This window comes from Rhinolophus sinicus, chromosome 4, assembly GCF_057876585.1.
Source record: "Rhinolophus sinicus isolate RSI-liver-muscle chromosome 4, RSI-T2T, whole genome shotgun sequence".
Classification (NCBI taxonomy): Eukaryota; Metazoa; Chordata; class Mammalia; order Chiroptera; family Rhinolophidae; genus Rhinolophus; species Rhinolophus sinicus.
The window spans coordinates 40082415-40659130 of NC_142504.1; the positions used below are offsets into that span (position 1 = coordinate 40082415).

The window sequence follows — 576716 nt, forward strand, 5'->3', positions numbered from 1 at the left end:
GGTAGTAATATGAGTAGTGGAACAAAAAAACACCATGTTATGTTAGAAAATCTTTGGCTAAAGACACTCCATTCGGTACTACGTTAATCTAGGAGAAAGGGAGCAGCACTGGAGAAGCTGTAGGTAGAGAAAGATAAAGTATGAAAGGAGCAAGCTCTGAATTGTGCTATGTATTCAAGCCACACTCATTATCAAGCAATAAGGAAAGCAGTTACAGCTGACCGTAAGGTAGATGACATATTCCTGTTTCATTTACAAATATATATATATATATATATATATATATATATATATATATATGCATGTAGATATGAGTGCATGCCTTCCTCAGCATTTATATAATAGTAAGAGAAGAAAGCATCTGATCACAAAGCCTCTAGGGCAGGATGACTTAACTGCTGGGTGTGAAATTCAAATTCTTGCTAGCGATTATTCTGTAAACTTCTATGCCCTCAAGAAAGGCTCGAACTCTAGACCATTAGCAGCTGTCTAGAGTTTCAACATCAACATTGGTCAATCAGAGGATTTTTGTGAATTATGTACAATTCTGATTGATGTTCATCACAAAGGAGAATTTAGCCAAACAAAATTTCATAAAGAAGGATTTACACAATATTGACAACATTGCTAGACATCCACACAGTGCTGTAACATGGTAACAGCATTCACGTGGGTTTCTTCCTTCCAAAACCACTGTTTCAAACTATGGACCGGTGGGTATTGCATCCTTTATAGCCTATTATATGCTTTTGCCTAAGCAACATGCAGTCTATGGCATGAAGGACAACACAGAAGCTTCACTGAAAAACCTTTGTAAACTCTTACATTAAATATATATATTTACATTAAATATATATACATATATGTATATATATATATACATATATGTGTGTGTGTGTGTATATATATATATATATATATATATATATATATATATATATATAATTGATTGGCGAGTCATGGCAGTTTTTCTACAAATGATGAACAGTATATGGAAGAAATTAATTCTGCAATTTGTTGCTGATTTCAAAATCTTTGAAAACACAGTTGATGCCAAGGGGGAAATTATTGCATTCGTGATAGTAACTAGCTTTGAAGAAGTCAAAGAAAAAAAGATATCAAGAACTTTTAAATTTCTCTCACAGAAAAAGCAATGGTAGTCTGAAGAAGACCACAATAATAAAAACCTAAAAAAAAAACCTGACTAAGCAGTCAGTGAATGAATACACTGGCCATCAACTTAAAGAAGTATGGGTTATGCAATAATAAGTATCATCTCTGAATGTATGATGAATACCCTTTCTTTGAAAATGGTTTCATGTCTCTTGTAACTGCCTTCACAGATCTCCAAACACTAACAAAACAAACAAACAACAAAAACAGAAGTGTAAGCAAAGGTCCATTATGCACTGATTTTAAAATTCAAAAAACACTTTGAAATCCCCTAAAATGTTTCAATCTTTTTGTTCAGTACTGTCACCTGAAAATAACATTGTAGGACTTTTAAGGCTAAATTATAAGAAACTTTGCAGCCCTGCCTGGACCTCTTGCATTGCTTGCTCTTACAATGTTTTCTATCTGAAGCTAGCCATTATGCTGTGAGAAGTCCATAGAGAGATCATGTATAGGTGCCCCAGCAGACAGCTCCATCCATCTCCTGGCCAACAGCCAGCATCAGATGAACAATCTCAGAAATCGTGTCCAGTTGCACCTTTCGTTAACTGTAATGACAGCTGCTATCTAACTCTAATCGCATGAAAAACTCTAAGCTGTAACTACCCAGCTGAGCTCAGTCAAGTAACAGGATTGTAAATGACAATTATACTGTTGTTTTAAGCCACTTTTTAGACTATAAGAGATAATCAGAATCATCACATAATTTCTTTTTAATTTATATTATTCTACATTTTAAATACATGTTTATTACATTGCATTTGACTTGCTTCATAAATGAATGTGTATTGTAAGGGATGCAAGCATTACAGTGTACTGTATTTACTACTTATTTTTAAACAACCCATATTATTCTTTTGTTATTCAGAAACTAATGTCTTAAAACATATCACATCTCAACATGGTAGTTTGTTATATTTGTATATAGTCATTTTTTGCAAAATTGGTTGAAGATTTGAGATTGATGTGCAGTACAACGTAATTCCTCCCCTTGAAATAGTAGGAAATGGGCTACTGATAATCATTTCCACATAGAACTTCTGATTTTCAGAAATGAATTGTTGACATTAGAAGGGAGTGCCTAGAAAACCTATTTTAGGCTATAACTGATAGTCAGACAAAGAATATTGAATTTGCCATTATTCAATCTACAGATGTGGATTGTTTAAAACACATACTTTTTGAGCTATGTGGATAGTTGTGTGAAATACTTTTGATAAACTTATAGTGAAATGATACCATATTTTGTTTTAAAATTTTTGTTACTATTAGATTTGAGCTGAGAAACTCTGTGTTATAAATATAAGAAAAATCTTTGTATCTACTTTCTTTAGGCTTTTAATAAGAAATGACAACTCTGGAAAATATAATTTGAAATGATTACTTTCCTGTTTCTACCCAGAGATAAAATAAGAACATTATGGGGAAAATTCCACAAAGCCATTTATATTTGTTTGCCCCTCACTTCGTCACTTTTTTTTTAATCACATGGTAGTGAAAAGAGAAAAAAAAAAAAAAAAAAGCTTGAACATTGTTTGCCTTTTAATGAGGGCTACATTGACCTGGGCAGTTTATCTGTTCACAGTCATTTAAGATACAAAGACAAATATCTAATTTACTTGTTGTAACGATTAATGCTCTTATCTAGAAAAAAACTCAAAATTAGAACTTGACCTTAGAGCGTCAGGTGTAATACAGATTTAGTGAACACACCTTGCTTTTCCCCTGAGCATTGCTTTGACCCAAATATGAACAACTTTCCTTACTCCATTCTAGAGTTCTGAGAAACACATGTCAGGCTTGGCTTGTAAAATCAGCGGACACCTCTCTACGCTCAGGCCAAAATCTCCTGAAACAGATCCAGAGAAAGCAACAGTTCAGATGGGAGATTACAATATGTTTGGACATTTCATATTTCACTGTGTGTAAAGAAGCACTCAACTTACAAAAAAAAAAAAAAATGTGTGCATGTGTTTGAAAAAGTTCAAACACCTAAATGAAAGAAAAGATGTCATGTGTATTTGTATTTGGATGCACTGCATGCAAAAGTACCCAACATAGTATAGTATAGTAAAGGCATAATTTAATACTAATGTTAAAAAGTAAATAGGTATTTACTTATCACATCAGAGTTCAGGCTTAAATATAAAATAATGTCACAAATATATAATATATATTTAAATTGCCATATATGTAAAATATGAAGAAAAATTAAGCCACATGTAGGTTTAAAACCTTGGAAGTGTTCTGTCCTCAGACTCTATTATCACTGAACTTCGAGAGTGTATTTTGGCAGCATTATTGGATTGATGTCCCAAGGGTTGAATTAAAATGAGACTTGCACCATATGTAGACATACAAAGTTTTGCTGTTGGATACTGCCATAAACAATATGCTACAGGCCATCTCAACCTCTTGCTTCTTTTTCTGCGGCTCCCAAGGGTAGAAGAAATATTTTTCATACAATAGGTTTTCTTTCTAAGTGGCAAGATACAGAGTAGAAATAAACATTACTGTGACAGAAGCAGATACCAGATCCCGGATATCAGAAGCTATAAAAGCGCTGGTGTGCCCACAGTGCTGAGGCAATTTTTAAATGGGGGAAACCTTATAGGCAAGAGGGAAAGGGTCTTTAAGGCTACAGCTATGTCTCAAAAATGTTCTTTTAACAATATGTTTCTAGGTAAATTTCTACTTCCTACTACATTTGTTCTATGTTTTCATATGGAAAGTAGATAAACTCCAGAATTCTGAAATGACCACCTCATAAACTTTGAAATAAACTTGAAAGTATGTTCACAGGAAATACAAATTTATTTTAAAATACAATTAGCTATCTGGATGTATTATCATATAATGCGAAAACGTCTGGATTACTTTAATGACAAAATTGATAATTCAGCTGCCAGAACTGATTAGCTTGTGTGCTAGAGATTCATTGTGCTGTAAGGAGAGGTGTGCTGGAGAGGGATTTACATTATCTGGGTCATATTTACAATTTCTAATACATGCTTGATCAGGAAACAGAATGAGAGAAGAAATTATAAGCAATTCTTCAGCACTGCATATTATCCCCCTGAAACTTGTGTCTGACTACTAGCACGTTCTAAGTGACAGAAAGGACATGATAAAATTGCACTGGTTCATTGCTCACGAGACTGAATCTATCATACAGGCTAATTTCTTAATTTCAGTTCAGCTGGTAGTTGTGGTATTTTCGAGATTGTGAATAAGAAGTCATTAATGTTACTAGAAAGTGTTTCTTTCCCCCATTATTTTTGATTATTTTTATCCTTATAGGTACATGTAACAAATGTGGAAACCCATGAATATTCTAGACCAGAGTCTATCATTTTTTTGAGTTTCCAGATTCTAAGAGTATATTTCCTGGAATTCTTTGTGTGTGTGTGTGTGTGTGTGTGTGTGTGTGTGTGTGTGTGTGTTTTCTTTTTTAAAGTTTATTGGGGTGACAGTTATTAGTAAAGTTACATAGATTTCAGGTGTACAATCCTGTAATACATCATCTATATATCACATTGTGTGTTCACCACCCAGAGTCAGTTCTCTTTTCATCACTGTATATTTGACCCCCTTTACCCTCATGTACCACCCACCTCCCCGCTTACCCTCTGGTAACCACTAAACTATTGTCTGTGTCTACGAGTTTTTGTTTCTTCATTTGTTTGTCTTGTTCTTTTGTTGTTTTCGGTTTTATATACCACATATCAGTGAAATTATATGGTTCTCAACTTTTTGACTTATTTCGCTCAGCATAATTATCTCAAGAGCACATTTGTTTCCTATTTTTCCCTTTAAAAACTGCTTAATAGGTTTTCTTTGCTTATATTAAACAGGTGAACATACTATTGAAAGTTTTATATTTAAAATTAACATTAAAAAACTGAGATTATTTTAGCCCAGTTTGCAATAATTTTTCATAATAGAAAAATAAAATCTAGGTTAGGATTTTGAGGATCATTGGGAAAATACTTTTTTTTTTTTTTTTTTTTTGCTTTTAATACAACAGATGTACTAATGATGTATTGTTAGTCGAAGTTCAATTTTGAAGACTTTCAACCAGCTTGTATACACTTACATGCGGAAAGCTATAGCAACAGGGCAGTAAAATGTTACTGCAGATCACTTGAGATTTAGCAAGAGCCTTTTATAATATTAGGTAACCTCCTGGAAATGTGATTCCATTTATTCTATCTTCACTGAGTCTAAGATATACTGCAAAGATTCAAGTCCCTGGAAATCTGCTTGCTGCCATAAACAAAAAACACATTTTTTTTTATTTTTTTATTTCTTGGTCCATCATTCTTGAAGGAAGAGGAAGATTCTTTCCCCTCTATTCCATAGATAGATAGATAGATAGATAGATAGATAGATAGATAGATAGATAGATAGATAGATAGATAACATTTATTTTTTCCGTGTAATGGAGTAACACTGAATAATATTAATAAATACAGTGTAGAAGCATTACATGTAATATCAACCTTTCCCATTAAAATGGAAAATCAAACAGAGTTGCTTAAATTTGAATATGTTCTGTGACAATTTAAAACCCAAATATTGTTTCATATTATTATAGAAAATTATATACAATATTAATACTGCCTTGATTAAAAGCATTTAGCTTTGGAATCAGAAAAAAATAAAAAAAACTCAATTCAAGTCCTACTATCCCATTTTACTTGGGCAAGTTATTTAACTTCCCAGAGACTTCACTGACTCATTTCTAAGGTGGAGATATAATGCATGGTAGGGTAGTTTAACCTTTTAAAAAAAGTTATTAACTACCTACTATGCATCCAGGAACTCAATGAGGCTTAAAACTAGTTGAGAAAAGAAAAAAAAAAAAAAAAAGTCAATGATGTTACCCATCAACAAAACAAAAGAGACACTCTCCTGGCCCTTAGGGAGCATATATTACAAAGAACAAAAAGGATAATGTTAAATAAATTAATATAAAATTGAATATATAATGATGAACTTTAATGAGTATTTTTGAAAGAGATAGAGGAGGATGCCCTGAAAGATAAATAGGGCAGAAGAGTGGATGGGGGTAAGGGGTCCCCTTTAGACACCCTCTTGCCCCTCTGCAGTATAGTCCTAACCCTGTTGCCATGGCATTACAGCCTACAAGGTGAGGTAGAGCATCAGGGTAAGAGTCTATGGTCGTCCACAAGTTGTTGCCCAGTTGCCCGCCTGACCTCACCTGCACTTGCTCTTGCACAGTTGGCTCAGCTTGGATCACCCCACTGTTTCCTCTTCAGGGCTTTTGGAATTAACACTCTCTCAGCCTACTATATCCCAGATTTCCATGTGTCTTATTCCTTGACATTGTTTAGGTCTTTACTCAAATACTATTTTCCTAGGAGGGCCTTCCCTAAACAACATTTTTTTAAATTTACAACCCCAACAAGCCCAAGCCCACCTGTATCATCCTATCCTCCTTCCATTCCTCATTCTTTTTTTTAAATTAAATTTATTGGGATGACAATGGTTAGTAAAATTACATAGGTTTTAAGGGCACAATTCCATAGTACATCATCTTTATATCACATTGTATGATCATCACCCAGAATCAGTTCTTTTTCCATCACCAGGTGGTTGAGCCCCTTTACCCTCTTCTACCATCCTCCTCTCCCCATTACCCTCTGGTAACCACTTAAGAGTTGTCTGTGTCAATGAATTTTTGTTATTTGCTTGTCTTGTTCCTTTGTATCGGTTTTATATCGCACATATGAGTGAAGTCATATGGTTCTCGACTTTTTCTTTCTGACTTATTTCACTTAGTATGACAATCTCAAGATCCACCTCATTTTCCTGCTTGGCTCTGATCATCTAATACAACATGAATTTACTTCTTTCTTTATTGTCTATCTTCCCACATGGTTGTAAACTCCCTACGGCCAAAATTTTTGTCTATTTCATTCACTGCTATAGTCCCATTGGCTAAGACAAGACCTACTGCCTAGTAAATCATCAATAAAGACCTGTCTAAGGAAGTGACATTTAAGGTGGAAAATGAATAATGCTTAGGAATAACAAAGACTAGGTGAAAGCATTCAAAGAGAAGGACATGGTGAATGGACAACCATTGAAACTAGAAAAATCTGGCTCTGGGGAAGATCTGAAAGAAGGCTGGGAGGCTGCAGATTAGAAGAGAGTTATCCTTGATGTAACAGGAGACGTGTCAGCAACCAGATCACACATAGATGAAGACTTTCACTTAGTAAAGAATAACATTTTTATAAAGAAAGGAAACAACTCACCATTTGGAAGAAAAACAAAACAAAAAAAAGAAACATGAAAACAATATATTACTTTAGCCAACTGAAACAAAGAAAGAGGAAGGAAAAAAAAAGCAAGGGGAAAAGAAAGGAGGATGGGATTTGTATTTATAAGCTCAAATTCTGAAGTATAGGTTCCTGGAATATTGGAGGTAGTGACGGAAAAGTAGAGGCAGCACGAAGTGGAAAGAATGAAAGAAATAGAAAAAATGTTATGAATGAAAGCAATACTTTATGCCTCCTTCCTCTCATGGTTCCATCATAAACACAAGGCTCCTGCTCCATCAGTCCCAATACCTTGCTCTAGCAGCTCTAATAACTTCTAGCCCTCCCTAACTTTTTAGCTCCAAAAATCTTTCTTTGTCCCCTTTGTCAGCCACTTGGCTCCTGCTTAGAGCACACTGGTCTGGAATATTCCCCAATACCTTGGACTTTGCCTAACTCTGATTCCAGAGTTAAGTGGCAGCTGCTCCACCACTAAATCCATATTGTGTATTTTTACTTACAGAATATCTTTGGGTAGCGTGAGCATATAATTTATTGTACCAATCAGGGGCTCCCAACAGAAGGGGACGCTGGCTAGAATGGCAGGCATAAGCAGAGACTGTCCTGAATCACACCTACCTTTAGGGAACAAATCCTGGTTAATCTGCTTAGTGTTGCTGCCTCTGTCGTTTGGGAGTGTCACCTCAGCGTGGAAATAGGGCATTTCTACTCCATGTACTTGGAGGAATAGCAGCAACAGCAGCAGCAGAGGCTAACACTTACTGAAACAAGGGTTATCTGTCATGCATTGTGCTAAGCACTTGGCTTTAGTCTCACACATGCATGTAATTCTATTTGTTGACTTCTAGGCCAGGGTAGAAAAAGCCAACTAAAACTTCACTTTACATTTTATCTAATGACAAATAAAATAAACCAACTGTTATATATATAATAAAAAGGCTAAAGTTTCTCAATTACTGGTTGAACTTGTTATATACTGGGGGTGCCAAAAAAAAATGTATCCACATGACTTGTATTCATCTTTTGTTATCGGTATATATTGAGTATTACTATTTTAATACAGTTTTTTTTTTCTCCTTTCTTAAAATGTGTATACATTTTTTTTGGCACCCTCTGTATATGCCATTTGAAAAAGAAATTACTTTCCCCGCCAAGGAAGTCCTCCCAATGTTTTCTACAACTACAGGAAAAGCTTCCTTATGATGGACTCAGCTGTCCCATAGTATAATTCAATGCAGCCTTTTTGAGACATACAGTCAATTCTTGTTATTCATGATAGTTAATATTCTATAAAGTCACTGCTAATACTGAATTAATGAATACTGAACCATTGTTCCTATGGGAAATACAGGGTTAGCTTTCTATAATTTTTTGGTCACAGATTTGTCATCGGCTGTTCAATACATAACCTCGTTTTAGATGTGTTTCTGTTAAAGACACATTATATAATAATATATATTGTTCATTCATTAACATGGAACTCACAGCCAACAACACTGTAACTCATGCATGAACAGAGCTTATTTAACAGTTATTTTCTCCATAAGGCACAGCCTTTCTGAGCTTAGGAATACTAACTAGACGGCATTTCAGCACCTTTGCTTAGGGGCTGTTTTAAACTGCAAAATCAGCAACAAAAAGCGCAACATTGTGTAAAAGGTGGTACAAAATAGACCATAAAAGGACACTTATTTACATTATGAGAGCTAACACAAGTAGGCAAAGCACCACTTTGTTGAACCTTAGCTGGAGACCTATACATCTGGAGGCTAAATTTTTCACGGCTCTGTGCATGTATGCAAATGACCATAAAAAGCACCATGATATTGAGCTGGGTATCACAGATAGATCTTCTGAGTAGACAAATTTGCAAATACAGAATGCATAAATAATGAGGAATCCACAAACAGCAAGGCTCAACTATAAATTTAGTCATGGCACTCCTCTGCTTAAAAATGTGGTTTCTTAATTACATTTGGTTAATTCCACCTGCCAAACATTTTTGCCAGGCCCTGCATCATGTCCCCTTGCCAACCTTTTTAATTTCTTCTCAAAAGTCCTCCTGGTTCATTATACTCAAGCACATTGACTTTCTATGTATTAACGGCTCCTGCCTAAATCTATTCTTCCAGCTCTAGCCTTTTCCTTAGCTCAGAGCCATGGAGTCATGTCTGCAATTCCATATCAGAATTCCTTGGTTCAGATGCCTAAGGAGCAGCTCAAACTTAACACAAACAAAACAGAAATCTTGGCATTTCCTCTCAGTTCTGCTCCTCCCTCAGTCTTCTCCATCACAGTAAATGTCACCACCAACTATCCATGAGATGCTCTGGCTACTTCAGTCATCTTTCTGGGCCTACTCACGCCAACCTTATCCCTATCTCTGAGGCTTGGCGTTTCCTCTTTCAGCAGATGGGAGCTCTTTTTATTCCAGCATTTTCAAGGGTATTTGCTTTACCTTCAGATCAAACGCCACATACTTACTGATTCCTTTCGTCCAATTCATACTATCATATCAACTTGTTTTATTTTCTTCATAATAGCATATCTTACTACCTGAAATTCTTGGTTCATATATATATACTTTTTTTTTTTTTTTTAATTGCCTTATTCCATTTGGATGTATTACCTTGGAAGGCAGCAACTTTTACTCCTTTACGATCTCACTTCCCTCACTTAGAACAGGCCCAGGACACAATAGACCCTCTGGCATCTGGTGCTACCTGATCTTTTTCTAGGGCATCACCTGCACAAACACTTTTTGCCCCAAAGCCATTACACTCACCCTTTCCTAGGCATGGACTGGGCAACCATGAATCATTCTTCAGATATCATCTGAAATGTCACTTCTTCAGTGAAAGCTTCCCAAATATCCATTCTAAACCTGTCTCCTTGCTTACCTGTCAGTGTCTTTCATGTGACACCCTGCCCATTTGTATTTATAAGATGTTTTTACTTGAGTAACAACTATCTTATCCACTGATTTAGGGGATGGAAAACTATGGCCCATGGACTAAATTTGGTCCACTGCCTATTTTGATAAATAAACCTTTATGAGAACGCAGTCACGCCTGTTTGTTTACGTATTGTCTATGGCTGTTTTTGTTCTACAACAGCAGAGTGGAGTTGTAACAGAGACCATATGGTTATCAAAGCCTAAAATATTTAGCATCTGGACTTTATAGACCCCTTTCCTAGCCTATAGGCTCCTCGAGGTCAGTGATTCTCTTTTAGTCGCCATTGATACTGAATACCTAATATAGTCCCATGCATAGTTGGTACTGAGCTATTATTTTTTGAATGAATGGTGAATGACTTAATGTTGGAAATAATGTGATTAAGAATATTTTTATATTCAAAAATAAAGTATTTTTGTGAGTGAAGTTGTTTTTTAAATTCCTCTCTAAATTACTTGATCCTAATTCTTTGAAATAGATTAATTTCCCATTATTTTTATTTGTTACATAGCACTAAATAAACACAGATTACTTCACCTAGTAGATATCTAACTATTGCTGAAATGCTAAATAGAAGTCTTGTGTGAGTATTTTGGGGCCCTTATTAAATTCACAGGAAGTACTAAAATGTGGTGAGTTTAGTTCTCCTGTATCATTGTTGGCATGTAGGCATCACTCCCTACTTTTTTCGGTATGGCACTGCTATAGAGTATTTCCAATACTATTCCAAATCACATTTCCCCCCATTTTTGTATAGAGTTATTGTGTATTATTTGAGGTTGGGTTTTTTCTGCCACACTCACTACCTTGAATTTGACCCATTTAAACTTTGTTCAGTTCATTTCTCTCTGCTTTTCTAATTTGCCATATTCATTTTAAATACTGAATCTGTCTTCCATGAGTAGCGCTGTCTTTATTCTCTTCAGAAGATTGAACTCATCTACAAATTTGATGAGCCTATTCTATATTCCATTTTCCAGGCCATTGAAGAAACACTTAAGCAGCCCTGGAACCAAAGGTGACCCCTTCAAAATATCACTTGTTATATCTTCCTGGGCTGACCCTTATTCATAAGTAACCTTTCTCTGGGTATGGACAGCTGTTCAGTCCACTGACTTTGTTGGGAAAAAGTAGCAGAGCAGCAAAAAGTACTCAGGAAAAATATTTTGCCTTCTGATTCACTAAAATAATGCAGAAAAAAATGTGGATGATGCTGTTTAGCAATTGAATCTCTTTTATACATGGAGAATTATACTTTTTGTTTATGTAGTCAACTCTGCAGTGTGGCATTTCCTAAATACTGTGATTAGACAGAGAGTTGGTCACCTTTGTTGGTCAAAATAATTGGTCTGTTTTGTCACAGAACAGTATCTATTTTCAAGTCTTCTTTGTATCTGTATTGTCTGTCCCCTGTGTTTGAGTAATTACCAAGTCCTATTCGTCATACTATTCCTTGGCATTTTCCTTTGCTCTGTTGTTACACTTAGAGACTCAGCTGAAGCCATCACTACCCCTGGCCAAAGTACTGGCACAAATTCTTCACTGAGGATAATCTTACCTCTAAACTCTTGTGATTCTCTCAGAGGGAAATGTCTTGTCAAATACTGTTTCATGTTTCCCAGTCTAAGGAACTGTAAGTGACTTCCGTTTGTCCCTCGAAATAAAACAAACCTCCTAATATGGCATTTGGGACCTTCTACTTGTTAATTTTTACTCCCCAGACTTTAAAGCTCAATTTATGTAAAGTGTCCTGATAGCAAGTACAGCTAACAATTCAGTGTCTCCATAATCACCAACATTATTTTACAATAACATTTGCTGGTAACTTAGAATATGCTTTTATTAGCAATATTATTTTTCCAATCTGCTCACCTTTACCAATGTAATATTAACTACTTTTTGAAGTATTCCCAATCTTTCTGTCATTTACAACTGGTTATATACACTCTCTATAATATTATAATCATCCATTGATCTATATTACTGATGAATTATGCATTTATCTTATTAGCCTCTTTGGATCCTTTAGAATATCAGAGTAAACCAAAAGAAGAGCCAAGATACATTGTATATTTTAAGTGGGCTTTACTGACTAAAAATAAATAATAATGATAATATTACTATATTACTATCGCTGATAATCATCACCACTAAAAGGGGAAAAAGAGACACTTAAATATGTGTTACCTAATACGCTTATAAATTCAGAAAACCAATTATCTTAGGACAGTTTAAAAATTACTAATAATTTAAGTGCAATATAATTGTCTTTTATGGACTGTGTTAATAAAATTTCAACTTATATTCAACCCACTGTATATAGTAGACTTGCATATAGTAGATGCTCAATAAAACTCTGTTGAATGGAGAATTATTTGATTGTGAATGTAAGGTTATAAAGGTATATGTTTCTAACTCCATTTTCCTATATTACAAATGTGTACAGGGAACTGACAGAGAAGAGAGAACAAAGAAAAGTTGTAGAAATGCTATGTTTACATAGCACCAATTAAATATTTCACTCTGGTAGCATGATGGTAGTTTTTGAGAGTTATTGAAGATTAGTTAATAAGGGAAAGTAGGATTCATAAAAGTATGCATAGTGATTTCTAAATTTAAAGAACATGGTTAGAAAAAATTACTTTCATTCCTTAAGCAACAACAGAGTACAAAATAAACTTTACATGGACATTGATGCAAAAATATTTAACATATACTAAATATTCAATTAATATTTAAAAGTGCTGATGATGGTAAAGACTGGAATTGTTTGAACAAGAATAGACTTTCTGTAAAAAAAATTTTAAACGACAAAAAAACAAAAGAAAACATTTATATATTTATGGATAATACAAAGTATTGACAAACAATTCATTTTTTTATAAACATGCTATTGCTAAAATAAAGATATAAGGACACTTTGATGAGTTTCCTAGAAATCTTATTAGAAAGAGTTTACTAATTGATGATTGGTTCAAAACACATATTATAATAAAGATTTTGTTCATTATCGCTCTATGAAAATCTGGATTTACTAAATAGGTTGTACTGCCTTGTATTTTTCTATCACATAAATAAAATGACACCTGCAATATGCCACTGTGAAATGTTAATAGTATTGCAGAGTGATTATTTGAACAATGAAAACCAGCTTTCACTCCCCCGATACTTCCTGCCTAAAGAATTTTTAACATTTGCTTTAGTTTTTTTCATATTCCTTCAGTCCTCTCTATAAAGCAATGTCTAAATATGTATAATCATAATGTGCTGTAGTAAACTTCACTAAATCATGTGGCAAGTTTTAAATCTTGGTGATAGAAAAAAAGTTTCTTTTACATAAGGTTATAGAAATGTTCTTAAAGTATGTAAATACAGTTAGTAATCTTTTTTCTAATCTGTACAAGGTTGAAAGTAAAGATTAATCAATCATTCTTGATAGGCAGTGTTAGCAAGTAAAGCTAGATATATGCATACAATGGAATATAATTATAAAAATTAGCCCAGATTAGTGGGCAATGTAACATGTTTCTAATGACTTGGAGTGTTACCATCTGTCTCTATCACTTTTCAGCTGAGTGACTTCTGGTAAATTATTTAATGTCTTGTAGCCTCAGTTTCCTCACTTATAAGATTGGGTAAGAGTGGTAGCTAATTCATAAAGAGTAGATATGAGGAATACATGAGTTAATACTTGTATTCATTTCCCAGGGCTGCTCTCACAAATTGTTGTAAACATGGTGTCTAAAAACAACTGACATGTATTTTGTCACGATTATGGAGGCCAGAAGTCCAAAACTGAGGTGACTGTAGGATTGGTTCCTTCTGGAGGCTCTGAATGAGAATCTCTTCTGAATCTTTATCCTAGGTTCTGGTGGTTCCCAGGAATCCTTGACATCATTTGGGAGGTAGACACATCCTCAATCGTTGCCTCTGTTTTCATACAGCATCCTCCTCTGTGTATCTCTGTCTCTTCTCTTCTTCTTATACGGATACCAGTCATTGGATTTAAGGCCCCAAATCCAGAATAATCTAATTTCAAAATCCTTAGTATGATTACATCTGAAAATAACCCATTTCAAAAAAAGTTTACATTCTGAGGTTCCTGGTGAACATGAATTTTGGGGGACCCTAGTCAACCCATTACAAGTACTAAGAACAGGGCTGTCACAGAGTAAGTATTCAGTCAGTTTATAAGAGTGAAACAATTGGAACAATTTAAATAACTAATAGTAAGAAAATGAATATATAAATTATATGGCACATGCTAAACTGTATTACAGTGATTAAATAATGAGCATAATATATTTGGATCAGCATGAATAAATCTAGAAAGCGTAATATTGGGTTTTAACAAGTAAATGTCAAAACCCAAGGTATATTATTAATGCAAATTAATAAAATTGCATTTTAAGCCTACAAATACCAATTCATAAGTATTGAGTCTGGTGTGAGAGGAGGAGCATAGGACTGGGAAGAAGAAAGAATAACTTCAATAATGTTTGAAATAATTACTCTTAGAATATGATTTGCAATTTAATTTACAACAGCATCAAATAAAATAAAATACTTAGGAATAAACTTAAGCAAGAAGGCAAAGATTTATATGCTGAGAACTACAAACATTGCTGAAAGAAATTAAAGAAGACACTTATAAATGGAAAGACATCCTATGTTCATGGATTGGAAGACAATATTGTTATATGTCAAAAATACCCAAAGCAATATACAGATCTAATATAATTTCTACTCAAATTGCAATGACTTTTTGTTTTCAGAAGTAGAAAAATCAGTTCCCAAATTCACATGGAATTTCAGGGGCTCCAAATAACCAAAACAATGTTGCATAAGAACAAAGTTTTTGGTCTCACACTTCCTGCTTTCAAAACTTATTACAAAGCTTTAATAATCAGAACAGTGTATGCTGGCATAAAACAGACATAAAGACCAATTAGAGAACTCAGAAATAAAGACTCACATGTATCATCAAATAATATTCAACAAGGGTGCTAAGATTATTCGATGGGAAAAGTACACTTTTTTTTAACAAATGGTGTTGGGAAAACTGAATATCCACATGTAAAGGAGTTAAGTTGGCCCCTTACCCAATACCATATACAAATACTAATGCAAAATGGATTAAAGACCTAAGTGTAAAAGCTAAATCTATAAATCTCCTAGAAGAAACCATAGGGAAAATCTTAATGACATTGGATGTGGCAATGATTTCTTGGATATGACAATAAAAACACAGGCAACAAGATAAAAAATTAGATAAATTGGATTGCACAAAAATTTAAAACTTTTGTGCATCAAAGGACACAATTATCGGAGTGATAAGATGACCCACAAAGTAGGAGAAAACATTTTCATTTCTTCTAATATAAACATTCAGTTCTTTCTTATGTTGACAATACTTGAGTGAAGCATCTTAATGAAATATCTTGGTAAATATAATATTCCTAAAAAAAAAAAAAATCACATCAGGTTGTGTAATACAAGTTTGTGAAATTAACCTTTTAATATAATCAATGCAGTCAAATAAATGCCATTTAGATAATTTTTGACAGGTTCCTAACATTTTTAAAATTTAATCTAATTGATATTTGAGTTAGTTACTGGTTGATACACATAAGTATCTAATACAGATATGCCTTAGATACATTTGTCTATATATACGTCTATGTATTAAAAACATCTAATTATTAAAAATGTCTAGTTATATAATTTCAATATAGTATTAAAATCATGCAGATTTAAATTGGGTTGGAAGTTCATTGACTTGACTGACCAAGTTTCATTAATTAAATGCTCCTAATTTGCTTTATTACATAGATCAGCATCACTTCTTTTTCTGTCACCTCATAGACATACTGTCCCAAATCTAGTTCATCATTCATTCATTCATTCATTCATTCATCTTAAAGTCAATACTTCACAAAATCCATCTTAAAATTGTTTCTTCCCCAACTATTCTATTTCTCCAAAATGCATTCTTCAAATCAGTTAATAAGAAAAAGACTTTTAGTTTCCTATCCAATGTATTTACCCATATTGCTCAGTAACAGACTCCTGATTTATATTCCAGGTAGTTAAAATTACCACATCAAACTTCCTTACAGCTGTGAAACCAATATTAAATAACCAAACTTGCTGGGTGGACCACTATGAATTTGCCCTTAAAGGAGGCTGAACAACTGGTATGAGTCCCTTTTTACCCTTCCCACCTTCCTTTTGGTCATCACAAAAACAATGACCAGAATTTCAGCAGCTACTTTGTGACCTTGAAAATTACATTTATTAGCCCAGAATGGCAGAGCAGAAAGAAAGAAGCTAGATCTCTAATGGCTTGAAAAACAGTACCTTGCAAAACTTGTAATGTTACTTCTGGATTTCTCTTATTTGAGTAAAAAAGAAACATTCAATAAATATTGATCTTGTTAAATCCACTATTATTTTCTGTTACTTCTAGGGTTAATTTTCACTCAACCTCTTTATTCATGTCGAATTAGATACAAAGTTTCATTGCTTCTTGCTTTGAAATTCCTTTTGAAGCCAAGTATTTTTTGTTTGCTATTTTTCCCCCCAGTGTTATTATCATTAACCAAGTCCATTTGGTCACCCTAAAATAATCAAATTCAGTAAGCTTTCTGATAAATATTATGAGAATTATTAAGATATATAGACATTTGAAAAATATTTATGACACCTGTACTAGGGAATCCGGGACACAGAAATTATGATTACCTCACCCCAAGCTTATATTCATTTCATTGTATAAAGTTCCAGTTTAGTGATCTGATCACACTTAAACTTCACAAATAGGGTTGTAATCCCAATTTTTAAATTAGGTTTGGAGAAATTAAATTACTATTAAGTGATGGAATCGGGATTTAAATCAAAGACTTTTTAAACCCCACCTCTTCTATTGAACCACAGGCACATGGCATGAACACAGGGGAAGACATGGTGATGGATTTTAATGAGCGCTAGAGTATATTAGTCTGTAGGATTAGTCCTATGCAGACAACAGCGATGATGAAAAATGTAGGTCAGTGCCTGAGTTATTGCAGCACACTCAAAGGCTGGCTTGCCTTTTCTAATCCCTTCCATTTAATAATTCCAAAACATATTTATCATGCCAGGCCCTTACCAGAAAACTTCCAATAATGTTTCTTTGTTCTCAGTCTTGGCTGTCCCCAACTTTTCTTCATGATTTCCCAATGCAAACTATTTGACAGAGATTGTTTTTGTCATCATTTCTGAACTGTGGAATATCCTTGTCTACTTCTGAATTCATGCACTCCTCAGTGATCTCTCATTTTTCTAACCTCTTACTAAGTTTATCTTCTGTATCATTCTTTCTGACCATAAAATCTTACTTAATTTGTTGTATGTGTATATTTTCATCTCAAGTTGTTTGTGAAATGTTTTAGGGTCAAACGTTAGGTCTTGCTTTGCTTCTCTATGAAGTCTACCTCCGTGATAGCTTATAGAAGCATCTATAGTTGTGGAGCCAAGTTAAAAATTTCCTGACAAATCTTGAAGGGTGGTAAAAATCATTATTTTATTTTTTCATTCTAGACTTTTAGCATTTGGATTAATTGATTCACAAACATTTTCTAATTTACATGTATAGTTCACAGTACTGGCCTAAACACAATTATAGAGTTGATATAACTACATTTTAAACCTCTCTCCTTTTATTTACATTTTCTTCTGTTCCTCTGTCCCTCACCTCCAACCTTTGCCTAATGTTGTGTTTACCCAGGTATGCCTTTATCTAACCCTCTTTGGCTTACCCTTCTCATAGGGATGTGTGGCATTAAGGACCTCAGCCAGAATGGAGCTTTTATTATGGCTCCTGTTCCGTTTTTGACACCCAAACTACTTTTATTCCCTAAGAAAACTCTTCTGTAATACACTTGTCCTTTGAAATGTGTTTTATACTAGACTTCCAGTGACCACTAGCTAAGGTCCTAAATTAATCCAGAGGATAAAGATGAAATTGAGAAAATATTCAAAGTAGTAACTTTTGTCTTCCTCCTAGATTACTAACATTTTTAACACAGTAAAATATTTGGAGAAACTGTTCTTCACATTGACTAGAAAGATATTTTATGGAAAATATTCAATACTGACCAGTATTGGCAATGTTTTGTGCTTTAGAATTCTACAAATCATGCCTAGTCTCACAAAAGGACATGCCCTTAAGTATTTGTTGAATTCTTAATTATTCATACCCAACTGACTAATCTCTATATAGTTTTTTTAAAGATCTTCTCATTGAGATATAACCTCTGCTCTAATTCTATGTGTTCTATCTTATTGATAATTTACCCTATGTTATTAAAATAATATAATAAAATTAGTAGAATACAAATACGTTGGGCCATACACATTTTCATTTTCTGCCTAAATGCATAATGATGTATTTTAGAACTGATAATCAACAACAACCAAAAATCACTTTTCCCATCTCCTAGAGCTGGTGAATCAACAAAACATGAAACTTTCTGCCCCATCTTCTCTTTAGATATAATTGCACCCACCTAAACAACACTGGGAATAAAAAAAAATAAAAAAAAATAAATAAAAACTTCTGTGCAAAAGAGACAGTAGATCCCATGCTTTAAAGAGTTTTGCAAGTTGTATATACTTAGATTAACAATGAGGTAGAAAATATAAGGATACAGAGTATTTTTGAAGATAATCATATAAAGTGTATTTACATTTAAGTGTTGAAGCAGTTGTTTTTGTTTTGTTTTGTTTAAGTAATGCCAACTTTGTACTAGGTTATCAGCACTGTTTTTTTTATTATTATTATTACCTTAATCTCAGAAATCAGCAGTATGGAATTAAAGTTATTAACCATTTCAGCTTTAAAATCTTGATCCAAGTGAGATATATGTTTTAAAAAATTATCAACTCTTGACCCAGATAGTTAAACATACCATGGATTTGGATTCAGTGGCATCATATCTTAAATATTTAAGCAAATGTATCAAACAGAAATATTTGTACATCATTTTTAACAAAATATTTTTATATTGAATTGGAAATGACAGATCACATTTGGAATTTATTAAAACAATCTTATTAATAAAAACTTCACAGCCACTGCAAGCATAGTCACACTAGTAAAACTAAAGGGGAGACTATGTGTAATGGGGATGATGAGAAACCCAATAGAAGCAGGGGAGGAAATCAGAGACAAATTGGTAGGCAAATCATGATTTTTTTTTCTTTTCTAAACAAAGAAAATAGCAAGGACTAGATAATTAGTTCATAAATTAAATACCATTTTGTATACAGGGCTATCTTGAGAATAAGTTTATATGACAGGATGTGAATAAACATAGAAATAAATCAAAATAAAATCTGTATGCTTCTCCAAATTTTCTCCAAACTTTGGTATATAAGTTAGACGGAAAACTCCCCAGGACTTTTCTTGGGATGTTTCCAATATGTCCCATTTTCAGCCAAGATAGGGAAAAAAAAATCACAATAAAAGTAGTCATGGAATTTTATGTGACACCATGGAAATGTAGTTTTGTTTGTTTTTCCAATGAAAATTTTTGAAACCTGAAAACAATAAATTTTAGCTGAAGTACATAAAACAGATTTCAGATAGTCACAGGTAAGCTTTAATGTAATTTTCTTAAATCTAATTAAAGAAAAATAACATTAATTGCTCTCCTATAAAATATTTCTAAAGGCAATTCGGTATTCTTCCATTAGTATATGTTCTAATACTTGAATATCAATCTATGCCTATAATGTCTTGGACATATATAAACCCTCATACATGAATATATGCACTCACACACAAATACACACTCTAAAATAATCATGCATTGTTCAAAATGCCCTGTCCTCATGTAGCAGCTCTATACAAACCATAATTGTGAACCATTTAGTACTCTTCCAGTTGCATTGACACCTTGGGTTATATTTAAATCACAACCTATTTTTTTTCCAGTATTATTGTTACTCTTTGTTTCTCTCTATCTTTTTCTTGGTACTCTATCCCCATTTTTACCTCATCTTATACTTTTTCGTCATCACTTTTTAATATTTTCTTTGTATTTATTCTTGAATTTTGAAACAGAGTCATTCTTATTCTTTGGTTTTGAATGGAATGATGAGGAGGACACATTTGCTAACTGTTTAGCCTGATTATTATAAATATTCAAAGTGTTGAGAACTGTGAGTAAACGTGGATGTCAATAATCTGTCATATAACATACAATTATGCTATTATTCCCAAACAGAGTTTTGTTTATCTTTTGCAAAATTTTAATTAAATATACATCTTATTACGTAAATAAAATTTTCATGGAAGCATAACTTTATTTTCAAATGAATTTCCCCTATCTCCTTTGTTTCCAGAAATGAAGTGAGAAGGTTTAGGTGTTTTTTTTTCCCCCCATATACTAAGTGACATGATTTTGTCACTGAGGAAATTAGCTTCTATTAGAAGTAAAGCATTTATTATAAAGAAATGGTAAAATATAAAAGGGAGAATACGAAAGTAACACTCAAACAATACATTTTAGCTAATTTAGAGAAACATGGAAATGGGTTGAAAATTAATAGTTTATTCATTGATTGATTGAAATTCTTAAATTTCAGTCTCATTCTTCCTTCTACTAATTTGCTGCAGACCAATTAGGAATATTAAGAAACATTTTCTCAAATGAGTTTTAACTATAAGAAAATATGCCAATAAGTTATTTTTTTAAATACATGTTCTTAAGTAAGGCTTACCCTCATTGATCCTTAGCGCCCTTACTGGAACTTTTATTGGTGGGCTGGATGATATTTCTATTACCTGTTTGGATACACAAAGCTAGAGAATTTAAATCTAAGTTATAACTACCCAGAGAAACAAAAGGAGGGTTTTTTGTTTTCGTTATTTTTCCAATTTTTCTGTAAAAGAATTCAATGATCATCATATTATTTTGTGCAGGATACAAATTATTCTGCATAGAGACTATGGTGAAAAGTGAGGATTCTAGAGTCAGATCCAATGGAATCATGCTGCCAAGTCATAACAAGTGTGTGATCTTGGGTAGGGTAACTTTGCCAACTCTTCCCCCCATTTCTAAAAAAGAAAAAAGTTATAATAACAGTAGTATAGACCCCAAAGTGTCTTTGTAAGACTCAAAAGAGATGATGCATGTAGAGTTCTTCGCATAGTTTCTGGCATGATGTAGCAACCGTTCAATCATCATCATAATTGTTAATCATAGTAGCTGCGCACTATTTAACATCGGAAAGTAGTTCTCAACAACATGGAGAATAGCTCAAAGAGTGCTGCTTTGTGAAAGTTAATTATAATCATTCTGATTACTTGCACATTTCTGATTATCCAAGAGTGTGACACAGAAAGCCCTAAAATTTCTATGAGTTAAGGTGCCTGAGATAATATGTGGTATGCAGAAATATCTACCAGAGGACATTTTTTTCCCTAACAATTGGCTTCAACCACCTTTTTAAAAAATGTCCAATTGCAGAATGTCAGTCTGCTTGACAGCATAAATCTCCTTAAAGCAATTTAATTCAGATTAAAAAGATAACCTTGGCTTATATAGCAGAAAGAGGGATCTATTTCAAATCCATTTCGTGAACACTATCAATAACCCACTATGACCCATGATTGAGTAGTTTTAATTAAATTCAGTTAGGGTATTGGGGGCAGGGTGCTTCATTTACTCCTTCATTAATAGTTAAAGTGAATATTATAAATGCCTCTATAACTTTTGTAGCTTGAACATCTTTCTTTTTTATTGAATTTATTGTTTTCCTTGCTATCAAGCAATACCATTTGGGGAACTCTGGTTCCCAGGAGCTTTAATGCTATCCCACTTCCAGCACTATAAAACAGAGGCCTGCTGTTTTAATCACGCCTCTCTCTCTCTCAATGTTGTTTGCGCCCTGGTACAACCCATCTGCCTTGAATCTAGTGCTCCGCTGGGGCTGCACACATCTGCCAGCCAGACTACCTTCGTACACAATTACTCAATCCACCGTAAGGCTCTTTAATAGGAAACAAGTGTGACAACGGCAAGCCTCTTTTTTTTTTTTTTTTTTTCCTCCTCCCTCTTAAACCACAGAGTCAAATAGTTCTAATAGAGATGAAGCTTGATAGATCCGCCCAGGTGTAGGTGAAATGGTAGAGCCTCGGGGGTAATAGATGCTGTGCTCTCATGCTGAAGTTTAGCACTTTGTCCTGACCGGCTCGCCAGCAGCAGTGCAATGCTCTGCTCCTCGTCCAGTTACAGAGTCAACACGCTTCTTGCCGCTCACATTTATGCCTAATCCGGAGGGCAACCTGGAGCTAGGTAAGAACAGCACAGCAACCCTTTTCCTTCAACGCATGGACAAAGGACAGCAAATGCGGTGAGTGGAGTATTTATCTTTCCTTCTTTTACTTGGCAATTAATTAAGAATGTTTACTCTCAGGGAATCCTCTCAAGACTGTGCAAAAGTGAACTAGCAAAACGCCTGTGTTCACAACCCTGTGGATTTCCTCTTGTTTCGTTTTGCATGGTGCCTTGGTACTGTCACTGAAGCTGCAATACTCTGTGAGTGACTTCCCCATGCAGAAAGTCTCGGAACTAAAATGTGGGGCCAATAATATTGCTAATTCATTCCTGTAGCCTGGCATATGATCTGCTATTTCTGGGTGAGTGTCCTTTATTACTGTCAAAAACAATGGTGGCAAGTGTTTTGTCACACTTCTGAGAATAGAAAATAGTCTTTAAGAAGCACATACTCTTCCTGAAAGTGGATTTCAACTTTTACACATAACTGTATTGTTGTATCACTATTCATACATTAATGTGAGGAATTTGCTTGTAATTTTTTTCTTAACAAATCCATTCTACAGATCAATCCATTACTAAAGAAGATCCTAAAAACTCTAAAGCCATTATTAGGTTGTAGCAGCAATGCCAATGATAATGAATTTTTAAAATAAACAAAACAAAACAAAATGTCATTTATCTAATAGCATAGAAAAAGATATTAAAACCAGATGTAGGAAATCTCAACTTTGACTTTTTGGTCTTTCATGCTTGGTTTAAAGCAGCCTTCACATTGCGTTTACTTTGCATTTACAACTTTAGCTTCACCATTAAACTATGTTTGAACTTGAAGTTCAGATTTGATCTAAGTACAGCCCTGTTCCTTGAGCCCCCTACTCTTATTTTTTACTTGGCTATGGGGAATCTTTTTACTACTATACCATATATCCTGAACTGTGTTAACAAGCTAACTTGGTGGTGGACTTTTTCAGGTGGAATGTCAGCCAATGTGAAAGAATGTATTTGCTGCTCAAATGTATGATGTTTTATGTAAGAAATAAACACATGGGATGTATGCCCTGACAAAGACTCAGTGATGATTCCTAAATTCAGCCCACCAAATATTGCACAAAGATGATCATATTTTTAAAAGGATGCAATAAAAACTGTCAGCATGTCATATCATCATGCTGTAGTCATTTGAGGTGTGTTTTTTTTCATATTTAGGGTTTGTTTAGTTTTTTGTTTTTTGTTTTTGGAAAAATTACTCTGGAAAGCATTGTCATCTCAAAAAACAATGCACCTATACAGAGTACATAAACAGGTGAAATTAGATAAAACACTGTTGCATTGTTTAATTCCCCACTGGCCAATGTTTTTGTTTTCTAACTATTACAGATGGACATTATTGATACTTACGGTTTAAAAGCCATGACAGTAGAATCCTGATGACTCCTTTGTGTATATTCAGAAATGATTTAGCTTGGATAAAGTTGCTGCTATGAGAGGTTTAATTAATTACTGCTAGTTAAATATATCTCTTTAAGAATTACATCTGACATTACTGATGGTGGAGTAAAAGCAGTTTAAAAGTCATTCTTCATGAAATACTTAACCGACAATTGTTGGATTGAATAGCGGTCAATGTCTACCCCCTACAGGGAGAGAATCTAATTTCACTGTGCCTTCCCCGGTACATGAATGCTATGGAGTACAGTTCACACATATGAATGCTGTAACCCTCTCAGTGACTCCAACAAGTGCCCCTTAATGAAAAGGTCAGCCCTGTGATTAATAGGAAGCCAGTTTGAAAGGCCGGACCTCACTTCAGCACTGCATTTAGATTTGCTTCTTCTTGATTTATTTCATTTGCCGTTCAAAGTACAATAAAAATCAACTTATGCTATATTGCGATTTTAAAACATATCGTGGTTGGTTTTATTTGATACTAACACGTTGGTTCATATATTGGGTTCAGTAAAAGAAAATAATAAGTGAAAAAAAGGACAATTATAGAGGGCATAGGATGATGAATGGGAATTTTACTCTTTATCCAAATAGTTTGACTACATAGCCTTTGTGTTAAGTTTCAGCTAATTTAATAAACTTTAAGAGACACAATGGGGGTGAATATGGAGTGACAGAGGAAAGGTTTGATGTTTTACATAAGATTTATTGTGCTTAAATGCTAGCTATAAAGTATACATAGGTAACTCATGCAGGTAATTATTTTCTGCTAATGGTGAAATTCATTGAAGAAAATAACTACATTGAGATGAAGACAGCATAAACCTAGGTGACAACCTCAAGCAATTTAGTCACTTAAAGTTATAATGGTGGTTTTAATAAAACCATACCAATTAATACTTAGGCTGGAAAACATTAGGTTAAGTCCATTAAAAAAAAAAAAAGAAAAAGAAAGGAAACCTTTGTGACTGGAATTATGTTTTGCTAATAAATATCATGATAAAATTTAGGCCATTCACAAATCACATGGTTATTAAATAAGTTTCTTCATGTTTTTATCTATATAAGTGTTTTGTGTCTCTGTGGCTTTATCTGTATATATTTTCCAATATGATTGCAATACAAGTAATAAAGTAATGCAAACAATGTAAGTATATATATAGTATATTTATTATGCATGAATGTTTCCATTAACTTGCAGAAAAAATTTAAAAATCACAGGATATATCAACTTACTCTGAGTTATTCTCTTTTAAATAACTCATTTTTAACCCTAACTCGATACTAATAGGTTTAATAAATCCACATTTATTTATAATAAAGGGACCATATTACATATCAAGATAGAAAGCATAGGAAAAAATACAGTCCAATTTCAAGGCCACTCAAGGAGGAGCTAACATAGTTAACTCTGTAATGGGCACACTGCTTCCTAGATGTCCTCACACCTTATCACTGCCCACAGCTGTATCTCCCAGGTACTCTTCTACTCAGGATTTCATTTTTGCTCTATAGTGGAAGCCAGCGACTTCCAGATAAGGTGCTAATGAATAGAATTAGTTGGGTACCCACAAGGAACCAGCATTTCATATCCATGATTTATTTAGCCCTGATAGTCCAATCAAGTAGTTACTGTTTCGATTTCTATTTCTAAATGTAAAAACAGAGTGGTTGAAGTACTTGCCAGTATTGTACAGTGAGTAAGTAGTGGAACTTGGGTTTAAATTAATTGTGCCTGAGAACAGATGTCTCCGCCAACCACTAGAATACACTGCTTCCCTAACAGGGGACTTCATTATCAATACAAAGTTGTCTTCGGACTACTTGAATTCTGAAAGGGATTCATAAATGGAAATGGGTAGAACACCCAATCCAACAAAGCATAGATAGTTAAATGCTGATGAGTATGACCTCACTTCAAGTTACATCAACATCCAGCATTGATAGAGCCTACTACTTTTCAGAGGTTTTACTATAGATAAAGGAGTCGCAGTTACATTCCAGACATTTCGAGACGAACTGGTCCTTCCACACTGACTCAGTTGCTAAATTTCCATTTCTGTTAACATGAAGTTTCTGAGAAGAGTATGTCTCCTGGGGGTATTTCCAGCCAAGCCACTGATGACATTTATAGGGGTGATGCTAATCACAGTGTCCTCTCAATGAGAGTTACCTCAACACATTGCCACCTCTCAGGCACTGGAAAAAAAATGAGTTGTCAGTTATTCACCCTCAAAGATTTTCAGGCCTCATTTATTTAATAGGACCATCTGGATATGTATTTTAAAGTAAAATAGAATACTAATTGAATTTTCCCTTTATCTGTCGATATTTTTTGTCATGCACACATAGCCTGGAAAATACCTATTTGAAAGATTTCATTTCATATACAGATTATCCTAAGTCCTGCATCTGTGTTATGTCTATCTGCTCAAACGCTTTCTTTCCAAGACAGATACTTATCAATATGATTAAGAACATTCTTTGTAGAGAGATCAAAAACAAAATATTTATGATTAAAAAAAAACACCTTTCATTTCATAATATAACTTTTGTCATTATGGGCTCATGTATCCTTTCCCAGATAAAGATAGAATATTCAGTTTAAAGAGAGGGTTATTTTTAAGTCCATATTGTCATAATTTTTAAGCCAAGACACTGGTTACTTTTATAAACACAAGCAGATTTATATACGTGAAGAAATGACTTCAGAATTTTAGCAACTCCCACCCATTTTTTGGGGTAGTTATAAATGTTACCTTAATTCTTTGGTTTTGATGAAAGAGATCTGATAAATATATTTAAGTGTAGTTGGCATTTATAAAACCATAGATTGTTCTTATACAAAAGAAGAAGGAGAAGAAAACAAGTAATTTTTTCAAACTAATCTCAAGATCCTGCAAGAATTAATCTATGGTGACAGGATCTGAAAGCTCTAAATACCTTGAGGATTGATGATTACTTAAAAACCAGTGGTAAGAAACTTCCTCTCTCACTATCATTACTCAAAGAGATCAACAGGCTAGCTTCTTGAAGTTAATGTTATCTTCATAAATCCTTCTTGAATTATCCAGAAAGGACTTCATTTTCATCTGTAGGCTCATCTTAAGTGAGTCTCCATTTCCCCTTCCCTGACCCCTGCCCTTATCTGACCCATTCCAAGCCTTCCATCAGGACCCTGTGCTACAATTAATTCCTTTACTGGTTACTTCTGTCTCATGTTCCAGGAAAATACTGGAAACATTTAGGCTTAGACATTGTGCTGGTGGACCATTCCACCCATATATGGTGATTGGCTGTCTCTGCTCATTTCTACAGTTTCATACATTCTGAAGCCCAAGCCAGCAGTCAGTCACAACTCAACTCGTGTTCCTTCGCAAGGAGGGCTCTTGGTCCCAATCTCCCTATAGGAGTCAGACCCCTGGCCACCTTGGATCTATTTTTTGTAACCAGTATGCAAAAGTTCTTCGTTCCTACTCTGCTTGATATCAAATATTATTTTCATTTTAGGCCCATTGAAAACAATAACCTATTTTGAGCAGGATATGAACTTTTAATTTTGTTACAGAGTACACTTTCACATTGACGTATGTTCAAAGTAAAAAATGCAGGTATATCTAACTCAGGAATTCAAAGCAGTATTTAATTAACAGTCAACATCTTTTTGTCTTACTCCTTAATATTACACATTCCAATTTGGATGGAAAGCTGAAAGAGATGATTATTGTTCTGTTTGTACTTTCCTTAAAAGTTTGAGTTTTGACCTTGTTTTTGGCCAGATGTGCTGAAATGCTATAATGTCAATGCTAGACAATAATTTTGCTGATTAATAGTATTTTCAGTCACTCTAGAATTTATTTTCTCTAGATAAATCATATGCTCTAATTATTGGTATACTTTTTAGCATTTATAATTATACTTGATTGAATTACAAATCTAATATTCTCCATGAATGTAGCACTAAACATGAATGCTGGGGTTCAGGTCCTTTTCTCATAACTACTGGTTTCCTTTCAAAACGTGGAAGATATCCTCTATGCAACAGTTTGTGATTCTTTACATCTAAAAGAACCTTGGAAAGCTCTTTGTAAAGTTACCAAGAAGAACTTTGAGAGATTTTCATAAGCTAGAAAAGAACGTGAAAATAGATAAGCATAAACTGAGTATATGATGTTTCGCACAAGACTCTTGCCAGAATTTTAAAGAATTTTGTATATGGTGTAGCACTGCATTTTTAATATAATTTGTTATCTAAAGCATACTTTCTCCTTTAGACTAAATTGTAGTTCACTATTTAATCATAAAACTTTGATCCGAGACTAAGTTCTGTTTAACAAAGTATGAATTTAAGTAAATAATTATTTCTTGGGGGGAAAAAGAACTTCTCAAACCATTTCCCATTTTATAAACTTAATGAAGTATTCATATTTAATTATTGCCATTTCTTTATGGGTCTCCTCCCTATTTTGTTTTGAACAATTTAAGAAATGAAACCAAGTTAACAATGGAAGCCAAAACACTTTACCATTTGAAAATAAGTCTACAATACTGAACTCTTGAATTAAGTTTGCTTTACCCACCCAATAACAGTCAACACTGGTTTCAAAAATAGTGATGAAAAGGAATATTGTTAGTACTAACAAGAATGTCTTCAGATTCACATAAAACGTTGACATATATTTTCATCTTTGCTCTCAGTTACCCCATAAGATAGTATAGCAACACTTTGATTTTTTTCTACTTCTCAAATAATGTTAGAGTATATTTTATCACATTCAATATCGTGATCAAATGTTTCATTTTTACAAAATAAAAATTTAAGTAAGATTAGTTTATGTGCAAACATTTCCATTTCTTTTAAGATATAAAAGCAAGTAAGTATATGTGGGTGAATATAGAGAAGGAACATTAATTCAATAACTACTATATGTCCTGTGGTTTACATTATCTTATTTAATCTTTATATTGATAGGGGAAATGAATGTGTAATTTCAATTTTACAGATGAGCAATGTGTTTTATTTTCTCAATTTTATGAATAACATTAAATCAATAAAATATTTTCAAGTGACTAATATAATGTTGAAAGAAGTGAAGGTGTACAAACTTACCAAAATGCCCATATGCAGTGTAGATTGGGTCAGAAACTGTTTGTATTATAGCTCCAGTCCCTTGAATGGAATTTAGAGACTCAAACTATTTCAATACATCATGAACCTTAGCATGAGCACATACAGGTATACAGTGGAGATATTGTGGCATTGGTTCCAGATCATGACAATAAGGTGAAAATCGCAACTGAGTCACACAGAATTTTGGTCTCCTGGCATATAAAAGTTATGTTTGCACTATACTGCAGTCTAGTAATTGTTCAATCTCATTATGTCTAAAAAAACAAGCAAACAAAAAACAGTGTACATAACTTAATAAAAAATATTTTATTGCTTAAAAATGCTAACCATCTTCTGAATCTTCAATGAGTTGTAGTCTTTTTGCTAGTGAAGGGTCTGGCCTCGATGTTGATGGCTGCTGACTGATCAGGGTGAGGGGAGGTGGTGATGGCAACTTCTTAAAATAAGATAACGGTGAAGTTGGCTGCATTAATTTACTCTTTCTTTCAGGAACAATTTTTTCTCTAGCATATAATGCTGTGTGATAGCATTTTACCCACAGTAAACCTTCCTTCAAAATTGAAGTCAATTCTCTCAAAATCTTCCATTGTTTTATCAACTAAGTTTATGTAATATTCTAAATCCTTTGTTGTCATTTCAACAATCTTCACAGCATATCCACCAGCAGTAGATTCTACCTCAGGAAATCACTTTCTTTGCTCATCCGTAAGAAGCAACTCCTCATTCATTCAAGTTTTTCCGTCAGATTACAGCCGTCGAGTCACAACTTCAGGCTCTAATTCCAAGTCTAGATCTCTTGCTATTTCCACTACATCTGCAGTAACTTTCCCCACTGAAGTCTTGAACTTCTCAAAGTCATCCATGAGGATTGTAATCAACTTGTAAATTGTTAATGTTGAAGTTTTGACCTCTTCCCATGAATTCCTAATATTCTTAATGGCATCTAGAACAGTGAATCCTTTCCAGAAGGTTTTCAATTTACTTTGACACGATCCAGCAGAGGAATCACTATTTATGGCAGCTGTAGCCTAACAAAATGCATTTCTTGAATAATAAGACTTGAAAGTTGAAATTACTCCTTGGTCCATGGGCCACAGCATGGATGTTGTGTTAGTGAGCATGAAAACAACATTAATCTCGTACATCTCTATCAGAGCTCTTGGGTGACCAGAGGAATTATCAATGAGCAGAAATATTTTTGAAAGAAAGAAAACAAAAATGAGCAGTAGATCTCAACAGTACGCTTAGAATATTCAGTAAACCATGTAGTAAACAGACATGCTGTAATCCAGGCTTTGTTGTTTTGTTTATAGAGCATAGGCAGGGGAGACTTAACATAATTCTGAAAGGCCATAAGATTTTTCAGAATGGTGAGTGAGCATTGGCTTCAACTTGAACTTACCGGCTGCACTACCCTGTTTCCCGAAAATTAAGTATATTAATTTTTGCTCCAAAAGACGCATTAGAGCTGATTGTCCAGCTAGGTCTTATTTTGGGGGAAACACGGTAGTGCTGAATAAGAGAATCAGCCTGTCCTTTGAAGCTTTGAAGCCAGCTGTTGACTTCTGTTTAGCTGTGACAGTCCTAGATGGCATCTTCTTCCAATCCAACACTGTTTCATCTACATTGAAAATCTGTTGTTTAGTGACTGCTCTTTCATTAATGATCTCAGCTAGACCTTCTGAATAACCTGCGGCAGCTTCTGCATCACCACTTGCTGCTTCACCTTACAGTTTTATATTATGCAGATGGCTTCTTTCCTTACAATTCATGAAACAAGCTCTGCTAGCTGCAAATCTTTCTTCTGCAGCCTCCTCACCCCTCAGCCTCATAGTGTTCAAAAGAGTTAGGGCCTTGCTCTGGGTTAGGCTTTGGCTTCAGGGAATGTGTCGCTGGTTTGATTCTTTATCTAGACCACTAGTACTTTCTCCATATCAGCCCTGAGGCTGCTTCTCTTTCTTATCATTAGTGTATTTACTGGAGTAGCACTTCTAATTTCCTTTTCCTTTGTATTCACAACTTGGCTAATTCTTTGGTGTGAGAGACTTAGCTTTCAGCCTATCTTGGCTTTCTACGTGCCTTCGTCACTAACCTTAATCATTTCTAAGTTTTGACTTGAAGTGAGAGACATTGGTCTCTTTCTTTCACTTGAAGGCTTAGAGGCCATCGTAGGGTTATTAATTGGCATAATTTCAATATTGTTGTGTCTCAGGGAATAGGAAGATCTGTGGAGAGGGAAAGAGAAGGGGGAACAGCTGGTCAGTAGAATAGTCAGAACACACAGCATTTACTGATTTGATTTGCTATTATGTATGGGCACAATTTGTGGCACCCCAACACAATTACAATAGTAACATCAAAGATCACTGGTCACGGATCCCCATAACAAATATAATAATAATGAAAAAGTTGGAAATATTGCAAGTATTATCAAAACGTGACACAGAAACATGAAGTGAATTATCACATTTTTCACTCTGATGTATGAAAAATGGCATGGATAGATTTGTTCAATGCAGGGTTGCCACAAACATTCAATATAAAAAACAACAACATAGTATCTGTGGAGTGCTATAAAACAAAGCATAATAAAAGTATGTATGCCTGTACACTGTATTTATGGTAAGAGTCATAGCTAACAAGAGTATTAATATTGCCATGATATTTTTATTCAAGAAAAAAATAAGAAATGAGTGTGATATCAAGTAATACTATTTCTTTTGGGAAGACATTTTACTTTGACACTTCAGTGAGAATGCAAATACTGTAGATGGTTTTATCATGTGACATGTAGAAAATGATATATATTTTATAACAAACATTTTCTTTACATTATATTTAGGTATGTTGTTTAATCTGTGTCATAACAATGTGATAAATAACTTGCTTTGTGGATGTGTGTAGTTTGTGTGTGAAAGTGAATATGCATATGTGTGACTAAATCCTGTATTAGCATGATTTCTATTATATATTCCGCAATAATAGTTTTTATTAAATTACAAAAAGGATTTTCATTTTATTTAAAGAAATATTGTCTATGTTATTTAAAAAAATAAATTTCACTACACTTTTCTTTGCACCAATAAGAAAAAGATCAATGAATTTAAAACATTTGTTTCCTAGACTATCTTGGCTATTTTAGAGATTTGAATATTTGTAGTAATACTTGGGTATTTTCTGCTGCTATAGGAACTCTGTGTTTTATATTATTTTATGTATAAATTTAAATAATGACTATGGCTACCAATAGCATTACACAGAGGTCTTGTAGGTAGAATACAATTTATCTTGATAATATTATTAACATTTTTTATTTGTCGAGTTTGGAAATAGTGAACTTTGCTGCCTTTTTTCTTTTTTTTTTTTGACCAAACCCAGATATTTTTTACATTAACATGACTTGGGTATATTGCCCACCTGGATTCTTTTGAACAATTAGACTAAGAAGACTATTATTGGCCACAGGTGATGCCAGCCTACTCATAAGGAGCTAGAGCAACAGGGAAGAATGGACTGCCATCAGGCAGTCAGGGGCACTGTATCCCACTGAGGCAGTCCTTACAGCAGCCAAGTGGCTCAGATGCAAGCAGACAAGGTCAAAATGAGGCAATGGGGGAAGCACCCCAGCTCAAAGCATCCTTCCCTAAAGGAACAGATATCTTTTGTAAAAACAGAGACACAGTTTCTAGAGTTCCTGTGAAGGATCTACCCAATGAAAACGATACTACTCGTAGGTTGATAGGAAAGCCAACATTGGGCTTCCTATCAGGTATTTACAATTCTCCCAGTCCCAATTCAGTGTAGCAGTCAAGCATCATTTTAAACATAGGTAACTTTTCCTAGTTAATATAGTTGACCTTCTAATTTTTATCGGGTTTCCAAGGGAATAGAGCTAGACAGTTCATCAAAGATCAAATTGCCACGAAGAAAGAGAAATAATATTGTTAGTCTTTTATCCACAGATGGTTAACATGAAGTATGGGAAGATTAATTTTAAGGCATAACATGGCGTATTTCCATTCTGTGTATAAAAGCAGACTGCATTTTAGTTTGCAGTTATAGTTATCGCACAAAAGTGCACTGCCGTGCGGGAGACCCTGCTCGCTGCGCCATTTGTCGTGCAGGGAGGCCTGCGGAGTCTCTGGTCCCGCTCCCCATACAAGAACGCAGGATATGGTGAGGCCAAAAAGGAACGCCCACGGAGCCATAGGTAGGGGAGTCATACCACTATATTCTCTCTGGCGGCACTATACTCTCACTGGAGGCTGGATCCACACTGTCCGCAAACCGCCATCCACGCTTGCCAGCCCAGCCGCCATCTCCTTGCTAGCCCCCTTCTTCTCTCTTCTCCCTCTTTCTGCTAGCATAGCCACAGCAGTTATATTACTGGCTAATGGCTCACTGGTTACAGCTGACGGCCAACTAGCCACAGCTGATGGCCATGCAATCACAGTTGGCCATTTACTACCTGAGCCAACACCTTTCTATGTGAGGCCGAGAGCCTAGAAACTACTTTCTGGGGCTCTGCCCCCACATGCACCATCATTTGTCTTTTTGCTTTCGCTTTCGAAGCATGTTAAGCATTTCTGCCATCTCTGCAAACTTTAAGAACTATTCACACATACATACCAACACTTTGAAGGGCTGAAAGACATCTAAACTTGTTAATTAACATTTCCAATGGAATTTTATTTCCTTTAGAGGAGATTAGACTAAGAAAGGTTAAGGCCACATTTTAAAAGACTAAAATTCAGAGTCACCTATGTAAGTGCTTAAATTAAATAAGATTTCACATAAGACAAGCATAAAGTTGCTTCCAAAGCTCAGGATACTATTTCTGGAGGACCACCTTTGAATGACAAGAAGTTGAGAGGACCCATCAATGGTAATGGTACATCAGTTGCAGCCACAGCAATGGTGTTATATGTGGCCACATATGAGATAATCAAGTTTCTAGGAACTCCAGCTTTTCTAGAGAGAAGCAGTGTAATGGCCAGATGATACCATGTATGTGCCTACAACTACGTATGACCATTAGTGCTTAAGGGCTGAGTACTGCTATTTTTTCAGAAAGAACTATGGGGTGGGTAGATTCAGAGCATTTAGAATGCATTTACCTTTGTGGTTGCCAATGCTAATTGTTAGATTTTAAAAGCACCACTAAGAGTTTGTAATAATGGTATTTAAATAAATGAACACGAAGGAACTACATGCAATTCAGATTGAGCCTCCTAGTTTACTGTTTAGGAATAGATATTAGCTATGCAATAATTGTAAAATGTGTGTGTTTATATATGTATATTGTCTCATAAAGAGTAGATTTACCAAAAGTTCAGAGATTCTACTTGATGTAAAGCCCAGCATTAGCAGTGTGACAATGAACAGGTTATTTAATAATACTACCTCAAAATTCTCACCTGTAGAATGAAGTTTGAAATAAAGGATGTATATAGTTTCTTTTTTGTCTAACTTAAAAAAGATGTACCTATATTATTTCATTAATGATAACTTACATTAATCAAGAGTTATACAAAAGACATAATTTAAAAATAAATTCTAAGTAGAAGATATGTTACTTTCATAAAGATGTGTGTTAATTTTTTTAAAAAAATCTTATGATACATTTTAAATTACAGTCAATCTTGACTGAATTAATAAACTCTTGAGTAATTAAATATCCTCAAGTTACTTGATTATTTAAAAATGAGGACATTGATTCTTTCAGTTGATTTTGCTGGCTTTTGTTAAGTGCTTATCATGAATTAAGGAATTAAAATTCATTTTTTGCACTTTAAATAGGTAATAATTTGCCTTTTTTTCTATTAAGGATAATTTTTGTTCTGTCGAACTCTAGATACTGTAATAAAATGGAGATATTGCAATGTAATTAACTGAAAGTAGTGAACTTAAATTATCTTGAATTATGTATATGAGAAAAAAACAGATAAAACCATATTAAGAATTATATTACTTAAAGAAATAAAAATATATGTTGTAATTATTTCATATTTTTTTTGAAATCAGAGCGATACAACTTTGGAAATTTTGTCAGAGATATATGAAGTTCTATTAGATCATTTTTATACTATATATTGCATTTCTTAATTAATACATATTATTAACATCTAATACATAGTCTTAACATCAGTTGTGGCTGGCTGTCTTAATTTGGATGAATAATATACTTGAAGCATTTTTTTATTTCTTTCTTTCAATAGGGCATTTCAAAGTTACCTTAAAAGATGTGTGAAATACTGTTTATTTTTAATTAGATTTGATCCCAACTCTATAGTGTAAGCCATTAATTGAGACACATACGAGAGAAGATAGAGGTAATGAGTATGTGAGAGACAAGTGGATTACTACAGTTTAGATTTGCCTGGTATCTTTTCATTGGTCAACCCCAGAGATAAGGTAGACTTTTCTCTCATTAGAAGCATAGGGATCTAGGAAATGTAAAGAACAATATCAACCCTCAGCAATTTTTAGTGTTATAAACTTTATCTTGGACACTTTCTCATTCTCTTCACAGCTTTCCCAACTCAAGGGTGATGTTTCTTCCCTTCTTTTCTCAACAATTAAGTTACCCTCATGCTCAGTCTCTAAACTGACTTCCAATTACCCCTAAATTTGAACTTCTGCCAAAAGCAGTGTTTTCAGTTCAAAAACTCTATGCTCCTAAACAGTCTATTATTGGGCATTGTCACCCTCCTTCGCAGTATTTCCTAAATCAAAACACTTATTCTATTGGTGTACTAAATATTTCTAGGCCCTAGGAGGGACGTGGATTAAACACATGTTGAAACACATTAAAACACAGCATGTTGAAAAATAACATTTGATGAGTATCTTTTAATTTAAAAAGTTTTAACCGTTTTGGGGATATTGGCATTTTAGTAGCAGCATTCTTCTGATTCAAAAGAGTTCTCTAAAGTTTTGCTTGAGAAAAATTCAAAGAGATGTGTTTCAGGTCAAGGGCAGAGAGCCTGATCACGCCCCTCCCACCCCCCTCTGAGCTGTGATCTTCTGCCTCAGGTCAGTGCTGACCCAGAAAGTTGCTCCAGGGCCATCACTCTCACTGTCAGGAGATCAGGATCTATTACAATCCAGTGTCAGTTTTCGGTGCCCATTCATTTTTGCTGGTTTTATGCTTATGTCATAAACATTTTGAAACTAGCCAATGGAAGAGACTTACTGAATGAAAATATTCTTTAAGAGAAGTTTTAATAATGACATGTTACGAATCCAGTTTTCACCTTTTCTACCATTCCAGGTATTCCTTCTTAGCCCCTAACCCCCACATTCTCCCTCCCTAGTATACCTTCCTTTTGAAATCATTTTGAAATTCAGGGAGAGTGAAAAAGGAAAAGAGAAATACAAGCAGCTCTGGCTGAATGCTGCTAATTGAGTGAAAGTGAGGCGGCTGAATGTATGAAGCATTGTTCCCGATGGCGGCTGCAGAGATGAACATTAATCTTGTTTTAGTAAACTTCATTTATATAATTAATCATGTTGTCATCTGGGGGTTAGTGATGCAGTTTGCCTCGAATAACTGTCGGATACCTCAGACCCTTACACTAGCCCAGACTTTTCTGATTTGCCGAGTCTAAGAAAGTTTGCGTGGAATTCATGGTTAGTGTGCTACAATGTAGTATTGCTCTAGGTATTTTTGTTATCGTTGTCCTTACTTAAAATTCATCTTGAGATTTTGCGTGTGGAAAGAACGGCAATAAATTGTCCTGTTTTGAACTTACTTATTACTGTTATCTATACATTGCTGATGTACGTAGCTTCCAATGGTTAAACTATGGCAGAGCAATATGTGCCACACGGTGTCATTGACAAATGTTCACATGTGTGAGATTATATGCTTTTTTTTTTTTTTTTAAAGAATAGAGTACAGCTCTTTGAAAAAAAAAAAAAAAAAAAAACATTGATTTTAAGGCTTAATTTAAACATTCTTCCCCATTCTATGAAATCTTGAGCTAGGTAGTATCATTCCCTGCTCTGACTTCTATGACTTGTATCGCCTCTGTCACTTATTTCATATCTGCTTTTACTGAGGTATTCATTCATTCATTGTTCCATCCCCCACGAGATGCTAAGCTTCTTGAATGTGGGAGCCATGGCTTCTACTCCTTTGTGTGCAATACAACCATGACAAAGTAGGTATTCAATAAATACTTCTTGATTGAGAATTGACAGTTCCTCTCTGTAAATGCAGATTGAAGGGTCCTTACTTTCAGTCTCTATACCCCATTTGCTGTTTAATTAGCTATTAGCTGGAACTGATTGATAGACATGAAGACTTTTTTTTTTCAGAGACTGGCAGCTATGTAAATACGGCACTTAACCTTAAGCACTCAGCCATTAACCTTAATCACTGTCCATTAACCTTAAAGCACCCCAGGTTTCTCCCCTTATAGTCCCCCAAAGCAGGCCCCACTGAATGCACTTTTTTCAGAATGAAAAAGAATCTTAGCAAAATGTTTTTATTGTTCTGTGAGTGGCTATTAAAAAAATGTATTCTGAAAGAGAACATTTGACTCCATTTCTTTGTGTAGATATTAATTAATTTTCCAGGTGTTCAAAGAAAGACACAAAATTGGAAAATTATTTTGATGAGTGTGTTAGGATATATTTGATAAGAGAAAGATAACAGTGTTTTTTAAAGTACCATCTATAAGGTTGATAATCACGAGAGTATCACATATTATTTCCAATTAAACCAGCAAATTTATAAAAACATAAATAACCTGTCCCATAACTGTTGCTCAAATCGGACACGTAGAAACAACCAATTACTTCAAGGATAATGATTGTCTGAAATATTTTCTAATGTCGGATAATGACAGAAAGGGAATACATAAAATTTCCTTCTTTATACATACAGTTTAGATTTGTTCTTGTAAATATTCTTGTCCATAGATATAATCATTTTTTATTGAAATAATATCACTAATTTCATAATCTTTTGCAGTCAACAAAATCTATATCTTCTCTTGGGTGTTTCACAAAAACTATATAAAATAGCTATATGTAATTGGAAAGAAACAAATGTCAAGTGTTAATGTTTTTCTATTTATTATTTGCTTTATATCATGTTTTTGTTTTCACCAAGATCTACATGCATAACCTATAAATGCAGTAAAATAATATTACACAGTTGCAAAAAGTGTGTGTAATTTTATATGTATTTGGGTTTTACAACCTCAGTCTTTGGGGAAAAAACAGCATGTCAGTAAAGTTCCCACCCTGAACATAATACAACTTATGGTGAGGTGGAGTCGAGTGTTGGAGGGTGGCTGCGGATATAGGATGCAGAAAGAATACCTTTCTATGTTCAGAAAAGCAACTTGATACTAATGGACTGATTATTTTTAGATTTGCCAAAGTGCTCAGTTTTGTTCCAGGAACCAGAGGCAGCTGACACCGGGACCTGGTGTCACTGGGACACTGGGATCAGTTGAAGGTGTGAGCAACTGAGGGCAGGGGTGGGTCTCCTTTACAACTGCATTTCCAGGTGATTTTAATGAATGTGAAATCTCACTGGAAGAACAAATTAGTGTAACACAATGTCTTCAATGCTAGAAATATGTTACCTCAGCATAGGGTGGTGAGTTGTTCACTTGGAATTTACAGTTGCCTAACTGAGGAAGAAGGTGATAATGAGAGGTGGACTTGGCAGAAGACAGTCCAAGCAGCAGGAGATCCACTATGACAAACCAAATTCAATATTGACCGTGTGTTTTGAGAATTAATCAATAGCTTTCACATAAATGACTCTCCATATGCTTATTGCTTATTTCACTAGCTAAACATTTTTGTCATTTGTTTGTTTATGGCCCCTGAGGATGCTCTTGGAGGTGCAAAGGTGCTAAAGACCATACTAATTAACTCTTTCACTTTTTATTTAGTAGATTCCGTAATCCCATGTCACTACACACACACACACACACACACACACACACACACACACGGAATAATAGCTTAGACATATACATACAGGGGTGCCAAAAAATGTATACAAGTGGACACTTTAGTCAACGTTGATCAAGCAGTAGTTTGCCATAATCAGAAGTGTCTGGGGGGTGGCTGGTTGGTTCAGTTGGTTAGGGCACAACGCTTGTAACACCAGGATTGCCGATGTGATCACCGCATGGGCCAGTGTGAGCTGCCCCTTCCACAACTAGATTGAAACAACTGCTTGACTTGGAGCTGATGGGTCCTGGAAAAACATTTAAATGGATAAAAAGTTTTAAAAAAAACTTTTTTTAGGTATCTGGATGCTGATGGTAACCACTTTCAGCACCTCTTGTAATTGCAGAAGTCAAACATGAATTGTGTTGATCTTTTGTTATCAGTATATATTGAGTATTACAATTTTAATACAGTTTTCCTTTCTTAAAATGTGTATACATTTTTTGGCACCTTCTGTATACATAGACATTTTTTTTTCACACAAGATAATGAAAAATATCTGCAAATTTAGCTCTGACTTTAAGCAAATAAATGGAAGTAGATTTTAGTTCTTCATCTTTGTAGACTATCTTCTCCAATATATACATTTACTCATTTGAGTAACGTTGCTTGAGAAACCATGTTTCTTCAAGAATATTTTAGGTCACTACTGTTGTTGACACAGTGATATAAATATACTAAGGGTGCATTTTTAAATTATTTTCTTTTTAAAAATATGTGGCAAACAGTCTTCCACAATATTTTTACTTGAAGAACAGTTAGGAGTAAGGCAAGCTTTCCTTTAATGGGAGTGTTAAGTGCTATAAGAGGCTGAATACTAGAAAACTGATTAAAATGTTATCTTAATTTTTTTTCTAAGACCCTCACTAGGAATAATTAGTAATTGTAGCCATGTGTCAAAGTTATAAGAAATGGTTAGTTTAATAATAACACAATTAAGAGATAATGAAAGCATATTGATATTGTGCAAGTTAGTGTCTTAGATTAGGTCTTCCGGGACAATTTAAAGAGCCTGGATTATATGAAACGTATATTCTTTTATACCTATTTTTTTTTTTTTGCTTTTTTTGTGTCACTTTTTGGTTATTTATCAGTTTGAATGGTTATGAATGAGAAACACAAGGTTCTAATATCTTCTTTTTTATTATTTAAATAGTTAGCAAAACAACATACCTAGTTCTAGTAAAAGACAGAATTTTATATTTGTTTATTATTTTTATCTTTTCACTCGGGTACCTGAATGCCAAACATATATAAGATATTTATGTTATTTGTTGAATAAAGTTATTTAATTCTTCCAACTAAGCACTGTCAGTCTAACTTGTTAAAACTAACTTCAAATTTTACCACTCCACTGCACTGTTTTGCAGACCTTAACCTGGTTGTTGTCTCTACATTTGGATAACTGGGACATATTTAAAAAATTGTTAAACTGATTTTCTTCACCTTAGCTCCAGGTTCTAAGAAAATATAAAACTTTTATGGAAATCAAACTTTGTTCTCATGGATATTGTATCTTTTATGTAAATCTAGCTTAATTTGCATGTTTTCCCAAAATTGATTTTAACCTGGATTTGTGTGAAAACTAGAGCTAAAGCCTACCAGAGGCGAACAAAGCAGCGTGTAAGATGAATGCTGAAACATTTTAGAGAAAACTGCAAGGCAGAGACTATTCCCTAGGGAGAAACGCGACAGGGACTGTCTTGCTTTGACTCCAGTGTCTCAGGTGAGAGCAGGAATTGGTGGCCACAGATAATCAGATCTGCAAGTAAATCCATATTCCTGTGAACATCACCCATCAGTTAACAAAATATTTGCTCAGCATTAATTCTTATAAAAGATTGAGGGGCGGGATAGGAAATAGGGATGCCTCCCACTTATCAATTTATGTGAATTGTGTTCCTTAAAAACTGTTCTTAGAATTCATTTTCATCTTATATTATCTGTAAAAGAATTAGGTCAGAGTGTCCCACCCAACCCAATAAAGTCTGCTCCAACATCCATATGACTGCATTTTCTCACTTGAGATTTTTTTCAATATGTTAAGGAGAAAGGAATTTAAGAAAATGATATCTGTTTCATATGGGTTTTTTAACCTTAAAACAGCAAGTCAACACACCACCACCACCCCAAAGCCAATGACAAGAAACAGCATAACCACTCGTCACATTCACACACACCCTCACACCAAATGAACAAACAAACACATAAGCAGGCATGAAAAAAAAAAAAAAAAAAAAAAAAAAAAAAAGCAGGCTTAAAAAAAACAACCAACTACAAAAACAGGTCCTGGCTTTCTAACAACTCATCATTGCTAGGAAATTTAAGATCGAGTGTGTATAGTAAAAATACACTCTCACCAGGGAGTGTGAGAGGGGCTGTACCCACCCTTCCTCCCACCCCCCACCCCCCCAGCACTCCTGGGAACCAACACTCTTGAGGGTGGGGTGAGAACTCTGGCGCCTCTAGTCCATCTGAGGCTTTCTGGAAGAAAATGATGTCACAGATGTTTCACTGTTTTTCCTTCATCCTATTTCCTTCTCTTTTCTTATACTTTAAAATTGTTCCTCTGTTTCCATTTCCCCTTCACTTTTCAAAATGTCTAACATTTCTCCAAACCTCTCTGATCCCCTTAAATAGAGGGGCAAATCTTCTGATTCAATGCATATAAACATTCATTCCCGCTGCTCCTTTGTATTTTCTCTCAACTTTTACTGTGGAGGGGCCTTCTTTTCTCCCACGGTGCAAGTAAGGGTGTGAGGATCATCACCTTCATTTGCCATCTCCAGGAACTACTGAAGAATACTGGCTATTAATCAACATTCTGTGATGTGCTTCACACTCTTCAGAGGAAATGCACTATATAAATGCCGAATAGTACTACATCAGTAACCCTCTATTCTTTGGGTTCTGGAAGCACCAGCTCTCACTCTCCTGAGGGGGAAAATGTCATATCTACCTTATTATATCTACCTAGAGGAAAATTTGTTGAGTGTAAACGCTGCTACAAGGAGGAATAGTTGCACTCATTTCAAAATGATTTCAAATGCTTCTCTGAAAAAGAAAAGCCATCCTCGCAGAACTAGCAGACAAAGGAACCTACCACCACCATCACCACCCCCTTCCAGAATTCTATACCATCCAAGTAAGGAGCAGAATTTCTCACTTGTGCTTCTTATAGTCCTTTCGCTCTCTGGGAAACATGCCCTTTTGAGAAGAACAAGCTTTGGGTTCACTTGTCTCCAAGACGCCCCCCTTCACCACACAGGAAAGTCCTGTTCTGGGTGAACTTTCTATGTGATGCTATTTTTCGTACACACACAATTTGTATTTTTCATCCTCATTATTATTATTTCTTTCATTTAAAATATGTGAAGACTGTTGGCTCCAGCAAGGAAAGTTCAAGTTTACCTCATTTATATTCTCTAATCATATATTTTTAAATATTATATTAGAGTCAGAGAACTCAAGAAGAAACTGTCTTCCAAGGCCACGTGATAAGAAAAGAGTTAGTATTCTCCCACTTCCTAAAAGATGAAACTGAGAGTCATTGTTTTGATGGAATATCCACAGCCAAGTAGGGTTTTGAATTGGTCCAGATCTCCCACAGGATCTGAATCTGTGTGTGTGTCTCAGGCTTCCGGACTCTCTTTCCATAAAGGAATGGAAAATAGAACTCTAACTCATTCCTACCTCAGTATACTGTTGTTAATTATATTTGTCCTTTACATTTTTTTCAGTTTAAAACTTTCCTCTTAGAATCAGTATTTAAGATAATTCCCACTGTTTTGGAGTTCTTTTTTATTATTTGAAATACTCTTCTTAGTTGTGCCACTGTTTGCAAGAGCAGGTATTTTTATATGTATAGTATATTTGACTTGAATATGGAATACTAAGATTTATCCATGGATGGCATTTTAATCTTTCCCGTTTCTTTTATTCTTATCATCTTATTCATTTTTAAGTTAAAATTATGGGAAAAACACAGGGATTAAACACAAAGATTAGTCTATATTAACACAAAGATTAATCTATATTGACCTTCAAATGGAAAAAGGACGAAACTATTTAATAAGTACCTAGGTATTGAGTAGTCTATGTAACTACATACATATCTTTCTGTTGTGTAGTTTCTTTTTTTTATTAAACCCAAATAATGTATCTATGAAGAAAACATATATGGTGACTCAAAGGGATTAAGTAAATTATAAAATTTAATTTACTTAAGTAAACTCTAAACTGTAGCAATATTAAAAGTGTTGTTAATAAATTACATCATTTGTCACTTTGGGGACGAATATCACTTTATTTGTTGAATGTCAATATTTCATTATGTTTCACATTTTCTTTTTATCTACTATTAAAACCTACTGTATGACTTTATCTTTAGCCTTGATTTAGTGGGCTTATGTTCCTCTGAAATAATTTGGTGAAGTGTATCATGGTGAAAGTTCAACAGCAGAATACTGATTTCTGATTGAATTTACCTCTTATTGTGTTATCTGATCCTTTTTGGCATATGAGTTTTTTGTTGTTGTTTTTTTTTTAAGATTTTTTTTTGGCTCTAAAATATTTAAAGGTATTTTGTAATTTAACAAACACTGCATGTTTTATCTGACATAAATGGGGAGGCATGTTATATCTGAAAAAGGCTGGAACATATGATGGGAAAACATATATGTGAACTATAGATTAAAAAATGGAACAACATGAGCAGCTGCTTCAAGACCAGTAAAAATGGAAAGTACTAAGGAGTGTAAACCTATTTCTCATATAATTAAGATGTTAGCTAAGGTCTTTTTCCCTTTTAATATCTAGATGTTTACTTTAACTCCTTCTTCAAGTGTGTATCCCATCGAAGTCCAAAGCCTTCCTCAAAATGTCTGCATATCCCTAAAACCTGTGCTGGAGTGGGGGGATGGGATAATGTAACTCAGGTTTTTCTTTGTAGCCCTTGACTCTAAGCTGGCTTTTCCTCAATTCATGAAAAATTTTACCATTTACCTTGATGGTACTTACATAGATATATAAGCACACATATATATTTATGTAAACCTTATTTTCTATTACAGCCACATATATATTAATATACTGTTACAGACTGGGCACTCAATTTGAGGTTAAGTAATCCCCAGAGTTATCTACTACTGTTCATTGAGTTAGTCTCTTAAAACTCTATTAAATTTAGTTAGCAATCAGTGTCAAGTCAGTGCAATTAATAAGAATCCTGGGCATTAACTTAGGCTACTATGGGGAAAAAAATCTGAGAGTCAGATCATTTGGAGGGCCACTATTCCTAGTGTGTTGTTCACAATTAGAAGCAGCAAATTTTTATTGGAACAAGAGATCTAAAAAAAGATTTCCCTAGTCAGCCTGGGTATGAAAGCATGTTTCCCTAGAAACCAGGGCGGGAAAAAAACATGCATTGAAATATGGATGGTTTAGACTGTGTCTTTTTGGCTGGGGGAATTGGGGATTTTGCTGCACTCTAGCAATTCCAGGTCTAGGTTTCATAACGCTTTCGTTCCCTCTTTCTCCTATGAGGATATAAAACCACTGGGATAGGTTGCTAACACAGTATATTTTTATCCCTCAGAAGACTGGAATTATTGTCCTACAAATCTAAGCTTTGCTTTCTTAGCATCACTATAGATTTCAAGGTCTTTTGATTCTTTCTGAGTATATGTCTTCCTTCGTGCCATGGAAAAATGAGATATATTGACATTAAGTAACACTTCCAACATCTTATTAAAAATTTTATACTGAAAAGAACACCAGAAGATCTTTCTGTAGGGATTTCCTTGTACCCTTTTAAAGCTTTATGTGTCTGTTTAATAAGGGAGATATAAATATGAAGCGTCAGGAAAATGTTAGTCTTTTTAAAATGATATTGTGTCAAGCAGTCACTCTGATTGCTAAAGAGAAATACTATTGGGGGAAAAAATCCCCAAAGTTTAATATCAGTTCTGCTCCAAGGCCACGCATAAGCTTTAATACTTTATGGCTCAGGACAGAAAAGAAACATCACAAAAGATAGGGGAAATTATTTCATCCCAGTGTCTATCTGGTTTACGAAAACTGTTTCTTTTTTATGTATTGCTGGCTATGAACTGAGGAGTTTTTGCTGGAATACATGATTAAAATACCATCATTCCCCACTTCAGCCTTCCTACTTGCTGTTGGCAAGCCTGTTAATCTTAGCGCTCTCTCTCTCTCTCTCTCTCTCTCTCTCTCTCTCTCTCTCTCTCTCTCTTTCTCTCTCTCTCACTTTCCTTTCTCTGTCTACTCTCAATGTTGCTATCTTTACAGTATGCTAGCCAGTAGAGAATCATAATCTATTTTTCCCTCTGACCCAAATAATTTTATATGTGAAATCCAATTATGAAAAAAGATGTCAAGTACAGTCTTGAAGGAGAAAAAACTCAAATCTCACTGATGCAGCCAAATGGGTGAATGGGGACAAGGTTGGGACAGGCCTACTTTTATCCCTATAGCACTTTTTCTAGAGATCACGCTAAGGAATACTGCTAAATAAGAAGTGTTAAAAAATTAAAAGATAATTGGAGAAGGAGTTCTGGGATTTGTATGTACAATCTTTGCTACATACCATACATAAGTAACTAACTATTAGCTATTGTCTATGTAGAAGGTTCAGGATTTAGCATCAACTGACAGTCTTATACTTAAATTCATCATGCTTTGTCCTAAGTTAATTCACGGGTCACAGCAAGGTAAGACCCTGACACGAAAGTTCAGTCTGTGTTCTTCAATCTTTTCACCTTCTAGATTGTTCTTTTTCAAAAAACAATATTTCACAACTTACTGTCTTCTACTATCCACAGAATCATTTGTGTCTCCTCAAATGCTTTATTGCGCAGCCTGGTTCTAATTTAGAATAAAATGTATTTTTGATTAGGAACACAAATTTAGCCTAAAGAAAAATTTGAAAAATGAGGTTTGTTAAGGACATTGTTTACAGGGAAAGCACTTCTCCTTATTTATTTTGACCTTGAAACTTCTGATAATGGAAACAATGGAGGACTTTTGAACTCTTTATGAATTAAAATGATAGGGGAATCCCAAACACTTAAGTAATATCGTAAGATTTTTTTCTCTTTCCCATTTTTCATTAGATTATCTAGGAGTAAATTTATTAGTTGATGGATATTTATTCACTGTGCTAATCTAAGAAGTAAAGAAAGCTTTCTGCTTTAATTTTTGTTTAAATATTTAATGTTTTTGTATCATTTTGCCTGTTTAATTTAATTAACGATTTTTAAAACCTTATAGCACAGATAATCATTATTTCAGATTATTTTTTAAGTTTCTATTTTCTAAAGCCTATATTCTTCATGAATAGAGCAGATATCAGCATGATTGGGAAAAAAGTTAATTACTATGATTATATAAAAGAAATCCTACCTCTTGGTAATGACAACAGATTTATCACCAAGATTTCTTATGTTACATGAGTAAACAATTTTATAGATGGAATCAACTGTACATTTGTACATTAATACAAATTGACACAAGTTAGAGTCATATTTATTAGAAGAATACTTTTACTTTCTGCAAAAGCACTTTTCTCATATACCCTGTTTCCCCGAAAATAAGACCTAGCTGGACCTTCAGTTATAATGCAAAAAATAATATAAATTAATATTATATTAATTTTTGGAGCAAAAATTAATATAAGACCCAGTATTATATTATATTATATTATATTATATTATATTATATTATATTATATTATACTATACTATACTATATTATATTATATTATATTATATTATATTATATTATATTATATTATATTATATTATATTATAGACCTGGTCTTATAGTATAATAAGACCAGGTCTTATATTAATTTTTGCTCCAAAAGATGCATTAGAGCTGGTGGTCTGGCTAGGTCTTATTTTTGAGGAAACACAGTACGCCATTTAGCACATGTGGACAGTTATTTAGGTTAACAAAAAATAATAATAATAATAATAATGATCATCAGTTACGTGTAAAAGCACAAAGACTTTCCTTATGCGTTGGGACACAAAAGAAGGAAGTAACACAACCTGTACTTTATTATTTTGTATCAAATGCAAAGCATTTTCTAAACATTAAATCCAACTGAAAGCAGCTGCTGGAAAAATATCATTACACTGTACTTTAAGCTACAAAAACCAATTTAATGGTGACATTTTATTTTGTTCAGATGGTCTGCTCTTTTCTTCTGTTGAAAACAGTAAAGACTATGGAAACTGTATCTGGATGAAATCACTGGTAGGTGAAGACCCATGACCAAAAACATTCTTTAAAGATTACAGGTTTATAGTTGAATGGGATAGCAGCACTAACAAGAGCGAAGGTCTCCCAAAGACAGGAAGTAATATTACATCATTCATATACATAACCACACTTTCCCTTTCCAAGCGATGGATAGAAAGTGTATTATTCAAAAATATAAATGCATAAAACATGGGCATTACTTTAAAAACACATGTGGTATGATTTTCATGTCAGCCTATTTCTATTTTTTACAAAAGAAATAATCATTTCTGTAAACTCCCAGTTCAAAAGTTTTGATAAAAATTCCTAAATTTCAACGATTTTACTTTTCCAGAAATGAAATGAAAGAAGAGAATATAGCCTATGCTTTTATTACATATTTATGTTATCACAAATAAACCTTGAAAAGTGAACACAATTTGACACTAAGGATGACCTAGCTTTTTCAAAACTAAGAGTATTTTACTGCAGAGAGACAGTCTTTAAAAATGAAAACAAAAAGTCTTCTTGATATGACTCCAATACTCATAAATCTTTATTAGCAAAGCCTTGGAACCAGATTGTTTAATCTAGCTCCAGCCTTTACTGAACATGAAGGTAAGAACTCTCTCTACCTCTCTCACTAATTACTTTTAAACTATTATTCTTAACCGATGACGTGCTTTTGGTCATTCATTCACTCATTCATAATTCATTCCTTATTTCTGAAAAGGGTTTACAATAAAAGTTATAAATAACAGAAAACCATTGACTTAAATAGTTGATAAAAAGAAAGGGAGCAATGCAAGTTAACATTGTTTCTGTGACATGAGCTTCACTGCATCTAAGAACCTAGCAAATTCCCTTTGTTATGACCTTCAGTGCAGTAAACTAAGCACCTGCTGTGGATTGTAGTCATAACCTTTACATAAGTGGGACAAGTCTTGTCACTTAGGAATAACTCCCAGGTGGTCCTGGCACAGCCTGGTCACATCTGCTACGTCTTAGAAAGATGGGGATGAGGGCTTTGTGTGCTGGCATTGTGCCACATGACCTTGCTGAAAGCTTTGCACAAATAAGGAATGCAAGAATTCCCAAGATATGCAGGGAGACTTCCAAATTAAAAATACAATGTCGTGTGCTTCCAGCAAATAAATTTTCCTCTGTGGCCCTAACTTTCCATGACTCTTAAATGAGTATGTTGGACTAGATTATTTCCAACGATTAACCCTTCCATCCAGAATTCACAGCAAGCATTTCATTTCACCATTGTCAGCCTGCATAGAAGCTATCATTTACTCATTCAATAAACATTTCCTGTAGGACTTGATGGATGGAATATAGTCTCTATCTGCCTTGGGCTCACAGTTTTAGCAGGAGAGACAGAAATGTAAACAGATTATTAGGATTAGAAAAAAACACACCATAATACTGTTATTTGCAAGCATGTTAAAGGAAGTACTTACACCTTCTGGTGAGGTCAAGAAAGCCCTGTCTTGAATAAGAGGTTACTAAATAATCACTCTCACAGGAAGAAGGTGGGGATGTGTGGCTATTTTTGGTAGAGAAAATGGTGTGTGGGAAGGTCTGAGGTGAGGAGATATTGGTAAATGAAAAGAGTTCTTAGATCAATGATGTTGGAAAGCAATGATAATGGGAAAGTGGCTTAAAAACTAGACAGAGACATGGTCATAAAAATTTCATGAGAGGTTGTGTAGTTCAGGGCTTGTGGTTATGGACCCAGAGTCTAGTGCCTGGAAGGGAATTCTGACTTAGTCATTTTTGTAGACTGTAACTTTGAAAATTTTATTTAACTCCTGTTAAACTCAGTTTCCACCAGTGCACAAAGGTGATTTGTTTTCTCTCTTACAGGATTATGCTAAGGATAAATTAAACAATACATACTTTAATTGAAACTTCATTTAGACCCCAAAAACTGAAAATTTCAGAATTGCAAATTGAGGGACCAACTCACCACATGCAGATGTTTGAAAGAAATTTCTGAACACTGGTAATCTTTTGAAACTGTTTACACTGAAACTGTTTATATGTTGAGAGTTAAGAAAGAGGAGGAGGGTTTATGAAGAAATTTTATTAATAAGAGTAGTTGCTAATCTGTAGGAATCTGTTCTCCTGGGAGTAAGGGGTGAAGCAACCCATCACTTGAAACCTGGAGAGGGGAACTGCACATGAGGTGGTCCCGGCTATGGACTTCTGTAGCACTCACAAAGGCATTCCAGTAAAAACAGTCAGATTCTAGCCTCTTGCAAGTCAAAGGTACCATCTGAATGTCCAAGCCAACCTGACTTGAACAAGCAGGTAGAAGTCTATTACTAAATCAGGTTCATCTTGGATATATATATATATATATATATATATATATATATATATATATGTATGTATGTATGTATGTATTTACAATTAAGTTTGCGAACTCATCCTGGAAAAAGTGCTACATACCTCATTGCTGAATATAACTATGGTTACCTTCGAAGTACTCCTTTTGGGAAGCTATGCACCCATGTGTCTAGTCCACCCTTCAAAGCAATTTTGGAACTCTTTTCTGGAATGGCCATCAGAGCTGTCGTCATACTACCCTTGGAGACCTGAATGTCATCAAAATGTCTTTCTTTCAATATTTCCCTTATCTTCAGGTAAAGAAAGAAGTCATTGGGGGCCAGATCAGGCAAGTAGGGCGGGTGTTCCAATACAGTTATTTGTTTAGTGGCTAAAAGCTCCCTCACAGATGGTGCTATATGAGCTGGTGCATTGTTGTGGTGCAAGAGCCATGAATTGTTAGTGAAAAGTTCCGGTCATATAACTTTTTCACGCAGCCTTTTCAGCACTTCCAAATAGTAGATTTGGTTAAATGTTTGTCCAGTTGGTACAAATTCATAATGAATAATCCCCCCCTTTCTCCTCGAGAGATGTGAATCTCATAAAATCTCTATGGGAAGTTGAGGGACAGGAGGCTTTTCCTTCCGTATCTGTTTCCTGCTGGGCAGAGGCATAGAGCTGTCCCTACCTTTTGGGGATTAATGGAACTGTCGCCATATCTGATCTTAGATGAGAGGAAGGGGTCTTGAGATCTGCCTGGAAGACCATGTTGGCTTCTTTGGTGGGGACCGGTGGTCTTGCTGGGGCATCATCTGTATCCCCGAGGCCCCTGAATGAGGACAAATATATTTTAATTAATAAATGTAAAAGTGCTGGCCCAGAAAGCAGGGTTCAAAGCTATTGATGTGAGGTGGCACGTGATGGAAAGTCCATGAGCTCTATGAAGCCTGTGGCCATTCAACCGGTTATACAGGTGATGCTAATTGTCTAGGAGCTGGGCCCAGAACAGAATGGGTTGGAAAGAACATTACGCTTCAATGATTATAATCAACAAATATAAATCACAAGTTTCAAGGTAATTATTTAAAGCAGGGGTAAAGACACTTCTTATGATTCAGGCTAAAAACAATCTGCTGCCTAAGATTAAGAAACTGATTTACAAGATAATTAAGAAGCAGGGGAGGGTGTAGGAGGAACTAGGGGAAAGGAAATTTAAGGAAAAGGAAACTTCAGATCCATAAAGGAAAGGAAACAAAGTTTTTCAGTGGGTGGGAGGGCTACTTGCTTGGCCCCTATCAATATCACTAATACATTTACAATCTTGTTATGGATTTCTGTAACAATTAGGCGGGAAATGCAAAGTTTTACCATGGATTTTAAGATCCTAAATGATGTATGCCTTGCTTACTTCTCTTATTATTACATTCTATGAACCCTTCATTCACTACTTTTGTTCTTAAACCTATCAAGCATTTTAATGACTTAGGCCATTGTACTCATTATGTTTTCTCTCTAGAACATCCTCTCCCCAGTTTTCCCATTGCAGGCTTTTCATCCATCAGAAATCAGCTTAAATGTCAACTCCTCAAACAACCTTCTTTTCTATCTTCTCCCCATTATAACTTTAGTATGCAACTTTGGAGAGAAAGATTTGAGTTCCACTCTGCGCTCTGCTACTCACTGACTATGTAACCTCAGGCTCATGACTTTTTGGGGCCTTTTTAAGTTGGAAAAATAGGGATAGCATTGCTTTATTGTCCTGGTTGTTGTAAGAGTTCAGTAAGTGGGGCCTGCCCTCTAAAGTTTTAAGGAATAAGGGTCAGTGGGATCTAACGCTTCTGCAGTTAAATACTTTTAAAAGTTTAAAGTGGTTATAAGATTTGAATATGAGGAGGTCACTGTAAGTTTTTCAAGAAGTACTACCTTAAAGTGGTGCAGGCAGAGTGTAGATTCAGTGTGCTGAGGAATGAAAGGAGTTAAAAATGGGAAAAAGGGCATTAAATTACTATTTCAAAAAGGTTGATCTCTATTTAAAGGAAAGATATTGAATGAAACTTGTAGAGACTACAATACTAAGGAAAAATGAATTTAGGTCAAGGAAACTTCACATTATTTATAAGAGACGATAATATAGAGAGATCATTTGAAAATGCAGGCATGTCAATAGTCTAGGTAGAGGGGCTCCGAGACACATCTTATCTCTCTGGAAAGAGATGAAGATGTCAATTATAATTTGGGAGGTTGCTGTGGGTTGTACATGCTTTACATACGAATAAGGTGCCATTTTTCTCATTAGAGCCCTCGCATTCTTTTCACATTGGGTCGACCCTGACTGTGTGCTACAAACACGAAGTACTCTAGGAGAGTGTACTTGGCATCCATACATGATAACTTTCTTCTGCATGAGAAAAGGCCTTTATTATTACAGACTGACTCAATATAAAGGTCTGAGAAACATGACTAATTAAGAATGCTAGACTGTGAGGAAGAATAAATGTGACTTAAAGGAAACCATGCAAACTAAAGAACAGACCATAGTTATTCTAATTTCAAAAATAAGAGTCTTTAATTGTCCTGCCGAGCTAGTGTCAGTATCAGTGATCTTGGAAACTTAGTTCCTTACATTCTTTCAGGGATACTTTGGCTTCTCTACATAAAATTCCTTGGGAAGACTCCAGAAGTCACAGTTGCTATATGTAAAATTTTGTCATGTCTTCTTGCTTGATTAATATGAACTCTTGAATTATTTACTGCACTATAAAATATTGCAGCAGTGGTATCCTGAAAATGTAATATAAGCTGAAAATCAGTCCATCCATCTTTTGTTAATTCCTCAGAATGCTTTGGTAATAAGGTATATTTTTGTGAGGAAAAAAACCTCATTCAATATGTAACATGTTAAGGCATAATACCACATGGGAAAATGTTTTTTAAATTGTAAGGTGCTAGTTATATATGAAGCATTATAGATATTCATGGAAATAGAGGAATAATTAAGATATAGTAGCTATCACCAAAAATAAAATGTAACTTAGAAAACTCAACATCAAAAGAATTGTCCAAAAGAATGAATATCACAAAATTGTAACAGTATTGCTAAGGCAGTAGAATCTTCGAACCTCCAAACCTTGCTATTAAAACATTGGTCTTTGTGGCTAAGATGGTAAACATAAATTGCAAAATAATTGAATAACACAGAATTAAACAAGAAATTAGAATCAAAGAGCAAAACAAATCATACTTTTTTTTTTATAAACATGAAACAAATTCATTTCCTCTGTGTGATTTAGTTTTCTTCCATTTGAATCAACTCCACCCTAATGGTATTCAAATTAGCTAAATATTGATAGTTATGTATTCTCTAGTGGATTTAACTATTCTCAGAATGCCTTTGTTTATTTTGGTCCCCAAAGTTCTATACATAATTTAAAGGAAGGTGGAGAAGGCACAAATCTCCATTATTTGCTCATGGCCTATGCTTGATTGTAAGCACAGAATATCTCTTTATGCATAAGTATCCTAAATTATGCATCTAAAGTTTGTCTTATTTAAAAGGAGTGAAGACAGCTGTAAAAAAGCTTTCCAAGTACTTGTGCATCAAAAATACATATTCATGATAGAAAATTACCAACCAAAAATGTGTTCCTTGCAAGGGGCAACATGATAATTTTGCAAAAGTTAAATCCTGTCTTCTCCTTACTCTGTTATTGTGTCACTCCTGAAGGGACACAGCAGGATATTCAGTGGAGATCCTTGAAATTTTGGTGTTTGAATGTTTAAATATATTGCACATAAGAATCAAATTTTAAGGATGTAAATGACTGAAACATAAGGCAGCTGCAGACTACTCACTGAGAACGTTTATCAACATATTTAATCTGCAATTCATTTCACATCCCATGTATAGAACATTGTGTCTATTACATGGCATTTAGAATGAAGTATACTTGAAGTACATTATACTTACTTAAATAAGGAAAATGACATATACACTATGGATTTTAAGGTTTTATTTAGGATGCTAAAATAGTTTTACAAAAAGAAAAGTGTTTTAAAAGTATAGGAATAAATAAGCCTGCTTTTTAAGCACATCTCTAGAGGATTCTCCTGGTTTCAAATGTAAGGCAAATTGAGTGTGTGAGTGTAGGCATTTTAATGAAGCTCATTTGACTCAATTTTGTGTTTTGGTAGATTTGGGTGTCAGTTGCAAGGAGTCATAATTAACCACTGAAACCCGGAGGCTCAAGCTCTGGCTTCTACATGTACTTCCTTTTTGAGTCTCAGCTTCCTTATTCTTCAATGGGGGGGAAGGTGATCCCTGTCTATCCACAGAGCTCTGTATATCTTAAATTAGATAGCATGTAATAAGGATTTGATAAACCATAAATCACTGATCAAATGGGATGGCATATTATAATTCAAATTGCTGGTATCTGAGTCAACAAGTGGACTGGGAACATTGCAAGGGCTGTGAGACCTCTACTCTAAGCTGCGAATAATTATTTACCTCAATTTTGTCGAATGTCAAGATTTGAGAGGGTGAATGAGTTTACAGTCTTTGCTTAATACTTAGGTGGTAGAAAAATAGATGCAGAATAGCCTGCCAGTTGCATAAAATTCTTCCAAGATAATTATCACTATTACTATTGTTCCTTTTCATTTTTTTAAAAATTGATTAGCAAATTGTAGTTGCCCATGCTTCATCGTATTTTTGGAAAAATGCCCACAAACTTAAGTTTGACACAAACCTAGCACTGTATTATTTGTTCTTTAATCTGTTAAGGAAACAAAGCCAAACTTATTTCCCATTACTTTATTGTCTTTCAATCTGCAGGATTAGAGAGTCCAGTGGAAGGGTACATCTGCGAATATAACAGATTTCTTTAAATTAAATTTTAAAATTCTAAGTCAAGAATACTTAACATTTTGAAAATTAGAATTTATAGCATTACGGAATTGAGTTGATGAAAACCCCTTCTAATGCCTCTAAAAGTTATATATAATAAATATATAAATTGTATTAAGTAAATTATATTTAATTTAGAGAAAATTTTATTTTCTTAAGGTTATTAGATTTATGTGAGGAAATTATAAAACCTATATTGAATGCAAAGATTGTTTTCCAGAGTGTCAAGGAAATCTTCAAAAAATGAACAATTCAGACCCTGTATTTGTTTCTATTTCTCTGCAGGTATCAATTTTCACACACCATTGACTTGATCATATCTACTTTCTTTTATGTCTACTAGGGTTGATAATATTTGTTATCTGCTTGCTACAAAGGTTACTGAAGCTAGGTTTTGTTTATTTGTTTGAAAGACAAATTGAGTTTTTTGGGAGAGTTTTAAAACATTGCAACTCATAATTACTGTTTATTATAAAGAAATAAAGTACAAATAAAGTGTAATGATCAGTATTTTGTGGGAAATATCCGTTGTATCCATAGATCCAATATGGATCTTTCTTGCTGTTAATGGTTCAGTAGCTACACACTCTCTCAATACTTGAAATGTGAGTATGCATTTTTAACTGAACTCAATTTACATCTTACAGGAACTTTTTCTTCCCTAATACAACAACTTTCTGCAACTTGACAATGAGTCACTTGTTGGAAATGTAATGAGTCCTTAGAGGATTTGAGGATTTTTCATAGAAGCAAGGATAATTATATATATATATATATATATATGTATATATAATTATATATATAGTTATATATATAATTATATATAATATATAACTATATATATAAATATATATATAAATATAAATATATATATATTAAAAAGAAGGTGCTGGAAGGGTGATGGTATTAATGCTATATACTCAAAATAATTTTAGTAAGAGCTGGGAGATGTAAAGTCAAAATATGAAATCCAAGGAATGACCAGGAGAGAAGTGACAGGAATCCTGCAACCACAAAGCTGACAAGTGAGAGGCTCTTTCCTCAAGGAAAGGCAAAAAGCAAGAATTCTAATCTCCCAGATGGGCAATTGCAATAAGTAAATTGAAAAGTTAATAATTCTGTTAGGTATTTAGAAAATGCAATCAAATTTAAAAAGGAAAATGTTTATCCCATTTATTTATTTCTATGATTTACAAGCAAGAAAGAGCTACCTTGACTTTGTTTTCCGAATTAATGGCATTAATATGTTAAATAAACAAAGTTAAATAAAAATGTTTTAAATTATGCATTTCCTATCTTTAAAAGAAGGGCACAAATAAAAGCTGCTCATTTAACAAAGACACATTATTTTTACCAAAAGGCTACAGAAGGAAAATCACTCTCTTGGTATAAACATGAGGCACTGGCTTTCTCATTTCACAAATTCAGAATCTTCCTATGCATGTAATGCCACTGTGTTTAGAAGATAAATAGTTACATGTATTTTTAATTGTCATCTTCCAATATGTCATTAACATATGCAATTGAAAAAGTAGGTTGTGAACATAAAGTCTTACCTAAGGCTGCATTATCAGTCAGTGGAAGTACTAGGACTAAAAGTCAAGTACTCTTAGGCCCAGGTCACTAGCCAAGATGAACCCCTCATTCAATTTACATATGTGCGTATGTACTGATGTATTGATCTAGTTCCTATAACTATATAACACTGGGTTTTGTTGCTCAATAATTTTATTTTTCCCAATGATGGATTGGTTGACACATCTGAAAAGAAATTGAGAATTAGTTAGAAATAGATTACCCTTATTTATAATCACATATATTTGTATTCTCAATTCAGAATGCCTCAATGGATACTCAGTGGTTTATTATAGTAACTTACATTTAGAATATACCAATCAGTAGATGAAATAGGAACACTTGAAATTGTTTATGTACCTAACACAAATGCCTCATTTAAACATTTTCTAGCTTCTTTTTCTAAAAAAAAAAAAAAAAATTAGCTTCATTTTAAAGGATTATTGTAAAAAAAAAAATGTTTCCTGTGTATTCAAATTACTTGAAAGTTTATAAAATAAATATTATTTTTCTTTTTTTCAGTTACTAAAAACAAAAGACAAACCTTCCTCCTCTCAATATTAAATCTTTCACTACTTTCTGAAATTAAGTAGTATCAGCAACATCCCTGAGTTTGTTCTGCTCTCAATTCTTGCTCATCCATGATAGAGCAAAGGAGCTGCAGAACTGAAATTTGACAAACTGTCATACATACCTACACAGACAGGAAATGTACTTGCAGGTAACTGAGAAGGTATATTCTGTACTCGAGGAATAACTGACTCAGGAGATGCTGAAAAATGGCCACTTTTCTATTCTCCACCCATCCTAACATTCCATTCCACACTTGACATAGCATTATCATAAGATTTGTTCAGTGGTGCTGAGTTTTAGACCCACTTATCTTTGATACCAAAATCCATGCATATTTATTTAAGACACACAAATGAGTGTGCTTGTTATCTGAAGACCTGAGTTTGAGTGTCCTGGCTTTATCACTTAATAGCTGACATTAACCAGGTCATTTAGGGTTCATTAGCTTCAGGTTTTATTATCAGAATGAATATAATATTTATTTTTATTTTTGTGTTAGTTTCAGGTGTACAAAACAATGTAATATTTAGATATTTATCATTTATATCCGTCACGAAGTGATAACCCCCCTACCCCAATCTACTACCCCTCTGACATGGCATACAGACGTTATATTTCCACTGTCTCTATTTCTAATGCTGTACTCCACTTCTTGTAAATATATATATATATATATATATATATATATATATATATATATATACACACAAAATTATAGTTGACACTCATTATTGTTCAGCTTCAGCTTCAGGTGTACAGTGCAGAGATCAGGTATCTACACCATCCCTGAGGTGGTCTCCCTAATAAGACAAGTGTCCATCGGATACCCTACAAAATCTTTACAACAGTATTAATTATATTCCCCAAACTGACTTTCGTATTCCCGTGGCAATCTTGTGGTTACCGATTGTGCTTTCTAATCCCCTCACCTTCTCCCTCATCGCCATCCCCCCTTTCATCTCGCAACCCTCAGTTTTTCTTCTATATCTCTGAGACTGTTTCTGATTAGTTCGGTCATTTATTCTTTTCTTTAGATTCCACATATAAGTGAGTATAAGATTTAAATTACAAAATTGCTCGAAGATTAAATGAGTCTTTCTAACATCTTGTACAAATGAGGATCTGTTTGCTTTTTTGTTTGGGCACTCCTACAAAGTGCTGAAGTGACATTACAGATATAAAATGTAAATGAAGTCAAACACACCATGGTTATTTGTTTAAGTTTTATGAAAACGAAATTCATATTTCTGTTTCGTAATTGAAAAAAATTATTCAATGAAGTGATTTTTTTTTAAAGGTTTTACTATAGGACACATAACTATGTGGCTCCACAAACAAATATATTAATATTTATTAGACGCCAAATATTTGTGAAATTTAAGTTTCTCTACTTGGTTGATATTAGATTTTAGTTTTACATGGTAGAATATTTATCATTTGATATTGCCCATTCTAAGTTAAATGGTTAAGAGAAAATGGTGCCTCTTTAGTCATTTACTTAATTACAGTGTGTGATAGATAAATGCTCAAAAATTGATGAATGACTTCTGTGTTAATTGAGGGCTCTGAGAGTTCTATAACCTAGAGTTTTCTATGGCTTTTCAAAATGTAATAATAGAGTTTACGATACTAAGATTTTATCCATCTTCCAGGCCCCAAATTGACTTGCCTGAAAAATATCCCAGATATATCAGTATCTAAATAAGCATAAGGAATTAAGAATAAAGAAGGGAGGTATTTTCTGCTTTTTGATTTTTTTTCTCATAGGAGAACTTATCAAGTTGTGAATCACATGAAGTAATTCTACAATATCATCCCAAACATTCTTACATTTAGGTGTCTCATTCACAAGTGTTAAATCTACTTTAAAGCTTGAATTGTCAAGTATCACATAAATTGGGTAGCTGCCAAATTTCCATTTCGTTTATGCTTTGTAGACAGAACATGGATCCGTATATATGACTGTATGAATCAGCCATTCAGCTGTCTCACAAGCTATTTCAGTTATTGCCTATTACCACGAGGTAAGAAAGAATATTCATTAGGGTAAAAGATGAAGTATATTTTGGTTATTACATTTTGGTTACTTCACTTGGTTATTAAACCTTTTCCTAATTCTTCCCTTTCCCATATGTAAAACAGATGTTTTATTCTTGAAATTCAGAAAAGTACAACTTACAACTGTTTAAAGTTGTTTAAAGTTATAAATTTAAAATAATTTTTATAACTTAGTTTTAAACTTTAAGTAATAAGTTGACTTTTACTTTTAATTGTATACAAATGTTGATAAGAAGCTTCAGACCACATTGTAAGGAGATATATCTCACACTGAAATTTCAGAGATTATATCTCTTAAGAAATTCCTTGGGGTGGATGGTTAGCTCAGTCGGTTAGAGCGTAGTGCTGATAATAGCAAGATTACCGGTTCGATCCCCTTATGGGGCACTATGAGCTGCACTGTCCTCAAAAACAAAACAAAACAAAACAAAACAAAACAAAACAAAACAAATGAAACATAATGTCTAAAACAAATCTTAAAAAAAAAAAAAAAAATTCCTCCAAAGAAGAACTGTTTGCTAACCATTGCTGTTACAAACTCAGATCACTAGATTAAAAATAATAAATTAATGTGTAATATATGTCACTATCTCTTATACATTTTAAGTTATTGTAAATAGGTTCTAAAATATTTTATTAATGAAGCATCTACTGAACATTTAGAAGTATTAAATTATCATATATTTTCAAATATTTTTGTTCAAAAAGGTGTAAAACATTGAAGTAGTTCTATTGAAGGGAAACAATTCTGTAAGATAAATTTTGTACTTTCATTTGAAAGGAATGTATTCAAAATATTTTACTTATATAACGTTTATATAAAAATATTTATTTTATCTTAAACTTCCTGTTTGTATTTTTAAACATCTTTAGAAAGAAATATTCATGTCCATTCATCAAATTCATTTAAAAAAAAAAAAGAATGGAAGTTCTCGTATTTCTAGCATACTCTTGCTTAAAAACTATCTTCTGTATTTCAAATTAAACTTTATTAAAAGGAATTAAATGGTACACTATTGTCCACTAAATTTATAACAAGTATCCAATATGATATAGTGAGAAGTACTATTGACCTACAAATGTGATAACCAGCTAAATTGTTCATTTTTGTTTGAAAAATTATTTTTAGTGTACTACAGAATTGATGTCATAGTTTTAAATATTATGTTAATCTTGAGGTGCTATTTGTGAATATAATCAAAGTAACTATTTTGACTTGGTTTACACATGTAATTACTGCATTTATTAAAACCTTTACTGGAATCAGATAAAATTAATTTGAGTGTACTTGTTTGACAGTGGCAAAAAGATTTAACAGTAGAGTGCATTGTTTATATGGTTGAATATATATTGTCTGAGTTTTATCTTGCCACCAGATGGCAGGAAAAATCAGAGTCAAATAGTTCTGTTAACCAGCATGAGTAAGATTTTTTTTTTTTTTTTCAGTTTGGGTGATTTGCTATTGTTGATGTTTTACACAAAGCCCAAAACACCACAAATATAATGTAAATAGACAATAATACCTGGTAATTACTGGTAAAAGTTTTCTATTTTTCAGTGTAATCGTATTACAAATATTAATATAGTCATGCTATCACTGATATCATGAGTTTGGAAATTGTAATTAAAGTTATTGTTTTAGGAACATTCAATTTGCTGTAATAACTGGAGCTGTCAATCCCTAGACTTCTCTAGGTAAAAACAATTGATCACTTAGCTCCTTTATGCACAGATCTTTACTTAAAAGAATGGCATGACAATAAAGTGAATAATGGATGAATACTCAACAAGGTGATGATGGAAAGGAAAACTAAACTTTCACCTTAGAGTTAGTTCCTTTCTGTTTAAGGCCAACTAGGGACTTATCTGTGGTTGATATATATCTGACTGTTTCTCAGAGTAAACACTTTCAAGTCTCAGTGTAAAGCCACTTGACATCTTCTGTAAATAAAACCCAGATTAATTATAACACAGAATAATGGCAGAAAGAGAAAATATTCCCTAAACTACAGTAAAGTTCTATTGTTCTTTCATATTGTTTACCTATGTGCTTTGTAATTTCCTTTTTTTTTTTGGAAAAGTTCGGGGCTATTAACACTTAAAATTATTCAAAAGAAAGAATTGAAGCAAACTTAAAAAAATCAATTCAAATAATTGATGCACATATATTGTGGATGTGTTTTTCATTGTTTTAATAATCAATAATACATTTACTTCATTTTTAGAGCAGCAGTTTTGTTTTTTTGTGTGTTTTCTTTTTGTTTCTTTATCTTGCTTGAAAGTACACTGTAATAGTGAGGAGAAGTTTTGTTTCTTCCCTCTCCTGAAAGAAAAAGTGTAACTAGAATTAAATCATCTAGTCAGGTCAGGTTTGATTCATTGATGTAATCCTTGCACAACAGCTCTCTTTGGCATATTAGCAAATGGACTTTTGTACAATTTTTTCCCCTTTTTTTTAAAAAGCAAGGCCAATAGCTAATCTTGATAAATTCCAGGTTACTCCTTGCTGAGATAATGTAAGCAATGGAAGACTATTTAATACAGAGAGTGTAGCCTTTAGGGGAAGACAGGGGGCGTTTCTTTCAAGTGGCTCCATTATATGCTATTTCCTGACATTGCACAGAATATAGCATTGTACTGTGTGGATTAGGATGAGGTCTACTTGTCACTCAAAATGAAACAAAGTCTCATCAACCATGATTTCCTCTGAAACTAGATTCAGAGGTTCTCATTTTCCATGTTTCTCCCTGTTTAATTTGCATAACAGCAGGTATGTGATGTGTTTAGGTGTAAAACTTTTGTTTTCGCTCCAGTTCCTTTGTCTTTGATAAAGATGAGGCAAAACATTGGGGACCATTAGACTAGGTTAACATAAAAATTTAAACTATCACTGGTGTTAGGTTGGTGCAAAAGTAATTGTGGTTTAAAAGGTTAAAAATAATTGCAAAAACTACAATTACTTTTGCACCAACCTAATAAAAACCTACAAGCTATACATTTATAAGGATGTTAGCATGCAAACTTCCAATGTTAACAAGCAGAAGACTGACAGTTTACAAATATTTACTTCTGAAAAAAAGACCCTTGTTTACTTGCGCAAATGGTCACAGAGAGTGACAAGTGACCCAGTGCACCAAGTTCAGGTAGATGGTGAATGAGAAAGAAAAATTACACCACTTGTTAGTGACGAGGAAAACAGGCAGGTGAATTGTCATTGCTGTCTGCAGGTCTTTCGCCAGCAGGTCCTGTCAAAATACAGAGTTACCCTACTACATATTTTAGCTTTTAAAGACGTTTAAACAGTTGTTGTTGTTTTTTAGCATTTTTATTAGTTTCATGTTTACAAAACACTGTAATAGTTAGACATTTATCATTTATACCCCTCACAAAGTGATAACCTCCCCCCAAACCACTACCCCACTGACATCGCGTACAGCCGTTACATTTCTACTGTCTCTATTCCTTATGCTGTAGATAGATGCCTGATCACTATGCTGTACACCTGCAGCTGAAGCTGAATAATAATGAATGTCAAATATTTTATTTATATATATATATATATATATATATATATATATATATATATATATACATACACACATATATATATATATATGGTCACAAGAAGTGGAGTATATCATAAACTAGTTCTTAATAAATAATAGCATAACCTTATCAGTCAAGCTGAGGCTCAATTAAAAAAGCATCACTAGGTTTAGAAAAGAAGCAAATAATGGGCTAGAAATCATTGTGAAACTTAGCTAGGCCATGAGAACACCAGATTTATATCATCAATTGTGCCAGCACATACTATCTTGATGAATATTTATGTGAAAAATGTACAAATGCTTTCAAATGGCCACATCATACTCACAGTGGGTGATGCCTATAGGTATTGCTGGTATTATCAACTCTCCCACAATAAGATTCAATTCTCCATTATGGGCCCGTGACCTTATTGTTGTCTATGAAAGAAGTCCTATGGCATGTCAGTAACACAGAGTAACATCCAAATGGGTTTGTGTTAGAAATTCAATTACTTTAGCTAGTATATTTTTAAAATCTTTACTCAAATAACAATCTTCAGTGTACTTAGTAAGAGCTTGTTCTGTTATGCCAAACATTGAACTTGAAAGATTTACAAAGTGAAAGAACAAATGTACAATCCTTACATGAATCTTTTTATTCAGACTCAAGTCTGATGAGTAATAAAAACCCCAAATGTTAAAATATGTATTTAAATATGTAAAGATAACGGTAGTTTTTAAATAGATTTGAAAAATGACAAGTTATGCAAATACTACCAAGTTTATTTAAAAATTACCAGTATGGAAGGTAACAGAGACTGCAAATTTTACCCATGTAACTGTCCCTTTTTTTGAAGAAAATACAGTGATACTGAATAAGGTTATGTAGACTGTAGAGGAATAAAACAAGACTTACAAATTCTCATCAACCTAACTTGAAAAGGAAAAGGTAGAGGGACAACCTACATTAAAAAAATAATAAAATGAAACTATGTTCCTATTTGCAATAACGTATTCAATGAAACATGAACTCACTACAAGTGGGTCATCATGATTTTCAAACAAGAGTTTTGCCAAGGCGATTTTTTCAATTAAATTTGTTGGTGTGATATTGATGCCAAAGCAAATTTGCTGTGATATATTTGCTTTCAATTTTCAAATAGTGCCACTTCATTAAGTACTGCTGTATTTCAGAGACTGTAGAGACTTCCCAAACAGAAGACCTTAGCTTCTTCTGCATCAAATATTTATCCATATGTAAAGCAAATTTCTGTCTCCTGTCATGCTTTATAAAAGTCACTCATATCACTGGTAAGAGTAACCTGAATCTCAGGTTAATGATTTAGCTTCGCTTATTCAACAATAGTTCAGGGCTACAAACATCTGTAATCAATTTAAGAGTTATTTGTGATCGCCTGGCAAATTTGTTCCAGAATGATTCAAAATTGACAACAGGGACTTTTCCCTATGACTTTGATTACTCATAGAGCTGACTTTACATATCACCCAAAGGGCATATTTTGCTTTCCAAAGGGAAGCAAAGACGTTTCTGTATTGGGCTTAGAGAAATGTTATGTGTATTGTACATATTCTTTAAATCAGAAATTTTGCTTTCAAGGATTTATCATAAGTATATTCTCTAACTAATTAGCAAAAGTATATGCATCAGAATATTCATGAAAATATTTTTTTGGAATATTGAAAAGCTACAGACAATGCAACTGCTTACCAAGACAGAACTGTTAGACAAATTAAATCGTTTTCATGAAATATAGTTCTTTCAACCTGTTAAAGAGGAATGCGATAACATTTAGAAAATAAAACTCTCTAAGACAGGTTGTTATAAAAGTCAAAATATAACCCATTTTGAAGAAGGCATGCAAATGCAACCACTTATGCATAAAAACTAAAGACAAATGTTATACAGAATCCCTTCGAAGTGGTCACCTAAGGAATCTGAGGGAATATTTTCAGGTAAAGAAATTTTCTTTATTTACACTCAGTTTTTGTTTTTTTTTTGTTTTGTTTTTTTTTTTGTGTGTGTGTGTGTGTGTGTGAATGTGCGTGTGCACACACACATGCATTTTTTTCACTGTAAAAGCAAACAAGTGTTAATTGCATTTTCATAAGAGAACAATTACTTATATAACTAACATAAAACTTACTATGGAAAAGTTCATGTTTATAAGCTTACTTATAAATAATCATGTATAAATTATTATATAATTATAACTGTTAATTACAGATTGGCAACAATAGGCTAAATACCATTTAAGCTTTTCATGTCACATCATATTTAAACTACACAAAACTCTGGGATAAATTTTGCCATATCCATTAGACAAAAGAGGAAATTATAGCTTAGTTGAATAACTTGTCTAAGGTCTACTGCAAAACAAGTGGCTGAAGAGAGACTTGAAACCCAATCTGACTCCAAAGACTGAGATGTGATTTTTTATTCCTAAAAACTCTTCAATGTGGTCATTAGGAATTAATATTAAGATATTCTTTAAAACTGTTACATTAGAAATGAAATAATTAGCTGAAAGTTATTCCTTTCTCTCCTCCATTATAATGAAATAATTGTAATATTAGAGACTTTAAACTACATGATGATGAGCAAGGCATTTAAACCATTTTAAGTAGGTAGGTGGATAGATACTCAGATTTTTCTCTTGTAAAGTGGAAACAATAATAGCTGTTCCATCTGCTTCACAGTTTGTTGAGAAAAGATGATATATTTATGAAACTGTGTTGGACAATATCAAGTGATATATAAATATTACCTGATTCAGGAAATACGATATTAAGATCTATTTTTTCTAATGACTCATAATGTACAGTTCACTGATTCAAAGTATATCTTTGTTATATATTTTTTAGAACTACTGATTGACAAGAAATAATTAGATAGCAACCTAATTACAGTCTTTTAAATAAAACTGAAGCCAGAAAGGTTGAAAAATTAATCACTGCTTTTTTCTCATGATATGTAAAATAAATTTCACAGTGCATTAAAGATAATGCTCCAGATTGAATTTCATGGTCAATCATTATAATACCAGTCTTCTCCAAACTCCAGACTCTCTTGCCCATATTTCACTTTTATTTTCTTGGCAACTCTGGTAAAAACCAGTTCTCCACCTACTCCACCCCTGAACCCATACAGCTGAACAAAAGTAGAGAGAATGACACCCATGCTGACTGGTCTCTCTTTAAGTTGATGGTCAGTAATTTCAAGTAAGTCCTTCACGCTGCCTAGAAGTCACTTTACATTGCATGTCGTTCACTCTCCTCCTCTCCTAGACCACTGGTTTATCCCAATTCTTCTCTAAATTATACCTCTGTCCTTCCTCCCTCATTTTCATTGAGAGAATAGAAGCAAAGGAAAGATGGCTTCCCAAAGCTTTTACACCATTTTTATTCACTCACCTGCATTGTGCTCCACTCCTCCAATTTCTTGGCTATAACTTCAGGTGAAATTCAGTGCTATCAGCAAAGCCCAAACCTTCCAATTGAGCTCTGGATACTTTCTTTTCTCATCTACTCAAAGAAATCATTCTCTCCTCATTCTACTCTATCACTGAGTTTTTCTCATCATTGGATTTTCTCAATCAGAATGCGATACACATTATATTGTGTTTCTCTGTCCTTAAAAATAAAGAAAGAAGAAACTCTCATGGCATTATTTCTTCTTGTATCTAGTCATCATTTTCTATCCCTACATGGCCAAATCCTTTAAATTTAAGGAATACTTGCTTTTTCCATCCCCATACCTTGTTCTCTGTGCTTATTTTAATTCTGTTACAATTTTGTACAATAAAATGTGCAGATTTGCCTCAGGCATGCCCTGCACCTCCATCCTGACCCTCACCTGCTCTTCTCCTGGGTACATAATGTGTGTAAGGGCCTGACAACCCCTGCCACAGCTGCACAATAAGCAGAAGTGGTCTTCTCCAACCTGAGTCTTACTTGGTGTGCTGGATAATTCTGTTGTCAACTTGGGGACTACCTTACTCACATTTCACTTCTTTGTATTGTTTTGGTTAGTGTACAGTTCTACAAATTTTGACAAAAGTATACAGTTGTGGAACCATCACGACAATCCATTTAAAATGTTCCATTTCGACCACAAATTATCTTGTACCTCTTTGTACTCAAACCCTCCATCTACACCCAGTCGCTGTCAACCACTGATCTGTTTTCTGTCCTTATGATTCTGCCTTTTCCAGAATGTTCTATAAATGAAATCATAAGCATGTATCTTATTGATTCTGGTAATGCATTTCAGATTCATCCATTGTTATTGCACGTATCAATAGTATGTTTCTGTTGTGTTAAGTATTATTCTATTATATTGGTATGATTGTGTTAGTTTTTGGTTAATATATTTTTAAGGTTTTTTGTTTGTTTCTTTCTTTCTTTTTATTAGGTCCATATACACTTAGGATTATTGTGGATCTTGATTAATTAATTTTTGCAGTTATAAAATATTCCTCTTTGTCTTTGGTAATACTACTTTTCTTGAAATCTTTGTCTGATATTGAGGTATTCATTCCATTCCTCTTATGCTTAAAAGTTGCCTAGTCTATCTTTTCAATTTCTTGCTTTTAACCTGTCTTTATGTTTAAAACAAATATTTTTTAAAAAAACCAAACCAGCACAAATATTAAGTGTTCAGTGAATTTTGAAAATATGTATGCATGTGTGACAACTATCCTCCTACCCCAAAAAATATTGCACATTTCCATCATTCTATGAAATCCAGAGGCCCCCTTAATCCTCTGTCCTATTAATTTTCCCCACTTTATCACTCTATCAGAGGCATCCACTTTCTCATTTTTAATTACCATAGGTTAGTTTTACCAGGTCTTACACATTACATAACTGGAATCATACAATATATCTTATACTATATATCAGGTCTTTTTCTCCCATTATGTTTTTGAGATTTTTTTTTCCTTTTTATTTTTTTTTTATTAGTTTTGGTGTACAAAACAGTGCAATAGTTAGACATTTCACCCCTCACAAAGTGATAACCCCCCTCCCCCAATCTATTGCCCCTCTGAAATCGTATGTATCTATTACAATTCCATTGACTGTATTCCCTATTCTATACTCCATATCCCCTGACTATATATATTAAATTATAGTTGACATTCAATATTATTCAGTTCAGCTTCTGGTGTACAGTGCAGTGGTCAAGTATCTACACTGTCCATGAAGTGGCCTCCCTAATAAGACAGGTGCCCATCTGACACCCTACAAAATCTTTACAACATTGATTATGTTCCCAAAACTGTCTTTCATATCCCCGTGGCAATATTGTAGTTACCAATTTATGCTGTCTAATCTCTTCCCCTTCTTTCTTATCCCCACCCCCTCCCTTCTAGCAACCATCAGTTTTTCCTCTATATCTCTGAGACTATCTCTGTTTACTTTACTCATTTACTTAGATCTTTAGACTCCACATATAAGTGAGATCATATGGTATTTGTCTTTCTCCAACTGAATTATTTCACTTAGCCTAATGTACTCTAGGTCTATCCATATCTTTGCAAATGGTTTCATTCTTCTTTATAACTGAATAATACTCCATTGTATAAATGTACCGCAGTTTCTTAATCCAGTCGTGTCTACCGATGGAAATTTCAGTAGTTTCCAAGTTTTGGCTATTGTAAATAGCGCTGCACTAAACATAGGGATATATATATATATATATATATATATATATATATATATATATATATATATATATATATATATATTTGAATTAACATCTTGGATTTCTCTGGATACATACCTAAGAGTGGTATTGCTGGACCATAAGGTAGTTCCATTTCCAGTTTTTTGAGATACTGCCATACTGATTTCCATAGGTGGCTGCTCCAATCTGCAATCCCACCAACAGTGCATCAAGGTTCCCTTTTCTCCACAACCTCTCCAGCACTTGTTTTTTGCTGATTTATTGATGATAGCCTTTCTGACTGGAGTGAGGTGGTATCTCATTGTGGTTTTTATTTTCACTTCTCTAATTATTAGTGAGGTTGTGCATTTTTTCGTATGTCTGTTGGCCCTTTGTATGGCCTCTTTAGAGAAATGTCTCTTCATGTCCTCTGCCCATTTTTTTATTGGGTTGCTTGGTTTTTTGGTGTTGAGCTGAATGGGTGTTTTATAAATTTTGGATATTAGCCCCTTATCAGATGTATTATTGATAATTATCTTCTCCCATTCAGTAGGCTGCCTTTTGTTTTATTGATGGTTTCCTTTGCTGTGAAAAAAATTTTAGGTTTGATGTAATCCCATATGTTTACTTTTTCTTTTACTTCCCTTGCCTCAGGGGATATATCAGTAAAAATATTACCCAGAGTAATGTCTGCAAATTTACTTCCTATATTTTATTGTAGGAGTGTTATGGTTTCAGGTCTTACATTTAAATCTTTAATTTATTTTGAATTTGTTCTCGTACATGACGTAAGGAGGTGGTCCAGTTTCATTTTTTTTGCATGTGTCAGTCCAGTTTTCCTAGCACCATTTATTAAATAGACTGTCTTTATCCTGATGTAAATTCTTGCTTCCATCATCATAGATTAAATGCTCATATACAAGTGGATTCATTTCTGGGCTCTCTATTCTGTTCCATTGATCTATGTATCTGTTTTAATGCCAGTACCATACTTTTTTTATTACTATAGCCTTAGTATGATTTGATATTGGTAGAGTGATACTTCCCACTTTGTTTTTATTTCTCAAGATTGTCGTGGCTATTTGGGGTCTTTTATGGTTCCATATAAATTTTAGGATTATATGTTCTATTTCTGAGAAAAATGTCATTGGTAGTTTGATAGGAATTGTGTTGAATCTATATATTGCCTTAGGTAGTATTGACATTTTAGCTATATTAATTCTTCCTATCCATGAATAATTTATCTGTATCTTCTTTGATTTCTTTCTTCAGTGTCTTATAGTTTTCTGAGTGCAGGTCTTTCATTTCTTTGGTTAATTTATTCCTAGCTATTTTATTATTTTTGAGGCAATTGTAAATGGGAAGGATTTCTTGATTTCTCCTTTTGATGGTTTATTATTGGTGTATACAAATGCAACACATTTCAGAATATTAATTTTGTATCCTGCTACTTTACTAAATTCAGTTATCAGTTCTCATTTATCAGTTTTTTGGTGGAGTCTTTGGGGTTCTGTATATATAGTATCATGTCACCTGCATAAAAAACAATTTTGCTTCCTCCTTGCTAATTTGGACGCCTTTTATTTATTTTTCTTGTCTGATTGCTGTGGCTGGAACTTCCAGAACTATACTGAATAAAAGTGGTGAAAGTGGGCAGCCTTGTCTTGTTCCTGATCTTAAGGGGAAAAGTTTTAGCCTTCCCTCATTGAGTAAGATTTTAGCTGTGGGTTTCATAGATGGCCTTCATTATGTTAAGATATGATCCTTCTATTCCCACTTTGCTAGGAATATTTATCATAAATGGCTGCTGGATTGTTTTTGAGATTTTTACAGGATGTATTTATTCATGCAATTTTTTCTTTATGTTTTTGGTGGTAATGTATATATTTTTAAATGAATATATCATGCTACTCTCATTCATTCTTTTGTTGATAATTATGAAATGTTTCTAGTAAGGGTGCTCTGAACATTTTTATGTAAACCTTTTATTATCCTTTCCTTTCTTTTGCATGAACACCCAGAAATTAAATTGCTGGGTCATAAGGTAAATGTATGTTTATTTTTGTAAGAAATGTGGAAACACTTTTCTAAAGTGTATGAATAATTTTGCATCCTCATTAGTATTATGGTACTTTTATTTGTTCCACATCTTTATCAGCTTTTGATATTGTCAGTCTTTTCAATTTTAGCTCTTTTAGTGGATGTATAGCAGTATTTCACTGTGGTTTTAATTTGTATTTCTCTGATGACTAACAATGTTAAAACTACTTCAAATGTGCATTGGTTAATCTCTAATTTTCTTTTATGAAGTGGTTAAGTCATTTGCTCATTTTTATTGAGTTATTTGTATTTAGTTTATTCCTTGGAGATATATATTGTATATATATTGCATATATTATATTGCATTTTGTGTGTGTGTGTGTGTGTGTGTGTGTGTGTGTGTGTGTGTGTATATATATATATATATATATATATATATATATATGCAGAATATTTTGTCAGATATTTTTATTTTAAATGTTTCCTCCAAGTTTTTGGCTTGGCCTATTCCTTATTTTTATATTATGTTTTTTGATGAACATAAATTTCTAATTTTGATCAAGTTCAGGTTACAATTTTTTGTTTTTAATCTGGTTCATGTATTTTGTGTCTACCTAAAAATATTTGCTTTCCTCAAATTTGAAAATATATTTCCCTATGTTTTCACATTTAATTTTATGTTTCTAGCTTTTATATTTAGGTTTATCTTAGATCTTGAATTGATAATTTTGTGTACTTAGTTAAAGGCCATACTTCTTCTTTTTTTTTTTCCCATGTAAATATCTATTTTCTAGTACAATTTATTAAATAGACTTTCCTTGTTCTAGTGAACTCTTCTGATGCCGTGGTTGAGGAGCAACTGAACATAAACATACAAGCCTTATGCTGGGACTCTCTTTTCTATTCCATTGATACGCACGTAAATCCATGCATCATTACCGTACTGTCTTGATGAGCACAAAATTAAGTAAGCCTTTCAATCAAATACTTTAAGTATTTCAAAAGTGCCCCTCTTTTTTAGATTCTATTTGTGGTTCTTTGTATTTTTGAATAAATTTTATAATTAGCTTCCCGATTTCTTAAAAAAATACTTGCTGAGATATAGATTGAGTTTTCATTGAATTTATAGCTCAATTTGATGAGAGTGGTTATTTTAACAATACTGAAATTCTCAGTTCTTTTAGGTCTTCTATAATCTTTTCTGCAGTATTTTGTATTTTTAGTGAAGAGGCCTTGACAACTTTAGCTAATTGCTAAATATTTTTAGGCCATTGATATTGTGACAGTTTAATTTTTTTTTCTTTTTAAATTAGCTCCTGTTAAAATATACAATTCCAGTTGATATTTGTATATCAAACTTAAACCCTGTTACTATGCTAAGTTTATGTAATAGTGTGGTTATCTTTTTTATATCTTTTTTTAGAGTTTTCTGCTTACACAATCATATTTTCTGCAAATAAATTTGTATTAATTTTTCTTTTCTATTTTATGCTTTTACTATTTTTTCTTAGGCTAAAACTTCCAGTATAATGTTGATGGTGAATGGTTAATGATGATAAGAGTTGATGATAATGATAATGATTATGAATAGATGTAGAAAGAATGAACATCTTTTCCTTGCTCATGGTCATAGAGAATAATTGTTCAATCACTATTTTGATGTTAGTTATAGGCTTTTCATAGACATTCTTTATAAGATTAAGAAATATCATTTCTCACCATAACTTTTTGAGAGTTTTGATCAACAGTGCTAATTATATTTTATTAAGTGCTTTTTAGCCTTTATTGATATAATTATACATTTTCTTCTTTTACTCAATATAATTGCACCAGTTGATTTTTGCATTTTGAAAATCTTCACATAATAGTCAGTCAGCTTGCACATACCTTTCTATATTGCTATATATAATACACACACACACATACACACACATTCTGTTTACTAATGCCTTTCTTAGCATATTTTCTATGTTTATGAGACCTGTCTATAGGCAATATTCTTTTATTCTGTCTTTGCCAGGTTTTAATATCAAGAATGCTAACCTCATAAAATGAATTTGATTGTGGTCTGTTTTCTATTTTGTGAAAGAGGTTGTATAATATTGATATCATTTCTTCCTTTGATATTTGAAAAGAAAAAAATCACTCGTGTGTGCATCTGGGCCTGGAGCTTACTTGGTGGGAAGGATTTTATAATGAATTTGATTACTTTATTTGGTTAGGCTTTTCCATTTCTTCTTTTGTCAGTTTTGGTAAGTTATGCTTTATAAGGACTTCACCTATTTCATCTACATTGTCAAATGCACTAGCACAACAATGTTCACTAAATCACCTTATAATCCTTTTTATGTCTGTATGATCTATAGTGACATCCCTTTCTTCAGTCCTGATATTTATAATTTGTTATTTTGCTCCCTTTTTCTTAAACAGCATAGCTAGAGGTTTAATATTTTATTAACTATTAATTATTTTATCAATTTTACAAACTTTAGACTTTGTTGATTTGTTAATTTTCACTGGATTGAAAATTTTTCCCTCTTGTTTTTATTTCTTTTTTCTTGTACTTAATTTGCATATAATTTACTCTTCTTTTTCTATCTTCCCAAAATAATAGCTTAGGAAAAGTGATTTCATTTAAGAAAGTGATTTCACACATTTCTTCTTATCTTCAAATTTCATTCAAAGCCCTTTTTCAGCTATGTTTTACATATCTTGATATATTGATATTTTGATCCTGTGGATCAAGGATTTAGGAATTGGTTATGTAGACATTTCTGGGTCAGGCCTTTCATGCAGTTAGATGGCAGCTAAAGGTAGCACAGTGGAGTCTGAAGCTGTTGGGAGTTGGCCGGGCCCTCTCCCTTCCTCTTTCTTTTTTCTGTAGTCTCAGAGCCTCACTATGTGGTTCCTTCCCATGTGTTAGTTTAGAATTGCTCATAGCATGATGACTTCAAGATATTCATTCTGTTTACATGAAATCTCAGGACTCCAAAGACAAGTGTCCCAAGAACACCAGGTAGAAGCCATACCACGAGCCTTAATGATCTAGCCTTAGATGTCATATAGTGTTACTTCAGCTGTAGACACAGACTGCAAAGATTCAAGGAATGGGAGAATAAACCTATTGATGACAGGAATAGCACAGTCATATTTTAAGAAGAAAATGCCAGATGTGAGATACTGTATCTATGTTTGTAAAATAAAACCTCTCCATCATCTTTGACCCATGGATATGTATTGATTTTTAAGAAAGTATAATACAGTTTCTCTCCTCTGCTCCAAATGTAGTGTCATACATATTTTTTTACTTCTCTAACCCCTTCCCTAGCACATGGTAGATACTGATAAATATTTGAATATATAAATAAATTATTTAATTTTGTCTCATATATCATTGATTTACTAATTTGAATGTTTCTAGTCTAAAAATACTTATTTTTTAAATTCCAACATTTAAAAATAAATACATTTTTGATTCACTAATCTAATATGAATTCCAGGTACTTTGTATTTTATGATCCTTGGAACATTGGTAACATTTTCTTTTTTTTTTTTGCATTTACAGATTTAATGTCTTTTCCATTTTCTAACAGTCAGTAATTCCTCAAGCAAACTTTTTATAGCCTTATCTAAATCTTCTTTGTGGGTGGCTAAACTTTGACAGTCACTGTTTGAAAAGTCTCATCAGAAATATCCATTTTCATGGCTCTGTTTTAATATCAGACATAATCCAGAAATTTCATAGCACACATATTTGTTCTGTCAAAATAATCAAGACTGCTGCCTTGCTTATGCTCAGTAGAAACAGTGTAAATAAAACCAGCACTGCAACCAGTAATCTAAAATAACAAAATAGTTTTACTTGAAATATAAGCAAGTGTTAAGGCAGGCATGAAAGTAAAATTCATAAAGGTAAAATTCATCCAAGTAGGCACACGAACTTTCAGTTGTGCTCAAGTTTTCATGCTTCCTTGTACTTACTTTATCCTTTCAACTGAGATCTGTTCCTGAGTTTAGAATGAAAGTGGACAGGGGAGAGGGAAAAGTTATATGTATTTCTGACCTGTTTGTAAATAGGAAGAAGAAAAGCCATTATCTTACTTTTAAGTCTTTAAATCACAACATCCTAAAACAAGTACAGGTAGCTAATGCTCATTGTTCTAAAACCATGCTACATCCAGCTGAAAAGCCACTGGACGTTGCAGTTATTTAAGTCTCTGGCTCTAAGGAGTTAGTTTCTCACCCTTATTAAAAGTAAGCATTTTTCTTACCCTTTTCTTTCTAAAGCTTTTGACTAGGAACCAATGAAGAGAGGGAGCTGAATAAGTGGGTTCCTATCCTGTCTTCCTAGTGTTCACCTTCACATTGAAACTGTCAATTTTGTTAGGATTGTGCCATCTTGTTCCTGCCTCCCTGGCACCACAGCCTCTGGAGAAAACCCCTTTTCCTTTAGTTTATTTTACACAGTGGAGGCATATTGAAACTTTCAGAATGTTGCTTTATTACTTATTTAGAAAGAATAAACTGTAATAAGGAGGAAACTTTAATGAAATCTTTTACAAGCTGAAATATAAACAGAAATTTAACAAACCTTTTATTACAATATACAAGTTATGGGCCTTCCAGGATCGTGAAACCCCACAGTATTGGTCATTACCTTGCTGAAAATCTTCGATCTCTCAAATGCTTGACTGGTTCTGCCTGGTGAGTACTATCTTATTACCTACCGTACAAAATAAGTATTCAGGGAATATGTTCCCTGTCCTTACTCAGACAAGGAGGGAAATATTCTTGCGACTCAGTTTTTGGTTTCAAAGGATGACGTTCCAATGATTTGCTGGTGTCTGTGACGATATACATAAAGAATTAGCTCACACTTCAAGTTAGCGCCCAACATCCTACCTAGGGAAAAGTTATGTCACTCATCACTGCTTCATGGACCAATGAAATTTTAACTACACGACAGTGATAATTACCATGGACTACCCAGTGTAATAATAGGCTTGGTCTTCTATGGATTCCATTGTAACTCATTAGTCTGATACCTTGAAGTTGTGGGAAAAAACTAATTGGATTGGTTGAGCATAGCATACAATGTTGTAGGGCCATCTTGTTCTGACTATTTTTATCTTGTTTTATACTCATACACACACACTTACACATATACAACAGCATATAAAGTCATTTCTAACAGACTGTAAAATTCTTTAGTAGGGTGTTTGTATGTACTTCATTTTGGTCTTCCTATTTTATGTCCACAATAGACAGATAGCTATTACATAGTTGTTGACTGCAGAAAGAACAGTACTTAACCCTTTTTTTTAATTAACAAAGCATACTGCATAGTCTGTGGTCTTTGGAAGTTCCTGAAAACATATTTTTCTCCAACCCTTTTCAGGACACATTGCTTGATTCACAAAGACTTTCTCCCATTGTTCATTTGTCTAGCCATCAACTTTTATTTTCTGTATTTTTTTTAATTAGCTTTTTAAAAATCAGCTGAGGTTACTTGGGGAGCAGTTAACGTCACATTGGCTTAAGGAAACCCCAGTGCTGGCCTGGAATATAATTAGTTTAGAAAAATTAATTTTGAAAAGTAGCATATGAGCACTACTTATAGTATTATGGCAAATATTTTGGTAAATTTACACATTATAAGTCTTTGATGTTCTATTTACTTTCATTCTATCAATCTGATTACTGCATATTTCAAGGTACTTATTGGCACTCTCTGTTTGAAAATTTTGTCTGCACTCTGTTCTCAGGTATGATAATGTAATGTCCAGTTTACAAAAATATTTCCTTTAATGTTTTTCTTTAAAGCAGCTTTTCTAGCTTTTATTAAAACACTCAGCTAGAAATAGAAAACCAATACTATGAAAATATCAGATTAATTTCTAAATTGAGTTTATAATGTTTTTAAATGAAATAGTCTCTACTAAAACAAGGGGAATTATATCCAATGTTATGAGCATATTACATAAGAGTATCTTAATAACCATATCAGTTTAAGTAATTAATGTTCAAGCTAGACTGTTAACTGGAAAGACACAAGCGAAAGAGAATAGCCAACGCAAGGACTTACTTTGAATACTAGCGATGAAAACTAATTACTAGCTCAAATGACACAAAATCCCACCTACCATTTCTACTTCAGTTCATACTATTATTCCTTTTTATTACAGCTGATCTTCTAAAAAAGATTAGCCACTAAAGCTTACTTTCCTTTGATTTATCATATCTCATTCTTCATTTGACCCCTTTAGGAATTACCTCAACCATCCAGAGAGCCTATTTTAACAATGGGGCTTTTATTGGAGTCTTTTATTCTGAAGGATAATGTATAAAAGCACATAGAGCTGAGAAGCTGTTTTAGACGACAGTCACTGAGATTCTGTGTTTTGTGTTTTTGTCTGTGTTTCTCTCATGGAATTGAATTACTAGTACTTAACTCAAAATCAGTGGCAGTATAAAACTCTTTGGGGAAGCTGAATGAAGGAAACTTTTGGATAAATAAACAATTTCTTTCAGAATAAGTAAGTTTTTCATTATTTTCACATACAATTGTGTGTGTTGTGTTTGTGTGTGTGTCTACTTGCTTTTTGTATCTTTTTTTTTTTAATTAAAGCTTATTGGGGTGACAATTGTTAGCAAAGTTACATATTTCATGTATACAATTCTGTGTTACATCATCTATATGTCACATTGTGTGTTCATCACCCAGAGTCAGTTCTCTTTCCATCACCATGTATTTGATCCCCTTTACTCTCATCTACCACTCCCCTCCTCCCTTACCCCCCTAGTAACCACTAATCTATTGTCTGTGTCTATGAGTTTTGTTTCTTCATTTGTTTTCCTTGTGCTTTTGTTGTTTTCAGTTTTATATACCACATATAAGTGAAATCATATGGTTCTCTACTTTTGCTGTCTGACTTATTTCGCTTAGCATTATAATGTCAATATCCATCCATGTTGTCACAAATGGCACTATTTCATCTTTTCTTATGGCAAGATAGTATTCTACTGTGTATATATACCACAACATTGCAGCTTTATGCACAATGGCCAAGACATGGAAACTACCAAAGTGTCCTTTGATGGATGGTTAGACATACAAACAAGTTAATATTTAGCCCCTCAAAGAACATAGGATAAGTTGTTGAAGAAAACTATAGCTTAAGTGCAGTCTCAGTAAATTATGACTGTATTAGTTTTTGCCCCATTTGTATATGAGAATCATTCTAAACAATTTACTTTCTGACTGACTACAAAAATATATATGTTGTTATATCATTTCTACATTAAAACATTGGATGGCTCCCATTTTTATTAAGCTTTGTCCAAAATTATTTAAATGGCCATTAGGGATCTGGGTCCTTCATCTAGTTGGAAAACTCAATACACATTTACAACTATACTTCATCTGACATAAACTCCTCCAGAGAGAGGCAGTCACTTTCTCCTCTGTGTTACTCTGCATGTAGTTCTATCAGTTCACTTATTATAATGTAGTACCAGTATTTACTTATGTATATGCCTCTACCACTCAACTGTAAGCATTTTGAAGGCAGGATGCTCAAGTCTTTGAATCTTTGTAATGTAAATGTAATGAAGGCTTGTTCCAATGATTAAATTTTATCACATTCCCCTCTTTTATTAATCACTGAAGCTGGCTTCATTCATTATGTTTAAATCAAAATATTAGAAGAATAATTAATAAACCCAATCCTATTATTAAATTTAGGTAACCTTGCTATACAGGCTTTGATTTTTAACTTTCTGTAACTTCTTGGGAACCTGTTCTATTTTCTTCTATGTATTAACTAAAGTAAATTATATTCATTGAATTTAATTCAAATTTAGTGAATTCTGACTCTAAAATAAGCATCGTCTTTTTGAAAACTTGTTATATTCTAAGCTTGGCAAAATATGATTTTATTGGTTCAAAGAACAAAAGCTTTAAAAGGCTAATAGACTCATAAGACTCTGTGAACATCAAGTAGAACATAAAACATTTGATGAATTAGGTGTCAGTGTATCATAATTATGGAAACTAAATTTCCCCTCAAGTGTTTATGGGCAGAAAAAGCAAATTTTAATGCACTTAGTTTTCCTCCACACATAAATCTGAAATAAAATTAAAAACAAACATTATTTTCCCAATATGCCCTCTACTTAAGGCTGTTCTTTGTGTAAAATATTTAGGACAGCCAGATTATTAGAAGAAATCAGTTCTCTAAATAGTTGCACATAGTAGCTGTTAATGTTAAATTCCATTATATCATTTGACTCCTTAGGAAAAGAACAATATTCTGAATGTATAAGGATATTCAGAGGTTTACACTCCATAAAGTTCTTGAAAATATTATATAGCTTAGTTGTTTATTACTTTGCCAAAGCTAAATATTGACTTAAACACACACACACACACACACGCACTTTTATGTGTCTATGTGGAAAAAAATATGGAAGGCTTTGAGACACAAAACGAGTACCATGAACCAGCATATCCAGCAACACCTGGCCTTTCCAGCCAATCTGTTTCCCGGTTTACATCCCATAAAGCTTATTTCTTTAATAAATCATCAAATATGGGGTCAGGTTAATATGTTACGTATGAAAAGGTAGAATTACAGCTGATCTTGAACAACACGGGTTTGAACTGCCCAGGTCCACTTGTACGCAGATAGTTTTCAATCAATACATATAGTAGCATAAATATGTTTTCTCTTCCTTACAGTATTCTTAATATAACTTTCTTTTGTCAAGCTTCCTTTATTGTAAGGATACAGTATATAATATATATATATATATATATATATATATATATATATATATATATATATATAACATATATATTAATTGACTGTTTCTGTTACAGGCAAAGCTTCTGCTAGGCTATTCGTAGTTAGGCTTTGGGGGACTCAACAGTTATATGCAGGTTGTTGGCTGCACAGGAAGTCAGCACCACTAATCCCCATATTGTTCAAAGGTCACCTGTGCTTATTTTTCAAATCAATTTGATTGAATAATAATAATTTGCCTAATTTAAAAATCATATGCCCAACTTTATAACGTTTATATCCTTATGATAATGGCATTTGGAATTTGCGATCATTTTACATTTTTTCCATTCTATGTAAAATTTTGCTATCTTTATTTTTTAGCGATCATTTTTGTTCAGAAAAATATACTGTCTGTTCTTTTAGCATGACAGGAATTTCATAGTTCTTATGTAAGATGTCTGTCTGCTTGGAAAGTATGTGATTTAGTTAACTATATTGTTTGGATAATATATATGTTAGCATTTCCTTTTAATTACGTTTGCTTTCCTAAAATCAAATACATTTCATTTTAATTATTCTCCTAATAACTAAAAGCTGTTGAAATATGCATAGTTTCTTTTGAACATGTTGTATCATAATTACATCTCTGAAGTAATAAAATTATTTTTAAAATGAAAGAAATTATTGCTATACTAAAAAAAAAAAAAAAAAAAAAAAAAAGCAATAGCCTCCCCAATTGGGTTTACACTGTATTCCATTTATGTTGACAGAGAAACAAATCCACACTCTTCAACATTTTGAGAGAGGTATTTATTTAGTATGAAATTTAACTTTTGTCTCCACAACTTGCAAGTAACATTTACAATAGCATAAAGCTACTGGTAGCATATTATGGTAGTATAGAAATATATTCATGTGTGTGTGTGTATCCATATGTGTGTGTGTGTGTGTGTGTGTGTGTGTGTGTATTATTGCGTTAAAAAAGATTTCAAAATGGAGATCAAGCCTGTATAAACAATGAAGTCATCACCTTCCAGGGGAAATTAAGAAAGCATTTAAGGTTAGAATATGAAACCTAGATACAAGAGCTAAAATATTTACCTGAAAAGGTAAAGATTCATTTTAGGAAGTGCTAAGTTTAAATATCAAAAGCTATTATAATGAGTAATGATAAGTTTCTCACTGCTAATAGTCAAGAAGGAGAATAATGTTAAAGTTCGTTAAGATATATTTAAGTTAGATTTGTTAAGAAACCAATGATTTCACAAATTAACATTGGAAATGGACAAGAGTGGTGTTGTGAACATTTTCTTTTAAATAGTAAAGAAAAAGAAAAAAAACTTTACCTAAAGGCAAAATAGCAAATTGAGTGGATATTTAAGTCCTTATTAATCTTATAATTACATAATTGGTGCCCTGTTAGGTTTGATAATATCTTAGATGTAATAAAAATTATATAATATTGGTTGTGGTTAATTTACCAGATCAAGCCGCAATTATTTAGAGAAGATCAACCATGAATCTGACAGTTTTTTCTATGACATAGATATACAGTCATTAACAAAACAGATAGAATGTTTGCTCTCATGCAGCTCATATTCATTTGGAGAAACAAAGACAATGAACAAATAAAGATTAGATAGATAGATAGTTGGATAGATAGATAGATAGATAGATAGATAGATAGATAGATAGATAGATAGATAGATAGACAGATAGATAGACAGATAGACAGACAGATGGGTATTTAAACTGCTGTAACAAAAAATAACTAAAGATATAGGGAATATATTGAAGTAGGAAATATCTGGGAAAAAATGTGGCTAGAGAAGACCTTTTTGGTAAAGTGAAATACATGAGATAGGGAGACTCAGGGTTATATACAGAGATTTTGTTTATGCTGAAGGAATAGCCGATACAAAGTCCTCAGGACAGGAATGTGCTTGGTGTCTGCAGGAAACAGCATGGAAGCCAGTGTAGCTGTAGAGGAAGAGGGATAGGAAGTGTCGTCAAAGAAGTATCAAGACCACTTGAAACGTACAAACAAGTGACAAGTTCATATTCACTTCTAATATCTGCAAGTCTTTCTGAAGTAGTCTCACAGCCCCAAGACTACAAATGTGTCTCCTTTTATGCTGTACTTATTGGATAAAAAAATTGTTTTTTTATACATTTGTATAATATGTTACAATAAATTAAAATGTTACAATGATTACTACACTCTACTGTAAGACAGGTATAATACTTCATCCAGCATTGTACTGCCAGAATCTATTACAATAGTTTTCATTATATGGTCAAAATGCATATTTCTTCAATCAATGAGTGAACCTCTTTTTACGGTGAGAGGTAGCATAACATGGTTAAGAGCTGTTAACTTAAAAATAAAAAGGTCTTTCAAAGTGAGAGACAAAGGAGTGTTTTTGTGTTTGTTTGTTTTTTTAGATCAATAAGAATAGTTAGTGGGTATGCCCTGATTCAAGCCGAAGCTCAAATTGGGCTTTGGAGACAGTGGCAATGTATGTTTATGAGACAGTGAAGGGGAACAATTATATCAATAAAAGGTAAGCATTTCTGTTGGTGCAGATCACATAACATAGTGACACTAATACTAAACAATGCTTTTAATTTTCTGTCCAGTAGTCATAATCACTGCTTTCTTGTTATCTTTGCAAACAGTTTTTTGGGAAACACAGTTCCTTAGGCCCAGCCCAAAGGTTATTTTGCCCTGTTTTAACATTCCAAAGATTTGAGACATAAGACATACAAGGCAGTACCTCTGGCGTGGCAGCTCTGGCTCCATTTTAAAGTGGCTCCATTATATTATTTTGACAGAGCAGAGACTGGGGCTTAAACTGCCTGAGTTTGAATGCAGACTCTTTAGAACTGTATTTCGTTAGTTACCATGGGGATTGCAATTAACATCCTAAATCTATAGCAATCTAGTTTTATTGATACCAAATTAGATTAAATAGCACATAAAACTCTACTCCTATGTAGTTCTGCTCCTTCCCTTTACATTGGTGGCACAAATTATTATATATATATATTTTTTCCCCATATACATTTATAATTATTTTTATGCATTTGTCTTTGAAATCAAGTATGAAATAAAAAATGGAATTCATACCAGGAATTTAGTAACTAGTGCCGTGTTCTTACCTATAGTCTAGTTTAGATTTGGTTATTATATTCCTCACATCTAAATTGATGCCTGAGAATAGCAGATTATTAAGAGCAATATCCAATAAAACATTGAAAGGAAAATGCCATTTGTAAAGTTGATGTTTAAATGCAAGCAATAATTTTTTTTTAAGGAATTAAGTAAAATCACTATAAAATTAAAAGTTTTTGAACAGAAATTTTTATGAGAGTAAGTTTATAGTTGAAATAAAACAAAATTTTGTGATGGAAACATAAACTACTCCTAAAATTTTTGGTGTGAGGAAATAAATTTACAACCCAGCTGTAACAATTTATTTTTCAGAAACTTTAAAGTGAATTACCTGTCTTCTGTCATATAAGTAAACATTTCACATAATCATTAATCAAAAATCTAAATGAAGGTTTGCATCACCTTACCAGTTGTAGACCAAAAACATTGCAGCTATCCATATTTATTATAAATTTATATTTGTAGGGACTCATAATGAGTATAGAGTATCTGGAAGAGGTTTGAACTGTCTATTTGTGATAAGGTAGAGCACTATTAAATCACAGTATAGGTAAAATACTCTTTAGTCACGGTTCGAGTAGAGTTTCCCTGAACTGGAATTAAATTTATTTTTATAATGCAGCCAAATGAAAAAGAAGTTTAACAGGGAGCCTTAATTATAAAATATTATAGCCAGTTAATGGTAATCAAGCAAATTAGGTTTTTTTTCAAAGGATTGTACCTTAAAATTTTGCAATTACCTGGAGATCCTCAAGGAACAATCTGGGAACTGAATTTTATTCCTCGTTGAAACAATATTTCTTCTAATTAGTCTGCTATATTACCACTGTGGCTCCATATGGATTAAAAATAGGTGACTAACCTCTGCATCATTTTCCCCTCTGAAAGTGTATCTTACTCTAAACCCTTTTCTCCAAATATTATTTTAAGTTATACCAGTCCAATTTCAATGAAAAAGAAAAAAAAAAGAGCATTTTCATTTTTTCTGACTCTCAAATTCAATCTGCTGTCTAAGAAAGGTTGAAAGTCTAATTTAATATTATTCTTGTCTATCTTGTTTTAGACCCAAATCTCCATGTTTGATTTTTTTTTTTTAATTCAAACCTTTGCATTTATGAAGTGCATATAATTATAACTTCTTTTCAGAGATGCTGATCAGCAAGGGGTACCAAACAATAAAATACGCTCACAGATGTCTTGCCAATAAAAAAAGATACTGAAGGTTTTTGTAAATCAGTATAAGCAAGTCTAGATTATGTGGATCTACTTTTTGAGGTTTGTGGTATTAGGTCCATAGTATTCTTTAAAGAAAACCTAGGAGTTCAGTTAACCAGATGGAAACTACTGGTATAATCGCTAAAGAGATAAAGTGTAACACTATTAAATTAGATAGCATTTATTGAGTATTATTTTATATTTGTGAGTATGAAATATGTGCTAGGTAATTTTGATTCTATATCCCTATCATACAGCTAAGAAAAGGAAGCACAGAGTATATTTAAATTGTCCAATGATACACAGATTGAAAATACCAATTTTGATGTTTGAAACCTGCTTTAAATAAACCTCTCACTTGAGAGCCTGTGCTCCAAGCTACTCTGCTTCCAACGACTGAAAAAGCAGGGCACATATACAAGTAAACTCTTATGAACCTAAAATTTAAAAAAGAAAATACATCAAAACTCGCAAAATAGTTTACTCTTTATGTCCACAAATGTTTATTTTTAAAAATTCCAACCTACAAGGAGGTTGGAAGGTTCACAAAATTGCTACCTATATAACATATTAACTATATTAATCAGGTATGAACACTGCCACATTTGCATTCTGCCATCCCCAAGCAGTATTTTTCTCTGAATCATGTTAAAGTAATTTCAGACATTATGAAACACAAACCCCAAATATTTCAGCATGTATATTCTAAAAGGTAGGGCATTCTATATATATGGCAGTTTGATTATTACCCTCAAGAACTCTAATTTTAGTATAATAGTATAAACAAATTCCGAAACTTGTTAATAGGCAAAGACGATGACTGAGTTTCCCTACTCAGCAGTATTTAATAAATTTGGTAAATTTTCTATCAACTTGTCTATATTATAACATCTAATGTTTATAAAATAACAGAGATTAACTCATAGATTTTTGTCTGCACAGATGCAAATGATTTCGACCTATTTCAAAAGATAACTCTGATGGCTATAATTTATCACCATAGGTGTGTATCTAATCCAACAATATTATTTCAATATCCCTTTATTAATTTGCTTATAGAAACATATCTCCTCATATAACCTTTGTTTTAACTTTAACATCTTACTGGTTCCTCACTGATGAGCTAGATAAAATCTTTGACATATATTTATTTTATATTTGTGAGTCATGTTTTCACATTTTTGAAAATCATATTTTAACGATAATGTTATCTAATATATATATAGCCCTTATTCAAATGTACCCAAAGTGTTTCAATGATATTCTTTATGGTTCTTTGTTTCCTTATTCATCTGATCGTTTGACCCAAGAATGAATGAAGCATCCTGCACTGTAATTGTTTCACGTGTCTCTTTAGTTTCCTTTAATGTGGAAGAACAGTGTCTCCATTTTACCCTATGTCATCCTGTCTTTTTTGTTTTTCATGATACTAACTTTTTTCTTTTTCTTTTAAGAATGCAGTCTATTAGTATTTTTTAGAATGTTCCACCATCTGGACTTGTCTGAGTGCCTAGTCAGGATTGAATTAAGGTTAAACAATTTTGGCAAGAATACTACAGGTGATTGTGTACAATTCCTATTATGTCTGACTTATGTAACAGCAGTTTGCCTCATTTTTGAAGATGCTAAGTTTAATCACTGGGTTATGATGATTTCTGTGGGATTTCCCCATTGTAAAGTTACATTTTATTGTATATATTTATCAAACTATCTGCAGGTTGTTACTTTGAGACTAAGTAAAGATTCTATTCCCTAACAAGATTGTAGCCAATGATTTAGCATGTGACGGATCTTACTTGGGCCAGTTATTACACTGGTATTTACAAACCCAATTCTTTCATGTTAACATGTCAGTGTTTACGAACAATAGAAATAGAGGAGCTCAGGTTTTTAGTTGAGAGATTAATGCATAATGTGCATTGCTTCCAGATTTCAAAGAATGGTGATCGTATGATTATACAATTATTTTTAAAAATATAAAGCAAGTCAACAAATATTACAGTTTACTTTCTTTTTAGCTGGTGTCAAAAAAAGTATTCACGTTAACAATGAAGGGGTTAAGTCATAAATACCATTATAATGCTCAATAAAGTATCAATTGGTAGGACAATCAGGAATTTATAATGAAGCAGTATGTGTGACTTTGAGCCTGATTTTCTCCATCTGCTAAATTTGAAATAATAATATCTACCTCATAGGACTGTTTTGAGGATTAGTTGAGATAGTACATGTAAAGCATGGATCCTATTTCCTAACGTGTAACAATGATTTTTAAACGTTAGTTATTTTTACTGTATTACCTTGTCCTATATCATGTGATATAGTTGTTGTTGTTTTTTTTTATTAATTACTGTAATCTGAAACAAAGGACTAGGTGGAACAAAATGTAGGCTGCTTTAAAATCTTTTCTCTCTACATATGCAATTTCACTTGATGGATTTGCTTTCTACTGTATGTTCTGTTCCTTACATTAAATCCTTTGTTCATTGTTTTGAATGGCCCACATAAAATCCCTAGAGAATGTGACTTCCATTTTTAAAATCCTTCATTTAGAGAGGATGTGGCAATAACAACATTACGCTGCACATATGGCAATATATTCTGTGATGTCATAAATGCAGCACTTGTAAACAGTAAGTTCTTAAATGAATCAGTAGTAGAAGGAAAGAAATATACAAAAGAGTATAATTCCAGGAGCGTGTATGGAAAATTAATTAAATAAAAGCTATTAAAATATTTCATCTGTTTGTAAAAGGTATGTTCTTCCAAGGGCAGAAAAGTAATTTTTCTTGAATTCTGTGTATTTGTCTTGGGAAAAAAAAAATCTTGCTTGATAATCAGAAATGGAAGTGTGCTTTGTGCACTGGAAATGTAAGTGCGCTTGTATATTATTTTGTGTGGGGGGTGGGGAGGCAGAAAGCTGTGAAACTTCCTTATGCAGGACACTGTTTTTAAATTTAGACAAGCTTTCTAAACTTTGAATCATTCCTACCTGGAGTAGTATAGCCTGGGGAAGTGGCATTGCATGAAGTGTCTTAAGCATAGTGTTTGCTTCTGCTTATATTTTGAGTTAAAATGAAAGTAGTCACGGAAATAGTTTAGGAACTCTAGAAATCCCTCATAGACAAATAAAAGGGCTTGCTTTTAAAATAACCCATCCAGTCTAATCTTTACACCACTTAGAGCACAACTACAAAGATTGCTCATCAGGAAAGGATAAAGGGGATGTGGTGATATTTCTCTGTAAATGAGCTAGCTCTTGTTTTATTTGCCTCTTACTTTGAACCATTTCTATATCAAAGTAACGTCTAGGAATGAAGGAGCTTTGGGGAGATTTCTGACTGACAGGTACCATTACTAATAAATTGCCTCAGAATGTAAAAATGTGACCCCTCAGGTGGTTCAACCACATTGTTTGCAAACTGTGACTAAGTATCAAATTCCAGCTTTTTTGCTAAGCACTCACCATGGAACAATACAGTTCTACTCTTTAGTGCTTTGGCAGTGATTGTGGAGGCCATAATTAGAGATTCAGCCGAGGATGAATGGAGAAGAATGTGGTTGTGCAATTGGCTGTAACCAATCTGACCCTGCTTGATTCCCACTTCTTAAAAACCTGTGACCTCTTGTAGCCTCTTGCATGATCCATGTATGTGGTTAACACTGACTCCTCACCAACCTTTTCATCAGTAGGCTTTTCAAGCCATTACTTTGCTTTGTAGCCTTATCAAGGCATTCCTATTGAGCTATCATAAATACCATCTAGGAGTTCAAAGTTTGCCCAGCACAGTTAGAAAAATCACAATGGGTTTCTTAGGAAAGAAGGCGAGAAATGTAGAACGTTATAGAAATCATGTATTTTAAAATAAGTGCACATTTGAATTAGGGAAGAGCCATAAGAGAATGGGATGATTGCAGGAGATACAAGGTGTCTATTTTATAGACTCTATTGTATCACTAGGATTCAATTTCACAAGTCATATTTAATCCATCAAGATGCAGTTTACAGGTGGTCTGTGACCTCTTGTTGAAAAAAGAAAGAAAATAAACCTGAATTTAAAATACTGTCTTTCTTACTTTCTTAATCATGCTGTTTCATGTTGACATGAGAAAAAAAAAAAAAAAGAAAAAAAAAAAATGACACCAGAAAATGTTTCTGTGTATGTAGGAAAAAAGTTAATGGTTTTCTAATGGAAGTTTCACGTGTATTTTAAAATGTTTAAAGTTTAATAAATTTGAGTCCATCCTACTTTGTCCTAGTTGTTTTGTTATAACACTAGAATCCAAGAATATATCATCATACTCAAATCGTTTTAAGAAATGGGTGAAGTAGTCTATTTTTTCAAATGGGCTTAATGTAAAAGACTGATTTGGCTGATACTTTGGAAACATCTAATAAAACTAACAGGACGTAGAGTCAATGATTCATAGTAATTAGGAAGCAGAGAACTAGAATTCTAGTATCCCTCCAAGATCAATTATTTCTGACATTAAATTGTCCTATTCCATTCCATTCAGCTTTATGTTTTAGTGACTCTGCTTTCTTCTCTGTCCCTTAAATACATTTAGTTGTTAAACTGGAAATTTATAATCAGCATCACCTTACGAAATTATAAGAACAATCCCAGGTAGGCTGCTACCATTTTTTCTCTTATTCTAGGAATCCAGGATCCCTTAGGCAAGAAGGCTATCTCTCCACCTCTGTTGAGGTTTCTGAGAAATGGTTAATTTCTCCTAAACATATCGACACACAGACACACAAATGCACATCCCTGCAAAGATTTTTTAATACACTGACTTACTGCAAATCCATAGATTTCTATCTTAAACCTCAAAATTTTATGGCAAAGAAAAGTGACACTACTTCTGGAAGAGCTGAGTAAAAGAAGTTCAATCTAACAGTTGCCATCGTGTCTTTTAGGTGCAGATATCTTGGGAAAATAATCAAATGGGTTTTAAGAGTACAAGAATGGAGGAACACACATACTTTTGAAAGCTTTAAAGACATGGGGTTAAATGCTCCCTGCACAAGTCACTACTTCCATGTTAATTCACTTCATAGAAACATATAATCAGAATCTCTAATACCTGCATTTTTCTTTTCTTTATGAGAAAAATGTGAGGCAGTGCACAGGGTAATGAATACACTGGGAAAGAAGCCCATCACGCAGTGACTTTATATCTCCTGCTGAAAGGCCACAACTACCACATTTCCAACAGAAAACAAAGTACAATAACACTTTAATACCTTTATTGGAAACTAGCACCTTTCCTTAAAACTACAATAGGTGCTTTCATGTAGCATTAGTAATTTTCTGCTGTATAGATGTTGAACAACGTAGCCAGGAGAGTGTGCAATCTGGGATGGGAATTAAATCCAGGTTGCTTGCTTAGCAAGATAATATATAACCATGTAGGCCCAGGTTGACATTAAAGAATGCCTTTTATCTTGAAAATTATAGAAGAAAATGCCCTCTAATGAATAACCACAATCGCTGCTTGTAAAAGATAAAATATGTTGTGTATGGTTTTGTGTGTGTGTGTATATATATATATATATATATATATATATATATATATATATATATTATATGCAGATATATTAGTGTATAAAAATATGAGTCATGTGAATTTATTTTCCTTTGAATAACAAACAATTGATCGAATAAGAAGATAACATTCATTTACTTTTGTCGATTCTTGTACAGGACAAAAAAAATATTTAACAGTCTTGTAGTATTAGTTTAGTTTGGCTTCCCCATTGGGAAATTTGTCTTTAAAATCAATTATCGCATAACTAGTGCTACTCCGTAATGTGATTAGTATTAATCCTTCTTTCCAAACAGAAAAAAATGAAAACTTTAAATGAAGAGTAAGTAAGCAAATATTTGCATTTCTTTAGCAATATTAATACTTCTTATTTTATACCTCACTATAGAAGAACCTTGGATGCCAGTGCATGAGTCTTACATAATGAAATTCTCACATAATTATTATACATCCTATCTAAATTAATTTGTTCCAAAAACAGCCATGTCCACAAATCACATGTCATAGCATAATTTTTCTCACTTAACTTATTTCGTACAAGAATGTCGGTGATTCAGAAAACACATTTGTGTTCTCCTTCTCATTTGGGAACAATTAAATCAAACCAAAAAATGAATTAGATTGTTTCTTTTAATTGAACAAGAATTTAAACAATAGGTGTTTTCTATCCATGGATAAGGAAATGAGTTTCAGGGAAGAGAACAATCTTCCACTGTGAATCCCTAGTAAATGCTAAATTAAATGTTAGTAATGTCAAAGTTACTATTCTCTAAGGTTTTGATTTAAAAACATTTGGACAGTTATTAAATGCCAAGGAAGTAACACAAAAGGTTCTGATGTAAAAGGTGCATCCCTCTAAATTCTGTCATACTAAGTGTCGCAGACGTAGTACGACAGATTTTAGAGAAATTCTGAAGCAAATTAGAACATAATGTACACCTGTGATTGTAAAGGACACAGTGAGGAATTGAGAAGGAAGTGAAAGGCTTGAAATGTGTGACATCTCTGAAATAGAGAGAAACTACAGTTGTAAGACGTAAGTGGTCAGAAATGTCACATGCTACAGTGATATTAATCAGGACAAAAAGTGAGAAAAAGGCACTGGACTCGTTTATGTGAAATGAAACAGCATAAAGCTCCTGTTATTGGTTCTGGGAAATTTCAGGCACACAATAAATGGTAGCTATTATTACCTTCAATAAAGGTGGGGTGGGATGAAAGTCAATTTTAGAATGTTAAAAGACCAGTCGGATAACAAAGTAAGGAAGTAGCTGGATTATATAGGTTTAAAAGTTGAGAGACAGGAATGGAAAATGGATTACCAGTTAACATGTCTTTTGGTTGTTTAGTTAGTTTGCTTATTTTTACTTTTCAAAATAACTGTCCTAGTCATTTGAAAAAGTAAATTGAACAAAACATGAGTCACCTAAGCACAGTGACTGGCTTATAGATGCAAAAGGAAACAATCTCTTTTGTTTTCCATGTACCATACCTGGTTTTATAAAATTTCCATGATTTATCTCATTTAATTATCCCCAAACCTTATGATCTAGGTTCCACTCTACCAGAAATGGCATTTCCTTCAAACACCTTGATTTCAATATTAGGAAATGAAGGTCCATAGGGATTAACTAGGTTTTCAAAATTAACTAACCCACAGGGTTTTGTCTGCCTCTTCTCCACAATGCCACATTACATGTAGACTCCCCATTCCCATGGATATATGAAATAAAAAGGAAAGAAATTCATGAAGAATGCTATGGCAAAGGTTACAGAGTATTATCAGGGAAGTGTTAGATGTTTCAATGTAAACCAAACTCTCAATACATATTTACGGAACAGTTGACTGATACATTTTGCACACTTACCTTTCTACATATCACTCTTTTAATTAGAACTAGACAACTGCTATAACAAATAAGGTAAAGTAGATTATTTTTATTTGATATTATAAGCATATAGAAATGCTATAGGTTTGTAAAATTTTGAATTTCTCATCTGGTATTTTAGTATACCTTCAATAACCTCTATTATAAACTTGGAAATGTAAATCATCAAGATTTTGAAAATTTCAAACCATAACCACCACATTTTTTGTGTGTTTTTTCTTTTTGCAAACGAATATATATATATATATATATATATATATATATATATATATATATATATATATATATGTTGCTAACTATGCAACTGTTTGGACACAGAACAAAAGCATCATACACTTTTGTTAAATTATTTGGACAGTGGTACAAACACATCATCAAAATCATCAACAAACACATCATCAAAATCATCAACAAAGGCATTATCAATAAATTAACATGTGGTAACTGCCTATTAACTACTAGTTGTCTTGCTAAGAATGTATTCTTCATTTACACCTGATGAGGTAAATATGGCTTTGATAAGGAAAGGGACAATTAAAGTGCAGGTCCTAGAAAATTTCTCTATGGCAAGAAAATAAAATAAAGAATATATAACTACAAAATAAAGAATTTTTTTTTTGTTTTTTTCTCATAATTTCTTCATATATGTCAAACTTTCAACCAGGAATGCTTCCCAGGTACATACATTGCAGCCTTTGGAAGTTTGTTTAATGAGTCAGTGACAGGTGATTCTTTCACTTTTTGTTTTCCTGAAAACAAATATTTTATTACACCTTGGTTTTTGAAAGATAACAATTCCAGGTATGGACTTATAAGGCATAATTGTTATATTCTTTTGAAATATTGATGATATTATTATAGTGCTTCTAAATTCCATTGTTACTGTTGAGAAGCCAGTCTATTGTCATTCCTCTGCAAGGGGTATAAATATATATTTCTTTCTTTCCATTTTTAAAATTTTCTCTTCCTGAGATTTAATGACTATTGTTACTATTATAATACTATTAAATAATGCATTATATTGTAAAAATATATATTTCTCAGTTTTTTGTCATACCAGTGACATAAGGCAGTTTATTTACTGTCGCTTCTGCTGTGGATTTCTTGCAGGTGGAATCCTTTCAGATGCATCCTTATAGAGCAATCTCCTATTATGTTCTCTATTTTAAGCATACCCAAGGCTGTTTGTTTGTTTGTTTTGTTTTTTGTTTTTTGTTTTTGTTTTTTTTTTCATTTATCCTGTTGATAATTTTTTGTTCTTCCAGGATAAAAATTTGGATTTCTTGCCTTTATTCTGTAAATTTATATTCATAATTTTATAATTATATCTCAAAATTTACAATTATATTCACTTTTCTTTTCAAATATTACCTTTTACCTATTCTTCTATTCTTTTCATTCTTGAATTTCAATTAATCTTATATCAGCCTTCAATTCACTTTCTGTTTCATAACCAGTATTTGGTATTTTAACCATGCTCTCTAAATGCTTCATGCGTATTTTCTTTAGTTTTATCTCCCAGTTTGTACTTCTATCTTGATGCACTGAATATTTTACTTTGCTTTTTCCACTTCTAAAACTTTGAATTGATTCCTTGTCAAATCTTTATGGACGTTTTAAACTCTCTTAATCCTCACTCAAATTTTCAAACTTTTATTTCCTGAAATGTATAAAACATGCATATTTAAATTATCTTATACATCTAAAGTAAGATCTCTCTGCAAGTATACTTCTGCTAGTTTTCACTCATAGCACTTTTTGTTTGCCTATGAGTTTCTTGTTTTTTATCTGTATGTAAGAGTTCTGAATTGAAATTAAAAATTTGTAGTATAGGTTTAGACCAAATTATGGCTATGGATTCTCAAAATATAACTTTTACCCCTCCCACCATACCAGTGACATAAGGCAGCTTATTTACTGTCGCTTCTGCTGTGGATTTCTTGCAGGTGGAATCCTTTCAGATGCATCCTTATAGAGCAATCTCCTATTATGTGCTCTATTTTAAGCATACCCAAGGCTGTATCTTGTGTCTTGTGTACCCTAAACAGTTATCAAAATAAAAACTTAAAATCCCCTGTGTTTGGTACATCAATGGAAGACCGGCCTTCAGCAAACCTAGTTCCTAGGGTTTCACTTACACTGTCTTTTTAGATGGATTTTAAAATTTATTTTCAAAACAGAAAGCCATTTCAAAAGATACTTGCTACATTTATGTGTCTCTTATTTGTTTTTGTGTAGAGGTTCATTTGCAGTTTTGTCTACTAATTGCTGACAATGAAATTCCATTTTCAAAACTCCAATTACATATGCCTTCATTTGTTATTATAGGTGAACATTACTTTCCTTATATTTAAGGTGTAGGTTTTGGTATTTAAAAAGTGCATTTGTTTTTTTCAGTCAGCCATCAACTTTCATACTGACACTGGGACCTTTGTTAGAACTGATGCAAAAGACAAATTAATGGTACATAACGTATCTGTGGAATCAGCCTCTAGTATTTTATAGATAATGGGGCTCCTGTAAATTATACCTCAGAAATAGCACCCCAGTTTTACGTTAAATATTGAACTATTTAAAGATTAGTAAATAATGCACAGGATGTTGACTCTATATGAATTTTTTTCTTAACATGAAAGTCTATAAATTCCTGATTTTCCAAATCACGTGGTGCACATTTGGGGTAAGACTGAGTGAATGTTCTATCAGCAGTTATCAGTTAAAAAAATTTAAACCTTAAGTAATAAAATACCTGACCAAAAGTAGCTATACATTATAATGTCACTGTTTATTTAAAAAGATGTTTAGAGGTATATTGTTTCAGATGATCCGGCAATGACAGGAGACTATAAACATTCCTATTTTCTTTCTAATTCTTAGTATGCTGATTATTTGTCCTAATCATTCTTGAATCTTGGCTACAGATGTTTCCCTAGCTCTAGGAATCACATTTGCAAGGCAGAAACAAAGGGGCAGGAGTGATACTAGACAGCTCTTTTCTTCTGCCTATTTCTTCTCAGCAGATTATCTTTTGAACACGACCCCAGTAAAGCTCTTCTTAGATTACTTTGATCAGAACTGGGCCACATGACAATTTTGGCTTCGAGAGAAACTAGACCAATGAGAATCTTCTGGGAATTGACAGGGGAGGGAAGTTGGGAATGGAATGTGGTCTGCAGTAGACCCACCACTGGCTGTTCCACACCCGAACTCAATTTACATGGATGATATTCACCTTTCCCACAAGGGAAGATACCCCAGAGACTCATCCGTTGATTGCCTATGGCTCCTCTTCTAACTTCCTGGGTGGTGTGCTGTTCTCTCTGACAGGTTAGCTGTGACCACTCACGATCTGAAGATTCCAAGTTAAAACAGAAGGCATTTGCCTTTAGCACACACAACATACATTGCGGAGAAGAAATGCTATAACTAAGTTTTTGTTTTGAATGTGAAATGTGGAAACACACAACAGTTGCTAGTGTGACAATATATCTTACCCTGGTAGATAGTAATGGCAAAAAACCCTGTTCTGTGAGTTATCTGGTTAGCCAATCGCTATGTTCCATGCTGCTGTTCCAAAATCTTTAATACTATTACTGAGAGAGGAACTTTCCTTTTTGTTTTTCTCCCAATCCACATCTGAACTGGATGTTGGAGAAGATGTTTCTCCTGGAGGATCCACTGTTTAAGCATCCCTCTTCCTAGTGATGCTAGGAGGCCCAGGGATTTCCACAGATGTTTCCTAGCCAGATTTAGTGTCTTATTGCTAGTGTATTTCCCCCCAATTTCAATTGGTTCTCATCTATTTTCTTTTAATCAATCCCATGCTCCCATACCTGTGGCCAAAATAAATTGCTTAAACAGAACATCTAAGCTAGGATAGGTAGGTATAACGTGCAATTAGATCTTTGCTAGAGGGTTTGCCCCCTTGCAGAACAGTGAGCATCTGGGGCACCTCCTTATTGTATCATCTAATAAGGCTGATGTTTGCTTGCTGTTACTAACACCAGCTTCAAGTTGGCAAACGGAAGTTGGCTTTTTAACCCTGCCAAGCTCCAAATTATGAGGGTGGACTCTCAGTCAGCCCAGATTGCAAGCCACAGGCAGAGAGTGCCTGGCCTCAAAAAGTAACTAAATAACTATGCACAGAACAACATTCTGAGTTTTAAGTACTCATTCTGTACTCAATGTTTGGCCTCTGCCAGCACATTGTCTACACCCCAAAGTAGTTCAGACAACCAAGAGTCTGATGCAAAGTTTCATCAATTCTTAACAAGAGTGTCTGAAAGTCAGGGATCAATGACTTCTGGCTTTTCCTCATCCTATTATCAAGCATTACTGCATTTCGTGGTACTGGCACAACCCACTTCTGGTGCTCTGTTCAGGAGATGCACTGGCCATCACTGATGGCTTGGGAATCTTCTTGATGACTCGATACCTCTGTGATAGAATGCCTAGTGAAGTACGGCTTTCATTGCTAAGCATGCTGAGACAAGTAACATTTCAGGGAGAAAAGACAAAACAACAGGAAAACTGGATAGTGTTCTCACAAAGTATATTTGTGACCAGAAGGACCGTTTCTTATTTCTAGTAGTAAAGGAGTTAATACTCTAAACATTATTGAAATTGTCCCAGCAATTGGTTCCCAGCTGTTACAATAATACTAATTCTTGAATACCACCAGCTTTTTTCAGTTAGCTCAATATATTAAACGTGTCAATAAAAAAAAAAAAAAAAATTGTGCTGCCAGATGTTCAGGAGTGTTCCTACCACAATGGCGTTGGGATTGGAAGGAGGTTTATAAGTCTCAGTAGGAACTTTAAGATAACCAGTGGCTGCACTTGCTTTATAAATATAAAGTGTCTCAGAAACACAATCAAATATTTTACTTATTTTATTTTATTTTATTTTATTTATTTTAGTTTGTTCTATTTTATTTTCTGCAGAAAAGAACTGTGGCTGTTACTTTGGTACAAAATCACTATTATATCCTGAGTTTAGGAAATTACCTATATCCTTTTAATCTCATCTTGCATAGGCACTATCCAATTACTTAGATTTTTGAGTGCCCTTGAATGTATTTTACATATTTTGCAGGCTAGGATTTATTTCTCTCTTTTTTTCTTTCTATTGATATTTTAGAAAATCGCTCTTCATGTGTGGCAGCAGAAAGATAGGTGGAATACATTGTCATTCAAGTATACAATTTATTTCTTTACTATGATGACGACTTTAAAGTTTCTAAGAAGATTTACTTAGCTAAACAATGGATCTTATGTTGTATATAGGAAGGGTATCTCCAATCAGTATTCAGCAGGTATGTTTAGGATCTCTGTGCAGTTTTATTCAATGTGACATATTAATGTTGCCAGGACTTCGGAAAGTTTGAATTGTTTTCTTACCAGCCTGAGCGAGACTACTCAGAGGCCAGGTGTGTATCGTTGAGTTACACAGTTACACACTTGAAAATCAAAAGGGGGAAATGAAACCATAAAAGCTGCATAGATAGGAAAGCCAAATACACTCTTAGGATATATCATTACATACTTCAGACTTGCAAAATAGGCCTCCCTCTTGTAAACAGTGGATAGGACAATCAGAGAGTGCATCACATAGACACGGTGGGGAGAGAAACAGAAGAGATTGGATTCACTCTAGCAATTTTCTACGAGAGTGGAGCAACTCCAACATACCTAAAAAGTCAAAGCCAAAATACACTTTGATTCTATTTTATCTAATCAGGAAAACTGCTATATTTTTTCTGCACTTGATTTGTTGTCTGACAAATAGAAGCCTTTTTGCAGAGAACTTCACCAATAATATTTCTAATGTTCACAAAGTGAGGCATAGAAACAGGCCCTTATTCTGATTTCTTTTTCCTTGAATATCTCCTATTTTGTGCATTGTTCCTTAATATCTTCTCCTTTGTCGTTATAAAGAGCAATTTTGACTTTGATACTGTAGATTGCTACCTATGATCATCACAATTAACTTTCTCTTTTATTTTCTTAACATATTAATGAGGCTTTGATTCTACACAACACCAGGGAAAAGCTAAGGAATCAGGAAGTTGTCCTACGATCATTAAACAGAACTGCAGAGTCTGTTACCAGAAACTAAAAGCTGCTCAGATAGTGCCACCTTAAAAACCTAGTAGCTACTAGAAAATTATTTATTTTTCTATTATTTATGCTTCTATTCCTAGGGCTAAGTATAGTTTCAGGCCCATAGAAAGCATTTAATAAATGAAAGTATATTCATTTTTTCTTTGCATTCCACATTGTTATATAAGGTTATATAAGGAATTACTAAGAATTTTGATGATAATTACAGTCTGGTTGTCTGGAAATACAGAGAGGTATATGAAAATAAAGTTAAACATTAATTTTTTTAAAAATCTGGAATCCATTCAATAAATGGCTTTAAGTGCAATGAACAGTATACTCAATCGCTGGCCTAAAACAATGAAAGAATATGTTCTTAAGAACAGTATAGATTCAGGAGGAATTATCCTGTAATTCTCTTAGTCTTCAAAAAGCATGCAACGATTTCCACCCCTTTTTGAAGAGAAATATAGAAACAATAGGTTATGATTACTTAACTACCAACTTTCCTGAAAACATCTAAATCCAAGATACTTTAAGAACCAGGTAAACGTTTTAGGAAAGCTTTTTAAGCTCAGATTTCTTACATGAGTTAAGTACCTACCTGTCAACTGAGAAACTTTTCCAGAGACATTAAAGTTCAAATGTTTTGAGATCAGGAAAAGTCTGTTTATTGTATGTTTTCTGGCTTACAGTGAAGGCACACTCTACCACACACACACACACACACACACACACACACACACACACACACAGAGAGAGAGAAATAAAGAACAAAAGAAAAAATTATTTGTTTTTATTTTAACATAGGAAATGAATTGAGTTCTAACTTCTTTCTGTATTTACCACAATTATTCATTTAAATAGGCTGTTTCCATTGTGCACAGGTGGTAAACTTATCTCACATGGTTTTTATATAACATCTTAGAATAGCAAATCCTGAAGAGTTACATCTAATGGTATCATTAAAATGATTGTAAACATGCCTGTTGTGGCAGATGTGAGCTTTATTTTTGTTGATATACATTCAAATTGTTTGGTGAGATCAAACAAATGTAGAGTTTTAATATGTCAAACATGTCTACATTCTAACAGTTTCTGTTTTTAAGGAGATCTGTTTCTTTAGAAGTCAGGACAGCTATAAAAGAGCCAGACTACAGATCAGATTCAAAGTCAAAACTCATTTTCTCTGATTAGAGCAGAATTCTCTGTATCTGTATCATTTAGCCAACAGTTTCCAATGAAAGATCAAACAGAATAATACTGCAGGTATTAAAATAAGATGGTGGAGGCATGTGTGTGTATTAACTAACCACATTACTCTTAGGTTTTGTTTAAGACAAAATTAAATATTTTTTGTTATTAAATTTAATCTGTCCTTCTCCTAACCTTTTTGCCGCTTCATCACCATCCCTTTTCCTTTAATTTATTAGTTTACTTACAATAATGTCACACCATGTTTTTTTAATTCTCAGAATGTTTTTGCTTTAGAACTCCAAATTTAACTGGCTTCCCTAGGATTACTTTGATGTTCTCAAGCAAAAACTTGGCTTTATTTTTTTCCCAGTGGCAAAACAATTAGTTGGATTTTTGTTTGTTTGTTTTCTGTCAAGTTCCATAATATGATTTATTAATATTAGAAGAAATTTATGGATTAAATATCTATATTATTTGTATGGAAGTAGATAAAATGCAAATAGAATGTGCTTCCCAAATAAAGCTAATAACCATTAAATACTTCATAGATGTCTGGTGTTTTATAAAAGTTATCTTATTTAACCTTTCTGGGCCCAAAATCACAGAGCTGACAAACCAGGATAGTCCATAAAAATAACCTACACCCTTATACTGTCTTTTATTTATTTATTTTTAAATTTGAGATAGTGTTAGTTACAGAAACTTCTATTTTAAAATAGGTAAATATATCAGAGTCTTATCTTTACAAAGATTTAGGGAGCATGAGGGTTTTCCTCTCTTGTGGCAGAAATTAATACTCACCAAATATTCCATATTGTCCCCCACATTCCCACATACGCTTACAATTATTTTAAACCATAAGATAATTCGGGAGGATAAATTATGAGAAGTGTCATGTGTCTCATTTCTGGGCTAAAATAGTGAAAATCTTAGGCACCCTTCTCTAGTCTCTTCCTTCTTCTACCATGTGCCTAGAAGGCCGTGTGTTGTGGACCCAAAACATCAAAACAGCCAAAATCACTATGTTGCTGAAGGAGAGCAGTTCCCAGAGCATTGCTGAAATATGCACTGGATTTGGGATGAGCCAGAAATAAGCCTTTGTTGTATCAAGCATTGAGATGTGGGCATTGTTTGTTTCTGTCTAACCTATCCTATCTGTTTGTCTGCCTCATCTTGCCCATTTTGGTTAGTGTAGAAATTGGTACCAGAAGTGAGATGATGTCTTGGGGGGAGGAAAAAAAGAAAAAAGAAAAATATATATATATATATATATGTATATATATATGGCATCGACCTAGTGATCCAGAAGTGCATGAGCAGAAAGAGAACTGATATTAGAGGCTTGTGAAAGATGCTGTTTCATTTCATAAAGTAGCAAAAGCAGCAAATCATGTACCTAACAAATCTGTGACTCTATTGAAAATAGGATGTTATTAAAGAAAAGAAAAAGAAAATAGGATAATAATAATGTACATGATTTGCTACTAATTCTATTTGACAGGATATGTGAAGTCATAAACAAGCTCAGAATAGAATTGGCTCATTGGCAAGCAGACATGAAAGGGGTAGAGAGAGTCTAATACAGAGCCTTTTAGTGTTCGTAATAAATGCTTTGTGACCGTAATAAATGATAAGAGTGCAAAAGTTTCCACAGATAAATATCTGGTAATACATTTCTGATCAAATTACCTCAAAGCAAAGAACCAGTTAAGAATGTGACACTTAGTAACTTGGTAAAATGACTCAGGGTAAAGACCAGATTAAGAGTGTGGTTTTGATAAAAAATTCAAACAACTTCTGTGTAACTCTGTTATATAAAGAGAAGGAATAATAGCATACAAGAGTAGAGATGTACAACATAGAAAGGATCTGGGTATGCGCTGAGTACATGGAAAAGATTAGAATTAAAGCATACTGGGTGTTTGTAATTTCCACTGGTAAAGAAACTATGCACTTGAACCAAAAACAAAACAAAACAACAATAGCAAAAAAAAATAAAAAAAAATAAAAAATTTTTACAGATTTAAAATGATTCTAAGTTCACAAACTTCCTGTGAGTAGGAAGCTGGCTGGGAAAGCTCCTCAGACTCCAAGTAAAGGATATTCCCTCAAACCCACCTCCGATGGAAGCGAGTATAACGGGAAAAGTAAAGCATCCTTAAAGATGAAGGCAGGAGACACAGAGAACAATGGACTCTCTGGAGATTCCCAAAAGAGTTTAGACCCAATGGGGAAACATTCTCCAACCCCAGTTTTGGACCTCCCACAATTCCTGCTCACAGGACCAAAATATGTGTGGACTAGTGACTACTGTGTGTCTCTCCGTTTTCTCCTCTCTTAATGGTATCTGTTCTATTTCTGCTCTAGTAGTAGTAGTAGTAGTAGTAGTAGTAGTACTACTACTACTAGTAGTAATAGTAGTAACAGTAGTAATAGTAATAGTTGTAGTAGTTATCATCATGATTTATTATTGAGGGTCATGTGTTTGTATGTGCATGGAAAGCCTCCCTTAACTTGCTTTATAGTTTATATGTTTCAGTTGAAAATAGTGGCACCTGAGTTTGATATGGAGACTCTTACATTATCATCCAGAAGACTGGGTGAACTGGAAGCAGAGACTGGCTTGGACTTTGAGTTGTTTCACTGGGAGAGGAGTTGAGTGTGTTTCTTTGTGGAACAAAGGGTATTGGGTGCCAGAAACAATCCTGAAATAATACTTCCTACATATTCCATGAGTCCTCTACATTTCCTAACTCCAGAGGTTAGGTAGAGCCAAGAACTAGTCTTGGCCAATGAAAGGTAAATAGAAGTGACATATGTAACTTTCAGGCCAAGAAAGGTTGGCTCGTATTTGATTTCTAATCTCTCTTTTTCCCTAATTTAGTAACAACAAATACTTTTGTTAAGATAATAATAGTCACATGATGGAAGCAGCCTGGATCACTGATTTGCTGCACAGACGACAATGGCCTTTGGGTGTTATGGGATACACAGAGCATTTGTGGGAATGAGAAATGGACTTTTGTTGTGTTAGGCCTCTGGAATTTCTTTTTCCTTTTCTTTCTTCTTTTTTAATTTTTTTTTTTTTCTGCTTTATAACCTCACCTCTCTTTAATATACACCACTATTACTACATTTAATGTGAATTTTGAAGAGACATACTACCTTCTGGTTTCAGAGTGAAGTTAAATGTGTAATATTTTTAACAGATTTGTTTTTCATTCTTACATATCATAATCATTGTGAAATTGATCTCTCTTTTCCTCTTCTGAAGTCACAATACCAGAATTGTTTTCTGTGATTAGGGTGCTGTAGCACATAGACCTAAAATAAAATGTAACACATAATAAATCAAAAATAGCATCAAACCTGAAAATGAAAATTATTTTTATATTCCCAGTGTCATAGGAAAGTCATCCTTGGCCTAACATCTTAGCAAAAATAAATGGAACAAGGAACTAATGAGTTATTTAAAGGACACATTAACTTTGCTATAACCCTATTTGTAATTGAGATAGTTGTGTCCTAGAAGTACCCTCCAAGAAATGATTAATGAGGTTTCTAAACATTCTAAATTGACTGACATGGAAGGGAGTGATCCTGTTCTTTAGCCAAACCTCTGTTATTTCAGGAAAAGGGGAGACTTATCTTTAAAATATTTCATGATAGTGTCAAATACTAAGCATGAAAAAATGTGAATATTTTTCCTAAAGTTTAAAGAACTCAATGTACTAGGTCAGTAAGGAGGTAAATTTATCAAAGTTTTCTCTCTACATGGATCAAAGTTAAAGCTAGTTTTGGTATAGAAATCATTTAACCGGACTCATGATAGCAACAAACTTTCAACAAATGCACTGAATGGCACAAAATAATTAATTCATTAAGTTTTCCCACTGTTTTGTCTATGAAGTAGTTAATACCCAATCTATATCATAGAAGGTTGAAAGGCAATCTGACCTGTTTCATCACAGTTTATGGCTCATTTCAATAAACTATAACTAGATCTCTCTTCTTATGTTAGATAATAGAACCAAAGGACTGGAATTGGAATTTTCTGTATCAATGATTAAATTCTCCCTTTCACTAGTGTAAGTTTGCTATTGCTGTAATTTTGAAGTAAAATATTAAAAGTAAATTTAAGAAAATGTTAATATAGAAGTGTATTGTTGCAAATGAACTAATATTTTTTCCCCCAAATTTACTGCATTTTGGAAGTTTCTTTGTAGTTAAAGATAACTTAACAGTTCTTACATTTTATCCTCTTAACCAATCCTACCTTTTTAAAATTTCCATCTAGCAAAGTATCAAAATTAGTTATGTAATGGAAATATTCAATTATATTTTATCCCATTTATTTAATGTTCTTCAGCAGATGAATATATTAGCCTAATATGCTTCTATTATTTATGTATATTTTTAGTTTCTTAAATATGTATTATAAATATAACTTGGAATTTTTAAATTAATTATAGAAATTAATAGTTTTCCATGTAGCCCCATCGGTTTTGGGTATTTGCTTTTTTTCTTTTTTTTTTTTTTACTACTGTTGTTCATGTCTTCTTAGACTAAAACTGGGAAGGATTGTTTTTAAAAGTATATAATGACAAAAGTGTTTAAGAGATGTTCTAGAAAATTATTACAGTTAATTTTACATGCATCTCCTCAATTATAGAAAAATGATTTTAGTTTTCACTTATATTTCTAAAAAAATATAGTTAACTCTTATGACATGGAATATTTATGCACAATTAAACGAACTGTGAATATAATCCCAAACAATACCTAAAATGGTAAAATTATCATTTATTGATCCCTCTGAGATTTTTTTTGTACTGTTTCCATTATACAGTATGTACACACATGCATTCATTCACACACAAAAGCACATACAACAAAAAAACAGAATTTAAACTCTATAGTTCAATAATAAATAGCATATGAGTTTTGAAAGGAGAAATACTACTTTAAAATTTTTTGTAACTTTATGAGTGAAGGCAGTGTTTTTTTGTTTGTTTGTTTTTTAATTGACGTAATTTTGATTTCCTCAACTACTACACAAACTTCATATCTGCATCGCCTCAATTTTTGTTTTTTTAGAAGATACACCTAAATAATCTGTCTAAAATATCAATTAAGTCCTGAAACTTCCTTATTCATATGGATTACCACAAGGTAAAATTCTCTGCCCAACATTTAAGACCCTGCATGGAAATAACCTCAAAATATTTAATTAACTGTATTTGCTGTAATTTACTGAGATTCAAGCTATAATTTTTACTTGATAGGTATATCTTCTTACTCTCTTCTGTCAGAATTTGGGCTCGGACAAGAGAAGACAGGCAGGTTTTGCAGATCACAGAATGTAGGACAACAAACCCAAATAGAGGTTAGTAAATAGAAGATCAAAGAGTGAAATTTTATGCTGGAAGTGTCACTAGGAGAATAGGAGAATGTGGTAGGCAGAAATTAAGTACGTTTCACAATTTTTTGGATATTTGTGATTTTGTGTATTTTGAGGTTTAAATGAGTGCCAGAGAGAGCTGTCTAAATTAGACAATTTTGCGAAAGATATCCGTGCCCAATCTTAAGGGAATCTTGATGACTGAAGACAACCTGTTTTCCCACCTGTAAACAACTAGCACCAAGGTCATTGTGTATTATATTTGATGAATAAAGGATTTCAAGATAGAATATTCTTATGAAAATGGGCTTAAGTTCTCCAGGCTAATGGCATGACTGACTTGAAGCAAATTTGAAAATGATTAGAATCGAGGCCCTTTCTTTCCTTTCCACCATGACGATGCTCCAGACTCCACACTCAAATTAGAATCAGCCTCTGCTTATTGAGTAGAGCTTAGCCTAATGTAAAGTCTAAGGAGCAACATTTTACAAGTTATAAAACTTTTAGAAAGAAAACAAGGGAAGTTATCCCATCCCATGCCCATGATGTGGTAGGAAAATCATGGCTCGCAAAGATGTCTCCATTCTAATCCTCAGAACCTGTGAATGCTACTTAGCAAAGAAACTACTGATTTGACTAAGGTTAAGGGCCTTTGAGATTATCCTGGGTCAAATCCAGTCTAATCACATGAGTTGTTAGAAGCAGAGGACCTTTTCCAGCTTTGGTCAGAAAGAGATGGCCACATGGGAATGATTCAGTTCCTCTTGCTCATTTTAAATGTTGGACTCTTTATGCAAGAATTAGAGAGATGTTTAGAAGCTGGAAGTCAAAAGAATGGATTCTCCTTTAGGGCATCAAGTAAGGAACTCAGACTTGCTGACACCTTGATTTTAGCTCAAATTGTCAGATGTCTGACCTATAGAATTGCAAGATAATACATTTGTGTTGTTTTCAATACTGATTTTTTGTTAATTTTTCATGACAGCAATAGAAAACTAATACCCATGACAATTCCATTCCATTTTCTTCAATCTATTCATGATCTCCATCAAAATGGCCTACGCTTCCACTGCCTATCTGAAGTGCAATCACAAATTCAGAGCTTGGAAAAAGTTTTGATTTCTCTAAAGAGTACTTTTCTGTTACTCTGTTCAGTTTAAGTTCTACTCTTGAACTACAGTACGTCTAGCTTATATCATACAGGAGTACCCCGGATTGTCGTCTGAAGATTTTGTCCATTTTACTTTTGCTGCCAAAGTAGATTGTAAACATATCATAAGTATGATTTAAGTTTATCCTTTTTTGTGTCTTTCAGTGCCCCTAGAACAATGTACATTTTTTATTACTCAAAATCATTTGAAGTAATAAAATTAATCATTTGAATCTTTTTTCCCCCCAATCCAGGGAAATAACCATTCATCTCCATTGAGTGTGCCATTTTTATGATACTTTGTGATAAAATAAACAATTGAAATACATTTAAGAAGATCAGTCTCTTTTCTTTGGGAACATATACTGGACTCACTACTCTGAATTCACACAAAACCTGCCATGGAATTTCTCATATTGCTTTACAATTCATTTAGACAAATTTTGCAAAGTATGCTAAACTCAGTCTCATTCTGTAACCATAACTTTCATTTACATTTTCAACATTTGAATCAAAATAGCCACAAATTAGTTGCCAAACAAATCTAATTTATGTTTTTAGCAATTGTATATGAGTCCTGCTGCCAGTATTTTTTGCCTTACTTGTTACAAATTGTCCCTAATTGGAAAACACTGTAAGCAGTAAAATATGAAGAGAAAAGTCACCAGTACTTTGAAGTTTATTAGTTACAAAAATTGATTGGGTTTTCCCATATTAATTTTGATGAGCATGGAACCTAGTTGCTTGTTTTTGTTTGTTTGTTTGTTTGTTTGTCTGTTTTGTTTTGTTCCCCCCCACCCCCACCCCAATCCCCCCACCCTCGCTCCTTCAGTTTTGTCACCTCATTCTAGTTATGGAATAAGCTGGTGACTTGGTGGATATTTTTGCAGACCAGACCACTTCCTCAAATAGAAGCTTTGTTCTTATAAATAGATACAATTATGTTCATATGTTTGCTAGATGAATCCAGTGGTGTGTGTGGTGAACAGAATCTCTCATAAGTAGTTTCCTCAGTTCTTTGGAATTTCACTCTTGAATTTGATCAATGGAGACAATTCAATCTGAAAAAATTATGGTTTCTCATAAACACACTTCATCTTGCATGCATATACTTAATTGTGTTAGACAAGCTTTGGGGATATTAACCATAGAGTTATAAATTAACTCCATGAGTTATAAACTAACTCTTAACTATTACAAAACTTAAGGTTTCCTCCAACTTATTAAAACTTAATATAAATGCATGGAAATATTGCCATGAATTTTAATTTTTAATTCAAAATGACAAAGTTAAATAAGTCTATGTCTATATATAATCTTTCCAATTTACAGATTGAGTTGTTAAATGAGTATACAGTAAATTATATAAAAATACATTTTATGTCTAAATTAACTACATATGCATTCTTTAGTTTCTTTGTAAAATTAATGAAATTAAGATTGGTATTGAATATTGATAAAATTATATTGCATTTAGCTTGATATTACGACCAAATCCATTTACCCAGAAATATTGGTAAATGAGATTTTATGTCGCATTGTCTATGAGGAAGTGTTGTATCATCTCCTCTAGTGGGCAAAACTGAAATCAGCATCAATGGGACGTTCTTAAGGAAAGGAACCCTCTTCTGTCCTGTGGGAGAGGGCTACGGGGTGGGTGGTCAGATGAGCCTGAGGGAACTTGTGTAAATTATATTCCATAAAGAATCACCACCTGTTACTGGAAACATGGCTATGTTCACCTAAATGCCTTCCGATCAGTGGTAGCTGAAAGAGGTTCACCACTAAGATGAGGTTCCTCTAGACTAGATCTTTCGGTGAGTCACATACAGCTGAAGTTCAATTAGTTCCCCATGGATGGAAACCTCTTCCTATATCCTGAGATATCTTTGCATGTCAGTGCGTTCTATCTCTGAGGATGGATAGTAGACCAGAGGCAAGAATATCTAGCACACTGGGTTGAGAGGTGTACTAAACAAAGTAATGCACCAAAGCTCACTGTACAACACTGATAATGAGGAAGTTTTCAGTGAATGGAAGCTGTCTCCCATGCGGTTATTAGAAGAATGAGAAAGTTATCATAAATGAACACTAGAGGTTGGTACTCGTCACTTAATATCCTCAATACAGTCATGCATTGCTCAATGCCAATGATACGTTCTGAGAAATGCATCTTTATGTGATTTTCATGTGAACATCATGGAGCACACTTACAAGCCTAGTGGCATAGCCTTCTACATACCTATAGTATATGCTATAGGCTATATGGTACAGCTTACTGCTCCTAAGTATTTAAGCATATTTAAACATAGAAAAGATACAGTAAAAATACAGTATAAAGGATTTTAAAAAACGGTACACCTAGTGTAGGGCACTTACCATGAATGGAGCTTGCAGGACTGCAAGTTGCTCTGGGCAAGTCAGTGAGTGAGTGGTGAGTGAATGTGAAGGCCTCAGACATTACTACACACTACCGTAGACTTTATAAATATTTATCCTTAGACTACACTATACTTATTTAATTTTTTCTTTCTTACTGTAAGTTTTTTGTTTTGTTTTTACTTTACGGTGTAAATTTTTTTAAAAATTAAACTTTTTGACTCTTTTAATAGTATCAGAGCTTAATACACAAACACATTGCATAGCTGTGAAAAAATAGTTTCTTTCTTTATTGTATAAGCTTTTTTTTTTTTACTTTTAAACCCTTTTTATTAAAAACTAAGACTCACATTAGCCTAGGCCTACCCAGGGTCAGGATCATCAGTTTCACTGTCTCCACATCTTGTCCCATTGGTAGGTCTTCAGGGACAGTGACACACATAGAGCTGTCATCTCCTACGATAACAAGGCCTTCTTCCTGAATACCTTCTGGAGGGCATGCCCAGGGCTCTTCCTGAGGAGGGATTACGCTGTTCAGAAACATGTTCATGGTGGCTTGCTTTTTTTCTTTCTTTCTTTTTTTTTCTTTTTTTTTTTTTTTTATCATAGATTTCCTTATAATAGAGCAGATAATGCATTATGAACATTCTGTTCTATTAATGAAAACTTTTAGGTGTTGGGGTCCATGTTTTCAGACTTTTTAAGGAGCTTGCTGAGGTGTGCAAATGTTCTGGTAAACCCTTTACTGTGAATTCTCTTAGGGGTTCTTCTTTTTCTTCTCCTGCAATTTCCATTTCTCATCCTTTTCTTTAGCTATGTGTTCCTGTCCCAGTTCCAACAACTCCTCATTTAGTTCCTCAGGAACCCCCTCTAGGGGGTTCCGCAATGTCGTCCTCCTCTACACCCAGCGTAAACTTGCCAGCCATCTCGGCCCTGTTGATTTTCCTAACTCTTGTGCTATGATGTGAGGTAGGCATGTAGTGTTCATATTCTATAAGTTAAATATCCCTTTCATGATCAACGTGCACTTTCCATTTCCATTATTATTAGCAGTACTGCAGGGCACAGCCTTGTGTAAATGACTGTACACATATTCATGGCTATTCTTCGGATGAATTCCTGGAAATGGAATTTTCGGGTAAAGGACACAAACATTAAAATTTTTGGTATGTGTTGCCTTTCACAAACCTGTTACTGATTTTTTTACCACTGAAAATGTAGAGTCTTAAAGTTTGTATGGATTATGTTTCTCTATTTCTATTGTTTTTCTCCTCTGGGCTCCTGCCCATGAGATGCTGTGTGAGATCCATTACCCTCTTCCAGACCTCGTGCCAGGCCTTCATGATCACGTTTTTTCAGTAACTCTTAGCTGGAGCCTTTCTTCAACTTTGAGGATTCTTTTGCTGATTGTTTGACCACTTAAGTCAAGCTCATCTCATACCATATTTTCAACAACTACTTTTTTAAAGATACTAAACAACAACAAACACAACATTACTGAAAGTAATTTAAACTTTCTTTGAAAATAATAATGCTCTTTTTAGGTGTCGGATAATAGGCTAAGTGCTATATATGCATTATATATACAATGGAATATTATTATCAATATTTTTTTTTGCAACAAAAATCTGCAGCACAGAAAATCTTAATTACTTTCCAAGGACAAATAGCCAATGTGTGGCACATTTGGACTTATCGTGTGAATGAAATTCTCTCTCTCTCTCTCTCTCTCTCTCTCTCTCTCTCTCTCTGTGTGTGTGTGGTAAGAACACTGAACATAAAACCTGTGATCTTAGCTAATTTTAAATGTACAATACGTTATTGTTGACTACAGATACAGTGTTGTGAAGAAGCAGATCTGTAGAGCTTACTCATTTTATTTAACGGAAACTTTATGCCTGTTGATTAGTAACTCCCCGTTTCCTCCTCCCCCCAACCCTGGTAACCATCACTCCAGTATTTGATTGTATGACTAATTGTAGTCTTGCTCATAACTACCATATAACTACCATGATATTCTATCTGCATTTGAAGATTTAGAATCAAATTCAGGGCTTTGCCAACACTTCAAAAGCATTATTCTGAAATTAATTTTAGTGATATGTTACTGTGTAATGAAAAATGTAAATTTAGATTTGGGTAAGTCAAGGCTGATCTTGTATTTTCTAGCAGTTATCTGTTATTGGATTCCATAGTAAAAGGTTACTATTTATATTTTTCTTATAATAATTGCTGGCATTCTCTAAGAGTTTTACAGTTAAAAATACATTCATATAATTATGATGAAGTAGGAATTTAGACAAGCTTGCAAGGAGTTATTTTCTGTGTTTATTTGACAGGCTATTCTATTTGAAGTATATTGAATAGCTGTTATGGCATCACAAAATATAAATTCATGACTGAAAATAACCATCAGCTCAGTCAGCTGGGGTTTATTTGATATAAGCTCACTCCAGGTTGGCTGGGGTCACTGAACTAATCTGGGTTCAGTTGGAGCAGATTTTCCAGGCAGCTCCATTGAACACGTTTCTTATTATCTTTCTGGGACCAGTGGGTTAGCCCAGGCATGTCTTTCCTGTGGCAGTGGCAGAAACACAAGAGAGAAAATGGAACCACGTAACATTTCCTAGGCTTGGAACTGGCCTAGTGTTACTTTTGCCTCATTCTATTGGCTAATGCAAGTCTCATGATCAAACTCATAGGCAAGGGATGGAAATCTAATCAGCCCCCTTTGTGGGGGAGAATTGCAAAGTCACGTGGAAAAAGAGTACAAAGATAAAAAGGGAGGGGTAACTGGGGCCACTAATGGAATCTACCAGGATAACAATTACATTTTCTTTGAACATGTATTCTAGTTCCAAACTAAAATATTAACCTATATTCTTAACCATTTGATCATAGGATACAATGAACCTTTCTAATTGCCTGAAGAAAGGAGATGCTGCAGACGTCTTGGTTTTTAGTCAGATGTTTTCTTCTAGTGAAATGATATTGCTCATGTTCCTTGAGAACTCTTGTGTGTCTCTCTGGGTTCAGTTTTCAGCACTAAAATCTCTCAGGGAGTGACTCATTAAACTGGTAACCACTATATCCGCCCACTCAACCTCATGCCACAACCTCCAAATCTGTGGCTGCTGTGTCACATAAGCATAAAAACTGTAGAGTCCAGAATTCCTATTTAATTCTGATGAAAAACAAACAAACAAACAAAAAAAAAAAAAACCAAAAAACAACAACACTCAAGCCTTAAAGTTTATGATGAACATTTGAGAGTAATTGTCCGTAAGAAAAATAATTTGATTGCTAGGGAACCCGATACTAAGGTGCCTATTTCTCACTCTCCGAGAGTGCATCGGAAATTGGAGGAGGGAATCATAGCCCAGAAGTATGACTGAAGATAGAAAGCCGGAAATGTTGACAGCAGCTGAGTGGGTGAACATATTTTGTCTAAAAAGATAAGGCAGCTGACCAGAGAGTGAGAAGACAGGAGCCAAATTTACACACAAATAGTGGAAATAATCTGAGTATCCAATTTGGGAAGAGGTGAGGGCGATAATTGTGCTTTGAGTGGCTAGTGATGAGAGAACAAAGAGGTTAAAGATGCCTAGGAGGTAGATCTGTAATGCCTCCAAGGGGTCATAGAGGAGTTCACTGGCAGTAAAAGAGGGGCGTCCTTTTTGTTTGTTTGTTTTTAGACTAGTTTACCAAGGAAGTTTAGGTATTGGTAAAAGTTCAAATATGAAAGATTTTTGTTCCTTTGCTTGCTTTGCTTTTTAGAATATTTTAAAACACAATCAGTGTGACAATCTTTGAAGTAACAATGACAAAAGGAAGTTCTCATCAAGAAGAGGCCTTTTAGCAGGTAATAAAGAGAACATGCTACTTCTCATTATTCTTATAGCCAAAGTTTTCAATGATCTAAAAGCAAAGCAAAAAATCTAATCAGGTGTCTACTAATTTTTCCAAATTCAAATATACAGAATATTAATTGTTTTTCAATTTCTGTGGGAGGTAGAACTTGTCCTTACATAAGTATAATTAATAAATAATTAACAGTTATTAACATAATCTATAATTAACAGTTGTATGTTTTAATATTTTATTTTCTTATATAGTTTAACATTATAATTGAAACAATTAAGGCCTAAATAACTCATCTAATTTCACTTAAAAATGTAAACTTTTGTGTTACAGAATTACTTTAAAAAATTATTTTCCATTAGGGTAGAAACTAAAAAGTGTGGATATTTTTAATATAACTTTAATTTTCATTTGTTCTAAATGTCTCATCTTATGTACTATAGATAAAAGTCTCTGAGACACATTACATGTTGTCCAGTAGTAACCACTGGCAAGCTGCATAGATAGGTATATCTAATTCTGTAATAAGTTTCTAAAGGAAGAAGACAATAAAGAAAGAAATATTATTGGAAATATGTTCTGCCAATAATTAGTTGAGTAATCTGGTGTATGGTTTTCCTGTGAGAATGGCAAAAGTGGAATCCCATAAAGATAGATGTGTGTGTGTGTGAATGTGTGTGTTTGTGTGAATATCTGTGTACATGTGTGTGCGTGTGTGCCCATGTGTATATAACAGGACATATGCACATGTAAATGTAACCTATATATGCATCTCTCTCTCTCTCAATATATATTACATATATATACATATACACATATATATTACATAAATTACATATATATGTTATCTGTCCATTATCTATGTGTGTGTTATCTAGCCATCATCCATGTGTTCTACCTATCTACCTATCTATCTATCTATCTATCTATCTATCTATCTATCTATCTATCTATCTATCTATCTATCTATTTATCAATCATCTATATTCATCTTCTATCTGTTTAGGTCATACTGTTTATAGCTTTTGTTATCATAGAAAACCCTGCTGCCCTGGGAAGCTCTACCTCTGGCTAGGAGCATTCTATATTAGCTTTTGGTTTATGTAGTCAAGTTTGCATGTCCCCTCATATTTTGTTACTAAAGAAATTTCATATCCTACAACTCCCTCTCTATGCACCTCAGTTTTCTCCCTTATAAAATGAAAATAGAAATATATATTGTAAAAGCATTTTTAAGATGCAACTAAAGTAATATGTATTAAAAACCTTGACAAAGAAAGTATTTACAGTTACAAAAGGGAATGGAGAATTGAGAAAAGAAAAGGGAGAGGGGGGTTGACCCATGACTAAAGAAATAATTCATTAGAGCAACCAAGTTTGTAAGTTTTTGATTTTTTAAAATTGTATTTAAACCCTAGCTACTGTATGTTTTGCTAGAAATTATCTATGAATTCCTTAGATATTCCATATTTTATTTAAGGATGTATCTGTTGAAGTGTATAATTATGGAGGAAACCTATTAGCATATGTATATGCATACTCCTGATGCTCTGAAAGGCTCTGTAACTGTGGAGTATGCATACCACAGTATGAAGATGAACTACATGAATTGCAGCTCATATATGTTACCACATTTAATCCTCACACATTCTTAAATACAACTTTCATCATTTCATGCTCCTACACAAAACCTGCAATGTCTTGTTTTGCCTGCATAGTCAGTTACAAACCAGTTCCTCAGATTGCCATCCTAGGTTCTCAAGAATCTGGCCACAACCTCTTTTTCTGAGATTGTCTTCTACTTCTGTCCAATAAGATTCTGTGCTTCAATCAGACTAGCCTATTCATATCACCCACAATTCCACAGACAGTATCCTCACCTTTTATTTGGCAGCTTTCTTTCCCACCTGGGATGGCTTTCCACCTTGACCAAAGATTGTGCATCCTACATCCTTTAAAAACAGGTCTAGCCTTTATGGGGTGGTATTTCTGGATCATCCTAACTTACGATTATCCCACTGTCATCTGAAAAATATATTTTCATTGCTAATTTTCATTAATTGAAAAGTATTAATCTACTAATTAGTAAATAAAACTTGATGTTGTTTCTTGTTAGAAAGATACAATTAATTGACTAATATAATGAGTGTTTAAAAGAAACTATTAAATTGGTAAATTGCAAATTTTTATAAAGTAATAAAGTATTCTCTGAGTTATCTTACATTGTTATTCTTTTCATATATATACATATACATATATATATATATATATATATATATATGTATATATATATATATACATATATATACACACACACACACACACACACACATATTCCCAACTTATGGAAAATGGAAAACAATGACAAATGGCTAGTAAAATACTATAATATTAGTATGTTATTATTATATTATTATGTGAGGGAAGGAAGTATAATTTCTTGTAATACAAGTGCCTCATCATAGCCTCTGAATAGCTTTGAAATACTTTGCTTTGAAATACTAACAATTGGTACCAACATGTAACTGTGTAGAGTTTTTATACAAGTTTAATATACCATTTCTCAATACCTCTACCCCTCATTATTCCACTTTTGCTATCTACACTTTAATTTCCCCACAACATCCAAAATGATCATTTTATATGTCAATATGAGCACTTAAGTTTGTTGTCCAAAAACTCCAATGGCAGCCTTTCATAGTTTAAAACAAAACACAAACTTGTTACTTATGACCTGCGTGTGTTGACTCAGACTACCTCTGACCCATTCCTTCTGCTGTTTATTTCACCTGAACCAGACCAGCCTCCTCGTTGCTCCTTGAACATGACAAGGCATGTTCCATCACAGATACCAGCTTTGCTCACCCCTCACCTCTCATCACACGTTGCTCACATGCTCAGAAAAGCCTTTTCTGAGCAGACTAAAGGAAATATATCCCCATCATTCAATATCTACTTACACTGTTTTATTTGTCATTAGGACACTTATTATTACCTAATACTGTATTTTACATTTATTTATATTTATATAAATATATTTATATTTAATATATAATACCACTTAAAAGAATGACACACCTATGAGTGTTGAGTCTGTTTTGTTCACCATTTTATTCATAGGACCTAGATTACCATCTAGCATATACTATATGTTCAATTAATCTATTTGCAATCAATGAATTAATATTTTCGAATACCTAGATTAGAAACACCCACATGCCCTTTCTAGTTTTCAGAATTAGTGTGTTAAGTATGATATTTTAAAAAGACTGCCTGGTCCAAGCATCCAACAATGAGGTTTTTCTTTTGTCCCAGATCTGCAGTTTCTGGGTAAGACTCATAAACACTCTACATCTGTATCTCTTTATGAAACAGTGATATAAATTACTTGCCTTTGTTCTTGTCACTTGGTGTCATGAAGCTGATAGGCAAAATATTGTAAATACTTGAAGTCATTTTCAGCAGCACACTATTATTAATTCCTAGGCATGACTAAAAAATGATTCTTCTGTTTGATACCAAAGAAATATGATAATGTACATTTGGTAAAAATCCCCTAGAAATAAGTTTATACAGAACACAGGATATTAAAATACATTTTTTTAAATGTTCCCAGACATACTAAACTTGTAAAATGTCTGGTTCTGAGCTGGTTTGAGGTTTTACTTAGAATTACAAATATAGGTTTGTATGTTTTTTTTGGCTATCTCCCTTATTGATTTCGACTGGTGTGCTATTTTGGCAAAGGGAGTTTATTGTTTTCAGTGAGAACAACACTAATATAATTCTAAATGAGATGAGTTAACATTGTATTCTAGTGATAGCTCTGGTTTCCAGGCTGGATACATATTTGAAAGAAAATCTGAACTACAGATTCACCATTGAGATAAAATCCAGTCACTGTGTACACACAAAATACACACACGTACAAACACAGAGAGAGAGAGGTATAATAACCAAGGTATGATCAACACAAAGCAAAAAAAATAAATAAATAAACAAGTGAGCTTGAGCAAAAATAAGCACCTTACCTAAATGTTTCACAGTTTCTAAAGAATATTATAATTAAATAATTATTCACTAGTGGTTTTTTCCTACTATTATCAGTTGACCACATGTCTGAGATAAGATTGGATTCGATGTTTTAAGGAGTAAAACAATCTCCAAATATATAATTACTGGATTTTTATTTTGTTGCAAGATTGTAAAAAAGTATGATGTGACTTTGAGACGCTGCCCAGAAGGAATAAAAAAACATAAAGCTAATAAATCCAAATAAAAATTCTGACCCAAAGACATGATATTTAAGTGATCCATAAAATAACTGCTTTGGAATTTTATCCTCACAACGTCATTACAAAGACAAATAACATGCTTTTAATTACAATTCATCTACAGAAGACAATGATTGAATTTCATAAGTGAGTATGACATACAGGTCACCTTCTATTGGGTTAAAAAACAAAAGTATTGCATATAATGTAAAACTACTGGGTCCTACTCAGAAACTCACGTTTTGGTGAGTGAGATTCACTAAAACTAGAGTGAATGAATTTTCATTCTATTTTTGAAGTTGTAAAGAAAATAGACATTTTGAAGTTTTTACCCTATTTTTTGAAAGTTATAAATTATAATCTATAAATAAGCTTAAATATTTTGCATTTTAATTTTTCATAGCACCTATAGCACTGCATCATGCTTGCTTATTTACTTGACTTCCCATAAAGTCTTTGGGAGCATTTGCTCTACCTTAGTTATGTTCTTATTTTCAGTACTTTCCATAGAGTATGTACAAAATTACTACATATTTGTTGAGTATGTTTCTAAGGAGGTCCAGTATTTTATAAACCTAAGATTTCTTGCAGACCTTTTTAAATAAACAAGATTACAGGTTTGGCTAAGGGAAATTGTACGGCTCCCAAAGAATTAAGTTCAATCTCTTTAGCCTAATGTCCATTATTTATACTTGGATTTCAGCCCATATTTCTAATCTGATCTCTACCTATATGTATGTAGGTCTTTCATTATTCCAAATGCATTTCTTGCATTCCCATCTATATTTTCTTCTTCTTCTTCCTCCTCTTCCTCGTCCTCCTCTTCCTCTTCCTCTTCCCCCTTCCCCTTCCCCTTCCCCTTCCGCTTCCCCTTCCCCTTCTCCTTCTCCTCCTTCTCCTTCTCCTTTTCTTTCTACTTCTTCCTGTCTGGAATGTTGTTTCTCCTTCATAGGTATTATCAAAAGCTTAAAGTTATGTTATACTTTAATTCAATTCGTCTTCTGAAATAATTAGAATAGCTGCATATAGCTAGAGTAGATCACCATCTTTTTTGGGACATCTATAGCAAATCTGTCCTTTGTATGTCCAGAGAAATTTTTAGCAAAACTATTATTTGGCAGTTATAAGAAGCTGTGTTTCATTTATGCAGATACATTAGCTCTTTAACTATATTTTGGGATTCCTAAAGACATAAATACACAGTATGTAGATTATTTCTGACAGTTTTACTGGCTTAGTTTAAGAACACTTCTTTTTAAGAAATTGTATATAACCAGAAATAAACTAAGTAGCATTTATTGGCCTGTTTTTTTAGATGGAAAATTAAATAATTAGACTAAATTAAGGAGCCATCCCCATAACTGGTAATTCCACAAATAATCTATATATTTTTTGTTGTTGTTGGAAAATGTGTTTTACTCACACTCTACCCACATTTCCTAGAAGCATTTTGCTGTCAACTATGATACCTTCTATATCCTGCATAGATATGGTCTGAATGGGGAGAAATAGAAGAGAGCAGTGCTAGTAGATTCATAGATGTAGTTCATAGAGTTATTGTCAAGACCTTGGACAAGTGGCTTAAATTCTCAATACCTTGACTTGCTTAAAAACTAAATTTGGAATGAGATGAACCTATCTTCTAAGTTTTGTTTTTTATTTTGGAGGTTAAATGAGTTAAATGTAGACTGTTTAGAATACTGTCCTGCTTAAGAACAAACCCTCAATAATTTTCTGCCTTTATTAAGGGGGCACATATATACGATGATGGAAGGAGAACTGACTCTGGGTGGTGAACACACAATGCAATATATAGATGATGTATTATAGAAATGTACACTTAAAAACTATCTAATGTTACTAAATAATGAAACCTATGTAACTTTACTAGCAATTGTCACCCCAATAAACTTCAATTAAACAAAATGCTACCCCAATACATTTAATTAAACTAATGAGATGCATGATGAAAAATTCTACATAACCAAGTAAATAAATTTGAATCATAATTTTTATATGGTTAGTTTTAGAATAAGAATGTACTTGCTAGTATGCCTGTCATCTTAAAATGCTTAGGAAATGACATGTGGATGATCATTAAAAATAAAGGCCTTGTCAGTTGTTGTTTATGGATGAACCAAGTGAATCTCTTGAGAGAACCTGAAATAATTCTGCCTTGCAGTGCTCATTTAACTGAGGCAGAAAGAATATGTGTTCCATGTTCTTGCTTGATTGAGCGTGAAGCATGGTTGTAATCTCCAGAGTCATACAAAATGAAGTAAGAATGGAGCAGCAAGGATACATTCTCTAGTATAGTGGTTTGCTTAGAAACTTAATTGATTATACCAGATTAATAAAGAAGACTAATTTACTTTATTAGTAAATGAACACTGATTTTATCATTATAATTCACTATTTCAACATCATACTTTCGTACCACTTATTAAACTTATTTGTTTAATGCCCAAGTAATTGTTTGTTTAATGCCTAAGTTTCTCCACCACACTGTCAGATTTATAAGATGATGATGTAGTTTTACTATATTCAAAATGATATCCCATGGGTCTAATTCAGGTCTGTGGCATTTATTAGGTCCTTAGTGACTATACAATGAAGCACATTTTCATTGTTGAAGTACTATAATGTATTACTCTGGCTAATTGATAAAATTAGATCATAGTGTGCAATGGAATCAATAGTAAGAGGAGAAGAAGGTCTTTGACACATTATGAGGGCAAGAATCTTTGCTTTTTTCAAAATAAAGATTTATCTGTGATAGCTTCAATGCAAGCTTTCAGAAGTCAGGGGAAGGTCTTTATTTCCCTGGTAAATTTAATATTCAAATAATTTAGTTAAACAGTAGTGTCCTTAATTCTGTAAGTTTAAGTTTTCATAACCATGTTATAGTTACTCAAATGTAAATTACAATATAATTTACATGCTACAATTTCCTCTTATTCAAGATAAAGTGTTTAAAATAGGAACTAAAATTCAGGATACTGATCATAGGTGTGTTACTTATTCACAATCTCTTAGAATTCCTTATTAAACTCAGAAAACTATCATAATGTTTATGGGTCTTGATATCATGGAGTAATGTCTGGTTCTGGTTATAAAAAGAAATATGATAAGTATATCTTCATTTAGGAATAACTTCAGAGTGATTCTGAAGTTGTTTTCAAAAGTAAGAACATAAAATTGTGAGTGATAAAGGGTAACTAGAAGTCATCACAATAAAAGTGTGGTGACCAACATGAATAAGCATGTCAATAGAACAAATAGCAATAATTGAGTAGGAGGAATAGTTAAATTTATTTGGGAAGAAGAGTCTTTCCAAAAGTGAGGGACTGGTTTAGAGCATAATTTTTGGAGACTAAGAGAAAAGGGTTTGAAACTCATATTCACCATTTTAGAGCTCTGTAATTTGAACAAAGTTACTCACACACTGTCCGCCTTTTTTTCAAGTGTAAAATGGACATAATTGTAATAAGTGCAGAGAGCACAAACCCAGTGCTCTCAAACTTAGACTATTCTGAACTGTGAGGTCACCCAAACATTTCTCTGGAAATCTTTATGTTCTGGTTAGAACAATCTTACTATTCTGGTTCCAAACTCTAAACACAGTCATGTGCTGCATAGGGAAGTTTGGGTCAGTGAAGGACCGCATATACAATGGTGGTCCCATAAGGTTATAATGGAGCTGAAAAACTTGTATCACCTCATGGCATAGCCATAACATTGGTTACCAACATTTTTGTGGTGATTCTGGTGTAAACAAATCTATTGTGCTGCCAGTTGTATAAAAGTACAGCACATTCAGTTATGTAGAATCCATAATAATTGATTACAATATTAAATGACTGTATTACCAGTTTATGTAGTTACTATACTATATTTTTATTATTATTTTAGAGTGTATTCTTTCTGGTTATTAAAAGAAAAAAATTGCTGAAAACCAGTATGCCGTGTTATGCAATCAGCAGCCTCAAACATCTCCTGTTTATTGCATCTCTTGATTACATCCTTTTCTCTTGTGCTTTAATCTTGTATTGTTTTGTGCAGTTACATGCTGTATAGGCTTCTACCCTTAAAGCAATAGGCCATATAATATAGCCTAGGTGTGTAGTGGGCTATACCACTAGGTTTGTGTAAGTGCACTTTATGATGTTCCCACAAGGACAAAATCATCTAATGACATATTTCTCAGAAGGTGTCACTATTGTTAAGAGGCACATGATTATGTGTGGGGTTACCTTCCAAGCATGGAAGAGTGTTTTGGTAAACTGGGTAAGACAATGTTCTCTCAAGCATGCAGGCTAAAGGGAACTCTTTGGTACATATCCTTCTATGTCATGTCATTTATTTTCCTGTGAAACAAACCCCACCAAAGCCCCTCAGTTCCTCCTGCAGGATTGAACTGACTCTTTCACCTCTATGTCTACTCCTAATTATTATTATATAATCGTGTTTTCTTGTGTTTTTTTTATTTTATTTATTTATTTTTTTATTATTATTATTCTTTTTGTAGAGCCATAGCCAGAGGTAACGATAAGGCAAGATCCTAGCGCTGGCAAGTAGGAGTGGTTAGTGCACAGTACAGCTTTGCTTAAGAGTTACAACTATACTTGGTGGAAGGCATTCTGTGTTTTTAAGTTCCCTCATTCTTGTGCAACAAGAATGCAAACAGTTCTACCATTCCACCTCTTTTTGTTTTTTTCCTTTTGTTCTTTTTTGGTTTGTTTTTTTCTTCAGTCTCCCTCTTCAAGGTCTCTGGGTCCTTGTGGCCTGCCCGACCTGAACCGTTTATTCAGAATTTACTAACTTCTTTTGGTTCCAAAAGTTACTCTTGTTTCTGTTTATATATATATATATATATATATATATATATATATATATATATATCAGAATATATATAATGGATTTTGCTTCTGATCCATAATTATTACTCAAAAGCAAAAGACATACACACACACACAAAAACAAACAAAAAAAAAAACAATAGCATAGTAATGTTAATAGAAAATTGCTTTTTGCTATTTGAAAAGATAATAAACAATTAGGTTTTGTGTCACGCAACAAAGTTAATCTGGGGTGATAACATATTTTGTTTCTTATACCATACCAAAGTATACTTTTTCTGTGACTAAAATAATTAAATAAAAATTTGAATGACTATCATCTTAGATAGGATGAATAAATAAATATAGCTTGAATTTTAAAAAGTGGTTGATTTTTAAGCTTAAATGATAAAAATGGCAAGTAAATAAATACTTGATAACACAAAATTATTTTTTTTATTTGAAAAAATATTTTCCATACTTAATCTCTATATTTTCTGTCTTTATTTAAACAATGTTGATGTGCAAACTACAAATTAAGCAAAGTATTTTTAGGGAATAGGATATTTACTATATAAAATGTATTGGTTTCAGGACTTCATTATATTTATTTAAATTATTGAGGATCCTAAAGAGTTTCATTTATGTCTATATGGATGGTAATATAAATCATAACACAGAGATTTAAAGATATGTATATATTACTTCATTTTAAATTGTAATTAATCACATGTTAACACAAATACATACTTCAATGAAAATATATTTCCAAAGAAAATTAGTAAGAAAATAGCATTGTTTTATATTTTTGTACATTTCCTAAATACCTGGCTTAGTAGATGGGTTCTCATATCTGCATTTATATTTAATTTCTGGTGACAGCATCCATCTGTAGCCTCCAGAAAACTGCACTGTACACTCACCAGAAAATGATAGTGAAAGAGGGAAATTATATCTTTATATTATTTTGAAAGTCGTTTTAACCTTGCAGAGCACCTTGAAATTTCTTAAGGAAACTTACGGTTCTCTATATCAAGCTCTGAGAACCATTGTCCTAGCCCAATCAGTGACGTACCAGGAGGAGGTGGGATTAATAACAATGTCAGATAAGCAACATGATTACTATATAATTAAGCCGGACTAGAATAGGTTTGAAAGTGACAGTTGCAAAGTTCTTTAAACCATAAAGTTTATTGTTATGTAGCCATTCAAATTAGGTTAATCACATTAACTAAATAGAAACATGTTTACATTATAAAATTGAATATAAAAAAGATACAAAAATTATGTGTTTAATGTGAAAATATCTATAGAGATCCACATTTTTTTAAGTAACTAGAAGTTAGATCTAAGTAAAGCTGTTGAAACTTTATTTTTAAAAAAGACTGGAAAATAAATCTGAAGAAAATGTGCCCTAAATTATCAGTAATTGTGTTTGGGACATGGATGTGTATCTCCAAATATACAATAATGAAAAGAGTGAGAATCCAGTCTCCATCTCCTGGGTTATCATGTAATTTTAGGCCGGTGAACTCTTTTCTCCCAGGGTTCTTATTTCTCTCACTTAATGAATCAATTCTTTGTTGGTTAGAATTAGGTCCAGAGTAGTCATTTCCCAAATAATTCATTTCCTTTATCTTTGATGAATGGAATTTTCAATAAGGTGTGTCAGGAACTTGTCAGATGATGTGACTTTGCTGAAAGAGAATTTCAGCAGATGTCTATAGACTAACTCTCCCATTGCTACTTTGTTTGGCTTCTGAGGCAGCTTGATGATCTGTGGCAGGACATGTCATCCATTTCCTTCCTCTGGCTGTTGCTCAGTGGTACACTCCCACACTACTGTTTAGCTTGTAACTTTCCCATTTTTTCCTAGACCATTTGTTCTACAGCATGTTTCCTACCTAGATTAATGAGTGAGCATCTCTTCTGTGCAGGCACAGAGTGGGGCTCTGTGTGTTCAGTCCCTCAAGTAATCCACAGTTCGGTACTGGGTTTTCAAAGAGTGTTCCTCCTACACGTGGCAGGTTTCCATAACAGGGTCTGCAGACAGACAGATTGCTTCTTCAGAAGGAACACATATGAAGCAAATTTGTGCACGTATAATGTATAAGGTTTGACTATAAGGATTTATTGGATTTTTCACAGAAGTCTGTTGATATTCTAATTGTTACGTTCTTAAAATATGTTCAAGTACTGTGCAGTTGGTTAGCTTGCCTCAGCTGACATTCACACGTATTACAGTTTGTTTCAATTAATCTGTTTTCGTGTATTTGGACAATTAGTTTGTTATTTGAAGTGTATTTTCATCTTTATTGTGTCACATTGTTATCTGCATTCCTAATGTCACACACACAAAAAATGGATAACTATCTCACAGGTAGTTGATAGAAATGAAAAATTGCTAAATTAAATTATTACAGTTCCATGTAAGTATGCAAATAGGAAGAGTTAACAGAAATCTATTATACATATGGAAAGGGATTCCATGTGTTCTGGGCCATGTGAAACTTCAAGTGTGTGGATTTTTATAAGGAGCCATAACTGAAAGCTGAAATTAGAGGGTACAATAAGGATGATCTCCCAGCAATATATTAATAGTTGCCCTTGATCACCATCATATTCATTGTTACACAACTTTGTCAAATAGTGTCCTGGATCTTTCTGATATTTTCAGAACAATTGCTCAAATACGACTTCCAGTACTGTTGATAGACCTATGAAAGCCTGGAATAATTATAGTAAAATTAGGATTTGTTAGGAACTTCTTATGTGGCTGGGACTGAGAATTCTCTGCTTTATTCTCTCAATCCCATTCTGAGGTAAGTATCATTATTATTACAATTTTATGAATATGATAACTGAGTCTTGGAGAGATTAAATAGGTTATTCAAGCACACACAGTTAGTGCTGAAGGAACAACATTTATATTAGAGATTATCTTCGGTTCTGAAGATGCAAACCAAAACTATATCGGCAATATTAAAACAACATACAAACAACAAAAAAAGTTAAACTATTTTCAAGAACTTATAAAACTATCATACAAATGAAAGAAAAAGAGGCTACAGCCAATTCACCTTCCAATTTTCTCTTGTAGATTCTCTGCCTAGGAAGCAATGAAGAAAACAGCTTCCTCTCCCAAGTCCTTCAGTTAACCTCCCAGGCCTAAACTTAGAGATCCTTCTTTGACTATTTTGATAATGTTATTTGTATCCACGTGATTTAGCAATAGAAAGTTCTCTTGGGATTCTTCTTGTTCAATACACTTTTCCAGAAGGCTTAGCTTCCTATTCTGTCATGAGATTCATCATTAGCTAGGCATTATTAGTAGTGAGGAGTCCTTCCCAGACTCTCCTATTTTATATTAATCCTTCACCCTAATGATGCCTATTTATTATATTTCTTTGAATATAAACTATTGCTTCATATTAAACAACAACAACAATAACAAAAAAACTACTCCCATGCTTAGTAAATACAGATATGTATATTTATTTGTATATTTGTATATATGCATAGCTCCATTGCTTTGGTGGTAGAATGTCCTCTACTGTGTCATAGCTTTCCATTTTTATTTTTCTGTTTTGCTATTTTTATTTGGTTCTCTCTACCATTTAGGAATAATATGATCACTTTTTTTTTTCTTCGTATCATTTCTCCAATTCAATATATTCTTTCTTCCAAGTTGTAAAAGTTTCTTACGTCCATTTAGCTAAACTCCTTTGAAACAAACTCGGCACTTCCTGAGAACATGCTTCTAGTTTAGTCATCTCTCCTTTGGTCATCATCTCTGGTGGAACTTGGAGCCACTATGGGTCTCCTTGGTGACTACTTCAGAAATTGTGAAAAACAGTTTATTTCTTCCCAAGATCTAGTCATTCCAAGTACCCAGAGCTCCTGCTATTTTCAGGTTTTTTTTCTATTTTCTCATACCCACCAGAAACCAATTAACAGTTATTAACACCAGCCTTTGAAAGTCAATTAGTTGTAAACTACCCAAAAATCAGAACACAAGATATCTAAAAATTACACACAATTAATTAAGCCTACCTTCTATTAAAAAAAAGAAAAGAAAGTAAAAGAAATATTGGTTTCTACAAAATCTAGTCAATTCTCTGCAGAAGATTTAATATTTTACATTTTTTCCTGTCTCTGTGGCTTGGTCACCATGCCAAAAAAATGAAATTACATTGGTTTTCTCTTTGTAAAGCTACCTCATGCTCTCTGTGATGATTAAATACATTTCTTTCTAATTAACCTCCTACTTAATTTCTTGTATTGGTTGTGGAAGTTTTCTGTTTTCCATAGTTTCACGCCTTCTCTATTATCATTGTATCTGCCTAATGGTATATTCACTGAAATAGTATTATCACAGAAATTTCTTTGCCCTTCCTGTCATTGTTATGTACAATGATATCTCTTTTGTGTCATTTCCCCTCCTTTTCATCCTTCTTTCCGTCCTCCTTTTGACAGATTGTGCACTTGTTTACCTCGTGTACTCAGGTCTCAAAATTTATGATGAATTACATTTTATGTGAAAAAGAATGAAGACAACCCAGTTCTAATTTTGTTTTTAATTATTTAATTCATTCCATTACTGCTGAGTAGATACTACCCAATCTAGAATACCCTGTTTTGGCTCATTCCTATGTTCTTATCATAGTTTTATAGCAAAAGTTAAGTACACTTATACAGATTAATGTGGCCTGTTGAAACATCTTTCGTGATAAAGTTTTTAATAAGAATATGAAGTTGTAAAATATTTTTAAATATTCAAGTGCAAAGACATAAATAAAGAAAAACAAATATTAAACTTTCAATTCCAGATAACAAAATTTTTGAATAGATATTTATAACTGTACGTTTTATAAATTCAAGTTTACTTTTAGTCCATGTGACAAAATCTTTAGAGTTATTTAAATATGTAGAGTTTTAAAAATCAGCCATTTATTAATCTCATTAACTTTACAGATAAATTATAAAACCAGTTGAAATGTTTACACTGTTCTTTTTTAAAGAATTTTATAAAAAATATAGTTAGCATATAATATTTTATTTGTTTCAGGTGTACACAATAGTTATTCAACACTTACATACCAAAAGACATGATCACCATGATAACTTCAGCAACCATCTGACATCATACCACATTATCACAATATTACTGACTCTGTTCCTTATGCTGTACTTTACATTCCCATGACTTATTTGTTTTATACCTGGAAATTTGGACACTTCTTGCCCTTCAATTTTTCCCACCCTTTTTAACTTTCCAGTTACAGTTGACATTTAATATTATTTTATATTAATTTCAAGTGTACAGCATAGTGATTAGACATCTGTATAATTTAAGAAGTGATTCCCCCATGAGTAGTCTAGTACCTGCCTGGAACTATATAATTATTATGATTTTATTGACTATATTCCCTATGCTTTACATCCCCATGATTTTGTAACTACCAATTTGTACTTCTTAATGCCTTCACCTTTTCACCCTGCCCCCAACCTCCCTCCTATCTATCACCCTGATGAATCTAGTACCCAAATGATACCACACATAGTTATTACAATATTATTGACTGCAATCCTTATGTGATACCCAACAACCTCATGACTATTTTGTGACAACCAATTTGTACTTCTTAATCCCTTCCCCTTTTACACACACCTCTCAACCCCGCTCCCATATGGCAACCATCAATATGTTCTCTGTATCTATGAGTCTGTTTCTGTTTTGTTTGTTTATTTTATTCTTTAGATTCCACAGATATGACAAATCAGATTGCATCTGTCTTTCTTTGTCTTACACTCCACTTTGCACAGTACCCTCCAGGTCCATTCATGCTGCTGCAGATGGCAAGAACCCATTCCTTTTCCTGGTCAAGCAATATTCCACTATATATACCGGGGGTGCCAATGAAAAACATATGTACATGGCTTATATTCATCTTTTGTTATCAGTATATATTGAGTACTATAATTTTAATGCAGCTTTTTTCCCCTTTCTTAAAATATGTATACATTTTTGTCACCCTCTGTGTGTGTATTGGTGTGTATGTGTGTGTGTGTGTGTGTGTGTATACACACATATGTCACCTCCTCTTCATCCATTTATCCACCAATGGACACCGAGGCTGCCTCCACATTTAGGCCATTATAAACAATGCTGCAATGAACATATGGATGTACATGTCCTCTCGAAGTAGTGTTTTGGGTTTCTTTGGACAATTACCAGGAAGTCAGATTACTGGGTACTTCTTTGTTTCTTGTTATAGCCTTTGTTTTCAAAGTCTGTTATTTCTGATATAAGTATTGCTACCCAGGTTGTTTTGTTTTGTTTTTAATCCATTTTCATGAAATACCTTTTTCCATCCCTCTACTTTCAGTCTGTGTGTGGCTTTTAATCTTTAGTTAGTCTCTTGTGGGCAGCATATATAAAGGTTTTGTTTTTTTATTCATTCAGCCATCTATATTTTTGATTGGAGCATTTAATCCATTTACATTGAAAGCAATTGTTGATAGATGTGTAGTTATTGCCATTTTATTATTTATATTATTTATCTTTTTTTTTTTCCGTCTTGAAGAAGTCCCTCTAAGATTCCTTGTAATACTGGTTTGGTGGTGATGAACTCTTTTAATTTTTTCTTGTTGGGGAAGCTCTTTATCTGTCCTTCGATTTTAAATGATAGACTTCCTGTGTAGAGTACCCTTGATTGTAGGTTCCTGTTTCTCATCACTTTGAATATTTTTTTGCCAATCTCTTCTTGCCTGCAAAGTTTCTGTTAAGAAATCAGCTGATAGTTTTATGGGAGCTCCCCTTTAGGTAACTAACTGCTTTTCTCTTGCTGCTTTTAAGATTCTTTCTTTGTCTTTATCTTTTGGCATTTTACTTATGATGTTTCTTGGTGTGGGCCTGTTTGGGTTCCTCCTGTTTGGGAGTCTCTGCGCTTCCTGGGTTTGTATGTCTATTTCCTTTGCCAGGTTAGGAAAGTTTTCAGCCATTAGTTTTTCAAATAGAATCCCAATCCCTTGCTTTCTCTATTCTCCTTCTGGTACCTCTATGATATGAATGTTGTTACACTTGATGTAGTTCCAGAGTTCTATTCGGTTGGTGCTAAAGTAATTGCAGTTTTTGCAATTATTTTTAACCTTTTAAACTGCAATTACTTTTGCACCAACCTAATATTAAACTATCGTAATTTTTGTTTTTAGGTTCTTTTTTTCTTTTTGCTATTTTGATAAGGTGTTTTCTTCTTTTTTGTCTTCCAAATCGATGATTTGATCCTCTGCTTCATTTAGCCTGCTGGTGATCTGTCATGCAGGGTGTCTCTAGTCTTGCTCCCCACATAAGAATGCAGGATATAGTGAGGTCAAAAAGGAATACTCATGGAGCCATAGATAGGGGAGTCATACTATTGTAGTCTCTCTGGCAGCTGGGTTGGAGACACAGGAAGCAGGAGCCACACTATCCGCAACCTGCCATCCACTTCTCTCTGCCAACCAACCACACTTGCTAGCTGCAATCTGCCGTGTTAACTGCAATCTGGTCTTGCTAGCTCAGCCACCATCTTCTTGCTAGCCCCCATTTGCTGCTAGCATAGCCACAGCAGTTATATTAGTGGCCGATGGCTCACTGGTTACAGCTGATATCCAACTAGCCACAGCTGATGGCCATCCAATCACAGTTGATGGCCATTTACTATCTGAGCCAGCACCTTTCCACGTGAGGCTGAGAGGCTGGAAACTGCACTCCTGGCTCTGTCCCCACATGATCCCTTCTGGTGCATACTTGATTTCAATTGTTATATTTTTCACTTCTGACTGGTTCTTTTTATTGTTCTGTGTCCTTTTATATGCTTACTATCTCTTTGTTGAAATTCACAGTAAGTTCCTGTACATCCTTATAACCAATGTTTTGAACTCTGTATCTGGTAGGTTGCTTGCTTCCATTTTATTTAGTGATCTTGCTGGAGTTTTCTCCTGTTCTTTCATTTGGGATATATTTCTTTGTTTCCTCATTTTGACTGCCTCTCTGTGTTTGTTTCTATGTATTAGATAAGGCTGCTATGTCTCCCAATCTTTCTGGGTGGCGTTATGTAGTAGGGGTCCTGTGGTGACCCAGTGGCACAGTCTCCCTGGTCACCTGAGCTGGGTGCTCCAGGAGTGTCCCTTGTGTGAGTTGTGTGTGCCCTCCTGTTATAATTTAGCCTTGATTGCTGTTGGCATGTCAGTGGATGGTATTGACCCTCATGCTGACTGGCTACGAGGTTTCACCCGGCCCACAGCTTATGGGCTGCTGTGGGACAGGAGGCTTATTCCACAGAGTGGAATTTGCCCCAGCAGGCTCTGGTGCCTATTGAGAATGCCCTTTGTGTGAGCTGCTATGGGACTAATTGGGTGGTGCTGTGCTGTGGTTGGAAACCAACTTCCATGTAGGTTGCTTGTGGGGTCTTTTGGGAGGGACTCTTGTTCAGGTCCAGGTCACACACTGCCTGTGACTGACTCGTTAGGAATTACCTGGAAGGAGCTACAAAACTACCCATGGTTGATCACTGCTTGTGCTGGACCTGGAGGCGTGTGAGAGAAGTTTGCTAAGAACCAAGGATCACTGCCACTAGTATTGGGTCTGGGGTAATTCCCCAAAAAGCTAGGATACTCTGAGGCCTACTGCCACCTGATGCTGGTTGCTGGCTCCTATAACGTTCAGCTGCTGATAAAGCCTCCTGCAGTCCACAAATTGGGTGCAGCAGGGTCTCAGTGAGTCAGCAGGGTGGAGCAGTGGAGCTCACCAGGCCAATCAGATTCAGATTTGGCCTGTGGGGGAGGGCTCAACACAGGAAAGATGGCATCCATCTGCCGGCTGCTGGGGAGAAGGGCTCTGCACAGGGCAAATGGGGACTCTCCCTCCAATCCTTTCTCCAAAGTTATACAACTCAGTCTTATACCCCCAGAGTCATCATCGATTCCCTGGAGTCCAGGGTGAGTGCCTGCATGGGCCCTTTATGAGGGAATCTGGGTTTCTCACTGCCTTCTCTCCTACCTGGATGGTCAGAATCCCCACTGTTTTTTATAGCCAGAAGTCGTGGTGGCTCCTCTTCCCAGCACCAGTCCTCTGAGCTGGGGAGCCTGGTGTGGGGTGCTGGGGTTCCTCGCTCCTTTACAGGGAACCTCTGTGGCTGAGATATCTCTCTCAAATTTCAATTGCCACATGTGGAGGTCGGACCAGCTCATTTTGTGTCTCCACCCCTCCTACAAGTCTCTATGTAGCATCTTCTTTGTATCCTTAGTTATAAAACTTTTGTTCAGCTAGACATCAGATGGTTCTCCAGGTTGATTTTTCTGTAATTTAGATGTGTTCATGTGATGAAGCAAGCACAGTATTTATCTACTCTTCCATCTTGGATCTCTACGTAAAGATATAGATTTTTAAAAAGTTTTGTAGATAAGGCTAGCTGGCCAAAAAGTGTGGTTTACTCAATTCCCCTTTGAAGTTGATGATTTCAGAATTCTATGCACATTAGCAATAAGCTGCATAATAAACTATATATTTTGGATTATCCTGAAATGCTCCAAGTAAATTTGGGCAAATATGTGAAAAATATGTACTTTTGCAATGATAATTTCTTTCAGTGTAATACCTTTCAAATCTAGCATAAAAAGAGTTCTGAAGTTGTTCATCTGTTTGGGAATTAATCTGTCAACATGATGTAAGGAAGGGATGTCATATAATCACCTGTGTGGATCTCAAATAGCCTTAATCGAAATAAAACCTATTTTTGTGATTATTAATCTGAGAAATCCAGATTCCCTTGTAAAGGGCCCAATAGACTTTTTATTAACTTGTAACACAACATCAATACCTATAATTTCATAACCTATCATTTATACAATATCATAAAAAAACATAAATATCATTGTGCAGGCTGATTAGAACTAACTTTTTATCGTTTTAAAACTGTTTCATAATAAAATAATTACATTATTTGTATTTACTTATATTGAATACATTTTTAAAATCAAAATAAATAAAACAGTTAGAATAAATGATCAAATGAAATCTTTTTATAGTTAGACTTTCTAGCAGGTGCAAAATTTATATGAGAAGAAAAGAAATTGCAGACTTTTCAAACTGCATATTTTTCTCATTAAAATACATGTTGTAAAAGTCTTGATTTCATAATGATTTAGTTTTACTTTATGGAATTCAATTTATATTAATTCGACAGGCTTCTACTAAATCACTGGTTGTAATTAAAAAACACGTTTCAGAATCTTTCACGTTGAAAGATTTTTTAAAGATTAACCTGCAAGATCCAGGGCATTTTCTAATAATATGAACTAGGTTAAAAAGTAGAGTGCTGTTTATGCTCTCAAAATTAAGGTAAATGCAAGTGAATAAGGTCTGCTCTTTAATTTGATTGTAAGATATATATTAGAAGAAGTAAAATTAATTAGCATTGAGGTAAATTAAATAAATGGCTATCTTACCTCTAAATTATCTTTATGAAAGGGCAAGTTAAACTCATTATATCATACGCACTTTAACATCAAATTGACCTACATCCTTACCCATATTAAAAATACTAAAATATTTTCAAAACAACATAATAGTTTTATATTCAAAATCTTTATTTTTTACTGTGCACAATTGGTAAATAAGGGCTGTAAAACAATGCATGAATCGTAAAGGTAGCAACCATTTATATAGCATTGCCATTTGTTGTTAAGACCATCACTGGAGACTTTTTCTAACCTATTTCCTTTCATTTCCTAGTATATTTCCATTTATAACATTATGAACACCATGCGCACTTCGGACTGACCAGGTTTTTCATTCACATGTCATTCACCAGGGAATATAAATTGAGAGATTACATTCTTAAGCACTTACAAATTGGTCTTTTATTCCTGGTCTTTTTTATTAAAATACGTTAACTTGGGCCCATATATTTTCAACTTTCTTCAATTTCCTCCTTAGTCTTGATGTTCTAGATTCAGCAGACAGATTTTTTTTTCCAAGTGGAAACAATATGTTATGAACCCATGATCAGACTTTTTAAAAAGTAAAAAAAAAAAAAAAAAAAAAAAAAAAAAGGAAATTAAGATTCTATTGAAATATTACTGGTTATAGTAATTTAAAAGTTAGTTGTTGACTTGATAAATTCAAGTTTTTAAGAAAACGTTTATATAGGTTCTGATTATTCAATTATTACAGAGTCAATCTACACATGTATGCCAAATATCTATACATGAATATGTGTTAAATTTCTATTTTATTGAATGAATTCAATCATTTTATCCTACAAAGCAGCTAATAAATTGAGCAAAGCTGAGAACTTCAAAAGCAACTTTGTTTTTGTTATACTAAACTTGTGAAACACTGATGACTTGGTTTCTTGTCAAAACAGTTGTTTCTGTTCTCATCTTATGGACATTCTAATTTAGGGCATTCCATTCTGTACACTTAATTTCCCTGAGTGTCTTAACTGGAAACGATCTGTGTTGTCCTCAGCCAGTCATGAAGGTCTGGTATGCAGATGCTGTATTTCATTCTAGTGAAGTTACAGTGGTAGATGAATTGATTCTGTGACTTGGTTGGGAGAGTAAAATTTATTATGATAAAAAGAATAAAAGGCTATATTTTCATGTCATTTTTGGAAGAACATCCTGAATTTAGTGATTCGAAGGTGTTTTTCATTTGTTTGTTTTAATTTGATTTTACTTTTTTTTATCGCTTCTCATTCCCTGCCAAATACCAACTATACATTTATTTGTTTCTCATGGTGGTGCATACATAGTACATGGGATCACAAAAGATGACATTTGTAAAGAATCGCATCTAAACAGGCCAACATCAAATTCTTCTTCCGTAGGCAAAGATAAAGAAGAAGAAAAAAAAGAAAAAAGCTAATTGGAAGAGTAATTTCAACCCTCCTGCCCCAAAGGCAGAATATTTCAGCAGTACTGAATTTTGTCTCTATCAGTGTTTACTGGGATAAAAACTATTGTGCATGTGACTTAGCATTCATATACTATTGTTTGGTATACAGTTTTTGTTTGTTTTAGAAAAATCCCTTAGAAGAAACTTTGTCCAAAATGCTGACAACTTAATGGGGGCAGAAAAAAGAAGAGACAGGAGAGGAAAGTGGAAATTGAATAGTTAGGATAATGGTACGGATACATACCTTCTTATAGTTAATAGTAAAATCTATTTTAAAATACTACATCTCTCTTGTATACAAAATAAAATAAGATGTGGTTTGTTTATTGAAAGTGTAACTTCTAAGTCATCTTACCACTTAAGGAACTAGCATCAGTTGAGTTGAACACAAATCTTTGGTCTAAGTTTTCTTAGTTGTGTAGATCAAATAAAGAATAAGCAATGACGTCATACAGAGGGTAATACATTGTCAATGCTCTGTAATATATCCTTGTATGTCCAAGAACTCTGTGAATTTGTTATATCATTATAAGTTGTTTTTGTTTAAGTTTTAAATGTTTATAATATTTTGATGACATTTTATTTTCAGCTAGAATATGGTGACATTTTTATTTTTCTCTTGGTTATTTTAATTTTATTTATTTATTTATTTATTTATTTATTTATTTATTTATTTTTAGAGCCGTAAGCTTATAGTATGTGACTTGAGAGTAAACATCAGTGTGTTGAGATAGCACATGTTCTCAATAGGTAACTGACACATAAAAGAAGAAAAATGTGATTTAATGAAGCAATGTCAGTATTTGCAACTTACCATATGGTTTGAGAAGAGGATAAACAATGTGGACCTGAAAGCTCACAGTCAAAAGTACTTCTTAAGTTAGATTCCATGTTTTATGACATTTTAATGTTGTGATCATCAAGGCTTTCTTATTCTCTTCCAAAAATATACTATGGAAGAAAAGCAACATTTCAAAATTTGGTTTCAATTCTATAAATATCATAGCATGTCAGTTTCTATTCTAAAATGACAACGAAAGAAAAATGTTTTCTCCATATTTCATAATAATTCACTCATCTATGTTGAACTATGCTTTACTCATCTGAATCTTTTTGTCCACTATCTATGTTATGTATGATCATAGAAATATATTAGGCATCTGGAAGTACAGGGTCAGACAATTAAGTTTGCAAACTCATCCTAGAAAAAGTGCTACATACATTATTGCTGAATATCACTATGGTCACCTTCAAGGTACTCCCCTTGGGAAGCTATGCACCAATGTCAGTGCCTAGTCCACCTTTCAAAGCAGTTTTGGAACTCGTTTTCTGGAATGGCCATCAGAGCCATTGATGTCCTGAATGTCATCTAAATGTCTTCCTTTCAATATTTCCTTTAGCTTCGGGTAAAGAAAGAAGTCATTGGGGGCCAGATCAGTTGAGTAGGGAGGGTGTTTCAATACAATTATTTGTTTGCTGGCTAAAAAATCCCTCACAGACAGTACTGTGTGAGCTGGTGCATTGTTGTGATGCAAGAGCCATGAATTGTTGGTGAAAATTTCAGGTTGTCTAGCTTTTTCAGGTAGCCTTTTCTGCATTTCCCAATAGTAAACTTGGTTAACTGTTTGTCCAATTGGTACAATTCATGATGAATAATCCGTCTGATATATATATTTGATATTATATATATATATATATAAGTATTAATTTGATACTTTATATATATGTGTGTGTATATATATAAAGGTTAGCAACATCATTGCAAAAGTTTGGGAACTTAAGTGTCAGACCTCCTATACAAAGAGATAATTTATCTCACAGAGAAGAATAATGGTAACACTTGTTATTCTTAGATCACTTTTCTTTTTTATTTCAGGATAAATCTGAGAATTGATATAATTGATGACCAAACTTCCAAAACACCTGTATTGTATTAAAAAAGAAAGGAGGATATATGTGCATGTGTCTATATTTGTATGTATGCACATATATATTAAATATATATTATGCATAGTATATAATTGTTACAGATTAATTTGATACTTGTCCAATCCAAACTTTCTTACCCATTAGCTTCCCATGTGACATAACAATCTCCCCTTATTTGATCTCAATAAATATTTGTAGATATATAATGAATGTAAATGAATGATGTGCCAGTCTGACTCCAAACTGCTTACTTTCTGATAATCGCAGATGTTTTTCAGGATGGAATAGCATATTGTAACAGAAATGTCTCCTTCTTTTAACCTATAATGTAACTATTTTACATAACTATGTCCTTGAGACATTCCGCATGTCATTCTCAGTCTTGGCCCTTAGTATACTTATCAACATGAACAAGCAGTTTTTTGTTTTATTACAGGAAGGGATCTACTTTAAGAATCCAGTTGAATTTTTGAAGTTCTATTATATCTTCTGGAGTAGGGAAGCAAAAAGTATCACTCTAGGGGTATATGAAAGATCAGAAAGAAAACCCTCAATTTGTAATGTAGTACTTAGAAAAATGAAATAGAATGAATTTGGAGAGCCATCTTACAGAGACCTATCCAAGATGTGATATTGGTAGAGTAGACCAAATAAGGCTCTAATTCTATGTGTAAATGGGGAAATGGGTTTATGTATGGGAAGGATGGGAATGAGTTTTGAAGGCCATCTAAATCATTAGGAATGCTGACATTGACTTTATATGAGTCCTATGAATAAATGCTCACCCTATACAAGCTTCTAATAGCTGCCCACCTAAAAAATACTTTCAAATGTGTTACTTTAGGGTGTGTGTTTGTGTGTATATGCATGTACATATGCTTGCACACATGCTTTTCAAAGTTATACAAACTTTGTATTTATGCTATGAATAGTCTGTCTGGAAAATAATCTGGTTTCCAAGGGGGATTATAAAATATACACAACCCATCTTTCCTTCACTCTCCTTCAGTCACTAAGAGCTATTCAAGGGCACCGAGTGTCATGACAGGTTTAGTTGGCTCCATTTCAAAGGTCACTTAAATGTTTTTGAAAATGGTAGATGAGAGATAAAGACAATCGGATATAGAAGTTTGAAAATAAAATAACAACCACTATAAGTAAGGATTTAGGTGATCACTGGCACTATTGTGCTCTGAACCAGTCTTTGGTTACTAAGCAGCATTGGTAATGATGCTTCTAAAAACTCTGAATTTGGACTTTAAATATGGTATAGCAGACACTATATTTTAAAACAAGGTAAATTAAAAAATAAAGATGAATATATTCACTGTTACTAGTAAATGCATCTTAAATATGGGGGGAAATGCAGAATGCAGTGATCCCCCAGTATCAATTTGGGCCATTGGTTTATGATTTTCATGGTGCACTGCCAATCACAAAGAAAATATTTTTCTAGTTTAAAAAATGATGTTACTAAACACAAGGCTTTTGTTAGATTAAAAATATAAATGTATTGTTTTCAGGGAAAATTTGCTGCTTTATGCATGATTACAGGAAACTATTACCTCACTCCCCACCCCTGCAAACACTTGATCAGGCCCTGTAATTTATCAGGCACTATGAAAAGTTACTGGCAAATATGTTTGAGCACAATGTATTGGATTATATAGTATGAACAAGGGTTTGGAGAATGAAAAGAGGAAATATGTATTGATATGAGGGACATTTTAGTGAACAACCCAATAGAGATTGACATAGATTATGTGAAGTGTCATGGAAATATATTAATGTAGAACAAAAAGAAAAAACATGTCAAGGTTAAATTCTAGGTGTCTGACTTGTGTAGTAGAACAGATGTAACACTGAAAGAAGGAATGCTAGCAGGTCAAATTGGGGGACTCAAGGCAGCAAGAATATTATTTTCAGGTAGGATATATTGATATCCCTGGAGATGTCAAGAAGTCAGGAAGAAGCATAAATGTTGAGCTCACAGGAGCAGTTTGGCCTAGAGATAGTGTTGTTAAAAAATTATTGGAATAGTTTTTCACTGAAGTCATAGATATATATGAGACAATCTAGAGATTATAGTGAAAAAAGTAAAGAAGACCTGGAACAAATTCTAGGAGAAAATGTCAATAAAGTCTAGTGCTATTAAGGTATCAGGTAAAATCAGGTTTGAAAATATACTATTGGGATTATTAATACTATGGAAGACATGGTTAAACAAAGGTAACTACTGCCCTGGTGGAGTTACACTGAAGTAGAGGAAAGAATATTCCTTCATATTTACAGTTTTCCTCTAGCCATAGTGTCTGTCCAGATTCTGTACATTCTGCAATCAATGACTTGCTCCCTTCTTCATCTTCTTGTGCGCACTTATTCAGGAAAACCATTTCTGACCTTACTGCCTATTATTTGCATTTATAGAGCTATTTATAGAGCTATTTGAGTGTGTGTGTTTTTTAAATAATATTGTCTCCTTTCCTAGAATTTAATCTTCATGAGAGCAGGGCCATAACTATTTTTTTTTACCATTCATTTGTATCCCCAGCACCTAGCACGCTTTTGGATAGTGTTACAGTTTAAAAATACTTATTGAGAAAAGGAGAGTAGGTAGGAAAATGGAAAGTGGAGTAGGAACAAAAAAGAGAGACAGAGTTGAGCTATGACATTTTATTCAGTAAGGGAACAAATGAAGAACAAGATACCAGGGGAAATATATTAAGTAGAAAAGTATTAAATAGATCATATAACTCCAATACAGGAAAAACAAAAAAACAAAAACAACAACAAAGAAAAACCTACCTTAAAATTTAAGTACAAAATATATGAACTAAGTAAACAACTCTTAATTATAAAACTTGATAAATTTACAACTTGTACACACACACACACACACACACACACACACACACACACACACCTACTACTGAGATAAATATATAGGGTTCCTTAAACGCCAGTTCCCAGATAGTAGTTCCTCAAGTAAAACCACAAATCTAACTTTTGTCACTATAGTTTAGTTTCTGTTAATGAAATTCATACAAATTGAAACACACAGTATGTACATTTAGAGTCTGGCTTCTACTGAACATACTATAACTATGAAATTTATTTTGATGTTTTAAAGATTATTTCTATTCTGAAGAAAGTAATCAACCGTAAATCTCAAAACATGCCTTCAGGATTTTTTTTTTTCCAATTACAGTAGACATTCAGTATTATGTCAATTTCATGTGTACAGCATAGTGGTTAGACATTTATATAATTCATGAAGTGATCCCCCTGATAAGTCTAGTACCCACCTGGCATCATACATAGCTACTACAATAGTATTGACTATATTCCCTATGCTTTACTTTGCATCTCTGTGACTATTTTTTAACTACCAATTTGTACTTCTTAATCCCTTCACCTTAATCCCTTATCTTTTTAAATTTAAATATTCATTTTGTAAAGAAATAATTTTCATAGCTAAAGAGGAAAACAGAATGGGATTTCTGTTTTCCTCTTTGGCTATGAAAATTATTTCTTTACAAAATGAATATTTAAACTGGGATGTTAATGCTGAGTGAATTTACATTTTGTAATCTATGTGTAAAAACTAATCTTAACTCTTGCTGTGACATTCAGGTATGTTTTCTTGCAGCTTGCACCAGAAACAACAAAGATGTTTTGTATGCCATATTGTGTAACATTTTATAATTAATTTCTCATGTCTTCAATGCCATTAGATTCTAATGTATCTATTCTTATATCTCATTGATGCCACTTAGAATGTGTTTTGAGTATTTTTTGCTAAAATTCAATATAATGGTAAATTTATTACCATATAACAAAGGTTTAAAATTTAAAAAAATGTCATTTATGTATAAAGCAGCTCAAAATGTTATTAAATGCATAAAATAGTCAAAATATCAACTTTTTATGTTTTCGTGGATTTTTGACACATTTTGGGGGGAAAAAACACATGAAATCAATTAACACAGTGAAAGAGTTAACTTTGAATACATGTTAACAAGTATTTAGTATATCCTCTCATTTATAATAGTCTCACAGAACAATTCTCTTAATAAAAAATCCTGCACATTTTATTTGTCTACTTATAATGCTAAAGTGTTAAGACTTCAGCAATGCCACATTAATTTTTATGGTGAAATTTGTTTTTAGCAATATTTTTTTGTTGACATTTTAAATAGTAGTTTTTATTTGTAGAGCAATGTTAGGTTCACAGCAAAATTAAGTTGGAGGTGTGTAGTTCTGATATTTACCATGCCCCATACACATCCTATCAACAGACAAATGTTGCTTTAGAGAATCAGTATAAATAACCAGCATAAAGATTAAGCTAACAAACTGACTATCAGAAGATTTCTAATTTTCTTTTTGTATTGCAATTTTTTATGGAAATTATCTTAAAAACAATGTTACTATTTTATTTTTATGCATCATTCAACTGTCATTTAAAAATTTAAATATTTTCTTCAAAAATAAGAAAAAAATACACATGATTCTGATATATTTTCATCAGAAATGCTGAGGCAGTTATAATTTATCAGTATTATAATTGACCTGACACAAATATTTTATATACTATATATCTATATATAAATATGTCTGGATAAATTAATCTTAGATTTATTATAATTATATGGCTTATAATCTGAATGTCCTAGCTAGGATATAAAATTGCTAGAGTTAAAAAATATTTTTCAAATGTTATTCTCAATCAAGGAATAGATGCATCATTCTAATATTGATATATTTTAATTCATTGTTTAAAATTTACCCAGGAAAATGTCACTTTCTCAAATTTCCTCTTAAGAGCATTGACAATTCATAGCTTATAATTATACTCATATAAATATTTGATTAAATTGACATTTAAATGATTCACTTTAATAATATCCTGTCCAGTTATTTAAAAAAATATATGTGAAGTAAATAGTTTTTATACTACTTAAACTACCAGCAAATAAATATTATGTCACATCATGGTGATTTAAAAAATATGTTTCCTGGGTAATGACAAAATTCATTGACTTTTCTTTCTAAAGTAGTTTTTTTTTAATCCTCCCTGCTTTGTTTTCATCTCTACAAAGACTTCAAATACTCTAAGTGATAAGTTGAGTATTATAATTATTTTTCCCCATAATTAATGCATGTGGGTGAAATGGTTCTTCTATGAATGTTGAAACTTTTTCAGGAATACTGCCAATTAATATGTTCTTTAAAGATGTTGTCAGTGTAAATGGTCATGCTAAGGCTTTGAAAACTGCTGTTGAAATTGAGAAAATAGAACACTCTTCAGACCTACTTCACAACATTCTTCTCTTTGCTGTACTTATCAAAGAAAAGTCAAAATTTAAGCACAATCTCCAAATATTTTGTACTCGTGTTAGTTGTATGAATGAGACCCAAATGCCACCAATCAAAATAACCACCCTTATATTGTTTCACCCCCATACCTCAAAAGCTCAGAACCCCAACTATGGGGAAAAGTTTTATAAACATTCTTTAAGTCACCATACCCTTTCCATAGTTCTTGCCAAACTTCTACACAGTAGGAACTATGAAAACCAGTGCCAAACCCTCACGTTCCTCATATAGCTTCTAACAGCTGCAAACTCTTAAGCTTCAAGTGCAGCTGCCTTGAGCAGAACTAGTGAAAGGACCCACAAAGGCAGATACACAAATTACATATGTTAAATAAATTTAAAGCAATAATAAGAATATGTGGTTGTATGAAGGCTATTAGGCAGGAGGAAAATTGCAGAAGCAGTCTCTAACTGACCTTGTAGGGAGAGTCTGCTCTCCCTTACTGTGCCTCCATTAGTCCTCAAACCATCTACTTCTGTTAGGATTATATGTTCTTTCAACACACAAACCCACACCAAAAAGAGTGCAATTACATTGACAGAGTTAATGCCCACTCTGATTTGTAATTTTCCAAGGGAGTACCATTTGAACAGTTAATTCCTGAAAAGTCCAAAGCAGTCCCTGGTACCAAATTATTACTCAGGACCCAATATATGTGATATTTATATATCAATGTAGATCACAGAACCTACCACAGACATCTGAGATATACCATATAAAAACAAAGAGCAAATTTAAGTAAAACCCCACATCTGATAGAAATAACGTAAAACATGTTTTTCTTCCAATTTTTAAAAACTAGATTAGATCTTTGTTCCCAAAGATCAAGATAAGTCCAGTTAATACTTCAACTCCTGTCTTTTCCCCTTTTTGTTTTAAGAATGTTAGAAAACTGGAGATTTTTGAAATGTTCTTTTATTCTTTCAGTTTCTAACTAATTGTATTTAGTTGAATAAGCACTATTAAGCAGGTCCATGAGAAGACAGAAACAGAAATCTAAATTTTTTTCCATGTGGGTATGGACAGGCCGAATCCCCTTTTTTACCATTTGAGTGACAGTATATTCATTTATGCCCAATCTCTGTGCATAAACTTCCTAGTTCTTCAAACATTCATCATTAGAGTCAGAGAAATAATCCTAGAGCTGGAAATAAATAAAGTCTAAGGGTAACTTAAATGTGAGATGAGACTAAAGTGTTCTTAAACTCTTGGGCATCATGAATTACAATTTATAAAATATAAAGAATATGAACATTTTGATGATCGACTCTTATTGCCTATTCTAATGCAAAAGAGACACAATGTTAAATTTGGGAGGGGGCAAAATTGTAAACAATCACTTAATTTATGGTTTTGCTTTCTCAATCTAAACTTTCGCTATGGTCTAAATGAACAAACTTGTGTTACTCTAGCTCTCTTACTGGATGTTTTTAACTCTGTTGTGCTCTATGAGAGCACCGAATTCTCATTTACAGCATATTTATTTAATCACTATGCATCATTGGACTAGGTGAAAATGTGCATATATATGTGTATATATGTATGTGTGTGTGTGTGTGTGTGTGTGTGTGTGTGTGTGTGTATATATATATATATATATATATATGACACATTGTGATGAACATCTGTGTGAATAAAGCTTCTGTTAAACTTTTGAAAAGATTCAGTATCCCTGAACAGTAGGGTTTGTCATTTAACTTCTGCTTGAAATACTCTCTTCCCAGAGATGGCACTGCTTCCTGAAATTCATTATTGGGAAGCATCACTTGCTATTAGCTCTGTGTGCTGTTTTTCCTTTGACATATACATCAGAATGAATGTGTGTCAACCCTCCTTTCCCACACTAAATGCAGTGAGAAGTACTGTATGACCTGACAGCCCAGTTGCAAGGTATGTAGGGAGAGTCTGTATCGAGGAGACTCCAATGATTAAGAACACAAACTTGCTTCATTCAGCTCTTAACACACTTCCCCTTCCTCTAATACCTTTTTTATATTAAATTGAATTTGAATCCATTCCTCAGTGAACTTTCATCTGAGTTAATTGTGACTCAATACTCCTCAGCCTCAGTCATCTTCTGTGGCTTAGAATATGGTTTTAAAACAGTACCAGTTGAATGTAGCAGAGTATGATATACAATGGAGTATTGGTCAAATAGTATTTTGGGAGATGAGATGAGAGCTACCAGTCTTCTTTGAGGATAATGTCTTTATTTTCTCTTAAAATGCATGTTTTAAGGGATGGAAATAATATAAATGTGAGCATGAGTCTGTCTATTTTTTGTTTGTGCACACATGTGTCAACAAAAATGTGCTAGGCACAATAAAGCACAATTTCAGTATTTTTCTTTATATCTATATTATAATTTAATCACATATGGCATAAACATAATACATTAAATTTCATAACAATAATACTAACATTTATTAATGATAACTATGTACCAATCACCTCCAACTTCATTGTGTTAACCCATATATCAATGCTAGGAAGTGGCAAGATTTTATCCCATTTTGCAGGTGAGTTAATTGAGGCTCAAAAAGTGTAAGATACTTGTCCTAAGTCAACTAGAGAGCCAAAATTCAAACTCAAGCAGTCTGAATAACACTCCTTATTGCTATCCAAAATACTGACCCACTTCTATAGCAAAGATAAATTTAAGTCTAGAGAGGTGTTGGCACACTATAGATAACAAATGTACTAATCTTAGAAAACTGCCATTTAGGTTAAGCTTCCGGAAGGAAATTGAGAGGGTAAATAATTTTTTCATACTTTAACTTGGGCAGACTGTGTTACAAGACTGCAAGATACTGTGTGTGTGAGTGAGTGTGTGTGTGTGTGTGTGTGTGTGTGTGTGTGTGTGTCTACACATGTATAAGGGTGACATTTTTCATCCTTTCGTAGGTCTACTTGGGGATCTTTCTCTTTAATGCATTCTCCTCCTGGATCCCCAGGTTTATGTGCCTGTGCAGATGATAAGGAATCCTTGGCATTCTGCTTGCTCCTCCTTAGGCACATTTCTCCCACAGATTCACAGAACACTGTCCTACTGTATGTTGATAAAATGGAGGTTGTGAAATGCAGTTCATGTTTCCATTCTTGCTTTGACTGAACATCTGCTCACCCAAGACCAGCTTTTTTCAGTTCCATCTACTCATTACTATGGTTACCATAGTATATACTCTACTTTAGGCCTGTATCTATTGGCGTGTGGCCATTCTCTCTAGGAGGAAAAAAGAGTAAGTTTTCCAGAGCCAAACTGGCCTTCTATTCAATAAATATGGTAATTTTTGCCTATGCTAAGTTTCCTGCCCTCCCCTTTCCTTTTATGTTTGGTGTTCTTCTGTTTAGAAAGTATCTTTCCATCCAACTTTTTTTGTGTGGATTTAACTACACATTTTCTACTTAATTACTCCCTCTGTTTTTAAAAGTTTCCCCTTAATTGCTCTCACATAGGGTTTGTTTCTATAGTCATTGTAGTATTTCAATGTGACAGTTGCCTGCTTATATATTTTTTTAAATATGGTATCCAAGAGAAAAAGTTCTGATGTTTCTTGAGGTGATGCTCTTAGTACATTTTAGCCACCCTGTGGACCTGTGCTGTCTAATGGAATAAATAGCCAGTGGCCTTGTGTGACAATTGAGCTCTTCAATTGTGCTAGTGCAAGTAGAATTTTGCAGATTATAAAGACTTAGTAAGAGAAAGAAAAGAATGTATCATACCTCTATAATTTTATATTGATTACCTGTTGATTACATGAAATAATTTTCGTGTTATAATAGGGAAAATAAAATACATTTAAGTTAATTTCACCTTTTATTTTATATTCTTTTTGAAATGTGACTGCTAGGAAATTTAAATATGTGGCTTGCATTATATTTCCACTAGACTTTGTTGCTTTAGAACAGTTCTGAAAGTTGAGATAATGTCAGTAAAAAAAACAATGTTTGCATTTTTGTCAACTGTGATAATTTCTTTGATTAAATGTATGTTTCCATAGTTCATAAATATCTGGACTTTAAAAGTAATGTGTTTGAATTTCCTAAGAAAAATGTGAATCGCATATCTTTACTTTCTAGCAAGGACTATACAACTAAACAATGTGTGTGTGTGTGTGTGTGTGTGTGTGTGTGTGTGTGCGCGCGCGCGCGCATGCGCATTAGATATTATATATATATATGTATACATATACACACACACACATATATAGTTTGTCAATAGAGCTAATAAGTTATTATTCTTTGTATTATAACCTGTATTTGTGAATTTAAAAATATGTTTTTTTTATCAAAAGCAAACCTTCATAGTCAGAATATATATGCAGAAGAGCTGAGAAATAAAGACTTAAAACTCATGCATTTTATAATGAAAGGGGAGTGGTCCATCATATTAAAAATGTTTAAATTATGTATTAAGGTATATTTTATAGAACCTTAGGTACTACATGCAACCAGCATTAATAATAAGTATATAGTTGTGTGTTGGGGGGAAATTAAGAGGTGATCCTAGGAAGTTAGATAAGTCTTCCTTCCCATCTCACATATTTATTGAATAGACTGAGATTATTGCAAATAATTGAAGTTTGTAAGGATGATTTGAGTCAGTAAGAACATATAAAATTATTTATAAAAGGTATTATATATCCAGTATTAGAAATTGGTAACCCATTTTTAGAAAGACTTTTATCTAAAAATGTCAAAATAATTTTATGTTATTATAATCATTCATTTTAATTTAATTTTTTATCTAATTTAATTTTATTTGTGCTATTTTATTATAAATTATAAATAAACTTTAGTTTTCTGGAAATTTTCTCACCCATAAAATATTGTCCCACATGAAAAATAGATTGTTTTTTCTAGAATTAATTATAAAATTATTTTGATATTACCCTGAAATTTATATCAGATACAGTAGTTTAATGAACTAATAAAAATATAATTTATAAAACAGTAAATGCAAGAATGGCAAACAGATTTGTATGCCCAAAATATTTACTCTTAAAAAAGTTCAGTCCAGACTACTGGAATCAACTAGATGAAGCTTAAAGTGATTTGGGTTTAGTCTTGATTCTTGCTGCCTTTTAATTAATTAACATTTAAGAAGTAGCTGTTGCTTTTGGCATTTAGTCAATTATATGAAAAAGGCAGGAATATATGCTTAACTATTTTTTGTCAGTACAGTTGGTGGACTTTAGGTATCTACCAAAATCTGTTGAATACAGGAGATAACACCATCCAGAATCTGAAACTTATCTCTTCAGTACATTAAGTTTAAACTTTTGACATTGGAATACAATGTAAGATGGGAAATTCAAAAGTTAGTTATCTCATGCCAAGGTTTAGAATTCATTAACAGTATAACAATAATTAGTCTTTGTATGTTTTGTATACACACACACACACACACACTGGGGGTGCCAAAAAAATGTACACAAGTGAACACGTTGGTCAACGTTGCTCAAGCAGTAGTTCGCTGTAATCAGAAGTGTCTGGACGCTGATGGTAACCACTTTGAGCACCTCTTGTAATTGCAGAAGTCAAATGTGACTTGTATTCATCTTTTGTTTTGGTATATACTATTACAATTTTAATAGTTTTCCTTTCTTAAAATGTGTATATAGTTTTTTTTTAATCATATATATACATATAATGAAAGTTGCAAACTGAAGACAAAAAAAGTGTCTTTGAAATTTTCCTTTATAAAAAACATTTCAAATTAGCCTTTGGAACTATATTTTCTTCATCAGAATTTTTCTTTGGAGGGTGAGTATATCATGGGAAGCAGGAAGAGTTTGAAAATTTGAAAGAGAAATGAGCATTCTCTTGTAACTTTCTGTTAATTAGAGGCAACTGCCTCTCCTCATTGTTTGTTTGTTTTAATTTCTTCTATGCACGCTGAAGATTTTGATAGAGACAAATGAGGAGTATAAGAAGTATGGGGCCAGTGTTGTGGAAAATGTTAGACTTCATCATTTTAAAGTTTGAGTGTCATCAGTGTTAGCCAATAGACTGTCCCTTCCTTGTGTTGCATTTCTAAAATCTGGAAGTGTAAACACCAGGTTAGGGACAATCAAGGGAGGTCATATATGTGTAATGAGGACCTTGATAGTAGTTTCTACTGAAAATTTTGGAGGATTATGTTTTTATAAGGTATTTCTAAATTGACATTCACGCAGTATGTAGGTACTATTGTTGTTTTCTCCATTTTATTTAAGAAATGTTGCATCACAGCTGGGCTTTTTTGTCTCAAAAATAGAATGAGTGGAAAAAACTAAAGGCCTAAATCAAAGTCTGAAATAGTGTTTACAGCAACAGTCTTAGATTGAATCATAACTAAAAAAAAAAAAGTGAGATTGTGTTATTTCTCTTTCTTACCTTAAATAATACAATGATTCATTACCTTAATGTGTTAAGTCATCCCATTAATAACATGTTTGCAGTGAGTAGAGACATTTAAAAATAACCTATTTGGGTGTAGCAAACTTAATAAAGTTACTCAATCTTTAAATATACTCAGTAACTATAAATATTCATTTCACAGTAAAGCTAATATATAGTGATCGCTTTAAGTATTTTTTCTCCTACAATTTTTCCCCAAAGCATAGATTTATCTATCTATCTATCTATCTATCTATCTATCTATCTATCTATCTATCTATCCATCCATCCATCCATCCATCCATCCATCCATCCATCCATCCATCCATCCATCCATCCATCCATCCATCCATCCATCCATCCATGAAAGCATAAGTGCACCTATTTCAAAAGCAAAGCTTATGAAAATACATATTTTAACTTACCTGTGCCTTAGATTGATTATGTCACAGCCATGTGTTAAGGTTATATTCTTTGAACTATATTGAACTGCCACTGAAAAACCAAAAGATTAGTTTCTTCATATGAAGACAGTTTTAACTAATTGCTTCTTAATTTTAGCCTTTACTTGGAATGCTGACTCCCAGTTTGGCACTCGATGTAGGAATTAATAGACTAACTTTCCTAGACGTTTACCTTCCTACAGACTACTGTCCAGGACAAACTAGGCTAGAATAAAGAACATCTCTTTCCCTTGGCATTGCATCTAATATGTGAACAACTAAAAAAAGGGAAAAAAAGAGGTAGATTGCATTGCTGTGAATAAGAAGTCATAATTATTTTACAATCACATTGATCACATTTTAATGTTCAGTGGATAAAATGTCATATACCTTTATTTCTGAAATGCGTCGTCGGAACTTAGAATTTTGGATTTATTTGTAATATCCTGACAGGAACATCTGATACAAGCCATTTGTAAAAGTCATAATGCCACACCAATTCTCGTATTAGCACATTGCATAATTCAATGGCCTATGTAGTCTGTGGATCCTTGCCAGAAATCTTTCTGAAAGGTTGCTGGGAAAGGAGTAATGATTAATGGTAAAAAAAACAAGTTACTCGATGAAAAAGACAACTGAATGCTGCTTATGATAGTTTTGTGAATAAGTTTGAAAGATGCTACTAGGAGTCAGAGTTTTTAGTCCTTTCTTTTTTTTTTTTTTTTTTTTTTTGGTTTTATGCTTTCATTCACGCAAATTACATTCTTCTCAATGTGCCAGAACATTTCATTAATAACAAGGAAATACCTCATTGCCAATGGAGTTGAACAGGCTCCCATCCACATTCCTATTTTATTTAGGCAGATCAGACTTCTCTTCCTTCCATTTCTCCTTTTTCTGCCACTAAAGGAGCATGCATGCACGCACACAGACCTCATTCTCTCTTATTACTTGCCAGCTGTAAGCCTGAGATGCCAAGCTCTAAAACGTGTTCTTTTTTTCAAACATCAGCAGCAACAACATCTGGATCTGTGCAACTTTAATATTGGCTGGTTTCCTTCTTTCCTTTTTGGCCTTCCAGGCACCTGTGAATGTCCTGTACATACAGAATGACACCAAACTATAGTTGGAAATCTGATTCTGTTGGCATAATGAACAAGAATTAGTTAGAGGCATATAAAACTACAAACTGCAAGTAATAAAGAACAAGTTCAATGCATTGTAGGTAAGGGGTAATGAAAACTTAAAGTGAAAATTAAGTAAATTTAAAACAGTTAATGAAAACTAGAGTCATCTGAATCTTTCAATTTTGAACTTTATTGCAAAATTGCGGGCTAGGAAGAAAAGCAGAAACACACCTTTTGTCTAAGGGGGAAGGCTCTTGTCATAAAATATCAATACCTGATTTTAAGCTAAAAGAACTTTGGAAGGAAGCCAAAAAAGTTTCTTCCAAATACCCCTGGCAAATATCTTAATCATCTTAAACACTTCTGGGTTTTATATATATATATATGTATGTATGTATGTATGTATGTATGTGTGTGTGTATGTATATATATATATATACATACACACACACACACACACACACACACATACATACATACATATATATAACTCAAAGTTTCTGATGTCATTTTGAACTCCAAATTGAATTACTGCAAAGTGTGATTTGGACATTACTCAGAAAAGCAATAAATAGTTCCAAAAAGAAAAACATGTCTGTCACAGGCATTGATGGCTTGAAACTCCATTGTACATAATTCCTGGCATTCAAATATAAAACCTGAGACATAGACTTTGAGCTATAAATCCTAACAATGTATGATTCCGGTCTTTCTTTCAATGGCATGGACTCATCAGTTTATGTTTTGAATGCCTTGGCTAATTACCCTCAGATGTAAATATAAAAGAGGTAGATATAGGGCAAAATCCATTGCAATACTTTTAATTATCTTTGATTTAATAAAATCCAAATCATTCTTATTTCAGAATATAAAGGAAGGACCATTGTAATTGTCAGCATGAGAGCTCATCGGAGATTTGGATGAAATATGCTTGTAAAATTCTAAAATACCCTGTCATTTAAGTGTGCAAAAATTAAATCAAATATCTCCTACCATGCCCCATACACTATAGGAAAATAATATTAGGATGTAGGAAATAAATAGTATAATCAATGGCAGATGACTATTGTGAGTGATGAAGGAAAAATCAATTAGGTAATATCATTTCAGTCTTAAAACATAAGAAAGGATACATATCTCTTCCCATTTTACTTCTTCATAAACTGTCATCTTCAAAATGTTGATTTGTAGCGTTTGCCGAAACAGATGATCTTCACTGGGAACATGTTAAAATCAGTAGATCATATTTCTTAATGTATATAATGTTTTGTCATATACTGTCTTCATTAGTTTTTTAAATTGTTTCAAAGTTTTAATATTAGGTTCCCTCATTGTTCAGTAGATACATTTAAAAGGTCATTTATCTCACACCTATTTTTTATCTTTGAGACACTTAAGAGATTGCCATTCTCACTTTGTAAATTATGCCCTAAAATACTGAAGAATATGACCTATGTCATATTAATATCATAAAATAATGTTTTCAGACTCATTTTGAATTTCCAATTAAGTGTTTTTGAATAGACTAACCACAAAAATGAGCAATGGAACATACATCCAGGGTACAAAATATTTATTCCTGCTGAATTTAGCCAGTGGTTTTATAAAATAAATTGAATATTACTAACCTTGTGTTTCTCTTACTTGAGTTACTTCTCCTGAGAATCTGTGTTTTCTATATATACCTTTATCCCTGGCCATTAGGTAAGAATGTGGGGAATCTGACATTAATCATTATAATTAACTCCAAATCCCTATAAGTGAATAAATCACATATTGGAGCCCATCGATTAAACCGCAAGTATAGGCCCTAAATTTGCCAGAGAAATAAGACCATAAAATTATTGTAGGGTGGAGCAGTAATTCATTTAAAGGCCACAGAGACCCCAAGTGAAATCACAAAGAGAAGTGAAAACATGTATAAAATAATGCAACTTTCGGAATTATAGACTGTATTATTTTATTTTTCACTACAACATAAAATATACTGTTGATTTTAATTATTGTCACTTAGAGAGCTGTAGGATAATATTATGTTTTATAGGGATTTGGTAGACAATACCATGACCCCCATCTTATTTCAGATTCCCATTGTTGTTCACTTTGGACTATTACAGTCATCATCTAATCTGATTTTAGTTCATCTTCCAGGTTTCTGGGAGAGAGTTTGTCCTAAAATTCTGCTATGTTTCTGTTTCTCTACCAATTAATATCTTCCTTGAATCTTTTGCCATGACAGCCTCTCAAACCTCATCTTTTGTGTACTTGGCTCATTAAAATGTGTGTTCCAAAACACAAAACTCTATGTAATGCTTTGAAAATTGAATGTTGTACCACTTCTATGCGTTTATGCACACTATTACCTCCGCCTGGAATGTCCTTATCGATTTATCCAACCCTGCTTCAGTATATCCCCACAAGCCTGGCACAATCTGATCCAAATTCCCACGTTAAAAGGACTTCTTCCATGAAATTTTCTGTGAAACTGGGTTGGAATTATTCATCCCATGCTACTTCTGTATCTTTGGTTTAGGTACATTTTTGCAGTCCTTTCTCTAATGAATGTACATTTTTCCCCTCATGAGGGATTTTGAATACCTTTAGGGCTGGAAATACATTTTATTTACACCAGTGTTTCCTGTGCCTAGTAAAGGGTCTACATGCTTAGTAAATATTTGTTGAATGAACAGAGGAAAGAAGCGAATGGGTCACAATGAGTAAGAGTCAGTAAAATGAAGAATATTTTTATTCTCTATAAAGGTGGCAGAGGTTATTGAAATAGAACAGCTATTATCAATTGAGACAGTGTGGATGAGAGCTTATGTCATCAGAAAATAAACCTTGAAATATATTTGAATAACGAATCATGTTTCATTTTCATGAACTTTCATATTATCTTGAAAATTAAAATCTATTTCATCACTCTCTCTCTTTTCCTTCCCTTAATTTTTCCTTTTTCTTCCAGAACTAAATATTTATCATATGCCAGTAACTTCTCTAGGACATGGTGTTAAAGAGGTCATTAATGTTTATTTATGGATACCGGGCTCTCTTGTGACAGCACAAATGAGTTTTGGAAGTGTAAAGATGGGGACACTAACATATTTTTTTCCATATAAACTGCCATAAAAAATAACTGGCCTCTATTATTTCTAAACCTTATTCACTTGACTCACTTCTAGTTCTCTGAGTAATGTCCCTAAAGATTATACTGGGTTTTTTTTTTATGTCTTTGTAATTTACAAAACACTTATTTGTACAAAGGGAATTATATGCAATCTAATAAACACAGGCTATTTAAAAATAAATGGATCCACCCATAAATTAAAGACTTAATTCATAAAACTCAAAGTGTAATCTGCCAACCATCATCTCAACAAATTAGAAACATGCTATAAATTATCTTCGTGGCCTATTTATTCTGTGGTAAATGCTTGCAAATATCATGTTGTTGCCATTAATCTAGTTTTGAATTTTATCACAGGCTAAAAGACCTTGCAGAAAGGAAAACAGCCTTGAGGGTTGTCAATTCATCAAAAAGACCATGTACCATAGCTGCTGTTCTGTATTGAAGTTTATTCCACTTGCATGATTTCAGGCTTGAAATCTGTGATTAAATGCTACATTCTTTACATTAGCTAGCAGTGGTGGAAGTTAATGAAACCGATCTAGTTCTAAACAATGCTACTTAGAAAAAATAAACTGGTATCTTTAAAATGACAGTTATAATATACAGATAGTGATTTTACAAAATTTAAAAAGATCTCTCATATAGAATTATTCTGTCTTATAAGAATCAAGAATATTTTTACATACTCTCATGCTTTCTCTGTTAGGAATTATGCATGCTCTTTGGTACCACTTTGACTATATGTAAATAGTATAATTCTTGGCATACATCAAGGGCTCAGTATTTCCCAACTTCTTTGCATGACTGCTTTTCTTCCCCCCTTCTTTCCTTTTCTGTCTTCTTTCCTCCCTCTACCCATCTCAGTTACTACATGTAAATGAAGCCTTGCCTGATTTTTTCACTTGCTTCCTAACTGCCATTGAACACGCCTAGAATTAGGTTATGTTATCATTTTATTTTGAAAGACTTTTTGGAATTCTCTCATATATAAGAGTTCACCTCCCTGGAAATAATGCAAATCTACTGAGGGAAGAGATCGACTGATGAGCAGATTTTGCACCTCCAGAATACCTACATTTTATTTATTTGTTTGTTTATTCATTTATTTATGTAAATTTCATATGAAATGAAGATTTATTCATTATAGACACAAAAGAGGATATAGCTCCTTCCACTTTGACAAAGGAAATCAGAAACATAACCGACTACCTACATTTTAAAATGACTCTATAATATTGTGCCTATAACAAACTCTAAACATATTTTAACACAAAGATAAAATATTTATGTCATACACATTTTTACAAAATGGAAGAAAAAAGAATGAAATAAATATACCTAAACCATTTAAGAGACACATTCATAAATCCCATTTTTTTCATGAGAAAGTTTTACAAAATAAAAACAATTACTCAATTTTTTTCCACTAGCAATGGAGTGGCTATGGTTTGCCCATGGATTTTACTTATATATGCCAAGCTAAAATAAATCACAAGCAGATAGTTCAAGGACATATTTGTTGTTTATGCTTCTTAATACACTTCAGTTTAGTTTGTATTTTTTCCTTGAATTATATAATTGCCCTATTTAGAATTAGGCCACAAATCTTTATTAAACTATTACTGCTATAAATGCCCTTGCATTGGCAACCAACATCTTTTCTCTGACCTATTGAGAAAGTTGTCTAAATGATCTCCATAATTGTACAGGTGGCTCTAACAGTCCCTGCTTTGCCAAATTGCTAGAGTTGTGGTTTAAAATACAGCAGATCATATTGCTCCTCTACTGAAAACCTTCCAATTACTTACAAGGCTCCCCACAACCTGTCGAGTCCTTCAAAGTTCACAAGACTCTCTCTCCATTGTCACTTTCCCTCCTACCTCTCTGATTTCATGTCCCTCTCTGTCCCTCACTCAGTCCACTGGAGCCATAATATCTCAGGAAGTATTCCTGAAATACTTCCAACCAATAGACTGAATCTCTGCTGCCTCACATTCTTCTCACACATATCCTTAGGCTGCCTCTCTCCCTTAAATCAGATCTTTGTACAAATGTGGCCTTATTAGAGAAGCTCTTCCTGACCTTCTAATCTGGAATAGCACTCTCACCACTCTTTCTCTCCTTTGCCTCATTTTGGTAATTTGTGTTGTTTTATATCATACTTTAGTTGTATTTCTTCATTTATCTGTTGCCTGTCTTTTCTCCTTAGGATACAAGTTTCATAAGGGCAAGGATTTGCCTGCCAATTGACAGAATTCCCAAGTCTAGAACTGTGCCTTCTCCATCATTCACACACACACACACACACACACACACACACACTCTCCTCTGTTATTGGTCTGTAGACCTATTGTAAAAAAAATTAAAGATGAATATAAATTATTGCATATAAAGCATTTTTTATATTCGCTACACCTCTCCTTTTCCTACTCCAATAAGCAATGAATGTCTTTTTTCCACTCAAATATAAGCTCTTTGAAGGAAGTGGTTGGTCACATCTACTTAATTTTAGTGTTGCCTATAATATGAGTACATGTATTATATGTTTTATCAAATAATAATCATATATCGAATGTTGAAAGAACATTATTTTTGTGATTGATAATTATTATGCAGTCAGGAATACTGTGAATATTTTTAATCATTTTCACTAATATCATAATCTGTCTAGTTAGACATGTTTTCATATGCACTTTATTTTTCATAAGAGTAGAGAATGATCTTAAGACCACAATTTATGATAAATTAAAGTCTCTGAGAAAATGAATTCAGGGATAATTTTTGAAATTTTTTGCTAAAGGTAAAAAAATATATACATTTTGGGACAGCTGGATGGCTCAGATGGTTAGAGCGCCAACTCTCAACAACAAGGTTGCTGGTTCAATTCCCACATGGGATGGTGGGCTGTGTCCCCCTGCAACTGAAGATTGAAAACATCGACTGGACTTGGAAATGAGCTGCGCCCTCCATGACTAGATTGAAGGACAACGACTTGGAGCTGATAGGCCCTGGAGAAACACACTGTTCCCCAATCTTCCCCCAATAAAATTCATTAAAAAAATAAAGAGTATCTCAGAAATGCCTTTAAAAATTTTTTTAAATTTTATATATATATATATATATATATATATATATATATATATATATAAAATTGAATTATATATATATATAGAGAGAGAGAGAGAGAGAAAGAGAGAGAGAGAGAGAGAGAGAGAGAGAGAATTGTAGATAACAAAATGTGTGTATATATATACACACATTTTGTTATCTACAATTCTAATTTGGTAAAATATAATTTCCAATGTATAAATAATCATCATTTTGCTATTTATCTTTCAGCCAAAAACAGCATTTGCTTTGTTTCAACCATATGTTCTTCTCTTTTTGCTCTATAACAATCTTGTTTTTGTTCATTCATTAGAGCTGGCAGATAACTATAAGGATTTGGATTCCAAAGCCAATTCAGCATTAACTTTATATCCATGACCAAGGTCAAATATGAGTTCTATCTAATAGAAATATTGAGTAATCTCTCTGTGTACTATTAATCTACTCTGTGTACTAGCTCTGACCAGCACTAATGAACAAGGTTTGATTGGAAACCCCAGTAGATTACTATTGTCCTACAGCATTTACTTTGGTAAGAAATCACCCTACAGATTTATCCCACCCACCTAAGTCAGATTGCTATGGCTCAACAATATTTGAAAAGTCTTCGTACACCCTGTGATTAAAGAAATCCTTGATCCATGGTGTTAGGAATGTAAGTGGGTTCAACTATCACCATACTGATAAATACTAGTTCTCCAGATAATTTTTTTTTTATTTATACATTTAACATTGTGTTGACTTACTATTTTTTCAAATTAGTTAGAAAAGGTAATACATAATTAAAAAATTTGAAACAATTTCCTTTAAAGCACATTGAAAAGCTAAAATGTACTATTCTCTTAAAGAGAATAAACAGACTTCAGCATGATTTTAAAGTCACATTTAAAATAAAAAAAATATTTGACATGAATATTTTTATTGTGCACATGGTGTACTATAACAGAAAAATCCCTAGGATATTACTTTTTGTCTTTTATAATACCAAATAAATTAAATATTGAATTATAAAATAAAATTCTTAGCCTGTGTTGCATAAACCTTGAATGATGGTAATCAACCATGATGCGTGACTAAGGCACACATCTGTCCATATGATTTATGACAGAATATAATCAGAGAATAAGCTCTCCATTTTTTATAGAACTGAGGTTCATTGTAAGAAAGGATCATGTTTAGCATAAGCATGGGCATATTTTTCATTTGTACTATTTCTAAAGGCTTCTTTCCACTTCTTCCCCCCACCCCAAAATTTATTCTTTTTACTCATTGAATACTGCAAGTACCCCTTGTGAACTTCCACTCAGGAAAGGACGGGATTTCTTTTCATCAGAGAAACGTTTTCTCTTTAAGAAGCAAACAGTACGCATGTTCTGCTTTAGCCGAAAAAGTGGTCTGTTTGTCGTACTTGGCATGCTTGATTACTGGTGATTAATGGCAAAAGAACATGTAGATAAGAGTCTTGTTAAAATGAATACTAGCAAACTTTAACGACAATACCACAGTGAATTACACCTTTGGAAGAAGGACTTAATCTCTCTTGAGTATTGATGTTTCCGATTAACATAAATATTACAGTACAAAGAACATGTACGATTAATTTAACGTCAATATATTGGTAGCTAAACTTCAGAGAGCCTTCAAAAAAAGTCTTAGCCTTGTTGTTAATACTTATTAAGCATGTGTTATGCATTTAATTACATTCAGCATTTCATCACATCCATTTAAAGATTTGTTTAATATTTATTACAACCTGACTAGGAATGTACTATTATTCCCTTCACTTTACAGGTTCAGAAACTGAGGCTCAAGTTCTAGTCATTTGCCAAAGTTTGCCCCATGAGTAAGATGGTATATTCAAGTTTCTAATCTAGGTAGTGTAACTCTGCCATGTTCATAATGCTACGTTACTCTGCCTGATTGTTAGGAAAGGAGCCCCTCTTCTCCAATACATTCTTTCAGAAAGCCCCTTCTGAGTTTAAATGTGACTGATGTGACGTCTCATTTTTTAAATTCTCAAAAACTTTTTTTGTATCTTCGTTAATATGTGTATTTCCTTGAATATAATTAAAATACAAGTGATAAGGATGATGATGGTGAGATAACATTTTATGAAGTGTCTATTTTTGACAGGAATTTGTTTTACAAGTGTTAACTCATTTATTGTCATAACACTAGGAGTTAGTATTACCATCCACATTTTATACATAATTAAACTAAGGTGGCACAACTAGGTAGTTACAGAGCAATGATTTAAACCCAAGCACTTTGATCCCAGATCATGAGTCTGAAAAGTTATTGTCCTATCATTATTGGTCCATTGTACTGTGGAGAAAGATGTTACTTTACTTAGGCTCTGGAGCATTTCTACTAATTAGTATCCCAACATTTTAATTTTAGTGATAATTAGCCCCATCTTGTTTCAGAAATCATGTAAATATAACTTAGGAGGAAAAAAAGTAGGAAAAACACTCTTTAATTAATAAATTGCTTTTATTAATTAATATTTTTTTATTTAAACGTGTAATAACATGGCTAGAATAGCCGTAGTATAAAGATAAAGATTAGGAGGTGAGATTAGAATTATCAATCAGAATTGGCCTTGTAAACTATGTGCTCTCCTCCATAGATTACATCCAAACTCTTGGTTATATCTAGATAAACTGAAATTTAGAAAAATGTGATTGAAATCACAAGTGTTATTATCAAAGAGTTATTATTATTATCAAGTATCCTAATTCCTAAAATCCAGAATGAAGAATAAAATTCATCCAAATACATATTTGACTAATGCTAGAAAATTCACAAGAATTAATAGCTACTATGCATATAGCAGACCAGGGGTGCACACTTTTCATATGCCTTATCATTTAATCTTCACAATAATCCTTCATGGCAATCCTATTCATACTCATTTTGCAGAGGAAAGAAACGGAGGCATAGAGCGATTAAGTAAACTGCACTAGGGGAACACAGCAAGTAAATTCAAAGAGCCCAAATGATTTCTAAGCTCCTGCTTTCTGACTACATTACAACACTCCATCCTGTACAACACAGTTAAATAACTATACATAGTTTATCTTTTTACTATGAAATATAACCACTCTGTGTCCAGGTCTTAATTTAGAAAAGTGACTGAGTGCCAACAAGGATAGGTCAATGTCACTGAAAGAAAAGTTTAATGTCCAGTTTCCCTAGTACGAAAGGCATGGCCTACTTCACGGGGCCCCAAAAGAAACATCAAGTTTTGGTTGGGAGAGCCTTCCGCCAGAGACTCTCAGGGGGTTTCCTCAGCGCAGCCATGGGGGCAGAGCCAGCAGTTTAGGATCAGCTAGTCAGAAGCATTCCGGCAGGCTGTGGGCTACAGAAATCGTCTCCAGTTGTTCGATGTCTGGACCTGGGTTCATGTAGAGCACAGCAAATGTTGGCTTTACACGTGAGAGATAAGGATGTAGGTTGGGGCGTGGCCTGGAAGCTGCATGTCTGCCCATAAAAGGCGTGTCCCGCCTCCACAAACCTGCCAGCCCTGGGAGGATCAGTCTCTCCCCAGGTCTCTAGTCCCCAAAGAGATGTGAAAACTTTGTAAGATACAGAAAACAAACAAGCAAACAAAAACCAGTTCATAAAATAATCCAAATACAGAAAAGTCATAATAAATAATGTACTTTTACACTTGATCTTAGCCAAAAGGCAGAGAAGCGATAAATAATGTACTTTTAAAGGGTGTAATAGACTCCCCTTTTATGGAAAATGACCAGATACCTAAACTGCTTAGTTTTGCAAGTAGAACTGTATTTCCTTTTGACTATTTATAAAGAATTCTATATATTCACAGTGTAAGTATCTTATGTGAGCAACATGAAATTTGCAATTTTACTAGCAATAAAAAACAAGTTTGATTTATTTAATACAATTTTAAAGTTCTGGTTAAAGGAATTGTAAGGAATTCCTGCTAAAATGTATCAACCTTTTTAGTGTACTGAAAGGAGCATGTGATTTTCATTGTATACAGAGAGATTAAGCACAAAATCTATAGGCGACAAAAAATATATCGTAATACCTAGAGATAACAAGTCATTTTCTTATGTGAGCAAGAAGATTTAAATGTATATCTCCTATTAAGTATTGTAGGACTAAAGGCATGATACCCATTACCAAGTGGTCTTGGCTATATTGTTGAGGCATCATTGATTCTATAATGATAATAATAGCACAGGCTTAGGAAACAAGAAAGAGAATAAAGGTGGAGATGATGTCAGATATGGTGACAGAAGTGGTTTGATTGAAGTCTTTGCTGCCAACTGGGTTCTTGATTTGGGTTCATCTACTAGGGAAATTTACTGCTTTCATGTATTTGGCAGTCTGGTGGAATCTACGAACTACTTCTTAGAATGATATATTTAAATGCAGAAAATTAAATACAGTTAACCATGGAGCAATACACATTCGAACTGCATGGGTTTATGAATATACAGATATTTTTGCAATATGTACTGTAAATGTAGTTACTCTTATAATTTTCTGAAGAAAACTTTATTTTCTCTTTTACTTTATTTTAAGAATACAGTATATAATACATACACTATTCAAAATATGTGTTAATTGACTTTTTATGTTATCAGTAACGCTCTGGTCAACAGTAGGCTATTAATAGTTAAGGTTTTGGAGAATCAAAGGTTATATATGGATTTTTGAGTGTGTGGGGTTCAGCACCCCTCACCTCTGAGTTGCTCAAGGGTCAACTGTATATAGCATTACAAGGAAAACTAATTATAATGAAAAAAATTATAAGAACATTGAATATAACATATTTTTGATTTAGTAATACTTGCCTTTTCTAATTAAAGCATTCTTCAGAGGATCTAGTGGATTTTTCACAATTTAAAAGTAATGATGAGTAAAAATATCATTCTAAGATTTCTGAAAAAAATATAATGTGATATGAAAATGTCTGATTTCTTTTGGTGATACAGTCACAGGTGTTTTATTACCTACCTTCATAAATGAAAGGAATGCTTAATTTTAGTTAAAAGTTAGTACACATTTTTTTTTTTTTTTCCCCCAATCCAGGCTCATTGATCACATGAGTTTCATATGAGATTCTTGGTGTTCTGCAAACCACTGGTAAAGAAGTTTTGGGATTCTCAGGAATCTCTTTGGTTATATTAGTGGAGAATGTCTTCAACATCGTCTTCTTTACTTGCTGCCCTATTCTAGCTTGTTGCCCATGCAGCTTACTTACTTCAGAAAAACCAATTAGATTTTTTTTCTTTTTTTTTTTACAAAAACTACCAAACATTTCATGAGGGCCTAACCTCAAGCTGAGCGCGCTGAGGTCTACCTGCCCATCCAGCTTCTCTTTTCCCATGAAATACTGATACTCATGAAAATAGTAATGTTAAAAGGCCACAGAGCCTAAGAAATCAATCTTAGCAATTAGGTCAAATAATCTGTCGCTGATTTTTCATGTTTATCATTGAGTTTCTTTCCCTCAATTTTATTACCTGTAAAGTGAATTAAAAACTTAACTATTATCAGAATTAAAATAGCTAATCGGTATAAAGTGCTTTGAACAAACTTTGGATTGTAATAAATGTCCAGTAACAGCAGCTACTGTTATATTGAACTCTGGGATTTTGTGACTGATACATGATAAATCACCATACTAATCAGCATCTATGTGGTACTCAGAGACTTGAAGTCCCTTTAAATTAAGGTTAGAATTTAATTTAGCCATATTTATTGTATTAACTGGTGAGTGTGTAACATTTGTAATAATCATTTGCATAAATATATTTAAGCAATACATTTTCAAGACCATACCTAAACATATAGTGACAATGCACATACAGAAGTGATAAAGGTTGCTATATGAACAATGGTACTGAGCAATACAATGGCACATGGAAGTCATTTTATGCCAACAGATCTATTCTACATATCTTATTGGATAAAAAAAGAAAGAGATCATTTAATTTACACAATAAGTGGTAAAGACAGAGATTTTAATGATTTTCTTATTTAAACTATGTTTCAAAATATTGATCAATCAATTTTTATTAACAATTAGTTGATGATTATCAATTCGGTATTAACATTTAATACCTAACATAACCATGGGACTAAATATGGAAATTTCATATTTTTATTTTTTAAATGCTACCAGTGTTTAAAAGCATAACAACTTCATTATAAATACCTAAGAATTAGTTGTCACTTATTGATGTTAATGGATGAAGAAAGGGAGGTTCAGCTATGACCTAAAAGTCATTTGATTAAACAAGTTGTTTTGCTTAATTTATTGTTTATGTGTGTTTCTTTTACTGTATAAAAATGTAGCAAATATTTCTAAATTATTTGATTTTTAAGAGGCAAATATATATTTTCAAATACTATTTATTTCAATCCTTATTTAGAAACCAGGAATTTTTAATACAATTTTGCAGTTTCAGGACTTCCTGATGCAGTTGCATTTCCATTGCGTTTGTCCTAAGAAATGCTGTCCACCAGAGAACACTTATTTCAGTTAAATAATTTATTGGTAACTCAGCAACCATAATAACTGATGAAATATGTTGAGACAAGGAGTAGTCAAGTATAGTGAATGTGAAATGTACTGCGGGTTTTAGAATAGGAAGAGCATATGCCAGGAACAATGAAGAATAAGACTTTTCAAATAATAAGATTATATTTGTTTTTAACATTTTTAAACTGAAAAAAAAAAATAGTGATACTTAGGTAAAGAGCAATTTTGTTAAGATATAAGTTAGAACTAAAAAAGCAAAACCATGCTATGACAAAACTTTGTGCAAAATATATATATATACATATATATGTATATATATACATATATACATATATGTGTATATATGTGTATGTATATATGTGTGTATATATACATATATATGTATATATACATATATACATATATGTGTATATGTGTGTGTATATATATATATATATATATATATATATATGCCTATTACCTTTGACACATAGACAAGATGAGGGGCAAAAATAAATGAATTGTGATAGAGTCTGCTTTCGCTGAATACATAATATTATAGATAACTATCATATAGCCCATATTTAATTTTCTGTACACTGCACTCTTATTTCTAGAAAATCAAGGTTAAAACTGAGGAAATGAAATGAAGAGGAGGAAGTCAAAGTGCTTTCTTAGGTTTACCGTTTTTAATAATCACTATCAGTGACCCAATTTTGTTTTGCCTTTTTCACTTCCAAGGACAGAATGTATACATTACTTCCACAAGTTTTGTATAAAATTCCCTCTAGGCTTCATGTGACTAATGCTTCTTTGGGACACATGTAGCCTGAGGGATGGAAAGAGATTTTAGGGTCCAAAAGCTGAATCTCATATTAATATGGAGAAATGTCCTATTAGCATGATGGGTACTAGCTAATAGTAGAACTTGCTAATGTGTGAAAAAAAAAAATTGCTGGTATCACGAACTTTGTGCTGGGTGTACTGGTTTATTTGGAGGCTGCTACTTGTGAAAGCTTCACCTTTTCCATTTTTAGAAAATGTGAAGCAGCAAAAAGGTTTTTGACAAACTGCAGATCCTGCAGTTTAATCAGCTTGATGGTGGGTGGCACCCCGCCACTTCTTGTCCTTTATTTTACTGACCACTAGCAGTTTTGGAAAAAAAATTCTGCTACTGGATTACAGCTTCAAAATAAAGTAAAAGAATGTGATTCCGGAAGATTAAAAATCTGTTTTAGAAAAAATCAGCAGCAAGTAATCGGAAAGAAGATTCACAGGAGTTCCGAAATGGTAACATTCTCTCTGTCTCTCAATGTTTGCAAATATTCTTTTAATGTGTAGACTTAGAACGCCTCTTTTATCTTGTTCAAGACTGATATTATATAGTAGTAATGTACTTTGTATGATGCAAAACCAAATACGTTTTTTGTATGTTAATAAGTTAGTGGATTTTTAGTTTGTACCCATATTCTCTATGTTGTGAAATAAGTACTTTTCTCAGTTTAAGGATTTTAAATTATTATTATTATTTAAAAACATTAACTGATTTGCTTCCAAATAGTTCATATCTGTGCTATTTTGGTTTTAATTTGGTTACGATGATACTGAAAATTAAGGAAGACACATAAAACTTAAGGCAGTGGTCTTTCTAATTCAAACAATTTTATCTCAGTTAATTTCTTTAAAATGAAAATGAAGAAAATATAAGAAGATGGTAAAAAAAAATATTTTTGGTTTGAAAACAGGAAGTACCTTTTAAAATAAATAACAAAAGAAAACAAGAAAATGAAATTAAAGGAAAAAGACCTGAAATTATAAAAACAAAAAGAAAAAAATAGTAATACAAAATAAGTAAAAAGGAGTAATCTCTATAAATTTAACCAATGCATATATTTAAATTGAATAATCAGATTATTGGGTAAATTTTTAATTAAAAATTAATAGCATCAAAATGTCTTAATATTATGATTCAGGTATCAGAGTAAGCTATTTGAATGTAGTTAAAATAAGTTTTTACATAAAAATGTTTGAAGTAATTCTTAACCATAAACTTGAAACATTTTCTAAATTTACTTAGTTATGACAAGAATATTAGTTGATTGCTTTTATCAATATTATCCTCTGTTTTTTGTATTATTGTATCACATTAAGGATAAAACGTGAGAAAACCTTTAGACCAAAGATTGCTACATAATTGTTTAAAAAGGAGATAAATTACTGTAGGACTGGTTTTAACAGAGACAATATACTTTCTCATTACTTCTTTCTGTCCTATGATTTTATGACAACTACTATAGATGGTATTTTAAAAATAATTCAAAATTATATCCATTATTATTGTGTCAGTCATCCAAGAAGAATGGGAAGTATGTAGACTTTGATATTTTGCCTCCATGGGCTTTGTACCTTCAGCAGTACAAATATAACCAAAATCTTCAAAATTTAAAAATATCTAGAGGAGAATAGTTCATGTCTGCTCCAGCCTAACAGTCTACACTTGCATATTTTCCTTGTGCAATGAGTTGACAAATTTACCTATTACATTTATGTATCTTTAAATTTCACTGGTATGATGCTTTGGAGTCTTTTGCTATATACTTTTGATAATGTTGATTAGCCATTTGGAAATGAATGACTTACTGACCCAATCCCAGGAGCTGGAAGAGTTAGAAAATTATTCACAGCAAACAAAAACTTATCCAAATAATATTATTTTCAGTTAGTTTGTTATTTCTTTATTCTTCCTAATTCTATAGAACAAAAATGATTTATTATGAAATTTTTAAAAAGTATAACTGCTTTTTCTGTTAGTGTTGCATTGTTCTTTTCTTCTTTTTATATACAGAGAAAAACAACTTTTATTCAGAAAAATGGCTTTCTGTCTCATGTCCCAGTTCCTTGGAAATCCTTCTGTAGTATGACAGGACAGAAAATAAATCCTTTCTGAAGCAGGCATTGCTTGGCTGAACAAAAGTGACTATTTTCTCTGACAGGCTGCTTTCTCTCCACCTTTTGCTTCTGTGTACTTTCTATTGTGTTGTTCAATCATTGAGGCTACCCTAAGTTGTACTATGGTAACAAATAATCTCAATATCTAGGTGACTCTATAATAATAAAATTTATATATTATACATGCTGGATGTCCACCATGGAACAGTTTGGGCTCTGCTCCACATTCTAAAACGAAGAAGCAAACCCTATCTGAGACATACTAATCTCACAGCTGAAAAAAAGAGCAAAGGCAGAACCAGAAGCTGGCTTTTAAACTTCTGCTCAGATGTGGCCCATGTTAGTTGTAGTAGTTACAAGTCGTTTCTCAAAGCAAGACATATGATTATGTATGAAGTCAGTGGTCCTGGAGGGCTAATTCTCCTGCAGGAACTGGCTCAGCAGTATGCAACTGCACCTATCTCAACAATAATACAACCTAACAAAGTCTGGTCACAAATATTCACTTCCCTTTCTGACACACACAAAAGTCCCGTCTAATCCCTGTGTCAGACTCAAAGTCTAGAACCTCATGATAGCCCAGATGAGGTTCTTAATCTGGAGCACTAGGATCTAAAGGAACCATTTATAGACTCTCTTCTCCCTAACCGCCCCCTAAGCATACATAATACACTGGAGTGGAACAGCAAGATACTTTTAATCAGAAAGAGGAAGAAGTGAAGCACATAGCAGTCGCCGTGTAGATCATAGCAATCTGAAATTAAAATGGGCATGACTCCTTTCTAGTTATGGGGAAAGTTTCCTGATTGGTCCCCAGGTCTGATGCCTGCCAGCCGTTGTTTAGCCTGTTACTCTCCGAGGTTCTTAGCTCTGCCCTCTGGCAGATCTTTCTCAGTATTCTCCTTCTTTGGCATTAGCTGAAGAGAGCATTAGCTGTAGAATATTCTCCCCTACAGGATAAGCAGCTTTCTTAGCCTAATTTTACTGACAATAGACATTTAGGAACCTAAAATTTATTTTAAATCTTGAACACTCACATCCTCTTTCATTCCAGAGTGATGGCTTATTAGGCTGTGCAACATTCTCAAAACATAGTAGGTTTTTTACTTATAGTATTTTATTTTATTCACAGCCCTGCAGGAATAACCACTCCCATGATTTTCTTTCTAAAGTCAGGTCCCTGGAGCTTATTGAGCTTCTAGAAGACTTGTACCGTTTTTGTTTTTTTTAAATTCTACTTTCTCTTAGCCATTCTGTCCAATGGAAAATATTTATTGGCTCCTAACTTATTCAGTGCAGAAATTTTGACAGAGTGAAAGTCACACCCTTGGTTTGCACTTTGCTAAGAGTCTGAGTCGTAATTAGCTTTTGTGACTCAAAACTTTCCCCATTTTTTCCTTTTACTATTTGGAGATAAGAAACAGCTACATCTCTCAATGTTTCAAGGCCCTTAATTTCAAGTCTCTCTGTTCCTGTTAACTGTACTTAAGACTAGCCATTACCAATGGAGGCATGATCATGCCTTGAAGCCACAGCTAATTTAGGACATTTTCTGCTTTCCGAATTATTACAGTTTACAGTTTTACCAAATGTATTTCTGTTGCATTACATGAGTCACCTTCTTTCCACCCTCAATAAAAATTTTCTCACTACCTACTGCTTGACCTTAGAGCTGATATCGTATAATTTAGATTTTTTTTTACTGTAATCCTTTACTTCTAAACACCACATTTTATATCAATCCGCAGAAGCTAAGTTATGCTAAGGTAATTAATAGTGCTAGAATAAGGACTTTTTAAAATATCACTCACTATACAGAGGGTGCCAAAATATGTATACACATTTTAAGAAAGGAAAAAACTATTAAAATTGGTAATACTCAATATATACCAGTAACAAAAGATGAATACAAGTCACGTTTTACTTCTGCAATTACAAGAGGTGCTCAAAGTGGTTACCAGCAGTGTCCAGAAACTTTTGATTATGGCGAACTACTGCTTAAGCAATGTTGACCAAAGTGCCCACTTACATACATTTTTTGGCATCCCTGGTATATGTATACAAAATAATGGGACAGAGCTAAAACTACCACACAGAATTACATATATACATATATATATATATATATATATATATATATATATATATATATATACACACACACACACACATATACATATATATGTATAGATATATACACACAAATATATATCTATACATATATATGTATATATGTGTGTGTACATATATACATATGTATATATATATATATGTGTATGTGTGTATGTATATATATATATATATGGTAATTTTAGCTCTGTCCCATTATTTTGTACCCAGACTTAAAAATTAGCTCATATCCCAGGAAAAAGAGTGATTGGCAGAACCAAACTGTAGTGGCCCCCACAGCTTCTGCTCAGAAATATCCCATGTCACTTCCACTCACATTTTGTTTGCCCAAGCAAGTTATATTGCCAGCCTGGAAGTAAAAGGAGTGGGAAGTATAATCTTCCTAATAAGGAGGAAAATTGTAGGGAAGAGATGTAAATATTTTGATAATAATACAATCTTATACATTTGTTTTACAAGAGACAATGCTTGCAAGTACGTAGAATGTAGTTAAGTGATTAAGACCTGCTGATTATTGACTATAATACATATTAGTTGCTTGAAATTTTTAGATAATCTTTTTTTTTCTAACAGGGCTAATGCTGATGCTGCTTATGAATATTTGACTTGTTGATATTACTAAAACAACAATAACAGCTATCTGCTTTGGTAAAATAGATAAATCATTGGGAAAAAATATACTATCTTGTAATATGCAATGTACAAGTTACATTATATGTCTTTAATTTTTATGTCCCTAATGTTTCCAAGAAATTAAATCACAGATATAAAACAATTTTTTCTTAATTAAAATTTTACCTCTTTATCTAATTACAAAACTACGTAGATTCACTGAGTGAATTCTGAGGGTTTTTTAAAGACATCAGACTATCAAAATGTCTTAAGACAAAGGCCAGGTCTCAAGTGAAATTCAGAAGCTATGGGACACACTTGAAGGGTAGAAAAGTTAAGTGTTGTATTTGTAAGAAAGGTTATCTCTATTGACTCATTATGAACACACTCACTCAACAAACACGTTTTACTTATTAGTTAAGTGTAAATCTGAATATGGTTCCATTTAACTTAAGAAGAAAGACAAAAAAACTGTTTTTTAACAGGTAATTTACAAAATAAAAGTTTATTTTTAAAATGTTTAAAGCACAGAAGAGGACAATCAGTAAGTAATTTGATTTATTTCCAAATGACTATGAATCAATGTTTTGTTTTTGAAGAATTACAAAACAAATAGCTTAAGTGAAAGGACTTGTAGACCTATAATTTCATTCTCACTATAATTTCTACTATTTTAGTCTCAAAATTAGATTCTTTTGAGTTGACCATCATTAGAATTCGAGAGAAAATAAGTATTTTAAAAGTATAGCACAGCTGATATTCTCAAAAATTAAAATAAATAATAATGCACAATTTAATTAGAGTCAAGTGGCCAGTGTGGTCAAAGAGATTGGGTATTTCCTCATCTTCAAAGGAAAAATAAACCCACATTGCAAATAACTTTAGGAGATGTCACAAACATCAGGAGTTTCAAAAATGTTTGTACCAATAATGTTTATAACTATGACTAAGACATAATAAAAAGAGTCAAAACCTTCTAAGGAATCATATCTATTCAGAATAAGGGATTATATGTATTTAAAATAGGTAATCATGTATATTCAGAAGGAAATAACGATTCCAGAAATGTTCTTTTTATTAAGCTGTTGGGTGATTTAAGTTTAACGTTTATCTCATTAAACATAAAAAAGTATGTACAAGTCAGCTAAGGATTCTCCAAGAAGTGTTTATGTGGGTGTGTGTGCCTGTGGGATGTGTAAGCACACATACATGTTCATATGTGTTGTATATAATAATATATATTTTATAAATTGCATATGAATGTAAATGATGTACATATGTTATGAGATATATGTGAATGAAAGTTTACAAGATAGCATTATTAACATATGAGTGAATTCAGGCATTTAAGTTGTATGTGATTATTTCTATACTCGCTTGTAGAATTTGTTTATTTTCTAAGGCAAAAATTGTTTTCAGTATAATGTTTTTTAAAAACCTTTAGGAATGATCTGTTACCATTGGGATAATTTTGTCATTTTATTGAAGTATAAAAAAGATGAAGTTTTAAGTTGCAGGTCTTTATTTTACTCTGCAGATGATTAATGGCAGTTTTAGAAATTACTTACTGAAAGAATAGATTCCATGCAAATATTTTGATCAAATTATATTTATTTTTAGCCTATGTCAAACCAGTATAAGACTGGATGATATGGCCTGTTTTAGGCTTTTGAAGCCTCGTGTGTAAATTCTTTGTTTTTATAGTATTTGAAATATATTAAATCTACCTTTGTCCCACATTAAGCATTTCTTTTTTTTGTTTTAAAAATTTGAAAGTACTTAATAAATTTGTCCTTTCATTTCATCATCACTTTCTAATAATTTTTTTTCTAATAATGCATAGTTGGGGATACTTGCCAAATAATAGATTCTTAACTATAAAAATCTTTCAATTTAATAATAAGGTTGAGAGGTTAAATTTAATAGGCATTCATGTAAATATTTCTTAATTTCTGATTTGCAGAAATATCATGCTCTACAAGACATTTAATTTTTCACAACTAAATATTTTTCTGGACCTGGAAAAGTGTATGTGTATTACCTGGGTAGTTCGTTACAGTGCCTAAAGATAGATCAGCCCCAGATGTGTGTACTCTGAATCTTGAATATGCACCTTTAATCTTCTGTTCATGATTTGGAACCTTGAACATCCATGAAGTCTGATTTCGATTCTTACCTCTATCCTTACCTTGAACATCCATGAAGTCTGATTTCGATTCTTACCTCTATCCTCTATATATATACCGTTATATATAACGGTATATATAACCGTTATCGTATTTATCATATTGTACTGCAATCACTAAAATAGTTGTCTGGCTCTCTCTGTAAAATAAAGGAAAGGAGATGGGAGCATATTTATTCATTTACTCAAATACATATTCATTCATGTACATACATTTACTTAAAATATATACTTATTATATATACTTAAAGGCTACTCTCTGACAGGCATTGTTCTATTCACAGGGGATATAGTGGAGAATAAAAAGCAAGTCCCTGTTTCCCAGAGGTTGTCTTTTAGCTGCATGCCCATTTTAATTTTGTACCTAAAATATTATCTGACATATTGGATATGTTTGATACATATTTCTAAATTTTTTAATAAATAATATGTGGAAATTTATAATTAAACATGAGACTGTTTGAAGCTACCTAAATTTTCACACTTTAGTAAAATTTAAATAATCAGCACAGCACATATCTTCAAGTCATTTGAAATATAATACATCTACTAATTCCAATCAAAATCACTTGAAATTTTGCATCATAAATTAAACTTCAATTGATTAGTGTTTAATTTATTCATACCCATTTCCCAAATTACCTCATCTTCCCATTCTCTCATGAGAAACAGAGAAAAGGACAGATGGGGAGGAATGGGGGAAAACAGGGCAGAGAGAAGAGAGAGAGAGATTGATTTTAAATTTGTAATGAAATTTTCTAGAAGTATTAATGACAGTTTTAAGTCTTTCTAATGAATTTGCTATGTTATTTTTTAAAGAAAATGACCAGTGTAAGTTTTAATTCATCTAACTCCTAATAAATCATTGCTTAATGAAAACAGGTACAGCAGAGAGTAGAATTTTATATTTCTTCTTAGTACATCCCAGTAAGAACTAGCAGATTTGTCAAAGTCACAACTCCTTTAGAGTTTCCAAGAGAATAGTAGGATCAAAGAAAAGAAATAGATAAAGAACTACAATTCATCTGCAATAGGACTTTCTCATTTAAGTTTCATTGCTTACTATCATTTTAGAACAGTTAAAAGTATGCTGGTGAGGAATCATTATCTGACACTAATGGAACCTCTTTCGACAGATTTTTTTGTTGTTGAAAAATTGTATGGTGTGAATTGAAAAAAAGAGCTGTCAGGTTGGATCAGATATTTCGTATCTGCAGGTGCCTACTTGGCACATATAATCTTCCCAAAGATGGGAGTAAAAAATCGTGTGCCAGAATATTTTCTACATTATCAGAGAAGATGCATATTTTCATTTGCTCAAACAAGTAGATTTTAATTGTAGTTGTAACCATTGAATTAAAAAAATATATTCCATGTGTTAGAATAAATTGTTTTGACCAACATGATGGTGCCATGTAGTCAGATAAGTAAAGTTGTGAAATTTCCATTGTGTAAGTAAGCTCTTTTAATCATATTATCCATAGCCATTTGCTGTTTGTTTGTTTTTCACAATATTTTCATTTGACCAATGTACTCTTGTCAACTAGGAAGTTATGCTCATGGCATAGATTTTACCAATGTTTGTAGTACATTTGTTCATCAGTTCTAATTTGTATATAGTAACAATCATATTTTGCCTTTCCATCTTCCTCCCATCACTCCTCTCTCACTCATTACTCACTGACTATATTGCTATTTCTGGAACAATCTATGCATGATCTTGCCTTGGAGCTTGTATTTATTGCTCCTTTGGTCTTGAATATTCTTTCCCATGATATCCAAATGGTTTCTTTCTTCAGAGATCAGGTAAAATGTCCCCAACTCAGAAAGAACTTCCCTGACCATTACAAGCAAATTATTACCCAGCCACCTTCTATCCTTTTATTTTATAGCATTTACCATTGCTTGACCTTATCTTACAAATTTGTATATGATTTGTTTTATTGTTTGTATAAAGTTCAAGTACCCTAAAGCCAGGCACTTCAATTACTTGTCACTGCTGCCTAAAATAGTTCCTGGTACATAGTAACTTATAAACATTTACTGAATTAATAATAAGTATCTACATCAGGTATGAACAATCAGACCAGTGAAAGTTTATGAAGCTCTTTATGACATAATTAGAACACTCATAATATCAGAATGAGAAAAAATTCAAATATATAAAAAATGGAGGCCCTTAGGTTTGGAACAACGCTTCCCTTTCTTGAGGTTTCCTGTAGTGGAAGTCAAGAGGAAATCAGAATGCTGAAGTATTCTGATAACTCCTCTGAAGGCCCTTAGGTCTACATATGCAGAAGATTTAGAAACATTCCAGGAGTGAGGCCACCATCAGCAGGGCTCATGAGATTGGAAATGCGCTTAGTGTGAATTGACCTATAGACTGGCTATAGGATGCCTCTGGTAAGACAAAAGGAAGCTCACACACGGAGTACGTTCCTCATCTACAGGCCACCGCTGATGGAGGGAAAACAAACAAACAAACAAACAGCCCACATGTTAGCCTACAGGTATCCATCAGAAGTCAAGAGGAATTCACACATCCTTTGCTGGGTCAGAGAGCAGTATCATCAAGAGTCTAGTGGATATCCTGAACCCCTAAACACTCCAGACGGGACCTTACATTATGTCTCTGGAAAAATCAGAATTGGACTCATCATGCTCACTTCCTCATTTTATGTCAAGGACCAAAAAAAGTACCCAGAACTTCGAGGTCATTCCTGATTCTTACATTTCCAAATGTCATCCTCTAATTCTCTCTGTCTCCTGACACCCTTTCACAATGTTGTGGAACTCACCAGCAAAGCCCCTTCATTTTCAACCACTTCATGTATTTTCCGATTGTCTTCTCTCTGAATGAAGCCTGGTTGTTCTCTGTTGGTCCTACTTCTTGTGCTAGCTTTCAAGAGATGGCTATTCCCTACCGCACCACTTGAATCACTAAGATTGGAGATGGGCAGGGCAATGTTCTCTTTGCTCTTCAATGCCACTTACAAAGCAGTTTCCTTCCTTCTTCCTAAAATCCTCCTAGCTATGATTTCATGGCATTAGTAAATAACACCTGTTATTCCTCTTTATAGAAGTATTCCACCAATTTCTAGTCACTTCCCCTCTTCCATTAAGATTTTAGTTTTAGCTTATTATTGCTCTTTCCAACTCCATTCTTGTATTGTAATATAGTAATGTCAATATCCCATGTAGATGAGTCTTCAAAAACATTAGTCTCTAAGTTACTTGACTCCTATCCCACAGAAGATCTTGTTTTCCACCTTGTAACTGCCGTAAAATGATTTCACCATCTTGTGATGTATGCATCCAAGGAATATTGAATGTGTCATTGACTGGAGTTCAATGTTTGCATATATGCTTGGGGTAATAGATTATCTGTTTATTTACCTATGCACCTAGCATAAATGTTTTGCTTAAATCAATTATTTAAGTTATCTCTAATCCTTTACATAGTAAGGGATCCAACAAAGGCATATTGTATAAATGCATATAGGATAATATAGTCTACATTTCTCAAAGATATTGTAATATGTAATAGCCTATATTTCTCAAAAATGTCAGTAAAAATAGGGTTAGAAATATGAGAGAAATGCTAGTTCAGAATCTGTATTACTCTATTTTTATTGACTTGAATAAGATTCATATTATTTAATAAGGTTAATGCTTAGCTAATGAATCTCCAAGGCATACTTTATTTTTGTTTTCACCTAAATTTTTTTCCCATATGAGATAATATTAAATCTTTGGCCTAGATCTGAGTTGTCTTTATTTTGTTTTCTGAATTATTTTAACTATGTATTCAAATATGAAATAGTGTATAATTAATGTTACAAAGCATCTATTTTAGTAAAACAAAAATATTCAAAGCATGATTTTGATTTTGTATTTGAAAAGATTCAGGTATTCAAAATTTCTATTTACTTTTCACTTATGGTATATTTTATTTACTCAGGAGAAGTAAAAAAAAAAAGCTTTTGTGAAAGTGAAATCCAGTTACTTGCTAGCAGTGCCATGAAATTACTGCTTAGCTGGGTTGTCAGTGTGAGCCTTTCATCATCAGTAGTGAAAAATGTTAATGACATCATAGCATTATGGACAAATCAATAGAGCGTGTTAGAGTTTCAACTAATTCTTAAATAAATCAGTTATTCTTTAGCAGAGTCAGAGCCTAAATAATGAATTATTTCAAAGTTCCTCAAATCCAATTAGTGATTACCAACTGTAATTTGTTTGAAGGAGCCAGAGTGAAATGCTTGTCAATTCAGTGTCTGCCTCCCTTAATACCTTTTTCCTTCCTGCACTACAGTTTTCTTAAGCAAGGTATTGAGGTTGTTGGAAGTAGTTAATTTAGTGGAGTACCTATTAATCGATTGCTAACTCTTTGATTTATATTGAATTCTAAAAAGGAACTTGTTTATATTTATAGGGTACTTAAAGTGTCCAGGTACTTAAAATAACCAGCTGGATTGAACAAATGTACCTCAGAAATTAAGAAATTTTCCTGGAAGAAGGTAAGAGATTTTAATATATGCATGTGTTTGCATGTTAATAAGTTTTGTTGGAAATGTTGATATACTAGTTCCTTTCTTTGGCATATAATTTAGAAGATGATTTTAAAAATTAAGCGTACTTTAGGTTTTCACTTATATAGTCTTCTATTCTGTGGAATGATTCAGAAAATGGGAGGGCTACAACATTAAAAAAAAAAAAAAAGTTTGTAGGAGAACCACATTGCCACTTCAAAATATCAAGCTGTGGATTGATACCATTTTGATTTTTTTTTCAATCTTTATACTTAGTAATTAAACTGTTTTTGCCATGTTCCCCAGGAACCACAGAGCAGAGGTAGTTAGTGTGTGGGCAGATTGCCATCCATAAAGATTCTTTGGCTAGCCTGCCCCTTCTACATTTCCTGGACCACATATGGTTACTATCAACTAGAATCTATTCAAAGGCTTGAGTGCCAAGCACAGAGGGAGGAGTCAGTTTTTAATGTGTTATGCTATCTTAATTTTGACCTGAGATGTAAGACTGAAATATTACCCTTAAAGTAGAATACAGTTAGGTAATTTAAATCCATACATATTATTTTTAAATCCTCTTTAACTATAACCGTTCCTTGAGATTTATTTCATTGAAAAATGTAGGAAGAAAATTTAGCAACATTGAGCCTGCCGTTCCACTGTGCAATATATGTATGTGTATATATATATATATATATATATATATATATATATATATATATGACAAAATTCTTATTAGAGGGAATGAAGAAAGGAATCAACACATATACTTAAAGATCTATGAGTAGCATATGGTACTGGTAAGAAATAAAACTGAATTACTGTTGTTTTTTTTCCCTTTCATGAGTCTTTGAGTAGAATAACATTTATTTATCAATTTGATTTTGATTTTGATTTTAGTAAAACAAAAGAATTCCCAATTTTATTGAGTCCTTTAGATTTAATTAGATAGTTATTTCTATTTAACTGAATAAATACATTTTTGTGTAGGTTTTTCATATTTAGTATCAAGGAAAAAAAATTTTTAATGAAAACTGTATTATAATTGATACATGGAAACATCATTTACAGATGCAAGACATTTGCCACATAAAGTGAAAATCCACTAATTTGAGATGTACATTGAAACTGTTAAAGTTAATATCGAGTATGGATTTTTAATTTTTTACAGTGCTATATTTTGTATTTTTAGTATTGTTAAGACAACAAAGACTTCAAAATGACTTTTGTATTGCTAGTTCTCTAATACATACATAAACATATATACATACATACAAACGTGTATGTATATATATATATATATATAATGAATACATGTATGTATATATGGTGAATATATGTGTGTGTATATGTATACATATACATATATATATATATATATATATATATATATATATATATATATGGTGAATATATATCTATATTCATTATTAGGCTAGATTAATTTCTAACTTCCAAAGTACTATTTCCTGGATACCATTTTTCATTAGTACATCATACACACAAATACTAAACCTTTGCTTTCTTTTTCAGCAATAAGAACTTTCTGATTTTCCAATGATAATTGCCTCATTGGGCATTGATAAAGGAAGAAAGTTTCACAGAGTAAATTTCATAGGTACTAATTAAAGAGTGTTCCAAATTTATGAAGGCCACAGTCATACCAAAACTTGGTTCCAATGTCATTACCATCTTTGTCTTTTAATATATACTTGAAGACCAAGCCAGTTTTTCAAAATTAATTTTAAAAAACTTAAACAGTCCATTTGGATGTCTTAAATTACTGAATACAATCAACAATGTATACATTGAATTGAAATGGGATAGTGAATACTGTTAAACTACTGAATATTTATAAAAGTCAGAGTACCAAATTTGATTAAAATCTGATGAAATTTTTTCCAGATATTGTATCTAATAGAACTATTTGCAGAATTGAACTCAAGATTCTAGGCTTGGAATGACACAAATACAATCTGGGATAGATAAATACCAGTTTGTTGGAAAATTGGGAGCCTTGAGACCTTATTTTTATCAATGTTTATTTCTGTGACAAGGTTACTCTATATCTTAATTTCTCCCCTTTTTTAACAGAAGTAAACTGAAGATTAATTATTGGCGTGTCAAATGTATTATGACATATTTAATATAAGTAATTATTTATATGAGTAAACAAACAATATATTTTGCTTCTCCTGATAATTTTATTGTTTATTGGCTTATTTGCTTAGGGGAAGCTAATAGAAAAAGAACTGACATTTTTTCTTGCTTAATCTGAGAATAGTTCTGCAATTATTGGCTATTCTCTAGATGCTACTCAATATATATTTGATTCTAAACAAATTTTAGATTAAATATATACTAATACCTTACTAGAAAGCTCATGACAAAGATTTCAAGGATTCATTCTTTTAAAAAAAGGCACTAAAAGGAAACTATAGTTACGAAAATGATATACTGATTTTGGAAGAGAGGAGGATAGGATAAAATTCCATATTAACTAGAAAGGAAAATTGAGAATGTGTGGATGAGAAGGAAGAAGATACAAATAAGAATGCTAAGGAGGACAAGAGTAGTACCTATAATTTGTTATTCCACTTGAGGTTCATTCTTCTATGAGTATTGAATTTTGGTCTGTTCTGTAGGGAAATACTTCATATACTAGAATTAAATTATACTCTTGACTCACATAGTTTTTGATTTTCAAACTGAATCACTGTGTAACCTTAAGAAAATTATTTTGCTTTCTTTAATTTTCTCATTTATACATTGGTACTAGTGATACCTAATTTTAGTTGTTTACAATTTTTATGTATTTTGAAATGTTTTATGATTTTTAATTGAATTTTGAAATACACAATATAACAGGTTTCTCTTCCTTTGAATAATTTTAAACTACTATTTATTTATTTTATTTTTCAAAGTGTTCTACTTTTTTCATTGTTGTTTGTCTTATTTTTTTGTTTTAGACTGTATGCTTTTTAACATGAAAAATGTTTTTTTTTCTTCTTTATATCTGCCCCCACCTGCCAGTTTAAGGGACAGACAATATTTATTTAATGAGTGACTGAAAGAAAGAATAAGAACTTTTTATATTTATATCTATATCTATATCTACATCTGTATCTGTATCTGTTTCTATATCTATCATCTATCTACCTAGATATGTTGCTTGTGAATTGAGTTAAAATAGTTAAAACATTTAAAATTTTCTAAGGATGTCAATATTTAAGAAACAAAGATTTTTTTAAAAAAATAAAAAGTCCTTTTGATAAAATATGTTCGCCTATTTCTTGGCTGTTATTTAATTTTGATTTTAAATAGGCTATTTGAGCTTGTACCATATTGATATTCCAATCTGTTTTGTAACCACTTCTAAGATTTCAAGGACTTTAAATATATTTTCCTTATCAGAGAATTCTGTAGATATTTTTAAAAGAAAGCGAGAAAAGGTAGAGAGTTCAAGTATGCTAAGAAAATTATGTGGGAACTGAGCGCACAGTCAGCTTTAGTAACAAGAAACACTTCGTGACCTGGGCAACTAGCACGCTCCCACATCATGGGCTTGATCAGACATCCCTGCTCACCGGGTCAGCAAGGGTGCTTAGAGGTGTGGTTTGGCCCCAGAGAGAAACTAACACATTCTGAACCTCCTCTACACCCAATGAGGGGGGGATCGGAAGGGCCCAATGTAAGAGAAGAATGTTACCTACCTCTGTAAAGCTTCACTGTTTGCATGTTTACACGCATCCTACCAGAGATTCAGACTGAATCATTTATTTTTCGGACTAGTAAGTCCTTGTTTTCTCACAGTTTTTTTTTTTTTTTTTCCTATCTTTTATAATCTGGGCTAAATGTGTTTAGGTTCACAAAATTCTGAGCCTGCAGGGAGGGATTTAAGAGATCATTCCATTGTTTACATAAGGAAACAAAGGAGAAGATAAGTAAGTTGCAGAGACCCAACCCCAAACTCTAATTCTAGAATTATTTCCTTTATATTATCTATCTTACTCCGAAGATGCTCCTTTTTCTGGACGTTCTTTCCTATTTATTTTAGAATTATCTGTTGAGAATTTCCATTATTTGTCATCATTGTCTTCGAGTGCAATTTATATGTGTATAGACAAAATAAAGAGGTGACATACTCTTCTTTCACAAAAGAAAGACTGTCAGTGGATAAAAATAAACAAGTAAGAAATGTTGCATAGTAAGAGAAACACACACAAAGTACACAACTTCAGGGAACAACCTTGTTCAAGGAATAACATTTTATGGCTGGCTAAATATTTGTTGATATATATGCAAAAGGCAAAACATTACACATAGCTTTTATCTTTGTTCATTCCTTGAGATGTATACGGTTTCTTTGGACGAAGCCTCTCTATGTATTTATTTTTCCTTACTAACTTTAAGGATGATTTAAGTAATATAAACTGCATCTATTTTAAAGGACTTAATTCTAATTCTGAGTTTTGACAGTGGTGTATACCCATGAAATTACCACCACAGGCAAGACACAAATTCTGGCATGTAAAATATATGTGTATATATATATATATATATATATATATATATATATATATATATATATACACACACACACACACACACATGTATATACATATACACACATAATATATACATACAATATATACATACAATATATACATACATATATACATACATATACATATATATGGTGCCAAAAAATGTATACACATTTTAAGAAAGGAAAAAATTGAATTCATTGTAACACTTAATATATACCAATAACAAAAGATGAATAAAAGTCATGTTTGACTTCTGCAGTTACAACAGGTGCTCACAGTGGCTACCATCAGTGTCCAGACGCTTCTGATTACAGCAAACTACTGCTTGAGCTACATTGAGCAAAGTGTCCACTTATATACATTTTTTTAGCACCCCCAGTATATATATTCTAAAACTTTGGCTTAAGTATCTATCAGAGGGTACAATTACAAATGTGTTTACTTACTAGTTGAATTGTTTTACCAAAGAAAGCAAAGTTAGAGCAGGAAGAATTTTTTAGAAATCATTCTGTGCAATTAACTTAAGTGTAAGAATGAAAGAAATGAAGAGAGAGGAGCAACATGATTTGTCCCAAAATAAACACAGTAACTAGAAAGCCTAAGTATAGAAATGAAAAATTTTGAAAGCTGTAAAGACTTTCTACTGCAAACATGTGGACTTCATTTTAGTTATTTTCCGCCTTAAAAAGTGAATTCATTTGAAGGGTTTTGCCTCCAGCAAAAGATAAATTATAGTAGTCACATTTTGTGAATGAAGGAAATCTTCACTTACACAGCCTGATGACTTAGTTTAAGAATATCCAACAAAAATTAAAAAAAAATAACTAATGTCACTCATTTAACAATAAAATTATATTATAAGCATTTTGATTACTATGTATTTAATGATCAAGAGATCATTAAGTAAGAAAAATAAAAAAAATAACATTCATAAATATATATTATACAAAGGTTCTACAGAAAGCAGTGAGAAGGGCTCCTAGCATTATACACTCACAGATTTAAACTTGAAGCTGAACTATTCTTAGCTCCAAGGAGGAATTGTGAAGGTAGGGAAAAGGGTTTCAAGATTAAGCAACAAAAAATTGTAATTTCAGACAGAGAAAGACAAATGCTGTATGATCTTATGTATGGAATCTAAAAAAGCTACACGCACAGAAGCAGAGTGGAATGGTGGTTACCTAGGAAGAAAGGTGGGGGAAGTAGATTTTGCTTACAGGGTTCAAACTTCCTGTTATGAGTAACTTCTGGGGATCTAATGTACAGCATGGTAACTATAGTTAACAATACTGTATTTAAAAGTTGCTAAGAGAATAGATCTTAAATGTTCTCATTACACACACACACAAGTGGTAATGATGTGAGGTAATGGATGTGTCAACTAACCTTATTGTGGTAATCATTTCACAATACTAAATACACATATCAAGCCTTTAGGTTGTACACCTTAAACTTACACAATGTTTTACATCAATTATAGATCAATAAAGCTGTAAAAAAATATTGAGCAGCCAATTAATTCAGAGATATTTTCTGAGCAACTTTCTGTTGGGGATGCATGAATATTAGATATGATTCCGTCCCTCAAGTATCAGGCAATTTAATTGAAATGTATTTTTCTTATCATTTTAAGAGTTCAACATTCATTTCTGGTATATTTAGAGTATACCAGGTATTATGATAAATTATTCGTAAAATAGAATAAAAATATATGTCCTACAACCAAAAGAATGTCATCATGGAAGCAATATAGTAAAATTTTCAATAAAATATGTTAAGTGCTAAGATGGCAGAGTGCCTACTTCTCAGTTTTTACTTAGCCTTCATATATAACTCCCATAAGAAAAACACAGGAATTTAATTTATTTAATTATGGTGATAAACATAGACAAAAAAAAAAAAAAGAAAGGAAAAAAAAAAGAAAAAACTAACATAAAGCTGGCCAAAGCATATAAATAGGGAATTACAGCAAACCAAGTTATAATGTGCAGCAAACATATGAAAGGATGCTAAAGCTTACTAATGGGGAACTGCCACTTTCAGCAGTAACAAGATACCACTTTTCTTCCATCAGGTTTGTGAAAATTAAAAACAGGAAAGCTAGTCAATGTTTTCTAGGGTGCCAGGAAGTAGTCACACCTCTTGCTGGAGGGAATACAAATGGCCATGAATTCATGAAAACTAATGAAGAAATATGTAGTACTAAAATAAAAATGTATACATTTAAATAAAATAACAACTAACAAATAACTAAGACAAACAAACAATGACAAAAGTAAATAACCTCCCCCAGGAGTATCCAAAATGTTCACCACCATGGAAGAGTTAAGTAATGTGATTTTAATTCATACTATTGAATATTACATGTTGCTTAACAGTACAGGTCAGCTCTATACATTTGACTAGAGGCCTATTCATGATATATGTTTCATGAAATACCCATTTTGCTAAATAACATTTATATTGTAATACTGTTTTTTAACAGATAACATAAAACTCAATCTATATGAATTATATACCTTTATTATAAACATAATATAGGTATAAACATAATATAGGTATATATGTTTTCCTCGTGTGAAGAAAAATGTGGAAGAGGCTGTTGAAACCTGAGGCATGAAAGAAAGGATTTAACGTAAGGAATTTAATTTTAATTTTTCTTAAGTAGTTTCTTATATTTTCACTAGTTGAGGCAAACACATATTTATTATGTTTCACAATATTAATTATAACAAAACATATAAATATTCTGGGAAATAATGAGATCAATGCACTTGACATATTTTTTTAGATTACTAATTGTTTGTCATTTATAGACCAGTGGATTTTTCCCCATCCATTCATATAGGTAATCAAGAAGTTGAAGATATTACTCTTAAAATTAAGATATTTTAAACCAAAGTAGATTTTTGTTTGTTTCTTTGGAGTTCTCTCTCTTTTTTTTTTTTTCAATCTGTGAATTTGGTGTCTTTCATCCCAACTATGGGTAGATAGGTTGGAATAGGTACTATTATCTCACTTTACTTGTCCTGGTCCATACACCAAATATAAGAAACCCTACTGATTAATGTTTAACGGAAGATATAACACATCTACATCAATCAAAAGACAACTGTGAGAAAGCAACTCCAACTCCTATGAGAAGATACTCTTTCAAGAAACTGAAGTGCTGCTAACCTGGCTCTGAGTAGGTAATTATGTCAGTCCATCCCAGGGCGCTACTAATAAACTCGCTAGGATGAGGCTTCACCGCAATAACTGGACCAGATGTTTGAATTTTGAATACATTCACGATGGAAACATTCAAAAATATGTGCTTTAATTATAGACATGGACATAATTATTTCACTGCCTCATCCATCATGCTGCCAAGGCTGAGATTTTTGTAACTACTGCTTTGTCCAATGCATTAGTAAACAGACATTCCACAGTTGTACTACAACTGTTTTCAAATTGCTACTTGTATATAATTTGCTTCAAGAAATATGTAAATGAATATTCACACACATACATTAATATAATTACCAATTAGCTTTCTACTAGCTGGTCTATGTGAAAAACTTTCAGAGAACCAAGCAAGATATTTTTCACAATATAAATAACCTAATATATATATATATATATATATATATATATATATATATATATATATATGCATGCTACACATTGACTGTTAAAATATATCAAACATCTTTTGAAAGTTAGAGCTAATTGTAATCTTCTAATAGGAAGTGATGCAAGTCAGTATCATTTTTATACATACTTTATTTACACATTCTTGCAACTACTGAATATTGTAGATCATAAAGTCACTACTGTTATACCTTCTGTGGTAAAGTTTGTTGAAGAGAAATTAGGAATAATTTTTAGTTGATTCTAATTTGTGTTTTCTGCCTCGTACATATTTCTTTTTACATGATACAGCCTTCAATTAAATAAACTATTGAGCATTGCCTTCGTATACTCTCCCCCATCTCCCCAATAAAAGGTCTTCTCTTATTTTTTTTTTTTTTAAGTTTTATCTACTCAGGTGATTAAACTGGATTCAGGGTTTTTCACCAAGGAAGAGCAGCATTTTGTAGTGATTTTTTTTTTTTTTTTTTAAATCAGGCATTCAATATACTCCAATCTGAATAAATTACGTAAAATAAATTAATTAAATTAGTACCATAATTTATAGCAGTAATTTTAAAATCAAATCTTAGTTAAAGCATGTGTCATACTGAGCACATATTCTACGTTCTCGTTTTACCTTCAAACTAAGCACGACAATTAGGCAGCATTTAACATTTATCATGCTTATCTCCACAGCTGCAGTGACACTAAAGGTGACTAAAAATGGCAAGACGAGTCTTTTGTAAAGAGTTTAAAATAAAGGGAAATAACGATTGATTCTCCTTTGCTTGTTGAGTGGTTGGAGGTAGATAAGCGGATTTGTAGTGAGGTCATCAGTCACAATCGGATGGTAATTTGAAAATGGATTAGCTTAGAAGTAGCAATTTCTGCTCCATGGGTTTCAGTGAAAAAGTCTGCCTAATTCTGTAAGAGACCTCATAACCTGGCAGAGATCAATGCCTACCTAATGTGCCATTATGCGCTGGGCACACTTCAGTGATTACGGCACAGCTGCGGCTGGGTTTTCTGGTGGTTCCTTTAGCACTTGCACCACAGGTGCCTCACGTGATTATTTGGCCCAAAGGAATAACCTCTTTAGGGAATTAAAATGGATGAGAGGCTTTTCTTCCTAAGGAGCTTTTCACTTTTAAACTGAAGAATGAAGTGTCAGATGTCAGTAATGTCAGCTCCATAACAGAGAAGGATTAAACAACTTATGAGAAGGAAATTGTCCTCTATTAATGCGTGGATGGCAGTTCCATTTTTAAAATTTGATAAAATAAGACTATCTGCCTTTGTAACTTGAAAGAATGCAGCAATATACATTTCAAGTTGTAAATGTTCAGTGTGGTTTTGTGTGTGTATGTGTGTTTTGTAACATTTTTTATTAGTTTCAGGTGTACAAAACAATGTAATCGCTAAACATTTATCATTTATATCCCTCACACAGTGATAACCCCTCCCCCCATTCACTATCCCTCTGACATCGCACACGGCTATTACATTTCCATTGCTTCTATTCCTAATGCTGTACTCCACTTCTTGAAAAAAAAAAAAAATAAAAAAAATAAAATATATATATATATATATATATATATATATATATATATATATATAGTAGTTGACATTCATTATAGTTCAACTTCAGCTTCAGGTGTACAGTGCAGTGATCAGGCATCTACATCATTCCTGAGGTGGTCTCCCTAATTAAATGGTCAGTGTTTTAAAGATTCAAGTTTCATATTAAAATTTAAGAGATAACATTAACTATTTATGGGTGTTTTTTTTTAGCTTTTCTTATAGACCATGCACATTAGTTGGCAATAAAGAATGAAAAATTTGGTCAAATGAATTTACAACAAAATTTAAATTGAGATACTCCACTAATAATTCTTAGATTCTTATGCTCCCTAGATATCTTTACTTATTGCTTGCAAATATTACATATAGGAACAATGAGTAAAATGTTAAGGGCAGGTAAAATAATTTAAAATGCAAACGGATATAGCATAAATTAATACAATCCGCTTTATACTTTTCAACAATGAAATATTAGTAATAGTATTTATCTGAAAATTTTCATTTTATAGCACTTTAAATTTGACATGATATGTAATGAGATGATATGAACAGCATTCTAGGGTAATGCAACACACAGAAGGAATTTATTGAAAATAATTTGCGATTAATCCATTGGCTCTAGTCTGAACAATATCTGGAATATGCTCTAAACCCTTTGAAGTCTATTTTTTTCCTTTATGTACAGTAGATGGTGCATTTATAGGTAATTACTCAATTTATCAGCAACATCAAATTTAATTCTGCTGTTGGACCTGTTCTAGGTAAAAGGAAGACAATACAATAATTAGCAAACAGTATTCTTTAAGATATTGGGACAAATAGAAGTGTTTCTTGTCCCAAATTATTCCTCTGTCTGCTCATGTAAAATCCTTTCAAGAAGGGACATTTATCTAAACCATAAATAAATGTTGATCTCTAAATGAAATACTCCTAGTAAGGTAACATACTAACTTGAAAAAATTTATTTCATGTAGCAAGAATTGTGACAGTCCCATTTAATACTCCCAAGGAATTATGTTCAAACTTCAAACAGATAATTAATTTTTTAATAAGACAATTCAGAAAACAAGTCTTGCCATGGTGAGGGGACCCACACATGCCATTCAGGAAAAAACAAAACAAAACAAAAAAAACCCTCGCTGGGACAATTGGGGAAAAGAGGCAATTCTAAGGCTATCACATGAAAGGAAGATGAGGCTTCTGCTGTGTGAATCCACTGGGGAGTACTCAGATAGGAAAAATAACTTTTTCGTTTGTACAACAATCTAAAAATGAAATGAGTTATCTCAAAATTATTATAAAAAATGACTCTTTTCCAGGGGTATTAATTTCAGGGAAGAGATTCTTGAATTCTGGATTAGCCATGGACACAGACATATTCTTTAATATTCTGTGACCTCGTTGTTTTAATTCATAAAATGAACACATTAGATTATATCTCCTATGTCCTATTTTGAAATGATAGAAATTAGTTCATAGGCACTATTTATTGGGTATATTGGATGACCTCATTTTTGATTCATTCAAAGATTCAATAATTTTAAGTAAAATGTATCTTAAAATTATTTTAAAATTATATGAACATATAAATACTTTGTAATATTACATTATTAAAATGATCAAGATAGAAAAGATGGAAACATCCATAGCCTGAAGTATAGGAAACTCAGACTCCACGTTGTGTTTGTGTATGGAGGGAGTGATGATTCTCAAAGATACTGGAATGTATATGGTAACTTTCCATTTTGGGAAATAGAAGAAATCCTTTCCATTTTTCTAAACCCAGCATTGATCCTTGTTATTATCATTTTCATATATTGTCATAAGTTTAATAAAATCAATCAAGTGAAAAATTCACTCACTATCTTAACAATAACTCTCTGTATTCAGCCAAACCACAGAGGCACAATCTGAGCCTGTAGATATAAAACTGTTTTTAGCCTACTTTTCAAGGCAAAGAAATACATAGACAAAGATTAAAATAAACAAATGAAGAAAATGTTATAAAATTTTAGTAAATCAGATGGGTATTTGCATTATTTGAGAAGTAGGAGCTTCTGTTAAAATGGTGACTGGCATTGGCAGTTAGTTCCTTCCAAACCATTCATAAAAAGACTTCTCAAAGACACACTCTTTCGAAATTATTAAAAAATGGAAAACAAATACTTCGCATTTGAATCAATATCATCTCAAGAGGAAGAAGCAAAATAATAATAATAATCACAACAATGTAGCAGGTCATGAGTTTTCAGAAACCAATTTGGCAGGGAACTTGCAGTGAACAACATAAAGGAATCAGGCTTGGTGTAAGAAGGATACTTTTAGAGTGATATATTTGGCAGAATGAATTTAAAAATACATCTTGTGGGTAGAGTTTGGATTAAGAGAATGATAAAATAAAAGAAAGATGATGTTACATTGGGGAACCAAAACAGATGGTTCTTTTCATCTTTAAAAATGTTATGATTCTAGTCTTTAGATGATTTGGAACAAAAAAGTAAGAGAACATGACAAGTTTAGTTATTCATCGTGAAGTAAAATAATACAAACTTTATTGAATTTTTATTTTCATTGAGAGATGAATACTTGACTGGTGATAATTTAGATGAGCAGTAGCTAGAATGATACCTATGTAGTGGGGTATCAATCTTTTTTTTTTAATTGAACTATCCCATTATTTTCAATATGTACTGAGTTAAACACTTAAGGAACATCTTTGCTCTGGTATGTGTATGTTGTAGAACATAAACAGATTTCCTAAAAATTGCATAAAAATGAATACTACATATAAATTATTTAAATGTTAAATATAGATGGTTGGTGATATGAATGACATTGAACATAAAGATCCTTGGAAATACATTATTATAGAATCCTAAAGTGATGCAGATGTTGTCCTTTGCATTTAAAAAGTTGAATACAAAACATAGTCAGGACCCTAAAACAGTAGAGAAGAGCATTAAGAAATGAGAGTTCTGAGGTAGGGGGAGTGTGGGGATGGGGTTCAAAAGTTGCCTGGCTTTGAATTTTAGATATTCGAATTCTGTCTGCTATTTTGATAAACTTTGCTCAAATTTTCCAAGCCCTGTTTCTATAAAATGAGAAGAAAAAATAGTTTCTGTATCATAGAGCTATTCTGAGGATAAATGAGGTAAACTATTAACATTGTTTTTTCAAGAAATGTTGAAAAAACATCTAATAAGTGTTTTTATCTCATTTAATAAAATAAGAATCTGATCAAACTAAAGGTAATGAATTGGAGAGCTTAGAGTACAATTTTTCTTTCCTAGAGATGCATATTTGTTATTTATTCTTTAATCAGTATATTGTTTTAGATAAAACTCTTTCAGCAATTCCTGAATGATTTGTTTAATGAGAGGTATTGTGTATCAAAATGAAATTCTAAACCCAATCCTCCGTTTATCTGCATTACTCTCTATCTGTCCTTCATTCCTTCACTGTCTGGCAATGAATTCAATGAGACGTCAAGATGTGAATAAAAGAGTTTGATTTGGATGAATGTCAAACCAAAACCACCACTGCTATTATACATCGAGATAGCTCATATTTATTTCCTCCTTCCTTCCATAAAGTGAGAAAATCCACAACTCTACATTTTTTTCAGCTGAAGTGGGGGAAGAAGGTGAATTAAAATGTTTGTAAAAAAAATTTAACATGCCGACTTCAGTGGAATTAGAATTATTGTAACTTGTGCATATTTATTAAGAGCTATGATTTTGCTAACGTAAAAAGCTATTCTTTTTCTTTCCCAACCAGTTGTCTGTTACCCAAGAAAATATTCCTTTATATGAGACTTATTTTGTGAGTACCATCTTGACAGTTAAATGGAAAACAAAACATTCAATTAAATTTTCAGATAATAAAAAAGTAAAGATTTTTATGCTAGCTAATATTAGTCACTTAAAATTATTGGCAGCCTTTGTATCTTAATATTTAGTTGAAAATAAATATAACTTTTCCATTAAATGAATTGGGTTTATTGCTTCCTATTGCCATAGCACATGTTTTAGGAATTCAACTATGAGTGTGAATCATGCATGTATATGCACACACATATCTGTTTCTTAGATATATTTGTTATACCTGTATTGCTTTAATTTCCTAGAACAGCCTTCAGTAGAGGATAAAGTCGAAATTCTTCAGATTCGCCTTTTGTTTAATGTCTTCCTGCAGGTTTTCAGGTGCCTGCTATATTGTTTTGTGTAGTTAAACAGTAAAGGAAATAGACTCATTACAGAGGGAAGTTTGACTTTCTACTCTGAAACTACCTGGAAATTGTAGATAAACAGTATATAAAGTGAGAGAAAAAAACCGAGGACCCCCACACGACTACCACACAAATCATAAAATAAAGTTTGGGTTGTGTTGTCCAAACATAAAAGAGTGCAAGAGATTAGCACCATGTGCCCACCAAACACACATTGAGACCTGCTGTTTTCCCTCTCAGTGTCCACAGAACTTTGATTCTCATCTAATTGCAAGAAAACACAAACATTGGCAAAAGCTTGGCTGGATGTTTGGTGATCCCACTGTGTTAAACAGGACTTGAATTTGAGTGCCTAAAGAAAACCTCTGTATGATAGATATATATACATGCTTTTATGCCCCCAAAATGAATAGGCCCATTAATCAAAAAAGAAACATCATCTAGAAAATTGGAAGAGAAAATTGACAGTGAGATTAAACTATAAATATATTCTCATTCCTCATGACTTTTGTTATTAATAACTGAAAAAGTAATTCTGTTCATAGGACACAATGATTAAAGGGTATCCAGTATTCTGTTTGAATAGCTCTATATTCTTTACAGAATAGGACACTCAAGTTGAGGGTCAAGAGTTGTTTTAGTTTTTAATGAGAGTGAACATATGAAGCATTTTACCATCATAAGGTTAACCATCTACCTAGCCTTGCCTTCTCTCACCCCAAAATTTTATAGGTAAAGTTTAATGATCTTAGGTGGTGATATTGTCAACCAGGATACATTTAGGGCTGTTTCTCCTATTTTGTCTGTGTTATAGTATCTCAAAGACTACTTTTCAGATTGTTCCTGAAACATAATACGTGAAAGAAAGGAGAATATAATACTTAGAGAATGGTAAGAGAAAGTAGTCTTTGACAATCAGGAGACTAGTAGATGGTCCTTTTGCTGTTCCTACTAACCAGTGTCAGCCAGCACTTTACAGCAAACACCTGCTCAAACACAGATACACAGAGCATTTACATTAGAAGAGAATGTAGGTGCTCAAATTTCACTTACACGTAGTCTTTACTATAAATATGCTGTCTGATTTCCTTGTATAATGCAACTGTCTGGATTTTAAAAAAGAAAAACAATGCTTATTTTCAGAGGTAATATTAATCATGATAGTCTTATTTAAATATTTTCTTTGCACTTTAGTATTAATTTCCTCTCCCAGTCTAGAATAGTTAGGGGTAATTGTCTGCCATATCCCATCAGTGGCCAGAATTTCTATATTCTTCTCTAAAATATTAAATTTTTCCTATAATTATATTTTATGGATATCACCTTTCTTTGGTTCCTCTTTACCTTTCACTTAATATATTAGAGCACTAGGATGGAATTATTTAAAGCATTTTCTGGGATTTAAAGCCTAGGGAGATGGTGAATAACATTAAAAGTAATAGTTAAAACAGAAAAATTGAGAAGAAAGATGAGCTCAGTTTTAACCAGATTTGGCTTGATACACTCATTTAAAAATGCTACACGCAATTTAATACATGCATGTGTTTGTGTTTGCATGTAGCGTGGAAATGGTCACATTTGTTTATTGGTATACTGACACTAGAAAGGTATAATCTTGGGTGTTCTGAGAACAAAGATTTAAGTGGTCAAGTAGGTGTGGAAGCCAACCTAACCGTTACAATCCATGACCCTTACACTCACACGCACACACACGTTCATACACACACATACAATTTTTGAAGATTAACAATTCTAACCTATTAAATGATCACATAATTTTATTCACTATTTCCAAAATTTATTTCATCATGGTAGTTTATTTTATTTTATTTTTTTGAAAGATAGGGAGATCAACTGTTACTATATAGAAATACAGACATTTTTACATTAGAAATACTGGCTTACAGTTATCTAATGACTAGAGAAGGCTGCAAAAAAAAAAAATGAGAGAAAAGTGTTCACACTTTAAAGATAGGAAGATGACAGAAAATGTTTTAGTATAGGAAACAATTACGTTTGCTAATAGATCAGGAAAGTCAATATAGAACATGACATTTCAAGAAATTATGAGAGTGAGAAAAAGCATGAAGATGATTAAAATAGATAATATCAATTTAATCACTAACATAAAAATGAATTTATTTATAAACCTTTCATAGGGGAGCTCTTTTAATTCAAGGAGAATTATTTTATAACAGCCACAAAAGGAAGTGCAGCAAGGAGTCCACTAAGAAATTAAGGATACATAAAAAAAATTGTTAATCAGCTCAGAGGGTTCAGCAGTGGTTTAACAACGTGAATTTACTGTGGAGTTAGTTGAAAGTGGTGTATTTATTCCAGGACAAGATGATGAGCTGATGTGGGCATGACTGGGGGTCTCTCTAAGTGTCACTTTGACAATGAAAGTTTGGAGCAGTCAAGGGCCAAGATGATTTTGAATGTTATGAAAAACATCATTTAAAATGGATAATCAAGAAATTCTTTTTACTACAGCTTTTGAGTAGCAGCCAAATTACAACCTCTGTTTTCTTTTAAATATCCTTGGAGATATGAAAGAAAAAGAAAATGTCTCAACACTATCAGAAAGCATTGTAATGACAATGAACATGTGTTGAGTTCTTATTATGTCAGCCTAGCATCGAGCTATGTATTGACTCAGTTTATCTTTGTAAATATTTTGTCGTTATCCATAAATTATCCCCATTTTCAACTGAAGAAATGGCAGAAGATAAATCAAGTAAAATAACCTAGGTTGTGTAGCTAGTCAAAAAGATTTGGGATTTGAATCTACTAGTAAATGTGTCTACAAAGGCTGTTCCTTCAAATACCACATTCTATTATTAAATATCAAAACCTTTGTGAAATTGGTAATGAATTCAAGTTTAAATGAACAGATAAAAACACAGTTTGAGTGAGAGAAAGCCAGGCTCCTGTTGATGAACGAAACTGCTTTTCCTTCTTTTGCAGTTTTTTGGCAGTAGGTCATTCCCATCCAGTCCTATCCAAGTATCACTGCGATGCCACTGAATTGTTATCTAACACCAGTTCTTGACTAACTTCCATGCAGCTGCCATGTTACTCACAGAACTAGCAGAGGACCGTGTACAGCAGTCTCCCCCCACCAGGCTACCTCCTCTTTTCTTCATGTAGTCACCCTGGAGATGGCCTTTCTTTTTAGCACTACCAGACTTCTATGGAAAACAATACCAATCTCACCCTCTTCCATCCAACTCATACAGTAATGGACATGTAAGGAGTAAAGAGAATACAATCTTGTATCATAATTGAGTTATCCAAGTTATCCAAGAAATAAAACTTACTCTCGACAATTAAAGAAAATGTTAGTAGTTTAAAAATGTGTTTCAAAAACTTAAGAAAAATCACTGGTGAATTTTATATATGGCATACATTTTCTTATATATCAGTGAATTTAAAATAAAACAAAATAAAATTGAACATAACCCATAAAACAAAAACAAAGGGAATGTCAAAGATACATGGGATTAAAGAGAAGGACAAGGAAGACATATACCAGTTATAGTAAAGTGAGAAAATTCCATCTTAAAAGGTGCAGCCTCTCATTAAAGTGAAAAACTAATTCAGCAATATGCTGTTTGAAAAATCAACTGCCTAAAATTTCATGTCCTGCAAAACTTAAATTTTAGCAGAAAAAGTAAAACCCAACTAATAGGTGACTCTATTAGGTCATTAAAATTAGAAAAAAAAAAAAAATAACAGTGCAATTTCATTATTTCTATGCAGACATTTCAACAGCAACAACAACAATAACAAAAAATGAGACAAAGAGTTACTTATACATTGATAAAATGCATACTTCACATTATGGACATAACATAACTTTAACGCTGACATGCATTGCAATGTTATAGTGGTATTTTACAACACACCAGGGGTGCCAAAAAATGTATACACATTTTGAGAGATGTCTATGGTCAAGCAGTAGTTCATCGTAATCAGTAGTGTCTGGATGCTGATGGTAACCACTTTGAGCACCTCTTGTAATTACAGAAGTCAAATGTGACTTGTATTCATCTTTTGTTATTGGTATATATTGAGTATTACAATTAATACATTTTATTTTCCTTTCTTAAAATGTGTATACATTTTTTGTCACCCTCTGCATAAGCTTCCTACTATCAACAATCTCGTATCGGAGCTCAAGAGACAGAGAGGTTTGCTGATAGAGGCATACACAGAATGTTTTGGAAATATATAATATATTACATTTAAATAGACTGAGAGGTCAGACAATATTGAGGTTATTTTTTTTATCAGGAATAAGCTACATAAATATGTGACTACTTGTCAAGATACAAAAGAGAAAGCTATAACTATAAAGAACATTTAGCAGACTGATATCTTACTTTCCCTAGGAGCACACTGGCTTCAAATTGGATATATTTGACCAACTGCAAAGAGTTTTTTGTTTTTTTTCTATTGTTTCATATTTTTTAAAAAACCCTTTGTGTATTGTTTGTTTTATCTTTTTATTTAAAGTAATTTTACTTTTAGACTTACCAGAAAATTGAAAGAATAGTACAAAGAACTCTCACATAGCCTTCACTTACCATTCAATTTTGCTAATTGCCCAGGCAATTACCACAACTGAACCCAACCTGGGATAGTCCCTTGCACTCAGTGGTCATGTCACTCTCATCTTCAGCAAGCGCAGTTCCTTGGTTTTTCCTTGACTTTCACAACCTTGACATTTTTGAAGATTATATATAGGGCATTCCATTTTTCAAATGTGTCTCAATGAGAGATTGTCCAGTGTTCCTTGAAGGTTATACTTAATTTATGCATTTTTGGCAGGAATATACAGTAGTGACATTGATATGTCCCACTGTGGGCGGTGTGAACTTTGATAACTTGATTAAGGTGGCCGGTGCCAGTTTTCTCCAGTAGAAAGTTCTTTTTTTTTTTTTTTTTTTTTTTTTTAATAATCAGTTACAATTTTGCAAGGAGATATTTTGAGACTAAATAAATATCCTGTTCCTCCTCCCACTTCATTTTAGAAACTGCTGTATTTCTTCCTGTATTATTACTTTGATGATTATAGATCATTATTTTCTAATTTAATCTATCCTAATGCATATATTACTTGGCATTCTACTGTAAGGAAAAAAAATTGTCTTTTCACAATTCATTCATTTGTTTATATCAATGTGAACTAATGGATTCCAGTTTCATTCAGAGTGTTATAATCATTACTGTAATTGTCCAAATTTGGTCAGTGGGTCTTTTAAGATAATATCCTTTGTTATTTTGATATGTCCAAATCATTCTTTGAATAATTCATCACTATCTGTCACAACATAGTGTTCTAGAATCATCTTGGACTTTTTCCACTGCATGCCAGATAGCCATTTGTTCAAGGAGCCCTGGTTTCTTTCAGTGGAAAATTGTACATAAAAACCAAGATCTGAGTGCTAGATGTGCTTCTTATTATTGAGGTTTTGCTACTCACAGCCTCTCTCAGTGGACAGAGCTAGGAAATATATGTATATACACACACACACACACAAATGTATACTTGCACATACATAACTTTACATCTCTCTCTATATATATATCTGTAAGTATAACTCTATATTAAACCATGACTTTACACTAATAGATCCAAATTTTTAACTTTACTTTTTAGAGAAGGTTTAGATTCGCAGCAAATTGAGGACAAAGTACAGAGATTTCCCATGTACCCCCTACCTGTACATACATTGCCTTCTCATTATTAACCTCCTCCACCAAAGTGGAACATTTGTGAAAATTGATGAATCTATATTGATACATCGTAATCACTCAAAGTTCACAGATTACTCACATGGATTGTGTCTTTGGTCTTTTATCTAAAAAGTTATTGCCATACCCAAAGTCATTTAGGTTTTCTCCTATTTTATTTTTTAATAGATCCAAATTTTTCTAGACTTTGCATTTTACATTTAAGTCTGTGATCCATTTTGAGTTAATTTTTGTGATGAGTGTAAGATCTGTGTCTAGATTCTTCTTTTTTTTTTGCATGTAGGTGTCCAATTGTTCCAGCACTGTTTGTTGATTGAAAAGATGTTGTTTTTTCCATTGTATTGTCTTCACACCTTGTCAAAGATCAATTGACTTGCATCTATGGGGAGTTTATTTCTGGCCTCTCTATTCTGTCCCATTGATCCATTTGCCTATTCTTTCATGAATACTCTATCTTCTGGATTACTGTTGTTTTATAGGAAGTTTTGAAGTCAAGTTGTGTCAGACCTCCAACTTTGCTATTCTCCTTCAATATTGTATTGGCTATTCTGTGTATTTTGCCTCTCAATATAAACTTTAAACCCAGTGTGTCAATGTCCATAAAATAACTTGCTGAGATTTAGATGGGGATTTCACTGAATCTATAGATCAATGGACATCTTGACAATATTGAGTCTGCCTACCCTTGAACATTGGATGTTTCTCTGTTTATTCTTTGATTTTGTTCATCAGGTTTTTCTAGTTTTTCTTAAATAAATCTTGTATATATTTTGTTAGACCTATATCTAAGTGTTTAATTTACATTATTATGTTTAATTTCAAATTCCACCTGTTCATTGGTATAAAGGAAAGCAATTGACTTTGATATATTAACATTTATAGTTTACAACTTTGCTATAATAACTTATTAGTTCTAGAAATTTTTTGTTGTTATTGTTGATTTTTTTGGATTTTCTGCATACACCAAGCTTTGAGTTTCTTACTGTTAATTGTGATGTTTGCTGAGGTTTTATGTAGTTACCCTTTTGCAAGGTGAAAAAGATCTCCTCTATTTCTAATTTGCTGAGAGCTTTTTTTTTTTTTTTTTTTTTTTGGTCATAAATGGATCTTGGATTTTGTCAAATGCTTTTTCTGCACCTATTGATATGATCATGTTATTTTTCTTCTTTAGCCTGTTAATGTGATGAATTACATCAATTAATTTTCAAATGTTGAACCAGCCTCACATACCTGGGATAAATCTCACTTGGATTTGGTGTGTAATTAATTTTATACATTGTTGGATTTGATTTGCTAATATTTTGTTGAGGATATTCAGCTATGTTCATGAGAGATATTGGTTTGTCATTTTTTTGTAATATCTTTATCTGGTTTTGGTATTAGGGAGATACTGGCCTCACAGAATGAGTTAGGATATTCTCTCTGAGTAGTGAGGGAAAACTTCCAAAATTATCAAAATATCTACTTGAAATAGAGATTAACACACCTAGAGTTAATAGTGAATTTAGCTCACAATATATGTTGCTCTGTTTATCTCATGCACCTATAATTTGTTTTGGGATATTTTGTAATGTATGTAATGCATAAGTAAAATAAGTAGTATATATACTTAATTTCAAATTGAACGATCATGTGTTCTGGTAGGGATTTATTTATTTATTTACGATTATGTTGGAAATCACACAGTGAAGACCTGGCTTGTGGGAAACTGGAATGTTTCCCAGGTTAGCTCTTAGTCCCATGCTTAATTGTTCTCGGCAGCTCCTTTCAGGCCAGGAATACGTGTTCCCTCTCATACTGATGCAAAGTGACAGTCTAAGCAGAACTGTGTATTTTTCTCTACTCTCTCTCTTCTCACTACTGCCTAATTGTGGGAAGAGGGGGAAATAATTGTCAGGAATTTCAGAGGCCTTTCCTGCATGGTGGATTGTTTACTGACCAAAGGAAAGGCAAAATCAACAGGAGGCAGCAACTTAACCAAATCAGGTGAATGTAAAGCCTCGAAGGCAAATTTGCAAACTACAAAGTGGATCATCCAGTTTACGGTTCACCTGGGATAAGTTAAAGTTACCCTGGAAATGGAAAATTTTCTGTTTAAGCAGAAAAAGTAAAAGATAAAATTTAAATGGTTAAAAATGACCTCTCATCTAAATAAACAAATGCTTATAATCTTGGAAAATCTTTTGGCGATCTAAGAGTGTATATTAAGAAAATAAAGTTTACATAGATGAGCTTTTCCATTCAAAGTACATATATTATTATTATTATTATTATTATTATTATTATTATTATTTTAACTTAAACTGAGGAGAATAGGACTAAAAAACTTTGTATAATGAGCGATGAAATTGAGTGACCCAAAAATGAAAGCAGAAAGGCACTTGGGAAAGGGGCAACTGAACCAACAAGTAAATGCCCCTGAAACGTGGCAATCAAAGAAAGATAAGGTTATCTATTATTAAACATGACTCTCCATAGTGGAGGAAAAAAGTGAAGCAGGACACAAAGCCTATCAATGCTCTGCAGACATTAGCTAGGGAATGCCATCAAAAATTTAAATTGCAGGTGTGTATAGTCTACTTAGAGACTGTCCAATCATATGCAATTGCTCCCTCAGCATCCTCAGAACTGCCTACAACAGATTTTATTACTTTTCACATAATGATGGTTATATGGGGGCAACTTTTTTCACAGTGTGTTAGGTGGAACACTACATTTTTCCATATGGCTTGGGAAAATAAATGTACCACATTCAAGTAAATGTAGAAAACCTTTTGCACTCTATTACTGTCTTAAAATTCACAGTGTGCGTCCACATAATCAGTGGTCTTAGAGTTCCCTTCAGTAGCTAAATTAGTTGTTTAACTTGGTTTATTCTAGCATTATGTAAGTGTCTTAAATTTCAGAAACTTTACTGTGAATGACATCTGTTAATATTTCAAGATACTAGTGTCCTACAGAAAACATTCTGGGAATATTCCTAACATACTGTTGGCCTTGCTATAAATACCTAAGTTTAAAGAAAATCAAACATAGTTGGGGAAAACCATTTTAAAAGACTTTAGTTGAATTTGGATTTTCACTGCTCAATTATTTCAACGTTCTTCTGTATATGAAAGCAATGTTATTTTCACTCCTATAATAATGTATCATCAAAAGACCAGGTTAACAAGGAAGCTGACAAATAATATTGAAATAGTCTCAAATAAGAAACCTGTGATTCTATAAAGGCTAGGACTTATATGTATATGAATATATAATATGTATTCATTGTAACCAAACTATGTATTTCTGAAATGAGATAGACATACCCTCAAAAGTATGGTGTACAAAATCATCATTGTTGCTGTTTGGATGATATAACATACTAGTAGAAAATAATTGCATTATATTTCAGCTCATGATAATTATTTCTTAAGGTGAAAAAACAACAAAACATAAAAACAAAAACAGCTAAACTGGAAAAACAGAAAATTCCCTAAAGAATTTCTTGTTCGTGCTTAGGGACCAGATAGTATAAGTTTTCCAGATGCTCAGAGATAATGGTGTAACCTGACCTGCCTGTACTATGGTTTACTTGGTGAAGTGTGGGAAAATATCTTTCAGCACTAGACTTTGTAATTTAGTCTCATTTACAATTAATATGAGGGATACGGCTTGACGAACAAAGTAATGCCAATTGTACTGATGAAGAAAATGATATTTTAAAATATCCCAAGATGTTACCAAAATGATCTTATTTTGTTGCCTGGTTCCTCAACACAATGTTCTTTTAACCAAAATCATTTAACATATCTGAACTGAATTACAGATATACTCATATTTATTTATCACTTTATTTTTCAGCTGAATCTAGTAATAATTACTTATAATAATGGATATAAATGGCCATTATATAATAATAAACCATTCAAAATAATTGGGTTAACAAACCAGTGGAGAAGCAACCATCTAGAAATGTCATGTCCTAATTGTCACACACATGAAAAATAGATTCTGAATTACATAAAATCTGCAACAGGTGCATGTGAAATTACCTCAGAATGTATCTTGCTTTCTTTTCACAAGTTCTAAATTTTCTTTTTTTCAGTTTTTTTCTGTGATTAATTGTAATGCCCCTATTAATATAAACTATGATATTACTTTGCCAAGCTAATGGAATCTTTTGCTTCAGTTATTTCATTCATTAATTACATCAAATATCCAAGCTATTCCAGCCAAGGTGTTAGGCATTCTGGGTATATCTGTCAACAGGACAGACATGGTACCTGCTGTACAGAAGCTTATAAACTGCTGAGAAAGGCAATGACAAGTAAACGGATTAAGTATTTTTATTTAATAATTGAGAGGAGTGCTCTGATGTACAACATATTATTATCTTACATTAAGGACAACGGTTGAATTATTAGATGCATGTTGTTATAACCATACATTTGCATTTTTGATAGTGGGTGTTCCTAAATGCCTAAGACTGATTTTTCTGACTGGATTTCAGTGGGACATGACCTTAGAAAAGTGTTGACAGATTTGTGTTCACTCTATCATGCCCTCCTGTATCTTTCTAGTTAGGTTAAAGGTAGTGGTTTTAAAATAAAAGACAGTCAATGCCTTGTGTAAGTTTGTTTATGGTTGTGTTTGTTAGTATCTGCTCAAGGATCAGAATTACCTGGACGTTTATAATAATATTCAGAAAACAGAAAAGTCTGATGTCCTATCTAATTTTTCCTTCATTCATATTTATGTTTCTATTCAAGATTTAGTAAGCATGATTGTCCACAAGTTGTAATTATGACTTGAGAGAGGTGATTTTGAATAGTGAAAACTGCAGAACCACTTTTGATTTGTGGGTCCATTTTCTTAGTAGCTTCAAATGCCTATGTAATGTAATTGCATCTTTCAAATCAGACACATTAGAGGAGGTAACTGAAAAATAATCAGAGGAAGAAAGAGAAAGATGAGAGAGGAAATCAGAACAAGATTAGGAAGAAAGATGATAATGTCTAAGGTACATAGTCCCTATGTATTTCTTACAAAAGTTAACAATCCTTAAATTTTTCCAATAGCAAATTGCTTCAGATATGTGAATGAAAAGCAGAGAAATTGGATCCTATTAGTCTGAAAAAGTCCCCAGGTGAGAAAGGCAGCTGAGGGATTAAGAGAACTAATCTACCTGAAAGTTCCATTTTATTGAAATTGCCCTATTGATTGAACTCATGAAACACAATTTCTATCAACTGTGATTCTTTAAATTCACTTTAAAATTTATTTCTGTTAATATACTTTTAAAATTTAATATTTGTAACTGTTTTTATTCCCCTAAATAATAACACAATCATAATGCATCCCTGAGATTTAACAAACATGAGAGCAAACCAAATCAATAAACAATGCATGTATGTAAGAATAGAAAAAAGAAAAATTATCGCCCACGCCAATAAACAGCAAACTGGATCCTAAAGAATGGTCAGAGCTATTCAAACATGCTGGAAGTAACTAGAGGAATGAGATTTATGTCTCCATTTTGTCATCTTCCCTTAGTTCACCCCCTTCACTTGTATCCTCTTGCAAAGCAGGTCAAATAAAGGTCTGATTGTGGTATAGGCTGCAGAGATTCTGCAACACACACAGATGTTTGTATTTGGCTCATGGGTGTTTCAATCTTTATTTCCCATCATGCCAAGAGCAAATTTTTAATGGAAAATACTTTACAAAAATTCTTCTACCTAGTTTACAGAATTAAGCCCACCCAGGCTGAACAGTAAAATAAGACTTACTGCCACCTCCACTCGCATGCCCAGTCAGACAAGCAGGTAAACCATTTGAGATTTCCAATCTTAATCCTTTGAAAATTGATCTTACCTCAGGGGGATACCAAATCGTGTTCTCCATCTAAATATTCCTGCTCTAAACCACACTTGCTCAACAAGTTTTGTAGGGGAGAAAAATGTTCTTGTTTTGAAACCATATGAATTCATTATACAGAGAATGTTTTATCTTTATTTTCAGAAGTTAAATTATGCTTCTTTGAAAGCTTTAATTTTTATTTTGAAATGATTACTGCAACGTGTTTATATTCTATGAAAGTTTATAAATAAAACAAACATATTTCCAAAGACACTAAAGTGAATATTTTAGCCAACTGACTTTTTTTTTTTTTTTTTTTAAGAAAGTAATATCCTGCATGGATAGTTCCTTGTGAAAACTTTAATGACAACAATAATAATAATGTAATATCTCCTTAACATTATTTTAGACTACCATAGAACGTGTTATAAGAAATAAGATGTTTCACTTGTGAGCTAGGTGACCCCGATTTTAATCTTTGCTCTGCCATCAATTAGATGTTTCATTTTATGTAAATCCCTTAACCTCTCTTGATTTAAATTCAATTATCCTTAATATTAGAGAGTGTGATTATACTATTTCCTAGGTCTCTAGAAGCTCAAAAACCTCTATGATGCTAAAAGTCCAAACTCACATAATTCCCATCTCCATAGTTATATGCCTCTATCTGGCCCAGTTTTGATCAGGGTTCATATGAACTAATGACATGGGTGTTATGTCCGAAGATAAACTACTTCAAAACTGCATTTCACTTCTTAGGTTGTCTTAAAATTTATTTTAAATTTTATGTATCATATAATTAGCATTTTAACTCCAACAGTTAAACAAAATTAAATATATTAGGAATAGAGTATCCTAATATGTACGATTATAAGGATTACTAAATAATTCAGTATGTAGGTATGTATGTATGTATGTATGTATGTATGTATATATGTATGCATGTATGTATGTATTGCCAGTTGACAATTTCAGGCTATTTATCTAGGATGCCAGAAGAAAAGAGAAGGAATTTCCAAAGAGATGAGAGAGACAGAGAGAGAGAGAGAGACAGAGAGACAGAGAGACAGAAGAGAGGAACAGTGAGAGTAAGAAAAGCCTTTTACTTACTATTAATAGTTGTACAGTAAAGGACCATTTTGTTAGCAAGAGGAGTCACTGTGAGGTTGCTCATTGATTAGCCATATGCGTGAGTAGCAAATTAAAACCATTCATTTTCCTTGAGTTGGAGCTGCAATTCTCAAGAGTGGTATGGGTCACTCTTGAGAGTGTTGGGTCATGATTAGTTGTAGGTAAATTTCAGCAATTTGATATTTGTTAAAGCAACAAACTTTGCAAATGATTTTCTTTAAAGTAAATGAGAACACAGGTTAAGCTTATAATAATAACCCCTTTGCTTCCATTCTGACATTCTATCTAGAGAGGAAAGAAAGGGTAGAATACAGAGGGCTATATGCATGGCTCATAACTCTGATAGTGAATGCCTTTCTAGCTGAGAAAGTCAAGGACACTCCTTGGATGAAAGTTACACAAACTGAAGTCAACTTTGACTAAAGAAAGGGGCAAAACACTAGTAAAGACAGGAACAGAGGTTTGCCTCAGACTTTATGGAAGCAGGCACTCAAATATCCTATCGTGCCGTTCTCTTTCATTTTCCTCTAGGCCCATCTGGGCTTCTCTTCTCTACAGCAGACCATGTATTCCACCAAGCTGAAGGTGGGAGGTCAAACAGCCTGATCCAAGCTTGGGACTCCAAAGGGCAAAGCAGAGTTCGCTGTCTCAGCATATATATATATATATATATATATATATATATATATATATATATATATATAATTTATAAATACTGAATATTTAATTAATATAAATGTATTAAATATTATAATATATCTAATATTTATAATTTATTGGGTTATGTAAGGGATTTAGTTTATTACTATTTACTGACAACTTTATTTAGTGTTAGGCAAAAGGACTATGTTCTGGGAATTTAAAAAAATTAGTTATGCCTACGGTAACATTAAGAAGTTGATAATAACACAATTATGTGAACATGTGCACATAAGAGAGGTGTTGGATAGAGATAAGAGAGTCTTGAAAACATATTTTTAAAAATATACTCAATAATGTATAATTATTTTTAAAAGGTGCCATCATACCTTTGCTAAAATTTGTGAAATTCAATCAACGGGCATTTTTACCCACTATATTGAAAATTAAATTAAGAAATATGAAATACTTTCATAAATTTAACTGTATTTCACTTAGAATATCCATTATATCTATGTGCATGAGAAACAATTTATAACTGATTTGATAGTCATTGATAATTAGGTAACGCTTATATTTAAGGTTGTATGTATTCTCAATAAGCTCTTACATATAATATTCACAGCATTCCTGAAATGTTCTTACAAGTCTTGTGGTGACCAAACCTCAGCTAATTCATCATTCCTATTTTCTCACTCACCAGCTAAAGCAATTTCCTTCTATTTGCGCGCCAATTGGCACTTCAAGTTTCTTTTCAATTATGTTTTTTAATTTTTTTCAGTTGTATTTGGCCTCACATTTCACTGCAATTTTAGGTAGTACCTCTTCCTTAGATGATTCATAAGTCATTCCTTTTTTTTTTTCATTATTCTGAGCTCAAGAATGTAAATTTGTCAAAAAGTAATGATTTCATATCCTATAGTTACAGACTCACACCAAAGCTGTGTAATTTTCAGTCACTTTCTCATATCCACGCTCATCTACACTCTATAATACTAAAATGCCCTATTGTTTTTCCTGCTACTGCGATATTACTAGAAAAAGTTTTCTAAAACACTACTTTGACCAATCCAAAAGTGGTATGTGGACCCACATTTCTAACTAAATTATGTTCAAATTCGTAGTCTAGCATTCAAGAAAAGCATTCATGCTGTGATCCCAATACTTTTATAGTACTGTTTTTACTACTTAGTATATATAACCTATACATTAATTATATCTCCTATGCATTAAATATATTGTGGGCTTCATCTAAGCAAGATTGCTCATGGGAGGCAAAGTGGTCAGAGTCTAGGGCAGGAAGGTGGCAGGGATAAGATCTATTACTAGTTTAATCTACTATGCTGAAACTAGTAGTGAGGACACAGCTAGGTGAAGGGAGATTTTCAAATATGCAGGCATAGTTATCTGTTAACAGACTAGTGTAGTCCTCTGAATACCCAAAGAGAAGAGCAGCACATAGTGGCAGTAGATTAAGTAAGATCAGGCATTAGACAGTGTCTAAGGGACCGTTCTGTGGTTGCAAAGCTCCATTCTGGGATTAGGTTTAGAGGCCTGTCTCCTTGTATTTACAGAAAAAGAGATACAGCTAAAGTAAAACCTATAGCTCAGAGAATATGTGCATGGGTTTTAGAATCAGAATATGATTAGATATCATTATAAACTCAGCTTTGCTATGTATTGACCCTCATTCCTGGAGTAGTTCCTTAACTTTTTAAACCATAGTCAAAGTTTTGAAAACTAAAACAAAGCTGAAGAAGAAATTTTGATCTGTGAAATAGGAGCCTGTGGGCTTAGAAGTGGTGTTACTGGGTTCGGACATGAGCAGAACCTTAGGTTGCTGGAGAAATGGGCAAGTAGGCTGATGACTGGTATGGAAGCACAAAATAGAGGCCACAAAGAAACCTGGTTCAGAAATTTGGAAGAAGAGTTTGGACAACTTCAACTCTTATGAGCACCTGGGAACAAGCTAGTCAACATTGAGATACTATGACCTGGGAGAACTTACAAGGGACAGTGACTTGGTATTCCAATTTCCACAGCAGAGTGAAGCAAGGATTGAGAAGATTGAGTGTATCCTAGCTCAGTCCTCCTCTAGCAGTCTGAAGAAGAGCTCCTGAACCCTCCCCACTTCAAATTAAAAACTGGATTTTAGTTTTTTAGGCATAAATGTGACTCATTCTCATGATGAATAATGCTCCAGGGCACTAGTGTTCAGTTTGGTTATGATGAGGATCTCAGATCTGTGTACATGAATGCATTTTATCTGAACCACATGGATCCACAATTGGGTTAGAAATTTAATGAAAATACGTTATCTTGATATATCTGGTATCCCTGAATTTATTGCTGTTACAGGAGCCAGAAAAAAAAAAAAAAAAAGAGAAAGAAAAAAAAACCACAGGAGTAATTTTTCTTATGGAATTTCGGCTCTTCTACTGTCATCCTTAGCCAGAAGCAAAATGCACAAATATTTGGGAAAATTAAAAAGAAGAGCAGAAAGAGTTGTGCACATTGTTCTAGGCCCCCCAAGTAGTTTGCTTCAGGTTACTATTTATTTTCCTCAAATATTTACATTCTCTCCTAACACATTCTGGAATCATCACGTTGAATTGTCTAAAGTATTCCATCTATGTGAAGAGCTGAGAAGATATGTGTAAGTTTATATTGGCAGGAAGACAGACTAATGAACATGTAAAATATTTGTTATCTGATTAAAACAAAAATAAAGGCTGAATTAATACAAGGAAAAGAAAAAAAATCACGTAATGTCATCAATGGTAGTGGAGGATCAATCATCCATGTCTTTCTTTGGTGGAAGCAGTGATAATGGTAACTCAGTTATAATTTGTTTGCAACTTTCATTTAAAAAGAAATTAGCTGATGCTATATTTTACCCTTAGCAGTTCCTGATATGCCAGAGTTTTGTTTCCATTAAGCTGTCGGTTCTAACACTAGAAAGAATAAGTTTACTAATTGTTAGTACAATTTATATTGGGATGCATTATTTCCTTTTAGGACCAAGAGTCATGATGATGATTATTTCAGATATGCAATATGTATTCTTTTTTAAATAAACACTGGAGTAATGTAAAATAGATCTCCTGTTTTCAAATACCGTAAAAGCTAATGCAGGAAATCATAAGTATGGGACATCATTTCTAGACATAACTAAACAGACTGTGTGTGTGTGTGTGTGTGTGTGTGTGTGTGTGTGTGTGAGAGAGAGAGAGAGAGAGAGAGAGAGAGAGAGAGAACAATAACAGTAAACACAATAGCATTGACTGTGTGCCAGACGTATACAAATACTGTATGTATATAAACTAATTTAATCCTCACAATGAATTATGTGTTAGATACTTTAATTAGACCCATTGCACAGACACAGAAGGACATACACTATAAGATATCCCAGTGAGGGAAGCAAAAAGTGATGCCAAGAAAAACTAAGAAAAAGATACCACATGTCATGTTGCCAACATTAAAATTACAGGATCTAGAAGACTGGGATTTTCTAATTCTGAGGCAAGAGGTCTTGACTTTGTTTTCTGCACCACCTACAATATTTTCCAAGTGGGCGTGACTGGGACTTCCAGACCTCTAGTGCTTCTGCAAGCACGTACCTAGTTGTGGTCCACAAGATTAGATAAAGAGTACAAATTCCATTACACGTTTTATAATGTAATACATTTTAGAATTTGGGGATATCTCTTAAAAATTATTAGTGGGAAATATATTACCCAAGGGCTAATAAAAAGGGAAGATATTGTAAGTAAACAAAAAAGTTTCATTTGTTGAAGTATGTAATCACCATAACTTATTTTTTAATTATGACAAATTTTCAAATACCTATAAATTTATAATTTATGTATAACATTATAGCGTCTTAAAACAATCCCTTCTACCTCCTCCACAAATAAGCCTCATTTTCCTCTTTCCATGGTGAATTAAAAATTGGTTTAAGTTTAAATGTTTCTATTGGTTAAATCTTTAAAAAAGTTGTTTCATCACCCATATATCTGTAGGTGAATTTAAAGATATAGCTATAGTTATGGATATGGATATACATTTCCTTTGCTTTTACTCTCCTGCAAAGTAGTTTAATGCAAGAGTTACCATCTTTGAATATGTCACATTGAATACATACAATAGTATGATTATATATTGAAAATATAGCAATCCTGAAAAGTGTGATGATCAGTATTTAAAAGGCATGCATACTACTGTTTCTCAATTAATATAGAGCAGTAATGTGATCAAAATAGCATTAATCTTAGAGATGATCTCCAGTGTGGTTGTACGAAGTCCTCAGAGGCAGGCCCACAAACACGAAACCTTGCTGACATAGGTGCTCTTGGTTCAAAGGATCCTATGTATCTGTTAAAAGAAGAAGACAATATTCACTGTAATGAATGACTGTGAGGATTATAAATAATATTAGTAGGATATTGCTGTACCCATTATAGTTTCTGATATGGATTATTTATTAAACATATGTGACTATAATAATTGGAGAGTGTTATATTTTATTTGTCTTGTACTTCCACGATGCTCTTGAAGACATGCTAGGATTAAAAGTTTCAGTCATTCTCATATCACTGTATTCATCAATTCATTTATTCACTCATTCACTTAACATGTATTTATTGACCACCAACTAAATGCTAGGTTCCATTCTATTTGTTGTAGATCCAATGAAATATAGAAAATGTCTTTGGGAAAAATTTAGGTAGATGATGACATAGATTATCAAGAACCCTTGCTGTGTATTGGTGTCCTCAATGAACTTTTATCTAGATCACTTCACTTCCTTTCACCAGAAACAGCAGGGGCTCTTGCCCACATTTTATGGCATATTATACTTCCAAGTGCTCCACTTCTTTTTTAACTGGCCTAATCTCTCAGTTCGTTACTTATAGCTTCCTTTAATGTCTTCTCCTAAGTAATGTTCTCATTTATATCTCCTCCTGGACAACATTTGATCTTGGCCAGGAAAGATCCCACTTCCTTCCCAGCCCCATAAATATTCCTGTTTTCTTTTCTAAAATGACTTTCTAGGCTTTGTTGTATGAAAATTAAATAGTAATTGTTTATTTTCATGCCCCCCTCTTTTTTTTGTCAGTACCATATGCAGGTCACACTTTCCCTTACCCCTCCCTAGAACCTTTTTCACCCCTCCCCAGACCCACAGATAACAAACATATATATCTCATATAATTTTCACCTGAGAAGTCAATCTTGTGTAGCTTTGGGGAACCAATTTCTGCTCTCAAAATGAATACAGTGGAGTAGAAAATTTACTCATTTCCTTGGTGGCACTTTATCCTGGAGGTGGTTTTCCTTCCAGATCCAAGACATAAGAAACAATCTCTCTTTAAAAATTACACAAGTTACACAGAATTAGTAGAAAAATACTATTCCACATAAACTATCCTCTGTAGTATAAACTGAGTGAAAAATGTTGCTGGTAATCATCATTGATGAGTTAAAAATACAATGTGGTTTTTAAATGTTCAAATGCTTTATTTTAATCCACTTGGAAAAACTAATTCATCTGAAAATAAGTAAAATGTGGATCTCTCAATATTGAGGTTATTCAAACATAATGGTCTCTATAATATAAGATCATCTTAAGATATCCTATTTCTTTGCCAGAACTTTAGTTTCTTGGTCATAGAAACCAGTTTTGTGCAACAAGGGAAATATAACAGATGGCAAAGCCACAGCTCAGAAAGGGAAAAAAAAAAAAATAATAATCATCCCTTCTGGTTTAGATAATCCCTAGAGTTTTGCCTTTGAAATAAGACTAGTTTCCTACAGCAATACCTTAAAAAGAAGAATGAGGTTTTGTGGTTGGAATTTATGACTAAAAGTGAGGAATCCTAGCTTATAATTTTGGTTGCACCATTTATTCATTGTCTCTTGGAGCAGTAAAGTAGCACTGATTAATAAATAAATATTGACAGACTGTTTCTAGGGCTTTGTGAAAAGCAGACTAGGCAAATGTTCATTGTCACCAGACATATTTAAAATATTGTTATTCAAATATCAGATGGCAAAAAAATGAAACATAGGAAAGATTATTTTCATCAGTCTGAAAATATGTACAATCCCATAGAAATCAAGAGTGATTGTCTCATGTTTTTCCTCATAATGTTGAGAGAATTATATTGAAAAGGGTAGAATTATCTTCTCAAAATACAGCATATAAATCTTTATTTGGATTACTATGTCACATTTTCTCTTTGCCTTGAACTTTTAAATGGTTGAAAATAATTCCTCACGAATTCCGTAGAAACATCATGTGACTAAAAACCCATCTATGAATATCCATTGTACACAGGAAGTGAGGTGACTTTCATAAAATGGTCACAACTAAGCAAGGGCAGCAACCGATCTTGGAAATAGGAACTTATAATCAAGACAAGTTTGGGAACCGGAAGCTGTCTTTCGCCCACTGACCCCCAGAAGAACCAGCCTAAGTAAATGAAGTGCTGGATGTGAACCTAGATGATGAAGGAGGTGACACCAGTCATGTTCTGACCCTGTGAAAGATAGTGTTGTCAGAAGAAAGGTAGAGAATGAGTCTTTGAACACAAAGACTTGATCTCCGAGCTTTAATGTGAGGGGTTGTTCTCTATCATGTCAGACACACCATGAGCATTTGCAATCGCTTGTGAGTCATCACAAAACAGGTACAAACACAAGAGGTGAAATTCCATTCCGTTCAATATGTCTAAAATAGGACAGGACATTTTTATCATATTTTATGTGATGTTTATCTACATGTTTTTCTTTCACTACTTTGCTAGGTGATTTGAGTCATGACATTTATTCCATCTAAACCATGTTCTTTAAACGCAGGAATATAAACACACCAATTTTTGCCACAATGAAGCACTGACAAAATTATTGTCTTTATAAAATTTTGTTCTGGGTCTTTATTGCTCTTCAGTTTCATATATGGAGAGCCCATGCACACACTGTTGATGAATCAGATTAGGGAAAGTCACAGCAGGCACGTTTTAATTTGTACTGGGAAGCCCGGTCTATCCCCTGTGAAGATGAGTGTTTCAGAGCAGGTATACATTCTTGTCCTAAAACAAATGACGAGAGTGATGCCAGTGCCCGTATGTTTATGCATCTTAATACTTGAAATGCTACTTGATTATATACTATGAAATTCTGAATATGTATCAAGAAAAATTAAAGGAAATAGAGGTCTATATTTCAGAATGCATTATGCCCCCAGTTTCCTAATGCCTTGGGAAAAAGATGTAAGTTTTTAAACAGGTAGCATGGTAAACCAGCTTTACAGTAGATTTGAACTGCAGATGGGTTACTTGTTACAAGTTCAAAGAACTCCAGTAGAGGCTAAAAAAAAAAAAAAAATTAAAGTGCCCAGCCTGTTTTTGATGAGTGTTTGACATTTATTACTTCCTTTGGCTTTTTTTTTCTTCTCCCTTAAAAAAATCTTATGTGATTTAGGAGGACCAAACCTTTAGCTGCTATAAAGTCAGAAATTAATTTAGTCAGAAAATGATATTCCCTTGTTGCCAAATTTGATTCATGGAAAATTGTGGAGACACTCGCTTTCGCCAAATGAGTTTTGACAGTTTTCTAAATCCCCTTTCAACTGTCTTAGCTCTCTTGGTCTGGAATACCTATGCCATGGGAAAACTCACAGGGCAAAAAAGAAGAGCAAAAATATATTACCCTTTTAGATTGTGACTTCTCCAGCATCCATTCCCATTTCACCAGTAAAGGGAAAAGTTTTCAGATAGTCAAACTGGGAGAAGTACTGCCTGGCCCATCACAATCAAGTTTCCATTCAGGGAGAAACGTCATTATAGGGTTTAGAATACTTTTTATTTATGTCTCATAAACAAGTTTAAAAATAACACCAAAAAAGGATGTTAACCATATGCCGCCTCAGAGTTTATGACTAAAGGGGATAAAGTTACCAGCGTTCCCTCAAGCCCTTTGAACTTGAGAGCCAGTGTGCATTTCCCATTCCATTGTACAATATGATAAATAGTAACCCCTTCATTGCTTCCCTAGAGTGTGTGGTGGACTCCTTTTGTTTAGCACACATAGTACATCACAGCATTTTTATTACTTTAATTAACTAGAATACCTTCAAGCACATGCATGCATTCAATAGGCTTTTGTTTTCTTTATTTGCCTTTATAAAAAACCTTTTAGATAAAAGCATGACTGAAAATCACAGGTTAAAAAATGTCCAAAGGATCTCTAGGTCTCTGAGCAGTGGTCAGTATGATGAAGTTTAACAGAGTTTTAAGAATAGATTGCATCATTCAAAAATAAACAATTTCAAGGTAAATCATTCCTTTTAGATGACAACATAACTTTTAGTATTATAAGACATACAATGTTGCCACATATACTACCTTCATTTCACAAAGTCACATACCATTCATCAAGTCCTAAATATGGTAAAACAACATTCTTCAAGCTACTTTAACATGTCATTTCTTGTAAAAGAAAAAGAGTAACATTCATAATTTTTCTCTACAGTGTGTATATACGTAAGCCAGTAAAGGGACTACAAATGTGCAAAACCAACCATACAGAGACTTAAGTCTGGATGTGATATTGCCATCACACCATTGTCAGCCCCATCACCCACATGGTGCTCTCAAAACTCCAAATGCTAAGTTTATGTTGCATTTTATTCCTCTGCTTTGGGAAAAGATTATAAATCTCTAGGTACTCAATAAAGCTGAATAAAAAGTGATAGAAGCAGGATTGTTTCATCTGCCATCACAATGAAAAAGACATTACATTTTTAAAAGTCTTGCCTATTTTATCAGTTGGCAACTGTTTAAAGGATCAGAAAACAGCAGTGCAGCATTACAGAATGTTTCTGTTTTTATTTTTGCAAGTGATTTTGGTATGGCTGTTCATCTCTATGCCCTCTTTCTCTTATTTATTAGCAGTAGAGGTCTTGTAATGAGACTGATGATGGATGTGAGCTCAGAACAAAACCATAGGAGTTGTACAATCAATGGAAGTAATACAACAAGAACACAGGGGAGATCAACCTGTGAAATATTCTAAGTGAGACCAAAGGGAAAGGACGAGGTAGACCCCAGAGACAATTCACCAAGGACTATAAATTTGAATAATTCTTCGGGTTTCAAATTTCAACAGAATTGCTGTGGTGTAGCAGATGTACCCCTCTGCATTTCTAGTTGGAATTCTACAAACTTTGTGAGAAGGTCAAGGTTCAGCGTGGAAGGAGACTGGCCATGAGAGAGTGTTACTTTTGAATGCAGATGGTTTCGATGGAAATCCGAGGGGAAGACAGGAGTAAGCTTTCCAGTCTCACTTCTTTGTACATCAGTTTAGTCAACTATAACATGGGAGCAAAACTATTGTAACCTTACAAAATGGTTGTGAAGATAATGGAGGTAATTTATATGCAGAATGTTTGTATTATGATCAATGTTCAAAAATATTGCTATTTCTATTTTCTATATTATTATTCACCTTTCATCCACGGCCTGCCCATGTCAGGTCTTCAATGTTCCCAGGTACTTCACTTCATGATGGTGACCTACGTTCAAGTTAAAGCTGTAGGGCCTTGTCTTACATCTATCTACCCTTTACTTGGACTTTGTCTCCAACAGGCAAAAATAGAACTTGACAAGGCACACATGCTTCGTAGATGAAGTACTTGCAAAATTTCACTTCATTAAAATTTGAAGAAAGCTATTAGAAACAATGCTGTCATGAACCTTACATAAATGTCTTTTTGTACATATATATAGGCCAACGGCCATGGTCAAACTATTCATAGTAGCACTTGAAAATAGACAGAACTAATCCATGATAATCAAAACCAGATTAGTAGGAGTGGGTAGTGACTGGGAGGGAGCCCAGGCAAGCTTCTGGGTACTGATGATCTTTTACAGCTTGACTGGGTGGTGGTTATATGGTATGTCAATTTTGGGAAGATTGGACAATGGATACTTAAAATGTGTGCACTTCACAATGACCAAACTAAAATATATTTTTTAAATGTTTGAAGAAGAAATATATAGAAGTAAGGATTTTCATAAAATACATCTTATTTAAAATTCACATTGAGTCATTCTATGGGTCATCCATTCTCTTCTGATTTCAATTCTCAGGGAAGTCCATAAGCCATTGTACATCAACTCTTAGGTACAAGCCCTTTTAATTTTAGCTCATGCATTCAGCTCTATCTCCCTTCATTCTTCTTTCTAGTTAGTTTCACTGACCTTCAAAGTATTTCTCGTTATTTACTGAAAACTTTAGCACCTAACTCATCTTTTTTTATTTATTATTCCCATCCAAATCCAATTGCGATCTTATGCAAATTCAATGTCTTTGTGTTTGCTCAGCTGACAACCTGTCCTGTTCTTTTCTTTGTCCCATCTCCACTTGACTGGACTTCAGTGACTAAATCTCATAGTCATATTTGGGACTTGTCATCACCAGGACAGGTTTGAAATAAAAGACTGAGACAAATAAATCTATCACAGCCTCCTTCCTCCAGCACTCTCATTCAGCTATTCCCAGCACACCAGTTCAGTTTTTGTCACATCCAAACATCCAATAGTCTGACGTTTCTACTTTCTTTTTTTCATTTCTTTTTTTTTTTCTTTTCTATTTTTCTTTTAATTAAAATTTACTGGGGTGACAATGGATAGTAAAATTACATAGGTTTCAAGCGTATAATTCTGTAGTACATTATCTATATATCACATTGTGTGTTCAGCACCCAGAGTCAGTTCTTCCATCATCATATATTTGATCCCTTTAGCCTCATCTACTACCCCCCACCCCTTAGCTGCTGGCAACCACTGAACTATTGTCTGTGTCTATGAGTTTTTGCTTCTTCATTTGTTTGTCTTGTTCCTTTGTTGCTTTCAGTTTTATACCCCACATGTCAGTGAAGTCATATGGTTCTTGACTTTTTCTGCTTTTACAGTCTTCCTTGTTTAGCTTATAATTCACTATCAGAATAATACCTCACTTCTCCAGACCAATTGAATTCCTTTGCATCTTTCTGCCAAACCCCAGTCCTGGATCATTTTAAGGGCCTGTCGTCTCCATTCTTCCACCAGAACTACTAGAGAAAATGACAAAACAATAAAAGTTAGTAACAGTACACGTTCATAGTGACCATCATTAACCAGGCCCTGATGCTACCCGGTGATTCTTGGTTTTCCTCTTAAATTCTCTGCAGCTGTCCACAGCAGTCATTTCAAAATGTATTTCTCTTTCTCACTTACAGCCTTTCCCTTCCTTGATCCCTCCCTCCAAGAGATAATTTAGCCACCTACTGCAATGGAGAAAATAAAAACCATCAAATGAGAACCATCCCAACCTATCGCCACATGATAGGTAAATGTAACTGTCTCATCACTTATAATGTTCTTCTTTTTTCTCCATACAAAAGATATTTTCTTCTCCCTATTCAACTTGTGTCCTGGGACTCATTCTCTATTTCCTTCTTGGAGGCTCTTACTGCATTTTATATATCTTTGTTCCTATAGCTTTAAATCTTACTTCTGTACTAGGTAACTGTCATTGTCATTTTACAACTGCCTTCCGTCTAAAACTTTCCCTATCCCATACCCCCTTCTACCTACTACTCTCCTTTTCCCCTTCTTCCTATCACAGTTAAGTGTCTACATATATATGTAGATATACACAGATATGTATTTCTATATAAAAAACATGTATAATACATACAGGCATGTGTGATATACTCTTACGTTGTATATCTACATCTAACTGTATAATGTAATATACCTTCATGCATATATAATAATGAAATTGTATATCTAATATCTATCTTACACACTTTTTGTCTTTACAAAACTAATCTTATTAAAGTTGCAAATACGTGAAACTAGGTCACTTAATCTCATAGACACTTTGCAACCCTTATGCTTTTTTTTGGTTTTTGGGGGACTTTCTCACTACCAGACTACGAAATCTATAAAGACTGGGGCTAGATCTTTCCACTTTGCCTCTCCAAACCTCTCATAGTAGGTATTCAGTAAATATTTACTACATGACTTTATTGATGTTATAAAAACATCATGTAATATTCTTTACCAGAACTTGAATCTAGAAAAATATTGACCTTTGTCAAAAGCATAATTCTAAGTTACTCAAGCATGAAGGAAATATTTACTAAAGCTTTCAAAGCCAAGCTCTCTTATTCAACTTTATAGTTTTAGCATTTTAAAATAAAGCGATGAGTTTATATAATGCAATTTCTGTAAATGGGTAGGAGAGTAAAATAACGTATTTTATATTGTATCATCCAACATATCTTGATTCTTTATAATAGAGGCTGTCAGTATTTGTATGTCATCCTAAATTTCCCTGTAATTGAGAACTTATTTTTCTAATTTACATGTATGGGGAAATTTGCATAAATGGTAAATATTCTTCAAGAATTGAGGAAACATCTTAGGTAAGCAATAATTTTTCTGATAGGTGCATAACTTATAAAAGAGACTTTGCATTCAGCGGCATATCTTATACGTGTAGCCTATTTTGTCGTATATGCTACAGCAGACTCAGTACCACATCTGGAAAAAAAATCTCATTCCTCTTGTTTTACTCTGGGGTTTGCCTTTATATGGAGGTCAGTACTCTTTTATTTGAGTATGAATACTATTCCATCTTTCATTTTTCATAAATAATTATCACTCCAGTCTCCCCATGGCTGACTATTAAATTATATGATACTAGATTTTGCAGTTCCACAGAATCAGTGCCTACCAGGTAACAGTCAGGTGGTCTGATGCTGATCTTACTCTTGCTTCATACTTACCAAAATCTCCACGAGCAGTGACATTCAGGAAAGAGGACTACTTGGAATATTTACTTTCCATTTAATCTTGCATCTTATTTTAGGTTAATCTGAATATTGAAAGAGTTGTATTTCATTTTGACCCCTAACAGGGTACTTTTCTTGAATTATATAACATTATTTTTAAAGCCATATAGTCTTCTTATGGTTTTATTATTTGTAAGATTATGTAATATGAAATTTCTCAAGACATAAAAACTAAATGTCTCCAGTCTCAGCACCAGGAATAAGTATTTGATCTGGTCTCTGCAATTGGTTTATTTTATTTTGCGGAACTTGAATCCTGTATTTTTATTGTATTTACCCTCATTGTCTAAGTAGCAGCTCACAAGCGTAGGAAAAGTCTGGATTCTCTTGTTCTAGATCAGAAGAGAGCTCCTTATTCTTGCAAGAATCCTATAGATGCAGAATCCTATAGATGCAGCGACCCAGTTGCTCTAAATGAAACAAACTTATTTTGCTGCTCAGGGGAAACCCAGCATGTGGTGAGGCTGGATGAGTAACATAATAATAAGTTTTGTTTAAAGAGTACTGGGGAGGTTACTAGATGTGCAGCACGGTTTCTGCAAGATGTCTGCTCTGTGGATATAGCCTTTCAAGCTATAAAGAAATATAGTTTTCTTGAGTCAGCCTTCTGGCTCAAAACAGTCTCCCTGTCTTCACTTAAGCATAGATGTCCTCACTTAACGATAAACGAGAACACACTGCTTATCCTGGAGTTAGTTCTTCTGACCATTTGTACTGGCTTCAAGTCCTCCTGTCCACTTGGAAGCGGACTCTTGGCTCCCAGTCATGCAAATCAGCCCTCCTGGCTTCTCACCTGCTGTTTCTCAGACAGCAGGGCCAATCCAACTGCTCTCCTAATTAATAAGCAAAGCATAGCACCTTGTATTGGTACTATGATGACATTTTGCACTTGAACCGATGCTCCTGAAAACTCAAAGAACCATAACATTGATAAAATTAAAGATAGCCAGTTGTGTAGAATAAATATAAATAAATCAATAGTGTTATTAAAGCCACAGAGGCATGGGTTATATATGAACCTATTAATATTGTAAAATTTTTTATTAGAAAAATTCTATGAGAATAAGCTCTATGAATTTATTACTATTATCTCATCTCCGTTTAACAAGTACTTAACTCCTTAGGAGATTATCGCACATCCTGAATATGGGCATTTTTTGCCACATTAAATAGAAAACAAAAGAAACAATCAAACATTCCATAATTGACAAGTAAGAGTTGATTCCCAATAGATTTTGTAGCAAGTGATGAAACCAAAATCAAATACTATAACTCTTGAATTTTTCCTTCATCACGTATTTTTAAAATAGCCCACTGGTAAACGTGGCCATTTGAAGAAAGGTCCCATTACTTAGAAATAGTGAACTGTCAACTTACATTGAATTGTGAAAACAGATTAAAATTAAAATGTAAAATGCCAAGCTTGTTTTAGAGTTAAAGAAATCATATTGGCCTGTGGCCAAAATATTTGCCTCTAAATGTCCTCTTTAGAACAATTTTTAAACCCACTGTGATTGCCTCTCCCTCCTCTCAACTCCCAGCAGGCTAAAGCAGACCTCACATAGTCCCACACAGATGTAGACAGAGAAACTGCTCATTATCAATCAACGAACACAAACAAGCTGAAGACTGCTCAGTTCCCCCTGTTAAAGGTAAAGAGGCTTAAAGCCCCCAAAGAGTTTATTATTCTGGGACTGAGATCGTCAAAGTCATTTGATTTTTGACTTGCACAGTAGCCACAGAGGTTAAATTGAGGTTAAGTTTCCCAAACAAAATGGAAGCAATTAAACGGTTAAATAATGTTGCTTTATTTTTCTTGTTTGTTTTTGACGCATATACCAAAAAAAAAAATAGTAATGTAATGAAAATGTAATTTTTTTATATCTCTAACAAAGGTGATGCAAAAGAAATCAACTTTAATGTTTAATTATATGTTTTAACATACTATTTTTTTCACTAAGCAGGAGGCCAGAATAGTAGGTATATAACCAGCCAATAACTGATTATGTTATGTGTTCTCTCTTTATAAAACGATGTCTTAGGACTTCTAAAGCCTATAATTTTTGAGTAGGCTGGAAAAAACCAGGTTTGTTGCATGGGATAATAATATTACTTGTGTTTATTTAAGTATGGTCAATTAGGAAGAAAACCAGTTACAGAGTCAGGAACCTTGGATGTAGCTGTTTTCCCGTCCTAAGAGCATACTGCAAGCATAACACATTTTATATTATAGTAATCATTTTGGAATTCATTATCTCACTGGATTTCTAAGTAGAGGTAAAGTATATAATGTAGTAGCATATTTGATAAGTGACAATTTTTTTAAAATGACACAGATTATGTGATTTTCCCAATACCACATATTTAGTAAGAGTTAGAGCTAGGTTCAAATTCACTGATGTTTCCATATATTAAATTATATCAGGCCTGGAATTATGTCTCCTTCAGTATGATGGAGTATTTGATTTTCTCACTAATTAAAAATGCTTTTGATAGTATTCTTAAAGAGTAACTTTTTAGCACTATAAACAAGTTGACATACTATTTATTGTGTCTGAAAAAAACATATCTTAACCCACCATAATAGGGAAAGGGAGACCTGGATGTGTTGATTGTATCTGCATATGTTGGCCCCAAAAAAGTTAAAAACAAAATCAACTGTGACCAACACAAGTCCCCTTCTAACTAAATTCTTGGTTGGTCTTAGTTGATATTCTATGAGCAAATACTCCCTGCCTTGAGTTAATTTAAAAGAGTTTCAGTGTAGAGGTATTAATAAAATAGGAAAGGTGTATTTAAAGGATGACCTCTTCCAAGATTCTTTAGATAATTGGCAACCTTCATGTACAGAAGCTGAAGAGGAGAGGGGAGATGGCTCCTTTGAGGAATGAGAGGGCTGGCATCCAACAAAGTGTAGAGAAGCAGCTTAGTCCTCTGAAACAGGGAAGGGAAAGAAAACAAAACAAAGCTGAGCTGTATAAAATAATGCATATGATTTGCCAAATATAGACACACCCAGGTTTCCTGTTCCACATGAGGTTAGAACTTAGATCACAGATGTCCAGTCAAATGTGGCCTTGCTCTGACCCAGATCATGCCTCAAAAGAAGGAACAGTCACTCTGAGGAGTTCTATTTTTTGTTCCTTAAAGCCCTACACTTCCTTATAGTGGGAACACTGGGCTATTACAAGTTTTATTTAAAAGAGTTTTATTTTTTTAAAACAGATCTAATATACAACATTATATCAGTTTCAGGTATTCACCATAGCTGTTCAATATTTATATACCTAAAGAAGTGATCACAATGTTAAGTCCAGCAACAATCTGACACTGTACCACGCTATCACAATATTATTGACTATATTCCCTATGCTGTGTATTACATCCCCAAGACTTATTTGTTTATACCTGGAAATTTGGATCTCTTATTCCCCTTCACCTTTCCCCCACTTTTTAAAATTTTTCAATTACAGTTAACATTAAATATTGTTTTATGTTAATTTCAGGTGTACAACATAGTGATTAGACATTTGTATAATTTAAGAAGTGATCCCCCTGGCACTATACAGAGTTATTACTATATTATTGACTATATTCCTTATGCTTCACATTACATCCCCATGACTATTTTGTAGTTACCAAATTGTTCTTCTCCGTGCCTTCACCTTTTTCAGCCTGTCTCCCAACTCCTCTCCGACCTATCACCCCGATAAATCTAGTACCCATACGACGCCATACACAGTTATTACAATATTATTGACTATATTTGTTATGCTAAACACTACATCCCCATGACTGTTTTGTAACAACCGATTTGTTTTTCTTAATCCCTTCCTGTTTTATCATCCACCCCCTCAACCCTCCTCTCATCTGGCAACCAAACTATTTTGTAAGGAACCTTTCTGTACTTTCTCCTAGGTGAAGATCCTTCACAGCAACGACAGGGAGCTATGAGAAGTACCTGTATTTATTTTATCAGAACGGTGTGGTCAATAATTTGAAGTTCTTTTTAATTGCATTTCCCAGTACAGTGTGTAGCAAAAAATAAGTAAATAAATAAAAAATAAACGAACAAACAAAAAGACATCAAAGAATGGGATTGTTTAGGTGGTATGCTTAAAGAAAAACTTTTACCACTATTAATAATTATTGACATGTTGTTTATTGAAACATGTGTTTTAAAAAATATATTAACCTGTTAAATGGGGCTAAAGAATGCAGTTTTTATTTTAGGCAGAATAAGTAGAGACAAATTCTAGAGGAACCTAAATTTATATATGCTGACTCTCAATAAAAAACAAGTGAGTATTCAGTTTATGGTAAAATACTTGGACCACATGCCACAACCTCCCCGCAAAAGTTTACACTTCTCACAGCTCCCTGTTGTTGCTGTGAAGCATTTGCTTGCTGGGGCACGCTGCACACACACGAGTGATGCAGAAAGCACCCGTACTTAGTTTATCAGAACGGTGTGGTCAAGAATTTGAATTGCATTTCAATAATTCTTTTTAATTGCATTTCAATAATTCTCTCTCAGATAAAATGTGAACAGCCTTTGTAAAGGATAAGCTGTAAATTATTTGAAGAGAAAGTAGAGGGTTGGAGGGGGGAAAAATGGACATGAGAAACCTAGGATTAATTGTATTTATTAAGTGCTAGTTATGTCTGTCATGTACCGGAAAGAGACCACAAATTCTAGTTTCTATCTTGAAATGATAAAGTTAGGTAATATTTATTTATTTGTTTGTTTGTTTGTTTGTTTGTTTAATGATGATAAAGAAATGACTATACGGCACAACACAAAGCAGAATGTAGTTCAATGCATCACATTTACCCCCCACCTATAAAGGAGTTAGTCTCTTTGTGCAGATATAATCCAGAAGAAAAATCATGCCTAAAAGATCATGAAAAATAGTCTATTTTAAACTCAACGTGTGTTTTACCTTCTAAACCCTGAGTCAATAAGCATCTGTAGTTTTTAACTTGTTCTAAAACTCAGACTTTCTGGACAGCAAGACTCTCCTCTAGGCAGCTACCTGATGGTGGTAGTGGTGGTGATGGATGCTGTGGTCCTGAGTTTGGTCGCGCACTGGTTTTTTTCAAAGACTTTAGGACGCAGAACAGCTATTTATTTAATATCTTGCAGATACTTCGCTTCTGTCCTTCCTCTGTTAACTGGCCAGTCAAAATGTTTTGCTGTGTATTGTAAAATTGTATCACTCTTTATAGAGTTACGTGTTCTTAACTAAAGGGTTTTATTGTTGAAGTTGACTGTTTAGAAATCAGATAACGTTTTTCCAGTTTCAAATGTTATCCATAACAACTTTGGAATATCTGTTAAATCTAGATACAGGAGAGAGAGAGAAGATTGCTGCTTTTTTTCCCATTTTGTTACTGGTACTTTTTCCATTTTTCTAAAATCTAAAATATGAAGGAAGGGATCAGGAACAAATATGACAAGAAGTTAATGTCAATTTAATGTTGATGGTGGATTTTGGAGTGCATGTTGTATAATATTTTTCTATAAAGTTAAAATACACTTAAAAAACTTTAAATCCCCAAAACCTCATTGTGGAAACCACTAGAGGTTAAAAATATGAACACTAATTCACCTCTATAGCTATCACTCACAATTACTTTAAAAAATTGACAATGTCTTTCTATGTTTTCTTTTTAAATATATATTATCATAATTTTTTTGTTGGTTTGTTTTACTTTCCACAAATTTTTTCATACACTATACAGTTTGATATCTTAGTTTTTTCTTAAGCTTTCATATTTCACTCAATTTTGCCACCCAAAGCATTTCTGATGTCATTAATTATACTTAAAAACCATGATTTATAATCATATCATTATATTGCATTGTATCATTTTACAATAATTGTATATCTGTTCTCCTATTATTAGACATTTGTATTATTATCAGTCTTTTTCTGCTGAAAACAGCATTCATAAATAACCTTGTTTAAATAATTTTGATAACTTCCTTGAGACTAATTTTCAGAAGTTAAATTACAGGGTCAAATACAATAAACACTTATAGTTCTTATACATAGAAAGTTGTTTTCTAGGACGGTATAATTTATCCTATGAGAAAAGTCTGTTAGTTCTTAATTTATCAAATTCTCCCCTAAACAGATAAAAATAAATAAGGTGTGTTGTGGGATTTTTATCAAAGGGCAAAAAATAATAGCTCACTGTTATTTGTATTTATTTGATTCTTTTTCAAGGTGAACGTTAAATATACATATGTGTTTTATGGTCCCTTGAATTTCTTACTTTAGAGAGAGCCTTGCTACAATCAGGGTGCTGATAATTTTTTTAAATTAAATTTATCGAGGTGACAATGATTAGTAAAATTACATAGGTGTCAAGGGTACATTTTCTATAATACATCATCCATATATCACATTGTGTGCTCACCATCCAGAATCAGGGGGTGGGGGTAATAGAAGAGGGTAAAGGAGGTCAAATTTGTTTTTGTTTTTTAAATATTGATTGGAATCATTAATTTGCCAAATTGTTGCAAGGATATTGATGTAGGATGTTGCTTAGTGAATGCCTGGGGTTGGTAGTCTTCTGGAGCTGAAGAATGGATACACGGACGGGGAGAGGCAAAGATAGTTCATTATAGCAAGCAAAGAGTTACAGCTCCCTAGCGGGAGGGAAGCTGGGATTCCCACTAGCTAAGGCAAAAGCTGGTGTTTATATCCCTTTAGTTCTACCTGGGAGGGGGATGTGCAGACTCACTCTACTGCTCAGCTTGGGGGAGGCCTTTGAAACAAACATATTTGTCCCAGAGTATGATTGATGACATTTTTGTCCTGGTATAGTTGCCCTGTGTTCTGTTTTTTTTTTCTGTTTTTGCTCAGTGTACCAAGGAGTCTCTAACTGCCTGATGTCATACTAACTAAACCTTCCTCAAAGTTGCTAACCTTTTTTGATATCAGAGGGATTATTCATTATGAATTTGTACCACCTGGAAAAACAGTGAACCAAGTTTACTATTTGGAACTGCTGAAAAGGCTGCTTGAAAAAGTTAGATGGCCTGAACTTTTCGCCAACAATTCATGGCTCTTTCATCACGACAATGCACCAGCTCGCATGGCACTGTCTGTGAGGGAGTTTTTAGCCAGTAAATAAATAACGGTATTGGTATACCCTCCCTACTCACCTGATCTGGCCCCCAACGACTTCTTTCTTTACCTTAACATAAAGGAATTATTGAAAGGAAGACATTTTGATGACATTGAGGACATCACGGACAATATGAGAACAGCTCTGATGGCCATTCCAGAAAAAGAGTTCCAAAATTGCTTTGAAGGGTGGACTAGGCGCTGGCATTGATGTATAGCTCCCCAAGGGGAATACTTCGAAGGTGATTGTAGTGATATTAAGCAATGAGTTATGTAGCACATTTTTTTTTAGTGGGATGAGTTCACAAACTTAATTGTCCAATCTCAAAACTGTAAGATTTTCTGTGTCAAGTGTTTTTCAACATTTTCCATTGCCTTAGTGCTGGAAAGTCCTCTTATTAGTTTTCTACGATTGCAGTAATAAATTGCCTCAAACACGGTGTCTTAAAATAACAAAATGTATTATCTCGCAATTCTGGAGGCCAGAAGTCCAACATCTGTATCCCTGGGCTGAAATCAAGGTCAGCAGGGCCACATTCCTCCTAGTTTCTAGTTGAGAATCCATTCCTTGCCTCTTCACAATTTCTGGAGCTACCTTCCTTGGCTCACGGCCTTTACCTTCAGTTTCAAAATCAGTAATATAACATCCTCAAATCTCTCTTTCTGCTTCCATCTTCACAGGCCTCCTAACTTATGAGTATGTATCTAATGTCCCTCTGCCTCTCTCTTAGAATGACACCTGTGATGGCATTTAGGGCCTACCTGGGATAACTCAGGAACTCTCCTCATCTCTAGGTTGTTAACTTAATCATATCTGCAATAATTTTACCACTTGAGGGAACATTAACAGGTTCCAGAGATTAGGACCTATTATCTTTGGGTTGCCATTATTCAGCATATTACTGTCCCCTTAGGTAAAACAAAACAAAACAAAACAACACAAAACAAATCAAAACAAAACAAACAAACAAAACCTATTTTTCATGAGCTAACTGCTCTCATCTATATTTTTTCATGCCTCTCATCTCTCTCTCTCTCTCTCTCTCTCTCTCTCTCTCTCTCTCGCTCTCTCTCTCTCTTTCTTTTTCTCTTTCCATTTGAATCTGACACATTTAGACTAGCTTTGGTATTTGTCTTATAATAGTTACAAAAAATATCACTATTCATTTTTGGATCATGAATATTTAACTACCATTTAGATATGAAATGGTTACTTAAAGCACTTGAGGATCTATATGATATTTTTGTGTCATAGTTACATACTGCTTTTAATTAAAGCACTTATTACTAAGAAAATGTTGGTTCTGCTCATAAAATTATAGGAAAAAAATTGTATCATATTATATCAAACCTTAATATTTACTTGGAGGTAGTAATTTTTTTTTTATAACTACTGTTTTTTTTTTAAAATCAGAATAGTCTTTACCTAGACTCTTAATAGAGGAAGTGGTGATAAGTATGAATCTCTATCAGGTGTGGAAGTGAATTCATCTAAAGATGGCTTCCAAAGATGACCGAAGTCAATAATGTTTTGTGTTTAATTCGAACTCCTCGGATTTAGGGCCTCAGATCTCATTATATTCCTAAAAGTACGTAAAAAATACTCTAGCCATAGTTATTTTCTTTTCTGATCCAATTTTTAAGCTATAAAAATAAATTGCTACCTATAAAGTATAATTGGTATTGCATTTTAGTCAGAAAGACAACCAAGTGCTTTAAAAAAAGAATCAATTATACAAGATTCTTAAAGCTTATTTTGTGAGTGATTATTTAATCAAATAACAATTCTAATATTTTAAAATGTCATTAATTACCCATGTATTTCCTTTTTTTAATTTTTTTGATATTTGAGTGTAAAGTGAGTATGCTGCATGACTGCATAAAATGGATAACTTACGAACTATTCAGTGGGTGCCTATAGAGAAAGGATTATAATTTATTTACAAAAATTTTTTGCTGAAATTTTTATAATGTTTCCTAAATTGAAAAATAATTTTCTGATGAGAATTAAACTTTACATTAATTAGATACCTAATAAACTATTAATATATATTTTTGCTTTGCCCAAAATGAATATGCATAGTTGCACAACCATAGAATCTTGCTGATTACTCTGAAATATGTTAATCTATCACGTAAATTGAAAAAAAATTAATATTACCATTATAATATACTTTTTGTGGTCTACATGCTTAACGTGCTTGAATTCACAACATGGCTTTAAAACATCATAGTTTTCACAGATACAATTAAAGGAGAGAGATGCCTATGTATGTACTTTCGCAAACAGGTTTATGTACTGGGTGAACTATTTAATATTGTTTTGGAAAAAATAATTACCACATAAAAGCTTTGCATAGCTATTTTACTTATGAAAAATAAGTTATTTAAATATATATGCAGGATTACCAGTAACCTATTCATAAGCTACCATTCCCCATTTTCCCCAGACCAAGGGTTTTGTGGCAGCTGATTGAAATACATAAATACAAATTAAATGGAGGAGAGGGATAAAACTTTTAATTTTAAAGTGGTTAGTACTATGTCTGACTCTACAGTTTATTTCGAATACTATGCTGAACATGACAATTTAATAGAGGTGTAATATGGACATATTACTACATAGCCAACCAGTCTAAAAATCACAAGATGTTAAGATTAAGTGATATATTAATAATAACTACTGATATACATACATAGACTGACAAAAAGATAAATGATACAAATATATATGTGTATATACATATATATTATATATCAATAACATGTATATCAATAACAATCAATGTATAAGCCAAAGTGAAAAGTACGTTTACGGCTCTTGTCCAGTCCAATAGCATATTTTTAACCAAGCACAATTTGTATTTACTTGTTCATTTTCCCTAATGTAAATGAATAGTTGATTTTTAAACGTGTTTTTCATGTAAAAGTAGCCATTGCATTTCATATGTTCTTTTAAACTATGCTTTATATCATTTATAGTGTTCAGATTCAATACAATAATTTCAAATATGTCATAACCTGATTCATAGGAAGTATTTTTCCTTTATTAGGATACTACAAAATGAAGATATTAGTTTTATTTTAAGCTCAGTCATTGTTCCACTAAACAATTCACTTGATTACACATTACTCTGACTTTTAACAAGATCTTACTATTGAAGTAGTGCATAGTCCAGTGTTTTACATTTTCCAGTATGAATCACATCATTATAGATTTCCCATTTTTATATCAAAGAGGAAAATGAACCTTGCTTATTCTTCCCCATAGCTGAGTTAAGCAGGTTATACCTGTTAAACTGATGAGAAAAGCAAGATGTAATGGTAATAATCGACTTGCTTTTGTCATAGAGCCAATTAGGGGTGATAAAAAGCTGAAACCCTGATTTCTTGCCTTATCATTCACAAAATTAGTAAGTAGTGGGCCAGTTTTTTAAACCCACATCACTTGGCCTAAAATCTAGACCGTTTAGTCTCTGACACGAACTTTTATTATCAGAACTTGTTGAAACTCTGGTAGCCAGAAAGCATGGGGCTTTCTGAGCATGGGGATTTTGAGGTAGTCTGATTCTAGCGGAATAGTTTTAAAATTAGTTGAAGCGTAATTGAATATGCAAGTTGAAGACATAAGACTCCAATTTGGCCTGTATTTGTTTTTTAGTTCGTATTTAATTTTGTTGAGTCATACTATGAACATGTGCTAACATATAAATTAATATTTTAATAATTATGTGTAAAAAGTATGTGTATACTTTTAATTTAGGTAATGTATTTGTCTGTAAAATGGTTGTTCCTTTTCTCAATAATCAGCTTTTAGAGAAATAGTGATCATTGATGTGTGGAAAATAATTTCCTTCTCATTCCTCTAGAAGCCTAGTTCATGCTGTTATCTGTCATCAATGGTGTAGACTTTACTGTGGCTACTGTAGGTTACCCACTGTCCTGTACTCAAGTTCTATTGAAAATGCAATCAACATGCCTGTGAGGCACTCCCATCTACTATTCCCAAACAACTGCCTATCCTCCCCCAAATCTGGCTTCCTCAGTACTTTACATGCAGCCTTGCTATTTGTCCATCTAGTGACCTGTGATACTACTGTCCTTTTTTTTATGGATGGGTTTTCTGATAGGACTTCAGGCAACAATGATTTCCACTCTCATCTCCTTTGTCATAAAACTTTTGGTAAAAACATCCCTTAAACATGTTTCTCTTAATTGATTGTATGTAGGTCTCAGTGCAGTGTTTTAGCTGTGGTATACCGTAGTAACTAGAGATATTGGATCATGACAATCGAGAGAATAGTGCAAAATTAATAATTACCTGTATTCCAACTGAATGCCAAACTCTTTATCATGATCAAATTAAGGTCATAGTTGGAAAAATCTGGGGGAAAAAAATTTAGGAGAATGTGTCTCCTTATTTGTGACCAATAGTATATCAGGAATATGAGTATAACTTTGAATGAGAAATGAAGTTTCAAAGGAAGGTTGAAATGACATACTGGAGGAAGTGCCTGGTATGCCAAAATAATGTATTAGTGATATTATTTCTCTCTTGCAAAAGGGAGCCACCATAATCAGAATTTTTGCCACTTAATGCTGATGCTGTGTGACTAAAGGAAAAGAGAGTTAGAAATCTCTATTAGGAGGCTATTTGGGATATCTAGGAGAGAAGTGATTAATGTCTAAAATAGGCTAGTATAATTGGGAGTGTAGAGGAAATATCACCTCATCCAAAACCTTACTTCTTTTGCCCACTGACAAATATGTGATAGGCACATAATCAATACCAATATGGTGACTAACGATGAGGCACAAGGGAAAGGAAGTTAAAGAAGTCTGGAGTTTTAAGTCCAAACAAAGGACAGGATAGTGATGCATTTCAAACTCACGGCACAGGAGAATGAAAATCTGGAAGAGAAACGAATGAATTCTAATCTCCGATGGAGTTTGAGGTAACTTCAGGTTTGTTTTGTGCAGTAAACAGCAGGCTGTTATGCATATAGCTTCCATGTTTAGATAATAATTTGGGAATTATTCAGTAGGGTGATATTTGAAATAGTGGGAGGGAAGTAGATCAGTGAATATGTAGTGTGAGAAGGAGTGCACTGTGAACACAGAACCTAGAAAATGTCTGTACTTAGGGGAAAAGTACAATACGATAGTGAAAGAGCTTTAGACGCAATGTTATAAAAAGTGGTTTAAAGTAGCCATGCTGTTCATAAGGAAAGCATATTCAACCACATCAGGTTCCTCAGGTTGCTGTCCAAAAATAAGGCGTCAGTGGGTTTGATGATAAGTTCATTGATAATTCATCTTTACAAGAACCATTTTAGTAAAATAGTTGGAGTCAGAAGCTAGATTTAATTTTGTTTATAAACAAAAAGAAGATGAGCAAATAAAACAATCATATATAAAGTACTATTTTCCTAAAACAATAATATAAATTGTATTATTTTTCTCATTACAATACTATATGTTTATGCAAAATTTCAAGTAATGCTGAAAAGCATGAAAAAGGAAATAAAAAATAAGGACCAAAAGATATCACAATCATGCAAATTTTTAAAAAAATCAATTGTTAAAAACTTAGTAAATATTTTCCCAAACTTGTATGTAGTGACTCACATACAACATATGACACACGTACATGATTGCATATAATAATTATATATAATATGCCAGTTTATAATATTTCACTCACTAATATAGTAAAGATATTGCCATAATAATTAATATAAAATGCATTTCACGGCTGCATGCTAGTTCACTATACTTATATAAAATAATTTGTTTAGCAAATTAATTATGGACAAATAAAAACACACATATTGTGCACTTGTCTGATAATCATTCTCCTTTGGATGCTAATAATGAAATTCTTCTCTTAAAAAATATACACTGTTTAATCATTTTCTTACCTATTACCAAATGCCCCTGCAGATTGTTCCCATCAAGTTGCATTCCAGGCAAGTTGAGATGAAAGTTTTCCCATGTACCAAATGTAGACTAGCAGGACAGAGAACAACATTGGGATATTAACTGATATTAATTAGCATAAATAAATACAGTTACCCTTGCTACGTGACCCCTTCAGCAATGCTCAATGCTCAGGAATAAAAATGCAAAAGATTACCCCAAATTTGAAAATTGAAATGACACACATGACAGGCAGAAGGTCAGAATAAAGAGAAAATCTACAGATATGTGAAATTAATGATGAAACTGCCAGCTATTACATCTGAGGGTGCTAAGGATGCAGTGAGGGCTGGGGGTGAGCTGGAGGGGATAAGGTTCATACAAGCTTGTGATGTTTGGATAAAGAAACGCATGCATATAGTAAAAATGGACATCTTTGGAGTTGAATCAGTCTAGGCCCTAGAAAGGGATGGTTAAAAGTCTCATTGACTTGAGTGTTAAGAACCAGACCTGAGAAGGGTAATCAAAGAATGTTGTGATCAAGGTAGGCTTAAGTCAATGGGAAAAAGAGAAGAGCCCTATGAAGTTGGAGAGATAAATACAAAAAAAAAAATGGGAAGAAGACATCACAACTGAATGGCATGGGCATCAAAAGCAGAACAGTTTTTGATCAATAATAACAGGGCAATGGTCTTGTTACAGCAATGAAGAATAAAGAAAACTTTGGCTGCATTTTTGCATTAGTGGGTCTGAGCATGAGGGAGGGTTTCAAGGTAGGTAGCATTATCAGGGTGAGGTTGGGTTTTAGTTCAGGTCAGAAATGGAAACACTATTCTAGAAAAAATTTGGATAATAAGGTGTTTGTTTGTTTGTTTGTTTGTTTGTTTGTTTAAATTTTCTAAAAGATGTAGAATTTAGCCAGAAGAGAATCCAGTTCAGAAAGACCCAGAAAATGAAAACAATATGGTTGGACTGTATACAACCACACCACTGACCCCCGCCCCTGGCTTTTCATTCATTATTTATGCTGCTTATGGCTATGAGATCAGCATTAAAACAAATAAATGGACAAATAAAACCAGTAACTGTGGTTCTGCAATACTTAATAAAAATTGGACAGTTCTTGTTTTCTTTTTTCTATAGAATCTAACAGATTCACATAATACCCACAGTATGTTAAATTTATTATGAATTAAATATGTCTTATGATTTGAATAGATACTTAATGTTCAGTTCCTACCAAGGTACGGAGCTTCACTAATTGCACTGTTGGATCTTTTTGCCAAACTATTAGGTCACTTAGAAAATACAACAAGAAGTATTATTTTTTAAAAATATTGTGCTTCTCGATTTAGTATAAGTAAATCTGAAAGAAAATAGAAAATAATCTACTTTAATTACTACAGTGTTCAGGGAATGGGACAGCATTACGGTGTTCTTGAATATATCATTCTATAATTGAACCATTTCTCAAGGCTTTCAGATATTTAGGGCTTACTCTTTTATTCATTTAGATGAACATTCCCCCATTAACTTAAATCATATTCACTGACAAAAAGACATTCTTTGCTGCGTGCAAAAATTGCACACTCATGTATTTGTCTATGAAATTTCACCACACAGAATGTCCTGTAGTAGTTAGTCTATATACATTTAATCTTCGCAATAACCCTATGAAGTAAATATTTTTTTTCTTTTTTTCTTTTTTTCTTTTTTTTATGAGAAAAATAAATACAGAGAGGTTAAATAAGTAGTGAAAATCACACACCAGTGAGGATGTGGGTTTGGGGTTTAAAACATGTTTAAAAGCATTTCTGCTTTGCTAGAGTATTCACCAGAAACATAATTTTTACCCAAGAGAATAAATGTATGCAAGAAAAGTTTTGTTCTTGACCAATGGATGTTTTAGCAATAAAAAAGAGAATAGATTAAATTGAAGAAATTATTGTATGATTGAGAAATTTCATGTTGCTCTGACTTTTATCTTGGGTCAGACCAAGTCTTTAGGTGAACAAATAGGACATGGAAAGTCTGCAAAGTTATCAAATAACTTAAAAAAGAATCGAGCTCCAAGAGCATTCCACCTTAATCACTTGTCATGTTCTTGTCTAAAACAATACTCTTTATTAAATTAATTCTTTATTACATAGTACGTACTAAGAAGCATCTTGAACATACCAACAGCCACAGAAGCTGTTCAGAGGAAGGAGCTGAACCTTGGCTCAAACTCCTGGAAAGAATCTGAGGTGGTGCTGAGAAGGGAAAGCACCTAGAATGGCAAGGATAACTAAACGTTTGTGAAATTTGAAGCTGTGTTTGTGTAAAGCATTATTTTACTTTCAAACAGAACTTGGAGGGATTTCAAGAAAATGAACAAAAATAAAAACATCAAGTGAGTTTGTAAGAAACGGAAAGAAAAAAACTCAAAGGAAAACATGTCTCTCAGACAAGTTCTGTAAGGTTGAATATGGTAATTCCCTAGATACCGGGCTTAAAATGAAGAAAAGAACATGCAAAAAGAAGGGGTAGCATTGCTCTTACAAAGAAACAACCAAAGTGTCCTTTCATAGATGACTGGCTAAAGAAGATGTGATATATATATATATATATATATATATATATATATATATATATATATACAATGGAATACTATTCTGCTGTAAGAATAGATAAAATAGTGACATATGCGACAACATGGATGGATCTTGAGATTATTTTGCTAAGCGAAGCAAATCAGACAGAAAAAGTCAAGAACTACGTGATTTCCCTGGTATGTGGTAAAAAACCTGAAAACAACAACAACAAAAAACAAGATGAAACAAATGAAGAAACAAAAACTCATAGACACAGACAGTAGTTTAGTGGTTACCAGAGGGTAAGGAGGGACGAGGGTGGTAGATGAAGGTAAAGGGGATCAAATATGTGGTGATGGAAAGAGAACTAACTCTGGGTGGTGAACACACAAGTGATCTATAGATGATGTAATACAGAATTGTACATCTGGAACCTATGTAACTTTACTAACAATTGTCACCCTGATAAACATTAATTAAAAAAAAAAAAGAAAAGAACAGTTGTTGGGTACAAGCCTGTTACTCCTGTTGTTCCAAGTCTTCTACATCTTTACTGGTGTGTGTGTGTGTGTGTGTGTGTGTGTGTGTGTGTGTGTGTGTGTCTGAATGAACACTATATCATAGAGATGTGCTCAAATCTGTTATTCTGGCCATGAATTTTTCCATTTCTGTTTGGAAAACTGGATATTTTTGCTTTCTTTCTTTTGAAACTATGATTTCATTTGCAAGCAAATTTAAAATACCGTATTTATTTAACTGAATATTTGTTCATATTTGATGAACTTCTTTAAGTGATGTTTTTTAATTTTTAATTTTGTCAGATATTAATAAAGCTATACCGGCTTTCTTTTAATAAGTATTTTATTTAATGATTATTTATATATATATATTTATATACATATATATATTTACATATATATGCGCACATGCACGTGCATGCGCACATACACATATGCACACCCTTTTGTTTTCAACACTTTCTAGCTATCATTCTCTTTCTGTATCTCTTCCTTTTCTACTAAGAACCAAGGATAACAACTCCATTATATCCCCGGGGGTGAGGGTATTTTTCTCTTTTTCACTGAGAGGATCACTTTTCAGAATCTGAGCTGATTTCCTACCTAACTTGTCCTTGGCTTTGTCTCCTGTCCTCTACACTCAGCCCTTAAAACACATACTCTGACTTAGCAAGCATAGGCCAATGTCCCCAAGGTGCTAATTTATCTCACAGGATCCAGACTTTCCAGTCCTTTCTGGCCTCAGAAGTTTTCTCATTCTTCACACAATGTATGTATTTATTTATTTATTTATTTATTTATTTATTTATTTATTTATTTAGTAGTTGTGTCGCATTGGACGTTTTCCTATGGATATCTGGTATGTCATGTTAATTGGCATTTAAATAGTGTAATCATGCTCTCCTTAAAAGTTAAATAGGGAAAATGCAATCTCATCCTACTTTAAAGTTTTAGGATTCTATTACCACCTTGTTTATTATTTTCACTCCCTGAAAAATTACCATCTAAGAGCTTTACTTCCTTCCGATCTTCTTCCATTCGATGGTGACTCAGTCTCTCTCTGTCTAACCTCACGGATGCTTATTCCTGGCCTGAATTTTATACTCATATTGTGTTATATACAAGATTATGAGCTATCTCTTTCTCTATATAGACTCCTATCCTGTGGAGAGACACGTACTTGTTGGCTACTTCTATGAACCAGGCACTGTGCTTGAAACCGAGGTAATAAGGCAACTAAAACACATTTTCTGTGGTCAAAGTCAAAGGATATTTTGAAAATAATATGGTGAATAAACCATTTCATTACTGTGAGATATGTGCAAATGAATATATGAAGATGCACTGAGGTTGGTGTGATTCACTCTGTGAGATTCAGGAATGGCCTCAGGGAAGAAGTATCTGGTGAAGACATTTTTAAAGTATAATTAGGGCTTTTCAGTCAGAACCAGAGCAGCATGGCAATTTGGCCAAATAATTAGATTGTGCGTACGTACTTCACTGTGATACTCTAAGATTTGCGGTAAATTGCAAATATATTGGAATAACTGGAACAGACTGCTAACAAAGAGATGGTAGAAGATAAAATTAGATATACTGACAAGATCCAGATTATAAAAAGCATTTTTAAGAATGCTAATGAAAGAGAAGGCATTGAAAGACTTTGTGTAAGAGAGCGATATTAACAGGGTTTTTGTTTGTTTGTTTGTTTGTTTGTTGGAATAAGCTAGCTTTGTAATCAAGGCTACAAGCTTTGAGGCTGTTATAAAAGTGTAATCGAGAGACACTGAGACACCTAACCAAGCTAAACCAATGGTAGCAAGTATGGAGCAGAACCAGACAAGGTATGGTTAGACAGTGAAATCAGATGGATATGGAGATTGATTAGATAAAATATCGTGGGAGATACATGAGCAAAAATAACTGAAAGAGCATGATTGACTTTGAGGTTTCAGGATTATTATGTGCATTGGAGAAAGGTACAAGTGAAAGAGAAGTACTTTCCTTAGGATAATAATCAATTTAACTTTGCCCCTATTGAAGTTGAGTTCCATAGAGGATATCTATGTGTATATGTCTCTAAAGCACATAGAAATATGAGTTTTGGAGTTTGAAAGATTGTTATAGGCCAGAGATATTGGAAAATACCAGAACATACTTAATAGTTGAAGCTACGATAATGAGGTAAAATATTGTTTTGTTTTTTTAAAGTGGTTAGGTTACAAAGAGAAAAGGGCCAGGGATAAAACTTTTATAAAGAATGAGGATATGAAGAGGTGACTCAGTCAACAAAATTGATGGGTGGAGTGGGTGGGGAGCAGATAATAGACCTGTGAATTAGGAAAATTCACTGAGAGCTCTATGATGGAAAACGCAGAAGGGGAAGTTTCAAGTACTTGATCAAGAGTGTCAAATGGAAGAGATTTGAAATAAGATGATAATTGGATAATAAGAACATCATTAGTGACTCACTTAGGACACTGTTCTTTGCTCACAACTGAGTAGTGAGTGAAGGTAAGATTGCAGATAATCCTAGTTGACTCCTCTTCTAAGAAGGTTAGCTGTAAAGGAAAATAGAGATTGGTTCATGGCAGGAGGGAGACACAGGAGAGTTACTGCCTTTGTTTTTCTTTCCATAAGGCTGGGAAATGGAGCAGGTTTGTTGACTTGAGAAAAAACACAGCAAAGAAAAATGAAAGGGGAGGTATAGCAGAGAAAACAGTGAAAAAAGTGATGTAAATTCATTCATTCCTGGGTGTACATTAGGGGTCAGAGACCAATAGTTTTATATTGTAAAATGCAAGGTACAATTTTATTATTTTTTCTTCACGCTATAGGAAACCTTCAATTAAGGACTAACATTGATATAATCCTAGAAATGTAGGACTTGAAAAATTATAAAAGCCACAAGATTCCATTATGGTAGTCACTACAAAGTTAAAAAACAAAAAACAATTTAAAGAGAATTCTGCTGAATCAAATTCTGTTGAATGACATACTATATTTAGTCAGCAACCCAAGATTAAATTGCATTGATAATAAAACTGAGGGAAAAAGAGTACATTTATCTATGAGGTTCTAGTAATTGCTGTTTCACTAACTCAATGTATAACATAAAAATTAGTCACAGGCAGTACATTTTGTGAATTTCACTTGTATTTTAGTAATATTAAACTTCTAAAAAATACTTTATAATTATCCATCACAAATAAATATCTGAATTATAATACTTCTTCCTTATTCTATAGGAATATGTTCCGATAACCCCAATGGATGCCTAAAACCTCAGATAGTACCAAACTCTACGAGGTGTGATTAAAAGACATGGTGAATGTATATAAAAAAACAAACAATTATTATAGTAAAAGACACATTGCTATTAATCCCCCTTGCTTCAAACACACTTATCCCATCATTCTTGCCACTTTTTGAAGCAGTTCTAGAAGTCTTCTTTCATAAGTGTCTTTACTTCATCCTCCATCATGACAATGCTCCATGTTACACATCACTTCTGATATACGGAAATTTCTGTTAAATAAGAATATTATGGGGCATCCTCATCCACAAGATCTGGCACCATGTGACTTCACTTGAAGTTAAAATGACCATGAAAGGTAAACGTTTTGAATCCATTCAGGACATCGAGGAGCCAGGACAGTGCAAGTAGAGACACTCATGAAAGAGGACTTCCAGAACTGCTTAAAAAAATGCCAAGAACAATGGAATAAGTGTGTTTGGTGAGCAGGAGTATTTTGAGAGGGGTTAATGACACTGTGTCTTTTACTGTAATATAATTTTTGTATTTAAACATTTTCTGTATTTTTTATCACACCTCATTGTGTATATACTATGTGTTTTTTTCTATACATGCATACCTTTGATAAAGTTTAATTTGTAAATTGGGCACAGTAAGAGATTAACAGTAACTAATAGTAATATAGAACAATTATAAAAATATACTCTAATAAAACTTAAGTGAATGTAGTTTTTCTCTCTCTCTCTCTCTCTCTCTCTCTCTCTCTCTCTGTCTCTCTGTCTCTCACTCTCTCTCACTCTCTCGCTCTCTCTCGCTCTCTCGCTCTCTCCCTCTTTCTCTCTTCCTGATAACAAAGAGAGGTTCTGGGTGGGATAGAGTAGGATGGTGTGAGATTTCATCAAGCTATTCAAAATGGCACAAAATTTAAAAGTTACAAATTGTTATTCACTTTTAATATTATATATTCTGGAATTTCCCATTTAATATACTGGTTGACCGTGTGTAACTAAAACCATGGAAAGCAAAACCATAGGAAACAAACAAACAAACAAACAAAAAACTACAGATAAGAAGGGACTATACTATTTGGCTTTACTATCAAGAGAAAATTCTAATGCTCAACAGTAAACTTAAAAAAAATGTAAAACTTTTTTCTTTTTTTTACCAAATTTAATACAGAACTTTAAAGCAACTATGCAACTATCTCCATGTTTGACCAGCCATTTTCAGTGAGTCCCTATGCCTCTAAAATGACTCTAAAATAATGAAAAAAAGAAAAAAAAGTAATATGAAAGGCAATCCCAAATATGTACAAAAGTAAATTATGTACAAAACATGTACTATGTTGTAAGAGTCAAAGTCATGGAAGAAACAGTTGGCGCACTCAAAAATGGGTATTTTGACAAAAATTTAATAAAGAGTAATTTACAAATGTATGGGCTGAATGTATGGAAATCACAAAAGAGAGTGCTGTGTCCCAGGCCTTTAACAGAAGATGTTATTGCCAACCAAAGACTAAGGGGAGGGGGCAAGGTGGAATTGTTTACAGAACTTGGAAAAAGAGACAGGAAGCACGCAACCAGCTCATAAAATCCTTCAGGAAAAAAGACAGGGAAATAAATATGGGACTTTCCTCTCCTTCATCCTTTTTCTCACCCATTCTGTTCTCAAGTTGGTAAGCCCCATTGGCAAAACCCAGACAGAAGCCAGAGGACACAAGAGACAATTAACTGAATTTATACCTATACCGTTAAGCTCTTTGGACACCAAGAAGAGAAGATAATATAGAGAGAGGATTCGGAAGGGCAAATAGAAAATATCTAGCACATATATAGTTTATTTTTAACATTAACAATGATACAGCATTTAATAAAAAGTCAGTTTTGTATAAATCCTAGTCAATAGTATTAAATAAGTAATTAAAGAATATCAGGTCTGTGGGGGTATCCTTGTAAGCTCCCTAAGTCCCTAAAACTTGGCCCAGGATTGATTTAAAATTATCCTATTTTTTTCTCTGGTTCAACATTCACTCTATTTCACAGTTCCCAATCCTTCCATGACTCAGACCTCTATTTACTTCTGGCTTAACCAGCTCATGCAAGCCCACTGTACTCTGGATTCTTTATCGACCCATTTTAGAGCACATCTATGCTGCTGTATCTCTGCATTCCACCAACCTCAGCCATATCTTCCCTTCCATACAGGTAGAACAGGAGTTCTTATCAAAGCATTCAAGGGCATTTTAGGTTTAATTGAGTTTTTCTTCATGTTTCATTACGTGTTCCTTTTAGTTACCAATTCTATGCAAGAATTCAACAACTCCCCTTTCCCCCCAGCCCTCCCACACACATCATTCACTAGCCCCAGTAGCTAAGAAGGAAGAAAATACTCAGTGATAAGGATTTTGTCAGGTCAGAAGGGAAAGTTTCTATAGCAGTCTGATGGTGGAATTACTTTGCATAGACAGAGCCTTTCTATTTCATGCAAATCAAATCACTCAAGTGGGGTCCTATTTGGTAAAGAAATAATCCACTCCCCTAGGCATCAGTACTAATACCTTTAAATAGAATGCATGTGGGGATGCTTACTTAGTTACTGGAAAAACACTCATGAATATAGGAGTTCTGTTTTCAAGAGTAAAATTAATTTAATAATAAAGTGGCTTTGATTTACTAGAGTTCAATCGAATTAATTAAGGAGATGGACAGAACGAATTTTTCAGTCACTTACTTCATTAAAATGCCTTTTGTTTTTTCCAACTGTCACACAAGCACACTTATTTAAAAATATGTTTTTGTTTGTTTGTTTGTTTTGTTTTAGTTTTGCAGTTGTTTTAAGAAAGGAGATAGCAAATGAATGCTTGTATCTAAGTCAGGCTCACAAATCTTGCTGCTTTGACTTTGAGAATATCTTGATGAACTCTTCAATCTCTCTTGACAAAGATTTTATAAGGCAATCACTTATATTTTCTTCTGTGCTAGTGAATCCTTTTTTTTTTTTTTTTAATAAAAACCCCAACTGAACAGAGAAAACTGGTTTTCTGCCAAAACCTGTCTAAATTGTAACCTACGTAGTTAATTTTAAAGCACTCATTTATCATTCACAAATTAACCTTGTACGGGGTAGCTGCTCTCATTTCCATTGCCTTTCTGTCCTGTAAAGAATAAACTTCAAGTATTAAACAAATAATGAGTGTTGAATCTGTGAGGCATATTTAATGCAAAGAGGATTTTTAATGGCATCTCTATAATTAAATGCATTAATAACTGACTATAAATCTTCATTTCCCAAATGCCACAACCATTAAGAATAGAGTGATGTGTAATTTGCACTAGATGTTTTTAAGAACCTTATGCCAAAATCATCTTGCATTCTTTTAGCTTTATATTGGTTATTGGGGAATGGGTATCAGATATTAATTATAGAACATAGCTATAAATAGACTATGCAGAGTGATTTTATGTTTGAGTCTTTGCTTTTTATTTGGAATATGATATCACCACCATGACACTGGCTATAAATCTTTGCCCAACTACTGGATGGCACTTTAAAAATGACACATATTTAAATTAATAATAATATATCAAAATCTTGATTACTCTAGGGAGCAAGAAGATACCCTAAGAAGTTATAGATGTTAAGATGTGATTTTCACTGCATGAATATGTATTCTTATAATCTATCCCTTGTAACTTTATTGTAGACAGATTTTTAAAGTGCTTCAAAAATTCTATGGAACATTTGTAAGCCTGGTTTCTCCCAGCCCCTGTTTTTTGTAAAGCTTTATTGGCTCAGTTTGTACATTTAAAGACATTTTCTTTAAAGACTTTCTTATAAGGCAGTCAGTCCATAGCAAAATGTGTGATTTCTGACACCTTTTCTGCTCCCAACAGCACCATTCTGAATTTATGTTCTCTGTTCTGAATCCTGTTCTCTAGGGATAGAGACAACAGAATGTCTCATTTAATAGTTAATTTTTGATTCACCACCCCTTGAATACTGAATACTCTTAAATATTTGAAGAGATATCATTTCACACTTAGGCTTTCTTCGTGGTGATTTACTATCTTTCCGAATGCTCTCGCACAATTAAAATCTACCATATATAGAATATGTATATTGAAATTAAATAAGAAGATACATTTTTATATGGCTTTCAGTCATGCTCTCAAGGGAAATTTACCACATAGCCAACTAATAAATAATAATGTTTAAACTTGGCATCCACGACTGTTTAAGTGCTTCTCAGAAATTAGCCCATTAATCTTCACTTGACTGCTTGTAAAGGAGACAGCAAGTTATCTTTTTTTTTTCCACTTTCTTCTATTATTCCATTCCAGCTGCCTAGAATTCTATACCGTTGTATTCACATCCTTACAGTCAGGTTTCTTGTCTATATCTCCAAGAAGAGAGCATACAGGGCATGTGTGCCTTTGGGCTCCCGTCTGTGAGATGACCCAGGAGCTCATGTCAGGCCCTCAGAGTTCTGTTTAAATGATGAGGCACATGATTGGTGCAGGCAAAAGCACTGGCTATATTGTATGAGCTCTGAGTCAGTGCAAGTCCTCTCTCTAGTTTATAAACAGAGCCTTGCTTCTCTTAAAGGAAGCCCTGACCCCTCTTCTGCGTTCACTCTTTGCTGGTTGGGAAAGGGATATTCCACTAATGGTAGAACAACAAATCTTAAATCTTAAAAACCTGCTTCATTACTGTTTTATGGGTCACTCAAAAGGAATAAACTTGCTTTTCCAAATAGATAACTTTCTTCAGGGATTTTTTTACTTTCTTACCACAGTAAAAAAGCAAGGATATATCTGGATATATTATTCCTGATTTCCAGAAGAAAAACCTGTGGCATATCGAGATCAAGCACAATGCCTGAGACGTGATAAAATGTTTATTTAATTACATGTTAATCATATTATACAGAGCTATGACCACACACTCAGATCTTCTGGTCATGCTTCATTTTTCTTTACAGTATATATGATGCTTTTCTAGAATTTTATTAACTCTGAAACTGAGAGTGACAGGATATACAATCAGAAGTCACTGATTGACTATAAATTAGACAAAAATAATTTGACCTTTTTTTTTTTTTTTCTGTGAAGCACGATAAATACTTTAAGAATTCTTCCTATTAGGGCTACAAGAAATCTCTTCTCATTTCACACTTCTTGATTTTTCCTTCCCCAACTTTCTTCTTTCCAAAGACTTAGAGTTCCAGTACATATACCTGAGTAGAATATAAAGCAGGCTTACCTTATTTTCATAGTAGAAATTGGACTATTACCTTATTCCATGCAGTACTGATGGCTCCACAATCCCCAAACATGCACAGATTCAAGGGGAGTTCAATGACTCAATTAACTTCTACTTGAGTAGTTATCAGCTATTGGAAAAAAGGTCTGTGTACTAAGGAAGGCATTATTCAATAGAAGAGTGTCAAATGAATAAGCATGAAGCTACACCCACCTCCCAGTGAGTGATGTGACAGCAAATATTATTTATTTTATTAGTGGTTCTTGAAAGGGTAATCAAGGTGTCCTAAATCTCTCTCTCTCTCTCCCCCCCCATACTCCCACTGCCTAAGAAGGAACTAAAATAGCATAAACTTTGTCTTGTTTAATGGATTGTGTATATTTCTTACTGTATATTTTCATTGGAATGTTTTAGCTCTGTGTCAATGCCCATTCATCATGATGTTGTTTGTTTTTTTAAAAAACCTAAATAGAACAAACGACTAAGTGATCTTAGACTTTTTGGTATATTTATAAGATAATTTCTTATAAATAATTAAATCTGGTCAATTTGAGGGATTGTAAAAAACACCTTAAATTCCTTTGTGTCATATAGAGACTAAAATTGGTACTATAATGCTTATTTTTTTTTTCTTAATTTTTCTATAACTCATAAAGTAGCAACCTTTAATTGTATGCAGAGCCCATGTCCTTTGAGTTAAACCATCTAATCAAGAAAACATGAATAATTGATTTAGGGGCATCACCTCTTATATAGGTCAATTTTATACTCTCTTCTATACTTTGGTATAAATTAGTCACCTTTAAATGAATGTGAATAGAACGTGAAGAACAGAAAGTAAATGTTGCCTTCAAATGAATGAATGAGTTAAAAATGGAGAAAAGTGCATGGAGAAATAACAACTCATTTTGTTTATGCTTAACATCTGAAAAAAATATACAGTTGTGGTAAATTATTATATATATTTCTATAGAAGCTTTTTAAGATATTTCTTGGCCATGCAATTTTATTCACATATTAGTCCTTGTTTTTGGCAAGGTTTCATTTTTGTAATTAGCCTTATGTATACCTGGATATATATTTCAATAAAAGTAGTAATACAAGTCTCAAGGTTTTGTACTGGTGAACCCTGCAACTGGGTTCAGTTAAGATAATATTTCTATTTTATTTCTAAAATATGATATCATCTTATCTTTCCTAAAGTTCATGATAACTGAAATTCTCTAGATGTCATGTTAATTTTATTATCTTTTTTCTCCATATTGGTTTCATATGTTGAAGCCTTAGCTTTTCACATAAAGTATTCTTCTGTAGAGCCTATGTCATTTTCTTTTTTTTTCCTTTTTATTTTCTTTCTTTCCTTTTCTTTTTTTTTCTTTCATTAGCGTTTATTTGATGCCAAATTTACCCCCCGGGCCATAAGTTTTTGTTTCTTTAGGTACTTCTGGGAGATCTTTTTCTTCTGTGCAACCTCCTCTTCTGGTTTAGGAACAATCTGCTCTTTTTCAGTGAGGACCATCTCACTGTGGCAGGGGGAGCTCACGTGTGTGTTAATCTGCCCGTGACCTTTGTAAGTTCTGCAAAGCATCTTGGGAGCTTTGTTCACCTGGATGTGCTCCATGACCAGAGAGTCTACCTCTAAACCTTTAAGTTCAGAATTACTCTCTGCATTTTTAAGCACGTAACAATTCTGCGCTCTTTTTGGGCCACTGATCTTGCGTCTAACCCCACTGTTTGTCCTGGGTACATCTCCCAACTCCACCAATGTAATGCTGGAATGGCACACATTGCTTCTGTAACATGACATCTTTTAGATACTTGGCTTTTCGGATATGCATACCCTTGATGGCCTGGGCAGTTTCGCGAGGGTTCTTAAAGTGAACATGAAGATTTGCACCTCTCAATTTACCTGATTTTGTAGGGTTCTCTGGGTCATGTGACTAGAGAACTATTTTCAGAGGTCACCTCAGGCCGCTTACGAGAAGAACTCATGTTTTTCTAAATCCCCATTCTAACTGACTAACTTACATACAGGAACATATGTAACTTTACTAACAATTATCACCCCAATAAACCTTAGTTAAAAAAAAAAAAAGAAAATAAATACACTATATGTTTAGTTGAATTTTTAAATAGAATTTAACTTTTTTTTATTTGTTTCAGGTGTACACAATAATGCAATGGTTAGATATTTCACCTCTCACAAAGTGATAACCCCCACCCTTCAATCTATTGCCCCTCTGACATTGTATATATCTTTAAATAGAATTTATTTTTTTTGTGATATAATTATATGTAATCCCATCAAATGACTTTCTTTTCCTCTAAAATATGAAAGAATCATGATATTTGGAAACAAATTGTTAGTAATATTTGAGCTCCATCAGAATGTTAATCTCTGCATTAATCACCAAGGGGACAATTTACAGACCAAGAAATCATGTTGCACAAGGATACACACCCACACACACACACGCACGCACGCACACACACACATTTCTTTATATAGAAATGTAACAAGCCAGTTTTAATACTCTAATGTTTTTTCTAAAAACATTAAATAAAGCTTGTTATGACTATGACAGTTTTTTTACTGTCAGCATTCCTTCTTCGGTTCCTTCTTTAGTTCTCAACTTTTTAATGAAGGTGCAAATTTCTTAGTCTACATCTACTTCATAGGTTGCCACACTAAAGGATTCTGCTATAAAATATTTGTTTTATAATGCGTGAAGATTCTGTTGAATATTGAATACCCCAAATCTGCTAGCTATTTTGTAACCTTTAATGAAGTCATTCAATTTGACTTTACATTATTCAGTTGATCTTCACTAAATAATATAAAACAAAATTATTTCTTGATTTAGCATAATTTCTTTAAAGAAATAGTCTAAAAGCAAAAGAAGGCATTGATGATATTTAGGGATTTAAATAGTATATTATAATAAAACTGTGACATTTAGTATGATCTTGCTTTCCTATGACTTGTCCCTTAATTTTGCATAACTTAGGATCACTGACCCTACTCTAAGTGGTAAAGTAATATTATATTTTATATTTAACCTCTCTATTATATTACTCTGTTCTCACCTATCTTCACTTATGTTCATGTCATGCCTTCCTATCTTAGGATTCCAACAGCAAATTGATGACATATACAAAATAGGATGTTTTGAATAAGGTTTACTCACAAAGGAACTATTTACAAAAATGTTGGTATAGAGGACCCACAAAGCTCTCAGTTCTCCACTCAGAGGCCGAATGCACATGATTCTTTCACTTCAAGTTCTAGTAATGGCTTCACATCACTAATAGAAGACTGATGATACCAGTGAGAGTGATATTTGACTAAGATTATTTTCAATGGAAAATGAAAGGAACTTTGTGAAAGATATTTAAGTAATTATTTCTTTTTTCTCTAGAATTTTGTATTTTCACCTCAGTTCTTAATAAAATGAATTACTATAGAAGACCTGTCAAGGAACAGGTAAAGATATCTGGCAAGGGATCCCTAAAACTAGTCCTCATTATAAAGAGTGTGAACTTTTCTGAATGAATGTTGAAAATGTGTACAGATACTATGAAAGTTCTAAGCATGACAGGCATAGTTCCCACAAAAGCACTTGCGGAACTAGACACAGAACTTCCCAATGAAGCTTATTTTCATCATGTACTATGAGGTATGATAAAAAATTATGGTGAATGCTTAAATAAAAAAAATAATAGTACAGTAAAAGAGATGTTGCCATTAATTGCCCTCAAAATACTCTCCCTTTCTTCAAACACACTTATTCCATCAATCTTGCCACTTTCTGAAGCAGTTCTGGAAGTCCTCTTTCATGAGTGTCTTTAGTTGTGCTGTCATGTCTGCCTCTATGTCCTGGATCATTTTGGCTTTGGGGAAGAGAGAGAAGTGGCATAGTGCCAGACCTGGTGAATAAGGTAGATGAGAATGCACTGTGAAATTTTTGTTTGACAGACATTTCCGTACCAGAAGTGATGTGTGATACGGAGCCTTTCCGTTGTGATTGAAAACTATGATGAATGCTTCTGCTGAGTGCCATCCAATGAAAAGGCACTTCAAACTTTAGTAACAGTGTGTGACAAGTTTCAACTTGTTCAGTACAGACAGTTGGGTGTGAGTTATGGTTGAGAGAAGGTGTGTTTTAAAGTGCGCTATAAATCATCCTCCATCATGACAATATTCTTGGTCACACATCGTTTCTGGTATAAGGCAATTTCTGGCCTAAAAAACATTATGGTGTGTCCTCATCCACCTTATTCACAGGATCCGGGTTACTTCTGGCTCTTCCTCAAAGTCAAAATGATTCAGGACATTGAGGTAGTGATGGCAGTGCAACTAAAGACACTCACGATACAGGATTTCTAGAACTGCTTAACCTGTCCTTAAAGTTAAGCACTTTTTACTAGACTATTTTATTTCTACTATACATCATTTTATATTGGGCATCAAGAAAACTAGTGATTACTTACTAATGGTCCTTAACTTATCTTAATGCAGAAGACATGATCATATAATTCCATATAAATTTTACCAGGTCCAAGAATTCCACTTGTCTTCATTTAGTTTTCTATATTGAAGTAATAGGTACAGATGTTGGGATACAACTCATTTTTTAAGATCTAGCATCTTAAATTTTCTACTCATTATTTCTTCAAATGTAAATCTAAAAATCACTCCATAAATGTTTCAAATTATGGGTAATTTGAATGGACAGAATTTAAAAATAGGCCTTACTTAAGAACTATAAAATGATTCTCATGTAGGCTAAAATGGGCCAGTAACGGTATACCAATCATTTTAGGCTTAAAAACGTTGCTGTAATAAAAAACTCAAAAGCACAAATGATTTATTTCTTATACATTTAATGACTTTTTGTGAGCTGCCTCTGCCTCTCTTCCAACTCTTCTTCACGTAGGTTACAAATTGAAGAAGCAATCTCATCTGATACTTTGTAGAGGGAAAGAGAGATGATGGAACCATAGGATTGTTCTAAAAGGTATTATTCAGAGGTTGCAGCAGTATTGCTCATTTTTCATTCACCAGAAAAAAATCATATGACTAAACCTAATATCAAGGGGTAGGGAATAATAATCCTCCCATAGGAAGAGCCAGTAAATAATTAAAAAATATATATTTAGCTTGCTTTTTGAAAATAGTTCTTCCTAATGGTATTCTGAAACACACAGTTCATAAAAATGCAACATATAAGAAAAGTTTTCCCAAGTGAAAATTATATTAAATTATGCATAAAATGTCACCTGGACATTTTGATATAAAGATAAAAATCATTTAATTAATATTGTGTGAGAAAAATGTTTTTTATATTCTGATATAGGGAAAAAACTGTTATATTTCACAACTTCAAAAATATATCCTATCTGAATTTATTTTAATGATGAAAACTACCTTTATCTCAATTTATTAACACTCTAGGATAAAAGCAGAAATCTGACATATCGCTCTTCTAAAACGTGCAACTGTTTTTATAACATCACACAAATATCCTTAATAATAATAATGAGAATGACAGCATGCATAAATGGAGGCAGAGGCATTCATAAAAATATGTAAGTAACAAAGACTTAGGATTAGGTTAAATTTGCCTATAAATACCATTTTCCTGTTTTACAGGAAAAACTAAATTCTTATATTAATTTATAGAAAATCATCACATTTTTCATCAATGATATTTCTCTAATATTAAATTTCTTTTTGAGAGCTATCAAGAAATAGACTGTATAAAATCCTATTTTCTCCATTTTCCATCATCATTAAATAAATATTCATTATCATTCAAATGTATCTTTATTATTAACCATTATGGGGTTTTCTATAAAATCTTCAGCAAATTTTAAATGTCCTTTATAAAAATAAATCTTAAAATATGTTTAGTACTTTTAATTTTAGTCTATTTGCATAGCACTAATGAATGGGAAATATTTTGAAGTTATTTCTATTAATAGTAAGGGAATATTGTTAGGTATGGGAGTTAGAAGCTCTATTCAAAATCATAAAATTAAGTGTGAATTTATTCATTACTCTTACTTGCAAGAAGAATGGGTGCTTGAAAAGGATAAAGGGCAGATCTAAGCTCCCAAGAAAGACATTAAAAAAAAAATTACAAACCTTGAGTTGTTTAACTTTATCCTTATTCTCTCCATCCTTCCCTTCTCTGCTTCCCTCCTTTCCTCTCCCTCCCACTTCCCTCTTCTTTTTATTTAATATATATCCCATTTAAATACTGTAGCACATGGTACAGCTAGCAAGCAACACTATAACATAAAATTTAGAATGGAAGCTGAATTTTTTACACACTTGAATTTGTACGACTATGTTCATTACCATAAAAATAGGCAGGCCTGCAATTTAGAAATAATGACTTTGTTCCTTTTTAATGATAGGAGACAAAGCACATCTCTCTACTCATAATCAACATATGTTCGAGGGTTCATTTTTTATTACTAATTTCTCCTAATCTGAAAATATTTTGGTATTTTTAAGTTATTAGAGTGGAGGAAATTATAGTACAAATGAATGAATTAATTTCTCCTTTCAATACTTATGAATGAAATCTAAATTCTCTTTTGAGTCTATCAGAGAGGGGCATTCATTTCACTACATTGAATATTGGTTTCAGGAGGATATGGAATACACACCGAAAACACATTACAGCTGTGCCAATCTTTTTGCAATTATTTTGAATAGTTGGCTATTTGCCCCATTTGACAGTTTGTGAACATGGTGAATAATTTAGCATTCATGCTGCTGCTGTTTTGGCACAATTAACATGAATCACATATCCACTGCTATTCAAACTGATTGCAATATGGGGTAAAAAGAATCACTGCTTTAATGTTTGTTTCTTTGTACTGTATTTTTCAAAAATGGCTTGCAAGGCAATGCTAAATAAATCACAATGGAGACCACTTTGTGTGATGACCTAAAAGACTCCGAGGACATCCCTTTTTATTAAATTCCTGATGCCAATTTAGATCTGGTATCTAATTTTAGAATTTTCTTGGAGAGCCTGTCAACTGGACGCCCATGTATTCCAAGCATGTGCAAAATATTTATGGACCTCTGTGCAAAGCCAAAGACTGCCATGTCATTATGAATATCATCGTCCATTTGTCATTCTGCCTTACATGACTCAGAGGCAATGATTATACACAATTTCTATCTTACTCTCAGTGGCATAACTTGAGTTTAGTCTTCTATTATGCTGTTTTATTCTGACCAAATGAACTCAGTATAATTTAAACTTGAGAAAAGTTCAGGTTTTGAAAAATTACTTTAAAAGTGTATTTGCCATAGATTTTTAATACCTTAATACAAAGAGCTACATTTTCAACTACTCTTATATCTTATAAGAAAATCTGAAGGACAGATTATTTTTCACTATCAGAGGAGTTGCTTTTATATAAAGGACAAAAAGGATCATCATCAGTAAGTATTTGTTCAATGAATATTGGTGTTTAATAGTTCATCTGTAGGTTCAAGATAATAATAATAATACATTTGTAAAGCTAATACCACAGTTTTGTCTTAGCACTATTGTTAATGATTGCTTGTTTTTTGTATGGCATAGAAAAAATAATTTGTTTCAGACCGAATGAAAAATGAACTTATCAGTTTTGCACAGCTGTACTTCTGGATGTGTTAAACATTCATTAAGTCAATAAATATTTAGTAACACCTACCATGTACCAGGTACTACTCCAGGTGCTGGGGATATAGAATAAAACAGATTAGCCATGAAGAATACTTTCTAAAGCAGAGAGACAAACAGAATCCACATACATAAAATGTATGTCAGATGGTGAAAGGGGTTGTGAAGAAAAATAGATCAGAGTTAGAAAACAGGAATAAGGGTTACAGTTTTAAATTGGGTGGTCAGGGCAAATGCATTGAGAATGTAACCTCAGATAGGATCCATGAAGGAACTGATGGAAGGAGCAGTGCAGCTCTTTGGGGGAAGTGCATGGCAGGCAGAGGGCACAGCAACTCTTAGCCTTTGATTATCAGTGTCCAAAAATGCAGAGCTTAGAGGAACTTTTCTAAGGTGAGAAGTTGAATTTCATATAATTCAGCGATTCCCTTATGTGCATAAAGTTGAAATAAAATGTTTTCTCATTATCATTCCAGTTTTGTGAGTATATTATATCATTTTAGTAAATGCATTTGAAATATAGTCAATGCTTGTGGGGACAGAGTCCCAGAGAGCAGTTTCCAGGCTCTCTGCCTCCTGTAGGGAGGTGCTGTGCTGTTTCAGGTAGTGAATGACCATCAACTGTGATTGGTTGGCCATCAGCTGTAACCGGTTAGCCAATTGGCTACTGATGTAACTGCGGGCTGCATTGATTGGTTGGTTGGTTGGCAGGGAAAGAAGTGAATTGCGGGCTGCGGATTGTGTGGCTACTACTGCATCTGTCTCGCCAGGCCACCAGAGAGAATATAGTGGTATGACTCCCCTATCTATGGCTCCATGGGTGTTCCTTTTTGGCCTAGCCATATCCTGCGTTCTTATGTGGGGAACAGGACCAGAGGCCCCGCAGGCTGCCCCGCACGACAATGTTGGTAGAATGTTTGTCTAGTTTCATAATGCAATTAAATTAAAAAACAACACATAAATCCGGTATATACCTAATATTGTCATCATGTTATCTGACTAGATATAAGTCCAATTGAGTTGTGACTATATAGAGGAAACGTTAAAAAATGCAATGTGAGCTATGTTATGTTGTCAGACATCAAATTACTCAGTTTGCCTAGGATTCAGTTTTGTCATCAGCAAAATGGAAGAGCATTCTTATCTTCCAGGGTACTGTTGTCAGGATTAAAGTTAACACATGCAAGAGTATCTAATTCAGCATCCTGCTTACTGTGGGCAATCGGAAACTAATGTGTGTGATCACTGTTGTAATCAAGCAGAATGTTTTTAATTAAATTACAATAAGAAACTCAAAAGTCACAAAACCAATGATGCTCATATTTTCATGACAATCACATTCTCCCCTTATAAGCACACTGCTTGGAGCCAGAAAAGGGGAAGGTAGAACCTACGTAGTTAGACATCGAAGGGCAACTTGCTGAGGGCATAGCCTGATGCACCCAAAAAGGGACCACCACCCACCCATCTTCAGAAGCTGGAAGTCCAAGGGAGATTTAAGTGCTGTGCCCTGCCACAGGTTGGCTTCTGGTATTTCTTCTTGGTGCCTCCATGACTGTTTTACGTCCTTGATCTTTGTACAGTTTTATGCTCACTTTGCTAATATTTTGACGCAGAATTAACTCAAGCTTTTTGGTCCTGGGAGTTATGTGGCATTTTAGAGTTGATTTTGCATCACAACTCCAGAGCACTATGTTGATGTAATGCTGGCTTATTAGGATTCAGATATTTTCCCCAACTTTTTAAATTCTTCCTAGAACTCTTATTCTTGTCACCTCATGCCATCAGTAGAGCTGTTATAATCATCTTGAATATCCTGAAAGTGAAAGAGTTAAAATCCAGAGTGCTACCTCAATGATCCCAATTAGTCAGCAGGTTTCACCCAAATGTGTGCCTTGTTCCTTCATTTATTCAGACATTTCAGCTTTCACAAACTTTTGTTGAGTACTTAGTGGATGCTTACTGCTTTGGTTATAAGGCAAAGAAGGTGTGATTTCTCCCTGTGAAGAGAAGAAGAAAGCTGACCTTTAAAAAAGTTATTATAATATATTTTGAGGTTCTATTATAATCACTAAGAACAGAGAGTGTCAGAAAACAAAAAATGGATACAGATGTCTGACTAGAGTTTTAGGGAAGTGTTCAAGAAGAAGATAATATTTAAGATGGATCATGAAGAATGGGAAGGGATTTAATTAATTAGACTATCTTGGGATTTCCTATTTTAAAAAAGCAGGTTTTGTTAGTTATGAGTATTTCAAGTCCCCTTGTGCAATTCTCATGCCTATACTCAAACTGTAAGCTTTCCGTAACTTTATATGTAATTTGTACTCTTTTATTTGCACCAGTGACTCTTCACACTGTTCTTAGAAAATTCTGTTTAGGGAAAAGGAGGTATAAGGGTAGCATACACAAAAAGGAAGCTATTAGAAGAGAATGTCATAAATCAGTTTGGATTATGTTATAATCTCAAAAATTCTAAGTGTAGCTAAATATCCTGTTAAAAACAAACAAACAAAAAAACACAAGAACAAACAAAAAAACAAACAAACACCACTAATATTTGTATTAATTGGTACCAGGCTGAGGATTGTATAATAAAATAACAAACATAAGAATAATAAATTAGTAGTTAATACTTTTCAAGCCAGAATTAGAATCTCTTTCTTTATAGTTAAGTATATGGAAAAAGAAGGAAATAATTAATGACATAAAAACTCATAGGAAATGTTCTTTAATTAAAAAAATACCAAAATAGATTATGTTTTTCTTCAAACAATGCATGCATGGGTTTGTGTGGGAGGAAAAAGGGATCTTCAAAAGTAATGAAGAAAAATCAACTAAAATGCCGACCAAATAGTTTATTACTGTCATATTATTATTGTTGTTAATTGCACTTATTTAATAGCGTTTGAAGAGGATGTCAGTAAACAGATATACACATACACATATGATTAAAATAGTACAGAATGAGAAAACTCATAAAATAAAGGAAAAGGTACTTTCCAGAAACCAGCTAGGAGACTACAAAATGTTGGTTTCTTTGTGTGAGCATTAAATTTCATTTTAAACTTCTCATCAGCTAAAGTTAAAAGGAAATACATTTCCGTTGACTGATAAAAAGTAGTATATCAGTTCTGGAGAAAAGCCATTCCGGGCACTAAATTCTCAGAGGAATTTATCATGTGTATCATTATTTGAGATGTTGACTAGTATAATGAATACTGGTTCTGCAGACATTGGAAGAGTATTCTTCGTAAGATCATTTGTTATATAAACCTACAATAAAAGCTAAGGGCATAATATTACATTGTGATCTGTGAATCAGTTTCTATGAGGAGCCTGCAAAAACACTTGTGGGAAAATGGAGAAATAAATCAAATCATTTTCAAAAAGAGAATTATTTTCCCCAACGTGGTGATGATAAATGAAAACCATTATGTTTTCTAAATAGTTTTCGGTTTTAGAGTGGATGTTCCAATTTTCATTGTGAATTCAAAATTCTAGGATGCTAAACACTTTTTAAATGTCATTTCATATTTGAGACAGGGAGAGGGTTGATTAGCCAAAATCAGCTAATGATTAGTTAGTTATTTCTTTCGTTGTTAGTCTTCACAAAGGCCATCGAAATTTGGCTTCTGTTCTCACCACCCACTCTATTGTTGCATGAGGTATGGATGATTTTCATCCTACCACTTCAAATAGAACTTGTGTTGCCCATTTTCCACACCCCTCTCTCACATTCGACTGACCTCCTTACAAGTCTCTACCTGGATGTCCATCACATTGCTTTCTTGTCCTTCCCTGGTTGTCATTCTCCTCCTTGGGGTTTGCCTCTTGTTCCTGCTCCTTACTATCATCCAGAGTTCTGTCCTGAGCCTACTTTTTCTCTGTATTGACCTTAACTCCTACATGTGTCCCAATTTTTGTCTCTGGCATCTGAGCTTTAAACTAATTTACCAAACTTCTTATGTGTACCTAAACTGTATATTGAGTAATCTTCTCAAAACCAACACGTTCACAACCGGACTCCCTTCTCTTTCTTCAGTTATATCTGCTCCTCTTCTTCTCTTGTTAGTATCATTTAATGGCTCCAATCATCTTTGCTGTAAGTATGGGAATTAGTGTAAATCATGTATTCACAACATTGTCATTACAGAGTGGGAAAGGTTGTAAAATTTCACTTCTCCAGCCTTCTACCAAACTTTTCATCCGGGCTAGCATGCCTCCTTTGTACTTCCCTCATGTGATTTCTCTCTCCTTTTCATAATCTACTGCCGTGTTTCAATGCCTTGTCACCTCTGGTGTAGACTGTTAGAATAGAAACCTACCTGGGCTTTCTACCTTCATGCTTGTTGTTAATAATTATATCTCCAACAGTGCAACCAGACTCATTTATCTAAACAACAACAACAACAAAACTATTTATGGCTTTCTCCTCCTTAAAGTTCTTCTGTGTCTTTTCACCACCTATAATAGAATTACAAGCAAGACTATATAGATACTTTTTGATTTGGCCCCTGCTGATTTCTCTTTCCTCTCCGCTTTGCAATTTACACCCTGTTAATGGCAAAATTGCTCCCATTTCCTGCACTCACACATGCTCTCCTATTTTGTGGCTTTGTACTTTGGAGCCCTAGCATGACCTCCTCATCTTTCTTCACCTGCTCTTACTCATCATTTAAGACCCAGCTCAGGCATCATCTCCCACAGGAAGCCTCTCTAAAATCCCAGTTGCACGAAATGCCTGTCATCTGTGCTGTCTGAGCAATTAGCTGTCTGAGCAATACTGTGTTTGTATTTTCTTTTCCTGTAACTTTCCCTTACTAGATTGGGACCTCCTCAAGGGCAAGATCACATCTGATTTAATTATTTTTTCCCCCATAACAACTAGTTAAGTATTTGGAAATGACTGATAAATATCCATTGAAATAAGTTGATAGGAAATGATCAGTAGCTTCTATCTTCTATTAAATCTGTATCTCAATGTAACTGAATGAGAGGACTGTAAATTGAACTGGACTGTGAATTGTGTTATGGTCTCTATTAACCCTCTCTGAGGAAGAAATTTAACTTTTCTTCCTAAAGTGATAGGAATAGTCAACACTCTCCAGAAATCTTACTTACAGCCAAATTCTTCTGCATCGTGCTAAGTACATTTAAAATGAGAACCACATAATTGAATTTCGTCCCAAATTCCTACCTCAGAGATTAGTATAAAGGTATATTTAAATATGTTTTATTTAATAAAAAGTGTTTTGATATTGCTACAATCATAGCTGTTTCAAATATTTTAATGACAGAGTATTATATAATAATGTTTACATTTTATTCCCAAGCTGAAATTAGAATTTTACATAGAGTGATATAAATCATTAAATTCTTATTCCTAACCAAAATAATTACATACTGTTCATATTTTAAATGATAAATTTCACAGTATGGTTTGGAAATACACTTTTGAATATAGTATTCATGGTGATAGAAGGAACCAAAGGTGGGATAATTTAGTCCAGCTTACTCCATTGTAGAGAAAGATATTGAGATTCCCCCAAAATTAATTATCTAATAACAGATAAGTTGTTAATTCCCAACCTGGAAATAGGACTCAGGTTAGGTTTCTCTTAGCACACGGTACTGCCAGTTACTTGTTATTTAAAAATGTAATCCATGCATTTCGGTGAAATATGAGCCAAAAATGAACACACACACACACACACACACACACCCCACTACACAGAGTGATTAAATAATGGATATTTCCGTTGTCATTTCTACTTGTGCCACTGAGGGATGTGAAAGGCTCATCTCTATCATTAATAGAATCTATGAGAAGTTGTAACAAAATGTTCATCTATGCTTTGCAATTTTATTACAGATTCCTTTCAGGTATATGTAACAAAATGGAGGTCTAAAAAGTGGCATTTCTATTCCAGTAAATATAAAATAAACCACTCGGAAAAAAAAAAACAAAAAAAACCCAGCAAATATTAGTCACAAAAAAATAATTGTCTTGATATTTAAAATTGAATCAAGGTGTGCAGGCCACTAGCCCATTAAAGCAACATATTATTTAGATGTTGAACATTATTTTAGAGCATTAAATATACATAGTATCAATTTCTTGTAATGAGACTCAGGTGATGGTATTTACCTTTAAATCTATTTACAATACAGTAATCAGAAACCTGCAGTTTTTTATATCCTGAGTCTGATTTCTGAAAATAGACTTTATCACTTTTTCCAAGACTGAAATCTGAGAACAATTCTTCAGAACAAGGAAATGGGTCAAAGCCAACTGTTCTAATTGTACTTAAGATGCCAGAAATCACACGAGTTTGTATCATTCAAGAAAAAAGAAACCTATTTTATTACACATTATTTGAAACTACCTCAGCCTAGCAAAGTTTTTAAAAAGACAGAATAATTATATTTTGTCTATGTTTTAAAGTTTATAATTAAACGGCATCTAGGAGATGGTTGGTATATACTTCTTTTTTTATAAGGATTTATTCATGTTTACAACCAGTTTTCCTTCAAGCATTTCATGTTTTGTTTTGTTTTGTTTTGTTTTTATTGGGGAAGGGGAACAGGACTTTATTGGGGAACACTGTGTACTTCCAGGCCTTTTTTTTTTTTTTTTTTCCAAGTCAAGTTGTTTTCCTTTCAATCTCAGTTGTGGAGGGTGCTGTTCAGCTTCAAGTTGTTGTTGCTAGCTCCAGGTCCAGTTGCCGTTGCTAGTTGCAGGGGGCGCTGCCCACCATCCCTTGCGGGAGTCGAGGAATTGAACTGGCAACCTTGTGGTTGAGAGCCCGCACTCCAACCAGCTGAGCCATCTGGGAGGCAGCTCAGCTCAAGGTGCCGTGTTCAACCTTAGTTGCAGGGGGCAGAGCCCACCATCCCTTGCGGAACTCGAGGAGTTGAACTGGCAACCTTGTGGTTGAGAGCCCACTGGCCCATGTGGGAATCGAACCGGCAGCCTTCGGAGTTAGGAGCATGGAGCTCTAACCGCCTGAGCCACCGGGCCGGCCAGTATATACTTCTAAAAGGCCAATCTTACATTGCCTCTCTGATTCAATTGCAAATCCTTGATGGTAAGGTAATGTGTGCATTTGCCTTTGAATTCTTACAATTTTAGAACAATGTCTTACACAGAAGTTCAATAAATGTTTGTTGAATTGCATTTTAATGTGTATGTATGTGTTTATATATATACACATTTGTGTGTATTTATATATAAACATATATGTATATGTATATATGTACGTGTGTATACATATATATACATATACACACATGTACATATATATGCATGCATTTATAAAATACATAAGACTAAAATGCTTTATTATCTTGGGAGAAAAGGTATTGACTTAACTTCAAACTCTTCACTATTTTAAGGTCCTCATTACATACACAGCCTTGTTCTCTCAAAGCAGCATTCCTTCAGTGTAGACCATCTGAAGGGAAACCCACCTCCCCTACAAACAGCCCCACCAACCTCCTGGGAAAAGGGTGACACATTTTTCCCACACCTACTTACACAGGAAGAAGACTTAGCTCTTAAATGTTATAACACCTGATATTTAGCTTATGGGTCAGAGAACTGGTCAAAACGAAAGTCATTTATGTCAAAACTATACCTAATGAAATTCTATTATTTAAGGATATTTCATCACCCCACTACAAAATACTTTTCTACATATTCCAAACTAGAATATATATTTTTTCAGTTAAATATAACTTTAAAACAGATTTAACTGTTTTTGTTTGTTTGTTTGTTTGTTTGTTTGTTTGTTGTTTTTGTTTTTTAATAAGCAAATGGTCATTGACCAGATTTTTGAATTCTGGGATTTGTTTTTCAAACCAATCTTCATGGGTTCAGGAATATATGAAATGCTTTGAATCAGTTTTTGACAGAATGGACAGAGTTCTTCTGAAAACCTTCAAATTCCTTTCAACTCTAGTTTTTGCCGTCCATCTGAATATAACAGTTTTGACAGCCAGCTTTGTCTCTTGCTGCCAACCCCATCCTGCATCTCCCAGGAACCATGACAGTTGTCAGGAAGTCATTCACTCACATTTATTGAGGACCCATTGTGTGAAAGGAATTGCACTAGGAACTTCACAGGAAACAGTCTATAGGAGCCTCACCATTGAAGATATCCTATAATTAAAGCAGTACTAAAGACAAATATATTCGTATGTGCACTTTACTGACAGAATGAATTCATATAACATGCCCAGAACACAATACATATATGTAGAGATTTAGCTCATAATGCATAATGGGTGTTGGGTGACTGCAGCTAGGATAAATTATTTTTCAAAACTGTGTAAAGAATTAAATACAAAGAGGGGAATGAATTAGAGATAGAATGAACTAGGGAAGAAATACCTACTATAATACTATGTTCACTATAATTTTATACATAGAAAAATATATATTACCTATTTTTTAAAGTCTCCAATCACTCTTTTTTGCAGTTGAGAGAAAGAAGTGTCAAAAGTATCATAAAGCCCATTTAATAAAAACACAAAAAATAGAAAAGTGACAGCAATCAGAGAAAACCTTTAGAGTACACAGAAGGTCATCCTACTCAATATAATAAACTAAACATTTTAAAATTCACCATTTTAAAATTTCTGGTTTATTTCTCTTTTCTAATACTTTTAAATCGTGAATGTATTGTGACGATATTAACATTTAAATAAATCAGAATGGGAAGAAAGCTTTAGTGTCAATCATGTAATTTTTATGAAATTATTCTGAAATTGAATGAGGCAGAAGAAACATGATCCAGCTGCTGGGGTGGCAAACAGCCCACCATGGTTAGATAGCTGAAGTGCCACATCCTGCATCTTGTTAAATGTAACTCAATCGTCTCTATTTCAGCAGAAGGGTCTTTATTTTCATCCTGGCACTAGAGTCTTAAAGTACACTAAAGCTTAAGTTTGTTTAAAGTTACAACATGATTATTCCTATAAAATAATTAGTGACATTTGAACCACTTTCTGATAGACTCAATTTAGTAGGAGACTAAGTGGCTTTCTGCGTTTATTGAATTCACATTTGCAAATGCTGCAAAATGCATTTAAAACACAGCATTTTTGAGGGTGTACAACAGGATGAACTTTTAAAATTCCACATCATAGGTTTATAAAACATGCTTCTTTCTTTAAAACCTGCATTGCATACCCGGCTACTTATTGCCAATAAATCTAGATAGTTTTGCCATGGACTGACTGATACTTATGCGGAAAAAGAAATTATAATTCTATTCAGATTGTGGTAATTCTATTTTCATACTTTGTAGTGTTTTAATTATGATGAAAAAATAAATAGGAAAATGACTTATTTTGTGAATTAAGATATTCACAATTCATGTTGTGAAATTAAGTGATATTTTGTGAGTATTCTTTTGCGGATTTAAGAAACTGTTCAAAGATAGTTCTATAATATTAATCACTACCATGTTTCCCTGAAAATAAGACCTATCCCAGAAATAAGCCCCAGTTAAGATCATCAGCCAGATAGACGCCTTTAGTACATTATGACGATGTTCCAGAAGAAGATGACATGACTATATTTGAATGAATGTAGATTGTTGTATATTAAAAAATAAAACATCCCCTGAAAAATATACCCTAGCGTCTTTTGGAGCAAAAATTAATATAAGACTCGGTCTTATTTTGGGGGAAACACGGTATTATATTTTTCCAAGTGTATTTTAACAGTGGTGATAAAGGTAAAGGGGGAACGTTCCTGTTGAAACTATTATAGTAAAACATTCCACAAGGATGGAAAATTAACTTACTTACCAGCCAATTAGATTCCCTAGTGTTCTGAAAGTTGCATGAAACAAAACTTGTGGAACAGTTAAAATACTAAAGAATGTTGTTGACCTATGAGATGTAATGACTTAAAATATAAATAGTAGCAGGAGATATTCCCATAGTAGTTGTACAGGTGTTTCACCTGTTGACCTAAACTTCTCTGCTTCCTAAAGTTAAGTCTCACACTTATCTGGGAAAATAATTTGCTCTGAATCATAAATACTAACTCATGAAGCTTGCAACTTAGGTTATTAAAAACCACTTGCGTGTTGAGAATTTAGTGCTAGTAAATGGGTCCTTTACTAATTTAGGGCTTGATTTACCATAAAAGACACAATTCTTTTTATACTGTGCAAGCTGTGAAAGATGGAGGTTCTCAAGTCTACATCTGGCCAAGTGAGTCACCAGCAATTTGTTAAGAGGTGACATTCTGCTCTCCTTTAATTTGGTGCTGCCTGCAGTCGCAGGGCTATTAGCAAAGTCACCTCAGGCTTGTTAGTCTAAGCCATCATTTCTCTGCTTACCACTGCCTTCTCTACTCTTCATATTTTAATTTAAATATTTTTCATGGTCAAACCTGCTGCACTTCATATGTAACTTTGATGCATTTAAAATTTAACGTGTGATACTTAAAGTTCAACTTTTTAACCCATAAAAGTAATAGCAGCCTCGATCTTCCTTTGTTCTTGTTCATCTAACACTTTTATGCTTACTGCAAGGTCTTCTCAAGGGGTGGTCATTTCTCTCTTCAAGAAAGCATTTTAGAATCACTGTTGTTTTCTTACCCACAATATCTACAAGATACCTTGGCCCCGCATATTCAATTCTGATGGCCCGAGTTTGGTCAAATTCTTTGACTGGAGAGTGGCACTCCATGGTGTGTGGCGGTAGAAACTGTGACCAGGAACACTGGCTCACTGGATGTCCTTGTACTGGGCAATGCCAAATATATCTAATTTGATCCCAGCAGCCATTGGGTGGTGTGTGTCGGGGGGTGGGGGTAATGAATTTTATTTCTAGACAAATAAAGTAAAACTTCAATTATATTGCTACAAATTGCCATCTTTGATTTAAACACAGGTGTCCTGCCTCATATAATAATACATGCATTTTCAAAATTGTAGGGGATTTCTTTCTGGATATTTAATAAACATCTTTCTTAATTTTTAAAATAAAAAAATACAACTTGTTACTCTTTGGAAACACTGTAGAATGCTCATTTTGATTAACATCTACATTAGCACCATACTGTAATAGTTTGCAGACTGTAGGAAATATGAAAACAAGTTTTTAATCTAAAAAGAAATATATAATTGGATACTAATAATAACAAAACAATGAATTTTTGCATTTTTGATGGAGAGACCAAACATTTCATTTTATGGACTTTAACATGGTTACTTTAGCAGCATTTTGAGGGAACAAAGTAGAACTCTCTCCAGTGTTACTGTGTACACTCCAATACATGCTAAATATGAGAACATGGAAAACCGGTACAATTATATCTGCAAATAAATTATTGCTACCAGGCTATTTATAAAAATTGTGAGATTTCTGGGCCACAATATTTTAACTGTCTAGCATATATTTCCCCTGACTTTCTAATTAATAATTAATTAATTAATCCATTCATTAATAGGTTAAATTTTACTCTGTGCCAAATGTCATGCTGAGAACTAAAAATAAAATTATGAGGAAAAAGGTTTCTGTTCTCTCTGAATCAAGTCTATTGAGAAAACACACGATACATAATAAGAGCTATAATAGATATATGCACATAGCACCATAGAATCATAAGGGAGAGAGCTCCCAGAATACTCACAAAACATTCTGAAAAATTGTGCAAGGCTTTTTTTTCTTTTTAAGCAATCTTATATCCTGGGTCCCTAATTCAAAAATCCTGATATAGACAGATTAGCTTCAGTGGAACACAATAGTCTATAATCATGAGTAACCCAACAAAATGTGTAGACAATCTGTCATCACCTAGTGTCTTCCACAATAATAGAGAAGATATTGCTAGAAAGAGTGAAAGCAGATATAGTTTTACTATAAAGAAAATAGTAGGAGAGATGTATTTAAAAACAAACAAATAAAGCACTCTCAGTCAAAATAGGTACAGAAAGCTTTGTAGACAGTTTCCATGGTTTGTGTTTGAAAGTCAAAAAAAAAAAAAAAAAAGTAAATTGGCACTGATTACCAGCAATATATATAACTAGTCTCAAAAAACTTGTAATTTGTTTTACAAACCATAGCGATTGACACCTAGGCAGTTCTCAAAATTTTGTTGAATTAATGGGTAAATATAAAAGAAACAATATATACGTAAAATGTTTTGCATATATACTTTAAAATATATAAGTAAAATGTTTTCAAAGCTGACCAGCTTTGAGAGTAAAGAAAAAAATATATTTAAAATTGAATCTGTGGAACCGAATTAGGTGTTCTGTGTTACACAGAGTGACAAGCACCTACAGACATATGTTGACAGCCCGAGAATTACCACATTGAGCTTAATTCATTCAAATTTAGTGTTCTTATTCTAAGTGTCTTTATTTTGGCTTAATAGAATTAAAATAGGTTTCACGACATCATGCAATCTGCAGTACTTATTTAATAATATCCAAATGTCACCATCAAACTATCTGATTCTATTAAAAAAAATCAAATGTTTCTATTAAAAAAAATCAAAATTACACAATGAGAAATATACTCATTGTTTAAAATTGTAAGTTCAAAAAATTAACCAGTGTTTTCCTTAGGAATAACCAGTACATTATTATAGTTAATTGCTAAAGCTTTAATTGAGATAATATAGTTAAAAACCATGTGAGAACACAATTTGAGGACATTATTCTTAATGTCTCTAAAGTTGTTCTATAAAATTCTGTCTAGTAGATATTTGGGGATCTTTAAAGTGCTTTCTGTTTCCCGAGTCATGTAACAAATTTTAAAAACAACACGGGAATAATCACATTGTCATTCAAGTTCTCAAGTCAAGCCATTTTTAACGTAGATCTGTAATTTCAGAAGATTCAAAGCTGGAAATATTGGACGCCATTTTTTTCTCATGAATACAGCAGGCAGGAGAAAATTAGTTTATGTTGATTGATTTTCAAAGAGATTAATTCTATGGATATACCCTGAGGAATAATGGGGAAGACTTGAATTTTCTTCATAAATCATTTGTTAACAATAATAAAAAAATAATAATTGTTAACTAATAAACAAGGCATTGCCTAATTGTTCCCATAAGGTGACAGCTGCTACTGTAGCCAAGGCACTGAAATGAAACCTGGCATATAATTCTAACCCCCAAGATACAAAAAAAGGCGGCGGGGAGGGGCGGTTCACAGATGATATTTAAACATTGAGACAATACAGGATAGCAAAGAAAATAATTGAAGTTGTTTTCTTTTTTTTTTTTTTTTCTATAACTCTTGCAATTTGGAGAAATGTGTGCCCTTGAAAAGTGAAATGCACTATAGTTTTTGACTCAACATGCGCCAAACAGTTGGTTTTGCCATTAAAATAAACTCTTTTAAAGAGCTTTAATTGTAGGTTTCAACATTTCTGTTCTCTACCGTTATCAGTTTCAAGTTCTTTTAAAAAAAATTAAAAAGGAAAAAGGCAGCTTCCTAGAATAGGGAGATTTTAGTAAATTTACATCTGAGGTGTTACATTCTTTTCACTGGGTAATGAATGAAGGGAACTGCTTTGCCAGAGTCAAATGTAAAGTAATTGTTTAAACAATACTGCCTAGTTTCTTCACTTTGTTTATTTAGTATAGATCTGCTTATTTATTTATTCACTGAGAAGGTGTGTGATATGCCTTTGCTAAAAGCAAATAATGAATAACTTCATATCCTGAAAACCTTCACAGCCAACCTGTTCATTTCATTGGTATTCCAGGGATGTCTCATTTTTTCCTCCTCACTGCCTAGCCTGTAACTGATCAGTATTAACAATGGGATTTTTGTCTCACTTGAAAACTTTTTTGTTCCATTTAAGTTGAGGTGGAGACATTCTCACTTAAAACAAAACAAAACAAAAACAGGTATTTTCAGTGTTTTATTATTTCAATATGCTGATATTCAGGAACAGTACATTCACTTACTAAATAATCTAATAAAGAAGCTGTAAGTGATGGCAAGCTCCTTAAATAGATGGAAAAGAAAAAGGAAAAATCCCATTGAAAAATATGATGAATTTAAGAAGTCAAAAAAAATTTATCAATAGAAATGATAAACCATGCCACTATAACTGGATTTTCGCCACTTTTGGCAAATTGGATACTAACCATGAACAACATTTTATACATCCCCCTTTTTGTCACTCACTCAAACTTAGTAACCTAATAAAACTCACCTACTAGGCTCACTGATCAAATTCTCAAGGAAAGTGGAGCTACCACAACTTACCACTAAAGAACTTCTCTTATAATATCTAATACCCTTAAGTGTTTATGCTTTTCTTAAAATCTACAGCTACAAATAATATGGCTGGCCAGTTTCTGGTCTCCTTCTGGATTGATTTAACATTTATTTCTTCAATTCATTTGAAAGACAAGGAGTCTTTTATCTTGAATACCTATTTGACTTAAAGAATCATGAAAATTCATGTCATAAGAGAAAACACAAAACTGTTTTTTCTTCAAACTCTTACAAATTCAGTCCAGAGACACAGCTTATTTTATTGAAATCTATTTAAGTGGGGCAGGGGCGGGGAGGGAGTTGGGAGGGTCTGAGGGAAAGAGGAGTGAATGCTTCCCTAGAGACTGAATTCCCGTTGCCTTTTACCAATTCCTCCTCTCGGCTCATACTTTCACATGTCATTTATACTTAAAGCATTCACAAGGGTCAGATTATGAAAAGTTTAACTTAATTTCTTAGATATTACTTTTAACCTGCCACCCCCAGTTCCCAGCGACTACTGCAGTAGTCTTAAATAACTTTCATTATTGCCTAGAACGAATAATGCATCAACTATGTAGTTTTCTCAATTAATAGGGTGTCTTCTGATCATCTAAAGAATGTTTTCACCCACACAATTCTTTTTTAGAAAAACAAAAAGAAGGTACAAATTCCCTGTACCAGAAAAATCCTCATTAAAAATGAATTTCCAACATGAGATGTCAGAGCAAGGGCAAATGTTCAACTATGACATTTGCTTTAATTCTGTTGACCATAGGTCTTTCTCATAAACTGATGAAGCATTCCCTCAAAGAAGAAGAAGAAAAAAAGAATGTAGCAGATGTTGGATGGAAACTAATATAGGCTTTTTTTGTTTGTTTTTTACATGGTTAAGTTGAATAGCACCTTGAGAAGAGTACTCATGTTTGCCTCTTTTTAGTATTCGTTTTCTTCTTAATGTTTCTTAGAAAAACTGGTAAACTAACTCATTCTGAAATTCTTAGCTCATTATTTTACCTTAAAGAGGTCATTACTTCTTTCCGCAAGTGGAACTACTTTCTGGGTTTTTCTCCATCTAACCACAATAAAATGGGATGGAGTAAGATACTAGGTAGAGGCAAAGGTGTTTAATAAAGTGCACCATAACATTAAGTACATTTAACCCACTAAATCTTTAAATACATCTAAATTATACTTTTCCTTATATTCTTTTATACACATATATAGCAAGTATTTTCACTTACTACTCACAGAAAGATTCAGGGTACCTATAACCTGGGGAAGTACTTGGAAGATGATCTCACAAATTAGAACAACAATTCCCACTCTTAAACTGCAATATTTATTGCCACTCCAATTTGTTTCATAATAAATAATAAAATTAGAGAGTGGACATTAAAAAATATACACATTTGTTTTGTCCAATTCATGAAAAAATTAGAAATACATTTCCAATGGAGAAATGCTTTAATATGTTATCTTCTTTGACTATATATATATAATATATATTATATATATATTTCAATTGAAAAAATATATATATTTTTTAATTGAAAAACAAGAGTTAACCAACCTATTGTGAAGCTAGAAGTGTTGTTTCTCTAGAAAATCAAGTACACCACCCAGAAAACTGCCATCTTTGTAATCCATCTCAATATGGAGTGGGGTGAGGTTGAAAACAACTGACTAATTTGACAGAAATACATACAACAGCATGATCATCATATTGAGCACCTGCTCAAATTTGACTCTGCCGTAACCATTAATTACATCTGAAAAGTTGAAATTTAAGAAGATATTAGGAACTCAGTTGCAAGTAGACTTAATTATAGCACATGATGTAGATTGTGGGTTAAAAAAAATAATTGAAAACGGAGAGACTGCTTTGAGAAAGAAGCAAAATAAGATATTTCACATATACCTTAAATAAAATTCAACATTAAATAATCACTATAATATTTCTGATTTTTAAGAAGTAATAAATGATGCAGTAAAATCAATGGCTAAGGTGACAGATACAGCATGCCTGATCATGTCAGGACTTAGGCCACAGATTCTCAGAGTATGGAGTGATGATTCTTGGTAGAGTAGTGGGGGAAGGAGTGAATCAAAATCTCTATGTCACACATACATGTTATAAGTTTCTGTGAACCTACACAGGTCCACCCCTACCTAGGTTCTACCTCAGTTGAGAAATAGATTTAACCTTGGCTATACCTCACCTATTTGGTACTATAAGAAAAAAGATGAAAATGACCTTATTTAATCCTGACCAAGAAAGAGACATATAAAATTCCAAATACTTTTAGAAGTACTTTTCAGACATGTATTTTCTTTTTTCCTTCCTTTAAAAAAAAAAAAAAAAAAAAAAAAAAAAAAAAAAAATAGTTAAAACACCTACGTGTGGCTGTTCTTTTCTACGATTTTATAATTTAATCATACTAAGACAGTTATGCTTACCTAAAGAATTTACTGGTTTTACATTTTTTAGAATTAAAAACTATACAGATAAGCAAATATAAATGTGAATTTATTAAACTTTCAAATGTCTGAAAGCACGCAAGGACCATAAAACAATTGGAGGGTAAGAAAAATATCAAATATAAGTAATCTGAGTTTTGCTTTGTTTTGTTTTTTAATTATGAGTGTATTTATCTAAACATGGGGGTGTCTGTGTTACCAAATTCCAGGCTTCAACATTAATTTAAATTATTTGTTTTACAAAATGAAATAACTCTCCTGATTTTGTGGTTCGAAATCCAGATTGAATGTCTTTCTTCCCCATGAAGTCAATTTTGACCCTTTTTTAACTGAATTTAATGTACAAACTTATTTTTCCTGGAACACATCAAAATCTTTCAGGATTAGACATTACGCAAGTGAAATGGATACATTTCTAAATTTGCTTATCCTGTTTAGTTCTGACAGATATAAACTTGCTCTCCTACTCTAGGTAACAAGAGCTACAGAAAAAAATAAATATTTTAAGACATTTAAAATATATATTAATGAAAATGCTACTGCTATTTAAAGTTAGACTAATTATATGTGATATTTCAATAGGATCATTCATTAGTCCAGCCCTCTAAATAATCCCAAAATGACATGAATTCCTCTGCAGAATGAATGTCTATAGAGAGTAATCCATGGAAGACAGACAAGCCTCTTGTCATTTGTAGTCTTAATCCATGGCCTGGAGCGTGAAAAGTACTCAGGATAACAAGTGTGGGAATCAGTAAAATCAACATTATTTTTGGATTTTATTTTCTTAACAATACTGACTGATCAATAGGCTTGCGGAAACTGACAAATACAATACGGGTTCTGTTTGATGAATTAATCAAGTGAAGTAGAGAGAGAATCCCTCCACCCCTTTCCCCACTCTCCCCCCTTTAAAGCCTCTTCATCCTCTTCTTCCTCCTCCACCTACACACACACACACACACACACACACACACACACGCACACAAAGTGAGAGAGCAAGATGGGGGTGGGGGATGCTCATTCTCTATTGGTCAGTAGACAGTAAGTAATGGAAGCTGTAGTGACAATGCTCAGATCATTTTTTATAAGATTACAAAGCCATTTTCAGTGAGTGTTTATGCTTTCAATTGTGAGACTCCCCCTCTCCTTTTAGCTGAGAATTTTCTGTATTCTTGAAGTGGAGTTCTCTCTACTTCAAGTGTGTATGTTGAGGGGTGAGGGAGGGGAGTGTAGAGCAGGAAAAGTTGAGCAGTAAAGAAGGGAAAGTTCTGTCCTATTAACTTTTATATGTCCACCCCCCAAAAAAATAATTGTAGGAGAATATTGGCTTTGGGAAAATTGAAAGAAAAATAGAAGAGGAAATTTAAACACCTCAGACAACATGCCTCCTTAGGAAAGAACTGATGGTGTTGTGTGACTGCATGTGTCCACAGGAAATTTAGTAACCCCTTCACCAGCTCATGGAGACATAGACAGATTCTTTTTATGTTGGTCCTGGATACTCAGCAGGGACTTTTGTGAACTTCGTCATCTTCCTCTGCCCTTTAAACCAAAACTAGGGAAGTGGATTTAATTAATGAGATGTGATGCATTAAAAATGTTAGCCACAGCATTCCAGAAGCTGGAAAACCATAGCTGTTTTTAAATTCTGAGTATCCTTTTGAGAATCCCCTGTTGTAATTTATAATTCTCAGTGGACCTATATTTGTCTTGAACTGATTGTTGAAATGGGCTTTACTAGGAATTTCTTCGCTGAAATTGTAGTGGGGCTGGGGAAGAGGGTGGTTGAGCCAAGGCGGCTTGTAGGGAGCAGGGACTGATCTCTAACAAGGCTTTAAAACCTTCAGTGGTTAAAGTTATATTGACAAAAAGGATATGTAGCTATACACATATACATATGCATATGTATGCTATATATGTATATGTATGTATTAGGCACAAGTTCGGCAGAATTATATAATGAGCACGAGTTGTAAATTACGTAGGTAGCAGAATTCAGATTTTTCAAATCAAAATTGCACCTTAAAAAGGCTATAAAACAACGCTAGCCTTGGGAAGTAAATTTATAGCTACATGCCTTTCACAGGCACGCTGGAGGGTTCTGCTCCCAGCTCTAATCTCTATGAGATGTTTTTTGCATGTGTTGTGTGACAGGAGGGAAGGGAGTGGGTTGAGCTCGCTTGTTCTCCCATTGTCAGCCAGTCTAGTGAGTGTTGGGAAAACCTGTCTGTGGGATCTTGTGTCATCTCTCCCTACATGTGTACAGGAAAAGTCCGCGCTGCTCACGGTTCCTCTCTCTCTTTCTCTCTCTCTCTCTCTCTCACTCACTCACTCTCTCTCTTTCTCTCTCTCTCTCTCTGTTTCCCTTTCATTCTGCTTCCCCGGAGCCGGAGCCGAAAGAAGCAGGGAGCAGGATTAGAGTCTGCCACCGGCTATCAGAAGAGCCTAGATAAAAGGAACTGCTTCTTAAGCACCACTGCGGTAGCCCTTGTTAATTTTTTTTTTTTTTTTTTTCCTTCCACACAACAGTTGTGCCTCATTATCCGGTGGCTGCTTCGATTTTTTTTTTTTTAGGGTTTTGAAGTTTCTGTGCTTCAGTGACTGTTACAGAAGAAGAGGTATTAGTGTTGCGGTGAAGTCTTGATTGTCTGCTTTTATGAATGAAACTGACCTAAATCACCTGTTACCTCCAGTTTTCAGATTGTTTGAACTTCTCTGGCCGCACAATACAGGAGGGAAGACTGAAGCAGCATAAGGACCTACAGCGTCTGCAGCATGGGCTGGTTCACTAGGATTGTCTGTCTTTTCTGGGGACTATTACTTACAGCAAGAGCAAGCCATCAAAATGGGAAGAACAATGTGCCAAGGCTGAAATTATCCTACAAAGGTAAATCTTTATTTCTTTATTTTTGTCTGATTTGGCTACCTTTGTAATCCTCCCCCACCCCCTTTTCATTCCTTGAACTCCCTCCCAATCCAAACCATAAAACCTTTTAGTTTAACCTGGGAAACCTATATGATTGTGTGTGTCTTTCTGAGACCATTTAAACACTTTTTAATAAAAGCATGTCTTCTGTTTGCTATGACAGTTTAAATGCAAACAAAGAACATTTAATCACATTTGCAGAGGAGCTGAGTGCCTGATAAATGCTGATCTGTATATGTGATCATATGTTCAGTTATTTTTTTCTGAGTCCACTTCTATTAAAATATTTTTAAAGCTACTATTGCAAAAATGGTCTTTGTAGATGTGCATGTCTCACCTATAATAATCGTTATGATAAACTGTATTTTCTTAGTTTTAGACACTAAATGGTTAATCATCATCATGAATATTCAGTTTGTTCAAATCTGACAATCAGATGCTTAACATAAGCAGTAGATCATGGTTTGCCAAGAGAGTATAAACTGGAGAGAACAGACTAGTTTTTCCACAGTGTGTTATGATTGTACAAAAGACTGTGTATTTGGCTAATTGGTGTAAAGCTAAAGCCTTTGAAATATAATGTTATTTAATTCCATATGTACTTCAGTGAGAAATGAAGACATATCACTTCCTAGTTGTAGAACTAGTTGTGTGAACTTCTTTTTTTTTTTTTTGAAAAGTATAAATTTGACAAAGAAAAAGAGCTTTATTACATGGTCGTTAGTACTTTATTGGGTTACAGTTTAACGTGTATACTTGTTTTTTAATGAGGATTTCAAAGAAAAGAGTTGTTCTATATTTGTGTAGGTAGATTTTATAGATAGATGTATAAAGAATGCTAGCTACTAACAGAAATTCTAAAATTATATATATATATACATATATATAACTTTTATTAGAAGAGATTATTTATATAACTGAGGGAGTATTAAAGTGGAGTTGGAGATTAAAATGTTTTAACTCAAAGTAGTTTTAGTCCCTGAGGTGTTGCTTTCTTATGATTCTCAGATTTCTAGAATTGGGGGTAGGGCATAGAGATCCTTCCTTTATATTCTGTTTTTAGCCCATAATGTGAAAGAAATGTACTGAATCTATCTATGGAGACTTCTGTCTTGTGTACATTGCTCTTATGCCAGAAAACATATTCTTTAATTTTCACATGATGGGGAATATCGCTTTTTGAATGCTCTAGTATGAATGAGAACCACAAATAGGAAAGAGAGATGTAATTTTCGCACTTTGGATTAGAAAATTAAACACCTATTAAATGTGTTTATTTGGATTTAATACCTGTTAGATAAAATTCACTGAATTGGAAAATATATTTATTTTTAGTTTAATATTTTCTTGATTATTAATTGGGAATGAATTTTAAACATGAACAGTTACAAATGCACTCATCCAAGATATTAAAGAAAAACATATAGAATCCATTATATATTTAATTAAATCTCTATTATATCTCTAGTAACTATCTTTAAATTATTTTCATAGTATATGATATTATGGCATCTGTGTTTTCATCAGTTTTTGCTTTCTATTTTCATTCTTTGAGTGGATGTCATCAAATAATTGTTAGGATGATTGTCCTCTTTATGCATTTATATTTGTTATAAGTAAGTTTTACATGCAACTTTTCTTCTTAAAAATGTGAAAGGCTATAGGCTATACTTTTATAGTACCAAGTTTGAAACATGTAATGCAGTTTAAAAATCTGTAAGATTTGCATATATTTATCTAAGTGCTAAATAAATTGTAAAATAAATAAGAATAAAGAATTATGCTTATTTATTTTGCAAGAATTGTATTTCTTGATAATAGATTTCTTTCCATTATAGAGGAGGCAACGCTACTTTCTACAAATTAAAAAGATAGTATTTAATTAGACTTGCCCTTTGTTATGTACACATGCTTTAAACTTGTCTGATGAAGTAAGCTGTACATATTAACAAGGTGTATATATTTGATACTATCTTTATAAGCTCTTTTTAGCAATGGCATCCATTAGAATAATTTTGTTTTATTTAAATCAAAAACTGCTCTACAGCTACATAACAATTCTATTGATATACCTAGAGCTTGGCAATTTGGTAAAATAAACTGTGAAAGGAACAACAGCAAGAAAACAAAAAGAGGAATGGCCTAAGCAATTTTTCTTCTGTCATTTTATTGGTCTGTCATTACCTTTTTGTCTCTCCATGAACACTTGTTTTGCCAAAGCAAATGCCTGGTAGCCAATTGTCAATACTTTGTTTCTAAACTAAAATAGACATTCTTTTTTAGTTGCTTCTTTTTCCTCCTTAATTAGATGTCAAACACAGTTAAAACATCTACTGCATTGACCTTAAAAATATTCCAGCATGATTCATGAAGAGTTAAATCCCTGCCAACCCTAATTTCCCATGGTCACTTGTTTTCAAAGATCCACCATTAACTCTCTCATTGCTCAGGTTGCCAAGACAAAGTTTCAGGCAATCACTGTGCTTACTTTACTTGTCATCTTGCCTGGTAGGAGATGAAAAAAATAAATAAATAAATAAATGATATGTTAAATGAGAATGAAAAAGAAGTAAGAACAAGAAGGCAACCTTTATAGTGGATATACAAGTATATCTAATAAGGTACCTCTTTACTTTCTAGGAAAAAGGAATTGAATAGATGGTTTAGGGCCATCTGGAGAAGTGATAATATTAGAAAAAAATGGGGTATGCTGGCTTTTTCTCTGAACCATCTGATTTAGAATCCTTGTGGGGGAAGCAAATGTGAGAACTCTGTAAATCTCAGCAGTCACATACAAATTATCCTCAAGAAACATTCACTCAGAGATACTTTTGCCTTCCTTAAATATATGTAATATAGCTAAAGGTTGAAATGCTTCTTTTTAAAAAGTATGCATAACAGTTTATTTCCCCTTCAAAACTAGTCAAATTTCACTTTTCTCATGAAATACCAGAATATCATGTAATCTTCCCTTTGGAATGTGTGGTACAATGAAGACTTCAGAAAAAGCTATGGAAATCACAAGGAAATAAATTAGGTTTGGGGTTTTAAACAAATGACAAATGTTCCATCACTCAGTGTAATGATCTTTTCCAGGACATTGTGTGCTTCAGTTTTAGGAGAAATTAAAGACACATGCAAGTCTGAATGTGATGGTGATCATGTGAATCCAAAGGTTAAATGAATGCCTTTAACTTTACCTTCAGAGGGAGGACTTACTAAATAGCATTTAAATAAATGGTAGACATTTTAAAGGCTTTCTTTTCATACTTTGTAAAGTTTGTTTGGTTTTTTTCCCCCAGAATCAAATAGTTTATTTATTTTAAGAATACAATTATCAGTTAAATTGAGATTGTCATACACATCTTTCTGATACTATTGAATTAAAAATTACGCAGTAAAACTTGCAGAAGCTTTTTTATTTGCCATTGTTCAATACATTATGGTCACTTTAAAATTCAATTAATGTAAATGGTGATTTACTTTATTATTTATTAAACTTGTGGAATTTTCAGAGATTTCCTTTACTTATACGAAAGCACAAACACACATTCACATGTCCATACACATATATATGAATAGATAAATGACAGAACCTTTATATTAATATTTTATAGTTGAGAAAAATAATCCTGGAAATCAACAGGTTATGAAGAATAATAAATGCTTTACAATAAAACTGTTATTGATTTAAAATGACATTCATATTTTAAATTACATATATATGTATATGTATGTATATATATATATACATACATATATATATGTATATATATACATACATATACATATATATGATCTTTTGGTTTCCATGGAAAGTTTTCATGGATCTTAAGTATTTACATAATGGTGTAGAATGAAATTTGTCTTTCACTAAAAATCCCCTCACTGTTAAACAGTTAAAATGAAACATGTAGGGGAAAGCAAAGAGGTTATAAATTCTTTGCAATGTCTTTTGTTCAATTGTCACTGTATATTTGGCATCAGGTCTCTGACTTGCTGATTCCTACATGGCCTTTTCTTCTCATAATATGACCTTTTCTTCTCAAATTCTATTAACTTTAAAAATCATATTTTGATTCTAAACTCTTCAACATAAGCACACTGACAACTATACATTTTTCTTCATCTACTCAACAAGTGTATCCTGGCAAAATAATAAAAAATAAAATAAAACAAATTCTCAGCACACATCGTGTGATCCAATGCTGGTCAGATCAAATGAGGGCTAGTGAAAGTCTCCAATTTGTGGCTTCTCTGTTTAAAGCTGCCAACCAGATTGGCCTTTCAAATAATAATTTATACAGTATAGACTTTAGCAAGCAAGAAAATAATTTAGACCACAAGGCATCCCGTGTAAGCCTTTAACCTACAAACTTTTGATAATGATGTTCAGTCAAACTAACTTAAGTAAACCTGAACATGGAAGAGACAGTTTTTCCAACTCTAACTTTTTATATTATTTCTCTACATATAAATTATTCCCAAGACTCCACTACTGGCAGTGATATAAAATACCTGACTATTTAGGCAGCTAAATAGATGTATAGACCTGTTATAAATATAATAATTTCTCCTTGTTTTCTTATTTTTGATTTTCACAGAAATTATACAACGTAAGTAACTAATATCTTGTGATTGTTTTTGGTCAATTATATTTAAATTCCACATTCAAGAATTAATGCAATTGAAGGATCTTTCAGTGACAAATTTAATTAGAATTAATTAATATAATTGTACATGTTCCTAGTAACAATATTAAAGTTAAATTGTCCATTGCAGATTATAATCTATTTATGCTTAGTATGAATATATAATTGGATTTGAGATGTGTGTTTTAAGTAATATAAAGTTATTCTAAACTTTAAGTAAGCTATAAGAAATTGTGAGGTTTTCCTTCTCATCCCATTTTTTTCTCATTTAAACTTCCATGCACAATTCAACAGGTCAGAACATCACACCTTTACATCTTGTGGATAATTTTAAACTGTTTTAAATAGTATTTATATTTGAATTTTTCTAAATATCTTCCAGAGAGACCAGTACTGAAATAAACTTTGAGTTGATTATCGTCTAACAATGTTCATTTATTATAAAGTCATGATATTATATCATGGATACTTACATATTAATTGATTAAAACATTGCACTTATCAAAACTTTCTGGAAAAAAAATACGATAAATGATCCATTCATGCAAAAAGTCATAGGTAAAATCTCAAAAACTCATGACAGTATCTAAGTTTAGTGCATGTAGTGAAAGCTTATTTTTAAAAGACCAACATCTGTAAACATAAATTAGGACAAGTATGAATCTTGGGATGGATTTTACCCCTCATGACTTCTAAGGTGCTTTTTAAAGACATGATTGTGATTTGCAGTTCTGTGCTTCCACTAATAGGTGGCACTAGCAATTTGTGACATCTTTTTCATTAGTTTGGAAATGGGCAGACTGCTAGGATAAATACACAGAGTAATGTGTGAAAGCCAAGCTTTAAAAAAACTGGCATAAGAGTCAAGAGATGTGACATGCACAAAACAGAAGTATTTGTTAAAATGAAATTTGTTAAACATTTTGATGTGTCCTTTGTATACCTTTATGCTACATTTTGACCCTGAAAAAGTAAATGGTTCTGTTAAAAAGAAGAATAAAAAATAAAAATAAATTAAAATATTTTTACTTAAATGAGGCTTTACATGTGAAATTGATCTGTAAAATAGAAAACAAAATAATGAGTAAAATAGCAGTACTAAAAGATCAGAATGCTGGAAGGACAGAGGGTGCCAAAAAAATGTACACACATTTTAAGAAAGGAAAAAAAATTGCATTAAAATTGTAATACTTAATATATACTGATAGCAAAAGATGAATACAAGTCACGTTTGACTTCTGCAATTACAAGAGGTGCTCAAAGTGATTACCATCAGTGTAATTTTAATACAGTTTTTTTGTTTCTTAAAATGTGTATACATTTTTTGGCACCCTCTGTATATATGAATTATTTCATATACATTTATATATATATATATATATATATATATATATATATGGAGAGAGGTAGATAGATAGATAGATAGATAGATAGAGATTATTATTTTGTCCTTAAACTTTAATCATGAGGTGTACTTAACAGGAATGAGGAGTCAGTGTGCCTGTGGCATGTGATTGCCATCATTTATAATTGGAGAGTAGCTAGTTGAGAAGGTAAAATAATGTTTAGAAAAGTACATTTTGTGTATTTTTTTAAAAAATGACTGCTTTTGGTTTGTAGGTTTCATACAATGCAATAAACAGATGATGAAAATTATAGAATTGTACACTTGAAACCTATATAATTTTATTAACTAATATCCCCCAATTATTTTAATAAAATTTTTAAAAATATGTTTTTATAATTAAAAATATGGAAGAATCAATAAATTCTATCTGACGCAAATAAATAAGAATGACTCCAGTTACAATCTCCTTTGATTGCCAAGACATAAATATCAGTAAAAATAGGGAATTCATATACTACTTCCAAACAGTAAGAAAGCTGGACTCTGTCAAACTCAGCATAAATATATATATATATATATATATATATATATATATATATATATATATACATACACACAATTTATAATTGAATTAGGGAATGAAGATAAGCAAAAATAAAATTCTGTTGATAAATATGAAGAATTAATTGTTCTTAGTATTTTCTACAAGCTTAGCATGACCACAAATTTAGGGAGTCTTGTCATCTTCTGAATGAATCATTAAAACTACATTTCCAGGTTTCCTTTTCTTGGAGAGATGTGTGTTGGGAAACAGTGTTGACCAAACCTTATAGTAACTTAATTTGTTGCTGCAGTCTAAACATGCCTTTGGGTAGAATATAACATCACCCGTTTGAGTCTTCACTACAACCTAAATGAAGCTTAGTTCTATTGAATACATCAAATGTCTTCTTTAGTCTGTAAGACTGCGTATGTGAATCACCTTTGTTGTGCTAGATTGTGAGCTTCTCAAGGCCAGATCGGTATTATTTTTCATCATTATGTTCTTCATGGCTAGCAGAAGCGCCTCATTGTTGAATGAATTTGTGTTACATTTGCTTTGTTTTTTACATGCATCATATACCTGCTTATAAGTGAGTATGAACATTATGCAAATTTATAATAAACAATTCATTATAAGTGAATTGTACGTTATAACATTGTTGAGAAAGTAAACTCAGTGCTAGATCCTAGGACAGGTGGATATCAGAGGACACGAAGCGTATGAGAGCAGTGCTATCCCCACAAATGATGTCTCCTCTGAACCAAACCTATTCCAGGACTGAATCAGAAAGTATCTGGATCATCTGTGTTTGCCTGCAAGTAAAGAATGGAGAATTTATAATAATACAGACCTCTTAGAAAACTCTAAGGTTGGAGAATTGTTTCATTCGTTTGAGCAGATACCTTGATTTTCCTTATTATGGTGTCTCAGTACACCCAGCCAGAAAAGGAAGTGCTACCAAATAGTAAGCAGCTAAAGATAAAATGTCTCATCATCAGTCTCATTATATCTGAATCTTTGTGTAAAACAAATCAGTCCTACCAAACAAAGTTGAAAGTACAAGCATTTAAAAATATAAATTGGCTGTATTTCATTGTCCATACTTTAGGGAGACTCCTGGCTTTGCTCTCTGACAACTTGCCAAGATTTAGTATTCCAGAGCCTTCCTTGCTTCCTCTTACCCTTGATTCCACTTAAGGATAGCAGTAGTTAGTTGCTCATTGTCCCTGCTTTTCATCTCCAACTCAGTCCCTTCTTCCCCTTTGTGTTCTATGGCCCTGGAGCACCACCTACTCCTACCCTCAGCCCTTGCTTTTGAGCCCCCATTTGCCCAGGGGAGTAGATGTGGTAGGAAATAGCCACAGGAATCTTGATTGAAGTGTGAATATGCAAAATACATGTTGAGTTCTTTGTTTAAGATCCTGATCTCATATAATTAAGGAGGTTGAGGTTCATAACAGGATGATTTCCTTAGTCCTTTTATAGCTCTATAATTGATGTTTAGAATATGAATTAATTTGCAATGCTTGATGTTGAATTCTTATGAAATATGTTAGTCTGTGTCAAAGCACAAGTATCAACAGAAAGGGACAGTAGGACTACCACCAAGAGAGCCTTTATGTACAAATCATAGCTATTAAGAGGTATTAAAAAATTAATTAAGGCCTAGTCCCAACTCTTAAGGAATATGTTTGGGGAAAGCCAAAACAAAATTGTTTATACCTGAGGTCAACTTCAAACTATCCAAGTACTTTTGAATCTTTGTGTGTTAGAAATTTTAATTTTTATCTTCGAATTTAAATTTTCAAGAGAATAAACTCCTCTCTGTTGTGATCATACTTTTAAAATTAGTTTAAATAAACCTAGGTTTTCACCAGTTATATAAATTTTAATCATTGCAAATTCAGGTATTATAATTAATATAAATTTCTTACTTGTATTCTATGTGTAACAGACACACACATTAATCTATAAAAGGCACGTGAGGGATTTCTTCATAAATAAGTAGATCCTTGGATAAACAAAATGAATATAGTAGGATTTCTGAGGAAGGCGTTATCATATCTACCTAAAGACGTCTGGGGGATTTTTAAAATAGGGTACAGGGAAGCTGTGCCTTGAGAGACAAGAATGTGAGAAGGTAGAATTAGAGAAGGGTGGTAATTAAATTATCAAAAACTATTTCTTTGTAATATGTTTTTCTTTTTAGGAAAACAATATATTTTATATAGTTTATATAATACCGTGTTTCCCTGAAAATAAGACCTAGCTGGACAATCAGCTATACGCATTACAGCTGATTGTCTGGCTAGGTCTTATTTTTAGGGAAACAGGGTACTATAGATATACTTTTTTCTGCATTCAAATGCAACATGGAAACAAATGTATCCTTTAACAAGGGAAACTTAAAATTGCAGCATATCAGGCTAGGAACATGATAGAGTTAATACGCAGTTGTCTTGATTTGACTAAAAATGAGATCAAGAGGGACAAGTGATATATACTTGTTATGTCTTTTCCACAGTGGTCACAGTAGTCATTTGGGCTTATCCATCTCTCCTTTGAGTTTTGTCTATAAAACACATTGGCCAGGCTTCTTTCCAACCAATGGAAAAAAGAAACAGAAGTTGAATTTGGTTACCAGTGTGGAAAACACTGTGACTATATTTCCTTGAGATTATAAAATATACTGGCTTTTCTTTTCATTTCCCTAGCTAATTTCTATTTTTTCAGCTTTACTTTGTTATTTCTTTAACCAGCTCACCATCAAGGTGTGGAAAGAGCAATTGTTATTTGATAAATCATGTTTGTTTTTAATATGAAGACCTATGCCAACTACATGATGAGTAACAGGTATTAAAATGTCCCCTTAACTGTGCATTACTGTCATATACCACATATCTTTAAATGCACAGTCATATATGCCATGTATTTTAATTCCCTTAGAACTTTGATATCATTTAAGATGTTTCTGTGGCTTACTAAAGAAAAAGATAGTTTCAGGACAAAACAGGCTATTAAAATCTTGGAACGTTTCATAATATATTAGAGAAAATTATAGGTTTGTGGTACTTTTCAACTCAAATTGCAAAAAGTCACTTGTAGAATTTGTATGTACCTTACTTGCAGAATTACATATACCAAATGAAGAACTACGTAAATCACTGTGTTTATATGTAGTACATATCTGTGTACATAACAAATACAAGAAGAGTTATATTCAAGTCATTATTTTTCTACATCACATTATGTTTGATTGGGAATTACGGAATGTGAAACACCAATCACCAGAGCACAGAACTGAGGTGACAGGTCATGGGGAGAGGGTTTTCCTTTCCTTGATGGCATATCTTGAGCAGTTAAGGATTGTCTGTTATCTTCTGTCTTTAATGGTTGACCTTCCCTGAGCATCTTCTACTGTATGATGCTGCTATCCAGCAGAATTCTCTATTCTCTCTTAGGCACTGTTACTCTGGGAATTTGCCAAAATGCCCATTTCAGCAACCCTACCATTGAGCTTCTTAGCATCTTATCTCCAGGCCTTAGTGCTCAGTCTTATTCCCTCCACAGAAAAGCACACAATGTTTCCATTCTCAAATCTTTCCACCTCCAGAGTACAGGGTGTGAGCAGAACATATAGTGTCCCCCAATATAATAGCCTTCCATCTTTCCATATTTGAAATATAGAATCTTTTCTTTTTTTATAGCTGACTCTGTCCACCCTCTCCCCTACCCCCTACCTCCACTCCCACCTTTTTTTCTGAAAATACGAAGTCTTCAACCCATTCTTCTTGTCCTATCCAAATAAATCTCATTTAAGACCCTCCTTTCAAAAATAAAATCCTGTTTATGCTCCCCCGGTGATATGAAAACAGTTTCTAGGCCTCAAAAATTAAAAGCTCTTATGTCTCTCTTGGGAAGAGATTAGGAACTTTTCATTTTTAGCAGATTAATTTACAGAAGAGCAAACAAAAGGACAATGTCTTAATTAGATAATCTTGCTACTTTAAAATTTCACTAAATCTCCCTCTTCTACACATACCTAATGATCTACACTAGATAGCATGCCTAGTACAGAGAGTGTGGTTCCCATAATTTTAGTCTAAATGTCTCACATTTACATCAATAAAATATGTTTATTACAGGACAGAATAATCTCCTTGATCCTTGAGATGTAGAAAGTCTGCCCAAGCAATGACTAGGAAGGGAAGCATAGCAGAAAGCTCTCAGAACTGGAAATTCAGTGCTATTATTATCCATCTATTCATGCCCCTACCCAGGAAAATTACTTTCCCACATGCTACTAGTTCTGGGGACCAGTTGCTGAGCTAGGTGGGGACGTTTGCGTGTATTGCTTCCACGTGTTGTATCTCTCACAAGGAACTCCAACTCAACTTGTTCAAAACTATACTCACTGTTCTCTCTACAAACTTGTTTCTCCTCCTTACTCCCTGTATCAGGTAATATTGCCATTTTGTCACAGTTGTCTAGGGCAGTGGCATCTTTGCTTCTTCTCTCGCTGGCCTACCTTGTATCTAACTTGATATCCTGGGGATTCTACCCCTTGAGTCTATAGCTCACATCTGTCGTACCTTCTCTTTCAGGTTAAGTCAGGCTGTTATCATCAGTTGCCTTACTATGGCAACAGCCACCTATAATTATTCTCTCTTCTTTCTGTCATCACAGGCTATAAATCTTTCAAAAATTCAAATCAAATTATGTCTTTTCCTTATTTTAAATTCTTACTGATTAAAGTCCAAACCCCTTAGTTTGGCTAATAAGAATGATTGATCTGAAGGAGTCTAGCACATAGCAGAAACTACCTGGTGGTCCAGATGTGAAGAAATTAATGCCTGAATAAGGAACACAATAATGGAAACGAGAAAGGCTGGTGATGAAACATGCTCAACATATTACAAAAGTCAGGTTTAGTAAATGATTGTGTGTTGGAAGGATATAAATAATTTGAGAACAATAAGGTTTTTAATTTCTACAACTAAGAGTGTGCTACAAAATTTGATAGTAACTTGAAACTGAAACTTTCTTCACCTTACAGTGCCAACAATGCCCCAAAACAGCCATCCCTTCTCATCACACCTGTAAACTTTTCTTCCTAGGTACACATCCTCCCACCCTCTCAGTTGTTTACTTATGCTATCCTCTCCAATAAACATTGACTTGAGTATCTCTTTTGCAAGGCCTTTTAAGAGGCAGAGAGGTATACAACATAATATGGCAACTGTCCTGAAAAACTTAACCATGTGGAAGGAAAGACAAAGACTGTCAAGTTTATAACATCACATCTGTTTTTATTCATCTTGTATCCTCGGTCAAGTACAGAGTCTTGTGCATGCTAGGGTCTCATTAAATACTCTTTGAATAAAGTGGTTGAAGGAGTGAGGAGGTGGCAGATAATTATTCCAGGTGAGAGGGCTAAGGAGCAGAGTTGAGAACATCCATATCCAATTTAATTTAAGGTTTGTAAAATAGAGTAATGACATATTTGATTGGAAGAAAAATCATTCAAGGCTGCAGAAACAGGTGATATATGGATAAATGGTAGAGAATTTTCAAACAGAGTTTACAGGATTCAAGCTTAGCTTTAAACAATAGATAGTGAAACTTTTTAACGTTTATAAATGAGTGATGTGTGCAAAGCAATGCTTTAGGAATCCAGAAACCTGGGAGTTGGCCCTCATTTCTAAGTTACTGAGTCATCATCTGAGATGCTGAATAATATTCTGAAACAAATGGCTACAGTTCAGATTGGGCCTCACATACTGACCTGATCTCCTGGAGTACAAAGATATCATATGTGGACATGTAGCTTATCCTTACCAAATAGAGCAATATATTTTCACATGTCCAGAAAAATGCAAATCATATTTCAGGAAAACTGCCGATATTTATGCTTTCATATAAAATGTTAAAACCCAACAATCAAGTGTCATTTAGCTCTCTAACTAAAAATATTCTGTTACATAGTACTTCCCTCAAATTTTCTTAAGTTGATGGCAAAGCATACACATACATCTAGAAGTTCTGAGAACTGTACACAAATTTCACTCTATCACCATATCACTATCTGGGCAAAGCAAGATATCAAGGGTGATGTGATTTTTTCCCCAGCTCACTATATTATGTGAGTTCATCATTCTTTTGATGGACTTTCCCCCCTTGAGCTGGTGTGCAAGGATTCTCCCCTTTGCTCTTGATTCTAACTAGAGAAAATAGAAAGCTGTGCTCAGACAGAGCAACTAATCCTGACTCCACTTGCCTGTTTGGCTCTCCCACATTGGCCCGCAGCCATGGAGGTTCTTATTTTCACTGTGTGTTCCTCATGCTCAATAGAGTCCCAGCCTTCTTTTGCTTCCCAGCGCATCTATTCAGAACAGAATTAAGGTTCCCTTTGCACACTCTAACAGAGCAGGCATCCTCTCCCCATCATTCAACCTCCTAATCCAGAGAGCTTCTTGAAAACGATTTCTAGCAAAACAACAAAATGAGACCAGGTGACTAAGAAAAGTTTTTTTCTTGCACGGATAAAATCACTGGGCAAGGCAGAGTCAGTGTCTGTCCAATTTCGTTTCATCAGAAACAAGATTTATACTAATCTGATTGGCTTTGATCTTTGTCATGTTGGAGAAACTGTCTACTCTATGACAGTACTTCTGTCTACACCTACATAAATATCAGCACACTAATTTTGAAAGAATATGTTTAGTCCATTTTAAGCAGTTGCCATATAAGGAAGTGAAATTAGTGATGCAATAGCAATTTGTTTCTTTAGTACTGATCTCAGCCTATAATGTTAATCTGTACCACACATAACACATGCTATAGACCACACTCCCCTAGGTAGATTCCCCATTGTACATATTACACCATCCTTTTCATACAACTTAGTTTTCTTTATAGATAAAGTTAATGGCTGAATGTCTCTAGTATGCCCCACCTAAACAGCCAGATTTATCACCTTTTTATATTTCCAAAAGAAGAAAATTTCACATTCTTGGAATGTGCAAAATGATAGCACATATTCAATTAAAAATAAATATATTGATATTATACATTGTCATTATTTAGTGTTTGTGAATAGTAAGTCTTGCTATGTTTACAGTGTCAAGTACTTGCTTGTGGGCCTATTGAGAAATTAATGGCATTTTCTAATTTAGCTATTAAAACAAAAATTTCAAAAGGGCAAGAAGGATTTTAGCCTAGTGGTGAAGAAAGCATTAATTGACTCTGGAATTTTCTGTGTGTAAAGCTATGAACACGTTATTAGCTTTTTCAGCCTTGGGTTGCTGTTATAGTAACTGTTACCAGGATAATGACAATACATATTTAAGGTACCCAATCAGTGTTTAGTACACATAAAATATGCATTAACTATTAATTTCTTGAGGCAGATTAATAATTGCATAGATTCTGGGTTTCTGTGTTTTGCTTATTTGGATGGGTGTGCATGCATGTGTTCTCTAGCTATTACTTATTTTGTGAATAATAATAATATTAATAATACAAAAATATCACAAATGTTATATTTATACTTCTTTCAAAGACCTATAGCATAATAGTGTGAATGTTTAAAAACATGAAGTTTGTTTATATTAACTGGTCAGTAAACATATGAGGGGGCTTTGTAGAAACCTAGTGTCACAAGTAAATAATTTGATGAAACATAGCTGAGTATAACATTAGGCCTTTCAGTCCTACATAGGTGAAGTTAAATGTTTTGATGATGACCTATTGCTTGACAGGTTCAAGTGTAATTTCAGTGGAATCTATAAGTGTGTATGCTTAAGCTAATGATGAGAATGAAAGCAGACCTGGTTTTTAGGTCTTCTGCCTATGAAAAGTTACTGAGTCAGGCCAAGCAAGGAAGCACCTGTTTCTTTAGGCAAGGCTTGCCTGCATCTCACAGACTACAAGTTCCCATTCATGTTTTTAACATGAACCAAAGTCAGTCATTTGATATTCAGTAAAAATAACCAGGAAATGACTAATTTTATTTGCTCCTGTACTTACATCATATCCTCTCAAATGGTGTAATGGTTACCCTGAATATTATTTTATTATGACTTGGTCTATGAAGACACACCATCCTTCATGACGACATAAAAGATTATTGAATTCACATAGGAATTAACACAATATTCCTATTTAATATGTCCCCAAGTCTGAATGAAACTTTGTAGATATAAAGTCTGAGCCTTTCTGACTAATTCTGTAAACCACCTGTGATCACAAATGACCCATTTACAGGAAGGAGGATATTCAGTCACTCAAAAAAATAAACTTGCAGCCTGAAGCTGGTAAATAGAATGGAGAATATGTTGAGAGTAACTTAAAGGGGCTTTTGTCTAACAGAAGATACTTGGAAGCCAGACTGGGAAATCGAGACGTTGTTAGAAAAAAGGTGACACTAACCAGTCAGCTTTTAAAGGATTTTTCTGGAAGACAGAATTCCTTTGGAAAACACTTTATACACCAGCATGAATAAATTTTTGAGGTACTCTAGACAAAGATGAATTTTATTTCATTGTGGCGTTAGCCATATTACAATGCTCATAAACTATTTTACCTTATGCCAGACATGTGGAAGCAATCACTATATGTAAATGATATGTGAAGGTGAGGTATAGTTTTAGCTTAAAAATGTAGACTGTCTGTGGTTATAAATTATAACCACATCACAAAGAGCAACGTGACTTTTAATAGTAACTTAAAATATAAAAATAATCAGTGATGAATTATTAAAACTGCCAGTGTTTTCTTAGTAAAGTACAATAAATGTAAAATATAGTGCTACTTTGTGCTGTTACATTATTTTTAGAACATGATATTCAAAGACAAATATTTGTTTTACCTTAAGAAATTGTTAAAATGTAAGTATCTGTAGTCAGATATAGTTTCATCAATCTATCTCTGAAAAACTACTTTAACCAAGGGTTGCATTTTGTTTTAAAATTTTTACATCTTTTTCTAAGGTATAACTGACACACAACATTATATTAGTTTCAGGTGTATAATATAACGATTTAATATTTGTATATATTGCAAAATGATAACCACAGTAAGTCTAGTTAACATCTGTCACCACACATAGGTATAGAATTTTTTTCTTATATGAAAACTTTTAAAATTTACTCTCCTAACAAATTGGAAATATTCAATGGAGTACTGTTAACTATAGTCGCCACACTATACATAATCATGAGTTATTTATTTTATAACTGGAAGTTTGTATCTAAGGATTGAGTTTTAGACTGACTACAGTTGTCCTTTATTAAAATAACTATTCCTCTCCTTTTATATTAGCATGATATCAACTTGTTTTTCGCCTATAATATTTCATAAATGTGGAACATATAATATAAACCCAAATCAATCAAATTTCCTTGAAAAGGAAATATACTTAATAAAAATAAATGTTGTTCTTTTCTTTAAATTCAGAACACTGGAAATTTTAGTCTCAATATCACGGTGCTTTGTCTTTAAAATATTTCTACCATCTGCTGTATGTAAAGATGGATATTAAAATAACATGAATTCAAAGAACTGTTACTAGATACACACACACGCAAGCTAGAAGAAAAGAAAAAGAGGAAAAATACATCAAACATGAATACGAAGCCTGACAAGTAAGTTCGCGAACTCATCCTAGAAAAAATGCTGCATACCTCATTGCTGAATATCACTATGGTCACCTTCAAAGTACTCCCCTTGGAAGCTATGCACAGACACCAGCACGTAGTCCACCCTTCAAAGCAATTTTGAAACTATTTTTTTCTGGAATGGCGATCAGAGCTGTCATCGTATTACACTTTATGTCCTAAATGTCATCAAAATGTCTTCCTTTCAATATTTCCTTTATCTTCAGGTAAAGAAAGAAATCATGGGGGGCCAGGTCAGGAGAGTAGGGAGGGTGTTCAAATACAGTTATTTGTTTATTGGCTAAAAATTCCCTCACAGACAGTGTTGTGTGAGCCGGTACATTGTCATGATGCAAGAGCCATGAATTGTTGGTGAAAAGTTCAGGTCCTCTAATTTTTTCAAGCAGCGTTTTCAGCACTTCCAAATACTAAACCTGGTTAACTGTTTGTCCAGTTGGTACAAATTCATAATAAATAATCCCTCTGATAACAAAAAAAGATTAGAAACATCATTGCAACAAGTTCGCAAACTTAATTGTCAGACCTCATATATAAGCATTATATTTTCAATGGAAAAAAAAAGCACAAGGTCATATTGTCTTAGACTGAAATTAGGTCTTTTGTACTTCCAAATTTTCTTGCAATAAAAATAAACAAAACTCCATTCATTCTAACCTACGAGTATGTATTTGAGGGAATCAAGAAGTGAATCATCATACTAAGTATCTAAATAAAACTGACCAATATTTACAAGAAAGAAACAGTCTCAAAACATTGGCTCAAAATGCCAAGCTTCATTCGATAGTCATGTTCTGGGTCCAAGAACTAGCACAGGGATAAAAGACACAGTGCTTCTGTGGAAGGATCTGACTCTAGTGTAAACCCAGCTCGTATCATGTATATCATGGCGCAAAAAAAAAAGGAAGGCTTCAAAACTAAAATTAGTTCCACAGTCTACCAGACAAATGCCAATTGCCATTTGGAGTTTATTTTGTAGAGTAATAGTATAGAAATGTGAGCAGAGAGAATGACTGGAAATAGAGGAGCTAAGCAGAGAACTAAGAATGCTGGAAGTCAAAAGTGCTAGAAAAGAGACAAATCCTTCCGCTCAGATGCATGCGTGTGTGTGTGTGGGTGGGGGGAGGTGTGTTGTGGTTGTTACAGTTTGGTCTATGATTCTACTGTAACTCTGATTACTCTTGGTGTATATTTCCACATTATTGTGCTCCTGCTTCTTTAAATATTATTCTCTTTCTCATTCGGGAATATTATTTTGGAACTTTGAAATTTATTTCAAATGGACAAAAATTTACTCAGTATAACTATACACCAATCAGTATAATGATTAGTAGGTATTGAAAAACACATAGGATTAATCCCTTTTCTCAAGAACCTCACAACATAGAGTTAGAGAAAGTGTCCAGCCCAATGATAAGGCAAATCATTTCATCACGTAGATATAAACAAATGCTATGAAGTTTAGAAGTGACTTTTTTTAAGTTCAAATTGTCTTTTAAATATGCCATTTAAGTCATTGTGTGTGTTTTTTTTAAATATTTTATTAAAATATAGATAATATACAATACTATATTAGTTTCAGGTGTATATGATAGTTATTCAACATTTATTGACCTAAAGAAGTGATCACCATGATAATTCCAACAACCATATGACACCATACCATGCTATCAAAATATTATTGACCATATTTCTTATGCTGTACATTACATCCTTATGAATTATTTGTTTTAACCTGGAAATTTGAACACCTTACTCCCCTTCATGATTTTCATATCTTTAAAGAAGAAAATCACTTACAGTTGACATTATCATTATTATTTTGTAATATTTTCAGGTGTACAGCACAGCAGTCAGGTATTCATATATAAGTTAAAAGAAATAATCTCCCCAATCTAACAGTCACCTGGCACCACACATAGTCACCAGCATATTATTGACTATATTCTTCACACTCCAGCCCACATCCCCATGTCTACTCTGCAGCTACCAATTTGTACCTCTCAATCCCTTCACCTCCTCCACCCTTGCCTCTAATTCTCCTCCCATCTATCATCCCTTTAAATCTGGTACCCCTCTGACACCATACGTAGTTATTACAAGATTATTGGCTGTATTCCTTGTGCTATATTCTACCGTGTAACAACCACTATGTACTTCTTAATCCCTTCCCCTTTTATTCATCCCCATCCCTCCTCCCATCTGGAAACCATCAAAATGGTTTCTGTATCTTTGAGTTTGTTTCTGTTTTGTCTGTTTGTTTGCTTTGTCCTTTAGGTTCCACATATAAGCAAAATCACATTGCATCAGTGTTTCTCTGAGTGGCTACTCCACTCAGCACCAGGTCCATCCATGCCACTGAAGATGGCAAGAATCTATTCCCTTCCATAGGCGAGCAATATTCCATTGTATCTATGTACACCTCCTCTTTATCCATTCTCCATTGACAGACACCCAGTTTGCCTCAACATCATCATCATTTTAAACAATGCTGCAATGAACATATGGATGCACATGTCACCTCAAAGCAGCATTTGGTTTTCCTCGGATAAATACCTAGAAGTGGGATTACAAGGTCTTTCTTTGTCTCTTGTTACAGTCTTGTTTGAAAGTCTATTTTGTCTGGTATAAATATTGCTACTGCTAATTTTTTTTTTTTTTTTTCCATTTTAATGAAATATCTTTTACCTCATCCCTTTACTTTCATTCCTTGTGTGTCTTTCAATCTGAAGTAAGTCTCTTTTAGGAAGCTTATGTAAGGGTCTTGTTTTCTTATCCATTCAGCCACCCTATCTTTTGAGCATTTAATCCATTTTCATTTAAAGTAATTATTGATGGAAATGTAGTTAATTGACATTTTATTCATTTTTTTTTTCATCTTAAAAAAGTCCCTCTAAGATTGCTTGTAATACTGGTTTGGTGGTGATGAACTCCTTTAGCATTTTCTTGTCTGAGAAGCTCTTTACCTGTTCTTCAATTCCAAATGATAGCCTTGCTTGGTAGAGTAATCTTGGTGGAAGGTCTTTGCTTTTCATCAGCTTGAATATTTCTTGACAATCTCTTTTGGCCTTCAAAGTTTATGTTGAGAAATCAGCTGACAGTCTTATGGGAGCTCTCTTGTAGGCAACTAACTGCTTTTTCTTGCTGCTTTTAAGATTCTTTTTATCTCTAATATTTGGCATTTTAATTATAATATGTCTCAGTGTGGACTTCTCTGGGTTCATCTCCTTTGGGACTCTCAGTACTTCCTGGGCTTGAATATCTGTTTCCTTTACCAGTTTAGGAAAGTTTTCTGTCATTATTTCTTCAAATAGGTTTTCAATTCCTTGCTCTCTCTCTTCTCCTTCTGATACCCCTATGATTTGATGTTGTCCCACAGGCTCCTTAAACTATCTTCACTTTTTTTTTTTCTTTTTACTTTTCTGTTTGGGTGTTTTCTGCTATTATTTTGTAAATTGCTAATTCAATCATCTGCTTCATCTAATCTACTGTTTATTCCCTGTAATGCATTCTTCATTTCAGTTATTGTATTCTTTATTTCTGATTTTATTTTATGTTTTCAATCTCCATTTCTATTTTCCCTGTCTATTTGCTGACATTCTCCTTGATCACTGAGCATCCTTACAAACAGTTTCGAACTCTGCCTCTGGTATATACTTGTCTCTATTTTATTTAGTTATTTTTCTGGAGCTTTGTTCTGTTCTTTTATTTGGGACATGTTTCTTTGTCTCCCCATTTTGGCTGCCGCCCTGTGCTTGTTTCTATGTATTAGGTAGGGCTGCTATGCTTCCTAGACTTAGTAGAGTGGCCTTATGTGGTAGGTGTCCTGTGGGGCCCGGCACAGCCTCCCTGGTCAGCTGAGCTGGGTGCTCCATGTGAGTCCCTTGTGTGGGTTGTTTGTGTCCTCCTATTGTAATTGAGCCATGGTGGTTGTTTGCATATCAACAGGAGTGATTGCCCCTCAGGCTGATTGGTCATGAGAAGTGGCCATGACTATGGAGGAGCTGTTGTGCCAGGGCTGACCCTACAGGGCAGAATTTGCTTTGTCAGGGCTCTGGTGCCTGCTCTTCCCTTTGTGTCACCTTTGGAAGTAGTCGGGTGATGCCCTGGCTGGATCGGAAGCTGGCCACCAAGCATGCCAGCCTCGGGGCCTTCTGGCAGAGGACCTGCTGCAAGCCAAGTTCAGCCATAGCCTGTGCCCTACCCGAGGCCACTTGACATGAGCCAGAAAGCAATCCTCAGATTGCCACCACCTGCACTAGTTTTGGAGGTTTCTCCAGAGATTAAGCTGGGAACTGAGTCTGGCTATCACTAGTGCCAGGCTTAGAGTTGCCCAGGCAAAGTATCAGCTATGCTGAAGCCAGATGCTGCTTGTTTGGGGTTTGTGAACCTTTGAGAGATTTTAGGCAATTTCACAGCAAGAGCCAAGACAGGCTATTTATATGGAAAAGCTACTAGAAGCAGCTTTATTGGTTCTCCAAGTTGGGTGGGGCAGGGTCTCAGGGAATCAAGAGAACAAATTAAAGGTGTTGCCTAGGTAGATGGAGACTTAGATGTGGTGGCTGCCTGCATGCTGGGAGGGGGAAGGGCTCAACAAAGGCTTTCGGCAGCTTCTCCATCCAGGAGAAAGCTGTTCCTCTAGCCCTCACCCTGATGCCAGACAACTCATTTTCTCCTGGTATGTCCCTGGCACCTTTCAAGCTGCTTCCCCAGCACAGGAGCTCAGAGCATCTCGGCCCCTCCTACCATTTTTGATGTGACTTCTCTGTATGTCCTTAGTTGTAGAGCTTTGGTTAATCTAGACTTCAGGTGATTCTCAATTATGTTTGTTCTGTAGTTTCATCATAATTTTGATGTGGTCATGAAAGGAGGTAAGCACAGTGTTTACTTTGCCATTTTGAGCAGAAAAAAAAAATGTTTTGTTAATTATGGTTGGCTATACTATTGAGCACGAGGAAAATATGTTTTACAAGGAGTGAAAATTAAACTGGACCTAAAAGGGTAAGGAAATTTTGCATGAAAGAACGGCGAAGACCTTTCTTGTATAAGTGCAGTCTGGAGACATGAGGCATTAATGTATGCAGCTTATGTAAAAAACAACAAAATTAATTTAATCTTAAATGAAAAAGAGTTGCAGATACTGAGGCAATGGAAGGTAATTAGAAAATCTGAGTATGTCAGTGGTAAATGATTCTTCATAATCTTTGATCATTCCTCTAATAACTACTAGTATAGTGTGGCAGTGGAGCACAGTATAAATTATGGGATATGTATTTATAAAGATGACATGCGTTCTGCCCCCAAGGTGCTCACAGTCAGTGGATAAAGTATTCAACTATGTCTGTATACACATTGTAGGTCAAATGTGCAAAGAGTAATATATCTAAACAAAGAACTTTGAGAATTCAGAAAGTTAAGATATCACAGAGAGTCAAGGGATCAGGAAAGTCCTTGTGTGAGAAGAAGTATTAGAGGGGGGCATCAAAGAATCTTCAGGCAGGCATGGAGGGGAGAGGAAGAATGCAGAACATTCTAGGTGATGGGAATAAATAAATAAAAAAGCAGGAGAAAAAGTGTCAATGGAATGCCATGAAATGTTTAGTATTTTAGTTTGCCTAGGCATCTTTAAGTAAATCATACACAATTAGTTCAGGTACTAATTGAATAGCCATGAGTTGTTAACGTGACTTTTCTGAGCACAAAATTGATGCCACAAAAGAGGTGACCAGTAAGGGTCTAGCCCATCTTTCACCCTTTAGTTTCCAATGGAAATGATTAAATAATTTATAAAAATTGTCATCATTATGTTTAATTCATGTATTTGAGTATATTGCATGTATCTGGCACCAGCCCAGAACCACAATCTGGTTGGAATCAGTAGAACGTAGTAGTTAAGAACATGGTTTTAGTAATCAGAGAGATTTGAGCTTAAACCTGACACTTATTGTCTGTGAGACTTCAGAAAACATACCTCACTAAAACTCAAATTTTATTTGTGCGATGGCATAATAAAAGATCTACCCTTTTAGATGGTCGATTACATGAAGCGTAGAACATGTCTTTTTAAAATGTACCATGGATGATACACTCTAAGCAAAGTGGATGGCATGATGAATGTCTGGTAAGTACTAGACATAAATAGAAGGTACAAAAACACCTCTCAATATGACGTGCCATGTCCACTGATAAAAGGGCAGAATAGATAAGTGTAATGGAAAAGGAAAAGAGACACTCTTCACAAAGAAGTGAGATAAGAGCTGAGGATTGAAGGAAGGGTACAAGTAAGATAAGTCAAAAGTTGACATAGTGATGTAAGCAATTGCATAAATACATAAGCTGTATTTTTCTGGGGGGAAATTTTTGCTTGATTGTCTTCCTCCTATTGTATTAGCCATTGAGCTGAATAAATCATTTCAGTCAGTGTGGCTGCATTTGGTGATGCAGATACTAATTATTATGTTTGACTTTCTATTATTCTCCCTGTCTCCTGAAAAGATTGATAAGCAGTGACTAGGCCAATGTCTACAAAACCAGAGAGAGTTGAGAGAGCAAGATGACTACATGTTCTGATAGTTAGAGCTAAGGATAGAGTTGTTTAGTATAATGATCTATCCAGAAGTTTATCAAGACACTAAAGGGATTGGAGTGAATCAGATCAGAAGGGTGGAACCAAAGAGAGCAAATAGATGCTATGAGGTGTGATTGGGGAAGAGGAAACTTTACTTCAAAATACATTGATTAACACTGTTTTTTCTTACATCTCTCATTTAGTGAGACAGGAAATAGCTCTAGCTTATAAACTTACTTAAACTTTTGTGAAAGATATTGAATTGTAAAATAATAACAACTAAATGAGGGTATTTTTTGAATGTACTTTATAAAAATGAACCTAACAGGTATCAAGCATAGAATGCATAAGAACTCAATTATTACCAAATGATTACATTTTCTCGCAACATTACATTTTATTTATTATTGAAATTGTTCCTAACAGTATGTAGTTCCTTTTAGTGCAGGAAAAGAACAGAGAGAGAATTTTACCTAATGTAACAATAATGGTAGATGCTCTAGCTAAAAGACTATCATAGTCATTTAGAAGAATAAAAGACATGGCCTGTCGAGGGAAACCAAACACAGGTAACCTATGTATAGGCTGTTTATTATAATATGCCTTCCAATATGTTATGGATCTAAATATGTTTATGAAGCATAACAGCTACATATGAGTACAGTAAAGGCTATGTGTTGTCCCTTAGTTCTCTCTTCTGATAGCACAGTTCTAAAGACATTCCACTGGATTATAGCTCTATTCTTTTCACTATTTTTACTTAAATGACTCATACAGAAGAATATGCTTTATTTGAATGAGCATGCTTCATCATGTTCTTTTAACTTTTTGAAGTAGCATTTTTCTTAACTTTTTCCCTGGGTACTCCTAATAATAGACTATTCCAAAAATATTTTCAGGAAACTTGATAGCACCACTGAAGTAGTCAAATTTTATGGCTCAAGGCAAAATATTATTATGCAATACTGAAATAAGACTAAGTTGGTGCCATTTTTTCCAATTTCCAGAGTCAGTCATCTTCACTGCTGAAATTGAATGTTGCATGCTTTGAACTGAATGCATGCTACTAGAAAAGAAGACTCCAGACTGAATTATCTAAATTACTTACTCAAGTAAATCAAAGTGATTGCTTTCAGTTCGTTAACTAACATTGTCGGAGTGGCTAGGAAATGTGAGTTGAATGGGGAATACTAGGAATTGCCCCTGTCAGATCTGAAAGTTCTGTTAAATGCTTAAATAACTACTTAAACATTCTTAAACACTACTCTAGGTCTTAGATGTTAAGCATAGGAAGACTGGTTACTCACTTGGTTTATAAATACTGATTTTTCTACTACTATCCTTGGGGAAAATTGCACATTTTTAAGGCATCCTTCCAGACTCTTATGGGCATTACTCTAGCATCCAAGTGGTTTGCCATGCCAGTTTTCAGGAATAAATAAGCTCATAGATCTTAGAAGATAATAGATGATTTTTATTTTCCTTTTGATAGGTATACATCAAACTCATGGTATGTTTTCCATTAAACACAGGAAGAGAGAACCATTTGTGGTAGAAATCCCAATAGAAAACATATTTACACCCCTCAGATCTTTATTCCAGTTTGTATAATAATTTTTTGACTCGGCTGCTCCTTTTTTCAAAGTTCTTACTATTCCCACTAATTGGGGCCTTTATTTAAATTGCTTTAGCAATTTACAACATACCACAGAATAACCTCCTAATGTGCATTTTGTACCAAGATTTGTATCTACTTAAATATAAGAACTGCATCTAAAGTAATTTATAAATTCAAGGAAACAAGATATTGTATATATTGAAAAGGGAGGAACTAAACAGAAAGGACTGTTCTTAGGAAAAAGTATTGAGAGTTTTAATTCAGAATTGCATATTTAGGTTGCCACAGATTTACCATTTCCCATGCCAAATAAAGTGATAGGAGTGCTGTGAAAATTTAGTGCTTGTTAGTGTTGGTGAATCACTGTGGCCATAAATAAAAACTGCTATAAAACTTCAGAGCATTCTTTTGTGGGGCAGGCAAGGTTCATGTAGAGTTTGCTCTTATGCCTACTTCCAGACTTTCAGGATTCATGTATTAAGCTTTTAATAGTACATGCATTCACCTGATGGGATGTTTATCAGATTTTGTATTGAAAACAATAAAACAATACAATAGAGAAAAAGTGGAACGAATTGCTATAGGTTTCCAATCTGAACATTTGTTAGCTATCATTTAGATAACCAAAACCATTTATCTGTGTGTTTCATGCTCTGCCCTTAAGTCGTCCAGATGACTCCCAAAGAAGGGAATGGAATTTGTCCTCAAGAAAATTCCAGTTTTCAACCCTAGCCCCAAGGTCCCAAATAATACAGAATGCTGATTACTAAACTTGCCTGTATACCTCCAAGTGGAGAACCCTCTTACCCCCAAAGCAAGGGAAAGCTGATGCTTGGGATAATTAACTGGCATAGATACTGTAGTGAGGTGTTGGTGTGACATCAATCTTCCCATTCCTTTTTAGTGAGGATGGTTGGCATCCCCAACACTGGTGTTTACTGATGTTTGAATAAGGTTAGCTCTAAAACAACTGTCTTTAAACATATTTTAAAAACTCATTCCTATGTTCCTGTTAGAGTAAATAATGGTGATGATAAAAATAATATAAATAATCATAATTTAATGAATACTTATTATTGGCTAGAAATCGTGCTAAGATTTTTGTGTAAACTCTCTCATGTAATTGTTATAGCCACTCTAGATAGTGTGCATTTTTCATCCTTTTATGGATGAGAAAACCAAGGCCTAAAGTAAAGCAAGTAGTAAGGGGAAAAGTTGGAATTTAATTTTCATGTCTGACACCAAGGCCTTTGCTATTTTTTTCTTTAATTGTAGGAACACTGAACATAAAATCTACTCTCTGAATCCATTTTTAAGTGTATGATACAGTATTGTTGATTTCAGGTACAATGTTGTACAGCACATCTCTAGAGCTTATTCACCTTGTTTAACTGAAACTGTATGATCCTTGAATACTAATGTCCCATATCCCCCTCCCCATATCCTCTGGTAACCATCATTCTACTTCTTTGATTCTATAAATTTGACTATTTTAAACACCTCATATAAGTGGAATTGTTACTTTTAATCACTGCTCTCCATTGAAGAAGATCTGATTCCAGGTGATTGAAAGAAACTATTGTTCAAATGCTGCAGCTGTGTAATTATACATAATCATTATATATAAAAAAAAGACTTTCTAAAAACTTAATTACAAAATCAGAGTCCTAAAATTCTTGATATTAATTATTGCTACTGGATTTTAGGTGCTAAAACTTTTGAAACTATAACATTTTCAAGAAGTTAACCAGAGATTTGTTTTGTTTTGTTTTGATTTCCTAACTTAAAACACACACTAATACCCAAAATCTTTGGAAGAAACAAAATATTCTTCTCTAAGCATATGGGCTACATATAAAATGAACAATTGGGACTACAAGAAGATTAATTATATTATATATCTTTATTTAGAAAATAATATGGATTTCTATAAAATCTGTCATTGTTTTCGGATGAGAATCATGATGTATAGTTTTCCAGTAATGCATAGCTAATCGCACGCCATTACAAAATTAAGTTTACTGAAATGAAAAAACGTAATATATAAAGTATATTACGTTTTTTCATTACATATGTTTTGTTGTTGTTGCTGTTGTTGATAATGATACTTAAGATGTTTCAGCATACAAAACATTACTATAGATTTAAAGAAAATTGTATGCAAAACTCAAGAGAAACTTTTATAATATGGCTGATTGAAGCTAAAATACTACAGAACCTCTGCATTCCACAAGGTTTACTCTAAATCATAAACTCCTTTCTAACATTCAGATATTATCCGAGCATTGCTGGCAACTTAGACCTGGTTCATATAAAGGTTCCTGAGTTTTGACAAACTTTTTGACAAATGAATGAAATCAGAGGCTAGAGTCAATTGTCATATTCTATTACAGACATTGTACTGGAGGCATTACTTCTCAGCATAAATGAAATGGGCAGTTTTTATGAAATGTTAAGAGGTTCATCAATCTTTCAGGAAGAAAGAGAAATCCTGTGCTTAGATAATGTGGCTGCTCTAGTTTTACAGTAAGTCATGAGTTCTGTTCACAGATAAGAACAAGGTAGTAACTGAACACCACAGGTTATAGTTTTGTTTTTAAATTCAGCTTTTTCACTTAAAAAAAAAAAGTTTTGAGTGGTGCTCAGATAAACAATCAGAGTACTTAACTGTAAATGTTAAAGCACCTGCCTTGACTACCACGGACATGGAAACATAAGAGATTATCAGTAAAGTAACAAATTACATGTTATCACAGTATTTCTGGACCTCAGGATTTGATTCCTGTTTCATATCTCTGCTTGTGAATTTCAGATACATATATCTCTTTGTATCCTGGGTCTGTCTTTATGGATGTACCAACCTGAATTCACGTGTAATTTGAATATATGTCAACTTGAGTTCATTAGGTTTTCCTCCCTCTCAAATCCTGTCTCTTATCCACTACCACTCAGTGTATGGCACCATCATCTATGCAGCTGAATTGAGAACTTGGGTTATGCTGGGTTTCTTCATTACATTAAATGTATTTGATTACATCTTTTTCATAAATAAATAACAGTTTTATAAGAGTTTTTAAAGATACCGAAGTTCAAATGGTTCAATGGAAGGCTCTCACTTTTTTATGATTAGTAATGATAACTTAAAAGGTGATATGATAAAAATAGACCAAATACACTAATTAGAGAGAAACTTAGGATGTAGGTAATAAATAAAATCTTAAATAGTAACTATGCTTTTGCTTCAAAAATAATTGCTTCTCACTATACATTATATCTGAAATACAACCGTAAAGTGTTGGAAAAAACAAAAACTTATCCTTTAACTTTTGATAAGGACAGAAGAAAATTCATAATTCAGTCATCAAATTAATATTTATCCCAAAACTCTCCCAGATACATTCATCAGAAATGCATATTTCTGGTTAAGAGACTTGTACTTCTTTAGGTAAATAAACATGTTTCTTTCTATAATTCAGATACTTTCCAAAACAAAAATATAACAATAGATTGAATCAGGTATCAAAATATTATAGACTGGGCTAAATCCAGCCTGCTGCCTGTTTTTGTATAGCTTGGAAGCTAAGAAGAGTTTTTACATATTTAAATGGTTGGAAGTGAAATCAAAAGAAGACCAATATTTGGGATATGAAAATTATATGAAATTCAAACTTCAGTTTCATAAATAAAGTTTTGAGTTTTGTCAAGAAAAGGTTTGTGGAAATGTATTGTTCTCTCTCTTTATACAAGTTCACAAAATTCTTAATGTTGCCTCTTAATCTTCAATACCAAAAATATTTATTGTACGATCTTTGACACAAAAGTGTTGCTGATCATTGAACTAAATTATACTTGGAAATGACTATGCTATTCACTGCTTTTTAGAGGTCAAAGGTCACTTTAAGTCCAATGACTGGCAATATAGAGAGGTACAAAATGAACATATTGGTTGGTTAACTCAAAAATTACAGACAAATTCTGATGCAAACCTAAAAAGAATGTGTTAGAGATTTGAGAAACTATAGTTCAATCTTGCTTTTGATCATTTAGCTTTTTTCCTCTATCACTGAACATATATAAGTTAATAGCTACTCTTTTTCTTTTTGATTCTTTTTTGAAACAGCCCTGTATGGCATACATTGTTATCCTCATGGCACAGCAAATGCAGAAAACTCAAAATAGTTATGTTCCCATGTAAGCACAATAAAATATGTTTAGTTAAAAAATAATTTTAATGTTTAGCATTAAAATAATTTGCTCCTTTTTTAATAGGATGGTTGTTTTTCTTATCAAACCAGTTCATTTAACACATAAGAATTGATTTTATAATAGTTATATTACTATTTTGTTTATTTTTTGTTTCATTTTGTGTTTTACAAATCTTACATGTAGCTATTGCTTCGCTATTCAAGATATTATTTATCTAGACTTATAGGATAAATGATGGAAAATAATTGAATGGAATATCAATATCAACATGAAATTAACATGCCATATTATATTGTATTGACATCTTTATGCTATTATTTTGCAAAAAAATGATTTTTTCTAGTGATTTTGTATATTTGCAGGTAGAATACTTTCCAATTTACATATTTATGTGCAACTTATATATATATATATATATATATATATATATATATATATATATATATAAACAAGCTTGACCTATATCAAAGTAGTACAAATCCTTCAGATCTGAAGACTCAAATTGTCCCTGAGTAAGTGCAAATTTTTTCCCACTCTGCAACCCAAACAAGGAAATACAATTTATCTGTTTCATTAAGCCAACTGCAGAATGCAATCTTTCCTCTTCATATGATGTCATAGTTTATAGATTGTCATAGTTTGAAACTGATCTAAGTTCAATTTTATTGAAAATTTTTTGCTGCCTCAGAAATAAGCAATATGTATTGAGTTTGTACCCTAATTGAAATAATTATTCAGGAGATTGGAGCACCATTCCTTATAATTCAGTGTGATAGTATACTCCATCAGCCGGCAGCTCAATTTCTTCCTTTCACCATCTGTTCTTTTTTTCTTTCTTCTCTGCCAAAAATCGATAGAACTCAATGAGCAAAACTGAGCTGTTCTATAACCCAACCATATTGGGATTATTCTGTTCACAATACGTTGACCTAGTTCTTATACTGGTCCAGTTTAATGAGGTAAGCCCTCTGTTTCTAAAAGTGCACACTTACTAAACTGTAAACATTAAATGAGTGTTATAAAAGCAGCCAAAATGTTATTGTTTCAACAGTCAAGATTTTAAGATGGCAACACTTGGCAAACATAAAGCCACACACTGTCTGTTTCCAGATTGAAAATCTCTTTATGCAACAAGAGCTATTCATGAGGATCACTTGTACACATCCAAAGAGATTTGGTAATTAAAATTTTAACTGTGAGAAAGTCTGAAAATATTATCAGAGATTTTAACATATATATATGAAGACAAGTCTATCACAATATTCACACCATCTTAAAATAATGATCAATTCTGTTTTATTTGAAAACTTTATATAAAGATTTTTGCACACATATCAAATTCATTCTGCGATTGTCACAAATATAAATAGAGCTAATGGCAGAAAAAGGTATGGTAGCATTTTCTAATAAGCCAAAATTGTCACAGCATTTGCTATCTTGCAGCCTTATTAGCATAAAAAACACCATCACAAAAGACCTATAGATTTCATTTAAAAAGTCATTGCAATGTTAAGCACCTTGAGAAATCTCAGTAGTCACACCTTATATAGACTTTTTGTCTACATACTACAAAACATCACTTTCATTTTTAAATGAAAGTTAAGTCTCTTAAAATAAAAATATGGGAAAGATGTGAAACATACATAAAAATTATTTTCTTATTGCAAGCTAGTAAGTCATTGTAACTGAAAATACCAAGATGTGTTCGCCTTCCATAACTTATGTAGGGCTGTGCTAACAAAGTTGTTTTCACCTTATGTCTCATTCATCTTTGCACCCTGAAAAACTGAAATCACCCTGTGCTTGCTGACATATTTACCATTCTCTCTCTCTCTCTCTCTCTCTCTCTCTCTCTCTCTCTCTCTCTCTCTCTCTCTGTCTCTCTCTCTCTGTCTCCTTACCGTGTTTCCCTGAAAATAAGACCTAACTGGAAAATAAGCCCCAGAATAATTTTTCAGGGTTACATCCCCTGAATTTAAGCCCTAATGCGTCTTTTGGAGCAAACCTTAGTATTTTTTGGGAAACACGGTATTACTTTTCTTACTAGAACTCTTATTAGTTCCAGGCACTTTTATTTTTTGTTGTTGTTATTATTCTTTAAATAAAAATTTCCTGGGAGAAAAACAGAGCTTTAATTTTTAGTATCTGTTAAATTTGAAGCTATTTAATATGAGACGGTGTCTTCTGTACTGAAAAGCTTTAAAGATTCATACAAAGGAATTGTTAGCAGTTATGGTCATTTTTAAAGAATAGTATCTCATTTTTAAAATAGATTTCATGTGTATTATGTGCATTAATAGCATGTACTTTGTGATTGCATTATTTAATGTTACTTCCCAAGAAAGTGTCATTTTCTGTGTGATTTATTTATTGTAGACTATTCATTGCAATCTAAGAGCAAACATATGGTATTTTATTTTTTAGAGCAAAGAAGAAAATACTGAAAAAAACTTTCTTAATATTTATGAATCTTAGTTTCAATATCTGAAGCATAGAAATTATAATAATTCCAAATCAAAAGCAGTAAACTAATTATAATTAATTTGAAAACCATTTAGTATCACTTATATTTTGCTCCAGTAAGCAAGGCTTACAATGCAGAACTTTTATATAGACATATAAATGAGAATGCTTATCTGCAATGCCCCGAGTTTACAGTGGTAAACTAGTGATATTAAATATCCTATAGGCCAACTTATTAATTTTATTAAATATAAAATTGAAGCCTAAGATAATTAATTGGCTTTCACTCTTGAAGACTGGTGGCAGACAGAGCACAAGGCCTTGTGTCCGCAGAACATTTTTTGAACATTTTATGATGATCCATTACTTTCATAGATAACATAAGTAATGGAGAATTTAATGCCCTATTTTCATCTCCATATTGAAAAGTTTGTTTTGTGTGTTTTTTTAATTTAATAGGAATGCTATTTACAATTTACCATAGATGCTATTTTCATCACAATACTTAATATATTTGGGGACAATGTAGAGTTTGAAACACAGACTATACATTAGAATCATTTGGCGAGACTGATGAAAAACAATAAAAATAAAATATTGACACCGAACCTGAGTGCAGAATCAATTATATTAGCCTCAACATTTTTTTTTAAGCTTGACAGTTGACATTAATATAAGGCCAGGCTTGAGATCACTGCTCTGTGACACAAACTAGTTTGATACAAACTTGAACCCTCAGTTACATTACAGCCAAGTAGAAAAGAAGTTAAATCCATTATCTGATAAATTTAGATAATGAAAGTAATCTTAATAATGTGTATTAAAAAAATTAACTCAAATGGCAGAAACGCTCATATATGTTGTGAACTAGTTGGTATTATGATAGGTATTCCAATTGGTTCCCATAATATTCTGAAAACAGTTCTATTAATCATCTAATTTACATAAGAAATGTTATAAATTGATTTAATAAAATACATAATTTCATAGCTAGATAGACATCACTCATTTCCCTCTAGGTTTATAAAATTGTGAGACTCACACATGAAGCATATATTTATTTCTTCTTCCACTTAAGTTTGTAGAAATTTTTTTTTCATTTTAATACATCTATGTATATTTATAATAATGTTGTCTTTATCAAGGAAAGCAACTTACACTACAGAAGTTTAGCTGTTTTAAGTGTTAGAAATTAAAACAATAGAACATAGATTGCTGTGTCAGCATGTGGCTGCAAACAGAAAATAAGTTGTAAATACACCATGTATTATAATAAATGAGGAAAAAGAGAGGGGGCATGCACATTAATTTAGTTTGCTTTTGCAAAAGTCATTTGAATGAAGGGTGAAACAACCCAGGAGACATATAATTTTGCCTTACTACCTCTTTGTTTATTCTTCATTGTCTTTTTTCAGAAGCATGTTTTCTTATTGAATATCAGCCTGCAACGTGGAATTCAAGAATTTTATTCCCCTTATATATAAATTATCCTTGACCTTAAATGAGAATGCCTTTATTTATTATTAAGCAATGCCTCATTTATTGAGTGAGATATGGTTGTATAATCTACGGGAATGAAAATAGTAAATATAGTCAAACAAAGCTAACTGGACTCTGTCACCAATTTCTTCTAATAACTTACAGCCATTAGTTTTTAGTTTAGCCTATGACCCACTTCTCCATCTCATTTTCTGCTTTAAAACATTGCAGTCCTCACTCCAATATGTTTCAAAATGAAGCCATTTTGTCAAATAATCTCAATACTGATAGTTTTTTTTTTTCCTTCATTTGTATTTGAGAAGAGATAGTATAGTATTTTTTATTTTATCCTCTTGGAATGATGTTAAGATTGAACTAGGAAATGAATACATTAGAATTCTCAAACTGTATATCTAATGACATAGAAAAATTTGCACCAGATGATTGTCATTGCTCTCTGCCTTATTCTATTAGCACCACTTACAAACTCATCTGTACTCCACTCTCTACCTCATAGTTTCTGCCTTATCATGACTTTTATTGTCTTGGGTTCATCTTACAACCTTTTTTCTATGTGTCTGGGTGTTTGCCACACTCAATTCTCTATGTCTCTAGTATTCAGAATACCTAAGAAAGGAAATTTAATCTTTTAAGTTAGGATTCAATAATAAAATATTCCTACTGAAAAGAGTTATTGTGCCAGGCCATTTCAGAAGCATATAGAGTACAGACTTTGGCTCAGGCACAGCTCTCTAATCTTTTAATTGTGGTTGTATAATATAAAGCATGGCAGCAAATATTGTACATATTATTCAGAGGGAGGCTATGAGTGTGGTGGACACTCAGATTTTTAATGACTTGAGGCCATTTTCAACTGCCACCTGGATACCCCAACCACTTATCCAGTAGGTAGCTTTAGTATCTGCCGTACGTGTCCTTTCTGGGTCTCAATGCCAATCAGGTTCCTGCCTCCCTTCCTTCCTCCCTTCCTCTTTCCCTTCCTTCCTTCCTTCCTTCCTTCCTTCCTTCCTTCCTTCCTTCCTTCCTTCCTTCCTTCCTTCCTTTCTGTTTTTGGCCCACATTCAATGATTTCCTTTCATATTGCAGATAAATTCTTTCATTCTTACTATGTCTTACATGATGCACTATATTTTCAAATCTTCCTTCGTTTACATTATCACATCGGTCTGCTATTTCAGTTACATCCGTGATCCAGAATCTGTATTTCATTTGCAGTGTTTGTTCAATCAGTAAATATTTATTGAATACCCACTATATGATAAGCACTTTTCTAGGCACTGTAGATAAGGTAATAAACAAAGACCAAAAAGAAAAAGAAAAAAAAAAAGACAGAAACAAAGTTTACAGAATACGTTGTCTGGTCATTAACTCAACATAGCTGCTACCAATCTCATCTTTCTTGTCCTGCTACATTTCACCTTACATATTTTACATAATCACATGTCTTATATATTTACATTTACTATAAATATTGGGTAAACTGGAGGGTCTAACTGAATATATATTAAAATATATTAAAATGAACATTCTGTCACCTGGATATAATACCATGGAACTAAGGAATGTGTTAAGAATTATTTTCTTGAATTATTATTTCAGGGAATAAAGGCAGAACAGTACTATGAACAAGAGCAAAGATTCTTAAGCCAGGATGCCCATATTCTATTCTATTCTTCTATTCTATTCTATTCTATTCTATTCTATTCTATTCTATTCTATTCTATTCTATTCTATTCTATTCTATTCTATTCTATTCTATTCTATTCTATTCTATTCTATTCTCATGTTATATATGGGTTCAAGTTTCCTCAATATGAATTAGGACTAATAATACACTATAAATGACAGGGTTATTGCTAGGACTGAGTATGCTAATATAAAAGTACATGGTCTATGACAGTGAAGCAATTGTAGTTATCAGAGCATCATTATCAGCAAATACACAAAACTACTATTTCTTGAATACAGGTAGAAGCTCAAAGCACAAAAGACAATTTTTCATTCAGTCACTGAGTTTTATCTAAATACAATTCTAATTTTTAATAATTGTACAATAAATTTTAGAGCTAAAAATACTAAATTTATTCTAGGAAATTTTTGCAAGCATCTATTTTAATAACAATTCAGAATAAATCATGACAATGAACATATCAATGAATTAGGATATAAGCAGACTTACAAGAAATAATCCCCTCCATTCAATTATCATTTATAAGTATTTACCTTTGGTTTTTGATTTAGTATTTCTGTTAAAATACTGCTATATGAAATTAATTGCATTTCCTCATATAAATATAATTTCCCTCAATAGCATAATGGGAAATAAAAGCCCAATTGAAAAGATGATTCAAAAAGAAGGTAATTGTAATTTACAAATAAATTTTCTCTCAAATAATGGTTAACATAAATTTATAAAATTTAGGGATATAAAAACATATTTTATACTATTAATTTTATTAATTGAGTTTCAATTATTTAAAATTACATATAAAATAATATATCAATGGAGGGATGAAGCTGTTTTTATATCTCTTTTTATGAAAATATTTAGTTCAAACTTTTGCGCATTTTTGATATCAGAATGTTCAACATTTCTTAAGTTGAATTTGAAATCACCAGAGTTCATCATTTTAACTGTGCTGTCTCTGAAACTTATAGGCTAATTCAAAATACTCATGCATATAAAATAAGGACAGCTAAAATTAAAAAAAAAAAAAAAAAAAGTAGAGAGAATCCTGGTTTTAAAACAAAAAAAAGAAAAGAAAAGAAAAGAAAACAAACAAACAAACAACAACAACAACAACAAAAAAAAACAGGAAAGAAAGAAAAAGAAAAAAGAAAACAAAGAAAGAAAAAAGAAAAAGTCCTGATGGGCCAGAAAGCTAGGCAGCCTCTAATAGCATGAAACCAAACAAAAATCAAAATGATAAAGAAAATAAATAAATAAATAAAGATAAAACAAGGAGAGTAAATTGTTTTAATCTTATATAATGAAATATATAATTTAATAAAATATATAATGAAATATATAATTTAATAAAATACATAATTTCATAACTAGATAGACATAATTCATTTTACTATATATGTATGTATATATGTATATATATTCATATATATGTGTACATATATATTCATATATATGTGTATATATATACACATATATCTATAATATACATATATATGTATATACACACACATCTATATATCACTTGAAATTTTAAGTTGATACCTTTAAATATAATTTATTTGATGTAAGAAAGCAGTACACAAAGCATATGAATCCTGGAAAAAGCTTGAATTTTACAATGAACAATTTCAGAATAAAATGCAGGTACAACAACTTGTGTATTTTTTGACAACTTACTTTATGATTAATACCCTCTATTTGCTTATCTATAAAATAAAGTTTAATGGCTTGCTTATCTATAAAATAAAGTTTAATCTTGAAGAGTACTCAGAACTTGAATTTTTAAGGGACTTATCATCAATTACATTAATTAATCCGTTGTAGTTTCTTGAACTTGGTATACAACTCCTAATGCAAGATCCCAGCCTCCATGTAGCTCTTTTATTCTAATTACTTATGGAAGTTCCCAGATTTGTTTTCAATAACAAATCTAATCCAATTAGCAGGAACTGTAGACCAGGCAGTGCTCTTACTTAGCTGTGCACCTCCATTCTCCGGGGCCTTTCGGCACTACATAGACATAGCCACCGCGTTGCTAAGCCATCAGCTACTGAATGAGACCTTTTCTGGAACTCTTCAGCAAGTAGAGCCTCTAAGACTGTGACATGCCCAACTCCTTCGTTGTTTGTAGGTAAACTGAAAGTAAAGGTTCCCTCTCAGTCTAACAGTCTGCTATAGAGGGAGTAAAGCTTCTACTTGTATTTTGAAAACTGTTTTAAATAAATCACATCTCTTGATTTTTTTACTTAAACCTATCTTTTTCTAAAAATACAATACCAGTCCTGAAGGATATGGACCAAAATACAAATTGAATGACAATTTGCTATACTTAGAATCATCCCCCAGTTTTTATCCCTGAGATTTGTTATAAACTTTCTCTTTCTTTTCTTCCTAGTCCCATGTTCTCAATCAAATGAGAATTGGAGTCCCCAACTCCAATTCCCGAATCAGCCAGTCTGGATATCATGTTTGGCTCTAGCAGGGCACTCTGCTTTACTTCCCCCAGGCCCTTCCGCCCTTCCCACAACTACAATTGTAAAATCCTACTAAATTGTACAAATTACATCAACTCTACTAGACATACACAGAGTGACAGTGTCAATTTTTTTCTATAGTAACTCTTTTTATTAGAGATAATTTAATGAATAAATTATTTTTTGGATCAAACTCCATGTATACTCATATAGGAGTTTCTGCACACTAATATAGAAATACATGATTAAAATATTATATTTACAGTATCAGGTTGGTTTTATGAGAAGCTGAATATCCTTGCTCTTTCAGTAACATTTTATTCCAAGTAAATCCAATAAGATCCTATGTTGCATACTGTATACTTAAGCAGGCTCAACTCTCAGGATGGGAATTAGGGTCTGGATTAAAATTAGTACTGACACAAGCAGTTTCTGTATATATTGTTGTTGTTTTTAAAGATAAGGATATAAAAATGCTAAAGTGAAATATTAATCACATTAAATGCATTTAAATATTAATTATTCTAGGGTATTTAAGAAATAGATTGTAATGTCATCTCTCCTGACAACTGTCTTGTCAACATTTTAAACATCTACTTGATTTTGATCTTAAGTGAAGTCAATATGCAAAAGTATTTTACATATGAATGAGCATGCCTGTCCTTCATCTGCTCTGTACAAGTTCCAAAATTAGACCATAGCGATCCAGCAGTTCTCTCCATAAATCAAAGTGTTTCTACAATCTCCAATGCAGGGAAATTTCTACAATGAAATCACTTCACACATCACTTCAAGTCACCTATTCCATGGGCTTGCCAACTACTTTTATAGTTTAGTAAAAACCTTCTTACATTGGTTTTCCTATGTAGAGGAGCCAAGGCTCCTGGTGTCCCACGAGTGTACTTGGGTGATGTGTGCTCTAGGCAGTATTTGTAGTGCAAAGATTGGTTCAAAGCTTAATTTCTGGATTTAATTTAAAAAAAAAAAGTCCATAAAAACATTTTCCACCTCTACTCATGCAAAACAATTTGTATCCAAACTCATGTGTCGTACTTCTGGAGAATAATTCTGTTGGAGCAAGCAAAAAGAGCATTTGTAATAAGGGCCTGTGGAGACATTAAATTTAGATAGCCTTGACACTTGCTCAGAGGTCTTAGCCTTGTTTCTTTACCTCTCTGAACAGCCGGCTTCCCATCTGTAAAATTGGAGTAACACTTCCTACCTTATGAAGTTATAAGAATAATGTATATAAAAGTTTTGAAAGAGCAGCTCGCATAGGGTAGAACTAAATACATATTATGTGTTTCATTGTACCCCACAAAATGTTCTATAGTTAAAAATATCTCAGTACCAATATTTGGTGCAATTTTGTTAGTAAGAATAAAAGTAGAATCACTGTATTCCTTAAGAATATTTTTTACTCTCAGTTTATATAGTACCTCAGAGTTTAGTAAGATCTCATAGCTATCTCCTGAGTTTTAAAGAGCCATAAATTATTTCAGAAATAAATTAGGATCATAAATACTATTTTGAGGATCAACTTATGGTCTTTACACCTGATTTTATTCCTTCTAGTATGAAATCAATGCTTTACATTGTGGGAGTCTTGTTCTCAATGTTATAGAATTTATTTTCTGGCTTTCTAACAGCAAAATGTCCAAATTATGAAACTCACAATATTAAACTCATTAGAACACAATTGTCCACACCCAGCTTGCTCATAGGCATTATTTAAAGCTAATGGTAAAATTGGATCTTTCCAGTTCTCAAATTACTAGAAGCATTAATGCTTAGATTGCATCAAGAGCTAAAGGAGCCTAATCATACTTTTTGACAATTTATTCTGTGATTGAATTATAGCATCACTAAGTAACACACTACTCAAACTGCAAATTGCCTTAATGTTGGAATGCTTTTCTATAACTGGTGTGAAGAGGTGGTGTTCTAATTTTATTTCCCCTACAATTACTGTGTCAGCTCCCTTGGAAATACAGCAAGGGTAGACTGATAGAGCTTTATGTAGGAGTTTTGAATATAAAGTGTTTTACTATTTAACAGGATCTATGTGTAATCGTCTTCAAAAAATAACATCCTGTTCCTCTTAAGTTACTGTAAAATAAAAAAATGTACTACCAAAGAGGATTTTTTTTTTCTTTTCGTTTTTTAACTTGCTGCTCTTGTAAGATGTAGCAGTTTCAGATAAACCGGGTACTTCTGTGGGTATAGGAACAATCTTTCACTATCGCCATAACTGTATCAAGTAATCATTAACATATGTATTAGAATTTTATGAATACTGTGCCTTTAGACCTTGATAACCAACTCGAAGTGACTGTTCAGTATGCACATGGCAAATTATTTTAATGGCTTTCTAGAAAGAGAGGAAGGCAGGCTAAAGATATATTCCCTTTCTTTGAAAAAACACTGAAAAAGTGAAATATTTTAAGATAATGACATGCAAAAAGTCATTGTTGATCAGATCCAGCAAGTCAAATGAAGCTTGTTTTTGAAACTGCAAACTCTTATAGAGACCACCTTTAAAAATTAGTCGACAAAATTTACTTTAGGACTGCTCTGCATTTTAAATCAGTGCTGGCATGCATAATCGACACTTCGAGTCTGGCTATCCACCTTTAGGTGAAAAGGTTAGTTACAAGTAAGGATTTTGGCTTGCTAATGTTATACAGAGTTCCTTAAACAAAAGAAATTGAGACGTTCTTGAAAGGATTAACATTTTATGGGTCAGAATGGAAGACTATGACTTCCATTCAAATAAATATATAGGGAAAAAATCCTATGTCTAGAACACACAGCTGGTAAAAACATAATATTACCACATACATTTCATGTCTTTTTGACATGTGTATCTTCACTGTATACAGACTTAGATACATACAAACTTTCCCACAGAAACATGCCACATACGTAGAATTGGAATGTGTATTTTACAAATAATTCCTCCACAGACAATGCAGGCAATAAATACTAAGCAAAGTCATAAAACTATCTTTTCTGTGTCTCACTCAATTATGCAGCATTAATTTATAACATTTTTTTCTAATAGATTATTTTGAAGATGTTTTCAAGTCATAGACTAGAATGACCCAAGAAAATCCTATCAAAGCTCTAACAATAGCATTTTATTAAGTGTCACACTTTTAGGAGTTTGTCATTACTTGTCAGAGGAAAAGTTTGGAAAGATTACTTTTCTGCTGTAAGACTCACAGGTGGAGAGTTCAAACTTGAATTGAATCCAAATAACTAAGTGCTTGTCATAGCATGAACAAAAATGACATACTTTGGTTACTTCAGGAAGTCAGAAAGTGTAAACCCCATCATTTCTATTTTTTTCCTGATGCATTGTGTAAATAGTGGTAACATTTGATTCCAGAGGATGATATGAAATAAATAAATAAATAAATAAAAGTTCTTGTTACAATTTATAAGATTCCAATAGGAAAAATTGTGTAGAAACTTCTAAAAATTCTAATCATTATAACACCATCAGAAGGAAAAGTTCTTAAAGATATTCAGGCATTACATCATCATTTTCTTTTTAAGTTTACCTGAGAAATATTTAAGACAGGTATTTTATATATGGTCTATCAGAGGCAAAGAAAGATATAGTATCTTGCCAGTAGTTCCATCATAAATCAGTTGTAGAATTAAATATAGTATTCAGAAAAAAAAATTAAACTTTCTGAATCTTCCTCAAAGCTATAGTGAAACTAGATATATTTGAAAGTAATTATGATACTATGCTGCTTCAATATAAGAAAATAATATTATTAGTATAAAAAAAAAATCCCTGCACAACTCATCAGCAAACAGAATGTATGCTTTAAAAACTGTTGTATTATGTGTTAGAGTAGAAATATATTTAAAACATTATGACTTTCACCTTCTTCATCCTCCTCTGCATAATTATAAGAAGCTAATGATAGTAATGAATAAATAAGTATTGAAGCCAAGAAGACTGCATTTGGTAATTGCTTTAGGAAATGTTTGATACAATTTCTGTATCAAACAAGTTGATGCAATTTCTAATCTTCTACCTAAGAGAAATTCCCAAAGTGGAAAAGATGGCCTTTTGAGGTCAAGTGTTTTTGTCAAGTTGTTTGAGAAGAACAAGGTACACCTGCCCAAAGTACATCAATTTCTTAAACTGTTATAAAAGCTGGAGACTAGGAAGGTATAGAGTTGATGAAAGCTAAATACATTCACATTCTTCCAGAAACTTTGGATTAATTTTTCATTTTTAGGAAAAAGCAATAAAAATCAATTGAGAGTTGACTATATTTGAGTCTAATTAAAAGAGACACTATTTTATGTCGTCCTGGATATGCTGATCCAACCACAGGAAAGATCCTGCATAAGGGAAATCTTGCATGGGAAAGAGTGTTGATAGGTAGGTCTTGAGTTGGAAGTATTAGGTCACTGGTTTATATCCTGAGGAGAAAACCTGGACACATTCCATGAAAAACAGCTGCTTTTGTAAAATGTAATGTCTTGCACACAAATGGAATTAAACTAGCTACTGTCATTTTAAGGATTCACAACTCTCAAGGATCGGTACACATTTGGACTCAAGCACTTCAGACACATCGCTTCAACATGAAAATATAATTTTCCTCAAAATAAATCAATAACAGAAAAAAAGAATCCCATTGCAGTCAGAATACATACTTTATGACTTAAATTACTTACATTTATTGGGAAATTGCTTTATGACCCAGAATATGGGCTATCTTGTGTTTCACGTTGACTTGAAATGAATTCATACTGTATTCTTATTCAGTGGAGGGTTCTACAAATGTCAACATAGCTGATAATGCTAAATTTTTGGTATTCTTACCGAGATTATATGTATGTATACATGCATGTATGTATGTATGTATGTATGGATGTGTGTGTGTGTATATATATATATATATATATATATATATATATATATGGGTTCTATCAATCATTTGACGATTTGCTGACATCTCTGAATGTAAAATTGGATTTGCTTATTTCCTTGTGTAGTTTTATAGTTTGTGCTTCGTGTATTTCATGTATGTGAACAAACATTTTCTATTGTTACAGCCAGCTTGAAAAAAAAAAAAAAAAAGGTGTACGTAGGTAGTTCTTCCCCTGTAGGCCTGTGTAGAACTCCCGACATCTCACGAGATGGGGATTCTCTGGGCTGTGAGTTCTGGGCTGCAGCTGCGTTGGCCTTGATGCGGAGGTTCTTTAAGGGTTCCCTGACTCACTCAGCCATCCTACCCATCCTCACTCTGCCCCTCCTTTATATATATATAACTGTCTTACTGTTTTAATATGTTTACAAGGATAATATTTTATCATTTTAACAAGGATATTATTTTATCATTTTAACAAGGATTTTTAGAAAATCAAAATACTGTCTCCACCCCCCCACCCCCACCTCACCCCGCAATTTCAGATCCTTAAAGGTTTTGTTTCTCATAGCCAAGACAAGCCAGTCAGAGAGCTCCGGGAAATTTCCCAGTCGTTAATTCACCCTCCCTAGCTGGACCCATGCGAGGGCTCCGTGCACTGTCTCCCTACACCCATGGTTCTAGGAACTGGCCTGGTGGAGATTCATAACTCAGGAGTAGAAAAGCCACTGCAAAGAGCTGAAGGGAAACAGGTAGGTCGTTCTGAGGGCCACCTGTAGAGATACCAGCTGTGGCACAGAGTAGGTGGTGCTCACAAAGCTGCTGCAGATTGGAAGCCCCTCCCTGAGCAGGGTTCGCCAGAGGTTTAGTGCACCAAATCCTTGCCGGCCAAGGGGCAGTGCTCTGTTAGAAGGAGCCTTTCAAGGAAGTCAGCCAGAATACCAGTTTTCATGACTCAGGATCCCAGAATTGGGTTCAGGTCTGAAGGAGCCAAGAGAAGGAGAATGGCAGTAAGCAGAGGCCTAGACGTGAGTTCTAGTCCTCATTGGGCCACTGCCTGACTTTGACACCTGGGCACCACCCTCTTAGCATCGGAGCATGGCCATCAGCCTGTTGTGCCTGCAAGGCTCACTTTCCCATCCTGCAGGTAGGGATGATTCTCACCCTTCAGTAGAGTCAGATGGCTTGCCTGCATCCTTTGAAGATTGTGAATGCAGTGATCAAATAACCATGTCTGCCTCTGGTGACAATAGGGAGAAATGGCTGCAAATGTGCCTAAAATTTGTCTTCTCCACTCTAAATGCCTGGTTAAGGTCTCTCACCAGTTCGGCCCTGAGAGTCTGCTCATTGAGCAAAGCATCACAAGACAGAGACATCAGGTGATGGCCGGCCTGCAGGCCTGTAACCATAGCCCTGTTGACCATTTTGGGAAGACTCTGGAGGCCTCAACACACAGGAGCAGGTGACCTCTTCCACTAGACTTCCTTCAAGAAGCCTCCCTGCCCTACTAGAACTGATGGACACCTTCCCCATGCCAAAGCCTGTATACACACACACATACATACACACACACACTCACACACACACACACAAACACGAGGTCAGACAATTAATTTCAAGAACTCATCCTAGAAAAAGTACTGCATAGCTCATTGCTGAATATCATTACAGTCACCTTCAAAGTACTCCCCTTGGGAAGCTATGCACCAACGCCAGTGCCTAGTTCACCCTTCAAAGCAATTTTGGAACTCTTTATCTGGAATGGCCATCAGAGCTGTCGTCATATTACCCTTGATGTCTTGAATGTCATCAAAATGTCTTCCTTTCAATATTTCCTTCATCTTCAGGTAAAGAAAGAAGTCACTGGGGGCCAGATCAGGTTAGTAGGGAGGGTGTTCCAATACAGTTATTTGTTTACTGGCTAAAAACTCCCTCACAGTGCTGTGTGAGCTGGTGCATTGTTGTGATGCAAGAGACATGAATTGTTGGTAAAAAGTTCAGATCATCTAATTTTTTCATGCAGCCTTTTCAGCACTTCCAAATAGTAAATGTGGTTAACTGTTTGTCTAGTTGGTACAAAGTCATAATGAATAATCCCTCTGATATCAAAAAAAGGTTAGCAACATCGTTGCAATAAATTCAAGAACTTAATTGCCCGACCTTGTGTTTGTGTGTGTGTGTGTGTGTGTGTGTGTGTATCAGAGTAATGATATCTATGTGAATATACCTGATAAATATTACAATACATAATGGTTATACAGTACATCCCATTTTACAACAAACATTTGGCCAGTCATGTACAGATATACATACATTTTTAAAAGAAAACAAAAAACTGCCTATTGAAGCTTACAGAAAACATAAAGTGACTATTTTTTTCTAGGAATATGATTGAAATAATAGAAAACTGCCTAAATTTTTACTCAGAAAATGTGTATTAATTAGTTTCAGGTGAATTAGATGTTAAATAATTGTTGCACTAATTTTACAACATTTCTTAGTGTTCTATTTACCTTAAACAGATTATTATTCTTTAATTTGCAAATTTATATCTTTAAAAATAAGTTACAATTTTACTGAGGAATCTATTGAAAACATGGAACATTGTTCTTACAATACTATTACCATCCAAAAATGTGAAGTAATTGCAGACGATACTAGAGCACAAAGAAAGGGATTGGTCTGCATTCATTTTTCAGGATAATTAGCCAGATGACTATGATTTTAAAATAATTCCCACCAAATATTTTCCCCAAAGTATTTCAGTATCATGGTATTTATCATAAAGTGTGTTATAATTTTAATAATCAAGATCTGACATTAATATGATAGTATCTCCCTAAATATTCCTTGAAAAGAGGTGTACTTTTGTATATTAAGAAAAGCTCTATGCCATAGAAAGTTGGGAAAGATTGGGTTTAATAGTTTTCTTAAGCAAATTTCCTTACAGCGAGCTAGACCGCCAAAAGTCTTTAATGTCTTAATTTGTAGTATAATACAGTGATATATCTACTATTCTCCCAAACTCATTTTCTCATGCTTCGTTAAATGGAGCATCAAAGGAAACTAGTGTTTTATGTGTCATACCAGTATAGGATCATTCATTCATTAACAGGTATGTTTGCTTTCGTTAGGCAAAGAGACAAGGTCAGCAGTTCTGAATATATGGATAATGTCATGTACATCTTACTGAAAATACTTTCTTTCGAATTTTTCTTTGGATTATTTAAGATTTTATCCCCCAGTGGTTGTCCTGTTTAGTTTTATCTTTACCAAACACAGAAACACGGTAGAAGGTAGAGGAAATAAAAGGCTGTATAATTACATTTTAATTTCACTAAAGCAATATTTGAATTTCAAATAGTATATTGACATTAAAGGGGAAGTTCATGGTAGAATTGTTTAGTTATCAAAACAAAAATGCGTTTAAGAAAAGTTTGGTCACAAAAATAGTTTAAAGCTAAGTATAAGAATTAATTTAAGCACTGAGATAAATCATGCAAGTTTTTCCCTTTTATGATTTTTTCTTTGGGAAGAAAATATGCATTTTTTAATCCCTGTTTTGCTGCCCTCATAAGATTGTAAGGTAAGAGTTCTAAGGTCAATAGTAACTCAACTGCAGTGTATATTAAATCAATGTGTGTACTTTTTGTGAATGCTGTAAGTCGACTACTGATAGTTGAAATGTTCTCTGTTTCTTTGATGTCTACAAAGATGATAACCAATTGTATGTATGTGGATGATGTGTTTTTCTGGATACACCCCCTTTTGACTTCAAGCCTGTTGGTAATTGGTACTTTTGCAATAAGAGCATTTTCAACTACCTGAATCAAGACTTTCATAGCAATATCACTTACTGGTTCTTGACAGCTAATGAAGTGGCAAAGCAGGGCTGATAAACTCCAGAGCCTATCAAGAGGGTTGAAAGTAGCTTTTTTTAGATTTTGATTTACTAAATGAGGTGGAAGTCATTAAGTTCATCAAACAAACTCAGCTGTGAACTTTTAAACTAATTTTTTTATTTTTTTTAAGTAGAAGTGATTTATCCATTTGAGTGTTTAGAAATGAGAAAATAAATTATAATTGGGAAAAGCTAGAATTTTTTTCTCAATTTTTAAAATTCTACCAGTTTCTACCACTTGTGAGTTTTGTCAGTAGTGGCATTTAGCCCAATAATAAGCGCATATCTTTTGGAAAGAATTCCTTTACAAGAAAATAAAAAATAAAAATCAATTTTTTAAAATCTTGCAAATCTTATTAAAAAGATGTTTCCATTTAAGGATAAGCAAAATACATAACCTCAGCTTTTAAAGCAAGTTTTGTGAGGTGGAAGTTCATAGGTCATTATATTCATAACAATTTACTAATTTGAAGAGAAAGTTAAAAATAATACTTATCATGGCTTCGAAGAAATAAATATATTCCAATTTTAATGATATAAAATTATTTTCAATTTAATCCAAAGTTTACTAATAACAATATTGTTATGAATAATAATATTTTTGTAAAGAACTGAATTAAAAGATTATAACTATGTATATGCAGAATCAGGAGGTATCAGGAAAATGAAAAAATTAAGAAATCAGTGACCTTAGATAATGTTATGTGTCTCTTTCTTTGCTCATATTGAATTGCTCTGAAGGTTTCTTTAGCATTTCATAGCAATAACACTTTCTATTCCTCATGTCTTAAGGCAAATTTACCTGTTATTTTCTGCATTCAGAATACTGTGAGTCTCATTTTGAATATGTACTGTGGACAGCAGGGATTAAAAGGAAATCATATTTCACATTTATTATTTCTTTTAACACTGTTATTATTATTTTTTTGTGGGGTTTTTTGTTGTTTTGTAAAAGGGAAGCGATCACATTTTTTGATGAAGGATAGAAGAAATTAGTAAAGAAGTAAATAAGTAAAGAGGTTAATAAGAAATTGATGTATGCTACTTTTTTGCCCACTCTTGAAGGAGAGGTAAATCAGATTCTGAATTAGATGTTTGTCTTTGTGGGAATATACGTCTATGGGTTCTGCACTAGTCTAGAGAATATTTAATGTCTGCTGTCTTGTCCAACTGAGGGATGTGCTTGATTTAATGGCCCCTGAGAAAGTAAGGATTGTCAAAAAGCAAGCTAGATTTTTTGCGTCATCTTAGGGTATTACTGAGTTGTTCTTAAATCAAACCTGGATCACATTATATTTAACTTCAGTTCAAAACACTTCTAAATCTAACCCAATCTTAGAATATATTTATAGCAGAATGTGTTTGGAAACTAAAATAGATTAATTTAAACTTGCTCATTTTCTATGTATGATAAAACTGTTCAAATATTTTTTTTTCTGTATAACGTAAATTTTAGAACTAATACCATCAGATATTTTTTGCAAAAACAAATTATTTGGGCAGAGCAGAATATAGGAAGACTGAATTTTGCCCAAATCTTCTATGTACTAATTCCATCTCTCCCCCTTTATTTGTGAATGTCAAAAAATTATAGAATGTCAATTAATTGTATACATCTGACTTCCCTTACTTATAAATTATGAAATATGTCCACTCCGAAGTTAAACACGTTATTAGGGGAAAATATTTGCAGCATGCCATCATAAATAGGATATTATTGTCATTAAGATTAGAATATACCCAGAACACATTGTATGATTTTATCTAAAGATTCTTTGAGTTCATTGGTTTACCATACTCTCCTCTCTCATTTCCCTCACACCCCTCTGCAGGGAAATCTGATACAAACAAAATCTCTTTATGGATACACCAGAAGCCTGCGTAATTAAAGTGTATCTATTCTAGTTAAAGAAGGACATGCCATATGAATGTCATATGAATGCCCTCTTTTCCCCCTCCTCCCCGAAAAGGAGACATTAAAATAACCTCTCTGGTCAACAACTTCTAGTTCTTTAACTGACAAACTTAAACTATGTTTGTGGCATCTAGACACTATGTAGTTTAGAGAATGAACAGACTAGAAGTAGAAAGGACAGCAGGATAAGTTATGAGTTATCTAACCCACATGTACTATTACACATTCATAAAAATATCCATTTTATCCCACTAATTAGAAATCCATTTATTCACTCATTTCATAAACATATAGTGCACAGCTTCTGTCAGCCAAATCTACTGTTGGGTAATTCCTACTTACAGCCACACACAGATTTGGTTACTTGATTGATTCTTGAGAATGTGCATATGATCTCCTGGAGTTTCGTTGTGACCCACTCTCTCCATTCCAACTCTAAGAATTAAATAGATTATTTTCTCAATCAAAAAGGAATACCCATGAACACTGAAATAAGTATGTTCTCTAGTATGTTTGCACTCACATGTATCATTTTTTTCAGTGAATAAGAAGACTTCTTTCCTCTCATAAATATGTCTTATTGTAGAACAGTACTGATGAAATACTCAGTTTATTTTTTCTATACAAAGAAAAAAAATTGCTTAGCATTAGAACAATTCAAATAAATCATTCTTAAAGATTTTTTAAAAAATTCTTATCGTTGGAGTATGCAGCAGATAGCGGGTGACTAAGTGGTGTGTAATTATTTGATTCTCCATATGTGAATATTTTCCACAGTTTTGTTACTGAGAAAATAAAGTATACAATTTATAAATATCAGAAAACATTTGTTTTTTTATAGTCATGTGGAATATGATAGTTATTTAAAGAACACACTGAAATATATGCTGTGGTACATGTAAATAATTGACCAAGACTTTGGGCAAAACTAGACTTTCAATTGTATTAAGATAAGCCTCCTTTTCTTTCTTTCCTTTCTTTCTTTTTTTTTTTTTTTTTGTTAACTTTGCTAATCATAATACAATGTTTACCATACTCATAGACATTTAATGAATACTTGCTGGTGAGCTGATTGATAGTAGAAACCTGACTGTAAAGGAACCTTATAAATAATTAAGATATAAGACAATCAAAAACAAAGTTTTGATATCTCGATTACTAGCCCATCACTCAAAGCACTAAATTAACCAATATGAATTGTAAAACAAGGATCTATATGTTAATTCTACATTTTTACTAATTATCTTGCACAGAAAAAGTGATCAATGGCAATGCCTATTTGTATTGATCATTTTGTCCACCTTAAAACTTTTAGTTGCTTTATGTGTTAATTGTATTTAAACTCATTGTTATTCTTCCATGAAGTAAAAATTAACATTATGAATTAGCTATTTTATACATTGTTTGCAATTTTTTGAACATATATTTGTACCAGAAACTTTTATACATCAGGAATCAGGCAGCAAAAAATAAAGAGAAAAAATTAGTCACATTATCTTAGAAATTTATTTAGAAAGAGCATTGAACTGAGAGTCAAGAGAACTGAATTTAAATCTGGCCTCTGCAACTATTATGATAAAATTCACTTACATCTTTTTGTAAATGGAAGTAAACAGACCTTATAGTCTAAAGATCTTTCTAGATTTCAAATTCAATAATTAATTATCTAGTTAACTATTTCCTTTACATATAATTAGACCCATATGGCACTGTGCCCATTTTTATTTTAGAGAACTAAAGCACATACCCTAATGCCCATGCAAATGAGTGGCATGTGATTAATGTGTGTTATGATCAAAGCCGGTGGGGCATCAGAGGAAGAAGTAAGATCTGCTAATTCTCAGGGTTTTCATGGGAGAGATGGTTTCTAATTGTACCTTGAAGCACAAGAACAGGGAAAATAAATTGGAAGCAAGAGTGGGCAGGCCAGGATTAGAGAGGTATAAATTGGCCATTTCTGATAAAATTGTGGGAATTTATAGAAACAGTTACCAAACAGGAACTTATAACATAAGGTACCAAATGAAGATTTGGGACTGCAACTTTTATTAGATTGGGTTAAGGTAATGGTGGTAGGTGAAAGTCTTCTTTTGTTTTTTGTTTTGTTTGTTTTGTTTTGTTTAATAAAAGTATACATTTTAAAAAAAATATGATCAAGTCACTGTGTATAGTGATGCCTTGAAGAATATATTAAAGTTGAGAGAAATTAAAGATAGGGGACCAGTTAAACTATTGCTATAAACTAGTTTTTAGTATGATTGCTATAGTACTATAAAGCAAGTACTATTGACTTGCTTTTTATTCAAGGAGTCTAAATATATTCTTCCTTTATTTAGTTTATAGCAATAGTTTAATGGGTATTCTGTCTTCAGTTGCACTCAAATAGTTTTACTATTGCTATTGCAATAGTTTTTGTGATTAATATTTCTAGTTAAACAGAACGCTAAAAAACGTTATCCATGTAATTAGCATATGTAAAATGATGACAACAGTGCTTAGTACATAGACTTTTAAAATTAGCTATTTTATTACAATTTTAAAGCCATGTTATAAATAATTTAGGGTTTAGATTACATAATTTTATTAGTCATTTGAATGTACAGTGTAACTAGAAAAGCCAGTATATAATTTGACGTACAATATATGGTGCAACATTTTTTTTTCTAGATATTTGTTATTACATTTACTTTTTATGAGTTTTTGTTGCATTTTTTTCAAATAAAAGATTTTCCAAATAGTGTTTGAGACACTTGCTCCTATGTTCCAGGACTAGGTATATGCTAGAAAAAGGTTCCAGGACCAGGAATATAAAAAATAAGTAAAAGCAGCATACTTTAATTCTAGAAAGGGCGCTAAAGAAATAAAGCACTGATTAAACTACATTTGTACATGGCATTGTGTTTCACAAAGGAGGCATGATGCACAGTACCTTAGAATGTCCGAGAAGGCACAGGAGAGGTTTGATCAGTGTTTCACCTAAGCAGGAGAGGGTGGAAAATGGAGAACCCTAGGGAATAGAGAGCGTTCTAAGCTGTGGTGACTATAGATAGCATGCCACTGAGTTAATTGAAAATAATCCTCTGTGTGTGTGTGTGTGTGTGTGTGTGTGTGTGTGTGTAAATATGTGTATCTGCATATCATTGTATATATAGGTATACACACACTTATACACTATTGGTGAATGCACAAAATATGTAAGTGTGGAAAACGCAAAGGGCTCAAATAACAGACATTGGAAATTTCTAGGCAGGTTTTAAAGTGGCAAGTGATGTAATATCTGTGCTCTTGATTTTGATCCATGCCTTGTTTGAATGAATTGCATTATTATGAAATTGCTTTTGCTGTAGTTTCTTGAATGGATGAATGTTCTGTACACTTAAACCTTGCACATTTGTTAACGTTGATACTGCCTCTTTTCTGAAAGGCTATCTGCTGGGTATAAACTTACTGAGTCACCTGTTTTAACCTGGATATTTTCACAAATTCCTCTTTTTGTCTTCTGGCAATAACACTGTCTGATTCCTTCCCTTCTATAGATGACTTGCTTTTTATTTAAGTAGTCCAAATATATCCTTCCTTTAATAGTAAGTTCATAATTGATCCCTCTATAAAATTAGAATTTCCTGGAAGATGGTGACATTTCAATCTGCAGATATAAGTCTATTTTAAGGTTTTATTTCTTATTTATGTTTCATTCCGATTACCGTGTTTGCCCGAAAATAAGACCTAGCCGGGCAATCAGCTCTAATGCGTCTTTTAGAGAAAAATTAATATAAGACCTGGTCTTATTTTACTATAATATAAGACTGGGTCTTTAATATAATATAATATAATATAATATAATATAATATAATATAATATAATATAATATAATATAAGCCTGGGTATAATATAATATAATTTAATATAATACCGGGTCTTATATTAATTTTTGCTCCAAAAACGCATTAGAGCTGATTGTCCGACGAGGTCTTATTTTTGGGGAAACAGGGTATCTTCTCATTAATCAATTTCACTTCTTTCAAAAAATTTTTATTTTGTTACTTAATTTGGAACTTTGACAACCAGAATTAACCCTCACTTCCTCGGGTCAATTCTTCTTCTTTCCTGTGCTCCTGCATTGCATTTTGGTGAACTTTTTATCTCCTTCTCCTGATAGTGAGGGAGTGAGCTGGAGGAATTTACAGTCTACAGTTATTTTGACTTGGAAACAAGCTCCAAAACCTTTAATATATTTTCTTCTAGGAAAATATATTCTTTATCCTTTCATATTTTTGTGATTGATGAGATTGTTGGGAAACACTATCAAAAACATTTTGTAGAGTGTTCACACCTTCCTCTCCTGCTTTCACTGTACTTTATTACAGTTGTTTCCTTTAGTAAAAGGATATTTAGTGTGTGTGTGTGTGTGTGTGTGTGTGTGTGTGTGTGTGAGATTAAAACAGTACTTGGCCTGCAAGTGTTAGTTATAATAATGATGTTGATCATGCCTTTCTACATTAGCTGTACTTCTACTTTATGGACATTTTTCAATAATTTTCCAGTCATATAGACTCCTAGAGTTACTGTAATAAAGCATTTGCAAATGCAAATTTTGCAATTTATAACCCTTTGATTACTAATTCTATCCTACCTGGAATAGGAATATATGGATATGTGCCAGATTTCAACATTCTATATCAAAATGTTTCAGGCTTTACTATATTGGATATATTCTCTTAATAATCTGTGACTTGATATTCCATTCGTATTGTTCCCTCTCTTTATTTAATATGGGTATTTTCCTCTATGTTCTTGCCTCCTTTTCTTCTTTCTTTCTTTCTTTCTTTCTTTCTTTCTTTCTTTCTTTCTTTCTTTCTTTCTTTCTTTCTTTCCTTTTTATTATGAGATTCAAGGAAAAGGAATAGAGTAAAAGTGACTTTTCTCTCAAATTTACCAGAAGAAAGTCATGTTTATTTTGTAGAAAGATTATTCTGGAGGCAGTGCATAACATTGTTTATTGATGTAAACCTAGAGAGGGAATTCTGTTAGAAGATAATTATAATAATCAAGGGAAGAAATTATGAGGAATTGAACTATGACAGTGACAGTGAGTATATAAGCAAAAGAAAATATAGGATAAGTTGTTACAGTGTAAAACAAAACTGAAGTGATAGACTGAATCTGTGGATACTGAAGAGGATCAGGTTTGTATGATTCTTTGGATGAGTGGTATTTGCAACCAGTTTTAAAACATACAGAAAGGTGATGATGTCAGTAATGGAAAAAAAGAAAAGCGAGTGAGTTCTGTTCAAGTCATGTGGACTCAGATATTTGTTCAATATCTAAATACAGGTTTCTAGTAAATCTTTGTTTGGTCTTTGGAGGGAAATCTGTCTTGGAAGGTATACATTTGAGACATGTCAAAATACTGCTAGTAACAAAAGCCATAGTTGCAGATAAGATTACCCACGGAGTTGTTATTGTGTAAAAGGACCAAATATAAGGCAAATAGAATAATATAAATATTTAAGAGACTCCTAAGTAAGGCAAGTTATGTGATAGTAAGAGGTAACAAATCTTCTCAACTACCAGGCCTTTGTATTCCCCAAAATGTATTCTTACAGTTCTCACATTCTTCTCAACAATCAGTTCTTAGTATTCTCAAAAATTCTACCCTCTTAAAAGTAGTACGGGGTAAGATATAAAGAGCCAGCCCTCCAGTGTCAAAGCAAAGTGGATATCTTCACTCTACATCACACCAGCTCTATGACCTAGTATATTTCCAATGTCTGAGTTAATTTCTTCATGAGAATAAATGGGAATGAAAATTTCCACCTCACTAGGTTATTGTGAGTCTTAAATGAATATAAACATTCAGCAGTTTTTGGCACATAGTAGACATTTAAAATGTCTGTCTCTTGTATTTTCCCTTATTTTTATCTCCTGGTCTTTATTCACATCCTCTACATGTAATGCTTGACCTATTTCTGCAGGCGAAAGTCCTATACATTTTTTAACACCAAGTTTAATTGCCAACCCCTTTCTCCAAGGATTATTCACTTCTCCTTGTGGCACTCACTGTTTCTTCCTGACAGTTTCCTCAGTTCTTATTAATCTCTTTGTTGTGTTGTTCATTTAGATTTTGCTTTTCTAATGGCATTTGTGTAACTTTCCATCGAGATTTTTATGAATCTTTACACTCCACAAATATCTTAGCCAATGCCTGTGTTTTACACATAATGAGGACAGGATATGTGTTTGTCAATTTAGGATTTGCATGACTGCATTACATAATAAAAATCTGAATCATCACATTAAATTGTAAACATGTATTTTTTCACATTATAAAAAATGGAACGCAGATTAATATCACAGGCTTGCTCTTGATGTTTTACAAGCATGTTTTAGGGGAAATGCATCGTCTCTCTCTGACAATGTAGTTCAGGGCACTTGTGTATTGAGTGGGGTCTAGGAGTGTAGAGCTGGGCTGGGAATGGATTTTTAGTTGTCCAAAGCTGAATTTGGGGCACCTTGTACCTTGACCAGGAAGTCCATCCAAGTCAAAAAGCTGGTAATTCACATCAACTACAAATGAGAAGCATCTGGCAGAGGAGTGTCCTGACATAAATTCAATGTGATGAAGACATTAGAGATCAGACCATCATCAAAGGCAAAGAAATAAGTTGGAAGAAAAACTTGGAGAAATGTTCAAGGCAGAGGTGGTGAGGTTGTGTTTTATAGAGTTTTGTTGGTTCTGGCACATGTTGGAAAAAGTAGTTAAAATAAAAGTTAACTTCAGGCCAGGATATGTAAACTTGATGCACATTTTGCGTGTTTACTGCTATTGAATTTAGAAAATAGATTTTTCTAAATATATTTGAAAAACGCTTACCAAACTGCAAATTGAGAGACTATGCTCAGTATCACCAAATAAATAAAAGCATATAGAAACCCACTAATGTTGACTCTATCTATGCCATGACAAGATGCACTGGCCAGAAATTCTAGGAGTTCATCATTCACACAGTTTATCTTTAGAGCAGCACTTTTCAAACATGTCTGAGGAAAGAACTTCCCTTCTGTGTAATAAGTCCTTGATGAAATAAAAATAAAGTGAGAAAAATAGGGTGAGTTTTTCCACAGTGTAAATATATTCATCTCTAAAGATGATTCTTTGTGTATGTGTTTGTCCTTTCTGCCCTTTTTGTTAGTTAAATGGCATGCTTCCTTCTTTTTGTATGAAGTGATTATGATAGCAAATAGTATGTGCTTTGGTGTTTTGTTTTTATAATCAATAAAAAGTTGCCACATTTTATTTCAGCCTAGCCTAATTTTGCTTTTGGAAATATTTTTGGTGTATGACATTTAAAAAAAATAATATAGGAAGCACTAAAATATGGGATCTAAAATTCTGGAACTTGATGAAATAGCCTTTGACTACTTTCAATGGGATCTTTAAGTGTTCTTTGAAAAGTTCAAGTAATGGAAAAAGGACATAAATCTAAAGCCATCAATGAATACAGGCAATGTGTTTGAGTTCAGCAATTGGTAGGGTCCTATTACTTTTCATGCCATAAAACTTGAGAGAGAGATAGAGGAGGAGAGAGAGAGAGGGAGGGAAGAAGGGATGGAGGGAGGGAGAGAAAGAAATATAATGGGAGGCAGAAACATAAAGAACAGGGTGGCTGTAGTTTGGGTTTGAAGTCAAGTATACAGGAGTTTTCCATCCTGTAAAAAGTCTGGTTCTAGGCAGTCTTGCACTCTAGAAATCAGTATTCATCTCATTGCCTTTTGAAAATCTGATTACATTACATTGTACTGTGTAAATATCTATATAAATATGTGTTTATCCTAAATATAATCATAACACTATAGGAACCATACAACTGTATTATATGGAGATGGCTAGTCATGTATGGTTTTGATGTAAATTTTTCTATCTTTTGTTTTCTTTTCATGTAATAAAATAAATATATAAGAAGAATATTAGTATATGCAATAATTTTGATATATTTTTTACATTTTATTAAATTTATTGGGGTTATATTGGTTAATAAAATTATATAAGTTTCAACTATACATTTCTATAGTACATTATCTGTATATTGCTTTGTGTGTTCACCACCCAAAGTCAAAATATCTCAAACAATGTACTAGTAATAATGATTGCTACCATTATTTTTCTGTTTATTCAAATAAAGCTTCATTAGAGGTCATGATAAATTCAAGGGAAATAGACAAAATGTATAAATAAGGAGAATGAAAATTAGAATTGACTCATTAGAAAAAATCATGGTTCTTCTCCCCTGATTATTTAGTAGGATATTCTGATTAAAGAGCACACCAATTATAATTTATTTTCTTCTTTTGCTGTATGTTATTAGATTGAAAGGAAGTCTATCAAATGGACTTTATATGTAAGTGTCTGGAATTCCATAAGACTACTTTTTGGAACTACATCACAAGAGAGTGCAGTCTATTCATAATTGACCACACTGCTGCTTGAAATTATGTGAATTGATGTTTCCTTTCAGAACATCTATAACTTAAGCTTACTGTCTACATTGTCTTATATCACAATGACAGTGGTGGTAATAATTAGCACTTATTCAGCACAAACTATTTGCTTTACTACATGATCAGTATATCATCTATTTTGTCATTACGCAAATCACAGAAACACTAAATCAGTTGGTGAATCTGGAGTAAACAGAATGTTTAATCACAGTTCACTTTTAAGAATACATAGTTCATTAAAGAGAGCTTTCTTTATGGCACTTTTGATTATAATCCTGCATTTACTTCTCTTTATGGTTGACATGGCATGTAGAAGTTGAAGTAATGTCTCAACCAGAGAAAAATTGAATTACACTCAAAATGAATTAGTGCCTTTACATGTTTTGGTCTATGAGGATTCATTGTAGTCCAATTGATTCTATAGAAATTTAGGTTGTTCTTTAAAATAATGCGTGTTGTTGTTTCACTGTTTATGAGCATAGGCAAGATGTGGAAATGTAATGGAATATTAAGCATTTCACATTACTGAATATTTATTTTAGTTCCCATGCCAGTTTATGTCATGGTGATGTTTCCTAATAGACACTGAAAATAAACACCTAAACTTGTGAAGGAGTAGAATCAAGTTATTTCATACCGATTTCAGCTGAATGTGTCTACATATAGGAAAAACAAAATCATAAATTTAAATAAGGAAAACATATTAAAGAATATGAGATCTAGATTTAGAGAACAGGTCTCTGATTTGAAGCTATGTATTTTGCCCTGGAAAGTGGTGAGATAACCTAAGCAATCCAGAATTTGCTATGGCTCACTGCCATGAGGGTTTCAAAAAGACTCTTCTCTCAGTTTTAAAGCAATGTAAAGAGTCCCCCAAAGAGAGGAACTTCTAAAGAAATTAAAATGATGAGGCAAAGTTAAAATACATTTGAAAGCAATGGAAAACAGCTGCTAACCCATACTCCAGGAAAATATTACCTTTTTTTTTAAATGAAATGATCCATCCATAACATGTTTTTTTGTTTGTTTGTTTTTGTTTTTTTGTTTTTTTTTTAAGTGTAGTTTGTTTCCAGAGTGATTTCAACAAAAACCACTAAAGACTTCTCTTAGTTGTCTGTACCTTGGAACCAATAATTCTCCCTGAACTAATTTACGGAATTCAACCTGTAGCATATTTTTCAATTAGATGAATATTTTCATTGTTTGGAATTATAATATAGAAAATCTTAGTTGTTATTTATAATTCAGGATACAGAAATCAGTGAACAAAAATAATATTTTCCTGTTCTTAAAATGACTATGATATTTAATATTAATGTAAATCAAAGAGCATGCTTCTCCTATTTTATCCCTTCATATAAATTATCGGTATGTTAATAAGTTATCACATTTGGTAAGGTAGGTAGAAAAATAGTTTTTCATTCTCCTCCATCTGGATCCTAATTGTCTAATTCTGCTTAAGAAGATCAAAAATACTAATATTGAATCTCTACTTACAGAAACAAGTAACCTTTAATTAAGTGCCTACTCTGCCAATTATGATTCTAGGTATTTTAGATGAATTATCTAATTTCACTTTCACAATAACTCTTGGAAGATATATTATTAACCCCATCTTCCAAAAACTGAGGCCCAAGTAATGTAAGGAACTCATTCTAGTTTGCACATCTAGTAAGTACTGTGGTGATGGTAGTGTACTTACCTATATAACTGGATGACTCAATGTTTTATAGCTGTAGTAGTATCTGTCTTCCTATAACTTCTTCTTCCACTTGATGCATAGCACTCCCTTATGTAGTTTTCTATGCATTTTCAACTAAAATTTTTTTGTGTGTCTTTTAGATGACCTTTCCATTGATTATTATTTCTATGTAGTTGTCTTGGTTTAGACTTGGCTGGCTTTTCTTTCTTTCTTTTTTTTCTTTTTTTTTTTAGTTTGCCTATCTACCTATACTTTGGTCTCTCTGTATTAGAGTAGAATTATAGAGTTTAGAATTGTAAGAAAAAGTTAAGTAGAGGGCATCTAGTCTATTTGATGAACAGCTCTCCTTAAACAGCCATTCAGTCAATACATGAACATTATCTGGTGACATAGCCCCTACCTCTCATAGTAACCCTTTTCATCCTCACACAGCTCAGAGCACCTGAAATTCCAGTCTTGTACCAACACTCTGTAGCAATGATTCTTTCCAATCATTTGGACACTGGTGAAAGGAATGACATTTAAATTCAGATGTTATATAGAAGATTCTCTGTTCTTTTTCGCTGGAGACTAACACCTCTTATTTCAGGCATGACCCACATAAATGAAACTGTTTCCCTTGGTCTATTTCTCCCTTCCCTTCCTTCCCTTCTTTCCCTTCTTTCCCTTCCTTTTCTTTTGGTGGAGGTGGGGGTCGCTTAGTATTGTACTGTTTCTCATTAAGAAATTTGAAAGCATCTTTTAACAGCTTGTTAACAATTCATGTAATTTTCTGTATAAGATGGATAAATTGATAGATAGAGTGGTGGCTAGATCAAGTCATACGTAGATAGATACATAGACATTCAATTTAATATTATTGACCTGGTAATATGAAAAAGAAACAATGTGAGTTATGGATGATGAGCTATTAATTACATATTTCCTGACATGAGGGAATGCTAATTCTAGTAGATAAGTCACTTATGTAAATGATTGTAATAACTGACAGTGTGATACAAGTTGTAAGAGTAACTCAAGCAAAATATTGCAAAGAAATTACTTCTATGAGAATTTATTGGAGGTTGCATTTTGAACTAGCTGATAAGAGTCGATATTTTGCAAGGTGCCATACAGTGGTAGATATTAAGAACAATGGCGGCAATGGCTAAAAAGTGGACAACTACAGAGCATTTTCCTGCAGGCTAGAGGACGTGAGGAGCAGTGCTGAGGTAGAGTCTAAACTCAGAAGGTGGTCACCCAACCTTTAATGCTAAGTTAAAGCGTTTGAACTCTATCCTCTATTGAAATATTTATTTTGATAAGATGGAAAAGGGAGTAGGAGAAATAGGTTAATCAAGGCAATTCATCAAATGGCTAATGTCCTGGAATCAGGGCTAAGATGGAGGAGGGAACTGCATTTCCACTTCCTGTTCTTGGAAGACACATTCTCCATTTTATGAATGAAAGGGTTCCATTATGTGTGCACTGGAAAAATCTGATTCATCGATTCAAGACACAATTTTGGAGAATTTCTATCCCTGTGGGGGGGTGCAATATATATACAGAGGGTACCAAAAAATATATATACACATTTTAAGAAAGGAAACAACTATATTAAAATTGTAATGCTCAATATATACCGATAACAAAAGATGAATACAGGTCATGTGTATACATTTTTTTGGCACCCCTGGTATAATTTCAATTGAACCAGTTATTTAAAGAAAACCTCTTTGGTGATTATCAACAATTACCTTTCTCTGCAAAAGTGGACTTACAATTAATGGTATTTTTATCTAAACATATTTTTCTCACTTAAAGTATATAGGTCTAAAACTTCAGTATTTGCCCAGTCACAGTAAAAGCCATTTGGAGAGCGATAACAAACTGAAAAATTGAGGTCAGATAGTAAAATTAATTTAATTCATGTTTTCATGAAAGCCCAACTTAGCTTCTTTATATATGTCAGTTATAAAATATTGCAAATAATTTAAATAATGGAGTAGATTTAATGGTCAAAAAGATATATTAAAATTCTGCAGGCAATACAAAGAGACTTCAAACAACCTAGAAGATTAAACAAAGTTTCCCCACATGACCTCTGCTCTGTTGGCCCCTATACTTTTCTTCCTAGCTAATGACTTGGAGCAAATGAAGCTACTTAATCAAGTCTTTGTAAAATTAAAGACATTTTATATACAATGCTGACCATTCTAATCCATCACTAACTGCAAATATATTCCACTAGCCCAGTTGTATAGACAAGGTTTTCTCTCCCTCTCTTCTATAGGAGTTTATGGTCTTGAGTATGATATCAGCAAACTGATAACTCCCACGTCAATGAAATGTACAAACAAACAAACAAACAAACAAAATGGTTCCTGTATATTTCTTAGTACCATGAAGAGAAACTAATGATTGGTGACTACAGCAGGCAGTAGTCAAATCACCACGCACCATTAATCTGTGCTCATGTAGGAGCAGATTAACCTCAGATTAACACCCAATGTCTTGCTTTGTTACCTTGCAGAAATGTTGGAATCCAACAATGTTATCACTTTCAATGGCTTGGCCAACAGCTCCAGTTATCATACCTTCCTTTTGGATGAGGAACGGAGCAGGCTGTATGTTGGAGCAAAGGATCACATATTTTCATTCAACCTGGTTAATATCAAGGATTTTCAAAAGGTATCTTTATTCTAATATATGCACTGTAGTTCTTTTGAAGCATCTCAAGTTATATAGAATTCTCTAGCTATATAACAGTGTGACAACTGAAAAATTGTTTAAATTTATACTTTATATTTTCAAATGCAAATAAAAATAATGCATTGATTTGACTATCACAAATCAATGGATGCAATATACCATAAAACTCTTCAAGGAAGAAACTACAGTATTTTCAATGATCAATAAGCAATACTAACTTCAGTCTATCCTTTCATAGTTATATCATTTTTCCTGCATACAAGTAAATACCTGAACCATTATAGAAATATATCATAATTGATTTCATCACCAAGTGTGATATATATATATATATATACACACATATATACGTATGTAATATGTATATATAATATGTATGTATGTGTATACTATATGCGTGTGTGCATATACCAATCTATAAATGTATACATCTCTCCATACTGCCAGTAAATGCAGAGTGCATCAATCATTATACACATACTTAATCTGGTATATCAACTGTGTAAATAATGTTTACTGGAAAACAGACACTCAGTCACTTACATATCGTCTTCTTTTATTCTACAGTTGCAGAATTGAGTAGTTGTGATAGACATCATCTGGCTCACAAAGTCCAAAATATTTACTCTCTGGACTTTTAAATAAAAAGTTTGCCAAACCCTAATCTGGAACATCAATTTTCAGTGTTAGGTTTTTGCAAATGCGGTCATTTAGAGTCTTTCAGTCTATGAGTTTTATCCGTATTCTTTATTGTGTTTCTGGCCTATTTAATTAACAAACTGTACAGTTTGGAAAACAAAAATGGATTGACATATCAGTCTAAATTCTGCTACTGACTCTATATGCTATAATCTAAGTCAACCATTTTTTTAGTCAATTTTTCTAGTCTTAATTCTCTGAGAAACAAAGATCTTTACGCAAGAATATTTACAAAAGTGCTAGTATAACATGCTTTTTAGAGTACATATACTTCAGTATTTATGTAGGTTAGTTTTACTTCTTAAGACTCGGGGCTTTAAAGTAGTATGCCTCAAATTCTTATAAACTGTAAGAGATTGGACAAAATTAAGAGAAGTCATCCATTACAAAATAAGTGAAAAATCTAAGATAATTAAGAAAATAATTGATATTTTAATAATAGCAGATTATGCCGGTTTAAATTTTGAATGTTTATAACATTTTTATCACTTTGTAAAATTCATATGTATGTCTATAAATATGTGTGTGTGTATATATATATGTGTATATATATACATATATATATACACACACAGAGAAAGAGACATATAGATATACAATATATGAGCACATATCACTTCAGAATATATATTTAATGTATTTAATATTTTTTTCTGAATAAATATTTTTAATTTGGTTTATATATTCAATTGGTTCTAAAATTGAAAATAATTAAATTATCATGTAATACAACCTACAATTTTATAGGTGAGAAAAATTCTAAAGCCATGTGTATGCCCTGGTTATATCACAGTATCTTCTACCCATACACGTGTAATAAATATATACTGAAGAATTAATTAAAATTAGGTGACTTGCCCAATGTCATAGTGTTCTTGTTATAGCTCCTGCTCTTGAGTTTAAAATCATTATTGTAGCAACGGGAGACCTATTTCTAATTTTTAAACATCCCCTTCCAACCATATTATTTAATCTTAATTACATCACACTCATTCTAAGAGTAAATACAATTTACTTAAAGATTTGTTGCTATATATTTGTCTGTAAATGCTCTTTTTAATCTATGTGTAGTGTTATTAAGCAACTTTTTCATAAGCATTTACTATTCTGATAAACTATATAGGGGATACTATAGTGTGTCATAATTCTTGAGGAATTTACAAAATGATATTCAAGATACATGAACATAAAGGTAAATACTCGGCCAATCCTTGTTAGATACAAAAACACATTCTTAGGCTTGGAAGAACCATGGAAAGATTTTTGGCCTTGATAAAGGTACAATCACTTGAAGGAATAAATGCTTATTAAATAATTAATTAAGAGGGGCTGCCATGTGTAGAGCCATAGAAGCATAAAGAAGGGAAAGTATAAAATAGATCATGAAGCACATTGAATATAAGGATAATAAATTTAGGCATTGCTAGTTAACTGAGAAATTTTTGGACAAAGAATAAAAAATATCAACAGGTTAACAAATCTAATCAAAAAGTTAGGAATTATTCTTCATAGAAATGAACAATGGATACTGTTTGAAAACACACACACACACATTCATTCCACTGATTTATAATTATCCTCATTAAATTACTTTCCAAAAGAGAATTTTCTTAGTCAAAATTTATTTTATTCATGCCAGATTTTTAAGTTACATGTATATCCTATATGTTTTATCCTGGATCTCTGGAGAATTGAAAGTATACACACCCGTCTAAGTATGAGAGAATTTAGCATGTTATAAAAAATAGATTATATTAATATTTCACATAAGAAAGGAATTACAGAATGAGTCCCATACTGTCTCAACACAGCAATCAAGATGTAGGAAACTATGAACAAACAACCTGTAATACTCCATTGCATAAATGTACCACAGTTTTTTAATCCAGTCGTCTATTGATGGACATTTTGGTTGTTTCGATGTCTTGTCTATCGTAATTAGCACTGCAATAAACATAGGGGTGCATATGTTTTTTTGAATTAGCATTTTGGGTTTCTCTGGATTGATATGTTGGCCATAAAGAAGAATGGAATATTACCATTTGCAAAGATACAGACGGACATAGAGAACATTGTGCTAAGTGCAATAAGTCAGTCAGAGAAAGACAAATACCATATGATCTCACTTATATGTGGAGTCTAAAGAACAGAATAAATGAGCAAATTAAACAGGAAAAAAAACTGTCTTTTTAATTAAATAATTGTTTTAGTTATCTGTGATTTTTGTACAATCTAGCTGGAAAGCTGAATAATTTTAGATTTGCTATATATTATTATTGTTGTGTCTCAGAGAAAATTTATATTTGATCTTCTTCCTTTGTAAACTTTAGGTAAGAACAGATTATTTGGCCTTTCCATAGCCAGTGTAACGATAGGGCTATGGAACCTATGGAATAGTAATCAGGATTCAGGGTACTGATAACTGCAAGGACATGGCATTTACTATTCTTGGATGTTTTGTACTATGTGACTACTTTGTAAATAAATTTGTGGAACAAGTCAAATAATAGTTTTAATTTACATACACAGACATACATGAAAAGAAAGCACATGAAAAAGAAAAAAAAAAATATATATATATATATATATATATATATATATATATATATATATATATATATATATATATAAATTAAGAGCTTCAAATAGTAAAAATGTTGCATATCCAAAAATTGTTAGGGCTTTTATAATTGTGACATGGACCTGAAATACATTTGTTATGTCATCATAGGTTATTTCAATGTGTCCTAAATTCTTGTTCATAAATGTGTTGTATTTTGCTTTTTAATTTCGTAGATTGAATATCACAAACTTTGTCCAAGTTTATGGCCATTTATGCTGAATTATCTAGAGATTCCCAAATGAATGATAATCAATCATTTTGAGACTAAAAGCTTTTTAGCAGGCGGGAATGATTAACCACCACCATCTCTGGATATTTCTTGTACATATAACATTTTTTTTCTGAAATTAACTAATGTTACTAGAAAAGAAAAATGAATTTAAAAAAATGTTCTGCCCCACTACAGATAAGAGTCGTTGGAATTGCTGAGGGAAACTGTAAAATTTAATATTAGAATTTAGATGAAGTTATATGCATTAATATTATTGAGGAAAAATGTACCCACAATTCTCTAAGCCACGAGTTAACACCTTGGTTTATTTACTACTGTAACTGTATTCATAGGAACCTCTGGAAGGATGAAGGCCAAATATTAGGGTTGAAAACACAAACAATTATTTATCAATTAGTCTGTGTTGCCTACTGAGGGGAGGGTGATTTTTGTAAAAGCTATCAATTTATTTCTTCATTTCCTCCTGTATCTCCAGAAAGTGAGATAAAACTATAGTTATCTATTTTCCCTGGGGTGGGGGGTGGGGGGGAGACTGCTTCCTAAGATGTGTTCTTCTAACCTTTCAGTTGCTCATTCTAGCATGTAGTGTTGAGATTCAGATTAGATAAATGGATCCAGAGCACCCAATGTTAAGATTTCAAAAATCATTATTTCTCAATAAAGAATGACTCATTTAGAAGGATATAAACCATATTCTGTGCCTACTTATATGTCTCTTCAGTAGATTCTCACATCCTCCCAAGATGATCTCCCTCTCCCAACCTGCCTTATATTTCTTTCCACTGCAGGCTGCTTACTTAGATCTATAGGCATACCTCAGCGATATTGCCGGTTGGGTTCCAGACCACTATAATAAAGCGACTATCACAGTAAAGGGAGTCAAAACCATTTTGTTGGTGGAGGGTCTTGTCTTCAATTTGTAAAAAACTCAACACCTGTGAAGCATAATAAAGCAGAGCTCAATAAAGCAAGGTGTGCCTGAATTGAGTACATGAATTTCTGTGTTGCTCAGCTTTCACATACAGCAAAGCCTAATGGGTACATGGAGAATGAATGATTTAAGTTTGTGCCAATTAACTGATGCCACTCCACAGTCTAAACTTGAAAGTCTCCTTCCACCACAATGCTTCTGAAACTTACTTTATCTCAGTTGCCCCAAATTGGTCTAACAGATTATAATGTTGGATGTAGTATTAACAGAACTTAATTGGCATAAAAGAATGTTTCTTCTCTGCCCTTAGATTGTGTGGCCAGTATCTTACACCAGAAGGGATGAATGCAAGTGGGCTGGGAAAGATATTCTGGTAAGTATCAATCTATTAAATTATTTTAGAAATTGCATAAAGTAATTTATTACTCTGTCATTTTAGTTGTGTTATATTAGACACTGCTTTATTTGTGGACATAATCACTCTTTAAAAACAAAATTGTATTTAATTTTGGATATTGACATTTTTATATAAAGCATTGACAGTTTTATGTAAAGAAAGCAGGTCAAAATGACAACATGCCCAAATAGAGCAAAAATATGATATTTTTGATGATATATACATACACACACACATATATATATGCAAAAGATAACAAAATACAATTTTATAGCATATATACCTATATTTAATAAGTCAACTTCTTTGTAGAGATTGGTTTTAATGTTAATTCCTCTTCAATTCCTTTTGAATTATATGAAATTTTTCAACCTGAGTCATCATGATTAAATTGCCCCTTCATCCTTCTTTCTATTCTTTTCCTTTACCCTTCCTTCCTCTTTTCTTTCTTGCCTTCCCTCTTTTCCTCCTTTCTTTCCTTCCTTCCTTCTTTCCTTCCTTGTACTGAACACACAAAAATTTATTAACACAGAATGCCATATTTATCATTAACAAATTATGTTGAAATTTTTCTATGTGATAATAACTAAGGGTGGATAGAATTGAAGATACTGCCGACACACAGTTGTGACTTTTAAAAGCACAGACTTTTTCCCTTCCGAATAAAGTTTAACAGGTGAAGACCACAAACTTATTCCTTAAATAAATATGGACTGAGAAATGACTGTGTTAACAGGCATTGTCCTGGATACTGTGAAACAAAAGATGAATGGTAAGCAATTCCTACAATGGTTTTACCATTTCTGTAAAAAATAGAGGCTTTTTTTTCCTGAGGTAAACTTTGTCAATAAAATTAATTGGGCCACTGGTTTGCGGTATAGCCAGGAATCTACAGATATCATGGAAGGCAGTTATAATAATTTAAATCAATAAATTAAGATGAACTATAGGATTTAAAATTTTAATTTGTGTTATTTTATGTTCTGTCAGACATTTTTGGATGTCTAAAGCACAAATAAATAAGTTTAAAAGTTTTGTCTATATATTAGCATTTATAAGAAACTTATCCTGTGTGCCTGAAGATATAAATTAACCTGTATGCATGATATAGATATATAGATATGTTAAGTGAGAGCTTGATTGATTTGTAGCAGCTGTCTAAGATGATCTACAGGCATACCTCAGAGACACTGCAGGTTCAGGTCCAGACCACTGGAATAAAGCAAGTATCGCAATAAAGTTAGTTGTAATATTTTTGCTGCTGGAGGGTCTTGCCTTCAATTTGTAAAAACAAAAAAAGTGCAACAATCTGGGAAGCACAATAAAGCAAAGTGTGATAAAATGAGGTATGTCTGTACATAGAATGATTTAGAGCCGGATTCTGAGTTCATGGAAAAAGAATGCCTCAATTACATAGTAATGTTGGCTACAGGGGAAGGAAGGTAGATAAAGGAACACAAAGCAGAGGTATTCCCCATCCTCAATTAATCACATATGAGCAAACATGGAAAATTCACCTTCGAAAATTTCACTTTAAGTATAGTGATTGTAAGTCATATTACACCTTCAAGCTACAGTAAACATTTTCTAGTTATATGAAATTAAACCAACACTAAGTGTGTTCTAACAGATTTTATACTATCCCGAATTGATGCAAATGGTGGGACTGTTAGAAAGGGGTAAAGAGAAAGAACAATGAAGTAGGAGTCCAGAGAAGTCAAGAATTTTGTGTTGATACCCACACTTACTCGTTAGTTGTACTTGAGCAAGTACCTTAACTTTCGGGGAGGCTTTAGTATCTTATCCATTAAACGGGACGTTGCATGTTTTATAATAATGAGAAACAAGTTGAATAGTTTTTGTGAAAACTATTTAAAAGTAGAAAATACTTCACAAATGTAAGACAAAAAATATAACTGAGTACACACAAACGTATGAACACAGAATGCCATATTTACCATTAACAAATTAGGTTGAAAATGTTCAATATGACAATAACTAAGGGTGGATAGAAATGGAGATATTGCCTACATACCTTTATGACTTTTAAAAGCACAGACTTTCTCTCTTCCTATTAAAGTTTAACAGGTAAAGACACACTGTGGGGACAGAGTCCTAGAGAGCCGTTTCCAAGCTCTCAGCCTCACGTGGAGGGTGCTGGCTTGGGTAGTAGGTAGTCATCAACTGTGACTGGTTGGCCATCAGTTGTAACTAGTTAGCCAATTAGCCACTGATATAACTGCCGTGGCTATGCTGGTTGCTATGCTGGTTGATCGGTTGGTTGGTTGGCAGGCAGAGAAACAGAAGTCGGGTTGCGGAAGTCGGGTTTCAGATCGTGTGGCTCCTGCTTCCTGTGTCTCCAACCCAGCCGCCAGCAAGAATATAGTGGTATGACACCCCTATCTGTGGCTCCATTGATGTTCCTTTTTGGCCTCACCATATCCTGTGTTCTTATGTGGGGAGCGGGAGTTGAGTCCCTGCATAACATATGAATTTGAACTTGCCTATTAACACATAGATAAGAAACAATGGTGATTTAAATAAAAACCTTATGTATTCTGTTGTTATTAAGGGTGTTGGTAAAATAATAAGCAGCTCACAGCATTTCTGTAGAACTCAAACAATAAATAAAATGATTCATACACTATAATACACAATACAAATATTAACTATTGTTATCGGTATAGTTGCTAAGACAGGTTATAAGTGAAAATATCATTGATGAAATTAGCATAGCCCTCTTTAATGCTCGTAACCACTCTAGAGTTGCAGTGTTTTGAATTCAATTCAATTTGAAAATTGAAGATAACCATACCTATCTGACAAATTATCTGGATTTTATAATAAATAGGAACACAAGTACTGAGCATATTTGGTTTAATGATTCAATTAGGTCATTAATTTCCTAAGATATCAGATATTCTTTCATGTTTGTGGTTTCCAAAATTCACCTCAGTGCATTTTCCTTATTTTTTATGGCTCTCCTCTCTTCCCCTTTATCCCTCCCCGCCCTTCCTTCCCCTGCGTTCTCCCCTCCCCTCCTACTCTGCTATCGGTGTTGTATAATGAGGGATTCTGCTGTTACCCCAGATGCAGTTAATTCAGCAGCTGCAATAAAGTCATGATCCTCATGGTGCCTTATGGGTAACCCAAATCATGACCTCAGACATTTCCTTTCTAAGAAGGGCGACTTTATCGTATTTTCCAGGCTTACTGAAAATGCTGATGGGTTTTATAAAACTAAATTAAAAGGAATTAAAACATCATTTCATAGCAACTTGTAATAAGGATTCTGAAGACTTATAAGTCATGTTTTGTACATTATGGGTGAGATAGGTCATTATGTCTGCATTGAGAGATGTAAAGTTTTGAAAGTTTAATGGTATGGCAATTGTGGAGACAGTCCCAGAGAGCAGTTTCCAGGTTCTCAGCCTCACGTGGAAGGTGCTGGCTCAGATAGTGGATGGCCATCAGCTGTAACCAGTTAGCAACTGGCCACTGATATAACTGCCATGGCTGAGCTAGCGAGCGTGGATTGCAATTAGCAAGGGGTTGGTTGGTTGGCAGAGAAGCAGATGGCAGATTTATATGGCTCCTGCTTCCTGTATCTCCAACCCAGCCCCAGCAAGAATATAGTGGTATGACTCCCCTATCTGTGGCTCCGTTGGTGTTCCTTTTTGGCCTCACCATATCCTGTGTTCTTCTGTGGGAAGCGGGACCAGAGACCCTGCATGACAGCAATATTAGCCATACTAATCTTTTCAAAATTAATTAATGTAACATGATAAAATGCCTATGCTTTGGTTATTCCTTTAAGTTCTGCATTAAATCAATTTTATTATTGTGGATTTTGATTTCTTTTTAACACTTAATTAAAGGAAAACAAATAGTTTCCATATATTTTAGCTCATGAAAAACTATTTTTCCTCTTGCTCTAAACACTAAACACGAAAATATATTCAAATAGCAAAATGTATTTCGTATTATTTTTCTGGTAATCCATCTCATTCATTTAATATTGCTCTTTATTGACCTATTATTTAAAATGTATTTTATGCGTTTGGAATTCATGTTATTGAAATTTATTTTTCAGGTAACCTCATTTATGTACCTCAATTTACATATCTATTTCATTTAAATTGGATATATGGCTGTCTGTCGTGCGGGGCGGCCTGCGGGGTCTCTGCTCCTGCTCCCCACATAAGAACGCAGGATATGGTGAGGCCAAAAAGGAACACCCACGGAGCCATAGGTAGGGGAGTCATACCACTATAGTCTCACTGGAGCCTGGAGTCACACCATGTGCAACCCGCTGTCTGCTTTTCTGCCAACCGACCAACTCCCCAACTCCCCTCTCCAGCGCAGCCTAGGCAGTTATATCAGTGGCTAATGGCTAACCAGCTACAGCTGACAGCCAACTAGCCACAGCCGATTGGCCATCTACTACCCGAGCCAGTACCTTTCCACATGAGGCCGAGAGCCTGGAAACTGCTCTCCAGGGCTTTGTCCCCACAACGGCATTTATTGATTATTTTTGGACTATTAATATATGGACCCATTTTTTCTACTTCTTTCTTAATGTATGATTTTAGAATAGCAGTTAGTAGACTTCCTGGAATTTGTAACATTTCTTCCTTGATAAACATAAAAAATAAATAAATAGCATTACTATTTTTACCAATAATTTCTTAAATAATCACTTAGAAAGAAAGATTAAAGAGTTTTTTTATAATTTTCATTCAATGCCTGGTTTTCGAAGGGAAACATGGACAGTTAATTTGATGGAAATTCTGCTCTCTGTATTTGGTAAATAATAGTCAGCTGTGATTATGGACAATAATTCCTTTCAAAAAGCTCTTGTGATGCTGAAAGCCACAAGAATGAGGTTTGAGTGGCTTTTGGAGCATTCAGGATTCCAAGATAGAATTGTAACCAAAATAGGAACTGACCTGAACATTTGCAGAAAAGTAAACTAACAACCTCCTTGAGTGCTCTCTTTGGTTTCTAGAACCTGAGTTTACCCTTTGTCTTCTGGTTTTAAGTGTTTTCTCAGAAAGCCCTCTGGAAATAAAGCTCCTTTTAACAAACCGTCTAGGGGAAAGTGCTCTCTTCTCAGTATTAGGCTCAGATGCAAGGATACAATAGGAAAATGCTATAGGAAAAGCAGGGCAAAGACACTGGCTAATTTTATGTTATCTTGAGTGTTGGTCATTCTTAAGTCTGGTTAAGTTGACTCTGCCACCTGGGAAGTTGGGACATGCCACTGGATTGATACATAGATCCTATGTCACTGAGTGTAACATCATACAGAAAATTGAACCCATTCCCCATTTGCTTAGGTAGCTGGGAAGATACAAACCATCATTTCTCATGGCTCAGTTTTGTATCAAATATATTTGTTAAGCCAGCATCTGGAATTCAAGCAACTATTCCACAAAGATGGACTTTGTGGTAAAGAAGGAATGTGTAGCCTAAGACACATTTATATTCCCTCTCCCTTTCCCTTTATCATCTATCTTTCTTTCTTTCTTTCTTTCTTTCTTTCTTTCTTTCTTTCTTTCTTTCTTTCTTTCTTTCTTTCTTTCTTTCTTTCTCTCTCTCTCTCTTTCTTTCTATCTATCACCTATCATCTATCATCTATCTAGAGAGCACATAAATGTGTCTTTGGCAGCTGCTAATGACATTTCTGACAGGAATATTAATCTAAATTTATTTTCCTCTTGGAGAAGTGAATATAGAGGATATATACTAATAAGCTTTCTTCGTTCTGTAGGTTCTAAACCTTTACATTGTTATGGCATTTCTATATTAGAGGAGTGAACTGCTTATGAACTTTTTCATTGCTGTTACTTGAGATTTGTAATTTGAAAAACAAACAAATATATATATATATATATATATATATATATATATATATATATATAATTATTATAATTGTACAGAGACCTTGAATGAGGAAATAAATGCAATCCAGATATCTCTATTCCGACTGCTTTTATCCACCTTTACTTTCTTTTTTAAAAATATTTTTCTAGTGCTTAAAATCCACTTTATTATTCACAATAGCGTTTCTATTGAGGGATTAACTTCCTTGACCCTGTTTTGCAAATGAAAACTGAATTCATGCTAAACTGCTAAAAGAATCTGTTTCGAATCAATAGCTCTCTGACTCTCTTTGTTTATCCTATTAAACCATCTCTCTTTGCACTAAGTTTCAATAAAAGCAAATGGCAACCGTATGACTGTTAGAAATATTTTGAACATCGTTGGAAATCAAAATTTCAACCATCTGAGATGAACAAAAAAAGCAGATTTCATAACATTCCTATCGTTGAATACATTTCAAAGTGTTGAATCATGCACCTGAATTTTGGGACACTTGAAATTTTTGAGGGATATATTTTTATATTTTTGTTTTTAGTTGTTACTTACGTTTAATGCTATGATATATTATAACATGTTTATCAAACTTATCATGGCTCAAATTGAAGAACCTCAACAACACCAATTTTTACGAAGTGAATGCATTTGAGACTTTGAAGCTATACACGTGTCTTAAGTTACAGTACAGTCCAAAAAAAATGCATGTTAGTCCTTGAATTTCATTTACTTTTTCAAAGGTTGAAGTTGACAACAACTTTAATATTTTTATTTTACTTGAGAGACTTCAAGTCATAATAGAAATTTATTAAATGGATAGCTAGAATTACCTCCTGTAGAATTCTACAAAATCATAAGTTTTCATTAAATCTCTAAACTCTATGTATAATTCTTGGGAGATAATTTTGCATGGATCGCTTACACTTTGCACATGTGATGAAAAGAAGCATTGACTGCCTGTTTTACAGACTGTCTTGAAGGATATTTGTACAGTGAAGAGACTTGGAAAGTAGTGTCTCCCTGTGAAGCAAAAGGTTGGTTTGCAAACAGCCTTGAGGAGTTCACATAGTGTCTCCATTGGAGCAAAGGTCAGGTATGCTTACTGCCCAGTGCGATGAACATACCATCTCCCTCAAGATCCAATATGCTTATGACTGTTATGAAGTATTCAGGTTCCCTCAACCCAGGGTTCCTCTCCTATAACTCAACTCACTGCATGTGCAGGTGTCACCTGCCACTCTTCTCATTGCCCAGTGGGAATTGGAACTTGGAGAACTGGCAGGAGAAATGCTGATACTTTACTGCTATTTCTGTGGGCAATAAAGTATTTTATCTCTGACCCAGGAGACATATATCTTCTGCCAACCTCCATGAAACTGTGCCAGGGTAACTTATCTTACAAGTAGGGCAGAATCACAGATACTTTACAGTTCTTGACAGTATTAATTATAAATTTTTGGGGTGTTTTCGTGGCACTCTAGGAGATCTAATAAGTGAAAGACTATGGTCAGTTTATTCATTTTTAAACATGATTCCCATCATGAAATTTGATAATACGTCAGGTATGCAGACAACTTATTTTTTATGAAGGCCAGTAAAAACTTTGTCTTATTAAATGTTACAGAAATAAGCATAGATTTTCACGTGTATTCGTGTGTGTGTTTCTTTCTGGTTGGGGCAAATTTCCCACAACTTCAACAGAAGGATTATATTTTAATTTGGCATTCAGAAGTAGTAGTAGCCGTAATAATAGCTGACACTGATTGAGAGCTTACTATGTATTTTTGGTATTCTAAATGCATTACTTTTATTAGCTCATTTATGTAACTCGTGTTTAGTGATAAAATACAAATTTATTTTTAAAGCGATTGGGTAAACCAGTTTTGCATTTTAGGTAGGAGATGCATGGAAAATTAAGCTTAACTAGGTTTTATTCATATTTTTAAATTAATATGTTTTACTAATACAACAAAATATGATGGTGATCATTGTATCTGAATTGTTGTGGATCACATCTCATATATATGAGTGTATTTTTGGAACGCTTTTACAGTCAGGATTGAAATTTAAATGCATTTTAAGTTTATATTTGCAAAGTAGGTCTAACATTAGAGATATATAAAACTTTCAGAAGGCTTGGGGATTTTGAGTTGTGTTCCTTTTCATTGGAAATTTCAATTGTATCCTTAAGTGACTAAAATGAAATTCAAATATTTGGCATTGGTTGACAACTTATTATTTACATTTGATTGTACACCATATTTCACCCATGCATCATTGTACATAATTTTAGAGTACGTTAAGCATTTTATAATACAAAGTTCTTTAGAATCATTTGTACAGTTCTTCTGGGAACAGGTTTTCAGCCAATGTCTTCTCATTACATAGCAGTTTGTTCCAACTGACATGTAGTTTCTAATGGTCATCATTGGATTTCCACTTCTTATGCACTTGGTAATCTTCATGAATGAAATTTTACTCATATTTTTAAGAATGATTGTTTTATTAGTTTCAGGTGTACAAAGCAACATAGTGATTTGATATTTATATACATCACAAAATTATGACCCCAATAAGTCTATTACCCATCTGGCACTGTAGATACTTATTGCAATATTATTGACTATATTCCCTATGCTGTACTTTATATCCCTGTGATTATTTTTAAAATTATACTTGACATTCAGTATTATTTTATTTTAGTTTCAGGTGTACAGGATAACAGTTTCACATTTATATAATTTATGAAGTAATGCCCCTGATAATTCTGTACCGACCTGACAGTATACATACCTATTACCGTATTATCGACTACATTCTCAATGCTGTACTTTACATCCCTGTGACTATTTTGTAACTACCAATTTGTATTTCATAATCTCTCCACCTTTCTCACCCAGCCCTCAACCCCCTCCTATCTAGTAACTGTCAATTTGTTTTCTGTATCTATGACTCTGTTTCTGTTTTTGTTTGTTTATTTTAGTCTTTAGTTTCTACATATAATTGAGGTCATATGGTATTTGTCTTTCTCAGTCTGACTTATTTCACTTAGCATAATACCCTATGGGTCCATACATGTTGTCACAAATGGTAAGATTTTATTTTATTTTTTGTAGCAGAGTAATATTCCATTATATATATGTACTCCATTTCTTTACCCAATTGTCTACTGATGGACATTTCAGTTTCCATATCTTGGCTATTGTAAATAGCACTTCAGAGAACATAATGGCACCTATATCTTTTCAAATTAGTGTTTTGGATTTCTTTGGATAAATATACCCAGGAATGGAATTGCTGGGTCATAAAGTAGTTCTAGTTTTAATTTTTTTGGGAACCTTCATACTGTTTTTCATAGTGTCCACACCAATTTGCAATCTCATCTACAGTGCACAAGGATTCCCTTTTTTCCACATCCCCTCCAACAGTTATTGTTTGTTGATTTATTGATGATGACCATTCTGACAGGTGTAAGATGATACATGTTTTTTTAATTATTTTTTATTTGCATATCTCTGATGATTACTGATGTTGAGCATCTTTTTATATATCTATTGGCCATCTGTATGTCTTTGTTGGAGAAATGTCAGTAAAAATATTAGTAAGTGTAATGTCTGAGAGCTTACTGCCTATTTCTCTAGGAGCTTTATGGTTTGGGGTCTTACATTTAAGTCTTTAATCCATTTTGAGTTTATTCTTGGTGTAAGAAGGTGGTTCATTTTCATTTTTTTTTGTGTTTATCTCTCCAGTTTTCCCAGCACCATTTATTGAATAGACTGTCTTTAACCGAATGTATATTCTTCCTTATTTTTCATAGATTAAACGACCTTGTAGGCAAGGATTTGTTTTTGTTCTCTCTATCCTGTTCTGTTGATTTGGGTGTCTGTTTTTATGCCAATACTATGCTGTTTTGATTACTGTGGTTTTGGAGTATAGTTTGATATCAGGTAGCACGATACCTCCGGCTTTGTTCTTCTTTCTCAAGATTGCCATTGCTGTCTGTGTTCTTTTAATCTCCATGTAAATTTTAGGATCACTTGTTCTAGTTCTTTGAAAAATGCCATTGGTATTTTGATAGGGATTTCATTGAATCTATATATTGCTTTGGGTAGTATTGACGTTTTAACTATATTATTTCTTCCTATCCATGATCATGGTATATGCTTCCATTTATTTGTATCTTCCTTAATTTCTCTCTTCATTGTCTTATAATTTTCTGAGTACAGGTCTTTTATTTCCTTGGTTAAATTTATTCCTAGATAGTTTATTTTTTTATGCAATTGTTAATAGGATTATTTTCTTAATTTCTCTTTCTGATTTGTTACTGGTGTATCAAAATGCAACCAATTTCTGAATATTAATTTTATATCCTGCTACTTTACCAAATTTATCAGTTCTAATAGTTTATTGGTGGAATCTTTGAGGTTCTTTATATATAATATCAAGTCATCTGCAAAAAATGAGAGTATCTTTTGCATGTGTTGTGTGCATTCCCCTGTTGTAGTTGAGCCTTGATTGCTTTTGGTGTGTCGGTGGGTGGGATTGACTCTCAGGCTGACTGGGTGAGGATTGGCTATGCCCACAGCATATGAACTTCTGGGTGGGGAGCCCTCTCAGAGGAGGATTTGCCCCAGTCGGCTTTTGTGCCTGTTTAGACCACTCTTTGGGTATGCCATTTGTGGGGCTAATTGGGTAGTGCTCTAGTGTGGTCTGAGGCTGGCCTCTGTGTGTGTGGTTTCTGGTGCCTCTTTGTAGGGGCTCCTGTGTAGGCCAATTTCAGACTTAACTGTGATTCACACAGGGCTACCTGGGGGGAACTCTAAAGTTATATGCAGTTGGTTGCTCCCTCTGCTGGACCTGGAGGTATGTGTGGGTGGCCTTGCTGTGAACTGAGGCTGGTTGCTATGAGTATTGTACCTGGTGCAGCTTAGTAAAAGGCCCAAGATCCCCTAGGCCTGTTTCTAGCTGCCAGCTGCCCATAAGGCTCAGCCACTGAAAAAGCCTTCTTAGGTATATGGGCTGGGCTGGTTGACCCAGCTGACAGTGTGACCAGTGATGCTACCTGGCTTCGGCGGGGGGCAAGGTCCTATGAAGTCATTTGAGTGGTGCTGGTGGTTTTCACAAAATTGATTTAGGTTTAGTTCTCGTGCAAGTGGTGAGCCTGTAGCCACTCTGCAAAAAGCCCAGTGAGCACTGTGGCCAGCTGCCACTCAACTCAGGCCTGCAGAACCCTGAGAGCTACTCAAGAATAACAGAAGTCTGAGCTGGTGCTGACCACCCACCACTCAAAGTTCCCTAGACCACTGTGGAGTGTCAGCTGTACAAGCTTTCTGCAGCTTGTGCAGTGGGGAAGTCACCTAGAAACCAAGAGTGTCCCTCTCAATGCAGACCAAACTGGGCTGGGTGGGGTCCCATGGAATCACAGGATATGACCCATGGTTTTCACAATGTTAATTCAAATTCAGTTCTTATGCCAGTGCTGAGCCACTTTTCAGAATTCCCTAAGAACACCGTGGCTAGCCGTCTCTGACCTTGGTCTCACAAAACCCAGAGAGCTGCCCAAGAAAGGCTGCAGCATGAGCTGGGATTGATTGCCTACCACCAAAATTTCTCAGGCCATTGTGTGGCATCCCTTGCTGTAGAAGCCTCCTACAGATGGTGGGGCAGGGCCAGCTGCCCAGGAGCTGAGAGTACCCTGGGCAATGCTACACCAGCTGGAAGGGGCAGAGTCTCTGGGATTCACCAAGGTGGGGAGCACACAGATTTTACTAGACCAATGTGTTCTCAGATTTGGCCCTATGATGGAGGGTTCAACACAGAAAGATGGTGCCCACTTGTAGGCTATATGTGAGGAAGTTCTCCACACAGGGATAATAACGGCTGTCCCTCTAGCTCTGTCTCTGAAGCCACACAACTCAATCTTTCCCTGTATGTCTCTGGTACCTCTCCAGTTGCCACCCCTCTGCCAGAGCTCAGAGTGAGTGCTTTTAACTGAGTGGGTCTGTGCCCGGGCCCTTAAAGAGGATTTCTGGGTTTCCAGCTGCCTTCTGTCTCACCAGGAGGGATGGTATCCTTGCTAATTTTCACTGCTAGATGTTGTGGGACCTCCTCTTCCTAGCACAGGACCCCTGGGCTGAGAAGCCTGGTGTGGGACTGGGAACCCTCACTCTTCAAGGGGAACCTTCAATGCCAAGGTGTCCCTCCTAAACCACTACTTATGGGTTTAGGGTCAGCCTGTTTCACATCTCCACCCTTCCTACCAGTCTTGATGTGGCCTCTTCGTCATATCCTTAGTTATAGGAGTTCTGATCATCTAGTTTTCAGATAATTCTTCAGGTTCATTGTTCTATAATCTAGATGTAATTTTAACATGATTATGGGAAGCAGCGGGCATAGGGTTTACCTATTCCCTCATCTTCTAAGAATCAAATTATTAAATGATCTCTACTCACTTTTGAGGATACACTAACCATCATATCATAGATTTAATATTACCTCTTGGAATATTTTTCTCAGATATTTCTCTGTGTCTCACAGCAAATAAGCTTTGGTCAACTTTCGATTGTTTTTTCTTTTATTTGATTTGGAAATGTAGCAATGAAAACTAAAATCACCTTGATGTCCACAGGACATCACAGAACTTTTGTAAAGTTCTTTTTATATCATTTAATTTTTATATATTTCTACTTACTAGATTTTTAAGCATGATAAGGAATACAGGATGCAAAATTGTAGTGTCTCTAAAATTTGACATTATTTCAGGAGACTGAGAATCTTAACTTATATTTAGCATTGTTGTGCTCAGAGAACATTCTTAAAGATCTGATAATTAAATTCAAATTAGATGCTAAATATAATAAATATACTTTATACTATATGCTTTACATAGTATTATAGACTATGTGTGTATATATGTGTGAACTAAAAAATAGATTCTTTAGAATTGTGTTTTAATTGATACCAAACTTAATATAACTTATTGAATCTAAAACTTAATGTTCATTTTAAAAGGAGAAACCATTTACATTTAGAAGTGAATAAAATTATCAATTAATAATCCTGTGTGTTGTTGTTTTTATGTTGTTTGTTGTTTTTTTAATGTGTCAAATTCATGTTCCCTTATGTTACATATCATAATGAGCTATTATATGGTAGTAAGATACATCCTTTTATCAATTAAGATTTTATCAGAGACTAGAACCAATATGAGTGATATGGAAAAGGATTTTAATATAAGGATTAAACCTTATACAGTTGTGGGAGATAGTGAAGAAATCAATGAAAGCTGTTGCCTCTGCGACAGATAAATGGGCATGAAGTTGCTATAGGCCACAACTATTCAGAGATAATTATTGTTTTTGCTGTTTGATACGTGCATGCTTCATGCTATCTACCACTTTGATGAAAAGAGTGATTATAATTTATAGTCCTCCTGTTGGAGGACTGGAATTTCATGCGAATTCTAATGAGCAAAATACAATTTCCCTTTGTAACAATTGAGCACAGATTAATATTCAAAACCAATTTTATTAAATCCACTTCTCCTTAGTACTAATATGGGCTTAAACTCTGTACTGTCCTTACAAGAAATAAACTATTTATAATATTTTTCTTGCCCAAGTCAGGGTGCAGCGTGTGAAATGGTATGTGACTTAAGCAGATGTAGAACTAATAAATAGATGATTGCTTATGTTAAGATTAAGATAGCCAGTTATTGATCAATTAAAAAGTGCTAGGTGTCATGCTAAGTAATTTACATGAATATATCATTAATCCATTATTAATTAAGGAGACTAAGGCTTTGAGATCCTAAGCAACTTTCTGACACTCACACAGAAAATGGAAAACAATGCCTGAATAGTTCTAAGCCATGACTGATTTCAAATCATCACATTAATACAAGTAACTGCCTTTATGCTATTGGTTTTATCAATATGATTTGTTTTTTCTCTATATGTTTTTCTTAAACTATTTGAGAATACCTTTCCAAATGTAAATGCCTACTTTAGAAGTAATATCTCCATTAAATATTAATACATATAAACAACTTTTAAAATTCCATAGTTCATCACTTTGCATAAAATTGCACATCATAAGATGTCATTATTGAATTCAGAGTAAGGGTTTTAACTACTTAATAGTTCTGGCAGGGAAAATATTTAGGTTGATTTCACATAATATTTAGAATTTTATGCACACATTTGAATTGAGATGTAGAAAGGTTATGGTAGGTACATATTATGGACTGCTCACAATCACATAAATGCCAGTGAATGGAATGGTGCAAATGTGATAATTATTTAGATTGATCACACAATACATATAAAAGAAAATATATGCCAAAAAGTAGATATGATCATCTTCTCTGGTCCAGATGGCATTTCAAGGTTAAATTTCTCAAAGCTTCTTTAAATAGTAGAAGAGAAACACATTGGGCAACTTTTGCTAATTTTATGGTCTAGAGAGTTATTTGTACAATCATTTTGACCAAGTTTGAAAGTTTCAAGTAATTTGAAAGAAAAATGTTTATAGAACCTTAAGCAGTATTTCAAAACAGAACTTCAAAACAAATAGTCAATTCAGAGGTGAAAAACCAATCAAATGAGACCCTTAACTAAACTGAGCATTTAAGTACAATGACTTAGTAGCCTTGTGCAGGTGTCTGTTACATCATTCAAGCCAATTTAAATTTAATTTTCAGTTATAGTTTTGATGATGATATAGTTCAACTAATATGAATAGACTTAACATATTTAAATAACTAGGCTAGCCATGAAATAATGCCAATTTTGTTGTCCTAATTGAATCAGAATTTTTAAAACTTCCCTAAAATTAAAAGAAAGCATTAAGGTGACAAGGTCAACTGATGTTATTATGCCATCATTATTAATAGTGAACTAAAAATGTCTCCCAAAATGGACAGAACAGCCTACTCACCATTTTATAAGGCGGGTAATTAAAAAATTTCAAGTTACTAGTTTAACATTAGATGGCTAATTCTATAATTAGAACATGGTTCAATCTTAGTTTTACTAGACATGTCCCTTTGAAGAAGAGATTTCCAACATCCTTTAGTGAATCCTGAGGTATTAGGAAAACATGATTATGAATGACCTGATGTCAGCACAGTGTTAGAAGAAAAAAAAGGCATTATTGTTAGATAGGCACGGAACTGCTTAAACAGAGAGAGGGATGAAGTTGAGTGACAGGAACAATCTCACGGATTAGTGCTTTGGCACGGAGATTCTAGTATTCTGCTAGCTTGCCAAATAAATTGACCAGAGAAAAAGAAAGTCAATAGATTAACTTCAGGAATTAAGTTTATTAATGGATTTTCATGCAGAAATGAATCCACCCATCATGATAGGAAAGTACTTCCTTTGCTTTCCTAGCTGCTAGATTATACATTAAAATAGTTCTACATAAACTACTGATGGAATATAGATTTTTTTTTTTTTTTTTTCTATTTAAGTGAATGCTCAGTGACCTGAAGTAATGCCGTACCATACCCCTTCATTTTGGGCTGATTATATTTGAACCTGTACAAGTTGTTAGATTTAATCATTAACTGAATATATTTGCATAGAGGTTGTTCATCTTTACAGCCTTCTCTTTTCTCTTAGAGTAAAATTTCACTGTTCCATTCATAATTTAAGAACATGAAAGGAAGTAATTGGAATTTGAGGTAAATTATATTCTTTTGTGAACAATATAATTATCGGAAGTTAGTTAAAAACACCTCAATTCTGCTTTAATTTTCATGCATGGAACAGTTGTTTTGACAGATGGATGGACTTTATTTTTGTAACTGTCCAGGAAAAGTCTGCATAACACAGTCTAATCAGTGCTACATATTTGTAATGTTTGTTTTTGAATCACTGTGCTTTTGGTTCCTATGTCTTTTTCCGGGGGTAGATATTTTCTTTCTAATTTATTTTTCCAGGCTAATATCTCTATGTGTAATTCCTCTATCCATTTGATCTGAAAACACTAGAAACACTTTACAAAAGTAAATGGTTTGTCACTATGATGATTAATCATTGCTTCTCAGGTGTGGCCTTGGGGTTTACTGGTTTATAACTGCCTTTACTTGTAATTTACTATAATACTATTGGTCTGGAGTACATTTCAGTAAAATAAGAGGTCAGGGTGGTTTCCTGACTCTTGGGAACACAACTTGTTGCTAAAGTTGTCTGTGTATATCAACTTAAATTTCAAAAAAGATCAAGGTTTGAAAATGAATTCATTTTGAGCTGATTACATTCTCTTTATTATGTTGTAAATCCGCCAGTGCTGAGCAAAGCAGTGCAGTAGTTCCATGCCAAAAAGTACATTACATTCTGTGTTTTAAGAATCGTCATGGTTCAAGAAAAGGTCAGAAACACTCTTCTTCTGTCTCCCTAGAGCAGAAACGTGTGAAGTGTGTTTCCTTTTTCTGCCACGCTTCCTTCTTTTTTAATGGAATGTCCAGGCTGTTTCCAAATAAAAAGAATATCCTGTTTTGGAACATTCGGAAACCCTGGCAGCAACAAGTTAGAGATTGAAAGCAAATAAATGACAGGACAGATACTCGTGTGTAGGTTTTCTGTTTAAAGAAGAAATCCATCCTAACAGTGTCTGTTAAGTTTTGGTTTCTTTTCTGTCCAGTTCTTTTAATTTCCTGTATCCTCCTCCATTGTTGTTGGTGAGTTTTCTTACAGCTATTGTTTAACCAATTTTGAAAGCATTTCATTCAATTTCTTTGTTTCATTTCAGTCTTAACACACCTCTACAGACCCAAGACATTTTTCTCCATTTTATTTGCATCAGCCTTCACTTCAAAATAATATTGAGCTAGCCCCTGGGCATGGCAACAATACAACCCTGCCAACTGGGAGAGTTCAGTGGGGAAATGAAAGGGATCATTCTAGGCCTTAGGCCAATAGGGTGGGTCTAGTTGCTTTGTAGGACAGATAGACTCTGTTATCAGCATTCTCGGTGAAACCACTTGCCAGTTTTCACAGCTATAGTCCTGTGATTGATTTCCCACCCCTCCCCAGTCCCCCACCCTCGACCCAGCTCTGTAAAGGAATAGTTGTCTTATTATAGTAGTTCTTCTTTGACAGTTAAGAGAGAAGAAATTAAAGTTATAATATTTAATGTGGCTCAATTCCATAGTTTTCAAGAACCCTGACAGTTTTTCAATCATTAATTTTTGCCAATCAGTTATCCAATCTAGAACAGATAACCCACAAATTCTAAGATTTTAGGATTCATAACAGTTGCAGAGGTGACATGAGCCTTCATTTGTGTTTACACATATCTTTTCTCATAAAATGTTTCCTTCGTTTCATTTTTTATTGTGGAGAACTACCGTCTGTTCTCAGATTTATAGGGTGCACTTAGCTGTTACTAATGGGATTAGAGAATTTGGGTTTGTATTCAAAATTGCATGCATATCTTTAAAGGCATGGTGGACAAATTGAAGTCCTGTTCTTTTCTAAAATGAACAAGACATACATCTGGGACTGCCACTGTTACTTATTAGAATATCCATTTGCTTACTAATACATACACAAACCATTTCTTGGTTTCAATATATGGTGATGGAACTGATTATTTATAATCTTGAATGTTCATTCCACAATCATGGATGGCTGTCTTTATGTAAAAGCATATCATGTGGCCACCTATAAGTTTCAAAGAAAGGGATGCAATAAAACACTTTCCTGAAAATGACTTTGCAAATGACTGCATTTTCTTAAAAGTACAAATAAATCCTTTGGGTAAGCCTCATGAATGCCTCATTTGTAAATGAGTTTATCAGATGTTTCCCTCTCCACAGTCTCTTTCCCCTGCCCAAGCATTCATGCCCTCTCCTCTTGGGGACAGAGGAGAAACTGTTACAGAATGGGGGGCTTGTTGCTGAGAGTCTTGGAAGCTAAGTTATATCTATTTCACAGTTTTGCCTAGGATGTACCATGTTCAAAGTGAAACATGGATGAGATCCATGTACCCTTTAAGCTAGGAATTTTTTCTTCATAACTACTTGAAAAATCAGTTGATTTTAGAGCTTAATTGTGTATGTTATGATCCCTTACCAGACAAAAGTAAGAGTCAGAATCTGAGTAGCAAAACAGTGGGATAAATTACATGTTTATTGTAGTTATTCCCCGAAACTACTCAGCATACGTTAAGAAATCATGATGAGTCATAAGTGGAAGTTACATATTTTACTTTAAATAGGTCTAATTCACTTTTAGGACAATATATTTATAGGACATCCTCAAGTTTCATCCTAGAAGAATCAGTGATGATGGAAAGCAATTATTTGAATTTAAATACCAATTATTCTGCTCAAGTTTGGCTGCCTGCCCCCTTTTTATGGGGGTGATAGAGTTAAGACCAAAATTATTGGCTTCAAACACAGAATACAGATGTCATGTGGAAATGTACTTAAATTACTGTAACACCACAGTTATAAACGCCAACTGACTACATAAGCCCCAATGCATTCTGAACTTTCACTTGGTAAGTCACATGTCATACATGTCATAGAGAGTGACTTTGGGAGTGTTACACACACACTTAGAGGTGTCAGGACTGACCCAATCCTCTACTGTGTTTGCCAGCCTTGTTCACACTATAGCCTGTTTTTTATCTTTATCTGCATTTATTGTTACATGTTTGTGTCTTAATTCCAAATGTTTATAGACAAAAACACAAAACTAATTAAGAATGTCTATGATCAATAACAACATAATTTTCAGCCCAATTTTATTTAGCATGTTTTAAAAACGGGTATTATGTATTCCATGATGAACTCATGTTTTCTACTTATATTCAATTTTTAAGATGTATTGTATGGTTAATAGACCATAAAGTTTTATTTGAAGCTATTTGAGAGTTTTTCTTTTAACAATACTGAAATATTTTGCAAAAATTGAGTCTTTCCTTCTCTGTTGTATTTTGTTTGTTTTTTGTTTTTTTGTTTTTTTTAAATAACATTATCCAATTTATATTCTGAATATCTCACTTTGTCCTCCAACTCTTTCCTCAACAGGGACAGAAGGCTAAGATCTCTCATAAAAAAACATTTTCTTTCACAGGCTCTACAGATGTAATAAAACATGTAGAAAGAATACAAACAGCTCTGTCCATTTAATTTCTTAAGTGATATTTTATTCAGATAATACAATGGCAGGGGTGTCTACATTTCTATAAATAATAAGACATGACTAGAATTTACTCTTGTCACTAATTGTTCTGTATTTGGAGGAATCTGTGGCTCATTAAGCAGGGAGTCCATTTATGGGTTCAAGATGTCCATGGATCTCCTTAAAGTACTTATTAATTATAGCCACTCTACAAAAGGTTGTTTACCCAACAGATATTCCAAACTCTAACATCTTTATCTCGTCAAAAATATACCCAAATGTGTTTGAGGCTGAAGTGACATTTTCAGCAGAAGGTGGCTCTACCCTCTTAGGGTCTGTAGAGCTCACTATGAGGCAGTACTACTCAAGTTCAAAGTCAATTGCCCATCTTTATGGATTACTATTGACATTTAAACTTCATGTTTAAGAGAAGGTCATATTATCTTTTTTGTTGTTTGTTTTCCTTTCCTTAAATTCAAATCTGATTTTTGCAAGAAATTTTCACATTGTATTCTTTGTCTAATTAATTAATCAAATAATTTGCTGTTCCCCTCATTTCTAGAAAAGCCACCTTTGATTGTTGGTTATCTATAACTTTATTCTACTTTTTTTATAAATGAATTACAAATAATTTTATAGAAGAGCTATGGAAGAAAGTATTTCGTTTAGCTCCCCATAGAGTAAGAACTTCCATGTTTTTAGTTTGTGTAATAATATGAACAAACAATAGAATAATAAGCCCTAGAAATGCTGTGAAAAGGACACAAAAGAAATCTGTTCAGACATGCTTGGCACCCTAGAGGATACCTCAGTCACGCTGACTGCTAGAACTCACTGGTTTTCTTTTTGTCTTACAGAAAGAATGTGCTAATTTCATCAAGGTGCTTAAGGCTTATAATCAGACTCACTTGTACGCCTGTGGAACTGGGGCTTTTCATCCAATTTGCACCTACATTGAAATTGGACATCATCCTGAGGTAAAGCTGGCTTTTAAAAAATAGTGTTTGTCCATGACCCCTTCCTATTCAAATGCTTCATTCCTAATTTATTCAGTTCATTCAGCTTCTGGTTCTCTATTCAGTGGGACCTACTTCAAATTCAGATGCTGTTATTAATTTTAATCTGTGAATGCAAAAACAATGAGGCCATCACTCAACAATAACTATGGAACAGGAGGAAGGAAGGAAGACAGCATTCGCTTTCGCCCTGGATTACAGAATCCAATCCATTTTGCATGTGCAGCAGATGTCAGCAGGCTGAAAGTATACTGTTTTCTCCTTCATTTGTATATTGCCAGTTTTCCCCTCCATTTTCATTCTCAGCCAGAAGTGTCTGCCACCCCAGTTGTTTTCTTCTACCTAGAGATTTAAAAAGGATGCTGTATGTGTGCACAGTGATCTGCTATCATGTTTGACCTAAATTGTTCACACGTGTGTTCTTGCTCAGCTAAGTGTTGCTTTTGTATTTTTGGCTATGATTTTGGTGATATGGGGGGGAAAAAAAGTTTCTTTAATTTGTCTGTTTTTCCTAAAAATGTTTTAGTGAGCAAATTTGGTGAGGAGGTTAAAATTAGGTAAATTGAAGTAAAAATTGAAATTAGGGGAACATTTACAGAAAAAAGTTAATAATATGGAAAGCAGTTCCACAAATTGAGCCTTCCAACAGCCTTCAATTATAAACCCTTTTATAATTTTTGGCTCAAAATCCTAAGAAGAACAAAAGTATTCATGTAGTGAGAAAATTATATGTGACAGATTTTCTTCCAAATTGGAATTAAGAAATACTGAAGAAATTAAGGATTTGTTCATGGAATATTTCTGGAACGCTAAAGGTAAAATATAATTTGTATTAGCCCGTCTTTATAACTGAAATGCTTGACTCTCTCTCTAAATTTTCTTAAGTTTTCCTAAAGAGATAGAAATGTGTTCTTTCAACCCAAAGGCTTAGAAATCAAAACAATGTTGTACCTTTTTCTTTTTTCTTGTATAAGAAGACACTTTAGAGGCAATGTGGTTTCCAGACTAAGTACAATTATGAGTTTCCTTAAGAGCCTGGGAAGATGAAACACTTTCCTCGGGTCTCACCAGTTTAGGTAATTGCCCCTCATCAGCCTATTCCCCCCTGCACCCTTCCTCCTCTCCCTTACAAGCTCCTATACTGTATTTGCTGACATACCCAAGAGTTTTAAGTAAAAAAAAAACACTAAAAAACTAATGTTAAGGAAAGGCAGTTTTTACTTAAATTGCTTGTTTCTTGTTGGTGTAATTAGAAATAATATCCTGCACATAGTCCTGCAGACTTTATACACTTTTGAGGACCTCTGGATAAATCTCTCTGTCTCTTTCTCAGAGATTTCCTATGGTCAGGTGTCCTAACAGTTGGGCCCCAAGGGGATTGTCCCACTTTTTCATATTCTAGAGATAGCTCTAGAGAATTCCCTCCACATTATATTGTGCTTTTTGCATCCTCTGTACAGAGCAATGGAACCAGGAGAGCTGAGCCCCTAGTACTGCTTAGTGAAAAAAACATGGGCTTGGGGTCACATCTGTCTTTGATTGTCTACAAATCGCTAGCTGTGGAGCACTGGAAAAATTCCTTAACCTCTCTGAGACTCTGTCTCATAATATGTAAAACAAAACTAAACAAACCCTTTTTGGACCGCGGCATTCGTATATTTTAAGTGAGAGGTTGACTACTTAGATAAGCTGCCTTCTAACCCTCCTAGCAGGGCCTGACCCGATGACATTTTTTGCTATAGTAACTCAGAGTTCTAATCCCATCATTGTTAAAAGCATGTCCTCTGGCCTCAGACTGCAGGGGTTTTTGTCCAACCTCAATTTGATACTAGATGCTTGATACAGAGCAAGCTACTTACGGTATTTTCTCTCTGTCTCTGTTTCTAATCAAGAAAGTGATAGAGAATGGTTTCTATTATACCTCATACCTCATCAGTTGTTGTGAAAGTTTAACGTTGTCTAATAGGTCATAGGTGATGGAAAAAATGTCAGTTATCGTCCTCAAAATATAAATCAGCATCTCAGGGCTGAAAGCTGTTGCCATCTTTCATGTTAGTTAATTAAGTGTCACCTTGTCTCTTAAATGTACTTCATCAGATTTTGTAAATTATGGCACTGGACTCTCATATGATTCTGCTCATGCTTCTGCACTTATCTCATTTTCCTTCATTTTTAAATTTGAAGCTTAGATGACCTTGATTACCTTAAATTAAAATGTCATATACCATTCCATATTTTTATCATTATCTGAAAAATATCCAAATATTTTTTTCTCTATTTGAAGTTGCTATTTGGTAGAGTTCACAGCATATTCCTTCTCAAGTCAACAGTTAATTACTCATTGCAGCCTTATGGGTGGATGGGGGAATGGAGAGGTACAGGTTCTGGAGCCAGGCCATATACTCAGGCAAATGGAGGAGGCCATTTCCTCCACTGAAACAAATAAATAAAGATTCCCATATGATCACCTTTTAGGTTGGATATTGGTGTGCAAGTATTTCTCTGAAATTCTAAAGCACAAAGCCTTTGAGAGAAGTCTTCCTTTAGAAGCTCAGTGACCTTGATTTGCATGGTAACTATATATTGGGAAATACTATTCCAGACTGTTTAGGAAGTCAGTGAGAAGATGATTATGCTGTTACCTGGGGAATTTGGAGCAGTCTAGACAGTCTATCTAGGAAATTCTGGAAAATATATTATCATGATAGTTTGTCTAGACAACATAAAATTTAATTTTCAATGCAAGCTGCCTTAAGAGAGAATCTGCTCTAATTTGATCTGTAGTGGTACTTAAAATACTTCCCCTGGATTTAAACAGTTATGCTCTTTGTGAGCATAACTTTATGTCTCTTTGGTAAAAAAGACTGTATGTGCTTCATACAGTTAGGAAAAGAATGAGGGTAATGGAAAGATTAGACAAGTTAAGAAATAAAATAGCAATCAGACTGAGAGCAGAATTTTTGGATTAGAGTTCATAAACTTTCATGGAGTTTGAATTTAGTAACTTTTATTTACGAGAGTGGTTTTTCAGATAGAACCAGGACACATCTTTGTTCTAGATTCTAGTTTAGAAGTAACATGTATACTTTGCTATTTACCTGCCCCATGCTACACAAAAAATGAAATAGTTTCCCATTTAAAAATCTGTCCAGCCTTTACATATCACAAATAATTTTATCGTACAAAAAAAGACATTTTGCTTTTATCATGGCTTTTGAGGACATTTTAACATTCAATTTTTTCTTCGCAGTGTACTTCCTTTAAAATAACTTACTGTCTTACACTGAGTTCCCAAGATTGTTGAAACCCATTATGGAAAACAACATTATGGACTTACTATTCCAGATGGCCAATGGCCACAGAAATAAAGACATCACCTTTGAAGCAAATCAGTCCTCCCTTCATCATTCAATAGCTTCAGAACTTGTAGGAGGAAAAGGCAATTCCTTCTTAAAAGTGATAAATAGTTTGCAAAATAACCTCCTCATTTATTCTTCTAATTAAATCCTTATTTTACTCCCCTAGCATTTTAATAGCAATGTTTACTCTCCTGAATAGTGTATTCCAAAATATTCTTGCTATAGAGTAAATGGCTTCTGACCACACACAGTATGTCATTGATTGCTGTATTCAAGTTTTTCTGTTTCCTGTCATACATTTGGGAGTTGGTAGTCATATTAATTCACTCCAGTTCTATAAAATGTGTGTCAGTCAATTCTTGGGTATCTGCCAGTACTACTTGACACTGCAGATAACTGCCAATGAGGTCACATACTTCATACACATGTGTGTTTGTCATAAAAATGCATGCAGAGTTCATGGAAGGAATGACTCAGAGCTAAAGTACAGCTGAGTTTTGAGTTTAAGCTCTTAGCATCCATGGATTCAAATGACAAGTGTAAGTCATCCTTAAGAGACAGGATATCCCCAAATGGCTTATAGTATATGGTATTTCCCCTTCAAATTTACGTCTGTTATTAAAAAATAAATAAATAAATACGTATGGATTTAGAAGGAGTATAGCTTTTCGAAGTCTCTGGATATTTTCTTAAATTCCAAATGGGCCTTTCCTATGTACTGGACAGGAAATCTAAAGAAAGATGGACCCAGATGAGAGCTGGAAATTATTAATTCTATAAATACTCTCATAATGTCATGATCTCAATTTATGATAGAACCGAAAGGGCATTAAGAAATGCAATGAAGCTTAATGGCTATCTGTAAGGTCTCTTCTACAGTGACAGCCAATATATCTGGATATAAAATACAGTGGGTTTTTTTTTTTCTGGTTCTTCCCTCCCATAAAGAATAAGAGTTTGCTTTTATGCAAAACTTTGAGTCAAATGCTCTTTGTAACAGTCCCTAAGGCCTAAGTGCTATTTAAGTGGTAGCTAGTGCTATGTTGACTAATTTATACATTTAATCTAACCTCTTCTAACTGAGTTATCTATCTCAATATTTTATGTTATTTAGTCCAGTGGACACACATATATTTCTATAAGGAGATACTAAAACTGAGAAACGTAGATATCTTGACAAAGCAATGAGGAGTTGCTTTTGGGTAGGTAACACCTTTCCATCTATCTTAGATCATATATTAGAGTCTGTATTTACTTTCTAGTAGGCAAACCTGGGTGGAAAAGTCAGGATTCCTGGTGGTTTCTTCTTGGCTACTCATTATTTCCACCAGAGACAGTGTATCCCTCATTTGTATTACCGACCTGAGCCAAATGTGGTCAGAGCAAGTCCATAATGATTTCTAGGTTTTTCTTTCCTTATCTTTTAATACTTGACTCATGCTGAAAGGTGGACCTGTACAAATTATTATGCTCAATAAACTTGTTTTCCCTGAATACTTGATAAATAAACACCATAGTTATGAGATGAGCATCCTTTTACCCTCTACCACTTACTTGGTTCAATTGTAAAAGTTATTTTTTATTTATTTATTTTTTTGTTTGTTTGTTTTCACAGTATTTCACCACTTTTTATTCCTAAGGACAGTAACAGATAAAAATAGAAATGTTAGTTTTCAGTTCTTAACTTGTAGGATATTTAGTTTCATGTTTTAGCAGATCTCGTTTACATATTGCCAGAAAAAGAATTTGGAAAAAATTAAAGAATTTTGTAAAGGATATATTTGTACAATTATGTCATTATGGATGGCAATGATGTTATTATTTATCAAAAGACTGTATTATGTAAAGTACTCAATTTATGAATAGCATCTTCATTCACGACAGATCAATATAGACATAAGACCTAAGTCATCTAAGCATATTAAGCAATATATATCATTTTCTATTTCTCATTAACTACCAATAGGTAGTAGGTTCAAAGTCCTTACATTTACTGGAGCTAGCCTGTCATGGGAGGTGTATACTCCCCAACTTTCACTTTCTGCTATTGTGCCATCTTTGATTCCTCGGCACTCATTCTCCATAGAATCTATTTTAAGAGGAAATTTCTATCCATAAAAGCTTTAATTTCTTTTTTATCAATATTGCATTTCACAAGAAACACAAAGAGTAATACTAAGGCCCTTTGTCCGCTCACCTGTTTGGTCCCCTTTCATCTTCTTATTTGCTCTCCATCTTCCATCATGACCCTTTCTTTGTTCTTGAACTCTAGTTCTATGTTTTCTTTCTGTTATCTCTTTGTCTCCTTGCCTAAATTACTTCCTTCAGAAGCAAAGGTTAATATAGTGGAAATACAGATTAGATAGAGATGAGAACGAAAGTGTTACTTTTATTTGTGTGTGTGTGTGTGTGTGTGTTCTTTTTTTTATTTTTTTAAAGACTTTTGTTAAAAATCGTTAGCATACAATATTATATTAGTTTCAGGTGTACACGATAGTTATTCAACATTTATATACCTAAAGAAGGGATCATGGTGGTAAGTCCAGCAACCATCTGACACTGTAAGATGTTATCACAATATTACTGACTATATATCCAAGCTTTACATTACATCCCCGTGAATTATTTGTTTTATACCTGGAAATTTGGACTTCCCTTTACCTTTTCCCCCATTTTTAATTTTTCAGTTACAGTGATATTCAGTATTATTTTATATTCATTTCAGGTGTATAGCATATGATTAGACATTTGTATAATTTAAGAAGTGACCCCCTGATTAGCCTAGTACCCACCTGGAACTATAGATAGGTATCACCATATTATTGACTGTATTCCCTATGCTTTACTTTACATCTCTATGACTTTTTTTTTTTTAATTACGAATTTGTACTTCCTAATCCCTTCATCTTTTTCATCCTTTCCTCAAACCCCCTACCATCTATCACCCTGATAAATCTAGTACCCATCTGACACCATACATAGCTATTACAATATTATCGACTATAATCCTTTTACTATACCCTACATCCCCAGGACTGTTTTGCAACATCCAATTTGTATTTCTTAATCCCTTCCCCTTTTCACCCACCAGTCCAACTTACCTTTCATCTGGCAGCCATTAAAATATTCTCTGTATCTATGAATCTGTTTCTGATTTGTTTGTTTATTTTTTTCTTTAGATTCCATACATAAGCAAGATCACATTGCATCTATCTTTCACTGTCTGACACTCTACACAGCACAATACCCTCCAGGTCCATCCATGCCACCGCAGATGGCAATAACCCATTCCCTTCCATGGCCAGCAACATTCCATTGTATATATGTACTAGCTCCTCTTTATCCATTCATCCATTATGGAGACACTTAGGCTGCCTCTACATCTTGGCCTTGTAGATAATGCTGTAATGAACTTATGGATACACACGTCCCCTCAAAGTAGCATTTTAGGTTTCTTCAGATAAATACCAAGAAGTGGAATTACTGGGTCCTTCTTTGTCTCTTGTTATAGCCTTTGTTTTAAAGTTTCTTTGTCTGGTATAAGTATTGCTACTCCACCTTTTTTTTTTTTTTTTTTTCAGTTCCCTTTTCACCAAATAACATTTTCCATCCCTTTACTTTCAGTCTGTGTGTGTCTTTCAATCTGAAGTGAGTCTCTTGTAGGCAGCATATGTAAGGGTTTTGTTTCCATTCAGCCACCCTACGTTTTTGATTGGAGAACTTAATCCACTTACATTGAAAACAATTGTTGATAGATATGTAGTTATTGACATTTTATTATTCATGTTTTTTATTTTTTTTTTTCCATTTTAAAGAAATCCCTCTAAGGTTTCTTATAATTCTGGTTTGGTGGTGATGATCTCCTTTAGCTTTTTCTTGTCTGGGAAGCTCTTTATCTATCCTTTGATTTTAAATGATAGCTTTCCTGGGTAGAGTACCCTTGGTTGTAGATTCTTGTTTCTCATCACTTTGAATATTTTATGCCAATCCCTTCTTGTCTGCAAAGTTTCTGTTGAGAAATCGGCTGACAGTTTTATGGAAGCTCCGTTGTAGTTAACTGTCTGCTTTCTCTTGCTGTTTTTGGGATCCTTGCTTTTTCTTGTAAGGGGGGGTGGGGAGTGGGAGATGAGGGTAAGGGGGATCAAATATATGGTGATGGAAGGAGAACTGACTCTGGGTGGTGAACACACAATGGGATTTATAGATGATGTAATACAGAATTGTACACCTGAAATCTATGTAATTTTACTAACAATTGTCACCCCAATAAATGTAAAACAAACAAACAAACAAACAAAAACTATCATTTTAATTATACTGTGTCTTGCTGTGGGCCTGTTTAGGTTCATCTTGGTTGGATCTCTCTGCACTTCCTGAGCTTTTACATCTATTTCCTTTCCCAGGTTAGGAAAGCTTTCAGTCATGATTTCTTCAAATATATTCTCAATCTCTTGCTTTCTCTCTTCTCATCTGGTACCCCATGAGGTGAATGGTGTTATGCTTGATGTTATTCGACAGGTCTCTTAAACTGTTCTCACTTTTGTGGATTCTTTTTTCTTTTTGCTGCTCCAATTAGGTGTTTTATGCTGCACTGTCTTCCAAATCACTGATTCGATCCTCTGTTTCATCTAGTCTGCTGATGATTCCTATTGATGCATACTTCATTTGAATTATTGTATTCTTCACTTCTGACTGGTCATTTTTTATGCTTTCTGTGTCTTTTTCTATGCTTGCTATGTCTTTGGTGAAGTTCTCACCAAGTTCCTTGAGCATTCTTATAATTACTGTTTTGAACTCTGTATCTGGTAGGTTGCTTACCTCCATTTTGTTTAGTTCATTTTTTGGTTGGGGGGGGTGTGATTTTCTTCTGTTCTTTCATTTGGGACACAATTCTTTGTTTCCTCATTTTGGGTGATTCTCTGTGGTTGTGTCTATGTTAGGTAGGGCTTCTATGTCTCCCAGTCTTGCTAGGTGTCTTGTGGGGCCCAGTGGCCCAGTCTCCCTGGTCACCTGAGCTGGGTGCTCCAGGAGTGTCCCTCAATATAATTAAGCCTTGATTATTTTTGGCATGTCAGGGGTGGTATTGACCCTCAGGCTGACTGGCTGTGAGGTTTGGCCACATCCACAGCTTGTGGGCTGCTGTACAGAGAACTTATCCCATGGAGCAGGATTTGCCCCTGCAGGCTCTAGTACCTTTTGAGACCGCCCTTTGTATATGTCGCTTTTGGGACTAATTGGGCAATGTTGTGCTGTGGTCTGAAGCCAACCTCCAAGTATGTGGGTGTGGGGGCCTCTTGGGAGGGGCTTTGGTACAGGCCCAGGTCAGCCACTGCCTGTGACTGGCTGGGTAGTACCTGGTAGGAGCTACACAGTGATCCAGTTTGTTACTGCCTATGCTATACCTGGAGGCATGTGGGAAAGGCCACACTGTGAACTGAGGACAGCTGCCACCAGTACCAAGTCTGTGGTAGTGCCACAGAAAGCCAGGACACCCTGAGGCCTGCTGCCAATCACTGGCTCCTTTAAGGTTCAGCCACTGATAAAGCCTTATGTAGTACACAAATTGGGTGAGGTAGGCTCTCAGTGAGTCAGCCGGGTGGAGCAGCGGAACTCACTAGGCCAATCAGATTCAGATTTGGCCTGTGGGGGTGGGTTCAACACAGGAAAGATGGCACCTCCCTGCTGGCTGCACAGGAGGAAGGCCCCACATAGGGAGATTGGGGACTGTTCTCTGAGTTCTTGCCCCAAAGTTACACAACTCAGTCTTTCCCCATACATCTTGGATGCTCCCAGTCACTGACCCTTGGCCAGAGTCCGGAATGAGTGCCTGCATGGGCCCTTTAAAAGAGTGTCTGGGTTTATCATAGCCTTCTATCCCACCTGGATGGTCAGAATCCCCACTGTTTTTCACAGACAGTTGTGGGGGTCTCTCTTCCCAGCACCAGTACTCTGAGCAGGGGAACCTGGTGAGGGGGTCTGGGATTCCTCACTCCTTCATGGGGAACCTCTATGGCTAAGATATGTCTTCTGATTTTCAACCACCACACGTGGGTGTGGGACCAGCCCATTTTATGTCTCTGCCCATCCTACAAGTTTCAACATGGCTTCTTCTTTATATCCTTAGTTATAAAATTTGTGTTCAGCTAGACTTCAGATGGTTCTCCACGTTGATTGTTCTATAATTTAGTTGTAAGTTTGAGGCATTCATGGAATGAGGCAAGCACAGTATTTATCTAATTCTCTATCTTGGATCTCCCTCTGTGTCTTTCCAAAGGTATTAGTTTGATATATAAGAAAATTCAGAAAAATAAAACAATAAACTTAGACTGAATTTCCGCTAATCAGGATACATTTTCCTTTCTTGCAGTGTGTTTCAAATGGGCACCCGTAAATTATCTTGCAGATTGTTTTAAACCATTATGGTTCACTTTTGGTGATTATCTGAAAAAAATGTTATAAGTAGATAATTTGGATAACTACCTCAGAATCATGTAAAATCTAAAGATTTTAGTGCTCTTATGATCGTGTGAATGCAAAGAATACACCTTTAATTTTCTTAGACTAATGAGAAAGAAACAAAGGTTGACTCAATATGCAAATTGTTATCCCTGCCAAGTAAAGGCCAAATAAGGTCATAGTAGGCTGTTTGAAGTAAGGGTTTGCTGTGGTTCACACTGAGAAAAGTGGTCAGAGAATGAAATCATCCCAGAACACAGAGGAGGGTAGAACTGGAAGCCCTAAAGACTGTAGATTCTGGTCACGAGAATCATGTTAATGTTGCAAGGTATTTATGCTTTTCAGGATATACAACAGCATCATTGTCACATTGCATTGCTATTGCTCATTTTAATGTATATGTTTTCCAATTTCATTGGTATTTAATATTAACCATGAAGAATATATACTTAGCTTCACAATTGTTCAAATATAGTTACTGCAAATTTAATATAACATGTAAGGTAACTCTGGCAGCACACCAAGAAGATACTTTGTGGTGGTTTTTCAGCAGGTAGTGTCACCTGTTCCTTTATTTACATCTGAGGACACTCCCCTTGCCCCAGTGTAATAGCCTCTGGTCTAGGGCTCCTTATGGCTCTCAGCTGCTGCGGGTTGTACACCTGTGATCTACAGGCTTTTAATACTGTCCTTTCCCTACCTGAGAATATCTTATCCACTTCGAACATGTCTATTATCTTCCAAAGCTAGAACCAGCCAAACTGAGGTTTGAAAAAAATGAATAGAACACATATTTCCTAATGAAAACATTATGTGATTTGTAGAAATGGGTCAAGAAACTCTCTTAAGGCAGATACATAGAAGAGCCTGTTGTAATAGTAACACATGAGACAGTCTTACCCTATAATAGCGTTTTAAAATTAGTCACGTGAGTCTTTACTAACTCCAAGTCATACCATTTAGTAGTGATGTGGCTAGGACTAGCACCCTTGTTTAAACCTTTTGCATTTAGTTTCCATTATGTTCTACATTAGAGTTTTCTAGGACAGCTCTGTCTATAGAAATATAATTCAAACCACATATATAATTTTAGTTATTTTAGTAGCCACATTAGAAAGCATAAAAATAAATGAGTGAAATTAATTTTAGTAATATGTTTAACTCAATATACTCAACGTATTATCATTTCAGTACATAGTCAATAAAAAATTGTTAATAACATTTACATTATTTTTATACTATCTTGGGAATTTAGAGTGTGTTTTACACTTTCAGCTCAACTCAGTTAAGACTAGCCACATTTCAGGTGCTCCATAACCTGACATGGCTGGTGGCTACAATATGGCACAGCTCAGTTGTAGAAGGTAAGGCAAGGATAGAACACAGAATGACAAATGATTATCTACATTGGCGGTTGTGCAAGAAGTTTAAAGTTTGATAGTTTAAATAAAGTATTGTTGCTTATGATAACATCACTTAAACCATTTTACATTTGCCCATTAAAACATTGTCACAAAAGCTTAATGAGATCTAGCTGTTAGAATTGATTGTAGAATAGCCCAATGAATCCTATGTATTGCATAATTGAACTTCCAAGCACATGGAGAAGAAAGCATCATATTACAATTGCATGGCAGTTTTAACATGATGGTAATTTTTCAGAGTATTTTTCTGTTAAAAGTACCAAACAGTATACACTGTTGCCATTCACAAATGTATAAAGACATAGTGAAGGTCTGTATTTCCTCAAGCAAAGGGAAGAAGTCACTATCATTCTGGGATATTGAGGAGGTGAGCTTGTCATAGCTTCATTTATGTCAAACTCTAAGACTTCTGCTTTGGACTCATGCACATCTCACCAAAGCACTTACACTTCTCATGTGGGAAGGACCGATCCTTACAGATCTTGCAACACATGCAATTACAGCACGCCATGAAGATATATCATTATGAAAGTTGGTAAGGTATATTTAACTGCACTGACTCTAAATGCAATAGGAATTATAAAGAAAAAGAAGAGATTGTGGGGGTGCAGTGGGAGACCAGTCAGAGTAGTCAGCTGTATTCTTGTAGAGATGGTGATATTGGACCTCAGCATTGCATGATGAGTCAGTTTGCACAGTATGAGAACTGGGGACGTTGAAATAGCAAAGACTGGTGATGAGAATCAACATGAGGTGATGAAAATAGTGCTAATGTGAAAAGATATAATGATAAAAATCAGACTTCCTGGAGTAGAGGTTTTATTAAATAGATTTGAGAGAATACTTAAACATAATGGAGGCTTAACATTTATATCTAGGGTTCTTCCAATTTATAGCTACAATTCAGCTCCACTGCTACTGTTAATGCCCGAGTAACGTTGGCAGTGACTTGTATTCAGATAAATGATTCAATAGAGATAAAATTGACTAATAAAAATACAGGAAACATTTTTCTTAAGCAAGGTCCTAATAATAATGTTGAGGAATAGAAATACAAATATCTGCCTCATATGGCTCATATATATATATAAATATCTAACTTCAACATAGGTTAAGACATCAGTAATAACAATTATACTCCCCAAAACAATATTTATTGAGCAATTAATATATGTCTTAATACTGCTTGTTTTGATGGTATTACTTCACTTAATTTTTGCAAAATCTGATGACATAAGTACTCTTTCTATCCCCATTTTACTGATGAGGCAATTAAGGTTTCCATGAGTAATGGGCTATGGTAAGCATGCTATTCAGTGGTTTATTTCTGAGTCTAGAACCCACCCCTTTAAAAGGAAGTACCAGCAGCCTGCAGTGGGAGATAAGGGATAATATAATTAATTCTGATTTAGGGGATTAAATGAGGTATTTTTTTCCTCTGTTTATTTTGTATTTCAAAAATACTTAATGTGTGCCTAGTTTGAACAAGGTGATGAGTATAAATAAGAACACTAGGTAAAGTGAACAGAGGCCATCATATTTAAGTTGGATTTTGAAAAATGGGCAAAATATTGATGGATGTGGAAGATAGTCAAGACAGTAGGAATAGTCAGTAGAAGGCAGAGACATAAAAGGCCATTGGGGAAATGTCGGATATCCCTTTGTGCATAGAGTATAGAGATTTGCAAAAAAGGAAGATGGAAAATTAGGATCAAGCTTAGTTTGAGGAAGCTAGTTAAGATCTATACCAGTTTTTAGGAAGAGACTGTTGTTATTGCCACACTTGGATTTAAAACACATTTTTGGTGTAAATATAGAGGGGATAGGAATGGACATGTAGGTACATCCATTTTGAGACTGTGGCAAAAGTTGAGTAGTGCGATATTCTGAGATCCTAGACTGATACTGAGTGAAAGATACTGAATAATATTTAAAATGCTCTTAAGAAAACAACAAGATATTAAAATAACATCCAAATATCATAAGCCATTGTTTCAAGTGCAACTGAGATGGTGAAAGTGTTTAAACTCCTCAGTAGTAAAATGGCTTTACAATTCTTTTGTGATAATTAGGCAAACATGTTTTGTAGCATATTGTGGCTCAGTGCACACTCGGTTTTCACTCATAAGTCTGCAAATAAGTTGAATTTACGTTGTGCATAAAACATTAAGCTATCATATGCAAAGTTATGTGAATTTCTCACCCATAGCATATCACAAAAGCGTGGTTTCTCCATGTTTATAAATCCAGAGAATGCTATTTGTATAATGCATATGTGAAAGTAATTTAAAAACACTTTGTTTAAAAAATAAAAACAGAAAGTAACTAAACAGAAAAATACAAGCTATATAGTACTTAGAAACAGTGATTTTTAATGAAAAATCACTAAGCCATGTTTTATGTAAACTATGTTTTATGTAAACTATATATTACATAATAGTTTATCCCGATTCTGTGAGTTTTTTTTTATGAAAACGATATGCCTGCTGCATCATTATTTTGCCCAATTTGTCTCCTATTATAACTACTCCCCATGTTTTATTCATTACTTATATTACTATTAGTGACTGTCATTGTTGACATATTTGATGGCCTAATTAATATTATAGCATTTGGAGTTTACAACTTTGTGATGGAAGTGTTATCTCCATTTTTCAATTTAGGAAACTAAGTCTCAGAGGTTCAACAATCTACCTATCATCACACAACTAGTAAACTGTTGTTATAACCATCGTGACATTTGACATAAATATTATGTCAATATTGTACCAATTATACCTCATTTGTATGATACTGTGCAATGTGAGTTTTTAAAAAAATTATTATTTTCATTGTGGTAAGAATACTTAATATAAGGTCTTCTCTCTTAACTTTTTAAATATATAATTCAGTATTGTTACCCATAGGCACAGTGTGGTACAGCTGATCTCTAGAATTTATTCATCTTCCATAACTGAAACTTTATACTCATTAAGCTGTGACTCCCCATTTCTCCTAACCTACAGCCCCTGGCAACCACCATTCTCTGTTTCTGTGAGTTGACTGTTATAGAATCCTCATATAAGTGCAGTCATACAGCATTTGTCCTTCTGTGACTGGCTTATTTTACCTAGCGTAATACCTTCCAGGTTCACTGCAGCATTTTCTACAATAGCTAAGATATGGAAATAACCTTAATGATTATCAGTAGATGAATGGATAAAGAAAATGTGATATGTACATAAAATGGAATATTATTAAGCCTTTTAAAAGAAGTAAATCCTTCCATATTCAACCACATGTACTATGTGCTTATTAATACTCAAGTCTAAATACTCTCAAAACATTGAATTTCAAGTAAAATTAATTGCAACTTGAATTATTAGGAACCTTCTTGAAAGATGCATTACATTCTCTGTACTGAAAATGTGACAGTGCCTATCAACTTGGTAAAATTTCATGGCAGTAGCAAATTCGTGGAGTCCTTAAAAGATGATGGTAATAATACAATAAGGGTATATGTTTCAGTAAAAGAAGTGCTAGGATACCTCATAGAAACAGTTCCTCTCTGTTTTCTGTTAATTCCGTCTATATACAGTCTAGGTGTAGAACAAATATAAACAAAACCCAACTACTCGTTCTTTCACTTAGATACAAGGAGAGTTGTAATTTTCTGCAGTCAAAGAAAGTTGTATTTCTTCTTACTCCAAAGGGAAAATCACAATCTGTAGCATTGATTCAAATATACTTGAAAAAAAATTCTTAGAACATAAAAAAAAAGTAACTAGTTTGCCAATTTTCGTTTAAAGTTTAGCACTGAAACATGTCTTTCACTTTTACTTAATATTTTGATCGTGAAATATTTCAAGAACACAGAAAAGTCTGATACCAATATTTATATAAATAGATAAAATTGTCAATTCTGTAATAAACAGAACATACTTAATTTTATATGGCATGCAAATTATCAAATAACCAAAGATAAGCATACTCTTTATCTCATTTTGCTTAATGTAAATACACCTTATTAAGCTATCTCTGCCTATAAAGATATTGGCAAACTAACATGTTTTGGGGGAAAGCTTTATTTTTATTCATATTTCATTTTGTGCTTATAAATCTTCAGAAATTTCAGCTAGAACAAATATATTTTAAGGAATATATATTTATATGAAGGAACTTCCTTTTATCATTGACTAAAACATTGAATGGCATAGGCCTTCAGCTTTCAGTTAATAAAATTATTTCTATTTTTGCATATTTTGCTATTAAACTGTAGTAATTTAAATCCATTCCTATGTAAGAGGTAGGAAATTTGGTAATAGTACCTGAATATAGCTGTTGGATTTGTATATTTACATAAATTGTTTCAAATTGTCAGAAATCAAACCACGTAGAATGACTCTTTCCATTTTTATTTTATTTTTATTTTCCAGTCTGCCACTTTAATTCAATTGTGCATCTTTGGTCACTAAAAGCAATCTCAGGAATTGCTGAGTGGTTAAAAAGGGAGATAATGGGATTCCAAATTAATTCAGTCTGTCACTGATTCATTCTGTGTGACTTTTGCTGCCACTGAAATGACATTAAACTAGTCTCCTCAATGTTGTTATACCTCAAGATTTCTCTTGTGATACAAAAATACTGATCTAGTACACACTATGAATATACACTGAAGAAAATAGGTTACTGGTTAAGAAGTACAAGACTAGTTTCTATTTCAGGGAGTTATCTCACTTGAGATTATCACAAAGCTTTTTACAGAGGCTAAGGGTCTGGATCTTTCTAGTGTTGCAAATGTAGTTTTGTATACATGCCAGGGTTGAAGCTCCTTTTAAGTGCTTTTATCCTGGCAAACTTTTCTTCTTTTGATTTATATTTTGTTGGCATTTAATAGCTGTCTTACCTCATATTTTAATTACTTAACCTAGAAAGGATGAATGTCTAATGTCCCTCACTTACTTGCCCTTAGCTGGCCTAAATCTTGGAGGCAACTGTAAGATTTGCAGGGAGAAATATTCTTTGTATTATGTCATGCTAGATAGCAATCCTAGATACTACATTGACACTACGTCAAATTTTTGCTAACAGCAGTATGGAATTGTCTTTAATTCATGCAAAAATTCTACAGTATCTTAAAGATATATAAAAGTGTTGTCTGTTTGTTTTCCTAGAATAGGTATAATAACTTATCTGACAGAGGAATGGGAAAAAATTATGTAAGTGGTAAGCAAAATACTACCATTTTTACCATGCAAACATCCAGAAAACTAGAGGTGAACCGATGCACCCTAGTTTATAAAGTTGTATCAGAGGCAATCTGTAGTTTCCAGGCTCTTAATTAAAATCAACTTAATCCTATTCACTTTTCTATTTTGTACTTATCAAAGTCTAAAATTTTCAATAATCTAATACTTAGTTTTTCAACTATTCTGCTAAAGAAAATATTTTTATTTGGAAGATTTTAGCACAAAAATTTAAGTTGGATAATTTGCTATACTCATAACTACTTAAGCCCAATACTACACTGAACACAAAGCTCAGCAATATCTGATATCTTTTTTTTTCCAAAAAATTATATGTCCAGACTTAAACTGTGACCACAGTTTCCATAAAATTCTTGCTCAAAAATACACATTTATAAAAATACTATAGCTTACGGTTACTGTATAGCTTCTCTAATTCCTATCCTTTATTTTATAATATAGAAAGTTTAAACTCAGATTCGTTAAATAGTATCTCAAATCCCATAGCTATTTAGTGGTAAAAGCTAAACTTAAACTCAGTTCTCTTGACAGCTAATTCTAGTCCTTTCCATTACACCACATTGCTTTCATTCTCGCTGCCAAATGTGTAAAAGCACATGAAAGCCACAATTTTTCATGTACCTCAAACTGTTTATAAGTTTTTTCCCCAAAAAATTAAAATAAAACAAATAAGAAATAACAGACAATTATTTCTTAAAAATAGTTGTCTTTTACTTTTTTTATCCATGCATTCATGGTCTAATTATAAACGATGTCATGTAATTTCAGGGAAATTTTTTATTTCTTTCTGAAATGTAATGTTAATCTACTGGAAATGAGTCAATTGCCTCTTCAAAATAGATACGATTTGAATGTGGTTTCAATACTTTACACTAGTTTTTAAAATTTTATTTTCATAAAAGTAGCTGGAGTTAAGATGATTTTTATTGAAGCAATCAACACATATTTAATATTATCAAATAAAATACTTGAAAACATTACGAAAGCAACCTTAACCTAAGAACCATGTAAAATTTCACCCACACACCTCTGCGTACAATGGACAAGTATGACTAAATGCTTTGATCTCTCCTGGAGAACATGAAAGAGTAAAAGAAAAAAAAAATAACATCTGTTAGAAAAAAGGTTTAATGAACAGGGTGGTTTATGGTTGAATGTTGACATAGAGCATGAGAAAAGAAAAAAGATAAAATGCAGAAACAAAATTATTTACAGTCACAGACCTCAGTAGTTCAAAGAGATAAAGTCTGATTTAGAAAAAAAAGTAATAAATATAGTTTGATTTATATTTAAAGTATTTACAATTCCTGTAGTAAGTTCTCTGCAAATGTTTTCAATGGGAAATATTTATATATAATGTTGTGTATCTATATAGACAATCTTTGTATATAAAACTATATATAATATGTAGTATATATGCATGTGTTTGTATCCATAGTGGGTGACAACATCTTAGAAAGAAATATGAAGGTGTAATATAGCAAATATAAGTCAATATAGACTGCTCAAAAATATATTTGTAAATATAGATTTTAGTCTGTTTTTCATTTAAGGAAATAAATGTCTATTTTATGAAAAGTGATTGTTTTAAAATGGATAAGTTCTATATATGAAAGGAATTTGCCTGGGCATTGTCCATCACTCAACTATTGCAAATATCCAAAGCAAACCTATTTTCCTCAGTACTTTATAAATTTGGGGGATGTTCAGGTTTGTGAGTTTTTGTATCCCAAAGGATGGTAGAGTTGGTGGTGATGGTTTTGCTTGTAGAATCAGTATCATATTATGTTGTTTTAAGTATAAATTCTGCTATCATGTAACTTAGTGTTTTCTAGGATTCTGAATATTGCAGCAGCTGTTCCAAATCTTATGTCTGGTAGATAACATGCACATGTGTGAGTGACAGTCTCTTGTGAGAATGGCTATCATTGTAAACATAAGAATATTCTAGAATACAAGTGGGCATAATAACTGACAATTAGAGCCCTAACCTTCAAAATTAACGACAGAAGAACCTTAATTTTGAATTGATCATCATTTCTTTAAAAGTGTTAGTAAAAAAGAAACTATTGAAAATGTACATGCTTTAAGTTTAGGAAAGTGAGCCATGTTTGAGGTCAGGGAAAGTGAATCATGGGTAAAAAATGGCAAGAAGCCATGGTCTTAGTAGATATAGTGAGAAAGTATTTAGAAAAAAAAAAGAAGGAAGATAGTTGCCTCAAAGAGCATGTCTGTATGTAATTGACTAACTGGACTCTTTTGCTGGACATTAGACCGAGGTGTAAAGGTCACCCAGACATACAGTTACACCTGATGAAATAATATTCTTAACCCCCATCCCTCTTTCTCACGACCACTGCTTGCCCTGTTCATTCAGGGTTCCACATTGACGCCAGACCTATCTTCTCACAAAGAAATGGTAGCTTATCACCTTGACATTCCCTTGCCTCTTTTAAATCCTAGCAATTAGGGAAATCTGCTGTTTGGCCTTGGACCCTCCTACCTCTGTATCCTTGTTTGGACCACTATCCCCTTAACCTGACACTCTGGAGTTTCTTTCCTTCTTTCAGTTCCTTTTCATTCTGAGTCTCTTCTCTTAGGTCTTTACACTTATTGTTTCTGTTTCCTGGACACATCTTCCTCACGTTTGTTTTAATAAACCCACCTCATCCCTCTGATCTCAGCTCAAGCATTACTTCCTTAGAGCATGTTTCCCCAACTGCTCTTGTGTTGTGTAGATAATGCCACTATTATCTATGCTCTCATAGCAACACAAGTAGTTAAGTAAATAGATACATTTATTGTAGTAAGTCCTGTAATAGGAATTAGAGAATTGTCATACATATATTTATTTACAGGTAGGATTCATGTCACAAACTCTGAACTGTTGAGGATTGTTTCTTGATTTCTCAAGAGTTAATTATTCTTTGTTTTTCCTGTGCAAAAAACCACAAGGTGCAAATTAGAATGAGAACATGAAATTAAAATCCCCAGCCAGTTTGAACCCTCAGATAAATAACACCAAATAGTCTGTTTATAAAGTTTGTAGGTACTCCATATTTCACGTGGAGCCATTTCTTATATTTGACCTATAGTATTGCTTTCATGTCAGGAATAACCCATACTAATTAACATATAACTATGTTGAAATTTTAGCACTTTTGTTTTTTTTTGTTGATAAAATCATTTTATCCCTCATATACATATGGCCTAAGTGGAGAACAGATTTAAGTGAAACTTTAACAATAATATTTACACAGATCTGCAACTGAAAGTCATTCTGCTGTTAGACCCGTTATGTAGAAAGTCAGGCAAGAAATAGTTGGATGATATAGGTGACCAAACTGGAAGGAAAAAAAAGATGGAAGGAAGGGGGAGGAAGGGAAAGAAGGAGGTACGAATGGAAGGGGAGAAGGTGAAAAGTAAGGAAGAAGAAAAGGAATGAAGAAGAAATATGCTTCTAACTCTATCTTGTTGAAACAGGTTGGGCTAACCATGATAATAGTAGTAAACAGGTTGGGCTGCATGATAATAGTAGTAAAAACTATATATGTATATATTCATTTTTATACGGGGATTTTTGTTGAAAAAAGAAGAGAAATTCTTAATAGACTTCAATGCACTGAAGCAAGTAAGACACTTAAAAGTGTCTTTGGGTGCTCTTGCTCATAACATAACATTGATGTCAAAATCTGCATTTCACTCCTGAAGATTGATACACAGGAAGCAATAAATATAATGAGTGATGTTCAGCAGCAGCCTTTTTCCTTTCAGTACAGGGAAGTGGGAGTGCTCAGGTGAGAGGGCAGAGGACACGAGTAGAAGGCAGAGGCAGAAATAAGTGTGCATGAACATTCCAAGGATAGTAACTGAAGGTCGTATCACAAGAAAACTATACCCCACTGTTTGACTTTCAAATTAAAGCTCTCTGAGGATAAAGACGAATTTTATTTTGGTAAAAGAATTGCCTTTCATCTTCTCCCATCAGGATTTCATTGGCAAGAGATGACACAACCTGCTTAACAATCAGGTATTTCAGAGGTTGGACACTTTGACAGGGAACATGTTTCCTTGATCTTTAAATGCCTTTTTTTCCTCTTTGTGAACAGTCTGCGTTTGGCATGTGTAAAACATCAATTCACTAATACTCTCAGACAATAAACTGTGGGTTAACTAGAATTCAAACTTTGCAATTTAGCAGAAGGAACACTGATGTAAAAATGCAACCTGCATGTTTGTCTGTTCGGAAATAAATGACATTATAATATCATGACATTTGTTTTTGTTCATAACTTACTGATTTAGATTTTAGATAAAGCATCGTAGAATTCTGCAATGTTGGCAGGTTAGATAAAGAGAATTATAATCAAAATCACTGCCTGTTTTTACAAACTGAAAATAACTGAAATATGCTCTTCAGTTACAAGTTACTAATAAATCAATACATTTCTGGATATCCATTGTGAGAAAAGTATGGGTATTGCCTAAAACAGGAGTCAAAGTAAGTCAGTTTCCTCCAAGCCCAGTTGAGTCTTTAGAAATACTTTGGATTAACCACAGTGTTAGCTAGATGGAGTTATAATTATATCATTTTACCTCAAAGAGATATCATGATCAAAAGTGTTTAACCTAGTAAAGCACTTTGCTAAATAGATTCTGAATTGTGACTCTAAATACTTCTCTTTCTAAATCTCCCCTAACCTCCGCCAATCTAGCATTCCACATGATAAAGTGTGTACTTTTAGTTTGGAGTTTTTCTCTTAAGGTTAAATATGAAATATACAGTATTTTGTGTAAAAGCATATTCTTTATATCAATCTACACAATTTTCTACTGACACACTTTAGCCACTTGTTAATGTTTATTAATTTAAGCAAACAAATAACCATTAGTGTCAGCATAGTTATTATGGCTGTAAAAGTATTGATTTTAAAGACTTGTTTATAATATAAAAAAAATCACTTAGCTAAAAGAATGCATTTGATCCCACTTTCTTTTCTTTTCTGCTAAGAATAAGCTTAAATGCCATTTTGCATTGTTTCTTCAGCTCTGTGTCATGTGTTTCCTTTTCTTTGCATTTGGGTTGACTCGTTCCTCCATGCAGAGAAAACATGCTATCGCTATTTGGTAGGCAATCCCTGCACAGATATAGGTGCATCAACTGCAAACATCGTGTTACCTGCCCATTTTTTAAGGAGCAAACATAAATACATGGAATGGAAAGGAGGCTATCTCATGATTAAGCAGTACTAATTGCCAAATATCCTAGATATTTATTAAACATACATGTCTATCTTTTCCTATGAGATTCCTAAACTGACTTATGTAGTCCTTGAACTTTCATGATTTTGCTTATAAAGTTCTTATCAACTTGTTTCCAGTCACGCTTCATATCTGAGAACTACATGCACTTACAGCTCCACTGAAATCTAAAAAGTAAATATAATACTTGAATTATTTTATTCCTCAGAGAATATGTGAGATCAAACTTCAAAATCTTTCAGAAATTCCCAAGCACAATTTCTCTAGTTTCTATTCTATGACAGAACAGATATAACATAAAATCTTTCGTGTTATAATAATAATAGATTTTTGAATATATTGTCCGAGAATGAATTTGTTAAATGACTTACTTATTTTGTCTCTATATATCTTAAATATTTCAAGTTTAAAAATCAATTTTGCATTATCAGTACATTACATAAACTTTCACCTTTAGAACTGCATAATTATAAAAGAAGCACTTAATTTATGAAATGTGCCCTATAATGAATTTATCATAAAAAATTCTAATAACTGCTTTGATGAAATGACTATGTTGTATCAGATATTCAGGCAATTTGAAATTACAGTATAACTTATGTGATTTAGATATGTATCATTTCAGTCAAGTAATTGAAGGTTATAGACTGTTAAATGGTTATCTTCAAACCTATAATTTCACTACTATCAGTAAGTTTAACATTCTTTCATTTTTATCTATGAAATAATATTTGCAGTATGGTATTTGTCGAAATATTAAAAGTTGACAAGTTTTGTAGATTTGTATCTATGAAGTTAAAAATACTCTTGTTGAAGACTTTACCACAAATAAAAATTTGCTTTATTTTAAAAATGGCAACATTTGTGCCACTATAGTAATGGTAACATGTGTGTCATACATTCTTCTGCATATGGAGTACTGGACAGAACACTGATAGCTGAACTAAGTAAAATATTGAAATTTCTGTTCCTATTTAAAGGGAAGCGTTTTACACAACTCTGAAAACATGTTGCCAAGTAATGTTCAGATGAGTGTTTATATATAACTTTTCAACAAGTGTCATTCTTGTTCCTAACAGCTCTAAATTGATTCATCATTGGATCTTACTTTAATGATGTATTTTTTTTTACTCTTAGTATAATCTCAAAAAGTTAAGCAAATAACTTTGCTTTTTTGAACAAATAAAACCCCTTCCCATTTTTTTCAAATGCTGAAAAATTTTGTAGCATTAAAGAACATTCAAAGCAGCAACAGAGCCTTCTAACTAGCAAAGGGATAATTATATTTTATTTATTTTTCAATTCTCCAAGTAATATTTCAGATTATGGTGGATTTCATCTTGGTGGGAAGAAAGTTGGAAAAATAAATAGGATCATGCATTTACACCATTTTTTCTAAATATGTCCAATTTTATAGTCAAAGGAAAATTAAATATTTCATTATCTTTAAATAGATGTGAAAATGTATTCACAATCAATCAGCATACAACACACACAGAATACCACTTGTGTCATATTATGATTGGGGCAAATAAAATTGAACTATGTAACATAGGACTCTTGTCCTTAAATAACTCGAATTTAGTTAGTGACATAAAGCTGTCATAGTCAACAAACATATTTCCAACAAGTACTTTTTTGTGCCTGTGTAACCATAATAGCAACATGATGGATTTATAGTTAAACGATAGATTTGACATGTTTTCTGCCTCAGAACTACATGGCCGTTTGGGAAAGAAATAATATGTAACATAAAGCAATGACCAGTTATACTATAGTTATATACAAAGTGCCATGGAAGCACTGATTTTGGAATGTCCACTTTTGCCTAGGAGTATTTGAGCTACTTCCAAAAATAATCAAGACATGAATAGGGTCATTTCAGAAAATGGAAAGAATACTGCAATGCTCAGAGGAACAAGAGTAAAACAAAATGCAAAAACATAAATGAGGGGCCAATGAGAGAATATGATACAATGCAATTGGTTTTCAAGAGCAGAGGTCAATGGGAATGAAATGTTCAGAAAGGTTTTCAAGAGGATAGTAGTAACACTGATAACAGTAAAACGACAACTATAAACTACTATTTTTCAGTTACCCGTAAACACTTTTCTGCATGACTTCTGTTTACCCCTCAGATCTCCACTGAGCTGTCTTTCTCTCTGGGAAGCCTTATTGGCTGCCTAATTCCCAGACCTCACCTAAGTTAAATCACCATCATATTTTTCATATAATATTGTCCTTTATAAATATTATACATTAAAATTACATGAATGTTGTATAAGTATTTGTTTAATGTCTGTCTTCCCTACAAAACTGTGAGTGCCAAAGGACTGACACTGTTTTGTTCAGCTGTGGGACCCCAGCCCCTGGCATGGGGCAGGATCATGAAAAATACTGTAGAAATCAATTATTACATATTCAAACCTGTTTCTTGGGTCTATCATTTGTTACACAGGCCCCTGCTTATCATTTCTGAGCATAGGAAGAAACAATACAACCTCTGGTAGAGCAATAATAGTTATAATAATAGAAATAATAATTCCTTGTTCTTAATAATATTTTCTCAGTACACAATCTGCATCATTTTTCCTATGAATTAAAAAAAAAATCATACATTTCATGAACATTTAAGCCTACTATCTTCTATTATAATACCTTAGCTATGCATATAGTTATTGTAAATCCAACTCTGTTAATTATTCATTGTACCCCTAGGGCATAAGCAGTCCTTTTAACTATCAAATGAAGAAAATAATATCTATCTCATAGCTCATTTGTGAGGAACATAAATACAATATGAAAATAACAATAACAAAAATAATAGCAAAAATTATATATGCTATTGTCATATAGGAGGAAGCCTGACAAAAGTGAATGTCAGAGGCATACAACTACAGAACAGCAGAACCTGGACTCAAACCCAAGCGCTGTAATTCCAAAGATTGGAAGTGGCCGGTGCAGGACCTGGCACCCTCCTGTTTTCTCAACTTGTGCCACTGTGACTTAATGCTAGAACCAGAGAAGGGCTGGGAAAGGCAGTCGTGGCAGTAGAGTTTGGAGTAGCCGCATCAACAGCAGCAGGCTGTATGCCTTTGATGTTCCTGTTCCCGTTCTGTGAAATTTTCAATCAGAGCACAGGAGAATTTATAACAGCAACGGGATAGGGAAAACAAGAACAAGAACATCGCTCCGATCTCAGGCAGCTGCTTATCTTTGGGAGTTGAAGCAATTATAATTTTGCCCAATAGTGGCAAAAACAAACAAACAAAACAAAACCAAAAAAAAACCCTAAAATTACATGGAAGGCAAGTAGTCTGCGTTGACCATACATTTAAAGATCAGGAGTACTTCCTCTTCCCAAAAACTGATGTGTCAAAGTTTCTAACAACCAGCTGTGTCTTCCTGTTAAACCATTCATATGCATCTTTTGCTTTTTGCCTTATTTATTTTTGAAAGGAAAGGTAAGCGCGATACAATATATTAGTGGAAAATGGTAGCTTCATTTATTATTAAAAGGGTAAGGAAGATACAAAAAATTAGAGTAATGTGAGGGGATGCTTAAGATGAAATTAATCATATAATATAAATAGTTCAACAAATGCAATCCATGTTTTCTAATTATCCTCTATGAAATGTTACTAGACTTTCACTGCAAGAAAAAAATCATAATTTCAAAATTTCCAGTTGTGCAATAGTTTAGAACTTTAGCACATCATTCAGAATATTGTTCAAATTAATGCCTCTCATATTTCTCCTTCCTTGATCTTGCACCAGTTTTTCAGTTCCGTTTGTGTCCACTCACTGCCCTCATCCCAGCCCACCAGATACTTTTCTCCCCCAGAATAGTGTCTAAGATTTTATGTTCAGTTTCCAAGCTCAGTCTAATATAATATCCTCCTACATCTGTGTTCTCATTTCCTATGACACCCCCTCTCATCCTCCTTTTTCCCTACTAAACTTCAATATAGTTCATCCATGCAGTTAGCCAAAAAAAAACCTCATTCCAAATGTAGCATCCTCCCTCACTCCCTCACTTTCTGGAAGGATGTGACGAATTCAGGATAATGTCAATACCCAGAAACCCACATTGTTAGGCATCACATTACAGAAACATTTTCAGGTTTCAACACAATGTAACTTTATTTTTCCTCATGGCATTATCTTTGACAATGAATAACGACAGCGAGTAGCAGCTTGAGCGTAGGTTTTCCAAATATTGGGCAATCTATAAGGGCAAAAACAATTCACTTGCTGTTGAGAACAGATCCCTACCTTATTTTGCTCCTGTTCAGAAATTTTGACTTAAGCATTAGGATATTTGAGGCAAATGCATGTTGTGCTTTCTATTAATCTACTAGAGAGCTACCTAATTTTCCATATTTCCTTAAATGTATTAATTTGCCATTGGCAAAATTTGAGTGTCTTCAAATAAAGAGGAGCTAGATTTCTAATGCATGCCATATATGGGAGCATAAAATTTAAATGATAGGAAACTAAGCTCAATTTTCAGAAACAAAATTATTTTATTTTGAAAAAAGACAAAAGTATCTTTTTAAAGAGTTTTGCCTCTTTTGGGAGGACTTTTATAATATCCTATAGAGCACCAATATTTATACTGCTAACCATTTAACATACTAGATGAATTCCCCCCAAAAAAATCCTTGCAATTCCATATTATCTATGAGTCATTCTAAACAAGGTAAATTTGGGGGATTATTTTATGATTTATGGAAAATTGTAATAACTAGATCATGCCATAAGCTGTTTCACCTAATTTGTTATACATTTATTCTCAATTCATTGTCTTAGTTCAATTATCCAGCAATATGATTGATCTCTTTTATGTTTTCAAATGTTTCTGAGAATTTTTAAAGCAACATGTACAGAATTACAATTCATTAGCTAGACAAAATTTTCCTACTGTTTAGTTATTATCTATTCTGATTTTATAATTACCTTCAAATAAAATATAAATACAATTTTATCTTATAGCTATTTGATCATTTATTCAAAATACATATGATCATTTATTCAAAATATGTATGCATGGAAACAATATGCAGGTAGTCATTTTCTGGTCTATGATCAGTTTTTTAAAAGCTTTCCAAAAATAAATAAATAAAACTTAGAGACTTGAAAGAGCTAAATTGAGAACTGTAGCAAAAGTATAAATTATTCTATAAAATTAAATCATATTCAAAAATCAAAAGACATTAATTGTACAACCAGCTGAAATTTCATTGAACTAGTTGCACATCTAAGCCTATCAAACACACATCGCTTGTATGATCACTGTTGCTCAGCGCAGCAGAAATCTGGACTGAAACAGGTCAACAAAAATAAACGTAAGATAATTTGTAATGCCACACAAGGTTATATTGTGTATAGAATGATGTCTTTGGCACTGTGAATTTAGGAATAAATGTTGTAACAATAATCCACAAGGTTAAGAGGTAGAATTATTTGGTGGAAAAGATTCTAAAACTGAAATATTGAATTATCACTTATTTATTTCTGAATTTCAGTGATTTTTATCTGTTTTGATGAGTTATATAACATAGTAATATTAATAAATAAAAACTACCTGGATGTTATCATTTATATTTGAGTCAGTCATCGTTTTGGTTTTACTTAAATTCATTATATACAATTTTAAAGAAATATGTACATTTTAAAGAAATATAGTTTCAATGGATAGTAAAAAAAGATGTGGTTTCAAATTATCATTTAGTTAATTATATTCATATTGAGTCAATTACATTAGTAAATATGTAAATTTATATATAATAAATATATATTGGAAACCATCTCTTATAAAATCCTCTTAATTTAATGCCTTTTAATATAAATTTGAAGATAGAAAATAACAGAAATTGCTTTATTTACCAAAGTAATTTTAAGTGATTAGTTTTCAGTCAAATTTGGACGTGGTTTGCATTTTGACAAGCTATGTTTTTAAAATATTTTTATATATTTCTATGAAGAGAAATGGTCAACTGCTTAATTCTAATATCAAATTCTGAGGCTGAAACTTCTGTTTTTTATTATAACTGTAATGACACAGTAATGAATAGTACTAGCATTTGGCATTATATATGATTTAACTGATAATACGAAAATCAGACAAGATTTGAATATGTACTTTTTAAGGTATATATGATTGCTGTGAGAGCATGACATCTGTAATATTTTAATTTTGTCACAAAAATCAAAATTTAGTTTTTCTATCCATATACAAATATTAGATGGCTTGAATCTCTTGTGATTTTGAATTAATAAATGATTTATAGGAATTCTTTGAACTCAAAAGCTAAGAACATTATAGACTTTACCTGTAGATTTTATTTATTCAAGATGCTCCTAGATTTTCCTTGGTTGTCCCTTGGACAGGATCTCAGGACTAAATTTTTTCAAGCTTAACATAATACAACCTTTTATTTTTAAATTAAGGAATACTGTCTTTATGCAACATCATAAATAAAGGTTTCTAAAAGAAAAACTGTTTTTCAAATAGCCTTTGCTTTATTTATTAATACAGGATACTTTAATGATGGCAATGACATTAGAAATTACCTAAATTCCTTAGGATTTACTACTCCACGATATACCTGATGCCATTTTTGTTATCCTTCCCACTCCTGTTAATCACCTTGAGCTCTTTCTACTTTTCACTTCCTACCACTTACTATTATTTAGCTTTGTAACTAGAATTGCATCTCAGATAATTCACAATTTGAAAATGAATGAAATGTATACAATATATTCTACTGTTTCAAAGCATATACCTGTTGCCTCTGTGTATGCTGACATAAAAAACTCTAGCGTGGATAATTAAGATGATGATAAAACAGAAATATATCGTGTGCATTTTTGCTTCAACTTATTTAAACCATCTATTTCATCTCTCCATTTTGAATTTGCATAACACAAAGTATGTAGGAATATATATCATAACTTATGGTAATTTTTTACTATTCTTAATTTTTATGTGTTAGCATTCTCCCTAGATTTAAAATTTTTAATGACAAAGATTATAGTACATTTTTAAGGATTGTAAATGGTCATGAATAAACTGAGCAAGATATTAATTGAGCTATCAACTACTTTTAAAATAATTTATAATAGAGATTTATTATATGTTCTCTAATTGAAAATATCATTTAGAGTGATATAAATTTCAAGTCCATGTAAATGGTAAGTATAGATGTACAGAATAACTTTCAACATCAAACATTCTAATTAATAAATCAAATAAAAATGTTCAATTTATTCCAGGTTATGTAATTGTTTATTTGAAAAATGAGAAGCCTTGCTTTATAGGCAGAAATTTACTTCTACCAGTGACAGAGATTCATTTATAAATAATTCAAGTGTTTACTATAGTAGATTAGAGAGACTGACCCAAAAATCAACTCAACATGTGATATAGAATGTCTCCGTGCTCATGAATTTGAAAGCAAAGGAAGCTATCCAATATCTAGGTATATATCTCTGAGGACTGTATTTTGCAGTAGATAACCACACATCCTTAAAGTTCAGCTTTTAAGGATTATGGATAATTAACCTAAATATAAATATTTGGAATGATGAATTTCTTTTCTAAATAAAGCAGATGCATTTTAAACAGTAGCGCATATGTAGATCAATTTAATTATTTAAAAAACTGAGTGAAAAGCTATGGAGATATATGACACAATGACAATTAGAATTTTAAATTGCTTTGAAGTTCCCATTAACTTCTAAGTTTAACCTTGATTAATTGCTAACCCTTACAGTACTTTCAACAAGAGATATGAGAGCATGACTACAGCCCTTGGAGGACTATGATATTTGAAATAAATCTGAAAAATGGGGAGTATTAGATGATAAGTACAAGTAGTTGAGTTTGCAATTCTTTATGGGAATTGCAAACTCAAATATCCACAGTGGTCATGTGGGTGGCACAGAAAGGTGAAGAAGGAAATTTAAAAGAATAAGGAGTAATTGAAACATTTATTTTTCTTAATAGAAATCTTGATTCCCATGAAAAGGCATTTATAGTCAAGATTTTAAAACCCTGTTCAAGGAGATAAAGCATGTCTCTGGGCCAGATTCAATCTATGCATTGCAAATTTGAATATTTACTTAGATAACAGTATATAGAGACCATATGTGTGTGTGTGTGTGTGTGTGTGTGTGTGTGTGTATACACATACATACATGTGCTGGATGATCATTGTATAAAATATTAAAATTAGAGAAAATATCCAAATAACATCAGCTAAAAACAGTATTTTAATGCATTTCCTTCATTTTTTTTTACCTTACATAGTTGTTGCATTATTACATATTACATCCACAATGATTTCACAGATGCATTAATTCTAGGAACAGGTGGCCCTCCATATCAGCGGGTGGTTGAATCTACAGTTGGTTGGATCCATGGATGTGGAACTCATGGGTATGCAGCCTCTAGGGACTTGAGCGTCCTAGGATTTTGGTATCTGCAGGGCTCCTGCAACCAATCCCTCACACATACAAGTTATTATATTATAACATTTAATATAAAAACCTACTCTAATGCCCGCATCATATTCCATTATGTAGATATGCCATAGTTTACTATTCCCTTCTTATTGATATTTAATTTTTTCCCCATAATTCTAAATACCATGAATGGACCTCTTCTTGCTTTAATTTTTTTCTTATTTTTTTTCTTTTCATTTGTATGTATTTCCAAGAGCAAAGTAACCAAGATAAAGTATATGGACACTTTGAATGATCTTTCTAAATCCCAAATTATTCTCCAAAATTTATATTCTTACCAAGAATTGACACTTCCTTTAATACCTTTACCTAAATAATAATTTTTTGAAATATTTTCCAATTTGCTAAAAGTAAATCATATATCATCTGATTCATCTGATTGTGACACTTGAATGACAGGGCTTTGCTAAAACAAAGCTTGGTATAAATAAAATATTCTTTTGGCCTCATTGCTTCTCAGATCGTAGCTATCAAAAAATCTTGAAGTGTAAAGAAACTGTAAAAGTAGATTCCAGTTCTTCTTATAGGTCATGTGCTCTTTTCTATTGACATATTTACGTTTAGGTTGATAAAATTTCCCAGTGTTGTCTAATCATGGATGTGACAAACATTTATAAAAAGAAGTAATAGAAAGTAATATCTATACTTCCGCAATTTAAGATACAAAAAACAGCAACAACAACAACAAAACACTCTGATGCTTTATGAAATTATATATGGAAAATAAAATGTTACTATATTTTAAAAATAGAAGACTTAAAATATGCATGGAGAGTCAAGTGAATTGTTCCACTTTGTATTTTTTGTGGGCCATAGATTTGCTCTTTGATTGAGCTTACTTTACCAGGTCTCACTGGGGCAAACCATTGTAGAGTAAATTGTTCATGCTCTGGAATTTCTCATTTTAGCCAAGATAGAAGTTTTTTTTCATTGTTATGTACCTTGGGAGTTAACATGCATTCATAGCTGAATAATTATACCATGACAGGTACGTGATATCTGCATAAACTCAAATTAAGCTCTTATTAAAAATATAATCTGCATGAAGTACGAACACATATGCTTTCTGTTTTCCTTGGTTTATGTCATTAATTTTAATGATGACAAAAAGCAGATGAATTATACCACTAATGTTTGTTTGGGGAACCCAGATACATTCAGGTCCCTTAAATTTGGAGGACAAATTCTATTTAATCCAGCTGTAAAGACTGTATGTATGTACATATTGTTACTAGGAGGACAATGAATAAAATGATACTAACTTTTCACAAACTTGAAAACAAAGTGACTCCATATATTTTCCTGCAAACAAAGTTAGAAATTGGTTAATTCCTTCTATTTGTCTTTAATATATTAATAGTTTAATATGAAGTTTACATTAAATACAGTGTTACTTCAGTTAAGATTAGTTCAGGGTTAACATGTGCATGAACTACAGGGAGTGCAAAACTGAGTTAAGGGATATTATGTATAACACTTTATGTATGACATGCATTCATAAAGTAACATAGTTGTGCAAATCAAACCCACACAAAGATTAGATTTTTATAATCCCCTCCATTTATTACTGTTTCGGGAACCAGGTTACCTGGCTCTGCTATATACTAGCTGGGTAATCTTAGGCAAGTCCTTCTTTTTTCCTCTCCTTGTTACTCCATCTACAAAATTAGGATAATCACACTATTTCAAGAGGTATTGTGAAGATAAAAATGTGGATACTGGAAAAGCACTTAGGTGAGTGTGCTTGGCTGATAGTTGCCTAACAGATATTAGCTAGTATTATCATAGAAAATGAATTATAGGCATGTTATATAGTGAAGATATATCACTAATATTGTATTTATGATAATTAAAATAATTAACTATTATTAACTAAAATTCTACATGTCTTAAGTATACTTCCCTAGGTTAATACACGTTGTGTATCATTCAATCCTTGAGGCAATTATGTGGAGTGTTTCCATTTCATAGATAAGAATAGTGATATTTCAGAGATTTTATAAACACGTTTTAAAACTTACAATCAACAATTGGCACAATGGGTCATAGAATCGAGATTTCATAATTTATAAACAGTAATATTTTTATCACATCTACCTTAAAGATCAAATAACAAGAAAATTCTGGGTCACTGAAAAGCCATATAATCTCTGGAAATCCGTTTCAGAGGTGAGATTTCCTCTATACTAAAACAATGCTTGAACAGACACATTAGAAATTGAAATCAGTGAAGCCAGGGGCCAACCATCCCCACTTAGCTTCAAACTGTAGATGAACTTCATGGAAATGTTGTCTACATTAATGATATTCTCCTCATTTCAAGTTCAGATCCTAAGAATTCCTCAGAAACAGAAATTGTATTCAATAAAAAAGTCTGCATTGATGTAACGAGATCAATCAAATGTATCATAAATATTAAACTGGACTATATTTTATATAACTGTACTTTTTTATTATTTAATTTAATAGATAAAATACCTTGGAGTCAAAACACTTATAGTGGGTTTTATAGTTATACTTGTTGAGGAAATTTTTTTTCTAAAATGTATATTTTAAAATAAAATTGTGGCCATTATTAAGTATAATAATTATAATTATGTATTCAAAATATTTTAGCTTCCAACTACATTTTGGATTTAAAACCAAACATTATAATTAGTATATATCTAAAAATACTCAGAACTATTAGTTAATATGAAAAGAAGTTACTTGTTAATATACTCAGGCCTAAAAGCCCTTATAGGTATACCTTTTCCATAAACTTATTTTTCACCAAGTTTATTTGTTCAATCAATAGTGCTTTACTTGCAGCGTTTTTTGTTTGTTCTATTGTAGGGAAAAATAAAATTCTAATATGATATGGCTGAAATCGTAGTAAATCTAAGTCAGGACTAATACATTATAATCAGGGCAGAAAATTATACTTGCTTTATTCACATAGCATTACTTTGTAAATTTCTCAGCACCCAGTGACAGAGACCAGAGTTCCATTTCCTTTGTATCTTCCCACAATGTATATTGTCAACTAACTATTTCTGACAGACTAATTTTTTGAAGTTTATTATTCATAATTGCTCCTATATTCTTTTGAAGGGCCAAGGACTCTTAATAGCTCTCAATTTTGAAATAACTATGGAAAATAAGGAGATTTCATGCAGGCCAGGAAACCCAAGTTTGAATGATTAGAATAGCAGCGGGATTGGGGTTGAAGTTCAGGAGCTGAATTTACAAAAATATATTTAGTCCAAATAATAGTATGTAGAGAATGAAAAGGAAAATGAGTTTTAAAAGTCTGGATAATCCTTATATTTATGTTCAAGGAGAGGAACAAAGAACAACAGAAGCAAATGTCCAAATTCAGAGTGAGAGGACGATAGGATCACACGTTGTTAGAAATGAAAAGTTCTCTGGAGAATAACTGATTTGGGCCTCTTACCATGACAACATAAGTCAATAAACTCTCGAGATTGCCTATAAATTATATGTACACTTAGCTTCAATTTTCTTAAGGAAAAATTCATAGATTTGCTGGAATATCAAAGGAGATTATGATACAACAGAAGTTGAAGAATGTGAGCAACAAAGAAGCTAAATGATTTGACCAAGTCACAACCTACAACATACAAAATTTCTTTAAACTGTGTAGTAAGACCGAATTCTCTCCCTCTCCAGGCTATGGCAATAGTTATTTTCCGGCTACCATGCTTCTATGTCTCTAAATCATCCTGTACATCACTGTCCGACTCATCATAATATTGCCCCTCTTTGATGCTGTTGTTCTCCAACAAATGTTATCATTGTGTAACTGACACCTTCTGAATACAGACTAAATTGCTTATTCTGGCACAGAAAACTTTCCACAGTTGATTCCAAATTTATTTTCAATCTTATCTCTTAGTATATGTACATATTCTTCATCGTCTAAACTCAACTTTATGTTGTATCTTAAATATGAATTGTATTTATTTTTGAGGGTCCTTTGTTCATGCCATTTACTCTAGATAGAATTATCTGCCTCCCTGTTTTCCTCTGTCCTCTCTCTATGAGCTCCTGTGACCTTCTGCACCCACGACCAAAGCATACACATACATATATTCATACTTGCAAATCTACTCATCTCCCATCAAAATACATCTCTCAAAGACTAAATCAAATAAAGCCTTTCTTCATATACTAAAATAGAAAATTATCTATCCCTATTTTTAGTATTCTGTGTTTGCCAGTTTCTACTATTTTAGGGTACATCTCACATATTTATGCACTTTTTTATATGGTTAAAAACATGGATTTAGAAAGAGACAGTTCTGTTATCAAATTCTTACTCTATCACTTATCAACTTTATGACTTTTAGTATTATCTTTAAAATGTCTCAGTTTCTTATCTGTAAAGCTGGTGTAATAATGGTGGGGTTGTTTGAATATTAAGTAAAATAATAGGCATGAAGACTTAGAACATCTTTAGCACTTCATATGTGTTCAATGTTAAGTGAAATAGCTATCAAATACTTTATAATAAGTGTTATGTCATGTGTGTAATATATTATTGTCATATAATTTTTGTTGTGATTTCTTGTATGCTCCTTGAATTAAACAATTAAACATTTCACCTTCATATTCCAAAACAGAATTCTTACATAGTCACGGCTCAATATGTATTTACTGCATCAATTAATATTTATATTAGTGTTTAATAAAAACTTATATAAATTAGAAAGTTATAAAATAAATATAAAGATGAAAAAATAATAAGTAATTGTGTATTTTATAAGCAGAAAATTACATTTGGCAAGCCCAATGCATCTCCAGTTTCCTGTTCCACTTGTTTACATCCCAGAAATGTTTGAAGTAAAAAATGGTCAGGTAACAGTCATACTGCAATGATGGGATATACAGGAGAGATGCTACATTGATCAGAAAGATTTTGAAGTTCTACAAAGGAATATTCTAATAACTTTACCTGTCAATGAAGATGGCTCTATTGAGAGGGATAATTTATTAATAAGATTAATATTAATAATAAGTAAAGGATGACATGGCCCAATGAAAATCAAAGAGGAACAGGAATTTGAAACCAAAGGGACTGTAAGGTTATTCTTTTTTCATTAGGTTTTATTTTTTATCTTTTCTAGTAAGAGAAAACTCATCTTTGAAGTGTATGACACATATCAATAATACATTAATAGCAACACATGTAACATTAAAACGATAAAGAGAATCATATTTCTTAAAATCAATTTAAAACTTAGTTTAATATCTGAGTTTTGTAGAATGACCTTTACTGCACAATTGTATTCATATCCGTCTCATATCCTTAAATGATTAGCTCCTGGAAGCCAGGGCTATGTCCTTGCTATTCCTTGGAGAGTTTTTCTATAGAGCCTCTTGTACTCATTTACACAGTCTCTCATTTATTCATTCATTCTTTCATTGATTCTTTTATCATGCTTTATCAACAGCAAAGTTATGTCTTAGTATTTGAGAGAAATGTAGTGAATAAGATTTGTCCCTCACCTTGAAATAATTTAATAGGACAAAAATAACACATGCATTGTTGAATATCAAGGTCGAAGGTAACAAATGACAGAGGGTATGAACAGATTGCTATGAAAGTTCCAGGGATAAAACACATTTTTCTGCTGGAGAAAATCAATGAATAGTTAGTGGACTGGGTATCATGACCTAAACTTTAAATAATGGGTAAAATTTATACCCGAGTAGATTAAAGTGATTCAAATGGGAAAAATAATGAAACAAAGAAAATACTGGACATTTATTTATTTGTTTGCAATGCCATTAAATATTACTTAGCATAACCATGGTTAACAAAAAATCAAAAATTAAACTAGTGTTTTTAGTATAATTCCTCATATATTTCATGGACTTTATATACAGTGACTGTGGTCAGATGACGTGTTTTCTCTCCCAGGTGGCCTTCTGATTTCCGATTCTACTCTTTACTGCTAAGGGAATAGTATTCAGGATCTAGGTTCTAGAGCATGTTGTCCAATAGAACTTCCGTGAAAGTGGAGATATTTTCACCTGTGCAGTATTGTATTCACAAGTCTCTGTGACTGTCAAGCACTTGAAATGTAGCTAGAGTAACTAAGGAATGGAAATTTTAATTTAATTAAATAGCCGCAGGTAACTCATCGCTGTAGTATTGCATTACATAGATCTACAGTCACCTATCTAGGAAAAATAAATTCCAGATGAATTTGATCCACAAAAGGATCTCCTTTGGGCAAAGTATAGTATGCCACAATATTTCCTGTAAGATCCTATTACATCTCTTCTTTGCTGAAGCCAGTAGTTTCACCCAGTATAGTCATTGCCTGTGTACTATTGTCAATTAGGAAACTGATAAATTATTATCTGCAGGAGTCTCTAAAGACTTCTCCTAGGAAGTAACTTTTGAATTTATGCCTAAAGGAAAGGAAATTCAACCTGGGGTTGAGAGCTGAGGGTGAGTGGGGGAGGAGGAAGAGATTTCTGGCAGAGATGAGAAAAAGTAGGGAATGACCAGGGGATACTTGACAATTTGGTATAACTGGCAAACAATGTGTCTTTTGTGAAGAGGAGGGGAAAAAGAGAAATTTTGAAAAATATAATATTATGTACTTTTAAAAACTGTTATTTAAATAAGTATTGAATTTGATGCAATTTTATATAGTTCCCCACCCCAAATGGTCATTCTATTGTATAGATACAGGATTTTCTTTCTTTTCTACAAACATCATTTATGTTTAAATCATTGCATAAAACAACTAAAAGTGCAACTTTGTTACCTAAATATATTACTTGAAGAAGATTCAGATTTAGGAAATTTATTGCCATAATGTCACCCATGGCTTATAATTTATAAGACTTGATGGTAGACATTAGCACAGTTACTATTTCCTCTAATGCCTTACCTCACCAAAGTCTGATAACATTCAGGAAATCCAAAAGACAAAGGGTAAAGAGTGGTCTTGAAAGCTAAAAATAGCTGCTGAAAACTGACGCAATCATGTAATAAAATATGGCATAATAACTTATATAATATGCTCATAGTATCTGCTAAAGCAATTAGAATCCAAGCAGCTAGATTTTTGTTCATGTATTCCTAAGAAAATGAAAACCATTTCAGCCTAAGTAAGACATATAAACTATGCAGTTTAACGATGTACATTGTTCTTAGGATTATTTTTGTCTTATCATTTGCACATGTGATCTACTTAACACTCTTTAAACAGAAAATCGTTGAGTAGCAATCAGATGTCAAAAAGCCTTCCAAGTACAGCTGAACAATTGTCTGTGTGATATGCTACATATGACAACATAGGATGCTAATATACAATTTTATTAACACAATGTTATTTTACAATGGTTAATATCTTTAGACATCTAATAGGTCTTACCAAAGATAACAGAAAGAGCAATATCGGTGTCTCTTCATATCAATCACAATAAATTTGTCAGACTTATTAAAAGGGTAGGCTTATTAATTGATCATTTTTATACATTTCTTTAATAATGTTTCTCAGGCAAGCTTTTGAACTAGACTCTGGTCTAGCTGTAGGAAAGAACAATTTTCAATGCATTTTCAGAGTCCAAGGCATTTACTTGTATTTTAAATGTATGTCCTAATTTCCACGGATGAACATATAGGCATACATTTACATGTCACATAAGATGTATCAATCAGTATAGGGAATAATGATTTTATTGTGGCAACTATAAACAAAACAATGGAAAAAGGAAATTAATTACGTAATATTTTTCAAGGACACACTAGTTATTATTTTATATACTTCATTACAGTAAATCTTCACTTCAATTCTATGAAATTTCTTATCTCCCTTTTTCAAATGAGGAATCTGAGTTCAGAAAGGTTTAATTGCCTGAGGTCCAGAGCTCATAAAAGACAGAGCCAGGGATAACACCAAGCTCTATCTGATTTCAACACCCTTAGACCCCATTACAATGTGTCATGGATATGAATTTTACACTATAAACATTTGTATATAAGAAATGTCCTTTACTCCCCTATTCATAAAATGAAATTATATTTATTCTAGTCCCCCATATCACTAAGCTGGAAGAAAATTTAATTATTTACCGTTGAGTAGAATCACATAAGAATATAGAAGAATTACATGGTAAATACCCAGAAATTTGGATAAGAGTTACATTTAAAGGAAAAAAGAAGGAAAGGAAAAGGAGGCCTGAAACCATGACAATGGATAGATTTTCATCTTCTCTTGAACCATAACTGACACAGGTAACCTCTCTTCCTATGAGGTCTAATCCTTTGCCTTGTAAATCGAGGTTGGAAGTGCTTCTCATCTACATTGGCATTATCTTATTAACTTGGACACATGATCCCAGACATCAATTGTCTCATACCTTGAAGGATAGCTCCTCCATCTTTGTCAGTGTTATAAAATGTCTTGTGAGGACAAGAAATGTATAATAATATTTATAACAACATTTTCAGCCACACAAACACTTCCCCCTGCTGCTTCCTCTAATCTGTGATAAATATTCATATAAACAAACTAATAGTTTTATAATTTGTGGCAATAGAGTGTATATCTTTTACTAAGCATATTTCTTTTGGATTAGTTCTGATACTTTATCAAAATACATCTAAATATTTCTTAAGAGATTCTTCTGTGCTTTGTCTTAGCATATGCCAGTAAGTTTCATATTATAATTTTATTATTCAAGTATCTGTGATAAATTTGTATTTGTAAACAAATTTGTAATTTGGTGACTTATATAACTGTCTTTAAGTAATATTTCTTTCAAATTATGCTGGGAAATGGTAATGTATAGTGACCGTTACAATAATAATAATGTATTTAATAATAAATTTAATAGTATTAAATTTTCGTTATAGTGGTAATATGAGTAGTAGAGCTAGAATAAAATAAGTTTGTTTTGTTGTTTTTTAAGTTTTATTTTGCTGCTTTAAAAAAGCTTTATTTCAATTTTTTAGTTTTCACAATAAACAAGTCAATTATCAGCATAGACTTTTGGGACCAGAGGCTCAGAGATATTAAGTTATGACCAAAGAAGGTTCTTTGGTCACAACTTAATATCTCTGAGCCTCTGGCCCATCTGGACCTGCTTCCTGAATTACTATCCTTCCCACTACAACTTAGCACAATTCTGAGAAACCCCATACGTTATCACACAGTGTAAATTTTAGAACTTAGCTAAAGAACTATTATTGCTAGGGAATAACTAATTACAAAATACAGAATCAACGTGAGGAATGAATAGAATCAGTAACTCTCATGCACAGTGATAAAAAAATGGGAACACTTTTGGTTTCCTTTTTTTTTTCACTCTTCCTCCCTAACTCAGATGAGTTTTAAGAGTCATGATTTGAAACTCTGCCATTAGCTCCATCAGAAATATTAAACATTAAATAAAGTGTTCCTTATTGGCTATAAAATGAACACCATTTAATTTACTATTCTAAGAAGATAGAAAATACTTTTATGTGACTAGTAGAGAAATTGCCAAAAAAGCTATTTTATTTCAGTCTGTGGACGAGTTAATGTGCTGCTGGAAAAAAAACATACATAGTCTGACCTAATTAATCCCCTAGAGCACCTGGTTCTGAGAAGAGTGTTCAGAAATACCCCTCACCCACCCCACTTCCTTTACTGTCACATGGAAGTTTCAATATTTAGACACTTTCTGAACGCAGGCTATCAGGCATGAGTTAGTTGCCTCCTTATTATGGTTTTTGTTGCAGTGCTTTCTAGCACACTTTCTACTCAGAACTTGTGCATATTTCTATATATAGTCAAATGTCCACTCTAGTGTCGGGGTACTTGAGCCTCAACTGAACAGATTTCCCTGTAATAAAAATGCATCACCTATGAGCATGTTGTTCTAATGATACTACCTCCACGAACACCTCCCCTAACATACAGTTTTATATTGCTCACTTAGAGAAATTCATAAGGATAGTTTCAGTTACCTTCCACCTTACAATATGAGTAATTTAAAAATACTTAAGAAGCTTGTAAGCAGCACAGTTATAGAAATGGCAAGAGTGGAAAAAACAACTGCTCTGGTTATTTAGCATGTCTTTCTGGAAAGTACATACAAAAAAGTAAGATAGGGTGCTTTGTTCTAGACATCTAATATAATGGATTGCTTTTTCTTTTCTCTTTGTGATGGAAAAAAAAGAGCGATTTTATTTAAATTTAAAATACCTTTCCTCAAGAGCCATTAGGATAACTCTTGGCATAGCTATATGGTAAAATGATCACTCTACTTTTATCATGACATGTCTTGTCTTTAGAGTTCATTTGTACATCATTACTTGCAACATGCTAAATGCTACTAAAAATCACCAAGATAAGTAGATATTTGGCTAGGAATATCTAGGTTTTAATCTGCTTAAGTTATTTTGCTATCTCTAAAGTTTACACAAATAATAATACCCCTCATAGTGAACATGAATACTAAAATTCTCTTTGATTAACTGGAATGTTAAAACAGTTCTTGTTATAAATAAATTGAGTCCTTCTTTTTCTTATCTACAGGACAACATTTTTAAGCTGGAAGATTCACATTTTGAAAATGGCCGTGGAAAGAGTCCATATGACCCTAAACTGCTAACAGCATCTCTTTTAATAGGTGCGTAGTCAACAATTAAACAGTGAATTTTCTATAGATAATAACTTGATTGCATGTTCTTTGTTATAAGCCAAGATTTTCCATTATTAATCATAAACCACTTTAGGAAGATATCATTTGAGATATTGTCAAATATTATGAAAATAAGGAAAAACTAAATGCTGCTTTGATAATGGCACTATCTAGGCTATGATTCTTTGTATTCAAAATGATCTAACAGTATCTTTGAAATTGCCAGCTCAATCACTGTATATCCCCACTAGAATTTAAAATTTTTTATTTTGAAAGAAAATGGTTTTGGTTTTTATTTCATGAAAGAGGTGTTTAAATGGGGAATTTTGACAAATCAGAAGGAAAGAATGAGATTTAGTTTTGTTGATTGTAGTTCCAAAATTTGTCACACTCTTAATCTTTGGACAACTTAAATGCGCAATCAGTCTAAATGGTGGTACAATTGGCAGACCCCATTGTGTCAGCTTGAGTTAATGAAGTCCTTCTGTATTCATCTTTTTTGACATTAGGCCCTCTTCTTTCACTTTAATCAAGCAAAACATTCTGTGTACTTCTACCCTTTTCTCTCGTCATCTTCCTTCCTAGTTTTCTTCTTTCCTCTTTTCCTTCAACATTGCAAATGGGTAGTGAATGCTTAATTATATTTTAAAAGCATGGGTATAGAATGATAGAAATAGGCAGAAGAAGGAGAAAATTGTAGTTCATATTGAAAGTTATTTATTTTTTTCATATATATTTTTTTATCATTTCTGGACTGGAGTTTAATAAACACAAAAGAAAAAGCTTTACAATGATAAACTTTCTTTTCTTCTTCTTTTAACTTTGAGTAATCAGTAACCTAAAAAACAAAAGACACTGGGTTATTACTGTGTTCCTGAATGTATTTTCCTATATAATCACATATAAATTATGTACCATTTTGTTTCCTTTTTTAGAAAATGTTGACAGTAATGATTTGATAACACAACCAAAATAATAGTGAAAATTTCCAAATGTAAAATTTCTAATTGAATTTTGATGAATAAATCTAGATTTTGAAAACATAAATTTAGGTAGATACTCAGAAGAGGAATTTCTGGGTAGTATGGTAATTCTATTCTTAATTTTTTGAGGAACCTCCATATTGTTTTCCATAGTGGCTGTACCAATGTACATTCCCACCAGCAGTGTAGGAGGGTTCCTTTTCCTCCACTTGTTATTACTTGTCTTGTTGGTTATAGCCATTCTAACAGTTGTGAGGTAGTATCTCATTGTGGTTTTGATTTGCATTTCCCTAATAGTTAGTAAAGTTGAGCCATTTGCATATATCTGTCACCCCAATAAATTTAATAAATAAATGCATTAAAAAAAAACTACAGTGAGAATCCTGCAACTCTATAATCTCCCAAGGACTGAAAAATTGGCTTATTTCGTTGCCATGGAAGGGGCTAAAACCAAAGACCAAGAACTACATATGTGTGTGTGTGTGTATATGCACATATATAAATGTATATATATGTATATATACACATATATATGTATATATATGTGCTTCTCATCATAATAAGATCATTAACAACTTAGAGTGAACCAATGCTAAAACTTATTTAAAGGGAAAAAAAAGACAAAATTCTGAAGTTGATTGTGGTGATGGAGGATGTACAACAATGTGAATATATGAAACCACTGAATTTGTACACTTTAAATGAGTCAATTATGTTCTGTGAACTATATTTCAATAAAATTGTTTTTAAAAAGCAAAAAACAAAAATAAATTTAGGTTATTTGGTGTGTCAGAAATTCATAAAATTTTGCCAGGCTTTTCCTTTTTAAAAATAACTTTTATTTTTCTAGTCAAAAAAACAAAACTCTAGTCATATTGAACACTGCAGTAACTATGAAGATGTAACTTTTTCCGGTAATCTCCAGGTTCACTTTATCACTGCATTTCACTGATCCCTTTCCTATTAAGGATAAAACCACTGCAGTGTGAATTGTCTCCTCCATTGCTTTTCAAATGTAGGCAATTTCAGTACATTTGATCCATTTATGGAGCATTTTAACAAAAGATTAAGACTTGAAGGAATGCAGCAAATTTAGCACACTTATAATTTTCCCATTCACAAATGGCCTAGTGATTACATGTGGATGAGTTCCGTAAGTGCACGCACAAAAATTTGAAAATTGTCTTAAACAAAGAGGAGGAGGAATCCAACCTTGTTCCAACTTGCAGCCTATACTTATTTAAATTGCATACTGAAAAAGGGATAGATATTCCTCAAAAAGCAGTATATAAAATTGTGCCTAAAGCAGATTTAATTTGTGGTATGTTTCTCAGTAGGGATTTGCTTGATTATTTATTTTAATATTCCATCGAGAAAGGATGATGACAAGCAAGTATTACATAGTTCATTTGGTATGCAACCACACAAAGTCCACGAATAATATTTAACTCCACAGTTTAGGTTTTATATTAGAAATTCTTTTTAAAAAAAGCTGTATAGGTTTGTAAAAAGGAAAAGACAATGAGGGAAGTTTTGTGAGACAACGAGAGGATGTAAGGCTAAAAAAGAATAGTAGGCATTTCAGAGAAGCAGCTTTTAAATGGAAGTCCAGACTTCACCTATATAATATTGTAAAATAATTGAGTAACTTTCAGAGGTATTTAGTGCTTACTGACAAGGAAGATTATTCAAGCCAACATAAATTAATTTCTGAATCAGTTGAATAGCAAGATACAGAAAATTGAACAGGCCATAGTAGACCTGGTAAAATCTCTCAAAATGTCTGCAACACCATTTTAATTCAAGAGCTGTGACTTCCTTTATTGAGGTTATTTTCTTCTTTTATAACTATGCTATAAATTCTTCTTCTCTCAGTACATTTAATTCCTCTTGTTGGACTTTTCTTGGCATTTTTCTCTTGTGCTGCTTTAAAAAGAATGCTTACTAATTGAATGGAGTATTTTTTAACATAAATATTTTCTACAGCACTTCCCAATATTTTACAACTGTCTCTGAAATATACAGGTTGTGCATTATGTATTAGAGACTTACTATTGGGAAAACCTATCTACCCAAAAGATTTTGAATATATGCTCCTCATTTCAACACATAAGATACATTTTCAAGGTGGTTCTGGGCTGCTTCCTTCACCAATACTGGGAAATAAAATATCATATTTGGCAGAAACCACTTATAAACTGGCTAGATAGATCTTGACAGCAGATACTTTTTATACAGTCTAGTAAGCAGTTTCAACCAATAGTAAACTTTAAACAGATGATAGCTTAAAAAATTTAGTTCATGAAGTCTATCAAGGTTTAGTATAACTTCTTTCCAAAATGCCATGTGTCTTTTAACTGATGACCATAGAAAATATGGATTCTCTCCTGAGCAATGCGTAGCTACTAAATTAAGTCCCCAAATCTTATAATGTGTCCTAAGTTTTTCAAATCACATTGGTAAAGTTAATTCTTCAAATCTCCTTTAATAAAAATCATTTTGTCAATATGAAATTGCTCCAGTATTTATTTTAATAGCTTTTTATTTCACCCACGTATAAATATTTTCATGACTTTGTTTAAAAGTGTTTTATTAAAAATTGTAGTTGCTTTCCTTCTCAGAATAAATGCCAGTTGTGAAGACAACATAAGAATAAACCTTAATATTTTCCGTGCTAAGTATCATCTCACATTGTCATGACATAAGAGGAATAGTCAACTTAAAAGCAGTTTTATTTCCTCATTAAAATCTCCAGGCATTGCAATAATTTAGAAATATTCCATTACTCAAAGATATTATTGAGATCTATCTCAAGGGTCTGAGAGTTTTAGCTAAGATTTATTTTCCCAAGTTAGAATTCTACCTTGCCTCAGGAAAACATAACTTGACATTTGAATATACTCTCACTTTGTATTAGAGCAAACAAGGTACTCACTAAATTGATTAACTATAACTGAGAAAATTATTTGAAGTTCTTTGAGCCTCAATTTCTTTGGCCATGTTAATTCCATTGGTTTGTTGTGACAATCAAATAAGACAGTGTAATAGCATACTGTATTTGAATACTTACATATTTTTGGAATATATGTGGAAATAAAAACAAACAACTGGTAACAGAGGTTGCCTGTAGGGAGTCTGGGAGACAGATTCGGTACCTTATAAATAAATTTCATATTTTTAATTTTGTACCATGTGAACATATTAACTACTCAAAAATGTCAGTCTTAAAGGTCAACATAAGTAACAAAGCCAACATATTATATTTATTGATATAGGAAAAGGTGCTCAATAAATGTAAAAATGTAAAATTATTCCCATACCCTTCCATTCTCAAGAAATGGATTTCATCCGTGTGTGTGTGTGTGTGTGTGTGTGTGTGTGTGTGTGTGTGTGTGTGAGAGAGAGAGAGAGAGAGAGAGAGAGAGAGAGAGAGAGAGAGAGAGATTTCTTTTTCTCCTCTGTTTCTAATTACTCTGCTTCTCTATGAGTGGAATTTACTTAAGGTGTTAACAACATAATGGCTTGGTCTCTAGGTTTGTTTGATTTTTGCTTATATCCATGTCACACTTTACACCTGTGTTAGTAATGCGGCCATTTCATCAGGAAATGTTTTTGTTTTTTTTATAACCTTCTGTTTCTCCTCACCACACCCTTTTTAGGAATTGTAATCTAATACCTTAACTGATCTGAACCACATTTTTACTTCGTTTTGAGTTGTGAACAGAAAGTTCAGAGTACATATGAACTTTTGTTTTTAACACATGCCTTGTTCAGAGTACATATGAACTTTTGTTTTTAACACAAGGCAGATAACTCTGCCTTGGTGGAAATGCAGTTTCACTAAACTTTTTATTTATCTCAGTAAAGAGTGCTTTCCTGAGAGACAGTTTGAAAAGCTTATGGTTAAGAAAGAATGACAATGTACTCAAATAGCAACTTTCATATTTGACAATTTCATAATGGTTAGTTACATCTGTCAGTACTAATGTATCCTAGTCCAATGTATTATTTTTGAAGTATAAAACTGCCTATATGTTTTCTTTTGTAGAGAGACTTAAAAACCTTGTTGGACAGAGCATCCACAACTATATATATATAAAACTGGTTGTGAATGCTCTGTCCAACAAGGTTTTATATATATATATATATATATATATATATATATATATATATATATATATATATATATATCAATTCCTTGAGTATATTATTCTATCATCAATTTAATAAAATTGGACAAATGTCATATTTTCTTCCACTAGTAGCTTAGTATATATGGAAAACCCAAAAGAACGATGTATGTTAACCTTAATGCCATTTCAATCACTATACGATAACATTTACTTAATATACTACTTCAGATTTTTAAGAAAATATATGTATGGTCAGAAGACTGGTGAATTAGCATTATGCCCAAGGATCAACATATAATTTGATGACTTCATAATTAACCTAGAAATTACAAAAGAAGTTTGTCAAGTAGGCTTTTTTGTTAAACATATTTGTTCTCCAAAAATAAGCCAACTGACATATAATGAATTCCTTACACTCAGATGTGATTAGATTGTTTCAGATAACTAAGGATGTACTAAGTCTTTAATACATGATGAAAATGCACAAGTGTATTAAATGAAATATACTCTAAGTTGATGTTATATTTCTGCCTAATGAGAATGCAAGAGTAGGTTATTCCACCACCTACAATTTTGTGTCAGAACAACAAATGAGCCACACATTTACTGGAGCAATCATCCTTGATAAGAATCCTATAGGGATCTCAGCAGAAAATCTGATTAAAGGCTTGTTGTAAAGCAATAATTACTGGTATCGAGCACTGACAATATGAGAATGTAGCCTTCATGGACACTTAATTATCAGGTGCCCTCCAGCCTGGAGAAATCACTCTGATTCTTGCCAAAGATAATATTGAGGTGGGAGGTCATTTTCTGTAACTGGAGGCAACTGGTGTCTTCACTCCGTTTGTAAGTCAATTGTTTAATTTAATTATGTTTTTAGTAATAAATTGAGTTAATAGCCCTTCTACTGAATAGCTCTTCTCCTTTTTGTGAATGACCTACTTGTTGTCCAAAGATAAACAAGTCAGTCTTGCTTCCTTTGCCTTCATTTGTATTAATTTTTGCCTTCCTTATGCATGAGTGGATAACAAAAATAAGTAAGTTATGAAATCATTAACCAAATGAGTAAGAGAAAAAAAATCTATCTGTATCCAACTAACAGTTTCTTATGTTGCTATTGTTTTTTGTTATTTCAACTCTCTCCTGAATAAAGTTTACATGTAATAACAACCATAATTATGGAGTTTACTACACTAAAGCTAAGCTAAATGAAAAAAAGAAAGAGAGAGAGAGGGAGAGAGAGAAAGAGAGAGAGAGAGAGAGAGAGAGAGAGAGAGAGAGAGAGAGAGGAAGGGGATGAGAGGGGAAGGGGACGGGAGGGGAGGGAAGGGAAGGAAGGAAGGAAGGAAGGAAGGAAGGAAGGAAGGAAGGAAGGAAGGAAGGAAGGAAGGAAGGAAGGAAGGAAGGAAGGAAGAAAAAAGAATAATTACTGACATTCCTTACTCTTCATTTCTAATTACATCTCCTTTTGGGCATGATGTCTGACTACACTCTGATATGATATGGTTCAGTTTTCACCTTTTGGTGGTTCTATTTTCACTTTTCTTGATTTTTATCACCTAATGTGTGGTTGAAAGGGCAATGAGGTTCAAGTAATAATTTATTATTTTTGATTTTCAATGTAAAGAGGATACAAGGCATCTTATAACAGGTGTTACAACATGAAAAAATATTTGAAATTGACATGAACATTTTAGGGTGCTTTCACAAAACATTTTTAACTAACACCCTCTTATTTACACAGATCAAGAAAAATAATTTACCTGAAATTGAAAAAAATTATCATATCTATATATCAATGTTTGTAAAAAGAAAATATCAACCCTAATAAAAATGGTACATTAAGGGGGATATAAACCTCCCTGTGGAGGAAAAAATGTTTCAGAGATTGAATATAGGTTAAAATTAAGGCAACAATAGGCATTTAAACATTTCAATGTACCTTTGAAACTTATAGCTAGCTCATTGATAACATGTTTGTGTTTTTAGAAAAGGGTTATTTCTTTACCTTTTGGTCTGATAAAATACTATTGCATCATGTTATGGTGAGAACAAGGCAGATTTGAACTTGAAATATAATTAAGTGAAGAGAACATAAAATGCTTTTAAATCCCAAAGATAATATACCGTGACAATTTGGATGTCATATGAGTTCTTATATTTAACTGGTGATTTGTACTTAATGTATTGTCTAACCATCATTTTATATTTGTACTGATTCACAGCAATCCAGAATAAATGATTATTTTTTTAATATCTCATTCTCCAAAACAAAGTGTCTTTCTGTTCATATTTAAAGTAATAAGTTGACGGTGTTCAGCGGTTCTCTCTGTGTAGCTGTTCTCCACTGCTGTAGGGCTTCTCAAAGCCTGGTTTGGGGCTTTGAAACACCCCAGATTCTACCAAATGAATTGATTTGGGTTGCACCACTAAGCATGTCTATTTTACACTGCAAAGCCCTTATCTGCAAGCGAGAATTGAGAGTGTGAACAAATAATATCGTTAGCAATCAGATTAATAAGACTTTCTCAAAGGCATTTATTACTGAAGATTCACAGAACATTTTCCATTTATCTAATAAATATGAATGTCCTTTGGAAATGTAAATATTGTTATATACATGCTTAGGTTATAGTTTATCTATGCCCACTTTATTTTCTGAATATTTTTCAAATCAGTGAACTCAAAAACATCAACATATCCAAATGATCAACAAGGTGATATTGTTTTTATGTTAATAATACTGTTAATATTGTCATTATGATAGATTATTTGGGTAAAAATTTATAATTTTTTTTTGTTACTTTGTTTTGCTGATAATTCACTGTAAATAGGCAGGCAACAATGTGTTTTCTAGATGAAATAATAGGGGGTGCTTTCTGTTTAAAGGAAGGACAATGTCATTTTTAAAACTTCAGTTTAGTGACAGGTGGTATGGTTTAATGTAGGAGGTTTGGGATTAAACAGGCCTGGGTTTGAACTTTTACCTTGACTTGCCTGGTCACTAGCTGAGCTACATTGTTTTTTTTTTTTTTTTGGTTTTTTTTTTGAACTGCAAAATAGGGATAACATTTACGTCATGGAGATGTTGACTGAAATAAATGAGATAATTTGAAAGTGTCAAGCCAGCGCCTGACTGCCTGGCAAGCACAGAGCCGTATTCAGTAAATATTAACTTCTCTTTCTCCTCCCTTTTTCTCTTTTCCTTTCTATTCTTTACCTTCCAATTAGGATTCTTTCATTATTAAACTCCGACCTAGAGTTAAATCAGTTTTAGTTGGAATAAGTTAAAACACAACAGAATTGGAACTATAGTAATTGTGACCTGTTTTGTCAAACTTTCCTCTTCTCCAAACACATTTCTGTTATATCTGAGGCTATGTGGTAGACTTGTTTTTGGACTGTATGATAGCTTATATCAAGTTAGAACACTTCTCCCATTCACTATATTAAAATATAAAAAGGAAAGAAGAAAACTGGCAAGGGAAATATTAGTCCTTTCTAAATTATAGTGAGATCTAAGATCCCACTAAAAAAGAATATATTAGAAATTTAATTTAAGAACTATAAATTTAAAATAAGAACTATAAGCAAGATTTCACAATAATCCCTTATCCTAATATGCAAGATTATTAGAATTATAATACCTTTACACATATAAAAGCATACAATGTGATATAGTTTGCCTTTGCACTTTATAATTTTGTCTCTTGTTATGGAGGAAAAGAAAACAATTTCATGTTTTAATAATATACACTGAATCATATTTTACTCAACTTTTCAAGCATACTCAATCAGTGAATGATCATACTCTCCTCAAAAAGGATATAGAATTAAAAAAAAATAAGTAGCTTTGTATAATGATGCACAGAGTTTTCTTTTTACAATGGTCTTAACATGAAACTTGTATTTTGTTTCTTTTATTGTTCTTGCCTTAATTGAATTAAAGTATATGTATATGGCTTTATTTTGTCACAACACAGATGGAGAATTATATTCTGGAACGGCAGCTGATTTTATGGGGCGAGACTTTGCTATCTTCCGAACTCTTGGACACCACCACCCAATCAGGACAGAGCAGCATGATTCCAGGTGGCTCAATGGTAGGTGATACGTGTAAGAACACAGGCACGTAACATGTGCAACTGTGGTAAGTAACTGGAGAACTTTCCTTGTACAGTACAAACAATGTGACTTGAGATTTAGTATGCAGTTAAGCTCATTGTGGTGACTTCATGACTGTGGGTGTGAGAAAGTTGATCAAAAGAGAAAAGGGAGATTAAGAATTCAGGAAAATATTTGCTTTATGCCAAAATCAAAGTTTCTCAGTAGTTAACTATGGAAAGAAATAGATCTGGGCTGGAGCTACGGAAGGGAGGCAATGGAAAAAGATAAGATGACTTACCAATCCTGTCTTACAGGAACACCACAACAAATCTCATGATGTAGTATTTTTTTTTCCCTCCACATCTCTCATATTGCCTTGAAAGCATCAATATATTATTTAACATTTAAAAAAATGTGCTAATAACAACATAACGTTGAAATTATTTTCACAATTTCAGAAGACTTTCATATCACTTAATTTGATTCTCCTTTAATCTTTCTAAAATCCTATCTCCAATTTTATAAGTAAGGAAATTCAGGCTAATGCCTAAAATTACATCTCACCCACTAATAGAAGATTTGGAACAGGAACCCATTTTCTCTAACTTCAGGCATGAGCTACACTATGTGACTAATAAATGTTTTTGTTTTCTCTTTCTCTGTTTAGTATATAAATAATTCTAGCATAAGAGAAAATGTACAAAATTTGTATGCCTAAAATAAATAAATACCATTTCTTTTTTTTCTTTCTTTTTCTTTTTTAAAATTATTGGGGTGACAATTGTTAGTAAAATTATGTAGATTTCAGGTGTACAATTCTGTATTACATCATCTATAAATCCCATTTTGTGTTCACCACCCAGAGTCAGTTCTCCTTCCATCACCATATATTTGATCCCTCTTACCCTCATCTCCCACCCCCCACCAACCTTACCCTCCCTTACCATTTCCATTCAGATTTTGAACTAAGTAATCCTCCAGAATTTGATTTTGTTTAGATTATTCACTTTCACATTCATCAAAGGTTTTTATAATGGTCTCCACAGTATTATCATGGCTAATGTTTAGTATTAAATAATCATCTTACATCTGCCTTCAATATTATAAAAATATAACTGCCCAGTCTCTAATGTCCCATTCATGAACTTTTGCCTGGTTTCACATGCCTCATTAATAAGGATGGAGCTCATGGTTTATAGTCCATCTATATTTTCAGTAAGATGCTTGATTATCTCATTTTTGAACTACCAACTTGTTTTTCCTGCCTTTTCTTCTAGAGAATGCTAAAATTAATTTTATAACTTCTGCCCTTTATTAATTTGTTAGAGAAAAATAATAATTTTGCCTCTGAGCCTCTCTCAGGAAACCATGAGTTGTGTGTGACAATCTTTCTTCTGATATATCATATACTTTACAGTGACTATTCAAAATATAAAACATATCTCTAATTACCTCAATCAGCATCTCTTCCCTCTTACAACATTTCTGATCATCCATTATTTTCTATGTATTAGTGAGAATAGTATGCTTCTTCCCTTCTACATTTCATCCTTCTTTCTTTGCTCCCTATTGCATTGATGATTTTTCATAAATTTACTCGACATTTATTTTGCTGTTTTCATCTCTTCTTCATCACTAATATCTTCCTCTGCCCTAAAAACTTGCTCATCTCCTATCCAAACACTTCCTTTAATCATGGTATTCCATGGAGATTCTGAATGTCTAAGTTAATATCCTGGTTAGGAACTTCTTTTCTCAACATTTTCACCACCTTTTTCCACTTTCAACCTGATTTTAATCCAACGAACTGCTCCTCCTAATGTTACTAATGTCTCTCCATGGCTTTTTATCAAATTCTATTTAGAAATACCTCTCCTGCAGTATTTCTTACTGTTAACTAGCCTTTTCTCTTTAGGAGTTATTTCTCTTAGCTTCCTTTATTCCCCGCTCTCCCAAGTTTCCAACAAATTTGACATCATCTCCCTGCTGTTGCTTTCTTTAATGCATGATTAAAATAAGACTGGGACTTATATTAAGTTTTGCTCCAAAAGACACATTATGGCATATGTTCAGGGGATGTTATCCTGCAAAATCATGCTAGGGCTTATTTCCAATTAGGTCTTATTTAGGGGGACACACGGTAGTCAAATACCTACCCCAGGGGTAGAGGAGATGCCGTGGTAGCTGGGTAACCATTTGAGATGTTAGAGGCCTCACCAAGGTAGAGAAAAGATACTGAGATCATAATAAGGCTATCTGTGTAAAACTATAAAAGAGCCAAACTCCAAAATCCCAGAGAAATATTTTGGAATACCCACTGTTGCTATCCGGTCTATTCTCAAACTGAAATATTTATGTAGGAAGGAAAATGCTTGTTTTTATTCAGCAAGGAGACTTTGATCTACAGAGAATTCTGAAAAGCAAATAGGCTTTCACTGTCCGTGAAAAAGAAAATCTCGTTAGAAGATGGAATAACATAAAAGAGAGTATAGTATCCATTTCATGTTTATGGCTTTGGAGGAAAAAAGTCATCAAGTTAAAGGTGCTTTTGTGCTGCACACTCATATGTTGACAGCTGAGTCTGAAGAATTTACACTGTGGGAAAACAGTCATTGTTCACAGCTCTGTACTTCATCTCTTCAAATGTGTAGTTCATTTGAGAATTCAGTTATCAGTCTCTCAGCACTAAACGTGAGAACTGATTTTACCAAATAAGCACAAAGGTTACATTTGACAGGGTGCAGAAACCAGAACTGGTGCAAGATGGAGGATGCAGACACATCTGAGATAGAACCAAGGGACTGTGGGAATCACAAGCCTCACAAAATTAAATACCATTCCACAATACAATTAGAAACATAATGTTTGCACATTCATGCATAAAATAAATGAGTTTTGAGGCATAAGCACAGACTACACAATCATTTGTGCTGCCACAAGTAGTAAATTACCTTGCAAGGTACTTTATGAGAGGTCTTCAGGGCTATTAAAATTAATTTTGGGATCGGACTTACTTTACTTTTCTCAAATTAATTTGAACCATTTATTTTGGAAGAATCAGTTGGACTATTTTAATGACTTTTAATTTTTGTTTCTTCTAAATAAAAAAATTTGGAAAAAACTGTTGTCTTGAAATATTATGATTTTAATGGAATTTCACTATTTTCATAATCACTTACTAAAATGTATATTTTTATAATAGTATCAATAAAAGTTTAAATTTAGTTTCATTTTAAAGGAAATATTAAGAATGATAGCAGTTTTAGACTAAGAAACAGAAACAGCTTTTTATTTTATTTTGTTTTTAAGATTTTTATTAAAAAATATAGCTAGTATATGACATTGTATCAGTTTCAGGTTTACACCATAGTTATTCTACATTTATATACCTAAAGAAGTGATCACCATGATAAGTCCAGCAACCATCTGACACCATAACACACTATCACAATATTATTGACTATATTCCCTATGTTGTACATTACATCCCCATGACTTAATTTGTTTTATACCTGGAAATTTGGATTTCTTATTGTCCTTCACTTTTTTCCCACTTTAAAAAATTTGTTAAGTACAGTTGACATTCAATATTATTTTATATTAATTTCAGGTGTACAGCGTAGTAGTTAGACATTTGTATAATTTAATAAGTGATCCCCTGGAGTACTCTAGTATTCATCTTGCACAATACATAGTTATTACCATATTATTGACTATATTCCTTATACTATACCCAACATCCCCATGACTACTTTGTAACAACTTATGATGTTTCTTTGTGTGGGCATGTTTGGATTCATCTTGTTTGGGACTTTCTGCACGTCCTGGGCTTGTATATCTATTTCCTTCACCAGGTTAGGGAAGTTTTCCATCATTATGTCTTCAAATACGTTTTCAATTCCTTGCTCACTCTCTTCTCCTTCTCGTATCCCTATGATGCGAATGTTGGCATGTTGATGATTTCCCAGAGGTCTCTTAAACTATCCTAATTTTTTTTAAATTGTTTTTTCTTTCCATTTTCTGTTCCAGTTAGGTGTTTTCTGCTACCTTGTCTTCCAATCACTGATTCAATCCTCTGCTTTTTCTAGTCTGGTGATGATTCTTTCTATAGCATTCTTAATTTCAGTTACTGTATTCTTCACTTCTGACTGGTTCTTTTTTATGGTTTCTGTGTCCTTTTTTTATGTTTTGTCTCTTTGTTGAAATTCTCATTAAGTTCCTTGAGCATCCTTATAACCAGTGTTTTGAACTCTGTCTCTGGTAGGTGGCTTGCTTCCATTTTGTTCAGTAATTTTTCTGGAGTTTTCTCCTCTTCTTTCATTTGGGACGTATTTGTTTTGTTTTGTTTTGTTTTCTCATTTTGGCCGCCTGTCTGTTTGGTTCTATGTATTTGGTAGATCTGCTTTGTCTCCCAGTCTTGCTGTGTGGCCTTATCTAGTAAGTGCCCAATGGGGCCTAGTGCACAGTCTCCCTGGTCACTGCTCCAGGTGTTCCAGCGGTGTCCCTTGTGTGGATGATTCTCCTGTTGTAGTTGAGCCTTGATTGCTGTTGGCATGCCACTGGGTGGGACTGACCCTCAGGCTGACTGGCTATGGGGTTTGGCCACATCCACAGCTTATCCACAGCTTACAGGCTGCTGTGTTTGTGTGTGGGGGGTGTGGTTACCCGATGGAGCAGGATTCACCCCAGCAGGCGCTGGTGCCTGTTGAGATTGCCCTTTGGCTTTGCCACTTATGATACTAATTGGATGATGCTCTTCTGTGGTCTAAAACCAAGCTCCAAGCCTCTTGGGAGGAGCGCCAGTGCAGCCCAAGGTCAGCTACTGCCTGGGATCAGTTTGAGACTACCAGTAGGAGCTACAAAGCATTCCATGGTTGTTTGCTGCCTGTGTTAGACCTGGAAGCATGTGGGCTAGACCTGGAGGCATATGAACTAAGGATGGCTGCCACTAGTTCTGAGTCTAGCCTAGCTCCTCAAAATGCCCAGGATGCCCTGAGGCCTGCTGCGAACTCCTATAAGGTTCCACTGATAAAGCCTCCTGTTTTGTGGAATTGGATATGGCAGGGTCTCAGTGAGTCACCAGGGTGGACTAAGCAGAGCTCACCAGGCCAAATGAGATTGAGATTTGGCCACGGGTGTTGGGGGAGGGCTCAACACACACACACACACACACACACACACACACACACACACACACACACACAAACAAGCACACACACACACACACAAAAAAAATGGCATCTGCCTACAGGCTGCACAGAAGAAAGACCCCACATGGGGAAAATAGCAACTGTCCCTCCAGTCCTCACCAGGAAGCCACACAACTTAGTCTTTCCCCATATGCCTCTAACACGCCCAGAGTCACTTTCCCTCTGCCAGAGCCCAGGGTGAGCTCCTGCGAGCAATTTGAGGAACAATTGAGTCTGTGTGCAGGGTCATTAACAGGATGTCTTGGTTTCCCACAGCCTTCCATTCCATCCAGATGGTCAAAATCAGAAATTTCACAGCCAAATTTTGTGAGGCTCCTCTTCTCCAGGCTGGGTAGCCTGGTGTGGGGCTAGAGTCCCTCACTCCTCTGGGGGTAATCTCTGTGACCGAGATATCCCCCCAAATTTCTACTGCCATACGGAGGTTTGAGGCAGGCCAGATTCCCATCTCCACCCCTGCTACCAGTCTCAATGTGGCTTCTTCTTTATATCCTTAGTTATAAAACTTCTGTTGAGCTAGATTTCAGATGGTTCTCCAGGTTGATTGTTTAGCTGTAATTTAGCTTTAATTTTAATGTATTCATGGAATGAGGCAAACACAGTGTTGATTTACTCTGCCATCTTGGATCTCATCTCCAATAACTGTGTTTTAAATATTATCATTTACATTAGCCCCTAGTTTAAGAGTGATAGATATTAGGACAGCTTTTGATTTCAGAAAATGCATTGGTGTGTATTTGCCATGATGTGCCCAAATGCACTATGTTTTTTCTTGTGCCTCATAAATTCTCAATATCATATTGTTTTAAACTTCAATTACAGTTTCAGCTTAGTAACATGTGAAAATTAGGTAAAAATGTTCTTTATATATTCATAGTAAAGAAACAAATAAGTTTATGTTGTTGTTATAGTAATAAGTCCTTAACATTTAGTATGTAAATACTACTACCTAGTTCTTGTACATATTAGCCATTCATTAGAGTAGATGGATGGCTAACCCACATTTATTTTTCTATTTGATAGACATTATTTTCAGTGCTGTTTTTGTCTTGGACTAGTATTGGGATGCTATATGATATGGAGGAAAGACTACAGTCTTTAGTAAGATAAAGTTTCACCTTACTTTGGACCTACCTTTAATGGAATTATATTACTACCTACTTCTTACAGTTGTGAAAATAAAAAAATAAAAAAAGACCACTTGATAATGTGTGAAAAGCAAATGACTGGCATGTGGTAAGCACTTAATAAATATGAATTTCCTCTGTATCCTTTATTCCACTTTCATTGGGTGGAGTATGCTAAGGAAGCTTTGTCAGATTCATTCTGTAGGTGATTACATTTGAGTCAGGGTGAAAGGGCAGTCACAGTAGAGTTTAATATATGCAACCACATGGATCCTTGAGAGAGCCAAGGCCCAGTGAACACAAACAGACTTAATTACAGTGCCCAGAGTGTGAGGCCTTCCCATTCATTTCAAGAAGAGCTGTTTTCTTTTAGTGGATTTCCTAAAAGGATCGTGCCTGTGGATAGCCTAACCCACTTGCTTTTTTCTGTAATTGAAATGGTATGCAAGTCATCATTCCACTTCCTCTTACTTGTACACTCATACCAGCAGGGACTGCCTTTATTGGAATGAGTATAGCTTCCTCTGTGGTCATGCACCAGGATATTTCATGTTGTCTAAAGATTCAAATTTCTCCACAAGCTACATTTACATGTAAATAGAACCAAGAAATATGACTGCAAATAAATTATGAGAGCACAAATCAGTGTTACATGGTAAAAGATACCTCAAATAACTTGTATAACTCTTTTGATATACTGTGTTAATTCTTTTATCTTTAGAGGCATAAACCATATCAGAGTATCCAATTAGATTTTTTTATAAGTAAAATGCATTATCTGGTTTTGCATAATGTCAGAATTCCCAATGATGCCATTTTGAATTATTTATCTGGTTTAAATAAGTTAGTAATATATTTTGCTGCCCTTGGGGGAAAAAAGCCCTCTGCAAGTTTTACTTTATGGTTATATATGCAAATGAGTATTATAGAAGCAGAGTGGCATTCGGTTAAAACAACAACAGCAACCATAAATGTCCTTTTGGTTTTCATAGCCTGTGAAAGACACAAGGATGCAGTCTTTTTTAGCTTTTGAATTACATCTATGACTTATACTCTATAGGTTAGAAAATGAGGTATCACTGTATGTAGTTGCAAATAAAAATAATAATATTTTTGGTTATTTTTGCTGAAATTATGTGGAAACATGGATATGTAATAGTTTAAAAGTATTTGTACCTATACCTAAACACAGCTAGTAGTTATCTCTCTCTCTTTTTTTTTTTTCTCATGAATTTATTAGCCAGAAAAAAATTTCATTTTTTCCAGTAAAGAATGTACACCCACAGGTATAATCTTTTAAAATATATATGCCATGTAATTGTTCTACTCTCTAAATGATGACAAATTTAATAAATTCACTAAACGTGCTTTTTTTTTTATTTCAAAAAGAGCAAAAGTTTATGAAAATATACCTTTTCTTGATCTCTTTTTCAGAGGACCTATTTTCTACATCACATTTTGTCTAAAGCACATAATGAATTTTAACTGGTTTTGTTTGAAATTACACGACACTAATGAGAAATGAATAAAATTTCAGAATAAAAGTGAACTCAGTGGCAATGTTTGGAAGGTGATTTTATTTTTTTCAGGCCTCTGAGAAAATCTACCTGAATAAAATAGTTAGGATATGCTATTTAACATTTTTTTAATGATGGGCTAAAAAAAAAGTACAACTCTCAAGTATGCCACATTAGTCACAAATTTTGAACCACTTATTTCAGTATTTATAGTTGAATGGTGAGAGTATAAAAGTAACATTTAAGGGTATTCTTACACTTACTTAAGGGAATCCCACTTTTTAAATTAAAGTTGATAAAAGTAACTAAAAATGAGAACATGGCTTGGAAAATTCTTTAAATTAAAGCCAGCTCTCTGTTCCTCTTAGCTTGCAACATTGTTCTCTCTAGTCTCACCATCAGTTTAATGAATACAGAGCCTGTCTATACCAATTTCCTCTTCTAGAGTCACTACATGCAGAGCTCAGTGGGCCTCAATAGGGATTTACTGCTGACTGGGTAATCTGGGTTCATGTGCAGTGACATCAAGCAAGAGATTTACCCAGAGAAGTGGATACCATGACAATGCGTGTAACCATGGTGTGACTGGCCTCTCTGACATGGCTCTCAAAAGATTTCCTTCTGTGAAAACAGAAGCCTGTTTGCAAATTAATTAGTTTCTGGCGGCAGCTTGATTGTTGACCCAGAGTTTGTAGAGTGGAAAAACAATCAGATTAGTGTGCTCAGGGTAAAAGACCAGTGTGCAGTTGCGTGTGGCTTGCTCAACTATTGAAACTATGAATGGACTGAAACAAATCTTTTCTGAGAAGCCTAGGCAGAGGTTAAGTGTGATGAGCCTAAAGCTCCCCAACAGTAGGGGCTGGGGAATTAAAGGATTTTAGCCAGATAAAGCTGAATGATGGCAAGCAATGCCATTGAATTGTAATGGCATGGATCGTTTTGACCAAAGAAAACTTCCCAAAAACAAAACAAAACAAAACAAAAACAACAACAGGAAAAAAAATTCCACTTACTATATTTTAATCACCTGAGTGGAAGTATTAGATCTACAATAATATTAAATATAAGCTTGCACAAATACTTTAATCATGGTAGATTGCAGAAGTTCTCTGATTGAAAAGTTTCTAATCACAAAGTCTCAAAAACTAATATAATACCTAAATGTAAAAGGTTATAAAAGTAATGCTTTTCATGTCCATAAAATGTCCGTTCATATGTTTACCCTATTTTATGAGCTATAGTCTTTAGCTGACCAATAAAATCAATCCTGAGTTGAAGACAAATGTTGAGTCATGAGACTATATTTTCTGCTATTTATTGTTATAAATATCAAATTAGATACTCATGCCAAGAAATGATGTCTGCAAGCTTAGGACCAAAAAAATTGACATGCGGTTTTAGATTAATAAATGTGTTTTAGTCAATAAGTTATCTTTTATGCTTAATTTTGTAAGATTACCTAACACACAATAAGCCATATATACAGAGGTTGCTGTGTACTTTTCCTTTGTAGATACCACTTGCGGAGATCTTCTTAAATATAGCTCTGATGGTTATCACAATGCTTTTCCATTGAAAAATCATTTATGTCACTCAGTTTTCAACTGAATTGAATCCAGATTTCACTGTCTGTCAAGCCCTTTGTCGTCTAATCCTAAGTGACCTCTCCAATATTAAACACTAACATACTGAAATCAAATAGGGTTGGTTGTCCTCAAATTTGCTGTATTTTTTCATTTTACCATTCTCTTTTCCCAGTGGATTTTAATCTTTCCTACCTTTGAATCCCAAGATCATACAGATGCATGTTTGTATTTATCAAATAAGAAACTCTTCACTGAATCTGCTTCATAGCCTCCAGAGTCACTTTGACTGTATTTGTATCCAAGACTCTCCACTTACTACCTGTGTGGCTTTTACTTGAACTATCTTCATTACATTTATGATTTGTAAAATTGAGTTAATACTAATGTCTTATACTGTTTTTTTCTGAGGATTCATGAGACAGTTCATATAGTGTAGTAAGAAAAATGTCTGCTAATATGGTGAATGCTCATGATACACTTGGTTGCTGCTGCTATTATTTATATACCCTAGTACATAATGCACATTTGGCAAATTAACACATTGAAAAATACAAATTAATACCTGAGTAGTCAATAATGCATGTTTAGCAAATGAATATAGTGAACCAGTTATGTGTGTTTTTAAATATGCTCTCAGCTTTGTGTTTGGTTTTATTTGATTGATTATTGTCATTATTGTCAGAAGCACTTTGCACATCAAGAATATATAAAGGATTTATTTAATATTAAAATAGTAATCATATTTTTAATGAAATTGACTTTAACGAAATTAGCTGAAATTAGATGAAAAAATGAAATGATGAACCAAGGCTAAATTTCAATAAACACATTTTTCTAAGTGTTAACTTAGCTCTAGTAAATGCAATACTCACACTTAAATTAAGAAACTAGTAGGTTCATTTGTATTAAATTCATTCCAGTACAGTTTTTAAGAAGACATTGACTACATTGATTGCTCTAGGAAAATCACTTATTCTGCTACATCACAACTTAGCTTTTAAATTTTTTTTCATGTGAGGGTGTCGTATATAAACTTTGGGATGGTTATTAAGAGCATGGAATCTAACGAGCTCAACTGCCTGACTTGGGCACTAGCTGAGCAACTGTAGACAGCTGATGCCAGCTGCCTGTGCTCAATATCCCCTTTTTTGAATGGAAATAATAATAATCCCAACCTTGTACAGTTGTTATGAAGATTATATGTGAGAAAATTAATATAAAGCATTTAGAAAAGTGACTATTATCAAAAACAAACAAAAAAAAGAAAAAAAATTCATCTTGTTTCATAATATTACATAAGAATTTTATATATTCTTTTGTTTTCTTTTTTTAAAAATTAAAGTTTATTGGGGTGACAATTGTTAGTAAAGTTACATAGATTTCTGGTGTATAATTCTGCAATACATCATCTATATTTCACATTGTGTGTTCACCACCCAGAGTCAGTTCTCTTTCTATCACCATATATTTGATCCCCTTTACCCTCATCTACCACCCCTTGCCCCCTTACCTTCTGGTAACCACTAGCTATTGTCTGTGTCTATCAGTGTTTGTTTCTTCATGTGTCTGTCTTGTTCCTTTGTTGTTTTCATATCCCACATGTCAGTGAAACATCTTGTTCTCTACTTTTTCTGTCTGATTTATTTTGTGCAGCATAATAATCTCAAGATCCATTCATATTGTCGCAAATGGCACTATTTCATCTTTTTTATGGCAGAATAGTACTGAATTGTGTATATATACCACAACTTCTTTTTCTAATCGTCTGTCAAAGGACATTTTGGTTGTTTCCATGTCTTGGCCACTGTAAATAAAGCTGAAGTGAACATTGAAGCATATTGAAAGCTGCAATGAAACATTTATCTTTACAGATAAATGTTTTCAGATTTTTGGGGTGGATACCCAGGAGTGGGATTGCTGGGTCATATGGTAATTCTATTCTTAATTTTTTGAGGAACCTCCACACTGCCTTCCATAGTGGCTACACCAATCTACATTACCACCAACAGTGTATGAGGGTTCCTTTATCTCCACAGCCTCTCCAACACTTGTTACTGTTTGTCTTGTTGATGATCGACATTCTGACTGGGGTGAGGTGATATCTCATTGTGGTTTTTATTGCATTTCTCTGATGATAAGTGATGTTGAACGTTTTTTTCATATGTCTATTGGCCATTTGTATGTCTTCTTTGGAGAAAAATCTATCCATGTCATCTGCCCATTTTTTAATTGGATTATCTGGTTTTTTTTTGTTGTTTGTTGAGTTGTAAAAAAATAAAACAAAATATCATCAGATTTGTAAGGAACCACAAAAGACCCCAAATAGCCAAAGCAATCCTGAAAAAAAATTAAAAGGCTGGAGGTATCACACTTCCTGACTTCAGCTTTTGTACTACAGGGCAACAATAATCAAAATAGTATGGTATTGGCAGAGACACAGACACACAGATCAGTGATATAGAATTGAGAACCCAGACATAAACCCACATAAATATGGGCAGATAATTTTCAACAAAGAAGCCAAAAACATACAATGGAGAAAAGACAGCCTCTTCAATAAATGGGGCTGGGAGAATTGGAAAGCCACATGCGAAAGAATGAAACTAGACTGGTATCTGTCACAATGTACCAAAACTAACTCAAAATGGATCAAAGACCTAAACATAAGACCTGAAACAATAAATGCATAGAAGAAAATATAGGTGCTAAACTTATGGACCTTGGGTTCAAAGAGCATTTTATGAATTTGACCCCAAAGGCAAGGGAAGTAAAAGCTAAAATAAATGAATGGGACTATATCAAACTAAAAAGCTTCTGCACAGCAAAAGAAACTATCGACAAAATAAAGAGGCAAACAACTGAATGGGAGAAGATTTTTGCAAGCAACATCTCTGCTAAGGGGATAATATCCAAAATATGTAATGAACTCATACATTCCTTTTTAAATTTTAAAGAGGGAAACAATAAAAATATTTAAATATGCCAAATCACTACAAAGGTAATATAATGCACAATCTCATTTAACTGAGCAGCCATGTATTTCTAGGGAAGCAATGAAAGTGGCTTAAGGAAAACAAGACAAGATGAAATGATAGTGACTTCTGACCTTTCCTTAACTGAGTCTATACATACAGGATTTCTTGCCTAACAGTGTCTGTACATTTTGAAGAAAAATCTATTCCTTTGCTTTCATAAAAAGAAAAAGTCAAAAGATAGAAGGAGAACTGACTCTGGGTGGTGAACACACAATGTCATATGTAGATGGTGTATTGCAGAAAGATACATTTAAAACCTATATAATTTTACTAACCATTGTCACCCCAATAAATTTAATAAAACAAGATAAAATAAAATAAAACAAAGGATTTTTTTATGAATTTAGTGACATACTTATTAGTAAGTTACTTACACATGACAAAAAGGCATTAAAATGCTCTAAACATCATATATTAACTAAATATAAATTATAAAATGTTGTCCAAGAAAAGGGTCTTTCAAAATTTTTCCTAACAATATTAGTAAGGAACATTTAAGTGTGTTCAGATGCCCTTAAAAGGAACATTTTCAAGTTAGAAATGTTTGTGTTGCTATATGATTTAAGAAACTAGACTAAAGAAAAATCAAAGTCCCTTCACCTCCAACCTCTGCTTCCCACATCCCACTCTCAGAAATCTATCGATTTCCTATGGCTCTTTTGAATTATCACATAAATTTTAAACAGTATGACATTGCACATGTGGCACTGGTATTATTTTTAAATATATTGATTCAAAAATAAAGATATGCATTTGAAAGCAAATTACAATTTATTATTAGTATTAATTATATAAATCTATATGAATGTACATATTCCATTCATTAGAATTACAGTTTTTTTATTATTTTTCTAAATGATTTTCTAAATGATAACTGTTTTTGGATTTAATGTAGGCTGACAACATAAGGAACCCATGAAAAATGTGTGTTTTTTAGTATGTTTATAAATTTGTCTAAATTTCTATAAATCCAAATTATCTCCTTTGCTCATTTAATTACTATTTTTAAAAGATACCAGGATTTCAGTATCATAGAGAGGTATATCATTCATACATTTATAAAATGCTAACATGAAATATGTATAGGAAATTGGTAAGGGCAGATTTAGCTTTCCATTTGGGAACCACACTACCTTTTCTGCTTAGCGTACACTAGGATTTAAGTTACAGCCAGTGCAGCAGAGTTGTGTTCTGGGCTTATACATTGTCCTATGACCCATTTATAATCTACTGAACTTTAATCTCACGGATCCTGAAAGTTAAATAATGCCAAGGCTGATATCAAACTGATGACGGCCACTTAATTGCTTAACACCCATAGAGTCAGTGTTTATCAAATGTGTTTCCTAAACACATTTAAGAATGAATAAATTATACCCATGTTTTGCAGGATGAGAAAGCAATTTTGTAAGTCAAACAAAAATAAATCAATTTTGAAGATAGGAAACAAAACCCAGGGATTACTACAAAATCGACTCATTTTTTGAGGAATTACAAGGAAATCTAGTCATAATAACAATTCAAATTATGGAGTTTGGGCTTATATGGCTAGGATGAACCAACAAGGTACAGGACATCTTTGACCAGTGAACTTCATGTGTTTTTAGTAATCATATGACATGTTTTGATTAAGGAGAAATTATTGAAGTAGTGGGATAGGGTTGTTTGCCTTAAGAAGGCTAATGGCTGTCCTCCCTGTTATGTTTTTCTGTTGATTTTCTTAAATAAAAAGAGGGAAAAAATTACATTCTTCGTAGATATCGAGGTAAACACAGCCAACTCTGATCAACCGATCAGTGCCCAAATTAAGAAAATTGTAATGTGATTACTTTTGAAAAACCTTGAGATAACTGTGTGTTAATGAATCTTAAAATGTGAACTAATTTTCCACACTTTCTTTTCCAAACCGAAATTACTTTTATTTCCTTCCTTGTTTATTTCTAATTCCTGTGTGAGAGCAATTTGTAGAAGGCAATTGAAAATACGGTCTGGAGCTAGGAGTATGACAGAAGGAAGTAGGAAAACAATGAGAGACTGTTAGCAAATGCAGCAGTGCAGAAGTCATTTGGTAGTGATACAGCAGTGGCAACACCAAAGAAAAAGGTAGCCATGTCATGGAGATTTGCAAAATCTTCACTAAATTTATTATAGTTTTGATCAATTTTGTCATCTTGATTTTGTATGATTGTTCTGCCACTCCACTTATCAATACTGCCTGTAAGCTACTCATTAATCCCCAGACTATTTGTCCTCAGGAAAATCATAGTTTGTTAGCAAAAGATGTTACTTTTATGTTAGTAAAAGATATTATGATAATGATAGCAAAAAATGAAACTTCCTCTAGTATACTTTAATGCAACTGAGGAAGCTGAGGAAGCCATGGCTATTGTGATTTATTACTTGGAACTGTTACATGTTTCCTAGGAAGGGAAAACAATAGGTCATCATAAAAAGGAAAAAACAATTTTTAGAAAACAAATCTGTCCACTATTAGGCTGGAGTCTGCAAAGAAAGATGAAAAGGAGGGAGGAATAAAGAGAGAAAATAAAAGAGTACTTTATAATGGTTAATAATAGCTTCCTGATTAGATTTTATCATAATCACTCAGCCACAATAAACAACATCTATCAGTATAATAAAATTTAAAACATCACAAACTGAAATAAAAATCCCCAGACTGCACTATAAATTCTTTTATCTAAAGATCTGACCCTAAAGTTTGTAATGCAAGTTAGACGCGATACATATTTAAGAATTTTTTCACAGTTTCAGACCATTGCAAAATGATATTGGAAGATGTTCCGTCCTTATAATACTCAGATTTCCATTTTATATCTGACCATATGGTTGTCAGTAAAAACAAGTAAGATACTACGTAATAGATACAAAACAGGTAAAATAGCTCCATTGTTAAAGGAAAGTTAAGAAAAGATCACTTATGCAAAGACTAATCTGTCCAATTTAATTACTGTTTATCAAAGTATTTATTTTCCTGTTTTTAATAAGTATATTTTTAGTTTCCCAAAATCTAGTTGCTTCTCATCTCATTCAGCAGTGTTTCTCTTCCTCTTTACATACTTTGTTTATCAATCGCCCCAGTTACTAACATAGAATGCTTTGGTCTCTCCTTTCCCCTGCAGTTCTATTCTAAGTTCTCCTAGATCATTAACAATAATATAGGGAATAGTTATCTAGCTACATTTGTTAGCTACCAACATAGCACACACACACACACACACACACACACACACACACACACACACACACATTAAACACACTCTAGGTACCAAGAACTGTTTTAAGAAACAGAGCTGACTGAGTAAAAGAGATCCCTACATTCCAGGATAATATATACAGAACTTTTTATCAAGTGGAAAACCCTCGAAGCCTTAGCACATATATGAGATAATACGCATATATATATTAATATTCCCAAGATATCTTAATGTCTTAAAACCATTGTTTAAACCATAAACTAGGGAAGAGGTGCTATCCATGTTTCTTTTAACGAAACATGCCTTTTTTGATTCAATTGATTTCCAAGCTTTAACTCAGTATCAGTACCACTGAGGCTTTCACTAAAAACTGACAGAAAGATGTGACAGCTTATGAGGGAAACAATCTTTTTTCCACATATCTTCGGTCTTCTCTTAGAGAATATATGTATGAGAGAGTTAAAAAAAAAAATTGGAAACACTTTTTTTAGGTTTTGAATTTGAAAAATGGGAATCAGTTGGAATCAGAAAAACTGTAGATGATAGGGCTTTAGACATTGAAATAGCATTTTCTAAAAATCTAAAGTGCTTCCTATAAGATTCACTTCATCCTCCCCAAAACCAAGAGAAATAGAATACGGCAAGTAATAAAATTTAAGTAACATTCAGGAAGTTAATAGTAACCTGGTATTGAGTGGAAACAGAGACTACACCCATATCTCCTGAACACTCTGTTCTCTTTCTAACATGTTTATTTACTATTTGCCATTTTTAAAATTTGCATATTTCTATTTTTCGCTAAATATTTTACATGTAGGAAATGTTTATCAGGTTAGATACAGACTTTGGAAAAAAGCAAAGACTTGCCAAAATGAACGGATTCTGTCCTACAATGGGTTCGAAAGATGAACTGCGTTATTTATGCACAGCTCAAATCACAAAAAACTCAGCTGGTATAAACTGTTACTACTTTGAGTTTGGCCCTTGTGCTAGCAGCATGGGTATCTCCTAGGAGATTGTTAAAATTGAAGAATCTTAGAGCCCACCCAGACCTACCCACGCAAAATCTGCAGTTTGTCAAAATCCTACATTAAAATTTGAGGAGGAGTAAACTAAACTACCAAAATATATTAAATGTTTGATTTTTAAAGAAGAGACATAAAAACACAATAGTTCTATTCCTGAGTAGACTTTTATCTCAACTTAAATTGACATTAGCCCTCAAGAATGTGTATGTGTGTTCAACTTAGTGCACGTGATGTGGTTTAATCCAAACTTTGACATTCTTCTAATATTGGGCTTCTTAAATTAGTGACTTTTGTTTCCATTTAATCTGGGGAGATATAAATACTAACTATGTATTATTTGAACAGGTTTGTTGGAGTTTCAAGCAACAACCGCTGATAAAACCTTTATGTAAGACTCTTAGGACCCACCTGATTCTGCTTGTATCAGGGGTGTCCAAAATTTTTTCAAAGGTTTTCACCAAGGGCCATATGCGGTAAAATAGACTAACAACCGGGCCACTCACTCGAGGTGAAGTATGTATTGCCTCACGTGGTTTATTTAAGTAAACTAAATATATTTTTGGAATTTGCTGCGGGTCAATTAACAATGGATTGTCGGCCGCAGTTGGCCTGCAAGCCGCAGTTTGGACACCCCAGGCTTGAATCATTCTACTGAGACAGTGTCAGATTAGCACAGTTTAATACCTTTCTGATAGCCCCTAAAATCTCCCACAATTGTATGTCCTGTTAAATGTTAAAAAAATTTTAAAATATTGTGGTAGAGGTGGTGACTTCTAGGGTTCAAAATAGTCTCAGGTGATTTTTAAAAAGTTGTTTTCAGAACAGATTAATATAAACTGTCTTTCACTAGAGATAGACTAGACCTAATATTTTATTTTAAGTAATAAATAGGATGATAAAACAGCATCATGGTATTTAAAATATGTGATAACTATTACTCCCTGTAAACATCTTTTTGTCAAAAGCATCCAGTATTGAAAGCTAGGTAGATTTTTAGTGCAAAGAAACAGAATTAAACCTAAATAAAAACAAAAAAAAACTATACATTCTATTTTATAATTTTTAATTTTGTCTTGCAATCTTAAATTTTAAATTATAGTGGTGTGATATTATTTTATATTATATATATAATATATAATAAAGCCTTTCCAATATTTAAAAACCTCCAAATTTCATGTAACTATAACTGACAAATTTCTCACTATTCAGTACACGTAGATGTAATCCCCTCCAAAAAAAAACAATACTCAAAATAAGTGGAAATTGTATTAAAATAATAGTAATTGTTTATTTTCAGTACATTGAGATTAAGAAAGTACAAAAAAATAGTAGCTAATGTTAAATTTGAATTATAATTTCTTAAATCTTACGGATTAAACACAGTTTATAATAATTGTTTTCAGCAAATTCTAATTACTTTGAAAATTATGCTATAAATTATCTTCCTTTCTGCCTTCAATTTCCTTCCCCATATAATTAGACATTTTCAAGAATAAAAACTATTATTGTCTCTTAAGAACAAAAGCCATAGAAACTGCTAATTATATCACAGTTGAACATGTTTTGCTTCTTTGAAAAGATCCTGAATTTCCGGCACTTTTGAGAACATTTTCTGACCAGAGGATGATAGAAATGCTGAACCTCCACTGGTGTTGCAATTAGTATAATTAGTTTCTATGTATAATAACATTCATGCTATTAAAATGTTGCCAAGATCTGTGACAAAATTGACCTAAATCTTCCCTGAACCCTGAATCATTATTTTATTTTAAGAATCAGGCCACATTTTTACAGATATTTATTTCCTTCACCCTAGCACTCAAGGATCTAAGCAGTGGCAACTCAAAGGAATAGCCCCATGTCAGTTTGTTCTTGAATTAGTGTTTTGATTATTACTATAACCTGGAAATGGGCAAATAATCAAAATAGAACTTTTTCCATTTCACTTATAAAATTGACTTTTTATTTCACAGTAAATAACTTTTTTTTTTATTAGTTTCAGGTGCACAAGACAAAGCAAAACTTAGACGTTTATCATTTATATCCCTCACACTGTGTGAACACCCCCCCCAATCCGCTATCCCTCTGTACGTTCCCCAAATTAATTTTCAAAACCCCGTGGCCATCTTGTGGTTACCGACTATTTTCTAAACCTCTCACCTTCCCCTTATCCCCCCCCCGCCCCTCTAAAGAACATTTTTTGAGATTACATGTTCAGAAACTTTATGATAAATTTTATCATTATATGAAAATTGGCTTTTATAAATAAATAAAACTGCTACTGGAATTCACGAATACCAGTTTTGCTCTCTGTAGATTCTGAGCTACTTTTCTGAGAAAATAAAAATTAAAGACAGGTTGACTATACACCTAAATTTTAAGAGAATTTAATAGAAAAAAATTGGTATTACATTTTTGTTTTTTTGTTTTACTTAGTGATTTTGTTTGTTTTGGGACAAAATTTTAGTCCATCAATTTAACTTTGAATCATATATAAAATATGTGAGTGAGAAAATTATATGAAATCTTTATGAAAAGCCTCCAGATAGACAAAGATTCCACTGTTTTCAAGTCATTCAAGTCATATAGAGCTATAATATTCCCAATGATAATATCAAACCACAAGGAAAACTAGAAACAAATATATTTATGAGTATCCAAATATTCCAAATAAATATATGAAATAAATTATAATATTACAAGGATGATTCAGTAATTGGAAATCTCTTAATCCATAACCTTAATATTTTAAAATAAAATACATGCTTTATCTTGTTCAATGCTGAAAAATGAGAGAAATCAAATGATCTGATTAAAATATGTTAGCTAAGTGTAGAAGAAAGTGTTCTTAATATGGTAAAGAAGAGTTGATTCCTGATCAAAGTTCTTAATGCACAGAGATATATTATTAATACAGGTAATAGTCTATCATAATTATTTTTTAATGATAGACTTTATTTTTTAGAGCAGTGCTAGACTAATAGCATAATTGAGTGGAGGTTACAGAGATGTCCCATATAACCCTACTCCACACACGCAAGCCTCCCCACCAGAGTGGTGCATCTGTTACAGTCAATGAACCTACACTGACACATCATTATCACCCAAAGTCCGTAGTTTACATCAGGATTCACTGTCGGTGGTGTTCAGTCTGTGGATTTGGACAAATGTATAATGACATGTATCCACCATAGTATCATGCAGAGTAGTTTCACTGACCTAAAAACCCTCTGTATTGAACCCATTTGTTCTTCCCTTCCTCCCTAATCCCTGGCAACCACTGATCTTTTTATTGTCTCCATAGTTTGCCACTTCCAGAATGTCATATATTTGGAATCATATAGTATGTAGCATTTTATGATTGGCTTCTTTCACTTACTAATACATATTTCAGTTTCTTCCGTGTCTTTTCATGGATTGATAGCTTTTCTTTTTTTTTTAGCTCTGAATAAATATTCCATTTTCTGGATGCACCACAGTTTATGTATCCATTCACCTATTGAAGCACACTTAGGTAGCTTCCAAGTTTTGTCAGTTTTAAATAAAGCTGCTATAAACATCTGTGTGTAGGGTTTTGTGTGGATATAACTTTTTCAACTGTTTTTGGGTAAATACCCAGGAGCATGATTCCTGGGCCATACTATGAGAGTATTATTTAGTTTTGTAAGAAACCACCAAACTATCTTTCAAAGTTGCTGTACCATTTGGAATTCCTACCAGTAATGAATGAGAGTCCCTGTTGTTCTAAATCCTTGCCAGAATTTAGTGTTGTCAGTGTTCTGGATTTGGGCCATTCAAATAGGTATGTAGTGGCATCTCATTGTTGCTTTAATTTTTACTTTCCTAATGACGTACGATGTGAAGCATCTTTTCCTGGACTTATTTGCCATCTAGCATATCTTCTTTCATAAGATACCTTTTAAGGTCTTTGTCTCACTTGTTAGTCAAGTTGTTTCTTTTATTATTAAGTTGTAAGAGTTATTTATATATTTTGGATAACAGTTCTTTGTTAGATGATTTTTGCAAATATTTTCTCATACTCAGTGACTTGTGTTTTCATTGTCTTTATATAATTGTCTTTCAAAAGATGTATTTATTTCTATGAATTGTATCTTAAACTTATATATTTCTCCTTATTTAAAATGTTACCAATTAGTGAGATATGACTGTGGATTGGAAAAAGAGTTGAAAGGTGGTACTGGTATGTTTTCTTCCTTCTCAGAGAGATTTAAATCATGCCTGTACATGTCTCTTTGGTGTAGTGATTTTTTTAGCTTGTTGAAGGACTGAAACTTAAAAAATAATAATAATAAAGCACACACACTTAAATTTACTTGTTTCATATAATTTAATGAAGCAGAGTAAACACACTGATTATAAAAATTTGATGAAATTTCTGGGAAACAGAAGAAAAACGTGCTCTGGTTTAAAATGAAGAAAGTTAGGTAATACCATGTTTCTTGAACCTCTACCAATTTTCTCTTTAAGAGAAAGTTTTAGTGTGAAGTCTTTGATTAAGATCATATAAATTACTTGTTATCATGGAGCAATGACTTTTCTCATAGGAAGTTCTGTTTTCTTTAGCTGTAGGAAATGAAAATTTGCTGCCTTGGTTTTTTTCATCCAAGTTCAAAAGTTATTTTTACTTTGTATTTTATGCAAAATAGTGTAATTACTTTATGAACGTGGACTCCATTGATCACATGATTTTGTTTTTAGAGAGCAGAATTTATATTATGCATATGCTATTTAATGTCCCTTCATGTTGACATCTCCTATAATGACAGTGTAAAAGGATAATAATCTTTTTCCCAAAAATTTTCCATTTTTAGAAATTATTTGGAAAACATCTGCATAAAGTTCTTGAAGTCTTTGTGTATTATATACGCGTGTGTGCATGCATGTGTGTGTGTAACCATTCCGAGGTCATAAAAATATATTTTTCTGGAGATTATTTTCTTCATAAAACATCATCTGATCTTTTCAAATAACAAATCATTTAAGCTAATCATACAGTAGGTTATTCTAGAAATAATTCAAGAACATAACAACATAAATGTTGAAAGCACAGTGTATGATGATCCATAAGTGCATTACTAGAATGAATTTATTCATTGAAGACCTAATACAGGGAATCATCTAAAAACTATTGCAGCTTTCCTGCGATAAAGAAGGAATAAATTTCAAAAATTATAGAAGTTTCTAAAAACATTATAGTTGAGGTAACTGGATTCAGTCTAAAGACATCAAACTATTTCTAATTTATATTTAACATAATAGAACACAGACCTCTAAATCATTATATGTAGTGTTCTTGTGAATAACAGGACATCATATGCAACTCCCAAAATCTGCAATGGAAAAAAATCATTCTAATCTATAACAAATAAGATGCATAATTATATCATCCCCACATTGAAATTGTGCAGAATTGCTTCTTTTATAACCAATCAATAAAAAAGACCGCATATTTACAAGATAAGAGAAGGGAAGCATAGACCACATTTTGGTAGGTGATTATCAAATAATAATAACAAAATAGTCATATGACCTTGGGACATATCCATTTAGTTTAAATTAGATTAATATTCCAATGACTTTGCTTAAAACCTTAGTGCTCAGACTGTTTCTACCATTTGTGAAATTCACCAAAATAGAGAAATGATCATAAGATATACATGATAGAAATAAATAAGTCAGCAAAACAGAAAGACAAAGCCAAAACACAAGATGTATTTTCTTAAAAAAAAAAAAAATGCAAACTAAATATGCATTTCCAATTTACTCTCTAAACATAACTCTACAACATATAGGCAACTACATTATGAAAATGTTACTATTTGAATAGGAGGTGTTAAAGACCATAATATTTAAATAAAAAGAACATACATGTTATCTAGATATAGAAAACTAACCATACATTGAAGATTATACTATACCAAATTTGCATCTCGATGACAATCTAAGTGATGTTTTGCACTCGACTCAGTTATATGCTTGAATTTCTTGATTTTGCTCCAGTTTGAGTTTAAGACTCAAAAGTAAGTGTTAATAAAGAAAAAAATTAAGGGTTTCATTCACCTCCTATAATTACTGTATTAACACACTATGTTTTCTTAAAATTACCTTAATGCTTGCTTATATCTACCTCAGCTCACCTTTGCTGAACGTTAGGAAAAACTATTTTGTTGTTGGTGTTGTTTCAGAAGGCATAGAAAAGTTTCAAATACAGGAAAGTTGCATTTTATATTGCTATACCTTTATCCTCCACCTAGATGGTACAAATTTACAGTTTATAATAATCTATCACGTATCTATCCATTCATTCCTCTCCATCCATCAACCAACTTTTTTATAAATTCAAAGTAGATTTCAGACATCAGCACACCTTTCTAATATGATTAATAATGACATGAGTTTGATACTTGTTTATTTATTTTTCCTATCAGATAAAATTTACATACAGTGAAGTGCACTAATCTTAAATGTGCTTTTCAATGAGTTTTGACGAATCATGTATCTCTGTAACCCAAACACCTATCAGGGTACAGAACACTTCAGAAAGTTTTCTCTTGCCCTTTTCCAGTCAGTCTCCACACCTTTAGCTCTAGAGAAATGCACTGTTTGGTGTTTTCCACAATAGATTACTCTTGCGTATTCTAAAAATCATATAAATGGCATTATGTAATATGTACTCCTTTGTTGTATTTGTTTTGAAATTCATCCATGTCATTGCATGTATCAGTAATCTGTTCCTTTTTATTGCTAAGTAGTAGTTAATTTTATGGCTATACACATAGTGCCATCTGTTTTTTTTATTGACAGATACTTGGGCTCGATAAACCTGCTATAAACATTTTTGTTCAAATCTTGTTGTGGACATATGCTTTCATTTATCTTGATTAAATAGCTAGAAATGGAATGGCTGGGTCATAAAAACTCTATGATGGAGGATGTTAAACAATGGATTGGCATAAACAAACTGAATATTGATGAAGTCAATCTTGGCATTATATGTCAGGAAAAAAATGTAGGAAAGTGAGACTGATAACAAGAAACTAGAAGAGCTGTTGAAAGTTTCAGAAAAACTTCAAGGACCTAAATTAAGACATGAAAGATAAAGATAGATATGGAAGATATTTAGGAGGGATTGATAAAATTTCACTGGCGAGGAAGAAGTCAATACTATCCCAGGATCTGTATTGAGTGACTGTAATGCAGAAGGTGACATTGAGAAAGATGCGGTTCCAGGATGAGTAGGTATGGAAATGATGGACACGGGTGAGTTATCCTGAAGAGCTGAATATGTTCACTACATGAACATGGTCAAAAGTCAGCCAAAAAAAATGCTGCTCAGGCATTGACAGAGAATACAAGGAAACATCTATAAATGTCGCAGCACACCTAGTTTTGCTGGGCTAAGAATGTAGCTATTCAAGCCCCAGCATTGAGAATAAAGCCTCTTCTTGAATCTTTGAAATCCATGTCTCTTTATCTAAGTCAGTATAGAGAACAATGTTGCTGCTGCTCTTTTCAGTTTCTGACTCATTTTGATCTTTTCTTTCATTATGGCCTTCCAATGTGAAAAAGGAGCTCTTGATTTGCTCTTTGTTTCTGCCCTTTATCTTCAACTCCTATTTTTTAAAAAGATACTTACTTTTTGTTGACTTCAATGATGCTCTTCTTAAATGATTTCTGGTGAACAATACAAGGCTAAACAATAAAGCAGAGGTAACCATGCACTAACAATAAAGACAGTTCATATTTCATGATAGCATGTTGTTCTAAGGCTGGGTGTATTAATTCTACTGTCATTTGATCTTTGTAACATCTCTATATTCTCACTTTATGGTGAAAACTTTAGACACAGATGTGTTAAATAATTTGCTTATGGTCACACAGGTAATAATTGGTAGAGCTAAGCTAAATACTGCGATAGTCCACTAACTGCTGAGCAGTTACACTGCCATCTACATGAAGGCAGTTTACACACCATAAGACAATTGTACAAATAGAATAGTGTTCACTTTAATTCAAGTTATCAGTGTCTTAAAGTGAAATGCACTATCCTAATAAGTAGAGGGGACTCTACTTCAAGGTTTTGTCATTCAGGGGTTTGAATGACAAAACCCTGTCTCAGAAGAACTTAGTGAAGAAATACAGTGTACCACTGTAAAGAATAATCTAGGGCAGGTGGGAAGATGTAACTACTCTAATGGAAATATAAACAGAATATTATGGAAATCCAGGACACAAGTATCTACCTCAAGAATTTAAAGAAAGTGTTATTGGAAGGTATTTGAAAAGGGCCTTGACAATTGGCATCATTCTTCATAGAGGTTTTGCATAAGTAAAGCCATTTAAGAATGAAAGTTCTGGGAATCCAGAGTGATAATATAGAAGGGTACAGGGGGGAAAGCAGTGGGAGGGGAGCCTACAACCGTGTTTCCCCAAAAATAAGACCTAGCCAGACTAGAAAAGAGAGAACTTTAATTAGGACAAAAGAAATAAAGGGAAAATACACTCAAAAATATGTTAGAGGTGTAATTGGGAGTAAATGCCAACTAAGTAGATATGGGAGATGAAACTGAAAAGATGAAAGTAGAAAATGTTTTCTCTTTGACTGTAGGATTAAATAAGGGAAACTATAAGGTCATTAATTTGGTTTGACATATAGAGTTGGAGTTGTCATAATTCACAGCGATGTTTGAGACCACTTCATTTGTTTCTTCTTGGTAAGTCCAATATCCCAAAGGCTTTTAACTTCCTCTGCACTAATTTGTCTTCAGTTGAGAAAAGCTGTGGAAAGTTTGATTTGGTTATGACCCTGTAGTTCAAATAGTCTCATTTTGTACTGGTAGAACACAGCAAGCTTTTCCACTCTTTTTTTTATTCCTTTTTTTTTTTTTTAATAAATGTTAAAAACTGATTTGTTTGTTAAAATAGTAAACAAAATTATCAAATAGTGTATATAAACATATGCAACTTGGACATAGTGCAAAATACATCAGTATGACAACTTAATGCCAAGTGATGTGGTAGAAAGAACTTAGCTCTTGTTTACGTACTGGTTTGTACTTTGGGCATTTGCTGGGTTTTAATGTCAGGGTTTCTTTCTGAGATGAGTGTGGGTTAGAATAATGTATAAAAAGCACAAGGAAAGAGCACAATAAGCAGTACCTATTATTTTCACTTACCATTCATGCTCATCTTCCATCTTAATCAGCCCTTCTCTCCTTCCTGACGTGACTCATCTTGAACCTTTCTTCGGGTTAAACTATCCCGAGGGCCATTCATAGTTTCCCAGCCAGCTAAGTATCAAAAGTTTTTCCAGGCCTGTTCCTTGGCAGCCAGAGGTTTTTCTATTCTACAGCCAAAAATGATACATCCATTCTGCTTAGGCTGTTCACTAAGAATGTGAGATGACCTTATGCCGCATTCTCTAAATTCCCAATGTGCTGGAAGTTCCCATTCACGTTCTTTTAATGTGAGGGACATTTTCCCCCTTATGTTGCCACAAAGCTGAAAGGGGAAGAAACCAGTCATTATGGCTGTTATCCTGATGTGCTGACTGTCATCTGGTGATGATATTTTTCCCCCATCACCAATTTCCCCACTAGTTAGCTTATAAGTATGTTTAAGCCTGAATCTGTGATATTGAGAATATTTTTTTTTAATTTTAAAAGCAGATTTTTACAAGTTACTAATTTATAATTCATTCTTCTTAGTTGTTTTTAACAGATTTAGAACTTCCTTATAATCTGGCTTCTGATTCAACTTGCTTTCCTTAGCAATTTGTTTATGTTACCATTAACTTTTAAACATATATTTGTATAGCATATTTCTCAAAGTTTTATAAACAGTGTTATAATAGCAGCTAGAAATTATGAAGGTCTATGATAAGCTGACAAAGGTAGAAAGAGAGAGAGAGACACAAAGAAAGAGAGAGAGAGAGAGAGGAGGGAGGGAGGGAGATATATGTAGATGTAGACATATATATATATATATATATATATATATATATATATATATATATATATATATATATATATCTCATCTAATGTAATTCTCCCCGTACCTCACAGATAGGAAAACTGGGGCTAGTGACATTGATTTTTTGAAGTTACAACTATAGTGAGTAGAAGAAGCTTGCTTTCTACCCACTTTTCTCTGACTCTTGTCACAGAATACTTTTTATATATGTACAGTGAAGACAGATTTTTTTTTTGGCAATTGAAGATATGTATTTAGTAAAGATTATCCTTAATCAATGGGCATAACATCAGTAGGATCACCTTTCAATGTGAATAAAATAAGAGTATATATATATATATATATATATATATATATATATATATATATATTGAACTATATAAATTTTCAAGCCTTCCTTTTCCTCTCATAAGTGGTATCACAAACATTCTGAGAGATAGGTAATTTGTGTCATTTCTGCAGTGGGTTTATGTTTCTCCTGTTCTGCTTTGGAACCTCCTAACATGCTTTACAAGAGGATCGACTGAGTGTTTCATGGTGTGAAACTAGTCCTAGTAGCAGTTGCCCAAGAAAGCGTATAATCATTAATTCCATCCTCTATTCTAATGAACTATCTATAATTTATTTCCTAGAAAACCAATAGATGTCCTAACTTTTAAGTTTATAGATACCCTAAAAGCCTTAATTAATCATCCTGTAAATTGAATTTATTTTCAGGAAAAAAAAAAAAGTATTTTACCGTTTTAGTTGTATGTTCCTGTTCTTTGGGGGCTTGTTTGTGAAAGGGACGGTCCAGCCATATGCTGGTCAAAATGTTTCTGTACTAGAGATTCAGATTGATCCTCATGCTGAGCACAGCAAAATGTGTTCATTATTTAAATAAGCTCAAGCTGCCAAATGACTCATAAAGACAGCCGCGTGTCCTGTGCCAAGGTGTCATTTTCATTAAGTGCGAGATTGCACCTGTAGGACAGTTTCATTTGCAGCTGCTAAAAATATTTCAACAGAGAGGTACTGTTACAAGTGGCCGGTGGTGCCCAGGCCCAAACGTGAATTTTGCAAGAAATGCCATCTGTGGGATGAAGTGTGGAAAAATGTCCAGGGGGTGGTCAAGGAGGTAAAGGAGGGAGGAAAATAGAAGAAGAATATTTACTCAGTGTTTATTGCTATTATCATGATGAAAGGTCACATGCTTCACAGGACAGCAAGATCATTTCATACAATTATTTGTTTCGCTTCTACCATGTGCTCACGGCATTGTCAAAGTACCACAGAACCTGTAAAGACAAAGTTTCTTCCCCAAAGGCATACCATTTAAGTTACCGAGATGAGAGAATCCTTTCCAACTCCCCTTACTTTTCGTCGTGGTGTTTACATTGCAGTTTTGTGCTGGTGAGATTAGTGCACTTTGATCTTGCTGAAATGGATTTGGCCACTTTGTTTCGATGTTCAACTTTTAATATACATCCACATTGACTTCCTGCTTCACATCACAAGAAATATTTCAAATTGAAAAGATTTTGTTCAATAGCTGTCACAAGGGGTTTGTGAACTTTACAGAGTGGAGAACATTACAGTGTGGCAAGGTATCTAGGAACATTGTAACTGCGTCATGAAAAGATCTGTATACTCATATGTGTGCCTATTAGTTTCCATGGACTTGGCCACATTACAAGCAGGAATTTGTTTCTGGAGACTGCAAGTAAGCATTCTCCTCTTTAATAAGCTTCAGACACAACTTTAAAAGAAAAAGAAACTAGTAGGCTTGGGGTTTTCATTTCTGCTTGCCATCTGATGGGAATAACTGGAAGTAGAATAGCTTCCTTTTTAAATATCGTGAACTTTCTTAGGTTCCTAAGGTGATCACTTCATAAGTTATATAAATGTCTAATCACTATGTTGCATACCTGAAACTAATATAATAATGTATGTCAACTGCAATTGAAAAATAAAGGTAGGGGGGGAAAATGTCCCAGAATTAAACAAAACACATTTTAGTTCAGGAAATCTTAATTCACTCCTTAGGAATAATGCTCTGTTTCAGAAATTATGCTTAGCCTGGAAGTTATAGTCAGGAAAACAATCAGAAAAAAATACAAGGAGAAAGGGGAAAGAAAACAAGTGATTAAAATAGAGTTTTATGGACTCTAATTGAGGAATATGTAGGTGCCAGGGAATGGTTTGTGTGTTAAAAATTGATATATGTACAAGATGGTTAGGGAAGGTAAGCAAGAGGCAGGGAAAACGATTGCATGTGACTGCCAGGAGAGAAGAGATAAGGACCTACATTTTGGGTAATTACAGTGGAACAGATTCAAAATATGTTTAGGGGAATACTTTGTTATGTGTAGAAGCCCAAAGCAAGAGAGGGAGGGATATAGGACAAATGCTTGTCATAACAAATATGAAAATGAGGATACTAAAAATGAATTAAATGTAAAGGAGAGGTAAATGCACACTTTATTTTCTGTTGTGTGAACTACATGCCTATGAAGATAGTAGGTACGGGGTTGTCTAGAATGAAAAGCAGATTCATTGAGGGAAGAGTAAAGGAACAGTGGTCAATTCTGCTGGAAAATTAAGTCAAGATTAGTTTGTGGATGACACTGATTGTCCTTAGTTTATCTCCTATTTGAGAGACACTGTGAATGTAACTGACAATGTTTCCCATCCCCCTCTTGTGCTAGAAAGCTTGGAGCTCAAATGCGGCTGACCTTATGTGTGTGTATGTATATGTATATTGATGAATATAGTAACTGCTCTTAGCCTGGTTTCTGGCTCAGAGTAACATCAGCCTTATTGTCCTTTCTGCTGTCACATCTTAATTTATGTGACTTTGCCATATCCTGTAATACCTAAAATCTGTTCTGGAAAATATATGATATAAATGCATTCATGCTTATTTCTATAGCACTGTATGGATGGCTTAAAAGAAATAGATAATATATGTAGAAGACTGGTTAGATGATTCAAAAAACATGACTGTAAATTTAAAAAGAACATGAATTGTGCCGGCACCATTAAGACCATAAAACAGGGAAAGTAGTGAAAATGATAGCAGGAATAAGTCTGATGATAAATTTAGAGTGTAAAGTGAAATCCTTTGGGAGATGGAGGCAATTTAAGGTAAAACAACATTTTTTATCTAGGTGTGGATGTTGATATTAACCAGAATGGAAAAGTTGGGAGCAGAAGCAGTTTTAAAAGAGAAATTGACAAGTTTCTTGCTTGGTATGATGAACTACAGTTACAGTGAGATATCTAGGTAGAATATTTTAGTCAAAATTTTTACTTTTGAGCCCCTCTTCCTTCCCCACTCTCATATCTATCCTTCTTCAAGTGTTTCCTGTCTCAGTAAATGATTTCTATCTAACCACTTGTTTGAGTCACATGTTTCTTTATTTTTTTCATGATTTTTCTCACTACTCTTTATATCTAACAGCTCATCAATGAATGTAATCCATCAATTCTGCTTTCAAAAAATCCCAGCATACGTCTCCGTCTTTATACAGGTCAATTTTACCATCATTTCTCACCAACCTCCAGAATGGTCTTCTGCCTTCATTCTTGCCTCACTGTAACTTTTTTCTCTACAGCAACCAGAGTGATCTTCTTAAAATAGAAATCTGATAATGGCATCACTATGTTTAAAACACTTCAAATGGTTTCCCTTATAGCCATTAGGACAATAAACATCTGAACGATACTTTCTTTCTATTCTAGCCTCTGCTTAATTTTCTCTCATTATCTGTAACCACCTGTCTTCATGGACCACTCTGCATAACATTCTCTGTTGTTCCTGTCACTTTGCACATGTATTCCTTCTAGCTGGGACACTACTGATTATTCCTCAGGTCTTGAATTATATGTCATATCTTAGGAGAAATAACTCTCCATCATTCCTTCAAGGCATGATGAACTGTCCCTTCCATTTCCCACCAAATTCTTTCCAAACTCTTGCTTTTGCTCTTTCTGTGCAGTTTAATAATTGCTCTGTTTAATTGTTGGCATCCCCTCACAGACAATAAGCACCAGTGGATATAACACCTTTCACCATAATATACCTTAATCTTGTACATTCCAGATCACAGAGTAAGTGCTCAGGAAATATTTCATAAGTGAAAATAAAAATAGTGAGTGATTGCATGAAAAATAGAGATTGTTATTGGAATGATATTTTGTACATTGTTGGATTGAGAGCAATTATGAGAGAGTCCTTAGATGTAGAATGAGGATAGACCAGTCCTCCACAGTAAGGAAGAGAAGAAAAATGTGTGTGTGTGTGTGTGTGTGTGTGTGTGTGTGTGTGTGTGTGTGTGTGATGGTGGGTGGGGGGCGCTGAAAGAAGGAAAAGGAAGAAGGTCTTACTAAGCAGCCTTGGTCTTATCAGTACAGCAAATAACAAGTCCATCTTTGGAAAATACAGTTAAGAGATGGTAGTACATTAGTTGATTTGAAGATAATAAGGCTAACTTTAAACAGTTGTTGATAATAAATCTATAGTAAGTAAAATAATTCCTTAGAGACCCCAGGATAAATAGCTTTAGGATAAATAACTTAAATTTATGGCACATCCATTTACTATAATTGTATGATTTTTTTTTCATTGTTGTTTAGATATAGGAGCAGAGGGAAGAAAGTTCTGGGGCTTTGTAAGGCAGGTAGAGTGGAGATTCCAGAAGCCAAGAGGTCCTAGGATGATAGGGAAGACAATTAGAATGACTAGAAAGTTCAGATTGGATAAAATGGGGAATTCATCAGTGAGGGGAGAAATTGACTGAGAGAATAAAAGAGGGAATAAGAGGACAAAATATCACAAGGAAAGGGAAGGTGAGATTTGGGGGGATTGAAGAAGTAGAAAATAATGAGCAGAGGTTTTGACCAAAGAGAAGAATTTCTAAATTTGAAATATTAGCAGAAGAATGTATCATTTTAAATTTTTGGAAGAGATCAACTAAAGACCTATTTTGTTTTGAAATAAGAATGATTTTTTTTCCAGTATAAGATATAATGTAAAAATTTTGAAGAAAGATTACATTAAATTGGTATTATTTTTCTTTGATATTCTCTTTTTCTAGTATTTTAATAAATTTGGTTTTTATTTTCTGTGTATAATTTATTCTGGGCTGTATCTGAAGCTATGTCAAATTGTTAATTCACCTAAAATATCCTCCATTCCTGTAGTATCAGATATTGAAGGAGAGATTAGGATTGAAGGCCCTTTTAACAATGGATGTACCTGATAACTTTCTCGAATTATTTCCTAGTAGAGTTCGCGTTTGTAAGGTGATAATTATACTCCCATATGTTAGAGAGGGAAACGTAATGCTTGTTAATGCCTTTTCTCGTGCCCAAATACCAAGTTAGGAGAATATTTACACATGTAAAATATTATTTGCTTTGCCATTTTTGTGCTTCTAACATCGCTTTTGCTAGATTGTAGCTTTCTGAGAACAAAAGATACATATTTCATTTTGTTTTCTATACAGGGTCTCATATGAATTTATGATCAAATAAAAGATAATTGAATTTAATTATTTGAAATTCTTTTAAGTTATTCAAGTGTTTATATGAACAGCTACACTAATTTGGGAGGTAATATTAGACCAGCTTTTCCTCCATTGCTCCAGTACTAGAGAAGAATGTATGCTTTTTCATTTCAGTTCTGTAGCTGGATTATAATGAGGTCTCCCAAACTTAGCATGCGATTGAAGCTCCCTTTCAGTATCATCATAATGAAAATAACATACTACATTTGTCAATGTTTTATAAAGTTGTTTCACATGCACTACTTAAGTGTAAAATATTTGTTTTTATATAAACTATTTATAACAGACAAGGTGAATAAAATCCAATTTGAAATAACTTAATTTGAAATAAAATCAATTTGAAAATTAAGTGTCTGAGGTCTGAGAAGAGTCTTGTCAAAATTTCACAAAAGTTGCAAGTGATGAACTGCGTTCTTTCACACACACGTGCCACATTTCTAAAAGCCTATGTTAGTCAATGAGGTACTAATTCTTTGGTTTATAACATAATAATTCCTACCATGTCACATTAATTATTTTTCTCACTATTCCTCATGAGGTAAACACATACAAATATATTTATGTATATGAACAAGTAGAAATTTATGAAGACAATCAAGCTTTGTGATAATTATTAATGTTAAAATAATTCATTTTATGTATCTTTAGAAAATTCTGGTGCTAAGTGATTCCAACTTTTAAGTTATTATTCTCCTACTGTTATTCCACTGGAACACTGAATTTTAAATATGAATAGGTAATATTTTATGTTTTCCATTATTTACAGAGATTGTTTAATTTACCTAAGAAGGATAGTGGAGTGTAGCCCTGTGAAATATACTAAGCACTGTGAAACATGCATGGTCCCAGAGTAGATGTTAAAAGAAAGTTACAAGCATGGAAAACATGACAGCGATGATTATTTACTGGTGTAAAGATTAAGACACAATCACATGTATAAATCTACTTTCAGGATTCTGAACTCTTTTCTGATCTTGACAGTGTGGTGCTGATGTGTGTGTGTGTCTTTGTGTGTGTGTGTGTGTGTGTGTGTGTGTTTCATTGTTAACTTGATAACACAATACACCATAGGAGTAAAGGTAGGTACTGTAAGAATTTAAATACCTGCAATGTCCTAAGTGCTTTCAGTGAGATAAACTCACCTTTTTAGTGTGTTAGATGTTAAAGCCATAAAGCTAGTACATATTTTTATACAGTTTCTATGAGCCACAATCATATCAACCTAAGTATTTACATAACTATTTTTTGAAGTAGGGCTCTAAACATTGCTGATATACCTTATTCATAATCTAAGCATTCTCATTTTTTTCCATTTTTCTTTTCTTCCCTCCTTGCACAAATATTCATTGAATGCTTACTATGTTTTAAACTCTAGGATCATAGCATCAAATAGAAAATGCCAACTTCTTGTTCTCATCGAACTAATATTCCATTGGGGTGAGGAAGGAGAAAACAATAGGAGATGAAGATCAGATATATATATAGAGAGAGAGAGAGAAAGGGAAAGAAAGAGAGAGAGATTAGCAGGTGATCAATAATGTTAGGAAGAAAAATAATGCACGAAAATAAATAAAGAATGCCGTGAAATAAAGATTTTAGTGCTTTTAAAGAGGGTAGTCAACAAAGATCTCTATGATAATGTTATGTTTGAACAAAGACCTGAATAAAAGTAGGAACCCAGACTTTATATATATGAGAGCAGAGAGTTACACAGGGAGGAAAGATCTGAGGCAGGATGGAGAATGCTTGACTTGTATGTGAACAAGAAGGGGTTTGGTACGACTGTCCAGGAATAAGTTAGGAAAGAAAGTGTAGGTAGAAGAAAAGGCATGCAAAGTAGCAGGGACCAGATCATAAATGGCTTCTGGTCATTGGAAGAATTTAAATGTTATTGTGAGTGATTTGGAAAGCTACAGAAGGGTTTCGGCAGGAAAGTGACATATCAGAGCTTCACCCTGGCAATTGTGTGGAATAGATCGAGGTTGGTAAGATTGAATCCAGGAGACTATGAAGCAGTGGTGGTCTGGGAGGGGCTGGTCACAAAGGATGTGGTAAGACGTGGTGAGGAATCAGGATGTGTTTATAGAAAGACTGTGAGATATGAGAGACAGGGAACTCAAGTGTGGCTCCAGGGATTTTGGCTTCAGTATCTGGTAAAGGACATTGCCATCTACTGAGATGGGGAACAACATGAGAGGATTTGTTTTTTTGTTGTTGTTGGTTTTGTTTTATGTGGATCTCATCTCTTTCCTCCCACCCAGATTTTTCTGGAGACTGGAATAGATTAATTGGTATCTTGATTTAAACTATTTTATGCTTGAAAGGAAGAATATTAATGGTGATGGCAATACATAATATTTTATAGTACTTACAGTTTGCAAAATATTTTAATATCCAGTAATGCATTTTCATTATGTGGTCACACTGAGGATTGCTGCACCTACTCCTAACTTTCTGGAAAAAAATAATTAATGAATGTTTTTATGAGCTATAAGGTGATCTGTCACATACTTTAAAATGTATAAAGAATGGTTCACGTATACTAAAAAAAGTGAACTAAGGAAAGATTATTTCTTAAAATATGTGAAATAGGAGTTAAGAGAAAGTGAAAATGGACTGTAATGAAGGGTATTACTTGTCAAACTGTGAATTAATATACATCTTATAATTTGTCTCTCAGATCCAAGGTTCATTAGTGCCCACCTCATACCAGAGAGTGACAACCCTGAAGATGACAAAGTATATTTTTTCTTCCGTGAAAATGCAATAGATGGAGAACACACTGGAAAAGCCACTCATGCTAGAATAGGTCAAATATGCAAGGTGAGGTAAAGAAAAAAAAATTGAGGATGATTTTGTCCAATCACTGTTTTATTTCTTTTTCTTTTTCACCTATTTTCAGAAAGAATGAAAAGCTGGCTAAACAGCTTGACTGATAACTATAAATATTTAAATAGTAAAAATGGATTGAAAACATATTATACTTGCTTATGGATAATTAATTCTTCATAGTCGAACATTCAGGTAGAGGTTGTGAGGCATTACTCTACAATTAATTAAATGACCTTAGTATGTAATTCTAGAGAAATATATATTTTTATCATATCACCTGGGAGAATATACCTTTTTTTGTATTATTAGACCTAGCACAATTTTCTACAATATGTAAGTTTTGAATGAATATTTGTTGTTAGGATAACTAAAATATTAATATAAAAGAAAAACATTACAACTTGTTTTTATAAATTGATTATTATAGCATCGTATGTACATATACACAACACGCACATAATGTTGAAAATCTGAACTTTATCTGAATAATTCATTTACTGTGTAGCACAAACTTGGATCTAATATTGCATTATAATGTTATATAGAATAAAAATTGTTCAATTTTTAAAAAATATTTATGAATTAGTTTCAGTGTGAAGATGTGATGGCAATAATATTCTTTCATCTATTCTGTATAGTACAGCATATAGGCAATATGAATAAAGCCAATTTTGTTATATATTAAAGCACCTTTCATCTCAAGAAAAATCACAGTGAATCCAATAATTATCTTAAAATGGAATTATTTCTTTTTAAGAAAATATTATGAAATTTAAAAAAAATCTGCTGTGGGGGGTGGGGATTAGCCTCCTTGATACCCCAATCATGATCTAATTATTGATCTCTAGTGTATTGAGGTGCTGGAAAATTATAAGTTTTAATGATCTGGAAACATATAAATAATATGGAAAATATATGAGAATCTTTTCGCAAGAAAATATAGATCATATTTAAAAGTACTACTTACAAGGGTTAAAAAAATCTTTACAGTATATAAAATCACATAAGCAAAATATAAATCAGTATTATATTTTTGAAGGGGCTTTTTCAAAATGGGTCACTGGAATGAGTTTATTAAGGTTTATGCAAATATTTTTTCAACATATTTGTAAAATCAGCATTACTTCAGTAGTTTAAACTTATAAAATATTCAAAGCTTGCATGAATTGTTTGTGATGTATTTTCAGCATGGGTTATAAGCTATGCATTTATTCTTCCATTCAGTACATACTTATTAAGTGCCTACTATGTGCCACTGTGTTCACTACTGTGAATCAGCCTACTTAGTTTAGTAAGATCTCAAGATGCATATGTAGGAGAGAGATTTAAATCAAATCAAAACAAACGCATTAGTAATAATTGTTTATTGCACAGAGGTAACAATTTTAAAAGTAAAGTGACTTTTTAATGCTAGTGGAAATTTATTGCAAATCATTCCTTGAATAAAGTTGGAGTGAATAGACTTGATCAACAATATCATAAAAAAAAAACATACATACTTTTATCTAGTCATTTAAAATTCCTCATTTTGAAATATGAGAAATTGTGATTTGTATCTATCTCAAGATAGGGAAATATTTGAAATTACCATTTGCACGCACAGTTCTTTAAACTGCGTTCTCTCCTTTCAGAATGACTTTGGGGGGCATAGAAGTCTGGTGAATAAATGGACAACATTCCTCAAAGCTCGTCTGATTTGCTCAGTGCCAGGTCCAAATGGCATTGACACTCATTTTGATGAATTGCGTAAGTAGTTGATGATGTTTTATAGAGAATATTTGTTTAGACTTTGCCATAATCATAAAAAAATGCAATTTTTCCCAATTTTCTTTTCAAACAGAGGATGTATTCCTAATGAATTCTAAAGATCCTAAAAATCCAATTGTATATGGAGTGTTTACAACTTCCAGGTAAACAACTTTTTACTATCTTATTATCATAGAAACTCCGTGTCCTTTAGGTGCTTTCCCATATTTTTGAGAGAATAATGGTGGCTTAACTTCTGAGGTGGTGTGTATTCTTGGATGACTGATATGTTATGATCTAAATACCCTTTTTTTTAATCAATTTTAGCAAAGAATATCATCACTATAAAAAGAATAGTGAAAAATGTTATATGGCATGCCCTATTTATAACTTTGACATTAAAATTTTGAGTGAAATGTAGAATATTATAAAAAGGGAACCTGAGTTTTGGTAAGTTTATTGTCATATAAATTAAGAGTGAAAAACAACTTTTTCCTCCCCCTCTGCTATCTCTTCTCCTCTTCTTCTCCATCTCTTTTTCTTTATTCACATTTTCTCCCTCCCCCTCCTCTCCTCCTTTTCCCTCTCCTCACCCTCTTTTCCCTTTTGCCTCTCTTCTCCTTTCCCTATTTCCCATGTCCCCCAAGGCTCTTGCTGAAAATCAAGCAGCAATTATCTCCTATTACACTCAGTATAAAGTTTATATTTTATGGAATTGTTAAAGGAAACATATATTTACCGACACAAAAATAGGGATATGCATTCATATACAGATAAAATGTTTAAAATAAAAATTATTTATAACCAAAAGTCATGTAAAGTGCTGCAAGGGTCTGTAATAGCATAAAGAGAAAGATTAACTGCCATATCCCACACTGATTGATTCTGTAAATATTAAAACCATTACAAATTGATTGGACTTTTTTATTTAATAATTTTTAAAATAACAAGTGAAAATTAAGAAACCCATATACTAAAATTATATACCATTTCCTGTACCTAAATATTTTCCCTCTTTGATAAAAAAAAAACAAAAAAAAAAAAACAGAATGAGAATTGAAGAATGTGAGAGGTCCAAATTACACAAACTTTAATCCATCATTCTGCTTCCTCGATGCCTGTATAATGATTCTCAGACTGGAGCATGCATCAAATCACTTAGAGAGCATGTTAAAATACAGATTGCTAGGCCCAGTTCCCAGAGTTTCTGTTTCAATAGAATTGAGGCCAGACATAAGAATTTGTATTTCTTACAGATTTGTAGGTAATACCCATTTTATGTTGTTGGTCTAGGAACATACTTTGAAAATCACTGGCTTAATGTAACGTAAATTTCACCTCCCTGCTTTAGTGAGATGGATGTCTGTATGTGAGGTGGTCTTTATAGCTGTAAATCATAATCAAGTCTCTGAATAATGACTGATTTTATCAATAGATTAGTAAAGTATATAACAATAGAAAAGGGACATAGAAACATTACAAACTATGATGTATGAAATATGTATTAAGTTTCTATTCTATTATGAAAATATGGTTATTAAATTCTATAGCTGTTTACTAGATTGATGCTGTGTCAAGTACCATGCAATATGTAATTGAAGTTACAAAAAAGAGCCCGGTATGGTTCCTTCTTTCATGAAGCTTGCACTCTACTAGACATTATCTATATACTGCAGTTTCTAATAATAAACTCTTATGAATATATGTCTTTCATTTGGTCTGATTTATATGTAATTTGCTATGCGTAAAGATTGGTTAAAAGATAAGCATTCTATATTTTAAATGTACACTACTGTTTTATATCCCTGTATAAATGTATCTGTCAAGCTGCAGATGTAAAGCAAAATAAAACGGAAAGTTGTGGCAGTTCATGGCAAACTTCCAGTTCGCTTCAATTACCTGATTTTTGTCAAGCAAATGCTGAGGATAATGCTATAATACCCCACTCTGACTAGGGTGTAATAGCTACTAACTTAAAATGACTTTCTGTGTTGAGAGGAGATGATTTTAAATGCCTTCACACAATTTACTTGACCTACTATTTATGGTGTTTCGGAAGTTAAAAGTAATATAATGTAACATACCACATGACATTGACTATTCATTTTATGCATCAGTTTCAGCTTATAAAATGAGTTCTTAAACATTCTTGCTTGTTGAAAAGTTCTCTAATTTTGTTAATCATTCTTGAGGCTTAACATATTACCAAAGTTTATATTTGTATGACTATTTGATATCAAAATTAAACATTGCTTTTTAAAAGATCATATATATATGTATATATATATAGATAGACATATATATGTATATATATATGTACACATATATATATGTTTTTATTAGTTTATGTATGATATGAATGTATATTTTCTATACATAATAAAGACAGTTTCATCCATGCCTTCTATTGTTGAGAATCATAATTGGTTCTTTTGTGTATTGTTAAAATATATATGTGACTAAAAAAAGTCTCAAACACTATTTGAGATGGCTATGAATTTATGCTCAATTTCGATAATTGATATCTGAAATTAAAGAACTTAGTATCAACAGTTCTCTTGCCATTGTATAAAGATGAAATTCTGTTTTTCTTTTCTCTCTCTTGTTTAGTAACATCTTCAAGGGGTCCGCTGTGTGTATGTACAGCATGAGTGACGTGAGAAGGGTGTTCCTTGGTCCATATGCTCATAGAGACGGTCCTAACTACCAGTGGGTGCCTTACCAAGGAAGAGTCCCCTACCCACGACCAGGAACGGTAAGTGGCTGAAGGGTTTAAAATATAAAATGAACAAATCCTGCTGAAGGTTAAAAAAAAAAAAAAAAAGGCAACTATAAACATATTAAATACAGATAATGTAAAACAAAGATCCCAAGACTATAAATGAAAGCAAGGCAAGTATTTTCTGTGACACCATGGAATTCCACATTTAAACACGTGTTCTTTATAAACATCAGTGTTTAAGTTCAGGGCTTGCCTGTTATGAATACCCGTAATTTTTGAGAACTAGAAATTGAATGGGTAGCCTTATTTATTTTCTTTTCAAAATGGGATATAGCGAAAATGGCCTTCATGGTGAGTTGAAACTTTTAGGGCACACCAGGACATGTTTTCTCTGATCATAGAGAAGGCTCAAGGAGTGCACATTAAACAGGAGAAAAACATTTTGTTTAATTGATATCATCTTCCCGTGGGAATGGGACACAGCCCTGAAGTAGGTAAAGAAGATATGTGAAAAATCTCATAGAGTGAGCAGGGCCCAGGTATAATATTTCACCAGATGCCATCTACTACGTATCACCAACCTCTCCCTTTTCCCTCCAGCAATCCTGGGGCACACTCAGGCTCAAAAAAAAAAAAAGAAAAAAAAAGACAGAATTCAAAATAAAACCAGCTTTGAATCTGCAATTTAAAGAAGGAAGAAAAAAAGAAAAGACTCCAATATAGTAGAAAATGAGTGAAGTTGCTACGAATATGATATTGATGTAATACAATATTTGAATAGAACCATCCACTTAAGTGTAACATTTTTTTGAATCCTAACAATCTTTAAGGAAATAATTTCATATAATGAAAAAACTTGTATTTGAAATCTAACAATTACTTTCATGTAAGTTTTATATTCCATTAAATTCAAGTAAATTATGTTTTCTATGATTTTATTAGGCATATTCTTTTAATATTCTTGTTTTTCTCTGTATTTCTAAAGATTTTTATGAGCAAATTGAAAATTTTACAAATACCTAAATAGGCTTTCAGAAGAATAAATGAACAAGATGGAATATTTATTGATTATACAAAGTCCAATGGGTTTTATAAAAAGCACAAGATACTCCATTTCGTAATGTTTTTTTATTTTGTTGGTGGACTGTTTTATATGCCTATGTCTGTTTGTATCTCTATGGCTAATTAATGCCACTATTCTAAATATAAACTGACTCTTTCTAGCTTCATTTCAACAAACTTGGTGGAATTCCTTCAGTGTACTAGATATTGTGCTACTATTTGGAATTGCAAAGTTTTTTATCTGAAGATGTGTAAAATACATTTGAAATTAATAATAGTAATTAGAAAGTATCATGTACCAGACCCTGTTCTAAGAGATTTCATATATATATATATATATATATATATATATATATATATATATATATATATCACATATATATGTGTATGTATATATATGTGTGTATATGTATATGCTGTAGATACACTTACACACACACACACACACACAGAGTGCAAAAAATATATGCACATTTTAAGAAAGGAAAAAACTGTATTAAAATTGTAACACTCAATATATACCAATAACAATAGATGAATACAAATCCCATGTATACATTGTTTTGGTACCCCCTGGTATATAATATGCAACAGCCCAGTTATTGTTCCTACTTCACAGATGAGAACTCGTCGGCAAGGAGAGGAGCCAGGATTCAGTCCAGGCAGCTTGGTTCTAGAGGCTGTGTTCTCGCCCAGTATTCATAGGAAGTTCTTATACCATGGGAAATTAAGTCAGCAATATGCATGAAGTCCTAGAGACAGAAAACAGAAAGTATTGCCTAATCTAGGAATTAGGGAAGAGCTGCCAGAAGGACCTAACACCTAATGCAATAAATGAAATTTACTTGGATGAGTTCATTAATCCCAAAAGGTGGCAGTTGAGGATATGTCATTTCAACACTACTGGAAAAAATATATTAAGTGACCTTCAAACAATGTGTCAGTAGAATGGCACTTTCTTTATTTTTAAAGAAAAACTTACAGCTAAGTAGTACTAAGTATAAAAACAAAAGGCCAATAAAGCAAGAGAATGAGACAAATTATAGGATAAAATGAAAAATAAATTAATTCCTTACTTTAGCTTTTAATTACACATATCTAAATTTTTGCAAGCTATATTTAAATGGCAATAAAAAAGCAAAAAATAATTTTAAATGCCCCAAAATATGTTTTATTGCTTCTTCTAGGAATTTATATAGTTTTTTTATATTCCTACAACATTAAATAAGCAATTTTATAATTTAGTTAAACAAAAAGTAATTCTTTAAATCTTTTGTAGTATTAGCGTGTGTGTATATATAATATATACACATATAATGCATATATTCATAAATAGATCAATAATCTTCCTATTTCAAAACAGATTTACTTATTTTATCTCTCATGAATTATTAATAATCTATATCAAGGTAATTGCAGACAATTGATTTATCCTTTAAAGCCTCCTGTAAGAACCTCTCTATATTCCTTTTAGTGCCAAAGCTGTTACATTAAGTGGCAGAAACCACGTAAGTGTAAGACAAAACGGAAGAGACTGGAGATATTATATTCTGAATGCTTGTACCAAATAATTAAATGGAATTAAAAGAGACAGTGAAATCTGAATTTTCTCGTTTTTGTCTTATTGCCTTATGTGGAGGATTTATACCCAAAGAAGATACCTTGACAGCACGCCCTTTCTGGCTCTCTATGGGTCATCTGTTTTCTGTAATCCATTCTGATTGGTCAGTTTCTATTCCGTACAGGTTGCTAAGCACTTTGAGTAACACCTCTCCTTATCCCTAAAATTACTTTAATTATTAATGATATATACTAGTTTCGGTAAGTTTCTTTTTCAGGGTTTTGTCAGAAACAAAGTAATAAAGTATAGCTTATATGGGCTGTTAGTATGAAAAGAGCATTTGTTTTTTAGCATCTGCCAGTAGGATACAAATCAAATATGTCCAAGAAAATCATTGAGTTTCTCTAATGATTAACCACATATGGTTTTAACATATTCCATTAATCATTTCAAACAATTCACTCATGATATAAAATATATGATGTTGCTAGTAACAGAGGCATCAGATCCTCCCATATACTGACTCTGTTAGATATATTTGCAATTTTCAGTAAGAGATGATGACATAGCTAAACCGCAGTGAGATTTAAGATATGTTTAGGAAATACATAGTACATATTACATCTACTAATTTAAGTAACATTATTTTTTTTTAATTTATCAGTTACTTAACTTTAAAAAAAAGAATCACAGGTTTAGATCCCTAGACCATTTAGGTCACACATTGTTGCATAATTTATAATCCTATTCATTATATTTTAACCAAAATATATTCTTCCCTTTATCTTAATAGTGTCCCAGCAAAACATTTGGTGGATTTGACTCTACAAAAGACCTTCCCGATGACGTTATAACATTTGCAAGAAGTCATCCAGCCATGTATAATCCAGTGTTCCCTATAAATAACCGCCCAATAATGATCAAAACAGATGTAAATTATCAGTTTACACAGATTGTAGTGGACCGAGTAGACGCAGAGGATGGCCAGTATGATGTCATGTTTATCGGAACAGGTAAATATTTTCACTTCAGCTCTAAATTTTCTTCCAAACCATTGAGTTTAACTGATTACGTATACTAAGAACTGAAGGAAGGTTTTTATAGTCACTTCAAGGTATAGTTAACCTCTAATAAATGACCAAAAATCCTGAACATTCTACCATTATAACGTGTTATCTTTTTAAGCAGGTTGACATATATTAAATTAAATTTCCTTTTCAATCAAGAGTTGATAAATGTAATCAGGTAAAGCTAATGATTAGGTGAACAATTGATGTCTATAATTGAATCATAACTCTTTTCTGGACAGTGGCTTTTTAGAAAAAATGTATTGCTCAAACCATACCTACAATTCCTAAGGTAGTCAATAAAGGTTTCTGAGTAAATTTATGCAAAATTATCTTAACTTTAAAATTACCATAGAGTGCAAATCTCCTAGCAAATAAATGTTGGCAACAAAATTTGTTCAGTATTTTGACATACAATGAGAAAACACACACACACACACACACACACACACAACATACTTCATCAGAAAATTAAAAAAAAAGAACCTAAGGAATCACCACATACATTTAAGATCCATTTCTATAGAAATTATTTTATTAATTCTAAGACTGGAAACAAACTTTTTGCAGGTATATTTTCAGAAAGAATTCCATTGCTATTTTGACATATTATTTTATTTTTCCCCTACTCTCTTTAATAATATTATTTTGAAAGTACCAGTTACAAATTTGAAACTTGCTACTTAGGGTCAGATTCCAAGGTAATAAATTCCTAGACTCCATTAGCATTGTTAACTGACATAAATCAATGGGAAACAGAGTGAGTGCTCCACTGAAACCTTGTATAATAACATTTATTTTCCCTTGGTGAGAAACAGAAAAAAATTGCATTAATTACAGAGGAATGGCAACTGTGCACTAAGTGCTTTAAAGACTTAAAGTTTTATAACAAAATTGTGAAATATGTTATCAGGTGTAATAATGTGAGGTTCTGAGCAATGCATTACAGTCTCTTTTTGTGAGTGAGAAAGTTTTTCTATCAAATAAAAGAATCCCAGTGAGACTCAGTTTGATAAAAGTCAATGAATTACAAATATCAACTTCTAGTTATAAGTGTCTTTAGAAAGGATAAGATGACAGGATTTCTCTTCAATAAATATTAGTTTATTTAATGTCAAATTATAATAGATATCTCTACAGAATAGTTACGTTTGTTCACTAATGTCACACTTGCCTGTTTCTTCACCTCTGGCCTAAGCATGTTGAGAAGTCCCTCACTCATTGTCAGTGCAACAAAAGCTTGCTTCTGACTGTTTGACCAAAGAAACCCAATCATGAGTTTTTAATTCCTCTTGACACAAGTGGCCCTTAAAGGAGCCAGTTTCATGAGCATGTTGAATATCTGATGATGTGCATGGCTATCGGTCAGCACAGACCAGGGTCATCTGTCAGCAAAGTAAATTGATTACAGTAATTTTATCTTTTAACTAAGTAGTACATCATAGTGTATTGATCCTAGTTGAGTAATCTGATTCAATTTGTGTGAAATTGTTTGAAATACTACTCAGTAAAACTGGATCTGGAGCACAGATAAAGTTATGTTTGGATACTGGAGATCCATCAGAGGCACAGAGTCAATTAACCTAATTTACCTTCAATCTTTGGTGTTATGAGTAGTCTAATGTCCTGTCAACGTAGAAGGATCCTCTTAAAAGTGTCCATTTTGTTTTGTTTTGTTTTTGTTTTGTTTTGTTTTTTAACTTTTTTAGGGTTACAGTAGCAATCTTTTTGATCTCACATAACGTATATCGAGCCCCTGAAAATGGTTATCCATGGTATGAATACGTTGCATTATTTTTCTGGTGTAACTTATTCTTTACTAACAAGATTTTCTGCTCAAATAATGAGCCTGATAAACGTGATTAAAATGAACCAATTGAAGCTGAAAATAATTCATTAGCTGTAGAAGAATTGGAATGTTGAAGAATCAGTTTTTTGTGTTTTTTTTTTTTTTTTTTTTGGTTTTGGTTTTTTAATTTAATAAGGGTCTATTCTTCAATCTATTAAGGAATAGGAACATGCCTGTAAATACTGGAAAATTAATATCTTCTTAACCCAACTTAGAGTAAAAGTGACAACTCTTATTAAAACAATCTGTTTTATCAGTGAAGATTATAATAAACAATGCTTGAAATTTACAGAACGTGTTCAGTTTTTATGATTTATGCTTCTTAATTTTAAATTTCTTTAGTACTTTAAAATTGATTAACCAATATGTTAACTAAAACTGATTAACCAATTGGAAAAAAAAACTGTAATAAGTAATCCAAGGTGTTTATTTTGAGAAATCAGGTTATTGTCATTCATTACTTAATGGTCATTGAGCTGCAGTTAGGGGCCTCCAAGTACTAAAGACTTTCAGGCGACAAAAGGATGAATAGCCAGGCTCTGAAGCTCTAGCTACCTGTTCTTTGTTCTGTTGCTTGACAACATTCCTTGCATTTTGCATCTGCATTAAATCTCCATCATAGTCCCTGATTTCATAACAAAAGTGGAAAAACCTGTCATGTCAAAGTATTAGCTTTCTTTTTCCTAAAACATCCGACAATTGAGATTAAAAATAATAAAAATAATCAATCCAATATAGTGATTATTACATATTTTTCAATTATGTAAGTTCAGGATAAACTCATCTTCAAAGCTTTGTGTATTTCTAAAAAGTCAACTATTTTTATTCCACGTCTCTGTTTATAGTTTATGTAGTTGCATGAAATGCATTTGAATAAATTACTAATGCTGTAACAAAGATACACATTAAAAGAACGACTGAGGTCAAAATGTTCTTTCTGGTCAAATACTGATTCCTTTCATTAACACTAAAGTCTGTTCAGATCTGTTTAAGTTGTGCTCTTCTCTACTTTCTTTCAAAGATGTTGGAACAGTTCTTAAAGTAGTTTCAATTCCTAAGGAGACTTGGCACGATTTAGAAGAAGTTCTGCTGGAAGAAATGACAGTTTTTCGGGTGAGTGCTGCTTAATTTCAAGTGTCAACAAGCTCACTTGTATGTCTTTCCCCCAGGACAGCTGCACACTAAACTTGGTACGGACAAGTAGTCTAGCATACTCTTCTAATTAGCTTGTCAATTAGAAAGCCAGACACTAGTCAAAATAAACCTTGAAATGTTCAGTGCTAGTTAAATCTAAAAATGTAAAGAAATATAATCTTGGCTCATATTTTGTTTCTTCAGTGATAAAATATATGATTTACACTTTATATTATTTATGTAAGTTACCTCAATGAACAAATTCCATGTACTCCCCCACTAGTCAAAACTTTCTCTTTCACAATTTTCAGCATAAGTGGGATGATAGGTAACTTCCATGAATGTACTAAGGGAAATGAATATACATTCAGAATGACAGGGGAATGAAGACATTTCAACCATTTTGTAGCTTATTCATGAATCGTTTTATATTTTCTTAAAGAAATCATTTGTTAGAAAAGGAGGCTTGAGGTTTTTATATCACTGGTGGCAAATTTGTTATGGATTCTGAGTCTACACATTTGAGAAATGTTCAGATATATGTCCCTTTGTACTGAATCATGGATGGCCCAGGTAAATTTATATAGGATTTGGGGTAGAGGCAGCAGGATAGGTTGATAGAGAGAGAAGAACTCAAGTAATATAAACACACCACATGTCTGTTGTTCCTTTTGGAAAGTTAATTTAATAGAAAGAGTTGAATTGAAGCACACCTTGATAAGAATCATTTATGAGATATGACAGGGAAGTATATGCCTATAAAAGGTGTTACTTCAGTTTTTGATAAAGCACTAGAGCAAACATATGAGACTGTAAAATAAAGAAACTGGAATTTGAAGAATTTTATGGACAAAATGAGAAAACATTGGATCTAGTCTCACAACTTAAAATGATCTCACTTAGTTCCAGTGTGTCAGATACTTTATCTATAAAATGAAGCAGCTGGATTAAATTTTTCAGTTGATTAAATATTTTAATTGTAAGCAAAGTCTCCCTAAGGCTTTTCTTAGCCCCATATTTCCAGACCATCTTATTAACTCAGTAGGGCTCTTGCTCACTATTAAGTACTATTTAGAAGAGAAAATGAAGTATAATATGCCAAGCTCCCAATGTATATTCATTCAACTAAAATTGCGATTAGCACTGAAACAAATAACTGGTAAATCATGACATAGACATCCTGTAATAACACTAAACGATGTTCTAATGGAAAGAGTTTAGGATCTTCAGTCATATATCTACATGGTACTTCACTTAGGAACACTTATACGGTCCCTTTGAGCATGCCCATCAGTAAAACAATGAAAATAAGCCTATTTCAGAAGGAGGCTAGGAGAATTAAAGCATCCACGATAGTGCTAGGGACTGTGATAAAAACTGTACCGTTAATGTAATTTTTTTCTAGTTTAGCTACACTGAAAATAAGCCACATTTCCAGTAGTCTTTTCAACTACTTCTTGCTGTAAGTCTTCAAAATAATAAAATTGTTATAATTATATCATGATTTTTAAAATCAGGTACTTTGACCTTTATTTATGCCTGCTATAGAGTGATAACTACCCCTGTGGTTCACTAAGTTCTATTTCAGTATTTACACATTGATACTTGAGCCTATAAATTCAAAAATACAATTATCCAAATGGACTGTGTTAGCAATATAGAGTAGTCCACCTAGATTTAGCAAACAAATTATGGGCACTAAAGGGTAGATAAATAAATTGCTGTCTTGTGTCCATTGTTGTGCCTCCCAGAACCTAAAATATGTTTTCCTCCAACATTTATTAAATGAATGAATAAATCAGTATTGATGAAAAAATGAAATATATGAAACTAAAGAGTTTAAGGTCTTCAAGGGAAACCATGCATAATGTGAGGTGCTAGAGTATGAGGACAATAAACTGGGAACAGCAACAAGTTGTACTGCTGATTATATCCCATATTACTGTCCAGTAGAAAAAAAATTTACCAATTCTGTATATTTGGAAATTTATACTGCCACCGCTGTTGCAAATGAAGTTACAGAAGACACTAAAATATTATGCTAACTTAAGAATTTCTTAAGTATTTCCAAAATCTCTTACTTAGGGATTTGTCATGGTTCATTTGTATATTTCCTTTCAGTTGTATATTATTTAAATATTTTTATTTATTAATTCAAATGTAAACAAATATGTTCTTCCTACCATGGTTCTGGCAAAATGCTAAGTTTTGATAAACATAATAAACCTCATCCTTGACTTATGCAGCTTACAGACGCTTACATGTTCTGTCTCATAATTCCAAGGACTTAATTGATTATCTAGAAGTACAATTAAGTTTTATCTTGTAGAATTGCATCAAGTCATGTCATGCCATTTTAAAAATAAGGTAATTTTTATTATTTAATTATTTTCTGGGATTTTATAAATCAGAACATGCATAATTTTACAGTAAAACTATATTCTAATGAATTTTCATTACCCATATCTCTGGGCTTTTAAATTTGCATTTCACATCTTAACTATGTTCTTTAGTACATTAATAAAAATTTTAGTTTTAGAATATGCTAATTTACACTGATTTTAAGTGACTTAACAAAATCTTTAGAAGTTGCAAGCCAACAATCTTGCAAGAAGTATTTTATATCTATTAGATTTTATTAGTATATTGCAGTTTTGAGAAAAATACTGAATTACACCTGAATTACACCTATGATAACTATTGAATGGCATTGTATCATTTTTAAAATATCATGAGAAAGACTCTTTATCAGTCTCTAACAATTAAGTATAAATTAGTAATATTGTGCTGCCATCAAAATAATTGTTTATGAATTTATGATTTTGTAAAAATACTGTTAGCAACTTAGAACACATCTCATTCAATAGATAAATGTTCTAGTTTGCTCCCATATTCTTTGCTATGCATTATTGTCATTACGATTTCTTTGACGTACAAGTAGACAAAACATATTTGGGCAGAGTTTAGAGAAATATTTACTTTCAACATTCTATTCTATCAGGCAAAGTTCATACATATATTGTGGTCTAGCAATTGGAATATTTCACTGTCAAACTTTGTTTAATTTTGCAGTGGGAGAAAAAAACACATTAAAGCAATTGCTATATACAGTGCAACAAGCAGAGAAATGTTACAGTTGCTGTATTTCTATTTGAGCATTGCAAGTCATTTCATTTAACATAAAATTAAAAAGGATTAACCTGAGCATTACTGTAGTTTGACAAGGAAAATAGACAAGGAACAAATATAGGGTCCTGGTAGTATCTGATACTTTTGGATTTTAAAAAGAAAGACATTTAATGTCAACCAACCAGTTACGTTTACCATAATATCATCTCCAGGAGACCATGTTCATTATGTTCCCTTGCTAGACTGAATAACCAAATCTCATATAAAATGCTGAATTAATGCCAGTACTACGTTCATTGCCATCTTGAGGTTGGTTTTAAGAAAACACCCAGGATAATCACAGGACATTCCAGTGGTTTCAATTACATCCACATACTTTTATTCTGGGTGAAATCAAATCCCGATCAGAGTATAGAAACAAAAATATTCCTCCGTAATAAAAATTTCCACTTTAGAGTAAAATTTTAATAGGTAATAAGAAATGAAATAAAATTGGCAGTGCTATAGGACTCTATAAATGACTTTTACTTGCCATTATATATTCAAAATGGTGTTAAAGTACTAAGACACAAACCTAATTCCAATTATTATTGTAATGATAAATCTGTATTTGAATCATATTCACTATGTGATAATGAACAAGTTGGTTACAGTCAATTGATCCTCAACTTACTCATTTTATAAATTTTTAAAGTTTTGTTTTAATTAAAATTACTAGGAAATGGTAGCTATTCTTAACCAGTTATACAAAGGAAAGTCTCTTTTAAAATGCTTGAAAATTCCATACCTATACCTTGTTTTAAAATATTCAAAAGGTATAAAAGCCAGACATATGTTGATTTTCACTTTACTCACTGTGGAATTTTTTTTCCAGTTCAAAGAGGGTTTTATTTTTGAGACAGTAGACTATTACATCTAGTTGCAGCACATGTAGTGCAGTCGGTTTTATTTGTAGTCCTATTGACTGCAAAAGATTGCAAGGCAGTTACATCAATAACACATTCATTTTAAACCCAATTTATGCAATATTCCATGAACAGCTGAGCAAATAAATGAGTTTAATTTTCATTCAAATGTAAAACATAATTGATGCTTTCCAAAACCTAGACTATTAAGTCATTCTAAAGGAGTGTCCATGTGCTTAGCATCCTGGAAGCTATGTCAGCTTCTCCTGGGATCAGCAGGTGGAAAAGCTCTGCGAGTGCAAAAGTTTAATAAGGACTAGATTAAAATATCTGAAAAAATATATAGTAAATTGGAGTCATAGAAAATCTTGAAAAGATGCTAAGTTTTTCATTTCACTCAAACACCAATTAAATTTGCAGTTGAAACGAGTTTCATGAAAAAATGCTTATCAAGCTACATCTGCTTTAAATGGAAGTCATATTTACCACCAGCTCTTTCTCCGAAAAACATAGCTTATTTAAATGGATGTCATCTTAATATATTATCTATTAAAATTCAACCACAGGCAGCATATAGTATATCCTATTCCAAACTGTTATTAATGTTCTGGTCTAAAAAATAAACATTTTTTTTTTTATTATTATTAAAGTTTATTGGGGTGATAATTGTTAGTAAAGTTACATAGGTTTCAAGTGTACAATTCTGTAATAGATCATCTATATATTGCATTGTGTTTTCACCACCCAGAGTCAATTCTCTTTCTATCACCATATATTTGATCCTGTTTACCCTCATCTACCATCCCCCTACCCCCTTACCCTCTGGTAACCACTAAACTATGGTATGAGTGTATGAGTTTTTGTTTCTTTGTCTTGTTCCTTTGTTGCTTTTATTTAATATCCCACATATGAGTGAAATCATATGGTTCTCAATTTTTTTTCTGTCTGACTTATTTCACTTAGCATGATAATTTCATGATCCATCCATGTTGTCGCAAATAAGTTTCTTTTAATTGAGGGATTCCAGAATCCTAATTTAAGAATGTTGAATTCATAATGTGATACAATGGAGTTTGGAGTGGATAGGAGTTTGTTTCATTATACAATTTAGGCATGAATTAATTCATTTCCATCTACTTTGTAGGTATTTAATTCAGTGAACATGAAATGTATCAATATTAGTCAGCTTCACTTTTATATAGTTTCACTTAAAGTTTTAAAAGAACTTAGACATAGCTAACTTTTATTTCAATTATACTACCTATGAATTCCCTGAGAGGCACTTCCTTGTACCTTTACTATAAAATGTATTTCGTGAAAGTCTGTATGAAGTTCACTGCTTGTATAATCACATAATCATTTCTCATGTGAAACTGTTGGAATGGAGGAAGTTGCTGTGGAAAATGTTCCTAACTCTTCTAAATTCTGTTTGGATACATTGATTCCAATATTGCATAAACTTAAATACAGAAGTCTGCTCTGTCTTTTAAGATGAAAATCAGTGATGATTGTCCCTTTGATTTTTGTGATTTGATGTTACAAAATTCTAAAGATCATATCTCTGCAAAAAAAAATTGGTAGATATTTCTCTCATCATAGTTGTATTTATGATTGATAATTATTATAGAAAAATTATTTTTAATATCATTAATTTAAACTATGAAAATGGGAAACTATAGGAAATCTCTAAATTATCCCATTAAATTAATTTATATATTAAATCATTTGTTTCATTGTATCTCAGGCAGGTTGTCTTAAATTTGTTAACACAATCCTATGCTCAGCTCAGATGTTGGGGTTTGAAGTGGTAATTTGTGATTCTATAGCACTGAGGGGGTGATTGAAACCACAACAGTGGATGAGCTCTCCAGAAAAATAAGGTAGCATCTAAAGGAGAGTGGAAAGGATTCGGCAAGTGCTGTCTTGTGTCCATTGTTGTGCCTCCATGCTGAAGGCAAACGTGAGCAATGGCTGGCGGTTGAGAAGACTCTGAAAAAGGCTAAGAATAAATAGTCAATAAAGAAGTCAAAGGCATAAGGAAATTTAATACAGGAAGCAGTCAAGAATAAATGAGTGGTCAATAGTGCCATATTAAACAAAGTCCAGTAATAATAATATAGACTGAAAGTGTCTATTCAGCAATACAGTTCTTTGATGATTTCTGCGACTGAGAATCATGGGCAACCTCTCTAAAGTAAGGACTATGCTCAGTGGGCTGAGGGATAAATGACATTGAATGGGATATGAACAAGTAAAGAAGTTGAGTATAGAACACTTAGATTATTTTTGAAGAAATTCCAGCTAAATTTGAAAAATTGAGAACTTTGTTTAGTGATGGCTGCTTTTATCTCATATACAAATTCAGTAAAAGGAACAGAGTACACTGGGAAAGTCAAAAAGATTGGAGAGAAAGGAGAAAATTGGTAGACAATCAATTCATTAATTCACTTGTTCATTCATTCATTCATTCTTTCATTCATTCATTCAACAAATATTTATTGAAAACTTATAATTCCAGGAACAATCTCAGGTGCTAGAGATATGTCAGTGAGTGAAACAAAAATCCTTGTCCTAAATGTGTGTATGTGGGGTTGAGATTAGTGAGGAGAGACAAACAATTAAGAAGATATGAGATGCTTCTGCTGACCCCCCCAGCCCTCACATCCTATCAGCCTCACCTCTACCTCTCTGTGTGTTTTACGCTTTCTGCCCTAGGACTTCTCTGACAGCAAATAAGGGAAAATAAGAGTCATACCTGGGAGTGTGGGAGATTTAACACCTCTGTGTGCATCCGCTGAGTAATGGAATAAATAAATACGTTTGTTGGTACAAACCTCAGTGGACAGTACTGACAATCATTGTGCACTATCTTTATATTTTCTCACAGTAGTGATTTCCATGACACATCCTTTGATGTGTCACATCCATGACACCTCCTCTCAATTATTGTCCCTCACTCCTGCTCCCTGCTTGCATATAAGAGCTTACCTCAGATTCTGCTTTGAGATATGGGGTCAGGGAGATGTATAAGACACAAGATAAATGCTATATATATTACATATATAACATGCATGGTATATATATCATATGTATATAAGTTCTGACAATTAAGTTCATGAACTCATCCTAGAAAAAGTTCTACATACTTCATTGCTGAATATCATTATGGTCACCTTCAAAGTACTCATCTTGGGAAGCTATGCACCAACACCAGTGCCTAGCCCATCATTCAAAGCAATTTTGGAACTCTTTTTCTGCAATGTCCATCAGAGCTGTCGTCGTATTACCCTTGATGTCCTGAATGTTATTAAAATGTCTTCTTTTCAATATTTCCTTTATCTTCTGGTCAAGAAAGAAGTCATTGGGGGTCAGATCAGGTGAGTAAGGAGGGTGTTCCTATACAGTTATTTGTTTACTGGCTAAAAACTCTCTCACAGACAATACCGCGTGAGCTAGTGCTTTGTCATGATGCAAGAACCATGAATTATTGGTGAAAAGTTCAGGTCATCTAACTTTTTAATGCAGCCTTTTCAGCACTTCCAAATAGTAAACCTTGTTAACTGTTTGTCCAGTTGTTACAAATTCATAATAAATAATCCCTCTGATATCAGAAAAGGTTAGCAACATCATTGCAAAAAGTTTGCTAACTTAATTGTCAGAACTTCGTACACATATGCATATTTATCCCAAATTAGTAATCAGCACTAAAAAGAAAAACTAAAGCAAGAAAAGGATATGGGAGTGTGTGTGTGTGTGTGTGTGTGAAAGAGAGAGAGAGAGAGAGAGAGAGAGAGAGAGAGAGAGAGACAGAGAGAGACAGAGAGAGACAGAGAGAGAAAGAGAGAGAGAGAATAAGACTGGAAATATTTTAATAAACACTATGCGCCAAGCACATCTGTAAAGTGCTTTACATTAACTCATTTAATCTTCTCAACCATCCTATGAGGAAGGCACCATCATACTCATTTTTCAGATGAGAAAACTGAATTACAATGAGGTTATGTACCTCACTTAATATCACACTTCTGGTCAGGTTTGAGTTACTATTTGAATCCATACTGTTTGGCTCCAGTGTCTAACTCTACGCTTTCTTTAGGGCTCAGCCTCAGTCACCTACATAATGATGGCTTTTAAGATCATTCTTCCTAGCTAACCCTCTTTCTCATTAGCCAAATCTGAAATCCCCAAACAATCTCCGTCTTAGTGTTGTTTTGTCATTGTTGAAAGATATGATGGAACACAGTTCAATGAAAGTGAATCGAAGGATATAATCTAATGTATTCAGGTGAATAGCCTTTTGGTTGTCTAAGTTTGTCAATTAACAGTGTTTATTTATGCAAATTATGTGTGTTCATGATAGGCTTCTGTACAACTGAAACACTTAAGCGAGCGTTTTCATCCCAACTGAGTTTGCAGAGTCCTTGACACCTGGAAACTGGCCTGATACTATCAGCTTGTCATTATTTTTATCAGGAGCTGGCCTGGCATTCTCTGCCAGGCCATAATGTTCTCAGTGGAACACATAAATTTTCACAAAACAGCAACATCAGACAACATTACTCTGAAACCATGGTGAATCAAGAGGAAACCAAGACCTTTCTGTAATTATGTCTGAACACAGGCAAGAACATAAACATTGTCCAAACCGTAAAAAAAGACCAAATGCCAGCTATCCTGCCCATGTGAGCAATTGTTACTTTTTACCAACCACTGCTTTATTGTCACTCTGTTTTTCCTTCCTTCTAAGATTTATGAAGATACCTAATCATGGAATTACCTCTGCTTTTTGATAGCATCCAATGTAAAGCAAAGCCCCACTTCCTTGAACCCTGTCTCAAATCACCTAACAAGCCTCTATCATGTCTTTTCCAACACACACTGAGCAGTCCCTTGGTGTCCCTTATTGCAATGAGCAATAAATGCAACTTGACCAACTACAGGTGTGTTCTGAATGGTCTTTGGCTGGAAGACATTAATACACTCTTATTGTCTGATCCACACATTTAACACTCATCTATGCAATTTCTTTCATGTGTCTTATTTCCCAATTATATTGATTCTTGCAGGCGCTGAAGTTACCTCTCTGAAAACTTATGTTGGTGTTTTATGTTAATTAATTAATAACTTTTATAACTGGTTCACTTTTTTTTTTTCTTCTTTAGGAGCCAACTACTATTTCAGCAATGGAGCTTTCCACTAAGCAGGTAATATCATTATGTATTAAAATCAGTATTCTATACTTTTTTAAAAACTTTGTCTTTCAAATATATAAATATATTTATGATCCATCAAATTTACAGATTTGTTAACAAATGTTCAATAAAACAAGCTAAAAGGAAGAATGTTCTTACAAGTTAGTAGAATGAAAACTAAAAATAATTTTCTTTGCCCTCATGTTTTTCACCAATCTCATACACGTCCTATAAATATATTTCTTAGATCATTATTTGTTGTAAATTTTATTTTGTAGTATTTCTTTTTTGGACATTGTAATGTAATTTAATTAATCATTATTTTCATCTACCTATATCTATCCTTTAAAAATAATAGTGGTGGATATTTTAGAATATAAATAAGTTTATAGTTTAATTTCATTTGCATGTATAAACAAAATGCATTTTATCAGATAATAAAATTAAGCACTGGACTATATATATTTGGAGGATCTTGACTTAAAAGGTAATTTTACTTTTCCAGTAGTTTTATGTTCTAGAGACAACATTTAGTTTGGCTAAATACAAAAGGAAAACAGCAAAAATGGTCACTACCAAATGATATTATTGAACTCCATGAAATCAAAGGTTATGGACAGCATGTTAATAGTCTTTCCATTCACACTGAATGAGTGCTTTGTCAAGACACTTCTAATAAATTATCTTTTCCCCATAAGTGTTACCTAGCCTTTCTATCCAGTATATAATTAATAAATATATCTATAGGCTTGAATACTGAGTTGAGTTAATTATTAATTATTAAATAACCTAGTAGAAAAAAAAAAAAACTAGAATGGAGTAGGGAGGCCCTCACTCACTGCAGTGAAAGCTAACATACAAAAATTTTAAATATGAGAATCATTTGGCTAATATCATTCCTCGACTGTTCTGTCTATGACTGTGCATAACTCCTAAAATTGTACAAGACACTAAATACCATGCCAATAAAAGTCAGTGTATATCCTTTCCTCACATACATGTCAAAATAGATTGATAGTCTCCAAAATATTTACGGAAACTCAGAGTGCCGATATTATTTACTTCATACTGTTATCTTACACTTCATAAGTATGTGTTCACCTGTTCTTATAATCTAAAAATTGTCAAATATTGGGAAGGAAATCTGGGGATTTCCAGGATGAAAGGGAGACTGGGATTTTCTTTTCCATAATGATTTTTTAAGTTATTTATTCTCTTCTAGGTTTCATTGCCAATCTTAATCACATTATATTCAGTATTGTAAAACATTCCTTTCTGTTTAAAAAAAATTAAACCACCTTAAGAATTGCCTATTGAATGCAACACATTTCACCAAAAAACAAACAAACGAAAAAAAAAAAATAGTTTATCAATTTAAAATACCATGATACAAGAAAGTATCCCTAAATTTCATTCTCCATTATTGGAAGTTTGATTTCATTATTATGTGACTCAATTTCCATGCGTGCTCATGGAAATTTTAAAATTGAGGCACTAATTCCAAGAGCGACAAGCAGTGTTGCAACTAATTTTATGGATAAATGGACTCATCGCCTGCTTTATGACCTGCAACTTGTTAAGGAGGAGAGTGAGAAAGCCTGTGGTGATGTTAAATTGGGCAGAAAAAGCACATCAGGTTACTTACTAGTGACTGGATTATGCTCAGTGGTGCCTGCAAGCCTCCCCTATATTTCATTTCGATAGCATAATTGGTTTTGCAAATCATTAATAGCACTGCAGAATAATTGTAAAATATACGCTAGCCATTGAGTTGTATTTAATTTTTGGCATTTATATTTTATCACACTTCAGGTTTCATTACAATAATTTCAGTTGCCATATTTTGGGTTTTCTATTTTCCCCACATATAATTTCTGTTTTTCTCTTAAAGGGATTTGACAGATTTAGATATTACTTAAATAATAACAACTCCTTTTTTACTCCAATGTCATATTCTTAAAAATCTGTAAGTATAAATTTTACTTCCTAAAAGCTGTTGGCCAACCATAGAGATCTTTGAATTAAGTATGACCAACTTGATCAATAGCTTTTTAAACAGTTACGACCACAACACATGGTTTGGCATGCCCATTTTTTCCAATGCCAACTATGTTTGTGGATATTGCTACCTCCATTTTAACTAACTTAATTGTTTAAATGTGACGTGTCTGTTTCATTTTTTAAATTTACATTGAGATTGCTTGCTTTCAATATAATCTAAGTTTATTTTTTTAAAAAAAGAAAAGATTTTTTTTGGAAGAGAGAAATAAAAGATGGGAAGAAAAAAAAAAGTTCCTAAGAGAGATACAAATCAATCGGTCTCTCAACAAAAAGCTTAATAGTACCTTATATTTTCCTCCCAGGGACTTTAACTGTCATTTCTTAACTTGCCATGGTTTGTATAATCTTTCAATATAATAATAAGAGATGAATGTAGTAAAAACCTGAGCAGCTGTAATATATACTATATACTATACTAGAATATTATACATTATAAGTAGTTTCCATTTACTGGAATGGAGTAATCAATGTTTATCAGGATAACTGCTTCTACAATGGTTTAGTTTTTATTGCATCACTTCCTTCCACTTATTTCCCTTTCTTGTATTAAGATAAAAGTTAGTTGGTTAGCTTTAAGCGCAGAATTATTTTCTATATAAGTACTCCTTGTAACCTCAATAATTTATTTGGTTCCAATAGATACTTCAGTCTTTATTCAACTTACCTGTTTATTCATATATATGCAGTCCATCTTTAAAAGTGTTTTGGAAATGCTATATATATATATATATATATATATATGTATATATATATATATATATATATATATATATATATATATATATATATATAAACATTGTCCGGCAATTTGTAGTATTTAAAAGTACACCATGGTTCAGAGAGCAGCTTTTCTGTAACTTAGTTTTTTTTATTTATATAGTTGAAAAATGAAAATACTCTTAAGGTCTTTTTTATGCATATTGTTACATGTTTCAGTATTTACACAACTTTTATTTAAATCTTGCTATAATTATTCAATCTTTAGTGCAGGGAAAGGGATCTATGACACCAATAATTTTATTTGTGTTTCATTTTGTTTTTACATAAATTTGCAACTGATATACTATACTACATTGACTCAACTTTGTTAAAGGCATTTTTTACACAATACTGAAATCTTGATTAGTTGCTGCTGAAAAGTTTTTGTTTTGCTTTGTTTTGTTTTTCTATATCCTGTCTCATTTGATAACTCCAAACTAATTGAGGATAAGACATTATAGAACATATTATCTGGATGCATACTTTAAAGATTCTGTTAGACATGCTCATTTTATAGATAAGGAAATTAAGTCTTACAAAAGTTATGTGACTGTCGCAAGATCACACAGAGTTAACACAGGGCAAGACCTAGAATCCAGGTATTTCGAGGCCCAGTTACAGCACCTTTTTCATAACACCTGAGCTTTTGGTTCAAGTCTACTGCAGTAGTCAGAGTGTACTTGATCCCCCTCTTTGATGATTTTTCCAATAAGAAGTAATTTAATAGTTATGATTGAAGTAATCTTCCTGGAGGTAGTGCAAGGACAAGAGAGTTGGTGTTGAGCAAAACTTCTTACAAATCCGAACATTGAATTTTTGCCCTTTCCCTTCTTACAGGAGGGGAAACTACATTCCAGGCAATATAGTAGGATAACCAGGAGTCAGAAGCAAATGATCCCTGCCTCAGAAATACATGACAGAGTAGATAATCTGATTAATCAAAATTATAAACAGTAGAAGTAAAAGCAAATGAGCTATCTAAGAACAAAAACCAGAAGTTCGGAATAGTCCATTGTTTGAAGCCTTACTATACTTTCAAAACATTTTACTTTAATTTAGGTTATTGACATATACCTATTAATGTCTTCCTTTAGCTTCCCTTGGTTTTATACTTATGAAATACACCTGTTTCAGTCCATTATTTAAATTTTGATCTTGCTCTGTTTTAAATGGTCACATTATCTGCCAGGCCTTTGAATAAACTACCAATTAATGGGATTATTTTTTAAAACTAAAAATTAAATTTATCTTTGATAAGATATGTATGAGTAAACTTTTTTTTAAGAAAAAAAGAGATTTGAAAAACAAGATAGTTTTTGTCATAACAGTAATCTCTTTCCACAGCAACAACTATATATCGGCTCCATGGCGGGGGTTGCCCAGCTCCCTTTACACAGATGTGATATTTACGGGAAAGCCTGTGCTGAATGCTGCCTGGCCCGAGACCCTTACTGTGCCTGGGATGGCTCTTCATGCTCGCGCTATTTTCCTACTGCAAAAAGGTAGGAAAAATATTAGAAATAAATGCAAATGTTTGCTGTTCATCTTACCTGATTCCATTTTTAGAACAGCTTTTTTCATATAAGTATATCAGCTTTTTTTGATGAGTAAAAGAGGTTCAGAAGATTTTTTTTTCTTTCCCTTACGCAGTCAAAAAAATCAGAAAACTGTATAATAGAATGATTGGGTATTAAATGTAATGGAACAAATGGTTTTAATAAGTTACTAAGGGAAATCTAAAACATCACAATAATATCCTTGAATGTTTAAACTTGGAAATTATAAAGTTTTACAACTTCATGTTACACAGGGGGAAAACCAAGGGCCAAAGCCACAGAGAAAGTCACAAACAGAATCGAAAGTAGGCCTTGTGTTTTTTAACCAAAATGCTGTTTTGCCCCAAAATGCTCTTCTTTTTCAATCCAGCAACATTCTATCCTGGTTTTAAATTTTAATAAGGCAATTTATATCCTTGGATGAACAGAAAATTCTCAGAGAAAATAATTTATTTAACCTTTAAGTTGTAGAGCGTATCCAGGGACCCAGTTATAAAAACTTAAGAAAAATTATTTTTAGTTTTGAAGATATCATATTTTTTGTATAATGTTGATTAACTAGCATCAGAATATATATCTTTATTTGACCCAAAAAATTAAAAGTTCAACATTAAATTTATTGGAGTAATATTATAGTATCATCTTGTACTTGTACTTGCAGTGATTGACTTGAAGTATAAAACTGCATAACTATATATATATATATATATATATATATATATATATCACAAATATTTTAAGTATACTCTTGGTAATACTTAAAAGTAATTTTTTCGGTCATGCTTGAATAAAACTTGCTAAGATATACCTAGAACTTATCTAAAACATTATGTTAACATAAAGCAAACTCGTAACTGTAAATTGCTGTCTGGGAGACTGAATGCATTAGGAACAGACGTTTGAACATTTGATATAGTGTTATATTCAGGAGGTGAAGTTAGACTCAGGAAATTCTTAGCACATCCTAAAAGTTGTGTACAAACTTGGTTTACTTTTTCTTTAATAAAAAACAAAACATTTTCTTAATTTGACAAAAAAATAATCTCAACATATTCTCTACTACTCACTTGTGGCTACCTTTATCTGTTGGTATTTATCAAGAAATGAGCAATGATAGATGAAAGTAATATACAATATCTTGCTAATATAAACCTAAATATTAATAGTATACACATCAACTTATACAATCATAAAACAAAAATCAGCATTATCAAGCCACTGTATTTTAGGAGATATATATATATATATATATATATATATATATATATATATATATATAATGTATTTATGTGTGGTGTGTGTATATATATATATATATTTAGATTTATTTATATATGTATATATTTATAGGTGATGTTGTACAAGAAGTTATGAATGTGATTTTTTTTTTTTTTTTTTTTTTTTGCTAGTGAGGTGGGTTGTACAACATTTATTTTATTTTAAATGTTTGGGGAAAAAAGATTAGGTGAAAGAAATAACCCTATATCTACTAAAATCTATTGATTACACTCTTTAGGTAACATTAACTGTAGTTATAAATCACCTACAAGTTTATTATATAATCAGTCCATATGGATTAAAATATAGTTATTTTGTTAATGGTATTAAATGTAAATGTAGTATTAGCTTATACCACTTAATAAATGCAATTTTCTAAAGCCTTTAATATTCAGGATTGAGATAATATGATTGTATCACTTTCATATACCTTTTGTTTTGTTGGAAATTTAAATTTAAACAAAAATTTTGTGTGGAGATAATGTGTTATTGATTGAAGAAACCATGGATAGTTTAATAAATAGCAATATGAATTTTTACAGCAATCAAATTAAATTATTTGATTAAAATTTTATGATTCTTGAAATCATTAAACTCAATGGGGCTTTAAATCTGACTCGAAAAAAGTGGAATTCATGTTTTAATTAAAAATGAGTATGATTTCCTTTTCATGTGAAAGTGTATAGCATTACCTAATTTAGTAATAAGTCATTATAATTTTAAGCTAACTTGAATAAGAAAGATTAAAAATATAACTTAATTTATAATATGTTAAAAAAGCTGCATTTTATTATGTTTGAAATGTATTTATTGTATACCTACAGTCCAAAATTGAAAGAATTATCATCAACACATTTTTGTTGTTCCTTGTAGAATTTACTTAATTCAATTTCATTTGTCTTTGAAAAAATTGGTCAGAGCCCTCACATTTATCTATTCTTTGTGATGGCGTTTTTCAAAAGCTTAAATTGCAGTAAAAAGTGCCTTCCCAAATGCTTTGTGGTTCGAGTTTCACAAGTTCTCTTGTTGGCTCAATTCTGAAATGTACAACATCTGTTGATAGTCTCACCAATTCTACAAATAGAAATCTATAAATACTTTGGAGTTCTAAATTTATGAATACAGTAACAAATTCCATGTTTGCAATTCTCAATGGCCTTTGTGAGAGTTCTTTTCAGGGATGGTAACTAACTTTGCAGCAAGACAATAACCTATTAAAATAGATGCAGAAAACAGTTGGGCAAGTGTCCCCAATCTTTTCCAGTCTGTTACACATAGGCAGTCTCCATTTTTATCCTCTTTCTGGAAATACACATCCAGTTTGCAACACAATGGCTGGAGCCAACCATTAGCAAAGTGCAGAGAAGGCATCCATAATATCACGCAACTAACACAACCTGAACAGTAGAGTGTAGAAGAAATTAGTTTATTTTTTTACAACAAATTTGGCTTCTCTCAGAGGTAAATTCATTGTCTTCTCTCTCTCCTTCCTCTGACCAAAGGAAGCCCTGCTCTTCAATTTTTGTTGTTGCTTGTCTTTATTCATTTCACAGGTAAATCAGTTTGCAATTATAGCCATATGATCATTGAAGAAATGTTTTATTTTAAAAAAGGTTGATATAGCAACCAAAAAGGAAAATTAAAAACTAACTTAAAAATAGAATTCATAGTCTTAATGCTTTTAAACTTAACAAAAGTCTACTTAAGGAATTATGTATATGTATTAAGAGAAAGAGAACATCCGTGTGAATTTTAATTTTCAAGCTTACTCTCTCAGTGATCAGAAAAAATGTTTAAATCTGTTTATTGAAGAGATGGGTTGCTATTCTGTATTTTGTGCTTTTTCCTCAGAATTCAAGGTGATAAAAAATTCAGAAGTTTATAGTAGTTAGACTCTTATTAATTGACATCCAGTAGCAAAAAGCTATGTATTTTCTGTTATCACTACTTTGAAAGACTTTTAACATATTGTTAGTACATTTGTATACTCTTTCCCATCTTGATCATCTTGGCGACTGCTCTTACAGGAACAAAGAGCTGCTTTTAAAAGATCTCTCATTCAGATGTAGATGCATAAGCTCCTAGAATCTTTGCTTTTTTATTCTTAATTCTTAGACAAATTCCCAAGAGAGGATAGACATACAATAATACCTTTTAAATGTAATTTTTTTAGACGCACAAGACGACAGGATATAAGAAATGGAGACCCACTAACTCACTGTTCCGACTTACAGCACCATGGTAAGTTACAACAATTTTCATCTTTCAACCTGCTAACACCAGGACAAACTCATAAGAAATAATGCATCTTCACACACATTCATGCAGGGCACAACCGTCTCCCAGAATACTTAGACAAATGCAACAAAAGAGAAAGAAAATCTAGGAGAAAGAAAATTTTAAAGAACACAAAGCATTGAATTATGTCTTAATGGCAGGTATGATAAATTCAAGATTTTAGACTCAAGAAACTTAAAGCTCAATTTTCTCATATCAACAAAAAGAAACTAGTTTAAGTACGTTTTCATATATAGTAGCAATGTGAGAGTAGTAGGCAACAAAAAAATTCATTTAAATATATCAAAAAATGTGTGTTCTTAAAATAAGCCATGGAAAGTATTCATTAATACGCTCATGATATAGAAACAATATACTGTTTGGGAATATCCTAGTCAAATACAAGATAATTCCAATGTCTTCACACTGATTTACTAATAGGATATTCTCTTGAACTGGGGATTTTTAGGCCAAGTTCATTTTATGCCTCTTAAGAGACTGCAAGGCCTGTTTAATGTTAATTTGCTCTTTTAATGCTGAAATACCAACCAATCTTCTTTTAAAATGCAGTAAAATTGTGAAATTGCTCAGTCCTCCACTTCAGCCCTTCAACAAACATAATAATGAAGCTGTGCTTCCCTCTGCTGGGGACACTTATCAATGACATCACTGCTGATGAACAATTCATAGTTAAAAATGGCTAAAATGTAAACATTTTACATGTAATTGAATACAATTATTCCACTAACTTTTTCAGTCCCTTTTACATTAATCCTAAAAGAAAGTCTAAAATTTTTATCAGTTAACTTGAATTCGATCTACTAATTCTACATGTAGAATATTCATGTTTCATGACTGTTATGAAAGAAAACTCACTGCACAAATAGCACCCTAGAATGTACTCCACCTAGCTACCGTTCTGAAAGTCAGACCCCCTGGGATGTATGCTATATGTGCTGGTGTGTGATTCATGAATGCTCACAGGGTTGTTTGGAGAATGTCAATTCCAGGAGACAGGTAGCCATGAATTCAGCCTATAGTTTGGATCTATTTTGCTTGCAAAATTTTCTTGCCAAGGACTTTTCAGTCTGTTACTCATTATAAACCAAAAAAAGTTAACACTAAATTAGAGCAAATGCTATGAATTTTTGTCTTTGTACAGATATAGTGCATTATTGACATACCCTTCTTAAATATCTCAAATGACGTAATTCAGTTGGAAAACAAAACATGCACTAGTCTTCCATTAATCTATTTCATGTAAAATACTGACTTATGATCAACACCATTTAAGCAATGCTGTATTATGAAATATTAATTGTATTAAAGAATTATTTGTTTAGCTATGGAGAAGCTAGCTATAATAACTAGAAGTAAAAAAAACAAGACAATGTAATCAGAGCTCATTTTGGGTCAAACTTAATCTCCATATCAATATGGACCTTGTTATTTTGCTCATTCTCATATCTCTAGAGCTATAACAGATGCAATATCATGAATATCAGTGATAGTAAATATCATGTAGGTATTTAATAAATATTTGTTGAATGAATGATCTAAATATTTCAAACTATAGCATAGATACTTGTTTTTGTTTTTCAGTAATTTGAACTAAATAATATCTATTATTTATTGTGAAAGTAATTTAAGTCATACATTGTTATTATTAATGCCATCGTACCCAGAAATAAAATCCCTTAAGAAATATCAACCAATCAACTAACTAATAAACAATCATTATACACCATTATATGTTGGATACTATGCTATCTTTTGAAGATTGCTGGAGAATTTTGTGTATAAATATATATTTTACCAATAATTTTTAATATAATACAATATTTTACAATTTTAAATGTTTTACGGCTACACCTATTTGTTTAACAATCCAGTCTCTTCATAGACCCAGTTAGTATTTTTTTTAATTATATATATGCTGAAATTTTGAGAGTATATATACAAGGAAAACCTGACCAAATGCATATTTATTTTTTTTAAGTGTGACATTGGATAAATTAACATTGACTGTTGATTGAATAGGTATTAAAGAGTTGATCAGATTTTAAAGTTGTGTTTTGATAAAATTAGAGTGGTAAAAGCCTTGTAAAAATTGAGAATATAGAATCGTTTAGCTGTAGAAAGTAAAATGAACGTGAATCAGTTTTTCTCCTGATTTTTCCATCGGAATGTACACTGTAGGGAGTAAAGGGGGTTGCTGTGGTTCATTGTTACTGGGGCGTGAGCACGTGCATCTGTATAAACAACTCAAAGTAGATCCCTATGATATATGGGAGGACATGGTAAAATGGTCCAAGAAGCTCTGCAGCAATAAACTATTCCTTTTTTAAAGGCCTCTTTATTCCTTGTCTTCTTGTACCAAGCATAAAAAATATACACCAAAGATTATAGGAAATTTCAAATATTTGGAAAGTCAGGCATACCCATATGGCCAGGCTGCGGCCTACCATTAGGAACCAGTGAATATTCTTGGAATGGGTGTTATCAATATTTGAAAGTGAAATGGGCAAAAATCCAGAGTCCAGCCCTGTTAAGTCATGTATATTGTCTTGCTAATGTCACATTGAATAAAATATATGTGCTCATATGGAAACATATAAAGATATGAGATGTTTTCACAGAAAGCTGCTAAGCAACTTGAAGCCAAATATACACTTCAGAACAATCAGTTCCAGCTGTAATGGTAAACATAATTTGTAACACTCTATATTTTACATATCCTGAGGTTTTAATAGAGACAATATATAAAATAACTCAGAATTAAGTGGAAGAATTTTACTCTCGATGAAACCTTTAGCACTCACTCAGTGCTCTACTCCCTCTCGTGTAAAGGCAGCACTAATGGTGAGCTCTCCTAAGTGAAACAGAAACATCCCGTTTCACTTCCCTTGATCCAGCATGCTCTCTCCTCCATTACTGGTGGCCATTTACCTAGGGACATTTTAGTATAAAACCCTAAATATATATGTGCTGGCAGATCTTCTCTTCCCACTCACACCTCATCCAGAATGCTAAGGAGAAAGCTCAGGTTGTTTGCAATATGTCTCCTTCCCTAAAATAACTGTTGTGCCCCAAATTGGAGCTGGTCTGAATTTGCATTCAAGAGCACCAGTGGCTGAATCAATTTCCCTTTAAACTACCTCCCATGCCCCTTTCTTTGCTGAACAAGAATGAGCTATACTATGCTCTGCGTGTCCAGAGAACAAAAACTACACCACGAGTAACATTTTTAAAAAAATTAACATCATTTCAGATTTTTGACTCTTTGAAATATTTTATATCCTAACCTCTAGTTTAATGCTGTCATTGAACTTTACTTTGTAATAGTTCTCTTGGCTCTTCTATGTACATGCATTTCCTTTCTTGCACCCCGTAGTAAAACATACACAGAATTCAATTTTCTTAATTAACTCCACAATTAGCTCAAATTATGTTTTGGTTGGCATCAAAATCATTTCAAAATTTCATAAAATATTTTTGGCAGTGTCATCTTTATTGTCTGCAGAGCTGTAATTTAGTACTTTGTAGCAACAGTAATCTGGTCTGTGCTTTCGCTTCATAGAAAATCCACTATGAATCTGAGCGTTTAGCCCCAAGAGAAGCTTCAAGATTTGATAGACAAGCATGGTGTCAGCTTTAAAAAATAATCCCTCACTTTAATAAATTAACAAATTGCATCAAGTCTAAGATGTCACTGAATGCAAGATGCAGCATTAGTTTATGTACTGCTAAGAAAGAAAAATTGCAAAAGATAGGCGCTACTAGATCATCCCAACATCAAGCCCAGACACAGTATATTTCAGTATCAGCACAAAGGGGAAATACATTTTCATGCAGAAGAAGATAGCAAGGAAATATGCTTGTTTCAGTCACAATTGTGGGTAGTGAAAAAGGGATAAAAGTACTCCTTGGACCACAGGGTGGTACTCATGACGGTTGACTTTCTGAATTCACACCAATAATAGGCGCACCAAAAATCTCAGACAAGATTTTAGTTTGAAGGGGTATCAGGTTAGTAGAAATTCATTGTCTGGCAGAAGAACACAATTTTTCTGGAAGAAAGCAACTTCAACTCAGATCAAGAGTAACTGTAAGACACATTCTGATATCAGAGATCTTAAAATATAAAGAAGTGTGCATCTAGAATGAGCTTACTACAGTATTATCGTCTATGACTTTTGTGAACCTTTTTTGAAACTATTTTCACTGGAGATGATCAATCATCGCAATAGTCATCACCTTAGGCAAATAATCCAATTTTTCATAGTATATGTGTGCAAGACATGCACATACAACCTGAATAAGAAGTTGTTTGCAGTATGTCATTCCATCATTGTTCTTTATTAAAGTCTTAAATATGTCATCAGAGGTCGTCCAAGTGTCTTACACCTGTAATTTAACCATTGTAAATGGAAAGTTTTTAAGCATGCTGTATTTTTTAAGTTCTAAAACTTATCAGGACAATATATGAAAATGCAAGATGGTATTTTCATTAGTGTTTATGGAAGATTTCTGCTTTAGCAAATGGGTGTTTTCCATCATCTCCTACCATAACTCTTGGGAAAAAGTAAATTAAACATCAAAGTTCATGTTTCCTGTTTTTAAATGTACAATTTCCTATGATAATTTAACTCGGGTACATAGATTATGTGGGCTTTCCTGGTAAAACATCTGCTGTAAAATTACGAAAATAAGACATGTTCAATATTAACTAAAACAATATTATAGATGTCTTCATATTGGTGTGGCTTTTTAAGTTATGTCTTCATATTGGTGTGGCTTTTTAAGTTTCTGCCTGCTCTATACTAAGAAGCATTGCTGCCTCTGGCATCACAAGATATCAAGCACAGTATTAAATGTAACTATTCAAATGGCTTCATAGTTAACTTAATAATACCTCAATTTCATTTTCATATTTTGAATTAATAAATCTCTAAAATATAAGATACTAGTTACTCTCTTTGAAACAATAATCACTTATGAAGAATAAAAATAAAACCCTGGTCATATCTATCTATCTATCTATCTATCTATCTATCTATCTATCTATCATCTATCTATCTATCTATCTATCTATCTATCTATCCATCCATCCATCATCTATCAATCCACCGACAAGAACATTTTAAACACAAATCCACAGGAATCTGTGGATTCAAGGAAGATTGGCAACTACTTTAATTATAAAATTTTAAATGCTGTGCACTGGTTGATACCAGAGACAGATACCAATACCAGAGACAAATCTTAATTTAGAACATAAAACAAAGTAGTTTAAAATTTAAATTAAATTATTTATCTCAGCAGGTTGATAAATTATAAGTTTAAATTTTCTCTAAGGTTTCATTAATTGAATCCTTTTTTGTACTTGACAAAGATTGTATTAAACACATGGACTTTAATATATATGTGTGTGTGTGTGTGTGTGTGTGTGTATGCATAAATTTCTAGGTTCATTCATGCATACATGCAAATTAGTATTCAACAAACAGAGAAACTAGTTGGTATCACAGAAAACATTGGAGAAGCATTGTCCTAAGCATTATCTTGGTAAATAAACAAGATTCCTGTTATATAGCTTAGTAATACTATAAAATTTGTTTTTAAGTGCACTACAATATATAAGATTAAATGAATTGTTAACCCCCTTAATAGTCAGGTCCAAAAAATATGCACGAATGTTAAAAATTAATTGAATTTTTTTTTCTTTTCAATTTCTTTATTTTTAAATATTTTGTGTGCCCAAGAGTTATTAATTCAACTTTGAAATGTCTTTTCAGCCAGTGCTACTTATAAAGCTATAATTCATCCACTTGCAGCCAAATTAGAGTCTTTTCTACTGATAAAGTCCCTGTTTATTTCTGGAGAAAGTCATCTAGAATCTAGTAAAGAAAACCCGAGAAATGATGTTTTTACTCAAGAAGTGTATATCTGCAGTTTTCTATGTCACCAAGAATTGATGAGCAACACTTCCTTTCCTTCTTCGCTTGACCTCTAATAGTGAATATTAAGAAAAAAATTTTACTGTAAAATATTAAAATTACACTGTGATAAAAATAACTGGAATTAGATTTTATCTCTATGTAGTTCAGCAACTATTTGCTAAATATTTAAAATTATTTACAACCACTTGTCCCTCCCCCAAATTAAGTTTTACTTTTATATTCATTATTTACAAAATGCAAGTTTTCAATAACCTAGGGGGAAGGACATAAAAAATGATAACAAAAATCAAATAGTTGAATAAATATGTGGTTCACTACCTCATCCATCTCTGACTTTTCTACATGACATCAATTTTTCTAAGATTGTTAAATTATTAACATTTCCATCTTGGGAGACATTTATGGGGTTAAAGTGGAATAAATGGAGAGCTGAAATGTGATGCCTTCTGTTTTTGCTATATTGGAAGAGAATCAAATACTAAATAAGGCCTTAGCAACATGATATTTCTGGCTAAATGATGGATATCATGACTTTTTGTTGTTACAAAAGGAAGCAATTTATTTAACTTCTTTCTTTCCTCCCATTCTTTCTGGTTTATTAGGCTCATTTCATTTCCATAAATTATCCCACTAAAAGAGGAAATGATTAATTGAAGATTGCTTCCTTAAAAACATTATTTCTTATCATTAACAGCTGCAATGTATTGTAACATTGTGTTATTCAAACATACTGTGGTGCTTTTAAAACAATTTTAATGTTTATCGCTCTCAATTATTTTGCTCTAACTCTTCAATTCAACCCATGAGAATTCATTATGCCAATTTAACAATTATATACTTCTTGTCTACTAGTAATTTTCATGACAAAAGTTTATATTCAAAACAGTTGGTTTCTTCTAAGTGTGAAATATATTTAAAAATTGATTAAAATGAGATTCCTTTATTTCTGGAAATCTACAAGTTTACTTCTTGGCATGGACATTATTTAGAGAGAGGTATAGTCCCTGGAGATGTGAGAATGTACTCATGTGATTTATCAAATCTCTTTCTCTACTTATTATCCCATATTTAGATTTTTTGATATTGGAGTACATTTGATTAGTCATCATCTTCCCCCATCAGATCTCAAAATCAATGTTGTAACGTTCTAAAACTTAACAAATTTAGTAGATTTGAAATTTATATGTAACATTTGTTTAATATCATATTCTGACATAATCAGAGTTATAAACTCTACGCCCTTTTTAATAAATTAAATTTTAAATCATTTTGAATGAAATTATGATAACTGTCTTGAGGATGTCAAAGCTACATGAGATTTCAGCTTTTAAATACAGAGTTAATAGTTATCTGGATTTGCCATTCACCAGACATCAGCTAAGAGTTTATCTATGCCTCGTGCCAGGATTGTAGAATACACAGTATGGAGGAAGATAACCAGATGAATAAATAACTGTAACAAATAAGACTCCATGTGCTATAAACACATATGCAAAAATAGATTTTTAGGAAGCGCAAAAGAGGAAATACTTTCTTTGATGGAGATGAGGGAGTAGGATTGATGTTGGGAAGGAGTTCATAATTTGTCTTAGTATAAATTGTCAGTAAAAGATTAAGTTTTGAACAGTTGAAACTCTCATAAGAACAGAAATAACAATATCTCACATATTTATGACAATTTCTGTGTCCACACATTATACTGTTATTTTCATGTAGATATATTTTAAGAACGACAACAAAAAGATGTTAAAATGTGTTATAAAAAATTTTTATCTGTAATAATAAATGACCTATTTCAGACAATTTTCAATTGTTTGATTAAAAACAAAGGTAAGATAAAGCTATCAGTAATGTCACACAGGCAAAGCAGGTGTGCTGACAGAAAACAAAACCAGGCATACAGGAAGAACATATTTACCAAAAAGTTATTGGGGTAAGATATAAAATTTTCTAACAGTTTTTTTGTTTGTTTGTTTTTGCCAATGTAGAGAGGGAAATATGATCAAGAGATGAATCACAAACTTCATTTTAAAAAATCAATTGTTCAAAATAATCTCAATAATTCCTAAAAACTAACACCAGAAAGAAAAAGATGAATATCAAGAAACACTACCGTGCAATGAACACCATACTCAGTAACATCAGACATAAACAGCAAATCCATGCAGTATTACTTATGTGTTCCCTCAACATAGGTCAGAGGGACCTCACGCAACACAATTCTATAAAATTATTTATATCATGGGATTAACACAATGTGTTCCATGTAAACTGCTCTCAGATCAACTAATGCAGATCAACTAATACCCTGAATATGCAAGATTTCATATCCTTCAGGAAATCTTTAATGAACAAGGTTTTCTTAGTTGAGATTTTGATTTATATTGTGCAATTATGAATTCAATAGTATATGCTTTGAAAAATACTTATGGTGTTATAGAGAACCCTTTGCTTTAATAGTCAATATGATAGTGTGTTTGCATCCCAAAGAACATTGAAAATCTAGTAAGGTTAGAAGACAAGATTCAAAATATTCTTCCGGTCTGTAAGTTTTTTGTTTGTTTGTTTGATTGATTTTTTTTGAGAGAGATTGAGGGACAAGGAGAAGAAAGGAGGGAGATCTTAAAGGAGGGAGAGAGAAACATACTATTACAGGACCTCTAATGTTTCCTATGTTGTACAATGCTTACTCAAGCAGTTGGGGTAGTTAGGAAAGGGATTGGATATTTATTGAGTGCCTTCTAATCATTCTTTCTAAAATACTTATTGGGTATCTGTTTATTCAGTGTCAGATGTGAGAAAATTAACAGAAAAACTGTTTACAGGTTGTTACATCTGAGCACCCCAATATACGAATACTTAGCAGAGGCTATTTTAAATGAAAGTTCTGGTCCTAAATCAAGAGTTGCTGGTGATAGAAACATTCTTCTAGTGAGGAATTAACAGAGAAAACTGTATTCAATGGAAATTTAGTTTTTGCAATTCTACTTTTTCTTTGGACAAAAAGAGAGTTATAAAGGGCCAAGTTAGAGGAGAATGAATCCTTACGGTACTGGCAAGAGTAGTTATCAAGGCAAACTAACTAAAGGCACCAAGCTGGAGTACAAAATACACCAGTTGTGGTACATATCTCATTCAGGTGGAAAAGTACCTGAAGGTCATAATATCTCCTAAAGAACTCCATGAACTTTGGCTATAGTAAATTAAAAACAACTTGGTGTAAGTTCTTGATTAATACAAATATTATTTATTTTAGATTCTACTATTAATAGGTAAGTAGCAGGTAAAACAAAATATTTTGTAAATATAAGAAAACATTTACTAAGAGAATCCCTGCATGTCCATGCGTGCGTGTGTGCGTGCGTGCGTGCGTGTGTGTGTGTGTGTGTGTGTGTACATTAGGAAACGTTTGCTATCACCAGGGAAGATCCTGAAGTGAAACTAAAACCTGAGCACATTTCCCAGGATTGTAAGAAAGGTTAGCGGAAAGCTCTCTAGGGACCATATAGTATGATTCAATTAATTCGGAAGAAGACAACTTAGTGAATTTTTTTTTTAAAAGGTACCTAATTGATGTTATATTAATATGAAACTCTCTTTTTTCTTATTATACAAGTTGCATTGTTTTTCTTAGTTCTGGGGCAACTAGTGTACTGAAGTATTTAAATAGAATTCTATATGTGAGAGCGATAACTTACTTATACCTTATATTTCTATAGATATTTATAATAATGTAGATTAGGTGAGAGAAAAGTCAGTTATTATCATATATTTCTACAAGAAAAGTAGACCTGGGAGGCATGGCTGATAAACCAGATCAGTGGATCACCATGTTGTTTGTATCTGAATTCGGTGAATTTTTTTCTATGTGTCATGCTGTCATATTTCTTAGGATTTGTTAATATTGAGAGATTAAATAAAAAGTCTCTTCCTAAAAGTAAAATGATTTATTTAATGATTTGTTTTTTACTTTTTTATTTTATTGGAGTAAGAATACCTAACAGGAGATCTATCCTCATAACAAATTTTTAAGTGTACAACAGTGTATTGTTCATTATAAGGACAATTTTGCACAGCAGGTCTAAAATCTTATTGATCTTGCATAACTGAAACTATATACCCATTGATTAGCAACTCCACATTCCCTTTCCCCCAGTCCCTGGCAACCACTATTCTACTCTCAGCTTCTAGGTATTTGACTACTTTGGATACCTCATATAAGTGGGATCATACAGTATTTGCTCTTCAGTGACTGGCTTATTTCACTTAGCATGTCCTCCAGGTCCATCCATGTTGTTGTCTATTGCAGATTTCCTTCTTTTTTTAAGGCTGAATAATATTCCAACTAAAAGGATTTCTAAATCAAAACAGTTTAAACTGCATAATGATTAGCGGAAAAAATGTATTCAATGTAAACTGTATTGACCTCATATGTGACAAGGCATTCTGATTGTTCAAGGAAGCTGATTCACAGGAGACTTTCCAGCCCTTATTGGGCATAGAGATTCAATGTATCTCTATCCAGGGAAGCAGATATCCAGCAAACTATCAGAGCAATATGTGCCATATCTATTCAATCAAAGATATACTAATAATTTCAGAGGGAAAAGAAAAATACTACCATATTCAATGCAGATATTGAAAAAATAAATAAATAAATAAATAAATATATATATATATATATATATATCCAATATGGAAAAATGACTGAATCAGTTAAATATTGTTTCTTTACAGTTTAGTCATTTCGTGTGTGTGTGTGTGTGTGTTTCCTATTTCTAGGGGATTGATCTTTTAAATAAGACAGGACAGATACTTCTCAATGTTAGAAGGATTCTATTTCATACCTAGGGCAATAGAGGAAAAGGCACTGAGGTTGACATCCCTGAAGACAGAAAATGGAGGCAGAAATTTGATTGTAGGCAGAGTGAGACATGGAAATAATGGACATAGGCTTTGGACAGGAATTGGGTGGAAGCAGGCTTTGGAAAATTTGAAACCTAGTGAGAGCAAATCATATTGTCTATGACAGTCTAAAGTACTCACTTGATTATAACAACAGTAAAACTGTCACAATGATGCCAAAAAAGGGGGGAAACTTGTTTAAATTAAAAATCTAGTTAAGTTTGAAGTAGAGAGCAAAAAATTTTCATCTGTCTACACTGTCAGCCCTCTGTTCATGTGAAAATATATTTATTATTTTCTAAACTAATTTAATGAGTTCCAGATTGTACAGGATGTCATCATAGAAACAGGATTATACAAGATAATAAGGAGGTGTTTTTTTTTTCTCTAAATGAGTTTTACCTAGACTCCCTGTGTCGTACTTTTGATCTTAACTGTGTTTCATTTACCACATTGAAGTAGGTTACATAAAGGGTAAAATAATAGAAACTTAATCAGGAAACAGTTTTTCTTATTGCTGCATTTTATTATATACTTTTGCCATATTCTTTAGCCTAATTCTTGAAAATAATAAAAGATGTGTCATTTTAAAATGGGGACAATTGAAACCACATTGCCTTGTATCTGTGAATCTTTCTTCTGAGCCATCCCAAACATTTCACACCAATTGATCTCCAGAACAAATTCATGGATTGTTTAGGGGTTATTAGCAGGACATGTAAACTTTCTGAACTTTACCTTTTGTAAAATACTAGATAAATATTGGTTGGTGAATTTAATTTTACAGATGAAAAACAAATACAAACAGGAATAATCTTGTTTCTAAAAGCCCATCCAGATTGTACAGGATGTCATCATAGAAACAGGATTATACAAGATAAGAAGGAGGTTTTTTTCTCTAAATGAGTTTTACCTAGACTCCCTGGGTTGTACTTTTGATCTTAACTGTGTTGCATTTACCAATAACAAATAACTTTTACCAATAACAAAAAATTTACAAATAATTTCTCTGCTAGAGAATAATATATGAACTGGCCCCATTAGAGCATAGAGTTTTAGACTGAAAATAATTTCTTGGAGAGTATTATTATGGCATATAAAAATGTATATACTGCATGCATGACTAAGGCTGTTAATGTAATGCTATTTTCTGGTAGACAAATATCCGCATATGATTTATATAACCCATACCACAATAATCAGTCTATTTTGATAACTTGGGTTCTGAAACCTTACATCTTCAAATTTTCTGCCATCTTCAATTAATTTGGAAAAGACTTCCAGCTTGGCAACAAATTTATCTCCTGAATTTCCAAATAAATACTTTGGAAAGTTGAGTTTACTTCTCTTACATTTTCTTGTTTCATTTCCTCATCACTGGACAGATAATCACCATGGCCATAGCTTTGAAGAAAGAATCATCTATGGAGTAGAAAATAGTAGCACATTCCTGGAATGCAGCCCCAAATCACAGAGAGCTCTGGTCTATTGGCAATTTCAGAGGCGAAATGAAGAGCGAAAAGAAGAGGTACAGGAATTAAATTGACTGGATTATTTCTTTCTAACATATACTAAGTGACCCCAGCATGGTTGACTTGAGGGGGAAAAGAGTATCTTTATCCTTTTCTTTTCTTTTTTTTTTTAAAGATTTTATTGGGGAAGGGGAACAGGACTTTATTGGGGAACAGTGTGTACTTCCAGGCCTTTTTTCCAAGTCAAGTAACTCCTTTCAATCTTAGTTGTGGAGGGTGCCGTTCAGCTACAAGGTGTTGTCCTTTCAGTCTTAGTTGTGGAGCACGCAGCTCAACTCCAGGTCCAGTTGCCGTTTCTAGTTGCAGGGGGCACAGCCCACCATCCCTTGCGGGAGTCAAGGAATCGAACTGGCAACCTTGTGGTTGAGAGGACTCTCCAACCAACTAAGCCATCCGGGAGCTCAGCAGCAACTCAGCTCAAGGTGCCGTGTTCAATCTTAGTTGCAGGAGGCAGAGCCCACCGTCCCTTGCAGGACTCCAGGAGTTGAACCAGCAACCTTGTGGTTGAGAGCCCACTGGTCCATGTGGGAATCGAACCGGCAGCCTTCGGAGTTAGGAGCATAGAGCTCTAACTGCCTGAGCCACTGGGCTGGCCCCACCTTATCCTTTTCTTAACCCAATGACAACTCATTCATTACACAAATATTCACTGAAGCGTGATTATGTAACAGGCTTTGTGCTAGGAGTTGGAGAAACAAAGGTGAACTGGAAGAGTTTTGTCCCGGAAGTTCTTCGTGGATAAATTTGAAAGTCATCTTTTTTTTTTTTTCCTGTGTTATCTACGAGGCAATTACGTTATCTATATTTGCATATAGGAAAAAAAATCCTCCTACTAATTTTAACTTTTCTTCAATTAATTCCACTATCTAATGTATATTCCTTTCTCTATTCACTTCCATCTCAAATGGGGAGGGAGCTTTTGGGAAGGGAGTAGTAGATTTAGGATGAAGGATCTAAGGTCCCAGATTGAACTCGGATATGAACTCTGTCTGCATGTTGCATCAGACAGATCTTTCTCCTCAATGGATACATTTATTCTTCTGTGAAATTAAAGAATTTTACAGAGAAAATCTCAGTGAGTACTCTGAACCTTGAAAGCTTTTTAAAAGCATTAAGGGTAACCAGATTATGTGGGTGATTTGTAAATGCATTATGTGCAGATAATTCTACAAACATAATCTGAATATAAAGGTGGAAATCCTCTTATTACCTTTCTTGACATTTGAAGCAGTCTTTAAATATGTAATCACATAACACAAATGTCAAGGTTGCTTTTAGACATTTACCAGCTTAGGCTTTCAGAGATCTCTGTTGTAAACTGTATTCAAAATAAAAGTGAGGTTAGATATGGTCAAGAGCATATCTTAATTTTTATGTCACATCTAAGGCCTAGGAAATTGAATAAATAATTAATTAAATATGTAACCCCATGCTTTTTTCTCCTTCCTCAACTGGTGATTTTTGTTTTTGTTTTTGTTTTTCAAATCAATGTGGTTCATTTTGATACCACCTTGTTTTCTAGTAGCGTGGTTCTGTATTTCCAATTCTAATATTTAATGTTAACTTTCTCTTAAATATTTATATGCTTTCTTCGAAATATATAAAATTTATCTTCGTACTTTCCTCCCATTACCATGCATATTTTAAATTATTACAATGAGAAATTTTATTAAAACTATTAGACAACCCATATTTTGCAATGCATCTTAAAAACAGTTGACAGAAATTTATAACTTTTTTTCTGATGGGAAAATGCTATCATGCTTCTTAAGCTAGAAATTTTATTAACTGTTAAAATGTTCCTGAATGCATAATCTAAATTTCTACTGACACAGAACTTATATTTCTTTTAACTACGTATGTTTTTACTGCCCTTTTTTCCTCTGCTAGATTAGAGTGGATGATCATATCATCAGAACAGAGCAAGGTCTTCTCCTGCGCAGTCTACAGCGGAAGGATTCAGGCAATTACCTGTGTCATGCCGTGGAACACGGGTTCATGCAGACTCTCCTTAAAGTGACCCTGGAAGTCATTGACACGGAGCATTTGGAAGAACTTCTTCATAAAGATGATGATGTAGATGGCTCCAAGACCAAAGAAATGTCCAATAGCATGACACCGAGCCAGAAGGTCTGGTACAGAGACTTTATGCAGCTCATCAACCACCCTAACCTGAACACCATGGATGACTTCTGTGAACAAGTTTGGAAAAGGGACCGAAAACAACGTCGGCAAAGGCCAGGACATAGTCAAGGGAACAGTAACAAATGGAAGCACTTACAGGAAAATAAGAAAGGTAGAAATCGGAGGACCCACGAATTTGAGAGGGCACCTAGGAGTGTCTGAGCTGCATTACCTCTAGAAACCTCAAACAAATAGAAACTTGCCTAAGACAATAACTGGAAAAAATGCAATATACATGAACTTTTTTCATGGCATTATGTGGATGTTTACAATGGTGGGAAATGCAACTGAGTCCCACCAATTATAAATTAAGTCCATGAGTAACTTTCCTAACAGGCTTTCTTCCTAATACCAACATGTAATTGAGGTCAGGGGAATGCAGATGTTCACTTTAGCAGACTTAATGTTTCCTATGGGATTTCGTTGTACAGGTTTCGCTTTCTTCTTTGCCTGAGAAATTAAAATGTCATTTGCCATATTGCCATCTAAAGAAGAAAAATTGCATCAGCAAAGCCATTTTATTGAACTAAAACTTTAAAATAAACTGCATGGATTTAGTAAGCTGATGAATATTCCAAAACGTAGTTGGATTCAAGGATATTTTTTGTCTACCAGCACTTGTGTTTATATGTACTGGAGGAGTAAAATGATACTGAATGAAATGGTCTGTGGAAATATAAAAAAACATAAACCATCCATCATCCAGAAGAAAAATGGAATACACTGATCTACTACTGATGTCTTCTTTCAGCTTTGATCTAAAGATGTATTTTATTAAAACTATAATTTAAATGTACCATGACAAATATGCAGTAAAATTTAGCTCTTTTCTAAGCTAGAGTAGGTTTTTTTCTTACAATAATTGTGCTATATAGTTTTGGTTTTAAAAATTCCAATTGTGTGCTGCTTTTTTTCAACATTTTGTTTTCAGTTCTGCAAGAGGGATAGCTGATACTGTTTTAGAAACATATGTACATCATTAACAGTTAATTCTTAAAACCCAGATGTAAATTATGCTTTATGTCTCTGAGGATTTCAAGCAAATAACACCTCCTCTCCTTTAAGTATTATCTAAAATAATTTTAACCTGCATAATGGTCTTAGAAAAACAAAGCATTTAACCAGCAAAATAGGTAAGAAACAAATTGATTTATTAAATGCATTTTGTTGTACCTACTGTATCAATGAGAAAAAGAACTGCATTTTTCATGAAATTAATAAGCATTATCTTAATATAATATTAATAGAGAATGTCTCTTAATTCTGTCCTTGAATCCCTACATGATATTTGGAAACTGTCTCGTGCCATTCCATTAGGAATTACATCTGTGTCACCTAATTTTTTTAGAAGAGAGAGATCAGTACTTTTCAGAACAATACCTTAAAAGCAAATTTCTCAACTCTGTTTACATTTGTATCAGCTGCCTCTTATCTTGCATTGTTTTAAGACAATTATTTGTCTAAAGAACACTAATTCTTTTCATATCAATGGGAGTGAATTTTATACAAACTATTTTCCAGGACACAACCCATACTTAAAACATGTAAAACTCTTTGTCTCCTACAACAATTTATATAATAATGTAAAAGATTATTAATCAAGGGCTTGCCTGCTTCATTGTTCTAAGATGATTTCTTGAGAGTCATTGACATCAAGGTGTAAAAACCATCAGCATTTCAATAGTTTCTTTTGCACTATTCTCACCTTACCAGCAATCCCACCCTAGGTCCTTCATCATGCACAAAAATGAAAAAAAAAAAAAAAAAATCCTATTGCTAATGAAAACAGCATTGAAATTCTAACCCTGCCTTGGGATTCTAATTAACTCAGCATTAATTTCTCACCTCAGACTGCAGTGGGTTTTCTAAAAATTCTGTATCAGCTGAAATATTTCACAGATGGAAGCTCATGTTACAGTTTTAATGATTACTTTGAATAAACCATTTGTTGACACTTGCTTTAAATGAGAGCCTAAAAACTTTATATATTTAAGAAAGTATTACTTTTAGAAGTACATCCCCAAATGGTTGCTGAATTTTAAATTATTTGAAGGACACACTCATGTAGAGGAAAAAAAGTTTGAAATATTAATCAAAAAACAAAGAGTGCTCCCAAAATAGGCCATTCTTTTATTTTTATAGACTATCTTAACAACACTAAAATTCGGTGTTGCATTGTGTTCTAAATTTGCAACTGAAACAAATTTATTTGCAGTAACAGAAGTATCTTATTTCTTATCAGTCTTCAAAAATAAGGGATTTGAAGGGATAAAGATCGTATACTAACTTCAGGGATAACTCCCAATATCCGAATGCATCCTGTTTAGCATTATGAAATACTATAGAAGGTCTAGATTTCAATGAAATGAAACAAAAACTAACAAATCTACTGGCATGTCTTTATAAACCATCAGGTCTAAGTTTTCAAAGAGAATTATAGCTATAACTTGCAGGTAAATAACTCTTATTACAGTCATAATCTTCTGCCAATGTGTATTGAGAGGGGACAGGTTGCACGAAAAATAATTAATGTCCCACTTAGTTTTAATAGACTTTGGCATATGCATGTATCATCAGAGTTGAAACTATGTTGAGAGACTCATGTGAGATTAAGCAAATCAGGACAGCAATCTTAAAGTAGGAAAAGGTACATCTCAGCAGAGAAATTACTGCCCAGTTAAAATCAAATGTAAAATGTAAATGCATGTAAATGCACACTTAATGCTACTTTTTATGTATTATTTAGTGATTTTCAATGGTATGTGTTTAATATTTTTGCTACCTACACATTAGGCAAAAGAGATGTAAATAATTTTGAAAAGAAGAAACCAGTGTAAAATGCAACTTTTTATAGGTACTCTATTTCAGTGTGTTAAACATCATCATAAAATGCCAGATTTTCCCACACAGGTAACAAGGTGGTTTATGTGCTATTTAAGGACAGAAGGTGTGTGCCCATTCAATAAGCATGTTTTTGCCAGGTAGTAAATATGTTCCATATCTGTATTTATCACTGCATTTCAGATAGGAACTAGAAAACTGGAGAGAAAATGTAATGAAAGTGCTGCTGTAAATTATTCCTTTTAGCATGTATTCAGTTGCTAAATACACATTTCTTCAAAATATTTGAATTCAGATGTCTTTACTGTTCCCTCTAGCATATGGTGTCAAGGAAAGTAAGTTTAGAAAACGTTGAGAACCAGTCAGATTGCTACAGAATCAGCTAGCAGATTTCTTCATTGTCGTCATCTGTAAACTGGGTTCTATATTTATGGTGATGATGTGAATTCTTATGCCCTTTAAATTAAATATTATTTTTATATCATACCTAAACAGGAAATATGGAAATGAAATTCTATAATGTGTCATTATCATAATCAGTGTGGTATCATTCAGGATCTACAAAAATACCCAATAATTGTTATTAAATTTGCCTATCCCAAAGGTCATAAGCAAGCATTAATATACATAGAGTGAATAGCATAACTGGGAAATCTTTTTTTTTATTAATTCATTTTTAAACATAATTGCCTTTCACTTTAATGGAAATCTATCAAGTTCCATGGCTTCATAGACACACTTAAACCATCTATTGAGTTGTAAGCTTTTAAATGTAAACTGGCCTGATGCCAAAGATATCCATGATTTTAATTTTAACTTTGTAATAATTATTAAAAGTCAATGTTAGTATTTACAAAACATATGTCTCCATAAAGAAGGAAGCATTATTTTTCAAAAAGTCTGCTAAATCCTATTAATTTATTTGATTTCTAACAATTTTATTATACTAGTTAATTACAGAAACGTACTTTATTAGTACGTTAATATATATTAAGAGGCTCTATAAATAGAAGAGAGAGAATAAAGCCACAGAAATGGTGCTTCATATTGTATGGCCATTTTCAGTCAACCTGACCAAAGAAAATAACTTGATTTTCATTTCAAACATGCAAGCACACAGAGGCAGGGGTAGCAAATCAAACCAAAACAACAAAAAGATTTTGAATATAAAGAAATTGGGCTTTTAGACACTTTGCCCTTTAGAACCAGATTCCTACCTGTTTGATTAAATTTCACTGATAGCGCTTGTCTATCTACTACGTGCCAGGCACTGGTAGATGATGAAGATACTAAGATGAGTGAGACATAACCCCTGTCTTCAAAGAGCTCACAATGAAATAAAGGAAACAGTTATATGACTTATAATCATCTTATCCGGCAAACCTTTCCTGACCCTCCCATCCCTAGATTTAAGCTAGCCACCTTCTCAGCACTAAATTTGTGTCTTGTATATGTTTTTGATTGCCACACATCACAAAGGTGTAATTTATTTTGTTTATACCATTGTCTTCCTTTCTAGACTGTGAGCTCCTTGAGGGCAGGGTTTGCATCTGATTCATCTCTGCCTCCAGTACCTACCATGATGCCTGGCTCAGGGAAGGAGCTCAATAAATCATTGTTGGAAAGAACCAGGTGACAATGTGGTAAGCTCCAAACACAAGCTCACAATAAAGGCACTATGAGATCAAGAGGAGAGAGGAGTTAATTTGGTGAGAGAGATCATGGAAAGCTTCAGAAAAGAGGTAGCATTCAAGCTATGAATTGAAATGAAGTAAAAGAAGAGAGATCTGGGTGGAAGAAAGAAGGAACCTGGAGGAGAGGTGTGAAAAATGCTTTTATTCTGGGAACAAGTATTCCAAATGGATGGTGCATGGGGTTCATAAAGAAAAGTGAAATGCCCCACTACTATGAGTCATGACGGTGCATTTGTTTAGTATTACCTGGATGTTGGTTCATTGCCCTCTATTTGTCCCCCCATTCTCATCACTGGCATGTGGTGTCATGCTGGCTTGTACCCCTCTGCTTGCTTGTACCCTTACCTACTTCACTTTCCCTTTCTACCTTCCCTCTTCATGTTGCTCTCTTTTATCTTGATTTAGCTAAGTCATAGCATTGGGCAGTGGTCCCACAACCACCTTCAAACTAATCTTTATGCTGTAATCTCCTCGCTGGGTCAACTGACCATGCTTCAGCCGGAATTCAGAATTCTGCAGATGAATGGCTGGGAGAAGACAGACTCATCGGGTTGACCCGTCTGTGCTCTAACACACTTCAACAAATAGTTTATCTTATATCTCATCTTCCTTCAGCATTACCTCACTCATCTAATAGTATTGGACTGCTCGGCCTCAGGTTCCAACATTGCATTACTAATTAGCAAGGTGACTCACAGACACTTCATCAAAGGCAGCATTAAAATACAAAGCCTGTGTTTGTTCAATGGATAACTAGATGGAGTATTTCATGACTAAACAATTATACAGGTGAGGTTAGCGCATATAGTTGACAAGAACAGATTCCTATTTTCACAAACACACACACACACACACACACACACACACACACACACACACACAAAGAGGCCTAACTACATCTTGAAACTGTCAGCTCCACATCAGCATTATATTAAACTGTCAAGTTTTTTCTCATATAAGAAAAAAATAATGTATTATATTTCTCTTAATCTAAACATTAGACTTGTAGACACACTATTTATATAGTACCTAAGCAAAAGTTTTCATAAACGTGTCTAAATCATCACAATTTGGGTAATTTTGAAGTCTTAACTTCCAGATTTTTTTTTTGTAAATCTCTCTGAAGCATTAACCATAAGTAAATATATTTTAAAAAATCCATGTCATTTGTGTAGCAGTCCAATTCTTAATTTCTTTTGTTTTTTTCTTTCTTTCTTTCTTTCTTTCTTTCTTTCTTTCCTTTTCTTTTCTTTTCTTTTCTTTTTTTTCCTTTCCTTTTCTTTTCTTATTTTCTATTGTTTTGATAACTAATTCCAAAGATGCTTAAACATTTTCAGACAAAATTTGTGTCTAAAACCAAACAACTTTTCTACTTTAGTTTTTTTTGCATTATACCTATCTTGCATTTGAGAATGACAGTTTCATTAATCCTTAAACATTTTTTTCATGCTGATAAATGTCAGCAAGTTAATATAGGTCTCAATATACTATAATTCAATAAATTCTACTTGAATTTAAATACTGACTAAAAAATGGTACATCTATGTTTCAAATTTCCATTATTGACATCTACCAATTTCAGAAATGTTTCTTATTTTCTTCTTCGCATTACCTTTCACACTGACAGTATGTTGAAATTAATTATATTTTATTTGGTTTGGGAAGCAGGTTAAATTATTACCTAGTGAATATTATACAGCATCAAAAATAAAATCTAGCATCCATATGGAAAAGTGTGCTTTCAAAGGGTACACTGAATTCCTACAATTATGAAATATATTCACTCAGAAAAGTTTGAATAAATACTCATCCCAAGATGATTGTATTTTGACCAAAACAATAATCTAGTCATTAACTTAAAAAAAAAAAAAAAAAGCCATTATCACTTCTCTTTTAACTTCTTAAGTCTTCTAGAATTTAAAAAAGCAAAAAACAACAAATATCCTACATTACAAAATCCATGATCCTTCTAAAAGTAACATATCCTGTTACCCTTAGTGGAAATTGTACTATAATATATAATTGTTTCCATACTGTTCTCTTTCTAAGATGGTATTTATTAATACTATATAGTATCAGGAAGCTCTATTATTTATTATTGAGAAGTAATATTCTTGAACTTGTTTGAAGAAAATGTTTATACATTTTTATAAAATTATCTGATTGATATCCGTACAATATTAAATGAAATAAATATAAGCAGAAGTATAGAAGTGTTAATAAAGCCTTACTAAAGCTACTTCATGGTGATAGTAATATTATATTTTTTTAATATCACTTTATAATGTTCAAAGTATTTTCATGATCTGATTTGATCTTTCTTATATGAAGCAGGGCAATTTTAGAATATTATTCCAACTTTGTAGGAGAGAAAAGTAATAAGTGGCTTGTCTAGATCTAACATTTAAAGAATTTTAAGCACCAGATTAAAATCTTATTTGATTAAATTAGAATAGAATTTTTTTTACCACCACATTACATAGTGAAAGTAAATAATCTATTAAACTTTTAATAAATTACCATTGCAATAAGCATTATTTTAGTTTAGATCATCTAAAAAATGCACATTTTAGTAAACAATTTATTGACTTGGGCACTTGATAACATAAGATATTAATTAATAAGGAAGATGAATGAGCCAATAAAATATTGGTCACGTGTTCACTTGAAGTGATGTCTATAATTCACATCCTCTAACAAAAAAAAAAAATCAAATAAAACTTATTGGTTTCTTCGTGTATCTTTCTTAAACAGTAAAAATTGGGACAAAAAAGAAGACTATTTCAACTGATACAAAATGAGGTTTCTTCACATATTTGATTATGTGACCAAAACAAAAAGGAATACTTTTGGAATATATATATATATATATATATATATATATATATATATATCCCACTTTTATATTTGGAAACAATTTTTTATAAAATACATCAATTTTTAATCATTTGAAATGAATACTTTTGTGAAGTAAACTTCAAAATTGTAAGCATTTTGATAAAAATATACACCTAGATCAACTTCATAAATACTTTTCAGTGAATTTCTACTTCCTAGTATATAACAATTATCAATAATTTGTCAATAAATGCCAGAAGAAATCCTATATACTCATAGATTCTCATTTTTCAGCAGTAATTATAATTATCTCATATAGATACATTCTACCCAAATATGTATATTTTTTGAAATAAAGGATATATTTACTTGGTGCATATGCCTAGATGATTCAATTTAAAAACATCAAATTAAAGGAGCATAACAAATTTTTAGAAATTCTAAATTGTGACAATAAAAATAATTTCCCTCAGTCATACCATTCATTTGAGCACTTTTCTACATGCCTCTTCCCATAAAAATTCTGAAAGGAAATCCCTCAAAAGAAATTCTAAGGGACACCCAATTAAAGACAAAGAACTTAACGTCTTTGACTTTTATCATCTCATAAAACTCTGTTAAATTAAGATACCAACACATTTATCTTAGTTTCTAGCTAGGTCAGCTTTCATTTCTGATTTTTAGGACTACTGTCTGCCCATTACCTCAAAGACTATATTCTAAAGATGAGTTAACAAATTGTTCTGCACCAAGTAATATATATATATATATATATATATATATATATATATATATATATATATATATATAAAATACAGTTTTCAACCTGGGACACATCTCTATACATTATTTTATGAGCTATCTTCCAGAAAACAAAATCATTCTTTTCATATAAGCTCAAATAATTATGTTACATTAAGTGTGCTTTTATATATATGTATAAAATCTTGAGACACAGTCTAAGTAATTGCAAGCACTGATGAAGAACTTTCAAAATAGAATTAAGTTGAAAAAACATATAGTAGAGAAGAAATGACTTTTTTATAATATAATTTACAGGACAAAGATGTAAGATCAGTCATTTATTCATAGTCTCTAAAGAACACATGAAAAAGAACACTACCATAATTCACACCTAGAAAGATAATAATTTATGCAAAATAACTCCCTTTAAAATGTAGAGATGAAAAGAGACATGACACCAGAAAACCCTGCCAAGCTAAGGATAAACATAAGAAATAAACCATATGTGTTGTGGGAGGCAAATCCACAAAGAAACTGTTAGGCAAAAATAAAACCAAACTATGACATGATCCAGATGTCCACTAATATGAAGGTCTCAGCAAAATCTGACAGACTTCAAGGTCTGGTAGGAAAGGATAAAAGTTCCAAAAGTGTGAACACTGATCGGCTTCAATTATTTGGTATTCTTTTAAAATAATTGCTTTTTGTTTGAAGTACTGTCGTCTTTCAGCTTTAACTATCTTGGATATTGATAAAAAGCAGCATAAAGAGATGAAATAACAATGTAGGCTTTGAAGTAGAATTATTCCATTTATAGGAATTTTAAGAGACCCTTTGGGCTGGTCCCCAGTAAAGACTACTGTATATATTAGACGAGCTAGTAGGTGGGAAAAGAATAAAGATCGTACAAAAGTAATTATGCTGTCCATAACTGAAAAACAGAATATTAAGTTCAAAACTTAATAGGCAGTGTATATTCATGGTAGCAGTGAAGATAACTTTCAGAAAAAATTGAGCTAGACCTTCTTTAATGTCTTAAGTCTAAGTATCCTCTCTTGATATGTTTCTAAGCTCTGTTTCTGTGTGCTTCCGGTCAGTCCTGCTATGTTTACATAGCTTGCACTGCATACAGCACAGCTCACGTTGAACATTCAACTTTAACTTATTGGCCACATAATGACAGCATGTTAAAGGATTGGAATGGACTGCTCAAAAAAAAAAAAAAAAAAAATTTAAGAGCCTAAGAAGCAGAACAATCTCAAATGCTGTGAGAGTCTGAAGAGACAACAGGGGCTGGAAAAGGCAAGGGAAGAAAGTGCATTGATCTTCAAAGGAAGTAAAAGCATCAAGGAACACAGCCATCATCTCTTTTATTAGCAATGCATATGCTTCGGTTCCAGGCTACTACCGCTTTTTATACTTCTGGAGAGCCCACTTACGTGCTATTGATCTTGTCTACTTTGGTCAGCTATCCACTAAGTCCAGGCTACTGGAAACAGGTGGTCAAAGGAAGCTTATGAGAAATAAAGATCCCTAAGACCCACCCCAGACTTTCTAAATCAGAGCTGGCATTTTAGCGAAATCCCCAGATGTTTTGTGCATACATTAATGTTTCAGTAGCAGTGTGCTAAGTGACTCATTCCTGTAGATTTGGATCTCATTCTCTTCCAGAGGCACACAGATTATTCTCACTGCCTTTCCTGGCTGACTTCTCACGATGTCCCTGGCCCAACAGCTCCACTCAGGCTTCCTCCTGTCTGAGTCTTAGGAAGGCTACATTGTTGCCTGCCTAGGAAGGCTACAGTGTATGTTGGCACTAGAGGCAGAGGTCAGATACGAAGATGTCTGGGCCCTGGTCTATCAGGTTAAAATTACTTAGACTGTTGATGAAGAGAAACTATTACATATTTTGAGAATGATTGAGATGGAAATTAGAGAAAGTTTTTGTGTTTTAAGTAATATTCTCCTAACAATGATACAGGTTGAATTGGGGATGGCAGAATGTCACTTAGAATATATTTCTACTATTCATCTTTTTAAAAGTGATGCTTCCTCTGTTTGTTTGGGTTGTTGCTGTTGTTGTTTTGGACAAAAAAGGAATATGAAAAACATCAACTATATAAATAGTTTTATCTAGTTTTTAAATAACATTCTTAGGAGAGGGAATGCAAAGCAATGAGAGTATACTTTATAGATAATATTGTTAGCTCATTTCCCTTACATTTCCTAAGATAATGAAGGTACAAATTCTCCTGGAATATTCCAGTATTAGTCTTTCTGAAATTTGTCAGCAGTATGAGAGTGACTGCTTTAATTCTCAATCATTTTTTTCCACTAATTTTATAGTATTTTAATACTATGAAGAGACTATTGTAATTTAAGTACATCCTATAAGTAGAACTACTCGGATTACCACCAAAAAGCCTTTCATAATTAAATATGCAATTTAGCAAAAACAGTAATCAAAGCCAAAATATTTTTTCTTAAAATATCTTGGTCACATTAAATCCCAATAATGTATAGAGCCAACTCTTAAAAGCACATCCAATGTTAAAAATGTACACATGTGTACATGCCATATAGTTCTAAGATTTATTTTTCACTTCATCCTGGGTGGTCTTACTACTGCTTTTTACACTACAACTAACTGATCCCAAGCTCAGGGTTATTGAAAAGCATCACAAATAAAATCCATGTGTGCATTGTTTAAGTACTAGATGATATTTACAAAGTTTTCATCAACTTTACCAGTTCACCACCAGCAAAAATTACCAATGTCTACCATTAGTTGTACAATCACAAATGTTTTTGTAATGTTGAATGTTCCCTGATACTTTTTCCTGGAAAATTCAAGTATTTTTGTGAAGGAATGAAATTATTTATGTTGCACTCATTGTTGCATGTCAAAGCAACAGATACTATCTGTTTAAAGCAGCCCATGAACTTCTTATTAGACTTCCCATTGTCACAGATATATAGAGTCTTGTCAACCAGAATATTTGTTCTTAACAAAAAAAAAAAAATCCTTTATGCTATTGTTTCTATGAAAATAATTTATTGATTAGCAGCAACATGTGGGTCTATTAAATAACACTTCTATAAAACCGTTTAGAACTGAAGCACCGGATGTTTTATGTCAATGAGATATCAGAAAGCAGGGACTTTAAATTAAAGCTTAAGAGATGTTGGAGCCATGGAGTTTGAAAAGTGTAGTTTTCTTTTAAGCAATCTGTAAATCATCTTAATATACTGCTGATTTGCTAATGTGTAACACAGACTCCTAAATTTTGGAAAGAAAGAGGAATAAATTGGGAGTAATGGGAATGGGAGTCTGGAGGCAATTTGATGTACAAGAATGTTTCCAAAGCAGATATGATACACTAATTGAGCAGCTGTAAGGACGGAATAAAGTCACTTCCAAAGAGATGCTTTACTGTCCCTGAGTCATGAAACATAAGCATCTCACTTTGTACCACTGGGTATCAGCTTCTTGATATGACTTAATAACATATCTTTAACATAAAAAGGTAACCCTTGTATGAAACCTCATATAGTATCAACAACTATGTCATTAGCCAAAACCCAATGCTATTTTTTTTAAAAAATCCAAATCTCCATTGATAGTAAATAATCTACTCCGTTTTCAGGTCTGCATTGGAAAATGTGTTGTCCTGAGACACATTTGTGACATTTTCCTTGTGGACCCGTTCTCTCGGCCAGGTACAATAAAGAATCCATATTCCTTTGCTGGTCAATTCCTGTATTGATCATGATAGAGTAGCGGCCAGTAGCTTATGACTTATGTTATGTAAAGTACTCAAGGCTTTAATTAGTGAGAAGGGTTGGAAGATTGTTCACTGTGGCAGAAGAAAAACATTTCTCAGGAGTCTCTTCATCGTTTCCACTTTGGGGCTAAAGAGAAGACCACACAGGACAATGGCAGAGAATAGGGCTCTGACCATTTCCAGAGAGGAAGCCAAAGCAAAAAAAGATACATGTGAGAGGAGCCCCAGAGGAGGTTAGAGGAAATACCAGAAAATGAAAGTAGAGAGAGAAGTGTAAAAGAAGGTGGAAGGGGAACTAATTTTATCATCTTTCCTTTAGGAAATCTAAACTTTCAAAAGAGAGTTAGAGTGAAGCTAGAAGAAAGGCAATTTTAGAGTTTAGGTTAATCTGAAAAAAAGACAGTAAAGGGGTTTGTTGAAGGAGTTGCTTATTTAGCTGGAAATGCAGATTCTCAAATCTTAAATTGTTTTATCTAGGTTCTAAGGAGCTGCTGTGTATGTGCTTGTGTGTATGTATCTTGTAACTCATTCAAACATGTCCAAACTAACTAATAGCCCTCTTTCTATCAAATTTTGAAGCAAGTAACTTTTAGAACCCTTATTTGCAAAGCTGAAATTGTTTGCTGGGAATCCCCACCGTTTGTGTCTCAAGCACATATCCACCTCACTCCTCTTTGCATTCCATACAGCATTAGCCAGCAGAACAGATTATAGCTCATCCTTCACTAGAAATGTACACTTCACTGGGAACAAACCCAACAGCTCCACCTTTGTCACCCAATTTGCAGGCAACTCATTTGGAAAATTAACTGCGATGATGGCACTTCCTTTTTATAGGTTCCTTCTATACAGCTTTGCCCTTCAAGTTCTGTTTAGTGCTCATGCTACAACCCACCTTCAGTTCCTGCTGTTCTTCTACATCCAACTCAACTCCAAACCTCTGTGCTACACATCTGCACTCATCCTAAGCTGACTCTGACATTCTTACCTGAACTACTTAGAGACCATCTTGGCTGATACTCATATACCCAGGACCAGACACCTCTTCTAGGAAACGATAGCAGTCCTTGGTGCCACTCACTAGTGCCATTCCAGTTCTTCTATTACCCCAGCCTTGCTACTCCTGACATATTCTAGTCCCTGGGATGCTTCATATAATTGAACAATAGAAGCAGTAATCTACACATATTTCTTTGATTTCCTTAGCAATCTTTTTTTAGAATTTTAATTTAAACCAAAACACACTTCATGCAAGAAAAAGATTTGTGTCAAAGACTTTCTTCTGTCACAGGTGTGAGTACTCAAACACATTTTTCTCATTTACTTCTTTTTTTTCTTTTCCAAAGATTTTATTGGGGAGGGGGAACAGGACTTTATTGGGGAACAGTGTGTACTTCCAGGACTTTTTTCAAAATCAAGTTGTTGTCTCTTCAGTCTTAGTTGTGGAGGGTGCCTTTCAGCTTCAAGTTGTTGTCCTTTCAGTCTTAGTTGTGGAGGGTGCAGCTCAACTCCGGGTTCAGTTGGCATTGCTAGTTGCAGGGGGCACAGTCCACCATCCCTTGCGGGAGTCGAACTGGCAACCTTGTGGTTGAGAGGACAGGCTCCAACCAACTGAGCCACCCGGGAGCTCAGCGACAGCTCAGCTCAAGGTCCCATGTTCAATCTTAGTTGCAGGGGGCAGATCCCATCATCCCTTGCTGGACTTGAGGAGTTGAACCGACAACCTTGTGGTTGAGAGCCCACTGGCCCATGTGGGAATCGAACTGGCAGCCTTCAGAGCTAGGAGCACAGAGCTCCAACCACCTGAGCCACTGGGCCGGCCCTCTCATTTACTTCTTAGCGTGCATTTTTAAAAGGAAAAGCTGTAAATAGGCCTCCAAGTCTTTCTTCAAATTTGCCCCATGGATTCCAGAAAAAAACAGGTAAACCAAGTCCCTTAAAACATACTACAAACATCTAGAACATTTAATAATCTTTATCAAAGAGATAAGCTCCTTAACAATAATCTCATCATAAATAATCTCATTATTAATAATCTCATTATTGAAGAGGTTTAATAATGTGACTCTAACAACCTCCCAGGTTGTACATATTGACATAAATAAATTAATTGCTGTGAGAAAATTTCAAAAACTCTAAGTCACAATATCATACATTAAAAAAGAAGTGATTAGGAATCAGGAGCTGTCTCAAATCTTATCACTTAGATTAATGCCTCTTCTGCCTGACTGCAAAGTACACTTTACCTCACTCTCTCCTTACATGAGAGATCTCTTCATTTCTGCCTATAACTGGATTGGCAAGCTCTGTACTATAGTTATAATGTGAGCCCACTTTAAAAATAAATCATCCTATCCCCTATAATACATTCATACCATAACCATACTCAGGCAATGTTAACATTGAGCTACATTAATCAGAAATAAATAGATAGGACAGATAACCATCTGTCACATACTTAAAATATGTAAAAATTCATAGTAAAATATATAGTATTATGGAAAAATCAACACTGGGTCCAGGAAGACTAGAAGAGATTGATATATCTCATTTATTCACTCAAAAATTATTTATCAAGTCTTTACTTGTGCTGGACATTAGAGATATAAACTTGACTTTTATAGGATGTTAAAAACTATAAGCTAAGAGTTGATACTGAAACATGTAATACAAAACAATCTATATCTTAAGAAAACAAGAGGTCTGAGTGCTATGGCAATTAATGGATCACATAGTTTTAAACACACCTCAAAGGCAATTCTGGAACATCTCCCTTTTCTCAAGAAGATTCAGCTTTCCTACCCCCATTGTACACAGAAATGGATAAGTAATGGAAAGCTTTAATGTTAGAATTCATGTCCCCTTTTCATAGAGTATTTTTCATGCTAATATCACTATATCTATGATGTATGAAGTTAATATAAATATTTCTCCATGGTAATTAAAATATTTATACAAATTCCAGTCATATAAAATGGTTTTATGAAAATATTTTTGATATTTCAGGAATATTTCAGCCTCATAACTTTGTACTTTTCAATTTGCCTACTAGTAGCTTCAAAGACTTTATACTTATTAATCTCTCCTTAATAATTGTTTTGTTTCTATGTAGAAGGATCCTAGATTGCACATTTCCTTCATATAACTCTGATGTTATGCACAATTTACATTTAGGTGTGTTCACTTTTAAAAATATCCTTCAAGGGATTTCCTGTCAAGATGGTGGAGTAGAGCAATGCTGTGCTTACCTCCTCTCACCACCACATCAAAATAACAACTAAACTACAGACTATCCCTCATTGAGAACAGCCTGAAGTCTAGCTGAATCGAAGTTTTAGAACTAAGGACAAACAGAAGAAACCACCCTGAGACTGATAAGAGCGGCAGAGACATGAAACGAGCTGATCTCACACCTGCCTGTGACTGTTAAAAAATTGAGAGGTCTATATTGGATGCGGAGCACCCCCCCCCCCAGGAGTGAGGGGTCCCAGCCTCACACCAGGCTTGCCATCTCAGGATTTCGGTGCTAGGGAGAGAAGCCCCCTAACTATTGGCTGTGAAAACCAGCAGATTGTGGCTGAGTGAGATGGAAGATGGTTGGAGTCCCAGACACTCCTATTATAGGACCTGTGAACGGATTTCCTCACTGATGGACTCAGTCCCTCTGAGCTCTAGTGCAGGGGCAGCAGCCTGAAAGACACCAGGGACATATGGAGAGGAGCTGAGTTGTGTGGATGCAGGGTGAGGGCTGGACGGGCATCTTTCTCCCAGACAGACGTGCTGGCAGACTCCATTATTTCTTTGTGGAGCCCTGCACTTCCTGCATACAGACACAGGTGGCGACCATATCTGAGTCCCCATCAACCTGGCTAACACTGTTCATTTGCCCCACCTTGGAGATTTCATGAGACCATGCCCCACCCAACTTTTGGGTACACCCAAGCTGTTCCAGTGACTTTACCATACAAATGGCCTGTCTTGGCTCATGCTGCCAACTTTCTTAAAATCTCACAAATATTCACAAAACCCAAACAAGCAGTATCTGGCTTCAGAATGTCCCATACCTCTAGCTGAGAAGCCCCAAGTCTGGCACTAACCGGAAGGAGCAGTCAGCCTTGGTTTTTTGAGGAACCTCCAAGCCCAGTGAGGGTATTGGCCAACTGCAGATTGCTTTATGTCTCATGACAGGTGCCCCAGGGCAGGGAGGACAGGCTGAGGCTAAACTTGGCCTGTTTCAGGTCCCTACACAGGGGGCCTCTGGGCTGGCAAAACTGTTGACCAGCCTCAGACCCAGCCAGAGCATCATACAGCTGCTTCCAAGGATGAAACATCCAAAGGGCAGACATCATAGCCCTGCTAAAATGAATCTTGCTCTGTAAGGTCAGCCCCTGCACAATAGTTCCTTCACTGTAGTCAGAGCCAGCCCTCACAACAAATCAGCCCAAGGGTCAATCCCTCCTATTGACATGGAAATAACAACCAAGGCTAAAGCACAACAGGAAGGCAAACACAACACACACAAGGGACACACCTTGAGCAACTGGCTGAGGTGATCATGGAGAATATGCCACTGGGCCTCACAGGACATCAACTACATAAGGCCACTCTACTAAGACTGGAAGGCATAGCAACCCTATCTAATGCAAAGAAGCAAATACAGGGAGGCAGCCAAAATGGGGAGACAAAGAAACATGTAAAAAAACAAACAAACAAAAAACCTAACAAAGCTCCAGAAAAAGAACTAAACAAAATGGGGATAAGCAATCTAAAAGATGCAGAGTTCAAAACATTGGCTATAAGGATTCTCAGTGTTCTCATGGAGAACTTTAACAAAGAGATAGAAAACATAAAAATGGAGATAGAAAATGTAAAACAAAAAAATCAAAAATGAATAATACAACAACTGAAATTAAGAAAACATCAAAGGGAATTGATAGTAGATTAAATGAAGCAGAGTTTCAAATCAGTGATTTAAAAGATAACGTACCCAATCAGAACAGCAAAAATAAAAAAGAACCCTCAAAATTAAGATAGTTTAAGGGGCCTCTGGGACAACATGAAGCTTGTCAACGTTTGCATCGTAGGAGTACCAGTAGGAAAAGAGAGGAATTGAAAATGTATTTGAAGAAATAATGACGGAAAACTCCACTAACCTGGCAAAACAAATAAGACATACAAGCCCAGGAAATGCAGTCCCAAACAGGCCCAAAGAGGCCCACAGCAAGGCACATAATAATTAAAAGGTTAATGACAAAGAAAGAATATCAAAAGCAGGAAGAAGAAGGAAGATGAGGAGAAGGAGGAGGAGGAGGAAGAGGAGGAAGAGGAGGAGAAGAAGAAATAGATCAACAATATGACTAATAAAATGGCAATAACTGCATATCTATTGACAATTACTTTAAAGGTAATTTGATTAAATTGCTCCAATCAAAACATAGGGAGGCTGAGAGGATAAGAAAATGACCCTCATATATACTGCCTGCAAGAGACTCACTTCCATATCAAAAGACACACAGACCGAAAGTAAAGGGATGGAGAAATGCATTTCATGAAACTGGAAACAAAAAAAATGAAAAAAAGTTGGGGTAGCAACTCTTATACCACACAAAATAGACTTTTAAAACAAGGCTATAACAAGAGACATAGAAGGACCCATTAACCCCACTTTTGGGTATTTATCCAAAGAAACCCAAACTGCTACTTTGAGGGGATGTGTGCATTCATGTGTTCATTTCAGCACTGTTTACAATGGGCAAGATGTGGAAACAGCCTGGATGTCTGTGGATGGAAGAATGGATAAAGAGGAGGTGGTACATATATACAATGGAATACTGCTTGGCCATGGAAGGGAATGGGTTCTTGTCATCTGTGGCAGCATGACGGACCTGGAAGGTATTGTGTTGAGTGACGTGTCAGACAGAGAAAGACAGATGCAATGTGATTCCGCTTATATGTGGAATCTAAAGAACAAAGCAAACAAACAAACAAAACAGAAAAAATTTATAGCTACAGAGAACATTTTGATAGTTGCCAAATGGGAGTGGGATTAGAGGTACATGTGAAAAAGGGGAAGTTGCAGTTTCCTTTCCTATATATTAGATAACTTGGGGTACTCAGCAGCTGGTAACTTTCAGAAACATGGGAATTATTTTACATAACATCATTGTAGATTGATGAGTTTTTACACACCATTCTAAAATTTGTATTTGATAATTCACAGTACTACTAACTTTCTGCCTATATTTGCATAAATATTTCAATATACTTATGTTTTCCTATTTTATTTTTGCATTTAATGTACTATACATGTGATCAAGCTAGTAAAAATATTAATTAGAAAGCACTGATAAAATTGAGAGATGGTTGAGAAATTGTGAAATAAAATATTAACCCAGAGAGTTTAATTTCAGGTTCAGCTTTTGCTCAAGTGTTTCAACAGTACATATTTTTATTATGTAGCTAACTGCAGATGTTAATCTGGCTAACTTTCAGAGTTGAGTTAGTTAACAATGGATAAGAAGCCCAAAGTTTTTTTAAATGAAACAAGCTTTAAATACTTTAGAGAAAAAGTCACCATATTTAAAACATAATTCTGTTGTATCTCAAAGGGAAAGTCTTTTGTTTTAAGTTAGATTTTACTCTTTTTAAAGTTACTCCTCAGTTTTTAAATATTAAGTGCTATAATAAATGTAATTAAGATTAATAGTGTTCTCATTTCAAAAGTAGAGGAATTAAAGTTCTTTTATGAATGTACCTTTCATTTGAAACCACAATCATTTGAAGAATTCATACAATATTAGCTTTTTCAATTAACAAAGAATTTAGGGAATCAATCCAAAAAAGAAAATATAATATTCAACTCAACTGGGAATTCAAAGTTAAGAGAAAGGGGCAGAAAAGACTTGTTGTTAAGAAAATGTTCCTGAATAAGTAGATTGTCCACATTTCTCCATGTGAGTCTATTCATTGGATTTTATATTACTTCCTTTCTCCTATCCAACCAGGTTTTATTCTCTATAGCTCATGAGAAAGTTTAGAAAGAAAAGCATATTTTTTGTGGTTTCTAACAAGTAAGTTCTTGGAGGCTAAAGAAATACTTTTGGGGTGCGGATTCAATTATTCAGTATTTGCAACTACACTTATTCACTTGTTTATTTTGGTTCTCCAGCAGTGAAGGATTATAATTTTCTGATTTATGGCGCCTACTTACCTTTTAATAAAAATAGGTGAATTTAGCAAATGAACTAAGTTTGTGTATGGAATCTACACATGTCAAACACTTTGACTCTATTCATGTAATTACAATCTCAAGTACCATTGGTTAAATTCTACCAACTGACACTATCATAGATTTACAATGTGTCAATTTTTTCCCCTATAGGTTTTTAATTTGAAGACAGATGTTGAGATTCAAACCAAGTGGGACCAGTTCTCTATTAAGTGCTTTCCACTTGATTCTATGTCCATGGCACAAAATTTGCAAATAAAAGCTCTTATATGGTTGGACAACAGGCATCAAATTAAATACAAAGATTGTAAGGGTCAGCTGTCTATTAATTTATATTATAACATACAGGGGAGTTTGTCTCATATTAAAGGATTTCTGTGTGGTATGCCAGTTTAAAGTACACATACATTTGCTGGCACATTGAGGTACTCAATAGTTGCTGAATTAATGAACTAAAATGTATATTATAATCAAAATTAATTATTAATAATGATAAAAGGGAAGACGAAGTACAAATAGTGCAATGTTCAAGTAATATAAGTTTTAATACTTGCAATGCATTTTATTCTCCTACTTGGTATCTCTCCCATTCTGAGTATTTTCACCACTTCAGATTGTATATTAAAGCCACATGGAAAAGACTAATTTTCAGATACAGCTGTGGAACTGCCTGGTTAACCATTATAGCCTTCACACCAATACTAATGTATTTCCCATTTTACAAAGCTATCAATTACTTGTCAGACTGATTCAAATCATTAACTGAAATCTTATTATTTTGTATCTTTTGTTTCAGTTCTAAATTGTCAGTTACCATCTTTGAAGGTAAGAAAGAATTGACAGGTCTTTATTTTATCCTTCATGATGCATTCAGGTCCAGCCCTCCCTACTTAGCTGTATCTTACCACCTACCAAAACATCACTAACTTCTTGCCTCCATTTCCATAACACAATCTATTGTACGTAACTTTGTGCTGAAGTGAACTGACACCATTTACTACACACAAGGCACTGTGACTTACATATGAAATGCATTATATTGTTTTAATCATCACAGAAACCTCACAGATACCTATTGTTATTCTCATTCAGCAAAGATGATAAGTAGCTCAATAGTAAAGAGCAAGCCAAGCTACATCTCTCTTTCAGCAAACAATTATTAAACACATACTATGTACAAAGCACTTTGCTTGGTGCTAAAGAAAATTGTGAGCTACTAGATACTAGACATCTACTTATTTAATGTTTTATTTTCTGTTTCACACACTGAAATGTAAAAGCCTTCAGTGGAGGAATTTTGTCTTTTTTATCACTATTCAGCACCTTAGAACCATGGTTGACATCGTCTTGGTCATCAAACATTGAATGAATGAATGAATGAATGAATGAATGAATGAATGAATGAAATACATCTTGTGGGAGTGATGATATATGTATCAGAGGTATAAATGGAGATACCATCTTTGGAAGCAATTGTTTGCCCAGAAATGCAAACTCAATCTAAAAAGAAGAGCTAATAATTACCTTACAATCTATTTTTTATGCTTTTTCTCTAATTTCATCACAGGGTTTTTAAAACAAGATTAGGTTAATTTAAAATTTCTTCAAATTTTTTTCCAAAATGCTTGAAGTGGAAGGCAAAAATCAAACACTGAAAGGATTTTACAGCTCCATAACAGTTGGGAACTACTGCTGTATGATCTATAAAAAGTTTTAGTTTATGTAAGGAAATCACTCAGGAGTGGGTCTCCAGGGAAGATGGCAGGTGCACATTGGCTCATGGAGCTTTCGTAAAGTTTCTGTACTCATTTGGACTCATGTAATGTTACGTTCTTCAAGATAATGACACTTTGAGATGTCTTTGAATTGAAAAAAATAAAATGTCAGAAACAAAAGTTGCCAAGAAATTCAGACTGAGACATTTTATGATGTGAAAATAGCCTTTGCAAAATCCCTAGATACTCATATACTGAGAGGTCTTTGCTTGAAAAGTTGACAGTCTATTGATGCTTTTTCCCAGTACAAACCCATTCTCAAGATTGAACATATGTATATATACGCATATATGTATATATGTGTAAATATATATATGGAGGTATCTATATATCTATCTCTCTATATATATATAGATATAGATATATGAGCTTATTTATTTCAGATTAATATACATCATACTTGATCTCCCACTATTGAGAAAACAAAATCAGCATACATTTTTAGAAAAACAGGCAGGAATATTTTTTGTGGGCAAACTCACTTTTTAGATAGAAAAAGTAGGGATGAAGAGAAAGAAAAAGATGGGAAATGTGCCTTATACATAATTTCAAAGATTTATGCCACCTGCACTAATACAGCAGATGTTTTTTAAAATTTTAAAAAAAATTGTTACTGGTTATTTTGTTCTATTAATCTACTTGCACATTCCTGCTCCACACCAAACTGGTTATATTGCTTTATTTTAAAAGGAAGAAAAATTTAAAGATAACAGAGCCTTGCCACAGGCACTGTATTTGTTGGCCCACTTTCCCTCCCATTGAGGATGCTTTCTTAGTTCCATCCAGGTAGGCACTGGGACACATGACCTGATCCTCTGGACAGAGAGATACCCTCCTGAAAGATGCCAAACCAACTGCATTTCATCTCCAAGGAATTTATATTGGAAGCAAATTATACCCAGTGTTTGTTTCGGAAGACATTCTAAACATGTACGATTGTGGGACTGTGTTTCATATTATCCCCTAAAAATTTACTCAGTTTGCTAACTTGACTTCTCATGGATGAGGGAGCTAAGGAAGCATGGGCCATGGTGAAGACAGTGAGGGACATTCCATGACTTTTCTTCTCCCTTTGTGATAAGAAAAGCTCCCCAGGCTGTGATGACAGCATACAACCTAGGTAATAGTTTCTATTAACAAGCCTCTAAAACTGAATTAAAATTGAGGCTCCTTCCCTCCTGGTCTTGCACTTCCACCGCTCCCACCACAGCTTGCTAATCGTTTCTCTGACTTGTTCAGAGTCACTGCAGGATAGAGAATGCACAAGGTCAGGGTGTCTTCAGCAGGGATCCTACTATCTGAGACTAGTGGATTTTCTTTTTTCTTTTTTTAACTCCCTACTCTTTATTTTATATCCCCACAACCATTTTGTAGCTACTATATGTACTTCCCTTCACCTTTCCACCCTGTCTCCCCAAAGCCCCTACCATCTATCACCCTGATAAATCTAGTACCCATCTGACACCATGCATAGTTATTACAATATTTTTGACTGTATTTCTTATGCCATACCCCACATACCCATGACTGCTTTGTAACAAACAATTTGTACTTCTTAATACCTTCCTCTTTTTCACCAAGTCCCCCAACACTCCTCCCATCTGGCACCTATTAAAATGTTCTCTGTATCTATGAATTTGTTTCTTTTTTGTTTTTTGTTTTCTTTACATTCCTTATATAAGTGAAATCACATTACATCTGCCCTTCGTTGTGTGACATACTCCACTCAGCACAATACTCTCCAAGTCCATCCATGACACTGAGATGGCAAGAACCTATTCCCTTCCATGGCTGAGCAATATTCCATTGTATCTATGTACCATCTACTCTTTATCCATTCATCCATTGACAATCACCCAGGCTGCCTCCCATATTGGTAATGGTAAACAATGCTGCAATGAATACATGGATGCACACATCACTTTGAAATAGCGTTTTGGGTTTCTTTGAATAAATACCCAGAAGTGGGATTATTAGGTGCTTCTTTGTCTTGTTATAGCCTTTGTTTTAAAGCCTATTTTGTCTGGTGTAAATATTCCTACCCCAGCTTTTTTTTTTTTTTTTTTTTTTCATTTTACTGAAATGTCTTTCCTTTGCCATCACTTTACTTTCAGTCTGTGTCTGTTTTTCAATCTCTAACGAGTCTCTTGCAGGTAGCATATGTAAGGATCTTGTTTTCTCATCCTTTCAGCTACTTTATCTTTTGATTCAAGCATTTAATCAATTTACCTTTAAAGTAATTGTCAATAGATATGTAGTTATTGCCATTTTATTATTTATATTGTTGATCTATTTCTTCTTCTTCTTCTTCTTCTTCTTCTTCTTCTTCTTCTTCTTCTTCTTCTCCTCCTCCTCCTCCTCCTCCTCCTCCTCCTCCTCGTCCTCCTCCTCCTCCTCCTCCTCCTCCTCCTCCTCCTCCTTTCCCCTTTCTCCCCTCCCCCTCCCTATCCCCCTTCCTTCTCCTTCTCCTTCTACTAAAAGTCCCTGTAACATTTTTTTGTAATACTGGTTTGGTGATAGTGAAGTTCTTTAGCTATTTATTGTCTGGGAAGCTATTTATCTGCCCTTTGATTCTAAATGATAGCTTTGCTGGGTAGAGTAGTCTTGGTTGCAGGTCCTTGCTTTTCATCCAACTCACAAGAGAAAAAGGCAGAGTCAATGTGAGAATGTATAAAAAAATGGGAACCAACAGAAAGACCTCGTGTGCTCAGATAATATGACCGTAGGAAGCCAAGGGACTCAAAGTATTAAGCCTTAACAAAAACCATTATCGTCCCAGTGAGAGAGTTCCTGAACTCAGGTGAAGAGCACAGAGGAAATTGACAATGAATACAAGCCAAATAAGCAATGATAAATATTGAATCTTGATCCTTCAAAGGCATAGGTAATGTTATTGATTTTTTTAATCTTCAGAAAGACTCCTGAATATGCTTCTACTCTAGATCTCATTTTATAATATATCCATATAAAAATATATTCTGTATTTTTATCTGGCTGGCATCTTAACCAAATGGTAAGCTTTTTGGGACTGGAAAAAAAAAAAGGCATGTCCTACTTATTATATCTGTGGCTTCTAGCTTAGTTTTAGACACATTGTAGTAAATACTCAATAGATGTTTAATTGATTAATTTATACTTAAAGTAGTACAAGAATAAGTTAAATTTTCTTAAGTATATTAAATCAATAGTGCCATGTTTATGAATGAGAAATGTTTATATATATATAGTGTCAAGTGTATATAACTTGATATTATACCATATCATTGTACTAAAAAGCATATTAAGCACACACTATAGTCCTCTTCCCTCATATTACACCCTAGAACTGCAAGAAAGTGTGTGTGTGTGTGTGTGTGTATATATATATATATATATATATATATATATATATATATATATTTTTTTTTTTTTTTTAATTGCATAAACGTAGAGCCATACTCAGAAATGGGAAGGAAAGTTTCAAAAGATCAAAACTGAGTTATTCCTGAGAGACTGAAAAGAGACTAACTTTGATCAAGCAGGAGAATGTCAACTCAACAAACTGTTGGAAGAATATGGTGTTTAAAACGTAATAGGAGAAAAGCCACGTGAAATCCATGGTGGATGCCTGGCGTGGGAGACAGCTGAAACAAGCATAGTAGGATTAATTGTGGTACCACAAAAAGAATAGTCTACCTGCCAGCACAAACACATTTTCTGTCCCTCTGCCATCCCATACAATACATCCCTCTCCACCAAGACAAGCTGTAGTTTTAGTGTTTGTCTCAAGATAGACTTCTAGTGTTACAGACAAAAGACAATGCTCTTGGCAACAGGCAATGGGGAAATGGGGAGAAAAGGCTCAGAATTTAAGAGCAGAAACACTTCTACTTAAGGCTAATCTTGTCCTTCTACCAGAATCACTGAAAGCTTTGAGTAGTAAAAGGGCCAGCTGTAGTTTGAGCACTCTACCCTCAGATTTCATAAGCTAAAAGAGCCAAATACCTGAAAGAGAAGCTGAACTGCAAATAGGAACACTTTGATTGCTCACAAGACACCTTAGGAGAATTAGGAGAACCAGCCTCATGAGATAGACACAACAATTAAGAGAACTTAAACCAGAGAAAACTGATCAAATACAGCAGTGATTATCAGCCATTGTTGCACTGGATTATATTTTTAAAAGTATTGAGACCTCAATATCTCGGAGTCCGGTATTATGATTCATTTGGTCCAGGGTCCTACCTGGGAATCGGGGTTTTTTAAAGCTCCTCATGTGATATTAATGTGCAGCCAAGGATGAAATCTTCTGTGAATGGGTATCAATAACAGGAATTTAAAACACATGTATATTCTCATCGAGTTAAAGGAATCATTGCATCTGTGATGACTATTATTATATTCAAAGATTCTTTCAGGATTTATAGTATTATTTTTGTCCTCTGCTCATTTTCCTCTGTTACCACTGTTATTGGGGGAGAAGGAGGTTTGAATATAAAGAAGCTGTGTTGAGTTAGGGTATCTCCAAGGAATCTCCTGACCAAACAAAGGCCACATAAATTAGAATTACCTACTTGTATTCAACAAGATCCAATGACTTGTCTTACATGCTTGAAGAAACTTGATCTGCCAGATGAGTTAAGTAATATGACTCAGATTAGGTAGTCAGATGCCTCAAATGTTTGAGGGCCTCAGCTATGATTATTGGAAGCATCACTTCCTTATTCATTTATTAAAAATAAAAATATTTACTGAATTCCTATTTTGTGTCAGTATAGTAGATAAACATATAGATAACTTTTCTTGTCTCAGGGAGCTGACATTCTATTGGTGGGTGGGATGAAGAACACACTAAAGAAATCAATATGTAAATCATGAAAAATATCAAACAGTGAATGAATCTAGTGGATTTAACAGTACCCCTCAAAAATCCATGTCTACCTTGAACCTCGAAGTCTGACCTTAATTGGAAATAGGGTTCTGGCAGAGGCCACACTGGATGGGGATAGGCCATAAATCGAGCACCTAGTGTCCTTATAAGAAGAGAGGACACACAAAGACGCACAGAGAAGAAAGCCATGTGAAGACAGAGGGGGCTGAGATTGGAGTTATGCTTCCACAAAGCAAGGAATGTCGGAGCCACCGGAAGCTGGAAGAGGAAAGAAAGGATTCCCCCTGTGAAGGCTTGAAGGAGCCATAGTCTCCCCAGAACCTTGGTGTCAGATTTCTGGCCTCCAGAATAGAACACCTAGTTTGTGGCAATTTGTTTCGGTAGCCCTAGGAAACCAACACAGCAATGATGAATTTTAGATAAAGAATTAGAAAGAGAATGGTATGATAGAAAATACATGAATGACATTGATTCTGGGAGTATAAATAGCTAGACGGGGGGGGGGGGGGAAGAGAGAGAGAGAGAGAGAGAGAGCGAGAGAGCAGTAATAATGCTCAAAATAGAAGAAATGGCTACAACAAAGATCCTAAGACTGTAACACAAGCATGCTGCATTCCAGGGACCAAAATCAGGCCAATACAGCTAGAGCTCAATGGGTTGAGGGAAGAAGGGTAGGAGACCAGATTAGAGAGAAATTGCAAATCATGTAACACAAGGATTTATATAGATTTTAATTTTAAGTGCAATTTGTAAAAGTTTTAAAATCTTAAAATAAGCAGGAAATGGACTCAGTCTGATTGAAGATTTTTAAAATCCCCCTGGTTACTTTGGAGAGCATGTATTTGTTTGGTTAGCATTTCAATAACTAGCATATGGTCATAGAGAGGGATGATTCAGCATGTCATTTTCATATCTAATTCTTAGTCCAGTCATTGGTAACATTTTTAGTATCAGTACAATGGCAGTAGGAAAGCTGAAGAATATTGAAGGAGGAAGAAATCAACACTAAATAACTGTCATGAGTGGCTGGCTTCTTCTGCATTTGCTGTTTAGTCACTCTCATTAACAGCTACTGATTTTCTAAATTGAGAGAGAAAAAGCTAAGACCCATAGTTTCACAGCTGATATCATTGTAATTTTCTTGACGTAAGAACAGTTTAGAGAAGTTTTGTTTGTTTATTCTGTATACTTATTTCTCACATTATGACATAGCTAAATAGCAGTAGTATTTCTAACTGTACCTGAGAAACTGAGATTTTGTAAAAAAATGACAAAAAAAAAGCTAGCTTGAAATGATGGTTACTACATATCCACTCGAAAGGGCAAGTTATCTTGTATTATATAAGGAAATAGTAACTTGTACTTATTGATATATATACTTTAATATTATATATAATACTTTAGTATATAATTTTATATAATACTAAAGTATTATATAATTTTATATAACGCTAAAGTATTATATAAAATACTTTAATATTACATATATATACATATATATATTTGCCTGATAGTAATTCTAATGTTTATAATAATTCGGAAAATTTATAGTTTCAGTATTTATAAATCACTAAAAAGAAAATCAATAGCAGGTAAATACTTTGTTCTACTAATAAGAAGCAATGATAGAGATTTAGAAGGATAATATATTGTACCCCAGTGAATTTGCCAGCACATAAAGTTGAGAATAACAGCTAGTGAAGGCATGGTTCTTTGGTCACCTACTTTAGAAAAAAAAAAAAAAAAAAAATCTGGAGAACTTATGCTCACCTGGGGAACTTGCTCTCATCAGCTAATTTTGAGAACAGGAAAAAGGAAATTGTGTCCCAGGCAGCTTGACATGAGACAATGGGGCAGCCTCCCTATTGCTTAAACATACAGCATTGTGCAGAACCTTCTGCACTTTTCTTCACACAAAAAGCAAAATCAGCCTCAAAGACCTGTGACGATATTGCAAAAGGAGGATTTATTGAGCTTCATTACATCTTGAAAGGATTAGCTGCACCTGCACATAAAGAATCTCAATCGGTTCAGATAAACATGCTGAAGGCGCCTTCTTTATTATACTTCTTTAAAGGGAGATACGTGACTGGTGCTTGTGAGGAGTTTGAAGGACTCCAGATTCGCTGCTAAGGAGCAAGACTGCCATCTTCTGGTAAAGGAGCTTGAGAACAGACAGACGGCTTTCCTTGGACTTGTTAGTAAACGAAGTTGTTAAAGAATTTCGGTTCTTTGAAGCTGAATTACGGAATTGTTGAAAATATTATTTCCTCCTTGGGATTTTATTTCACTCTCTCTCAATTGCATAATGAAGTAAAAATGCACTCTAAAAAGTAAAGTTGGAAGAAAGTGGGGGAAAGGAAGACAAAGAGATGTTTTTTGACAGAGAACATTAACAGAGAAGTTCTAATCTTACAGTTAAACGAGTCTATTTTTTTTCTAACTAGTTATTTATATTTTCTAGTAAAAGCCCTTAGGTAAATTAAGTATTTTAAAATCTGGAAATTTTTGATACTTAAAACATAATGTTCTCTACTCAAGGACGTTAATATCAACATTTAGAATTAGAGCAGGCATGTATCAAAACATAACAAAGCATAATATCTTTATTAATGTTAAAGCATTTCAATAACTTCTTTATTTAATGTAAAGCATCACTCACTTATGCACGGTAACTTTACACTTTTCTCTCAATTTCTTACCTGAATATTAACAATATGTTTTAAGTATCCGTATGTTTTTTTAAATTTTTTTTTATCATTACATTGAAATGTTCTATTTGGTCTACAAAATGTACTTTGTTCTTAACTGCAATTACTAATTCCAGAGTCCCCACTCAACTAGTGTTTAGTGTTTCACATAAATTATCCATAAAATGAAACTGTGAGCGACACAGACAAGCATTTCCCAGATCTCCCTTCAAGAAAGGAGGTATTCTCCCACATTTCAGCTTAGAATCTCTTTAGGGATTAATCAACTGCATCCACTGACGCTTCCACCTGCTCCAGTTGCTCTAGGCCCACATCCAATGACTGGTAAATAGTGGAATATAAAGACCAGCCATTTGGGCCTAATTTTGAAAAGATTAGTTGCACCTGCACATCAAGAACCATCTAATGGACCATCTTAGTTCCAGAACAACTTGTAGAGTTGATGTCTGGCAATATTCATAGCTTGAATTCAGTTTTTGCCCAATCCTGCTTCCTCACCCTCCCTTCCACAGGTGTTAATCCCAATGGCATTCCCTAATGAACATCTTGCAGGCTAACTCCATCTTAGAGGTTACTTCCAGGGGAATCTAAATAGCAACTCAAGCTGGAGAGCCTCATTATGATCACTTACTTCATTTTGTCCTCTTCTATGGAGGAAAAAAAACACAAAAAACTTTATTTTTTAACTTAATAAAAAAATTGTTTATCTCTTATTGAATCATATCAAATACACAATGTATTCTTAAATAACTAATGGTTTGGGACCATTACATCTATTTTATTATATATAAATGAAATATTTTTGTATGTGTATTGCTATATCAATTTAAATTGCAAAGTCTAGTTACTGGATCAATGTTTTAAATTCTAATTGGTTTAACTATAGAATATGGATACTTAAAATATGCATTTTAAGGTAATATATGCCAAAAACACTTGTAGCCTTAATGATTTGAAATAATTGGTTGATCTGAAATATTTTATCTTTGCAAGTTAATACGGTGTATTCAGTACCTCCATTTTAAAAAAGACAGGTAGTAGAAGTTTAAGATGGGAAGAAAATGCCCTCTAGTGGCAAATCTTGATGAAATAAATTTTATGTTAAAGCATTAAACTCAATACCTTGTTTAATAAGAAGTTAAGTGTCTGTTCTGTGCTAGGAGCTATATTGGGCACAGGATAAAATTGTGAATAAAATTTAAAAAGTAAAAATCCTCTTTTAATATGCACTCTGGTGAGAGATAGACACAATTAAAAATAATTAAAATAACTGCATATTTAGTGAATAAGATGAATGGAATGTCATGTGGGGTCTCTGGTCCCATTCCCCGCACTGGAACGCAGGACATGGTGAGGCCGAAAAGGAACACCAATGGAGCCATGGATAGGGGGTTCATACCACTATATTCTCGCTGGTGGCTGGGCTGGAAACACAGGAAGCAGGATCCATACTATCCTCAATCCGCTGTCTGCTTCTCTGACAAGCAACCAATGTCGTTGTATTAGTGGCAAATGGCTAACTGGTGATAGCTGATGGCCACCCAGCCACAGCGGATGGCCATCTGATTCCAGCTGATGGCCATCTAATAACCAAGCCAGCACCTTTCCACATGAGGGTGAGAGCTTAGAAACTGCTCTCTGGGACTATGTCCCTACAGGGAATAAACACTATTCTGAGACAGAGAACAGCAAGGGGGAACTTGCTTCATCATAATATACCACTTCTTTCTGCATTTGTAGAGAGCTAATTTATATTTAATGGGCCAGGATGTCACTAGACAACTGATTTAGCTGAATCTGCTTTTTCAGCAACAATGTCATTGTTGCTGTTGCTTTGTTTTAAAGAATTGAGGCATGTGAGTGTACAAAACTAGCATATCAAAGTCAAAAGGGGATTCAGCTAAATCAGTTGTCTAGTGACATCCTAGAATACTAATTCATATACTCAATATCTAAAATTTTACATAACAATTTTTCATGTTTTGCAAAATAACAAAGAGGTAAGAGGAAATTTATTGTATTACCAGTAGAAGGGTTTCACAAATACATAATAATTTAGAGCCTCATTCTCATAACAAGAATATAACTTTGTTATTTAGAAATGATAATAATAATAACAATAACTTACAGAAATTCCCATTCATCTTGTTAGATGAGCACTGGGGGAAAAAAAAAAAACAACAACAACTTCAAGATCCTACAAGATCCCACTGACTTCATCACTGATGTTGCTTGGCCTTTTTGAATTTTGTTACAGGGTCAGACCCTTCACAAAAAATAACGAAAAATGGATCAAATGCCTTAATGTAAAATGCAAAACTGTGAAAGTCCTAGAAGATAACATAGGAGAAAATCTAGACTTTGGGTTTTGTGATGATTTTTTTAGATAAAACACAAATGACAGGATCTATGAAAGAAATCATTGTGTAATGAGATTCATTAAAATTAAAAAAAAATTGTTCTGTGAAAGACAATATTAAGAAAATAAAAATACAAACAACAGATTTGGAGAAAATATTTGAAAACACATATCTGATAAAGAACTGCTCTCCAAAATACACAAAGAACTATTATTAAAACTTAACAATAAGAAAACAAACAACCAAGTAAAAAGTGGGCCAAAAACCTTAACAGACACCTCACCAAAGCAGTTATACAAATGCATACAAGCAGATGAAAAGATGCTCCAAGTCATATATCATCAGGGGAATGCAATTAAAAGTACAGTGAGATACTATTACACACTTATTAGGAGGGCCAAAGTTCAGAACCTGACAACATCAAATCCTGTTAAGAATATGGATCAACAGGGACTCTTTCATTGCTGGTGGAATGCAAAGTAGTACAGCCATTTCGGAAGAAACTTTGGTTTTTTCTTACAAAACTAGCCATATTTTTATCATATGATTCAGCAATTGTGCTACTTGGTATTTACTGAAAGGAGTTAAAAATTTATGTCTACATGAAAGCCTGCAGACAGATGTTTATAGTAGCTTTATTCATAATTAATAAAACTTGGAAACAAAGATGTCTTTCAGTAGGTGAATGGATAAATAAACGTAGTACATTTAGACAATGGAATATTATTTAGTGCTGAAAATCAATGAGCTATCAAGCTCTGAGAAGACATGGAGGAAACTGAAACTTAAAAACCTAAAAAGGATCCATACTGTGTGATTCCTAGTATATGACATTCTGGAAAAGGCAAAACCAGCGAAAGTAAAAAGATCGGTGGTTGCCATCTTTTGGGGGGAGATAAAAAGTATGAATGAATGAGCACAGAGGGTTTTTTAAGCAATTAAAATACTCTATATGATATTGCAGTGATGGATAAACAAGGTTGGACAATTAAGTTCACGATCTCATCCTAGAAAAAATGCTACATACCTCATTGCTGAATACCACTATGGTCACCTTTGAAGTACTCCCCTTGGGAAGCTATGCACTGATGCAAGCACTAGTCCACCCTTCAAACCAATTTTGGAACTCGTTTTCTGGAATGACCATCAGAGCTGTCGTCATATTACCCTTGATGTCCTCAATGTCATCAAAATATCTTCGTTTCAATATTTCCTTTATCTTCGAGTAAAGAAAGAAGTCATTTGGGTCCAGATCAGGTGAGTAGGGAGGGTATTCCAATATAATTATTTGTTTACTGGCTAAAAACTCTCTCGCAGACAGTGCCCTGTGAGCTGGTGCTTTGTCGTGATAAATTGTTGATGAAAATCTCAGGTCGTCTAATTTTTTCATGCAGCCTTTTCAGTACTTCCAAATAGTAAACTTAGTTAACTGTTTGTCCAGTTGGCACAAATTCACAATAAATAATCCCTCTGATATCAAAAAAGGTTAGTAACAGCGTTGAAACAAATTTGCGAACTTAATTGTCTGGCCTTGTATGTAATTGTACATTGGTCCTAACCCATAAAATGTACAACACCAAGAGTGAATTTCAATATAAATTATGGACTTTGGGTGATAATGATGTGTCACTATTGGTTCATCAATTATAACAAAGGTAGCAGTATGGTGGACAATGTAATAATGGGGGAGGCTATGAATGTTTGGGGACACAGGATATATGGGAAATCTCTACCTTTTTCTCAAAATTGCTGTGAACCTAAAACTGCTCAAAAAGAAAGAAAGAAAGAAAGAAAGAAAGAAAGAAAGAAAGAAAGAAAGAAAGAAAGAAAGAAAGAAAGAACGAAAGAAAGAAAGAAAGAAGAAAATGAAGTCTTTTAAAAAACGAATAAAAACAAATCACAATGATTTAGGATGTTTTTAGGCTGGATTTAGGTTAATACCTTGGAACTTCCTCATCAAGGTTAAGTTAACAAGACCTAATTTATGTCTTCTCCTCACAAATGTGATCTCAGTGCCCAGACCAATGTCTGATCAGAGTAGTTAATAAATGAGTGACTGATGAATAAAAATAAAAAATAAAAATTGAAGGGGGAAAGAGTTTATTATTACATCAAAAGAGTAATTGATCTTCTTTCTTTTTGGAACATATTTATCCATTATGTGGTGTATTGTGCATATTTCCTAATATGTATTGCTCTTTTCCCAGCTGCTCTGAATGAGAGCACTGCTTTGTTTCAATTATTCACAAAGCATGCTATGCCATTCCTAATATTCTAATTTATGAAGCATTCAAGTAAACACAGAATTCTGGTATTAGTTCAGATAAATAAATAATTCACAGTACACATTATTCTAGGTGAAAATCAAAGAAAATGTGACATATAGGGTCTGACAAACTAGAAATATGAGTGCAAAAACATCGGAATGAAATTTGTATGGTCATTTCATTCTTTAATTTATTTTTCCCCTCAGGATTTAGATAATCATATTTAGGAACTAAATATTGTAACAGGACTCTAACAGAGCTGAGTGCAGAGAGTAGTTTGTCAGTAATCATGGAGAAAATTTTTCTAAGTACACACCCACTAAAATATCATATCTAGTCACCCAATACTATTCCTTTGTTTTTGCAGGGAAAAAAACGAAATGGTCCTAAGCTTTTTCAAAGAAATTATAGACAACTTATTATAAATAGAAGGTAGGTGACAGCTTAATCTAGCTGCTAGTGGAAAACTTAACACCTGCCATCATGAATTTTAACAAGGAGCAATGATTTTAACAAGTTTGAAAACCTAAGAACATTAGCATCTCCAAACTACAGGTTAGAAACCTAAAAATAGGTTGATAAATATCAAGGAAATAACCATCTTGATATATGTCCTCACACAACTACTTGTTAAGAAATTGGGATTACTTATTTTTACTCTGAAATAAATTAAAATACTTGAATTTATCATTGTCCTTTCCTCTCATGCCAACAACTGGGGAGGACAATTTAACACTGAGAAAATGCCCTCTATAACTTAATAATCTGGATACTTGGTTATACATGAACACTTTTTAATGATCCTCTTCTTGTCATTCTCTTAAATAAACTTTTATCTGTTGTTCCACTCGAGCATGATCCTCAAAGTGCTTTCTGTCTACTCCTTGGGAATCCCAAACCCCATTCACGGATTCATAGATCAGAAGTATATTAATAATAATATTAATGTATTATTTCGCTTTTCACTCTAGTTGGCTCATAAGTATAAAGTGGAGTTTTTCCGAGACAGGTAGGAGAATCCAGCCATTTTCTACTGTTAATTTGATAAAAGGTAAAACAATGCCAATGAAATTGACAAACCTGAATGACTTTGGAAGTGGATTCATAACAAGACCCTCCATAAAAGAACAGTCTCACTGCCGCCACCACCTTGGTGGTGCCCTTGTGAGACCTGATACAAAGAACCAGCTGAACCACAGAGACTTGCAACCCATGAAATTAAGAGAATAGTATGTGGATGTTATTTTAAGCCACAAATTTTTGGTAATTTGTTGCAGCAACAATAGGAAACTAATAAAGAAGATCACTAGTCCTATATTTTTTATCTATAAAAATATGCATTCAACAAATATTTACAAAGAAATAGTAGTGACGTGTCTGGAAGTAAGTATTTTCTAGTACTCTAGGTGAAGAGAGCATATGCTCTTTGGTATAAAATGTGCAGTATAATATTATATATTATATAGACTGGCATTTTGTAAATACATTTTATGGCATAGGAAATGTAAAGATGATGCTCTTTGCTTGTGGAAAGATCAGTTAAGTTTTAATTTTATTTATATTAACAATGCTATGAGGAATGTGTCTAGTGGCTTAATAAATATTCTGATCAGAATCTCAGTAATATAAATGAAAAGATTATATAAAACGATTTTTTTAAAAAAAACTAATATTTATTCTAGCACCCTTACCTAAAAGGTTTCTCTCATATTCTCATATCGCCAAGATAATATTATGAGAAGCAGAAAAGGATACTGCTTATATTAACAAATTAGAAAATATTCCTTTTAAACAAAAGCAAGTTCCATGTGTGAAGAACTAAATACTGAACTTAGATACAAAAAGTGAAAAAACAAAAAACAAAAAGCATAAGGAGGGTTTGAAAAGATCATTTTGTGTTTTAATAAAGGGGAAAACTACTTGGAGTCCATCTTATGCCAAAGCTAAATACAAAATAGAAATAGTGTATATATAGTAAACCACTCTTTACTCACAGAATACTCAGAGGTTATAATACAGGCATTGGACACAATCTGCTGTATGGACCCAGTGAGGTCCCGAAATTTATACAATTGGGGGGGGATCCTCTTAAAAAAAAAGGCCACAAAAGTATAAATATAAAACTAAATAAGAAAGTAAATATTTATTTAGAATGGAAAAGAAATTGCAATAAATAAACCATTTTTAAGCCTGCAAATAACACAAACTTATAAAATCCAGTAAACTAATGTTTTATTAATTGACTGTCTGGCGTACTTCTTTCTTTCCTTTTTTTCCTTTTAATATTAAGAGGTTATTTGAGCAAAAATCAATTTGAATTGGGCAGCACAAAACTGGAAGTGGTTAGGAGTGCTCCCCCAACAGGCGTTGGGGAAAGATTTACATAGAGATATTGTGGAATCAAACAAAATAAGTTATTTAAATGGCTATAGCTTAAAGCCTAGTTGGCTGTTTGTTGTTGTTTATCCTTAGCGTTTTGATTTTATAACCATGAAGCATTTACAGACTTAGATTTTGGTTTGTTTACATAGGCCGCCGTGGCATCATTGCCATTTGAGTCTAATGGCTTCCTTGTTTCAATAATTGAACAATTCCCCCATTTTGCTCATCCTCTCATACATGATAGATTGATCAAAAGTTGAGTATTAGTACCACTCTCAGTCATCATCAGAGTTAAGATGCTTTTGTCTCATTGTGCAACTCATAGCACATGATGTCAGATTCATGGAAAGATTATTTTCGTTGTTCATCTTGTTTCTCTTTCTCCAAGTCTAGTGAGACCATACAATGTGCTGCTGGTGGCTGTGAACATGCATTTAAGATCTCTAAGTGAATACAGTGTACCTGGGAGGCTGCAAGGATGACTATTAGGAAGATAATGCCAGGAGACTGACGTACACTCCTTCACCAGGGCCCCCATGAACCAGGCTAGTTGGTGTCAAATAAACCAGAGAATGTAGCTGAAGGTGCATTAAACTTGTTTTAGTCAAGTGCTTATTTGTTAATTTCTTATATTTGCTACAATATCAGAGGTGTTGATCCATGTACAGCAAGAGTTGTTTGGTATGGCACAGGTTCCTTCTTACTCAGCCAATACGTAATCTAAACCAATTCTACAGAGGGTGCCAAGAAAAAGTATATACATTTTAAGAAAGGAAAAAAAACTATTAAAACTGTAATACTCAATGTACCGATAGCAAAAGATGAATACAAGTCAGGTTGGACTTCTGCAATTACAAGAGGTGCTCAAAGTGGTTACCATCAGCGTCCAGACACTTCTGATAATGGTGAACTGTTGCTGGAGAACATTGACCAAAGTATCCACTTGTATAGATTTTTTTTTAGGCACCCCCGATATTATCTAGAAGTCCCTTAGCAAGCCTAGGGACTTTTTATTAGTGGTCTGACACACTTCTCTTTTTCTTTTTTTAATAAAAAATTTGTATTTACTTAGAGGCAATCAGAATGTCAGCAAAACAGCTGCAATTATGTTTTTGCAGTTACAGAGTGGTATTCAGTTAACAGAACAATTATTTCATATAAGCTGCATCACAGACAACTGAAGATGAAAAACTACCATCCCCATATATCACTAATTTGTGCTGTGCCCCAGCAAGAACCTGCTTTAAATCTCCATGCCAATTTACAACCCCGATACTGTACCAGCCAAGGTTAATGGCTATTGAAAACACCACCCGGACAGGGCTATCTAAAAACACATGCAATAGTGTGTTAACTACACACACACACACACACACACACACACACACACACACACAAAGCAAAACATAAAAAAAAAAAAACTATACAGTTTAAAAATGTATATTACACAGCCTTACATCTCAATGTATTTTCCTTGAAAGGAATGAGGTGTGTACTGGGGAGAGGGGGTTAAATGCTTTATGAACAAGAAAAAATAAACTGAGCTACAACCAACTTATTCATCATCATCATCTCCTTATTCATCTTCATCTTTTCATCTTCCTTCTCTTCCTTCTTTTCCTGCTTTTTTCAGCCTTGACAACTCCCTTTTTTGCCGTGTCAGCCTTTCCTTTAGCTTGGTATGCAGCAATATCCTTTTCGTCTTTTTTCTTCTCTTCATAAGGCTGCTTGTCATTCCCCATCTGTCCCAGCTCCTTTGCAACATGACCAATGGATAGGCCGGGAAGCTTTCCTTTGATTTGGGGAAACAAAACAAGAAAAAGGCCGAAGGAGGCCTTTTAGGTACATTGGCATCCTTGAACTTTGCTTTTTGTTTTCCATGTAGCAGGCATATAAGTTTTCATTTCTCTTTCATAACGGGCTTTGTCTGCCTTTGCCATGTCGTCAAGTTTCCCTTTCTGTTTAGCAGACAGTTTTCCACCTCTCTGAGCACTTCTTAGAAAACTCTCTGAGAAGTTGACTGAAAGAACAGGATGCTTCTTCTTATGCTCCTCCCGGCAGGTGTGCACAAAGAATGTGAATGATGATAGTTTGCCTCTCCGGTGTCCTTTGCCCAAGTTTGATTATTTTTCCTCAGCAAGCCCGGCATCGCACAGTGCCCGTGGTCGGCTCGCACTCGCCCGGGTGCTGTCTCTATGGAGCTGAATGTCCTGCAATGGCGGTGGGAGCCAGACACGGCCTCCTCACTCTCTCCTCTCTTCTGACACACTTCTAATAATGCTTTTGTCTTTCACTTCCGGTTTCATTTTGATTGCTCTAGATTAATTTGGTTGCATTCCTTACATTTTGATTGCTTTTTAAAAAGGTAATGAGTTACAGGTATTTTTAGTGCATATTATAGTCTTTCAATTAACAAAAGTGTCAAATAAACCAGAATACAGTACGTATTACAAGTGACCAGAACTTTAACAAGAAATCTAAAAAACAGAGTGTAATAGTTTCCATGTTATCAGAATTGAGAATTTATGAAATTATGATCAATTTTGAACCACTGGGAAATTAATAGGTGCAGAGTATAGAAAGTGACTCTAATGAAAACGTTGTACAGATACAATAAGAGTTAATATAAAGGAATCACACAGGTGTATATGTAAGCATATTATGAGAGAAATTTACTGGGGCTTAATTACAACCAAGAGACTTTGAGGCATTATATGGAAGAAGTTTTTGATATATTAAACCTTAACACCTTCACCAAAGAAGATGGTGAAGCCTCCGTTTTGGAGATCTAAATGAAAAAGTAGACTGGATTTTATCTTTCAGACTTAAAACCGATGTAGTTTCAGGAACCTGAACAGACGACCTTTCTATTCAATGATTCCATCATTAGAAAGGTTTGTAAAACCCTAGCCTTTCAATCGCTTTCTGGTGCTTATCTCCTATTAAGTCCCATAGGTATAGTTTCCTCCCAGGCTCCAACCCACTTAAAGCAAAGCAATCATGGGAGTTGCCAACTCATCAAAAGCAGGGTCTAGTCCAGCATTAACCTAATTATACATTGCAACCACTTTCTTATACATCTGGGAGTAACTCCTTGGCTTTCAGCCAGCATCTCTGGGATTTGATTTTCAAGTGACATAGTGAGTTACTTTAAAACGTTTACCTCCTGAATGCTGGAGATGGAATGTCATCATCACAAAGGAGCAAAGTCACAATTGGATCAAAAGCCTCTGCTCATATTAGACAGCATGGCTTTGCCAGTGGTCAGAGAGTCCCAATCTTTTGTTTTTTTGGACTCCTATTTTCTGGGTAATAATGCAGTATCTTGTTCATTATGACTCACTCTGGGGTGATGAAGTCATTATGTGCCTTGCTTTTTCTTCACAGAACATTGGTAAGCATTTTTTTTTTAAACAAAAGTTGATACAAATCTTTGAAATTTCTGCCAAGGAAATTAGGCAGACATCTGAAAAAGAAGCAGCATCACCTAGCCTCATCTAAAATGTACTTTTGTTCCATGTCTATACTTTTTTCAAAAGACCATACACAATTTCCTCTTAGCTAGGAGCCTTTCTGTAGCAAAAGTGTCTGAACAACCTATGGGTTATCTTCTGTGTTTTAGAAAAAGAAGTCTATGTTCTCTTCCACCCCTGCATTTCAGAGGGCTACAGTGTGGTGTAGAGCTCACATGTACTAAATCAATAGCATTTACTGTTGGCAGAAAAATATAATCTGCACCCAATAAGTAGAAACATAAATACAGCCTCACAAGGAAGTTAGTCAATACGTGCATTTCTTCTCCATCTGCTGCTGCTGAGTTTGGCTAGTTTCCCCTTAGGGTGGTTTGCAGTCTCTGTCTTCTGATGTGTTCTCCTCCATAGAGGCTTTATGAGACGGTTTCCTGAGCTGTTATAAGACTCTTTTCCACACTCATTGAGTGCCTGCTTTGATTGATCTTAACAGCACCTTCAAAAATTCTGGTGGAAATCTTTTCTTAGTTGAGGTTTTTAGATATTGGCTATATAACTAAATAAGGAGTTCCATATTTCAAAGTAGTGTATTTGGAAGGGTGCCCAGAGTAAAGAAAACATTAATAGGCATAAAAAACTAACATATGGATGCTATAAGAAGTATGATGGAAAATGTCCAAATAAAGTAGTGGAACCTTCCAATCAAAGAGTGTGAAGGGCAGTAAGGAAAATATGTTCTCTTTTATGTTTGTGCCAAAATGTAAGGACAATACAACCTATAGAGTAAATTTAGCAGATGCTGGAAACTGCAAAAAAGAACACTAGTTGCAGCCAGCTAAGTTTAAAATAACATGCTATTTATGTCTGATTGCAGTTATATTCTATTTTATTTGATTTATTTTATCCATGTTATTTGCATCCATATTATTTGGTCTAGTAAGACTACCTTAAATTCGTACAGTTAGATTGTAACAAATTGTTCTCACAGAAAGAATGAAACACTAAGAATTAATTTCTTAGAAAGACCGATCTAGAAAACATCTATACTATGTCTTGAACTCAATCAGATGGTAATTGTCTTTAAGTTCCTATTATGTACCTAGATAGATGTAGGCCAATCAATGGGGAATATGGCATAATTGCTTCTTTTAAGGAGTTTAAAAGTTAGTGTAAAAAATGATAGAGGGCTACATTTTCTTTTTCCATTCTAGGGTACTTATTTCAAGGCTTTTGATTATAAAGATTTCTTTGTTCCCAAATTAATTATTTTTATTTGACACACACAGCTTTTAGGTAAGGGTTCTCATGTGTTTTATGAGATTTAAAGATTCTTTTGATGGTAAGACATAACACACTAACACTTGGATAGATGAAAGGCAGAACTTTTTGTTACTTATAACTCCAAACTAGAGAAGTCTGCCAGGCAGGGCCACACAGGGGGTTGCAACCAGAGACACGGTAACAGCAAGCTGGAACTGTAAGAGGCAGCTTATGTGTGGCAAGCATGGTGGAGTTAGCTAGGTTTCTCAAGTTCCCTGCAGATTCACTAAATTGAATAATTCTGTGGTTTCCAAGGCATACAGGCTGTCTCTAGTCTGTCACTAGGCCCCAGTGTGATTAGGGCTGACGTGCAGTGGCCTAGAGTGTGAGTACCCCATAAGGGAAGTGGTTGGCTATGTACTTGATTAGCTGCTCAAGAAGAGGAACTGATTAACCTCTACTCAGGACCCCAAAACAGAGTCAACAATGCATAATTAAAACAAACAATCAAACTGTATTATATGATGCAGATATAAACTGTGAAAATATTCTTTATAATGTATTCATACTTCCAATAAATATTTAATGAACACACATTATGTGTTGACTCCAAGATGGACATTGAGAAAATAGGATGAATAAGAAGATTCCAGTTTAGGGAAAGATAAAACGAATGATGACAATTTAGTTATGTCTAAGAGTCACATAACATACGGTGTTTTTGGAATACAAATATAGCTATCACTTTTATAGTCCAGACCACTCCAGGAAAACTGTCAGACATAGGACACATCATGAACAAAGATAAAAGAGTTAGATGCAGTTTAACAAGCAGCCTTCTTAGAAAACAGTCTAGCTCAAATATACTATATAAATAAGTCAGAAAAGGCCCAGAAGGATAAAGACACTTGATTTATGTCACAGGTATATAGGAAAGTATAGGAAACAGCCTAGAATACCTTCCACACACATTATGCACCTATGTTTTCTCTGATATGGTTCACATCAGCACTGTTTAATTGCAAATTGCACAAGTTTGACTGTTTGAACATGTTAGGTAAGCATCATAACAATCTGGTCAGAAAGACAAGACATATCATAATAAAGAATAGGTTTAGAATTCCATTCTTTTAAAATGAATACACAATCTCTTCTACTGGACAAAGGGATAGCTGGGCCCTCAGCTAGTCAGGGAACCTCAGGCGTCAGCTTTATGGCCACTATAATTGGGTTGCGCTTTATAGGAGAGTATAAAACCAGCAAAAAGTGAAATGAGGTTGGAGTCTCGTGCAGAGACACAAATGAGTTCTGAAAACGCTCAATGCTAAACCCAAACGAAAAGGCAAGGAGCAAATCCAAGGTTCCATGACACATAGGAGTGAGCTGAATCTTGAAATACAGCCTAGAAATACACCCTGAACAAGGGTTCAGGAGGAAAGAAGTAATATCGGTGACAATCTGTGGGTAAGGAGGAGGCCTTAAAGACACAGTGGGTTCATGCTGGAGTTTTACCTTATAAAATTGAGGTTTTCCATTTGTAATTTACAACATTAAAATAGCTCTGGATGAACTCTATTGGGATAGTCAATTTTTATGTAGTAGTAAAATATATTATATATATTTTTCAATTTTAATATTAAAGCAATTAGCTAGATTATATTGTTTTAGAGCTCCTATAGAATAAAACCTTGATTATTTAAAAGAATAATTGATCATCAGATTATAATAAAATTTGTTAGGTGTAACACTAGAGCTCTCTCCCTCTAGAGAGGTTCATGATATAGTTTAGAAAAAAATCAACAGCCGGTTTATAGTCTCATTGGATATAACAAATCTATATATAGCCAAATAAACATTAAAAAATGTTTCAGATGTATGCATCATTTATATAAAATAGTTGACTAGCTATGATTTCTTTATCTGTCACTGAAGATGCAAAGTGTAGCTTTGTAGCACTTGCATGCTAACTATATACTCTCCATTTCTGAACCAACCCCTAAACCTTCAGTAACTCAGGCCTTAAACTTAGATTGTCCAACTCAAACTTACTCTGCCATTATTCTTCTGTTCAAATTTCCCCTTGTTGCCTAAACTATATATTTTTATAATTGGCTTATTGAATCATAATTTAAACAAGATACAATTATTAAATATGGTTGTACATCTCTCTAGGTGTGTGTGTGTGTGTCTGCGTGAGTGTATGTGTGGTGTGATCAAAACATTGATCGAAACATATGGTGAATGCTGCTGCCGAGTGCCATCCAATGGAAAGGCAGGGATCTTTAATATGGGAAACAGCATGTGGAAACTTAGTAACAATGTGTGACAAGTTTCAACTTTTTAGGTGCAGTCAGTAGGGTGTGAGCTGTGGTTGAGAGAAGGTGTGTTTTCAAGTGTGTAGTAAATCACCTTCTCTCATGACAATGCTCCATGTCACACATTGCTTCTGGTATGGAAATTTCTGTCAAATAAAAACGTGGTGTGTCCTCATGCACCTTATTCACCGGATCTGGTACCATGAGACTTCTGACTCTTCCTTAAAGTCAAAATGATTCAGGACATCAAGGCAGCCATGACAGTGCAACTAAAGACACTCATGAAAGAGGACTTCCAGAACTGCTTCAGAAAGTGGCAAGAACGATGGGTAAGTGTGTTTGAAGCACGGGTGAGTATTTTGTGGGAGATTAATGGCAATGTGTCTTTTACTGTAATAGATTTTTTTTTTAATTTAACCATTCACTGTATATGCTGATCACACCACACACCACACACACACACACACACACCACACAAACATTGTTCTTTAGCTGATCTCTCCCACTCCACATTCACCATCATTTTCATGCCATTGACTAGCAGACACTTGTTCTTAGGATGTCCTATACTGTGGAGTTAACTAATTAATGCATAGTTTTGTCACTGAATATGTTTTTCATCTCCCATATTATCCTCATACAGGTAGTATACACATACGTGGATTTTACTTCATTATTCTATCTCATAAGCTCTGTCTTCTATCTGTCAAGCATGGCAAATTGTGATAACTGGCACATTTGGAATAATTTCTACCATTTTTATTTTACATTCTTGATGTGTCACTTTCTCTGTTTCTATTTTTCTTAAATTTTACTCTTTTGATATATTTATTATTTTTCTTTTTAATCTTTTCCCTTTGAATAGAAATATTTTGAAATTTTATCATATATATATATATATATATATATATATATCTTAACCATTTTTTTTGTTATTTAGTACCTTAATCCCCTAATAAATAATACTAGGTACTTAGAACACTTTAATTCTGATCTCTCCCCTTCTGATTTGTATGCTACTTTTATGCAAATTTTATTTGTGCTTTTTGTTAAATCTACAAATTAGAGCATACTATTATCTCATATGGGCAATACATATTTCAATTTACTTACATATTAACTTGTTTCTTTGTTCATTATTACTTTTTACATCTCTGGTTATTTTCCCGCTTCCTTAAGTATATCTGATAGAAATTCCTTTATTGAAGATTGATGTAAACTCTTAATTGAACATTTATTCAGTTTAGTTTTTGTTTTCTATTCATTTTGGCTATTTTTACTGTTGTTGCGTTTTGGATTGTTTTGTTTTGTTTGTCCATAGAAATTTATTTAGTTTTCTTATGAGCCCAGTAGTGAATTAAAAGTATGTGTATTTTCATTGATTTAGGATCTTGTTTTGTCGCCAGAGGACTCTTCAGATACACAGACAATGTGCTTCAAGAAAATAGATATTGCATAGGTTTGATTTGGATGACTGCTACAATAAATGAGGAAGAATATTTATAGATCTGAAGTAATATCTGAGAAAGCTAAGTCTACAAGGAGACTGAGAGCAAGTCAAGGACTAAATGCCTCAAAAGTCATGGGAATTTGGAAGAAAAGTCTTCTGAATGTTTCTATAGTATCATAAGGAATTTGATTTAAGGTCCCTGATATTGGCACATCAATACTTACAGTTACTACCACTTGATTAACAATCAAGCTAGTGTATTACAGTGTTTTAAAAACAAATGTAGGGCCGTCTCAGTGGCTCAGGTGGTTAGAGCTCTGTGCTCCTAACTCCGAAGGCTGCCGGTTCGATTCCCACATCGGCCAGTGGGCTCTCAACCACAAGGTTGCCAGTTCAATTCCTCGAGTCTCGCAAGGGATGGTGGGCTCTGCCCCCTGCAACTAAGACTGAACACAGCACATTGAGCTGAGCTGCCTGACAGATGGCTCAGTTGTTGGTTGGAGCACGGGCTCTCAACCACAAGGTTGCCAGTTCAATTCCTCGACTCCCACAAGGGATGGTGGGCAGCGCCCCCTGCAACTAAAATTGAACACGGCACCTTGAACTGAGCTACCGCTGAGCTCCCGGATGGCTCAGTTGGTTGGAGCCTGTCCTCTGAACCACAAGGTTGCCGGTTCAGCTCCTGCAAGGGATGGTGGGCTGTGCCCCCTGCAACTAGCAACGGCAACTGGACCTGGAGCTAAGCTGCGCCCTCCACAACTAAGACTGAAAGGACAACAACTTGAAGCTGAACAGCACCCTCCACAACTAAGATTGAAAGGACAACAACTTGACTTTAATTAATTAATTAATTTAAAAAAACTTATCTGAAAAAACAAATGTAGTTCTATAATTTTGTGAACATAAGTTTAAAACTAGTATATATCTTAATATCAATACCTTTAACTTTTAAAGATCGTACTTGGAAAATAGATACAGTAGTCATGAGTTCCTAAAGAAACAAGAGTATTCTAGTCTACTTGAAATATAGTATAAGTGTGTTTGTGTGTCTGTGTTTAAAAAGACCTTTCCATCTAGCATAAAGTCCCTCCTCCAGGTCTGTTACATCTTTGTAACAGGCCTCTTTTACATCAATTTTGACCCAGGGATGGTATTTAAAAGACACCTCACCATTTGTCATTCTTTCTAACCTTTATCCTGAGGTGAGATTACAGAAAAATTCATACTATAAAATGTGGGACTCTAAGGCTGCCAATTTGGGGTTTAGCTCATTACTCAAAAAGTTTCTCATAACTCCTCTCTGTGCACTCCTTTATGTTAATCATGCAAATAAGTGTTCTCTCCTCTATAATTCAAATGGCTTAAAGAAATTGTATTGCCTTTTTCATTCCCTCAATATCCAATAAAACTTTGAATGATTTTTTTGGAAAGAAACATTGAATGAATAAATCAATGAATTAATAACATGATTCCCCCTTTCTAGAAACATCCCTTCTACCACTTTTCTTAGCTATGTTTCTTGTCCTCTGAGTTTCAAATTAAATGTCCACTCCTATCCAATAATACAGGTTCTGGCACTTACCACCAGAAAGATTAATGTCTGAAATACACTGTCAGGTACAGCAGTGCAAACACAAATATGTTGTCCTTTTCTTTGTAAAACAAGTTGAAGACCATGTAACTTTAGTTGCATTGCATTCTATTTCATTCTACTTTTATAGAGTATAATAGATTTAGATAACTGTCATTTCTCTTTAAAGTATTACAAAGAGCATACTCCTGCCAGAAGTATAAAATTTATAATGAACCAGAGACATTAAGACAATTAATTAGTTTCTAGAATCACTCACTTTCAACAGCAACATTATTTTCTACTGTGAAAATAGAAACAACAAAAAATATAGTTGGGTTTTGGGGAGTTTTTGGTGAAAACACTTAATTAAGTGACCTCAGAAGAACATTCTGTAAGCTTGCTACTACTGATCCAAATACAAGTCTCACTGATTGAAGAAGAAACGAAACAAAACAAACAAAATCAAACACTAAGAGAATTTAGTTGGGATTAAGAAAATGTTTATTTGATTTCAAGTATAACTGATGCAATTTTATTTTCTCTGTTTGGAGCAACACATAATTGTTTCAGTTAAACAACATTAGGCTTTTATGAAGTGAAAGAAAAGTCTAATCTCTATCATCTCCACATAAATTACTCTTGTCACATGTGAATATGAGGTTTCCCATACATCTGTTTCATAATCCTCCTCCCAAGGATGACTAGCTAAAGAATTTAAATGTCATGATGGCTCTAAACCAGCTGCCATCCTCAAAGAGCTCTTCCTGGAAAGAGTTTAGTGTTCATTCATGAAGACTGTCATTCTTGGAAATGAGATTGGAAGCACCAGACAATGTTCTTTTCCAGCAATTGAGCTGTCATGTATGCTCAAATTTAACACTAATCTAAAAAAGACCTTCCTCTTGATTTGCATTTGTGATATAAATATTTACATAAAACAAAGATTTGAGGCAGATCAAGGGTTGCTATGATGTAAATTATCTCAATGGATAAGATTTTTCTGTATTTATAATTTATGTACATGTTTGATTCATAGTTTACTGATCTACACCATTCTTATGAAATAACTAAGGTTTTACAATTTTCATTCAAAAAGAATACTATATATTCAATTATTTTTATTCTTATGTAAATAATTGAAAACAATATAAGTTAAATAAAAATAAAAGTTGTAAAAAAGTTAAAGCTAGATAATTTAATCACCTCCCTTAATGATCTAGATTATTCTAAATTGTCTATTAAAGTTAAAATGGATCATGAGAAGAGACTATTTAGATGGTAAATGCAGTGATGAGGCTCAAAAATGACATTTCATATGATAAACAGAGCAAAAGTTTTGGGTGAATTTCAATTCATCAGATAGAATTTTCCCAATGGAAAAATATTCTATAAAGGTAAAGTTGACAAAAACTTATTGATGAGGCTCATGTTAAAATTTTATATATTCTTTGTAGAAAAGACACAAAAATATAACTGAATATGTTTAATTATTTTGCAAAATCTAAGGAACTAATAAAATTTAAAGATGATTAATTAGTAGTAATAGTAGTAGTTGTAATAGCAGTTATAGTAATAATCAGTAATAATAGTTGTTAGTTATTAAGCACCTATTTTATGCAACATATATGTAATAAACTCTATGTATTAAACAATTTACATGAATTATGCATTTGGTCTAAGATCATAATGCTTGAATAAGGTAGAGCTAGAATGAGAAACTAAATGATCTAACTCCAGAGCCTGCACTGTTGGCCACTATGCAATATTGCCTCCATTTACATCATCATTACTATCATTTGGGGATGAGAGCACAGATAGGAGATAAACTAAGTCTTTAGAAATATTACAATTAAAATATGTTTTTATAATTATTTTTTAATTGTTTGTATGTCTACATTATATAAGTTACAAGTATTTGAAAGAGAAGAAAAAAGATGAGTAGGGGAAAGAAGCAGTCTACGTAGACAATAGTCACAAAAACAGTAATTTCAAAACTATTCAAATGTTTTACTGAATTAGCTCAACTTGAAAAGTTTCTAAAGATAGAGCAATTAAAACAAAAAGAGAGACAGAGAGAGAGAGAGAGAATACATTCACGTTCAGGTATATAGTGAACATGGGTGCTGCTCTCTTGAAATCGATTCAGTATTTTACCAGTCATGTTAGTGTATATGCCTGCCTCATTCCTGGCCTGTTGCAAAACATCTACCCCACCTAGAGCTTCTGGATTTGGCTGTCCTGGCATCACATAAATCCACAGCCCTGAACATTGCTGTTTACATTAGGATAGACACACAATCCACAGGTAGAGGAGGGATTCATAGGCTGAACTAAGCCAATCAGATTATTTATTTTAAGAACTTCAAAAACACAGAATATAGTCAACCAATAATGGATGCCAGCCAAATGACATATTTTGGGATTAACCTACTAGGATTGAGTTATGTAAGTGCGATAAATTAGCAAAGTAAGCCATTCTACTAACAAAAATAAGAAAGTACAGCAAACAAGCAGAGAGGCAGAAATGGGAGCCATATAAACTCTGACAGACATAGATTAAGTTCTATTTCTGACAGCTTTCCAGGTTCTGTGAAACCCATCTCTACTTATATTTATTCCTCAAAGTCTCTGAATCTGGGTTTCTTACACAAAAACAATCCCCTACCTGGTCTTTGTATAAGTGACTTACAAATCCTTGGAATTAAAATTCCCATTGAGTAGACCACAATAAGAATAGTGTATTGATATCCATTTTCTTATTAGAAGATGGTTGAACTTGGCTTAGATTTAAATAAGGAAGAGTAAGAGATGAAAAAGTCTTGCTCTGTATAGAATTTTTTTGTTAGGAATAAACTTACTGAGAATTGGCTCCCAGGAACTTTCTGTTGAGATAATCCCTGTACCAGGTCAAAAAATTATCTCGTTGTTCAGTAGCTAAAACCTAGGAGGACTCTCAGCTTCTGATCAAAGAACAACTACGAAGTAGACGATGAGAGATTTTCAATGTTCATAATAGTAAAAAGTTCAAAATTAAATACAAATGCATCCAAATTATTTGGCTTATTTAAAATATGTCCCATAGAGTTTTTTCCCCACAACTGCTGAATAGACTTTAAATTGGTGACTTTAAACCATTGTATCTACATTACAAAACAATTATATTTTTGTCATTCATTTTTATAAAGAGAAGAAACAATATTACATTCTTTGACTCATTCGATGAACATTTATTGAGTGCCTAACCTCTACTTGGTGCCAGGGGTTCAAAGAAAAATACGATATATCCCCATCATAAAAGTAGCTTACAATTTTGTGATGAACAATACTGATTTGGATGTATAAAAAATATATTAAACATTTACATGATTTTTAAAAACTTGATGATAACTTATTAACATTTAAACAATAATTGAAATTAGATTAAGTTTTAAGCAAAGTGAAAAATGTTATCTGTTAAACTGAAATAATGCATCTATCATTATTAAAAATGCTTTGTTAAATATATTACCCAATGAACATTAAATTAACAACAAATCTTCCTAGTGATTTAATTAGTTGCTTAATGAAATATTTAGATTCAATTATGTCATAAAAAGTCTACTGTCAATGGATTAAAGATTTAAATGTGAGACCTGAAATGATGAAACTCCTAGAAGAAAACATAGAATAAAAGCTCCTTGACAAGGATCTAGGTAATGAGTTTTTTGGAAAGCACAAGCAACAAAATTTAAGTAAATAAATAAATTAGTAAATAAATAAATAAATAAATAAATAAATAAATAAATAAATAATTGGGACTACATCAAACTAAAAAGCTTCTGCACAGCAAAAGAAGCCATTAACAAAGTTAAAAGACAATCTATGGAATGGAAAAAAAATGCAAACTGTATATCTGTAAGGGGTTAATATCAAAATATATAAAGAACTCATACAACATAATAAATGAAAAACAAAACAAAACAAATGAACAAAAAACACACACTAATAATACAATTTTAAAAATGAGCAAAAGACATGAGCAGAGTTTTTTCCAAAGAAAATATGCAAATAGTCAATAGGTCCATGAAAAGATGCTCAACATCAGTAGTCATTAGGGAAATGAAAACTGAAGCTACAATGAGGTATCATCTCATACCTATTAGTATGACCATCATAAAAAAGATAAGAGATAACAAATGATGGTGTGGATGTGGAAAAAAGAGAACACTTGTGCACAGTTGGAGATATTGTAAACTGGTGCAGCCACTATGGAAAACAGTATAGAGGTTCCTCAAAAAATTAAAAATAGAACTATGATATGATCCAGAAATTTCACTTCTGGGAATATACCCAAAGGACACAGAAACATTAACTCAAAAAGATATCTGCACTCCCATGTTCATAGCAGACTTATTTACAATAGCCAAGACATGGAAACAACCTAAATACCCATTAATGGGTGAATGGATAAAGATGTGGTATATATACAATGGAAAATTATGCATAAAAAAATGAGGAAATCGTACCATTTGTGACAACATGGGTTTGAGGCATTATGCTAAGTGAAAAAAGTCAGTCAGAGAAAGACAAACACTGTATAATCTAATTTATATGTGGAATCTAAAAACAAAATAAACAAACAAAAACAAAGTCAAAGAAAAAGAGATCAAATTTGTGTTTGTGTTACCAGAGATGGGTTGGGTGGCTGGCGTGGGGTGAGGAAAGGGGGAATTGCAAGAAGGTGGTAAAGGTACAAACTTCCAGTTATAAGATAAATAAGTACTAGGGATGTAATATATTCCATGATAACTATAGTTAACATTGCTGTATGATATATAGGAAAGTTGCTAAGATAATAGATCCTAAGCGTTCTCATCAGAAAGAGAAATTTTTTTCTTTACTTTTTATTGTATCTATGTGAGATAATGGACGTTAACTAAGCCTATTATGGTAATCATTTAACTACATGTACATCAAACCACCATACTTAAAGCTTAAATTTGTACGGAGCTGTATGCCAATTATTTCTCCATAAAACTGGGAAAAAAATCCTACTGTCCAACAAAAACAATACTTAACACATTATTCTCCGATGGCTTCTTATACATTAAATTATGAAGTACATAATTTAGGATCCTTTACTCAAAACTGACAAGTTGTATGCTAAATCATGTTGTAAAAATACACATCAAGTATTGTTAGCAGGAGAGAGTAATTAATTAGATATTTATTAATCATCAAAACAGCAACACTGAACATAGCACATAACAAAGTAAATGCTTAATAAAAAATTGTTGAATAATGTCATAACCCAAGAATAAGCCCTTTAAAATTTATTTTCTATGCTAAGCATATACAAAGTGGGGAGAGAAAAAAAAGCAACTTTCTTAAGGGCTAATGATATATTTGGGAAAATGATACCAATATAAATAATTATTTTAAATTTTTTATTCTTTACTTTCTTACTTTGCTTTAGGAAAGTGATCGTTAATATAATATCACCAACTACAAGAAAACTAGATAATTTAACATAAATGTATTATTTTGTACAGTGACATATGGAACTATTTTATGGATGACTCTGGTAAAAATTTTGGACTCAATAAGTAAAAAATAAATATGCTTTTCTCTCTGTCACGCTAGCTCAAATTAAAAAGGCATGCGTACTTTCAAAGAAAAAAATCAAGCAAATTTATGGTAGCTGTCTTTTATATCAAACAAATTGTTAGAATTATTTCGAAAGAAAAATCTTTGATTTTTCAGACATAGATGCGACAATCAGGGAACATAATTAAAACCAAATGCATACAAGGTCCAAGATGGCAGAATAGGTAAACACTATGCCAGCGACCTCCCATGATCACAATAAAATTGCAACTAAATTATAGAACAGTTAACCTAGAGAATCACCTGAAGACTTGTTGAACAGAACCCCTACAACTAAGATGTAAAGAAGAGGCCACATCAAGACTGGTATGAGGGGTGGAGACTCAAAACAGTCTGACCCAAACCCATAGGTAATGGTTGAGGACTGGAAAGCGCACCTTGGTGGCTGAGGTACCCCTTGAAGAGTGAGGGACCCCAGCCCCACACCGGGATCCCCAGCCCAGGAGTACTGTGCTGGGAAGAGTCTGAAATAAAGAATACAATAACCTAAGTGAAGAATACACTAAAAGAAATCAACAGCAGATCAGATGAAAGAGAGGATATAATCAGTGATTTAGAAGAAAACATATCAGAAAACAGTCAATTGGAACAACAAAAAGAAAAAAAAAAGAATTTTAAAAAAATGAAAATAGTTTAAAGGACTTCTGGAACATCAAGCATAAAAACATTTGCATCATAGGAATACTGGAGGAGAAGAGAGGAAGCAAGGGACTGAGAAACTACTTGAAGAAATAATAACTAAAAATGTACCTAGCCTTGAAAAGGAAATACATACACATAAAAGCTCAGAAAGTGCAGATAGTACCAAACAAGAAAAACCCAAATAGGCCAGCACCAAGACACATCATAATTAAAACAGCAAAAGTTAAAGACAAACAGAGAATCCTAAAAGCAGCAAGAAAAAGACAACCAGTTCCTTATAAGAGAGTTCCCATAGACTGTCAGCTATTTCTCAACAGAAACTTTGCAGGCCAGAGGGGAGTGGTGGGAAATATTCAAAGTGATGAAAACTAAGGACCTATAACCAAGATTATTCTACCCAGTAAGGCTATCATTTTAAATTGAAGGAGAAATGAAGATCTTCCCAGATAAGAAAAAGCTAAACAAATTAATTACCACCAAGCCAGTATTACAAGAAATGTTAAAGTGACTTATTTAAGAAGAAGAAGTAGTAAAACAAACAAACAAAAGAAGATAAAAAAACATGAATAATAAAATGGCAGTAACTGCTATGTACCTATCAATAATCACTTTAAATATAAATGAAATAATTGCTTCAATTAAGACACAGAATAGCTGAATGGATAAGAAACAGAACCCGTACATATGGCGTGCTGTCTACAAGAGGCCCACCTCAGATCAAAAGACAGATAGACTGAAAGTAAAGGGTGAAAAAAGGAAGCAACAAAAAATTTTTAACAAGTAATTTTAAGAAAGGAAAAGTATATATATTTTTACATGACAGGAAATCATGTCCAATGTATTTGGTTTTAACTATGTTTTAGAAATTAATCATCCATAATATCATTATTCAAAACTAAGTAGAAATTCCAAAAGCAATAAACTTTCCAGCCAGCCTTGGAGTTCAGTTGTCTAGGACCCTAGTTTGTGGTCTTTATTTCCTAACTTTAAATAGTCTCTTTTGGTGTAGCAATGTCAAAGAAAAGGTTCTCAAATCACCACATGATCTGTCAGACAATCACAATAATAGCATAAAACACTACCTTGAATAACAGTGGTGAATATGATGCATGTTGCAGTGATTCATTACTAAAACAATATTAATTCAGGAAAACTTTGAAACTCAGACTTAAGTAATATAGTACTACCATGGTTATATTTATGAATGAAATTTTCTGAAGGCAACATGAAGAATTTGGTATAAAAATGCCACAGGTTGTATGGACTTACAATGAAATATTGCCTTTTCTGTAACAGAGAAACCATTTTTTATCTTTGGAATGTTTTCAATATGGAGCAGTGTTTCCTAAAAAAATAAAAAAATTTGACTTCTGCTTAACTAATGAATTGCTTGTTTGTATTTTTCTAGTTAGTAAGGCACTGAAATGACCTTACCAATAACTGCATGATGAAACCAAGAATGTGATGTTAGAATCAATAATAAAAAAACACACTTTTTTGTTAGATAGCAATTCCCATGTGAGAATTGTGTAAGGCCCTCACCTGTGTGTAGCATCAAGTAGAAAAAATGGGGGTTAAATTAACCTATATTACTGCCACTAGCCCCAATATCTGCCAAAAAGTTATGGCCAAAGCAAAAGCTATCATACTTACTATAGTTACTTATTCCACCTAATAAATGGAGAAAGGAGAACTTTCCATAGGCAATGACAATAGACAGCGAACTTGAAATGACTACTAGGCAGAGCATATCTGGAAAAGGACAAAACCTTATTTCATCTACAAAATTAATTCTACAACTCACTTAATAGTCACATTCTAGACTTCATTCAAACACACAAACTGTATAGTCTTCTTGTTATTACATAGAATGAATAACATATTTTATCTTCACTCTGCATAAAAATCATAGTTTTATATACAACTGACTATAATATGAAATGTACATACACGCTTCCTACAATTGAGAATGATTTATTATAACTTCTAAATCTTGTTCATGACAAATATTACAGACAGTGCTAAAAGAGAATTATGTAAGAATAGCTAACTTCAGTTTTTAGTTAAGAAATAAAAATGCAGGTCATTAAGTACCAAATCTTGCAGGACAAATGGTCAGTGGCATGGTGGTGGATATGAAATCAGGGAACCAGTGTCCAACTTTGGCACTGATCTACCACCTCAAAAGTTATAGTTGGAGGTAAATAAAATAATGTTATTGCTGACCCCTGCAGTTCACACATCTATAAGAATTTCTTATAAAAGGCATATGCTTAATAAATATTTATTGAAAAATGAATGAATGAATATACTTTGTGTATGGGAGTGTTTTATATGGCTATGGAGAATTTTGGCTATTATCTTAATTATGGTTAGAGAAATCCCATAGTTCTGTTATATATGTACAATGCAGTGTTATTTATTCTGGTAAAAATGCTGATATAACTTCAAACTCACCTTTAATATTCTTTCTTTTCAAGTTCATCAGTAACATAGGAAACTAAAAAAAAAAAGCTACTTTTATGAACTAGAGAACATGTTTTGTGTGAAGTATATAAAAGCAATTGGAATTCAGTATTTCTAGAAACTTGTAATATTAGGTAACACCATAAATGTATTAACTCCCCTAATTGTGTATTTGCATCTATCATGATGAAGGTACATTTTGTGTAGAGCTATTGTTGTTGAGGATTGCTTCTCTGTGACCAGGTCGCCTTGGTCTCAGGGAACCACCCCCGCGGGAGGATGTGGTGGGCGTTGGGGTTGACCTCTGAAATCCCAGTGCTGCCCCTGCAGCCAGATGCAGAACTATGCACATCAGCAGCCCTGGGTGCTCCCACTGCAATCAGCCAGGAAAGGTGGGGGGGACGGGATGAGCTGGGAGAGACAGCTGGTGTGTTTGTGACCTTATTCTCTTCTGAGTAATGGCGACTGCTATACCAAAGCTGCCCTGCCTCTGTAGCTCCTCCCTTGTCACTGGAATGAACCACAGAGTGCATCTGCCACTCAGGAACTGTCTCTCCAGTTCTCAGGGCTGTAGATATTCTGCTCTTTAATTTGACACTGCTACCATTTTTTTTCTGGGGTGCGCTGTTAATACTGGGAAGGTATGGGGGAAGGTTGTGGGGAGGTGGCCAGGTTCCACAGCTGTGTTTTCTGTATGGCACTGAAGGATATCAGAGCACATTTGTCTCAATTCTGTATTTGACCTTTACCCTGATGTCTCTATCCTGATTTCTGGGTTCACATACATTATATGCTGATCTCTCAGGCAGAATTGCTAGGGCCACATAGAGTGTACCTGCAGTCTCAATTCTCCCCTCTCTTCTCCCAGGACCACAGTGAGCTCTGGGCTGCACCCTGCGGGCCTCCGTCTCTGCATTTCTCCTTCTCCTCCTCCACTGTTCACCCCATTCGCCCACCTTCAGATGTTTCAGTGCACAGATCTCTCAGACATGTTTGTGTATTGTGTAGGGGATCCTTTGTTGAATTATAGCTTTTCAATTTGTTGTAACTTCAAGGGGAGATATCAAGGAACACCCCTCACGCTGCCGTATTTCTGACATCCAAGGATTTGTTGCTTTGTAACCTAGAGATCAGTGGTCTCCAAATGTAATCCACAGGTCAGATTCTGTTATTTTTAAAGCTCATCTTTCTCTGTCATTTCTCCTGCAATTTCCCCAGAGATCTCATTCTAGATTCTAAAGGATTTGATGGAACTAAAGTCCTCACTCTCTGTTGATTTCATCAAGAATCTTGTCTTTTGTAAATCAGTCAAGGAAATAAATACAAAAAACTCCTACCCACTCTCCCAAATGTGCTTCCTTTAAGTAAGGCTCTTAATGAAATCCAGGATATATTTAAAGCCCCAGTAGCCAAATATCTATTCTTTAAAAAAAAAAGTCAAATTAGTATACATTTAGATAAAATTATGTGGCTAAAACATGAAGACAAAGGGCATAAGAGTTGTCTTTAATATTAAAGTGTTACCACGTGGAAAAGGATTGAACCAATTTTGAGCTGTTTCACAGAGAATAAATTAAACCAGTGGATGAGAAATACACAGTCTATACAATAAAGACATTTTCTAACAATCAGAGCTCTTCTTCATCCAAGCATTTCTTAATTTATTGGCAATTTTCCATAGAGATGCACAGGAAAGAAAATGGATGGAATGATCTCTAAACTCAATTTAGATCTGAGATCCTGGTGATTGAGCCTTTAGTGAGCCAAACGAGAATCTTAAATTTCTTTTGTAAAACCATAATGTGCAGCCCAGCTCCTAGTATTTTATTAATACGTACCATCTGATGATATAGGCTGTTAAGCCAAAACTCTGATACCAGAAAAAACATTATGCATAGCCCTTCATAAAATTGGCTCTTTTGATATAACTAATCTCAGTTTTACTTTGTGTTGCTGACTGTTTCATTCTATTTTCTTCTGACAATAAGCAGAAGACACCACTGAGCATGAGTCAGGAAAGCCCTCATAGAGGAGTTAGGATATTCTACGTTTTGACAATAAGTTATACACATTAAAATACACAAAAAGAAAGCCAACTTAATAAACAAATAGCATTTATACTGTTCAACAACTGAAAAAAAGGGAAAAGATAAAAATATGGACAAATGATCTGCTTTTATAACTTCTTAGCGAGACTAAATATCATAGAAATAAAAGCACTAAAGTCACCTTTTTAATTTTATTTTTTGAATTTGCTTTATGCAAAGTTTAATACATACAATTATGTATATATTTGTCTTGAATTTAAAAAGAGAAAAGAAAATACTGTAAAATATTTTCACAAATCGTGATTTCAAATTCCAGAAGGCTTTGTGTGTACGTACTGGTTAATGGACTGTGGATGAATGATTTTTATGACTCTCTTTTTGTTAACAGATAACAAAAAATCCTTCAAATATATGAAAATAAGCACATCCAAAGAAGTGAGCAGTTTCCTTTGATGATCTTTCTATTAGACAAATTGGACTATCCTGTATAGTCACTCACTGTTCAGATCAAGTCAGACAATTTAATTCCAACTATGGATTTATTTGTTCATTTGCAAATCAACAGAAGTGTTTTTTTGTTTTTTTAAATCGTCTTTAGCTATTAGCCTTAAGTTTCTCTATGACTGAGAATTTTACTAACAATTTGAAAATCTGTAAAGAAAGAAAGCTTAAGGTAGGATGCAAGCCAAATTGTGAATTATTTTCATCCTTTAATAATTTGAAATTGTCCGTGGTGAGAGGAAAGTAAATTATCTATTATATTATGGAACTAAATACTGGAAATGCATGGAGGTATGGTAGAAATAAATCTGGGTAGACAATAAAAATATTTTGGTTTTAGTTTTGGCTGTAAATAACGAACTGTGAACTTGGAGAGTCATTTCATTTAGTTGTTAATTCATAATCTGCAAAATGAGGGATTTATTAAATACATTATTTTCAAATATTTTTCCCCATTAAATTCTGTGGTGGCCATGAAGGTATAAAATCCAGATCTTCCTTCAAGAAAACAAAATTTTTTCTCCAAAGAATGTAGTTGATTGACCGCCTCCAGCTGCTGCACCTTTAGAATCTGATGTGGTGTTTATGCCACTTTCTTTCTGAGCTACTACCAATGACTGACAACAGCGGGAGTATAAGATCTGTGTCATGTGTTCTTATACTCCCTCACGAGGGTAAATTGCCTCACGAGGGTAATTTCCTCTTTCAGGAAATCTGCTCAAATTTCTCCATCAGACTAATGGGATTTCTCTGAACTGCACTGTAGTTTGATGCTCTTATAACTCAATCCTTTCCCCTTCCTTCTCTTTCTTTACAGACATTAGATCAGCATTGTAGGCTGGAGCTCACCCACATGGTAGCCTTGAGAATGTACTTTTCAGACCTCTAACTATAGAGAGAATAATTGATCAAGGTCTCGCTCTGCTGTGCTCTGACTTCCATTGCCAAGTTTGCAGAGACCACACGTTCCATGGGATGCTCCCCGCCAATGACTGAGAGATGTTAAGGCAGGCCTATTCTTGTCAGATGCAGGATTCCTCTGAAGGCCAACTTTACCTTGAGAATTCCTGAAGACCTTCCTGATTCTCTCTTAGTTTACACAGCTGAGATACTTCCATTAAACCTCCTCTCTCTTCTTCCCTTAGATAAGACTTGCATCATTGTCCAATGTCTGTCCTAGCCTTCTCTAGCCACCTAAACTTTTTTTTTTTTTTCCACACTGGTATTTCTGCTATAAAATCCTGATATTTTAAATCTCATCTTGGCATCTGCTTCTCTGACTATTCAGATATCACATTCCATCTCTTCCTGCTCCTTATCACCTTTAATCTTCACAGGTATTTTCCCCAATCAATACTTTACACTCTTAGTTTGATATTGGCTTATGCTTTCTAGAGGTCTAAAATTGACACAAATCCTTTCTTTGAAAAAGTTCAACAGGAAATCCCAATATTAGAAGTAATAGAAAGGGTTTCTTCTGGTTAAAGTAAGTTTTGGGGTCCGAAGAGCTCCTTATTCACTGCCACTCTCTCCCTACTTTACCTCCAGTGAAAGCTCCTAAAACATTTTTGAGAAATGTTTTAGCATATGGGTGTGGGGACAGAGCCAGGAGTGCAGTTTCCAGGCTCTCGGCCTCACATGGAAAGATGCTGGCTCAGGTAGTAAATGGCCATCAACTGTGACTGGATGGCCATCAGCTGTGGCTAGTTGGCCATCAGCTGTAACCAGTGAGCCATTGGCCACTAATATAACTGCCGTGGCTGCGCTAGCAGAATGGGGGCTAGCAAGAAGATGGTGGCTGAGCTAGTAAGAGCGGATTGCAGCTAGCAGGATGGATTGCAGCTAGCAAGTGAGGTTGGTTGGCAGAAAAGCGGACAGCAGGTCGCACATTGTGTGACTCCAGCTTCCAGTGAGACTATAGTGGTATGACTCCCCTACCTATGGCTCCGTGGGTGTTCCTTTTGGGCCTCACCATATCCTGCGTTTTTATGTGGGGAGCAGGAGCTGAGACCCCTCAGGCTGCCCCGCACAACAATGGGGAAGACGTTTTGGAAATTCCTAAATAAGATCTTAACACATTAAATGCTATAATTTTATAACATATAAATGTCTTAATTGGAATCCATGTAAGACCTTTATAGTGTTCCCCCAAAACCAAAATTTTACCACTGGAGCCAGGTCCTGGTAGAGGTATCTTCTGGCATCAACCATAAAAATTGTGGTACCAGACCAGAGTATAAGCTTTCTAGGAGATACTGGTCAGCTGGGGACTGCAAAGAGTGAACACAAAGAGGGTGCTCACTGGCCTCTGTTCTCTGAGGCAGCTCCGTGGGCCTTAGATGTGTGCCAACCCAGAAGCCCGACACTCAGGCCAAAGCTCCTGCACAAGCAAACAGACCTCTTTACAGAAAGATCAGGGGTGCCTTTCAGTCTGTTGTCCATGCTGTGCCCTGCAGGTGGTAGCCTGCCAAGAACTTGTTGTCTTCCCATGAGAACCTGGAATGCAAGCTCCCAGACCTCCAAAGCCAGACCATGGGGGTCCGCTGGACAGCAGCTGCAAAAAACAAGCACCAGACTTGTGTAAATGTTCCTTTCCAGGAGATACAGGCACTCTGTAGTGTGACAGAGGGAGAGCCCAAAGATGGTACCTCATGGTGTGTGGGGAGAGGAAAAAGAAGAATAAAAAACAGGACTAAAATTAAAGAAAGAGGAGGAGGAGGAGGAGGAGGAGGAGGAGGAGGAGGAGGAGGAGGAGGAGGAGGAGAAGAAGAAGGCTAGAATTATTTTAAAAATCTTTCAAAAAAAATTGTTGCATGCACCCATGGGTGGAGTGGTGAGAGATGGTGGGGCCTCAGGAAAGAAAAGGCCCTCATGGGATGGGGAGAAGGAGAAAGAAAAAAGAAAAGAAAAAGGTCTAGAATTTTAAAATAAATTAGTTATCTAGCTAGCTAGACAGACAGACTGACAGACTGACAGACTGACAGATTAGACTGGATGGATGGATGGATGGATGGATGGATGGATGGATGGATGGACAGATAGAGTAGGCAGATAGATAGACAGATAGATGGGGATGGTGCCCACAGGCTAGAGCAAAGCAGAGGGAAAGCATGAAGCTGGAGCCTGTCAGTTTCCATCCCTGGAGAGTGGTCCAGCAGGCTCCTATTTGTGGGTGTTGAATTAGATGTCTGCCCCTCAAATGATGCTCTTTCAAAGTCTGGTCCTGATAAGCTGCGTGTGAGTTGAGTCCTGGGGCAGGTGAGTGCAAGGGTACAAGCCCTTTCGGAGGCATTCGAAACTAGGTGCAGCCATGTGGGACTTACCAACATGAGCCCCTTTCGTCTTCAAAGCTAGATGTTTTGGGGGCTCATCTCTCAGGAGCAGGTCTTATGTAAATGCGGGGGTGCCCAGTGTGGGGTACAAAACTTCCCTTCTGCTCTGGATTTTTAGTTTGCTCCTGATTGTGGGTCGCTGTGCTGAGGGTGGGGTTTATGGTGAGATTGTGTCTGAGGTCTCCTCCAGGATTTGTTTGGTGGAGGTGTAGTGGTTTCTCAGGCAGCTTTTAGGTTCTTTCAGAGGACATTATTCCGAATGTAACTGTAGACTTGGTGCGTCAGTGGGAGGTGAATTCAGGATCTTCTTTCTTTGCCTTCTTGAACCAGACCCTCCCTTTCTCTTTTAATTGAGAATTTTCACTTTGATTTAATCTTTTATATGTTTGTTAGCTTTTTACAGTCTCCTGACCCTACTTGTTTGTTGTCTCTAATTATCCGTGGCTTGGGGATAGCAAACAGATTTGTTAAAAATTATATGCAAGACAAGAAGAGAAGTACAAGAAAACAAAATTACAGACTTTAGTGTAAAATCACTCATTTGAGTCCATTGCAGACAAATACTTTTTGTAATTTGAAGGGAACTGAGTAGAGACCACATCATCTGACAAATCCATATTTGCTTGTTGATATTTCCATTGGAAGTGTCATGCAGGTGGGCATTTGGAGTCTTTGGTCCCGCTCCCTACATAAGAACGCAGGATATGGTGAGGACAAGAAGGAACACCCACGAAGCCATAGATGGGGGAGTCATATCACTATATTCTCGCTGGTGGCATCCGCCTCTCTGCAATCCGTGCTTGCTAGCTCAGCCACCATCTTCTTGGTAGCCCCCATTTGCTGCTAGTGTAGCCACAGCAGTTATATTAGTGGCCAATGGCTCACTGGTTACAGCTGACGGCCAAGGAGCCATAGCTGATGGCCATCCAATCACAGTTGATGGCCATTTACTACCTGAGACAGCACCTTTCAATGTGAGGCCGAGGGCCTGGAAACTGCATTCCTGGCTCTGTCCCCACAGTAAGCATTATGTTCAGCATCTAAAGTGATTCTCACCGGTTATGAGTACTTGAGCCTTACTGTAAGCTAATTCCTATTATAAGGAAATGAAATAATTTTATTTGCTCATCTGTTGCTATGATGTACAGGGGTGTGCTGGGGGTGGGTTGAGGATGAAGGAAGGTTGGAAGAAAAAAAGACAAATGAAATATTTCTAAATTAGGCAGGTGAAAATTAATGTAGTATAGAGATTATAGGGCAAATAGTTGGGGGGGGGATATATAATAAAGCAGTTACTCAAAAGAACTGTCCTGTTAATATACTCATTAGGGATTTAAATAAAAAGATAGCAATATAATACAGCCTGACATCTGTAGGTATCACATTTTCAGACTCTATGAATAACAGGGATAAAATCTGAAGTTATATTGATGTCACTGATCCATGCAGCTTTTGATTAGCTTCTTTTCCAGTTTGATCTGGAATGAAAATTGCTCAAACCCATTCACTAGTGTAAGTATCAAAAGGGCTGTTTGTTCACATTATTCTGATGTGTCATGGTTTATACATGTGAGTTATAGTTGATACAGCAGGAATTTAAAACATTAAAGGTATGTGTTCCTCTTCAAAACAGAAGAAGCAATACAAGCAGTAACTTTTTTATGTCTAAAGTAAATAGGAATTATTATGTCTTTTGTAGTAGTCAATTAATCACCTGGAGTTTTACATGTGATCCTGGCTGGGTTAGAGAGTTTATTTATATTATTCATTCTCTTGTCTATAACAACTTTGAATAGTTAATATGCTATTAATTTCTTAAGTTGCCTTTCATTTACGAAAATGTTTATATTTCAATGCCAATATAAGCACTATCTTACCTCCTCTCTGAAGACTTTTCTGCTTGCAGGCTGTCTTCTCTGATCAGAGGTTAACTTGCTTCCTCTACTATTAATTTGTCACTTTCTACCTTGTACTGTAATTTTCTTTTCCTATGCATGAATTATCTCCACAAATAGATTTTAAGCTACCTGAAAGTCAGGCATTTATCTGAAATCTATTTATATCTCCCTATTCTTCTAGAGTCTTTCATTTGTTAACTCTTGGCAACTTTTTGCAATGTAAATGTCCTCAGCACATAACATGATTTTTTTTCTATGTAAATATCTCACTCTGTATTTTAACTTGTGACATATTCTGACAATTCAAATATTAAATACAATTGAAAAGCCCCTTCATCTTTTATAATCTTACACCATAAATTACAAGTCAAATAAATATTACAAACATTAGAGAAGAGATTGGTTATTTGTATATTTATATGCAATTTTTCTAAATACATGTACATCAAAAAATGATTTATTATCCAGATAAAAAAAAACTACCTGGAATCAGCCTGCCTGCTGTACAACATTCCCTGATCTAATCATCAGGTTCTTCAACTCTAAACATAAGGGATTTAGAATGTCAGGAGACATGGATATCAAAAGCTCCTGAGTTTTGACATCTTAAAACATGATCTCTAGTGATCTTCTGTTGCCATATCGTTCGTGCATCTCACCAATATTTACTGAGTACATACTATAAATTAGTAATTTTATAAATACATGGGATACCAAAATGAAAAAAAAAAAAGTCCTTAAATTTGAGTTTACATTCCTGTGCGTGTGTGCGTGTGTGTGTGTGTGTGTGTGTGTGTGTGTGCGTGTTGAAGCAGGAATGGACAATGGTTATCTAAGATGTCAAACTATTACAAGTAGGTAAAGAAAAATAAATCAAGGTAAGTAAGGGGGCAGAGAGTGTTGAATATTAGTATTAGTTTACACACATGGGTAGAGAAGGACTCTATAATGTTACATTTGAGAAAAGACTGAAGTGAAGTAAGCGATTTAGCTATTCAAGGGACAAAGTACAGTTAAAACTATCTGAGCAAGGGGAAATGTGGCAGAAAACAACAGTTGAAGACTTGGTCAGGTGTCTGATTGTAGCTTCTTGCAAGACACATAAAGAATTTTAAATTATATTCTGAGTATGTTGATAAGCCTTTTGAGAGACTAAAGTCAGTTGAGATATAACCTGACTTGTGCAAAGCACATAATGGTTAAAATAGACTGTCAGAATTATTCCACTGATAAAACATGATTTATACTGTGGATTAGAGTCAGCTCAATACGCATTAAAAACATTAAATGTGTATGCTCTTTTTCAAAATATCACATATGTACTAGTCACATCTAGAATTTAGAATCTTAGATATTAACCCCAATATTCAAAGAGCATTCGTTTGTTGATTTTTGTTGCATTGTCTTCAGTGGTAACTGTGTACTGTGGAATGTCCAAAGGGTTTGGTGGCTCCGAGACCAAGGGGCGGTGCCAGTAGTGACTGCTTAGTGGCTCTAAATGATTTAGGAACTCTATTTGAATCATTCACATGGCATAATGCAGCCATATTTTCACAGGCAACCTTCTTCAGTCTCCTCTTTGCAATCAAAAACTCTGAAAGTCAGGCATTCCCCACATTGAAGAGACATTGCCAAATACAACTTTCACTACCAAATAAACATAAATAAAAAACTAGAGGCATCTAATTTGCTCTGTTGGACTAGTTGTCCCATCCTCAAGCAGTAAGCCATAGAAGAGAGGCCCGATCCTCTCACTTGGAGCTTTTCCCAGTGATGTGGGAGACAATTTGCAGCAAGGCAGCCATCTTTAAAAATCTCTTCTCCAGTTACAATGACAGAGACTGGGACACAGAGCAAAGGACACAGTGAGAATAGAGAGCGGAGTCCTGTCATTCTCGACCAAAAACAGAGATTCTTGGGAGACAAGACTAAAACCAAAGTAACTTAATAGCAACATTCATTATCCATTCATTCCATAAATATGTATCAAGTGGCTAATATGTACAGGCACCTGGAGATACTGTGGGTACAGTGACGATCAAGACAGAGTCACTGTCACTCATGCACCTACATTCTATGTTGATTTTCACCCACCCTTTCTCTACCCAAACTACAGCCAAGACAGTCCTAGGGGAGAAAAAGCCTCCATGATGAGGTCAGTAGCTTTGTTTTGGAAGAAAGGGTACAAATGCTGAGAAACAGAGAAGACCAGCTGGTATGTTCGTTCAAAGAAAGGAAAATCAAGACACTTTGTGAACCTATGAGCTCAAAAGCTGCTACTTTTTTTTTAGACAAATACTTGACTCAGCTTTGAAAAAAAAAAAAAAATCCCAAAGACTAGGCTCTACCTCAGACTAGTGAAATCAATACCTCTGGGGTGGATGGGACTCCGGCATCAATAACTTTTAAAGTTCTCCAGGTGGTCCAAGATTGAAAACCACTGCAGTAGCTTAATATGTGTCTAAGTATTTTCCTGAACAAGTATATACACCAGACCATATGTATACATGTATATTTGTATGTGTGTGTATACATATGTTTGTGTGTCTGTAGGTACATGGTGTATGTGGTACAGTTATTATTTGAAGGTGGTAGGGACTATCTAACTGAAAATACATTTGGGGACAATTTTGTTTTAATAAATATATCCAAGCTATTCTGCAGGCTGTGGCAATTGGGTGTCATTAACAAATTATGTTTAATATCACTGCAGAGAAGAATCCACCTGAAGCTACATAAACTCTACAGTATTAATTTTTAAAAATCCAATCATTAGTTTCTGACTATAAGTTATTATCCCTGCATTAAATTCACAATTGTGCTACCCTAATTTATTTTCCTATTAACAAAATAACCTCTCAAAAGTTAGACCTTAATCTTTATATATAACATGAAACTATTTTGTATCATGTTGTAACTATTTCCCATTCAACTGTTGATAGGAAATGTTATGTTAAGCATACTATAGATGTTGATGCTATTATTTCTTATCAAGTAAACATGTTTGCCATAGTACTTATTTATTGAAAGCCCTTTTCTTGCCAATGATTTATAGACGTGTAAAAATAAGTTGTATACACAAGTGGTACTATCGCTATCCCCTGAACCAGTGCTGCTGAGTCCCTATTTGTCTCTTCTAGAATGTGAAGCAATTTCTCAAAAAAAGTTTCCACATCTGTCACTTCCTCATCTTCTGCTGGCATAATGACCCTTTCAGTCTCTCCCAAGTCTCACAGTAATGGCTACAACCCTAGCCAAACAGAGGAAAACAGCTTCTTTAGGAGCTTAAAATAAATGTGGTCTTGTAACACAATAAAGAAATGGGCCACACAGCTCACTTGTGTACTCTGCCCTTAAGGAAGTGTATATCCCTTGGAGTAAGTAGAGAACCAAATCAACATTAAATTACCTCTGTGTAAATAAATTACGTGATAACAGTCACTAAGGAACTTGAACATAAGAATATGGCCTGATATACGAAAAGATTGATTTACCTCCCGATCAGCTGTCATACATCTTCGAACACTTTCATGATGCAAACAAAACCTGTAAACAGTTTCTTTCTGAGCCTCTCTCTTCATCCTTCCAGTAAGATTCTAGCTGTCATTTGTCAGATTTTATGATGCTATTATCAGCTCTGGATTGACTGTACTAATTATTCTGAAAGATGCCAGAATTTGATCACGCACTAATATTTTACTCCTATTGAAATTATTATAAAAATTTATTCCATCACACTGCCTCTATTGCTTATTGTTTGTTTGTGCATTTGTTTGTTTGATTATTGGTAATAGAAAATGGTAGTATTTTGGGATGCATGGCAAATCCTTCTTTTAACAGTTTATGAACATGAATAGACTCTGTAAGGGTTTATTGCTGAAAAATCAAAGTCTGTTGTTTTTGGCTTCTTGATCTTTTTACATTTATGTGGTGTAAAGAGCCTTCAAACAGCCTGATACTGTTGCTGCTCCTACTGCCAGATATAGCAAAGCTAAGACATGTTTCTATGAGTTATGTCCTAGTTTTGTTAGTGTTTCAATTTAGGTCCTCTACTTTAGTTCACTCCAGTAGTTCTGTAGATATCTTGATGCATTCCATATTATACATGGTCATAAATACCCTGTGGAGGAGAATTATTTACAACAGTTATTGCTTCTGTGGTTATGACATAGGTTCATTGTAGGTCTAAGACTTTTTTCGTTGGTAAACAGTTCTTGAAATTTAATTGTGCATGGGTTATCCCGATTACACATTTAATAAACCAAATGTGCTTGAGGCACATGGAACAAAGTCATAACAAAAACGGTATCTTACTATCAGGCCTTCTGTGACCTTACATCATCCAGGTTAACAAACTCGGGTGTTTATTCGGCTCCATAGACCAGTGCTTCTCAGTTTTAATATGTGTACAAAATATTTCAGAAAGTTTAGGGTGGGACCTGAGGTGCTCCTTTTTGCAAGCTTCCCAGTGATACCAATGCTACTAGTCCAAGGACCACACTTAGAATAGAAAGGAACTAGGGAACTGTCTTAAAACCCAAATTCTGGGGCTCTGCGCCTCTCTTACGAAATTGGAATTTCCACAGAAATCCGATTCTTTAAAAATTATTTTATCAATTCTGAAGAATAGCAAAGTTATAAACCATAAACCATTAACACACTATGTATAGAACTCAACAGGGTGAGTCACAGTCCAATTTCTAACTAATTTTTCTAATATCTAATTTTCTGTTAAACCTTAAAGGAAAGCTCATCAAATTAAACACTACTGAGAATCCAGCGCTTAGAGTATTGCAATGGCAATGCACTGGTCAATCAGGAAACACCTTTTTCTCAGCTATCCTCTCAATCCAAAGCAAAGCAAGTACTCGAATAAGGTCCTTTTATTCAATATTGTTTGGTTATAACGTTCATGAGGGGAAAAAAAAATGATTCCCTGCTAGGGCCACTGTCTCTGTGGAGTTTGCAGTTTCTCCCCCAGTCTGTGTGGATTTGCTCTGGGTATTGAGTTTCCTCCCACATCCTAAAGATGTATATGTGAGGTGAACTGACATGTCTAAATTGTCCTGCTCTGAGCAAGTGTGTGTGTGTGTGTGTGTGTGTGTGTGTGTGTGCGCCCTACCATAAAAGGGAATCCTGTCCAGGGTGGGTTCCTGGCTTGCTACCTGAGCAGGGATGGGATCTGGCCACCTGTGACCCTGAACAGTAATAAATGAGTTGGAAAATCATCTTACTTGTTTCCATTAATCTTTCTTAAATGTGTGTGTAGCTCACATTTATTAATGTTTAACATTATACGTGTTTGGGGTCTTTATATAGAAGTTTGATGATGTTTTGTGACTAGAATTACAGCGTAGGAACTTAACTCTTGTCTATATCAATTAGCCTGTAGTAAACTTGGTTTCATTATAGGTTGTTTGACTTAAAGTTGCAGTTTCCAGTAACATTCTTCAGTTGTGACAACCAAACATGTCTATGGACATTGCCAAGTACCCTGCAGCCCCACCACCACCACCAGGAGGGGAGGCAAAATCACTTTGTTTCCCCAACAGCCTCACTGGGGATGACATGACACATTACTCCTACCCCTTATTTCTAGTCCCCTTGCATTCTACCATCTGGATTAACAGTACACAATTATATTCACTAATTTAGGGTGTATAATGTGTCCTCATGGACAATGGTAAAGGGTATCTTCTCTAAGGCGACCTTATAGCTGTACCTTCTAAAAGTACCCTCCATTTGTCCACAGTTTCAGGGCAATGGAGGGGCCAGGGGAAATACACTTCGTGGGCCTGTGACATAATGCCACATTGTGAGCCAGACTTGTCCAGGACTGCAGTTATTACTAAGTCCTCACACACCAGTTTAAGAGCGGCACCATGATGACGTTTTGGGACCTGGATTATCAGGATCAATTCAGATCCCATGTCCTAGGTCTAAAATCCTGATTTCTCTTTTCTAGTACATAGTTGTCAAGTGGATGGTCCTGAGTGTGGGGACAGAGCCAGGAATGCAGTTTCCAGGCTCTCAGCCTCACATGGAAAGGTGCTGGCTCAGGTAGTAGATGGCCATCAACTGTGATTGGATGGCCATCAGCTGTGGCTCGTTGGCCGTCAGCTGTAACCAGTGAGCCATTGGCCACTAATACAACTGCTGTGGCTACGCTAGCAGTAAATGGGGGCTAGCAAGAAGATGGTGGCTGGCACAGGCAGTGTGGATTGCGGATTGCAAAAAGGCGGATGCCGTCAGTGAGAATATAGTGATATGACTCCCTTATCTATGGCTCCGTGGGTGTTCCTTTTTGGCCTCACCATATCCTGCGTTCTTGTGTGGGGAGCGGGAGCAGAGACCCAGCCTGATATCCTGCATGACACAGTTTCTTTAGAAAAGCACTGGAGTTAACACTACTGGACACACTTCTGGTCATGTCGTAGCATCCTTCCCTTTGGGACTTGATGCATGTTCTTCAGTCAATGGATTCCAGTCATAGACCTGGCTCGTGTCTGGAAACTGGACCTGAAAATGTGATGTTTTACTGGGGACACTGCCCTCAGCCTCCTCATTATTTATCTTCAGTTATTTTTTTGTTTTGTTTTGTTTTTTCAATTGTATAGATTAAGCAATATTCCTGTTGGCTTCCCTACTATCTTATGCCTCAGAACATTGTGTTTTGTGTTGTTTTGTTTTTTTCAACAGCTCACTATGGGTCAGAATCACAGGCTGCCTCTCAGGCTTTGCTATTTCATTATGGCAATTGCTCCCACCTGAAATTTTAATGGTTAAGTGCTACCAGCTGGACTCAATTATTTCAGGATTCTTATTACTTTCAGAGCTCTCTGCTCTGAATCAGCATTTTGTATGATGAGCCCAGCCTAGAGAGGACAATTACCAAGGGGTTTCTCAATGATACTGGCTCACTCTCACTAACATGCTCTTTTTTGCTTTGATAAATGGAAGGTCCCTTGGGCCTTCCCACTGCACACAGTTGCCTGATGTTTTTTTCTGCCTTATCTAGTGTAGCCATTACAGCATACACACCATTTTGAGCCTTTAGAGACTGTTAGGGACTAAATGTTTGTGCCCCACTCCCCCATCCCAGTTCATATGTTGAAACCCTTAACTCCAATGTAATGTTATTAGGGGGTGGGGCTTGTGGGAGATAATTAGGTTTAGATGAGATCATGAGGGTGGAGCCCTCATAACAGGATTAGTTTCCTTATTAGAAAAGGAAGATATATTAGGGCTTCCTCACTTTGTCATATAAGAATATGGCAAGAAGGCAGAGGTCTGCAAGTCAGAAAGAAGGCCCTAGCCAAGAAATGAATCTGCTGATATTTTGATCTTGGACTTGACAGCTTCCAGAATTGAAGAAATAAATGCCTGTTGTTTCAGCCACCCAGTCTATGATATTTTGTTATAGTAGCCTGAGCAAATTAAGACTTAGCTCTTCTTCTAGGATGTAGCTTATTTAGGTCATCACTTTTTCCAAAGTTCCAAGGCCTTTGGAAACTTATTTGCACTGTCTCGTGGGGTCCCTGCCAAAGTGTTAAATAATATATTATGGCACAAATCTTTGTTGTCCAACTTTATGCCTCTTTCCTTGATTCTGCACCCATGTATGTTCTCTTGTCTTTCTCTGGCGTCGTTACCTAGATGCTGAAGCTTTTTTTTAGAGTGTATTCATTTTCTTCTCTTAGCAGGTCCAGCACCGTTATGCTGTCATTGATCCTATAATTATGGGTCTGGTGGCCGGATAGGAAAGAAAGTATGCATTGTGTAGGGCAGAGCATAATGTCTTTTGAGACAGAGGCTTCTGCATTGCCTACAAGCAAGGGGCTAAGGGGAAGACTAACATTTAAACTAAGAGATCAGGCTACTTCTGCATGTTCAGATGAGTCAGGGAGACCTAAAGTTTTAGAGCTCTTAAACTCATTAATCTAGATGTTCCTATCTCAAATCTCAAGTCTCCACTCTGTCCCAACAGGTGGCTAATCCTGGTGGAGCAAACTTGCCAAGGTTTAGAATTCAAACTGCTCTGGAGCTCTCCTACCCTTATGATTAAGTTCTGGGACAGACCCTCATTTTTTTCTGCCCTCTAGCTGCAGGCAATGGGAATCTCTTTATGGGCAGCTAAAGAAACACTGTGACTTTCAACATTTCACCTTAAATTGGTGATCATTCCCTTCCAGCCTTTCTTTTTTTTTCTCTAATACATTAATAACTCATAGTGATAATCATCCAATTTCATAGTTCTTAAAATGACTACTTTCTCCTATATTTCTCAAATGCTTGAGATGTTCCACCAGGCCTCTCCTTCCTTTCACGAGTATCCATCCCCATCAACCACCAGTGAGGGGCTTTCCAATTGCATCATTAGAGAATACACAAAGCCATCTGTACTCTACTGACTGTCAGAGATGGAGTCTTCATTGTCCTGTGGCTGGCAGGTGAGTGAAGCCTCCCATTCTCATTTTAGAATCGGCATCCTAGGACCATTCTGACACCAACTCTCTTAGGCCAGGATTTCCTGGAAATCAAATGCAGTAGAGATTTGTGTATAGGAGGTGTACTGGGAGTATGCCCTGGACCATTCTGCTATGGCTGTGAAGAAAGCAGGATTGGGCGGGGAGAAAAGTTAAATTGCAATTCAGTTACAACAACTACACTTCAGTTGATCCCATGGGAGCTCTCGAGCTGGAGTGGCCCTTCAGAGTCATCCCAACGTGAGGCAAAGAAGCATCGGGCATTTGTTCACCACCATCTCCTCGCCCCCACGCTTAAAATTTGTCATTTCTGTTGTTTTTACAAAATACCTTAATAAACAAAAGAGGAAAACTATTTACATTCTGATGACAGGTAAATAAAAATTCAAAATAACATTATTACAGGGGAATAAAGAAAGATTTTTTTCTGATGATTTCATAGGACAAAGAGGGTTAGGGCACATATAAAATAAAAATTCCTTAAATCCTTAAAACTCTTTTTGCCTAACATCCTGCTCCTCGAAGCAGTTGTTACATCATTTCTGTACTCGTATTCTGCCTGCAGCTTGAACCCTTCTTGGAATATTTCTAATACCATCTTGGGCTGAGTTCTGCCTTCTTATTCACCTCCATAGTTCCCTGACCATCTCTTTCTTTAAGATAATTTGGCTCTTTCTCACCATCTATTGTTTGCAGCCCCATCCACCGGTATGTTTTACTAATCAGGGTTGCTTTGAGATCCATCTGCCTTAGAAGAGCAAAGACTAGAGATCATAAATTCTTTGCAGTTAATATTTTATCCTCTCACATCTGTGTATGCTAACTAGAGCCCACAAACTTTTCCCACGAGTGAAAATAGAATATTTTAGGATTTTCCTTCAAAATGATAATAATCTAATTTTTAAAAGGATATAAATGAAAATTTACCAGTATCAACTTTTAAAATTAGATTCAGCTGGAAAAATGCAAAAGCTATCAGAAGATGCTACATTTCTCACAGCAGAATATTTTAAACAAATGTATATCAAAAATTGATATTGAAAGCAAAATTTTATCTTATTCTATGTAGAAAAATTATTGATTTCACTATAAACATACATGTAATTCAATTAAATGGTAGATAACACAACAACTTACACTAATACTTAGTTTTAGTGATTGCAAATGAGAGTGATGTGTTATTTTTTGGATGTTTGAAACCGATTTTCTGATCTCTGCCTGAAATAGTATGTTGTTTACTAAAGAAACATCATAAGGAATATTTACAAGCTATAGGTGAGCTCAGAATTTTTTTTTTTTTTTTTTTGCCAGGATTAGGGATCAGAAATTGCTAAACATAAACAGCTTATGAGTGATGGAGTCATGATATCAGAAACTGATGTGAGAAAATGATCTAGGTAGATAAGCAGTTCTCTCCAGCATGAGAGTAGGCTTGTCAAGAGTCCCCAGAGGATTTTTTTAATGCCTTTTTCTCATCCTTTCAGGACCAATGGTAAGCTGCTTTAGCTGTTCATTGGACTTACCCAAGGTTTTCTTTCCTGATTTATTTGTCAGTCCAAAGCCAGCTCTCTTTTGTAAGGAAAATGCATTGAGGAGGGGGAAAAAATCTATAATATACAGAAATATTTCAAATAATTTGAAAATAAACATGCAGACTTTGCCCCAATGAATTGTACCATCATTATACACAAAACAAGGATTGCTTCCTATTTTATTCACTGTATTTTTACTGATTTTGGCAATAGATTCTAAAAATATACCACTTAAATGTAAAGCCTGCATTCACCATGAAACGTAATTATTTAGATATTAACTCTAAAAATCTTAGAGATTATGATGCTTATCGGGTTGAATCCAAGTCTAAAGATAAATATACTGGAATAAAAATTTCACTCAAATCCTATCAGGCTATTTCATGTGTATGGTTATTTTTCCAAATATGCTGAAATTGGGATACGTTTAGGAATTTTATACAATGAAAATTGCTAGATTTTTCCATTTTTAGCAAAGCACTTTATAAATCTACCATTATAGGTTAAGAAAAAATGACACACATATCTATAATAAAATCTCAAGATTCAATCCAGTAACAATGAGCAGTTTGGGCTCATTCTATGAAATATAACTAAAGAAATTCATCAGATGCCTGGTAATGTTTAGAAAATGAGGCATTTCCGTACAATATTTGCTTTGGTTAAGTCTTCTAGGCAAGCAGATAAATCAGTCCTAGGTCTTCTGTGGGAAACAAAGTCAATTCAGAATCAAAAACCAGAGAAATGATCTCTGTTTGGATGCCCCCTTTATCTACTAAGATATGAATATCCTGTCCCCCAAGGTTATACATTAGTTAAGCCTATTCATAGATAATTTTTATCTTTTGCTCTTAAGATTTTATTTGTTGGAAGTGATTGAGAGTTTAGTTAATATTGTATTTTCATTTTGCTTAACAAACATTATATGCCTTTAAGCAAGTACAATCAAGGCACTATTCTAAGTACTTTATCAATATTAACTCATTTAATCCTCAGTACACTGAGATAAGCAATAATTGATATCCCTATTTTATAGACAAGGAAACAGGCACAGAGCTGTTAAATAACTTCCCAAATGTCACACAGCTAGTAAGTAACAAAGAATTCAATCTAGTAATTCTCCCTCTGGAGTTCATATTTGTAACCATTGCATTGTGCTAGATAGTGGAAGAATAAATTATAAAGCTATAAATTGTTGTCTAATTTTATTTTTCAAATTCATAACAAAACTAAAAATCATTTTGCTAGAAATCTGTACCAGGTTCCCAATTTCTCTCCACTCCTTCTCCTACCGTCAGCCTCAATGAGCTCAGCGTGTTCACTCTTAACCCCTGAAACCCTGTAGCCTTATGCTCAGTATGTTAATATTCTCTTTATGAGGCAGCAAATCATAGATTTCGGTGGAAGAGTCCTGGAGCTGTGCTCTTTCAGTTTGCGTCCTGGTTCTGCCAATTAGAAACCATGTAAGTGTGTGCAAGTTATTCACCGTCTTCTGGCCTTCATTTTGGTTGTTGTGTGGAGTAAATGAATTAAAACATGAAGAGCACTTAGATAATGATCAGGTAAATATTGTTCTTCTTATGACTACCTCAGTTCTCAGTAGAAATGCCTACTTCATAAGGTTGTTGCAAGTTGACTCAGAGGTTCTGTAAATCATCTGCCTCGTTGTCAGGTGCCTCGTAGCTCAGTAAATGAATGGGAGTGTCTTTTCTACACAGTTCAGGCTTTTTTCTCTCTTAGGTGGCCATACTTAAGAGTAAGGCCACCTAACTGAGCTCTTGTCTTCCCAATTTATCAATCAATTCTGCAAATTACTTATATTTCAATATCTAAATGTGAATTACATCATATCACAGAGTAGTTTTAAGTTTAAGAAAGCCATTCATGTCCTGTGCACTTTGGCTCTAGGTTCCTTTTCCTGCCTCATGTCCCTAATCTTTCTCACTTGTGCTTAGTGTTCCTGTCACACCAGAGAACTCACTTATCCAAACACACTTTGATATCTCTATGCTGAAAACCAGGCCTTTCTTTCCGCTTGAATATCCTGTCAAGTTACTGCTCTTAGCACGGGCCTCATTCAAAAGTTCTCTATGACTCTGTTCATTTCTCAGGAGACAATTTGTTATTCCTTCACACGTGCTCCAAAGGCACACTACTTCCAATCTCCCCATAGTTATGATCACCCTTCATTGCATTTTACAATTATATGTGTGTGTGTGTGTGTGTGTGTGTATATATATATATATATATATATATATATATATATAAATAATTGTATATATATATATATATATATATATATATGTGTGTTACTGTGCAGGGACTAAATGCCCTCTACATCAAGAAAAAATGCCTTTTTATGTAAAAAATTCTCAAATATTTACCATATGTACACAATTTGAAAACGTAATGATTCCTCAAGGACAATTTGAAAATGGTAGCCATGTCAGAAATACAGAAGGAAAACAAAAACTTAATATTTACATTAGAAAATTGGTTGGCATCCATTTTCTAAAAACAAATTTGGGGCAAAAAATAATATAAAACAGATATTCAGTTAATGGGAGCAAGATGGAAAATGCTATTGCCAAACCATATTTAAGAGTAATCAGGTTCTCTAAATTGAGCATAAGTCTGAAGTATGATCAAGTTAACAAAAAAGAAAAGGCCAGCGTTATATTGACTGAATTGAAAACAGAGTGTGGGGAAATTTGTATTTTTCCTGCAGAAAACAGAGTGACTATTCCTTCCATGAAGCCAAACCTAAGCCTATGCTTCAGATCTTTATCAACATCACTTTCCCCATTGAGCTTATTTATCCCTTGTTTCATTCCTACCCTGCTCTGTTCTCTGCTAAATGATTTCTTACTCACCATAAATTTTGTGTTAATGGACATCGGTGCAATAGCTCTCATTATATTAAATGCATGTTTCATAGAGCTTTCTGGATTTAGATAGTTGATTAAAGGTAAACTAAGGATTGGATTTCCCTTAGATGGACCAAGCAAGATGGTTGGTCAGCTAGCAAAATCATTAGGTATCTAATATATGTCAGCTCTTGTAGGATGCAGCACTGACCAAAGAAAGATCTACTCACCATCACATGGAGCTCACAATGAGGCAAGAAAGGCAAACAAGTGTCGGTGAGATAGATGCTATAAAATAATACTGTGTATTTGCAAAATTAGGTGTTGTTTTGTCTAGTTTAGGGGTATGAAAGCTATCCCTAAGAAAGTGATATTTAAGCCTACTTCTAAAATACAAATTATATTTAGCTGAACAGAGTAATAAAGGTAGGGAAGATGTATTTTTGGATGAGGGAGAGCAGTTGATGTCGTAGACATAATGTGTGTAGACGTGGAGATGAGAGAACAATGAGGGACTGCAGAAGAAACCTAAAGATGTCAGGATTTTTGCAGAGGAGACAATGAAAGAATTAATAGAATAAGTAAGGCTAGAGATAAGGGCAAAATAATTTGAGGTTTTCTGGTGGACCTCAGTATTTAGATTTGATCCCACGAGTGCTACGCTCCTGCCTCCTGAAAAGGATGGATTTTCTATGAAGTTATCAAAAGCCATTCATTCTTCTTGTGCACTGTGTTCCATCTCCTGTAGCATACCAAAGATTTCACATACTCTCCATCTCCTGAATCATTATTTTTTTCCTACTGGATCATTCCTATGAAAACGTAAATATAGCATAAGAGAGCACATATTAAAAAAAAAAAAAAAAAAGCCATTTCCCATCAGCCCAACTTCCCTGAACCATTTTTCTGCACCCCTTAGAGAATATCTCAGCCAAAAACAATGTCTATGTCTGTACTCACTGTCTATACTTTCTCAGCAGTCCACCTTACATCAACATATTTTTGGCAGGATTTTGTCCCCATTCTATACTAAACCCACTATTGCAAAGTGGTCAGTGACCTTCATCACACATGTTCCAGCTGATTCAGTAGCATTTAACGAGCCTGTGTCTCACTACTTAAATTCCTCAGTCGGATATCAGAGACTAGTCCATCATCAACTTTATTGAATACATCTGAACCCCTGCATATGCTTTCCCTGAAACCACTATCACTTTCAGTGAGGTGAACAGAGTGTTGGGGCTTACAGCACACCAACAGCTTTCTTTAAAAATTCTTTTAAATACTCCTCTTTTAAACTTCAACTCCTGAATTTTTGATGCCCTAGAGATGGGTGAGTTTTAAGAGTTGTCAAACAGATTTTCAGCTACCAACATTTGACATTTCTGGATAGTCGTCTAACTTTGTAATATATAATCTTTGGTCGTAATGGCGCAGGTAAACTGAGATGAGAAAAAAATTCATTTTAATATACTCATGTATCTTGAAATGTATCACAATTTTTCATTTAAAACACAGATTCAGCCCACTTCAGGACACTTAGTTCAAAATGCCTTGGGGACTCTTTCCTCTGCAATGATGAAGTTGCTAGGTAGTTAGTAGTCCAGATGTGCCAATGAGTACTAGTATCCACGATGAAGTCACTTTTTCTCTTTTTTAACAGGAGAATTCTAAATGTAGGTTGACAGAGAGCAGCATGCTTATCCTACTTGTTTTTCACCCTAGTATGGGTGGGTGAGAAAGTAAGAAAAAAATACATGGCCATTCTGCTAATGCATATGAGAGAAACATTTCAGTCACGTGGTTAAGCCCACAGTGGACTGAAATTCTTAAGTATGTGCAAACCTGCTTTCTGTGGGAGAGCAACGCCCCAGTATGCTATCTTGGGAAGAAAAAGAAAAAGAAAAAAAAACAAAAACCTGAAAAGTAAATTATAGAAAACTAAAAATATTGGATAGCAAAATACAAATAAAATAAATAAAAGTATGGATGTTCTATTTTACACTCAATACAGGTAGAAAGAGGGTTCTGTTCAATTATTTTCAGCTACAATTTTTTCTTAACAAAGACTTATGTACGTTGTAGTATGATTTACCATTTCTCTGATAATATAAATAAACGTATGTGAAATTATACAGTAAGATATATATCTTCTATGTAAAAGTATAATTATTTTGTATGTTAGAAAATAAGCTTTGTTTTTTTAAAAACACACATCATTTTTAGCACTCTTATTAGGGAAAATAATTAAAATTGAGGCTGTTATTAATATAATTCCAAAAAGTTACAGAATTTGAGTGTTTGCATAGTTAATAAAATGAACCATCTCAAAAATCATTAAATAAAAATGTAAATTATGAAATGTGACGTAAGAGTTCTGCCATTTTAACTTAAGATATTTCTCACCAATAACCATAGGATAGCAATTTATGGCTGAATAAAATTTAGATATACTACAGAGAGGGGTTTGATTGATATTTCCATCCATTACACAATGTATGGGTATTATGTAATGTTGCAAACCTATTATTACTTAAAATTGAACAGTTTTTCCTATTTTCATTTTCTTCCATTTTTTATCAGATCACATACATTTTGTATATTTTATAATTTAATTACTTATGATGACTATGGGCATCAACAAGACAATAAATTTATCTAGATCATTTTATTTCTATACTAACTGCATATCCATATAGCTGCCATGGCTGTCATCCCAATGATATTTTGACATGTTGAAGGCCTAACCCTACCTACCCACCAATGCATCTAACCATATGATATATTTCTACCAATTAAGAGCCACATCCGTGTAATTTCCCATGCTGCCATTAAACGTTTTGGTCCTAATTTAAAGAGAAAAATGATGAACAAGTTGGGGAAGTATAAGGATGGGAATATGCATGATACATTAAGCAAGAGCAAAGGAAAGTTAAATGTGAATCTTAAATACATCTTGAGTAATAGTTTGCAATTAATTAGTCAAGAATTGTTGACCTTAAATTGTCCTGCTTTGATTAATAGTACAGGGTGGTGTACCTCTGTTATATCTTTACCATTTTCTATTTGTTGACTATCTTTCCTACTAAACTGGGTTTTTCTCTCTTTAACCTTGACACTTAGTATCATGTAAATAAAACACTTACAAAAATAATGGTTTTGAACTATGTAATAAAATCAACAAAATTATATTATATAGTCTCTTCAGTTAAGTCAGTATTCAAAATAAAACATTTTTTTTCAATTTTCCAGTAGCATATTTTAAAGCAATTATTGCCTATTAAATACTGTTGATAAATAAGCAAATCACATCTTTAGATGTGAATGAATAAAGTCAAGGAAAGAGGACACTTACCACTTTCCATTGATCATTGTCCAGTTAGTACTAGAGAAAAGAGGTTTTGTTTTGAGTTTTTAAGTGGAGAACACATGGGGGAAAATATGAGAGTTTTTAATTTCTAGCTAAACCTTACCTTTAAGTGTTTGTGTTCATTAATTCTTGGCAAAAATGCAATCCTAATTTAGAGATGAAAACGTTTCAATGCACCATAAAACTCATGAACTTCAAAGAGGTCTTACAATGAACATTTTCACAATTTAAGCACAAATGAACGAAACCATGTGGGTTACATTTCTTTTAAAGTATACATGCATTTAGAAATTAAGAAAAAATACACACAACAAATAAATGTGAGGTTTTCATCAAACTCTACATTGAGTGACCAATAATGTCATAACATGTCTATAATTAGTTTAAAATTTAAATTTATCTGAAGCAGAAAACAATTATTAAATTAGAATTTAAAAAAAAAAACAAACTTTACTATGATAAAAAACTCAATGTCACCAAAAGTTAATCACTTTCTGACTGTACAAGGCAATGTACTATATATAGCATGCTACTACGTTAGATCTAGTCCCTGCTTTCTGGCACTTTAGAATAATTCACAATGTGAGATGAGTTCATTTGTTCACCCGAAAAAAAGAAAATTAATAGATAAAATATGTACAGGATAGTTTACATAGTGCATTGTGCTTTTCAAGACAACATTCATGGCTGAAGAAGAACCATAGACATGCCAAGTAAAAATCTGTTATTAAAGAGGGATATGCCTGGGGGAATTGAGAGCTCTTTCAGTCCCATCTGAAAAAGAAATTAAATCGTATGCGATATTTATTTTTAAATGATGACAACACAGTGGCTTGTCAAGGTGGAGTCGGAAGGGACAGTCTAAGTACCTGGTGCTGTTAATCAAATCAATTCAGTGCACAGTGACTGAGTTCTGACTACTGTACTCTGCTCCAAGCAAACACTCCCTGTAATGGAAGTAATGGTTATTACTGGGAACTCCCTTCTCAAGAGGCATCTAATGGAGCCACTGAATCTCGGAAAGAAACTGAGAATCAGGTTTTGTTTGTTTGTTTGTTTGTTTGTTTTTTAACTAAAATCTTATTAGGTTCTCCAAATTGAGATGGGAAACAGAAAATATAAAGAATTTTCTACAATGGCAGGAACTATGTCCCAGGCAAGCTCAGTGAAGTGAGGTTTAAATATAAATGTAGCCAGCTACGTTTATTATATGTTTGGCTGCACTTCCCAGTCAGTGTTTTCTTCCACATTACTGATGCAGGTTTCCAGGATTCTTCCTGGAATGGATGCATATTGACTCTGCTTTTTCTCTCATTTGGAATCATATTCACAAGTTTATTCTAAATTGTGATGCCCAAGTGCCTTCTGTGGGAGGCTTTTTTTTTTTTTTTTCACTGTGTTAATTCTTTTTTAGAACTTAACTGCTTGGTATTTGATGTATTAATCCAAAATTCAATTCCTCAGTTTTTGCAGGTATCATATGGACTTTCTTTTTATTATATCCACATGTACATTTCCCCATCAATTAAATTGCGGAAACATATTTGTGTTTTCACATTATCAATCTCAATAAAACCCAGTTTCTGTTTCTCCTACATCATTTATCTAAACAGGATACTGGCGAGGACTAGGTGTTCTAAATATAATGAGTCCATATCCACAATCTTGAATGTATTGGGTTCCCCCAGTTCTGTCTTTTGGGAACCCAGAGTCAACTTGCATCCATCAACTTTGTCTTCTTTTACAGAAAAGCATACGGGGACAATTATAGTTCTTTCTTCAGGTACATCAAACAAACTTGTTACTGGGATCAAAACATAACTGATCTCTAAATTTCGAAACTTTACCCGCATTCTGATCTCTCACTGGGAAGACCTGACATATCCAATTTAGACCCGTACACAAAGCCTCTATTCCAAACAGTAATGGCAGTGTTTTGGTGTCAGTTTAAAGGCCCTACATGTCTCCCAATACTCAGCAAGGAATAAACATGAAGTTTTGGAAAAAGAAATCTCAGTATATTTATATTGCTTCCCAGACGGTGTCACTCTTAGGTGCCGAGTGCTGGTTTCGGGAAATGGAAGAGGTACCCATTACCTTAGTTCAGAGTTAAATATTTTCTTCCCAGAGGAAGCCTCTCAACTCAATATGAGTGAATGTTTACTGTACTAATGTTTAAAGAGGTCAGGACAAGTGAGACATGCTGACTTTGATATACTGTCTTTCTTGCCATCTTCCTTAGAGCATGTTTGATTGAAAGCAACTGAAACCTGCTTACGCAGTTTTCAAGATTAACTGTAAGCTCACAGGTTTATCTCATGAAACCCAAAGTAAGGGCCTATCTTAGGATAAGAAATGCTTGCTGGAGAGTCACCAGGAATACAAGGAAGTTACTGTTGAATTAGTATAGTATTTTGTAGCGGTTAAGAGCATGGGCTCTGCAACCAGACTATTTGAGTTCAAGTTTCAGTTCCTCCATTTGCTTACAGGACTTTTTTGAAACATATAATCTCTCCCATTTCTCATTTATTCAACTATAAAACAGGAATAATAATAATTCCTATTACAGAGGGTTGCTGTAAGAGTTAAGAAATGCAAAGTACTTAAAGTACCTGGTGCATAAAAATGCACTCAATAAAAGTTAAGCATGATAATAATCTGTTTATTGACAGTGCCACATTTATTATATATCTCTTCAATACTTTACAAAAAGCTAAAGCATAACAAAAAATATTAACAGATTGACTCAGTCAAAAAGGGGTGGAGGGTTACTAATAAATTAAAGAATAATGTCGAAAAAAATAGTGCATGGTACAGAATACCCAAAAAATTCTCCATGAAATCTGTGCTTCTAGGACTTTAATATGTATCAATAACAATTCGGCAAGATGTTTTGTCCTTTTTAAAAGTATAAAATGGTTATATCTAATAAAAACCTGTTACATACAATAATAACATTTAGTGAGTAAAGGAGAGAAAAACCTAATATGAAGAAATCCATTGATTTTATGTATGTATCTATGTATTTTAATATACTGCATTATGTAATCACCTAAATTTCATATTGGAAAAATAAACAAGAGTAGCTGAGACAGTGTGCTCTGAAAAAGAACATGAAGGCAAACTAGTTTAGTAGACATGAAAATATATTCTGCCTAAACAATCAAAACTGCTGATAATAATATAGATAGGCAGAGTAATGAATGATATTAGAAAGGCCAGAAATAGATTCAAGTGCAAATAGTTATTGTAACATAATGATGAGATCTCAAATCAGTAACTTATTGGGAAATAGGAGCATTATCATTAAAAACAATAAACTTGGATCCATAATATACATCATACCTGAAAATAAAATCAGAATTGATAAAATGTTTATATGTAAAAAATAAAATAAGAACACTAGAAGATAAGAGCAAAGGATTTTTTTGTAATCACTGAAATGGGAAGGCCTATCTATAACACAAAATATAAAAACCATGAAATAAAAGATCTAATAAGTGTAATTTCGTATCAGTAAAAATCCTTACTGAGGAAGGAGCTTTCAAATCAGCAGATCTGAAGATGGGGACCTGGCAAGAAACTCATGGCCCAGTGACCAGACACCAAGGGAACATGGATGATTCAGCAGAGGTCAAAGTGTACAAATAAGAAGAACCAAGCTCCCGGGGGAAGTTTGTGCTTCCTAGCAGATGCCAGCATGATGACAACACCAGGACATCACACAAAGATATGGCAGTGTGCTAGCTTTCTAGAATTTAGCCTTAAACTAGGGATATGAGGGTGAAATTAAAAAAAAAAAAAAAAAGCTGCCTAAATTAACTGAGATATCTTGATTTGACCAAGTTAACCTGCAGCAACTGAGTTTTCACTGTCAGGCAAAATGGGGGCTCAAAAAACAAATTAAGTTCTGTTTTTATTTTTACTTCTTCATTGCAAGGATGGAGAAGGAGAATTATAAATAAAATCAAAAGAGAGAATTATAGGAGGAGAATTATAAATAAAGTCAAAAGACAAAAAAAAAGATGATAAAAGATTATTTAATCTGGCTGCATGTAATCAGAACTTCTCTAAAAATACCATTAGCAAAGTTAAAGTACAAACAAAACACTGAGAAAAGTGACTGCCATGTGTGTCACAGAAAAGGACTAATGTCCTCAATATTTAAAGAGCATACAAAAAGCATTAAGAATAAAGACATACAACCCAAAAGAAATATCAAACATTAGTCACAGAACTTTTGAAAATTTGTGCAGCTTCACTTATACATTGTATTTTAATGTGAAAAGTCGTCTAGCAACTTGATGAGTCTGTGGGGAAATATACTCTCATATGTTATGGGTGGAAGTGAAGGTTTTTATAAGCCCTATAGACAATTAGGCAATATCTGTCAAAACTACAAAATGCATATGTTTGACCCTGTATTTCATCCTACAGATTTATTTGCATGCGTGTGAAATTAATGTTTACCTTTTTTATACATATCATTGTCTGTAGTAGCAAATGATTGGAAACAATTCAATATCCATCAGCAAAGGACCATTTAAATTATAATAAATTAAAAGAGTGAGACAATATTTTAAATATTTGTTACGTGTGAAGCTAAGTAAAAGAGTATGCACATATTATATGGAAAGATTTAATGGAAAAAATTACTCATACTTTTTTATACACTTTGAATTTTCAACTATATTAATCATCTATTTAAAGAGTTCAATTTTTTTTTAATTAGAAAAATTGTGGTACAATAGCTCTCACATACAGCATATAAAACCTAATTAGAAAGTTGTTCCATTATTCCAGGAGCAAGGAAGTAATATATTTGTTAAACCTTTTATTATAAGAAAATACCAAATTAAAATCATACTGTGATACCTTTTTTCATTTATCAAATAAAAAATCTAAAATTTGACAGTTCACATTATTGGTGAGGCTCTCAGGAAATAGGCACTGTTGTACATAGTTGATGGAAGTGTCAGGTACCTGCCATTACAGTATTATCCACACCTAACTTCTTTTTTTTTCTTAGCAAAGCCTGTCTCCCACTCTAATAGCTGAAAATATCAGCTACTTGAGCTCCCAGAAACCTATAGACAGGCCATAAGCATACAGACAGTACAGAAAAAAACAACACACACAAAAAAACTGAGAGGATGTCTGGGATTTTTTTTTTCCTTCTAATAGGAAAGGACACAGAGAAGGTGAATATTCTCCACTCTGTATGATGCTTTTGACTGTGGCAACCATCGTGGACCATAAGGGGACAAGATAAAAATGCTTTGCATTCAAATTTTGTGTTCTACGAAGAGGGTATCTCTGCCTTTTCTGCCGCTGTTAGTTGGGTAGTCTTATTTGCAGCGGTAAGAATTTTGATATTGATACGTGAAGTTTACCAGAAAATGGGTCAAATGTTAAGAAACAGCAACCTCAAGTGATGGTTGTAACTGTTTTTCACAGGTCAGAGTGTATAGCAGTATAAATGTATAGCAGTATGAGGGTGACAGAGGACCTGAAGGAGCAAGCACGGCACTTTTTCGTGGGGTTGCATCACTTTGCTTTGGCACAACCTTCCTAACGTGTGTGGTTTATTTAAGACCATACGGTTTTAATCTCACCACCAAATATAATTTGTGAGCATAACAAATGCTAATACAATTTACCAAGTGAATGTGGAATTCAAGAAAATAGCTTCTCAATGAACAATGATAACACTGAGATTTAGTTTCTTACCGTCTTTGTTGATTTTATCTCTTTCAGATGTCAGCACCCCTTTGTCATTTAGACATCTAAAAATATTGATCATTCAGAACACAATCACATTAACAGTCTCTCTTAAACTATCCAGTGACCAGCAATTACCTTATGAAAGTCCCATTCATCTAAGATCCAATGAAATCCGTGTAAAATACTACTACCTTACAAATTCATTAAGTTCACTTTACAAGCAAAATTCATTTTTAGGTTTTCAATTCTATAGTCTAAAATAATCCCAACAATTTATTTTTTCTCTAAATCAAGTCATATTATCAATTGAAAACTTGTTAAAGTATTTGTAAGCAACAGATTAACTAATTATAGAATTGACAGAGTAAAGATTTCTGTTAGCAGTGACTGAACCAGTTGTAATCAATTAAAAAGCTGATTACAAATATTAATTGACTAGACTATGAGTCACTTTATTAGTTCTAATTTTCTGAACTAAATATTTTTTAATGAAATCAGCAGTACTATCCAGAAAATTGGAAAATTTTATAATTACCAATATACAAAAATCATATATTTTTTAATTTAATTTGTGAATATTAAAAACTTGTTGATTCCTTTCTTTTGCCATTGCATCTATGGCCAACTCCTACTTTTTATATAAATTTATTTTTATGTTTACTATGTTAGAGTTTGAGATAATTTTTCTGAAGCCTGGTAAAGTCTAGATGAAATTGGAACCATTTTATTTGCAGTAGAAATGGCAATGAAAGCATGAAACCACAAATATTTAGAGTTTCATTTTCCAAAATGACATAAATAGTTCATGTAGAATTTAATGAGCCATTTAATTCTTTGTTAGACATTAACTTCTATTCAAAACATTTCACTCTGTTGTTTATGATGATATATATTTCTCTTTATCCTCCGATATTTTCATCAGTTTGAGATCCATATTGTATCTTCAGGAGGAACAGAAATGTATAAAATTATGTAGCAAGGTTGGTTGATTCCTATACCTTAAGGAAACCAGAATTGTGCATTGTCTCAAGAAGACAAATAAGGATGAAAAATATGCTGTGAGGGGAAGAGGAAAAAGAGGAAGGCAGAGTAAAATCAACTTGTGGTCTTAAAAAAAAAAAAAAAAAAAAAAAGATTATATCTGAGGAAAACAATCACAAGTTCTACACCCCAAAGCATTAAGGAATAATGTAAATTTCTCTGAATGGTACTTGGGAGTATGGTGGTGGAGGCAATCCTACCAAACTTTCCTTTTTGTTTCCTCCCTCAGCCTCTCTTTTTTCTCTTTTCCTATAGTACCAAGCAAAAAGTATCTCACCCATGACCCAGTTAGACAATTTTTTTCTCCTGGAGGAGTGTATATTTGTTAGGCTGTGTCTAGCACTGTATTGTCATAATATACATGTCTGTGAAAATGTTTCTATATTATGTGTCTAGCACTCTGCTCAACAGTGATGATTCACTGTACACACACACACACACACACACACACACACACACCATGTATATTACATAATTTCTTCACATAGAATTAACCTTTTTTAAAGTTAAATCTCATACACAAACACAGATTGCATGCTTTCCTATGTGATTCCACTTGCTCTCAAGGATACTTTGATAAGGTTTTTAAGTAGTTTTGTTAGATTTACACCTGACACCTTCATCGTCACTCTTCGCTTTCTCTGTTTTCAACTTGTCTGCTTCTTGGACTCCACGATAGTCAACCCCATGAGCCTCACAAATAGACTTATATGCAAAAGTATAAAATTCCAGAAGGAATTTATTTAAATAATACTCAAAACCAATAAGCCCAGGCCTCATTCCCAGCTACCCTCATTTTATTAAAATCTCTGTTTATGTTTCATGATAAGCATGGTGTTGTATCTTTTATGCCTTGGGCAATAGCTCCAGACTGCACATCTTTACCATTATTTCATTCCAGTTGCCCAACTAGTTCAACTTTCTGCTCATGTAAATATATGCTGGTTTTACAATCTCAAAGGAAGATTAAACTTGATTCTTCCCATTATATTTTACTTATATCCCTCTTTGCTGGAACTTAATATTCCTTTTTGTCCTATTCTTAATGAAAATAAAAAATAACAGATCATATTTCAAATGTCTCCTCTTTATAAGGCCATCATATATTCATTTCTCCATCCTGTTTTATTTTATCCCAAACCCTCCCTGTAATTTTAAGAGCATACCACAGCTAAAAAATAACTAATTATTCTTCAGTGTATTATTGAATTGTGATTTATTGCATTTCCTTTCAATTTTGTCACTATTTTAAAAGATAAATAAACATACAGAATTTTCCAAAATGTATCTAATTATAAACCACCACCATGGGCCTTTAACCAAAGCTTTCATTCATTCTGAAATACCCTCAGGTATCTCTACGGAGTGTGTCTTCATGGGATTTTTTTTTTTTTTTTCACTTCTATAGACAAAGCAGTAGTGTGTGTATGACTGGCAGAGAACCTTAACAGAATAAAGCTTTGTTTCATTTAACTAACAGAACAATAGGCTCCTCAATTTCAACAGATTTTTTTTTTTTTTAATGTCACTCATCTACTCCAATTAGAATTATTAGGAAAGTATATATACTCTTCTTGGGCTCTACATTTCTAAATAAGTTTTTAAGCTTGCATTTATTCATGCAATAATTAGAAAGAAATGTATTTTATTTACATATTAGTGAAAATACTTGACTAAAGATATTTAAGTGAGTTTGTACAGAGCCATATCTAAGTATAATATTTGTGTGATAACGATTGGGTCATACTGCTAAAGATTACATTTATTTTTGTCTTTATATCATTAGCCTTAATGCACTTGAATGGTACATGTATCTTAGTATGGATGATCCGCTCAAATGAGTATAATTTTATGACAAAATTGCTTAAGGTGAATTTACTTTTCCACATAACTTCCTTTCACTACTAATGGAGAAGGAATGCATTAGTACTCATGGAACATTCACTGTCAGCCCATTTCCATTTCCTGAATGTAGAAGAAGGCCATTAAAAAGCCATTATGGGGGTCACTCGAGGAGTCAGTGTGTATCTGCTGCTGAAAGCCATGTGTGTGGGGATGACGCTGTTGGTGATATGGCTCCAGAAGTTGAGCTCTCAGTATGGGAAGGGTGACCTAGGCAATCCTCCTCCGACATGGTCCAGGGTGGGCACCAACCTTACTGATATCGTGGCCCACAGAAAGATCACCAACCGGGAGCTGGTGGGTTGCCCACTGTCCAGTTACTATGGAAACTGCCATTCTCTCCGGTTCATGATGGATGCCTCCAACCCCACCCAGCTCTCTGGGTCCTGTGCATAGCTCCTTCTTTCTGCAGAACCACTTGCAGAAGCATCAGTCCTGATTATCTTCAATGAAAATGACCTGCACTGTTACATGACCATAGAGGAGATGAAGTCATTAATCAGGCTCCCAGACATCATTGCTTGTGCTAAGCAAAACATCACCATGGCAGAAATCAGTGCCGGGAAAGGCAATGGCTTGCCAGGGCCACTGTGCTGGCTCCAGGACACCCACAGAACCAGCAGATGACTACCAGGTAAAGAATGTACTTGGACAGCTCTATGGCAGGAGGCAGAGGATGGCACTGCTGGGCCTCCGGTGGTTTGTTCTTATAAAGACAGGGTGACCGAATGTAAGCCTTTAAGGGGGGCTTCTGTACTGAGTTGCAGTGATGGGAAAACTGAGGCACCCAAGTTACAGAAACTGCTTACACTTACCTCTGACTGAAAAGACTGTCCCAGGACTGGGAGAGCAGGACAAGCCTGCCAGACCTCTGTTCCTCCTAAGCACCCAAAGGAGCTAGGAGGAGATAGGGTTCCCTCAATAGCAAGGGCAGGGAGAGGCTCTGATGGGATTCATCACCAGGCCCTCAGTGGCACGGTCATCAGTGTCCTGCTGTGTCCTCTCATTTCAGCAGAGGGAGCTTGTAGGAGAGTACCTGTGGATTGGTGGATGTGTCCTAGAGCCCCTGTAACAAATTACCACAAACAGTGGCTTTAAACAGCATAAGTTTATAGTCATAGTTCTGGAGGCCAGAAGTCTGAAATCAAAGTTTTAGCAGGGTTGGTTCCTTCTGGAGGCTCTGAGAAAGAATATATCCCTTACCTCTCTTCTGGCTTCTAGTGGCTTCGGGTAATTCTTAGTGTCTGACTTAGGGTCAGCAGAATTTCTTATAAGAACACCTGTCATTGGAGTTAGGGCCCATCCTAAATCCAGGGTGATCTCATCACGAGATCCGTAATTACATCTGTGAAGGTCCTTTTCACAAATAAGGTCAAATTTGCCTGTTCTAGGGGTTATTACTTGGGTCACTATTCAACCCACTACAATCAGATAAGAAATCATCTGCTCCCAAGTGTAGTTGTGAGTTCTCCACGAATAGCTTTCTCTGTCTCAGGGGCAGTTTAGGCCGGTTGGGCATGTGCCGCCTTACTTCCTTCGTGTAGAGAAGCAGGCCCGTGTCCCAGCCTCCATGCAGTTGCCATCCGTCCCCTTTGCTGGGTAGAGGGAAGCTCTGTTCATGTGGGGGGTTGTAAATGATGTCCCAGAAAAGAAGGGCAGCATGGGCTGAAATGTCGTCACTCCCCATGTGAAGAGAGAGGCCTTACAGCGCACTTTTGGGAAGATTTGCTACTGGCTCTTGGCTGTACACCGCCTGTGCCAATGCTGGGTGCCACCTTCTCAGACATGCCCCGTAAATTGTTTTGAGGTACGCCACCAAACAGCCCTAGATGTGAGTGATCTCCACCTCATCGGTGGGGGGGTACTTATAGATTTCACAGATAACTTGGGACTCAAAGGGCTTTCAGACATCCCCCAATTTCAAGGGATATCATCTGAGCAAAGCCTGGTGAAAAGCATGAAGTGTTAGAAGAATTTCTATGAAGCTATAACTCAACAGCTTTTCAGCTAAGGGTGTAAGAATACCAGGAAAGGGGTTAGCACTAGGCCTGAGCTCTGGGAACTATCTGAGTGCCAGCAGGCAGGAAAGTCCCCCTTTTATACTATAAAGTTCTGAATTATGTAAACCATGTTTTACATGTTCAAAAAAACAAAACAAAGGAAAAATAGAAATGTAAATCTGAAAAAACAAGCAAACAAAAACCTTAACTGTATATCCAGTTGTTACAATAACCTGAGAGAAAAGAACCTCTAAGGTAACATTTGAACACAACAATTGGTCTGTCTTTAGTTGGACAGGAACAAAAAGAACTGAAAAGAAATTGTAAACTTCATTCTGTATTTCTAGTATAGCACGGATAGTAGAGCAGTTTTATGTATGTTGTACAATAAACTAAGTATATTTGTGAAACATTTTCATTTATTGATGGGAATTTCAGTTATTTTTATATCTTGACTATTGTAAATAGTGCTGAGTAAACATAAGGGTGCATGTATATTTTCACATTAGTGTTTTGGATTTCTTCAGATAAATACCCAGGAGTGGAATTGCTGGGTCATAAGGTAGTTCTATTTTTAATTTTTTGAGGAAATTCCATACTGTTTTCCATAAGAGCTACAGCAATTTGCAATCCCACCAACAGCGCACAAGGGATCCCTTTTCTCCACATCCTCGCCAACACTTGTTGTTTTTTGATTTATTAATAATATCCATTCTGACAGTTGTGAGATGATATCACATTGTGCTTTTTATTTGCATTTCTCTGATGATTAGTGACGTTGCACATCTTTTCATATGTCTATTAGCCATTGGTATGTCCTCTTTGGAAAAATATCTCTTCAGGTCCTCTGACAATTTTTTAATTGGATTGTTTGTTTTTTCGGTGTTGAGTTGTATGAGTTTTTCATAAATTTTGGATATTAACTCCTTATCAGATGTATCATTGGCAAATATCTTCTCCCATTCAAATGTATTTTCATTTTGTTGATGGTTTCCTTTGCTGTGCAAAAACTTTTAGTTTGGCGTAGTCCTATTTATTATTTTTTTCTTTTGTTTCCCCTGGCTGAGGAGCTATATCAGTAAAAATATTACTAAGGGTAATGTCTGAGACTTGACTGCCTATCTTTTCTTTTAGGAGTTCAATGGTTTTGCGTCTTACATTTAAGTCTTTAATCCATTTTGAGTTTATTCTTCTGTATGAAATAAGAAGGTGGTCCAGTTTCATTTTTTGCATGTATCTGTCCAATTTTCACAGCAACATTTATTGAATAGGCTGTTTTAACCCAAATGAAAATTCTTGCTTCCTTTGTCATACATTAAATAACAATATTGGATATAGTTCTGGGCTGTCTATTCTGTTTCATTGATCTATGTGTCTGTTTCTATGCCAACACCATAATCTTTTGATTACTATGGGCTTGTGGTATAATTTCATATCAGGCAGCATGATTACCTCTAGCTTTGTTCTTCTTTCTCAGGATTGTCATGATTATTTGGGGTCTTTTACAGTTCCATGTAAATTTTAGGATTATTCAATCTAGCTCTATGAAAAATACCATTAGTATTTTAACAGGGATTGCATTGAATCCCCATATTGCTTTGGATGATATGGACATTTTAACTATATTAATTCTTCCTATCCATGAGCATGGTGTATGCTTCCATTTATTTCTATCTTATTTAATTTCCCTCTTCAATATCTTATAATTTTCTGACTACAGGTCTTTTACTTCCTTGGTTAAATTTATTTCTAGGTATTTTATTTATTTATTTTTGATGCAATTGTAAATGGGATTGTTTTATTAATCTTTCTTTCTGATAGTTTGTTATTGGTGTATAAAAATGCAACCAATTACTGAATAGTAATTTTATATCCTGCTACTTTACTAAATTCATTTATCATTTCTAATAGTTTTTGTTAGAATCTTTGGGATTCTTTATATATAGTATCATGTAATCTGTAAATAATGACAATTTTACTTCTTCCTTTCCAATTTTGATGAACTTTATTTATTTTTCTTGTCTAATTGCTGTGTCTAAGACTTCCAGTATTACGTTGAATGGAAGTAGTAAAAGTGGACATCCGTGTCTTGGTCCATCTTAAGGAAAATGCTTTTAGCTTTTACCCATTGGGTTTGATGTTAGCTGTTGGTTCGTCATGTATGGCCTTTATTATGTTGATATATGTTCCCTCAGTTCCCAGTATGGTGAGAGTTTTTATCATAAATGGGTATTGGATTTTGTCAAATGCTTTTTCTGCATTTATTGATATGAGCATATGATTTTAATTTTAATTTTATTTATGTGGTGTATCACATTAATTGATTTGTGGATATTGAATAAACCTTGCATACCAGGGATGAATCCCTTTTGATTGTGGTGTATGGTCTTTTTAATGTATTGCTGAATTCGGTTTGATAATAGTTTGTTGAGGACTTTTGCATCTATGTTCATTAGGGATATCAGCCTATAATTTTATTTTTTTATAATGTCTTTGTCTAGTTTTGAAATCAGGGTAATGGTGGCCTCTTAAAACAGCTTGGAAGCATTCCCTCATCTTTAATTTTTTGGAAGGGTTTGTGAAGCATAGGTGTTAATTCTTTTTAGAATGTTTGGTAAAATTCACCTGTAAAGCCATTTGGTTCAGGACTTTTGTTTGTTGGGAGCTTGTTGACTACTGATTCAATTTCACGAGTAATAAATAATAAGTTGGTTCATATTTTCTATTTCTTTTAGATTTAGCCATGGAAGATTTCATGTGTCTAAGAATTGTTCCATTGTTTCCAGATTATCGAATTTGTTGGCCCATAAATGTTCATAGTTTGTTTGTTTGTGTGTGTGTGTGTATATATATATATATATATATATATATATATATATATATATATATATTTATTTCTGTGGTGTACTTTGTCACTTCTCCTCTTTCATTTCTGATTTTATTTATTTGGGTCCTCTCTCTTATTTTCTCATTGAGTCTGGTTAAAAGTTTGTCAGTTTTGTTTACCCTTTCAAAAAAAAAATGATCGCTTGATTCATTGATCTTTTGTATCATTATTTTAGCCTCTACTTTATTTATTTCCTCTCTGATCTTCATTATTTCTTGGACTTTGTTTTCTGTTCTTTTTCCAGTTGGCTTTGGTGTAAAGTTAGACTGTTTATTTGAGATTTTTCTCATTTCTTTAAGTAGGCCTGCATTGCTATGCATTTTTCTCTTAGGACTGCTTTCTCTGTGTCCCACAGATTTGGGGTTGTGTTTTCATTTTCATTTGTCTCAAGGTAACTTTTGATTTCTTCCTTGAGCTCATCATTAACCCATTCAATGTATAGGAGCATGTTATTTAGCCATCATGTGTTTGTGAGTTTTTCAGGTTTTTTTTTTCTTGTAATTGATTTCTAGTTTCATACCATTGTGGTCAGAGAAGATGCTTGATATGATTTCAATCTTCTTAAATGTATTAAGACTTGTTCTGCGACCTAACATGTGGCCTATATTGGAACATGTTCCATGTGCACTTTAAAAGAATGTATGCTCTGCTTCTTTGGAGTGTAATGTTCAGTAAATATCAATAAATATATCTGATCTAATGGTCATTTAAGGCTGCTGTTTCCTTATTGATTTTTTTGTCTGGAAGATCTGTCCGTTCATGTCAGTTGGGTGTTAAAATACCCTTCTTTGTCTCTTATTATAGTCTTTGCTTTAATGTCTCTTTTGTCTGATAAAAGTATTGCTACCCCAGCTTTTTTCTCATTCCTATTTGCATGAAATATCTTTCCCATCCCTTTACTTTCAGTCTATATGTGTCTTTCTATCGGAGGTGCATCTCTTGTAGACAATATGTGCATAAGACTTGTTTTCTTATCCATTCAGCTACCTTATGTCTTTTAATTGGAGCATTTAGTCCATTTACATTTAAAGTGATTATTGATAGGTACATAGTTATTGCCATTTTATTACTCATATTATTGATCTTTTGCTTGTTTGTTTCATCCCTTCTTCTTTTTAAATAATTTCTTTGAACAGTTACTTTAATATTGACTTGGTGATAATGAAGTCCTTTAGTTTTTTACTTGTCTGGGAAGCTCTTTATCTTTCCTTCAATTTTAAATGATAGCCTTGCTGTATAGAGTAGTCTTGGTTGTACATCCTTGCTTTTCATTACTTTGAATATTTCATGCCAATCCCTTCTGGCCTGCAAAGTTTCTGTTGAGAAATCAACTCATAGTTCATGGGAGCTCCTTATAATAACTAGTTGTCTTTTTCTTGCTGCATTTAGGATTCTCTTTCTCTTTAATCTATACCATTCTAATTATAATGTGCCATGGTGTGGGCCTGTTTGGGTTCTTCTTCTTTGGGACTCTAGGCACTATCTGGCCTTTTATTTCTGTTTCCTTTGCCAAGTTATGGAAGTTTTCAGTTGTTATTCCTTCAAATACGTTCTGAATCCCTTGTTCTCTCTCTTCTCTTTCTCGTGCTTCTATGATGCACATGTTGGTATCCTTGATGCTGTCCCACAGGTCCCTTAAACTATTTTCTTTTGTTGTTGTTGCTGTTGTTGTTGTTGTTGCTGTTGTTGTTGTTTTGATAGGGTGTTTTCTTCTACCTTGTCTTCTAAATCACTGATTATATCCTCTGCTTCATCTAATCTGCTGTTCATTCCTTCTAGTGTATGCCTCATTTCAATTATTGTATTTTTTTCTTACGTTTTTTGCAGTTTCTATGTCCTTCTTTTTGCTTACTATCTTCCTGTTGAAATTCTCACTGAGTTCCTTAAGCATTTTTATAACCAGTGTTTTAAACTCTGTCTCTGGTAGATTGATGCCTCCTTTTCATTTAGTTATTTATCTGGAGTTTTCTCCTGTTCTTTCATTTGGGACATGTTTCTTAGTTTCTTCACTCTGGCTACATCTCTGTGTTTGTGTCTATGTATTAGGTAGATCTCCTATATCTCTCAATCTTTGCTAGGTGGTTTATGTAATATGTGTCCTGTGTGTCCAGTGATGCAGTCTTCCTGATCTCCTGTGCATGTGTGCTATGAGTGTCCCTTGAGTGTGTTGTGTGTGCTTTTCTGTTGTATTTGAGCCTTTATTGCTTTTAGTATGTCAGTGGGTGAGATTGACTCCCAGGCTGACTAACTAGGAGGAATAGCTACACCCACAGTGTATGACCTGTTGTGTGGGAACTGACCTCTCAGAGGGAGATTTGCCCTCATGGGCTCTTCTGCCTGTTGAGACTACCCTTTGGGTGTGTTTCTTATGAAGCTAACCAGGTAGTGCTCTGGTGTGGTCTGAAGCTGGTCTCTAGGTTTTGCTTCTCGAGTCTCTTGGGTGGGGCCTCCATGCAGGCTGATTTTAGCCTTGCCTGTGACCAACCCAGAGCTACCTGTCAGGACCTCCAAAACTACATGCTGTAGGTTGCTGCCTGTGCTGGACCTGTAGGCATGTGGGGGTGGTATAAGCAGGTGGGGGTGAACCAAGGCTGGTTGCCACCAGTACTAGGCCAGCAGCAGGTTAGCAAAAGGCCCAGGGCTCACCTATTCCTGTTGCCACCTGCTTGCTGCCCATAATGTTCAGCTGTTGACAGAGGCTCCTTAGATGTGCTGGCCAGGCTGGTTGACCCAGTGTTAAGTGTCTCCAGTGATGCAGCACTTGCTTGCTGGCACAGGGTTTCAGGAGTCACAGGATGTTTACAAATTTAATGCAGATTTAGTTCTTGCCCCAGTGCAGGGCCCATGACCACTTCATAAAACATTCAGAGAATACTATGGCCAGCCACTGCTCACCTCAGGCCCACAGATCCTTGAGAGCCACCCAGGAGAGGCTGCAGTGCAAGTTGTGGCTGACTGTCTGCCATGGAAATTTCCTCAGGTCACTGCAGGCTGCTGGATGCTGTCAAAGGCTCCACAACTTGTGGGGTGGGGCTGGTCATGTAGGAACAGAGTTCCCCCCATGGTGCAGCACTAGGTGATCTGGACAGGGACCTAAGGCTTCACCAAGGTGATTCACACATGCAGATTTTACCACACCAATGCAGTCTCACATTTGGCCCTTTGGGGGAGGGTTCAACATGGATAAAATGGTGCTATCCTGTAGGCTACACTTGAGGCAGGCTTCACACAGGGACAATGGCATCTGTCCCTCCAGCTATCACTCCAAAGCTATACAACTCAGTCTTTCCCCATATGTCTCTGACACCTCTCAAGTGAATGCTCCTCCACCAGAAACCAGGTGAGTGTTTGCAAGCAAGTGAGTCTATGCACAGGCCCTTTAAGAGGACATCTGGGCTTCCAGTTGCCTTCTATGTCACTGGAGAGATGGACAGAGTCCTTGCTGATTTTCACAGCCAGATGTTGTGGGGAACTCCTTTTTCCAAATACAAGACCCCTGGGCTGAGGAGACCAGTGTGGAGCTGGGTCCCCTCCCACTTTAGTGGGGACCTCCAGCACCAAGGTATCTCTCCCAGTTTTCAACCACTACCTGTGGGTTTGGGGGTCAGACCATTTGGCTTCTCTGGCCCTCCTACCACTTTCAATGTGGACCCTTCTTTATACCCTTCATTATAACGGTTCTGTTCAACTAGTCTTCAGATGATTCTTGAGGTTAATTGCTATATAATTTAGTTCTCATTTTGATGTGATCCTGGGAGGTAGCAGGCATAGCACTTACCTAATCTGCCATTTTAGACCTTCTCTCTCCACACTAACTCATAAAGCAGCTCAGACATCAATTGTTGACACCTCCCTTTTGTTCTTCTTCCTACTTTGCTAAATTCTTCTTTCCAAAGACAAATTATACAGTCTCCTTGCATTAGGAACACCATACAGCACTTCGAAACTATGCTTGGGGTTAAACAGCAAAACCATCGAAAAAAGGAACAGAAATGTGAGGGGGGAGAAAAACGGACACAAGTTTATGGTATGAGAGCTGAAACAATGAAACAAGAAGGCAGAGCTTGCTTGCCCTTGTTCAACCATAGTTTGCAACGTGTACATTGAGTGACCCAAATTTTGGCTGCTCTGTGCATGTCTGCAAATGACTGCAAAGGCACACTCTTAGTATAAATTGGGGGGTTACAAATAAATTTTAGCAAGTAGGTGAATTTGCAAAGGCCAAGTCCTTGGATAATGAGGATTGAGTGTATTTATCCTAATCCCATTTCTTAGAGTCAAACATAGAAAGCCTGTATCCTCTTTTGTGTAGCCCATCTCAAATTTGAAGATAAAGTAATAGTAATAATTATTTCACATTTAACAGACTCCTTTTCACAGGACTTTACCTGTATTTACACATTCAACCTTAGCAACAGTTGTATGAGATAGAAATATGATCATCATCATTTGTATTTTAAAAAGAAGCTGACAAGTACCGAGACATTCCATGATTTGCTCAAGTTACAGTGAGTAAGTGGCATAGATGGAACTAAATCCAGGTCACCTGTACAGCTTTGTCCAGTTAAGTACTCTGCTGTAGGGCTCACGCAACGGCCCCCAATCTCCTTTACCAAATGCCTTCAGCATACCCAGTGACTTGGTCTTAAGTCATCCATATTTGGTAATTGGGTTTTATCTCTTAAGCTAAAGTGCAGAAAATTCTGCATTTCTATACCATGGTCTTGGCTCCTTGGAGGAATGCTTTTCACAGTATTTTGTCCTGGGCTTATTCTGGGGATACTATAAGAGACATATGGAATCTGTTATTTTATTTATTGGAGAGATGTAGTTGAGGACGTTTTTTTTCTACATTACTCAGTGTTCCCAATATAAAGAACCCTGTGAGTCATTTCTCTCAGGCCTAGTGCCAGGAGGAGCCTGAATAATATGCATGCATGGTTTTTTTTTCTTCTGTTGGGACAATGTGAGTCAGATTAATAACCATATTTCCTAAGTGGGTGCCAAAAAACTCTAGAACTCTAAGGGCCGTGTATCCACAACACTCTTCACAGTCATTAAAACTTGCATTACTATGTAATCATTACGTTTTAATTTCCTCTTACTCTTGACACTTCATTCTAGTTGAATTTCCATCACTTACATACATTTAAATAATCTACCTCAAAAGAATTGTGGGATGAAACATAGGGAAAATACATGAATAAACATATAAATTAATTTGATTTGGAGTCACCTGATTTTCCCTGTCACTGTCTTCTAATGCATTCTAACTAATAGACACAGCTTTATAAGTGGCATCCAAAACTGAATGTGAAAATCCATGTGTGCTCTCACCAACGCTCCTAGCCTTATTCTCATGTGCTTTGATCTAATTTTGGTTAAAAGAGAGCATATAATTTGTGTATGAGTTTTCTTAATTCACTATTACGGGATTCTAACATTTTGTAAAATGTACATGGGTATTTTGGGTGAATTTCTATTTAGATTTGTAAGCATATTTTTAAATAAAAACCTTATTTTAACATCATATGAACTTCTATAATTGTTTTTACAAACAATAAAACTCTGCAATTTATTTTTAAAACTTATGCAGATAAATGTAAACAAGGCCAAAGTGACTACATTTCCTAAGAATGACTAGACTACCATGTTTGGGTGTGAGCGAAGTTACACCTGCATAGATTATGCTCCAAAGCAAGGACGGACTCTTACCTTCCTCAATATTATGTCAGCCTAGCAACATCATCACATTAACTGAACATCTAGGAAGTCATACTGATCATGTGTAAGGAATCTTATTTTTGTTACATGTTTTGTCTATTTGTTTACTGTGGCATCATTTTTTTTTAAAATGTCATGGGGTTGAAAAGATAAAATTCTCCTATAAGCCTGTACATATTAAAACTTCAAAAGCAATTTTTAACAAGTCATAAATGACAGCTATCTCTCTCACAGGAGGGATGAGTTAAGCATGTTATAAAGTAAAACATAGTTTGGTCTCAATATAGTTTAACTTTATTTTATTAAGGATCATTTATATCCCAGAAGATATGGTCAAGTTGAGACTTTTAAGAGACTTTAAATTTTATTATGTTAAAAAAGTGGTTTCTGCTTATTTTCCAAGCAAGTATATGACACATTTTTTTCCATTATATGGATATGATATTGGATATAGTTAAAGATCACACTGTGAACTGATTTTAACTTTAGAACGTGCATTTTGCACGTGATAAATAGATACTAAGATTATGTACATATGACTAATAAAACATTAACATAAAAAGCAGAATCTTCACTTTTCCAGAAAATCAAGAAGGCAGACCTGACTAAAGGTAAAACTGAATACAAATATAGACTGCCTTTTTCCTAGGATTTGCTGAATTTTAAATATATTAATTTTTAAGCTTTTCCCAAAACAATGCTGAATGTTAAACATTCAAATGTAAACCGAGAAAAGTAGGGATAAATTAAATTTGATTTAAAGTGATAAAGAAGGAAGACTACAGTATAATAAATAAATTACATTACTCTACAGATTGGATCATTACAGACCATTATTGAAGAATTGTTATTTAAGTAAAAGACACACATTTTGCCACCTAACAGTTCTCACATTTCTAAATGTATCCTTATAAATCAGGTTTTAATGCTGCCACACAAAAGAAAAAAGTTTATTCTGAACTAATTA

At 33.6% G+C, this 576716-nt stretch overlaps 1 protein-coding gene and 2 pseudogenes across 5 annotated transcripts; 2 read left to right on the top strand and 1 right to left on the bottom strand.

Annotated features, from left to right (window-relative positions):
• Positions 1-22544: 22544 nt before the first annotated feature.
• Positions 22545-481243, top strand: SEMA3A (semaphorin 3A). Of its 5 annotated transcripts, XM_088797782.1 has the most exons (20): positions 22545-22840; positions 172366-172450; positions 211098-211207; positions 264502-264695; positions 324902-325059; positions 329876-329938; positions 349836-349955; positions 390818-390911; positions 400026-400145; positions 435087-435229; positions 436870-436984; positions 437079-437148; positions 439595-439739; positions 443123-443342; positions 446267-446358; positions 455576-455617; positions 459770-459927; positions 463433-463500; positions 475790-475932; positions 477827-481243. In XM_088797782.1, exons 4-20 carry the CDS (start codon positions 264584-264586, stop codon positions 478280-478282), a joined length of 2319 nt encoding a protein of 772 aa, XP_088653908.1. In that variant the 5' UTR covers positions 22545-22840; positions 172366-172450; positions 211098-211207; positions 264502-264583; the 3' UTR covers positions 478283-481243. The 5 variants fall into 5 exon arrangements, with proteins under 5 accessions (XP_088653908.1, XP_074196766.1, XP_074196768.1 ...); XM_074340665.2 differs by lacking the exon at positions 211098-211207; XM_074340666.2 differs by lacking the exons at positions 22545-22840; positions 172366-172450; positions 211098-211207 and adding exons at positions 264022-264289; positions 264383-264426.
• Positions 481244-515170: 33927 nt separating this feature from the next.
• LOC109455371 (high mobility group protein B1 pseudogene) lies at positions 515171-564016 on the bottom strand (annotated as a pseudogene).
• A 1218-nt stretch (positions 564017-565234) lies between these two features.
• Positions 565235-565765, top strand: LOC109455370 (ADP-ribosylation factor-like protein 16 pseudogene; annotated as a pseudogene).
• The last annotated feature ends 10951 nt before the right edge of the window (positions 565766-576716 follow it).

Bases quoted from the DNA above. Each gene is read 5' to 3' on its own strand.
- SEMA3A (XM_088797782.1), top strand. From the start codon at position 264,584: ATGGGCTGGTTCACTAGGATTGTCTGTCTTTTCTGGGGACTATTACTT. The intron at 400,146-435,086 runs GTAGGTGATACG...TTTGTCTCTCAG, and splicing joins TGATTCCAGGTGGCTCAATG to ATCCAAGGTTCATTAGTGCC. The intron at 459,928-463,432 runs GTAGGAAAAATA...TAATTTTTTTAG, and splicing joins TATTTTCCTACTGCAAAAAG to ACGCACAAGACGACAGGATA.